The sequence below is a fragment of the Pelodiscus sinensis genome, chromosome 1, assembly GCF_052426305.1.
Source record: "Pelodiscus sinensis isolate ZL-2025 chromosome 1, ASM5242630v1, whole genome shotgun sequence".
Taxonomy (NCBI): domain Eukaryota; kingdom Metazoa; phylum Chordata; order Testudines; family Trionychidae; genus Pelodiscus; species Pelodiscus sinensis.
Window position 1 is genome coordinate 273,063,944 of NC_143052.1, and position 576,716 is coordinate 273,640,659.

Here is a 576,716-nt window from a genome sequence, read left to right on the forward strand (position 1 = left end):
TGCCATTCACTTTTTGAAAGTTGGTGGCACTACTATTTCTGATTTGTTAGCATTGCATACTCACTTTCCACAAGAGGAATTGTCTACATGTGTTATGAGGCAGTGGAGAAATAAGCCTCATCTCTCTCTCTGTTGTACATGTCTGTGTATAGGCATATTTGTATATGCTTAACTTTGCACATTTGTTATCTTCCTTTCCTTAACAATGAAGAAAATGGAGTTCAGAACCAGTGACAAATAGCTGGTGACAATAACTAATTCTTTTTTTGCCAAAGGAAGCCATATGGAAGTGGTTCATGTTATAACAGTTAATGACAAATTGCATGAAAAGACACATAGTTGTAGATTACAGAGCAGGATGTAGCTACAACACATCATAGTATAAGGAAGTGGAAGCTGTTTGTGGTTATTTTGGCCTCTTAGGTAAATACTGTCTAGGCAAACTTTACTTTGTATATGCTACAAGCAGTAATATTTTGTAAGTTTCTATAAACTTCCCCAAAACAAAAGGGAGCCAGTCTGGTTTCTTGTGTAAATACGCTTATAAACAGGATTGTTGAAATGTAGTTATATATTTTAGCTAACAAGTCAGGTAATAATCTATTGCATCTATTACAAGATGATTTGCCCTGTATGTTTTAATGTGTTATTCACCAAACGATTGTAACAATTGCTTTAAAGATTATAGGTTGGATTTTCTGGACCAGATGAGCTGCACTTGCTGCAGAACTGATGTGGAATGAGAAAGGGTGGAAGTGTCTTATGCCATCTGTACATCCCCTTGATTCTGGGGTTAACCAGGGGTCAGTTTAGCACTCAATTTAGAGCAGCCCTAAATTGAAGGGTAGATAGCATAGAACAGTTCTACTAGCTCTGTACCACGCAAGGATTTCCCTATACCAGGGGACCCCATTTAATTGATTAAAGTCTCTAGGTCGTACAAGGATCAGGATCTTGCCCAAAACACTCTATAGTTCAAGTACATATTTAGGTACATGTTTTATTTAAAAAAAATAAAACCTTACAATATCTTTTTAAAGTATTGCCTGTACATTTTCAGTCACAGCTTCTCAAAATTTAATAATTTGGACATAGTATTTTTATTTCACAACATATTAAAGATTATTCTTGCTTTTTAATATATTACAATATATACAACATTTGCCCAAGTTTCTAAGTGTTGGTTATTAATTTTTGCCCTGTCATTATTTTAAATAAACTTAAAAAATAACAAATGGTCTGGTAGCACTTTATAGACTAACAAAATGTTTAGAAATAATTTCTGTGTATTTTTGATACATGAAGAGCCTGACCCTGCAGTGCTTACAAATACAAATTTCACATTTTAGGATGTTTTGAGACAGAATTGTAGCAATGACACTCAGATTTTCCCACAGGATGTTTTACCACATCTTTCAAGAAAACTAATTTTTTAAATTTAATTACAACCCCTTCAAAGCAGCAGCATATCTATAGGAACTGTTTTGTGTTGCCATAAACCAAAAACAGGTCAATGGTTGATGCTGATCAACAGTGTTCTGTATGTCAAAGCTCAGTAAATAGTCTCCTGTCTTTTTAATTGAAGTACCTGGCCAGTGGGTCTCTATCAGCTTTCTTTTGTCACACCCAGTGGTCAAATTGTTAGCATGCTAGAAGGAACATTGGTCGATGCCTAGTTCATTGTGTTGTGTTTTAAACTTTGACCATCCTGGTGACTGAGAGAGAAAATCTGGCAATTTTTAGTTTAGTTCCCGTTTTGCTTGTGTCCTAGTCTCACTATTTCTTTGAATGAGACACTCTTAGCATAAGAAACATCGCTTCTGAACCTGCCATTGTTAGAAGCAACACACCTCACTCGGTACATCCAACCCACTCTCCTTGCCCCTCCCCTCAGCCAGCGCCTCCTGTCACACACATTCCTCAACTACCCCTCCGCGCCACCACCGACACCCCCTAGCCTGGGTAATCTGCTCTCATTCCTAAACGCCCTCCCATCTGGTTCTCACCCTCCCCCCTCCCCGCCGGTGTACCCCAAAGGCTGAGCTGTTCTTACACTTCCCCCTCCCCCGTCTGCTTCTCCAGCCCACCTCCCTCCCCGCCTCCGCCCGGCTCCTCCGCCGCTTGGCCTCGCGCCCGCTTAGCTCCTTATCCCCCGGCAGATCTCCTGCGCCGCCCTTCCCCCCGCGGAGGCCGGGGGAGAGCGAAGCCCAGGTAGGGCGCACCGGGGAGGGGAGCAGGCGGCTTCCCAGCGCAGACGGGCGCGTGCAGCCCGAGGCGGAGCTTGTGCACGAGCGGCAAGGGCACGCTCGGAGCCGGTCCCGGCGCAGCAGCAGCAGCAGCAGCGAGCTGCACTAGCGCGCCCGGCGGGGAGTGTTCCCAGCCCACCTCTCAGGCCGGGGAGGGGCTGGCTGCGCACCGGGGATTTCAGCGAGCGAGAGCCGCAGCTGGCCGGCCCCGCCCCCTCTTGCTCCTCCCCCGATTGATTGTATTGGGGGGCGGGCGAAGGGAAGGGGGGTGCGTTACATGCCAGCAAAGCAGTTTAGTTCCTGCTGATCCATCACACGCTCAGAAAAGGGACTTGCCCGCGCGCGGGGTTTGGTTTGTTGGGGGGGGGAGAGGAACGGGGGCCCCTTTTGTTTGCGTGGCCTTCTCCCCTCCGCTCCGCCCTCCCCTCCGGTCCCCCCGCTCCGAGGAGGGCAAAGAGAGTAGGAGAAAGGGCTGCCTCGCCACCCCTCCCCCCTCGAGCGGGCCCCCAGTGCAATTCGATGCGTCCCGGGTAAGGCTCCCCCGCGCTATATTGTGTCCTCTCTTGTGTCTGAAGCCTCCACCCACTGGCCCACCCTACATTTAGCACATCATGTGATCCGGGTAAGTCATTTGCAAGTACAACAGTTCTCTGTGTTGCCCCCATTCATTTCCTGAGAACTGCATAGAGCAGCTGAGGGAGACTGTGTGTGTGTGTGTGTGTGTGTGTGTGTGTGTGTGTGAGCGAGAGCGAGCGAGTGTGTGCGCGAGAGTGTGTGTGTGTGTGAGGGGGAGGGAGGGAGGGAGCGATCGAGAGGGAGAGGGGACTGTATAAGGGAAAGAAAACAGTTTCTCCTGCTCTGCAGCTTCTGTTCAGGTCTGTGCCTATTCCATTTCTTATCCGAATAAACACCTTTTCTTTTTTCTCTTGCTGTCCCGATCAATCAGCTTTCAGAGACCATTGCATTTTCCGGTCATTAAACCATTTTAAAACGTTAGAAGGCTGATCTCTTGACTGGGGCAAGCATTGGAGGGGTAGGAGGGGGAAGCTTTTGCAAAACAAGGCTATGGGCAAGGCTCTTGTTAAATTACCAGTCAGAAGGACGTTTTCAAACCAACCCAGTCCAAACCAAACCCAGCTTTGTCAAATAATGCATGCGAACGTGTAGTTCACACGGAGTGGGGCTGTTTGGTCACGTAAGTGACAGTGGCAAGGAAACAAGGTGTCATGTTGAATTTGGGGTTTGCTGCTCTAGTTTGTCATTCAAAAAAAAAAAAAAAATCGGTGTGCATGTTATTTGGAGGAGGAGGGTAATGGGTTAAGATGGGGATGACACTATTTGGCATTAATAGTGGTCATTGTGCTACAGTCATTATTGTCTCCAGTAGTAATGATGTGTAACTGTCACTTGCCACAGTGCATAGTTCATGGAAGTAGCTGGGAGATGGCCTATGGCTGTTCTTTTCAATTAAGGTGGATCTAGCTAGAGTTGACAAGGGAGAACTTTCCATTGAGACCAGTCATGAAATGAAGAGTGTTGAGCGTCATCTTGGGAGCCACCGCAGCTTGTCTGTTATAAGCTTGCTGTAACCTGACGAGTGAGTGCTGACCTCAGTGACATTAGTTTGCATTAAAGCAAGAGGCTTCTTTGCAAGAGGAATCAATTATGATTTTGTTCATTATAGAGTCTACGATCAGAACTTTCAGTGCATGTTTATATTGAGGGCAAAAAATAACTTGCCAGATCTGATTAACAGTGTATTTAAGCTGACTGTTTGGGGGGGGGGGGGGGGCAGGGGAGGGACAGGAGTACCAAATCCTTTGTGCTATATTCCTTCCATCTCTCCCCTTCTATGCTTCTCTCCTTGCACAAAAAGCTTATAGTTCTGTATTTCTTAATAGTAATAATAACTTTAATTCAACTGATAAAAGCTGACTGTGCTCAGTTAAAGTCTAAGTACAGTGGAATGTGTAATCTGGATAAATAGTCTATGTAGTTGATATTGTCAATCTTACTAATTTAACTATTCAGATGATTAAATAACTGTTCTATACAGATAATTTTAAGAAATTCTAGTGAGTAATGTTGATTTTTTATCAAACTGATTATTAAAAAAATAAGTGACTGCTCTACTAGTTACACTCCAATGCTGGGGAAACAAACACTCTAAAATTTACATTAAAAGCATGTGCATAGAGCTGCTACCGCAGACGAGTGCCAGTCAAGCAAACGTCACCCTGTAAATCCACCTAAACCATTCCATTCTCTTTTCTTACTGGAGGATAGAGTTGTTTAGCCAAGTAATGATCTGACATGAAATGTTACTGATGACAGGCAGGGTGGTGCAGGAGTTTGCAATGTGAAAAGGAGTGGTCACTTTTAAATACTGGGTGTATTCCTGTTAGAATTTTTTAAACTGTCATTTACAGAAACATAATTTTAATTCAGTCTCAAGAAGCAGTCACTTCAAATATGGGTTATGTGGTGTTATTGTCGCCAGCTATTGCCAGTTTTGTTGATATTATTTTATGCATTTAAAATGAGGAAAAAAGTGAGCTGTTTTTATGTAAGATATTGAAGATAAACAGTTTAGTTCCTTTCATTTCTTATATTAGCCTTGTAAAATTCTACATGCCTATGGCAATTTTTCTTCCTGCAGAGAAGGCAAACCATCTCTTTTTTCATGATCAGTCATGATGTTTATTTTATTTTATTTTATTTTATTTTATTTTATTTTATTTTATGCCGTGGCAGGCAGACATTCGTTGCAACTTTGCAAGGGTGCTTTATATAGTACTGGTGTATGCCCTCCATTTTCTGGTTGGTCTCCAAGTCTAAAATGTTACAGGAACAGCAAAGTAGTCTCTATTGTAGAATTAGTAATTATGCTGAATATATTGGAAATGAGGGTGACATGGGTATTTTATTGATTTTATATAGCTATAGTAAATCTAGGCTGAATGCTTGCTTTTATATACTTTGTGTATGTGTGTGTAAAGCTTTTTAACAGGACACGGTCAACTTAAACATTTCATTACTGTCTGAAAATGTTACACCCTCTAGAGCAGTAGTTCTCAATCTTTCCAGACTACTGTACAGCTTTCAGGAGTCTGATTTGTCTTGCATACCCCATTTTTACTTCACTTGAAAAGACATAAAAATACAAAAGCGTCACAGCACATTATTGCTGAAACATTACTTTTTCATTTCATATGAAATTTTTGTTTGTACTGACTTTGATAGTGCTTATTCATGTAGCCTGTTTATAAATTTAGGCAAATATCTAGATGAGTTGATGTACTTCCTGGAAGACCTCTGTGAACTCCCAGGGGTATATCTACCCTTGGTTGAGAATCTCGGATCTAGGGTCACAAATGAATCCTTGTGACCACCATTGCTGAAAGAAGTTAGCAAATACAATGTTCTCTATTTTTTATCTTTATAGCTTTGGCTACATATATGTACAGTTATTTTTGCTGTTTTGGTGATGGTCATTTTGCCTTGTCTGTATCATGCCCTAGCATGATGGCATCACTTGTTCATTGTTCTGAAGGGGCCCATATGCACACTCTTCCCCAGGTGGTGGAGTAAGTGGGATTTGCCAGAAGCAGCAGAACTGCTGAAGTTCCTGAGTTTGGAGCAAGGAGAGTATTTGCTTTTCTACGGATTTCTATTTGGAGACAAAAAAAAGACAGTAAAGAGTGGACAGTAAAGAGAACACCCATCTTTACATCGGACTTTCATGGAAACGGAAGCTTTAGAAAGTGAGTTGGGGAATGCAGTGATGAAACCTATCCTGGAGTGCTGTGAAAACCTCCAGTTTCTTTTTTATATTGCACCATGGAGACTGGGGAGAAGCTGAAGGTTGACATGGAGGTCGGGGAGCTCTCCTGCGCCAGGTCTCTCTCTGTGATCCAGGAGCTGTGGGTGCCTAGGAGGTGGGGTGGCAGCAGGAGGAAACATTTTTGATTCTCTTTTCTACTTTACTATTCCGGATGCTACTGCTGCTATTGTAGAAGCTGGCTGGCATGTGCAGGGGTGAGGGTTGTGGCCAATCACATTTGCTGGTGGTGTTCTCAGGCCTGCATAGCGTCTCTTGTTGAAAAATCTCTTGATTGACCCAAATAGAAAAATGCTTATAAATATTTTTAAAGGAATTGTGTTAAGATTTAGGTATAAGATTCAAAGGCTGCTCTGTTAGAATTTTTGTTGAAACTAGTCAGTTGAAAAAATACTCAAGTTGACTGTCACTTTAAAAGAGAGATCCTCTAATATTTTGGGCTTGATTCTGCCCTTTGCTATGGCGATTCACTGGAATGGGCATGGCAAGGGGCTTAGACTATAAACTCTTTGGAGTAAGGAACCACCTTTTTATTCTTTGTACAATGCCTAGCACATTGGGGTCTTGGTCTATGAGTGCAATGTCTGGGTAACGCCACAATACATGTAATAATATATATAGCTTTTTTCCTGTGCATATACCAAGCAGGAATGCTCCTGAACAGTCAAGGACCTTTTATTATACTAATGTCAATGGACAAAATGCTCAGTGAATTCAGTGGGATCAGGATTAAACTCTAAGAAAGCCCGGAGGGAGAATATTCAATACTGGAGGTGTGGTTAGGGTTTGGGTGTGCCAAGTAACAGCCAATAGTTATGAAAATGTGGGTACATCTCCTGAATAGGGAAGAAACAATGTGTGTCCTCTGTTTGTACTAACCTGTGCTGAGCCATAATTCTCTGAAGCTGCAGGATTGCATTTGTGAAGCTTGTGTGGCTGGCACTACTCCTCACATTGCTACCCAATCACCTGGTCTGCTCCTTAAAGAAAGGGGATAGCATTTTTGCCTATGGATTGCAGGAAAATACATCTTAAAAAATGTATCTGGGACTCTTGCATTCAGGTAAAACATTGTTTCCTAAGGGTATGATTTTGTTTGAGAAACTATTTATATTTGTCAGATCAGCTGTGTGCCCACCCCTGGATAAATTTATTTTTATTAGAGGAATGAAAAAATAATTAACATTATTTTTGTCAAATGTTTTGTCTGTGGCTCATCAATGTTGTTCCCTCACTCCTTTTGTATGGAAATGACTGTGGTTTACTTTTCTCTGATATTAAAAAAATAATAATTTCCCCTTCCAAGAAATTAGATTTCATTTTTGGAAAAACTGATACTGGTGCAGCACTGAGGCCTTGACCTTCTCAACTCTTGGCTAGTGGTTGTTTACTACAGCTGCAGCTTGTGTGTGCATGGCAGGGGAGGAGCTCAAACACAAGCATGCTCACTTTCTCCAACTAAAATAAAACATATTAAAAATCATATTTCACAGTGAGCAATAGCGAGACAGTGTTAAACAGTCATATTGAGGCTTTTTCTATATTCATACGCAGAATATGCTAGGTTATGTCTGTAAAACAGTCTGACCCTTGAAAGTGCAAATGTGAAAGCATGAAATGGCTAAACTTCTCATGCACCGAAGAAAGTATTTCCTTTTTAAAAAGATGAAATACAAGCTTGATGTTAGGAAAGAGAAACAAAACATTTTAATATAGGTCAGAGTTGTTCAGTCAATCAAGAGCACTTGTGTAACTTCACCCAGAGAGAAGTAAGGGTTCAACAAGTGAACTTTACACAATCCTCTTTTCTCAACTAAACAATATGGAAAGGGAAGATTTTTTTTTGTTTAAAGGCCACATTCAATGAGAAAATAAACAAGCAAAAGAATAATATTTGAAGAATCACAATGTCAAAATGACTGTTTTAGTTTTAATATCTTTAAAAACAACTCTTTTGAAAATCTTGGCAAGAGTGTGGACTCTGGTTCTAGTACTTGTCACCACTGGAAAAGTGGGCAAACTTGGACAACTTCTTTTTGTAATGAAGATTTTGCAGTGTTTTCCAGGAAATTAATTCTCTGTGTGTTTACTTTAGGGTTTGTTCCCAGCAAAGCCAGTATAACTGTGTCCCTCCCCCTTCCCCCCTCCCCCATGGTAGTCTATTCTGAAATCTTTTTATTATTATACAGAATAAATCATTTGGTTATAAAAATGGTTTTAAATAATTTTTTGAGCTAAGATGAGACAAGCATACAATTAGCTTTCCTTTAAAGTCAACGTTGACTACTCTGCATAATGGAAATATACTGGGCCTGGTATGTGTTACTATCTTGCGTTCCACTATATGCTCTGTTTGTATTTGCTAAGGTCTGTGGTAAGTGACACAGATTTGGATTATTTCAGCCAAAATCAAGCTATGAGAAACCCACAAGGTAAGTATTGCATTTTCATGGAACAGTTGTTTTCTGTATCTTGCCTGTGTCTGAAAGAGAATGTAGTCTAAACGCAAAATGGGGAATCTGTAACTCTTGAAGTTTAATACTGACTGGGCTACTTTGTGACCTTGCACAACGTAACTACCCCTTATCTCATTTTCTCTGTCTGTGACATGGGGCTAATAGACTGTGGAAATACATGTGGTAATACTTAGTTCATGTGGAAGAACTAATTTTTTAGTGATTGTAAAATTATTTTGGAGAAGATAAGATAAAGATAGACCAAATCTAAGGATCAAAGTAATAGACTTGCGTGCTGGGTATCTCTGCCAGGTGAAGGAATCCTCTCTTGTCTACTGCTATCTACCCAGGATACAGATGGTCACTCAATAAAATCTATTTCAGCCTACTGTTTGAAGCAACTTTTATGGCTGCATTGTATCCCTGTTACAAAGCAAAATACTAGACTCTCTGCTGCACTGGATCCTTTGGCACTGCCTTTCTTGCCCCATACACTGTTCTGTAGGGAATCTCAATGCAGCTTGTCCTCAGGCTTCATGCTGATTGCCCCTGAATCATGTTTTCAACACCCATACCCATAACTGTATTGGTTGACTTGTCAAGGGAGCTTCTGTAGCTGCAGACAAGGGCTGGTTTTTTCAATGAAATGCTGTTGCTGATTCTTATTATATACATTAAAACATTTAAAAGAACATTAAGGTTGCAAAGTCAAGTACTCAAAAGTTATGAAATGTCAGAATTAGGTGTACTTATATAGGATCCTGTAAGAAATAATATGGGCTCATATAATTAAATACTGAGTGTTCACATTATTTTACAATGAAGCCCAATTCAGGTGGCACAGACAACCCTAATTTGGTATTTTCTAACTTTTGAGCACATGAGTATACAGCCATTAACATTTTAAGGGTTTTTAAATGTAACCCCTTAGGTCTCGAAAAAGAGAACTGAAAAAAGAGAATTCTGTTATGGAGTACCATATTTATCCCCAGATGACTCATCAGTTGTGAGGGAACCAAAGAGCTTTAGATTCACCCCTCCAAGCACTACCACTTGAGTATAAGTGCAGGCTGTTTTCCTTTATGTGAACTAATTGTGAGAGAGGGCTGAGTCATATTCTTCACTAGGGGCTTAAACAGCCAGTTGTCAGATAGCAGAGTAGTTCAGGAAAATGGAAAGCCTGGGTGCTATTACTGGCTTGGAAGGTGAGCATTATTAGTCTTTAAATGCAGCACAAACACGCACGTAGATTTGGAAAAGCATAGTAGCCAAGGCCAGGTCTACAGTGGGGGAGAAATGTGATTCAAGATACATAATTCCAGCTACAAGAACAGCGTAGCTTGAGTTGACTTACCTTAAATCGAATTTCCCCAGCAGCTCCACTGCAGGAAGTTGATGGGAGAAACTCTTCCAGTGACTACCTTTACTCCTTGGCTGTGTCTACACTGGGCCACTTATTCCGGAAAATCAGCCACTTTTCTGGAATAAGATGAGAGCTGTCTCCACTGGCCCTTGAATTTCCGGAAAAGCAACGATGCTCTGCTGTACAAAATCAGCCGCTATTCCGGAAAAACTATTCTGCTCCCGCTCGGGCATAAGTCCTTATTCCAGAACACTGTTCTGGAAAAGGGCTAGTGTAGACAGCCCAGTAGTCTTTTCCGGAAAAAAGCCCCGATCGCGAAAATGACGATCGGGGCTCTTTTCCGAAAAAGCATGTCTACATTGGCCACAGACGCTTTTCCAGGAAAAGGGCTTTTCCGGAAAAGCAGCCTGCCAATGTAGATGCTCCTTTTCCGGAAAAACTGAAAACAGAATAGTATTCCGTTTTAAGCATTTCCGGAAATTCATGCCAGTGTAGACACAGCCCTTGTGACCTCATGGAGTACCAGGGTTGATGGGGATGAGCATCATCAAAGTTTGATTTAGTGGGTCCTTACTAGACCCACTAAATTGAACTCTGGAAAATCAATCTCTGTGTAAGTATAGAGAGCCTTAAGTAGGTGACACTTAGCTCTGTCATTTCAGAGACTAAGTTCTATTCCCAGTTCTGCCAGGGGTCATCTTAAAACAGCTGTCTCATATATAAAATAGATTAATGATATTTGTCTGCTTCTTAATTGCTCAGTAGCCAAGGCTATGTGAAGTACCCAGAATTATCAACACAAATAATGGATTCTAATTTATGATCTCTTCATACTTCCCACTACATCTTCCCTTATTTAGAAGCATGTGTGCAGTGCACTAGTATATTCAGAAAGTTTCAGCAGCAGGCCTCTAAGACGCTCTGCTGAACATGTGGAAGTGGTGATTCTAACATGCCTACATCTCATTCAGATCTGTTTAGGTTTTCACTGGAATTTCAAAAGGCACTTCACTGACCCCAGAATTATTTCCTCTGCCAAATATAAATTCCTAAATTTTCCCCACTAATCCCATGGTCAGAAGTAGCTGAACAGTTTTTCTTGAAACAAATAGACGGAATGAAAAATTTCAGACCAAATTGTTGAAATGTTTTAGATATATATGACGTTGGAAATAATAAAAATGAATGTGAAAGAAATCCCTGATCATCATGCACAATGTAGTGTCTTTCTTTTATGAGGTCCAAAAGCTTTCCAAGGAGTCAACTGCATAATGAGGCCACAGAATTCCTGATGAAGAGGACATACACACGAGTGTCGTGAAAATAATCTGTAAAAAATTGCAAAACATCTGACATGTTTCAGTTTAAAACCGTGGTTTTCAAACATTTATATTGATAACCCTTTCACATAGGAAGTCTCTGAGTGTGACCCTCCCTTATAAATTAAAAACACTTTAATATTTGTATTTAACACAATTATAAATGCTGGAGTTTGCCAACTTAATAGAATTACATTCCTCCTATTCTGGAAAAACAATTTGTGACTTTGACTTCATTGGGACAGACTCTGCATTAGTCATCTCAAGCAATAAAATTGAAGCATAATACAGTAGCATATAATAGTCACAATTTTTTTTTTACATTAGATTTAGTACATATGTTCCTGTAGACAAGCCAATGTCCAGATTTGGTTTATTTTGTTGTTCTTGTTTCACGTTCAAGGTCTTTCTTCCTTTATACTTTGTTAGTCATATGTGTTAAGGGTCTGCTCTCATTCCCATTACAATATTAAAAGGGAAGCATTTGAGATGCCTTGAATTATTGTCAATAACATATTTAATGCAGGGACAAACAATTTAATTTCCTTTTACAAGCTATGGGAAAAGTTATATGTGGAATAACTAAAATACCAGAGAGAGTGAGTTGGACTTTAAAATATAGTTTTTTGGACTGGAGTATTTACTAATGCCCCTCTGCCTTTTGTGATAGAGGTCAATCAGCATAGCTACTTTCATATGTCATCTTCAAAGACTGGTGCTTGCACAGGTCTCAATTGCTGGTTAGGTTCTCATCTGAGGACTAAACCTACTAGCATAGGGACAATCGCTTGTGCTTCTATCACTTCCAAATACTAATTTGCAGATTTGGAGGGCTGAAGAACAGGCAAAGGGCATTTCTCTGAAATGAAAAGTCTGTTTTCCTTCTAGTCAATTGTGTCCTATGCCCTATGTCCCATGTCCCAATGGTCTGATTTCTCTCTGCCCCCCTTTCCAGTGCTGCTCTGCTGCCCTTGTTATTTTGGCCAGGAAGGAATCTGTTGGCCTCTTGGATGTTGCTACTTTTTCCTATACCCGAGCTTTGTCCCCACTTCGAAAGCAGTGCCTAGTAACTCAAATGCTGGTTTGATCTTTAGTTCCTTACAACCCCTCTCCCATCCTGGCCATTATACACCCTATATTACCTCCTCTAATTCTGTAAAAAATGTTGCAGGCCTAGCTACTCTGCTTCATTTCTTGCTGTCCCTTCCCTCAAAGAAGCAGGTCCACAAAAAGGATTAGTGGTGGTTGAGCAACTTTGCTCCTTTCCTGCTCTCTCAAGAAGCCACCATCTCCTTAACTCACATGATGAATAAGACTCCTTGTCCTGAATGAGCAGGTAGGGAGATTTTTAAACCATATGTAGAAATTAATCTAAGGTTTCTATCTCAGTATCAAAGCCCTTCTGGAGAGGACTGTCTACATGATGATTCAATCACCAATAAATATTTTATATTTGTACAAATATTTTCTATAAGCAGGAATAGAAGTGATCACAATTTATTATCTGGCTAATATGCCCTAAAACATACAGCGGTGAGAGTGTTATAGTGAAACTCAAGCCAAATTCATCCTGGATGTAAGTTCATTAACTTGAAAGGCATTTTACGTCATTTCACAGGGCCAAATTTGATCCTGAGTCTTGAAGTCACTTTATTTCTCTACCCCCCAAATTGACATGAGTCCTGGTGAGAAAGTCAGCTGGTTTGTGTCCCAAAATATGTAGGTTTCTTTTTTGAACATGAAATTTTTATTTGGTGGGTATAGCAGTGGATTCTCACACACTTAGGACTTCTCACACCACATTCCCTGAGGTTTAACTGTTAATTTGAACTATGGAGTTTATCTTGGAATCGCGTTTCTCTGCCGCGTCTAGATGCAGGCAGTTAGTCCGGGCTAGTCAGTTTCCAAAATGGCGACCGCCCGGGAACATGCTAATGAAGCGCAGGATATTTAAATCCCGCGCTTCATTTGCAATTTCAGTCGCCCTTATTAGCCTCGTTCGAAGTAGGGGGCTAGTGTAGACTACCCTTAGTTATTATAAAAGCCTCATTTGTGCATGAGTAATATTGTTTGTCTAGGACTAGATTTTTAGCTTCTTTAATTGTAACTTTCTCACTTGTTCTGTGAAGCTTAATTGATTTTTAGATCTTTGAAAACTAGAGGAGGAGAGGGAGAAGTTATAAATAGGACTGTTAATAGACAATGAATCTGATTCTGCCAACTCTCACTATGGTAGTACCTTTGCACATGTGAATAATTCTCTTTAACTCAATGCGACTATGCACATATATGAGTGTTTACAGGACTGGGCATCCAAAATTAATGGATCTTAATATTTTAAGTGTTTTTGTTTGGGTTGAATTCTTTGGGGTATCACAATAGAAAAAACAAACTAAAAAGTACTTTCTTAAAAATGGAGAAGTGCAGTTAGAGTGAAGAGGCCTAACAACCCAGTGGAAGCATGGGAGAACAATAAAGAGCAGTGAAGTTACCTATACAAATATCTGCTCTTTGTACCTTATTTTGAGCCGTGTTCGTCACCCATCTTTATTATTTACTTTAGCAGGAGGAAGAATAGGCCCTTCGTGTAGTTTTTTGGTACCTATTTATATCTTCTAATTGTGTGTAGAGCTGAATTGCTTAATAGAATTAATATTCTTGAACAGAATTAATTAATTACAATTATTAAGTTGAAAATTAATGATAAGTCATTTATTAATCCATAATAACCAACAAACCCACAGATATTTACAAACTAGTAGAGCTGCAATAATTTGAAGTTCAAGGTAAGCTTGCTGCTGTTTTAAAGAATAGATGCTTCTTTGACCTGTTATTTAGATTATACCTAGTTGTATCTAAAATCTCCTTGGGTGATAGAGATATCACCACATAAGCAGACATCAGACGTTTGTTATTGTAGTAAATACAAATTGAACTACATAAAGTGAGGGTCAAGAGGGTAAACAGTTCTTAAGTTACATGACTGAAAATAACTTATTTTTAAACTGGCAATGGAATAACACTTCTCTTGAAAAATGTAAATTTCCCCCCCTTTCTCTGCTGAATTCCTGCATCCTTTTGCCATGGCTGAGTTATAGAATCATAGAACACTAGAACTGGAAGGGACATTGAGAGGTCATCAAGTCCAGTCCTCTGCCCTCACGGCAGGATCAAGCACCATCTAGATCATCCCTGATAGATGGCTGTCTAATCTCCCTAAGCAATTTATTCCAGTGTTTAACCACCTTGACAGTTAGGAAGCTTTTCCTAATGTCCAACCTAAACTGCCTTTGCTGCCATTGAAGCCCATTTCTTCTTGTCCTATCATCAGAGGCCAAGGAGAACAATTTTTCTCTCTCCTTCTTGTGACATCCTTTTAGATACTTGAATACCATTATCATGTCCCCTCTCAGTCTTTTCCTTTCCAAACTAAACAAGTCCAATGCTTTCAGTCTTTCCTTATAGCTCATGTTCTCTAGACCTTTAATCATTTTTGTTGTTTTTCTTTGGACCTTCCCCAATTTTTCCACATCTTTCCTGAAATACGGTGCTCAGAACTGGACACAGTCCAACAGAGGCCTGATCAGCGCAGTGTAGAATGGAAGAATTACTTCTCGTGTCTTGCTCACTACACTCTGGGATGGTGCGTCGGAGAGCCCCCAACCCTGCACCCTCATCCGCAGCCAGATGTGACTCTCTGCTAGCCTGCAGAATAGAAAGTTTTATTGCTTTTCAGAGATACAGCACAGCATAGGCTCGATGTTGACATAGGAGCCAGGGCAGATAGCCTTAGTCCTCTTGGGGGGAAGGGGCTTCACCCTCTTCTTTGTTCTAAAAATATTTTCTCTTCCCTAGTCCAGCCGAGACTGCCCCAGCTCCCAGGTCTTACTCCCCCTTCCGCCCCGCCCCAGCCAGGTGGCCATCTACGCCTCTCTTCCTTTGTCTCTCTCTGCCTTCTTATCTGCTCCGGCTGGGACTAGGTTTCTGGGGCAATACACATGTGAAGTGAATCAAACAACACACAGCCAGGAGAGAGCACTGATCAAACAACACAGCCAGTAGAGAGCCCTGAGTTACAAGACAGACAGCATCTCTACTACATCACACACTCCTGTTAGTACATCAAAGGATCATGTTTGCTTTTTTTGCAACAGTGTCACACTGTTGACTCATATTTAGCTTGTGGTCCACTATGACCCCTAGATTCCTTTTAGCAGTACTCCTTCTTAGACAGTCACTTCCCATTCTGTATGTGTGAAATTGATTGTTCCTTCCTAAGTGGAGTACTTTGCATTTGTCCTTATTAAACTTCAACTTATTTACTTTGGACCATTTCTCTAGTTTGTCCAGATCAGTTTGAATTATGACCCTACCCTCCAAAGCACTTGCAACCCCTCCTAGATTGGTATAATCTGCAAACTTAATAATTGTACTCTCTATGCCATCATCTATATCACCGATGAAGATATTTAACAGAACTAGTCCCAAAAGAGATCCTTGCAGAACCCCGCTTGTTATGCCCTTCCAGCATGATTGTTAACTGTTTATAACTACTCACTGAGGCTTAGTCTAGACAGTGGCACTATTTCAGGATACTGGACATATCCCAAAATAGCTATTCTGCGTCTTTAAATGCGCCCATTGTTTAGAAATAGATTTTGAAATAATGGGCACACTATTTCCACAAGGGTTAAGGAATGTTTCAGAATAACACTTTATTTTGCAATTTTGAAATTAGATTGAAATATGATATGCAATTTGTATAGCTCAAATTGAGAATCTTATTTCGATCTATGGGTGCAGTGTAGATTCACCCTGAGAACGATTATCCAGCCAGTTATGCACCCACCTTATTGTAGCCCCATTTAAGTTGCATTTCATGTTGGTTCTTACCTGTCACCTTATTATCTTCCAGGTGTTTGCAGATGAATTCCGTAATTACTTGCTCCATTGTCTTCCCTGGCACATAATTTTAAATTGACTGGTCTGAAGCTTCCTGGGTTGTTCTTATTTCCCTTTTTATAGATGGGCACTATATTTGCCCTTTTCCAGTCTTCTGGAATCTCTCCCATCTTCCATGATTTTTTCAAAGATGGTAGTTAAAGGCTCAGATTCCTCCTCTATCAGCTCCTTAAGTATTCTAGGATGCATTGCATCCGGCCCTGGTGACTTGATGACGTGTAACTTTTCTAAGTAATTTTTAACTGGTTCTTTTTTTATTTTAACTTCTAAAGCTACCCCATTTCCACTAGCATTCACTATGTTAGGCATCCCATCACCATCAATCTTCTTGACAGAAATGGAAACAAAGAAGTCGTTAAGCACCTTTGCCATTTCCAAATTTCCTATTACTGTTTCTCCTTCTTCACTGAGGAACGGGCCTACCCTATCCTTCGTCTTCCTATTGCTTCTAATATATTTGTAGAATGTCTTCTTGTTACCATTTATGTCTCCAGCTAGATTGAGCTTGTTTTATGCATTTGCCTTTTTAATCTTGCCCCTGCATACTTGTAGTTTGTTTATCCTATGTAATTTGACTTAGTTTTCACTTTTTATATGACTCTTTTTTGATTTTTAGATCATGCAAGATTGCCTGATTAATCTAAAGTGATCTCTTATCATACTTTCTGTCTTTCCTACACAGTGGAATAGTTTGCTTTTGGGCCCTTAATAATGTCCCTTTGAAAAACTGCCAACTCTCTTCAGTTGCTTTTTCTTTTAATCTTGCTTCTCATGGCTCCTTACCTACCAGCTCCCTGAGTTTACTAAAATCTGCTTTCCTGAAATCCATTGTCTCTATTTTGCTGTTCTCCCTTCTACCATTCCTTAGAATCATGAACTCTATGATTTCACGATCACTTTCACCCAAGCTTCCTTCCACTTTCAAATTTTTAACCAGTTCCTCCCTATTGTTAAAATTCCTGCTTACCAGTCCTTCTTGAAAAAACATTCCACTGTCAAGGAACCCAAAGCCCTCCTGATGACACCATCTTCGCAGTCAGGCTTTGACTTCCAGGATGCACCTGTCTGTGCCTGGGCCCCTACCTTTGACAGGAAGAACTGAAGAAAATATCACCATACTCCTGCATTCCATACTCCTTCACTTGTACTCCCAGAGCTCTGTAGTTACTCTTGATCTGCTCAGAATCACACCTTGCAGTATCATTAGTGCCCACATGGATGAGAAGCATGAGTTGCTGCTTTCTTACTTATTCTTTGAACATGCTCAAAGACAGCATAGTGCCCTTTGCTCAAGTCATTAATGTGGGTCCTATGGAGATGCTCTAGGCCTGAAGAAGAGGTGTACCCTACCTATGTTGCCACAGTGAGCCATATAGCTACAGAAAATAACCAATTGCCATTGAAGCCATTGGAAAGACTTGTCTTTGAATCAACCACTAAATAAACATTTTTAAGCCCATCATTAGTTTACTGTACATGCATATATGTTTTAAGAGTACATTCTAAGATCTCTCCTTTCTTTTATATAATCAGGATAATTTTTCTGTGATGATGTGATTATTCAGGCACTAGATTTTCATGCAGTTTCTACATCATTAATTAGACCTGTTTTAAGAGTAAATTAGACAGAGTAGCCTCTTACTCAAAACTCTGCTGAGGAAACACTTTGACTGCGTCTAGACTGGAATGATTTGCAGAAATACTTTTAACGGAAAAGATTTTCCATTAAGAGTATTTCTGCAAAAGAGTGTCTAGATTGGCACGGATGCTTTTGCACAAAAAGTGCTTTTGCGCAAAAGCATCCGTGCCCAATCTAGATGCGCTTTTGCGCAAGAAAGCTCCAATGGCCATTTTAGCCATCGGGCTTTCTTGCACAAAAAATTAAGGTTCCTGTCTACACTGGCCCGCTTGCGCAAGTATTCTTGTGCAAGAGGGCTTATCCCTGAGCTGGAGCATCAAAGTATTTGCGCAAGAAGCACTGAATTCTTATATTAGAACGTCAGTGCTCTTGCGCAGATTCAAGCGGCCAGTCTAGATGCACCCTTATATACTTCTTCCAGGAACCTATGTTTTTCTTTGTAATTCTACAGTTTCTATTCTAGTAAGTAGTAGGATAAGTTAAATCCTCTCCTAATAATTGTCCCTTCTTAGAGGCAAACCGTATGCTAAAAACATTATGTATTTCCTGATGTGTTTCCTTAATCTGTCCAGGACATAATAACTAATTTCAATGATTCCTTCATTTCTACTTTTTCTGTGTTTTTGTTTCTTTGCAAATTGTGGTTGCTGAAAAGGTAAGATTGTTTTGTAACAATAACAAACCAACCAACCAACCAACCCCGGCTCCCTATATTTCCCTCCCCGAAGTGTTCAAGTGGCAACTGAAGACTGAAACATGATTCACATAAACTTTTTTTACTATGTAACTTTTGTTAAATGTCCTGCACCCATTCTTCCTTGAATCATTTTGGAAGTGAACAAAAATTATGTAATGTAGACTCCAAAAGCGTCCTTTGTAGACTAACTTTCTGAGCTAGAAATGTAATCCCCTTTTACTGGGTAAAATAAAAAAATCTGTTTTATTAACTCTTGTTTCTCTTCCTCTTTTTTAAACGAGTGTGTTTAATATAAACCATACTAGGGTAGGCTCCTCTGAAACTAGGTCAGGATTAAGAAAAGGAACAAGGAGAATTAGTGCAACAGACTCCTTTGAATGTAGCAGTCTGAAATCTCATTTGGAGACATGACTGTAGTGATACTCCATTCTGTCCAGGAAGAATATGCATAAGTTGCTCAGTAAAGAGCATTAAAAATGTATTCAGGTTTAATGGCCGAAAAAAAGAAAAAAAACAACCAAAAATCCTCACCATGCCCTGGAGGGAGATTTAAATTAGTATACTTTTATCCATTAAAAAATACAGCATAAAACAAACATTATATAGTACTACTACAAAACTATTAGACCATAGGGAAATTGCTCATCACCTATCTGATATATTACCATACCAGCGTTTTCTCCAATTCCTCCTTCTAACAAACCCTCTTTTATTTCATAGTGCAGCATCTTTATTTAGGTTTCCACTGGGGTACTTTAAAGCAGCTGTTTCCAACTGCCGGTCTGCGGACCGGTACTGGGCCACAAACCCCTGCCTATCAGGCTGCGGCATACTGCCAGGCCATGCCCCTAGCTGGGTTCTGCTGGGAAGCACAGCAGTGTTCCCTCTAACATGTGCGCCTGAGTGGTGCACACCAAGAATTTGAGACCCACGCGGCTGCTCGGCTGCTCTGGGGTGGGGCCACATGGCAGGCAGCTGTCCCACCCCAAGAGCAGCACAGCAGCCACCACATGGCCCTTGCCCTAGCTTCAGCCCTTCCCCAGGGCTGGAGTTGTGAGGTGGGCAGCAGCTGCTTTGGTGGCCCCAGCTAGGGCCAGAACTGTGGGCCGCGTGGCCAGAGCTGGAGCTGTGGAGAAGTGAGGTGAGGGGGTCACATCAGTGGGCTGAGTAGAGTGCAAGGCGCGGGCAACTTGAGGTCCATGTGCAGGGAGAGCTGCTGCAGGACGAACTTCCAGGGCTGAGGAGGCTGGAGCTGCATTTCTGGCCCTGCATGTACCAAGCGCGGATCCTGCCCCACTCAGGCTGTACCATGAAGGAGTGACAGGGACCTCCTCATCTGCTGGCCGCTCTGCCTGAGCCCTGCCCTGTCCAGCAGGGGAGCCCTGGGAGCCGCCGGATCTGATTTGGACCTGGAGTCTGGTAGCAAGATTCTCCTGCGCAGCACCACTCCTGGGGGCTGCAGCTGGGCAAATGTCGAGCTGTTAATCCTTGTGCAACCGCCCTCCGACTTTGCAGCGGCTCTGGGGGCTGGGGCTTTTGACAGACTGATAACATTTTATTTGCATAATGAATACACAAATATACAAATAAAATGTTACCGGCCTGACAAAAGTTTGTGAATGAGTTTGTTGGTCCACGGTATAAAAAAGATTGGGAACCACTGCTTTAAAGGATCCATACTGTATTGGTGACTTGCTACTATTCATGATGCTTGTACTCTTTTCAGACTACCAATAAAAACAAGCATTTTACAGTCAAGTGAAGGTGTTTGAGATTTGTAAACAATGCTTTTGAGGTTTGAACTTTGTCCTCTGGGTGTAGGTCTTTACTTGAAAAAAATGAAGACAAAAAAAAATCAGTTTCAATCATTAACTTAAAAATAACTCATCTATCTTGGGTGAGTTTTCTATTAGGATTGTGTTGTTTACACTCCACTTGTTCTCCTCATATAACATCTCCTTCAGTGTTCATGTCTATATGAGTACTGATATCTGTAACAAAAATTCATTTTCATAGCACACGTTTCCATGTGTGGAAAATAGTTATTTTTATATAGATTTGCATGTTATGGATGTGCCAATATATAGGTCCACAGAGTCTTAGAACTGAAAAAATCTAGAGAGAATGTATTTCTCAAGCTCCCAGGAGCACTGCTGTAAAGTAGTAAACCAGAGTTATGTTCTGAGTTACTGCATGATATAGATTTCATGTGGCATCTCTGTTGACTGTATGGAATTACCTTTGGGAAAACTTGCGAGATCTCACAAAATGCTGCATGGAAAGAATTTCCACTTCTGCTGTTTAAGGTCAGGCTGTCATTTTCATTACACACCCTGCTGTTTATAATTAGGGCTTTTTAAAGTTCATGGTGCTAACCCTGATGAACAATTTCCCTTCCAGAATTATTTTCATTGGGCCGTTTCTGGCCACCTTGATCTTCAGGAAAAGGCTACCCTTTGTGCATTGCCATCTATTTCCTTGCAGCTCTCCACTTCTCCCCACATCTTTTCTCCTCCTTGCAGAGATCTGCTACGGACTGGGATGTAGGTGATCTGGCCTGCTAGTCAGAGCTGAAGAAATGCAAGTGGTCCCTCACTGCCTAGGAAATGTACTATAACATGGGCCTCAAAACTTGTATTTCTTCTTGAATTGACTTTTAACACAGTGGTTTCTCTTATTGCAACACTCACAGATGCCTGCTTATATATTTCTTCAGAAATTCTAGAAACTGCAGCATATGTATCAACTTCTATTCTCCTATTTACAATTGTGCCAGACCCTTAGCTGGTGTAAATTGATATAGATCCAGTGACTTGAATGCAGCTATACTGATATACACCAGTTGATGTTCTGGTTCAGCATTTATCTTAGCCCAATAGTGTTGGAGTGGGTTCATTCTTTCACAAGAAAATGACTATATTTTGATGGTTTCCTCCTCTGCTTTGGAATACTGTACTTCCTTTGCCCCCATATTAAGGGGATTTCTCTTGCCTTAGCCTGCTTATTGAAAATACATTTTATTTGGTAGTGTTAACAAAGAGAAATATGGATCCCATCTAGCCTCCAGATATCCTCGTTGGTGGAGTAATTCCTATTATCTTTCTTGTCATAAGAAGGAAGAAAATTTCAGTCCATAGGCATGTAGGTAGAGGGCTGTCACAGAGGGAGAACCACACTGATATAATGTACACTTTTCTACCTGGAATGAGTTCTTTTTTGTGTCAACAGTAGTCAGCAGCCTATGAAAAATTCTAAGCACTAAATCAAGAAGGCAATAAGCAGCCCTCGGGCCATATTAATTTTGCCTGAGTTAGATCCTGGCGAACCGCCAGATACTTTATTTACTTGCACATCCGCAGGTACAGCCACTTGCAGCTCCCATTGGCCGCAATTCACCATTCCTGTCCAAAGGGAGCTAAGGGAAGTAGTGCGGGTTTGGCCAATGGGCCACTTCTTTGCCCAGCCCTGATCCCTGAGGGCTTCTTGTAGAAAATTACCAAAACAGCCAGTTGTGGACATCTTGGTAAGTCTATCCCAAAAATTGTGAGGGTATGTGTGCATATGTATCTATATCAATATCATATTCTCTTCTACAAGTTCTGGGAGGGAGTTGTGATCTGTGACAGGGAGGGGAGTACAGAGGGTTTGGGAGGTGACCCAGGGCAAGGAGTTGGGGCGCAGGAAGGGATGCCAGAAGCAGGCTGTGTCTTTGAGGTACTTATGTAGGCAGCTCCTGGTCAGCAGCCCAGCAGGACCTTCAGGCAGACCCCCTGGCTGCCTCAGCCCCAGAGCTCAGAGATGCTGACTTCTCCATGTGCCTCTCTGTGCCACATGGGGATGGGAGTATGAGGCTTCGCAGTACCGTCTCGCAGCTCCTGCTGGCCAGTTTCCATTAGCTGCCATAATCAGCCAGTGGGAGCTGAGAGATTGTGCTGGGGGCAGGGGCAGTGCGTGAAGTTTCTCCCTCCTCCTTGCCATGCAGAGAGGCAGTTGGAGCAGTTGGTCCGAGCCCTTGGTCTGCTCCTTGCTGGAGAGTTCTGACAGGGTTGCCACAGGATGGATTGAAAGGCTGCATGTGGCCCATGGGCTGCATCTTGCCCACCTATGGACTAGCTCCATCCTTTCTGGAATCCCTTCCCCCTTCAGGTACTTAAAGGCTGCTATCAGATCCTCCCTTCCCCCATATTCCTCTCTTCTGCAGACTAAATGAGCCTAGTTCCCTCATCCTCTCCTCGTAAATCATGATCCCTAATCATTTTCATTGCCCTCCGCTGGGCTTTCTCCAGTTTGTCCACATCCTTTCTGCCCAAAACTGGAAGCAGTATTTCAGATGTGGCCTCAGTAGAACCACATAGAAGGGAATAATCGCATCTCTTGATTGGTCCACACTGCTTCTACTAATGCAACCTAATATGCTGTTAGCCTTCTTGGCATCAAGTGAACAATGTTGACTCTCATTCAGCTTCTCATCCACTGTAATCCCCACATCCCTTTCTAGAGAGCTGATCCACAGCCTGTAGCAGTGCATGGTATTCTTCCATCCTAAGTGCAGGACTCTGCACTTGTCCTTGTTGAACCTCGGCTGATTTCTTTTAGCCAAATCCTCCAATTTGCCTAGGTCTCTGACCTCCAGAGTATCTACCTCTCCCCTCATCTTAGATGTCATCCACAAACTTGCTGAGGATGCAATCCATCTCATCAGATAATTAATGAAGATGTAGAACAAAACTGGTTCCTGACAGACTTCAGCTGATACTGGCTGCCAACTGTTGATCCACTACCCATTGAGTCCGATGATTTAGTGAGTTTCTATTCATCTTCTAGTCCCCTATAAATACATGGAATGCCTGGAGGAGGGACAGCACAATTCCAGCCTAAGTCAGGACGACTACATATAGGGACTGGAGCTGCAGGGCAGAGTGGGAAGTTGAAGTAGAAGGGACGCACCTAGAACAGAGCATGGAAGGGGTCCCACCTCACTGTTTGGGGAGGCAGAGCTTCCCCCAGCCTATGTGTTCTGTTGCCTATATTCCTCTTGTGCTTTATCTTTTAGGACACTGATCCATAAACATTCAATGTCATTTTCTTTCAGATGAATGACTAGAAAATGGGTAGTGCCATTTCTGTTTGACTGCTAATGCCTTTCCTGTTTTGCTTTCTTAATCCTTCCTAAATTGGTTATAATAATTGATTTTAACGGTCTAATCATATGAATCATCTCACCAGGTTTTAAGTAATACATGTAACTCTCATAGGATTCATTAAATAACATACCATTGAATGAGAAAGGAATAAAACTTTAATAAAACAAACTGGAGAGCTTTCTTATAGTGAGCTGCTGTACATAGCCATGTGCTGTTCCCACCCCCTGCTTCCATTGCATATCTCCACATTCCTAAACTCACAACACTGTCCCTTATGAGGGAATGTCTCCAAATCACAGTCTTTCATAAACATGACTCTGTATCTTCCTTTCTAAAGAAAAGAAATGAATTAACTTGTATGGGCACATATACAAGTGAATTATTTAATAATACATACATTAAATGATCAACCCACCTAGAAAATTTCCATTAATTCAATGTGTCAGCTACCTGGAGAGGAGAGGTTACTAATGCATCACTCTTGAGTGAATTTTTACCACTCACTCTCCTCAGATACCCCTTCTCAGGGAAGGTTAGCAGGTCTTTGTGAGTCTTTCAGCATATTTACTCTTTCACTCTGATCTTCTGTGTATCTGCCTTTCATTAGAATCTGAGTTGTTCTCTTGACCCTTGACATTTTCTCCTTTGTGCATTGATGATAAAGGATCAGACAGATGGGAAATACCAAAGTCCACCTCAGCTGTCAATAACTGTGTTGGAACTGTCTGGGATTCTTTTAATTATGTTGAAATGCATCCCCCAGTCTGTCTGGACTGTATAAGAACTTGGATGCAGCAGTTCTTCAGTGGTATCTCTTTGGCTCCAAGTATTAGAGGTGTGACTCCCCCTCAGGCACACTCTATTTCACCTGGGTTTTCCTTCATCTTCCATATGGCTGAATTGTGATGATATTTCAGCAGCATATCAGTAATTGGTAAATAGACTTGATCCTTCTTCCCATTTAGAACTGGGCTATAGGAAACGCTTTATAAAAAGGTGTACTTTGGTAAACGAATAAAGCTTTATACACATGAAAAATCTTTTTCATAAGGTTCTTTATTGTCTGTATAGACCTTTCCAGAAGGTGATTTGATAGAGGGTAATTTGGATTGTTTTATTATGAAAATCACGATGTATGGTAAATTGCTTAAAATGTGCTGCCCATTATCACCACTGGAAAATTGTGGCCCATTATTGCTAAAAACTTCATCTGGAATTCCATGTCTGTAGAAGATTCCCTTCATGCTGATTATTACTGACTTACTATTAGTACTCTATAGTGTGCACATTTCTGGATAAAAAGAATAATAGTCTGTGACTATTAAATAATCCTTTGTTTGACAGATAAATAAATCTGAGCCTTCCTTCTCAGAAGGCCTTTGTGGAACTGGAGGAAGTGTCAGAAGCTCTGCTTGTTGGCAGGCTAGTATTTCCATCATGAAAAGCAGTTTTCTACCACTTTTAATAATGTTGCCATAGATGTACGGCTAACATAACACCTCACATTCAGCCAAAGTAACAAAATAAGATTTCATATGGTTGAAAACAGAGGATAGCAGATCTGTTGAGTCCACATATTGTGCAACATACAGGTACAATTGAAACTACTGAAAAACAGTGGCTCACAATGCTGAACTTGAATAAAAAAGCACTAAGAAAATTGTGCTAAATGGATTGTGGTGCCACATGTAACCTAATTAACTATTTGGATTCTTGTAAAACAAGACAAGATGAAAACAAAAATTTACAACATAGTAGAGTCACACTAAAGTTATGTGATGGATTTTACATGGACAGCCATTAAGCCAATACAAATTAAACTGCACACTAAAGGCTTGTTTGCCTAGTGAAAGGGGTACAGAAGCTCTATCTCTCAGCTCAGATATATGAGGAAACGGAACTATTTTCTGTTCACATGGAAGAAGTTTTGTCCGAGTCAAAAAGTGAAAATGTACAAGATACTCACTGAGGGTATGTCTACACTACCCTCCTAGTTCGAACTAGGAGGGTAATGTATGCATACCGCACTTGCTAATGAAGCCCGGCATTTGAATTTCCCGGGCTTCATTAGCATAAGCGGGGAGCCGCCATTTTTAAATCCCCGCTGCTTCGAACCCCGTGCAGCGCGGCTACACGGGGCTCGACCTAGGTAGTTCGGACTAGGGTGCCTATTCCGAACTACCGGTACACCTCGTTTCCCGGGAAATTCAAATCCCGGGCTTCATTAGCAAGTGCGGTATGCATACATTACCCCGCTAGTTCGAACTAGTGGGGTAGTGTAGACATACCCTGAGGTAATATCAATATTGTAGGGCAGGACCCAGGAGATTGGTCTATTCAGATTTATATAATCGATTTTGGGTGTCTAGTTGGAGAGTAACACATGGAGGGTCACTGAAAGTTAAACCAGTACAACATCAGCCAGATAAGGTACTAGTGCCCTTAAACACATAGGTTGGAAAATCTTTTTGGTTTTGTGGTTTAAGTATACCTTGCTCCTCAAGGGTATCAACAATACAATGGCAATTAAAAAGCAGATCACTACCAAGTTCACAGTTATCCCCTGTCCAGCTACTGAAGCATATTGCTAGATCTAGTAAAAATCTTTTCAGTTCTAGCAATTATAGCTAGACACAAGAAGCAATTATATGATAGTTTTCTGGCCTCTGCTTGAATGATAATTGTTGGTTCAAGAATTTGCAACTGCTTCAGAAGAATTTCTGCAGGAACAGCATGAAGCCCTAGAAGTATTTCCTAAGGCAAAGGTCACTGCCACTGACATTCTGGTAGTGAGATAATGAAAGAGGCAATAGCTGAACATGACCACAAACTCATTGCTTTGCTGGAAAGAGCCAAAGAGAGCAATCTCAATTTTGAATACAAAGAAAACATACACAACAGCGTTTTTTGTTCCCTACATTCATCACCTGCTCATATCTGAGGATGAATGTCCAGATCCTGAAAGTCTGAGCATTTCAGTTTCTACCAATTTGATATGTGCGAAAATCTCTGTTGATGATAAGATGCTGTCTGGGCATGGGTCATGTGACAAAACCACCAAATCGAGAAAAGCACTTTGCATCCAGCAGGCATTGTGATCTGAATAAATATTTACAATTTTGTGTGGTGCAAGCAAGGACAGACTAGGTGCAACTCTGCTACTGAAAGAGTAACTTGTAGCTTTCCCATCAAGGTCTTTGCCATCTACTGTGAAGAATGCATTGATGATTCAAAAGCACTTTTTCGTAATAGTATTAGTTCATGAGAAATTAGATGAGTGCATAGCTGAGATGCCATGTATATGGATTCAGACCATTTAGCATCTTCCTCTATATGTTTTACTCACAAATATACAGTCTGAAGATGCACTGATCACAGTGAAATGGGATCCAAAATTGAAATGGTAGACTTCCTCTACAGCTGAATTACTTCCCAGACAGGTGAGATCCAATATACCCGATTATAAAATGTTCCATATACAGGGACTCTGCATCACAAAATGTAAACAAACTAACAATGCTAAATGCCTGTGTGTGTCAGCTTAGTGTTTGGCCCTGATTAAAAAATCTATCTAGCAAGATGAGATACTTTCAGTCTTGCAGTAAGTAACATATCAAAATGGCCAGATGTAAAGGATGAAGTTACAAACAGAATTAGGGAATACTAGGCATAATGGGAGAAAATTAATATGGCAAAAGAAATCTTGTGGATAGGATCCAGAGGTAATTCACTCAAAGTTCTAAGACTTGAGATGTTTGCAAGAATTCTCTCTTGTTAACTGACTGCAGAAAGCTGTCACTGCAAAGCTAGGTTTGTTCCATACATACTACAAACCATGTAAGTGAATATTTATTCAATCAAGAGAAGGAGCTAGTTTGAGTACATGTGAAATTCCTAAGAGGCAAACTTGGGATAGACAAGGGAAAGACTAGTTACCAACAGCTGATTCTGACTTTAGGGAAGTCAGTATTTCTTATGAATGCAGCATCTGCTACAATTCAACTAATAGTCCACAACTCAACAAATTGTTGAGTTGGTGCAGCTTGGTAAAATAAGAGCCTAAATTTAGCTGTATCCTGTCCCATCATTTGATCTCAGGCTCATGCATGCTCATTGCCAAAGTAAATGTCTCCTGAACCAATCATTTGATCAAGGAAGAGAGAGAAAAGAAGGAAAGAGAGCAGAGGTGTATAACAACTGTGGGATCTATGAGAACTTGAGGGGAAATAGTTCACTGGCTAGAGCTGATGAAAGGATGGGATCAGGAGGGCATAGGATATAAGAAAGAGATGGATGCTTTCCTGGTAGACATGAGAAGTTATTAGGATTCAGAGGGGTCTTAGAAATGTGGGGGAAGGTCCTTTAAATTTCCATTTTAAGGGTATTTAAAACTTAAGAAAATACCTGCCCCCCACTCCACTCCCAAAAAAGAGCTTAGTTAAGGTTGCAGACGTGCATCACTTTTCAATAAAGTTATTTAAAAAGATAAATCCAAGGACAGAAACCAGAAAATAAATCATTAAAGTTGCACTTTTCACACAAGGCAAACTACAGTAACTGCTATTGTAGAAATGCCAGAGTTCCATCTTCCTGTCTTTACATCTAAAATATTGAAAATGTGTCTCATGTGATACACATATTTTAAGACCTCCAGATGAAGAATTGTGATTCAGAGGCAAATCAAATTCATAATGCCTTTTGGGACTACTCCTGGCCTGGTTTTGTCTAAGTGTATCCCACACACCTAGGGTACGTCTAGACTACCGGGTTTTGTCAACAGAAGTTTTGTCGACAATATCTGTCGACAAAACTTCTGTCGACAAAGAGCGTCCAGACACATTGAGTTCTGTCGACAAAGCAAGCTGCTTTGTCGACAGAACCCGGTAGTCTAGACGCAACCCTACGGGCAATTACACCTTCTGTCGACAGAACTCTGTCGACAGAAGGTGTTATGCCTCGTAAAATGAGGTATACCAGCGTCGACAAAACTGCTGAGTTCTGTCGATGTTACGTCGACAGAACTCAGCAGTAGTGTAGATGCTGGTATAGTTTTGTCAACAAAAGTCCACTTTTGTCGACAAAACTCAGTAGTCTAGACACACCCCTAGTGTGGTTACTGAGCAATGCAAGTGGTACCTAGACCACAGTAACAGTTAAGATCAAGAGACCTCTACAGCATGGGCTGGGAACCAACTGGCTTTTAGCTCAGAGGATAGAGGCCCCTATACTCCAGTTCAGATATTGCAGGCTCAAATCTGTCTGGTGGCAGTTACAAGTAGGGGCTCATCTGGGATCTCAACTGGGTCTGTGAAGCTCAGGATGTGCTTCCTCACCTAGGAGAAGTATGTAACCCACATACCTAGTGTGGTTCACTGTCCTATGCAGTAGCACCTAGACCACACCAAGAGCTAAGATCAAGAGACCTATACAACATAGGCTGGGAGCCAGCTGGCTTTTAGCTCAAGAGAGTAGAAGCTCCTATACTCCGCTTCAGATGTCCCAGGTTCAAATCCACCTGGTGGTGGTTACATAAGCACCACCCCTTGATTAGGGCTTTGTCTAAAAACAGAATCTAGCCTTTAGCTCTCTTTAGATTGTACATGCCTGTTTACAGAATGTGGATTATGTTTTCATAGCTTAGAGGTATGGAGAATAAATGCACTTATGAGAGTGTTAAGCTCTCAGTTACTTAATGGGGCCATGTAAGTAGACAGATAACTTTCTACATAGAAACAGTAAACACATTCGTCTTCTCGTATTTGCTAACCTCCACAAGTCCCAACTCACTGAAGATTATTTACTGAAGGAAGTAATATCCCAGTGGCAAAGTCCAAGTAGCATAAGCAGGAATTCTTTGAAATAGTTACCCTTTAAAAAAAAGTCAGGAAGATGAGTCTGTCATAGAAATTAACAAGCCCATTTATGTTTAGAGCAACTGGGATATTGCAAAAGTAAGGTTTCAGTGTTTTTTTTCTTCACTGCTCATGAAAGCTTATATTTGTAAGTAATGGCATCTTAAGGATTTTAGCCTTGTTAGATTTATTATTTGGACAGTTGTTATTGCAGGTAATGTAAGTGACATACAAGTACTATTGATTCAAAGTACTGTCTGATTCTTGAGATTTATAATAGTGAAAAATTAGTTAATCGTGTAATGCTGAAGACTCTGTAGACATGTTGAATTAACAACATGTTGAATTAACATATTAACAATGTTTTTGACTTTTTGTTCAGAAATCAAAGTCACTTATCCCATTTTCCAAAGGGAGAAATCTTTTTTGTTAAATAACAATTCTTTGAAGTGCAATCTTACTCCAGAAGGTGACTATAAACGTGACATTGTAGGGTTCTAAGTTTTTCTCTGTGACACAAGTAAAATATTCTCCTTATGAGTAAAAAGATCTTGGGGTTTTGGAGTTTTTTGGATGTAGTAAAAACTCAACTTAAACTCTGAATCACATGAACTAGTTCCTTTTCTCTCCTTAACACCCAGTAATAAATATTCAGCAGGCCAGATTAGGTCCTTATTTACATCTGTGAAGTACACTCCTAGAGTATAAACTTGCCTGAGTATAGAACTCTACCATACATTAGCTTGCTGAGCTAGTCTTTTATAGAGGCCATTAGTTAAATCTTAAATAACTAAAGCAAGAAACTAGCAACAAGACAGAATGGACTGAAACATGTACTGTCTGGAAAAAAATTATGTGTATAATTTCAATTTCTCTTTTTTGTGGCTCTGAAACACTCTCCTGTGTTAATCTAAGGGTACGTCTACATTTGACTGAGAGAGGTGATTGACAGCTGGCACAATCATACCTGTCTGAGCTAGCACACTAAAAATAAATACATAAATAAACAATAGCAGTATAGCAAAGGAAACATAAATGACAGCTTGGGCTGCTATCCACCCTATGTACATTTTGAGAAGCTGGAGGGGAAGGAGAGCAAGGCTTTGTACTCAGGTGACTAGCCTGAGTCATTGTCCATGCTGCTTGGCTATATTGCTATTTCTAGTATACTAGCTCAAGCAATCATGTCTATGCCAACTGGGAATCACACCTTCGAGTTATATTCAGATGTATGCTAAGAAACAGTTTTCTGTTTAAATGTATTTTGAAATTAACTTGAAACGTGTACAAAACACAGCACATTAAAATGTAGACGGGTATTCTTGTAGTTAAGGCAAGGGTGGGGAGTATGTACATACTGTCCTCCAGTGATCTCCCAGAGCCGTAGAGGAGCAGACAACAAACCAAAGGAGTGCTTGATGATCGGTGAGAGTGAATGGTGTTTCAGTGATCAGCACTTTGGTTTTTTGTGCCTTATCTTCTGTAAAGGAATTAGAGTCTGGCTCAATGCTATTTTGCCATCAGTTCTAGAGTGATGTCATGAGAGCCATCAAGTAGCTTGGCAAAAGTGTTTTTTTCATACTGACCGTGTCAATTGTAAACACAGTACATAAACCCTGAGGAAACAAAAGATCCCGTTTTCACATTAGTGTCCTCAGTTGTCTGGGAAGTTAATTTATTGCAGGTTGTAACATTGTATGATAGCAATAACAAGATTTTCAAAGTGATGGAAGAATTGTTTTAGGAGAACATGCTGCTTGTACAAGTGATCCCCCAACTATAAGACCCAAAGAAAATTTTGATCTTTGCTTAAGGAACTGCAAATATAATGAATTTTCACATTTTGGCCAAGTTAAATATATTAGTAGTAAGACTGGCAAAGAAAGAGTAGAAAAATAATTCTACACTTTACTTTTTATTCTCTGAGGGTATGTCTAGACTGCATCCCTCTGTCGGCAGAGGGATGCAGATTAGGAAGGTCGACATTGCAAATGAAGCAGCGATTTAAATATCCCGTACCTAATTTTCATAAAAATGGCCAACAGGAGGCATAAGGAATCTGTTGAAAAAGTCTTTCTTTCTCGACAGATCCCCTCTAGACTGCCACTTTTTGCCAACAAAGTGCTGAGTCAGTAAAATGCGGTGGCCATTTTAATGCAAATTAGGCACAGGATATTTAAATCGCTGCCTCATTTGCAATGTTGACCTACCTAATCTGCATCCCTCTTCCGGCAGAGATTGTATCAATAATGCTATGCTTCCAAATGGATTATTGTTACTGTACAGCACATCCAATAAAACAAATACTGTGGTCATGCTATTTGCCTAGAAAGGCCTTTCATCTGTATCTGTAAGTATGTAAGGATTTTTTTAAAAATACAGTAACAGCACATGTCCCTTCCCCTCCACAAAAAAAAGTTTCCATCCATTAAGAATTTACCAGTTAAATCAGACAGATTACAGTGAAGTATGATAGCAAACAAAAGATGCCAGAGATGGCATTGGAGAATCAGTAATAGAATGGTGAGATATATATGGTCTTTTTGCATGCTTCTTGCTGGAACTTGGCATGGAAGGAGTTCAAAGGTTCTTGCAGGAGGAGAAGTAACAGCATTGTGCTTGCAGGAAAGAAAGATGACTTCAGTACCAGCATGTTCAGTAGACATGAGCAATGCAAGTACAAATGGGAGAGGTCAGAGAGAAAGATGTTGCAGTAGCCAAGATGAGATTATCAAGGTATGGAGTGAGGCCTTGATGGTGAAGATGACTAGGAAGTGGCAGATTATGGTAGAGGAAGAACCAGCAGGATTTAATAATAGTATGGATGCTGGTGCATAAAAAGAAGATGGAAAAGACTGATATGTCCTCAGGTTGGGAAGATCCCCCCTTAAAGGAGACTTTAAGGGATGTGAAGAGTAAGACATTGATTTTCATCATAGTATGTATGAGTTGGAAGCTAGTCATGAAGGAAAAGATGTGGGGTATTCTGTTGCCAATGTATGACTGAATCGAGTTTCTTAGTTATCTTATTAAAGTACCCAGAATTTGTATTTACAATTTTTTATTTGTTTTTGAGATTGTAAACTCTTCAAGGCAGGGACTAAGTGTTCTTATGTATTTTCACACTCTCTGCTACAATGGAGTCTCAATCCCAAATATGTTTTCGTGCACAATTTAGATGATTAATTAGTAGAATCTTTTTTCACATTGTCCTTCCTTGACTTTTGTGGCCCTTCTCATCTGATTCTCCTTTTTCTGACCATTCTTTGCATTCAAAATGCAGCTGCTAACATTACCTTCATTGCATGTTGATAAGACCATATCATTCCAACTTTCCAGCTGTATCAAGTTAATATTTCCAACACTGTCTTTCAAGGCCCTACATGAACCTGCCCCAGTCTTCTTCTTGGATCTTGTTTCTTTCTGTTGCCCTCTCGCTCTCTTCATTCTTTTAGCAACATCAGCTCATTGCTTGCTCCAATGTTTTCTGACTGTTTTTTTTACCTTTCTCTGTGTTCTTTATGCATAGAAAAATCTCTGTCCCTGTGAATCAATTCCCCAAGCACTAATCTGTCACCCTCACTCAAATGCTATTTTATACAAGAAGTGATTTTCCCCCTCTTGTATAATAACTCCCTCTTGGTTTTTCAGTTGTAAAGTGTAAACCGTTTTGCGAAGTGACCCCTTTATAAGGGTGCTTATGAAATAACAAAAACAATTAAAAACATGAGCAGAAAAGGATTATTTGGGTGCGGGAGTCAGGTGGAGAGGGAAAAGGACAGATCTCCAAGGGAAAGTGAGGGAATTTTGGGAGAAGAAGAAAGGAGAATTCACTGAGGGAGATGGTAAAAGAACAATTCAAAAGGCAGGAGAGCCAATCAAGTACAAGGAGGAGGGAGTGGTTGACTCTGTCAAAGGCAGAAGATGGAATAAGGAGTATGAGGAGTGAAAAGAGTCCCTTGGACTTGGCTGGAAGCAGCTCAGTAGTGACCTTTAGTGAAAGTGGTCTCAGTAGATTAGAATGGAGTGGGCTGAAGCCAGATGTTAAAGGATCCAGGAGAGAGCAAGTTAGAGAAGAGAACACCAAAGAAGCAGGCACAGCCAGCACTCTCAGAGCTTCGATGTAAAAGGGAGGAGGAAGATGGGATGATAGCAAGAGAGGAAGAAGCTCTCAAGGTAAGGTTTTCATACTCTGGGTATCTTGAAACACTTCACAGCAATGAATTAGAAACAGATAGAGCAGGTGAGCTGTAAATGTGGTAGCTTCTAAGCACTCAGTAATAGTTGACACACAGGCTTAGCTGGTATAACTTGCTTTATTGAGACAGTATTTTGGCCGGGAAACAGGGATTAGTTTCTACTCTTTCTTTGTACTTCAGTGGTAAAGAAATGTTGTGTTATTATGTCATCCGAAGGACAGCATCCTTAGCAGTGCAGCACTGCACTGCAGCATCAGCAATGTGTTCAGGCAGGAACACAAAAAATGTGATGCCTTCTAATCGACAATTGACAAATCAAACAAGAAAAAAGGTAGCGTTAACAGTTTTTAGCAGCAGGGAGGATATTGCAGAAATCTCTACGTTTATGGCATTGTTGATAATAGCATGCAAATCTGAATATTTAAACAAGCCTTATTAGGCTATCAAGTAACATTAGCTGGTGACATGGTGCTTAACAATTATGTCATACTGTATGCTGCTGAATAAATAATGTAAAAAGTAGGCTACTTTTGATGTTTCATTTTTGGCTGGAAAACCACGATAGATGTTAAAATGTTTGGCTTTCTTTTGTCATTCTTACTGCTTGTGTAACAGTATCTTCAGGCAACACTGATGTGCCTCATACTTGTTTCATGGTTAATGCATTTTCTGTAATTTGCTGTAATAATTTTGTGTTTGCAGTGGTTTGTTGGTATTTTCCATGTTTATGAACTCTTGGAGTACATCAAATGATCTTCTGTGTGGCCACACTTGAAACAAAGCTTTCTACTTTCAGTGTAATTTACTCAGCAGCTGGTGCAACTGAAATCAGATCCTGAAATGTTCAAAGGACAAGTTCAGTTGTGGACTGTTTTTTCTAAAACATCCTGAACAAAGAATTTCCTTAAGGAACACTGAACAGGATTCAGTACTTCCGAAGCATTATTCCTTTCCTTCCCCTGCCCTCTCTCCCCAAAGATTTACGGAAGTGCAAAGGTCACATACTTTTCAGGGATCACTTGTTTCAGTCTATGACAATTGAAACCCATATTTTTTTAAGCATCTGATTTGAAATTATAGGCCAACACCTCCCTTCCCCCAAATACTCCATAGAAGTGTTAACATTATGCATAATATTAGCCATGGTTGGAGGATTTGAGATCAGCTCAGTGCCACTGTTTTTTTTTTTAAATAAAACTTTTTATGGGTCTTCAATGCTGTGTCTACCTTGTGGCTGGGAGGTGTGATTGCCAGGACTAGAACCCTGCACACATAAGAAGTTCGTGTGCTCAGCTGATCTACAGTTCACAAACATGCTCCATGGACATTCACTGATATAAAGTTGATATCCAAAAATTTGCAGAGTTCTAGATAAAAATTTGGATCCATATCTATTTGTAATCTGCAAACATAGTCTGTATAATCATGGCAACAATAGTTCCTTAGTCTAGCTGCCATTACTTGGACTTTAGGCTAGTCCTGGTGGCTAACCCAAGTTATTACCAGTGCTGCAGTGTCCACTCTGCTTTTTTAAGTGTGTGAGCTAGTGTGAGTTTATCTGGATTTATTGAATCCTGACAGTGTGAACTCACCACTGTGGCACCCCTGCTTAATATGCTGGATATAGAATAATAGAATCATAGGGTTGGAAGAGACCTCAGGAGGTCATTAAGTCCAACCCCTTGCTAAAAGCAGGACTAATCCCAACTAAATCATCCTAGCCAGGGCTTTGTCAAGCCGAGACTTAAAAACCTCTACGGATGAAGATTCCACCACCTCCCTAAGTAACCCATTCCAGTGCTTCACCACCTTCCCAGTGAAATAGTTTTTTCCAAACTAGACCTTCCCTACTGCAATTTGAGACCATTGCTCCTCATTCTGTTATCTGTCACCACTGAGAACATCCTTTCTCCATCCTCTTTGGAATTCCCCTTTAGGTAGTTGAAGGCTGCTATCAAATCCCCCCTCACTCTTCTCTTCTATAAACTAACTAAGTACAAATCTCTCAGCCTCTCCTGAGAAGTCATGTGCTCTAGCTCCCTAATCATTTTTGTTGCCCTTCACTGCACCCTCTCCAATGTGCCCTTTCTGTAATGGCGGCCCAGAATTTGATGCAGTACTCCAGATGTGGCCTCACCAGTGCTGAATAAACGGTAATAATTACTTCTCTAGATCTGCTGGCAATGCTCCTCCTCATCACTCCAATATGCCTTTAGCCTACATGATTACAAGGGCACACTGTTGACTTATATGCAGCTTCTCACCCACTGTAATCCCCAGGTTCATTTCTGCAGAACTGCTGCTTAGCCAGTCGGTCCCCAGCCTGTAGCTGTGCTTCGGATTCTTCTGTCCTAAGTGCAGGATTTTGCACTTGTCCTTGCTGAACCTCATCAGATTGCTTTTATCCCAATCCCCCAATTTATCCAGATCACTCTGGACTGTATCCCTACTGTCCAGTGTATCTACCTCTCTCCTTCTTTCCCTCGCTTAGTGTCATCCATGAACATGCTGAGGTTACAATCCATCCCCCCATCCGGTTCATTGATAAAGATGTTGACCCTTGGGGCACTTCTTGATACTGACCACCAACCAGACATCAAACCATTGATCACTGCTCATTGAGCACAACAATCTAGCCAGCTTTCTATCTACCTTACAGCCCATTTATCCAATCCATACTTCTTTAACTTGCTGGCAAAAATACTATGGGAGATTGTATCAGCTGTGGTAGCCTGTGTTCCCTTTTCTGGTGGTATCTTGTCCCTGACACTTGTGCTCCAAGGATCTACATTGCTCACAGGAGCATGGCATCTTCCTTGTGACAAAGCTCTCCAGCAATGCCACACTCTGTGCTCCCCCCTTTCCGGAGTCATTTCTGTAGTCCCTGTTCAGCGACTTCTCTCAGTGGTGACCATAGTCTACTCTTCAGTCACTTCTCCAGCGGCGAGTAGGGAAGGCCCAGGCCCACCCGGTACTCTGGGCCCAGGGACCCTGTAGAAAGCCGTTGTTTGTGGCATCCCTTCTGACTCCTCTATAGATCTCCTGGACCTAGCCCAGCCCTCATTCGCTGCTCCTCACATCCCCTCTCTAATTGGCTGCCTCTTGCACAGCCTCTCTATGGCTTTATTAACCCCTTATGGATCAGTGTGGTACACACACCCCATCACAAAGGGGTTCAAGCTATAGATAGATTCTTTTCCCTTCACCTTTGAACAAAGTGATCACAGGTACTGGGAAGGAGCCTGAGGCAATTAGCAAAGAACAAACAGGTAAAGGGATTGGGTATGACCTATTAGTCATCCCTCCTCAAATCACCTCACAAAGGAAAATATATTTGCAAAGTTTGACAAGAACCTGGAGTTCCTTTGAAAGGCAATAAAATGAAATTTTCCCATTGTGTGATCCTCCGCTCACCTTTTCTGCAGCATACAGCAGTCATGGGCTGTTGGTAATCCTGCTACATCTGTTCTGGGCTGCTGATAAACAAAGAGAACTGCACTGTGGCAATTCACACTCGCAGAACCTTCTGTTGAGGAAATGGACTCGGACCACAATACTCATACAGGGTGTCCCCATTATAAGTTGCCATGGTAAATATCCACTCCGCACTAAAGTTGTTAACATTTGTAGAAACTGATGCGTTGTAAGTCCTCCTGTTTTCTGCTCTTAAGTCACACAAAATAAATAAAAAAATAAAACATTGCACAAATGGAAGCTAGCCACAGAAAAACAATTCCCCACTTTAAGTTGTTTTGCTATAAGTCCAAGTTTTTTGGAACATACCTTGGACTTATAGCGAGGATGCCATGTACCAGAATGCTAGCAAAGGTCCATTTTGGAGGTAACAGATTGGTTTTCTAAGAGGGTAATAAGAAGTTTTCTATGATCTCTAATTTAAGAACCTGTGTACAAATGAGTATGTTCAATTATACAAGTAGCTTTAGAGAGGATCATTTTAAATAAATGGAGTCTCATTTAAAGATCTATATGGATTTCATTTGCATATAGCATATATACTCAGCATAAATCTCAAGTAAAAGTTTCAGAAACCTTCAAAATTATTTAGGAGTCTAAGTCACATTAACTCCCAATGGGATTGAATCTCCTAAATGACATAGAGGCTTTAAAAATGGGATATAAGCTCCTAAATCAGTTAGACACTTTTCAAAGTGTTACCCCTGAGCTCTACACAGTAAGAGTCAGTTAGGATACATCAACACAGCAACATTATTTCAAAATAACTTAGGGTATGTCTACACTAGGCTACACGCGGCACGGACTAGGTAGTTCGGACTAGGCTTCCTATTCCGAACTACCGTTACTTTCTAGTCCGAACTACCTAGTCCGTGCCGCGTGTAGCCACGCAGCACGGAGTCCGCACTAGCGGACATTTAAAAATGGCGGTGCCCGGCTATATGCAAATGAAGCCCGGGAAATTCAAATCCCGGGCTTCATTTGCAACTCCAGTTGCCTACATTACCACCCTAGTTTGAACTAGGGTGGTAGTGTAGACATACCCTTAGTCTGCATCTACACAGCAGGCAGTTATTTTGAAATAATGTCAAAATACTGTCAAGCTGGAAGACTTCTTACTCTGACTCCTGTAACCCTCATTGTACGAGGAGTAAGGGAAGTCAGAGAAAGTGTTCTCTATTTTGAAATAAGTGCTGTGTAGATGCTTCCAATTTCAAAATAAGCTAGTTCAAAATAAGCTATGCAATTGATGTAGCTCAATTTATGTAGCTTATTTTGAATTAAGCCTTGCTGTTTAGATGAACCCTTAATAAAAATAAGCCAAATTATATCTCTTTGTGTTGGCATCTACCATGGGAAGAAATTAATGCTGTAATTTTGTGCCATACTGTTTTGTGTCTGCATCATTGCCAAACCTCAGTCCCTGTTGAACCCCTATGGAAATCACCCATACCCCTAAAAATCTAAAGCATGAGCAAGTATATAATGCCTTGAGTTAATCAAAATGTCAACAAGAATATGTGTTGACCATGCTTGTTGGTCCTTAAACAGAGTTCAGGATTCTCTTCTCTGGTTCATGTATAGGGTACCCCTTGTGATTTTACAAAATACCAGTCTTGCAGTTTTGGGATAATTTGGATCCTGGTAAGGATGTTAAAGAGAGGTTATCTGGCTAATTTCATAGTCAATACAATTTGTATCAACTACACAATTAGTCCATAAGGAGCCGCTCTGCAGAGCCACAGTGGGGGTAGTTCCTGGAGCTGGGTGGAGTTGGGACTCAGCAGTCCTGGCTCATGCCAGCTCTGGAAGCCATCCTTGCTGTGGCTCTGCATTTTAAATGTAGTAAGAGCCACCCGGCCACCATGAACAGGTGGCAACAGCTCCAGTCCACAGAGGGGCCCAGCTCCCTGTTGAGACCCCTGTGGACAGAGGCTGCTACTGGAGCCTTCCCCCCCACTGCCTCTGGTTGAGGTAGTGGGGGACAGGCGGCACTGTGGAGACAGTGCTGGGGGGAACCAGCTTTTAAGCAATCTCCCCCCAGGACCAGCTCCTGTTTTCGCTCCCCCCCCCCCCACTTGCTGCCTCTCATACAGAGGCAGCAAGGGGGGAGGAGAAGCTGTTTGTACAGAGCCAAATTTCAAAATAAGGCACTATTCTGACAAATCCCTTAACCCACGAGGGTTACAGGGATGCTGAAATAGTGCACCCGCTATTTTGGGAAATAGCAGGCACTTTTAAAGACACAGCTTTGCTATTTTGGGATACTTCCGGTATCCTGAAAGAGCAATGTAGTGTAGACATACCCTTAGATGTATCAAAGCTCTAAGTCTTCTATCTTTCTCTCAGCTCTCCAGCTGCTCTTAGGGACATTTATATATCTCTGCCACTCTCTCCCTTTCTGAATCTGGTGAATATCTGCAGAGCCTTCCTCCTTTGTTGCTCACAGCCTAAGTAGTAGCAGAGTGAAATTTGATCTGATTTCTTGTCAGTTTCATTGCTGTCCACAAAGTTGTTGGACAGCCATACAGCTTGTGGTACTGTAGCCTGGAAAAGCTCAGAGCAGCAGTGTGCAGCACTGGAGATATATCTGCAGACTTAAGTAGATAGCATCACATTAGTTTAACTTATTGTGTGCTTGGATGGTTATCTTTGCAATCATAAGGGCTAGAATTCTTTAAAGGGAAAGTTAGATTCTGAAGAAGCAGTTGACTCTCGCTCAGGCTTCCTACTCACTGTGTGTGGGTAGGGAGTGAATTTTTCAAGTTGTGTTCAAAAGCAAGATTTTTTTTCCATAGTCAGAATGAAAGTGAATTTTCATATGGGGGAAAAATCCCCAGCTTTTTTTACCCAGGAGCAGACTGTTAGAGGTCTGCCGACTGGCCTATTTGAGAGAACTAGTGAAGTCATCAAGCCAATTCTATTTTAATATGCTGATACAGTGCACTGAGGCAGCTGGAGGTACAGACACACAGAAAGAACAAGCAAGAGAGAGATGTTTTTCCTCCAGCAGAAATGTTCTGTAATAACTGACAGCATTGTAATTTCAAATCTGTTGAGATTCTGATAGATCAGAAGGATTTGAGGAAGTTTGCACAGGGTCTTAGCGAAAAGGTCTTGAGGGGTATCTGTCTCTTTGTTGTCTGAAACTGTCTCAACATCACATTTACGGCGCTCTCTAGCAAGCTACTGTGACACTGGCTATTGAACAGGTTGCCATGGGTAAGCAAAATGGTGATTTTCAAAAGCTGCAGACAGAACCCTTTGTTTAAACAGGATGTAAATTTTTTTTACTAAATAAAGGTCAGAAATGCCAAGGCAGAACTGACACAGTCTTTCAAGGGAATGACGAGAAAAGTATTATTACAAGAAATAGCACACACATCATATATAATTTATCAGTATATTGGAATATGCATCTAAAGTCATGCTGGGCAATAAATGTATCCACTACAGGATCAGGAATTAGTGATAAGAGGCTGTTTCCAAAATTCAGCACCCCTAGAAGAACCCTCCTTTCATCAAGTAAAAAGATATTTTTAATTTCCTTGATTAAGAGCCCCATTTTGTGTGTCCATATTTGTATGTTTAGTATGGAAAAAATTAAGATTTTGATTCTGGGGCCCTGAAATGAGAAGCTGCTCTTTCTTCTGTAGCAACTATGTAAAAGTATATCACAGGTTTCATATCATAAATCACTTAATGCAAAACAGTATTATTTCTCAAGCTTTAAAATGCTAAGGATGCAAGTTAAGATATTCAGTCTAACTGAACATGCTGGCAGATTCTTTGCTGTTTTTGAGGAGGGTGCTTAGCCTGCTTTGAATCGGTGCATCTGAAATGCTATCTCACACTGTAATGCATAGTTAACAGAAGCCAACACCAGTCAACACTGTGCATGCATTCAGGGGTCATGACTGTGAAAGGTGCCATGATTCAACCTGATTTAGCAGTGGGAACCCTGAGACAGGAAGTTGCCTTGTTTACAAGAAGAAGAGAAACCGCAATTGCAAACAAACCTGAAAGATTCCACTGTGACTTTCATTATGAATAGCAAGCAAGATGCTGAGAATTAGTGCTTTTAAATCTAAATACAAGCGGAGAGACACAGGAAAGATTACATATATTGTCACAAAAGTCTCCAAATAAAAAGTACACAATGGTATTGTTACATCTGATAAAGCTGCTTTGTATGCTGAAGTAAATCTAATATGAAATTGCTGCTGTTAGGATAGGTAGGGAAAGGAAGGGGCAGCTTTCATCTCCCTGAAGCTATTTGAATCTGAAATTAGCAATATATAGTGTGAACCCTATTCGTGAGTTTCTCGCTTGACTGGGTTAAAAGACAACTCAAGTCAATATCTTTGCTCCATTATAGAAATAAAATAGTATTCCACTAACGAAAAGACATGCCAAAAAAGATAGGCCTCACTAATCTGACTTTTGTCAAAACTCTATGTTCTTATTATGATTTGAATGCCAAGTAAATCCATTTCTTTCTATCACAACATGACTTGGTGTTCAGATTGAGACAAGTGACCTGGAAGAAAAACCTAAGGATTACAGTTTATTTATAAGGAGCACATTCTCCCTCAATCTGCCTGCTGTTCTATGGGAGTTCCAGACATAGGTCATGGGGAGAAAAAGCCCCCAAGTGATGCATCTGCTCCTATATAAATGGGCTATATTTATGCATGAAGCACCATATGCAAGCAGTTATTAATCTTTGTCTATAACAACAAATTAAACAGACATACAAGCCATACTTTTTGGCTAGCATACTATGATGAAATAGTAAGTTTCAGTCAACTACTGATACTCATCCTTAGTTTAATTAATGTGAGAATTACTAAGATTACAGAGAGTGTGCTAAGAATTCTGACCTCTCCCTCCCCCGCAAATCTGTTATTTTCAAGAAAGCTGCAGGAAAGATGAATTTGGCCTTTGACTTGCTATTTTTCTTGTTGGAAATGCTTGCATTAACCAACTTCAGAAAAATCTGTTGTTTCACTGCTATTTTCCCGGCTTTTCATTTCTTAGATTTTGCACTTTTCATCTCGTTGCTCTTCAGATACAGGTGAATGGCTTTATTAGTTGCATTTCAGCAGATGTTTAAAGTGGACACTAAACATTTGTTGGCCCATCCTTTGACCTGCTTGTGGTTTGCACTACACTGTAGGTAGGAGAAAAGTGATATTAGATAGTAATTGAACAAAGGCAGGTCATCATAATATTAAATAGAATATTGTAAAGTAGGTCTGGGAAAAATATGGCCTGTGGACCGCATCCGGCCCACCAAGCCACCAGATCTGGCCTGCGGATGTTGCTGCGAGCCCCAGGTAATCTCCCTACGTGCCTCACACCACCCACATGCTGCTCAGAAATGCAGCTGTCGGGCGGTTTCACTTTAAAAACTGAGCCCAGAGGGGAGGGAAAAGCTTTAGGAGTTGTTTCCACCCCTAGCAAAATCCCATTGGCCGGCTTCTGGCCAGAAACTGGCCAGTGGGAGCTTCCTGTTTCAATAACAGGCAGCCACAAAGCACAAGGATCTTGTAGTTATTTACAGAGTACATGGCTGCAGCCTTTGCGGGGGCAGGGCAGGAAGGGAGGCTGATTGAGGAACCAGCTGCTGGCTGGTAAGTCTGGCAAGACCCTGCCTTTGGCACCCCAACCCCTCCCTTGTCCAACCCTCTGCCTCCCACTCCACATACCCAAATCTTCTGCCCTGCCTCCCAGATCCGGCACCCCAATCCCCTGCCTCAGATTACAGTCCCCTCCGATCCTAGCTCACAACCCAAACCCTTGCATCTACCCCCATATCCCAATTTCCTGCCCTAGGTCACAATCCAACCCCTTACACCCAAGTCCAGTGCCCCAGGTCACAACTGCCTCCTTCACCCGAATTCCCTCCCTTGCCCTAATCTCCCTTCTGCACCTACTCTTCATTCCAGACCCCGCACCTCCTCTATTAATATCATGGAAGGGTGCGACCCTCGATCACGTTCCAAATTTTTGGAGTGTGTCCCCCCCCCCATGAAAAATTATTTTCCACCCCTGTTTTACAGCCTTTTGGGTATGTCTACACTACAGCACTAATTCAAACTAACTTAATTCGAATTAGTTAATTCGAACTAAACTAATTCGAACTAGTGCATCTAGGCCTAAAAACTAGTTCGAATTAGCATTTTGCTAATTCGAACAAGCATGTCCACATTGAGTGGACCCTGAACCGAGGTTAAGGATGGCCGGAAGCAGTGCCGGCAGGGCATCAGATTAGGACTTAGAGCATGGAGCTGCTGTCTCAGGCTAGCCGAAGGCTGTGCTTAAAGGGACCCAACCCCCACCCTGGACAGACAGTTCTCAGGGGTTCCCCGCTTGCAAGCAGTCCTGGCTTGGAGTGCCCTGAATGCCCACACTCGGCACATCACAGCACTCGGCCATCAGCCCGGCTGCACTTGCCTCAGGCTGCCATCTGAGGGGGGGGATCAATCGGGAGGCTGCAGGAGAGCTTCCACCCTGAGGAGCTACCCCAGTCCTCCCCATCGGGGGCTCGTCCCCCATTGCTCCCTCACCTCCTTCCACTTATCCCTTCCTAGTCTCCCTTCCTGATGTACAAAATAAGGGACACGTGTGTTCAAAAATAGAAACTCTCTTTATTGAACAAAACTTGGGGAGACTGGGAAAAGGAGGTGGGAGAGGGGAGGGCAACTAAAATGATCAGAGGTTTGGAACAGGTCCCATATGAAGAGAGGCTAAAGAGACTGGGACTTTTCAGCTTAGAAAAGAGGAAACTGAGGGGGGATATGATAGAGGTCTATAAAAGTATGAGTGGTGTGGAGAGGGTGCATAAAGAAAAGTTCCTCATTAGTTCCCATAATATAAGGACTAGAGGACACCAAATGAAATGACTGGGTAGCAGGCTTCAAACTAATAACAGAAAGTTCTTCTTCACAAAGCAAATAGTCAACCTGAGGAACTCCTTGCTGCAGGAGGCTGCGAAGGCTAGAACTATATCAGAGTTTAAAGAGAAGTTAGATAAAGTCATGGAGGTTGGGTTCATGGAGTGCTATTAGCCAGGGGGTAGAAATGGTGTCCCTGGCCTCTGTTTGTGGAAGGCTGGAGATGGATGGCACAAGACGAATGGCTTGGTTATTGTCTTCGGTCCATCCCCTCCAGGGTACCTAGGGTTGGCCGCTGTCGGCAGACAGGCTACTGGGCTAGATGGACCTTTGGTCTGACTCAGTACGGCCATTCTAAGCTCAGGGCTCAGGGTCGGGGGTCTCAGTGGACCACCCTGATTTTCATGCAAACCTGCTCCTGGGTGGCCAGGCTGGCAGCTATCCTGCCCTAGACGGCCACTTTCCTGTGCCTAGTGTTGAGGTCGTGGACGAGGTCCACGATGTCTGCACTAGACCAGGCGGGCGCCCACCTCTTGCGGACCTGGGCAGGATCCCGGGAGTTGCCAGCCTGGTCCTGGGAAGAGGCGGAGGGCTGGGTGGCAGCGGGTGGTTGGCTCGTGCCGTGCCAAGTGCAGGGTCTGCTGGCTGGGTGCTGGCAGGCTTGCACCTGGCACGGGCACCGTAGCCAGCCTGTGCCGGGAGGGGGACAGAAGAGTTTTCCTGGTGGTGCCCAGAATGGCTACCAGGGAAAGCTGGGGAGGGCTAGCCTCCCACTAGTTCGAATTAAGTGGCTACACAGCCCTTAATTCAAACTACTTAATTCGAACTAGGCGTTAGTCCTCGTAGAATGAGGTTTACCTAGTTCGAATTAAGCGCTCCGCTAGTTCAAATTAAGTTCGAACTAGCGGTTTGCCTGTGTAGCGCCTATCAAAGTTAATTCGAACTAACGTCTGTTAGTTCGAATTAACTTTGTAGTGTAGACATACCCTTTGTTATAGAGGGACATGTTGCATAAAAAAGCTTCCGCCTGAACGCACTAGATTTATATACATGGATTTTCTATAGCTACACCAAACTATACGGTGTAAGGTTTTAAACTGCAACTTATTATGATCCTTTTCAATCTTTGCAATCTGTGTAACTCTCAAATTTACTGTAAACTGCAACTTTGTAATTTTTGTAACAGAATCACCAGGCTTTTCTGTGTTGCATGCTCTGTGTTCAGTGTTGTGTTTGGGAAAAGAGAAATACCTAGTGTACACTCATTTTCCTACTTTCCCCATCTCTAACCAAATTACCAGCCACTCTCCCACCTCTGTGAAAAAGCCTTAGTCCCCAATACATCAGGTTTACTTTTAGTTTCTCTGATTACCATTTTGTTTGTTTTGTTACTGAGATACATTTGTATTATCTGTTTTTTTCCCTGTTTGATTTTGTTGTTGATACCATTTTGTTTGTTTTGTTACTGATATACATTTGTATTCTGTTTCATTGTTAAACTCTCTCCCTTCTCCAACCAAACTGTCAGCTACACCTCCATCTCTGTAAAAAAGCCTTTGGCCAGGTTTTTTCTCTTATCATTTTTGTTGTTGATATACATTTGTATTGTTCTGATTATCATTTTGCCTTCCTTGATATACTGGTACATTTTCTCTATCTGTATGAAAACCTCTGAAAATTGTCCTAGTAATTGAAATATTGGTATGGATGGGCGGAGGCACCTTTGTGTGGTCACCATAATTTGGGGTGACCAAGGGGCAGATAATGTTGCATAAAAAAGCCTCCGCTTGAGCTCACTAGATTTATATACATGGATTTTCTAAAGTGGCACCAAACTGTAAGGTCTAAGGTTTTAAACTGCAACTTATTGTGATCCTTGTCAATCTTTGTAACTCTCAAACTTACTGTAAACTGCAACTTTGTAATCTTTGTAACATGCATCCACCCTGCTTGTAACTTTCCCTAAGATGCATCCTCCCCTGAGCAAATGTGTGTGTGTTTGAAGAAGTCTTGGAACAATGAACCACATGGCAATGAGTCATCACAATATGGGCATGCTCCCTGCTGGATAAAGGGAAGTCTGGGCATGCTCTCTGCTGGATTTGTCAGGCCAGCATGAGTGCTGTGAGAGATATACCTATCTCATAGAGCTGGAAGGGACCTTGAGAGGTCGTCAAGTCCAGTCCCCTGCCCTCATGGTAAGACCAAGTACCATTCCTGGCAGATCTGTCCTAGATCCCTAAGCAGGCTCCCTCAAGGATTGAGCTTACAACCCTCAGTTTAGTAGGCCAATGCTCAAACCACTGAGCTATCCTGTTGGGTAAATGAAAATCTGGGCATGCTCCCTGATGACAAGGTGAATGAGTCACAGGAGCCATTCAGACACTAAAGAGAAGGAGCACATGTGAAACTCTCTCTTTTTCCTTCCCCTGATCCTGAGAAGCTCCACTCCAGTGTGTCTCCTCCTGACCAACTTCCCCAGCCATGATGAGCAGACAGATCCTCCAGGATCCACATGCCTTGGCTCCTTCTGCAACCCATATGTCTGTGTGTAAGTGTGTGAGTGCTTGAGGGCAGGAATGAATGGGTGTGAATGAATGGAGGGGTGTGTGCTTGCTTGTGTGTGTGTGTGTGTGTGTGTGTGTGTGTGTGAGAGAGAGAGAGAGAGAGAGAGAGAGATCTTCTTTAGTTTAAACCTTTGGTGGCTGCTTTCTCCTCTTTAGTTTTACCTAGTGGCAATAAACCTGTACTAGTGTAACCCTGTATAAAATATTCCAGTGAGAATATTTTTGGGGTAACAGGACAGAGTTCAGGTTGGGAGTACAACCTTCACAATGGGCAGGCAAGAGTTTTAATAATGATTTGTGTGTGTGGAGGGGGTGCCTCAGCTTGAGACCTTAAAGAGGCCAGATTTTAAGAAAGTATTCAGCCTCCCTATCAAGATGTCTGAAGATGAGCACCTAAAAATTGGAAGAGGTAGGTTCTGAGCACTTCCTGGAAATCAGGCTCCTTTAAAGTGTCTCTGTCCATTTTTGGGTGCCCTAGTCCCCTTGAAAGGGGGGCTGAGTATATTCCAGAAATCAGGCTTCTTTAAGATAGCTATTAATGTCCTCTTTGAGATGCATGGAACCCTCAGGTTATGTCTACACCACCACCATAGTTTGAACTAGGGTGGTTAATGTTGGCAACCGAAGTTGCAAATGAAGTCCGGGATTTAAATATCCCGTGCTTCATTTGCATCTTGCCGGGCGCCGCCATTTTTAAATCCCCGGTAGTTCGGACTCCGTGCCTGCAGCTACACGTGGCATGGAGTAGGTAGTTCGAATTAGGCTTTCTAATTCGAACTACCGGTACACCTCGTTCCGAATTAGAAAGCCTAATTCGAACTACCTACTCCGTGCTGCGTGTAGCTGCGGGCACGGAGTCCGAACTACCGGGGATTTAAAAATGGCGGCACCCAGCAAGATGAAAATGAAGCCTGGGATATTTAAATCCCGGGCTTCATTTGCAACTTTGTTTGCCTATATTATCCACTCTAGTTCAAACTAGGGTGGCAGTGTAGACATACCCTAAGAAAGTTGTGAGAAAGTGTCCAGTGTCTATTTTGATGCAAAACTGAAGACTTACAAATATATGTACTAAGGCTGCTGCAGTATTTCTAACAAGAACATTAGAAATAATTGCAAGAACAGATTTATTTTTCTAACTCTGATTGGAATATAGAGGTTTACAGTTATTGAACACTTGTATTCCCTTTAAGGAGTAGGTGACATGGAATATAAGGACATAATGAAATGCTTTGAAAAGTACAAGGTGTCCCAAACAGCTTAACTGAGTTATGAATTTCACCTAAGAAACCACAGAGAAGAAAGAAGTAAAAAAAACCTGTCTGCTTTCCTGGATACTTTTAGCAAGCTCTCCATTCCTTGTCCTGTAGATAAGTCTTCAAAAAAGTCCTCATGGGTTATTTGTATTTAGGATCAGAAATCCAGAATTTAGGAAGCGGTGGCCAACCATCATTTTTATAAATGAACTTACTGTGGAAGAGCACATGGGCTATCTATTTGGTGTTAGTATGACAAATGAAACATATGGCAGTTTGATAAAACATCTCTGCCTGCATACTGTGTAAAGGAAGGAAAGCACAATCCACAGGCCATATCAAATAATAGATGGGAATTTTCATCCTTATTAGTGTAGAAAAATGGAAATGTCAGTAGAGAAGATTTGGGGCGTGAGGGTAGTAATACCACAAAGCTTTCAACCTACAGAGTCAGAAATATTGCCTCAGTATTACCAAGGTATATTATTTTTTTAGTCTTATAGTTTTTGTTGTGTGGCTTTTTAAAAATAAAGTAAATTCCATTATATGGATCATAAAATACTAGGAATGGAAGGGACCTTGAGAGGTCATCGAGTTCTGTCCCTTGCCCTCATGCCAGGACCAAATACTGTCTGTTGTTGTTCGTCCATCGTATTCGAAGAGGACCTTGACATCTAACAGGTTATGGACTGTTCATGGTGTGTCCGCAAATGGCTGATAAGGCCGATACGGGCACGGAATGTTCTACCACAGGTCGGGCAGACATGTGTGGGCACCACTGTTGCAGCTTTTGCAACTCTGGCTTTACGGAGTGCTCGCTTCTCTTGTGCTATGGTTGTCCTTCTGGCTTCAGATGTTTGACAGCCTTGGTAGATCAGCGTGTGCCATGTTGATCGGTCTTGTGCCAGGGTCTCCCAGCAGGTGGTGTCAATATCCAGGGACTTGAGAGAGGCTTTAAGCGTATCTTTGTATCGCTTCTTTTGTCCCCCGTGCGATCGCTTCCCTTGAAACAGCTCACCATAGAAGAGCTGTTTAGGGATGCGATGATCTGGCATCCTTGCAACATGGCCTGCCCAGCGTGTCTGAGCTTTCATCAGCAGGGTGTAAACTGACGGCAGACCTGCTCTAGAAAGGACTTCTGTGTCTGGCACCTTATCCTGCCACCGGATCCTCAGAAGTCTGCGGAGGCAAATCGTGTGGAAGTGGTTCAGTTGCCTAGCGTGCCTCCTGTATACAGTCCAAGTCTCACTGGCGTACATCAGGGTAGTTAACACTACTGCTCGATAGACTTTAAGCTTTGTAGCAAGACTTATTCCACGGCGGTCCCACACTTTGGTCAATAGTCTGCCGAACGCAGAGCTTGCCTTGGCGACTCTGCAGTTGACCTCGATGTCAATTGTCACTGAGCGGGAGAGGGTGCTGCCAAGATATGTAAATTGGTCCACTGCTTGCAGCTTTTGTCCCTTCACTGTGATGGTGGGCACTTGATGCTGAGCTTTTGGAGCTGGCTGGTGCATCACTTCGGTTTTCTTTGTGTTGATGAGAAGGCCGAAGTTGTCGCATGCTGCTGCAAATTTGTCCATGCTGGCTTGCATTTCCTGCTCTGATCCAGCATTCAGGGCGCAGTCATCAGCAAAAAGGAGATCTCGTAACACAGTCTCTTTTATCTTGGTGACAGCCTGGAGTCTTCGCAGGTTAAACAATTTCCCATCGGTCCTGTATCTCAGTCTGATTCCCAAGGAACTGTTCTGAAAGGCGTCTGACAGCATGGCTGAAAACATTATGCTGAACAGGGTCGGTGCCAGCACACACCCTTGCTTGACGCCGTTTGTGACGGGAAAGGCCTCTGAAGCTTCTCCATCATCCAAAACACGAGCCGTCATGCCGTCGTGGAACTGACGTACCATCAAGATGAATCTGTCAGGGCACCCAAACTTCGACATGATGCGCCACAGACCTTCGCGACTGACAGTGTCAAAAGCCTTGGTGAGATCCACGAAGGTGGTGTACAGTTCACGATTCTGCTCTTGACACTTCTCTTGAAGCTGTCGGGCTGCGAAGATCATATCCACCGTGCCACGCTCTTTGCGGAAGCCGCACTGTGTCTCGGGTAATAAACCCTGTTCCAGGTGGTTAATCAGACGATTCAGCATCACTCGTGCAAGGATCTTACCTGCGATGGAAAGCAGTGATATTCCTCTATGATTATCGCAAACTTGTCGATTTCCTTTCCTCTTGTAGAGGTGTACGATAGACGCGTCTTTCAGTTCCTGAGGAATAGATCCTTGATTCCAGAAGGACTGGAACAGCTGAGTGAGTTTGTTGACAAGCACTGCACCACCACCCTTATAGACTTCCGCTGGAATCGCATCAGATCCTGGGGCCTTGCCACTGGACAGCTGGCTGATGGCCTGTAAGGTTTCAGTCTCTGATGGTGAGACATCCAGGCTGTGGTTGATATCCGCCTGGGGCATTCTATCAATCGCCTCGTTATTGATGGAAGATGGGCGGTTCAGTACGGATTGGAAGTGCTCAGCCCAACGCTGTAAAATCAGAGCCTTCTCAGTAATGAGAGTTGCACCATCTGAGTCCAGTAGAGGGGAACTCCCTGAGGGCTGAGGTCCATACAAGGATCTAAGGGCTTCGTAGAACCGTTTGGCATCGTTTCTATCAGAAAACTTCTGGATTTCATCTGCTTTGGCACTCAACCAGGAGTCCTGCATCTTACGAAGCTTGTTCTGTACGATCCTGCGAATGTTGTTGAAGGCATTTTTCTTAGCTGTTGACGATGGGTCATTCTGGTGAGCACGGTGAAGGCGATGCTTTTCAGCAAGTATGGCCTTGATCTCTTCATCGTTTTCATCAAACCAGTCCTGCTGTTTCCTGTGTGAGGGTCCAAGAACCTTTAGTGCAGAAGAGTGCACAATATCCCGGAAGCGTTCCCAGTCCTTCTCAGCATTTTCCTCTAATTGCAGCTCTAAAAGTTGGTTGCCAAGATCTTCTGCTAGTAAAGTTGCTGTGTTGGGGTTCCTCAGTCTACTGACATTGATCTTTTTCATCACAGCTTTGTTTCCCTGCGGACGTCTCTTTGGCTTGATGCGAAAGCTTAATTTGGAGATGATAAGTCTGCGGTCAGTCCAACAGTCAGCACTCGGCATGGCCTTGGTCACCCTTACATCCTGTCTGTCTTTCCTCCGCACAATGACATAATCAATGAGATGCCAGTGCTTAGAGCGTGGGTGCATCCAGGACGTCTTTTTGCGAGTGGGCAGGCGGAAGATGGTATTGGTGATGATCAAATCATGAGCCGCACATGTCTTCAGTAATAGTAGGCCATTGCTGTTACATTTACCGATTCCATTTTTTCCAATGACGCCATCCCAGGCAGTGTGATCAGATCCTACTCTCGCGTTGAAATCCCCAAGTAGAATCAGCCTGTCAGTGCGCTTCACGGATGAGAGTAGGGCATCGAGATCTTCATAAAACTTGTCCTTTACTTCATCTGGATTCGTCATTGTGGGCGCGTAAGCGCTGATCAGTGTGGCTTGCTTTCCTCTCGGTAGTGGAAGATGCAGTGTCATGAGTCGGTCATTCACGCCCTTGGGAAGACTGGCAAGTTTGCGGACAAGATGATTCTTAACCGCAAAGCCAACTCCAGATTCACGACGTTCGTCACTGCTGCGTCCACGCCAGAAGAATGTGTAACCACCTCCTGTTTCCATGAGCTGACCTTCATTTGCTAGACGAGTTTCACACAGTGCCGCAATATCGATGTTAAATCTTGTGAGCTCTCTGGCGACCAGGGCTGTTCTTCTTTCTGGGCGGTCTGCTAAAGGGTTGTCCTGAAGCGTGCGTACGTTCCATGTGCCAATAGTGAGTGGTGTCACCTTGCATTTTGTTCGAAATTTTATTGTTCGACCGCATGAGATGGGATCCCCTCCAGCCGCGGTAAGCTGGCCAGGGTTCTGTGAAGCAAACAATGTTTAGGGCACCTTTTCTAGCCCCTTCCTCTTACTACGGAGGTGAGCAGTGCAATCCTAAAGAGGGCTGCTCAGTCACTCAGGTAGACGCCGAATCCAGCTGTTGCTTCCACCAGCAAGAAGACGACCATTAGACCTGAGCCGCCTGTGTGCAGGTCCGCGGCTACAGCTCCCAGTGTATCCACACCTGCTGCTTCGTCGCTCTCCCGTCGCCACAGGACTTAGGAGATGTCGAGATGTCAAGACTTGCGCGTGAATTGGATTAAAGTGAGGGAGAGGTGCGCATAGTCAGCCTCACTCTCTCTTCCCAGATTCCATCTTACTCCAATGGCAGGACTAAAGTCGAGACGGTTGGAGATGGGCTGGGCGCAGTGGTTGACCAGGGCATCTTTCATGTCTTGCCGTGCTCTTAGCGTACCACATCGCTTGCAGAAACCACCTTCATGACCGTTGGTCCTATTCTAGTAGGTCTCATCCGCTCGATCCGCCGGAGTCTGTCTTCACATGCTCGGGATAGACAAGTCCCTATCTCACCGAAGGTCGATGACCCGACGGCTACTCTCAACCTGGTTTAGCCAGCCTGTCGAAGCTGTTGCCCGGGGTGTGGCCGCTGCACATGCTACAGCTACTAGGAGCCACAGGTGAGAGTTGAGTGACAAGTGGGGACCAAAGGTGGACGAGCTGCCCTAAAAGGACACGACATGCCCGTACATCAGAGGTGCTACCCCTCCCTGAACACCCCATACACCCCATCTAACCTATTCTTAAATATCTCCAGAGATGGGGATTCCACAACCTCCCTGGGCAATTTATTCCAGTGTTTGACTACCCTGACAGTTAGGACCTTTTTCCTGATGTCCAACCTAAACCTCCCTTGCAGCAGTTTAAGCCCATTGCTCCTCGTTTTATCCTCAGAGGCCAAGATGAACAAGTTTTCTCCCTCCTCCTTATGACACCCTTTTAGATATCTGAAAATTGCTATCATGTCCCCCCTCAGTCTTCTCTTTTCTAAACTAAACAAACCCAATTCCTTCAGCCTTCCTTCATAGGTCATGTTCTCTAGACCTTTAATCATTCTTGTTGCTCTTCTCTGGGCCTTCTCCAATTTCTCCACATCTTTCTTGAAATGCGGTGCCCAGAACTGGACACAATACTCCAACTGAGGCCTAACCAGCACAGAGTAGAGTGGAAGAATGACTTCTCATGTCTTGCTCACAACGCACCTATTAATGCATCCCAGAATCATGTTTGCTTTTTTTGCAACAGCATCACACTGCTGACTCATATTCAGCTTGTGGTCCACTATAACCCCTAGGTCCCTTTCTACCCAACTCCTTCCTAGACAGTCGCTTCCCATTCTGTACGTGTGAAACTGATTGTTCCTTCCTAAGTGGAGCACTTTACATTTGTCTTTATTAAACTTCATCCTGTTTACCTCAGACCATTTCTCCAATCTGTCCAGATCATTTTGAATTATGACCTCATCCTCCAGAGTAGTAGTAACCCCTCCCAGCTTGGTATCATCTGCAAACTTCATAAGAGTACTTTCTATGCCAATATCTAAATCATTGATGAAGATATTGAACAGAGCCGGTCCCAAAACAGACCGCTGCGGAACCCCACTTGTTATCCCTTTCCAGCAGGATTGTGAACCATTAATAACTACTCCCTGAGTGCGGTTATCCAGCCAGTTATGCAGCCACCTTATAGTAGCCCCATCTAAATTGTATTTGCCTAGTTTATTGATAAGAATATCATGCAAGACCGTATCAAATGCCTTATTAAAGTCTAGGTATACCACATCCACAACTTCTCGCTTATCCACAAGACTCGTTATCCTATCAAAGAAAGCTATCAGATTGGTTTGACATGATTTATTCTTTGCAAATCCATGCTGGCTGTTCCCTGCCACCTTCCAAGTGTTTACAGATGATTTCCTTAATTACTTGCTCTATTATCTTCCCTGGCACAGAAGTTAAACTAACTGGTCTGTAGTTGCCTGGGTTATATATCTGTCCATCAGAGCACCCTATCCCAAGAACCTGACAAGGCCTCTCTTTTAAAACATTTCAGGAAGTCTGTATTAGAGACCCCTGCATGTCCAAGCCTTAAGAACTACACTGCTCTAATTTCATTAAATGCAGACAGAATGAGGCGGGCAAAGCTGCTTTTCTACCCACAGCTGTGTTTATATTTGGCAAAGTATATCTTTCCACTATCCTCATGCTTCAAAATGGCTGAAAAGTTTTATTCTCCAACTTTCCAAACAAACCCTCCTCTTGAGACAGAGACCAAGCCTGGAAAATTTCATACCAAATGATGACTTTCTGAAAATTTAGTGACTGCAAGCAGTTAGAATGGCAATAATGGAGAATATTTTTGAAATTACATTTTGAGTTACTTATTTTAGGAATGCCTACATTACAGGACAAAGTCGAATTAAGATACGCAACTTCAACTATATTAATTGCATGGCTGAAGTCCAAGTAGCTTAACTCGGCTTCTGGCATTGTCTACACTGGAGGGCTACATCTATACTACAAGCCTCTTCTGCAAGAGGAAATAGAAATTGAGTGCTGATTTGTATATGTTGCGCTCTTATTTGCATTTCCGCTTCGGATCCCTTTTGCGCAAGAGGTTTGTGAGCAAAAAGAGCCGTGTAGACAGCTCCTTTTTGCACAAAACCCTCCTTTTGCAGAAGAGCCATTCTTCCTCAAGGACCAAAAGGAATCCGAAGAAGAAATAAAATGAGAGCGCGACATACGCAAATGATCACTCCATTTGCACTTCCTCTTGTGGAAGAGGCTTATAGTATAGACATAGCCTAGGAAGTCAAAGGAAAAACACTCTTCCTTAGACTTGTAATGCTCTGAGTGAAAGCAGGGTTACTGGCATCGACCAGAGTGCCCCTCTCATTTCGAATTAGCTGTCTTAACTAGCTTCAGAGAGGTAGCTGAGTTAGTCTGTAACTGGAAAAACTTAAAACACAACAAATTGTCTTACAGCATCTTGAAGACTAACAAAATACAGGCAGTCCCTGACTTACGCGGATCCGACTTATGTCGGATCCGCAGTTACGAACGGGGCTGCCCCAGAGTACACGGACTGCGGGACCTCGCGGTCCTGCCGCCCGTGTACTCTGGGGCTTTCTCTGCGTCTCCCTGGTCTGCAGACCAGACAGACGCAGAGCAAAGCCGCGGAGGGGCTCGGGCAGCCCAGGGGCGCCTGGGCTGCCCGAGCTCCTGCCCCCCCCCCCCCCCGCGGCCTTGCAAAGATGCGGGGAAGCCGGCAGCGGAGCGGTCCAGGCGCGCCTGGGCTGCCTCGCTGCCGGCTTCCCTGCGGCTTTGCAAAGCTGCGCGGGGGGGGGGGGGGGGGGAGCTCGGGCAGCGAGGCAGCCCAGGCGCGCCTGGACTGCTCCGCTGCCGGCTTCCCCGTGGCTTTGCAAAGCTGCAGGGGGGCTCGGGCAGCGAGGCAGCCCAGGCGCGCCTGGACTGCTCCGCTGCTGGCTTCCCCGAGGCTTTCCAAAGCCGAGGGGGGGGGGGGCTCAGGCAGCGGGGCACCCCAGGCACGCCTGGGCTGCTCTGCTGCCGGCTTCCCCGAGGCTTTGCAAAGCTGCGGGGGAAGCCGGCAGCGGGACAGCCCAGACGCCCCGCGGCTGTCCCGCTGCCAGCATCCTCAGAGGCTTTGCTTCCTGTCTCCCTGGTCTGCTGGTCTCCAGCAGACCAGGGAGACGGGGAGCAAAGCCGCGGAGGACTCAGGCGGCGGGACCGCGGTGCGTCTCGGTCTGCCGCCTGTGTCTTCCTGGTCTGCTCGGGTGGGGGGGGCGCAGCTAGTACGCCCCCCCCCCCCCAGCAGACTAGGCTCTTCTCCGGACGCCTGTGGCAGAGCAGCTGGGGTGCTGCCGGTTGGTTCCGCAGCGCCGCTCTGGGCGCTACTGGTCCAACCCAGCAGCACCCCGGCTGCTCTGGTCCTGATTCAGCCGCTGCTGGTCAGTTTCAGCAGCGGCTGAATCAGGATGCCTGGGGCAGAGCAGATGGGGTGCTGCTGGGTTGGTCCAGTAGTGCCGAGGAGCGGCGTTACTGGAGCAACCCAGCAGCACCCCAGCTGCTCTGCCCCAGGCGTCCTGATTTAGCCGCTGCTGAAACTGACCAGCGCTGACTACAGGAAGCCCGAGGCAGAGTTGCTCTGCCTCGGGCTTCCTGGAATCAGCTGCTGATCAGTTTCAGCAGCAGCTGACTTGGGGACGCTTGGGGTTCTTAAGTCGATTCTGTATGTAAGTCAGAACTGGCGGTCAGTTTCAGCAGCGGCTGAATCTGGACGCCAGTTCCGACTTACATACAGATTCAACTTAAGAACAAACCTACAGTCCCTATCTTGTACGTAACCCGGGGACTGCCTGTATGTAGATGCTATCATGAGCTTTCGTGGGCACAACCCATTTCTTCAGATGAATGGAGTTATTAAAGGTCCAGTTTCGAAATAAAAGAGGGATGGGGGAGGAGAGAAGGAAAAAAAGGGAAAGAAATAGTCAATTAGAGTCTCCATGCTACATGAAGCTGAAAGTGAAGTTGCAAATTGTTTTTAAATACCCATTATTTGATTTTTTTATGTCCTTAGGATGTGGAATGTAGCAGCCAATGTCTTTATTCATACCTTTGTGATAGGAAGCAAACCTGTAAATGAAGTTAAGTTCCAAGGCTTCCCTGTGTATTTGGCTTGCGGAATTGGCCTGAAACAGTACGGTGGCTGAGATCCATTAGTAATTTCCCAGGCAAGTTAAAATGTTTCCCAACAGGTTTCTGTGTGTTACCTTTTCTGTGTGTCCATTAATTTCTTCCTGTAGAGAGTGTCCAGTTTGGCCAATATACATGGCAGAGGGGCATTGCTGGCATAGATCACATTAGTGGATGTGCAGTTAAATGATCCTCTGATGTGGTGACTGATGTGGTTAGGCCCTATGATGGGTAGATGTATAGCTTGTATAGATGTGCGGACAGAGTTGGCTTTTAGGGTTGATTGGAAGGGTGGGTTTCTAGATGAGTATGATGGAAGTATGCTGTGTGGTTACTGGAAAGAATTTGTTTGAGGTTAGGTGGTTGTCTGTAGGCAAAGATTGGTCTGCCCCTCAAGGCCTGTGAGAGTGAGGGGTAATTTTCCAGGATAGGTTGTAAATTGTTGATAATGCATTGGAGATGGGCTGTTGGTGATGACAAGTGGTGTCCTGTTGTTTTCTTTTCTTGGCCTATCTAGAAGTAGTTCATGTCTGGATACTCTTCTGTTGATCTGTGTTTTCACTTATCCAGGTGGGTATTTCTGTTTTAAGAATTCTCAATATAGATCCTTCAGGTGTTTAGCTTTGTCTGTGGGATTGGAGCAAACCAGGTTGTATCTTAGCACTTGGCTGTAAGCAATAGATTAAGAAATGTGTCTTGGATGGAAGCTTGAGGCATGAGGGTGAGGGTGAGGGTAAGCGTAACGGTCGATAGGCTTCCGGTATAAGGTGGGGAAATGTGTCCGTCATGTAAATGTATTTGACCCTGGAAGATCGACAGTGGCAGCTTTTATCTTCCTCTGTAGTGTAGACTTACCCTTTGAGATTATCTTACAATATAATTGTGACCAGAATCCAGAGGTGCCAAACTGAGGTTACTCAATTAGAACAAACTGCAAAGAATGGGTTAGACAGTCTCCAAATATGGTGGATATTCCAGTAATTTAGAAAGATGATAGTCTTGTGGAACTTTAGAGACTAACAAAAATACAGGTTGGACCTCTCTGGTCTGGCACCCTCAGGAATCTGACAGGTCCCAGATGAAGGGAATTGCCCGAACAGGGAAGGTCTTTCCCGTTGTGGCTGTGCTGCCAGCAGACTAGGGCTCCAGCCTTCCTCCACTGCTGCTTGGGGCTCTTTCTAGCCCCACTGCTGCTGGGGGCTCTCTCCAGCCCCTCTGCTGCTGGAGCCAGAGCACCACAGCCAGAGCTGCGTAGCTGGGACAGAGCTCTGCAGCCCCCTGGCTCTGTACCTGGGGCCAGAGCTCCGCAGCCTGGTCCAGAGCTCCCTCTTTGCCACTGTGCCTTGGGTTGAAGTTCCCCAGCTGTTGGAGCCAGGACATGGCCAGAACTCTGGGAATGGGGCCAGCGCTCCCTGGCTGCCGCTGGTGTTGGCGTTGGTGTTGGTGTTGGAGCTCCCTGGCTGGGGCTGGAAGTCCATGACTGCGGCCAGGCTAGAGCTCTCTGGCCACTGGGGCAAGGGAGCTCAGTTGGTGCCAGAACTCCCCATCATGCCACCCGTCCTTTTCCTCCCTCCCCCCACACACTGGGCTTCTGTCTGAGTTATCGGTGCCCCTTACGGTGCTTCTGCCCCACCACAAGATCTCCCTCTTCCTGGACTCTGTGGTCCAGGAACATCCATGGTCCATGCGTGACCACGGATGTTGCCGGACCAGGGAGTCCCAGTTAAGGGAGGTACAACCTAGATATAGTATCATGAGCTTTCATGGGCAAAACCCACAGACCACACATTGTTTTTAAAATTATAGACTAACATGGCTACCCCTCTAAGACTAATGATTTAGGTTTACCTAGCCAGCATAAAACAGCTTCTGTATAATACCTTAAAGTAACCCAGCCTTAGGCCTCTACTCAAACAAACCAAGTCAAATCTGATGAAGTGGGTTTTATCCACAAAATCTCATGATACAATGTTTCTGTTAGTCTCTAAGGTGCCACAGGACTACTTGTTGTTTTTCAAGTCAAATATGAAAAAGATAACTGAAAAGCTTAGTAATCATATAAGAAAGTTCTATCAGTCTCAAAGAATTGGAAACATTACCTCCCTGAAACACGTAGTCCTGTGGCACCTTAGGGCATGTCTACACTAGGAAATTATTCTGAAATAATTTATTTCAAAATAGTAACTCCTGAAATAACTATTTCAAAATAGTGTCCACACTAGAGGGAAGCCTCAAAATTATTCTAATGCAGGCTCCCTTAATGCGGATGTATTACCTCGACTTAGAGCCCCAGGAAGCACTGGGGAGTAATTACTTTGAATGACTCTAGAGTTATTTCAAAATAGCAGCAGTGGAATGGCCACACTACCGCTATTTCAAAATAACTATTTCAAAATAAGTGTTATTTCTTGTGGAAAGCAGTATTATTATTTTGAAATAACCAGCCCCTTATCCACACTACCAAACCCATTGTTTCGAAATAAATAATATATCTAGTTAAAAAGACTGAGAGAAAATCTGGGCTCTGTAGTGCTAAACTCGAATCTTGAAATTGTGTGTTCTCTGCCAACTGCTACTCTCTATCAGTATGCCATACAGACTCAGAGAGTTATTTTTATTTGAACTTGAGGTAACTTTAGCACTGGAGAAGAAACATGAATTTGTGTTTGTAACACTGGACTAGGCATTGGGAGACTTGTGATATATTCCTATCACTGCAACTCACTTATGCTACAACTTTGAAAAAGTTACTTAGCTTTTCAAAACCTGAGTATCCACATCTGCAATTGCGAATGATAATGTTTCTTTCAGAGGCAGCAGTGAGCTAAATTAAACTTCATAAAATGCTTGAAGATCCTTAGATAGAAGGAAACATTTGTTGCTGATAATAAAAGCACTATACAGTACTTCTTTTAAACACCTACTATTACTTTCAAGAATGAATGGTGCTGTAAAGAAGTGAAAAGCTTTTTTATGTATTCATCAGTAGTAAGATTTTTGATATATTTCTTATTTCTTGCATTCAGAATTTATAGTAAGATGCTGCTATTTCCATGTTAAGCTTTTATTAATTCATATTTTTTTGTAAGAGTTGGTGAGAATGTAACAAATCAGAAGTCTATTCTTAACACTTATCACAATGCATAAGTTTACTTGGAGCTCTCTTGTTATGCCTCTTGGACAAATGAAATGGGTTAAAGCAGTGTTTCCCAAATGGTGTTCCGCGGAACCCCGGGGTTCCACAAAGTGAAAATAAAGGTTCAGCAGGAAAATTCCATTACAATAATATTTTATGATTTAAAAAATAATTAATATTATGTGATTTTTGTTTTAAAATATGTTCAATTAAACTAAACGTTGATCTCATGACCTTGTTTAGCATTTGTTTATTATTATCCTTACTTATTCATGGTCTATATTTTCAGCTCCATATTTTAGACTGTTTTTAGGGATTCTGCAAAATCCTTTCAAGTTTAAAAGGTTTTTGTGGCCAAATAAAACTGGGAAACACTGGGTTAAAGGAACCAGCTTCTTCAAACACATTTTCAGTTTTCAATTTTCTCTAGTGAAAGCTACAAAATAAATATATATTTGAAACTGGAGAATAAACACTTTAAAAAGGGATACATTCTCTTGGTTTCAGTCTATATAAACCAGTGTATAATGGAAGATAAAACTCCATAATGAATTTAAAACTGAAAAAAAAATGTTAAAAGAAGATTTTGTGTGTCCGTGCCCCACTCTGGCACTCTGAGTGTAGAAGGTGGGGACCTGCAAGAGACCTTAAAAAAACCTTGCCTTTATAGGCTTCTGTATACAAAAACTCCCCAAAGTCACAGATTCACTGGCCCTGGGAGAAAGGCTGCCACCATCCTGTGAATTAAAACCCTGAGAACCAGGAAGAAACACTTGAACTATCTCTGATAGCTGACCTCTCAGTCTAGGCAGGCACACACAGACATCCTATTACTTTTCAAGACACAAGAATCAAATCGTCGCCTTAAAAAAAGTGATTTTATTAACAAAACAAAAAAGATATACTTGATAAAGCATACTTGGTTGCTAGGTGTTACTGAGCAACTGAGAAAAGAACAGATTAAAACACAAAGAAACGTAGTGTCTTTGAGCTGCAGCTTAGATAAGAAGCTTAACGAAACAACAACAACAAAAAACCTAATCACAACTAAATATACATTCCCCCCTATTTTCTCATGATTCCTTCATGGTCTGGTCCATTTCCATGCCCAGTATTACTTGGAGGCATGGTAGTTCTGTCTGGATTTAAATCATCTTGTTTCTCCCAACTCCTGGTTTAAACTCACAAAGAGAGAAATGGCAAGCAGATAATCTTTACAATTCCAGTTCCAGCACTGTATCCCATTGGTTCTTCTGACAACACATCCTAGCTACCTGAGTTTAACCCTTTAGGGTATGTCTACACTACACTACAGTTAATTCGAACTAAGCTAATTCGAATTAGTGCATCTAGACTTAAAAACTGCCCCAGCAGACCAGGTAGACGTGGAGCAAAGCCGCCGAGGACCTGGGCGGGACCGCGGCGCGTCTGGGCGCTCCCGCCGCCCGGGTCCTCCGCGGCTTTGCTCCGCGTCTCCCTGGTCTGCTGGGGCCCCCACCCCCCAGCAGACCAGGGAGACACGGAGCAGCTTTTCTCACCCCGGAGGACGAGGGCGGCAGGACCTCGGCGCGTCTGGGCGGTCCCACCGGCCGCATCCTCCGGGGCGAGAAAAGCCCCTTCGTAAGTGCGGATCCGACATAAGTCAAATCCACGTAACTCGGGGACTGCCTGTATTCTTTCTGACTTCAGTATCTTGTTGGCTGTTCAGAATGATTTTGCTGAGGTCATGTGACCTGAGCACAAGAATTGCCCTCCTCTTCTCCTGTTGAGAAGACATGTGGTGTAGCATTTCTGTAGGAAACAGACTACTGTAGGAGTGGCAAACTTCTATCCTTCTCAGGTGCAGATTTTCTGACAGCTTCCTACTTATGACACTCTTATCCTGGCTTTTTATCATGTGGGCGATGTTTATATCTAAAGCCTCCTGTAATCTGTGGCTGTGGGAATGCTGAATTCACCTCTTTGCAACAGAATTGTGCTTCAGCATCTGAGTTTTCATTTTGAAAAAAAAAGTAGCCTTATGTTAGCAAAGAAAGCCTTCCATGCTTGAACAAAGAATGTAAACTGATGTAAGTGGTGTGCGTCAACAATTTGAAATCTGGCTCCAAGAGGTATGCACAATTCCATTCATCCTCTTTGGATTTTAACTCTGAAACAAACTGTCAGAATTGTTTAACTACTTTACTGGCGATTGTTTGACCAGAACATACTACTAATTTCCTCCTCATACTCCCAAATCATCTCTTCTTTCCAGGTGCAAAGAGCACCATCTTTTTCCAAAACCAGATCCTTCCTACTAAACTTAATCATTACCCTTGCACATTTTCAGTAGTGCTTTGAAAATAGAAAAAAAATAAAGGCAGAGGAAATTGTGTTATTTAATATCAAATAAACAACAAGGAAGTGGTTGTACTCATCTCATATACATTTCATTCAGTCAAAACGTAACTTTATTTTAAAAATTTATTTGAAGTTGCCACAGAATCAGAAGAGTGTCAGTGCATCAGAAGTTAAGTCAAGCTTGCTGCAGTCTGTGACACCGTGTTTTTGACTCCTTGTTTTAAAGTACTGCCACACAAATAATCTGAAGGTAAAATACTGCACATTTTAAATTTGTCTTTTATAATTGTCCTGAATGTAAATTAGAGCTCTCATTGTACCTTCTCAACTCCTCCTGCCTTGCACAATAGGCTTCACTATTTATTTTTTGTAAAATGCTTAGGGTACATCTCCACAGCAGTGTTATTTCGGAATAACTGATGTTATTCCAAAATAACATAGTCCACATCTACACTACAGGCAGTTATTTTGACATACAGTCAAAATAATGTCAAGCTGGAGGACTTCTTACTCTGATTCCTGTAACCCTCATTTTATGAGAAGTAAGGGAAGTCGGAGGAAGAGTGCTCTGTCTCAGACTTCCAGCTGTGTAGACACCGCCAAAAACTGAAATAAGCTATTTTGACTTAAGCTACGCAATTGACGTAGCTTAAGTTGTGTAGCTTATTTTGGCTTTAGCCCTGCTGTATAGATGTACCCTTGGTTTGTTGGCTGGCGTGATTGACCCTTTATCTGGTATGCTCTTTTGACTCAAATAGCCCTTTGGGCATAGTGACAAGTCCTCCATCTGTGCACAGGGTAGGAAGGTTTTCATGAATAGTATTCTTGCAGTATGTATTCATTCTTTGGCTATTTCTACTGGGTTTTTATTCATATTACACAGAAAAACTGCAGAAATACAATGTAATTTAACAAATTGGCCTCCTCTGCACTCTACAGGATTGATGTACAGTAATTTCTGTGTATAAAAGTTAACACTAGAACAGGAGTCGGCAGACTTTTCAAACCAAACAGCCAAACTACATCAAAATTCAGAACAAGTGGTCAACAAAGAGCTGTATAAGAATGCCAATTTTCATGACTGAAAATATATAACTTAATGTTATTGATAATTGACATAATGATTAATAGTAGCATAAATGAAACATTATACTCATAGACTTTATTTAATGAGACTTCTACTGCTGCATCTTTTTGCACATTTCTTCAAAGTCTACATCATAAGTGGTCATATCTGGCTTCATGCACGCATTCAGGCTATCTTCCGTCAATCTTAGGGCAGAGGCTGGGGATGTGGGGATGCAGGAGTCTGGCTTGGGGTATATGAGGGACTCAGGGCAGGGGATTGAAGTGTGCGTGGGGGTATAGGAATGTTATGGCAGGGGACTGGAGATGTGGGGGTGCAGGGGACTGGGGATATGGAAGTATGAGGGGCTCACGGCAGGGGGCTCAGGTATATTATGGACTAAGGGTTGATGTGTGGGGGATGTGGGAGTGTTATGACGCTGTGGCCAGATGGGGGCTGGGCCCCAACTGGGGGCTTGTTGGCCAGGCTTCATTTTAAAATAAAGTAAAATATTATGTCCATCACATTGTCTTTATTCATGGCAGGAATGTGTTACCTTTCTTGGGTTGGGGGCCACTGAAAGTGTCAGCTCTGTGCACTGAGCCCCGAGCCTCTGACTGGATGGAGCTGATTAATCACCTGTGAAATTATTCTGCTGCCCAGTTTAGAGGGAACACTGGCTACTGACCCACAGAAAAATCTGTCGGGGACCACACAAGTGAGAAGCAAAATAAAAACACCGTCCAAAAACCTCCAGCCCTCACTGATGTAGCCCTCAACAGAAACACCTCACTCCCTTGATATACCAGCCCTGTGGTAGGGGGAGGAGCAGGGAGGACTAAAGTTTAAGGCCTTAGGCCACATTAACTCTTCTGGGGTTCCAGGGTTATGGGGTAGGCCCAAAAATGAGGGATTAAGTATGTGGGACAGGGCTTCCAGTGAACAGGATAGGGATGGGGGTGAAGGATCTGGGCAGGAGGTGGTGTCTAAGAAGGTGTGAGGATGCAAGGTCTGGGTGGGAGGTAGGGTGCAGAAACAGGCTCGGAGTAGGTTGTCTGGCTGGGGACAGGAGGCAGGAGTAGGTTCGGAGTAGGCTCTTTGGGCAGGAGTGGGCTGGGGGCAGGGTGCCTGGCCAGAGAAGAGGAGTGGCCAGGAGGCAGGGGGCAGTAGGCAGGAGAGGGCTGGAGGCAGGAATAGTCTTGGGGCAGGATATATAGCCTGGGGGAGCAGGAGTGGCAGGGGGTAGGGTTTCTGGCCAGGGGATCTGGGCGGGAGGTGGAGTGTAGGAGGGGGTGAGGGAGTGAGGTCTGGGTGGGAGGTGAGGGGCAGAAGCTGGCTGGGAGTAGGGTGTCTGGTCAGGAGGAGAGGGAACAGTGTTTGACCAGGGGGCAGGCTATTTGGCCAGGGGGCAGGAGCGGGCTAGGGGCAGTGTTTCTGACCAGGGAGGAGGGGGCAGGAGTAGGCTGGGGGCAGGAGCGTGCTGGGGGAAAGAAGATGAGTGAGGGGGAATGTGGGGTTGGGGCATGAGGGTTGGGGGGCACTTACTTGCTTTCATGCTGTGTGTAACACAGCCTCCTGGTGCTCCCATTTGCCAGGAAGGATTCCCAGGAGAAGCCTGAAGGAAGTATTTTCTGGGGGAAAGAAAAAGGCGGCGTACAGAACCATTTTTGGTTCTGCTTGTTTCCTGCGCTGCTGGATCCTGCAGGGAGGCTCGGGGTTTTCTCCCCCTGTACTCTGCCCTGCAGAAAGCTGGCGCTGGTGTTCCAGTCTTGTGGGAAGCCGTAAGGCTGTAGCACCAGCGCTGGCTCCATGCTGCGGGGGAAGTTGGAGGGGGGAGGGTCTGAATTGGGGCTCCAGAAGAGCCATATCTGGCTCCCTAGTGAGCCATTCTTGGCTTGCGTGCCATAGGTTGCCAATGCCTGCACTAAGTTGCCATGAGGTTAGAGTCCATTTAGAATGTTCTTTATTACACCTACTCCCCAATTGCTCAGAGACTCAGTCTTTGCTGTGGTAGAGTTTTTTTTTTGCTGCTGTGCAGTAGCAAATGTAAATGAAAGTCCTTTTACCACCTTTCTATGGAATAAATTACTTCTGAAATAGAGTGCTTTGTCTTAGTGGATATTAAACAAATATATACACTAGTCGCTCCCCTCTTCTCCCCACCCTGCATGCTGCAGGGCTAAACTTCATCCCTGCAGCGTAGAAGGGTGGGCGGGGAGCCGACTGCACTCAGAGCCTCAGTCGCTGGAGCCCCGAGTGCTGGTGGATCCTCTCCCTCTTCCCTCCTCCCCACCCACTGCAGGGCTGAAGCCCTGCGTGCCGGCGGCTCCCCTCCCCCACCCTGTGCAGCTGGAGCCCCAAGTGCCGGCGGCTGCCCTTCTCCCCCCTGGAAGTGGTGACATGTTCCTCTGACTCCTAGACATGGAGGTGACTCCTCACCGAGAGGAATACAGGACTGGTGAAAGAATATGTCTTATTTTTCAGAAACTGTTTCAAAAAAGCGGATGCATTCCTTGGACGCGGCAGAGCTCTGCAGTCTAGACATAGCCTAAGGGTACGTCTACACTGCAATACTATTTTGAAATAACAAGCACTATTCCAAAATAACTTAGTCCACGTCTACGCAGCAGGCAGTTATTTCAAAATAGTGTCAAAATACCATCAAACTGGAGGACATCTTACTCTTGACTCCTGTAACCCTCATAGTACAAGGAATAAGGGAAGTCGGAGGAAGAATGCTCTATTTTGAACTAAGTGCTGTGTAGATGCTCCCTATTTCGAAATAAGCTATTTCGAAATAAGATATGCAATTGATGTAGCTCAATTTGCGTAGCTTATTTCGAGTTAAGACCTGCAGTATAGACATACCCTAAAGGAATAAAATAATTTTATTTCAATAAATACCTCAAATGGGTACTGTTGACTCGTGTTTCAGTATCCTTGGACTAGTATACTCTATTTAAAAAATGTGTAGGTGTACAACATGCTCAATTACTTTTTTTAATTATACTTTACAACTTGTTTCCTTACTTCAGGTGAGCTAATTACTACATGCAGTTTAGAGATTCTTCACAAATATATTATATAATAAGAACTACATGTAATAAGAGAGAAGTTTCTATTCAGTGTATTTTTGCCTTTCAGTTTTCCAGGAATATTTAGTGGGGAAGAGATTGGCTGCAAAAGTGGACCTAGTGCCTTATACATCTGCAATTTAGATCAGAAACATAATAAGCCATTCTTGTTCAGAGTGCACATATGTGTGCATCATAAATACTTCCACACAATCTGGCTCAGTTTGAGAATTACCAGCTCCTATTTAGTAGAAGGTATTCAGTGTTAAAATATTAGTATTTCATAAGAACCACTATTTCCTCTCATTTTTTCTTTCAAATTAACTCCAAAGGATTTTTTTCCTGTTTAGTTTTACTGGACATTATCTTTCAGCTTCTGTGTGTGGTCCTTAGAATCTGGTGGGCAAAACCACTAGGTCTTCAAATTCTGCTGGTGTTATTCACTTGTGTGGTCCTAATGAAGCCAATGAGACTGCACAAATAAAGTGAGTAGAGCCCCTTTTGTTAAATCCATCAATCTGGTATAAAGAAATAGAAAAATAACCGATAGCCAGTCATTTTTATTGAGTTATTTTCCACTTTTTTCTTTTACCATTCCATAATTGGCTCCACTTTGAATGTGTTCCAGGATACGTCTACACTGCATGTCTGTTTTGGGATACGGGAAGTATTCCAAAATAGGTACCCCACACCTACACAAGCCACCTGTTATTTTGAACTATTTTTTGAAATAATGGGCATGGTATTTCACCATCCTGGTAAACCTCATTGCACGAGGGATAAGAGATAGCTCAAAATAGTGTGTTATTTTGAAATTTGGCGCTGTTCAGACACACCAAAGTTCAAAATAAGCTATTTTGAAGTAATTTTGAAATAAGATATGCAATTTGCGTAGCGCAAATTGCGTATCTTATTTCGAGTTTAGGATGCTGTATAGACATACCCACAGAGAGAGATATTTCCATTCAAAATTATTTACAGCTTTTGGCAATAAATAATGTCATTTATTCTTTGCTTTTTTTAGAGGCAGCCTTGAATCCATCAGAGGGAATGTTAAGTTAGCTCACTGTCTTTCTGAGAACTGTACTGATATATGGGATGCTGATTCATAAGTACATAAGCTTGGTTATATGCTCTAAGGGCCTCCAGCAAAAGCAGTGCTGAGTTTCTTTAGGGAACGCTAGGGAGTTTCCTCCATCTTCGGTCATGAGTGGGAAGGTTGGGATTTACCTTCCTTTGCAATGACAAGTTAGCACAAGACAGAGGGCTCTGAAGTAATCATTTACTCTGTTTATTTGAAGGGATGGCAGTACAGACAGAAAGAAAGAAGTAAGCAAAGAGATGTGGGCTTATAGAATCATAGAATCATAGAATACTAGGACTGGAAGGAACCTCGAGAGGTCATTGAATCCAGTCCTCTGCCCTCATGGCAGGACCAAATACTGTCTAGAATATCCCTGATAGACATTTATCTAATCTACTCTTAAATATCTCCAGAGATGGGGATTCCACAACCTCCCTGGGCAATTTAATCCAGTGTTTGACTGCCGTGACAGTTAGGAACTTTTTCCTAATGTCCAACCTAAACCTCCCTTGCTGCAGTTTAAGCCCATTGCTTCTCGTTTTATCCTCAGAGGCCAAGGTGAACGAGTTTTCTCCCTCCTCCTTATGACACCCTTTTAGATACCTGAAAATTGCTATCATGTCCCCCCTTAATCTCCTCCTTTCTAAACTAAACAAACCCAATTCTTTCAGCCTTCCCTCACAGGTCATGTTCTCTAGACCTTTAATCATTCATGCTGCTCTTCTCTGTACCCTCTCCAATTTCTCCACATCTTTCTTGAAATGCAGTGCCCAGAACTGGACACAATACTCCAACTGAGGCCTAACCGGCACAGAGTAGAGCTGAAGAATGACTTCTTGTGTCTTGCTCACAACACACCTGTTAATGCATCCCAGAATCATGTTTGCTTTTTTTGCAACAGCATCACACTGCTGACTCATATTCAGCTTGTGGTCCACTATAACCCCTAGTCCCTTTTCTGCCGTACTCCTTCCTAAAAAGTCACTTCCCATTCTGTATGTGTGAAACTGATTGTTCCTTCCTAAGTGGAGCACTTTACATTTGTCTTTATTAAACTTCATCCTATTTACCTCAGATCATTTCTCCAATTTGTCCAGATCATTTTGAATTATGACCCTAAAGTTTTTCCATTAAAAGTATTTCCGCAAAAGTATGTCTAGATTGGCACGGATGCTTTTGCGCAAAAAGTGCTTTTGTGCAAAAGCATCCGTGGCCAGTCTAGACGCGATTTTGCACAAGAAAGCCCCGATCGCCATTTTAGCCATCGGGGCTTTTTTGTGCAAAACAATTCTTCCCTGTCTACACTGGCCCTCTTGCGCAACTATTCTTGCGCAAGAGGGCTTTTTCCCGAGTTGGAGCATGAAAGTATTTGCGCAAGAAGCACTGATTTTGTACATTACAAAGCCAGTGCTCTTGCGCAAATTCAAGCGGCCAGTGTAGACAGCTGGCAAGTTTTTGCACAAAAGCGGCTGCTTTTGCGCAAAATCTTGCCAGTCTAGATGCATCCTAAGAGTTTGGATTGTGATCCCTCATCAATTCATGCTTCCTGTTTTCATTTGTGTGTTTCCAAATTCCTAGTGTGGAAGAAATATATTGCCTGCATACCACAAGTTCATTTCATATTCCATTGGCTCTTTAAATATAAAGGCTTTTCTCACTGGTTATTTTTTTTATCTGGTTGAGAACGCCTAATCATTCTAATTTGTCAGTTTAATTACATTGATGTTAATTCCTTTTCTGTGAAGTCCACCAGCCTTCTCCTAGAACATGTTTTGACAATATTGAAAACACACGAATCAAACTGTAGTTATTGATCTGTGTTTGTTCCTTTTCAACAGACTGTGGTTCCATCTGGCCACCTGATGGTAAGAATGTCCTTCTATAGCATTACCCGTGTTTAAAATGAAATTATGGCACTCTGCCCTGCAATGTGGTCTGTGCTCCCTAAAGGGTACCTGAGTGGGTGATGCAATCACAGGGCATTTAGCCACTCTTTCCTTGAATACACCACCCACTTAGGCACAGTGCCATGCTTTCACTTTAAAATGTATTACTTTGTCAAATCTGCTCACAAGAGTAGTTTTGCCAAAACTATTCTGCCATTCTTGTAACAGGGAGAACTCCAGTAGCATTGTGCTACCTTTTTAGTCTATTTCCGTCTAATGCACAGGGAGACTCTGCCTTTTCTGTAATGAATCAAACCACGTGTCCATGTGAAGCATCTCTGTCTCATTGGGTCTGCACATGAGTGCAGGGTCGCTTCTGCAACTGACTGCGTGCAGGAGCTTAGCATTGCTCACTATGCAATGGCAAACAGTGAAACTGACCTACAGCAAGGTCCTCTCATTTTCAGAAGCAAATGGCAAAACCAGAAATTCTGTCTCATCCGGGCCCTTTCAGTTATAATAATCTTGGGTGTTGCTTCCAAAAAGAATAGTAATAGGTTAAAGTAAATTGATAGGAGTGTAATTTTGAAATAAGATGAGCCAGAGTCTCTATTACAGTAAAGGACGCTGCATTGGCAATGTAAGAGGGCCTTGAACTTGAAGTAATTTATGGTTGCACGCTATATAAGGCCCCTTTTCAATGTCAGTAATGCAAAGGGCCTTAGTGTAAATGGGAATTTGTCTTGATTGTGTCTATTTAATTCCCTGATGAAAGCAATGTGTTGCACAAATAGAGGAACATTTATAGAAGCCCTGTTGAGGAATCCCAATAACTAGTACAGGTTGTATTTCCCTGAACCATGACTCTTTGTGCTGACCATGGATATTCCTGGACCAGAGAGCCCAGGAACAGGGAGGTCTAGTGGCAGGGCAGGCATGCAGGAGGGGAGACCCATGACTCAGCTGGGAAACCCCATCATGGCAGGATTGGGGGTGGGCAGCAAGGCAGAGAGTTCTGGCCCCAGTGGCCAGGAAATTCCTAATCGGCAGCAGCTCTAGAACTCTGGCCTGGACTAGGAAGCTCTGACCCCAGCCGCAGCCAGGGATCTCTGGCCCCACCTGCGGAGCTCCATCACCAGCCACAGAGCCAGATAGCTGTGGATCCCTGGCACCATCTGTGGAGCTCCAGCCCTGGCAGCAGCAGGGCCTGCAGCAGCTAGAGAGCCCTGGGAGGCAGAGGGGCTAGGGCAGGTTGGACTTCCCTGGTCCAGCAAATCCCCTCATTCAGGACTGGTCAGGGAGGTCAACCCTGTAGTGCAGCAAAGACAGGGACACAAAATAAGATACAAGGTAACATTTTCAAAAGTCCATAAGTGACAGAGGCACCTGAATCCCTTTCACTTTCCCTTGGACATAGGTCTGTAGCTTAAGTACCACTGAAATTTACCAACGGTGAATAAGCAGTGATTGTAAAAATAAAACCAATAAACATGCATAAATAGGAAATAGGTGATTGGATAATCTGTATTCTTACACATGCAGCTGCTTCATGGGGCTGTGCAAGTATGAGGGAGAGCAGAATTTGTCCCACTTAATAGTTTATATAGAACTGAAATGGATTCTGTGCCCAGTGTGCCATTGCTTAGAGAGAGATTTAGAAACAGTAATTCCATTTCTTCTTTTCATTCTTCTCTGTATTGTTTCTAAGGCTATGTGTCTTCCTTGTCACTGCAGCTTGTGAAATTAAATTGAGATATTATAAGAGGAGAGGTTTCTAGCAAAGGAATACTTTCTATATGGTTTCAGGAAAGGGTGAGTTATTTGAATTTTTTGGTGGAAATTGCAAGAAAGGATAAAAGACAAATAGAAAAATAAAATTCTTCATGGCTCCGTGGAGACTGGCATTGTGTGGAATTGTTTTATTATATTCATGTATGTTTCTGTTTGGGGAAAATAGCCAAAAGTGCTGCAAGAATCCAAGAAATTCACTTCTTGAAGATTTATAAGAAAATTGGTAGAGTTGTGTGGCAGGCATCTTCACGCTGAATGCTTCTCATATTACAGGTGAACCAGATGAGGTTTTCTTCTTTGTGCAATTTTTTTAGCTTGTATCTAAACAATGTTTGGAAACTAAAGTGTGTGGAAAGATGATAGGATAACAGAAATGTATCCTGTTCTTTGCATTACAGTTTTAGAAAAATTCACAGTACGTAAGTATTTCAGTGGCTCCACTGCGAGACAGAGTTGGCAGCTCCAACAGGATATTCTACTGTTAACTACTGTTACTAAACTTGTGTTAGGGTTGTGTAACTGCTTGGAATATACAGATATCGCATACACTGAGGTGGAGAGGCATTCATATGGGTCTTTAAACTTTCTGAGCAAGACCAAATTTTGGCCTAATTCCCTGCCTCACTGATGATTTAAAATAGTCCTGTAGGGACTGGAAAAATTAGATAATTTTAATACATGTCCCCTTTGCTGTAGGTGACATGGAGTCTGACTGCTTAGGCTCTGTGCATGGTAGCTGACATTATTTGAAAAAACCCTTTCAGAGCACAGTTCTTGAAATAATGTAGAAGTATGGGTCGTAGTAATCGCCTATCTGATGGTTGATTTTGTAAGCAGCCTGGCAAAATATAGGTTTTGTTTCTTGGTCTGTTTTTATCTACAGCTGTTTATCTGTAGAATTCAGACTAGACAGTGATGTTATTACTGTATAATGTAGTAATGCAAAATAGTCATGTCCTCTTTTTCCCCATCTGAACAGAGATATAGGGAACCTACCATATAAATACACTGTTAAAATAAAGAAACCACAAGAATTGCTGCTGACTGTCTTAATTTCCCCCCATGTTCTCTTGTTTTTCTATACATTTTCACCTTTCCTTCCATCTGTGACTTATTCTGTCCGTCTCCATTCCAATGTCTTTCATGCTTGTCTGCTGTTCTGTTTGTTGTGCTTTTTTTTGTCTTTCCTTTTCTAGCCTCCCTTGTTATCTCTCTCCCATATGCCCTCGGGGAAGGATGGGCCTGTGATTTAAATATTGGAAGTCAGGAACCCTGTTCCCCTGAGTCTAACAGACTTGTAGGTGTGACATTGAACAGCTCACTTCACCTCCTTGTATTGCTGTTACTACTGCCTTATCTGGCAAAGGTGCTGTGAAGGTTATTTCATTAATTAGAATGATTTAAAATACACATTTGGAAGGTTCTGTAGCAATGTGCATCATTATTATTCTCTCCTTTCTGCCACTCTGAACTCTCTCATGTTTATGTTTTTCTTTCCCTTTGCTCCCCTTTTCTGTTCTCCCTGAACATTTCCTCTCCATAGATTCCCCATATCTTCATCTCTTCACTCTTGCTCTCTTCCTTATCGGCCATCCCTTCCTTTCTATTGCCATCACTTTCCCGTTATGATGGCATATTCTTGTAATTCTCATGTTTTTTTCAAGGCAAAAACATGGGTCCCTCTTTCTCAAGCCTCAAGAGGACAGAGGCTACATTCTCCTCCCATGCAGCACAGTATCTTATCCTACAGCTGAGCTGTTTGACCTACTGAACTGTCCCCTCTTGACTAGGAAAATTATTTTTTCAGTGCATTGGTGGTTTTCTGAATCTACAGATTAATTGGAGAGCTCTTCCAAACATTGGAGCTGACCTGTAACCTTTCGTTCATGGCTTAAAATGCTGATGTTCAGAGGTAATGGGGAAAGAGTAGTCAGTGGGTCTAAGAAAAACTCATTGTGACAGTGTTTCAACCCTGGCAACTGGTTTATGGTTGGGAGGCTATCTTTACAACAGATGCTAGAAATGAAAGTGGTCATTAACGTTATCAATTTAAGGGTCCTGAAAAACCCAGTACTAACAGGATTGCAAATTGCATACATCCAAGTTAGTGTGCCTGCTAAGATTTCCCATCCGTGAGTGGAGCGAGTTTTGTCTTGTGCACCAACAATGACATCATGTGCACTTGTTCAGATGTGTGGCACTGTGACACCTACCAGTTACAAACAAAATTATATATATATCTCATAATTTAAATTATATATATATATATATATATAAAAGAAAAAAATACTAAACCAAGGATAATTAACAGGGTTCATGACCCTGCGGCACAGGAATCTGACCAGAGGATGGGAGGTATGGATTGGCTCAGCCCAGGGGGTGCAGTATTCAGGGCTGTGGTGATCTCAAGACGGGGGTCTGAGAGGTCATCTCCTTGCTAGGGAGAAGCTAGTGTTGGGCTGCCCATTCCTCCAGTGGTCCCTTGCAGGGGGTGGCTGCCCAGCCTCCCAGGAAGATGCTCGCTGAGGGGGAAGCGAAGCTGGGCTGCCTGACCCTTGGCCAGCCCACAGCTCTTTATGGGAGAAAGGGCTGGGGCTTGGCTGTCCGGCTCCCTCAACCGGTGGGCAAGGGGGGACCTGGGGCTGCACTGCTCAGTGCTCCCAACTGGCTGGCCAGCAGCTCTTCGGGTAAGGGGGCCAGAGCTGCTGGCTGGCGGCCGCCCACCTGGCTGGTGCTGCAGCTGAGAGCTGGGGGATAAGTTTGGGGATTATGCGGTGGCTCCAGCCTTGGTGAAACTGCTGCCACCAACGACGCTCATCATGTGGTGACTCCAGTCCCCGTCGCCAGAGCAGTCACCACCGCCTGTTACGTTGCAATTTCCAGCCTGGCTAGGACCATCTGAGTAGCCGCTGCCTGCCATGCAACCCCACCAGCCAGGCCATGGCGTTCCACCCGCCATAGCTGGAACCGGGGCCAGTGAGGCTGCCCCAACACAGACAGCCTCATCACATTCCAGCTCCAGCTGGAGCAAAGGGGGGCAGGGCAGTCACCTGCTGCCACTTGGCCCCGCCAGAACCCACCTGGCTGCCATTCACCTTCCAGTCCAGAAGGAAAGTCAGTGGTGGCAAGTGCTGCAGTGCAGCTCTGCAGGCGAGGTGGGTGGGCGTGAAATTTGTTGTGTGCGGCTGCGCAGGTGCACAGCTTAGACGGATCCCTGATCTCAGTAATTAGCTGATCGTGGAAATTACTTATTTGTAGAGAGATAGCATCGTGCTCTTGATTGGAGTTAAAACTATTGCCCATGCATGGCTGTTACTTTGAAACCTGCATAAGAGGCCAACCTTCTTAAATAACTTTCTTGTTTTTAGAGACCCCCAATATTCCTGAATGAATGCATGAATGTTTGCTGCTCCATGGTTAGTATACTACTTCCAAAAACAAGCTCTCTTTTAGTCCCTTCCGTGGTCTGTAAAGGGAAGTTTCACTGTAATTTTTGTTTTTATTTTTGCTTTCTTTACTACACAGTCACCCCATAGGCATATATATATATGACTGTGAGGCCGTGTCCAGACTCAGGGGTTTTTTCGGGAAAAGTAGCCTTTTCCCGAAAAAACTTCCCCTGCGTCCAGACTCAAGCCGCGTTCTTTCAAAATTATTTCGAAAGAACGCGGCTTTTCTTTCGATGGCGGTAAACCTCAATTTACGAGGAAGAACGCCTTCTTTCGAAAGTTCCTCTTTCGAACGAAGGCGTTCTTCAATGTAAAGAGGCCGTCTTCGAAAGAGAGCATCCAGACTCGCTGGGTGCTCTCTTTCGAAAAAGCGGATTTCTCTTTCGAAAGATCCACCTGCAGTCTAGACGCGATCTTTTGAAAGAGGCTCTTTTGAAAGATGCTTTCGAAAGAGCCTCTTTCGAAAGAAGCCTGCAGTCTAGACATAGCCTGACTGTGTAGTAAAGAAAGCAAAACAAAATTATCTATATATATACATGCACACACACACTACTAATATAGCCACTAAGTTGCTTATTGTGAAGCAGCCTGAAGAGGAAGAGACACAATGGAGCTAATCACCTTTCATATGATGAAGCCAGAATACAGACTACATCAGTCTCTTGATAGCTTACCCCATACATATTGTGTTTCTTGGCTTTTCCAGAGGCTGCATTGGCACAATAGCTAAATGTTAAATAGAGCATCCAGGTTGTGCACATTTAGAATGTAAAGAGCAAGTGTTGAAAAATTAAAAATACAACATGCTCTCCTCATCTTCATTTCACTTAGCAGACCCCTCCTCATGCATCATTTCCTGTTACAGCTGAGGTCCAGTGACCTACCCATTAAGGTTTGAGCCTGCTCTAATCGAAGTTTAATGGCAAAATTCACATTGATTTCACTGATAGCTTGATCAGACCCTAAGGGGATCCTGAAGACCTGGGGGGACGGGGACGGGGAAAGGTCTCTCCTAATCCTAGTATTCTAAGATTCCATGAAAAAACAAAGCCTCCTTAAGTGTGTAAAAGTCCATCCTCTCAATGTCTGATGTTTGTAGTGTCCTTGTAGCTATGTTGGTCCTTGGATTTTAGAGAGACAGGGAGGATGAGGTAATATCTTTTATTGGGCCGTCTTCTGTTGGTGAGAGGGACAAGATTTCAAGTTGAGAGAGCTTTTATTCCAGTCTTGAATTGTGTGGTATTTAAAAATATCTTACAAGCCTAAATCATATTTAGCACTTAATACACCTTCCTAGAGCTTTGCATACATTAACTAGTTCTTTTAATATTTCTGTGAGGTAGAAATAGTATACTGTTTAACAGGTGGGGAAACTGAATCAGGAGGGTGACAGATTTACCAGATCCCACAGAGGGGAACAAAACCAGTGTTATAATTTGGGATTTCCTAGTTTGGGCCTAGACTATACCTCAAAAATAAAGGGCATATTTTCCTAGCTCCCTTGCTATGGGTAAGTTTTACAAGGAGTTCTGAATGATGAATTCGGTTGGGTCCCACAACACAGTGTTTGTAATGGCTTTGATAACACATGTCTTGAACGGCCTAGCTAAAAGGTGGTAAATTAGGGATGCCATTTTGACACTCCCTGAATGCAGGGATTGGGGTGGTGTAAAATAGATCCTCCATGCTACGTAAACTTATTTTTCTGCATGTTCAGTCTAGTTTGAACATGTAGAAAAGATTAAAACTATTGATTGCCACAATCATAACCTCTTGTTGGTTAAAGTATTGGTTAAAGTTGGTTAAAGTTAATGATCTTATTATAGAGGCCAGTCTCACAAGATGCTGCGTCTCTTGCCAGGTTCTAAGTGAAGTAGACGCCCACTAACTTGAGGATGAGACAGGGGTTCTCGACATCTTGCAGAATTAGGATAGATATTTTTATACAAGAAAAGCAAACATTAACAATATTCTACCTTTAAGGATTAGTTAAAATATGTATTAAAAACTTGAGGGTTTCAATTTAAAACCACAGGGATTTTCCTCTCTCCAGTCATGTTTATACAATGCAATCCTAATTAAATGTGCTACAAAGCTGTATTTTTCTGTTATTTTCAGTGAAAACTAATATATAAAACTGTAAATGCCATACCTTTGGTAATACTCGTTCGTGTTACCATTATAATAATTTATTGTAATAATCCCCGATGGTGGCCACTTCAAAATCCACTGGGGTGAAACTTGATTCGTACTCAGCACAATTCTGTTCCTTTCTTTTTAAGAATAATGGTTTAAATCGTGAATCATTTATTACTAACATTCTAAAATGTTTATTGCCATTTTGTTCATTTTTTTAATATTCAAGAACAGACAAAATGTAAAAGAATGAAAACATACAGGTGCATTCTAAAAGATCAGATATTTTGCTTTGTTTTTTGAGACTAGAATTTGCATGTTGCTTTCTGAACACGAGTTAACAACTTAAAAATCTAGTGATTCCACTCTGCATTGAAGTGAATGAAATAGCAGTAGTGGCTGCAAGGGGTGTGTGCATGTGGTATTTTTGAGGGAAACCCACATTTCATTCTTATTATTTACCTATAGTTTTGTGGATCAGTTGGACTTTACCTTGGCCCTTTCTTAAACTGTTTAGGTTCTGACAGTGCTTGGTGCTGTATAAGACCTAGAGGAAGCCTAGATCCTGATTCTGCAATCCATGGGTGGCTTTGTCTATATGAAGCCACACTGAAATCAGTAAGGACTCTGCACAGGTGCCCACAAGTGCAGTGAAATGCAGGGGTTGGGAGCAGGTGAAATCCTCTTAAGTTTTCACAGGTATGTCCTAAGGGCAGATTGGCCACACAACCAAAAAAGATCTCCCTGTTTTATGGCAGAAAGGCAGTCATGATTCTCTAGGGTAGGATTTCAAGTAAGAGCCAGATCACATATTTATGAGGAATAATCAAAATGTTAGCGAACAAAATGTTAAAACTTTACCTTATTTTATTGCAGGGACACAGCTGTAGTTTTTAAAAAAACTATAGATTAAATAAAATAAGATACCAAAGATGAGCAGGAAAGTGAACCTGGTCTCCTAAACCCCAATCTCATTAGCCCAAGCTCCCTAACCACAGACCTGTTCTTCCTTCCATTTCAGCTCTAACTGTATAACATCTAATATGCTATAAATATTAAAGTTGTTATTATTCTACATATAATTCCACTGTAGATGTATGAGCAATTACCACTTACATTTCTTAGTGTTTCATTTATAACTGATTAGACTTTGCTTCTGTTTTATAATAAGAGTCATATTCTTAGTTTGTATAAAAAATCTGTAACTCATAACTTTCTTGCCCAAGAACCCTTTATTTCAGTTGTGTAAAATAGATGCTTACAAACTCAATGCTAATAATTTTTTTTTGGGGGGGGGGGGGGGAGAAGGAAGAGAGAGAAAGAGACTTGGATTTTTTCTTTGGAAATCTACATGTTTTTCTGAACACCAACGTGAACCATTGAGATGAACAAGTTCCCATAATGTAGCCAAACAGCACCTGCTGGTGGTCAGGGGAAACTGGTATGATACTGGCTCTTTACTTCCAGGTACAAACATGGCAAATACCTTTTTAGTATTACTTTCCCATAAAAACAATTGCTGTTATTGTTACAAGATTATGAATGGGAAAGATAGAGATTTATGACACAATCTCTGCAGTAACACAAGGTCCGCAATATGAATAAGTTTGAGAATCCTGGGTATAGGTCCTGAACAACAAAAATAGATTGCTGTTTTCTAATCTTAAACTGTACATATTTTGGTTGCTTTTCCTAGGGCTGTGTGGAAAAAACTCAAAGCTTTCACATATTTTTGCAAAAAATAAAAAAACATATTTTTGGTCACAGTTATGAATTTCAGTGAAAAATGTCATCTCATTTTTGAGCTCTCTCTTTAGCAGGTCTTCATATGGAAGTATTTTGGGATTTTTTTATCCTGGAAATTAAGGTCCAGTAGTTCTTGTCTCCAGATTTTTCTCCCCAAGCCCATTTCTTATCAATTACCCTTCTTTTTGAACAATTTGAAGCCCTCTGAGATTATCTTTGTCTTTCATCAGTGATACTGTCCTCTGATATGTAACAAAAGGCTTACAAGAATGCAGTGTTTTCTTCCCATTCCCACAAAGTCCACTGTAGACCTAATATTGAAGGGAGAATGAACACAGGAGAGCAGCTCTGTGCAAAGAGGCCAGGGGAGGGCAAGATATGACCTGGGGGCTGGATGCAGCCCTTTCAAGCCTATCAGTCTGGCTGGACCCACAGCCAGGGAGCAGCCTCAGGGCTCATAGTGGCTGGCTGCTCTAGCCGCCTCTCTGTGCCAGGTGGGGGCTGGGAGAAGGGCGAAGCTTCATACACTGCAAATCCCTCCTTCACCCAAACTCATTCTAAGACCACACACCCTCTCCTGCACCTCAGCCCTCTACCCCAAGCTCTCTTTGGCACCCATGCTCTGTCCCAAACCTTGAGCATCTTACTTGAATCTATCTGTTCCTGACAGCCTCCTTGATGCCATCTGCAAAACACCCATTCAGCTCATGTTCTAGTGCCCCTTCATAGACCTTGCTTTCCCTCTGTGTTGCAACTAGAGCAGTGGTCTCCAATCTTTTTAAGCACAAGATCACTTTTTGAATTTTTACGTGCAATCCAGGATCTACCTTAAACCCAAATACCTTTGCCCCACTTCCTTTCCCACCACTTCTCTGAGGCCCTGCCCTGCTCATTCCATCCTTCCTACTTTCAGTAGGCTGGGGCAAAGGAGTGTGTGTGGGGTCGGGGGGAGGTTACATGCTCTGGTCTTGAGCTAAAGAGTTCGGAGTGTGGGAGGCCATCCAGGCTGAGCAAGGGTTGGGTGCAGAAGGGTGCTCAGAGTGCAGGAGGGGCTCAGGGCTGTGGTAAGTGTTTAGGAGTGAGTTCTGGGCTGAGGAAGGGGTTCAGGATGCAAGCTCTGGCTGGGCACCGCTTACCTCAGGTGACTCCCAGGTATTGGCACGGTGGCTTACCCTGGTCCTACACCGTTCCCAAAAGCAGCCAGCATGTCCAGCAGCAGCTCCTGGGGGAGAGGGGCAAATGGCTCTGTGTGCTGCATCCTGTCTGCAGGTACCACAAACCTCCCATTGGCCGTGCTTCCCAATTCCCAACCAATGGGAGCTGTGGGGGTGATGCCTGCAGGTAAGGGCAGCATGTAGAGACCTCTTTCCCTCCCTCCCACCAGGGGCCACAAGGACCTGCCAATTGCTTCTCAAAATGATGTAGGGCCAAGGCAGGGGACAGTCTGCCTTAGTTCCACTGCGCTGCTGGACTGTTAGTGGCCAGTCTCCTGATTTGGCTCCAGGAACATCCAGGAGTTTGAGCCCGAATCTTGGAGGCTCCCAGCCAGTGTTCCGCATGTGGATGAAAAAAATGAGAGGGAATGAATTTTGTTATTTACACTAGGGATGTGAACAACTCCTCGCTCTATCAGAAAGAGGAGGTGGGGAGGGAGGAGGAGAAGGAGTACTTCAAAGTAGCAGCGCCGCTTGAAGCTCAGGGCCAGACCCCGGGCTCCATGCAGAGCTGCTGCTTTGAAACACAACGTGAAGCCCAGGGCTACCTGGGGTGTCCCCAGGCTCCTTGCAACATTTCAAAGCAGCAGCTCTGCGTGGAGCCCAATATCAGCGGGGGACTCCCCCCACTGATCCCGGGCTCCACACGACGCTTTGAAACACCCCCGGGCTCCATGTGGTGGTGCCACTTTGAAATGCCATGGAAAGCATGGGGCCAGTAGGGGACTGCTCCACTGGCCCTGTGCTCCCCACAGCACTTTCGCCTTTGAAGTGTAGCAACAGCCCTACAGCTGTTGCTACATTTCAAAGACAGAGGCACCCTATCGATTATTTGCTTCGACTATTCGATTAGTCAATTACTCGAAATTTAACATCCTTAATTTGCACCAATATCAATGTAATGTGCAGATGTTCACCACCAGTAGAAACCAAAAACCTAAATACCATATATATTTTTTAAAAAGTTACCCTCGGAATAATGACTCCAGCTGGGCATTTTAGAATTCACTACTGAAAGAATTAAATTAAAACGTAAGAGAAATAAAAATTATGAAATGCCGAGGCCAGTCAAAAATCAACACACTTTGAAAGAAGCAAAAGAAGTAACAACGATATAAGTATGTGTTGGGGTCAGAAGGTGAGTGTGAAAGTGTGTTTGTGTGAGTGACAGAGACTCATTGGCTACGTCTACACTGGCCCCTTTTCCGAAAGGGGCATGCTAATTTCACAGGTCGTAATAGGGAAATCCGCGGGGGATTTAAATATCCCCCGTGGCATTTAAATAAAAATGTCTGCCGCTTTTTTCCGGCTTTTAGAAAAGCCGGAAAAGAGTGTCTACACTGGCCCCGATCCTCCGGAAAAAAGCCCTTTTCCAGAGGATCTCTTATTCCTACTTCAAAGTATAAGAATATACTTATCTCTTATTCCTACTTCAAAGAATAAGAGTTATTCTTATTGGATATTTAAATATTGGATATTTAAATCCCCCGTGGATTTCCCTATTACGACCTGTGAAATTAGCATGCCCCTTTCAGAAAAGGGGCCAGTGTAGACGAGCCCATGCAGTGTGTGGGAGTGACAGAGATTCACATTACCCGTTTAAATATGCTGAGACATAGGAGCAGCTTCCCTCTTTTTCAGACCCTGTTATGTCCCTCTGGAGATACAGTACAGAGACACCCAGACATCAGCATCCCTCTGCTCTGCCTCCCCCACTTAGCACAGCAAGCAGGAGGCTCCCAGGTGAGGGAACCTGAAGGCAGAGAGCAGGAGAAGTAGGGCAGTGGGGGCAGGGGCATCTGAAGTGCCTGCATTTGATAGCCTCCCAGCCAAAACAATCGGGATCATGTGTTGGGGTCCAGGACCTACCAGTAGTGACCACTGATCTAGAAGAATCCTGCTGTTCCTAGACACAGGAAGTTAGCCTGTTGTAGAATCTAGTGCTTTCTCTTCTATCTGTTGCCCTGTCACTTACTAGGCTGAAATCTGTTCCTCTTTAATGTTATTTCTTGTCCCCCTTCTAGTTACTTTTGTTCAAATCCTTTCCCTTTCAGTCTCCATCTTTCTTTTTATTCTATATTTTCTAACACGTTTATTTTACAAAGGCTCCTCTCCTTGTGCGGCTGCTTTGCATGTCTCCCCATTGTGTAGATTGGCACTTCAATTAGAGCCAAAACTTCCTGTCTGTTACTGATAGGAGGCCTGATTCTCATACATGCTGAATCACACAGGAAAGAACTTACAAAACATTAGTATCAGGGTGTGAGACTTCTACAAACCTCAACTTGACCAAAAAAGCGAGTACCTTTTAAAGTTGGTGTAATGAAGAGAGAAAGACTGGGTCAATGTCAAGGTACTGTCACCTATTCCTTGACCTCCATTTAAGCTAATGAACCAGAATTTAAAATTATTTAGAAGACATATATATGCAAAAAACAAGATAAACTTCAGATTACACAAAGTATACCATAGAGTTCAGTGACTTTTTCCAGGAGAAATTTGAGCAATAGAAAGCTATGGAATTTTTGGCACAGTGGCACAGTAGTTGAGTTGCTTGGCTGCTATACTAGAATTTGTAAATTCAAATTTTGCTTGATCTCCCACAGAAAGGCTGTCTCTAGTCCACCCAAGGCAAAAGGGCACCAGATCCATTGAGTTAGAGAAATCAAAGGCCGTTGAACATGGTGCTAGTCAAATCACTATCTTGCCTACCATTGGTTATGGAAGATGGTCTCCCTTTTCCTGTGCCCCCCTACTTCCTCGCTGCCTCTGTCTCCTGCTCCCCTCTGGTCTTTAAAAAATATATGTCAGTATTTGAAGCAAAGATTTGATAGCTGTTTTTAAAAGTGCTTTTCCATTGTAGGCCAGGACATCTTATATCTACATGAGCGCAAACTTCTGGAAATGTGTTCACAAATATTTTGTTTTCAAACTTTAAATTGCTTTGTATAATTTAAAAACTCTGAAGTAGTTTAGAGAAGAGAAATATTCATATTGGCAGCTTCCAGGTAAGGTAGATTTTAATTCCTGTGATCTCCTGTGACCCTAAAAATGTCCATCTTATTCCTCTAGCTAAAAATTCTAACATTTTAATGATCAATTTCTTCTATTTAAAGTAGCTAATAGTGTTTAATTCTGTAGGTGTGGTTTTCCTGCAGAAATTAAATCCTCAGCGATTAAAGGTATTTTACAGCACCTGTGCCCTGTAATAACACATTCAGCCTTGTGATTGCCTTGAAGAACTCTTTGTTTTCTAATGTGTCCTATTAGTTTGGTTTATATTATATTGGTGAGAACATTGTGTTCACAAATATTCTTTGATAACACATGCCCTGTTCTGTGACACAGATTTGCTTTTTTTGGCTTGACCTGTTCTGACTCATGATATATTGTCTGCCTACAAAAAATGTAGACCATATACTGACTTCTGTGTTTCATGGGGAATCACAACCAATTAGACCACCAACTGCAAGGACCTTGGTAATGACCTAGATGTGCTAGTATTATAGAGTATCCGGACACTTTATCTGACTGGGATTAACAACAGTTTCCTCTTGTCAGAAAATAGATTTAACTGAGGGACATGGCATTTGCATAAGGGAACTTCCTTTTGACACTTTAAGGAGAATGGTTTAGCCTTGCTTGTATATCAGGAAGCTGGGTTTGAATCAGGCTTCTCTACAGGCTCTGCAACAGGAAAGAAAATAGAGAGGAGAAAATAGTCTCTGGTTTTTGTTTATTTTTTCTCTTGCTCCTGGCTATCAATATCTATTATTATGGAATAATAATACACCATTCCTCTGTACCACTTCTTCATCTTTAAAGTGCTTTACAAATATCTAGAGTAATAAAGCATGAAACCACTTTGTAAGGAGAGGCAGTTATGAATTCTGAAACTTTGATTACAGGCAGTCCCCGGGTTACGTACAAGATAGGGACTATAGGTTTGTTCTTAAGTTGAATTTGTATGTAAGTCGGAACTGGCTCCAGATTCAGCCGCTGCTGAAACTGATCAGCTGCTGACTACAGGAAGCCCTAGGCAGAGTTGCTCTGCCCCTGGCTTCCTGGAATCAGCCGCTGATCAGTTTCAACAGCGGCTGAATCTGGACTCCTGGGACAGAACAGCTGGGGCACTGCCGGGTAGGTCCCCGCAGGACCAACCCGGCAGCACCCCAGCTGCTCTACCCCAGGCGTCCCGCAACAAAAGCCTGGTCTGCTGGGGGGGGGGGCGCTAGCTGCGCCCCCTCCTCCCCCAGCAGACCAGGGAGACCCGAGCAAAGCCGCCTGTGCAGCTTTGCTCGGGTCTCCCTGCTGTGCTGGGGAGTTCCCCCCAGCACACCAGGGAGACCCGGAGCACCTTTTCTCGCCCCGGAGGACGCGGTGGCGGGACCGCTGCGCTCTGGGCAGTCCCGCCGCCCGCGAGCTCTGGGGCGAGAAAAGCCCTGTTCGTAAGTGCGGATCCGACATAAGTCGGATCCGTGTAAGTCGGGGACTGCCTGTATTGAAAAGGGAGGGGACTCCATCTCTCCCCTTTTAAAACTTTATCTAACTTAGCTTGCTCTTGAAACACCTCAGGTAAAAATATCAGCATTAGGCTTCCTAATCCGAACTAGCTAGTTTGTGCCGCGTGTAGCCGCGCGGCATGCAGTCCGAACTAGCCGGCATTTAAAAATGGCGCCGGCCGGGATCATGCAAATGAAGCCCGGGAAATTCAAATCCCGGGCTTCATTTGCAACTCCGTATGACTACATTAACCCCCCTAGTTCGAACTAGGGGGTAGTGTAGACATACCCTTATTGAGCAAAAAAAAAAAAAAGAGTCTCGTGTCCCAAGTGGACTACCATTGCAAGCCCAGCCACCCCAGGAAATGAGATGCCAGGATGCCCAAGGGGAATGCAATTCATTTAATTTATGCAGGGAAAATAGGTGCCGGTATGCCATCCTGGAGTGTACCGTACCAAAAAAAGAACTGGATGTGCCCTACATATATGGAGAACAGAACCTGTGAGGGAGAGGAGGTGTTGTCTATGGCAGTCAGTGGGGGGCAACCTACAGCCCGTGGGCCAGACAGCTCATCAGGCTAATCCACTGATAGGCTGTGAGACATTTGTTTACATGAAACATCACAGGAATGGCCTCCCGCAGTTCCTAGTGGCTGCAGTTCACCAATCCATTTTGAGGCACTTGGATGAAAGGAAAGTGATTAGGAATAGTCAGCATGGATTCACAAAAGGGAAAGTTGTGCCTGACCAATCTGATTAGCTTCTATGATAAGGTAACTGGCTCGGTGGACATGGGGAAGTCAGTGGATGTGATATACCTTGATTTTAGCAAGGCTTTTGATATGGTCTCCCACAATATTCTTGCCAGCAAGTTAAGGGAATGTGGATTGGATAAATGGACGGTAAGATGGATAGAAAGATGGCTAGAAGGCCGGACCCAGCGGGTAGTGATCAACGGCTCGATGTCAGGATGGCGGTCTGTTTCTAGTGGAGTGCCCCAAGGTTCGGTTCTAGGACTGGTTTTGTTCAATATCTTTATTAATGACCTGGATGAGGGGATGGGTTGCACCCTCAGCAAATTTGCGGATGACACTAAACTGGGGGGAGAGGTAGATACGCTTAAGGGCAGAGATAGGGTACAGAATGACTTAGACAAATTGGAGGATTGGGCTACAAGAAATCTGATGAGATTCAACAAGGACAAGTGTAGAGTCCTGCACTTGGGACGGAAGAATCCCAAGCATAGTTACAAGCTGGAGACCAACCAGTTAAGTAGTAGTTCTGCAGAAAGGGACCTGGGGGTTACAGTGGATGAGAAGCTGGATATGAGTCAACAGTGTGCCATTGTAGCCAAGAAGGCTAATGGCATGTTAGGTTGCATTAAGAGGAACATTGCCAGCAGATCCAGAGATGTCATTATTCCCCTTGATTTGTCTTTGGTGAGGCCACATCTGGAGTATTGTGTCCAGTTCTGGGCCCCCCACTACAAAAAGGATGTGGACGCATTAGAGAAGGTCCAGCGGAGGGCAACCAAAATGATTAGGGAGCTGGAGCATATGACTTATGAGGAGAGGCTGAGGGACTTGGGACTGTTTAGTCTGCAGAAGCGAAGAGTGAGGAGGGATTTGATAGCAGCCTTCAACTTCCTAAAGGGAGGTTCCAAAGAGGATGGAGAGAGGCTGTTCTCAGTAGTGAGATGGTAGAACAAGGAGCAATGGTCTCAAGTTGTGGTGGGAGAGGTCCAGGTTGGATATTAGGAAAACTATTTCACTAGGAGGGTGGTGAAGCACTGGAATGGGTTACCTAGGGAAGTAGTGGAGTCCCTATCCCTAGAGGTGTTTAAGTCTCGGCTTGACAAAGCCCTGGCCGGGTTGATTTAGTTAGAATTGGTCCTGCCTAGAGCAGGGGGCTGGACTTGATGACCTTCTGAGGTCTCTTCCAGTTCTATGATTCTATGATTCTGAGCCAGTGGATGCTGCAGGAAGTGGCAGCCAGCAAGTGGCCCTCTGCTTCCCACAGCTTCTATTGATGGGAAACAGCAAACTGAGACCATTGGGAGCTGTGGGAGGCTGTGCCTCCGGATGCTCAATGTCAGCAAAATGTCTTGTGGCCTGCCAGCTGATTACTCTGATGGACCGCGTGCAGCCCATTAGCCACAGGTTGTCCACGACTGGTTTGTGACATCCTCCTTTCTATGAATAGCAAAACAATGCTTATACTGTGTAAAGAAGCATTAACATAGGCTCCATGCCTACTACTACTATAGAGTTTTTCTGCAAAGGTGTGGAGTTATGGGAAGCAGAATCCAGATCAGGAACATGGAAGTGAAGGCTTGCCATGGAAATGAATGAGAGCTCTCCAGCACTGTACTATGCAAAGATGACTCTGCAGTTTACTAATCCTTCCACACTGAGATCTGCAGTGCATGTTCTTTACATGTCTTGGGGGAAGAGTAGGGTTTATTCCTTATTATCTTTTCAGTTTTGTGCGTGTGTTCAGAATTCATTGCAATCTCTGTTGTTTTTGCCTTTTAATATTAAGTTGAATGTGAAACAGTACACTGACCTGCCCATGCCGATACCTCTATCCCAGTACTGTTTGGCTTTTTTGCCAAGTCAAAAAATGTAGTTCTTTCAAGAACATTGAGTAGAAAGTATTTGAAAAAGCATAGAACTATTTCTGATACTTTAGTTGTCCTGATTTGCATTCACTAGTAGGTAGGATTGGTCATAAATAAATCTTTCTCACATTCTAGAGATTTTTATTTTATTTATTGGCATGCTAGTAATCTTAGGTGCCAAGCGTCAAAGTGTCTGTGAAAGTCACTTGTGAACTTCACTGGTGGTAAATGATTCTGACCATATAAGATAGTATTTTAAGCTCATTTACTGAAGCATTTATTTATTTGTTTGTTTGTTTCCAAACTATGATAACAGTAAAAAAAATGAAAATCTGAAATAGATTCTAAATACTGCACAGTTAAATTGTATTCAGTTAACTTACAGGACTCCTGGTAAGTTTGGTCCTTGCAAAGCTAGACCTGATCAGTAGCTACTTCTTCAGTGTTAAATTGTACTGTTTTTTTCTAATCTTCCCCAATATTTCAAAGCTTTGCTTCAAGAAATTTTCCATACAAGAAAATGCCTTCTCGTATTTGCTATCCTAAAAGTTAAGGAAAGTGTTAACATTTTCCTGACTCCTGGTATTAAAATATGCTGCTGTAATCATTGAGACATGAAAGAAGACACTGGATGGAACTTGCATTACTGTCACATGATCAGTTGACAACAGAAGTGAAACAAAAAACTTCCACTATACAGTAGATTATTGACTGGAAAATACATCTAAAAGTCATTATTTGGGCATAATATCTCAGTGAGCCAAAAATAGAAATAATTCTCCCAGTCAAAATTACCATCAAATGTAAAACCAAACCCTTGAAAGAAAAAGTATGATTGTGAATGTGGGGAAACCAAACCCTCAACCCCACAGCTAAAGCTTCAGTTCACTAACAACACACAACAGGCCACAGTAAGCTGATACTAAGGGGTTGCATAATATAGCCTTAGTGGTGGAGGGTTGAGCCATAACCTTTTGAGTATTTTAGTGGGTCCATTGTTAGCATTATTGATTCATTTATTTATATATGAACATTTCTCTAGGGCTAATAATTCAAAGATCTGCAAACATTTATGCTGGGAAAATCTAATCTGACTCCTGGTGTCAGATGAAACATTGTTTTTGTCAGGGTTTCTTTTAGTCTTTTAGGTTGTGATTATGCCTTTGCATTGCTTCTTAAATAAATAATAGAAATGATTAAACTGATCACCTGTTGAACTTAGTTTGAAAGCAAAACAAAAACAAACCCCCAAACCTCCACTAAAATCCCCCCATGATTTATTTAATTTTTAAAAAAATGATAAAACATTGCTCCTAATTCTTTTCCCCCAGACCTCTTAATATTAGTTAAACTGGTTTCTTTAAGTGTTTTCTGTGTTTTCTATCAAGTACATTTCCTTGTAAAATATAAACAAATTACAACCTACAGCAAATTTTTAGGCGGAGTTACAGTTTATTAAATATATGAATTTATAATGGAAATTCCAATAGAACCTTCATTGTGGTAACTCTTTGGGTACGTCTAGACTACATGCCTCTGGCGACAGAGGAATGTAGATTAGACTACCCGGCATAGGAAAATGAAGCGGCGATTTAAATAATCGCCGCTTCATTTAAATTTAAATGGCTGCCATGCTGAGCCAATCAGCTGTTTGTCAGCTCAGCGCGGTAGTCTGGATGCTCCGCGGTCGACATCAAAGGCATTTGTCGACCTCCCAGGTATGCCTCATCCCAGGCATTATTTAAATTGCTGCTTCATTTTCCTATGCCAGGTAGTCTAATCTACATGCCTCTGGCAACAGAGGCATGTAGTCTAGATGTACCCTTTTAGAGGTTAATAGGAGGAGATGCCCTCTGTTCGCTATGCTTACCAACCTCCTGTCTCTGGGAGTAAGCAGGCCTGGCTCTCCCATTGGGAGGGCCGGGGCTGCACTAGTTCCGGCCTTTCAGTCCCCTCCACGCATTGGGGAGCTAAGGGAGGGGGCCATGCTAGCCCACAGCCAGCCCCATCGGTCTCTCGGTTCCCCCCAGCCTCTCGGCCCCTTCCCCTCCCGTAGCCAGCCCCAGATTTTTGGCTCCTCCCTCCTGGCCTTATTGCTGTCCCCCCACCTCTTAGCCCCGCCTCCCCTTCCCAGTTGCAGCCCCACTCTCTCAGCTCCCCTCTGGCCTCCACAGGAGGGCTGGGAGCCAAGCCAGAGGGCAGCAGGGGTGGTGGCAGCAGCTCTTCACTACGCTCCGGAGCCCCAACACTCTGGGACCCAACAGGGAACCGCCGTCTGCCTGGCTCTCCAGCCTCAAACCTCCCCGCCCCCTGCAAGATTACAGCGCCAGCTTCTTGAGGGGGTGAGGGGAGAGGAGGAAACCCTGAGGATCCATGCCAGACTGGCTTGGGGGGAAGTGCATGCACTGCTGTGGGGAGGGGAGGAGCAGGGAGATCCAAGAGCCTGGCACTGCTTTGCAGTCACTCCTGCTCTTTGATGAGAGTGCTTTGGCATCTGCAAGGGTAACCAGAACACACGGCATGAGTTTTGTGTTCCTCAAGGAGATAGTCAGTGGAAAAGAGGAGTGTGGACAGGAGCCCCTTTAAGCATAAGACTCAGCTAGCCTCAGGAAGCACCTACAGGAAACGATTGCTCTCCTGATGCCCTCCCAGGAGTACTTCAGGGGGGAGGGGCGCTTTAAATGTGATTTACGCTCCAAGGTGTGTGGACGTGCCAATTCGATATTATTTTATGCTGTTTCGGTGGTGCCTTTAATGTGGATGCGCTAGTTCAAAATTGTTAGTTCAAGAGTTATTATTTTGAAATAACGTATTTCAAAATAATTTCTCAGTGTAGACATAGCCTAAGATACCATAGGACTAGCCATTGATTTTAGGTCATTCCACTTAGTACTGTAATGTAATTCATAGCAGACCAGATATAACTTTATATTTATTTAGGAATTACAGAGTATTTACCATACAATTCAATGGCCAATTGTTAATATATAATTAAATGGTACTGGTTCTTACATGAGATTTTCTCCCTGAGTCTTAAACTCTTAGCCAGATAACTTCTGAAAATATGAACCCTCTTGTGTTGAAAACAGGAATACAAGTAAACTCTCTTCAGTTCCACTTTAAAACTCACTGGGTTTAAATAGAATATATAATTTCATTAGCTTGATGAGGACAGTGTTAAGGAGCACTGACTAATGAGCAGGGGAGTGGGCACAACACTTGGCACTTTGTGGGGAAAAAGAGACAGCATGGCTACTAAGACAAAATCAGGAGGAGGCAGTCTGCACCACTTTGGAGCTGGCTGATACAGTGAAGGCAGGCATGATGGTTTTCACCTCATTGACCTCTTCTTTCCCACTTGGGTTACATCTATAATGTAGCCTTCTTCCGCAAAAGCTTATGCAAATGAAGTGCGGAGTAGAATATCCCCGTGCTTCATTTGCATAATTAATTAGCAGCCATTTTTGCGCAAGAGACTTTTGCGCAAAAAGGAGCCGTGTAGACGACTCCTTTTTGTGAAAAAACCCCTCTTGCGCAAGAGCCATTCTTCCTAATTTTTCAGCCTCTTGTGCAAAAATGGCTGGTAATTAATTATGCAAATGAAGCGCAGCACTATTCTACTCCACTCTTCATTTGCATAAGCTTTTGCGGAAGAAGGCTGCAGTATAGACGTAGCCTTAAAATAGACTAAGAGTTCTACAAAACCTCTAATGTCCATCCTGGTTCAACTATCTGCAGAGTGAAGGGTTCAGTTTTTGTCCAAAAACACCCAAGCAATGACTTTTCATTTAGCAATGGTTACAAAGATGACTGAAATGTGTCCCATCCTTGGTATGTCTCGATACAAAACATCTAGATTCATGCAATTCTGATTTATTAGAACAATGAGCAAAGCATTAATCTGAATATGATTATCCTGAACTCTTGCTTCCTTCTGGATTCAGTTTATAGAGAGGACATTATTTGAGGATGGAGGCAGTTTTATAGAGAGTCAGTTCTTTGAGGACATTATTTTAATTAATGTAAGATTTGTAAACAAATAGAAGTATTCCTGTCCTGAAGAGATTAATCTCAAGACATCTCCAAAAAGTATTACAGTGTAAAACAATGGCACAAAAATATGTAAGCTCTGCCTAGAGATGTGGTTTAAGCTTCTCTCTTTGCTGTCAGCTTAGAACTGCTTCTTCCTTTTGACCTCAGGATGCGGGGTCTGAGTTCTTTATCTTGTGGACATACATCCATGAAATAGTGCTCTTTCTAGTGCATAGGACTTCTTACAAGGTATTTGTCCTTGAAGGGGTAGGCTCATCCTGAGGCTCCCTGGTCTGGAGTACAATGGACAATTAGGCTGGCTCTGGGAAGCCTTATCTGGAATTATCCCTCAGTCTTCTGGAGTGCTGATACCCTTCAGTGACCCAGTAACTACCAACAAAGCTAAAAGTTTTCCTTTGGGTAGGAATGGGAAGTTTAATGGAGACCTCCCAAGCTCTGATGCGTCTCTCTCTGATCCTCATCTAAAAATAAAACCAAACCCTTTATCTCTGAGTTCTGAGTTCTGGTTCATTCTGGTAGCAGCTTCCAGCTTCTTCTGCCTCTATCTTGGAGTCCCAGTGTCTGGGAAATTGAGTCTTGAGCCTCTGAAGCCATTGCTGTTGTAGTCCAGGGAAAAATCTGCTAGAGGCATAGAGGAAATATCAGCAATAGCCAGCTCCAGAGAGGGGCATCAATGGGTAAGGCTAAGGAAGGGAGGAAGTCCACCCAGAACAATCTCATAATGTGTCATGTAGCTATATGGGGCTCCATGTTTTTTTAAGTGTGTGTGCGGGGAACTTTATCATTTCCTCCTATCTGCAGCCTTAATAAGATCCCTTTTCCAGTCCCAAATTGTTCTATTTGGAAAGTTACATTGTATTTAGGACTCCAATGACAAGGACTTTCTTCTCTCCCTTCACCTGTTGCTAACAAATACCTTGACCTCCTTCCCTTCCAACAAGATGGTTGTCCTCTCACAAATATACTTTACTGTTCATTGAAAACTTGTTATCTAATGATCTAGTGAGAGTGTTTGGGATTTATTATGCCTGTGACGGGACACACTGACTTCTTGTGAGTGCCTCTTGTGGGAGGGTGTAATCCTGCACTCTTTCAGTTGTCTGCTTTTGGCACCCCTATTGGATCTTGTCATCATTGGGTAGCTCTTCAATGGCTCATCCCTCTGGCCACATCACATAGAGTCAAATGCATGAAGAACCTCCTTCCAACTTACAAAGAGCCAGCAAAGCCTATTGTTGGCTAGCTTAGGGTATGTCTACACTACAGCACTAATTCGAATTAACTTAGTTCGAATTAGTTAATTCGAACTAAGATAATTCAAATTAGCGCATCTAGATTTAAAAACTAGTTCGAATTAGCGTTTTGCTAATTCGAACTAGCATGTCCACACTGAGTGGACCCTGAACCGAGGTTAAGGATGGCCGGAAGCAGTGCCAGCAGGGCATCAGATTAGGATTTAGAGCGTGGAGCTGCTGTCTCAGGCTAGCCGAGGGCTGTGCTTAAAGGGACCCAACCCCCAGCCCGGACAGACAGTTCTCAGGGGTTCCCCGCTTGCAAAGCAGTCCTGGCTTGGAGTGCCCTGAGTGCCCACACTGGGCACATCACAGCACTCGGCCAGCAGCCCGGCTCCACCTGCCGCAGGCTGCCATCCGGAGGGGGGGTCAATCAAGGGGCTTCAGGAGAGCTTCTACCCCGAGGAGCCCACAGAGCCAGCCCAGTCCTCCCCATCGGGGGCTCGTACCCCATTCCTCCCTCACCTCCTTCCACTTACCCCTCCCTAGCCCCCCTTCCTGATGTACAAAATAAGGGACACGTGAATTCAAAAATAGAAACTCTCTTTATTGAACAAAACTCGGGGAGACTGGGAAAAGGAGGTGGGAGAGGGGAAGAGAGAGGGTGGGAGAGGGGAGGGCAACTAAAATGATTAGGGGTTTGGAACAGGTCCCATATGAAGAGAGGCTAAAGAGACTGGGACTTTTCAGCTTAGAAAAGAGGAGACTGCTACACGCGGCACGGAGTCCGCACTAGCGTACATTTAAAAATGGCGGCGCCCGGCGAGATGCAAATGAAGCCCAGGAAATTCAAATCTCGGGCTTCATTTGCAACTCCGGTTGCCTACATTACCACCCTAGTTCGAACTAGGGTGGTAGTGTAGACATACCCTAACAGAGTTTAAAGAGAAGTGAGATCAAGTCATGGAGGTTGGGTCCATGGAGTGGTATTAGCCAGGGGGTAGAAATGGTGTCCCTGGCCTCTGTTTGTGGAAGGCTGGAGATGGATGGCACGAGACAAATGGCTTGGTCATTGTCTTCGGTCCATCCCCTCCAGGGTACCTAGTGTTGGCCGACAGGCTACTGGGCTAGATGGACCTTTGGTCTGACCCAGTACGGCCATTCTAAGCTCAGGGCTCAGGGTTGGGAGTCTCAGTGGACCACCTTGATTTTCATGCAAACCTGCTCCTGGGTGGCCAGGCTGGCAGCTATCCTGCCCTAGACGGCCACTTTCCTGTGCCTAGTGTGGAGGTCGTGGACGAGGTCCACGATGTCTGCACTAGACCAAGCGGGCGCCCGCCTCTTGCGGACCTGGGCAGGCTCCCAGGAGCCGCCATCCTGGTCCAGGGAGGAGCGGAGGGCTGGGTGGCAGCGGGTGGGTGGCTCAAGCCGTGCCAGGTGCAGGGTGTGCTGGCTGGGTGCTGGCAGGCTTGCACCTGGCATGGGCACCGTAGCCAGCCTGTGCCCCTTTAAGGGCTCCGGGGCCGGGAGGGGGGCAGAAGAGTTTCCCTGGTGGTGCCCAGAGTGGCCACCAGGGAAAGCTGGGGAGGGCTAGCCTCCCACTAGTTCGAATTAAGTGGCTACACAGCCCTTAATTCGAACTAGTTAATTCGAACTAGGTGTTAGTCCTCGTGGAATGAGGTTTACCTAGTTCGAATTAAGCGCTCCGCTAGTTCGAATTAAGTTCAAACTAGCGGTTCGCGTGTGTAGCGCCTATCAAAGTTAATTCGAACTAACGGCTGTTAGTTTGAATTAACTTTGTAGTGTAGACATATCCTTAAAGTCTCTCTCCTGCCCTGTTTTAGAGCACTGGCCCCAGGGCTTTCTCCCCAGAGACTGTTTGTTTGTCCTCAGTAGCTCTCTAGTGACCCTTTTAACCCTCCTGCCCTTCACTCAGGCTTCTCAACCAGCCTTTTCCTCTTCTCAGGACTTAGGCTACTTTCCCAGTGGCCAGTGGGAGCACCCAGGCCCACCCATCACCTCAGGTCCCAACCCTGGGACCTTATAAACACCATCCCTTTAATAGTTGCTGCTGCCTCCTCTCAGCTGCTTTCCACTTGGTTCCATCACTGACTTAGGTTTTCTGTCATGGGTTGTCAACCCACTGTCTTGGCTTGTCTGTCATGCCTCCTTGTCTAGGAAGTTTCTCTGTTTGAGTCCCCTTCTTCCTTCTGGTCCCAGCTAACACTAGCTTGCTTGGGCCCTGTAGCTCTTTTTAACTGAGTCTGCTGTATTCTGATTGGCTGCTTCACTGCAGCCTTTCTAGGCAGGCCTGGAGGACCCATCTTCACTTCTCCTTTCTTAGGGGTGTGGTGTGACTGTGGGGCCTCTACCATAGGGCCTCAGAGGGTCTGGCGCTATCCATGACAGAGCCTCACACACAGAGTGAAATGTGAGTGTATTGCAAACCTACTAAAGCAAGGCTGGTCAAAGATTTTTGACATATGAATTACATGGTGGTTACAGACTGAGGCTCTGGGTTCACAAAGTTTCCAATCTGGTCTTTTATCTTGCAAACAGATTACATAGCCTCAGACCCTGACTCTTTGCCCACTCAGCCATTTAACCTGCCCCTCCACTCTTTTTAAGGAGACAGTAGAAACACTCCCATTATTTCTGCGTTGTTCCCAGGAAGTCTCAAGTTTCTGCAAGAGTATGAGCAAATGGAAGCAGGAGACTGCACATTTAGTTGCTGCACTTGAGCTAGGGGTGTGAATGTTTAATCAGTTTACTAGGTACGATTAACACCTACCGCAGGCAGGGGCATTCCAGTCCGGCTGGAGCAGCCCCTATCTGTGGTGTTGGGCTCCTCGTCAGCTCGGATGTAGCAGGGTGGTGGTGAAGGGGTCCAGCCCAGCTGGGCTGGTGTGCCCTTTCCCCCACCCCTGCTCACCCCATTTAATTGGTTAATCAGTTAAATATAACATTTAATTGTTTAGCTAATTAAATGAGATTTCACATCTCTAACTTGAGCAGAGCAGTTGTCCAGCAGAAGGTTGCAAATCTGAATAATTCTTCTATCGTTTTGAGTACTGTGATGGATGCCACTCAAAAGGGCTGCTTTTAAATGATTGTTTACACAATCAAATATTACCTGCTGACTGATTGTGTCTAACGTACCCAGTCCTGCTTCCACTGAGGCCAGTGGGAACAGCAAGCATTCAGTACTTATGAAATTGGGACACTTTTATTGATATACCTAAACATGGACTAAGATACGTAATGTCAGTTACTCACGTTTGAAAACTTGACCTTAACTTCTCTGTGCTCCAATTGCTGTAATATGAGTATAATACTTATAAGCAGCATTTCCCAAAAGGTATGTGAGGCTTAATGCACAGAAAACCCTTTGATATCATTAGATAAAAATCACTAAAAAATACAGTAATTTAATATGCTCCAAAGAGTCACAAGGGACTGCATTGTGGTAACTGACAGTAGAGAAATTTCAGTTTATAAAATCCCATATTATTTTTGCACATCTTCAATTTGGGATTTGGGTCTCTATTGGAAATTTCAAGCATCATCTGCTAGATAAAAATATATCCCCAATTTCTTTGGACTATAAAAAACAACACTGACTTTCAGAACTCACTCTTATTTCTTAATATTACACTTGTAACTCTAAATAATGCAGGTTTAATCACCAATTTCCAGCTCCAGTTGTTGCTGTCAGAAAATTATCTGGAAATGCATTTAATTTTTTTTAAAACTTATTTATTTTACATTGATGGTACATATTTATGTGCTCAGAACCTGCATTCACCAACTATCAACTCTTTCTTATGGCTTCTCTTTATTTCCTTTGGAGGGTGTTATATTCTGGTGAGATAGTTTTACCAGCACATTTGGCACATCATGAAAGAGACATGAAAGCTGTGTGGCTTTGGGCATAGATATGGTAGAGAAATTTGGTTGACTTAAATGCTGATGACACAAAAATAATTCTGATTAGTAAAGAATAGTAAAAATTGTGAGACCAGATCAGCTCCAAACCAGAGAATTTGCCAAACCATGGGAAATCAAGATTGTCTAGCAACATTGCTGACACTTCCACTACTAAATGGGGTCTTAAAAGACATGTTGGGGTAAATTAGAGCTAAGTAACATCACAGAAAACTGAGACAAGACAGGTGGCTGTAAACAAATGTTATGGGAGTACAGGAAACTAGGCCATGCCCATGATAAGTGGACATCCAGTTAACTAAAATCATGCTGAACATTGGTATTGCCAGATCAGAGAATTCCAGACTGGAAAAGGTTCAACGTGTAGACGAAATTCAGTGCAGACAATACAAAGTACAGTAATGTACACTGGAAGGAGGAATTTCAGCTACTTATGCATATTATTGTGCATTATTAACTACACCCAAAAGAAAACACTCCCCACAATTAAAACAAAAAGAAGTTGTAGCCTTCCTGATAAAGGGCTTGTGCTGAAACCTGCATGCAGAGCCATCTATTTTCTCCCTTTTCAGAGCTCTTGTGTCTGTAATGTGCCTGATCATTAAGAGTAATACAGCTAATATGTACTACTTTCAAGTAAGTACATTTTATATAAAATATCATAAAAATGATGAATGATAACACTAGTGGTCAATTGATCAATTTTAGGGTATATACACTACTATTAAAATAGACACTTATCAGCCACTGTTATATCATGCTGGTTGAATAGACTAGTTAAACTGATTAATAACAACATTGCTGTCATGTAGTGACCCCAGGCTAGAGCCTATAGATATTTATAGAACCCATCAAACTAATTAAACTTTCAAATTCTCCTTTAATGTACATACCATCTATGTCCTCCTCCTGTAAAAAAACACCATTTCTAATACTACCAGTTTGAATATTATTTCTAAATGCAAACAGATTTTAACCTAACTCTCTTGAACTCACTGATGAAACTTTTATTGGGTTTGAGGAAACCAGGAATTGGATGCTAAAAGATAACTAATATTACAAGTAGCATTGCAGATTCAGTTTTTATTTTTTTTCTTTTGTGTTGCTTCCATGTTTCACTGAGGTACCACAAAAATATGGTTGTGTTCTTACTTTTGCCTTCCCAGCTGAGCTTTCACCTGCAGCCCATGATTCCCCTGTTCCCTTTCCTTTTCCTCCCTCCCTCCTTGAGCTTGAGTGCTACAAAGCACTGGGAAGCTCTGGGAGGGTAGGGGAGGAGTTACTGACCCTGGGTCCAGCTTTTCCTCATGAATTGTCCAGTTTGGGGGAACCCAGTGCTTTTTTTGTGATGGTACTGCCCGGTACGCAGTACCGGCACCTCCAGACGCAGTACCAGCACCTCCAGTCAGAGCTCAACAACTTTTCCCCTGGAGTACAGGCATCTTTTTTTTTTTAAACAAAAAAAGCACTGAGGGCACCCATTGGGTTTCCGGACCATAGATGTTGCCTGACTAAGTCCAGACTATCAGTCACACAGCCAGGAGAGAATGCCAGGGTTGTGGATCAGCTGCAGAGGAGGCTTCTGCACTGCTCCATTATTGCTGATTATTGCTTTTATTTTCCATTGTATCCAAGTTGTCTTGGTATATACTTTTAGAGAGAGGCGCACATTGGTAGCTTGGCTCTACCAGGCACCATGTGAAGGCCAGAACTTTGTCTGTGTTCAGAACATTTTGCTTTCTTCCAGTTGGTCAAGAGAGATGACAACTGCCTTAAGCCGCTAGCTGAGGATTTCCTTTCTGGGCTGCTAGGCGGCTGGCAATCATCAGAATTCAGTGTGTCTGGTCACAAACTTCCTAGCCTCTACCAGGTTGCACTGAGCACTGCTCCAGTATACCTGAGGACTTACCCATATAATCTTGCATTTGATATAGGATTTGATAGGAACCTGGTGTAATGACTGGAAATTTCGGGTGATGGGTTTTCATTATCCTGAGTTGTTGGGTTATCAAACCACCCAATGGGTTAACTAAACTGCTGCCATTTTACACTGTAGGAAGTTTGAGGTTCTAACCATAGGTAAGGCACTTATTGAGGACGTCTCTTTTTAAAATGGGACGTTTGCCTTTGCTTTTTGTGTTGTGACTGTAACATAATGAAAGATTTCACAAGCCTTTTTTAGTTATATTTAACTCTTTAATGACCTCTAGTTTGCATATTCACCTTTCTCATTTGTAGGAATAATCTACTTTTTTCCTAAATGTGTTTGTTTAAGGTAGCTTTTGTTTTGTTTATCCTCTGAATAGTTTTCTTTTCTTTATTTAGGCAAATCGGTCCTGAACTACTGCACAGGGGCAGCTGCATAACATATTGTGAACGCTATTTTAATCTTGTGTGTTGATCTTTAACTTCTTTACAACATCTTGCAAAGCATAAAAGGAAAAGACATGCCAGAGTTTACATAAGCTACTGGATATAAACAGACTGTTAAAGATTTTCTCCCTGTTCAGATTTTTCTGCTGTGCTGATGTTCCTTTATTCTTCCTGGGGGCAAATCTGAGAGTGACTCTCTACTAAGTTTTGGGACCAATTAGTGAATATTTTCAATGTCAGCCTGGGATTCTTACATCTTGCATCCTATTTCACAAGTAGCATTTTAAGTACATTTGTTCATTACCAAAAAAGGTGTTTTTGAAAGACGTTTATTTCTTTAACAGACCTTTATGTAAGAAGGCTTTGTCAAGCGGTGGAGGTAACTGGCTTAGTGCATGGAAAATTAATTCATTCATCAAGTCTGCTCATTGTATGGGCTATCTTTCAAGTCAGTTTTGCATTTCAGTGAGATGGATGTTCTTATAAATGAATTTTATTTTAGCAGTTATTTTTTCATTGTAAAAGATGTGCACTGTAGAGCATATTTTTGTGTGGAACACAGGAAAGCAGTCTGATTCCATACAGAGATTGTTTTGTGTGGTATTTCCATTGAATTGTTTGTCTACAGCAGGGCCATCATGCAGCCCATTTGTTTGCAGCCTGCAGTGCGGTTTGGGTTTACGTGGGGCTCAACACATGGCCCATCAGTGGGTGTCAGCATTTCTAGCTCCTAGGGAGGAGGTGCTGGGAGCGCTGGGGCATTGTGGGAAGTGCTGACTGCTTAGCCTTGTGGGCAAGGCCTAAGAGGTGCTGACTGGCTCACACTGCCCACGTTTGGGTCCAGTGCCACAGCTTAAAGCTTAATCTTTGTATTGATGCCCATCAGTGTGAAAGAAGCTATTTGTATATATTTGCGTATATATTTGTATGTATATGCAACCACACTTAAGTTGTGGCCCTTGGCATGAGCTATGAATATCATTGTGGCCCCTAGGGCTTGCAAAGTTGAATAGCCCTGGTCTATGGTAAGAGCATGGCAAGATATTTATTTACTTTTCATTTCTTTTAAATGAATATATTCAGTACTTCTGATCTTGTACGAAAAAAAGGATGAAAATAATGAGTAAAATCTCCCCTTAATGATCACAATTAAAATTAAAATTTAAACAAAATGATACCCTTTATCCCTTTAATACTTGCTGCTGTCTCCTCCTGGAAATGTAGGTATGCATAATTGCCCCTGAAAACCAACAGATTGGATGAAGATGGACCCATAAGTAATATGATCTTGCCCGCAGCCCCAAATTTATAAATCCAGAAGGGCAGTTGATTTGAATACCTCGGATGATCTTATCTGCCAAAATATCACTAGTGGAGAGATACAATCTCACTTTTTTTAGGTACCAGTAAGTTTAGGGCTGTAAAGGTCAATCCTAGCCCCTTGAATTTCTGATATATCAAAAGTAGCAATTAGCCTGGGGACTATCATGCATATATCCTACGTAGGTTTAGTTTTAAGCATGATAAAGAAAACTAGTGATGTCATCTTCTTGAATGCATTATGTCATATTTCATTCTATAAACGTGTACCAGGGCAAATATAGTGTTTGTTCCTCCAGTTGCTCTGACAATTGGCAACTTCTTAATAAGAAAAAATGTCTTCTTTTTGAAAATGGGCAGAAAGATAAATCAATGTTATTTTGTAACTTCAAGCACGACTATGAAGACAGATAATACTGCATTCCTACTTGCAAAAAGGATTGGTGTTGAAACCAGTTTGGAATATATCCAGTGCTGAACCTAATTTGAAATACACCTTAAAGATGCTAAATTTGTATGTGGGGATGACAGAAGGCAATTGATATGGGATAAGATGGGGAAAGGAGGAAGAGAAGTTGTGCATGAAACCTACATGTCTCAAGCTACTTTTACATAACTGCAACAAACACATAAATCACTATGTTCAAGATTACAAGTCAAAATTATTGTTAGTTCTATAATTATGGAGACAAGAATCTGATGTTCCTTCCCCTTGCTGCGGTGCAGAGATGGGAACAATTTCTGGAGAAAGGCACAATGAGAATACTGCCTTTGCAAAGCCACGGGGGGATGGGGGGGTGCAGACCAGGGAGACGCAGAGAAAGCCCCAGAGTACACGGGCGGCAGGACCGCGAGGTCCCGCAGTCCGTGTACTCTGGGGCAGCCCCGTTCGTAACTGCGGATCTGACGTAAGTCGGATCCGCGTAAGTCGGGGACTGCCTGTATACTTATGAAAAAAGTGGCTGTGTATGGAGACCACTGTTTTTGCAGCTGGTCATATATAAAAGGTTGAGGAGTGATGATTAGATAACAAGAACTGAGTGTCATTAAATGGTTTGTTTTGCCGATAGGGGAGCTTTTAGTCTGTAAAAACACTAGGATTGATTAATCCTGCTCTGTGATTTCCCTTTCCTTCTGGTTATAAGGCTGAGGGTGTTATTAATTTCACATGTGAGTGGCTTTCTTTTCTGCAAATTGGATTTCATATTTTGACCTTCATTTTGCATTTTTACACTAATTAACTAAGCATATTTGATGTGAAATTAAAGTATGATGTTGAACCACTACAAGAAATTAAGGCTACATGAATGTTTCCAGTCTAAAGGTTTATTTTCAGACACTTCTATATGACATCTCTCACCTTCTTTCTCATCCTGAGAGTAAAAGATTGACGTTGAAAGCCTCAGCAAAAATGGTTCCAACATTTTTGAAAATGAAAGATCTGAAAATAGTTCATTTTTGCCACTATTAAAAAAAGAAAATGCTGCATTTTTTTGAAGTAGCAGTTTGGGGCATGTGGTAAAAGTTTGGCCAGATCTGCTGATATATTATGTTGATGCAATCTGTTGAAAATAGTTGATAAAACAGAGAAGTGTGGCCTTAGAAACTCTGTGCACAGGTCTTCCTTTTTATTATATGAAAATGGAATGTTGGTCAATTATTAGTAAAATACATTGGTAATATGTATCCATATGTTGTACAGAAAATATCATTTAATATGTGAATTCTTCACATCCTGATAACTTTGCAAATGCTATAGATGGATGAGGAAATCTCATGGAATTTAATTTTAATTCAATGTTGTAAATGGAATATGAGCTATATGAAGGTATAAGGAATAAGGCAAAATTCACCAACAATTCTCCTTGTTCTGAGTGTATATATTATAGTATAGCTCAGCATTCTCTTGTGTCTAGGAAATAGTTTTCTGTTTATAAAATAATTTTCTTAAAGCCAAAACCTAGAAAATTAAAAGAATTAGATGGTTGCAAATTAGTCCCGTCAAGTGTCTAGAAATAACAAAGTTAACCATCAGCATTTGTTGGAGAGAGGAATTATTCTGTTTTTCTTTGCTGTATGCAATTAATTGCCCTCTTGTAATTTTAACACTACTTATTATTAAAATGAAACTTTTTGCGATGGTGAGACATAAGAGGTTCAAATTTAAATTTTTAAAACTTCACAAAATGGAAACAAGCTATGTTAGCTTTAAAAATGTAGTTATTCCATAATGCATTTTGACATTTTTTAATTTGGTGTACTGGAAGGCTTTTGTACATTCATAGCTGCATTTCAGTTTCCTAATTCTTATTGTGATATAAGATATTGTGGAAGAGCCAACACTTCCAGATTAAGGAAGTTTTAAAAATACATATAGGCTACGTCTAGACTGGCATGATTTTCCGCAAATGCTTTTAACGGAAAAGTTTTCCGTTAAATGCATTTGCAGAAAAGAGCATCTAGATTGGCACGGACGCTTTTCCACAAAAGCACTTTTTGCAGAAAAGCGTCCGTGCCAATCTAGATGCACTTTTCCGCAAAAAAGCGCCGATCACCATTTTTGCGATTGGGGCTTTTTTTGCGGAAAACAAATCTGAGCTGTCTACACTGGCCTTTTTGTGCAAAAGTTTTGCGCAAAAGGACTTTTGCCCGAATGGGAGCAGCATAGTATTTCCCCCAAAAGCACTGATTTCTTACAGTAGGAAGTCAGTGCTTTTGAGGAAATTCAAGCTGCTAGTGTAGCGGAAATTCAAGCGCTGATTTTCCGGAAAAACTGGCCAGTCTAGACACAGCCATAGACAATATTTCAGAAGGGCAGCACATTCCCTATTATGTTCTATAGTACATCTGCTTTTGACAAACCAGGTCTTAAAATATCAAAATAGTATTGGTACCTTTAAAAATAAAACACCAGAAAAGTGCTTTTCTCTATCTTCATTGAAAAGTAAGAGTTTGTGGAGTCCCTCTTTCAAATATCTTCCTAACTGAAAGCAAGAAAGCAGAGATGAGCAATAAATTATTTCTTTTAAAATAATTCATTAGTTTTAAATAGTAAGACTTCATAAAAAAAGAGATCAATTTTGCCACTTTTACTCAGGTGATATTGGGTATATTAACTAGAATAAGAACTACTAATTTGAATAAAGCTTTGAAAGGACTGAGATAAATATATATAATTCTTGCAAATTGTGTATGTTCTGTTAATGAAACTTCTACTCCTAGCCAATAGGTCACTCAGTGCACTCCTTTCTTTTAAAAAATATCATCATAATTAAATGGTAAAAACTAAACTCTACAACCAGGTGAGGAAAGTATGCAGCTGCCCTTCCTGTCAAGACTTTTGCAGTGTTGTGGTCACTTACTGGTAATGTTACCCTCTTTGAGCTACAAGTAAATACTGTTTTAAATATCATCTGCCCATGCGTTCCAGTTCCAGTTCCACTCCAATTAAAGTCAAGGGTAATCTTTCGGTGGGATTTGGATTAGACATCCATGTTCTCAGAGGGTATGTAGTAGGAACTAGACTGGTGGCACAGCTGCTGCTTCTTACCTTACTTATGACGCATTCCAGTAAGAATGTCTCTGATTTCTCAGTTTACTCGTTATCATTCTTTGTAGAAGCTTTTATAGATATTTCGTGCTGTAAGAATTTGAGAGCTAGGTATCACCTATTGCTTAGCAACAAGCATCCCACTTTCTGTGACTCTTCCTCCTCTTTCATTTTTACTCGAAATAATGAAAATCATATTATGAAGCACTAAGTTTATCTTCAGAAATATTTAGATTGAACTTCAGATAATTTTATGACAGACCATAATAATAATAATAATTATTATTAATAATAATTAATAAAAATCTGCTTATAGGCGCAAAGAAAATTAACCATAACCAAACATTTTAAGAGAAGCTACTATGAAAAGCAATTAAAACTTTTTTGTAAGAACAAACTTAAACTCCATTGTAACAGGCTAGTACTGCAGATATTTCAAGTTTCTCTTCAGTCCCATATAAGATTATAAATGTAAAACATGTAAAGCATATTGGCATTTTAACCTATTTGTTCCCTCTGGCAAAATGTTGTGATCATAGTGGACAAAACAGTGGTTCACAATCTGAATTATAATTGGAAACACTTTTCTGACAGAAGATTTAATGGCAGAGTGGGTTGAATCTTAAGTTTTGACGGGTTTGAATTAGAACAGTGGGAAGACCCTCCTCTGAAATTATTAAAAGATTGCAAATGTTGTGTAGCCCCTGTCTAATACATAACTGTGAACTCTGAAGAATCACTACTCTGCATTCCCCATGAAGCTTTTACATTTAATTGTGAAATAGGAAACCAGTGAAGAGGGCACACCTAGTGGTGTCTAGTACCAATGGTGCTGCTGGAAAGTTGAATTGGGAAGTCCCTTTCTGAAGACCTTTCACATCAGAAAGGAAGAGAGTACCTTGTCTTGGTCTCAAATAACCCGGCTCTCAATCTGATGCTTAGAGCAGCATTGATTGGCTTTGAAGAAGTTGTATTTAACCCACCTCCTCAGGGAGGACTGCTGGGACTCAAGGCATTTGAAGATTGTGAAGAAAGTATACGTGCAAACTTAAGGGACACCAAAGGAAGACAAAATGCTTCCTTTTTATAATAAAATAAATGATTTGACAGAAGAGTCTGGATATTTTTAAAGGTGATTTTTTCTGTCTAGAATGTGGAGTCATTTAAATCCTGATTTAGCAAAGACCTTAAGTGTGTGAGTAGCATATTGCATTTCTATAGCGCAGCTTGAAGGTATGGAGGCATGTGCAACTGAGACAAGGTCATCTTCTGCAAGGATGGGTGGGTGTTAGTTTTCCAGCCAGAAATGATGGAAAGAGTTCAATATGGTTGCTGCCATGGGAGAGCTTAGGGTACGTCTAGACTACATGCCTCTGTCGCCAGAGGCATGTAGATTAGGCTACCAGACATAGGAAAATGAAGCGGCGATTTAAATTATCGCCGCTTCATTTAAATTTACATGGCTGCCGCGCTGAGCCGACAAACAGCTAATCAGCTGTTTGTTGGCTCAGCGCGATAGTCTGGACGCGCGGGTGTCGACATCAAAGGTATTTGTCGACCACCCAGGTAAGCCTCCTGGCGACAGAGGCATGTAGTCTAGATGTACCCTTAGTGTCAACAAGGAATTGCAGGATGGCCCCTAAACTACTGTCTGTATTGTCAGTGACTGTCAGTTGTAGCTCTGTGCCTTCAGCTGAAAGAGACTGGTGTGCAGCTCCCAGATCTTCCAGATGCTTTCTCCTGCTCACCAGTTGTGTTCAGGTTCAGCTTCAGCCAGCTGTCCTACAGGCATGGGCTGATCTCAGCCTTGTTAGTTCTGTGGGAGTAGTAGTGTTTGCAGTGAAGAAAAGACAGATATTTGTCAGCTGCATAACACCCCCCACCCCCACCCCCAAAAAAACCCCAAAACCACCAGGAAAAAATTCTGTTGAAGAAAAATGGAATATGAGCTATATAAGGGAAAAAAAGGGGGGGGGGGAGAGACCAAAGTTGTTGAGGAAAAAAAAAGGCCTCCAAGACTTATTAAGAAAAAAAAATTAAAATAAAACAGCCTTAAAACAGCATATCCCCTTTAAGAGTGAGTGCAGGGATAGGAACAGGGGAGCGGTTGAGCACTAAGACCCAATGCTTCCCCTTGGTTGGCAGCCATTTTGTGCTGGCAGCCTTGCAGAACCAGGTAAACATGGGGGCTGGGATCAGGGGGCTGGGGATGTTGGGAGCTGGGCGGGGGCTCAGGGTGGGGAGGAGACCAGGCGCTAAGTGTTTGTAGGGTTGCCAGGTGTCTGTCATTTTCGCCTTCTGGCCAGGGAAAAATAAAAAAATACCGGACATTTTAGGTGTCCGTTATTCTCTGAATTTTTTTACCGGATAGGAGGCGAAAATACCGGACTGTCCGGGTGAATATCGGACACCTGGCAACACTAGGCTTATTTGCCCAAATCCTTGAAAGGAATTTAACACAGGAATAAACCAATAATTGTGCCAGTGAACATTTCTAAATTAATTTATAAAATACTGTATAAATATCATATTTCCAGTATATTAATTATTTGTGACTTGGTTTGCCTCTTCAATGTCCCCTCATGCCCATTAGGGCATGGCTTACTCAGGTGCTGTTGGTAGGTGGTTATTGCTTGTGAGGGCTGAAGTTTTGGTGCTTTAGCTCAGCGGCCAAATCATACTTCAAGTTTACCATACCCAGAGAGTATTAAGGTACAAAAAAAGTATAAACAATGCAGCCCAAAACAGGTCATTTGATGGATCTTCCTGTTCTAAATTAATAGAGATTGCCTATCTCTTAGAACTGGAAGGGACCTTGAAAGATCAACCAGTCCAGTCCCCTGCCCTCATAGTAGGGCCAAGTACCATCTCTGACAAATTTTTGCCCCGAATGGCCTCTGCAAAGATTGAACTCACCACCCTAGCTTTAGCAGGCCAATGCTCAAACCACTGAGTTATCCCTCCCCAACTGAAGTCAAGTTTTAGTCAGGGCTTGTCTTTAAGCAGTCTGTCCTTTAATTGGCTTGTCTTGACTGTCAGGCTCTCACCCTCTGGTTTGCCATCAGGCTTCTCTCACATTTTGAGACATGGAGCTGTGCCCTCCTTCCTGGTCAACCCAGAACTGGGGTTTCTTCCTTTTTAAGTCTTCTTTCTATACCTGACATCTGCTGCAGATGCAGGTGGTAGGCTCAGATGGGTCTGCAGATCTTGTGACTACTGTCTTTGCCATTGTGAGGCCTATAACTGCATTATCAACTTCTTTTTTATATTATTTATACTTTTTTAAAAAAGCATTATAAAAGTAGGAAGATAAACAAAGCATATATATTATGTTCATTCAAAGTCTGGATATTAAGATCCACCTGAGATCCCATTGCTGAATCTCACCCAGTACATATTTTCCATTTCCTCTCAGTAATGTTTTGTAAATCACTGAGGGTGTCAGACAGACTAGGAATTCTTTAGTATTGCTTTGTGACTCACAAGAACTCACATGAGTTTGACATTTCAATTCCTGATGATTTACTGCTGGTGGGAAAATGAGTCTATGGCAAATATGTGATAGCGTTGGTGAATGTTTACAAGTTTTTAAAATCCTGAAACCCTCATTTTTACGATGGCTAGGTTTTGGTTGGAAAGGGACACAACTCTGTGTTTGCTTTCTGCCAGTTCTTACCAGACTGAGGACTTGTCTTAAGTGCAAACTTAGGTTGACATAAACCACATTAAGTCAATCTATTTGTGTGTCTGTTAACACTTATATTTGTTGTCAGCCAATGCAAACTCTCCATTACATCGTAACAGTAGCACCCAGCTCCACAAACCACATTGAGCAATGGTTGATTTACTGAGGCCGCTATAGTGTGAGTATAGATGCTGCATTACCTGTGTTGACTCTCACAGTCTTCCAGCAGGTGGTCACCATTGTTAATTCCATTCATTATGGGTAATAGATACCGGAAGACACTCTTTTCCCCTTTAAAACCTGACACATTTTTAAAGGCCTTTTCCTGGTTGTTCATCTTGGCAAGTCCAACTGTAGCAGCTCCCCGTTGTCACGTTCAGCTGCTCAATTAACCATGCTGGCTATGCTCCTCAGACACATTGGTGTTGACAGCAGATTTTGAATTTCCTGGGAAAGTGGGAAGAAAGTTTTTTTTTTTTCAAGGACAGTTACAGACCAGCTGCAGAAATGTGGATATCAGACTAGACTGGAAATACAGGAGGAGGGGTATGACAGGAAGCAGCAGCAGTGCTGCCTGAAAGAAGAGGAATAGCAGCAGGTAGTTCAGAAGGCCAAAGAGGGCAACAATCAATCCGGTGCCAAGATGCAGACCTGCCTCTTTCAGAAAGTGCTGTATGCCATGTCATCTGCACATATTATAGATACCTCTGAGAAACTCAAATCAAAAGCCCTTGACATGAACAAGGATGGAGGTGGAGGATAGGGGACGTGTGACTGGGGTGATTCTTTATGCTTTCAGCTAGAACATGTTTGAGACCTCATGACAGTACAGTCAGTCCCAGTAGTTGAGCATGGGCAGTCCCGAACAGGGTAAGGGACATCTGGTAAGTATCTTAAGTTCATTTCCCATTATAGTGATGGCATCCCCAACTTATCAGGACGTAGCTATCAACATTTCATTAAAACACAACTAAGTGAGGTAGAGTTGTTATTTACTTTTCATTCCCCTTGTAGAGTTAGGCCAGGGTGTCCATGTGGAACAGTTTGTTCATATGCAGAGAGATGTCTCTCAAATCCTCTTGGAAGTTCTTGATGAAACTACCATGGAAGTACCTGCAATTTTCTCCCAAAGGTTTCTAGGTATGGCAGCCTTATGTCTTCCTCCACAGTAGAACACTTTTCTTCCAATGCCAGTCTGCTGTAACTTTGGAGGCACATTGCAGGAAACAGTGTAGCAGCATAGGGTCCTGGGTGACTTTGAGGCACCAGCAGCAACTGCGCTTTCTATGCCTCTGTTACCTTCAGGCATAGATACCAGCTAAAATTATCACCAGCTATTCAAAATGGTACTCTATTCAGTGCCACTGTCCTATGAGTATAAAGACAGTGGTATCTCTTTGTGTTTTATCTGCATTCATGGCCACTGCAGTCTTGAGGTGTTTCCCTTTATACCTGTGGAATATGTGACAAAGAAGAAGATGAGAAAAAAAGGGCCTTGGATGATTGAGATGCTAAAGGAGCACTCAAGGATGATAAAGTCATTGCAGAGAAGCTAAATGAATTTGTCACTCCAGCTTCATGGCTGAGAATATTGGGAGATCCCCAGACCAGAGCCATTCTTTTTAAGTGACAGATCTGAGGAATTATCCCTGACTGAGGTGACATTAGAAAAGGTTTGGAAATAAACTGATAAACTTAACAGTAACAAGTCACTGGGATCAGATGGCATTCACCCAAGAGTTCTGAAAGAGCTCAAATGTGAAATGACAAAACTATTAACTGTGGTTTGTAACCTATCCTTTAAATCTGCTTCTGTACCTAATCACTGGAAGATAGCTAATGTGACACCAATATTTAAAAAGGGCTCTAGAGGGGATGCAGGGAATTACAGACTGGTAAGTCTAACATCAGTACTGGGCAAATTAGTTGAAACTATAGTAAAGAATAAAATTGTCAGACACATAGATGAACATAATTTCTTGGGGGGAAGTCAACATGGTTTCTGTAAAGGGGAATCATCTCTTACTAAGCTACTAGAGTTCTTTGAGGGGGGTCAACAAACATGTGGACAAGGGGGATCCAGTGGATATAGTATATTTAGATTTCCAGAAAGCCTTTGACCAGGTCCCTCACCAAAGGCTCTTAAGTAAAGTAAGTTGTCAAGGGATAAGAGAGAAGGTCCTTTCATGGATTGATAACTGGTAAAAAGACAGGAAACAAAGGGTAGGAATAAATGGTAAGTTTTCAGAGTGGAAAGAGGTATCTAGTGGTGTCCCCAAGGGTCTGTCCTGGGACCAATCTTATACAATTTATTTATAAATGATCTGAAGAAAGGGGTAAGCAATGAGGTCGTAAAATTTGCAGATGATACCAAACTGCTCAAGATAGTTAAGACCAAAGCAGACTGTGAAGGGCTTCAAAAAGATCTCACCAAACTAAGTGATTGGGCAACAAAATGGCAAATGAAATTTAATGTTGATAAATGAAAAGTAATGCACATTGGAAAAATAATCCCAACTATACATACAATATGATAGTTACTAATTTAGCTACAGCTACTTGGGAGAAAGATCTTAGACTCATTGTGGATAGTTCTCTGAAAACATCCACTCAGTGTGCAGCAGCAGTCAAAAAAGCAAATGGAATGTTAGTAATCATGAAAAAAGTGATAGAGAATAAGACAGAGCCTCTATATAAAACCATGATATGCTCACATCTTGAATATTGCATATAGATGTGGTTGCCTCATCTCAAAAAAGATATATTGGCATTGGAAAAGGTTCAGAAAAGGGCAACAAAAATTATTAGGGGCTTGGGACGGGTCCTATTTGAAGGGAGATTAAAAAGATTTGGACTTTTCAGTTTAGAAAAGAGGAGACTAAGGAGGGATATGACAGAGGTCAATAAAATCGTGACTGGTGTGGAAAAAGTGAATAAGGAAAAGGTATTTACTTATTCCCACAATATAAGAACTAAGGATCACCAAATGAAATTAATAGGCAGCAGGTTTAAAACAAACAAAAGGAAGTTTTTCTTCTCTCAGCACATCGTGAACCTGTGGAACTCCTTGCTAGAGAATGTTGTGAAGACTGGGACTTTAACAGGGTTCAAAAAAGAGCTTCTAACCATTAGAGGAGTGAGGTTCTGGAACAGCCTTCCAAGGGAAGTAGTGGGGGCAAAAGATCTATCTGGTTTCAAGATTAAATTAGATGGATTTATGAAGGGGATGGTTTGATGAGATAACATGATCTTGGTAACTAATTGACCATTCATTATCAGTGGGAAATAGGTCAATGGAGGGATGATAGGAGTTACTATAGAGAACTTTCTGGGTGTCTGGCTGAGGAGTCTTGCCCACATGCTCAGGGTTTAGCTGATCGCCATATTTGGGGTCGGGAAGGAATTTTCCTCCAGGGTAGATTGGCAGAGGCCCTGGAGGTTTTTTGCCTTCCTCTGTAGCATGGGGTACAGATCACAGCTAGAGGATTCTCTGCATCTTGGGGTCTTCAAAGTATTTGAAGGCTTCAGTATCTGAGAGATAGGTGAGAGGATTATTCTAGGAGGGGTGGGTGAGATTTTGTGGCATGCACTGTGCAGGGGGTCAGACTAGATGATCATAATGGTCCCTTATGACCTTAAAGTCTATGAGTCTATGAGCTAGATAGATTCATGAAGGTTAGGTCGATTGATGGCTAGAAGCCAGGATGGGTATGAATGGTGTCCCTAACCGCTGTTTGTCTGGAAATGGATAACAGGAGAGTGCTCATGTGAGGATTAACTGTTGAGTTTCTTCCTTCTGAACCTTCTGAGGCATTGGCCTCTGTCAGCAGACAGGATACTTGGCTAAATGGATCTTTGGTCTGACCCCGTATGGCCATTTTTATGTTCTTATGACATGTTCAGTGAGATCCTGCAACCATTGTATCAAACCATGCAAAAAGAGGTCAGAAGAGGAATATTACAGATTTCATGGAGAGGAAAAGAGCCAAAAGGCCCAGGAGTCCCAGCAGGAAAAGGAGAGGGAGGTGCATCAGGACATAATGTTGCTTCTCTTGTGGACCTACAAGTTCAACAATCTGGTGCTTGCCTCTATTTGGAAGCCATAGAGTACTTGAGTACAATACCTTCCTACTACACCATTTACATTTCATGTAGTATTAGGCACTGCATCCCTATTCTTTCCACTCTACACTGAAGAACATTAAGGGCAACAACAGCTTCATGCACACTAACCTTTCAGAGCCACAGCTGATATATATGTAGCTAAAATAGACATTAATGTTCCTTCCTCTTCTTTAACCTCTATTCTGTAAGTTTTAATTATTTGCTTTTAAATTGCACAGAAATTCTTGAGGTGTTTTTGTCATTAATTGAAACTGTATTGTTTTGTAAATAGTTCATATTTATTGATTCCCAACCTATACTGCATAATGTCTGGTGATAGTGAAAGTACCCATTTACCCATTAACTTGTTGTATACTGTGACGGAATTGATTTTAGCAGTGACAAACACAAGTGTAATAACTATAAATGTATAGGGAGCAACAACTGATTGGTGCATTGTCAGCATTATATTCATAGATGTGCACCAAGCATCATGTAATTCCTAACAGGTCCTTAAATTGTAAGGTTAAGTGTAACACAGTAAAGCATACAGCATTATTTCTCACTGTTAAAGTGCTCTTTCAGTGCCTCCCTAAGCTGAATAGCTCCATGAGCTCTTCTGAAGCCTACATGCTGGCTATTTAATTCCTCCTCCACCTCAGTGGCAACTGTCCCCTTTTTCTTTGCATATGTTGTGTAGAATGCAGCAGGCAGCTATAACTGTAGTGATATTTTTGTTATTGAGATTGAGTCTGGTGGGTAAACATCAGCAAACTTTCACTCTACCAAAAGACCATCAGCTGTCATTCTGCTGAGATGTTAATCAAATCTTTCTTTGGTGCTGTCAAGATGGTCAGCATGCAGCTTCATGGACTATAGAGTAAGGGCTAATGCCAGGACCACTAGTGGCATTTCAACAATCAGCATCATCAGCATCATCGACAACCATGGGCTCAACACCCGTTGGTGTCTGATGCCTCCCTCACTATTTCCTTCCATCTTTCCCTGTCCAGTGCAGAGTGGCTTAGTTTCTGTAAACTAGCTCTGCATCAATCTACTATACCATCTACTCATTCTCTGTGGGGTATGCCTATCCTATTTGGATCATCCATTAAGCTGAATACCAAGGTCTTAACTTTTCCCTTGTTGTTCATTCTGCAAATATGCCCGAATAGCTGTAACTTCTGTTGTATAACCTTCTGCAGTAGGTTCTCTTTCGGCTGTATCTTCCTATATAATTCCTTGTTGGTGACCTTCTGCATCCATCCTATTCTCAGGATCTTTCTATAAAAACTCATCTCAAATGCCAATATCCTTCTCTTCGAAACTTTCATTATCACCCATGTCTCACATCCGTACAACATGCTGCTAAATGCACACGTTTTCAAGACACTCAGCTTCATTCCTAAGCTAATTGCTTTATTTTTCCAGATCTTATCCATCACCTTCAAACTCACTTTTGCTTTCACTATTCTAGTCACTATTTCCCAATCGTTAATACATTGGCTAGGGGGAAAAGTACCAGGTTGTAGCTTTCTGAACAGTCTTGTGTTCATAAGATGTGACTGGCAAATTCCTAATGATCTGCCAGTGCTTGCATAACTATAAAAAATAGCCCTTTCAGTTTGATGTATTCTCTGGCAAAGCTGTGTTGATGCTACAACCTGGTACTTTCCCCCCTAGCATTTTCTTGCACCAGCACAGTTCCATTGCTACAGATCCATCCATTGTGTCCTGCACATTGCTGAGGGTCATGGTCCTGCATAGCAGCAGACCACTTATGACACTGGACACCTACATGGCAGTTGCACCTACAGTGGATTTTCCAATTCCAATTTCTCACTGACCGGTACCAGTCTAGCATTGCAAGTTTCCAGAGAGCAATCACCACTCCTCTGTCAGTGCAGGTCTTATTCTGGTATGTCTGCAGTGCAGGGCTGGGTGCACTCTGCACATAAATATAGGAGTGTGGCCTTGTACATCCAAAAGTTCTGCAGCTGTTGCGCCTCACCCCAAGCCTGTGTTATGACATGTTCCCACCAGTCAGTACTTGTTTCTTTGGCACATAACCAGCCCATTTGCAGCTACTCCATGAATGCCACCAGTAATATGCCCTCCAGGAAATCATTGTGTTCCCCCATGATTCTTCTTGTGGCTCTGCAGATATCATAGCTGCGTGCATCTTATTCTTGAAGACTTACGACAGTAGCCTCTGAGCTTCCTTTAGAGATATTGGAAGCCGTTTGTAGGTGGAATTTTCAAAATAAGCACAAAAATTATGTGATAGAGGATGTCATTGGAGAAAGTTGCTTGATGGGAACTTGACCTCACAGTCCCTGCCACCCCTTTTGCTACTTGATTCTGTCTCACCTTGCTTTGCCAACACTTCCCTCAAAACAGTTGCACACTGTGTTAGCTGCATTGAAACAAGCACTCCTGGTGAATATATATAGTGTCGACTCTGGCACACAAGTGATACGCTAACTGCTGCAACTTTGTGCCAATGTAACTTGAATCAGCAAAAGATTGTAGTGTGGAGCTAGCCTAAGATTGACACCTCATGTTTATTAGAAACTTTGCTCTGTGATTACATAGAAAGCCTTCAGTCATTTAAGAGTCTTGGATCAAACAAATGTGCCATTCTCTTTTCCAGTCCTCTAATCTTGTGCCGTAGGATTTTTACTTGTACTAAAAAAGCATTTTTGCAAAATGATACTGGTTGTAAGTCTTCCTATTTGGACTTTTCACATCATGATCAATTTACTACTTAAAACAAGTAATTCATAACAGCTTTCTTTAAATGTGGAAGAATAAATTCTCTTAAAAAAAATCCACGGTGTGTCTCTTGGTGGCTATTTAATTGACTAAAGGAATGTAGTTGGGATTTGTAAGTGGTATGATTTTTTGGTTAGTATTTCAAAATGACTTTATCTACATTGCACACTAACCTGGCCTTGTAGATTTAGGGATTCCAAGCCCTTATTTGATCATCTACCTTACATTGTAAATAAGATTGCCAGATGGTTTCAACAAAAATACTGGACACACTTGACATTACATCACAATCTACATTACATCTTATTTAGAAAATACTGGACATTTATATTTTCTCATTTATATTTTTTCAATTTGTTTCCCGAACAGAAAGCTCAAATATTTGACTGTCCAGTTCAAAGCCAGACACTTGGCAACCCTAATTGTAAACCTGCGTTTGCAATTGTCAGACCTGGGTCTCACAGCCATGCTAATGTATCCATACTGCACTTGGCAGACATTCTGACTCATGTTTGTGATCAGCTTTGTCCACATGGCAATACAACAGTGCTTGGGCCTAAGTCATAATGGGACTGGGTCTCTGGCCCTTTCCCCTCCCACCAGGAAGGTCCTCAGGTCAGGTCCTAGTGGTTGCTAATCTGAGTTAAATTGATTTGTGTGTACATGGAAGAGGGGTTAGAACTCAAACCTGAGTCAGAGCCCAGGGTGAGTAAGCAGTGTAGACATACCACCAGTGACTTTGAAATTGCAATTTGATCCATAGCTTTCTACCTCCAATTCAAATCCAGCCCAAGTCAGAAGTGATTAACATTTTTATCTTTAGATAGCTTTGTCATGGCCTGTGTGAATTGTAGTGGTGGTGGTGTCTCTACATTGCAACTGATGCTATTTGCAACTGATGCCACCCATCTGGTTGGACAGTCCAAGGATTGAATATGTCCTGGAGAATTAATTCCCTTCTCATCCCTGAAAGTGAATTATGTGATGAGCAGCCATAGGTTAGTGTTGCAGGAAACCTGATTGCTGGTATTTGTGATGTACTTACTTTGTGTATTGAGAACTTGGGCCAACTAAGAAAATTTTCATGAGCCTTCAATCTCACATACAAAGAGGATGAAAAAAGGCTGGCATTCTAAAGGTGAAAGGGAACTAACAATTCAGTGCTCAGTAAATTGAGTAAACATGTAGAGGGGAAGATATAAGCAGTACCAATCATTCATCATTGTTAATGAAGTAGTCGTTTCACCGGGAGGGCCATTGTACACGATTTAATAATGTAAAACAAATGCAGCTATGATTAGTAAGATAGTGACACTTAAGCAGTTTTGAAACACACATCCCTATTCTCATTATTACTGTAGCCACAGTGAGCTAATAGGACTTCCAGCATTCACTGGTAACATGAAGCTGAGTTGCGCTGTAGGATGTTTGTGTAGAGAAATAACTGATGAGAAAATATAGAGAACTGGAAACAATTACAGGTCAAAGGAGCTTTCCTTTTCAGGGACACCCTATGGAGTTTTGAATCACTGTTACATTTAACTTAACAGTTTTGTGACTGAATTCTTTCATAGTCAGGTTAGATAAGCATACCATGTGTATACATTTAGGACACAGGAAACCTGGCTTGAGTGTCCAGTATTTGGATATTGGCACAGAAAGGGGGCTTCTAGGAAGTCAAAGACATCTCCCTACAGAGTGCAATTAAAAAAATGTGGATACTGTCCAATGCTCCCTGGCTCAGTCATAAGCCAAAGAAAATTTGCCTCGTGAAATGGAAATTCTGAAGCAATTCAAATAATGCCAAAGGAAATTAAACAAAAAAAGGCACTCTCCAAGATGGGGCAAGTACTATGCAAAAGTTAGAACACTCCAAGCCTATAGAATTTAATTACTTTTAGTGAGGTCAATGTTTCTAGGGAATTTTTAACCATTTGTGACTCATAATAGTGTTAATTTGGAATTTATTTTATTTCTAAGAAAATATTGGATTAAACGTTAATAATAAAGATATATGGATTTGGTGCTTACGTACTGGGATGTTAATGTATTTCATTAATATTTACTACCTCTGTATCTTTTCCATATTCTCCTATTGTTTTAAAGGTAAAAGGCTGCTCAGAATGTTTAAACCTAATAACTATGTTAATGAATGCATAGCAGAAATGAAAAAATGATTACGGCTTAAAAATGAACAGGTTATATGTTCACTATATGAGAGAGAGCCTCAATCTGAAAACAAATCAAATTGTAACAGATTGTTTAAAATAGATCCTTGACAAAAGACTTAATCTTAAATTCATACAGTTTACTTTATTAAAGGAGACATATATAAGTGGAAGTCCATTCCGGTTATATGCATGCAGTGTAGCATGAGGTTTAAGGTGTAGTGTTAAGTAATTAACAATTGCAGTTTTGGCCTCTTTTTAAAAAGTTTTTTAAGGCTTTACAGACATTGGAATATACTTTTTGTAAAAAATCTATTGGATTTTTGTATTCTTTCTAATCTCAAGAAGCTAAGAAAATAAAAGTATTTTGTTTGTTTTTTTCTGTCTTGTAGTTTCCCCCCACAGCTTAATGCTGAGCTATGAGAAAAATTTGCCATATGTATAACTACAATCATTTTAAAATATGTATTCAAATAATTATATCTGAAAGTCTTGCTTAGTTGTGTTCCCTTTCTAAGTTCTGTTTTCATTCCTTATTCTAGTGAATGAGTTTACTAGCAAGAACATTTGCCTAAAATATCAAATATTAATAAAACCTTATAGACTATTTATAGAAAATATTTTTGAAACAAAATGGTGAATATTTAAAATGGACATATGCTAAAGAGTTACTCCATTCACTCATGAAGTACAAATATATTGTGATTCATTGTCAGTACAAAAAACCTCAATTTTTGAATACTCAAGTAATTGCGTGGAATTGAATACGCAGAAAAATATTGACTAAAACATCAATTAACAGAAAAGTATGAGACACAACTTAGTATTTGATATATTCTGTTTAATTTAAATTACTGAAAAACTCAGTGCTCTTCCAGCACCTACAAGACCACAGAGTAAATCCCTGTACTTTTGCACAGTTATGCATTAAAAATTGTGAAACAAATTTTTTTGAGGAAGTTACTTCTCTTCAGTGCCCATTTCCTAATTAATTCAAAATTATTGATTTTTTTCAGGATTGAAGTGGATCTAGGAATGAATGGATGACTGAATTTTCATATGAAGAGGAAAGCCATAAAAGTTGGTTGACAATTTTACAACAATATGCATTATAAATATTGCAGGTAGCAATAAAATATATATTCTTTAAGGGTACGTCTACACTAGCCCCCTAGTTCGAACTAGAGAGGCTAATGAGGGTGACCAAAATTGCAAATGAAGAGCGGGATTTAAATATCCCATGCTTCATTAGCATGTTCTCAGGCGATCGCCATTTTGGAAATTGACTAGCCCGGAGTAACTGACTGCGTCTTCACGCAGCAGTGAAACGGGAGTTCAAAGTAACCCCTTAACTTGAATTAGCTGTTACTCTTCATGGAATGAGGTTTAACAGCTAATTCGAGTTAAGGGGTTACTTCGAACTCTCGTTTCACTGCCGCGTGTAGATGTGGGCAGTTACTCCGGGCTAGTCAATTTCCAAAATGGTGACCGTCCGGGAACATGCTAATGAAGCGTGGGATAATAATTTTTCTGAACTTCATGTTCACATTATATGTCAGACAAGGTTCAGTTGACAATTTATACAGGGTTTAATAATATACTTTCTGATGCTGTTTAAAAAGCTATCAAAAGAAAACAGAAAACTAACGGAAATTATTTAGGTCGGAATACTTATTTTTATTTGAAAAGTATGCTTTGAGACAAATTCTGTGCTGGCTTAAGTCCCGTGCAATTCCATTGATGTCAGAAAGGTTGAATGTCACAAAATTGTAGGGTGTTTCTTCTTGACATGCAGTAATTGTTAAATGGAGGATGCTAGTTATGCAGTTTAATGCATTATTGGTTGAATGCAATGATGTGTTGGATAAATGCCAAACTGATGAATGCAATACGAGAAACAACAGAATAGGATATCTTTATTAGATATTTGGTGCTTTCTGATCTTTCTCTGAATTATCAACTTTTAAGAGTGATTCGACAGCATCATTTCCTCATGGTTATAAGGGAACAGGCACTTTGGGTCCTCAGTATTACACTGTCTTTAATTTAATGCTTTATAAAATTATTAATACGAGTATATTTTGGAATCTGCCTTTGTCCTCTGAACTAATAGCTACTAATGCTTAGACTTTAGCTGTGATGCTACTTCAACCAATATCCCTTCCAGTCTGCACCACATATTTACTTTGTTTCCTTGTCTGCAACTAGTAAATTAATTATAATGGCAAATACAAGGAGCAGCATCAAGATATGGGTTACTGAAACTCACTTAAGCAGTGCCTTCTGAAAGACCTTATGATCACTGTCAACAAGTGTAAAAAGATTTAAGCAAAGATTTCCTCATCATTCTTAGACATTCCATTCACGGAAACAAAACTAAGCTTTTTCCTGGAAATGCAATACCTTTTGGAAGCAGTAGTTTTTATTCTATGCATTGTCCCAACTGTGTTTCACCATACCAATGAGATTAGTCATCTCCTGAGGTCCTTAGGCTAAGGAAGCTAATTTACCTAGACAGACAAGGTGAGTGAGGTAATATCTTTTATTGGTGTAACTTCAGTTGCTGACACAAGCATTTGAGCTACACAGAGCTCTTCTTCAGGTCTAGGAAAGGTACTTAAAGTATGAAGTGGCCACTTGACCTTAATAGTCCCTTAGAATATTCATTAACTACTTATGCTAAATTGCATGTTCAGTCTTGTATTTAGCTGTGACAATCTGATCCGAAGAAGAGTTCTGTGTAGCTTGAAAGCCTGTTTCTGTTACCAGCTGAAGTTGCTCCAATAAAAGATATTACCTCATCCCCCTTGTCACTCTAGTATCTTTGGTCTGACACAGCTATAGCACCGCATATTTACTTAAGAGAGTATTTTGATTGTAAGAACTACAGAATGGCTCAAAAGCTTCCTGTTTTGGCAATAATCCACTTGAAGTTTTTAGCAGGCACAGAAAAGACTGTTGTGATTTCTTTTCTGTTGAGACTTTCTAGTAATTACCACAGATGGTAAGGTTCTCATCTTAAACATACCATGATTCAAGAGATTACTATTGGTTCAATACCACTTGGTACCATCGTGCTTGGTGTTGTGCAAAACTGGGCCAGCAGGTGATGCGTGCAGCCTCTGTAATCTATAGTAGGGGTGAGCAATAATTTTTAATGGGGGGTGTAAAGGGGTGAACACTGCTGGAGCGCTAAAGAGTTGCCTACTTAGGGTCACGGTGTCACCAGCTCCTACTGCGGCTGTCCTCAGCCGCCTTCCCTAGCCCCCTGTGGGCTCCGCCCTCTTTTCCCTCCTCTGGTGCCCCTGCTGTCCTTTTAGCAAAGTCCACAGCCCTGTTGGGGAAAACGATCTGAGCCTTTAATACACTCCACTATTCTCCAGTCAATGCACCAAGGCCCCTCTCCCCTGCCCCCGCTTCTCCGCAACTGGGGGAGGGGGATGGTAGGGGGACCCGGGCCCACCCTCTTCACCAGGTCCCGGCCCAGGGCCCTAAGAGATAAGAGATTACATGCTCTCCACCTCTTTATGGTCAACAGGGACACTGCCCATAACACGCTGTCCCATGGGTTCCCTAGAACCCCACCTTGGGTCACTTCCTACCTTGCCGGGTCTCATCATACCCCTATTTACACAGTTGGTTCCCCGGGGCCACCGGCCCACTTTAAGTTCATGAACAATCACCCGAGTCTTTCCGAGCCTCCGCGTCCCCACCGAGAGTGCCCCCGCCTTCCTGGTCAGCCACCCCACTCTTGCTCACCTCCACCTCCCTCCTCACAGTCTGAGGAACGTCCTTTTCAAATGAGGTGCCTCAATGCCACTCTGGGCGTCCAGCATGCCTTGCGGCATGCCTCTCCTCCTCCCCCTTCCTTCCTCTGCGTGCTGGCGGCGTAGACCTGCTGCGGCTGCTCGGCATGCCGGCGCCTGTGCAGTCCAGTCGCTGCCGTGGTGCTACCCCTCCTTGGCACAGTGGCGGTGGAGCTGAGGAAGTGTGGGGCCTGGAGTCTCCGTCACAGAGGGCCACTCCAAGATTTTGGTAAGTGGTCAAGGACCACACTTCTATGGAGGGAGTGCAGTGGCTGGGATGGAGGTTGGGTGCAGAAGAGAGCTTGAGGTAGAGGACTGGGGTGCAGGAGAGGGTGTAGGGTCTGAGAGGGAGTGTAGGTGAAGGAGGGGGTGGTTCTCTGGGACAGGAGCTTGGGTGCAGGGTCTGTAAAGCAGAATGTGTATAGGATTGGATTCTGGTCTGGGGAAGGGGTGTAGGAGGGCATGTAGAGTCTGGAGGGGAGTTGTGACCTGGGAGAAGGGGAGAAAGGAGGTGCAGAGAGTTTTGGTGGTGGGCTGTACCCAGGAGGAGGTATGGGTACAGGAGAGGATTCTGGCCTGGGGAGGGGCATAAAAGCAGGTACAGGGTCTGGGAGGGAGTTGTGACCTGGAGGAGGTAGGGAGCGGGGGTACAAAGGGTTAAGGTGGAGACCTGGCGCAGAAGTGGTTAGTGGCCTGGGGTAGGAGTGAGGGTTAGGGTGCCAGAGGTAGGCTACGGCTGGGAGGTGCTTATCTAGGTGACTCCCAGCCAGCAACCCTGCAAGAACCTGATGGAGGCTCTCCGCCTGTCTGCTGTGGTCCCAGGCTGGTCAAAATACCTGGCTGCTCCATGTGGCTCTTCTCCAGCATGGGGATTGGGGAGTGAGGGAAGAAGGCTTTGCAGGTTGCCATTGCCCTCAGTAAAATGTCTCAGCTCCTATTGGCCAGAAACTGGCGAATGGGAGCTGAGAGATTTTGCTAAAGGGTAGGGACAGCAGGCAAAGCCTCCCCCTTCCTTCCCAGCATGCTGAGCATAGAGCAGCCAGCTATTTAAAGTGGCATGAGCTGCTTTGTGCCTAAGATGAGGCAGCTGAGGGATGGATTTGGCTCGTGGGCCACATATTGCCCATCCCAATCTACAGAAAACTAACAAGACTCCTGAGTAGAGCCTATCCATATCTGTGGATGTGGATATCCAGGGCTTTTTTTTCTGATATAGATGCGGATACAAATTTTATATCTAGAACCCTGCAAATTTGTGAATATCTGCTTTATATCTCCAGGCATCTGCATCTGTGGATGTGGATGCAGATATCTGTGGTTCATGTTTGAGGATACAGATGTGGATGTGGATACAAAATTTTATATCCACGCAGCGCTGTATTCACAAGATCTTTCTGAACTAAAATTTCTGACTTTTCTATGTGTCTTCTCTGATACCAGTGTATGTTGGATCGAAGGAAACTAACTTAGCTGGGGAATCAGTATTTGCATGTTGCAATATGTTGGCTAACTCAGATATAGAGAAGGGAAAAAAGTAATGTTATTCAACTGAACTTCTTGGACTTATACATTCCTGAAATGTAGCAAACAGATGTCTTAAAAATAGACTAGAGAACCTGTCTTGATTGCCAAGAGAGCTAGCAAAGATCCCTTTATTTATATGTAAACAAGCTGGAGTTCCTGTTGGTCTGGAAAGTTCTCAATGTGTTACAGATCAAAAAGGATACTTACACACCTATTTTGCTAGGTCTGCTCAGACAACACTGTTGCAGTGTCTCTTACCATATGTATTGAGGAAGATCCAGGCCAGACTAGATGATCATGACCATTTTGGTCAAATTCACAGTCATAGTATTTAAAATGTAATAAATTTCATGATTTCATCTATTTAAATATGAAATTTCATGGTGTTGCAATGGTAGGAGCCCTGACCCATAAAGGAGCTGGATGGGTTGCAAGATTATAGTAGGGGGAGTTGTGGTGCTGCTTCGGAGATGGATGGGCAGAGGGCAGGAACTATTGACTGGGAGCCCAGCTTTCAGGACAGAGCTGCTGCAAGCAGCAGTGCAGAAGTAAGGATAACATGCCAAGGCACTGCGCTGCTGCCTGCTTATCTGGGCCCTCAGTCGGTAGCCTATGATGCCTGACCACCTACCTCTGAAGCAGAGAAGGGTGACAATACTGCTACTCACCTAAATTAACTTTGCGACCCCCCCCCCACAACTTGCTTTTGGCCTCTCATTTTGAGAAATGTTGGTCTCCCCCATGAAATTTGTATAGTATAGATAAAAGCATGCAGATGACTAGATTTCACAGGGGAGATTTTACAGCTTTTGATGTGTTTTTTACGTCTGTAAGTGTGGTAGGGACCTCATGATAGGCATTAGAATTAGGAAATTTTGTCAGGGCAAAAAGCCTAAATGCTCATCACATCCCTGAGACAGAGAAAATTATGACCAAAATTCCAAAAGAGGGGAAAGCCTGTGGGGAAATCAAGAAACTACTTACCATCATTTACTGGCATAAAACTGAAATGTTCCTACATTTCCTGGATAAAAGTGCATTTTCATTTTTAATAAAAGGGGAGAGGTGCATTTTCATCCACCTGGTGGTGTCTCCAACTTCTTTCCTTATTTTCCTCTTTCTGATTTTCTACAAGCTAATGAAGAACTGCAGAGCATGGTGATGAGTAGGTATGTCCAAGTCATAGTTCTTCTGTCTCATTCTGTTCAGGTCGCACTTAACCAGACGTCTACACTATGGGTGAAGGTCGACCTAAACTACTACATTAGTAGCGTAACTCAAATCAACAACACTTAGATCTACTCTCCTGTTGATTTCCCCTTACACTTCTCGATCTGGTGGAGTACCAGACTTGATGGGAGAGTAATTGGTGGTCAATTTATTGTGTTTATATTAGACTAGGTACAATAAATCAATCCCTGCTGGATCGATTGTTGGTGCAGGTGCTAGTGAAGTCATGCCTTAAGTTCCCTCTAAGATGCCTGGCTAGGCAGCTGCCCAGCAAGTTATCAAGTGTCACAAACTTCAGGTGTCCCTCCACTCACTGCTGTGCTGCTCCAGCCCTCTGCCTTGGTACTGCTTCCTGGAGCCTCTTGTTTGCTGTTTAGAGTGGAGGAGGAGGAAGAGGGTGCTGATGTCAGGGTGTCCCCCTTTTCCCTAATCCCTGCACCACCTCTCCATAGAGCAGAGATAGGTGGCACTAGGGCTCAGGACAGAGGGAGTTTGCTGGCAGCAGCTGTTTTGTCTGAACTTACTGATCTACTTAAAAGAGCAGCATACTTAAAGTGGGGCCAGAATACTTAAAGGGGCAACACATGTTTTTCTCTGTCTCACACATACATTGTTTCTGTCTCTCACACATATACAATTTGTGTCTTGGCCGCACACACACTGTGTTATGCCCATACAAAGCACACGAGATTTTTTTTTAGAGAAGGCAGCATGCTGCATTTATTGAGAACACAACAGTTAGCATATGCTTTTCAGTCACCCACACATATACACAGCATGCACACAGTTCCGCCAGTCAATCTTATAGTTACCAGTCCAGAGTCTGGATCAATCTAGTGGCCAGCCAGATTGATCGCAGAGGAGAGCCAGGCTTTGTCAGTCACGATCCGATGCTTCTGGAGTTGGTGGCAAGACAAACCCAAAGTCCCATGGCAAAGCACCCTGTCCTTATAGTCCTTTTTCTCTGCTGAGGTCAATGGATTTTTCTGTGTCACTTTGTGACCGGTTACTCCTTTATTGGTGTTATCTTTTGATGTTAACATTCTATAACACCTCCGAGAGGGTCATCCTGTCCTAGATTGAGTTAATCAATTGTCTTTAGGGGTGCCAGCCTCCACCTTAGGGTCGTCAATCTGCCCTTCCTTACTCATGGATGCACATTGATGGTTCTCTGACGTCGATAAGTCTCATTAAATTTCTTCACCCCTCCTCTCTTGACTATCTGGTTTTAACAGTGGCCTTCACACCTTATCTTTTTCTGATGCATACATTCCTCATTCACACAAGCAGTCTTTTACAGAGACCTTCAAAGGTATACCAACAGCAGTGTTTTATATTGAGCAATAAAAAAGCATTGCAAATTAAACCTTACTAAATCTTGTAATCAAAACAGTTCACATTATGGCCTGGGCCTTCAACATTCCTCTAATCTTATTAAGATAGACACAATACAAGATCCTGTCTCTTACTTACTAAACCTTAAAACAAATAAATGTATATTTAACTAAAGGGCCTAATGGTCTGTCACTGCATTAACATCAGTACAGACACTGGCAGTCTGTCAGATGCGTTTCTACCAGTGCCCCAGAGGGTCACAAAAAAGGGTGGCTGGCAGGATGAAATTAAGTCAGATATTACTACATTATTAAACCTGAAATATAAATATAAAATCCCACTCCTACAACTGCATATGTCTCACACAGACACATACATGCACTATTTTTGAAAGTTACCTCTCAACACATACTTGTGTTGTTGTTGTTGTTACTTCTTGATACTTCTTCCAAAATGTGTTGTTATAAATTTTTGTCTGGTCTACGTATTTCATAGTTTTTATTTCTCATGCTTAAATTTAATTCTTTTGAGTAGTGAGCTCTAAAATGCCTAACCTATCCTGCCTGGAGTAATATTTAGTAACGTTTTAAAAAAATATATGTTATATCTATGTTTTTGGTTTCTACTGGTGGTACGTATCTGCACATTACCTCATTATGGTGCACATGTCAAAAATCATTCCCCTATGGATGGAAAAAATTAGAGGAAACATTAGTTATGCTCCCCAGTTGCTTTGGTGAAGTTGATAACTGATCTAGGTATACATGGATGAGGTAGGAAAAGAGTGAATGATGATTATTGCATGTTTTCTGTATGGCAATCTATGAAAAATGAAGGATTCTACAACCAGATTGCTGAACTTCTGCTTTCAGATTAGAAAAATGTGATGATTAAATCACACAATTGTTTTCACAGAGACTTGTTGTATGGATAATTTCAGCCCCTAGGAGTAAAGATTCTCTTTTGGAGATAAGATTGGTCCTGGACAATTTAAGCAACAATGAGACGAGTAGTACTTTTACTGCCACTATTAAAATCTAAGGTTGAAATTGTGGCTCCATTGAAATCAGTGGGGCTAGGATATCATCTTAAGTCTCTGGTTTGGCTTCTTTTTTCCCCTACAGGGAAAGCCACCAGGCAGTTTAACATCCACTTAAGATGAAATACGACTTTCCTTGGGAACATTCTGATTATGGTATATCATTAGCATCATCGACAACTGCTCTTTCATCATCAAGGATTTGTTTGTTACATTGATATGCTTTAGCCCTGTGTTGGTCTGTTTGGGAATCTGATTGGTTCTCCTAAAAGCCCAGTGTAACCTGGGCTACGTCTACACCACATGAATTATGGTGTCATAATTCATTATAAATATAAAAATCCAGGATAGAACAGCAAAATAAATGAGCATATAAGATGGTTGTCAGTCAAATTCAGGGCATACTGAGACCATTAATTCTATTAATTTCTGTTGTTCCTCAGCATTTATTAGGACCAGTCCATTCCAGAGGTATCCTGAAATAGCTATTCCATGTCTTTTGAGTGCACCTGCTACTTGGAAATATAACAGGCTCACTATTCTGACATCCCTGTAAACCTCATTCCATGAGAAGTAAGGGATGTTAAGGAATAATGATTTATTTAGAAATAAGTGCTGTGTAGACAGCACCTAATTTCTAAATAAGCTATTTAAAAATTAACTCAAAATAAGGTATATAATTTGCATAGTTTAAATTGTGTGGCTTATTTCGAGCTCTGGGTGCAATGTAGATACACTTTTGGTGAATAAAAATTCTAAGGAATATGTATTTCTGTGGTCTAGGATAATCAATGCTTTAGATGGCTTTAATCATACACAACTTTGTATAGTCACAAATTAGTAATCTGGAGGTGATAAACATTTAGGTACATAATCTTTTTCATTTACTTCATTTATATGGGGATTGTAGTTTGCATAGAATAAGGGAACATCCTTAATTTCTCTTTTAAGAGAATGGCTTCAGCAAGGCTAAGTTTACATCGGAAACATAGAGGGTCCTTCCTATTGCATAACGTTTTAACAGATGTCTACTCAAGGAATTGAACACGTATAGCAGAATTGAAAAAATTCTTTTTAACTTTTAGCTTCTGAGAAAAGACACACAACATAATGAATAGGCACACTATGACTCATGCCAGACAACTTTAAAGATGCAGATGTATCTATCAAAATTTGCATATGACCCTCATTACTGTGGTATCTCAGTTACTCCAAAAGTTGAAATAAAAGATGTTATATAAAGCCAACTCCATTTTTTTACCAGTTGACTACTTAAAGTCAGGTTGTTCACAAAACACACTCTAAAACTAAAAATACTGTCAGATAAAGATTTTTTTTTAGTGATCAGTTTTCATAAATGCATTTGAGTTTTACTGAGATGTTCCTGTAAGTTTCATATTTTCATACTTACATTTATTGAATTTAGAGACATCCCCTTACCAGGATTCCAGTACCAGTGTGATGGGATGTTGATTACCATCATACGCTGACCTTCCTGGATCCACAATCACTCTTTTCCTAGAAGAGAAATGACTGCGCCGAAAAGAATCTGTCATCTTTAACTTCATCCATGGGAGTATAACTAAGACTAGAAATAAAAAAGGAATGTGAATATATGAATCTCAGGAGTAGATTTTAGTGCTGGGCATCAATTAACTTTTTTTTTTTTATTCCGTGCAGTTTATATCATACTAAAGCAAAGACACTGTAGTTCGATATGGTGTCATAATTCATTATAAATATAAAAATCCAGGATAGAACAGCAAAATAAATGAGCATATAAGATGGTTGTCAGTCAAATTCAGGGCATACTGAGACCATTAATTCTATTAATTTCTGTTGTTCCTCAGCTTTTATTAGGACCAGTCCATTAAACATAAAAAATAGATATTTTAAAACTGCTGTTCTTTATTTCAAAAATATTTGTAATGTACAGTTAACATTCATTTTGTCAACTGTGATCTGATATTGAATAGTTGCTGGGGCACAATCAGAGGCATGTAGCCCGTTTGCTTTAACTTGTGATGTATACTCTATACAGGGAAACCCATGAAGATGAGGGGGAACTGAATTTTCCCAAACAGTAGAAAGTAGAGTAGTAGAGATTTTTTTTTCTTATTCTGTGCCAGGAGTAGGTTATCTGCTGTATCTTCTGCTTTTGCCTCTTTCTTTCGGACTGCTAGGATAGCATATGTATGCTCTGACAGATGCACATCCAGAACAGTGCAGCTTCTGTATGTTCAAATCATCATTTAATTCAGCTTTGAGTCAGTTCAGGTCGGATGTGGGCAGGATGAATTTGGAACTGATCCTGATTGCTGAAAAATAGCTGGGGGGAACTCCAAAACTGATGTACTCCAAATAGTAAAGACATTTTAATATGTCTGCAGTGAGCCCTTTCTGCTTCACACACTTTCATTGCATTTGAACTGATTCCTTTTCCCCTTGACATTGTAACAGTAATGAATTATTTCTGGGAAGATTTCAGCTTTCCTATTAGCCTTTCTGACTAATAGCAGTATAAAACCTATTCTATACCACTTTTTCAATGTCTGCTCTGCAGTTACTTTCATAGCCTAAATGGGTTCTTGTTTATGGGTCTTGGTTTTGGCTCTGCTCCATTCAGTATGCAACTATTTTGGTGTGTTTATTCAGCGCTCCTCAGCAGCTGGCTGAGGGCGGGATTCCAAAGCATACATACTTAGATACACACAAGAACAGTTCATCAAAGCCTAGCCCTGGAGTCGTATTTGGTGGCTGGTTTGTGAACTGATCTTTTTTAGATCAGGTGGGGTTACAGTTAAGTTATTTGATTCTTTCTCTTGGGGAGCTCCTAAACAGAGTTGTATTCAAAACAATCACATCTTAGGAACAAATATATCAAATATACTTATTGAAAGGCTATTTCGTAAAAATGTACCATGCAGTGCTAGATATCTGTGGTCATTCTGGACAAAACTTCAAGAGACAGTGGGTGGAGAATGGTACTAAGATAGGTTGATCTTTCCCTCGTGAAAGGTTGGCCTGCTGAGAAAAAGACAACCCGTGCTTAATAAAAGCTGCTCTTCAGAATCAGGAGCAGCCTCTTGGCTGAGAAGTCTGACAAGTTAATGTGGACCAGCCTCTATATAGAGTTTCTTTCCGTTGGGAAAGACCCTATGATATTTTTGTTGCATAGACGTTGTAGTAGTTCTTAAATTTAACTTGCATTTACCAAAAAACGCTTTCAAAACAAGAACTGAGAAACAAAACTGTACAGGAGCTGGAAAACTGTTTTGTATGAAAGCTGCAGAAGAAAAAAAAGGATATGATCACATTTTACAATAGAAGTTTTTAAAAATATATTAATTTAGCTTTAAAGTAAAATTGGCAGAATGACCAAATATTGATTACTGATTAATGTTTGATAACATAGTGTAACAAAGCTCCAATTCAAACTTGGTGGGTCCTGTGCTTCCAGGCAGATTTGCTTGCCTCAGAGGCACACAGCAGCCCCCCAATTCTAGGCACCACTCCTCGGGCATTAGTTTGCTGTTTACTGAGCTGTTACCCTGTGAACACAGATCTCAGTCTGAGGTTTATATATCCCTTCCACTACTTTCCAAATCAGCCTTCTGATTTGACCCTGTCACAATATATGCAGCAGAAACACAAAATGTTGCTATAAAATAAACAACTTTTTTTTGTTGGGGTCATTGCTCCCTGAAAAACAGTTGTTAGTGGTAATGAGTCCTGGATGAGCAAAACTTCATTATCTGTCTCTTCACACATGCATGCTTTCTAATAATACAATGGTGCTTAAACTGTTTTTGGAAGTTATTAGATTTGTTAGTATTATAGGCAGCATAGGTAGTGATGTCTATAGTTAAGGTTTCCTGCTACTTTCCATTACAGGACTCTGTTTTCAGTCTCCCAATTTTGCCAAACTGAAACCATTCAAGTTGAATTTTCCCTGGCTGGTGTTTACCCCAAACTGAGATGATGGGAGAAAGTTTTACTTAAAATGGCTCAATTACTTCTGAGAATAAGATTAGAAAAAATAGTATGTGATCATGTAATTAAAGGCCATATCATACCACATATGCACAAGGGAACTGATTTAGGGTTGCATTACACATCCTTAATCCTTGTATTTCTCAACTTTTGGATGCTTGATTTTGCAACCTTAACTTTCTGTTTCCTTATGTAATATTATTAAGCCTACGAACTATTTGTTTAGTGTCAACAACGTGCCTGTCCCTGGTAAACAAGATGGTAAAACACAATTCCAGCATTAGAGAATGGAGAGTTTCAGTACATAGCCATGAACACATACCTTTTGGTGCCATGCATGCTTGGATCTTGGACCACCAGAAACGATGACAGCCATGAAGGAAGTCATCCAATTACCAAAGAACCCACCAATAGAGTATCAAGACACAGCCTTAGAACATTCAGTTGTGAACACTCTGGTGACACATACCTGTTCTTGTCAAAGTAAGTTATGCTGCATGGAATGGTGCATCTTAGCCCTAGTGGCATGGATTGTGTACCTGGGGTAAACAGAAGAGAGATCAGATGAGGGAGAGACAGCCTCACTGAATTGTGGCATTGGCAGAGTTATCAGCCTTGTGGAAGTAGACAGGTCAGAAGTTAGTTTTTCTCTTCCCTAGTAGTGTTCCCCGTTCTGTGATAGTGCATCAGCTGTCCCGTTTTGCTTTCCTGGGATGTAGATATCATAAATTTGAACTGAGAAAAGAACACAGCCCACCTTAACTGCCTCTTGTTCATTCTTGGGTCTTGTGAAGGTACTTGAGGTTCTTGTGATTGGTGAAAACCTATAGTGGGTGTTGATTTTCCTCAGGGTGGCTATGTTATTTTTCAAAATGAAGTTTTTATGGTGAACACTCCCTGTTCAGTATTTCATAGCTCATCTTCGTGGGGGTAAGCTTTTGAGAATAGAATACACACGGGCACAGAACTGATTGGGGACTGAATTTCTGTAAGAGTACTGCACCTACAGTCATATTGGATGCTCTGCTTCCACTGTAAATGGATGAGTCAGGCTGGGCTTTGGGTAACTAAGGATATGTCTACTCAGCGTTATTTTGAAGTAACTTAGGCTGTGTCTAGACTACATGCCTCTTTGTTAGACACATAGGCAAAAGCAAATGAAGCCACGATTTAAATGATCGCGGCTTCATTTAAATTTACATGGCTGCCGCGCTGAGCCGACAAACAGCTGATCAGCTGTTTGTCCGCTCAGCGCGCTAGTCTGGATGCTCCCCTGCCGACATCAAAGGCCTTTGTCGGCAGCCCCGTTATTCCTCGTGGGATGAGGTTTACTGGGGCTTCCGACAAAGGGCTTTGATGTCGGCAGGGGAGCGTCCAGACTAGCGTGCTGAGTGGACAAATAGCTGACCAGCTGTTTGTCGGCTCAGTGCAGCAGCCATGTAAATTTAAATGAAGCCGCGATCATTTAAATCGCAGCTTCATTTGCCTTTGTCAAAACAACAAATCTACATGGCTCCGTCGACGGAGCATGTAGTTTAGACGTACCCTTAGTCTGTGTCTACACAGCAGGCAGTTATTTCAAAACAATGTCAAAATACTGTCAAGCTGGAGGACTTTTTATTCCAGCTCCTGTAACCCTCATTATATGAGGAGTAAGGATAAGTCAGAGGAAGAGTGGTCTGTTTTGAAATAAGTTCTATGTAGACGCTCCCAGTTTTGAAATACGCTATGCAATTGAGGTAGCTCTATTTGCGTAGCTTATTTCAAGTTAAGCCCTGCTGTGTAGATGCACCCTAAGACTTTGTCTACACTTCAGGGTTTTTGCACAAGAAGCTTTTTGTGGAAGAGATCTTATGCAAAAACTTCTTGCACAGAAGTGCATCCACACCTCAAAAGCGCATTACAAAAGCAATATGCTTTTGCTCAAGAGAGCGTCCACACTTCACGGACATTCTTGCGCAAGAAAGTTCTGATTGCCATTCACAGAATGGCCATCAGAGCACCTCTGCTTTTTATGATATGCTCTTTTTATGCAAGAAACCCCTGTTGAGTGTCCACGCACACCTTTTTGTGCAAAAAGTCTTGCGGAAAAAGTAGTTATTCCTGGTGGGGAGAGGAATAACTCTTCCGGCAAAAGCCCTCTGTCCTGTCGATTTACTGTATTTTTTTTTGCGCAAAAAACCGCTTGAGGTGTGGATGGTCTGCGGGTTTTTGCGCAAAAACAACTGTAGTGTAGACATAGCCTAGGGGAATAGCATGGTTTTGCAAAGAAGTGAAGTCAGGGGAGCTATTAATTAGAAGTTTGCAATGAATCTCCTATAAAAATTTTGCAAAGCCTAGGAAGTGTTCAAGTTCCTGGGAGGGTTTAAGGTGCTGTTCACTTCCAGATGTCATTCCCCTTTTGCGAATCTTCATTGACTCTCTCTGGGAAGATGTTGAATCCCCAAAATTCAAATGGTGGCCTAGTGGGAGGTTTACTTTTCCTATTTGACAAACAGTCCATGCTTATGTAGTCTTGAGAAAGATAAACATATACTGATCGAGGGTATCCCTGAAGACATCATTTATGAAATTTTGAAGTGTTACAGGGGCATTGGTTAAGTCAGATAGTATTACCAAGTATTTGATATATCAATATGAAGTAAAAAAAAAGGCGGTTTTCCATTTGTCTACAATATTTATGCACATTAAATTATATGTCTCCTAGAGTATGTCTACACTTGCCACCCTAGTTCGAACTAGGGTGGCTAATGTAGTCATTCGAACTTGCAAATTAAGCCCGGGATTAAAATATCCTGGGCTTTATTTGCATGTTCCCAGGCGCCACCATTTTTAAATGCCCAGTACTTCGAACTCCCTGCCCGGGGCTACACGTGGCACGGGCTAGGCAGTTTGAATTAAAACTCCTAATTCGAACTACCGTTACTCCTCCTGCAATTTTGGTCTCCCCCTTCCCCCTTTTTTTTCCTTCAACAGAATTTTTTCCTGGTGTTTTCTTTGGGGGGGGGGGGGAGAGGGGCGTGTTCGGTATTTTTGTTTCAACCATCTGGCAACCCTAATCTACACTGCAATTTGTAACCACATAGCACAAACCCTGTGTACCTGAGTTTACTGATCCAGGCTCTGAGACTTGGTGGCATCAGCCTTTACAGCTCTGTAGATGTACTGTATGTGTTTAAACATCATGCAAAATAATAATTAACTGAGATAAAATTGTTAATTACTAATGTTGCTTACAATGGTTATAGCCTCAAAGTATGAAGTTCCCTACATTATATATGAAAAACATGGTACTGCCCTAAAGTAAAGGCAAAGATAGGAGGGTTGCAGAATATTAAGAGCTTTTTTATGGGTGAAGATTCACACCATAATTCATTCAAATCAGTTCACTCCTCTCTAGTTTTTCTACATTAGTGGCTCGAGTATGTTTTCTCTCGAGGATGGAAACTGGAGGATCAGAACCATAGAAATAGTGCAACAAATTGTTTGTTCTTTCAGCTTAAAATAAGAGCTTGGGTCTTAGTTTGTGCAGAAACTTAATCTACCATTGCTCTCTGGTCCAAACCAGTTGTTTGGCATTGTGATGAGGTATACAATCCCACACTGGAGAACAAAGGGTTAAGGAACAGCTCTTGGCTCAGGCAGCCCCACCAAGCCTGAGCCAAGCATGCAAGAATTGGACACAGGGATTAAAAAGTGAAGCAGAGCATCTCCGAGGCACGCGGGCAGTGGGAGGAGTTGGCTTCTCTGATCAGAAGTGCTGCTCACAAGCTTATTTTATAGAACCTGACAACACAGACCTTCACATACCTACAAAGAGTAGGAAGGTGACTGAACGTTCAGGTCACAGACTTGGTTGAAGAGTACTCTTTGAAGATAAAGAAAACAAGGTAGGAAGTGGACCAGGGGGTGGTCAGTTTCAGCAGCGGCTGTATCGGGGACGCCTGCAGCAGAGCAGCTGGAGTGCTGCCGGGTTGGTCAGGTAGCGCCGACCCTTGGCGCGGCGAGACCAACCCGGCAGCACCCTAGCTGCTCTTGGGGACGCCTGGGGCAGAGCAGCTGGGGTGCTGCTGGGTTGGTCCCGCAGCACCACTCCTCGGCGCTACTGGACCAACCCAGCAGCACCCCAGTTGCTCCGCCCCAGGCGTCACCAAGTCAGCCACTGCTGATACTGATCAGCGGCTGACTCCAGGAAGCCCAGGGCAGAACTCCTCTGCCCCGGGCTTCCTGGAGTCAGCCGCTGGTCAGTTTCAGCAGCGGCTAAATCAGGACGTCTGGGGCAGAGCAGCTGGGGCGCTGCTGGTTTGGTCTGGTAGCGCCAACAACCTGGCAGTACCCCAGCTGCTCTGTCCCAGGTGTACCCAAGTCAGCCGCTGCTGAAACTGATCAGGGGCTGATTCCAGGAAGTCGGGCCTCCTGGAGTCAGCCGCTGGTCAGTTTCAGCAGCGGCTAAATCAGGACGTCTGGGGCAGAGCAGCTGGGGCGCTGCTGGGTTGGTCTGGTAGCGTCAACAACCTGGCAGTACCCCAGCTGCTCTGTCCCAGGTGTACCCAAGTCAGCCGCTGCTGAAACTGATCAGGGGCTGATTCCAGGAAGTCGGGCTTCCTGGAGTCAGCCGCTGGTCAGTTTCAGCAGCGGCTGAATCAGGGACAGCTGGGGTGCTGCCCAAGGGGCAGCGCTACAGGACCAACCTGGCAGCACTCCAGCTGCTCTGTCCTAGGCATCCCCGATTCAGCTGGTGGTCAGTTTTAGCAGCGGCTGAATCGGGGAAGCTGGGGGCAGAGCAGCTCCAATGGTCCGGCTGCCTGGAGCACTTCCGGGTTCCTGATGGTGCCGGACCATCAGGAGTGCCGGACCAACAGATGCCAGACCATCAGAATTTTACTGTACATACAAAAAGAAAGCTGTGACATCTACAATAAAGCTAAACATTCATAAAATTAAGCTCTCTGAAAGATAGAAGCCCTACTGAGAAGGCATTACATGAAAGTGCATAAATTGTTAGCTAGCTACAGAATCACTCAGAACTAGAGAGGAAAACATTGCTGCTGGACTAGGAGCTGCATCTCTAGATGTAGCACTGTGGTTGAGGGATATAGGTAGGGTAGTCATTGCTTCACTAGTCTTGAAGAATAAATGATTGGTGTTTGAAGGTGCACACTTGCTTTGCTGACTGACATCTCAGAAATATTGTGGGTTAAATTCCATTCTGTTGCACAGCTTCACACTGAAGTCATTACTCAGAGCCTCTCCCCACCCACCTGTGGAATTCAAAGACAGTCCAACATCGTTAATCCAGAACTATACTTTTCCCTTCACTTTGTGCCATCAGATTTTCTGCCTCCAGTGCTGGAACAAATTAGTTCTTTCGTTTCTCCTAACCATTTGGTTTTAAAACCTTTATTTTTACTCGGTTTCATGCAGATGTGATTTATAATCTTCCTCCTCCACCTCTTCCCTGAATTGAGTTAACAGTGGCACAGTGGCTTAAGCTAGTTAGGTTTAGTGTTTCCTGGTATCCGGTTTTCGCCCGAACAATCCATTATTTCTAGCCCCGTCCGGTAAAAAAAACCCCCAGAAAATACCAGACACGTAAAAAGTCCAGTATTTTCTGTTTCTCTCAGACAGAAGGCTGGGGGGACATTCTTCTCCTGACATGTCTGGTGAGGGCAGGGGGAGAGAGGAGTGTGGGGATATTTAAAGGCGCAGCAAACTTATATTTTTCTTGTCATGTTCAGGATTTTTTGTGAAAGTATCTGGCAGCCCTACCTGGGTCTGCCACTGTAGTGCCCCTGTGCTGGACTTCTCTGCCCTGAAACAGGCTTGGCAGAGAAGTCCTTAGAACTCCTGGTATAAATCTTGCTGTTCCCTGCATGAGGCAGCACTTACAGGCATTAGAGAGGGGGAATTACGTCTTGCCTGAGGCCAGACTGCTGACCCTCGCACTACTCGAGCATGAGGCTCAGAGTCAGATCAGCATGTTGGGTTCACAACCTGTCCCCAGGGAGAGAAAAGTCCAGTCAGGAGATTCTGATATCTTGGGAAGAAAGTCTGAGGATGAGGAGGAAGACTGGCCTGCATGGGAGAAAAAAGCATAAAATAATCCAGAGTGTCAGAGCCCCTTGTTCCGCTAGATACCAGGGGTATGTCTGCACTACAGCGCTAATTCGAACTAAGCTAATTCGAACTAACGCATCCAGACTAAAAAACTAGTTCGAATTAGCGTTTTGCTAATTCGAACTAGCATGTCCACATTAAGTGGACCCTAAAGCGGGGTTAAGGATGGCCGGAAGCAGTGCCAGCAGGGCATCAGATGAGGACTTAGAGCGTGGAGCTGCTGTCTCAGGCTAGCCGAGGGCTGTGCTTAAAGGGTCCCGACCTCCACCCCGGACAGACAGTTCTCAGGGGTGCCCCGCTTGCAAAGCAGTCCTGGCTTGGATTGCCCGGAGTACCCACACTGGGCACATCACAGCACTTGGCCATCAGCCCGGCTGCACTTGCCGCAGGCTGCTATCTGGGGAGAGGGGGCAATCGGGGGGCTGCAGGAGAGGTTCCACCCCCAGAAGCCCGCAGAGCCAGCCCAGTCCTCCCCATCAGGGGCTCGTACCCCATTCCTCCCTCGCCTCCTTCCACTTACCCCTTCCTAGCCCCCCTTCCTGATGTACAAAATAAAGGACAATTGTGTTCAAAAATAGAATCTCTCTTGATTGAACAAAACTGGGGGAGACTGGGAAAAGGAGGTGGGAGAGAGGAAGAGAGAGGGTGGGAGAGGGGAGGGCAACTAAAATGATCAGGGGTTTGGAAGAGGTCCCATATGAAGAGAGGCTAAAGAGACTGGGACTTTTCAGCTTAGAAAAGAGGAGATGGAGGGGGGATAGGATAGAGGTCTATAAAAGCATGAGTGGGGTGGAAAGGGTGCATACAGAAAAGTTCTTCATTAGTTCCCATAATAGAAGGACTAGAGGATACCAAAGGAAAGGAATGGGTAGCAGGCTTCAAACTAGTAACAGAAAGTTCTTCACAAAGCAAAGAGTCAACCTGTGGAACTCCTTGCTGCAGGAGGCTGTGAAGGCTAGAACTAGAACAGAGTTTAAAGAGAAGTTAGATCAAGTGATGGAGGTTGGGTCCATGGAGTGGTATTAGCCAGGGGGTAGGAGTGGTGTCCCTGCCCAAAGTTTGTGGAAGGCTGGAGAGGGATGGCACGAGACAAATGGCTGTGAGTTGTTTCTTTGTGTGCTGGGTTGTTGTTGGTTTTTTTTTTCCCCTCAACCAAAATTTGGTTTGAATTGGGCCCCGCACTTCCTAAAGCCAGCCCTGCGATAGACAGAATAAAATGTTGCAATGAATTGCCTGTGAAGGATGGATGAATGACTATTTAGAGATTTGTATCCAGCATCAATCACACATGAAGTACCATTGCTGTTCTGTGACTGACTGTTCAGTGACTGCTGTGATTTTTTCGAATGTAAACATGTTTTAGTACTGTTAACTAAGCTACCATATCCAAAACAGTGAAGGGATAAAATGGGGCAGTTTGGCATCCACACATATTAATAATCTAAGTGTTGTGCAGAGAGGTGTAGGGGGTATGTGAGTTCCCGTGTGGCCTGACAAACTTCGTGCAGAAAATACTGCTTCCAAATACTGGCAGTTCAGCAAACATGGAGCTTATGATGCAAAGTAGTACTAACAACAACATTGCATTCTAATAAATACATTATATTGTATCTGAGACAGAGTCAGAATGAACAGAAAACCATTTTCAGCATACTGTACAGTATAACTAAACTAGGTATGGCTTACATAATAGCAAATTGTGCCTATGTATTAATGAGGAATGTTAAATGTATTAATATGACTAAGGGTTTCACACAAGCAATAAGGAGTGCTGCCAAACAACCAGTTATCTCAATGCATTATTTCTAGAAAGCTTTCACTTGGGTAAGGTCACTATACATTTTTAATGGGAATGTGATGCTGTTTTAAAGATAATACAATGCTGTGTTAGATCTCCATGCTGTAAGATGTGTAACTAGATGCACTGAAGTAAAGTTCATTAAGAAGGGCTTAAAGACACAGTGGGACCTAATTAGCAGGAATATGCGTGATTATATCAAACTTGCACAGAACATCACACTGAACACTGTTATTGCTGACTTGGTCTAAATATCATGTATAAGATGTGAATTTTGTTGATAGGGCACTACCACATTCATGGTCCATTTTGGCAAATTTCACCGACACATAATTTTTAAAATCTTAAATGTCATGGTTTCAGATATTTACATCTGAGACTTGATGGTGTTGTAACTCTGGGGGTCCTAGCACAGAAGGGGTTGTGTGGGAGAGGGAGGTACAAGGCTATTGCAGAGGGGTCATAGTATTGCTATCCTTACTTCTGCACTGCTGCTGGATGGGGAATTGCCTTTAGAAATGGGCAGCTGGAGACCGTTGGCTGCTGGTAGGGAGCCCAGCTCTGAGCCAGGATGACCTGGTATGGTATTGCCACCAGAGGCAGCAGCATGGGGTGGGAGCAGGGGAGGTTGCCCCTGTCCACGAGGGGGTCTGAGCTCCCTTTGGACAGAGGCTACTCCTTCATCCCATGGAGCAGCTTCTGTCTGCTGGGCCCGCCGCAGGCAGAGGCTGCTCCGCAGCAGCAGCCCCTGTCTACAGAGGGTTTGCATAGCTGCCTCTGTCTGTGTGGCGCTTGAACCCCCACGGACAGGGGCTGCTGCCACCCTGCACTGCTGCCTTTGTATCAGAGGCAGCAACGTGGGGCAGTAGGGGGGAGCCATTCTGTGTGGGAAGCCGGTTTTTAAACTGGCTCCCCTCATGGACCAGCTCCACCTGCCACCCAATGCTTCTGCCTCTACTAGAGATAGGGAGCTTCCTGGGAGTGGGGCTGGGAGCACACTGACCCTACCTCTGGGGGCTATCGAATAGTCATGGATCCGCTAAAATTTCATGTAGTTACACAACTATTCAGTTATACATTATCTAACATTCCTATTTGTCATGAAGGTTTGTACCTAGTATGCATTAAATTACTATCATGCACATGAACAGACTGTAACACTGAGCTTTCAAAGTAATGGAAGAAGATAACAAGAGATCCATGGTCTGCAGCCTTGTGAAGAGTTCACTTAGAATCCAGCTCAAGTCCCAGTTGTGAATCCTAAGATCTTAGTCACTTATGGAATAATTCACAAGGAACTTATCCCTACAAAAACAGAGGATTTGCCACACCAGATCAGATGATTGGTCCATGTAGTCCGTGTCCTCTCTCTGGTAGTAACTACAGGTTGAACCGCTCTAGTCCAGCACCCTCAGGACTGGACCAGTTCTGAACAAGAGAATTTTTTGGACCAGGGGAGGTCAATATTGTCTAGCAGCATTACCATTCCACTGTTTACTGGGCTTAGGGGACATTTAGGGGTAAATTAGAGCTAAATAACAACACAGAACATTGAGACGCAGGACTGGTGGCTGTAAACAAACTTTTTGGGACCACGGGAACCTTGGCCACACCAATGAAAAGTGGACATCTGCCTAAATAAAATCATTCTGCCCAACTGAAGTTTCTGGACCAGAGAGTTCTGTATTAGAGAGGTTCAACCTGTAATACCAGGAATTGGGGTCACTATCAGGAGCAGGAAACCCTGAATTGGGCAGTTCTGTTTCACTTTTCAGCCTTGTAGGAATCTTGTGAAGAATTTCAGAACTTTGTGTATTAATTAATTAGCTGTTGAGTTTCCCATGTGTGATCCATTTGAAGATTTTCAACAGATAGGACAAAGGAGGATATTAGCTATCAACTGCATTCCCAGAAGGAATTCAGCAATTACAATGTGTTCCAGCAATTACAATGTGTACTTCAAATAAATATCTCATAAATGACTTAGCACATTTTTGTATTTTTTTCTTTGTGTTGATTTCTACATAGTCTTCAGATTACTTGTCAAGTTTCCCTGGCATGTGTGACTATCTGTTTAAATAAAGCTCTTTATATGAGCATGGCTTTTTAACATAGTAATTGTTGGGAGAAGGGTTTTTTATATTTTCTATTCAAATGAATGGACAAGACCTATGCTCAGTATATGCTGCTTTTGACAGTGCTTATCTAATGCAAAATTAGGCCACAAAGATTTATGCGCCTGAAAATATTGCACCAGTTGCTCTATTCACTATTCATCACTCATTATTCTCCTACAGTATTTAAAAATTTCAAATCATCCAGTTAGACATGAGAAAATAAACAACGTGAAGAATTGGACACTACAAATAGTGAGTATCTAATAATTGAGGTGAATAGTTTATAAACAACTCATTTGAGTTACATATTACATATCCAGACTGTTTGGCAAATGCTTAAATTCCAGTTCACACACTGAATCCTAAAGAGAATACAGTTCACTCACCAACTGAAAAAAACCTGGAGTTGTCACATTTATGATCTAAATAATACTATTTGGGTGGTCTTATAGTGAATGTTTGTCCAATAATGCTTCAGTTAAAATCAGTTACAAAATTACTATTGACCTTTGTGGGATCAGGATCAGATTCCCTACACTGAGCTAACATTTGAAGCTTGAATATCATCAGTTCACACATCCAGTCTCCCAATGTGTTCAAATAGGCTGTTTGCTTAATTCAGAGAAGTAATGTACACAAGCAATTACTATACTCTAGTGCATGATGAGTAGCAGTGTGCAAAAGATAAACTGCAAGGCAGTGAACTATTGTTTAGTTTCTATGGAACTATTTCTCTGTTCCACTTGCAGCCACTTAATTTTAGTTTATTTATTCCCTTATTCTTGTATTGTAACCATGAATTAAACTGTATTGACTCATAATTGCCAGTCAACAAAACAAATTTAAAATTTCTTAGCTCTTCTACACTAGTTTAAGGTATAAGTTAGAGCTATAGTTCTTCATTGGGAGGAGGGATAGCTCAGTGGTTTGAGCATTGGCCTGCTAAACCCAGGGTTGAAGAATTCAATCCTTGTGGAGGCCATTTAGGGATTTGGGGCAAAAATTCATCAGGCATGGTACTTGGTCCTGCTGTGAAGGCGGGGGACTGGACTTGATGACCTTTCAAGGTCCCTTCCAGTTCTAAGAGATAGGCAATCTCCATTGGCATAAGGTGAAGACAGAACATTTGAGACATTGTTTGGTGATATTGTCCACTAAAGAACCTGATGTGAGGTTGTGTACAGTACCAAGTCTTTACCATCTTTTCCCCTTTGGGCTACATCTAGAATGCAGTCTTCGACATCTAGAAGAGATCTTCCAAAAAAACTTCTTGCAAAAGAGCGCGTCCACAAGCGCATCGAAAAAGCTATGTGCTTTTGTGAAAGAGAACAATCAGACTGATTGGACGCTCTCTTGCATAAAAGGCCACTTGGAACACTTCAGCCAGGGCTTTAGATCACCAGTTGCTTCTAAGTGCTGCTGCTGGAGCCTTGCAGAGACATGCGTTTAAAGGGAGCCCCCTGGACAGCCATTTCTCTGCTTCTGCTGCCTGCTTGCTACCTCTTCGAGAGACAGCAAATCTTTAGCAGTGCCTGCTGTGGTGGCCCTGTTCTTTTTTGGATGCCACAGCTTTTTCCTTTTAACTATGGAGTGGGAGCCGCCCCATGGCATGCGATGGCCCCATACGGCCATCCTGCAGTTTTTGCAGCACTTTCTGCCAGCTGCCTTCCTGGTCCTGCACAACCTGGACCCCCAGCTTATTCTGGGGATCCGCTCTGTGGCTGTGACTGCTCCGCTCTGGCAACCGCACCTCACAGTGGAGAGGTGTTTTTTGAGGCTCGACACCAGTTCGGACTGGTGGGACTGGCTGGTCATGGAATGATGGGATGACCAGCAGTGTCTCCAAAACTTCCACATCTGGAATGCCACCTTTATGGAGCTATGTGCCTGGCTCGCCCCCGTCCTCTGGAGATGCGACATCCCTGCAGCCCACCATCCCCCTGGAGAAGCGGGTCGCAATAGCCCTTTGAAAGCCTGCTACCCCCGACAGTTGCCAGTTGGTGGGCAACCAGTTAGATGTGGTGAAGTTCACCTCATGGAGGTAAGGCACTCTCATGCTGCAGTCCCTGCAGGGGGGTGGGGACAGTGTTGCAAAAGGGGGATCCTCAGGAAAGGGGAGCTGGGAGTTTTAGGGGTTGAGGGGGGGTGGGGAGGAAGCCCTGTCCCCAGGGGCTTGTGCTGTCCTGCCCTCACACAGCCCTGATGCTGGGGGGAGGGGGGGAGTGGCCTCATTGGAGGTGGCTCCTGGGGAGTTGGGGGGGCCAGTGGAGGGGAGCAGGGGAGGTACCTCCGAAGGGCTCAGGCATCCCCTTCTCATTCTCTGTTTTGTGTGTTTCTTTGTCTTCTTCTGCTGGTGGTGAGGGCCATCACTCCATCCTGCTGTGGAAGGTCATCCACTTGGAAGACCTGGATGCAACTGTGGCCAGATTTGCCGCCCTGGGATTACTGAACTGCGGGGAAACTATTGATGGGACCCACATCCTGATCCATACACCTGAGCATCAAGCAGCCCAGTACATCAATTGAAAGGGCTACTTTTCAAAGGTGCTGCAGGCTCTGGTCAAGCACCAGGGACACTTTACAGACATTTTTGTCGGTGATCAGGCAGTGCACACGATGCCTGAGTCTTCAGGAACTCTAGCCTGTACCACAGACTGGAGGCGGGCACATTTCCCCTCACTGTGAACTTGCCATTGGGGATGTGCAGATGCCACTGTGCATTGTGGGGGATGCAGCTTACCCCCTGATGCTGTGGCTGATGAAGCTGTACACTGGCCACCTGGATCCCAGCAGGGACCAATTCAATGCCTACTTGAACTGGGCCCAGATCCAGGTGAAGTGCACCTTCTGCCGCCTCAAGGCACATTTCTGGTGCCTACTGACGTGCCTCAATGTGGGGGAGGTGGTGGCAGCATGTTGTGTCCTCCACAACATTGTGGAGATGAAGGGGGAAGCCTTCCTCCTGGGGTGGCCGGCCATGAGGGGCGAACCTTCCAGCAGCTATGGACAGCTGCCATCCTCCAGGCGCATCAGGCCAGGGTGTGTATTCAGGAGACCCTGAGGCAGAGGTTCTCTCAAGGACCCCAGTAACTCTCCCCAGGGCCTCTGGCATGCGGCCCTATCCCTTCTCCACCACAACCCCTCCTTTTGCCCTTTCCCTGACCTCTCAATAAATACACCTGTTTGGTTTTTCAAAAAATTTAAGTCTGTATTTATGAAACATTCTGAAAAGGTGAGCAGGGGGAGGAGGACTCATAATTGGGAGGTGGAGGGGGGCTTATAACTTGGAGCAGAAGGGCGACTCAGGGCTTTGAGAGGTGTGAGGGGTGGGTTGATGTGCCAGCCAGGACAGAGTGCGGGGAGCACAGGAGAGTGGACGGGTGGGGGGGAGGGGGGTTGGAGCGGGGTCAGGGTTCGCAGTGGGGCAGGAGGAATGGGCCTTAGGCATCACTTGAGAAGGGGGCATGGGTATTGCTAGGGGAGGTGGCATGGGCATCACTTGGGATGGGAGCAGAGGAATGGCATGGGGAGAGAGCAGAGGCATAGCAGGGGGGCTGGCAGATGGGGAATAGGCATAGCATGGGGGGCAGGAGGGTGGAAGCCAGGGGCAGTGGCATCAGGCAGGTGTGCCGTCATACAGGACATGATGGCACACATGTTGTCACACGGCTGCATCATCTGGTCCCAGGTGCAGTCCCGCCACTCCAAGTCCATATAGACCTTGTGCGCCAGGGTCTAGTGGATGTCACAAAGGACACTGATGTGCTGATGCATCATGTCTTAATGGACCCTAGTGCACCTTCGGGTTCCCCGGGCGGGTGGCTGCAGTGGTGTGGTTCGGCTCTGTGTCCCGGCTGGTCTGATTATGGAGAACACACAAGAGGGAGAGGCATCCAGTCATCCATGCAGACACTGTCCCTGAGGACGTGCCTCCTCTGTGAGTAGCGACCAACAGTCTGCAGCCCAGAGAAGGGGGATGTCCCAGGTTTAAGGCTGTGTGTGGACTGCACAACGGGCCATGTTTCACAGGGGCCGTGACATGCCCAGAGGGCCACGCTGCCCGCTTCCCATGGCTGGACATATCCCTGGCACAGCTCCTTCTCCTTACTCTGGACCTGTTCCAAGGTCTGGAGTGGGTATTTGCACTTTGCCAGGGACTTGGCCATCCGGCCATAAATGTCCTCATTGAGGTGCTTGGCTCAGGGATCCTGTAATGTCTCCTCCTCGCCCCACAGTTCGAGGAGGGATTGGATCTCTGGGCCAGATCAGGACGGGGTGCACCTGTTGGCCCCCCTGAGTGGGTCCTGGGACCCCTGGGGCTGCTCCTGGTGAGGGCCAGGGGTGGCATGGGGGGTTTACGGCTGTGCCATGGGTCTGAATGCCTGTGGCAGGGAGAGCCGTACAATCAAGGTGCTACTCTGAAGCCGGCTTCCCACCACAAGGCTTGTCTGGAGTGCCTGCAGCTTTAAGAGGGGCTCGGAGACAGGAACTATAGAGTGATTACTTTGTATGGAGTGGCCCCCAGGGTACCTGTGCTATTTCCTGGAGGCTTCTTCTTTTGAAAAAAAACTCCTCCTCCCTGTCCACACACACCTTTTCCTGAAAGAGCTCTTTCGGAAAAAGGCTTCTTCCTCATAGAAAGAGAAGTACCAACATCGGAAAAGGCCCTCTGTTCTATTGATTTACTATCGAAAGAACATGATTGTAGTGTGGATGTTCCTCAAGTTTTGTCGGAAAAATGTCCATTTTTCCAACAAAACTCTGTAGTGTAGACATACTCTTGGTACTGCCTGGGGATTTCTGTGGCAGCAAGTTATGCTGGACTGATGGAGTCTGGTGTACATGTGGAAAATCCACAACAAAAGAACAAATAACCAAGGTATTTCTAGGGGAATATATAAACACCTTAAAAGTGTTTCTATCCTTTTGAAGAAGGGAGTCCCTGCTTGAGTGGAAGGCCATCAGCTGCAGATTTATGACAGCCAGACTGAAATGGAAATGTAATCATATCACCTTGATGCTCTGACAAATGACAGTGATAAAGAAGCAAAAGACTTTACATTACAGGTGGAGTTAGAGTATTAAGCCATGATGTAACTACTGTCATGGGAGACCCGAATGCCAAGGTCAGTAAAGACAACACAAATAATGACAAATCAACGGAAAGACATGGGTGTGACACCAAGAATAAAAATGGAGAGAGGCTTGTGGATCTCTGCAATACGAACAATACACTCTTTAGGGATGTAAAATCCCTATATGATTCTTAACTAATTAAGGGTATGTCTACACTACCCCGCTAGTTCGAACTAGCGGGGTAATGTAGGCATACCGCACTTGCAAATGAAGCCCGGGATTTGAATTTCCCGGGCTTCATTTGCATAAGCGGGGAGCCGCCATTTTTAAAACCCCGCTGGTTCGTGCCCCGTGTAGCCGCGCTGCACGGGGTTCGAACCAGCGGGGTTTTAAAAATGGCGGCTCCCCGCTTATGCAAATGAAGCCCGGGAAATTCAAATCCCGGGCTTCATTTGCAAGTGCAGTATGCCTACATTACCCTCCTAGTTTGAACTAGGAGGGTAGTGTAGACATACCCTATCTGACTAAACGGGGTGGGGAGGGAGGGCAGATGTCACGCTAAGCCTGATAGTTAACCATTCACATCCCTACTACTCATTGGCAGAACCCTGTTTCAGCATCATGAAATTCACAAGCTGACATGGTGCTCTCCAAATGGCAGAGATAAGAACCAGAGTGACCACAGGATGGTCAAAGGCAAATGGCGATATTCATTGACTGATGTGAAAGTGAGAAGGAGAGCAGATGTTGGCAGTCATCACCACCTCGTGACAGCCTCCATCAGGCTAAAATTGAGAAGTGTGGCTCCACCAAACAAGGGACATAGACATTATGACACTAACAAGCTGAAGTCCACTGTTTGTGCCAGGAAAATGGGATGTGCCTGGAATGGGATTGCTTCTCATAAAACCAAACAGAAAAAAGACAGACTCACCAGGCAGATGAAAGGGGCTGGCTGGAGACGTACTGCCCCCGTCCGGGATTGCCTCAACCCCAAGCCTCCCACCCCTCAGGCGCACTTTAGTGAAGTGGGGGTGAAGCTCGCCCTTGCAGGTTTGTACTGGGATGTTGCTTGCAGTCCCTCACCCCAACAATCCCCAATCCTCTACCTTGAGCTCCCCACACTCCACCCCGCACTTAAATTTCTTACAGTACTGGTATATCACAACCCGCCTCTGCCCCCAACCTCCTGCCCTCAAGCCTCCCTAGAGGGGATTGTGAACCAGGATGAACCAGAAGAATAGGATGAACCTGCAATAGGATTGCTTCTCAATAAACCTTATAGAAAAGGGATAAAATGGAGAAATTTGGAGTACTGCTTTGTTGTTGCAGAGCTAAAGCAATGCATACAGTTTGAAAAATCCTCCTAAATGGTAAGAGCTAGGATCACCAAATTCAGTATACAGCTTCTTGTAATCATAACTTAAAGCAACGTAAAGGGTTGGTTGCGCCAGGAAAATGGGATGGGCCTGGAATGGAATTGCTTCTCAAAAACCAAACAGAAAAGACACAGAATCCCTAAATCAAGTACAGTCTTCAAAACTGACATATCAGAGTGAATTTTGAAAGGAACTGATGCAAAATGAGCCAGAAAAATAGGATGAACCTGCAGTAGGATTATTTATCAGCAATCCTTGTGGAAAAGAGATAAAATGGAGAAATTTGGTGTAGTGCTCTGTTTTAACATAGCTAAAAGAATGCTTGGGTTTGAAAACTAGAAGAAAATGTTATTGGAAACCACATTACCTATAGCTTTTTTTGTTAAAAGGTAGCAAATTATAAGTGTTCATAGGGATGATGAAAACTGGTACCCAGGAGCAGCGCTGTGAGGGTTGGGAGCCCAACCTCTATCCCTCACTCACAGGGAAGCTGGGAGCAGAAGCTGGCCCACCTGAGCATGCAGCTGCTGGTAATAGGTTAACGAATTAACTGGGATTTTACATCCCTAACAGTGATAGATATAACCACACATGATTAAGATCTTATGGCAAAATTTGGGCTGTTAATCTTATTTCCTGGAAAAATATACAACTAGAAATTTACCTTATATGTAAAACATTTTCCTCCCCCATCCCCCAGCATATTTGTTTTCCTGAATTGTTTTTATAATGTTGTAGTTTACTATTAAATATCTGCTGTGTTTCATACTAGAAACAGCTGCATTTAAGAAATGATTGTGGGGAATCCACTGTATAGTTTTTACATGCTCCTTTGGGATTAAAGACTTTCCATGAGTATTAGATGATGCTGATGATGAACAGTAAGTACATAGATAGTTTCTGTGGGAACTTGGAATGAGAGAAATCCTCCTTGATGTCTGTTCCCTACTATGCAGCATCAGTGAAGGTGCTTTTGAGGTCACAACTACAGAATCTAAGAGATACACTCTCCTTTTTCTTAATTCTGAAAGCCCCTCCTTTGGAGGCTGTTTGGACATCACATATGTGAATTTGGTCATCAGGTTTATGGATCTGGAGGGGTGGTGAAGCACCCAGTGATTAATTGTGGGGGCAAGTCAAGATTTTGAATTTACGTAGAGCTCTTTACCAACCCTGGGAAATTCATAGAGTTTGCACTCTTCTCAAAGGTGTTCTTTGCATTTTAAGTAAATGCATCAAAACAAACTTTTATATGGTGAATTAATATTATATTAGTCAAATATGTTTGAAAGTGTCTTCCTGTTGGATTGTTCTCTTTTGCCGCGGCAATGGTTTCATGATTGTTATTCTATAATTAAGCATGTACATATTCACAGACAACTAATATGAGTAACGATATATTGATTACAAGAAATTGAGATTAATTACAGCATATAAAGGGCCTCAAGATAATTCTTGCCAGTGAAAATGGGAATGAATCCAACATCTGTTTTTCTTCCTGTAACTCACCTTGCATATTTTTCCACAATAAACAGAGATTATAAATGTAGTTTCTTTTCAAGGCTAGGTACCCATTGCCATACCTGTTGCGGAGATGGTCCCATTACAAAAGTGGCATTTAAAACTAAACTGGACTGGACAAATTACTTTTGAATAGACTATAAGGAATAATACGGCATTAGCAGGGAAATGGTAAACAGAGTTGTAAGTAGAATCATAAAATGATGAGGTCATTTAGTCTACCCACTTTTCTGATGTAGAGCTATCTTTTTTTTCCCTTGTGAGCTTGCTATTGATTTGTTCAGTGTAATTTTAGTTAGCTTCAGCGAGGAAGCTTCTCCCTTTTTCTCAGGTAAATTGTTCCACAGAATTATAGAGCTGAGTTTGAGAACGCTTTTCTCATAATTAGTTTATTTTTTCTTAGCTTCCTTATGCCTGATTCTGCCATCTTTTTTCATGCTAAATAACTCTCTTTTATCTTGAGCCCTCCTGTAACCAGGCTACACATTTCACATTTTAAAATCTTTCAGAATTAGTCACAATTAGTAGATCCTTGATCTACTTGTTTTTGGACTCTCTTAGTTTGGCTTCAGTTTTCTAGAAATGAGTTGGCTGCTGATGAATCTTCTATTTCAAGTGCAGACTCACTAAAGTGCAATATTTGCACATTGACCTTGGGTGCTTCTAATTATATTTATCAATATACCTTAACTTGTCCTTTTTGTTGGATCTTATTATATCTGCCCATGTTTTTGTTCAGTTTAGGTCCCTAAATATTATTTCATTCTGGAAAATACAAATGCTTTTTTCTAATTTTTGGCATGTGTTTATATATCCCCAAATGTCATTAAGCTGAATAAGAATGTTATACATCTGTGAAATCATTGCCTTATTATCTGTTTAATTTGTAAAGGTACTTTCAAAATGTTGAAAGGTAAAATGTTTTTAAAAAGATTCTCTGTGTAAACAGGCATTTCTGTAGGACAGTCTAATTCAGAGTTATTTTGTGTATGGATCTAAAAAAAATAGAAGAATCATACACAGTATAGTTGTAGGTTTGGAAAGTATACTGAAACAAAGTGAGATTTTATTCTGCCAGTGCCATAGAGAGTAAATTATATTTTGCAACAATTACAGTTCAAAAAGTCTGTTGTAAATGCTTGTTATTTATTTTTTGTTTTCACCAAACACACACTTCTAAATTTTATCTCAACCTAGATTCTAAAATAGATTTTTTTTTCAGAGACACTTATTTGACTTCCTTGTATCAGATTCATTTTTCTAGCAAGAATTGTGGGTCATGCTGTTGTAACTTGAACGTGAACAAACTGACAATTATTCCTAGATCTAGGATTTGAAAACATTACAAAATAAACAGAGGACTTCATTCTGCTCTCCTGCATATAAACATCAAGAGTAACTTGATGTAAGAGCCAGTTTCATCCAGAAGCTATTTTTAAAATTGCTTTGTGTTGTAACAGTGGTGAAATGTATCTAGAGGGTTCTGGTGGTCCAGTTGAGATACACTGGAGCAAAAATAGAGTGAAACTGGAATTGAGCCCAGATTATTTGCATTAAAACTTTTATACAACACTGGCAAAACTCTCATGAGTATCTCATTTTTTCTAAAGTAATTGATGTGTTGCACTGTCAATACATCAATTTGATATATATCATATTGGCTTTTCCCTACAAGGCTCTGTGCATCTTCAGCTTTCATTAATATTGTTGAGAGCCACTGATACCCAGTGACTCACTTGGGTTCTATTTGGATGTGGTAGGAATGAACTAAACATCAACTGGGTTAGCGTTAATCTAGGTGCAGTTGCCAGGGTACAATTTGGACTTGTGAACAACAGTGCATCCTTAATTTTCTACCTGAGATGCCCTTTGTACTGTTTTTCTGGTGAATAAACACCTCTTCAAGTTCTGATCACAAGTAGCCTTTATTGAACAGTGTAAACTTATAGCAAGGCCGTCATTCCAACACTGAGTAATGATTATGTACCAGTCTTGTTTGTCACATAGACATTCCCCACACATTTTAATCCGAACACGCACTGGTTAAGATAAAACAATAAGGTATGTTTATTAACTACAAAAAGATAAATGTTAAGTTATTACAAATACAGATGCATATAAATTTAGATTGGTTGCAAAAGAAATAAAAAGATAAAAAGATAAGTCAATTCCTAATTTTACCAAGCAAATAGGCTTAAATGCAAAAGGTTGTCTAAATGTCAGCTGCAATACATTTGACACACTGTGTCCCTTTCCAGTCTGGGACCACTTCCCTGGGTTTTTTTCCAGTTCTTTGAGCATGAGCTGAGAGCTGGAAGGAGGTCTGTTGAAGAATAGTCGCTTATGTAAGTGATAGCCCATTTGACATTATTGATACCTGTCGAGAACTGCCCACACGTCTTTTTCTCTGAAAACTGATTTGTGGGAGTTACCCAGACTTACAGCATACGTCAGAAGAATTTCATAGCTTCACAGATAATGTTGACAGTTGTTTTTCACCAGGAAAATACTATGCAGCAGATTGTGAATTTTCGAATGATATTTCACAAGACATACCTTTTTTACAAAATATATCATACCATATAAAAGTGGTGAACGTGGAGGACAGAGGCTCACACCATGTTGTATAGTGCTTTGTCACCACAGCAGTAGCTATCTTAGATATACCCAACATAAATAAGGAATTTATATCTGCTGGAAATAACTCCTTTTAGCTACAAAGTAGCAAAAGATGAGTAAAAATTGTATTCACTTGATGGTGCACAAGTGTAACACTTCTTTGCCATGTCAAGGTGAAGCACTACGATTTATTTATAGTGGGAGGGAGCCCTGACTGTGTCCAGTAGGCGTAACTCTCCTCATCTACCTCTTCTTAGCAATATAGGAACTCTGCTCCAGGCTCCATGTTTCCCTCTGCAGGCTAGCAATTTACCCATCCCATTTTATTATACTGAACTGCCCAGTACCCTATCCTCTGGACATACACAGTGTACCCCAGTTCACGAGACAGCCTTTGTTGGCTGAATGACTGCAGTGTGGGATACCCACTTGGGCTGCCACCATCCCTTTTACAGTCATAAGCTATTGTCTCTTAGCCCCTGTTGCGAGAACTCTCCTGGGGTTCATTTGTCTTTGTTAATATCCAAGTAATAAACATAGGCTGTCTCTATGGATGTTCATTGTCCTTATGTTGACTGTGTCAGTTCTCAGGCTTTGCCTCCTCAGGTGATACATTTCATTCTTAACAGGATTGGAACCTAATATCCCATAATGTACAGAGCTCTAAAATAGTTTCCTGTGCACACATTTTTCAATAACCATGAAAATCGACTACTTTTTAGCTTTTAGCATAGACCACACATGACCCCCTTGATGAAATATTGAGAAGATGGTCTGACCCAGGTATAGTATTGTATGCTTGGGCATGTCTGTATCACATCAAGATTCTGACAAAAATATGGAATGTATGACTAATAGAGTATTTCTGCCACTAATCCCAAAGGCTGTGTCTAGACTGGCAAGTTTTTCCGCAAAAGCAGCTGCTTTTGTGGAAAAACTTGCCAGGTGTCTACACTGGCCGCTTGAATTACCGCAAGAACACTGACGATCTCATGTAAGAAATCAGTGCTTCTTGCAGAAATACTATGCTGCTCCCATTCGGGTAAAAGTCCTTTTGCGCAAATCATCTGTGCCAATCTAGACACTCTTTTCCGCAAATGCTTTTAATGGAAAAGCATTTCCGTTAAAAGCATTTGCGGAAAATCATGCCAGTCTTGACGTAGCCAAAGAGTTTCCAAAGACACAAAATGAGGAGGGAATGGCAACATTTCCTATAATAGTGGAAAACCTATAAAAGTTTCATTTATATTGATGTTCCATTGATCTCTTCACTATAATTGTAAATATACATATCTGGAGAAAATAATTAAAATTGTAATGCAGCAGGAAAACTAATGATGTCTGCAACATGAAGATCAAAGAAGGGCAGAAAAATGTAAAGGATTTTTTTGTTGAAATTTTCATCTGGAAATAATTTTGAGTATTTCAGAAGAAGATCAAGATTTGCAAGATGACTGAAGACTTTGAAAGAAGAAAGAAATGAATAATCCAAGAATGAATAAAAATGTTCTAATATTGCACTGAAAGCTTGCTTAAAAGTGTCTGGGATAAAGAAGTGAGCTAATAGGTGCGTATCAGTGATTAAGCCTCCAAATTTACTTGTCTAAAGAGTTATTCCTTCTTTTGGGCTTAAATACAAATAATCTGGCAGAATTAATGGCATTCTTCCCCCTCCGAATAACAGATGCTTAATTTTTGAAAAATGGAAATAAGAGTGGTTTTTCATCCCACATCTGCATTATAATGTGAAAATTGAAGAATTTTCTATCATTTGTAATCCTTTAAGAAATCCCATTTCTGAGATGGAAATGAAGTTATCCCATCACTGTGGGCTATTCAAGTAATTATGGAAATGTGTGAATGTCCTACCAAAATCAAGACAACGGAAAATGCTTCAGGAGCAGGTGGAGGTAGCCTGTATTCTTCTTGATTTAGAAGATCTGTCAAAGGAATTCTTTGGTAAATAGCCGATAGGGCACTTGGTCCTACAGGAGTTCAAATGAAGAATATGAGAAAACAGCACAGACTTCAGGGTAGGACTGCTGAGAATGGTGAATGCTCACCAGCAAGACAAAGTGAGAGGAGGTATGTGGGTGCTGTGGGCTTGCATACATTTGGCAACTCTGGGTGCAGAATATATCAGGAGGCATTAAGCATCTGCCTGACAAAATGTTCCATATAATGGGAAGCTTTGGATGAATTTCAATCAATGGCTGGCCCTATGACTGCCTGTATTCTTACTTCCCTCTATGTGCAGTTTGTAAGCACAACCAAGTGAGCTGCTTCTCCTGTTTGGCGATAGCAGCAATTGACAAGTCCAAAAATGGCTTTTGTGTGTCTCATTTGCATTCGCTGGATGTCATTTACAAATCTGTCCCCTAACTATGCGCTGCCTGGCTGTATACAAACTCTCCTTCTGTGCAGGCACAGAGTTTTTCTCCCAGTGAGAGAAATTTGGGGGCTTTTGGTTTCATTGAGATTTTTTGCATGGGAGGATATGAGAGTCAAGGAATTATATGGAAGCTCCTCTGGTCAGAGGCTAAACAATAGTGGTTTATTTCTTCTCTGTGTACTGATTTTTTTTTTCAGTGCAAAGCTGTAAAACACTATTCGCGGTCATTCCTGGTTTACAGCCACTGTGTCCATGTAAAAGGGCCTGATTCAGTAAAGTACTTAATCACGTGGCAAATTTAAAGCACATGAGTTGTATATGCATTGATTGCAATGAGAGTATTTGCATAGCTTGCTGAATCAGTACTGAATCAGTACTAAGCAAGTTGCAAGGTAGCTGAAGTTAAGTCCTGAGCACTCAGCACAAATTACTAGGCTTCCTGCCCTTACTGTAGTAGTACTGGTTAATTTGTGGGATTAAGCCCAAAACATTTAAAGAATGAGAATGTGCAGTTAAACTAGAAAAAATACAACAATGGTATATTTTAAATTAAAATAACTGACTCTGCAAAGGTTAATTAAAACATTGTCCTTTTGGGATTAGATAGCTGTAAGTTTAAAGCTAACTGTAGTTTCTTTGGATTTGAATCAGTCATGAGCATACAGGACTCCGAATAATATAAAACATAATATAATAATATTTTTAAAATATTTCACAATGAATTAATCACTGATGAGCCAAGACAGAAAGGAGAACATTCAAAGAAGACATTGTAGATGATAACAAGATCTGCATTACTAGTATAGTGATATTTAAGTTTGAAAGGGACAAATTGAAGCATATGTTTAGACAATGACTTGCTGTCTGATTAAAAATTCTTCACCTTTTACTGGAGTTGGCAAGAGCACTTCAGGAAAATTGAATGGATGGGAAGAGAAAAGAGTATTGAAATCAATTAAAAGGAACTGAGGTATCTCAATTTGCCTTTAATTTTGATACATGAAAATATATATAGTTGGCTCTTCATTCTGAAGTACACTGTTTTATAACTTTTAAATTTAAAATTGTATATGTTAAAAAAGTGAGCATTTTTTTTACAAAAATGAGTTATTGTAAATGACAGACACACTGTACAGGCAGTCCCCGGGTTACGTACAAGATAGGGACTGTAGGTTTGTTCTTAAGTTGAATCTGTATGTAAAACGGAACTGGCATCCAGATTCAGCCGCTGGACGCCAGTTCTGACTTACATACAGATTCAACTTAAGAACCCCAGGCGTCCCCAAGTCAGCTGCTGCTGAAACTGATCAGCAGCTGATTCCAGGAAGCCCGGGGCAGAGCAACTCTGCCTCGGGCTTCCTGTAGTCAGCTGCTGGTCAGTTTCAGCAGCGGCTAACTTGGGGACGCCTGGGGCAGAGCAGCTCGGGTGCTGCTGGGTTGGTCCAGTAGCGCGGCCGCTCCTCGGCGCTACTGGACCAACCCAGCAGCACCCCAGCTGCTCTGCCCCAGGCGTCCTGATTCAGCCACTGCTGAAACTGATCAGCAGCGGCTGAATCAGGACTCCTGGGGCAGAGCAGCTGGGGTGCTGCCGGGTTGGTCCAGTAGCGCCAAGGAGTGGTGCTGCGGGACCAACCGGCAGCGCCCCACCTGCTCTACCACAGACCCCGGGCTTTGCTCCACATCTCCCTGGTCTGCTGGGGGGGGGCACTAGCTGCGTCCCCCCCCAGCAGACCAGGGAGACGCGGAGCAAAGCGGCGGAGGACCCGGGCCGGACCACGGCGCTTCCAGATCAGCACCGCGGTCCAGCCCGGGTCCTCCGCCGCTTTGCTCCGCGTCTCCCTGGTCTGCAGACCAGGGAGACGCGGAGCAAAGTGGCGGAGGACCCAGGGCCGGACCCACGGCCGCTTCCAGATCAGCTGGAAGTGCCGCGGGTCCGGCCGGGTCCTCCGCCGCTTTGCTCAGCGTCTCCCTGGTCTGCTGGCTCCCCCAGCAGACCAGGGAGACGGGGAGCAGCTTTTCTCGCCCCGGAGGAGGCAGGCGGCGGGACCAGGCGTCCCGCCGCTCCAGTCCTCCGGGGCGAGAAAATCCCCGTTCGTAACTGCGGATCCGACATAAGTCGGATCCGCGTAACTCGGGGACTGCCTGTACTCTTTAGGACTTTGTTGTAGCTATCTCAGCCAGAGGTTTCTTAATGTTTCTGGGATAGAATCCTTGTTGCTGCAGCTTGAAGGAAAATCTTTAGAGGAAAAAAATCTCCTTTTATCTTTTAGAGATATATAGTGCCATTGTGCTGTTTTTATAAAAATATTTCAAAACCCCATTGTTACTTATCCATGAAACAGTGCCTTTGGTATTCTCAGATATAGTACAAAGGGAGGCTTGAACACACATGCTGTGTACACATTTGTGCTGAAAGATCTTTGCTCTCACAAGAAGCCGTATTATTACAACATATATTGAAAATTCTTGGACAAGGATCCAACTTCTGTCTCCCCTGAAGTCAATGGGAATTTAGTTTAGCTATTGGCTTCTCTATGGGGTTAAGGCTGGGGTCTGAATGTGTTTTAATGGTAAAACACTTAGTTTAGCTTGGACTGTGGACTTAATGAAGACAGTAAAGTCAGAAATTACAGATGGAAAATCTGTATTAGGTCATGTATTTTTCCCTCCTAGAGCAAAATTTCTCCTTGTGTCACATTGCCAAGGATCTTGGTCAGCTGACTTCTGAGTAAGAAGTTTTTCCAGAATAGCTCTGGTAGCTAGGTGAGTGTGTGGGTGTGGGGGGTGGGGAAGGTCATACTGCTGGCTAACATTGCTATGCCAGGAAAAGGTTTGGTGTAGGTGCAACTATACAGATAGAAGAGTGCTTCTGTTTGCTTATATCAGCGGTGTCTTAGCCCTGGGGCATGCCACCCTAAGGAGGCTTGGTGGAATGTTTGGGGCAGGTGTGCCCACTGGGCCATAGGCCAGTTCCCACAGGGGCGGGGAGGGACCACTGCTCTGCTCTACCTCCATCCCTGCCCCATCTCCATTCTGCCTCCTACTCCTCACCACAGCCCAGCTCTGCCCTCATTTGCTCTCCAACCCCAGGCCAACTCCACCTCTAGTCCCAGATCCTCCCTCAAACCCACCTCTGTCCCCAGCTCTGCAGACCAAGCTCCTCTGCTGAGCCTACTGTGCAGTAATTGAGTGGGGACGTGGACAGATTTTAATACGGGTAAGACTAGGAATAGTTTGGGCACCACTGGCTTAAATAATAGTGTTTGTGGAGGTGGTTTAGCTGTGCAGGCAGAACTCTTTCTGTGGACTTCTGTTGCATCTCCACTAAAGTGCTCTTTCAGTTGGTATGGCTGTACCTATATAGCCATTCTTTCAAAGATGCTGTAGTGTAGACAAGCACTAACCCTTTCAACAAGGGTTCTACCTTAGGTCACCATTATGTGTTTGAATCAAATGTATTATTAAAAACGTTGCTAATCTTCAGCATATGTTTTCTTTTGCTCATGCTCATCACCTTTTCTTCATATATTTCTTGTGGGACTACTATAAACACTTCCCTTTCATTTAACTCTAAAAACCAGTTAGATATCTGAAGTTTGTCAGGTCACCTCATTTTTTTTCAAACAAGCTTGCATATTTAGGAATGTTGTGTTTTTTGTTTTTAAACTGTTCTTCCCTGGTCATGCCTCTCAAATATTTTCATTCTTTTTTTTATTGTTCTCTCCTGAATTCTATATCGGGTCATTCAAAACTGTATATAGTACAGCCGGTCCCTGAGTTACGAACGCATCAATTTACGATCGTTCGTAGTTATAACCAACTCCCATTAAGCATGTTACAAACCGGTCCCTGAGTTACAAACACGATCCGCGCTTATGAACAGCGCAGCTGCATTTAAATGAATGGGGTCCGACTTAAAAACAAATCGAGTTACGATCAAGTGTTTGGTACATAACTCATTCGTAAGTTGGGGACCAGCTGTATTCCAAATACAGGCAGTCCCCGACTTACGCGGATACGACTTATGTCGGATCCACACTTACGAACGGGGCTTTCTCGCCCCGGAACTCGCACGCAGTGGTCCGCCACCTCGACCTCTGGGGCGAGAAAAGCTGCTCCCGGTGCCCCTGGTCTGCTGGGGACCGTCTCTAGCAGACCAGGGGCACCGGGAGCAAAGCCGCAGCGGCGGCGGGTCCCGCGCCAGAGCAAAGCCTCAGAGGCGAGGCACCCCGCCACTGCGGCTTTGCTTCCCGTGTCCCTGGTCTGCTGGGGGGGGGTGCAGCTAGTGTGCCTCCCCCCCCCCAGCAGACCAGGCTTTTGTTGTGGACCCTGGGGCAGAGCAGCTGGGGTGCTGCCGGTTGGTCCCGCAGCGCCGCTCTGGGCACTACTGGACCAACCCGGCAGCACCCCAGCTGCTCTGCCCCAGGCGTCCTGATTCAGCCACTGCTGGTCAGTTTCAGCAGCGGCTGAATCAGGACACCTGGGGCAGAGCAGCTGGGGTGCTGCTGGGTTGGTCCAGTAGCGCCGAGGAGCGGCGCTACTGGAGCAACCCAGCAGCACCCCAGCTGCTCTGCCCCAGGCGTCCCCAAGTCAGCCGCTGCTGAAACTGACCAGCACTGACTACAGGAAGCCCCGGGCTTCCTGGAATCAGCGGCTGATCAGTTTCAGCAGCAGCTGACTTGGGGTTCTTAAGTTGAATCTGTATGTAAGTCAGAACTGGTGGTCAGTTTCAGCAGCGGCTGAATCTGGACGCCAGTTCCGACTTACATACAGATTCAACTTAAGAACAAACCTACAGTTCCTATCTTGTACGTAACCCGGGGACTGCCTGTATGGTGAAAAAAACCTCTACAATGGCATATGCAATATGCAAGTAAGGAGATTGCAGATGAGAGACATTTAATGCAATGAGAACTAGGCGATTGAGCAGTGAACCAGGATTTAGAAGACCTTAGTTCTATTCTTTGGCTGGTGTTCTTTGGCTGGTGTTTGGCACGTCACTTCACCTGACTGTGTTTTAGCTCTGGAAAATGATAGCAACCTGCTTGTAATATGTTTTGAAATCTATCAACAAAATATGATATATAAGAGCTAGGTATTATTGTAAAAGGCTCTGTTCCATTAACAACGATAAAATATGTTTATATTATAAGTTTTCTATTTGTTCTTGAATATGCAAGAAAATTACTACTCAGACATGAAAATACATTCACCTTGTCTAGTTTTTAAAAATCTCACTCAATATTTAATAACTAGAGCAGTACATACCTTAGCTTGATCAAATTTAAAACCAGTTTACAATGAAAGGCTCTTCTCTGCGACAGAGAAATTTCCTTTTAGAGCTGTTCCAAAAATAGTCATGGGTGGTTTTTTTAGTACATGGCAAAGCATTCCGCTCTCTCTCTCTCTCTCTCTCGCTCAAGCTTAAAAATGGCTAAGCAAATTTTGATTAAACTTCCAACAAAAAAGTCACCTTCATTTAGGAACAAAGCATGAAAAAGTCACCACAAGGGTAAAACTTCAGCAGATGATGAGCGATTACACACGCACAAGAAGAGGTGCATGTAAAATTACAACATTTTTGCAACCTTAATAATGGTGTTCCTTCCCACTGTAGGATGCTAGATTAGAAGATCAGGGTTCAATTCCTACCTTTGTCCCTGACCTGCTGGGTGACCTTTAGGTAAATCACAACCTTTCTCGTGCTTCAGTTTCCTCATCTGTAAAATAGAAATAATGACACTCACCTCCTTTGTAAAACACTGTGAGATCTACTGATGAAAATCACTAGACAAATGATAGGTGGTTGCTAATCACATTTATTATTACACATGAAAGAAGCTACACAGACTACAACTCTGGGCCTGATTTTTATTTGCCAAACTTTCCATAGAGTGAACATCAAAACAGGAAAGCTGTGTCTACACTGCACCCCTTTTCTGGAAAAGGGATGCAGATTAGACACATCGGAATAGCAAAATCCGATTCAAGCAAAATTCAAGTAGGAATAAAAGATCCTCCGGAAAAGGGCTTATTTTCCGGAGAATCACGTCTAGACTGGCGCTTTTCTCCGGCTTATCCCCAAGCCGGAAAAAAGCGGCAGCCATGTTAATGCAAATACCGCGGGGGATATTTAAATCCCCCGTGGATTTTGCCATTCCGATGTGTCTAATCTGCATCCCTTTTCCGGAAAAGGGGTGCAGTGTAGACACAGCCGAATAGTGAGGGGCCTGAACTGATGATATTGATAAATAAAAATTTCTCTTTTTGTGTTAAATTGATGTATCAATTCCAGGGAACAGATATTTTGGTTAGGAACATATTTTGGTTAGATCTCACCAAACTAAGTGATTGAGCAACAAAATGGCAAATGAAATGTAATGTTGATAAAAGACTAATTTAACTACAACTTCTCAAGAAAGAGATCTTGGAGTCATTGTGGATAGTTTTCTGAAAACATCTACTCAGTGTGCAGCAGCAATCAAAAAAGCAAACAGAATGTTAGGAATCATTTAAAAAGGGATAGAGAATAAGAAAGAGAACATCTTATTGCCTCTATATAAAATCATGGTTAACATTTTGAATACTGCATACAGATGTGATCGCCTCATCTCAAAACAGATATATTAGCACTGGAAAAGGTTCAGAAAAGGGCAACAAAAATGATTAGGGGGTTGGAATGGGTCCCATGTGAAGAGAGATTAAAAAGACTGGGACTTTTCAAATTAGAAAAGAAGAGACTAGGGGATATGATAGAGGTCTATAAAATCATGACTTGCATAGAAAAAGTGAATAAGGAAAAGTTATTTACTTATTCCCACGCTATAAGAACTAAGGGTCATTAAATGAAATTAATAGGCAGCAGGTTTAAAAATAACAAAAGGAAGGTTTTCTTTATTCAGCTCACAGTCAACCTGTGAACCTCCTTGTCAGAAGATGTTGAGAAGACTAGGACTTTAGCAGGATTCAAAACGAGCTAGATATATTCATGGAGGTTAGGTCCATAAATGGCTATTAACCAGGATGGTAGGACTGGTGTCCCTAGCCTCTGTTTGTCTGGAAATGAGTGACAGGGGAGGAATCATGTGAGGATTACCTGTTGTGTTCCCTCCCTCTGGGGCATTAGGCATTGGCCATTGTTGGCAGACAGGATACTGGGCTAGATGGACCTTTGATCTGACCCAGTATGGCCACGTTTGACAGTGTCCCTGTTTTGGAATACCCATCTGCTGCCTTTTGAAATTAGGTGATCAGATGTCCCTATTTTATAGGAACAGTCCAGATATTTGGGACTTTGTCTTATATAGGCACCTATTACACCTGCCTCCCCCCCCCCCCACACGCACACATACACTCCAAATAGTGATTCTTCACATTTGCTAGTCACCCTAGCTGAAATTATCATTTTAGTTAGATAGATGATCCCAATCCTATCCCAGTCCCCAGGGAGTGGGGAAGAAAAAAGGGGTATTAGGTTAGCTCGGATCACTTACAATCTGTTCTATCTGGGGGAAACTGAAGCCCGATGGCACAGCCCACAAACTGGGTAAATCCAGCCAGGTGTGGCCTGAAAGATGTGCTGTTTCAGAACATCTCTTTGGTGGCCTTTTGAAGGGTTCTTATGGAACCTGACCATAATAAATTAAAGCTAGTCCTCTCGTGTGGCAGCAGTTGAGAAGCCTGGCTTCACTCAGGCATGAATGCTCCATCTGGCGTGGTTGTCTGTGGAGAAATGAAAGGGAATATGATTTGTACCTCTTCTGTAGGGATGAATCGAGGCCATTCTCCTTAGACGATTACACATTGTATGCAAACGTTGGCAATTACATTCTATTTCCTAAATGGTTTTGAGCATACTGCAGAGTTAATGCTTGTTAGAGCAGGAAGGCATAGCTTTGAAAGATCAGCTGAATATGTGAATATTGGGCTAACCATTTCATTTTTACTGATGTTATACAGAAGAATCTGCTTGGGAGGTAGCAGGCCATGTCCAATGTTAACCAGTAAGTTATAAGACCAAAAGGATTAAATGATTTTGGAGAGGGCTGTTTCTGTGATTATTCCCAGTTCAAATTATACATGATCCAAAAGCCAGAACGGTTCACTATGCTTATTTTTCAAACCACAGCTCAAAATGCAGAATTTAATCTCTAAAGAAAAATGATTTTAGGCAACAAACAGAGGAGGTAGCCATGAAAATTTAGATAAATGTAAATGTGTTAAATGATACACGCTCGAGTCAGGTTTCCATGATTTATCAGTTTTAAACTTCAAAGACTCTGGTTAGCTTGTATTTTTAACACTAATGCGTTTATCACAGCTAGTGGGGAAAATGGTTAAAGTATATCAGCTATAAATTGGTACAAAGCACTAAAAGGGACATTAGCCACTAATCAGATTGGAACAGTTCATTAAACTGGCCTTTTCCAAATTGCTCTTTTGTCTCTTTTTTTCCATCCCCTTCTGTGTGTGCCTCCTGCACAAGAAAGTCTCTTCCCTTCTTCATTTGGGTAAGACCCTAGAAATATGAGGCAATATCATCTCATTGTTCTTTTCTACAAACTAAACAGCCCAAGGGATGCTTTGTTATGATATGTTCCTGATTTTGCTTTAAAACTCACAACAGTGCTTCTTATAAATCATGAAAGGGAAGGGACTTCCTAGCTAGTGGAACAGAACTTTAGAGAGCTTGGAATGCCAAGCTGGCTGCCTTTGCTGCTCCACCCGAAACCACATCCAAACCACTTAAGCTAAGTGACGCCCTACGACATGAGATTCATTCCTGATAAGTAAACAATACACCACCCTTGCTGGGAAGTGGAATTTTAAGACTGGAACAATTTCTCTTGAGTTACTTTGTGGTGGCATAATCCCTTCCCCTATAACTCCTGATAAAAATCAAGGTATCCAAACTGATTTAAAAAAAAATACATGGAAACACTGTATTTTTAGTTTTCTTGATCTTCATTCTATCTCACATTTTAAAGTCTGCCACACTGTGGAGGAAGATCTTAGTAGGGAACAGCTGAACAACTCAGTTTGCCTTTTATATGTTAGTTATTTGTCTGAAACTGTGTAATTTTTGTAGTGTCTAAGATCATTATTAAAAGATTAGAGGAAGTTTTGCTCAGCTTGTTGACCTTGGATCACATGGCACCATTTTATATGGAGTCAGTTTCAGCATTCACCCCTACCCCTGTTCCTGCAAGCTGCTACACACAGAGCCCCTTTTAAGACAGACCCAAAATGGACTCATAGGTCTGCCATTGGGGAGTACCTTGAGAACTGAGGTGCATGTTAGTTTTCCTTTTTTTGAGTTTGTTTTAAAGTGTTGTAAGTACTACACTTACCACTTTTGTTGGTATAACTTATGTCCCTGAGAGATATGAATAAACCAGCCCTCTGAGGGTATGTTTACACTAGCCCCCTAGTTCAAACTAGGGAGGCTAATGTAGGAATTCGAAGTTGCAAATCAAGCCCGGGATTTAAATATCCCGTGCTTGATTTGCATCTTCCCGGTCGGTTGCCATTTTTGAAATTTACAAGTCCAGACTAACTGCCCACGTCTACACGTAGCAGGGACCCAGTAGTTCGAATTAAAGCTCTAGTTCAAACTACCTGTTAAACCTCATCCCAGGAGGAATAACAGGTAGTTCAAACTAGGGATTTAATTCAAACTTCCGAGTCCATGCTGCATATATACACGGGCAGTTAGTCCGGACTTGTAAATTTCAAAAAATGGCGACCGGCCAGGTAGATGTAAATCAAGCACGGGATATTTACATCCTGGCCTTGATTTGCAACTTCGAATGCCTACATTAACCTCCCTAGTTTTAACTAGGGGGCTAGTGTAGACATACCCTGAGAGACAGACAGCGTAAGTTATACCAACCTTAGGGTACATCTAGATTACATCCCTCTTTCAAAAGAGGGATGTAAATTAGACACTTCGAAATTGCAAATGAAACCAGGATTTGAATTTCCTGTGCTTTACTTGCATATTCACATCATGGCACTCTTTTGAAAAAGCGCGATTTCTAGAAGCCTTTTTCAAAAGATCCTGTAAACCTTCTGTTTTTGAAAGAACCACGTCTAGACTGTGGTTTTACTTTCTAAATAGCGCTTTTTCGAAAGAGTGCCATGACACGAATATGCAAATGAAGTGCGGGAAATTCAAATCCCAGCTTCATTTGCAATTTCGAAGTGTCTAATTTACATTCCTCTGTCAATAGAGGGATGTAATCTAGACACAGCCTTAGTGTCAAGGCACCATATTGGAGGGAGAGCTTCTCCCAATGATATGTCTTCTACCTCTCATGGAGGTGTACCACCGGTTGTACCACTTCCAACCGGAAGAGCTCTGTCCCATCAGCATAGGGGGCGCTGTCATGCGGCAGTGCTGTTAATGTAAACTAGCCCATAATCTGAGTTTTCCTGTTATATTGTCTTTATTCCTCTGTTATTGTTGTGAAAACTGAGACTGTTGGGTAAGTATAGTACTTAAAATACTTTAAAATATGTTTTTGCTGTTTTTTGCTTTCTTCTTTTTTAAGTTGGCTAAATTTCATGTTAATAGTCTCTCTCTATGTACATATAAACGTTTTTCCTGATGGATGATAGAATATTCCTGCCAGGCGACAGAAAGACGTCATTATGTCGTCCGTGTTAACAGGCTCTCTCAGCGAAGTGAAAGCAGCCAGAGAGAAGGGAGGGGTGTAGACAAGTGTAGCGAGCAGAGGGTGCAGCCCCTTAGTATTCCTTTAAGATCAGTTTTCCAGTCAGGTACATTTCTCCAAAAACTTTACAAAGGTAACCATGCCATTTAAATTAGCGCCGCTTTTCTGGAGTTGTTCCTCCTCTGCTGCCCTGTCACTTCCTTCCCCCTCCCCCCTATCCAAGGGACACTATACTCAGGTTAGCACCAACTTTCACAAATTTCAATTTATAAAATAAAAATAAATTGTATGAAAAAATGTAAGAACAACAAGAAGTCCTGTGGCACCTTAGGGTATGTCTACACTAGCCACCCTAGTTCGAACTAGGGTGGCTAGTGTAGACATACACTTATAGAGTAAGATATATTGGCGCATAAGCTTTCGTGGGCAAAGACCCACTTCGTCAGATGCATGTAGTGGAAATTCCAGAGGCAGGTATAAATATACAGGCATAAGAAAGAGTTCCAATCAAGAGTAAGATTAGAGATAACAAGGTCAATTCAGTCAGGGTGGATGAGGCCCACTTCTAGCAGCTGATGTGAAAGTGTGAACACCACAACTGAATTGACCTCGTTATCTCTAACCTTACTCTTGATTGGAACTCTTTTCTTATGCCTCTATATTTTTACCTGCCTCTGGAATTTCCACTACATGCATCTGATGAAGTGGGTCTTTGCCCAATATATCTGTTAGTCTATAAGGTGCCACAGGACTTTCTCAATGTTCTTGCAGATTCAGACTAACGCGGCTACCCCTCTGATACATGAAAAAATTTGTTAGTGAACATATGCTTTCAAATAAATACATGCACTGGAGAGTATTATACTGCTGTACTGGCAGCAAAATATGTCTGAGGAAGATTTCCCATTAGATTACATTATGGAGGAATGAAGACTAGTGGTTACAGTAGGGGGGTTAGATTCATGACTCAAGGATTCTGTTCCAGAGTCTGCCCCTGATATGGTGTGTGACTTACAGATAATCACTTTTAACCAATATAACATAGTTGTAGCAATATAATGGTTTTGCAGTGATGATGGGTTGTACATAAATCTCAGTGAAAGAGAAGAGGATGAAGGAATTACCTTCACCCACTCTGTTGTATTCATTGGTGCATCTTTTTACCTGTTACTGTGAAGCTATGTTTTATAGGCACAGTATAGTGCCTATTTGTAAAAAGTAGTTGAGGTAGCCATATAAAAGGTGCTAGAGAAATGCAGTGTGTTACTTGTGAAGCTTTGTCCCTAAATATGATCTGTGAACTTTCAGTTAATGTTGCTGTCTTGTCACTCCAAAAGACACCATTCTTTTCTTTAGTTACATTAAAAATTGCTGAGCATGAAAACAAGGCATTTGGGAATACAACTACTCCATTATTTGTGCACTCCCCCCCCCCCCATCAGATCTAGGTCTACACATGACGTTATTCTGAAATCACTATTCAGAAATTGTTCTTCCTGAATAACTCCATATGTAGTTGTAAGGGTGACAATTTTAACCTTAAAGTTTTCAGTATTTGCAAAGAGGAAGTGTGTGTGTACATATAATAAATATTAACACCCAAGACCCATTATGCTCAGTACTGTGTTAACACAGAATAAAAAGAGGGTCCTTGCAATCTAAATATAAGGCAAGAAACAACAGACGAGTACAGATAAGTGAGATGTACAAAGAAATGACAAGATAGGCATAATAGACAGTTGTTTCAGCACACCAACTCCCTTATTATTATTGGGTTTTTTTTTGTAGGTTTAATTTCAAAAGAAAATTCTGAGGATGGTTTCAGAGGTGGGTGATGAATGTTTATGAGGAGCTCCTATCGAGCATGTGGGGTACCATGGAAAAATGTAACAAGTGGGTGATGGAGGCTGTCATCTGGGGTGGATTGGAAGTGAGCATTGATAGCTCAACAGTGAATCAGAGATGTATACAGATCTTTCTGCTTCAAATAAAGAAATAATTCAGAATATTGTTACCTGCTACGCCACTGGAATTTAGTTTCCGTACATACAGGTAATTGATAGAATCATTGACAGTATTTTAATGTAATTAACTAGTGGTGGTAACTGTGTACTCAACAACATTAATTCCTAAACTTTTGTGAATGTTCATGTTAGGGATTTATCAAATTCATGTGCCAACATTCTCATTGTAGTGAACTTACAGAAACCAGTGGACTGGTTCTGATCTGCAGCACTGTCTTTGAACTGATCCAATTTTTTTTTTTCCTTTTAAGTTGACCCTTGCTTCTCTTTTTTTCTTCTTCCTTAGGACATTAACACCTTTGAGAACAGAATGTTAATGCTTGATGGGATGCCGGCAGTCAGAGTCAAAACAGAACTGTTGGAATCTGAACAAGGTGTAAGTAGGGGTTTCCAGACAAATCCCCCGTTTCCTTTTCACTGTTTTGGTAATCATTTCAGACTTCCCAGTTGACCGCTTCTCCCCAACATGGTGTGCTCTTCTCTCTGTTGTCTTCCTGAGACTAGCTCTCTGGGAAACTCAATTTCATCCATTGGGAGTGGAGAGCAATTTGTACTCTAAGAAGATACATTGAAACTTTTGGGAATTATGTAGATTGTTATTTTTGTATAGCTTGGCAAACGTTTTGAAAGTGCTGTCGAAAATGCTAAATAAAAAAGTGTGTGGTGGGTACAGTAGACTACATTCTACTCTCTGTTATTCTTAATGTTTTGTTGCACATGATAGTGAATTTTGGGGAACTTGCCAAGTAGCAGCTGTCCTATCTCTCCTTCCTGTGTCCACCTGGCAAACTCCATGCTTTTCATGCAAAACCACTTCATTTTTTGAATGGAATACAGCTGATTTGAGTGATTATGAAAATATAGGAGGAGGTGATCTCTGTTTAATCTGATCTCATGGAAGACTTCTAATATTGGGACAGAGACATTGAACTGGATTTTGTATTCAGTGGTGGGCAAATGCTGAATGCTAGGATGTTAAAATCACAGCAGCCAATGTTTCTAAGCTATCGCATTTTCCACTAGCTGAAGCTTTTCCAGGAGGTGTTAGCTCATTCTTAGATATGAGTTGCAAGAATTAAGCCTGGAAATCATGAATGTATGGATGATCATGGAGATGGCTGACAATGGTGACAGGGTATTTGTTTTATGGCAGTCCCTCTTTACGTGTCCGGTAGTATTGAGAAGTCCAAAGGGATTTGAATATTGCACAGCAATGTATCCTTCTGAAGATGAATGCCCTCATTAGGCATCAGACATAAAAGCAGGGGTAATTTTGTTGAGATTTAGAGATGACTGTTAGCTGCTAGCCAGTCAGACTGTGTTTTTCCAGATCCTCTCCTGGTGGTTTCATTAGATTTTGAACAATACAGGGGAGAGGACTGAGCCCTGTGGGGCTCACTTTGTCAGTGGAAGAACAGTTGCCTAAGATATCTTAGCTTCATTCTGACAGGAAAGATGCTATTTAAGCGAATTCTGGTTTATCCGTGTAGCTTGTTAAAGGTAATACTGGAGCACACTCAGCACCCAGAGGAAGATGGACTAATGCAATACAACCTGGAAGGTGAGAAGTCAACAAAATTAGGCACTTTTTATAAACCATAATGCTGAACAGACAGACTGATTAGTGGTAATTTTTAAAATATCTACTGGAGGGTTTGCATGATGCCCATGTACATTGATACTCTTTCTTAATACTGACTGGAAGGCAAATATATACTTAAGGTATGTGTTTTAATAGAGAAAAGCAAATAGTTATCCTAAGTACTGCATGTTCCCTTAATAAAAAAGCTTCCATACTTCAGTCATGTGTGAGCTGATACCAAAAGGCCTACTTGGGGCGCGGAGTGTCTTAGAAACTGGAAGGAAATTACAGTTTATTCAGTTTCCTAATTTCCTTGGTTCTTATCTAAATACACTTGTATGGATTTTTGCATGTTCAGAAAATGATGTTACTGCTCTTTTTCCAGTAATTAAGGACTGGACAAAGACTGAAATTTAGTTTGGAAGTTTTTGTGCTTTGCTGCAAATTGAGGCAGGATAGTAGTGTCTAGTCAGAAGGAAAACATACCTTTATGACTGTTTAAGGGGAAACCAACCAATAGGCCATGAAAGTGATGATTTAGGCTGAATAGTAGGAAAACCTTACTGAATAGAATCTGTTACACTGTAAAATAGTTTTAATTAATTAATTAATTAATTTCTATTGCAGTAGTGTCCAGAACTCCCAGACAAGGTCAGAACTCCATTGTGCTAGATGTGGTAGTAACACATAGGAAGCCATGGTCTCTATGCTAGGAATTTACTATCTAAGTTACGTAAAAGAATGGTGGAAACTCCTTTTCTGTTTGTTTAAAATTACTATAGACTAGGCCACTGAAAACTGTACCAATAAAAACCAATCCTTCATTGTTGGTGAGATGAAATAATGCAAGGAAGTGTATTAATATAACATACTGAAATTAAAACTGGTGGAAAAAGAGGTAGTACAAGTATGAATAAAAGTTGAATAGAAGTTGAAAAATGAAAGAATTTGAGGATGCAGAAGCTGCAAAGGGAGGTGGACTTTTAATGTAAACTGCAACAGAGTTACTAGAGATTTCTTGTCTGCTTTGGGTTTTGAAGCTTAGGTTATAAATTTTAGGATTCAGACATAGCCAGAAGATTTTTTTACACAAGAAACAGATTTGTGAATTACTACAGGAATCAGATAATGGTGTCTGACTGCTGCTTGTCATAAAAGGCTATAATCCTGTTTGTTGATGATATTGCTTTCCATGAAAATACACAACACAAATATGAACATTTGTCTTCCGGTATACCAGCTGCTTTGATAATAGAGATAATCCGAGTATGTAACATTCTCAAAAACAGCATTGTTAATAAACGGGTTGAGCCTCTAAAATCTGGGACTCTCTGGTCTGGCAACATCCATGGCACAGCAGGACCATGGATATTGCTGGACCAGAGAGCCCCTGCTTGCCAGTCTCTGATGTGCAGCTCATGCAGCGTTACACAGTGGGAAGTGCAGTCTCAGTGGGCCAGTATGGTGAGGAGCACAGTCCTGGCCAGAGCTGAGAGCAAGGAGTGCAGCCCCAGTCTGACCTAGAGGCAGTGGGGCCAGAGGCCAGGAGCACAGCCCTGGCTGGGGCTGGCGTGATGGGAAAACCAGCCTCAATCAGGGCTGTTGTGGCGGGTGGGGTGGAAGGCAGGGGCACAGCCCTGGTCAGGGTTGGCAGCAAGGAGTGCAGTCCCAGCCAGGACTGGAGGCAGAGTGGCCAGCAGCTGGGTGCGCAAGCTGAGACTGGAAGCAGCAGGGCCAGCTTCTGTCTGGGGCTGGTGCAGTGGGGGGACACAGCCTTGGCCAGGGCTGGCACGAAGGGGGGCTGGAGACATCAGGGCAGGGGCAGGGAGCACGGCCCCCACTGGGAGAAGTGCTAACAGCCAAGTAGGGAGCCTTGACCTCCCCTTGTCCTGCAAACTCCATGGTTTGGGCTCTCTGGCCCTTGTCGGGAACCACTCAGATGCCGAGGGTGCCGGACAAGGGTGGTTCGACCCATACAGTTACTCTGGTGATGTATTAATGTAATGTATTAATTCAAGAGCTGTGTGTTGGAAAACTTAGAGTATTTGACTCAATCAAGATGTGCCCAATTTTGGTTGCCATCCGTATCTTGACTTCAATTCCACTTTTGGAAGTAGGTTTTGGTAGGGGCTTGTCTTCACCACAGTGTTAGCTTGATTTTTTTGCATGCAAATTAATTCCTCTTGTGTTAGCCTAGGTTGCATGAGAGTGGGCCTGCTCTAAAACAGTGTTTGAGTTGCACAGAGAGATTGTATTAGCTACACAGAGTTGCCTATCCCCACTGCATTACTAGTGCTAGCAGCACTTCAAATCAGCCTACCCCAGTACTCCCCAACAGCTGAGCTACAGTGGAGTTGAAAGCATTATTAAACTTGAGTTAAATGAGTGGAGAAGAGTTAGGTTAAGGACAACACTTGAGTTGTATCTCAGGCAAACATGGCAATGAAGACAAGATCTGGCAGAGATAGTGATCACTAGGCAAATATGAAGGAGTTGCAAGGAGAAAGGATTTTCTATTTGCTTTGAAAAATGTTAAGCAGTTGAACGCTGAATAGCTTTACTGATTTAGCATAAATTTATAATTTTTAGAAAGCATCAACATTAGTGAGAGTAGATGCTTATTTTTCTAGTGAATACTATTCTTAATTTTACATGGGAAATTTAGTGCGAACTATTGTATGGTGCCTCAAAAAGACACAGTGCTGCTTTAATGACTATCATAAGTGAAGAAAAGGCCTTACAATAAAAGCTACTGCATTGCCCTTTAACAAAGCTTCATTATTACCTCTCCTACTGTGGAACAAGAACTAGCATTGCTCATAAATTGGTAGAATTACCTTAGAAATCTGAATTTGCTTATCATTTAATATTCTCTGGTGTCCTACAGATTGAGCTCTTTTGATCTTCAGTAAAATCTTTGTCTGGCATTACCCAGATTCAGAGAGAAACATATGAGAAGCAACCTAGCTTTTTACATGATATGATGCCTTTCAGAATGTAAAAAGTGTATGTCCATGCTGTACCAAGAAATATTTTGAAACCCCCCCCCCCACCCCTGCAGCAAAGTTAGTGACAGAGAATTCATTAACAGAATTAATGTTAAGCAATGGGTTAAAATGTAAGGTGCTAAGGTTTGAATATGAAGCCCTAATACATATTGCAGTTTATAAGGTTCAGATCCTGAAAAAATTTAAGAATGTGCATAACTCTTCTCATATAAGTTACACATTTGCTTAAGTTTACAGGCCCTAATTTTCCTAAAACTATTTTTTTTTGCAATTGTAAATGCTAAATTGAAACATATGCATCATGAATAGGTGATGTAACATGATCTCTAATTGATCTGAATCACTTTGGTAAAATGTATCATATGTACCCATATGGCAGTTGTTTTATATGGATATATGTGTAGGACCTCCCAAGTCCGGGACACATCCGTGGTCCAAAGAGTCCTGGAGGTGAGGAACACATGCCAGCAGGGAGTCCCACGGGTGCTAGGGAGCCCTAGCTGGGCCTGCAGAGTTTGGTCCTGCAGTGGATGGGGAGTCCAGCCCCTGGAAGCCCTAGCCCATGGAGCTCCGGTGGTGGCTGAGTAGGAATCCTCAGCCTTGGCCAGGAACCCTGGTGGCAACAGAGCTGTCAACAGCCAGGGGGAAACAGCAGCAACAACAGTCAGTGCTGGCTGTGGGGGAATCCCAGGTAGTGGTTAGAACCCATGGTGGTGGGGGGGCTAATATTGAAAGAGAGGAAAAATAGACTGAAATACTAATTATTGATGCAATGGCAACCTGGTAGGCTCAAAGTATATACTGTGATATCCTTTTTGACTTTATTTGATTATATGGTATCACTTTTTTAATACGATGTAACTGATTTTAGTATAGTGTTTGTGAGTTCTCTATGTTGTAAGTAGAACAAAATTACTGCTACTTTTTATTCATAATTTGACATTCTCTCCTCCACCCAGATGGCGAATAGTGTTCCTCGTGGAATGAGGTTTACCACCTAATTCGATTTAGGGGCTTTATTCCAGAATCCCGTTTCACTGCCATGTGTAAACGTGGGCAGTTATTTCGGGCTAGTCAATTTCTAAAAATGGTGACCGGCTGGAAACATGCAAATCAAGCGCGGGATATTTAAATCCCGGGCTTGATTTGCAATTCCAGTTGCCCTCATTAGCCTCCCTAGATCGATCTAGGGGGCTAGTGTAGATGTACCCAAACAGAGCAAATCATACTCTCAAAGGCCATTTGAGGTTATAATCCTGAACACCCCTACTGATGAGCATTTTTCTGACTGAAGAGAGAGACTGTCAGACTGGACCTGATTCAGGAGAGCAGTTTTATTAAGGGTTTGAAGATTCAGGCCCTAATATTCTCTGCAAGACAGAGACCAGTCATTATAGTAACAAGATGTATCCCCACCTATGTCCAGATCCAGATCCTGCTCATCTTTAAGTTGATGGAACTTTACATTAATTTCACTGAGATCAGATGGAAGCTCTTAATGTTAATGGCTAGCCTTCTCACAACTTTTAATTATAAGAATTTTGCTTTCCTAATTGTAGAATGGATCTGTTTAAGCTGCCTATGCGGAAATAATACCAGTGATTATACAATCTCTTTGCCAAGTTAGTCAAATTTACAAGTTTAAAAAATATGGGTAATATCTGTTCAGAATTTCCACTAACAGTAGGACCTGCGATCCTCTGAGATGAAATTTACTGACTGTCATGTGTCATTGCTCACCCTTCCAAGATAGCTGAATCAGATAGCTGTTATGAAGCTTTGCAGAGAACATGATCCCCATTCCTGTGATTGAGTTTGGTTCTCTTTTTATCTGGCTCAAAAGTATGTTTAGCTGCTTTTTCCAAATACTTGCAATCAGTGTTATTGTTATGTATTGTGTGAACTAGGCATATTTGTCCCAGTATAAAATACATAAAAAGATCCTGTCTCCAAGCACCTCACAGTCTAACTTAGACTAATATGACAAGTAAAAGTGACCAGTACAAATGTAAGAGAGCAAAATGGCTCCAGAGAGGGGTTCACTGAGGGAAGATTTAGCATAAGAAATGCGCTTTATTGATAAATTTGAAGAAGAGGGATGGTGTTTGATGCTTAGCTGCTCGGAGAATGTTCTACACATTCTGGGTGCTATTACATAACTGTTCAATTGATTTCCAGTTATTGTCATAAAATGATGGTGGCATTCTCATCTATTAGAACTAATCTTGACTTTCTGGGCAGAAAAAAAACCCAAACCCAAAATATTTTCTCATAAAATAAAAACATTGATTCAGTTTAAGTGATTCTCACCACAGTTCTTCTCTGTGGGCCTGGCTACATGTCTGATGATCTACCACAGTCTTCTCTCTTGTTGAAGTGACAAATTGCATCATGGGAGTTGCAGTATAGCTGAGGAGAAAAGGCAATAGAGGTTAACAGGGCTATAAGGTTGATGAGCTACAACTCTTAATAGGGCACTGCATTTATGAATCATACTCTTTAGCTGAAAATGTCTGGGTTTTTGAGTGTCTTGTTTTATATAATAGGTAAACAGTTTCTCTCAAAAGCAGACACCTCCAAAATATAGTTTAATTGGAAGGCATACTTTACAGTCAAAACAGTTCAAGTGGAAAATTTTCGATCGGCCGTAACATCTGTCTGTTTCTGAACTTTGATATCTGCCTGCTGTGAGGCTGTACAATACATAACTGAATATAATACATTCACTAAGCCACTTGAATATAGTATTTAGCAATATTATCTGTTACAGTCCCACCTTCAGTGTAAATATAGGGTCGAAATAATATAAAGCAGTTCCCAATTCTTGATGCAAATAATTTCTTTACGTGCGTACCCATCCTATGTGTATATATTATGCAACAGTTGATATCCCAACTTTAGATTAGTTTACAGCAGGTGAAATAAAATAAAATTGATTCAAACTGGGAGTATCTCCTTTAGAAGAATTACTAATATGACCAAAAGAGAATTAACTACTCCAAAATAAAGGTAGGTAATAAAGCACACATGGTTCAGATGGAACTGATCTGCCACACTTTTTTGAGGTCTCTCCTTCAATTGGAGCAAGTTGATAGGCGGCCGTGTGAGGAAGCTTAAGGTACGCACAGCTACTGCCCATGTTGTCCATAGATAAACTGAGAGCTTCATTTTCCATGGCTGCTGTTCTGGCCCATTTCTTGATCATTAACCTGATGTTAAATAAAAATAGATTGTGTGTGAGTGGGGAGGGTTTGAGGAAAAGTTGAGAAAAAAACAAGGAAATTGGGGATACAAGCAGAGCCAGGAAAAGGGGAAACTGGGGGTACGTCTAGACTACAGGGTTTTGTCGACAGATACTGTCGACAAAGCTTCTGTCGACAAAGAGCGTCTAGACTACATTCAGTTCTGTCGACAAAGCAAGCTGCTTTGTCGACAAAACCCTGTAGTCTAGACACAACCCTACATGCAATAACACCTTCTGTCGACAGAACTCTGTCGACAGAAGGCGTTATGCCTCGTAAAATGAGGTATACCAGCGTCGACAAAACTGCTGAGTTCTGTCGACGTTATGTCGACAGAACTCAGCGGTAGTGTAGATGCAGGTATAGTTTTGTTGACAAAAGTCCACTTTTGTCGACAAAACTCTGTAGTCTAGACACACCCTGGGAGAAGCACATTGGATGTCACAGTTAAGTGAAATCATCAGTTTTACCTGCTTCAGAGTAGTCACTGTACCACAAATGAGACAGAAGTTCTGTATTTTGAACAGGAAAACATGGTATTGCAGTTAGAACATTGAATAGTGAATCAAAACACTGGGTTTTTCCCCTGTGTTTACCACTCATTGTGTGAGTGTGTGACTCAAACAAACAAACTCTGTGTCTGTTTCCCCTTTTGTAAACTGTTGATATTTTACCTGCTTTTATAAAGCATTTTGAGTGCTTGAGATGAATAGCACTGTAGAAGTATAAATTGTTGTATTATATGCAATGCAACTTAGCAGAAATAAAACAAATATAAAGCTATACAATATAGTAATTTATAGCACTATAGTGTGTGTCTGTAGTATGATATAAATTCCACCCTCTTGCAGTATTGCTAAAATTATTTTAATCTTGTTTGTTTATTATGAGAAAGGGATCGTTTTTATTATTCTCTTGTTTATTGCTGTTCTTTAACTGTATTTTCCCTATCCGAGGCGGTTTTACAAATGGCATTTTTAATGAATATTTGACTTTCTGTCCTAGCGGGAAGTATTATACTGAAAGAACACTCCGTGTGTGCGTGCGTGCGTGTGTGTATGTGCACGCATGCGCCTGTTTTAGCATTATTGTTTTTTCTCATTCTCTCTATGGAGATGGGTGCTTATGTAAATTATTTTAATGATTCTGCTTTATTGGTTTTTTTTTCATTTATTTCATGCTGTGAGAATGAGTATTTAATGAACTATTATTTAAAGATGTCTGCTTTCACATTTATTCTTCTGTACATCTTGTTGTTTGGCTGAGATTTTATAGAAACTAGAGAAGTAAAAGACCTTTGACTATTCCTGCCCCCATTAGCAGGTCATTCTCTAAGTAGATTCAAATCCATCTGTAACAAACCTTACCTTTCTTTTAAACATGTGTTTGTTAGTTTCCCCCTTCTTGTAGTGGTTATCAGCTTCATCGTTACAGAAATAATTTTACTCTCAGATTAATCCAAACCTCTCATTCTATACCAGTCATTTTCACTGTGTGGTCTCCAGCATTAGTCTCCATATTTCTTTATTCACAATAAATATCAGAACTAAGACTGACTTCATTGACTTTAGCTTCAGTTTCCATATTTGATTTTATCTGCTGAGTATAAATGGAACACTTCTCATTAAGGAAGCAAAATCCATTTAATTAGTTAACTGGTTAAACATTAACTATGTTATGTTTAACCTGTTAACTGATTAAACGGGAGTGGGAGAGGGGTCACTTGCACTGGAGAGGGGCTGCTCCAGCCCTGCTGCTTCTGGATTCGCATGTGGGGCCGGAAGTGGAATCCCTTAGGGGTTGGCAGCTCCTAGTCCGTATGGGCTGGGAACTGGCATCCCTACACAGAGGCCTGGTGGGACTGGCGCAGACCTCCACCTGTTGTACACGGAGGCCTGGTGGGACTGGTGCAGATCTCCACCTGTTGTGTGCTGCTCCCCGGGTACCAGTTAACCATTATCAGTTACCCGTAACATCCCTACTTTGCATTGTTATTAACTGCAATGACTAGGTATTTCCTATCATTCTTTCAAATTTGTCCTCTCCCCCAAAACGCATCATACAATTTAGTGCTTTTTGGATTGTGGATCGAGTGATGGAAGAGGAAAGAATGGTGCTTCTAATGATGACCAGGGAACCCAGATACTGCAGGGATGGGGGTGGGTCTGGGAGTACGAATGGTGTAAATACACTGTACAAACAATCTACAGTATCTGCAGTTTGCCTCGTTATTGTTTTATGTTTAATTTTATGTAAATAATGATAAAAGGCATTTGGATCATTTAAAAAATTGCCAGTATAGTACTTAAGAAAAAATGCTTTAGTATTTGAAATATTTAGGGCCTTTTATTTTTAGTTTTTGCTTTAATTTTTCCCAGAAATTTATCAGAGTTTATTACAACCACCACAAAAACAGATGGAAATAAGTACAAAAACTATTAATATTTTGGGAGTAAACATTGGGATTTATTTTGATGGACAGAAAGCCGGGGGGAGAGCGAGAGGGGAAGAAGTATTCAGTTGACTAATGCTTTGAATTGTGTTCATCAGTGTGGTTTGTTGCAGAACTAAAATAAACTCTGAGGTGTTTTGCGTTCTAAGGAAACAATATAGCTCTAATCCCCAAAAGAATTTTTTTTATTTGAATACACAGTTTACTGTTATAGACTTAGAACTATTAGTCTATAAATATATACAGTTAATAATTAGGCCATACCATTTGCAGGCCTGTTGTTCAACTTTATCCTTTTCTCCAATTTTAATTTTTTTTAAACCTTTCAAATGCTTCTTTTTGTTCTGAAAAGTAGTCTGAAACAGATTTTTTTCCATTTTAGTGTCAGATCTTTAAATCGTTATCTAGCAATATCTTGAAATGTGTATGTGGTGGATATGAGAGCCATTAGAATGTTCAGGTACAAATGCACTTCAGAGCTTGTGTGTGGGTCTGTTTATTGTGCATATCCTCTAGACTGGTGTTTCTGAAAGTGTTCCACGAAATCACTTTGAGAAACACATTAACTGGCCGCCCCAGTTTGTTTATTTACTGGTGCTGCAGCCACGAAGCCTCGTGGCTCCCATTGCTTATGATTCGTCCTTTGCAGCCAAGGGGAGCCGTGGGTGGCCCGGCTCATGCTGCTTTCCACGGCTTCCCTTGGCTGAAAAGTATATAACGGAGCTAATGGGAGTGGCGAGGCTTTGTGGCTGCAGCTCCAGTAAATAAACAAACCGGGGCAGCCAGTTAATGTGTTTCTCAAAGTGATTTCGCGGAACACTGTCAGAAACACTGGTCTAGACAAATACATAGCCTTATGTCAGCAGGCATATTTGCATATACACACAGACTAATGTGTTATCATAACACATATATCTCAAGCAATGTATTTTCATAATAAAACAAGCTATTTTATATATTTGAATTATATAAAAGGGTGAATATCAGAACAAAATGAATAATACTTTTTTATAAAATTGGATATAAAATTTTCAGTGAAATTACTTAAATGAAATTACTTTTGGACCTTTCCAAAACTACCAAACATTTTTATATTTTTACTTTGGTCTGACAGAAAAAAAAGGGATGCTTAATTTGCAATTTTGCTTCCTGCTACTACAGTTTTAGATTCTTCTTCTATTCTAGTTTCTGATTCCTATTATTTCAGTGTCGCTCCAGAAGAATTTCACTAAAGCCTGTGCAGTTTCTTGTGGTTGACACTTGTGTAATTGTGATCAGACTTTGACCCATTCTACAAAGTTGGTTATTCAGGCTCATACCTTGCGGGAGGTTTGGGATATCCAATTATTGTTGAATGCAGGTATTACAACAATGCTATAGTACCTGTTACATATACTGGGTAACATGACACCAAAGGCTTTATTCGATTTGTATCTGAAATCACGACTTTTATCTGGCTTTGGAATTTCAGACTTAATCTACATCAGATTGCCTTTTAAATTAATTCATGGATTTTTGCAGAGTACCACATTCAGCTTGGTAAACAGCATAGCTCCCTAGAAACACATGGTACCGATCCTCTGGGTTCTGCACTGATTTACTGTACTGGTCTTCTGGTAGAGTTAGCTAGTTCATTTTGATGTATAGAATCTTAAATTATCGAGAATCTCTCTACTTAGAGATACCTGTTCCACACTGAGATCAGAGGAGGCAATGTCCCTCATTTTAAAAAAAGCAGCAGGAAGAGGGCCCTTGATTTTGAAATTTATTCCTGTTCACCTTAGTCCAAAATAGCCTGGATTTATGGACCTTTGGGAGCATTGTAAGAGCCAACTGACAAGGCTTCTGGGGAGGGCTGAAGGTGAGGAATTTTAGTTAGAGTGAAATGGGAATGTTTTATTGATGTTTTTATTGGCTAGTATGATTATCTTTATTATGTAATGGTGTTGGGTGATATGATTATGGGGCAATCCAGTGACTGTTAGGACACCTAGAACAAACAGTATAAGTGTTGCTATTTATCTAGTATATATCTATCATAGTGTTTTCATATGCAATGTCTCTCCATCATAATTTATTCATGAGAGTGTTAGATTAGATATGCCAAGGGATATCCACAGTTCTGTTTCTGCTATGGAACACCAGGAACAAAGCTTTTCTAAAAAACGTATTTAGGAAAAATCCCACACAGGCAGATAACGAGATAGAACACGAGTGACTATGAATCTGTGATGCAGGTGCCATGTTACTGAATGCTGCATATTCAAAAATTTTAATCACCATGTTAATAATATAGTATGGAACATGACACTCAGATTTCTACTGATACTTGTGGCAGGCAATCCCAAAAGTAGTATTGAAATATGCCAGAACCACTAAGGGTGTGTCTACACTGCAGGGCTTAACTCAAAATAAGCTATGCAAATTGAGCTACATCAGTTGCGTTTCTTATTTTGAAATAGCTTATTTTGAAATAGGGAGCATCTACACAGCTGTAGAATTTTACTTTAAGTGAAACTGTAAACTAAAACTAGATAACTTAAGTGTATGATATTTATCTTTGCTTTAAAGAAGCAATTGTTAGTTTGGCTCATTGAAACTGGAGTTAATATTTCTCCCCTGCTGGATTTAATCTGGCTTGTTTGAAGCATGAAATGTACTTGAATGTATTTCTGAGTAATCATTTAGACTACCGGTGTAATAAGTGACAGTAATTGAAGACAGTAATAAAATAAACATTCATGCTGTTAGTTCTGAGTCTTTTAAGTGTTCAGTTACTTCTGGTTTAAACTTCCTAAATTTTTTTAATGAGCTCAAGAGAGTTTTTAGGGTTTGATCCTTCTTCAAGGACAGTTGGATTAGGACCTTAATCTTGAGAGTAAACAATCACACATTTCCCAGAGGATTTAAGATTAGAACATCTGGTTTCTCTGGAAATTTGACAATCTAAGTAGCTTATAAAAAGTAACTTGTTTCTTTCCAAATAATGGCACTGTAATAGCCTAGCTGCAGTCTTCACAGGGGCAAAACTCCCACAGAATTAAGTTTCATTTGCATAAGGAATGAAAGATATCCACAGAAGTTTGGGGCAAGAGCAGCTTCCAAAATTGAATCCTAAATGAGTGAAATTTTAGCTGAACTAAGCCTAAATCAATTACAAAGGCGTACTAAATCTAGAACGAGGTGAAAGTTCCCTGAAGGTGTGTAAAATTGATGCATTTATAACAAAATGATTGCCCATAATTAGGATGACCAGAGAGCAAGTATGAAAAATCAGGATGCTTTTTACTTTCATTTTGGGGAATATAGTTGCCCTATACAAGTTAAAGCCACTAATATTAGCATGATCCCATTATTATTAGGACATCTGGTCACTCTTCTGTTAAATAGCTTCAAACCTATTAGTAAAAGTAATGCCTTTCCTTACAAATCTTTAGGAAGAGAACAATTGGGGGTGGAGATTTGGTCAGTAGAAGGCTAGGATATTTATTAATGTGTTTCTTGGTTCTATTCAAATTCTTCAGTGAATCGAATACAGGTGGGGCCTTCCCGGCCCAGCCCCCTCTGGACCTGAGCAGTCTCGAACAATGGAGTTTGCCAGACCAAGAGAGGTCAAGGCTCCCCTCCCAGCTGTTGGCCTGGCTCCCAGCTTGGCTCTACTGCCTCCAGCCCTTCCGGGGCTATCCTCCCACCTGCTGATGAGGCTGTGCTCTCCACTGCAATGGGGGTGTCAGGTTCAGCCGGTGTTCTCTGATCCAGCAATATCCTGCCAGACAACGGATATTGGCAGACCAAAGAATCCTGGATTTTAGAGTTTTAACCTGTAATCTATCTCTTATAAGAGGCTTTTTTTCCCCCAGAAAGTACAGGTAGTAAATGGGGGATGCTAATTGTAATTAGGGTATACCATGAAGATGTACTGTATTTGAACATGTTAGGCCAAAATAATTTTCTGTAAAAAACAACAGGCCTGGCCATTACTTATGCAGTGTCAGCAGATAGATTTATCTTACTTTCATAATATGTAAAAAATATATTTTTTCAAACATAGATGCTCAGGATATTTTTTTTTATTTTAATAATATTTATTAACAGACCACCAACTATAAATTCTTATGTTTGGTGGAACAGGTTTTTGTGTGAACATGTGCTCAGTGAACTATATCTACCCCAAACTGTATCACTGGGTGCTTTCACCAAAGAACAAGATGACTGAAGTTTGAAGCCAGTGCAAAATAATTAAAAACCTATGTGGAGTACTAGGGTACAGACAGTAACACTTTGAAGAGGTGGGAGGGAATAGGGATAGTTGCAGTCTTTGGAAACTGAAAGAAAAAGCACCATGATGGAACTTCAGGGTGGGAATATGTTGCCATGGAAACAAAGTATTTTCTCTAACAAGACAAAATCTGCAAGGGAGAACTGCAGAGTGGAAATTTAAAGGGAAATATGCATTAAAAATGAAAGGACACATTATTTTTAATACTCTACTTTCACAATACCCCTTTGAATATATTAACTAGGAATATCTCTGTAAGAACTGAATACTCTATGCCAGGGTTGGGCAATAATTTTTGATGGGAGTACTACTCCCAAGATTTTGGAAAGTGGTCAAGGGCTGTACTCTTCCACGATATTAATGAAGGAGGTACGGAGTCTGGGATGAAGGTTGGGTGCAGAAAGCAGCTTAGGGTAACGGATTGGGGTGCATGAGAGATAATGGGGTCTGGGAGTGAGTTTGGGCAAAGGAGGAAGTTGTGATCTAGGGCAGAGAACTGGGGTGCAGATTTTGGGATGTGACCTAGGGTAGGAGGGGATTGTGATCTTGGGCAGAAGATTGGGGTGCTAGATCTGGGAGGGGGTATGGCTGCATGTGGAGTAGCAGGGCAGGAGAGTGGGGCAGAGGGTTGGGGAAGGGAAGGGCTGGAGTGCCAGAGGCAGGTTCTCACCAGGAGACTTATCAGCATGCCTGCCTGAAAAGCTAAAGGCTTGCAGATTTTAAAATGTTTCTGCCTGCTCTTCCATGTGGTTGAGTGAGTGAGCAGGAGGGCTGTGCTTTGTGGCTGCCTGTTATTCAAACAGGCAGCTCCCATTGGCTAGTGTCTGTCCAGAAACTGGCCAATGGGATTGTGCTGGGGGTGGGAGCATCATCTGAATCTTCCCCCTTGCCCTCCGGACTCAAAGAAAAAGCACCCTGCAGACGTGTTTCTGAATGGCTTGTGGGGCAAGCAGGGGAGCCTGCCTAGCACTCCCCACTGCCTCTGTGGGCTGAATCCAGTGGCTTGGCAGGCCGGATTCAGCCCGTGGGCCATATTTTGCCCAGGCCTGCTCTATGCAATTCATTGCAAACAGGGGCAGATGAGAGTTTTGCGGGGCCCAGGGCAGCACAATTTCATGGGGCCCCCCTTTGGAGAAAAAATAGAAAAAAGGCGCCAAATGAGCAAATTGAAGGCTATTTTCATATTAAATGTGAATTGGGTAAGTTTGATAGAAACTTAATATAGTTGGATAATTTTTATTTTAATTATATTGTAATTAATTCTTAAACAAAATTCTGCATTAAAAATTTTCATTTGTCTATTATAGCTGTCTAGCTCTTTTGGCAGCACATTCTTCAATTATGTCATTAAAGTCCATTTCTTTACACAGGTCGTTTTCAATCGATATAATCGAAAGACCTACAAAAGTTCCTGGCTCATAGTAGATCTTAAGTAATTCTTTATTACTTTCAGTTTAGAGAAACTTCTCTCTGCAGAAGCTACTGTCACTGGACTAGTTAGAAGTATCCTAAGAGCGATATAAATATTAGGATATATGTCTTCCATATTGTTCGAACAAATTATTTTCTAACAATCATGCACTGTAATACAACTCTCTCCCCTTTCTTCTCCTGACCTGCTCCCCTCCCTTCAGCACAAGCCCCGTCCTCTGGCATCCCTTCCCCCTTTTTTTCCCTCTTCCCCTACCCACCTTCTGCCTTCCAGTCTGTGGAGCTGCTCCAGGTGCTGGCCCAGGGCCAGGCGGAAGGTCTCCAAGAGACACATGAGACTGTAGTAACCACAGAGCTCAAAGCCCCAACGCTCTGGGCGGGACCCGCACACAGAGGCACCGGAAGCCACATTTATCCTCCAGGCTCAACATCCCACCTGCCTGGGAAATTTAGCTCCCCAGCGCAAGCCACGCGGGGCCAAATTGGTGATTCCTGTGTGTCGGGGCCATTGAGCCCTAAGAAACACACAGATATGGGTTGCCCTTAGGTGAGAAAGCCATGTTAATCCCAAGTCTCTGCTATGGCTGGAAGATGTAGGTGACCTATAGAAAACAGCAGCATTCTTTTTGGAAAATCCACAACAAAACTTGGGGGGATCTATTACCTCAGTAATGCCAACTCCTTTAGAATTGAGGCTCTGATTATCCAGCACCAGCTGAGGTAGAGCAGGCACTGTGTGCATATGTCTGATATATTTTTACCAAAACTCTTGCCTGCCCAAAGGTTTCTCAACCTTTTCTTATAAACTTCAGAGGGGGTAGCCGAGTTAATCTGGAACATGAAAAACTTAAAAAACAACAAATAGTCTAGTAGCACTTCCAAGACCAACAGAACATGTAGATGGCATCATGAGCCTTCATGGGCAGAAGTGGGTTTTGTCCACAAAAGCTCGCGATACCATCTACATGTTCTGCTAGTCTTCAAAGTGCCACTAGACTATTCGTTGTTTTTTAGGTTTTTCCTTTTTTATAAAGTATCTTTTTTTTAAAAAAAGTTATAAGTACCCCCAATGCCCTCCCCCTCCTGCAGAGCCAGGCACCCCAGCCCACAGCTCTATCCCAATGCCCCACCACTCCCCCAGAGCCAGGCACCCTCATTCCTGTTCCCCCCCCATCCCAAAGCACCCACCCCTCCCACAGAGTCAGGCATCCCCAGCCCTCCCCTATCCCACTGCATCCACTCCTCCCCCAAAGCCAGGCAGTCTCAGCCCTCCCCCCCTCCCCCGCCACCAAATCCCCCTCCCGCAGAGCCAGGCACCAGAAGTACGGGACAGATAACCCTACCTTTAAAATGGCCAATCCTGCCACCCAGCCCAACTGCCTCGGCTTGAGTGCAGTTTGCATAGCCCGCCAGTCGCTCCTGGCTTGCTGCAATGCATGGGGCTGTGCGCTCCATTCCCACCCCAGCCCAGTGCCCCCAAAGATTGGGGTTCCAGTGCGCGCTGTGGCGTGCGCACATGACCTCTCCTCCAAGCTCTCTCTCTGGACCGCTCCCTTTCTTCAGCAGTGCGGCCCCGGCTTTTGAAGTGCCCATGTGGCCGCCAGAGCATGCGCAGCAGCTCCGAGGCACGCCAGGCAGCGCAGCTTCTGACCCATGCCCGCCAGCGTCTTCTTGCGGGGGTGGGGGGACAGGCTTTCCCCATCACACCCCTCCTCCTCCAGCAGCCACCAGCTGGCCTTTTTGAAACACTAGGGTGTGCCTGGGCACACCCGGCACATCCCATGCGCACGCATATGGGTGCGGGGCCTATTGAAGTGCGAGGCCTGGGGCAGCCGCCCCTCTCGCCCTGCCCTATATCCACCGCTGATTGCAAAAACCTGCCATGTTAGTCTGTTAGCTCCTATGCCATGGTAATGGCTACCAGTATAAAATCCTCAGACTGGCATGAAAGCTGCAGAAAATTAAATGAGGACACCACAAATTAAGGAGCAATTGTGAAAATAAGGAAAAAATAAGAAAGTAAAAATTCTTTATTCCATAATATTTTGAACCATTCCTATACATAAAGTACTACAGTGTTTTCTTTCTTCTCATACTTGATCTGGTATAACATGAAAAGTTGCTGAGTAGACTTGATTTTAAAATGCAAACCCATTACATCACTTTTCAAATTCAACAATACCAAAGAACAGTGATAGTAGGGGGAGGGGTTTCTTTTTTGCTTGGTATTCAGCTCTATGAAAACCTCTAGGTTTAAAAAATGTTAACCTACTGTTAACCTGAAGTACTGGGGTTTTGTCTAATCTGATGAATAGATGAGAAACTTCAGGTAATGGTATAAAGATTTCAGAGGTTGTAGAGAATGTGGTGTGTGGAGGATTGTTAAGGGCCTGAGTAAGCTCTCAGTTTGGTCAAGGCTGGTTTTGCCATTAATTTTAGTGGCAGCTAAATCAGGTGCTAGATCAGTGTCAGTAACTCTCTGGGCATGATTGTGTTAGGCTGCATATAAATGTGTACCACAGAAAAACTAGTGAGAAGGGTGGGGAATTGATCTTGTATTGTGAGTGCAAGAGTTGACAAGATATTCTTGTTGAAGAGCAAAGCCTGACCAAAGGGTGGTCTGCATACATAAGGATCTCGCTAGAAATAAAGATGGTTCTAAAACCATGTCCTCTCAGAGACCCTGATTCTCAACCAGAGCAGTTTGCCTCTTTTTGATTTATTTTTTATTTAATTTTTGAGGCTCACAAAGGGCTTTAACCCTACTGGGGTTAACTAGGTATATCCTCCACTCTCTCTTGTGATGGAATACGTTATCCTTTATGCTATACAAGGACTTACATGACCAAAGTCTTTTGTGTATGGGGATAATGTATTTGTAAGTTATAAACCTCAGAGCATGCCAAAAAAGAAGAGTGGTGGTACAGATCTGTTAAGATTTATTGCATCATTATTTCACATGAAACAGGAAGATCATCCTGGCATGACTGAGCAAAAACAATGTATTAGCACATTATTTTTTCTGATGCCCTACTGATTGATTATCTCTGGAAATTTCAGAAAACTGAAACATTGAGTGTTTTTATTTTTTTAATTTTTTGTTTCAAATGGTTTCAAATATAGTGTTGATGGGGACAAAGGATGGAGCTTAATTTCAAACACCTCGTTTTAATTTGATAGGATTGTGGTTTGGAAGTACATGCTCAGATGTGAATGTGATTCTGTAGGCTGCCATGATATAAATCTTCACCTGACTTTTGTTGTTAAACTCTGTTTTCTAAGATGAAGCATAACTGAACTTAAGTAAGGGAATTCACTTTAAGTGGCTGAAGAAAATAATCTGATCCCTTTTGTTACAAATGTGGAGCAAATCCCATTTTATTCTATTTCTCATGATCTTAGAAATCCTAATGTCACTACTCCTATTTGCAAGATATTTAATAAACTGGTAGGGTCCCAGTTAGGTGCCAATTACTAGATATGGCTAAAAATGAACAATGAGCAAAATAGTTACACATACTATATTTGATCATTTATTTTTGCAACATGTTAGTACAGGCTGAACCGCTCTAGTCTGGCACACTCTGTCCAACAACATCCACGGTTTGGCATGATTTTAGTTAGCCAGATGTCCACTTATGCCATCACCCAACAGGCTCAGAATGATGCGGCATTTGGTAGGGCACTTCTCCAGATTGCTACATGGTAACCTCTGACCTCTCCTCCAGGTAAACTGCTTTCATGTCACCTGTTGGAATGCATATGAGCATTCATTCGAAGAAGAAAAAAACATTACGTACCTTTTGTAAACAGTTGTTCTTCAAGATGTGGTGCTCATGTCCATGCCAAATCTCACCCACCTTCCCTCTGTCAGAAAGCCAGCAGGAAGGAACTGAGTAAGTGGAGGGTCAGCTGAGTATGATAAACTGTTCCATGGAGGCACAACACTAGGGGGCTCCACAGCTAGCCTGACTAGGAGAAAAAAGCTTTCTGGTGATCGTGCAGACGTCATGCAGACACCTGTTGGAATGGACATGAGCAATACAGCTCGAACAGTATGTTTTGGTATAACATAACTATTATCCTATTTACTTTTTGAAGGTTTCGCTGAAACCTTTTCACAGTCGACTGTTGGGATATATACAGAATAGCAAATAATCATAAAAAAGTTAACAACAACATAACTTTTGGCAGCTAAATTGGTGCCCCCTCTAGCATGGCACCCGGGGGCAACTCCCCCCACCCGCTTGCATCGCCCTCGCTACGCCACTGGAGCCTGGGTAAGCTGGAGACTCCCCAGCTGGGGACTCCCCAGCTGACTCTGGGTTCCATGGAAATGCTGCACAGAGCCTGGGTCAGCTAGGGAATCCCCAACAGACTCCGGGCTCCACACGGCTCTACCTTTCAAAAGGGCAGTGCTACATGGAGCCCGGGATCAGCTGTGTGCTCCGGGCTCCATGCGGCGCTGTCACTTTGAAGTACTCCCTCTCCCCCACTAGCGGACATTTAAAAATGGCAGCGTCCAGCTTTATGCAAATGAAGCCCGGGAAATTCAAATCCCGGGCTTCATTTGCAACTCCGGTTGCCTACATTACCACCCTAGCTCGAACTAGGGTGGTAGTGTAGACATACCCTGATAGAGGCAGCAAGGCGGGGAAGCAACTAGTCGACTAGTCCTTAACATCCTTAAATGCAACCAGAGGCACATACAAATGCTTCTGGAGTGTTTCTTTCTAATTAATTAGATTAATTTGTTATTTTTTTAATTACAAATAATATTTTAGCATACAACACTCCTCCCTCTTTTCTTTCTGCTGTTTATCAGGTCTGACTTTTAGATAGTTATGCTGAGCAAAGTTTATACTTAAAATGAAACTTTGTAACTGATTTTCTTCTATATTCAGTCTGCTGGTGCAAATTTCGGGGAAGGGGACAGGGTTAGAGTGGGAATGGGTGTGCTGTGCCCATCTCCTTTCTCAGTTTATTGCATAATTTGATAAATTGGTAATACAGACTTTGACTTTATAAAGATTTTTTTTCTGTGGAGCTCTGGGCTCAGAAGGATACACCATACAAGGGCAATTCCATTAAGTTCTCATGGAAGGAAAGGGAAATGGAGTTCAAGCTGCCCCAAACTCATGTGCCCCTGATATTTTTAGCCTGTATGACTGCTACTTCCTCATCACCAATGGCATCCATATTGCTATGCTGATTATGGACTGCAGTGGAGCACTGCCAGTTTGCACCAACTGAGCATGTGCAGGTTGTGAATATATCAGAGATTTCAGTCACCCAGGCCTCATTGCAAGAAGTAGCTGAATGATGTGTAATGAATGAAACAAGATCACACACTGAACAGTGTAGTTAATATATCTAAAACATTGAGCTGTTGTCTCATACATTGATTGCCATTTATCCTGTTCATTTAGTGAATGGAGCTTTGGGTTTTTTTTCTGTATTTGTTTTGGGGGGTTTTGTTTGTTTTTTGTTTTGTTTTGTTTTGTTTTAGTAAATGGCTCACAAGCTTTGATGGAAATGCAGATAGAGTTCTGAAATAATGTTTCTGGGATTCAGTCCTGTGAGGCTCTGAGAGTCCTCATTTCACGAGAGATAAGGTATCTTTTGAAAAAGGCTTTATTTTTTGAAAGATCAACCTCTAGACTGCCACTTTTCTCCAACAAAGCTCCGTGCTGAAAAAAAGCAACGGCCGTTTTTATGCTAATGAAGCGTGGGATATTTAAATCTCCACTTCATTAGCAATTTCGATGTGCCTAATGTACAGCTCTCTGTCGACAGAGAGGTGTAGTCTAGACACACACCCACTGATGCCAGTGAAATTGAGAGAACTCCGCAGTTTGTAGAATCAAGCTCACATACTACACTGAGGGAAGACCTCATCTGAGCTGGGATTGTGGAAAATGTAGCTAGCGCTGTAAAATTTGTGTTCCTTGTTTTTTGAAATGTTTTATAACCTGAGATCCAATATCATTTATAATAATTTGATTAAGGTGAATTAGCCCATCATTTGTACTAATATACATAGAAAAGTGTAACAATAGTTTAATGTGAAGGTTATGTTTAGAGAAGAGGACAATGTGGCCTGAAGATATTTCTATGGCAACAGGGTCCCTACAGATGTCTTCCTTCTAAACTTGATGGTGTTTATTAAAGGCTGTCTGTAACACAATCTGTAATTATCATTAGGTAGAGAAAGGTTGTGAATGTAGGTGTACTGCGTGGCTGATGCTCTCTGACTGATTTGTTTAGCACAGCTTTGAAATACAATTTCATAGGAATATTAAGAACACAGGATCATGGTTCTGTTCCTCTCCATAGGTGAATCTACTTCTAATTCTAGACTGGTAGCCTAATAAGAGTTGAAGTGTCTCATTGACAATGTGAGGGAAAATATTTGTTTTCAAATAATTTAAGCATAGCACACTAAGGCCTTTCAGAAATCTCCTCTTTTCCATGGTAGGAGAAAGGGAAGTCCTGTGAATTTTTCAGATTATATGATCTGCTATCTATAGACAATAATGTATCAGTTTATCCGAGGTTTTATTAGGCTTTCAACAGCAAATGCAGAACAGATGTGGAAACTAGAATCAGCCGGCTGAGCTGGAGTGTTCCTTCTGTTCTTTGTAGTGCATTTGTCTGATTAGTATACGCTTTTGGGGACCAACTAAGTCATTCCTAGAAGAAATTCGGCAATAACGAATTTGTTAGTGATAATAAATTATGCCTTTATGAGTTTTACTCACTTATCTGTCTGGAACTGAACTTTTAAATTGTAATTCAGCCAGAAGATGTTAGTTTTCATATTTAAGTCCACTTATTCATTTGAAATGTAATGATTTTTGTCAGCTAAATAAACAACATGCACGAGTAAAAGAGAAATGTGGCAAATGGATTTGGAAAACAGTGTCTTTATGAAATCTTGTATGAATGACATGGTACAGTGCTCCTCTTCTGTTAAGCTAATAGTAGAAGTTAAGCATTTTGCATATTCCAACATGGTACATGAACGCAAGTTGAAAGAAAAGTCAGACTACATTAGGCTAATAATGTTTGTGTCTGACCTTCCCTGCTCTTCTTCTTTTCTCTTCCCCTCTTCAGGGACTCTTCTCATGAGCAACTACCCATTCATGAGGTTAAGAATATCTTGTGCTTAGGAGCATTTGAGGAGGTCTCTCCGGAAATGAAAGGGAACACATTCTACTACTGTTATCAGGAGCAGCCCTAGACGAGCTGCCGGCAACTGACGCCATAGGCGAAACGCGCGATCGGCGCGCAATCGACGCCCCCACCTCCAAAGCCCTCAGCGGCTGTTTATTTTGGTGCTCTAGGTGATTGCCTAGTTCGCCTGTATCAACAGGCCATCACTGACTGTTATTTCCTAATCCCAAAACCAAAAGGGGGCCTCATCTCATTTTGGATCTGCACTTCCTCAAAAACTTTCTCAAGAAGTTTCTCAGGGTCTCTTTGGCCTCCATTATTCCCTCCCTGGATCCAGGAGGCTGATATGCTGCCCTTGACTTGATGCGTATTTGCATATTACCATTTTTCTGGAGCACAGGAGTTTTCTCTGTTTTGTGTTGAGCCATTGCCATTTTCAGTTCACAGCTCTGCCACTTGGTCTTTCATCAGCCCAAGAGGGTTTACAAAGTACATTGCACCAGTAGCTGCTTACCTAAGGCTCCAGAGTGTGCAAATTTATCCATAACTTGATGGCTAATTAATAAAGGGTTGATCCTGGGATCAGTTGCGGCGTCATCTCGACCTGGTTTGCTTCACCTGTTAATAAACAACAAAAAGGCAAGCTCAATTCCAGCACAGTGCAGTGTTCATCAATGTAATCATTAACTCAATTCTGGCCAGTCCTCCCTGAGACCGGGTCTGGGCCTTGGCAGACCTGATCTTGTGTGCACAAACACATCATCTTTCTATCACTCATATGACCTGCAGTTGCTGGGCCACATAGCTGTCTGTACTTAAATGGGCCGGCATGTGAGGCTCCACCTCAGGCTGCTACAGGGATGGCTGGCATTAGTCTAAGTTCCCAATAGACACAGCATGTGTCTAAGGTCCCAGAGCATGTCCTGTCATCACTTGCATGATGGCAAAATCCTGTATCAGTGTTGGAGGGAGTTGCATTTGTGACTCCCACCCTCCCTCTGTCAGCTACCCTTGTCTCCAATGCTTTGGACTTGGATGGAGAGCCCATCTAGGCAGTCTCAACATTCAAGGTTGTTGGTCCTGCCTCAGTTATTCCCTACACCTCAATGTCAGGGAACTCAGAGTGTTCCTCTTGGCCTATCACACCTTCCTATCTCACATAAAAAGCAAAGTGTTCCATGTTCTTACAGGCTATGTTCTGTATCAACAAGCAAGGCAGATCCAGGCTGTTTGCCATTTACCAAAAAGTCCTCAAGCTGTGAGATTTATGTGTGCAACACATTTTTTTGAAAGATCGTCCAGAGTCTACTCAAAGAACTACTATGATCAGGCAAAGGTGCCATCTCCAGCAATCATAACTGCACATTCAAGCAGAGTGCAAGCCTGTTTGACAATTTTCCTAGCCCAAGAGCCTATGCAGGACACCTGTAAGGCAACAACCTGGTCGTCCATCTACCTATTCATGTCCTATTAATCACTTATCCAGCAGGCCTAGGACAGTGCGGTAGAACAGTGTTGCAAGCCACAAGACCATGAACTCCAAGGCCACTTCCAGGGATACTGCTTGTGAGTCGACATGAGCAAGCACTTGAAAAAGAGGAAACAGTTACCTACCTTTTTGTAACTGTTGTTCTTTGAGATGTATTGTTCATGTCCATTCTATTACCTGCTCCTCTATCAGAGTTGCCATCAAGAAGGAATGGAGAGGGCGTAGGGTCAGTGGCTCCTAATATACTAATGCATTAGTGCAGCATTCAAGGGAGTGCCACAGCTCACTCTACAGATACCACCAAGGCAAAAGTCTCTGATGAGTGTGCACATGGATGAGCACACACCTACAATGGAATGGATGTGAGCAACACATCTCAAAGAACAACAGTTACAAAACAGGATTTTCTTCTACTTCTACTTCCTCTATACTTTGCTTGGACTTGTTTTCACCATATACGGTGCTGTGAGTCAAGAAGAGTGGTGATCCGAGGTAAAACTGGTGAGCTCGAGCATACTACTTCTTTGAAAGCAGTGAATCTGTAAATACTGTGAGTGCCTAGTAGAGCAAGGGTGAGACCAGCAATGGGCAACCAAGGCTAGTGAGTGGGTCACATGAGTGGGTGCAAGATTGAAATTGGGCATGTGCACAAATCATGATGGTAAGAATAAGATTAAATACATTCCATTTGATCACCTTTTCCAATACAAGATTATTAGGGGTAAATTAAATTGCTAGCAAAAGTAACATAAAAAAACAGAAGGCGTGCATGGTTCTCATAATGTTGTGTCCAGTCAGCATGCACTTCACACGTCTACTTCTTTGCTTTAAATGTGTGTCTCTTCTCATTTTGTCAGGGGCTGCTCGACCCTCCCCTCCGCTGCAGGTCCCATCCCTGCTCCACCCCTTCCCTCACACCCCCACCTGGCCTCTTTCTTGCCTCCTCTCTCAAGCACGCCACATCTCTTCCTTCTTCCTCCCCACACCCAGCATTTTCAGAGCTGTATGAATTGTCTGATTTGCAATGCTCCGGAAGTTCTCGGAGCAGGGGGAGAAGTAGGTAAGTGCAGGGCCCTGGAGCGTGAGGGACACAGGAGACTTATGTGGGTGCATGTAGAACCTCAGTGAACCAAATGCGGGCCACAGATTGCCCACACTGGGTTACACACTCCAGGTTGATTCTCAGAAGGCTCAGGGATCAGAGTATGCCTTTTGCTAACCTGAAGAGAGAGAGCAAGCCATGTGTAGGCTTACAAGGGGGTGTTTGTGTTGCCTGAAGATGGTGGCATTAGGGCGTTAATTCATGGCAAGTATGGACGAGGCTTCCTCACACTAAGACCATGTGGTAGTGAGGGGCTTCACAATCCTGAATCCCTCTAGGAAATTTAAGATTAGTCTACTCTACACTGAGAGGAAACAGAATTTCACTTACAATCCAGTTTTTTAATCTTTTTTCTTAGAACTGTGATCAAAAATAACCAACCTGCCTTAAATGTCACACATAATTTTAAGCCAGGATAGAATTTTTCTAGAATGTGTACTGCTGGTAATAAAATGTGTTTGGGGAGGAGGGGGATGGAACAGAAAGGTTTCATAAACTGAGCTAAGCTGTATTCTTGAGTGTTTTCCTGATTTTTTTAAGCATCCCAATTTGAAATGGCTTCTTCTAGAAGCATCACACATGGTTTATTCTGTTGTTCCTGCCGTAGACTGGTGCATTTTCTATATTTGAGTTATTATACTATCTGATGGAATTACTAAGAGTCAGATACATTCTCACATTAAGTAACACCTTATTCAGGCAGTTTTACTGTCTATTTAAGAAAACTTTGCCACCATAGCAAGAATGACATTCACAACATTCCTCATCTAACCAAACAGCCTGGAAATGTTTTTTTTTAAACCCATACAATTAATAAACCAACAACAACAACAAGAAAGGATCCGGGTTTTTACATGAGAAAGAGAAGAGACCCAAAGACTCTCCTAGGGACTTAATTTTTGCTATCAGTTTCATGTGAAAGGTGCTCATATACTTCAGAGATAGGCAGCAGTATAACATCCTAAAATAGATTGAAGAGTATGATATTTTTAATGTGTTTAAGAGTAGCAGAATGCGGCCCTTAATTATGAAGAATGTATCACACTGTCTGGAATGGTTAATGACTATGAATGGCAATCTCAGGGCAGGTTGTAAAAAAGCTGGGTAGACACCGCAAGCTATGTGTGTATTCTATGATTAGACTTCACCAACCCAGTAACAAATGTGAATTCCTGAAGCACTAGAACAGTCCTACCAGGGAGTCACAAACAGTCCCCTGGGCCACTCCAGTTTATCTACCCAGGCAAGCTGCATGTAGTGATTCTTTGTTGCCATGCATCAAAGATCACAAAATATCCAGGTTAGTCTGTTATTCCAGGTCAGCATGCGCCTCAGATTTCATACCAAAGATAATGCTGTAGCCCATCCTGTAGTAAAATAACTACGAATTTATTAACTAGGACAAAGAAATCAGAGAAGGCATGTCTACACTACAGCTCTAAGTCGACCTGTATTATGCCAACTTACAACCACCACAGAGTTGTAAATTATTGAGTGGCTCATGTCCACATTAGGGATGTTAGATAGCGTGTAATTAAACAGTCGTGTAACTGCATGAAATCTTATCAGTTACATGACTATTCAGTAGTCCCTGGAGGTGAGACTGGCAGCCAGTGCACTCCTGTCCCCACTCCTGGGGAGCCCTCTGACACTCCACACTGCTGCTTCTCTATCAGAGACAGCAGAGTGGGGATGGCAGCAGCTCCTGTCTGTGGGGGGTCCTAGCTCCCCAAAGACAGGGGCTATCCCACAGCAGCAGGCCCTGTCCGTGGGGTGGGGGGGTGCTCTGATAATGGCAGAAATGTGGGTAGGGGGAACATACAACACCGAGGAGCTGGTGCTGGGGTGAACCGGCTGTTAAATTGGCTCCTCCCAAGTACCAGCTCCTGTTCCTTCTATATCAGAGGCAGCAAGGGGGAGGGATGCATGTAGTCAACAGGATTAACCAATAAACCCAGGCTTAATCATGTAGTCTACATGTTGACATCCTTAGTCCACACATGTGTGACCTGACCAGGAGCACTTCCGCCCACTGGGCTGGAGCTGAGATCCCAGTCTTTTCTCTGAAGCCCAGCTGCTTCCTGGGGCTCTCAGCTCTCCACTCCCAGCAGGGAGGGCAGTTACATAGGTTTCTCACATCCCAGCTGGAAGCAGGGGGAAGCAGCCACACAGGCTTCTTGGCTCCATGAGTGGGGAACTTCTAAGCAGCAGCCTCGCTGGGAGTGGAGAGCCAGGGACAGCTGGGCTCTCGCCGCCCAGTTTTCTTGTCAATTTCACGCCTCCATTCAGTTGTGAAATTGACAAGACAGCCAACATCCAATGTAAATCGTTCTTACCCCTAACTACTCCAACGTAAGCACTACGCTTCTCATGGAGGTGAAGTTATTATGACAATGTAACAGGGCACTTACATCAGCAGGACAAGGCTGAGGTATGTACACTGACATAATTAGGTTGATGTTAGCTATCTTGTATTGACCTAACTGTGTAGTGTAGAGCTGGCCTGAGTTATGTACGGGTTAAAGCAGGCAACATAAATACGTAAATTAATTGTAACCATGATTCCAAAAGGCAGCAGTTGTAAACTGTTGGCACTGAATGTCTTTTAGGGCAAGTACAGGTTTAGCCTGGGGAACTCACCCTGTGTTTCCTCACTCCAGCCCTGAAGAGTCCAGACAGTAAAAGAGAGATGAAGAAAAATTCCTATCAGCTATTTTTATTTCCTTCTTCCAGAATTCAGGCTGACGGAATGAGCTTTCTTCCACATAGCACCTTCATAGATATGAGAGGGCCATTAACCCTGTTCTTGTATTGTGATGTTCCACAATGGCTTGTTTAGTTTTGCTACGCCTTCTGGATGGGAGGGAGACCATTCCTCCTGTCTGGGTTCACAGATTCAGAGCAAGCAATTTCAGTTATAAAGCAAACACCCTAACCATATAGCATGAGACACAGACATTGTAAGTGGTATTAATACATATTGCAACTTACAAGCATTTCATAATGTTTAAACCCTGTTATAAGTCTACTACCTATCTTGAGCAATACTAATGTACAAGTGAGCTGGTCTGGTTTCCAGCTACAAATGTCAATGCTGAGCTGACACCTACATCTTTGGCAAGAGCAGGCAGCACCTGGTCTGGCAGTGTCACAGCATGTGTGTATACATTCTGAGTGCACAAATGTCCAAAGAGCACATGTCAATTTGTGCAGACTTTTGGAATAATTTATCTGTGTAGTTAGAGCATAAGGACTGTGTGGCATTATGAAAGGCAAGCGGGAGTTATGCATGATTCAGAAATTGCAGGTGATGTAGGGTTTCTAAAAACCAGACACAGGAGAAGAAATGTAGTGGCATTGACACCAATTTTGCTCCTGCTCTCACTCCTTTGAACTTTGGAGTCTGATTTCACATTTGCGAGTCTCTAAGCCTTAATCATACTTTACATTTATATGGTAATTTACAAAGGCTGTTTAAATAGGCATTTCTAAAACCTTTGATATAAATTTGGCAAATATTGTTTCCCTGTTACACAAATGGAAGAAACTGAGGTTCAAAGTTACTGGTTCATGGCGCACAGCAAATCAGTGTCAGAACTGGGTGAAGAATTTAGGCACTTATTTATTTAAAAGTATTCCACCTAAAGTATACTTTACCTTTCCCTTAGCTTTTGAACGGCCTTGGAATTTTTCACAGGCATTTTTTTCTTTTAAACTATACAGGGCATGTGTCAAGAGAGCCTCAGTCAGTGTTCTGTTTACAAGATAAAGTAACTGAAAGATTCCAGTTAAATGTCCAGTCTATCACTGTGTGGTTTAGAATAGCCAGGCATAACTGCAGTCTGGATTTTCTTAGCTGTGTGCACACTCAGCTTTCTTTATATATGTGTGTTTAGATCTGAGATTTCTACTGTGCTAGAATAGAGGGGGGCCTCGTCATAGACTAGAACCCATTATTCTAGGCACCGTACAAACACATAAAAAGATCTGAACATAACCATGTCAACTCTGGAGTTGCTGTTTGAAAGAAGTAATTGGGAAAACTTGGGGATTTGTTTGTATTCTATTTCTTACCATTCTCAAAACTGTCAACCTATGTTTTTTCAAGCTGTCCAGAGACATACTAGGCAGAGAAAAATCTAGGCAAATTTTGTTCTTAATGTTGCAAATTTCAGAAAGGAGTGCTAGAATGCAACATCTTCTAAGTACAATGATTGTAACTACTGTCTGATACTTAGTAGTCCTCCATAGAGAATCCTGAGGATGAGTGAATTTTCTATATCCCAGTTGTTAAAGAGAGAACTGTTCTAGCAATGGCAGTTGTGGAGTCTAGGAAAAAAATAGTGATACCCTTAGCATGTTTCTTTATGTGAATGACTTGAAACTGCTTTTTCAATACTCAGCTACTTCATAGTATTGCTGGTATCTGAGCAGTTTCGGAATCATCTAGAAAAGTTGGGGAATGTTTATATGCCCTGAGTGCCTTTCTGTAGTGTACTTAAAAGAGAGAATGGTAGAAGCTTATCCCACTTGACCTCCATGTGATGCCCGCCAATATATACTTTGCTTGCTTAAAAGAAAAAATGTTTTGAGTAGTATTGCTAGCACAAACTCATCTGGTCCCATATCCTGCCCCACCTCATTTTCCCAAGCCCTTGTGGTAAAAAATAGATACCAATCTCTGTGGGCATAGCTCAGAGTTGGTACTCAGCATTTTCCCTTTGGCCGTGTCCAGACTCAGGGTTTTTTTTGGGAAAAGTAGCCTTTTCCCGAAAAAACTTCCCCTGCGTCCAGACTCAAGCTGCGTTCTTTCGAAATTATTTCGAAAGAACGTGGCTTTTCTTTCGATGGCGGTAAACCTCGTTTCACGAGGAAGAACGCCTTCTTTTGAAAGTTCCTCTTTCGAAAGAATGCGTTCTTCAATGTGAAGAGGCCGTCTTCGAAAGAGAGCATCCAGACTCGCTGGGTGCTCTCTTTCGAAAAAGCGGATTTCTCTTTTGAAAGATCCGCCTGCAGTCTAGACGCGATCTTTTGAAAGAGGCTCTTTCGAAAGATGCTTTCGAAAGAGCCTCTTTCGAAAGAAGCCTGCAGTCTAGACATAGCCTTTGTTTGGGTCAGTTGAGGTAACTACTTTTCTCCAAGTGGTAACAGAAGCAAAAGAGCTTCCTACACTGACATATAAAAGCTTGTAATTTCCAAGCTCGTTGAAGCTCGGAAATTGACTTCAAGATATTTTTGTGTAGCTGTAGTTATAATAACTTTCTGAACACAACGTTGGGCTGTAAGACAGCTGTTGTCTTAAGGAAATAAGTTTGCTGCTTCTGGGAAATACTGCTGCAGAGAGGCTCATTTTGAAATGTTAGAGACAGACTTATTTTACAAGAGAGAACAGAACTGCCAATAGCTGAATGACTGGAAAGATGCAGCCGACTGGGTCACATGGTGACATGCAGGTAAGTGGTTCACACGCAAGCCCTGCAACAGTGGCTAGTGTCATCTTATTCCCAGTCCAGGGATCATGTGGAAAAGATCATCACCATTCCCCCAGTGGAACTTACCTCACTTCGATGGTGGACAGATCACAGGAAGCTACTGGAGGGAGATCTGTTTGTCAGCCCCCCACTTCCATAGAGCTGATGTTGGATACCTTGGATCTTGGCTGCACTGTGCACATTAGAGATCTGGAGACTCATGTGATGTGATCTGCAGAGGAAATGATGTTACGCATAAACATTAAGGAACTCAGAGCAGTCTACCTGGTATGCAGTGTCTTCCTGCCTCACCTGTTAGGCAAAATAATGTAAGTTCTCAAGGATAACACAACCTCAATGTTCTGTATCAATGGGAAAGAGGGAGCATGTTTGTTGGCCCTCTGCTGAGAGGCACTCCATCTTTGGGACTTCTGTGTTGGCCACAATAGCCACATGGAATCTTTCTATCTCCCTCGCATCAGGAATATGCCAGTAGATCATTTTAGCAGGGCCTTCTCCTCTTACCATGAATGGTTGCACTACTCAGAGGTGACCTGCATGGACTTTTGGAGGTGGGAAACTTCCCAAGTAGATCTGTTTGCCACCAGGCAAAACAGAAAATATCACTGGTTTTGCCCCCAGCCGAGCCTGGGCAAGGGATCCATCTCTAATGCCTTCCTCCTGTTGTTGGCCGAGGGTCTGATGTATGCATTCCTGCTGATCCTTCTCATCAGCCTGGGTCCTAGTAAAGCTCAAGAGAGACTATGCATGGATCATTGTGATCACCCTCTCTGACCCTTCCCAACCACTCTGACCTGCTGTTGCTGGACCACATACCTTCTTCCCCAACCTAAAGTCTCTGCACCTCTCAACATGGATGCTTCATGGTTGAACCCAAAGAAGTGAACCTGCTCTTAGGAGATCCTGCAAATTCACATGGACAGCAGGAAGCCATTCACAAGACTTACTTACCTGGACAACTGAACTGGATTTTCTTGATGGGTGTCAGATACTGATGAGGGAAAACCTTTTGACGCTGGAGCATGTGGTGAATGGACATGAGCAACACATCTCAAAACATACCAGTTGTGGAACAAGTAACTGTCTTTTTCTTTTTCCTATCCAGGAATGTAGCTAAGCTCAGAATAAAGCCACTTTGCTTACAGTACATTGGTAATGATTCAAAAAGCAACTCTTAATTTCAAGCTGAAACAAAAGACAGGACTATTAGTCTTTAAAGTACTGCATAGTCCTGTATTTTGTTTCAACTAAACTAACACGGCTGCATCTCTATCACTTAATTTTGAGGAAGGACTTCTTCACTGAGAAGAAATTCTGATATCAGATTTAGCCTCCTCCCACAGTTCCAGTTGATGGACTTTGTGTGTTAGTTGGCAAAAAGCCAAGGTAAGATATTAGATCATAACTATACCACATAGTGGGCTTTGGGTTGAGTGCTATTATGTCTGTTTGGAGGATGCTTTTTTGTGCTGATCTCTGTTATGCTGCCTAAAGTAGAGCTTGGGAGTGCCATACTCTGTGATCTCTGTGGGAGGCAGAGGATAATGTTTAATCCATGGAAATGACTTTTTTGGGACATAATCCTTATCTATAAAGCCTTTCCATATTAAGAGCCATAAAAAACATGTCACAGACCGCAAAATTTGGTCTCCTTCTATGAAATCTGGCCTTTTATGAGCTTTTACCCATTGCTAAATACAGATTTCATGGTGGGGACCAGTGTTTCTCAAATTGGGGGGCCTGACCCAAAAGGGAGTTGCAGGGAGATTGCAAGATTATTTTAGAGGGTTGTGGTATTGTCACCCTTACTTCTGTGCTGTCTTCAGATCTGGGCAAGCAGAGAGGGCAGCTGTTGGCCAAGTGCACAATTCTGAAGGCAGAGCTCCTCTCACAGCAGTGCAGAAGTATGGATGCCAATACCATACCATGTGATTCTTTAGCAAAGCTGTTGGTATGGCCCGCCGTATTCTTGCTAGCAAATTAAAATAATATGAATTGGATGAATGAAGCTGGCTAGATTGTCAGGCTCAATGAGTAGTTATCAATGGCTTAATGTCTAGGTGCAGGTGAGGGTAGATGATGGGTCTGAAACCCTTGGTGAGTTAGGGATTTGCTCATTCCAGCATGTGAAGACTGCTTCGATGGATCAGGTGGAGGAAACCTTTATGATTCAATGGCTGAGAAGACATTGCAGCAGCGCAGTATGGAGTTCGTGGGGCATGTCAGAGCATTTAAGGTGACATGGCCATCCAATACAGCCAAGGTAGTCTCCAGAAGTAACGATTTTTCCTGCCACTGGATTCTGACTTCTGAGGTCAAGAGAGTAGGATTGTCTCTGTGCAAAGGCTTTCCCACTATAATATTCTTCATGCACAGGTTATGTTGTGCAAAAAAAAGAAGTTGGTAATGGGATCATAGAATGTCTGTATGCTCATGGACAGTGAGAACACAGTAAGACCTCATCAGAGAACAGCCCTAGTCGCTAAAGAACTTTCACGCTATGGTATTGATATTGCTGCCTTGAGTGAAACCAGGCTTGCTGAAGAAGGATTTCTCACTGAACTAGCTAGTGGTTACACCTTCTTCTGGAAAGGGAAAGCGCAGAATGAGGATAGGATCCATGGAGTTGGCCTGGCCGTCAAGACTAGTCTGATGAAACAACTTTTGGACCTGCCTGTCAGTATTAACAAGAGGCTCATGAAGCTACACCAACCCCTCAGTCACAAACAATATGCAATAGTCATCAGTGCATATGCTCCCACCATGAACAGCACAGAGGAGACAACTGATCAGTTCTACATCGACCTCAGTTCAATTCTGTGCTCAGTGCCGGCCAATGACAAGTTGATCTTGTTGGGAGACTTCAACACCCGAGTTGGCTGTGACCACAGTTGATGGGAGGGAGTGTTAGGCAAACATGGCGTTGGCAAGATGAACAGCAACAGTCTATTGCTGCTGAGAAATTCGCAGAACATGATGTCCTCATCACAAACACAGTGTTCAAGATGGCAAACAAATATAAGACTATCTGGATGCACCCTTGATCGAAACAATGGCACATGAAAGATTATGTCATTGTTCGTCAGCGTGATATTTGGGATGTCCTTATCACCAGAGCCATGTGAGGAGCAGAGTGCTGGACTGACCATAGGCTTGTCCGCACCATTTTCAAAATACACATCGCTCAGAATCACCCAAAGCTCACCCGAACAGCCTTTAACATTGCCAGACTCCAGCAGCCTTCTCATCTGCGCAAGTTCCAGTCAAGCCTTGATGAAAAGCTGACTACCAACGGACCATTGATTGGAGGTCCAACTCAGAAGTGGAGCCAGTTTAGAGAAATGGTGATGGAGACAGAGAAGTCAGTGCTTGGTCCCAAGAAATGCAATCATCAAGACTGGTTTGATGAGAACAACAGTGCTATTGAGGACCTGCTTGCCAAGAAGAACAAGGCATTTATGGAGTGGCAGAATGATCCAGGCACCATCTCTAAGAAAGACAGGTTTAAGTTCCTCCAGGCCCAGGCTCAGCGAGAAATCTGCAAAATGCACAGCCAGTGGTGGGAGAAGAAAGCTTAAGAGATGCAACACTATGCTAACTTAAACAATACAAGGGAGATCTTCAGCTCCATCAAGTCAGTCTTTGGTCCTTCCAAGTCTGGCTCTGCACCCTTGCTGTCTACAGATGGAGCCACGTTGATCAGGGATAAGGCTGGCATCAGTAACCGATGGAAAGAGTATTTCAGTCAGCCCCTGAATTGGCCATCATCAGTCGATCAGTCAGCACTGGAACAGATCCCTCAGAAGCCAACCCTTGAAGATCTGGGAGATCTTCCATTTATTGAGGAAGTTAGAAAGGCCATCAGGCAGATGAGTTGTGTCAAGGCATCTGGCAAGGATGGAATTCCCACAGAACTGTACAAGGCATTTAATGAGGAGTCACTTAAGGTTTTCATAATGTCTTGACCAGTATTTGGGAAGAGGAAGAAATGCCATCTGACCTCCGTGATGCCATGATAGTTGCTCTGTATAAGAATAAGGGTGCAAGAGCCGACTGCAGGAACTACAGAGGTATCTTGCTGCTTTCCGTTGCCAGGCAAATCTTCGCCCACATCATCCTGAACAGGCTGATTTCAACAATTTCAGAAGTGAGTCTCCCCAAGTCACAATGTGGCTTCCGCCCTAAATGCAGTACTGTCGATATGATCTTCATAATGAGACAGGTGCAAGAGAAATGCCTTGAGCAGAATATGAACCTCTACTCTGTCTTCATTGATCTGACAAAGGCATTCAACATGGTCAACAGAGATGCATGGTGGATCATCCTCAGGAAGCTGGGTTGCCCGCTGAAGTTCATCTCACTCATCAAGCTGTTTCACGATGATATGACAAAAGAGGTACTCTCAGATGGTGTGCCATCTGAGAAATTTAACATCTCCAATGGCGTGAAGCAGGGCTGCGTACTTGTCCCGGTGCTTTTTTAACCTGTTCCTCACTCAAGTCCTCATGCATGCTGTCAGAGACTTAGATCTTGATATTTACATCAGATACCGTTTGGATGGTTCACGGTTTGATTTGAGACGTCTTACTGCAAAGACCAAGACACCGGAGAGGCTTATCACTGAAGCGCTGTTTGCCAATGACTGCACCCTTATGGCACACCAAGAGAACCACCTGCAGACCATCATTGACCAGTTCTCTGAAGCATCCAAACAGTTCGGTCTCACAATTAGCTTCGGAAAGACAGACGTCCTCTTCCAGCCTGCATGAAACAGTGCTCCTCTACAGCCATGCATCACTATTGATGGCACACAACTGAAGGTAGTGGACAGCTTTAAGTACCTGGGCAGCACAATATAAAGTGATGGATCCCTTGACAAAGAGATTACAGCGAGGATCCAGAAAGCCAGTTAGGCCCTTGGGAGATTGTGTATTAAAGTTCTCCAGCACAGAGGGTATGTCTACACTACCACCCTAGTTCGAACTAGGATGGTTAATGTAGTCATACGAACTTGCAAATGAAGCCCGGGATTTGAATTTCCCGGGCTTCATTTGCATGTTGCCGGGCACCGCTGTTTTTAAATGTCCGCTAGTGTGGACTCTGTGCCTGTGGCTACACGCGGCACGAACTAGATAGTTCGGACTAGGCTTCCTATTCCGAACTATCTGTACGCCTCGTTCCACTATCTAGTTCAACGAGGCGTACAGATAGTTTGGACTACGCTTCCTATTCCGAACTATCTAGTTCGTGCCGCGTGTAGCCGTGGGTACGGAGACCGCACTAGCGGACATTTAAAAACGGCGGCGCTCGGCAACATGCAAATGAAGCCCGGGAAATTCAAATCCCGGGCTTCATTTGCAAGTTCGTATGACTACATTAACCACCCTAGTTCGAACTAGGGTGGTAGTGTAGACATACCCAAAGATATTCGCCTTTCAACTAAACTCAATGTATATAATGCCATGGTCCTCACCTCTCTCCTGTATGGCTGTGAAACATGGATCCTGTATGGTAGGCACATCAAGCAGATGGAGCAGTTCCACATGCGCTCCCTATGATCAATCATGCGAGTATGCTGGCAGGACCGAATTACTAACCAAGAAGTGCTTGATAGAGCTAATTCCACAAGCATCGAAGCCAAGATCCTCCAGACCCAGCTTTGATGGTCTGGCCATGTTCTCCGCATGGGCGAAAGCAGGATCCCGAGGCAGCTGTTCTACGGGGAGCTGGTATGTGGTAGTCGCAAACAGGGACGCCCGAGGAAGAGGTATAAGGACAACCTGAAGACCAACTTGCAGTGAGCAGGCCTTCAGCCTCGACAGCTTGAACTAGCTGCTGCAGACAGGACTAATTGGCGTTCCCTTACAAGGAAAGCGGTGACAAAGTTTGAGGACGACTGCTGCCAACGCCTCGCAGCTGCACGTGAAAGACAACATAGATCTGCATTCCCTCCTGTCCTGACAACCGGCGTCCCATGCCCTATCTGTATATAAGTCAGTGTACCCTGGCTAGCAAGAAGTCTAATGGCATATTGGGCTGCATTAGTAGGAGTAGTGCTTTTTCTGTGACAATATGTCCCTTTTTTGGGAGCACTTGCCACTTTCCTCTGGCACAGCCCCTAGCCGGCCCTGGGAGCACTCGCGCCGCGCTGGACGAAAACCCGCTCGGGACACACATTTCGGCCCCGACCTCCCAGGTGTTTTTTTGGTTTTTTTGCTTGACAAAACCATCTAGTACCGCCACTTTTTTATTTATTTTTTTTTACAAAAAAAAAAAAGCACTGAGTAGGAGTATTGCCAGCAGAACACAGGAAGTGATTATTCCCCTCTACTTGGCACTGATTAAGTCATATTTGCAGCATTGTGTTGAGTTTTGGGCCTCTTCCCCACTACAGTAAGGATGTGGATAAATGTGAGAGTGTCCAATGGAGATCAACAAATATTATTAAGGAGTTGGGGCACATGACTTATAAGGAGAGACTAAGGGAACTCCACTTACATAGTCTCCGGAAGAAAAGAATGAAGGGGATTTGATAGCAGCCTTCAACCACCTGAAGGGAGGGTTCCAAAGAGGATGAAGTTAGGCTATTCTTAGTGTAGGCTGATGACAAAACAAGGAGCAATGGTCTCAAGTAGCTGTGAGGGAGGTCAAGACTGGATTTTAGAAAAAATTATTTCACTAGGAGGGTGTTGAAGCACTGGAATGAGTTACCTAGGAAGATGGTGAAATTTCCATAGAGGTTTTTTAAGCCAGTCTTGACAAAGCTCTGGCTGTCATAATTTAGTGGGGGTTGATCCTGTTTTGAGGAGGGGATTGAACTAGATGACCTCCTGAGGTCTCTTCTAACCCCTTGATTCTATGATTCTGTAACTCTTACTTCAGTGCTTTTTGTCTTCAGAGCTGGGTGGCCAGTGTGTGGTGGCTGCTGACTGAGGGCCCTGCTCTGCAGGGACCAGTGCAGAAGTCAGGGTGGAAATGCCATATCATGCCATCTTTTTGCACTGCTGCTGGCAGCAGTTCTACCTTCAGAGCTGGACTGTCCAATGGGCAGCATTTGCCACCAGCAGCAATGCAGAAGTAAGGATAGCAATACTGCATCTCCTTCTACAATAACTTTGACTCCCCACAGTTCCTTTTCAGGTTAGGACCCCTACAATTACAAAACCATGAAATTTCATATTTAAATAGCTAAAAATAATGAAATTTACCATTTTTAAAATCTTATGACTGTGAAATAGACTAAAATGGACTGTGAACTTGAACTTATCCGGCTATCTGACTCCCACCTATAAATAAGATTAGACATGGCTTATCTGTGAACTGGGTACATTCAATGTACATTCTCTCTAGAGTATGTTTCAGAAATGTGTGGTAAAAGCAAAAACATCCCAATATGACAATCTCCATTTACCATTGTTTTAAATAACATATATGACATTTGTGGTTACTTCCAGGTCTCTTTGCTCTCTAAACATACATTTTCTCCTTACATCTTCTGTGGCAACTCCTATGAGCAGAAACTGCAGTATCTCTCTTAACTTGCAACCAGCAATCAAGCTGTCACTCACACATATTTGACTTGCCTCTGATAAGAAGGCAGGGCAATGTTCTCTCCAGAACCCTCGTGTACCTTTCTTCAAAATAAATTAAATATGGCAGCCACTTCTATATGTCAGCTTTTAAAAAGCTGAACCATGGAAAAACATGTACAGATAATAAAAGTAAGCTACATCTTTAAATCATCTCTTCAGATTAGAGAAGTGCTGTACCGTACTCCCTACTGCACTCATGAACAATAATAATAAAGACAACACTTTTTCTTACTTTAAACCCAATCTTCAGACAAGGTGTGTTGCCTCTAGGACCATTGCTGACAACTGCAGCCTCTCCAACAACATGCAGGAGGATTCACTCTTGTGGAAGGATTGTATCCTGTTACTCAAAGCCTGCGTTGATTACAAACACATTCTCTCTGAAGACTGTTAGACTATACAAGGGGCAAACAGATGTAATTTTCATATTTACATTTCCTTACAAATTGACCCCTTCCTGATAAATGCCTTCCTTTAGTAAATGCCTTCCTTTAGTAATGTGTGGGATATTGTCTCCATTGACACAAGGAAAGATTTGCAGGGGAATGGTGGTGATGGCAGGGCTTCTGTATCTGTTTATGCCCTGATCAGTGTGATATAGAAATGAATGCTGAGAGCAGGATTGAAGAGAGGCCAGTAGCCTTGTGGAGGAGGTACAGTTGACGAGTTGTCTGTTAGGGTGTGTCTAGACTGCAGGGTTTTGTCGAGAAAAGTGGACTTTTGTCAACAAAACTGTACCTGCATCTACACTACCGCTGAGTTCTGTCAACATAACGTCGACAGAACTCAGCAGTTTTGTCGACGGCTGTAAACCTCATTCTACGAGGAATAACCCCTTTTGTCGACAGAGTTCTGTCGACGGAAGGCGTTATTTCATCTACATTGTGCTTTGCGTCCACACTGTCAGAACTGGATATAGTCTAGATGCTCTTTGTTGACAGACGCTTTGTCGACAGTGTCTGTCGACAAAACTTCTGTCAACAAAAGCCTGTAGTCTAGACGTACCCTCACAGAGCAATTGGATAGAGTTGGCGTGGTTTGAAGAAGAGGTGTGAATTATCTCTGCCTCTCTCATGCCTCTTTCAGTGGCAGAAGAAATATGTAGGTGAAAACTCAAGTGCTCCTTTTGCAAGCCAGTCTAGGCTGTTTTTAGAGCTCTTTCTCCATAGCTGTTCACCTGCAGCAAAGTTAACTGTCTTCAGTTCTAATTGTTTTGCTTTCTATGTATGATCAGTTATCAACAGTGCAATGGAAGAAGGATCAGAAACCTTTAAATCAGATGTTTCAGAAATCAAGCCTCTAGACCTCCTATTGCTTTATAAGATTAAACTTGTTTCTCCTTTTGAAGACTTTTCCCTTTCCCCCGGAGTTGTTTTCTTGGATGTGAAACCAGTTCTTTCCTATATGTCTGAAGAAGCCCCTCTAGAATATGGGCAATTTGAAGAAATATCCAAATTGTGCTTCATTTCAATGCAGGGGTTTTGCAAATGAACTGTTCTTTGTATTCTATTCTGTTATTCACAGATAAAGCTGAGCAAATTACATAGTCCTATTGTCTGGCAATTCTTTGGAACAATTAAAAAAGATGTTGGTCATACCAGAAACATTTTCAGCTGATCATTCCAATTTAAAATCCCTAAAGATACCCCCTACCAAATTAAACAGTTTACTTAGAAGAATGTCTACAGGAAACATTTTAAGTTGTCAATTCAAAATGTCTTTTTATTTAAAAAGTTTCCTTTAAGTTAATTAAAAACAATCCGTCAGAGTCACAATTCTTGAAAATGTTTCAGTGTTGCTAAACTTTGTTTTCCTGAGAAAAATGTTGTGTATAAAATTGGGTTCAGGTCTGTTCTCAGGAAGATGTACAGGCACTGGATGGCCTGCAATGGATCTTAAAATACTGGAACAGCACCAATAGCATCATATTGGGGTGATCGGGTGAGAGCAGAGGGGTATAAATCAAGTGTAGAAGAGGATTAAAGGAGATACGAGCATTCATTAGAATATAAGAATTGCCATATTAGATTAGACCAGTGGTTGGTCTGCTCACGTAGGTGCTTTAGAATAAACTGCTGGGATCCCTATTGTGGAGAGTTATGGAATAACCTGCTCAAGGGGGAAGTTTCTTCATAACCCTCATCTTTTAGTAGTAGGGTTGCCAACTTTCTACTTGCATAAAACCAAACACTCTTGGCCTGCTCCGCCCTTTCTCCAACACCCCTTTCCTGCTCACTCCATTCCCCCCTTTTTCACTTGCTCTCCCTTGCTCACTTGTTCATTTTGAATAGGCTGGGGCAAGAAGTTGGAGTGCAGGGGGAAGAGGGCTCCAGCTGGGGGTTCAAGCTCTGGGGTGGGGCTTTTGAAGTGCAGGAGGTAGCTTCAGGCTGGGAGAGGCTTGCAGTGCAGGAGGGGCTGCAGGACTGCAGCAGGAAATGAGAGTATAAGATGGGATATGGGATCAAGGTGGTGTTGACCTTAGACAGCTCCCAGAAGTAGCATATCCCTCTATCTCCTAAGAGACTCCTTGCACTACCCCAATCTGCACTGTCCCTGCTGCTCCCATGACTGCGGTTCCTGGCCAGTGGTAGCTGCGGAGCCAGCTCTTGGGGACGTCTCTTGTTTCAGGGGCAGAGTCAGTGTATGGAGTCCCCCTGGCCACTAGGGATGTAAGAGTATAGCTGTTTAAACAGGTAACTGAGTTACCCAAACGGCTACACACCACTTCTGGGGAGCCGTCTGCTGCCTCGTGCTGCTGCCTCTGTCTCAGAAGCAGCAGCACAGGGTGGCAGGTGGGAGATGGGAGAGGCAGACACATGACGCTCTTTTAGTCCCAGGTTCAGTTCTGACTTTTGGCATTACAGGTGGGGGCTCATTCAGGATTTCAGCTGGGTCTCTGAAGCTTGGGATAGACTTCCTCAGCTAGGGGAAGTATGTAACCCACACACCTACTGAGTATGGTGTACTGTGCCATGTAATTTCACTTAGAGAGAATGACAGCCTTAACTGAAAGCCAGCTGGCTTTATAGCTCAAAATGTAGGGGCTCATGCACTAAGCTCTAGAGGTCCCAGAATGGTTCTGCCTGTTGGCATTACTCAAACAGGAATATAGGGGTCAGGTAGGCAGGAGAGGTCAATATTAGCAGACAGCCATGAATTGCTCTAGTTTTTCAGACAGTTTCCTGTAGTTACTTAATGGTTTATATAGAGCCCCTCAGTTAATTAGGGTATAGATGCTTCTCTAAACTTGGACATTCAGGGGCTCTGAGTTAGCAGATGTCTGGGCCCTTTCTCTAGTTGCTTCACTGAGCTATTGGGTGTCAGCTCTGGTCTGAGCACTGCCTGGAGACACCTAGGCATGAGCTCAGTGCCTGTGATCCCTCAAATCCCCTCACTTTTAGGCACCAAGAAAATCTGTGTGCCAACAGTGATCCATGAAGCCTGAGGCAGGCACCTAGGCACCTTATATAATGTGTGGGGAAAGAAATGCACCGCAGAATGGAATACACAAAAGCCAGCATGCTAGGCAGAGAACTGCCTAAGCTATACAATGGGAGATGCTCATAAGAGGAATGTTGTCCTAAGCCCAACCCCTCTCATGCAGTAACAGACCTAATTCCAGGCTGCACAGAGGTGCCTATCTTTGCTTGAAATTCTCAACTTAGAACTCTTCTTCGGGAATCAAATGGCTCAGGTGCTTCTGCCATTTCTTCTGAGGTGGAGTTAGACACTAGCTACACAGATAGCAGGGGCAAAGAGGAGGAGGTTGTACCCTCCATAACCTGTAGTTCAGTGCAGAGAGTGCTTGATCTGGAATGCGGGAGGCCCCAATTTTAGGTCTCCTCTCTGCTTGATGAGGAGAAAGGAAGAGAACAGTCATCTTCTCTGCACTTCTTAGGTGAGTACCCTGACCACAGGCCCATAGAGTGATTGTCACTCTTTCTCTGGAACAAATAATATTTAATTCTTCAATTCAATTGTTTAATTAAAATGCAGCAACTTCAATAGGAGAAACAATGAGAAGTCCTGTGGCACCCTATAGACAAACAGATTTATTGGAGCATAAGCTTTCATGGGCAAAGACTCACTTTATCAGATGCATACTTAAATCTGGGGTTTTGGCATCTTTGCACCTTTGTGGCTCTGGGCTTATGCCCTCAATCAAATCCTTTCCAAACATTACATAAAAATCAGGTTGAGTCTGAGATCTAACCAACTGTCATTTTGCCAGACCTATTAAGCAATCTCTAAAACAAGTCATGGCCAGGATGTTTTTCTTAATTTGTGTTTCCTTGAAAGTGTTCTAAGGTTTCTGCCTTTTTTTCTGTAATTTATGCTGCAATATTGAGAAGAATTAAGCTGAATAACTTTACTTAGTTAACTGGTACAGAAGAAAGAAGTGGAAGAAACCATTATTTTGCTGTCAAGATTTCCCTGCAACAAAGAGGTACAGAATTATGCATGCTGAGGGATGTTGGTGATGCTTTTATTAACATCACAAACTCAATTTCACAATCAAAAGCATTTTTAATTATAAGCCCTGCTGAAAATACTATCTAGAACATTGTAGAAATTGATATTACAGGAAAATGTTGTTTTTGGTTAAGGTGATCGGCAGATATTTTGGAGATCATTTAAACAAGCCACTTAAAATCGTAGATAAATATAGAGCATCCATTTAAGTACTCCGGTTCAAGTAAAAAGAAGCAATGAATCAGTAAAGAATTTGGATAGTTTGATCATTATTTTAATATAGGAAAGTTTCCTACCTTGGTACCTTTTGGAAGCTGAGCAAATCCTGTACAAATCTCTGTACAGCTGAGATATAAAGTGTAACACAAGTTCTTCTTGAAATAAAAGACATCAGTCTGTGTTATTTTATGACTTTGCTGATTAACGCATTTTTATGGTAATTACTGTAGTAAGGAAGGTACAATAGAATATAAAATGTTAATTTACAATCTGTCTGCTGACCAAGTGTCATGTGATAATGAATGCATCTTAAAGACTAACAAAAAATGTAGATGATATCATGAGTTTTCGTGGGCACAACCCACTTCTACAGATGAATGGAGTTTAAGGGATCCAGATTCCAAATAAATAGCAGAGAAAGAGGAGGGATGGGAAGGGAAAGGAAGGGGGAAAAATGGGAAAAGAATAGTCAACTAGGCTATGTCTAATCTCTATCCCTCCTTTAAAAGAGGGATGTAAATAACACAGATCGAAATTTCAAATGAAGCCGGGATTTGAATTTCCTGCGCTTCATTTGCAATTTCGATCTGTCTAATTTACATCCCTCTTTCGAAAGAGGGATATAGTTTAGACCAGTGGTCCCCAACTCGGTGCCCGTGGGTGCCATGGCACCCCCTGGGGCATTTATCTACGCCTGCCTAGTGACCAGGGCCGGCCTGAGCCATTCTTGTGACCGAGGCACCCGGCGCATGCGCGGCCCCTGCTCTGGGTGCGCAGCACATGCGCAGTACTGGCCCTGGGTGCATGGCGCATGCGCAGCCCCCGCCCTGGGTGCACGGTGCATGCGCAGCTCCGCCCCCGCCCAGTCCAGCAGCCCCAAAAGATTGGAGACCACTGGTTTAGACATGCCCTTAGAATTTCTATGCTAAATGAAGCTGATAGAGAGGGTTCTAAGTACTCTTACGTACCTGGTGTTTGGTTTTTTATGTCATTGAGATGTGGAATGTAGTTAAGGTCTTGTTTAAATCTCTGTTGTAGGTATCATACTTGCAAATTAAATTAAGCTCTGCAGTGTACCTTTCAAGCTGGTTTTTGAAATTGGCTTGTAATAATATAGAAACTTTGAGATCTATTAATGAGTGCCCAGGCAAGTTAAAATGTTTCCCAGCAGGTTTCTCTGTGTTACCTTTTCAAATATTTGATTTGTGTCCATTAATACTTTGTCGTAGAGACCGTCCAGTTTGGCCAATATACATGGGAGAGGGGCAATGCTGGCAATGGCATAAATCACATTGGCAGATGAGCAGTTATATGAGTTTTGGTCCTATGATGATGTGGTGTGTTGCAAAGTTGCAGGAAAGAATTCATTTGAGGTTAGGAGGTTGTCTTTCCAGCAACTACGCAACAGGCTGCACACCTTCATCATACTCATCCAGGAAACCACCTCTGCAATCAACTCCGGTGTCAGCTCTATCCATGTATATTGTCCACACATCTATAAAAGCAACAGGCAGCAGCACTTTGTCCCAGTGCGGGGGCATGACTACCTTTATACCCACCTGCTGCCCTACTCTTTCATGGTGGAGTCCGTGAACCATAGGGAGCACTAGGGCCAGCCGGCGCCCACCCCCAAGAATAAAGATTCCAAATGGCTGGACTTGTCTGTTCGAAAGGTTTACTCCTTGCCCAGCTTCCAGCCAAGGGTGGTGAACCAATAGGCCCTATTCACACAATATGGCATGAACACCTCAAGGGCACTGGTAAAATTTGAAGGTTCCTTGCCCAAAGGGTCACAAGGCGTTTAAGGCCCTTGTGGAGGAAGTTTCCTTGGTGGCTCTGGCATCTCTACAAGCAGCATCTGATGCTGTGGATTCAGCGGCTTGATCCATAGCCTCAGCCATTTGTATGAGGTGGGTGGGTTGGCTCCTGCTATCAGATCTGTCCCCGGAGGCGCAGGACTCCATTCAAGACTTCCTGTTTGACATGGGGGCCCTGTTCGCAGAACTGATGGACACAAGGTTTCACGGACTTAAGGACTCCTGTGCTGCCTTGAAAACCTTGGGCCGCTACGTCCCTGGGTTTGAGAGGAAGCGGTTCAAGCCGCAAGCCCCCCAACAAAAGGGCCAACATTAACCTTATGTTCTGTTCTTCTTTTAGAAGTTCTTGGGGCTCAGTGGACAAGTTTCTGAGCAGCTTCAGTGTTGGTATCATTCCTACCCACAGGACTTGGGGGTTCCCAGAACCTCTCAGGTTTCTGTACAAGTTTTATTTAATTTAAAACGTAACTTAATTATGATGTACTCTGTGATAAACGTTTGTTAATGTTATATCAATTACAATAAGCAAAATTACTTTTACAGAAAAGTACAGGGTTTAATATAGGGCCAGTTTCACCTCTATTAAATACTGTAGAAATTTTATACAGGGATATGCTTCCATGCAAGAACTGCTTAATCCTGTTCAGGGCTCTTGATACATCACCATTGTGCAACTGTAATTGTGACTGTCTTGATGTAATAATAAAATGTGACAAAATAATATTGATTGTTTAAGTTCTTTTGTCAGAAAATTATATTATATTGTTTAAACAATTGTTTGCGGTATGGAATACCTAACATTTTTTATTCATACTGTCTGAAGTAAAGATATTCTGTATTAGTTTACTCTAGAAAATATTAATGTGTCTCATGACTTCATGGAAAACCCATTATTCATTTCTTTGGAAAACAAAAATTTACTACTGTTATACGTGATAAATTGAAAAATAAGAATACAGCTTTAACGCAGGCTCATTATAACTGAAAAACAGATTTCTAGGTAGACATGATTGCTTTACAGAGGAGTGATATATGGAACAATGCTGCACCATCCTTTAAATAATGCATGAATTACAAATGATCGATTACAATCGTGCTTTAGAGGTGGCAATAAAAAAGAAGTGTGGAAATTGTTTCATGGCTTTACATATGCTTTGAGTACTGAAGACCTGCAAGTTAAAATCAGCAACTGAATAAACATCATTGGATTAGACATCTTTTCAAATTACAAATCCTGTCTCATTCGAGATTTTAGATTATTATATATAAACTAATAGCAGATTTAGCTGACATTGCTTAGGTTTTTACCTATTTTTAAAAAAAGAGAAATGTATATGCTTTATTGAAAAGATTGTATTTTTAAAAAATATTGTATTACATTCATTTCAGTAGTTTTTAAAATAGGAATTCCAGATATTGTATTATTTCTTCATCACTATGAACTCTTATTGCTATGTTTTAATTAAAAAGGGCTATACTGTAGTCAATTTTAGGGATGTAAGCGACTAGTCGACTACCCGATAAACTTAGGCTTATTGGGTAATCGAATCACTACTCAATTAGTTGCTTTCCCTCCCCCCCCACTCCCATTTCTGCCTCTGTATCAGAGGCAGCAAGGAGGCGAGGGGGGCATCTTAAAAGCTGGTTCCCCCCATCACCATCTCCATGGGTGACAAGGGAGGCAGATGTGCAGCACGGGAAACAGTGCAAGCATCCCCACTCGCGCCGGGTCCAACTGCTATGCCTCAGCCTTTTAAATGTAGCAAGAGCCCTCCAGAGGCATTTAAAAGTCAGAGGTGCAGAGGGGAACCCAGGATGAGTGGGGACTCAAGCAGTCCCCACTCGCACCAGTCTGAATGCTGCTCCTCAGCCTAAAGGCATGAGGCCCCTGCTCGTCCTGGGTTCCCCACTGAACATCTGCTTTTTAAATGTAGCTCTTGCTATATTTAAAAGGCAGAGTCATAGCTGGAATAGCAAGCTCCCCTCCCCAATTGAGTTGTCAATGGAAAATCCATTGACTACTCAAGTAGTTGATTAGTCAAAATTTAATATCCATAGTCAATTTAGTTTTCAATAACATTGTCTTCTAGTTTTCTAACCTTAAGCACTGATTTAGCTGTGCCAAAACAAAGCACCACTCCTAATTTCTCCATTTTATCTCTCTTTTGTAGTGTGTTTTGAGTAGCAATGTTATTCTAGGTTCATCCAATTTTTCTGGCTCAGCTTGGTTCAGTCTCTTTCAACATTCACTCAGTTATGTCAATGTTGAGGACTGTCTGCTTTGGTGATTCTGTCTCATTTCTGTTTGGTTTTATGAAAAGCAGTTTAATTCTGGGCATGTTGCATTTTGCTGGTACAACCAAACCCTTACGTTGCTTTAAGTTAAAAGAGGAAATTCCAGTTGATTTCATTAGATTGTCCATTAATGTCTTTCGATAGTTCCAAAATCCAATAAACCAACAGAGTAGTTACTTTGTGAAACCAGAGTGGCCACTTCAGGTGCCAGACTGTGGGGGGTGCCACTAGGACCCAGAGTGTAGAAAACTGGGTATGCTACTGGTGCATATGTAGGTAGCAGAGCAGTACCATGAGTGGAGTAGAACAGGAAGAAGGCACAATTGAGACCTTTCAAAGTTTTGGCCCAAGTGAGGGACATGGGGGCATCATTTGAGCTCCCCACCTCAGGTGCCAAAATGTTGTGGGACAGCCCTGTGTGAAACCAAGCTGCCAGCTAGAACGAGAAAAACAAAACCAGTTGAATTTCTTCAATTAGAGATTTTGAAAGGGGTGATATGATTTTAGTAGGATTTCCATGTCGAAATCTTTTTGTACCACTTTGAAAATGTAAAAGGAAGAGTTAGTTTTAAATGGAAAAAAAGCCCAGGAAACTGTGAGGCATCATTATGTTTTAATCTTTATATTACAGTTGCCCTAAGTAAGTTTGCACTAGAGTTAGGAGGTGTGATTCCCAGTACAGGCCAACAGATTTACCCTCCCTTAACTTGAGCTGTAGTGGATGGTTCATTTAAGTTTTTGATGGGGGTTGGAATCTATTTGTGATTGATCTATCCTTGATCAGAATAACACAAAAAGGAAACCTGGCATCAGCAGCCACCATACTGTACTATTGTGTACTTAAAGAATAACACCAAAAGTAGGAAGGAAAGATGCAGTCAAGAGGAGTCTTAAGGGAGGCTAATGGGAAAGGGTGTGGACTAGCAATTGATAGACCTGGGTTCCACTTATAAATCTATCATTGACACATTGGACTCCTGACTCAGTTTCACTGTCTATCAAACAGATGTAAAGATAATTCTAGCCTATTATCAAACACTTGGCAATTTACATGGGGGGAAGGGATAGCTCAGTGGCTTGAGCATTGGCCTGCTAAACCCAGGGTTGTGAGTTCAATCCTTGCAGAGGCCATTTAGGGATTTGGGGCAAAAATCAGGAATGGTACTTGGTCTTGCTGTGAAGGCAGGGGACGGGACTGGACTCAATAACCTTTCAAGGTCCCTTCCAGTTCTAGGAGCTAGGCAATCTCCATTAATTTTTTTAATTTTACATATTAAAGGCACTATCTAGATGTTAAGTATTCTTACTATTGAATGCACTGGATGACCACGAGCCACCCACCTCTATGCTCTATCATAATATTTTCAAGTTTAATGGCAATAATCTCTTAACTTGAGTCTAGCTAAAAGGATGTTTGTTGTCTTGCCCCCAGTACCATCTGGAAAAGAGATTTTCTGCAAAGTGAATGTACCAGCACTATGTGGCAGGGATGAAAAGTGGTGACTCATTATTCAAAATAAGCACGGTGCTTATTATAACTGCCAAATACTGAGTCATTAGTTTTCTCCCATATTAAGCATTTACTGCTTCCCTCACTCTTCAAAAAGCAGCTGGTGTCTAGAGAAAGAGGAGAGGAAGTTAATCATTGCCGTAGTTAAGTTGATACCCCTCTGACCAGGGATGATGAGATGGCTCGAGACAGAGGGCCATATTTAATTCTTTTATTGCAGCATCATGATGTAGGGTAAGGTGGAAGAGAACAAAATACCCCTCAGTTGTTCTGATGGAAGAGGGGTAGGGAAGAAACTAAAAATCGGGGACACAAAGGCCTACTTGAACTCTCCACTAGAAATCAGAATCAACACTTATGTGTATAGTTCACTGCTAATGGTTTCAATGGAATTGCTATACCACTGCAAGGACCTCTGAAGTTAATATTTCAAGTGGCAATGGTCTGTCAAAATGAATGAATAAAAATTATACTCTGGAACAACAAAGGCTTTGGGGCAAGTAATCTTACTGAATGTACAGTAAGTAACAATTACTGAACGATGGGGTTATAAAATTCAATGGCAAAACTCAGCATAAGATCATTCTGTGGCAGTACATTCACAAAACATAGAAAAAACACTAACTGATTTGGTCTTATCATACACAATTATATCCTTTGTGGCAGAGCTCTCATTGTGCCCCTGGGTGCTGCGCTTCCTGGTGGATTTATAGTATGCCTGAGAGGCTCACAGTGACTCTGCCACTGCCTCTTGTTTCCCTCTGAAGTGAGGGTTCCCCACTTAATGAGCCATTGTCATCATAGGCCTGTCACTAGCTTGGAAGGGAAAACCCATTCACAGTCCAAAGGTCCCCTTTTCCCTGGTGGTGGCCCATCAGGCATGGGGAGGGTTGGGGGTACCTGGTCCCATCTATTTACTCCAGATTTGGGCCCAGGGCCCTAGATAGCAGCCACTAGTGGGGCTGTTGCACTTATCCCCATAAAACAACAGCCTTTCCCTGAGCCCCTTTCCCAACCACCTACCCTGCCTGCCATCTGCAGTTTGCTTCCACTCTGTGCTTCCTTCTCTCTAGTCCCTCACTCTTCTCCTTCCCCTTCGTTGCCTGAGGGGAAACCTTTTATAGTGGACCAGCAGGCCCTGACTGGCTGTAGGTGTCCCATTAGCCTGCTGCTGCAGGTCATCTCATAGGCTATGTCTACACTACAGAGTTTTATCGGAAAAGCAGTCATTTTTTCAAAAAAAAACTTCACTTATGTACAAACTGCAATCATGTTCTTTCGAAAGAAAATCGAAAGAAGAGAGGTGTTTTTCTGACATTGGTAAACCTCTTTCTATGAGGAAGAAGCCTTTTTGAGAAAGAGCTCTTTCGGAAAAAGGTGTGCATGAACGGGGAAGAGGGAGTTCTTTTGCAAGAAGAAGAAAGAGGAATCACAGAAAGAGGAAAAATCATAGTAATCACAGCTTAAATGCGAGATAGCGTCCATTCAGTGTGGCTGCTCTCTTTTGAAAAAGCAGATTGCTTTATTGATGCGCTTGGGTAGTGTTGGACACTCTCTTTCAGGAGAAGTTTTTTCGGAAGATCTCTTTTGGAAAAGCTTCTTCCAAAAGAAGCCTGCAGTCTAGACAAAGCCATAATGAGTCCCGGGTTCCTGCCTGTCTTGATTTCTGGGTAGCAGCTTCTGGCAGCCTGTGCTGGGAACAGGAACCTGCTCACCCAACTACCCAGATACCTCCATCAAAGTATTGCAGCCTGCTGCCTTTGGTCTGCCATGTACATTCTGGCTACTTCGCATAGATTCAAGACAGACCAGAAAACTTTTCTTATGTTGCAGTTCAAAACTAATAGCAGTTATTGAGCAAAACCAGTTATTATACCAGTTATTGAATGCTTTATGGAAGTGGGATATTTTGTTAAATTTCATATTTACACATTTTAAAGGTTTTTTTCTGTATAGAACTTCACTTTTTCATCATGTCATGGGCAGATCTGCAAGCAATACAAAAGTACATTAGTAACATTCTCATAAATAAGAAAACACACACACATCCAGCATGTTCATAAAGTTGTGATGATACTTCTTAGGGACATATTCTGCTCTCAATTTTTGTTTTTGCTTGGCACAAGTAACTGAAAACAGAATTTGTCCCTTAAAAAGGTATGTGATATAATGTTAAATAAAAAATTAGTTCAGGAATTAGTCTTTGATGCAATACATTTCTCCTTTGGATTGCTCCCAGTCCCACTTTTGTGAATTATTTTATTACCTACTCTTCTCACTTCATAACCATGCCAGTGTTGTTTTTTCTTCTCAGTTTTTTGTTGTTTGTATCATGCTAGCACTGAAACATTCATATCTGGTTTGTGATTGCATTATGAATTACTTAGTTTTCCTTTTTTATGACTTAGTTCCTTCATGGACAAATAGCATAGCACTCCTGAAAAAAAATCACAATTTTCCTTCCAGAAAGAGGGAAGGGGGAAAGAGACACATATGTCAGATGTTAGTCGCATCATTAAACACACTTTCGGAAGGCTCTTAGATTTCATAATGATGGGTGAGGCATAAAAGCAGCGGAGAATACAATACTTGTCAAATTATTATATAGGTTTAGTACTGAGAGTGAACTAGTTCTGCTTGAATTCCCTACATACTATTAATATCATTCTTATTAAAGTGTCTCTGTTATTAATACAAATAGAATAGTTTATCTTATTCCACAATATCAAAGTCTTTCATAACTTTAAATATTATATTGGCCAAAGCTTATATTGAGAATAAACAAACTACAGGCAGTCCCCGGGTTACGTACAAGATAGGGACTGTAGGTTTGTTCTTAAGTTGAATTTGTTTGTAAGTCAGAACTGGTACATATTGTAGGGGAAAACTCTAGCCAAACATTTCTCCAGAGCTCAGTTTTATTCTCCCACACTTCACTTCCCTCAGTCCTTTATTCTCAAGCTGAGGTGTCTGCTGAGAAAAGCCACTCCGCATCTCCCTGGTCTGCTGGGGGGGGGGGGGGGGCGCTAGCTTCGCGTCTCCCTGGTCTGCTGGGGGGAAGCAGCTAATGTGGGGTTGCCTCACCCCGTTTGTAAGTAGGGATCCGATGTAAGTCGGATCCATGTAACCCGGGGACTGCCTGTACTTCATTAGATTTTAGGTGTAAAATTCTGTTAATCTCCTGGTTGTCCTAAGGACATTATTCTTTGAGTACTAGTCCTTATGTGTCTTCCATATATGAGTAGACATGCACACCATGTGCCTGAGTCTAAAGATTTCTAGCATATAGCATCCTTTTATCTACACATGCACAGTTCTCCTTGTTCTCCAAACCAAGAGTATATGGGGCAATAAGGAAAAATTCTTCACAGATCCTTTTTACTGCAATGGCTTTCATTGGAATTGTCTATGTCCATAGTGACCTCCATGTTTCCTCTGCTTAACCCCTAATATATTGTAAATAGTTCTTACTATTAGTTTTTGTATTCAGCATAGTGAGTATGGCTTAGCTAGTTTTTTCACACCTTGAGTTTTTACCCTGCAGACAATGATTATGCCCAGAGTTTAAGAATTGCATTTCCTGCCACCGCTCCTTTGCAGTGAATGATGAACATCAGTGCAGCCTTTTAATGTCCTGGAGAGGCTCATATCTCAGCAGCATCTGCCACCTCTTCCCTTCCTGAACTCCTGAGGATCCAGTGCTCCTATTGAGAAAACATCCCGGGGAAAATGCCATGAGACCTTGATGGAATCTGGGCTAGGGAGAGCCCTCCATGCAGTTTGCTCAGTTAACAGGTAGAGCCCTTCTCTGCACAAGCTCAGGAGCCAAAGCTAAAACATTTGTGCCTGAAAATTCCTTTCCAAGAGCTTCTTGTTCCAGCCAGGATCCAACCCTCCCAGAAACAAGTACTGGTTTCTTTGTTCCCTCAAGAGAGGGATACTTCAAAGTTTTTCAACAATTTTTCATATTCCCAAAGATTGTCTTTGACTTCAAAGTCAGGAAGGCCTTTTGGGGGCTCAACTTCCTATGTCCACTAGAGATCTGATGCTGTGTTATTATTACAATCTCCTATGATTCTGCACTGCAAATGGTCTTCCTGCAATCTCTCATGCAAATGAATTGCCCATTGACCTTGTCTGTGGTTATACCTGGGTTGGTTTACCATTGAGCCAAGGAGGTGTTTGTCTTTTTCTTTGTAAAAAAAAAACAACAACAAAAAACACGCAAACAAACATAGTTTTGCCTGCTTAGTCTGTTTACTGTCTTCAAAATATATCAGAGAATAACCCTACATTTCACATACAGGGTTATTACATACATTTCACAGTGATATTAATAACCATGCTATTACTAGGTTGATGATTTCTATTATGTGAATTATTTTCACATGATATATTATGTGAATTATTTTCCTTTTAAATAAATAGGACAAAAGTGACTCTCACCAACTGAGTTTTAATGTTGCATTCTAAGAAGCCCTTTGCTATCTGAGATTAGGGTGCTTTTAGGTCACATAGTAACCTCCATATATCTTTCCTGCAAAAAGCAAGCTAAAACTAAAATTCAGCATTCCTGGCATGTTCTAATGCTGGTGCCTTATAAAATCTCCTAAGTGGTGCCTTGTTAAATAACTATTCCTTCTTTTGGTGTTTTTCTTATTCTATTTTAAATTATTAGATGACGCAATTTCCCTCTCCTTGTCCCCTTTATCTTTTTACTATCTTTTTCTTTATCTTTATCTTTTTTTCATATTCTAAGCTACTTTTCTGAACAGTTGCTGAAACTTAATCCAGTTGAATTTGGTGACCTCAGGAAAATATTTTTGTCATATATGGCAAGGACTGCGCCTGTCCTCCTGACACAGGGTATTTGTCCCACCTCTCATTTGTTTTGTGTATTGTAGTTTATGAGTTGAGTGAATTCAAACCCAGTTATTGCTGATCAAGTTTCAGCAATAGTAAGGATGGCCACCTTTAAGATTGTGGCCATTTCTTTCATGATTCAGACTTTGCTTCCATCACGTTGCCTCAGGATTAGTCCACATCAGTATGTTTAGATGTGAGCCTTTGCTTTGAATCCTTTCAGAGGCTGATACAGAATATGACAGCCATCTTGTTCAGTGCAGTATCTCCTTGCAAGTACGTGATACAAGAATTGTATGGTTTGTGTTGGCTGTTTGTTCGTTTTCAGATAGAACTTAAGTTATTGTTATTTTGATCTATCAAACCTACATGACTGTGTATCTGCCCACCTGAATGTCTTCTTTTCTCTCTGGTCAGTAAACCCAAGTTGTGAGGAGAGCCACCAGAGCTCTCTGGCCATGTCTTCACTATGGAGAAGATTGATGCTGCCACAGTGGATCTTCCGGGCTTTGATTTATAGAACTCAGAGGACACACTCAGAGGTACTCCTGCTCCTCATGAGGAGTAAGGGAAGCTGACAGGAGCAAATCCTCCTGTCGACCTCCCACTGCATGGAGGGCAATTTAAGATATGTTGTCTCCAACCACATAATTAACATAACTGGAGTTGCATATCCTAAATTGACCTTCCACTTTAGTGTAGTCCAGGCCTCTGTGTGTGAGAGGGAAAGCTGCTGGTGAGGGCTCATCAGCTTTGGAGCTCACCTCTATTTGTGTTGGGAACAGCTTTGCCCCCTTTGGGGAACGCTGCAAAGCCCATCTTTTGTACCAGGGCTATTGTTGGTTGAGGGTAGGGTATGTGGATTTTTTCCTTACTAGTTGGCTAGTTACAGCCAGTTCATGACAAAACTTGCAGATGATTTGTTGTAATATCTGTGCATTATGTGTTAAATCATTGCCAAAGCTACTTAGAGTCTGGGATAGAAATCTTGAATCCTGTTTAATTTATTTTGATTTATGAAAATGCATTTATTGACAGCTACATCCCTTTCTTGATCACTGTATTTACTGACTGATTTGTATTATATGCATGGTATCATCTATTATGGTTCACTGGCTTCAGCTGTACTATTTTATCCTGTTTATTTGCAAGTATCCCACATGAGATTAGATTAAATTGAAGGCTTCTCTCAAGAGTCACAGTGGTAATCCAGAAGCCTATTGACCCAGATTGTAGAGAGACATGAGTCATGTGGTTTCAAACTAGCCAGGTTTTTTTCCTCCATGTTGATTTCCAGTTAATAATAAATAATAGCAACATACTATAATTTCTTGGAACTTTGAGCAGATGAGCAACACAGATGTATAAAGACTTTTAGGTCTTTGTGATCTTCCTTGTTAACGTGTGCTAATTTAGACAAATAATTTTGTTTTGAGCAGTATATAGATTGATAATGTTTAAGGCCAAAAGGTTATCTACTTTGACCTCTTGTATATCACAGCCCATTAAATTCTACCCAGGTACCCATGTACTGAGTTCAGTAATTTGTGTTTAATTATTACATAACTAGTGCTCGGCTAAACCAAATCTTTTGGAAAGGCATCAAGTCACAATTTGAAGTCTTCAAGAGGTGGGAAATCCAGTGCTTCCCTTGGTAGTTTGATCCAATGATCAATCCATCTCACTGCTAAAAAATTATCTGATTTCTAATTAGAATTTGTCTGGTTTCCACATCTATGCATTGGTTCTTGTTAAGCCTTTCTCCATTAGATTAAAGAACCCTTCAATACCTGTGAAGGTGCTTTTACACTGTAATCAAGTCACCTCTCAATATTCCTGTTCATAAACAAGACAGATTGATCTCTTTATCTCTCACCATAGGCCTTTTCTTCATCACTTAAGTAATATTTGTGGCTTTTTTCTGCATTCGCTCCAATTTTTCAACATCCTCTCTTAAAATGCAAACACCAGAGCTACATGCAGTATTCCGATATTGGTCTCATTAATGCAATATACAAAAGTAAAATCACTTCCTACTCCCATTCACTAAGGGTCATATTAGCCCTTTTTGCCACATATGAACATTTGATTTGCAGGTCTCAGAACAATTGTCACAGATACTTATCCCCAAAGAGTTATGACTCACTGAGAATAGCTGAACTAGTTTTTTCACTAAAGGACTAATATGGAAAGGGCTATCACATCATTCGTAACCTTTCAAGCAACAGGCTTATTGAACTTAACAGTACCATTTCAAGAAGAACCTGTCACCATATTTGTTGTCATTTTGAAATATGATTGCTATGGAAAGCTCTGCATTTATATCTTGAGACATACTTTATGTTTTTCAGGAGCCGTAGAGTGAACACATACACAGTGGATAACTAGCTTAGTCTCACAACGATAAACATGTCCCTCTTTGACAATCATTCTGTCCCTTTAGAATGCATGTAATGTGATTGTAGATGTCATGCTTTGAATAACCAATATATCAATGATCAACTATTTTATAAGTATTAATATGGTTAGATACACTGTGTACCCTTTGAAGACAGGTAAACTGAAAGCAAAGCAGAAGTTATGTTTTACATACCAAATGTGGGGTTTCTCCTGAATGCATGTCCTATGTTATGTAAGTTGCTTATTATTTCAATTTAAAGTTTATATGTCTTACAGAATGCCTCCATACACTGTTTTCAGTTGTGGGTTATTAGTGTAAGGTGCAAACTTTGGTTTAAACAAATAATCTTCCTTTGTTTACACTCCCTATCAGACAAAAATCTAACCAGTCATAACCAGATGTTATATGTCCAGTAATCTATTACTATTGACAACTTCAAACTGTCTCTCTTAGAACAGTTTTTTATTAAAGAATGTGAAGCAGTCTTTAACTTATCTTACCCAACTATTTGACTATCCATTCCCAGGATAGGGAATCACTGGGGGCACTGACCCACAATGATGTGGCAATGCCTCTCTCAGCACACCTCCACTTGCTGATCCACAACTGCTAACGGAGCCAAGGACAGTAGCTTTTGGGGCCTTTTCCACCCTTTCCCCACCCCTTCGATCTGTTATTGAGATCAGGCAGCCTGGAGAATATGGCCTGTGTTCATAAAAGAATATAAGCAAATGATAGAAAACATTATGCTCTCACTTTATGTAATTAGACCCCAGTGTGCAGAACTGACTACTAACCAAGGAAGGAGCATTTACATGTACTGTAATAGAGTTGCATCCTCTTAGACCTGCACTGAATTTACTAGATTTCTTGTAGAGATGTAAATTCCCATTTAATTCGTTAACTCTGATTATTTTCTTTTTTTAAAAAAAGTATAGAGATGGATGATGAAAATTACTGGAGATACAGAAAGGCTTCCTTTGGAAGACACAGGAAGAAGATTGATATTGTTTAGCTAGGCAGGCCATCAGAAGGAAGAGATGTGATGGAGATGTATAAAATAATGAAAGCCAGACAAGAGTATTCATATTTTCTTTTTCTCATACTTTAATAATAAGGGGATATTTAAGGAAAGTGAAAAGCAAAACTCAAATTAATTAAAGAAAATTCTTTTTGTTCAACCATACTCAATTAGCCTGTGGAGTTCATTGCCACATGTTATTGAAGCCAAGAGCTTGGCAGGATTCAAGAGACTATGACATTAACATATCCACAGTTACAGTCTTTTTTAAATTCCAAAGTTAGGAAGAGACAAACCCTCATGCCTCAGGGTAAAATCAACCTCTAACTAATAGGATTAATGTGTATCTTCCCCTACAGTTTGATTATACCATAATTGTCCATTTTGTGGTTACCTCAGCCTTTCTCTGAAATATCTTGTACTGGTCACTGCAGGAGACAGAATACTAAATACTGTTGGAGACAGAATACTAAATAATGTGCGACTGCTTTTTGCTGGTATGGCAGTTCCTGTATTCAGAAGTTGATTGCTACAAATGAGTTTCTCACTGTGCCCACTACTGTTTATACAGAGAAGTGGCACCTATTGAAAGAAGATCAGATGAGCCATTTAAGCAACAAACATTGCTGGGGAATGATATTAGATGGAAGTTTATAGGGAGGGAGATGGTGATTGGTCTTGTTTGAAAATAAGTGTACTTCAAACAGTCATAACACCTGTGCACCACTGGGAGCACATTTGCCTGTGGTTGTGAGGTGTATTACAGGAAAGATAAAGGGAACAAAAGGTGATTATCACATCAGAATTCTCCAATACCAGCAAGACCTTATAGACACAATCTGCATGTGGCACTGCCCCAGGTGGCCACACAGGAGAGTGATAGTCATGCTTGCTTTCCCACATTACTTTTGTGTCAGCTGCAGTCTTAGTCTGTTTCATTTGAATATAAAGAGTTTATCTTATTGAATCAAATCCATGAGACAGCAAATTATTTGTAAATCAGCTGCAATTCACAGCTTTAAATTTTATCACATTCAGACTTTAGGGTTATAACATGCAATTAAATGTATGCTAAAGCTAAAGGTTTTATTTTTTGCTTTTGGTGGGGAGGAAAAACAAACATTAATTCTTCCATTTAATATGTATTATAGTCAGACTCGCCTGTACTAACTAGTGCTGTAAAGTACCTTAGAAATAGAAACCACATGTCAATAAGAAGAATAACAGTAGCTGTACTTCAACAGAATCAGCCTTAAATCAATCCTCAGATGTATTTGATGTGCTTGTCTTGATTTTTTTTTGTCCTCAGTAATAATAAATAAATAAAAGAATAATAAAACATACTGGCCTTTTTTGCTTCTTTTGAAGCCACTTTATAGTAAAGAGGGCTAAACAAACATAAATGCTTTTAGCATAACATGGCACTCCTCTCAAGACAGGTAAATTAATCAGCAGAGCTTCAAGTTTGAACCATCTCTCACATCTGACAATTGACTGTTCCTTAAACATTTAAGGGCCAAACTTTTGAAAGCGTGCAGCTGTTCACGTTTAGGACCCTTATTAGGAGCTGCAGCTGATGCATAAGTGGGAACTTTGGCTCTTGTGAACATCTCGCCCTAGATTCCTAGAAATGGCATAAACACTGAATAAAAAGTCCCGTTTTCTCTGACCTATTACATAATACTGCAAAGTATTTTGGTTAGGGTGTGGTGAACGAATGCAGTGAAGCTGCAGGACTTCTCTTCTATGTGAATTAATTAGTACATAGTTGAAAATACTAATCATGTGAGCAAAAGTATTTATTTTTAATTGTGCCCCAGCAGTGTGTGGATATAGATACATGTATCTTATATAGATGCACACTTCTTATAATGTAGGATCTATCTGTGAACTATTGTATTAAATAACTAAATAACTATTTTATAGATTATTTATTAAAGATAAAAAGGAATGCTTAAGCTGCCTTTTTTCTTTCAATATCTCCATGTTTGTAAAAGATGTCTGTTGGGCTGGTCCAAAACCTTTCTCTTCTTCAGTGCACTTTGGTTCAGGCACTTTGTTCCTGATTGGCATCTACATTAAAGTTAAGAATGTTCTTATTCCTACTGGTATACTCATGCATAAGGTTAGGTATGTGATTAATTACCTTGTTGTATCAAGGCCTATATGTATGCACAACTTTGAGACTATGGGTATGTCTATACTGCATTCCTCTTTTGAGAGAGGAGTGCAAATGCAGCTGAGTGAAATTGCAAATGAAACGCGGATTTGAATTTCCCATGCTTCATTTGCATGATCGCGTCCGGGAACTATTTTGAAATACCCTATTTCAAAAAAAGAAACGCTATCTAGACGCGGTTATTTTGAAAGAAAACCCTTCTTTCAAAATTACCCTTCCTCCATATACAATGAGGCTTAAGGGTAATTTCGAAAGAAGGGTTTTCTTTAGAAATAACCGCATCTAGACAGTGTTTCTTTTTTCAAAATAGGGCATTTCGAAATAGGACCAGACGCGATTATGGAAATGAAGCATGGGAAATTCAAATCCGTGCTTCATTTCCAATTTCACTCGGTTGCATTTGCATTCCTCTCTCAAAACCCTATGTGATTAAGTGAATTCATGTTACCAAGGGGAAGTATAACAGAGCCAGTACAGGCAGTCCCCGGGTTACATGGATCCGACTTACATCGGATCCCTACTTACAAACGGGGTGAGGCAACCCTGCACTAGCTGCTTTTCCCCCTAGCAGACCAGGGAGACACGAAGCCAGCGCCCCACCCAGCAGACCAGGGAGACGTGGAGCGGCTTTTCTCAGCAGACACCTCAGCTTGAGAATAAAGGACTGAGGGAAGTGAGGTATGGGAGAATAAAACTGAGCTCTGGAGAAATGTTTGGCTAGAGTTTCCCCTACAATATGTACCAGTTCCGACTTACATACAAATTCAACTTAAGAACAAATCTACAGTCCCTATCTTGTACGTAACCCGGGGACTGCCTGTACTAAAATGCATGCCCCAGAACACAACCAGACAATCATTTTATATCCCTTATAATTTTGGACAACTAAATTGTTATATATGTGTAATGCTCAGTTATTGAAAAGTTTTTTTGACAAAGTTTAAATTAATTGGAGGAAATGTGATGTACTTTGAGGTTGGTCAATGGCTGAAGTAGGATTATAATATGGGAAGTTATTGAACCGTTGCTGATATTAACACGAGCTTCTTTCAAAGTGATGTTTCCTGTCTTAAAAACAATTACTCTGACGCAAAACTCACCCATAACATCATTCTGATTATTTGAGTTCCCTGCTATTCTGTTCTAAGGAAAACAATAAATGACCCAAACCAGTCATCTATGTTGGAACACTCCTAGTAATATAAATGGATATTTCAAACACATATTTTTAAAATATGTATATTTAGGATCATTTTAGTTGAGTTGCTTAGGTGGATATTAGAGTTTGCAATGAAAATGGAAAGAAACAAGAACTCACTGCTGGCTACCAAAGATTATAAATGTGACATTTGTGTATAGTTAAAATTGGATTATAATTATGTAAAATCATATTTGAATATGAAATATGTATTAATGAATGTTGGTTGATTTTGTTCTAGATTGCTTTTATTGAATAGACTATTCAAAAAAAAGTGAAAAAATAAAGAGCACAGAACAAAGAGCTAAGGAGCTCTGATTCTGATTCTGATCCTTATTCTCTTTGTGATCTTGGAAAACTCCATAAAATTCTTTGCTTCAAGTTTCCCATCTGTAAAATGGGGCTGATATACCTTTACATATTATCCCCATATATAAAAGGAAACTCATGTGGATGAATCATGAAACATTAAATATACATTAATATTATTTTGACACTATGTTACTGACTGAAAACTGAGGCAAAGAGAGTTTCTTCAGGTCACACAGAGCCACAATACTACATATTTTTAGAAATATTAATACATGCAGGACTAGGTATTAATTCTTTCCCATTCCATAATTATAAGTACTATGGCATTCTGACTCTGATGTGATAGAAAAATTATTCAAAAATACATTTTGCCAAATAAACGATAACTTTTGGTAGTTTTTGTACAAAATTACAAAGTAAATGGCACGCTAAAAGAACATTATTAAAGTGGCAGAGTCAAGTGTTCAAAAGTTAGGAATTGTCATAATTAAGATTTCTTGTAGCCTAATTTGACACCCTTGTGCGAGTGTTTTATGATTCAGGCTCTTGAGGAGAGTGTGCTTTTGTGGGCAATGTCATCTCTGCATTTGAATTGGACAGCTTCCTCCTCTACGCTGCATGGATTTAGCAGGGGGCATTGAAAGCAAAGGAGATTTTGGTACAAATCCTTGGAAGAGCTCACAAAAGCACATAGCTGCCACTGCAGGCAAATTACTGATCATTGCCAGGCTGGAGAATGCTCAGAGTGTATAGCTGCAGCACTATCACCTCTCTTTTGAGCAGGTGCAAACTATGATTTTCAAAGACTTATAACTTGAACAGAATTGGCCAGATTCTCACAAGGATGTCAAAAGGCCCATGTTTGACACAAAGGTTACCATTCTGCCAATTTTCAAGTCTCTTTCAAACCATAGATGTGCCAGAGCTTCTCAAGGTAAAGGTTTGTAGAATTTTTTAACAGAAAGAACAAGACAGTTTTCATTAGTCTCATTCTCAAAAATGACTCACCAATTTTGAATGAAATTGTCCCATAAAATTCAGTCAGATCGTCCAGCGTGGAAACTTTCAGCTTGATCTAATGGGGTTCTCATCCATAACTGGAATTTCTTGGTGCCAGAGTAACACAAATAATAAATAATCATATAATGGAAAATGTTGAACAACCTTAAGAGTGGGTGCTGCCACCAGCCGTGCTTGTACATAATGGATGATAAAATGTAGCAGATGCAAACTATTTGGAGTTTAGTATGCCATTTGATAGAGGGCATCATGAAATCTTGCCATCAGAATTAATTTGAATGGGTTGGTCTAGGACTGAAAAATATATAGAAATTTCAAATAAAGATAACGATAAATATTGTGGGAGGTTCTGGTGAGGTGCCCCAAGGATCAATATTAGATCCACTATTGCCTAACATATTTATTGCAGTTCTTTCAGAGAAAATAATCTACATGTTAAGATTTAGAATTGTTCTAAATAGGGAGGTTTTGCAAATATCACTAAGGCCAGAAAAATAAAAGGGAACTTGGAGAGTTTAGAATTAAGGGCAATAAATAAAAGGCTCAGAATAAGCCTGAAAAATGAATATACCCGTTGGAAAATAAAATGCATGCATGTAATTGGAAAGATAGTCTTGGAAAGCAGTAATGCTGAATGAGATGCTCTAATGGAAATGGGTTGGCCAACATCTCGTCCCACCACAGAAAAGCCCCTCACAGTTTTGGACTACCTATGGAGTCATGACGAAATAGATCAAGAGGTAATTGCTCTCCCTCTATATAGCTCAACTACAACTTCATCCTTGAATATTACTGTTATTTCTGTGCACTGCAGGTCCAGACAATTATAGTCAGGTTGGACGAAGTTTAGAAAGAACAACAAAAGTGATCAGAAGCTGGAGGCATTGAGTAATGAGGAAATATTAAAAGAACTAAGTGTCCAGTTTTCATTCATGTCAGTAGGTACTTACACAAAGAGTACTACTGAAGTAATTGTCTTAATTCTATGATAATTTTCTGCCATTTTTTTATAGGTTTTTATCTTTTTTCCCTGAAATTAAAATACAGGTATTGGGCTAACATATACATTATAAATATGTGTTGTGTACCATAGTTAAGCAATATTCTAGACTGCTTTATGCCTTTTTTAGATTTTTGTTTCTCTTGAAATATTGCCGTCTAGCCTACGTATCAATTCCTAAGTCATTCATTGAATTTCTCCTAGTTACTGGAGATAATAGTCATACAAAAAATATAAAGTATATATCTGTGCTGGACACTAGCTTTTTTATTTACATTTGTGGGACAGGATCAGTGACACCAGGTAGAGGTAAGCTATGTCTACACTAGCACTTTTGTCAGTATAACTTATGTTGCTTAGAGGTGTAAAAAATATACATCTGAGCTATGTTAGTTGCATGAATAGAAACACCAGTATGGACAGTGCTGTGTCAGTGGAAGAGCTTTTCCCATTGACATAAAAAACAACAAAAAAGGAGGAGTCCTGTGGCATCTCAAAGTCTTTGAGGTGCCACAGAAGTCCTTGTTATTTTTACTGGAACATACTAACACAGCTATTCCCAGCCTATGTCTAGACTACAGTGATCTATCGAAAAAAGGGATGCAAATTGCGCTCCGCGTACCATTTTCCGATAGTTTTTTGGAAGAGGCTTTTCCAAAATTTGGCCTGTCTACACTGGGCCAAATTTTGGAAAAGCCTCCTCTTTTGGACGAGCCCTTCTTCCTCTTGGAAGGAGGAAGACACGGCTTCCAAAAGAGCTCGTCTACTCTTCCACAAAAAAAAGTGGCAGAGTTTGTTCACGTAGCCCGACTGACATAGCTACTGTTGCTCATAGGGGGTTGTTTATTTATGTCAAGGGAAGAGCTCTCTCCAGTCGACATAGGGTAGCTACACAAGAGATCTTATAGCAGCACAGCTGCACCACTGTAAGCTTTCTAGTGTAAACATAGCCTTAGCAATGCCAAAGACAGTTAAGCTTCATGAAATGTATCACTCTTGTATTTCTTTTGCCAGACAACACACGGTTTAAGTAATATTGGCTCTGGAAGGAAGCAATCACAACCCTTCCTTCAGTGCCAGTGGGAAAATTCCTTTGGTGCCTCTTCTGGGAGTCTTGGGAATGGAGGTGGAATAGCAACTAGCTTTAATGCTAATTCAGTCTTTGGAAATACATTATTTAAACATTAAGTAATTTGAAAATGAAATGTATTTGTTTTCATTGTTAAACTTGTGTTTAAAAATTAATGCTATTTGGAAAGGGATCTTTTTCCCTTCCAAACCACTTCTCCCATGTCCTGGTCTCAGCTGCTGACAAAAGTATGTTGTAATTGTGGCATATTTTCTTTTTTGCTGCTGTGACAATATGATGTCACAGTTCAATTAGTGTATAATACCTTAATAATAATTCCTTAGCGTGAATAAGCAAGATAAGGACAAGTTAAAGAAATATTATCAAGTAGTTTTGATGATGAATTATTCACATCAGGAAACTTTGATGTCATCCTCCTGTTTATGCATGGTTATTTAGAAACTCAATCTTCTCATCTCTGACAAGGTTCTTTTTTTTAATTACATCTTTTTCTGTATGTCCCACAAATATATGAACAAAGTTATATTGCAAAGAAGTGTACTGAATTAGCAGTGTAATGGAAATGTTCTAATAGTATTAACATACATATACTATATATGTGTGTGTATGTATGTATGTTATATATATGTAAGTATACTTCTATACTTAGAATACCTCCATTATATACTTTAGATAAATTATCTTTATAAAAACCAAGCTGTATGTAAGAGTTGTTTGCAATACAAAGCATGTGTGCTCAGTTTGGTTTTGACTCAAGTATCATACAATAATGGTATTTTTAGTTCTAAATGCTCAGAGCTCGAGGTATCGATTTTGAAATCAAACATGCAAGTATTACACTGAGGCGATGGCTTATTATTCTAATTTCACTCGTTACATTGACCTTCTACCATATGTTTTCTCCACCTGTTGGCTCTTATCACATAATAGACTGTAAACTCTTTGGGACAGTGAATTTTATTGTATTACATTATTTAGTTATATGTGTATATGTAATGACTTATGCAGTGCAGCACTCTGGCCCTCTCTAGCAGCTGGATTGATCAATTTGCAGTACCCTTGGCCAAGAGTCTCTTAGGTTGTGGGTTCAATCCCTGCAGCAGATAACCTGATAAGCCATATGTTAGTACAGTGCCTAGCACAGGGAACTCCAGCTTCTGCCACTGAGGGGTATGTGCATGCAGCACAGTAGGGTCCAGTATCTATTTGCAGTCTTTAGGTGCCAACATTGTACAGATAATACTTGGATTCTGTCGCAGCTCTCTGACTGATGTGATCTAAGGTAAATCATTTAGGCTACAATTTTCAAGCTTTAGTACCTAGTTTGACAAAATTAATGGAGATTGCCTATCTCCTAGAACTGGAAGGACCTTGAATCCAGTCCCCTGCATTCACAGCAGGACCAAGTACCATCCCTGATGAATTTTTGCCCCAAGTGGCCTCCACAATGATTGACCTCACAATCCTGGGTTTAGCAGGCAAATGCTCAAACTACTGAGCTATCCCTCCCCCCACAACTAAGCACTAAATCTAATGTTGGCACTGGTGTCAGCAATAGAATTAGACCTTTGTGGCCAATCTGTGTCAATTGACTCAGGCTTGCAGGTCTCGGACTAAGGGGCTGTTGATTTGTTTTAGAGTGTTGTTTTGCTGTGTTTTGGGCTGCAGTGGATTGGCTGGTTGGAGTTTTTGAGTAACGTGGGTCGTCAGTATTGTGTTATTTCCATCAGGGAAAGGCCTTTTATCTACTTTATTACTTTAAAAAAGTAAATTAGTTCATAAGGTTGTTAAATTTAAACAAAAAATGGTCATAAGAGAATGCTAAGGAGTGGGGTGTATCCCTATTCTGAACTCTACTTATGTATCTTTTTGAAAAACATAAATTCCAGAAGAGCATGTAAATTTAGTCTGTGCAAACTTTCCTATTCCATGAGTTCCTTGTCCAGACCAGAGAGACTGAGGAGGAGAAGCATGCCTTCTTTGTGGAATGGGTCGCACTGAGCATAGGGAACTCATAGAAATAAGCTCTCTACCCGCAACTGCATGAAGTAATAGGAAACATTTCCATTTTTATGAGGGGAAACTGAGCTATAAGATTAAACCTCCTTAAATCCAATCTTTTTACATGCATTTTTCTTGTATAAGAAAGAGTTCAAAATATGTTACTTAAAGCAGAATAGTTTGTACTATGATAAGTCATTTTCTTTATTTGGAATCTAGTATGGTTTTTTTTGAAAGTGAAGCATTAGGAAAACTATAATAATAAATTCTTGGTCACTTAATTCTTGTTCTCCAGGCATGATAATCAAAAGTGAAAGCTTTGGCACTTAAAGCTCTCTGACAGCACAGAGAGCTGAGCCCAATTGTGATAGAAGCAGTAACAGCTCAGTGGTGAAGATTGTGGCTCTTTTTTCAAGACAAGTTTAGTTTTTTCTCCTTTTTAACTTTGCCAAAACAAAATAATTACATCTGAAACTGCTCATGTAGTTTCCACTGAGAGTGCAAAATAAGATGGGACAGTTTGATGAAAATCAGACAAAGTTCATGATAAATAAACAATTTTAGGTTTTCTGACTTGTTTTTTTTAACTTCCTGTCTCAAAGCCAGTTTATTCTATGAATTCTAAATTTAGTTTATTCCATTGTCCTCATCAAGGACTTTTGATGTAGCTTATAACAACGTGTTTGTCCTGGTGAGAACACTGCCAGGGAGCAAAAAGAGAGGAATTTAAATTCTGACTGCTCTTTGCTAGAGCTTATAAATTCCATCAGGCTGGGCAGTAAAATTGCACAAGAGTAGATAGTCTTATTGCGGCTGAGTAACCTATGAGGTTTATAAATTGTACAGCACTAAGAAGGGTTTGCTGACCCCCAAAATCTCTCTGGGCCTGCTGTGTTTATTGTCTTTGCTGTTTCCCCAGATCTGTTGGGTATCTTTGGTGTGCAGATTATAAACTCTACATCATTTAGATATAGACAAGAATCAAGGAAGCGATTCAAAGGATTAGTGACATGACTGGAGTAGATGTAGGAGAGGACTTTAGAATATAGACTAAAGTATGGCAAGGAAAGGTGAGATTCAAGGAAACAATTGGTGGGTGACAAAGTAGAACTTTGTTTCTGTGCAGGAAGTTTTGAAAAGTATGCTATGAGGTGTAATCCAGCATATTTGAATATGAATCTTGCAATGCACAATACTGGTTTTGTTTTTTGGTGGAGGGGTGTTTTTGTTTGTTTTGTCTTTATGCTGTATCAGATTAACTTTCTTTTCCAATTTAGTAGCAGTGGAGTGATACATATAGAGGTGCTTGTAGTATTTGTTTCTGTGGCAAATTTATAAGCAGAATACCATAGAAAGAGTTGATTTCAAGTTTTAGAAAGGCGATGATACATATGCTATAGTATTGTTAAATGCAGAGGCAGTAACTTTAGTAAAAACCCTTAACTACTGGGGACCCACTTCTGAAGCTACCTAATTAGACTGTTCCAGTTCCAATGTCAACTCAGTGCCAATAGTCCCAGGCTCTACAAACCTGACAGTGAGTATGAGAGAAATGCCCCCTCTAAACCATCAGGCATACCCAAGAACCCCCACATAAGAGTTGTGACAGACATGGAGCCAAATGCTGTGTGAGACAGGCACCCACATCACCATGTTATGTTGTACTCTGGGTCAGACCTAAGCAGTCCATTTGGTTACCATGAGCTTTCCTCAGACCTTTTTGAACCTACCAGCTACAGTGGAACCTGCCAAAGTTGTGACAGTTAAGTTAACCCCCTGCAACCAGACTCCCTGGGTGTCTAGTGGGAGGTAAAACAATCCACACAACAGTTTGGCAGTGTTGCCATGTACGAAAGTGCTTTCCAGATACCTGGAAGTACTAAGCCACCTCCTCGTCAGCTCATGTGATAAAGGTGACTAAAGGGCAGGGCCGAAGTGGAACCCCATTGGCTTTTCATTCAACATGCTTCATAAGCTGAATGAACTGCTGAAGAATGCTTGCCTCTTATCCTTTAGTGATGGAAACTCCGCTTTGCATTATTGAACAAAAAGTGGTTAGATTCTGGACTGGCCTTACCATGAGGCGAACTGAGGCGGCCACCTCAGATGCCAGACTGTGGGGGAGGTGCCACTAGGACCCAGAGTGTAGAAAATTGTGTCTGCTGCTGGTGCGAATGTATTCTTTCTGCTCTAGATGCAAAGTACCATGAGAGGAGTAGAACAGGAAGAAGGCAGAATTGAGACCTTTTAAAGTTTTTGCCCAAGCGAGGGGGCAAAGGGGCATCATTTGAGCTCCCCGCCTCAGGTGCCAAAATGTTGGCCATCCCTGGGTAGATTAATTAAACAGCAAAATTCGTTGTTCAGTAACAGGAAGGCAACAATTAATTACATTTTAGGGAGATGCTAAAAAATCGCATGCTGAGAATTCATTTATCTTTATATAAAATGGTGGGTTAATACATTTTCTCATTCAAAGAGTTCATGCTTTTTAATGCTTCTTGGTGGAAAATGTTTGTTTATACCATACATTTCCAGGAAAAAAATATTATCAAATATTTAGAATTTGAATTGAAAGGCAGCTGATATATGAACATTGGCAACCTCAATTAACATCCTAGATGGCAGACAGATCCATACAGAATGACAGATTATTTCTGGAGTAATTCAGTGTCAAGCAGGCAGCAGTAGTGCAGAGCTATATGCTCCCATCCACCCAAACAAAACAGGGGCTTCTGTTTGAGACTGTACCATTTTTAGTTTAAGTACAAGATTTCCAAACTATTTGTGGCTTCAAATGCATCCTGCTGTTTCTTGCAGTACAAAGCTAAAATGAGTTATTGGGATCCTGAATATACTGAACTACAGACCTGGTAAAACACACTTGATTTTTGAGGGTTTTCACTTCTGTTTTACAAAATTCTTATGTGGTTTAAGTTTTCCAATGTAGTTGTACAGTTTAAAGCCTCTGTTCTGAGATTAACTGTGCCAAATTCTGTTACATGATTGTGGTAGCAACCTATCTACCTTACAGCCTGTCCATAATTTTCACTTTTGTTAAGAAGGAAAAGAGCTATAAAGTGTTCAGTGTCAACCTATTCAAATTGCTAACATTTCATTAAAACAGGTGATAATAAGCTGTCTGCTATTTAGAAATTCAGTGATATACAGTAATACTGAGCTATCAGCTTTACAAAGGCATTTTTTTCAGGTTGAATGTTATTAATTAGTTTAGCAGGTATCTCTAGAAAACACAGTTGTACAACACTAGGGGTAAAATCCTGGCCCTATTGAAGTCCAGAGCAAATCCTCCGTGTTTTCAATCGAGTTGGGATTTTGCACATGGGAGGCATAGGGCTATCTTTTATTAATATATAGAAATAACAGTCAGACACATGGAAAAGGGACTATCTTGTGTTTCTTCATGTGCTTGTATTTTTATGTGGAAGAGGCTCAAAGAACTTGGCTTATTTAGCTAAAAGAAGGCTGAGGAGAGCTATGATTGTTCTCTCTCTCTATTCATCAGATGGATAAATATAAGAAAGTGAGAAACATTATTTGAGTTAAGTGACAATGTGGAAACAAGAACAAATGTCTATAAACTGGCCATCTATAAGTTTTAGGTTTAAAATTAGGTGAAGGTTTCTACCCATCAGAGGAGTGAAGTTCTGCAGCTGCCTTCCAAGGGGGCAAAAATACTAACCGGGCTTCAAGACTGAGCTAGGTAAGTTTATGGAGAGAATGGTATGATGATATTGCCTACAATGGCATTTGGCCCACTAGTGACTGCCGGTAGCCAAAATCCCCAATTCCTGGGGACAGGACACTAGATGGCGAGGGCTCTGAGTTATTAAGGAGAATTCTTTCCCAAGTATCTGCCTGACTGGTCTTGATCACATGTTCAAGATCTAATTAATTGCCATACATGGGTCAAGAATGAATTCCCCCTTCCCCATCCCCAGGTCAGATTGGCAGAGACCCTGGGAGCTTTTCATCTTCTGCAGCATGGGGCACGATAAGGGTATTAAAACACGGATAATCAGCTGATGGAGTAGTTGATGGGGGCGGTTCGCTTTCCCTGCTGTGACTCTGCAGTTTAAATGTAGTAGGAGTCAGGCTTCTGCCCGACTTCTAGTACATTTAAACGGCAGAGCTGCAGCTGGGTTAGCTCCCCTGTGCGGCGCAAGCCGGGACTAAGCAGTACCTGCTTATGCCACCCTGGGAGCTAACCTCACTGCAGCTCTGCCTTTTAAATGTAGTAAGAGCTGCTAGGCTCTTACCACATTTAAAAGGCAGAAGCGCAGTGGGGAACTGGTCCCCAGTCTCTCGCTGCGCCTCTGCCTCCCCTACCCTCCCCCCCCCCCATGGAGACAGTGCTGAGGGAACCAGCTTTTAAGCCTTTGATAGAGGCAGCAAAGGGGGAGAGGGGAAGCGACTAGACTAGTCAAGTATTGACTCAACTACCTGATAAGCCTAGGCTTATCGGGTAGTTAGCTATTCGACTAATTGCTTACATCCCTAGGGTGCAAGTCACTTGCAGAATTAAACTAAAGTAAACGGTGGATTTTCTCTAGCATGAAGTGTTTAAATTATTCTTTGAGGACTTCAATAACTGAGTCAGAATTTAAAGGTCTATTTCAGGAGTCTGTAAGGTTCTGTGGCCTGCAACTGGCAGGAGGCCAGACTAGATCTAGTTCACGAGGATCCTTTCTGACTTTAAAGTCTCTGAGTCTGTGATTCAAGGTGGTTAATTGTTTGGTCAAAAAGATACATTTTCCTCCGTCCTATTCTCATAACTACTTACAACTTTACCACAAAATCAGTATAGAAATTCCCAGAACAGTGGTCCGCATAGTTCAGATGATACTGGCTAGTGGAGGATGCTTCAAAGGAAGAAGCAAAAATACATAGTGGACAATGATAGAATAATTTTCACATTAAGAATATTTATTTCTAACCATTTTAGTCAGTGATTGGTGTATGCCATGAAGATAGGTGTATTTCCTATCTTATATGTGTTTATGGAATTATCTATCATCTGAGCCTGTTCTCATTATCCATGTAATACAATTATTGTTCTGATTATTTGCACTGCAATAGCATGCAGAGGTCCCAGTTGAGATGATGGTACATTTTATACATAGGTACATATGTTCATATATGTAGAATCTCATTCCCAGTGATCTTACCATTGTAAGTAGGCTAAGGGAGATAGGAAGGATTAAAAAATATATATTCTTTTCCACATTATATGGATAGGGAATTGAGGCATCGAGAGCATAAGTGAAAATCAAAGAAGATGTATATACCACAGCCAAAAATAGAATCCTGGTCTGCTTAGTCCTGATGAACCACTTCAGCCACAAAACCAACCCTGCTCTCTCCATTGTGCAATACAATATAAATGGCTACTCCTTCTTTAGGCTTCTGCTGAACTCTTAAAGTCAAGATCATCTTTTACCGATGAGGTCCACAGGTTCATTATGCATTGTATGAAGAAGTATTTTTTTAATCAATTTACAATTTGTTACCATTGAATTTAATTAGATGCCACCTTGCAGAGAGAGGACAGATGATAAAAAGTGTTTAATTGGCCTTCTTTATAACATTTGGTTTAATTTATTGTATATATCTATCTCATATTTATTTATTAATTTCCACTCTAAACTAAACAGTATCAATTTTTTCACTCTTTCCACATACAAAATTAATGTCTCTAAACATTTTTGTCACTCATCCATTGAACTTTGGGGGAAGGGAAGGTGAGAGAGATGGTGAATGAAGTTTAGATCATGATCAGTCAAACCCCCAAAATATTCCTTTCCTGAAATGGACAGGAGCTTTTAAGCTATTTTATAGTTTCATATTTAGGAATTTCAAGTGTAAAGTTTCCCAGTCAGATCAGATTGTTATGATTATAACTCATTATTATTATTTTACTTGATATGAAATGTTGCTACTTTTCTTTATATTATATCTTCTCAGTATGCTGGATTTTTTTTTCTTGCTCAAAATGGCAATAGAAAGGGCTTCTACAAAAGCATTTAACATAATTTAATTTAAAAATCTCCGAAGAGGCTTTTATCATTTATCAATATAGGAATTACAATCAACCACATGGAAAAGGAAGTGGAAGAATTGATTGCATTTTAATAGTTAGTGTGTCTGAAGCAATGGACTTTGGGCTTTTCTTATTAGCTTATCAGCAACAATATTCTGACATATCTGGCATTCTAGAGCTTGTGAGGCTATATTCTGAACAGCTTAGGGGTAGAAGAAGCAAGTAGAAAGATTATTAATTGTACCTTTGTATGAAAGAGTTTTATTAGATTAAGCGAGGTCTGGAAAAACGCCCAGCAATTGCTTTGTACAGGTCATTTTGCAGTGCTGTAATTTGGAATCAAATCATGTCTACTATTAATGGTAAACCAGTGGAGAAAAGCTGTTATGATTCAATGCCATGGAAATATTAGTTGGATTGTATATTGCTGATCAAGGACACAAACATTTTTCATCTCATGCTTGATGTTTTGCTCCTTCAGCCACAAGCTGCCACATTGAACAGAAAAAAAACCTCCAGTGGCCTTCAGAACCAAGTGTGAACTGCATGCTAAGTGTGCATTATCAATTAACTATTTAAATTATCTTGGCCAATTATTTAATATCAGCTTCTAAAAATATAAACATGTCCCCTTTTTTTCTCCCACAGTCTCCAAACGTCCACAACTATCCAGACATGGAAGCTGTACCCTTGTTGCTAAATAATATGAAGGCAGATCCCCCAGAGGATTCGTTATCTACGGACCATTTCCAAACACAAACTGAACCAGTGGACTTGTCAATAAACAAAGCCAGGTCATCCCCTACAGCAGCCTCATCTTCACCGGTTTCCATGACAGCCTCAGCCTCCTCTCCTTCTTCTACTTCAACTTCTTCTAGTCGGCCAGCTTCCTCCCCTACAGTAATAACATCAGTATCTTCAGCGGCATCTGTGCCATCAGTATTAACTCCAGGCCCTCTTGTGGCCTCTGCATCTGGTGTTGGAGGCCAGCAGTTTTTGCACATAATCCATCCAGTACCACCCTCAAGCCCCATGAACTTACAGTCCAACAAAATGAGTCATGTGCACCGCATTCCAGTTGTGGTGCAGTCGGTACCTGTAGTCTACACAGCTGTGAGATCACCTGGAAATATGAACAACACTATAGTAGTACCGCTGTTGGAGGATGGGAGAAGCCATGTTAAAGGTAAGAAAATATTGGCTTTGCATATCCTACGCTTAGTTGAAACCGATGCATATCAGGAGCCATAAGCTTGGCTGATCAACATTGTAAAAGCATAAATTAACTTGTGGTAGCTGAATGATAGTTCTTTTGAAAATGCTATTAACTTTAAAAACCTATTTTTTCATCGAGTTATTTTACCCCTAAGCTTAAAACCTAAAGAACACTTGGGGCAGATTTATTCCTTCATTAAGGTCAATAGAGTGGCATGGGAAATAAATGTAATATTTGAGTGAATGGCATGGAAATTAGGAAATAGAAAGATGGAAGAGTAATAATAGCAAGCCACTCAGAAGGACAGGGAGAAAGCAACTAGTTGGAATGGACATAAGAAAGAAAAAGAAGTGAAGCAAAGGAGAGAGAGAGGTTCAATTTGACAACAGTCCTGTTGCAGGAATATGAGCAGGAAAGATCTCCAAAGTCCAGGTCAGTCAGGGGTGCTGGTCCCTGTATAGTGGACATGCTGTGAGTCATTGAACGAAACTGCATAGGATAGAAACTATTTAAAGACAGGGAATGTGGTAGCCATCTGAGCACCTGCATTCCAGAACAGTGACAGGTGCAGAGTGAAAGGTATAGAGCCAGGTTTCATTCAGCCTACAGAGGGCGAAAGGGACCCTGCGTCAGATTGTTTCTGTTAGAATGAATAGAAGAATGACAGGAGAAAACGGGGAATATGAATAGTGCAAATCAGTTTTATGGAAATAGAACCCACGAGGCAATATGAAAATGTGAGAGAATGCAGGAGAAAGGTCTCCAAAGAGGAAGTAAATGAGAATGGAGAAGAATTAAAGATTTGTAAGGACAAAGGAAGAGAACAAAAAGATGGCACTGAAGTTACAGGAAAGGAGGAAATATCAGAGATTTCGAGAGTGGAAGAAGAGTAATTGTGATGAGCTGTGGGGAGGAAGGGAAACAGGAGAAGGGTGCAAGGGGAAGAATCCATAAAATAGATATGCCTGGATACAATGACAAGAAGTTAGTGGCAATGGTGGGAACATGAGGGAGGCTGGCACCAAGTATTGTTGCATGTTGATAAGAAGAACATAGACACATCTCTCCCCTCCCCACAAAATGAGCTGTTTCTCCAAACAGAAGGGGGGAGGAGGTATTAATAGCTAATCACACTTTTAGGGCGTATGAGGCAGAAAAGCATTTAGCATTTTGCTTTATAACATTACTATTACTTAATAAAAAAAATCATGTCTTCAATCCCAAGGGTTTGTCTCTTTTATCTCTTCTGTCTGTTTTTGGTGTAATGGTGAGGTTTTATGTTTTTAGTAGCATCATGTTGTTCATAAATCTGCTTTTACCCTCCCCTTGCCTCAGTCTCCTAGTGTTAGTGTGGAAGTTAACCAATCAGTCCGCTTGCAGAAATGGAATTTATCCTCTTTATAGATGCAGAACATGCAAAACTAGCATAGAATGTATCAGAGTTTTTTTCTGAGACTGGAAATGATGAAGTTTGAAGACTTTTTATTATATTTTATACAATGACATCATTTTAGGGTCCTATGCCTTTATGTACAAAAAATATAAATGAAAGCAGCATGGTGCAACGTACTGTAAAACATTATAAAACTGTAAAATGAATAATATTTATCTGCTGTTTAGTTTTGGACTTATGCATTGGGATAGAGCTAAAATCTGTTCTTGATTTTGATGGGAATTGTCCTAAGATACAGAAACTGTATCACTTCAGAGGTGATAACTGGCAGTGATTCCAGTCTCATCTGTTTGTGGGAGTGGAAACTCACTACTCCAGTTCACCAGCAAAATTCTAGAATTTAGTGTACTGTAGGGATTTCAGCCCGCAAGCTTCAGATGAAGACATATTGAGCTCCCTTGACAACCTCCCCTTTGTGCTATTATTGGCAGAGATCATTACCCAGCAACACTGTACCTCTTAATGCACAGCTACAGAAGAAGAAAGGATTAAGCTGTCCTTTAATTTTTTTCTCGGCAGCTGCCCCCCTTCTGCTGTCATTGGTACCTCTGGCAGAAATGTACAAGTTAATTTGAATAATTATATTAAAAGGATAATAGTGACTATCCACAATAGGCACCCGTCCTTTGTTAGCTCTGTCTGGTGTGCTTTCTGTCTTTGTTATGTAAGCCAATACAAATAACATAAAGGTAATAAACTATATATAATTACCCATTGGGGTGAAGAACCTTTTTTTTTCTATCAGGGGCCACTGACCCACAAAAAAATACAGTCACAGGCCACACACCGCCTCACAGGGTGGGGGCACGAAGGCTCATGGTTTCCCCTCACAGTGGGGTGAGCCAGTACTAGTGACTCTAGCCCTGTCGGGGCACAAACACTCGACTGGAGTGATAAATGAGGCGTTCGGTGTGTGAGGGGGCTCTGGGCTGCCGCAGGGGTTTGGGTGCAGGTGCAGAGCACAGGCTGAGGCAAAGTGGTTTGGAGTGCAGGCGTGGATTCAGGGCTGAGGCAGAGGGATGGGTTGTGGATCTGGGAAGATATTATGGCATGCGGGGGAGGGGGTTCTGATGTGGGGCAGGAGGGTTAGGGTAGGGGTACAGGATCTGGGGCAGAGTTGGGGTGTGGGAAGAGGTTCTAAAGTGGAGCAGGGGATTGGGGTGGGGATGGAGGGACTAAGAGGGAGTTTCGGTGCTGGAGAAGTTCTTATCCAGTGCAGGGTTTTCAGGCTGTGGGCTCTGGCTGGTCTGCACTAGGGATGTAAGTGACTACTTGACTAGTCAAATGCTTATCGGATAGTCGACTAATGATTCAACTAGTTGCTCCCACACACACCTTGCTGCCTCTATCAGAGAGCGGCACCAAGGGTGGAGAGCAGGATCCAGTGCTGGGGAGAGCCAGCTTAAAAGCCGGTTCCCCCAGCACCGTCTCTGTGAGGAGAAGTGGCAAGAGCACAGCATGGAACTGGAGGTGCTTCCGCCTTTGAAATGTAGCAAGAGCAGGACTCTTGCTACATTTCAAAAGCAGAAGTGCTGCAGGGAGCCTGGGATGAACTGGGGACTCAAACAGCTCCCCACTGGCCCTGTGCTCCCTGCTTCTGAAATGTACAAGAGCCCCGGGAGGGCTCTTGCACATTTCAAAAGCAAAGCGCTGCTGGGAGTGGGTGGCCAGCGGGGAACTCAAACAGTAAGAGTTCTCAGGGCTCTTATACATTGCAAAAAAAGGGAGGACGGGGCCAGCGGGGGTCCCCGTTGATTGAGTCCCCGTTGGCCATGCTCCCAGTGGCACTTCTGCCTTTGAAATGTAGCAGGAGCCGGCAAGAGGCGGAGGAGCCCTTATCGACAAATTGAATAGTTGATGCAAATTACATTGACTATTCAATTAGTTGATTAATCTAAATTTAACATCCTTGGTCAGCACTTACCTAAGTTGGCTCCCAGTCAGTGGTGCAGTGGGGCTAAGGCAGGCCTACCTCCCTGCCTGCCCTGGCCATTCCTGGAAATGACTGCCATGACCGGCAGCCCCCTGAGGAGCATGGAGGAGGAACGTTCAGAAGATAATGTGGGGAGCTCAGGACAGCCCCCACAGAGGAGGGTGCCCCTCAGCCCTGCTGTGACCCCAGCTCCAGCTCAAATGTCATTCCTCCTTTATTCCTTCTCTACTCCAAGCCCTGCTTCACCTCTAGACCCAGCTCCTACTCCAGTCCCAGTTTAGCCCCCAGATCCAACTTCAACACAAGCTCCTCTGCTAAGCCAATTGTGCAGTAATAGAAGGGAGTTGTAGACAAATTCCATTGCTCATAAGGGGTCATATGACAGGAAGTTTGGGCACCCCTGCCATAAAGTTTAAGCAAATAAGAAGGTAGCACTTGTAATTGACCTATCAATGATACTCTTGCTGGAAACTAGGCAATATGGAAGGGAAAGGAGGAAACTTCCTGGCTGGAATCCAGATGGAAGAGGAGGGAGAGAGAAGGGGAAGAGATGCAAGGTGGGAAGTGGGGAGGAGAATAAGAGTGTTAGGAATGATGGAAGGAGGATAGAAGCAAGAGCTTTGGAGAAGAGCAGGAGGTGCAGGCACAGAACTGGAGAGGATAGGAGCTGGGGACTGGGAAAGAGGAAGGAGTCGAGGGGGTGGAGCGAAAGAGAGGAGATGATGATAGCAGCAGAAGGTGACAGGGAAAGGCTCCAGGAGAGATAATTAGGAGATCTTGTGGCCAGTAGAGCACCATTCCCTCACAGAACCTAAAACCGACCCCATTATTTGTTAGTATCACCGTTCACTTGTCAGAAAATACCTGTGAAACCTACTAGCAAATTATGACTCTCCATCCACCACTAATGGCAGAGCCACACAAAATATAACAGCCTTCTAATGTTACTACGCACTCTGTTACTCAAGTTATGATGACTAGGGGATCTTTCACATGATGGTATATTTGTTTTATCGGTGTTTAAAGTTTTTATAAAATTAGGAAATTACATCAAAAAATGATATTTAGAGAGCATTAAGGTAACAAAGTCAAGCACTCAAAAGATAGCGCATACTTGAGTGCATACTTGTTTTTATGTGATTGTGTGTGTGTGTGTGCACGCGCGTGCATTTTAGATCAATCTCGGGTGTACCTATGTTGCATCCAGTTATGTCAGATAAGGAATCTGCTCCACATGTACAGGGTGTTCACTATAAGTCATCCCAGTATACATCCATTCCACACTATTGATGCTTGTAGGAACTGATGCATTATAAGTCCTCCTATTCAGCACTCTTACATCGTGCAAAAGAAAAAAACCCAATTTGCGCAAATGGAAGCTAGCCGTGAGGAAGAAAATTCCCTGCTTTAAGTTGTTTCACTAGGTCCAAGTTTTGTGGAATGTATCTTGGACTTAGAGCGAGGACCGACTGTATTTTACATGTCCTCCAGTAACTGGGGTATGTCTACACTACAAACTTAGTTCGAACTAACGGACGTTAGTTCGAACTAACTTTCCTAGGCGCTACACTAGCGCTCCGCTAGTTCGAATTTGAATCGAACTAGCGGAGCGCTTAGTTCGAACTAGGTAAACCTCATTTTACGAGGACTAACGCCTAGTTCGAACTAGCTAGTTCGAACTAAGGGCTGTGTAGCCCTTTAGTTCGAACTAGTGGGAGGCTAGCCCTCCCCAGGTTTCCGTGGTGGCCACTCTGGCCAACACCAGGGAAACTCTATGCCCCCCTCCCAGCCCCGGACCCCTTAAAGGGGCACGGGCTGGCTACGGTGCCTGTGCCAGGTGCAAGCCTGCCAGCACCCAGCCAGCAGCCCCTGCACCTGGCACGGCACAGAGCCACCCACCCGATGCCCACCAGCCCACCCCCTCTTGCCGGGACCAGGCTGGTGGCTCCCGGGAGCTTGCCCTAGACCACAAGAGGCGGGCACCTTCCTGGGCTAGTGCGGACATCGTGGACCTCGTCCACGATCTCCGCACTAGGCACAGGAAAGTGGCCGGCTAGGGCAGGAGAGCTGCCAGCCTGGCCACCCAGGAGCAGGTGTGCATGAAAATCAAGGGGGTCCACTGAGACCCCCGACCCTGAGCCCTGAGCTTACAATGGCCGTCCTGGGTCAGACCAAAGGTCCATCTAGCCCAGTAGCCTGTCTGCCGATAGCGGCCAACCCTAGGGACCCTGGAGGGGATGGACCGAAGACAGTGACCAAGCCATTTGTCTCGTGCCATCCCTCTCCAGCCTTCCACAAACTTTGGGCAGGGACACCACTCCTACCCCCTGGCTAAGACCACTCCATGGACCCAACCTCCATGACTTGATCTCACTTCCCTTTAAACTCTGTTCTAGTTGTAGCCTTCACAGCCTCCTGCAGCAAGGAGTTCCGCAGGTTAACTATTTGCTTTGTCAAGAAGAACAACTTTCTCTTACTAGTTTCAAGCCTGCTACCCATTCCTTTCCTTTGGTGTCCTCTAGTCCTTCTTGATGGGAACTCAGGAAGAACTTTTCTGAATGCACCCTCTCCACCCAACCCCTGCTTTTAGAGACCTCTATCCTGTCCCCCCTCCGTCTCCTCTTTTCTAAGCTGAACAGTCCCAGTCTCTGTAGCCTCTCTTCATCTGGGACCTGTTCCCAACCCCTGATCATGTTAGTTGCGCTCCCCTCTCCCAGCCTTTCTCTTCCCCTCTCCCACCTCCTTTTCCCAGTCTCCCCCAGTTTTTTTCAATAAAGACAGAGTCAATGTTGGAAGAAACGTTATCTTTATTTTGTACATCATTAAGAAGGGGGGCTAGGGAAGGGTAAGTGGAAGTAGGTGAGGGAGGAATGGGGTACGAGCCCCTGATGGGGAGGACTGGGCTGGCTCTGCGGGCTTCTGGGGGTGGAAGCTCTCCTGCAGCCCCCCGATTGCCCCCTCTCCCCAGATGGCAGCCTGCGGCAAGTGCAGCCGGGCTGATGGTCGAGTGGTGTGATGTGCCCAGTGTGAGTACTCCGGGCACTCCAAGCCAGAACTTCTTTGCAAGCGGGGCACCCCTTAGAACTGTGTGTCCGGGGTGGGGGTCGGGACCCTTTAAGCGCAGACCTCGGCTAGCCTGAGACAGCAGCTCCATGCTCTAAGTCCTCCTTTTATGCCCTGCCGGCACTGCTTCCGGCCATCCTTAAGCCCTGTTCAGAGTCCACTCAATGTGGACTTGCTAGTTCGAATTAGCAAAACGCTAATTCGAACTAGTTTTTAGTTCTAGACGCGTTAGTTCGAATTAGCTTAGTTCGAATTAACTAGTGTAGACGTACCCTAAGATATTAATCAGTAAGAAAAACATTACCAGTTTGGAAAGGCATTCTGTATATTTACAATAGGAAATACCATATTACTACTGGTAAATTGGTAAGGGTGCGCTCCACTGGAGACTTTGTCTTAAGTAGCAGTATATATTATAAACTTAGAAACTCAATAGTACAGCTATTCAGTTTCTATCATGACACAAAGGTCAGGTAATATGGGTCTATATAAACTGTGTTTGCTGTTTTATGTGGAAAGATTGATTTTTCTGTGTCTCTGCATCTCCATTTACCGTTATTTTTTATCTGATTTCCAACAGGGTGGAGTTTCTCTTTTTTTTTTTTCTTTTGGGTATCCACAAACATCCATAGAGGCTGAACACAGTCCATCCAAACTTTCTCTTACGCATTTATTGGATATATCTAAAATATTTGCAAACTTAATAAACCCCCTGCTTTATTTGGCAGAACCCTCAGTGGTTATGGGAAAGGAGCAAATGAATGGCAGCAATTAGCCACGGAGTGAAACAGAAAGAGTTCCAACTTACATCATAGGGTGGAACTCACATTACTCTAGTAGACGCTTCATTTATTTAAGAACCCGGGAAAATAGCACGTCCTCTGGAATGAAGGATCTAAAATATTGGTTGGGTACAATATGGTTTATCCTGCATTTGAGACAGAGCTTGTTTTTAAGGGAAGCAGAATAAAATAACTGTGGTTAAATATGATGACTCATATACAAGCAGTCCCCGGGTTACGCGGATCCGACTTATGTCGGATCCGTACTTACGAATAGGGCTTTTCTCACCCCGGAGGACACTGGCGGCGGGACCGCCCAGACGCGCCACAGTCCCGCAGCCTGCATCCTCCGGGGTGAGAAAAGCTGCTCTGCATCTCCCTGGTCTGCTGCGAGGGTGTGGGTGTGGGCTCTGCCCCAGGCGTCCTGATTCAGCTGAATTTGTACGTAAGTCGGAACTGGCGTCCAGATTCAGCCGCTGCTGAAACTGACCAGCAGCTGACTACAGGAAGCCCGAGGCAGAGTTGCTCTGCCCTGGGCTTCCTGGAATCAGCCGCTGATCAGTTTCAGCAGCAGCTGACTTGGGGACACCTGGGGTAGAGCAGCTGGGGTGCTGCCGAGGTGCGGCGCTGCGGGGACCTACCCAGCAGCACCCCAGCTGCTCTGTCCCAGGCGTCCAGATTCAGCTGCTGTTGAAACTGATCAGCGGCTGATTCCAGGAAGCCCAGGGCAGAGCAACTCTGCCTCGGGCTTCCTGTAGTCAGCCGCTGGTCAGTTTCAGCAGCGGCTGAATCTGGACGACAGTTCCGACTTACGTACAAATTCAACTTAAGAACAAACCTACAGTCCCTATCTTGTACGTAACCTGGGGACTGCCTGTACTGCAAGAATTTTATATTAGTTTTAGAATAAATACTAAAGACTTGCCAATGTCTACTTCAGTTTTGTCCTGCCTGGAACTACTGATTCATTTGCTCAAAACTTTTTGACTTCTTAAAAGTATATATTTCATTCTTACATTTATTTCCCCGCACCCCCTTTGATACCAGTAAAAAGTCTGTGGTGCTCTACAATGCCTACAGAGGGGCTGGCATCAAAATGTTCTCACCACATTCAGATCTCAGAGGGTATGTCTACACTACCCCGCTAGTTCGAACTAGCGGGGTAATGTATGCATACTGCACTTGCTAATGAAGCCCGGGATTTGAATTTCCCGGGCTTCATTAGCATAAGCGGGGAGCCGCCATTTTTAAATCCCCGCTGCTTCGAACCCCGTGTAGCGCGGCTACACGGGGCTCGAACTAGCTAGTTCGGACTAGGGTCCTATTCCGAACTACCGTTACTCCTCGTGAAATGAGGTGTACCGGTAGTTCGGAATAGGCACCCTAGTCCGAACTACCTAGTTCGAGCCCCGTGTAGCCGCGCTGCACGGGGTTCGAAGCAGCGGGGATTTAAAAATGGCGGCTCCCCGCTTATGCTAATGAAGCCCGGGAAATTCAAATCCCGGGCTTCATTAGCAAGTGCGGTATGCATACATTACCCTCCTAGTTCGAACTAGGAGGGTAGTGTAGACATACCCAGAAGGATTGGAAATGGCATGCGGGGTGTTTCTCCCTTCTTGAACCTGCTTGGCTTCCTGGCTCCCACTGTCAGGCCTGAAAGGGAGGAAATATGTTACATCTCATTCCTTCCTATACCACAGCTGGAGATAGTTTGTTGTTGTTGCTGTTGTTTTGGGGGAATGGCAGGAAGAGCCCAGACACCTAGGCCCTTTAAACCTTCTTGTAGAAACTATAAGGAGCGTTGCTGACTATGCCCTGAAGCATTTGGCCACTATCTGCTTTTGTGAACGAAGGTTTCCTCTAGTGTTAATTTGCATCCCAGTCAGCACACATTACAGTAAAAAAAAAAGCTAGAACTGTGCCCCGAAGCTGTTTCTTTGTGATAATTGATACAGTTTAGGATTCAAACAAAACATACAGGCAGTCCCCGGGTTACATGGATCTGACTTACATCGGATCCCTACTTACAAACGGGGTGAGGCAACCCCGCACTAGCTGCTTCCCCCCAGCAGACCAGGGAGACGTGAAGCTAGCGCCTCCCCTCAGCAGACCAGGGAGACGCGAAGCTAGCGCCCGCCCCAGCAGACCAGGGAGACGCGCAACGGCTTTTCTCAGCAGACACCTCAGCTTGGGAATAAAGGACTGAGGGAAGTGAGGTGTGGGAGAATAAAACTGAGCTCTGGAGAAATGTTTGGCTAGAGTTTCCCCTACAATATGTACCAGTTCCGACTTACATACAAATTCAACTTAAGAACAAACCTACAGTCCCTATCTTGTACGTAACCCGGGGACTGCCTGTATATGAAACTAAGCCCATCAAGAGAAATGTGGAGGCCTGCTATATCTAGGGCTGCCAGGTGTCCGGTATTGATCTGTACAGCCTGGTATTTTCACCTCCTGTCCAGTAAAAAAAATTCAGAAAATACCGGACACCTAAAATGTCCGGTATTTTCTGATTTTTTTCCTAGCCAGGAGGTGAAAATACCGGGTGCTTACCTGTTTCTGCAGAGGACCTGTCTGGCCTGGAGCAGGAAGACAAGATGGTGGACGGCCATGCTGGGTTTTTTTAATTATTTTTTTAATTTATTTTTGCTCGACAACTTTGGTCTCCCTTTTTTTTCCTCAACAGAATTTTTTCCCCAGTAGGTTTCTTTTTTGCGGGGGTTGGGGGGTTGTTCGGTATTTTTGGTTAAACCATCTGGCAACCCTAGGTATATCATTTTTGCTGGAGTTCCACCTTTTTCCATTTCTCTTTATTTTTACAGATGTTACAGGTTCAGAGCCTTGATACAGTTGTTTCACCTTCCTCCCTCTTATCAGCCTTTTGTCTAAGCTCCTATTTGTTTAATATACCTCTATATTTTAGTGTCATTTGGGCCAAACTATTGCAAATTTTCTAGGGAAAACTAACTTTTCTACTGGTGGATTCTTTAAGTGTGTTAGTTGTAACTTTGAATCTCTTACTGTTTTATAGTTTCTGTGCCATATGTTGTTCAAATTATTCCTGGATATATTTCTCTTGTTGTCTTCCTTGGTTTGTTTTATGTTGGCGATTGAGTATTTGTATATTAGATGATTGGTGTGAGTTAGATCCTAATAGCTTCAGTGGTAGGGAAGTTAAATAGTGATTAATTTGCTAGTCAAGTAGTCAATGGAATTTCCATCATGCGGATGGATGGATATACATAAATATGTGCATATATTACATATATCTGTAGGTGTATACACACAGCTATTATTAAGTTATAGTGAATTATTTTACTTGTGAAATTATTTGTTTAAATAATGCCTTTGATTGGAAAATGGTAATAAATAGCATTTGGAAGATTAGTTACATAATATGTATGAGAATGCCAATTCCCATTCACCATGAACCATCGCTACATTGCTAGCCTAGTGCAGATAACTGCTGCAACCACATAGACTCATAAAAATCTCAATAAAATCTGAAAACTGTATAATATGGCTAATCTTGCTATAAATTTTAATAAAAATTACCCTTGTAGACTCTATATTCTGACCATTAAGTTCATGGATACTGCTGCTTTGTACATAAAATTTTATTAAATACATCGACTAGTTCTGTTGGCCCTACAAGACAGGAAGATGTTTTGATTTACAATCTGATTAGTGTTCTCAGAGTAGTTTCAGAAGCACAAACTGTTGATAATGTACATTAAATAGGAGGAAAAATATGTTATACGTGTTCCATATAGTAGTTTGCCCGGGGGGGGGGGGAGGGGAAGGGAGGGAGAGTAAATGACATCTTTCCCAAATTAGTACAATTGTTATGCCTGTAAAGCAAGGTTTTGGTTTCCAAACACGGCTCTCTTAAAGTATATTACATAAACTAGAGCACAACATCCACTCTCAAAGGGTTTTATTTGAAATGCTTCTTGTGCATCTGTATCTGGAAGAGCTGCTTCCATTGTTGGAAATAAGCAGCGGGATATATGACATTCACTATTTCCCTCCCTAGTGACTAGCTGCTGGATTCCAACACATGTCATGAATGGTAATATTTAGAAATGGTCAGTATCAAATGGTGGGGTGTGCATTATAGGTTGAACATCTTTTTACCTATGTGACTAGGGATCTAATAGAAAACTCTCATCACAATAAAGATTTATTGATATTGGCTTACTTTTCCTTTCCTGTCATTATTCATAGTGGTGAGCATCCTGCTCGCTAGCATTCTGCAGTATCCACAAGGGACAGCACCCATTTCTATGACAGTGGTGCACCAGGCGTCATGAAAAATGTCAAAGTGATGTTCACTGAGCTTTACAGACCATCATCCAGCGTGTTACGTGGGTGTCTCTAATCCTCAGCCTCTAGGCCAATACGGGATGTCACTTCAAAGTAAATGCCTGATATTAATACAGCAGTCATATCCACTCTCATTCTGGGAATAGATTCCAAGTTATGGCCTGTGACCAAACTTTTGTAATTCTAATATATTTTCTGGGATTAAGTGAGGAGGGATGAATTTCCTGGATTTTTGATTATTTAGGAGTTTGTGAAACATTGGCAGCCATTAGGGTTGCCAGGTGTCCGGTTTTCACCCAGGCAGTCCGTTATTTCTGGCTTCTGTCCCTTATTTCTGTCTCTCTCGGATGGAAGGCCGGTGGAGACATTCTTCCCCTGGTGAGGGCAAGGGGAGCAAGGAGCGCGGGGATATTTAAAGACGCAGCAACTTTTTTTTTTTTGCTCAACGACTTTTTTTCCTGCCACGTTCAGGATTTTTTGTGAAAGTATCTGGCAACCTTAGCAGCCATTAAAAAGTCACCATTTACCAACATTTATCACACTGACATATCCTACTTCGTTCCTGTTCTAAGTACAGGGAAGTACTGCTGCAGTTTAGATACAATGAGATTATTGCAGATATACGATGACTTTTTAATCATGACTTTGTCATCAGAACAACCTGTTAATTGTTCTTCCTCTTACATTACTCCCAGTCAAGAGCTCAAAGGCTGTGGTGTCCAACCAGTTCTGAAGCAGTAGCCACTATAGTGGCTATTGCTATAGTGAACTAGCCACACTCAACTGGCCAAATAGCCACATTGCTCAAGCCAACTAGCCACACTCAACAGACCAAACAGCCACATGTGGCTAGTGGCTAACATCTTGGACACCACGGCTCTAAGGATTTGTTCTCCGTCACAAAGCTACAGCATCAGTGCAGTTGCAACTGTGTACCACTGCCAGTGGGAGAGCTTCTCCTGTCAGCATAGTTAATCCACCTCCTCAAGAGATGGTGGCTATTTCAGTGGGAGTAGCTCTCCTTTCTACCTAACACTGTCTAGCTGGGGAAAGAGGTAGGCGGTGAGTCACTATAATGAGATGAGGGGTGTAGATTTTTCACAAACAAATACCCACCAGAAATCTCCCCTTTCATAGCACAGAAGGTAAGAAAATACTGGCTGAGTCATAGGCTAGGGAGAACCAGTCCTTCCCCCCTCCCAGTATAGATAGACCCTCATCTTCTGCTCCAGCTCATGGCAGGAAGACATCTATACTCTTTCTCCTCCCAAGTCAGACATATGTAAACATTAGTCAGTGCTTCTAGTCCCCATGCAAACTGGTGATACAATGAAGTATTGTGGCTATTGGATGAAGCATGCAGGTTGGTGGTGCCCTGTGTAAGTGCACGTAAATAGGGTTGTTGGGACTTATATTTGTGCAGTATGGTTGCATATTCTTGTGACTCATATTCTTACCTATCCGTGCATATTCTTTTTAATATGGTCCAGGATCTGTTCTTTCCTGTTAATGTTTGAACTAGTTCTGACAATATTTCTGTGCCCTGGCAAGTCATAAGCACTGATGCGAAGGCCTAGAAACTGTATAATTTATTAAATTATATTTTCCAGTACTTTATTATTGTTAGTGCAACCAGAATAATAACAGTTTTGTTGAAATTCTTATGAATGTGAAAATCATTGGTATTCAGAGGGGGTTGTTTTCGGATTCCTGGAGAGATTCCTGGTAGCAGAAATAATGTTACTTCTAGAAATAATTTTGTTAGCTGATATTTAACTTTTGCATATTAAATTTGCAAAGATAGGAATGAAAGAAAAGCTTCTCACTTATGATAGCTAGAGTGAGTTGAAATTTCAAATTAATCAATCCACAGTCCAGAGACTAATGTGAAAGATGGATCCCCAGCAGGTAGAGATGTACCTAGTTAATCAGTAAGCATCACCTTTACTGGGTAATGCTTAACAGTTAACTGGTGGCCCAGTTGGGCTGGAGCAGACCCCCTATCTGGCATGAGTGGGAGGGCTGCCTCAGCCCAGCCAGGCCCATCACACCACAAGATCCTGGTTAATCAGTTAACTGGTTAAATATAGCATTTGACACCTGTTAATGTTTAACTGGATAACTGATTAAACTGGATTTTACATCCCTGCAAGCAGGGTCTCCTCTTGACTACACTCTAACAGAAATTCCAGTACCCTTCTATTTCCAGCTTTAAAAAGAGGCCTAAACTATAACACCAGACAGAACCTAAATCATCTAGTCCAGGGCTTTTCAAACTTTGGGTAACAGCTTGTAAGGGTAAGTCACTAGCTGGCCATGAGATGCTTTGTTAACTTGAACATTTACAGGTATGGCGACTGGTAGTTCCCAGTGGCTGTGGTTTGCTATTCCTAGCCAATGGAAGTGGTGGTCCTCATCGCTTCCCCCAGCTCCTGTTGCCTGGGAATGGTGTACAGCGGCCACTGGGAGCTTCAAATGGCCATGTCTGTGGATGTTCAGATAAAAAACGTGTCTTGTGTTCAGCTAGCAACTTACCGTTACAAGCCATAATCCAGAGTTTGAAAACCTCCTGATCTATTTGACCTCCTGCATAAAACAGGTCATAGGATTTCACTCATTGATACTAGGGATGTTAAATTTCAATTAATCAGCTAATCGAGTAGTCGATGGAATTTCCATTGACTGATACAGAGGCGGGGGGGGGGGAGTGATTAGTCAAGTTGACTCGACTATTTCACTACTTGCTTACATCCCTAATTGATACCCACATCAAACTTCTCATTTAGGGCATTTTCCTGGATCTCAATGATGGTGGAAGGTCAGAGAGCTTCATTTGTCTGGCTGGCAGACTTGATGCTCCAGATAGTAGGTGTCAAGGTCTGTTATAAGCAATCACTCTATATTGAAACAACTGTGATGCTATTTGTTAGATTATCATGAAGAATACTGTGCATTTCGTCATAGAAAGCACAGTGTGAAGTTTCACATGTGAAACAAAAACACACTGTTATTATCATATGCTCATTCAGAAGGCAGAAATTGATTTTTAATCATTTTAAGAGTGCAACTAAAAGCATGATTTAGTTAGTAATATATTATGATATGGCAGCATGTCTCTGTGTATTTACAAGGCTATTAGCAAAGAGATTATTTAATTCAGAAGACAGGTATTGGAGTTAAACATAGCACAGTCTTCAGCATTTTACAATGCTGATATTCTATTTTCTCTCCTTTTTATTTTCATGCCACTAAACACTGGTCTCCTAGTAAGACATTTAAGCATCATCTAACTCTGTATGTTTAACTAATAATGGAAGCAAAACTCCTGATGATTACCTAGCTTTCTCCGGCTCTTAAATATTGTGTTCATCTTAAACTTCCAAGGCCAGGATTTGATTTAAATCTAAGATAGTGTATTTATGTGAAATTACTTCTTTAGGTCTTAGCCTATTGCTGGGATAACTTTCTATCACATCAAGCTTCCAGAAAACTTGATCAGAAAAAAATCAGATTATAACTGGAAACTGTCAGGAACAAAAGCAGTGTACAACTTTATACCTTTAAACATTTTCTGTATATCTTATTAGATCATAGTTGCATTTGGTGGGCTCTTCTCTGGGCTGCCAACAGGGGGAGTTTAAAAGGGGGTTAAAAGGCAGCCATACTCCTGTTCCCTTTAAATCACTGCCAGAACTCTGCACATTATGGTCCAAATGGTGGTAGATTGAGGTGCAGGATGATCTGGTTGGCACTGAGGACTGGCTGCCTCTAGTCTACTCCTTCTGCCTGCAGTCCCAGCCGTTCCGGGACCTGGAGCTGAACCCTCCACACACTGTTGCCCAGGGCCCAGTGAAGTCTGTTGCCATCCCTGGTCATCCTTTGTGCAAATCACTAAACCACTACACAGCTCAGCACCAATAAGAATCACTGCTCTGCGCAGGGCTGAGACTTGAAAAGCAATACCCAGTCAAGGTTGAGGTGCATTGGCAGAACTGCACTGAGCAATCTTGCGTAATGTCTACCAGTTCCTTCACTGTGTGATTCCAAGACAATGCTGTTAATCCTTTGGTTTCTAGAAATCAAACTCACCTAGTCTCTTTTTCACATAATTGGAAGCTGTGATGCAGTACATAGTGCAGAGAGGAGAATGTCAGTGGCACAGCAATAAAATATTTGTAAGATTGTGGTTCAAATTGTCTAATATATATTAGTCAACATATATTATTTCAAATTTCTTAATTAATTATTTATATAGTTATTAAAGGAACTTTTGTAAAACTTGAGAGTGAACATGAGATGATTGAATCCTTCTAGGTAGTTTTTTCCACAAGTTGGAAAAATGATAGTATGTGTGTGTCTTGGTGTAAATGAAATTCTGGTAGCTGTTATAATATCAACAAACATATAACAATTAATTCTCTGTCGAGAGATTTCCCTGTGGATGCCCCTCTCCAACTCAAGGTGTGACCCTGCTCCTTTGATGGGAGATTTTCACAGCAGTTCCCCTACTGGATGTGTGTGCATGGTGCCTGTCTCACAAGTTGTCAGAGCTTGAATAGTGCTTGCATGATCTGGAATCCTCAGCTCCTTCTCTACTGTCCCTTGCTAGAGACGGAGTTCAACAGCCCCACTTCCCTTCACTTCCATACCTTCACTGCTTGCATCTATTCAGAGTTAGTTATAATTACCTCTGTTTTCCTGTTTATAGACTAGGCTAATTAATACTTACTTTAAAATATTGTTTACATCAGCTTGCCAACATATCTGACTCTCCAGGCTTCAAGAGATGCATCTGTTACAGAAATGCCATCCCCATTTCAGATGACTATACACTGTGTATATGTTGTTTGGGGAGATTCTTGGGTACCCCAAAAATGTATCCACTGTAACAGACTCAAAGCTTGGACCCACAAGGATAGGGAACTTAGACTAAAATTTCTCTTGGAAAACTTGCTCAGACTAGTGTCTTACCCCAGCCTGCAGAGCTCTTCTCATAAATCCTCAAAGGACAAAAAGCCAGCAAAAAAAAAAGCCTGCTTCCCCTCCCCTCAGGGGATGTTTGTCTGACAAACGATCCTCTCAGACAACTTCTGCTGCTCCAATGCTGGCCACTCCGCAGCTCAGCACATATGACTCTACAGGCCCCTGAGGCATCAACCGCCAGTCGGCTGCTCATTGATCCGATGCATAGGCTCAGGGCTGTCAGTTACCTGCCTCAAATCCTTCTTCTCTGTCCACCATTTACAACATGATGCCGACAGCTTCTACACAAGTGGCTGCCTCAGTCCCAGCATTTCAAGTCCCTGCACCGCTTCAATGCTCACCCCCTCCGCTGGTCCCCACACCATCCATGTCCTTCCTCAGACACTTGCCATACTGGAGTCCATGGAACTGTTACAATAGACACTCGTATCTCTGTCGTGCTTCCCAAAAAGAAGATGTTAGTTCTCCTCCCCCAAGTTGTCTCACAGATACGGAGCTCTGAGCTGACCTGGCCACTCAATCTCCACAGAATGCCATTCTTGACACCTCTCCTACTGCTGGACTCTCCTCTGTTCCACCTCACAAGGCTAAGATACCTCCACCAGCTAAAGCTAAAGATTATTCTTGAGGAAGTATTTGAAACCCCTCAGGAGCTCACTGATATATTACAAGCCACAACTCTTCCAAAATAGTGCTGCCTACCAATAATGCCATCATGGAACCAACTAAAGTCATTTGGCAGATCCCAACCATGATACCTCTCACAAGCTTCCCCAGGGCTGGAGCTGGCATCAGCTGAAGGTAGGGAAGAAGACAGGAAATATTTTGTACATCCAAAGGTTTCAAGTTCCTATTTACACACCCAGCTCCCAATTCATTAGTGGTTGAGATGGCCAACCATAAAAATAAACAACAGCATTTCCAGTCTGCCCCATTGGACAAGATAATAAGAGAATGGACTTATGACAGGTATATTCATCTTCCCCTTACAATTTAGGGTGGCAAATTATGCAGTGCTCCTAGCAAAATATGAACACAGGAACTATTCCAAGCTAATGGACTTTATTGCTGACGTTTCAGAAGACAAATGACAACAATTTAAAGCAGTGGTCTCTGAGGGATAATTGATCTCCCATACAACTCTTCAGGCCACCCTCCATATTATAGTCATGGCCACCAGATGCACCGCCATAGCCATTGTTATGCCGCATGCCTTGTGGTTTGCTTCTTCTGCCTTCCCAGGGAGATACCAAACACCATTGATGATATCCTCTTCCATGTGAACAAACTACTTGCAGCTACCACCAGTTAAGTCCTCCATACCATGAGGGACTCACGTGCCATGCTCAGATAACTCAGCATTCCAACACTTGCCACAAGAAAGAAACAGTATAGATATCAGCCACACCAGGGCCCACAGTAGCCCACCTATGCACAATAACATCAAATGACAATATGACATGCATTAATGACAAGACCCGGAACCCAATGACTTCGCCCTCCACAATCAGCAGGTACCCAACCTTCTATTTCAAACAATCAAATCCAAAGCCTTGGTTGAGGGTATAGAAGACCTTATACCCTACTGAGAGCCTAATGTAACCATCCATTCATTTGCACATTTGATAGCTTCCCACTCTTCACCAAATGGGAAGCGATCAGCATGGACAGGTGGATCCTAAAAATCATTCAGTCAGGCTAAACCTGACTCCTTAACCTTAATCTGCTCCTTAACCTTCTCTGCCCCTCCCCCCCGTCTTTTCCAGGACATCTCCCACAAGCAGTTGTTTCATAAGAGGAACAACACCTCATACAACTAGGAGCACTAGAGTTGGTAGTCATTCAACGCAGAGGGAAGAGGTTTTATTTACACTATTTCTTGACAGAAAATAAAATTGGAGGATGGTGCCTGTCTTCGATCTTCAACAACTGAATATGTTTGTCAAGAAACAAAAATTCCAGATGGTTACCCTGTCAACAGTAAATCTGGTGCTGGAGCAGGGAGATTGGTTTTCTATCTTTGACTTCCAGGACACTTATTTACATGTTATTATACACCCTGTCCACCAATGTTTTTTCAGGTTTGTCTTGTGGGTGAATCATACAGGGCCTTGCCTTTTGGCCCTTCTGCTGCACCTCGGATCTTTTCAAAAGTGCTAGCGAGATTCCACACAATGTGCACCCTCATTGCTATGATATGGAGCAGCCCCCAGGTCACAGCTCAAGATTGCCTGCAGTTGTTAGGCCACATGGCCGCTTGCACATTCATTGTCTCCAATGCCTGTCTATACTTTCGATGCCTTCAGCCTTGGCTAACCACCATATGCAAACTGAATGTACACAAATTAAATAGGCTGCTCCCTGTGCCCTTGAGGGTCAAAGACTCACACTTGTGGTGGACTTCCCATATACTAAATTCTTCAGTGACAAGGTCACACTCCACACACATCCTACGTTTCTGCTTAAGGACCACTCCTCCTTTCACCTAAGTGAATTGATCCATTTGCCAACATGCTTCTCAAAACCACATGATAATGCATTTGAAACTTCAATGCATATGCTTGATATGCATAGAGCATCACTGTAGTGGGGTACCCCTCCCCCTTTGTTACGGGGTACTCCCCCTTCCCATCACCCACGGGGTCGTTAGTCCAAACCCCTCCTCGTGGTCGCCTATGTGCGTCCCAACTAATTAGGTCATTAATTCGCCGGGTCTCCCCGAGACGTCGGCTGAGCGGTTTCCTCCTGGTGGGGAGAGGGGAGTCCGGGCCCGCCCCCTCTCACAGACCCCAGCCCAGGGCCCTAAGGACTCAGACGGAACTTTCGTCCGGTCCGGCTGATGGGGCCGTATCCGCAACTCGTCAGCCCACAGGCTCCCTTCGCCCGCCCTAGGCTGCTTCCTCTCCCCACTCTGGTTCACCCTGCTGAGCAAGGCTTACCCCTTCGGCTTCGAGCCCCTCCACCTAACGGCCCCGGGGAGGGAGGCCATTTGCGGCCTGCTTCCTCCTCCTCCCTCCCTGCCGGCGGCGTTTAAATCCCCCCGGTTCTGCTCCGCCGCCGCGGCCCCACCCAGCGTGGTGTGGTGACGTCTCCCGCTGGCGGCCGGAGTAGTGCGATGGCATCATCCGCCTGGCCGCCTCCCTGAGATCCTCCGGCATTTCTAGCCGGAAGGCGGCCACCGCCGCCGCCGAACAGCTGACGCAGCGGTTGGCGGGGTGTGCAGGGGCCGCACGGGCAGCTGTTCGCGGCGCGCCCCGCTCGGGGCTCCCGGCCTGACCCTCGAGAACCGCCGCGTACGCGGTTGGGGGGGTCGTCTCAGTGCAGGGCGTCCCTGCCCTGTCACAATCACCCTTCAAGCTATATAGGACTGAACACTTTACACAGAGTACAAAACTGTTTGTATCTGTTTTTCAACAATCACATCTCCACACAGAGACTCCGAATCAGACTGGGTACGTCTCTCTTTCCAACTAAAATGAGTCCAGCCTCCTATCGCAACCAGAGCACGTGCTACTTGATCTGTGTCCACATCTGCAGCCTTCCTTCAAAATGTCCAACTTTCTGACATATGCAAGGCAGCCACCTAGGCATCAGACCTCACTTTGCTAAGCATTTCAGTCTCATGTGGGGCCCATTATTGAACACTAGACTGGATAGAGCTGTCTTGTCAATGGTCCTGTTACCTGATCCAACCATGCTAAGAGGTACTGCTTGTGAGTCACCTGCAGTGGAGCACCCATGGGAACATCTCTCAAAGGAGAAGAGGAGGCAACTCACCCTATGCTGTAACTGATGTTCTTCAAGATGAGTGACCCTGTGAGTGCGCCAGTATTCATCCTCCTCTCCTCTACTTCAGAATCTAGAGCACACTCCATTGTAGAGAAAAGAACTGAGGCATCTGGGATGTGTTTTTGTAACACACGTACCTAGTGTGGTTCACTGTCCCATATAGTGGTGCTTAGACCACTTACAGCAAGAGATAAGTACAGCCTAAGCTGAAAGGCAGCTGGCTTTTTAGTTCAAACTGTAGAGCAGTGGTCCCCAACGCGGTGCCCGCGGGCACCATGGCGCCCTCCGTGGCATTCGTGGGTGCCTGCCAACAACCTGGACCAGCCCTGCCCCCGGCGCACGGGAGGCGCCGGCCCCAGGCGTGCGACACGCACCGGCGCTGGGTGCGCGGCGCTCGGGCAGCCTCATCCCTGGGGCACATGCGGGCGCTCGGGCGCACGGTGCTCGAGTGGCACCAGTGCCGGCCCCAGGCGCGTGGCTCGGGCGGCAGCGCCGGCCCCGGGCCCACGGCACAAGGCGCTCGGGTGGCTCCAGCCTCGGCCCTAGGGCACACGCCGGCACCGGGTGCAAGGGCATCCCAGTCCCCTGGCGTGCCCCCGGACGCGCGGCCCCGCCCCCAGGCGCTCGGCGCGTGAGTGGCCCCCACCTCCCGGGCGCCCAGTGCGTGAGTGGCCCCACCTCCCGGGCACCCGGGAGCCTCTAAGGGTTGGGGACCACTGCTGTAGAGGCTCCTGCACAAAGCTCCAGAGATCCTAGATTCAAATCCAGCTGGTGAAGGTTACGTTTGCACTATTTAGGCTTCGACAGATTGAAAGGCAGGCACTGTGCATGCATGGCCCCCAGGACAACTGCTATGAAAATCTCCAATCAAAGGCACAAGTACATACCTTGACCCAGAGTGAGCACCCACAGGGGGCACTCATCTTGAAGAGCATCAGTTACTGCACAGGGTGAGTAACCTCCCTTTTTGTCTCTGAGATTAGCTGAATTTTATTACAGTGCCATTGTTGTAATTGTGTATTTTTAATAAAAGGTCAATTGAGGTTTTGAAGTAATAGTCCTAGTGCTGGAGTGGTTGGAACAGGCTTTTGCAGGGCTGTTCTGTGGAAAGATTGACTTCTAAAGGGAAATACTCTTCTCATTAATTTTGGTAATGGGGACAATGAGAAGGGATAGGACCTTACTGAATATGTGTTACACCAGCAATTCTCAAACTGGGGGTCAGGACCTCCAAGTGGGTTTCGGCCCCCATTTAAATGGGGTGACCAGGACTGGCTTAAAGCCAAAGTCAGCTGCCTGGGGCTGAAGCACTTTGGGCATCAGCATTGTCTTTCCCCTCCCTCCCCCCAACCCGGAGTGGTGGGACACAGGCTTTTGGCCCTGTACCCGAGGCAGTGGGTTTGAGCAGGCTTAAGCTTTGGCTTTGGTCTCTCTTCCTGGAGTTGGGCAGCAATTTTTGTTGTCAAAGGAAAGTCATGTTTGATGCGATGAACTTTGAGAATCCAGTTCTCCACTATTTCGACTAAAAGGAACATTTGTCCTTCTGGTTCATATAGATATAAGAGTCTTATGGCCTCCTCAGCTCTCAAAGTTCACATACATCCTCACATAATCCCACTTCCTCCCCCATCTTTTCTGCTTCCAGCACAGAATACTTATTTGTATTACTTTCCATGGACCTTTTCCAGCATATACATCTTCCCCTCACAACACTCTCCCACTCTTTTCCTCATTCTCTCTGCTTGCGTAGCCCCAGCCTCCTTCGCACTTCACAAAAGCCACCAGACTGCTCAGCCCAGTTGGGATAGTCTGCTCAAAGGAGGAGTAAGACTGGAAAGCAAGTTGCAACACAAGATAAGGTTAAGATGCACTGCGTGGGTACATTGTCTGCCAGTTTCATCGCATAACTGGCTTTTCATTCTTTTGCATATTCCATTTGCTGCATAGCATTTATCCCTTTTCTAAATCTTTTAGTTGTCTCTCACAAGCTGTCCTTTGTTAGTCCAATAATAACTCTAAATTATTATTTAATACCTGAAGTCAGCATACACAACCCTGGCAGCAAAAATCTCTTAAAGTGATATTTAGACATTTAAATAAAAGTGGCTTTCTTTTCAGAGCTACCGACTTCAGTGGGAGATGTGAGTGGTCCTCAACTGAAAAGAAGGCTGCTTTTTCCAAAATACAGATTTCAGAATCTAACTCTAGGCCCTCTGAATTTGAACCTTTTGGGCTGTATTCTTAACTCTGTAAAATAATTTTGGATGCTGTTTATAAGGAAAAAACTATAAAGAAAAAGGTCAGAATCTTCAGTTGACTCTACCCCAGCAGTGAATTGAGCCAAAAGTTGCATTATTTTATCAGGTTCCAAATGCACAGGCTGTGGAGCTGCTTTTCAGGTGTTCTTGCATATCTACTTCCTGCCCACAGCCCCAAGCTCCACAGCCTGTAAGCAGGAGATCTCGCTACGTGGACGTCAGTGATGAGTTACCTGGAAGGTTGTTATAGGCAGGAGAATAGCTTAGATGCTGCATTTCCCCACACAGCAGTTGCAGCTGCCAAGAGAAACAATGAGACTTTTTTGGGATGGAGAAGGAGGAGCTCAGTCTGCTGCAGAGGGCCTTACTATACTCTCAACCAATTGTCAGCAATGTGTATAAGAGAACCTGAAGGAGAAGGATAGTATCCATCCTGCTGAGAGCCTCACTGAGTTCTTCGACACATTAGGCTATTGTGTGCCAGGTTTTCAAGGCAGGGAGCCAACCTCTTCTCCTGAGACTTACAAAAGCCACCCTAGTGGCTGCACGTCTGTTTGGAAATAGGGGAGAGCAAAAAAAGAGTGAGAGCTCTAAGAAGACATATAGGAGAACAGCATATATGTGGTTACGGGAAGGAGCAGAGGCCACATACGGAGAGAGGGAACTAAGGAGAATGCTCAGATGATGGATATTTGGGGTGACAGAAAATGAGGGGGAATAAAAGTGTATTCCTTAATGCTAAAATGTGTATTTGATTAAAATTTGGCATCAATCCCATTAACTATCACCATAAATTACATTGAAAAACCTCTCCTCTGTGCTTACAGTTCTGAATTTCCCCGACACAACATTTTTAATTTCACTGTTTTGAAAATGTTGAAGATCCTACACTTTGCAGAGAACATGCAACACAAGACACGGGGGCTGTGTCTACACTGGCCACTTATTCCAGAAAATCAGCCGCTTTTACGGAATAACTTGCCAGCTGTCTACACTGGCCCCTTCAATTTCCGGAAAAGCACTGACGATCTACTGTAAAATTGTCAGTGTTTTTCCGGAAAAACTATGCTGCTCCCATTCGGGCAAAAGTCCTTTTCCAGAAAACTGTTCCGGAAAAGGGCCAGTGTAGACAGCACAGTAGTGTTTTCCGCAAAAAAGCCCCGATCACGAAAATGACAGTCGGGGCTTTTTTGCGGAAAAGCGCGTCTACATTGGCACGGACACTTTTCCGGACAAAGTGCTTTTCCGGAAAAGCATCCTGCCAATGTAGACGTGCTTTTTCCGGAAATACTTATAATGGAAAACTGTTCCGTTTTAAACATTTCCGGAAAAGGGTGCCAGTGTAGACGTAGCCAAGGTGTTGTCATGATTATAGCCTTGCAAATTGTCCAGTGGGCCACAATGCAATTTCTTTAACTTCAGCAGGGCTGCATCAGCATAACATGGAGCAGCATTTGTCCTATTGCGTATTCATGATAATCAGTATTGTCAATCCCAGAATTAAAATAATCATAATTCATTGTCTCAAAATCATGAAATTGGCTTTATAATAATGAGATTTTGAAAGATAATATACATTTTGTTTGCCATCTAGTGTTTGAGCTTTTAGGGATACTTGGGTCACAGTTTCAAGTGTTTTTCTGTAGCCATTAGGGCTACATATTTACTGTTTTAAATTAAATGAGATTTTCACCTCATCACAGGCCTCAAGAACCTGGTGCTTTAAGAACAAAAAACAAATATTGAAACACACAACAAATACAATAGCGATGAGGAGTCCTGTGGCACCTTATAGACTAACTGAAGTGTAGGAGCATAAGCTTTCGTGGGCAAAGACCCACTTCGTCAGATGCATCTGACGAAGTGGGTCTTTGCCCACGAAAGCTTATGCTCCTACACTTCAGTTAGTCTATAAGGTGCCACAGGACTCCTCGTCGCTTTTGCAGATTCAGACTAACACGGCTACCCCTCTGATACTTAACAAATACAATGTAATAAAAAGCTAGATGGCATGTTGTCAGGGCTGGATTAACTATTAGGCTAATAATGTGACAAAATGTTTCCCAAATGTTGAAACTGCATTACAGCTATATCGGTCACTAATAATCACTAACTCTAGTGGAGAACATTCCTTTTTTCTTCTAACAAGCATCAAAAATGTCCTCTGATCCACCACAACTTATGACCATCTCAGTGCTTTGTCCCTCTTGAGCATTGAGAATGAAATTGTCAGGTCTTTGAACTATGACGACATCACGTATGACTTTGCCACAGCTAAAGTGGGAAAAAAATGGTATGAGTGTGGTGAGAGTAGAATAAATGTGGTAATTTTACTTGAATATGTATATATATGAATAAGTGTATAGATAAATGTGTGTATAGATAAATGTTTGATGACTTCATAATTTTTAGCAATATGCCATTCCTTCTTAGGTCCTTCCCTCCCATTAGCCTTAGGCCCCTCATAACCTTAATTCGGCCCTACATGTTGTGTAATGAATAAACACACCTCAGGCAATTTTCAGCTTTATTTTATTTAAGAATAAGCAAAGTTAAATGCACAAATTAATAGATAACAGCAGCCGCATTATAAACTAATTGTTAAACATATTCACAAATCTACATTTTAGTGTAAACACCCAGGAGGCTTCTAAATTGGCCTGCATGTTAAAGGAGAGCAAAACTAAGCTTCTGTTAGCAGAAAGTATCAAGTACACTATGTTTTGTTCTTTTTCACTTAAACGTCATTAACGTCACATATTTGCATTCACACATTTAGGAACATGTGCCTGCCGGTTTCATATAATTATACAACTAGCGTGACAAGCAACAAGTTTCTCTTTTTAAAATCAGCAAAAATAGTTAACATTGATGGTAATTATTTCACATATTACAACTGCTTCTAATAGCCCATAGCCATTTGGCAATTAGGATTTCTCAAACATAACATTTCTGATTTGTTTTCTCTCTGGTAAAATAAGATGTGATGAGCAATCAACCACTTTTAAATCAAGTTGCCATCTAATCTCTGATGTTTAAATACAAGTCACATATTGCAGTATGCAATGTATGACTTGACTGTAGCGCTTGTAGTTGTCAAAGAATGAACCATGTTACCAATGTCTTTTCAAAAATTAAAATATAGTAAATATATAGCTCAATGCAGTTATATGGTATAGACTTTATCCCTGTCAGTGTCAACAGTCCCTCTTGGGACAAGTGACATATATTTTCTCTACTGTATGCAACAACCAATACACACAATGACAAGCCAATCAAGGAAAATTAGGGGTGCTAAATTGTGCTATATGTCTCAGAAAAAGTAATATTGTAAAATAATTAGTTGATTTCTGAGGGTATGTATACACTACCCCGCTAGTTCGAACTAGCGGGGTAATGTAGGCATACCGCACTTGCAAATGAAGCCCGGGATTTGAATTTCCCGGGCTTCCTTTGCATAAGCCGGGCGCCGCCATTTTTAAATCCCGGCTAGTTCGAACCCCGTGCCGCGCGGCTACACGCGGCACGGAATAGCTAGTTCGGATTAGGCTTCCTAATCCGAACTAGCTACTCCTCATTCCACGAGGAGTACAGCTAGTTCGGATTAGGAAGCCTAATCCGAACTAGCTACTCCGTGCCGCGTGTAGCCGCGTGGCACGGGGTTCGAACTAGCCGGGATTTAAAAATGGCGGCGCCCGGCTTATGCAAAGGAAGCCCGGGAAATTCAAATCCCGGGCTTCATTTGCAAGTGCGGTATGCCTACATTACCCCGCTAGTTCGAATTAGGAGGGTAGTGTAGACATACCCTGATAGTGGACCCACTACTGTATTTCTTGATATGTAAATATCTGACTTACTATGTTAGCCTACTGATTTTTTTAAAATATCATTTTTTTTATGATTTTTAATAAAAAATGACAATTGATAAATAGCTACAGACCATTATGCCTACATCCAACAACCATGCACAGTGTATTGATAAAATATACTTTAAAACCAACATTTTTAAGTGGCAGCTGACTCGGCTGTCTTATTTTAGATGTCCCTTTCACATAAGTATCTGTGTGCCTAACAAACTTTAATGTATCACAGTACCACTGGGAAGTAGGAAAGTACTTTGTCTCTATTTTAAAGTTGAGAAACTGAAACACAGGGCCACATGTGATATCTGCGCTGGACCAGGGAGTTGGACTTGGGCCTCTGTACATACCCACGATAATACCTAACCCACTGGTCTGTCCTTCCTCTCCAAGGAGCACTTGGAAGAGCACAGTGGGATATTGAGGGAGAGCTGCAATTGCTCTGCTTGTCTGAAAAAATCTCATGTTTTAGATGTCTCAAGATAGGCAAAAGCGACCACTAAATGTTTGCCCTAAATCTCCATCCAGAAATGTGTAAAATCATACAAAGAAAATCAGAAAACATTCCCAAAAGACAACAACAAAAATAGGTGACTTAAAGGTAAAATGCATGTTTTAAGATTAGTATGTGTGCGGTTTTATTTCATGTCAATGGTTGTGGGCAGGTAGTATCCATATATATATATATATATATATATATATATATATACACATTTTGTGCATGTACAATAATGTTTGTGTCTATCTGTAGCTAACAGAAGCTGTACATATGTAACCCACACACCTAGTGTGGTTTACTGTCCAATGCAGTAGCACCTAGAGCACAGTAAGAGTTAAGATCAAGAGACCTCTACAGCATGGGCTGGGAGCCAGCTAGCTTTTAGCTCAGCGGTAGAGGCTCCTCTACTCAGCTTCAGAGGTCCCAGGTTTGGGTAGAGGCTCCTCTACTCAGCTTCAGAGGTCCCAGGTTCAAATCTGCCAGATGGTGGTTACACATACACTACATGATTTCTTACATTCATCATCTTACCTGTGAAGCTATTGGAGAAATGTTGTATATGGTATAACAATATGGAAGAGCTGTATACCCTGATGTTGTTTGTTTCATCACCCTAACTTTACTCCATTATATTTATCTTTTCCAGCACAAATGGATCCCCGAGGCATCTCTCCCAGACAAATTAAAAGTGACAGTGATGATGATGACCTGCCAAATGTGACCTTAGATAGTGTTAATGAAACTGGATCCACGGCTCTTTCCATAGCCAGAGCTGTACAAGAGTAAGTATCACATTCTCAGGATAAGTATTGCCAAGGTGTTCAATGGCTAGTAGAAACACCAGTCTTCATCTGTTCTGCAGATATGTCATCTGAGCTCTGAGCCAGCACACACGACAGCATCTTTGTGTTCAACATCAGTCTCTTAAGGAGGAGACTGCTCTCGCTCTCTCTCTCTCTCTGGTTTTCTGTCCTGACTCACTGTTAGAATACACTTTAGAGTGAAATTCTTTCTTCTCCATTATTCATTTTGTCTAAAAATTTCCTTGACTCGTGGCAGAATTGAGAGATTTCTAACAGCTGCTTTCTCAAGAAAACTATCCAGGTTTCCTAAGGAGGTGCATAGGTGAAAGGAAATTAGTAAAAGACTCCAGTTTTGCCATTAATTTTATTTTTCTGTTTAGTTTTAGGCACATTACAAGTCTTTCCTCCAACAAAATGGCAAATGAAATTTAATGTTGATAGATGTAAAGTAATGCACATTGGAAAAAATAATCCTAACTATACATACGATGTGATGGGGATTAATTTAGATATAACTACTCAAGAGAGAAATCTAGGCGTCATTGTGGATAGTTCTCTGAAAACATCCACTCAGTGTGCAGCAGCAGTTAAAAAAGCAACTAGACTGTTGAGAATAATTTTTAAAAAGTAGTAGAGAATAAGACAGAGAATATCTGATTGCCTCTATATAAACCCATGACGTGCCCACATCTTGAATACTGTGTACAGATGGGGTTGCCTCATCTCAAAAAAGATATATTGGCATTATAAAAGGTTGTTGCCCTTTTCTGAACCTTTTCCAATGCCAACTGAAACGTTGGTACAGGTTGGACCTCTCTAGTCCAGCACTCTCTTGTCTGGCAATACTATAGTCCGGCATGATTTTAGTTAGCTGGCTTTAGTATGGCCAGTTGTCATGGCTGTGGCCAAGTTTCCTGTGGTCCCATAAAGTTTGTTTAGAGGCATCTGTCTTGGCTCTCAGTGTTGCTATTTAGCTCTAATTTACCACAAATGTCATCTAAGAGCCCAGTAAGCAGTGGAAATGTTGTAATGTTGTGAGACAATATTGACCTCCTGTGGTCCAGCACTGGTCAGGTCCTGAGGATTCCAGACTAAAGAGGTTCAACCTGTAGTTTCAAAGTCATCCATTATTTGCTCAAACAAGTCTGTGGAGATAGATATTGGTGAATCCATTTTTGTATGATTTTAGCAGGTGGAGTGCATCTAATCCTCCCCCAGAATTTTTTAAAGTTTATATCCCAAATACCACTCAAAAAGAGAGAGACTGTGCAGTGGCAGTATAGATTATCTAAGTAAAAATTGCATGCGGATTTGGCAGCCGAGAGTATGTGAGGATATGGTTAACCAAATAGCTAATAGTCATAGTATCTCAGGGAGGGGCTGCATCTCAGAACTCAAAAACCCAGCATGAGATTCACTCAATGAGACTTCTGCTATGTCTGTACTGTGAGTTAGCATTATGATTCACCAGCTAGTGTGCACATATTGTTTAGCTCCCTTCAAGTACAAATAACAGCATAGGTCCAGTAGCACTGGCAGCGGAAGCATGGGTAAGCCAGGGTGAATACGAACCCACCTGAAATCTGTCTGAGCCATGATTTTGTGGTAGCTGTGCTGCTATTGATATTCGATGAGAGCTGGCGCAGTTACACATTCACAATCAGGGAAAACACACCTCTAGCTCACTGTATAGAGATAGCATTCGATTCACTCAGGTCCCAGTTAACCACATTAACAACCAGGCACCAATCTATATCCCATTCAGCGAAAGAGGGCTTAAGTTATGGAGAGGACATTGTGTTGTCTCTATTGCTTTAATTGGCCTCATTCAATGTGATCAGGAAGTTTTCAGGATGGCAAGATGGGAAAAGATGTTTCACTGTTGAGGACTCTGTTTGATTGATGATTTAGCACAACATTCTGGATTTACTGGTTACAAATGTCAGCACATGAAATGCCTAATGTTTCTCTTCCAGTTTATAGAACATGTAATAAGGCAGAAAAATAGAAACAACTCATAATTGATCTATTTTGTGCTAAATAGTGCTGATTATTTAATGGAGTAGTGAGGTCGAATTGCAAATATATTAATATATGATTGGCAGGCAAATGTTAGTTATTTTAATTTATTAATATTATTTCAACATTGGCAAAACTGGTCAAATAATGAAAAACTTTTTTGTTAATAATTTATTTCATGATTGATGAAGTGACAAAGAGGGGAAATGTATTGAATATTATTTTACCAGTTCTAGAGATTAAGAATTAAATTAAGACGTTCAGCCACCTAAAACCAATACATTCTTGCTACAGTTTTTTATTTAAATAGTACTCTCTTAGTTTTCTTCAAAAGCCACACTAAGGAAATGTAATTTGACTCTGAAGAATAAATGTATCATATATATATATATATATATATATATATATATATATATATATATATAATCTGTTTTACATAACACATATGCAGCTGTGTCACTAGAAAGAAGTGTCAGTTTATTCTACCTATCTCAATCAATCTGTTCCCATCCTGGGAAGTTTCTTCTTATAATTAAATACAGAATAAATTTAGTATTTCAGATAGCCATAGAATCTAAGGCCAGAAAGAAACATTAGGTCATTTAGTCTCATCTGCAGTCTGTCATGGACTCTTGTATTTCAACCAATTACCGCTGTTTCAAGGCCAATAACTTGCTTTGACTAAAGGACATGCCATGCCTGTAAGTGCCGGAAAGGGAGGTAAGAATTGAGAGGACAGACCATACCCCAAAAGGGCATGGTGGGATATGCCTGCTAATGACATTTTTCTTGACTTTATGGGTCTGATATTGTGGAGTCTTGAATTTTATTAGAAATAAAAAATTGGCCAGTAGTTGCTGTGAACAGGTGTTGCTAGGCAGAAGTGGGGCTTTTCCTACTTCACTTTTGGAAATTAATTTTTATATGGAATGAACAATGAACTATATATATATATGTAGTTGCTGGTGAATTTGTGTTCAGAATATCATTGCTTAGTTTAACATACTTGCTGAAAACCTTTGTTTAAACTGAACTAATGTAACAGTGAATTTTAGAAAACACCCATCCTTCTACATTAACTCTGAGGGAAGTGAAATGAATGGGTGCCAACTCACTTGCAATAGCTAAATCCGCCAAGTGGAGTTAAATATGGTGAAAATCAATGAAAGTTTTATAGGAAATCCTCTAGTTAAAGGATCAGTAACTGTAGTAACAGGCTCTGATTTATATTATTCTTTCATTTTCATGATCTAAGAACTAAGGTCACGTCCATACTAAACCAAAAGTTTGTCTTAAGATATCCAACTCCAGCTACGTAAATAACTTAGCTGAAGTTGACTTATCTTAAGCTGAATTCCTCAGGCATCCCCACAGCGGGAAATCAACAGGAAAAACTCCCCCATCAACTTCTCTTATTCTTCACGACTGCAAGAAGTACCAGAGTTGATGGAGGTGCCCTTAGCATTCGATTTAGAGGATCCTCACCAGACCCACTATATCAAAGGCTGGAAGATTAACCTCTGCAGTGTTGATCCTCCATTTAGTATAGACATGGCCTAAGGTGGGTTTTTCTGTTATTGTTTTTTTTTTTTGTGGGGGGTGGGAGGGTTATATATAGCTGAGGTTTTAGATTTGTTATCTTTGGAAATTGCTCACTATTGGGAAGATCTATATGAAAAGCCTTGTTCTTTACCTGTCCACTAATTAAATACTGCACTTCATTTTCCTGTGTGGATGCCCATTACCTCTACAGTAAAACATTACCATCTAAAACCAGATATTAATCTAAATACTAAAAACTACTTGTGTGTTATTATGCCTTAATTAAATAGCATCCTGGGGGCTTTTATGTTTTTAAACAGTCGAGTAGTTATTTTTTAGCCAAAAATCTTGTTTTCCTGCCTACCTGTTTTGTTTCATGCATCTTGAAACTTTTTGGCATTCTTCTTTTGACCACTTTTCATAACCATTGTGTAATTGAGCAAAGCTAATAAAAAAACATAGTTGTAAAGTTACACTGTATTATTTGACAGAAAACAGTGCAATATTTTATGTCATATCTGTTTACAGGGTTCTAATGTCAGTCTAATGTTAGCCCTATGGTGGTAGTTATATATTATAAAATTGAGGGAGTTGAATTTGAAGATATGTTCTACCAAGTGTGTTGTGTCCACAAAACCTCATGATACCATCTACAGTTTTTATTAGTCTTTAAGGTGCTGCTGGACTATTTGTTGTTTTTTAGGTTTTACCTGCTAATGGTCATTTGTTTGAGTTGCCTTAAGTCTGTAGATATTAGATGTCTGTAGGTTGTGAGCAACATGTTGCATCTATGTTGGTAGATCTATGCTGAAGATTTTTATTGATTAGGTCCTATCAAATTTACAGCCATGAAAAATGCATCGCAGACTGTGAAATCTTGTCTTCCCCCAATGAAAGCTGGTCTTTTGTGAGCTTTTACCTTATACAGATTTTCTGGGGAAGACCAGTATTTCTCAAATTGGGGGGTCCTGCCCAAAAGGGAGTTGGGAGGAGGCATGATATTACCACCCTTACTTCTGTGCTGCCTTCGGAACTGGGCAGCTAGAGAGTTTACTAAGGGCCCAACTTTGTAGGCAGCAGAACAGACATAAGAGTTGCAACACCATCCCATCCTATCTGTATTTCTGAGAAAACACCTAATCAGCAGCCTATACAACAATCAGAAGAAAATCAATGAGGAGCTCTCAACACTAGAGAGTCTCATAAAAAAAACAAGCTTCTACATGAAAAACCATCTGTACTTCTGTTCTGCTGCTGGCAGTAGCTCTACCTTCAGAGCTGGACTCCCAGGAAGCAGCCACTGCTCTCCAGCTGCCCAGTTCTGAAAGCAATGCCACCTCCGTTAGCAGTGCAGAAGGTAGCAGTACTGCAGCCCTCTCCCCTATATAATAACCTTATGACCCCACATATACACAACTCCTTTTTGGGTCAGGACCCCTACAATTGTCGTATAAATATTTCTAAATAAAAAGAGGAAGTTTGACACTGAATCGTATCACCATTGATAGCTTAGCACTCAGCTTCATGGGTCACAACCTCTATTAAGAACTGGCACCATGCCACAGAACAAAATAGAGCACCCAAAGATAAACACATTGACCACTGCCTTTCCCTGTCCCCCTCCCCCCAACACACACATTTCATGTAACATGTTGTCCCCCTCCCTTAGCCTGGTCTCTTTCCCTTGTCCAACCAGCTTATGCTCATGTGGCTCCCAAGAACTGGTTACCGTGGTGCATGGGGTGCAGATTATTATATGAGGCGATGGAACCCTGTTTCCTCATTACAATGAAAATACAATCATTTTGCTGTACAAGTTGGAGGCCAGATTTGAACTGATTTAAAATTGATCTCTTGTGCTTAAAGAGTTTAAGATGAGCGATCCTATTGAGGGAAGAATTTAAAAAAAAATTAAAGGTGGGGAAGTAATCCAACACTACATAAGGAAGCTTTTCACTTGTGCCTTCTAGAGCACAGGGTCACAGAAAATGCTGGTGTTGGTGTCAAGTGTTTGGAGTGGGGAAGACTCTGGATACCAGTGTATGTACTCGTGATGAATTTAATAAATGACTCATTTGGGATGTTGTATCATCTCATATGGGGTATTGCTGATTATCCAGACAGTGGGACCTCAATGCCTTGGGCTGGATTCTGTTCACTGCTCAAATGAATGAAGCTGAATACAAGGGTGCTGTCTCTTTTCTAAGTGGATCACAAATTCTTTTCTAGGTGGATCACATCATTATGATGATCCTCCTTTGTTGGATGGTTATGATTGTAATGTGCACTGTACTTCTAGTAAACTATCAATGGGAAAGGAATACCATTGTAGACCTAACAGTCAACATAGGTAAGGGACCAGTAATATTTTGTGTGCAGCACTGTTATAGAGACAGTATGTAATGGTCAGATCAGAGTCTGCTTGTACCCCTCTAACTTGAATAAACATATGGATGATTTTCTCTCCTGAGACTTACATTTCTGTTGCCTTCACCCATTCATTGTTCACACTTGTTTTGTCTCTCTCCCTGTTCAGCCAATGCCATTACTACCTCTGTACTGTGCATACTAGAGATCTTTCACTTCAATGTGCTGCTCACACAGCTTTGTCCTGAGTCTCTAAGGGTGTGTCTAGACTACATGCCTCCGTCGACGGAGGCATGTAGATTAGCCAGATCGGCAGAGGGAAATGAAGCCGCGATTAAAATAATTGCGGCTTCATTTAAATTTAAATGGCTGCCCTGCTCTGCCGATTAGCTGTTTGTCGGCAGATCGGGGCAGTCTGGACGCGCCGCATCGACAAAGAAGCCTTTCTTGATCGGCACAGGTAAACCTGGTTTCACGAGGCATACCTGTGCCGATCAAGAAAGGCTTCTTTGTCGACGCGACGCATCCAGACTGCCCCGATCTGCCGTCAAACAGCTGATCGGCAGAGCGGGGCAGCCATTTAAATTTAAATGAAGCCGCGATTATTTTAATCGCGGCTTCATTTCCCTCTGCCGATCTGGCTAATCTACATGCCTCCGTCGATGGAGGCATGTAGTCTAGACACACCCTAGGAGCTGTAAATGAAAGTGCTTTCAGCATTTCCATGAGCATTGCTTCCTCAGGTAGTGCATTTTTACTCTGTGAAACCATAACCTCTTGTTGCTATTCACTTTGAGAAATGTCAAGGATTTGGTGGGATGGTTTTACAGTTGGGGGAATGTACATTGAGAGGCTAAGTGACTTACCGAGATTCACACAAGAAGTCTGTGGCAGAGTAGGGAACTGACCTAGGGGCTCTCAAATCTTAAACTGGTGCCCTAACTGTGAACTATTTTTCCTCTGAACAATGTTGTTCATCATTTAATATGCATTTAATGTGTCTGTCATTTAATATGATTCAGCATATTTACTGTGGCCATTTATAACACATAACAGATGATACAGTTATAATTTTCAGAATCATAGGTGTTTCAAAAGCTATATAAAAGGAACCTAGCTCAACAACATCAGGGCCTGTACACCTTTATAGATTAGCTCCTTGTGTGTACTTGGCATGCTTCAATGCCTATAGCAACAGAAATGACCATTTACTGTTTAAGGATCGATTTCTTGGTGATTTTAACCCCATCTGTTCTCTTCATCAAGGTGATAAAGTACATCTTACATGTAGCAATGGTTTTTGGACAATTTGCGCTAAACAAAAAAATTATTTTCATTTATGAGGTTGGTCAGTAAAATCAGACAGCATTTTTTGGAGTATGCACATTGGCTCAGGTTTCTGGTATGGCATTTTGCTAATGTATTTGAAAATGCCTCTTGCCAGGATAACAGATTTCACATCAGCCAGCGATTTTCTTGACCAAGTGCCAGGTTGACTAAAGCTATAAATCCAAAGCAAACTCATGCAAAATTGACATAACTGTCTGTTTTCAAAGGATATAGTATTGTTTAAATAATGATATATTAGGAAACTGAGATACTGTCAAATTGTTCCTGAACAAAAGCTAATTTGAAAAAGCAAACAAACAAAAAATGCTTTTATCTTGTACTGCAAGAATGACAATTGAAGAAATTAGGATGTAACAGAGAACAGTGCCATTAGGATATGTGTTTCTCTTCGTCTGTATTACTTTGAGACATTAAGCTTATGCAAATATTTATACCATGCCATTACAAGTAGTAATATTTTTAAAAGAAAAATATTAAAATATGTGCTAAGTAAATTGGGAGATATAATTGAGTTTAATACAACCATGACAGGTTAAATCCTAGGAGCTCCTGAAGCCCATTCAGCTTTGCCATTGAATTTATTGTGGCCAGGATTCAACCATAAAACTTTAACAAAAGTTTTGATGTTTACAAAAGCAAAGCCTTTGTTTACGCTTTTACAGAATCTGCAGAAAGACTGTGTAGTTAATGAGGATTCTGGGTATGAGTGGGTGTGAGTCTCTCTCTCTCTCCCTTTCATACCTTCCACCCACCAAAAACAACATGAATTTTTAAAGATCCTGTTTCCTAGACTCTGTATAGTTCTACATTCCTAAATGTGTGTGTTTTAAACTACAGGCAGTCCCCGGGTTACGTACAAGATAGGGACTGTAGGTTTGTTCTTAAGTTGAATCTGTATGTAAGTCGGAACTAGCATCCAGATTCAGCCGCTGCTGAAACTGATCAGTTTCAACAGCGGCTGAATCTGGACACCAGTTCCACTTACATACAGATTCAACTTAAGAACCCCAGGCGTCCCCAAGTCAGCTGCTGCTGAAACTGATCAGCAGCTGATTCCAGGAAACCCAGGGCAGAGCAACTCTGCCTCGGGCTTCCTGTAGTCAGCGCTGGTCAGTTTCAGCAGCGGCTGACTTGGGGACGCCTGGGGCAGAGCAGCTCAGGTGCTGCTGGGTTGGTCCAGTAGCGCGGCCGCTCCTCAGTGCTACTGGACCAACCCAGCAGCACCCCAGCTGCTCTGCCCCAGGCGTCCTGATTCAGCCACTGCTGAAACTGATCAGCAGCGGCTGAATCAGGACACCTGGGGCAGAGCAGCTGGGGTGCTGCCGGGTTGGTCCAGTGGCGCCAAGGAGCGGTGCTGCGGGACCAACCGGCAGTGCCCCACCTGCTCTACCACAGGCCCCTGGCATTGCTCCACGTCTCCCTGGTCTGCTGGGGGGGGCACTAGCTGCATCCCCCCCAGCAGACCAGGGAGACGCGGAGCAAAGCGGCGGAGGACCCGAGCCAGACCACGGCGCTTCCAGATCAGCCGCGGTCCGGCCCGGGTCCTCCGCGGCTTTGCTCAGCGTCTCCCTGGTCTGCAGACCAGGGAGACGCTGAGCAAAGCCGCGGAGGACCCGGGCCGGACCCACGGCGCTTCCAGATCAGCTGGAAGCACCGCGGGTCCGGCACGGGTCCTCCGCCGCTTTGCTCAGCGTCTCCCCGGTCTGCAGACCAGGGAGACGCTGAGCAAAGCACCGCGGGTCCGGCACGGGTCCTCCACCGCTTTGCTCAGCATCTCCCCGGTCTGCAGACCAGGGAGACGCTGAGCAAAGCGGCGGAGGACCCGGGGCCTGACCCGCGGCCGCTTCCAGCTGATCTGGAAGCGGCCGCGGGTCCGGCCCGGGTCCTCCGCCGCTTTGCTCCCCGTCTCCCTGGTCTGCTGGCTCCCCCAGCAGACCAGGGAGACGGGGAGCAACTTTTCTCGCCCTGGAGGAGGCGGGCGGCGGGACCAGGCGTCCCGCCGCTCCAGTCCTCCGGGGCGAGAAATCCCCGTTCGTAACTGCGGATCCGACATAAGTCGGATCCGCGTAACTCGGGGACTGCCTGTAGTACACACAACTGATTTTGTAGTTTATTTATATAATAGGAATTATATAATATTTTCCTCTGCAAAGTGCTTTTCAAACATTAATTAATTAAATTGTACAGGTCCCCAGTGTGGTAGGAAAATAAAAATGATTATCTTCAGGTTAGTAACTTGTCCAATGCTACATAGCAAATAAGTGAAGTGCTGGGATCAAGAATGTCTTGTAACCTCCATATCAGTCCACTGGACTGTGCTACCTCAGAATGAATGTATATTTTTTTGCTTTTAGATATGTGACACATTTTGGTGACAGGCTGGTATAACTTTGCTTCAAGAGCATGACGCCAGTGCAGATTTTATGACAAATTATGCCAGTGACATTTTTAATGCTTTGTTGTTGTTCAATTGTTGAAGTCGGTATATATTTGGAAAGAGTGTCCTCAGACTGTTCATTATTCAGATTTGTGATATCAGGCTTTAGTGTTTTTTAAGGGAGAGAGGTTGTTGGATTATATTTGTAATCGACCCAGAAATCAGAGCCAAATATTTGTGCATTAGAAAACTCAAAATGTAGCAAATATTCATCCATGTGGATTAGATAATAAAACGCTAAGGCTATGCCTACATTGGCATGATTTTCCGGAAATGCTTTTAACGGAAAAGTTTTCCGTTAAAAGTATTTTTGGAAAAGAGTGTGTAGATTGGCAGGACGCTTTTCCGCAAAAGTACTTTTTGCGGAAAAGCGTCCGTGGCCAATCTAGACTTGGTTTTTCGCAAAAAAGCCCCGATCGCCATTTTCACGATTGGGGCTTTTTTGCGGAAAACACTACTGTGCTGTTTATACTGGCCCTTTTGCACAAGAGTCTTTCGGAAAAAGACTTTTGCCCAAACGGGAGCAGCATAGTATTCCGGAAAAGCACTGACGATCTTACATGAGATTGTCAGTGCTTTTCTGGAAATTCAAGCAGCCAGTGTAGACAGCTGGCAAGTTTTTCCGCAAAATCAGATGATTTTGCGGAAAAACTTGCCAGTCTAGACACAGCCTAACAGAAACAGCCATAACAAAACTACTTCATCATGCTGCTACCTTGATGTATTGATTAGAAAAAGAGGGAGTTTTGTCATGTGCTGTCACTGGAGCCAAAACTACTTTTTGCAGTATCTAGATTAGATACATTTTTATCCTGCCTTCCCATGATTCTGTGAGATTGTGATTTGATATGACTAATTCTTAACAACAGCATTCATATAAAATATCATAAAATGCTTCATAGCTGGTTTCAGCTATATATGCAAACAGCTGGGTAGCTTTAATAGCTGTATAAATGGCTAAGTCTTTCAGATTCTTTATTGACTGAATGAAAGGATACTGGAAACTCCAAAACCAGACTTTTTTTTTTTAACCCCTGCTCTCTCTGCACATATTATGATAAAGATTTTTTTTATGCTGTCCCCACTATTCAAATCTCCTGGTCACTGTTCCCCAACCTTTTCTCTCCCTAACCAGTCAAATCCTGTTTAGATTTGTATAAATTGAAAGAATGTTGGCAGGCAAGCCAACTGACTCATCAGACGCTTGGGTAAGGGTGGGGTGGGGGAAGGCAGGCACAGCCGTCCCAGAAGGGGCGAGGCTTAGGTGAGAAAGGGCGGGGCCAGCATAGCCGGCCCTCGATGCCATCTGGAGCGTGCTGGCCAAGGCTCCAGTGGCAATTTAAAGGGCCCCGGGCTCTCAGCACCACTGCTGCTGCAGTAGCAGTGGTGGACACCAGAACTCTGGGACCTTTGAATCACTAGGCCCCAGAGCAATTGCCTCTTTCGTCTCCCTGATTATTGGGCCTGAATCTTGGAGACACGGGACTGATGATGGACACAGAAGACAATGTGTTAATTTCTTTAGTTTATTATTATTAATCATATTTATTGCAGTAGTGCCTAAAGACCACCAAGAGTAGGCCCCTTTGTTGCTAAGCAGTACACAAACAAAGCAGTAGAAAGTCCCTGCCCCCAAAGAACTTAGATAAGTGGAGATAAGACAGACACAGAATCCAGAAAGAAGTCTACCTCACAAGCAGAATGAAGACATGTTAGCTCTAATGTTTTTGGCAGAGGGCTAGCTGGCTAGGGGTAAGCTGAAGAAAAGGGGGTGATTGGAACAGCACAGGAGAGGATGGCGTGGAGTGAAAATGAGGGGGGAAATTGTTAGAAATAACTATTGGAATGTGTAGAGTTGGTCCATTCAGTCAACCGGCAGAAGGCAGAGAAAATCCAGTCAAAACCATGGAAACTTCTCTGGATGTTCAAAGGATGAAAGGCCCCTTCTATCAACTAGAGAGTCTGGCTTGATCCTCTGTGCAGTTTTCTCCCAAGCTCATGTAGTGGGAGGAGGGGAGACATCACCTGGATCTTAATGCCTCTAAAGTGTAGGTGGACTCTCCTGCATAGTATTTGGTCTGTGTGAATTCTAGGGGATGGCCCCATTTCACCTGTTCAGCCTCAGTGCCACAGTTCCTGCATTTGCTGTTCATGTTCCTATCAACAGGCATCTCAGGCTGATGATTAGTGTTTTGAATACTTTAAAATGTGGGTGATTTGTGTTTAAAGAAACCACAGAGAAGGAAATTACAACAGTCATGATAATAGGAGCCCAAGACTGAAATAAGAATTTTAGTAGAGCAGTGTTTAAGGAAGTGACTAATAGTGAGGATGTATCAGGTAATAGTAGTCAAAGGTTTTGTAGTCAAACTGAAAATCTGAATCTCCGTAGTAAGGACAAATGAGTGAGTCAAAATTGAAGTTTTGCCTGAGGTTTTCATTTACTTACCTAATTTGGACACATAGAGCTGTATGAAGTTTGGTGTTGTAAGGAACTGCTGAAGTCGAGATGTTCAGAAGGTGAAGAAAAGTTTAAAGTAAACAAGAGGTTATATGTAGAGCCATGTCCAGATACAAAATTAGTATCTGCTTCCTCATCTGCAAAAATGATCAGCAGATACCCACATCTGCAAATGTGGATGCCCATAGATATAAAGTGCACATTTGCAAATTTGCGGGGTTCTAGATACAAAATTTGAATCTGCATCTGCATCTGCATCCACATCAGCAAAAATGAACCACGGATATCCAGATCAACATCTACAGAGGTGGATACCCATGGATATAAAGTGGATATCTGTAGATTTGCAGGCCTCTGTTTATATGAAAGAGAGAGCAGTTGAGCCATTATTAAACATATGTATGTTTGCTAAGCACGGGCAACATGCAAATCTTTTTCTGTTCCATAAAACTTGCAATAAGGTGTGTGTATACTAGCTCCAATTTCAGCCATTGAGAGATGAAATCCCCCTGGTCATTACAAAGACCAGACAAATAGACAGCAATCAAATTTCACCTGCCCGAAAGCTCACAGGGAGGTTTAGGCTTGTGTACTCTAGGTGGAATTTTTAAAAGCTTGTCAAAATGTACAAAATACCCTAATACTGTTTTTCTTCATCTGCTCCATAAACTGACAGAGTCAAAGCTCAAGAGGCCTCTGTCATCAAAAAATAGAAACACTATCATATAATTTACGTGACCAATCACAAGCTAACACAGCTTGAATTGCAGATATCCAGTACTGGCTTTTCTACTGAACTGGACCTGATCAAAGTGTAGCGTTAAACCTTGTGTCAAAGTCTATAGAGAAAATTAGAATAATAAATAAATTTAGGGAAATCACAATCCCCTCATGAACATTCCATAATCAGAAAAATAAAGAGGCTGTTGTAAAAAAAAACCAACCTGTTCTCACTCATTAAGTTCATTGAGAGATTGCCCTCTTTACCAAATAGTTTTCATATTCTCCTTCAGAATAAAATGTGGTATGTATTTTCATCTTAGTAATATTACATTTCTAGTGATATTTAATTTCCATACAGGATAAGCACAGCAATGTATTGTATGGCGAAGAGATACCAATAGGGATGTAAGCAAGTAGTTGAGTCGACTATTCGACTACTCACATTCCACCCTCACTCCGCTGCCTCTATATCAGAGGCAGCAAGGATGTGAGGGGAACAAGAGCTGGTGCTGGGGGAGAGGGGAAGGTGGTTTAAAAGCCAATTCCCCCCAACACCATTTCCATGGTTCTACCTCCCCTACCCCAGCACAGCTGCCTCTATTAGAGCAGCGCAGGGGAGGGGCAGGGGAGGCTGCCATAAAGCAGCCTCTACCCACGGCAGGCCCAGGCTTGCCCTGAGCAGAAGCTGCTCCACATCCCTCTGAGCAGCCCCTGACCAGCCTCTGTTCACAGCCAACCGTTGCCGCCACATACAGGGCAGCTTCGCGGCAGCAGCTCCTGTCTGCAGGGGGTCTCTGTGATTCTGTGAAACTGCAGAGCCACAGAAGGGGTAGCTCCAGGACCCAGCACAAGCTGGGACTGAGCACGTTCCCTTATCAACTAATCATGTAGCTGATGGAAATTGTATCGACCATACGATTAGCCAGTTGCCCACCTCTTAACATCCTTATGTAACCCACACACCTAGTGAGTTTACTGAGCAATGCAAGTGGTACCGGGACCACAGCAACAGCTAAGATCAAGAGATCTCTACAGCACGGGCTGGGATCCAGCTGGCTTTTAGCTCAGGGTATGTCTACACTACCCCGCTAGTTCGAACTAGCGGGGTAATGTATGCATACCGCACTTGCTAATGAAGCCCGGGATTTGAATTTCCCGGGCTTCATTAGCATAAGCGGGGAGCCGCCATTTTTAAATCCCCGCTGCTTCGAACCCCGTGTAGCGCGGCTACACGGGGCTCGAACTAGGTAGTTCGGACTAGGGTCCTATTCCGAACTACCGGTACTCCTCGTGAAACGAGGTGTACCGGTAGTTCGGAATAGGCACCCTAGTCCGAACTACCTAGTTCGAGCCCCGTGTAGCCGCGCTACACGGGGTTCGAAGCAGCGGGGATTTAAAAATGGCGGCTCCCCGCTTATGCTAATGAAGCCCGGGAAATTCACACATTACCCCGCTAGTTCGAAGTAGCGGGGTAGTGTAGACATACCCTCAGAGGGTAGAGGCTCCTATACTCCGCTTCAGAGGTCCCAGATTCAAGTCCACCTGATGATGGTTACACTTAGATATCTCTAATGTCATGCTTGGTATACTACAGTTTAAGACCCTAATTTGGACCTCAGATCATGGATAGAAACAAAAGAGTTAAACTGTGTTCTCTTAGAAACATGATTTCGGCTCTCTAATAATTTGTGAAACATTTTGTAAAATGAATACTCCTGGTGAGTAAATCCACTACTGTATTATGCATGCAGCAGATAAATTCTATGAACTTAAGTCTATCACATGTTTAACTTTAGCAACACCAAAAAAAATAGATAAAGTCAAGGATAGTTCAGTTTGTATTTGAAATTTTGTTTTAATTAATAAAAGTGGCCACGATGTTGAACTATTTTTATATCCCCTTACCATTGTGATAATGGAGCATTCTGTAAGTGTTACACCGCAGGTATGTATCCTGTTCCTCCATTTTGATTAAAGATGGTGGTAGAATTTTCAGCAGATCAATTAAGCTAAGTGGCTAGAACATTCTTAGCTGGCTCTTGATAAAGTTTCCATTACCTGCAACTTGAGAAGCTATCTTAGTACCCGCTGACTTGATTTAAATTGCTGGTGCAGTGGAAAAGTACCATTTAGTGAATATTCATATTTCTAAGATGTTAACTCATGGCAAAACGTCATTTTTGTCAGAGAACGATAGCATTTTCCAAGAAAAATGTCTAATTTCATCACGTTGTGCAACATTGTGGGGTTGTTTTAAATGAATTAGTCACAAGTGGAAATTTTGCCATTTTCACAGCAAAAGCACCAGTTTTTGAGAGAAAATGATAGTTTTCAGCTGCATATAAAAATGCCTCTTGTGCTTGTGTAAAATTAAATATGACAAATATTTTATTTTCTCATAAAGCTGGTTTTAGCCTGCCTTGTCGTATTATCTCTAATGAGTACTTATATTTCTGCTATCTGAGCAGAAGGGGTGGTACAGGGTAAAGCGTAAAATGGGAAGGCTAGTGCTGCTTGAGTGTCATTCAGCATTATAACCCAGGTTTCATTTTTCTAGTGCAAACTAGAGTCCAGTTTCTGCTGTAGGAGGCACATGTGCATCTTGCATGGATTTCACATGAAAGCTGCTTGAGAACCTCTGAGAGGAGAATTTGTCCCAGTGCCTTTTGATTACAAGCTGGTTCAACTTTGAGAAAAATTGTGCATCACTTTGTACCTGATAAGCAACTAATAAGTTCAGGAAATGTTTAATATCAAAGAGGAGGATTGTAGTCTACAGTAGAAAATAGTTAGATATGATTAAGATAAAGCCAACATACCAGGCACGTTGGACATAATGATTTCTACTTGTGCTTAACATTCATTAGGTTCTTTTCTGTCTTATCACTCTAGCAGGTTTTTATCCTGTTATTACATTTTTATTACTTGATTGAGGCAAAACCATAGAAATAGTCCACAGAAAAGATAAAAAATGGTTGTTACATGCTTGTGAAAAACAAATTAAGAATAATTTAAAGGTGTACTGCGGTATCTCAGAAAAAGTATTTGGGGTTATTATATTTTAGTATTTCCCCAATTTTGGAAATATTTAAGTGTAAAATAAGAGATTTTCAAAGACCTATGTGGACATCAGTGAGGTAAAAATGGCGACGATCAGTGGAAGTTGTCTGTGTGTTTTGAAAACGTCTTACTGGACATATTAATATTACCGATGGTATCTGTATCTGGTATCTGTATCTGTATACAGGAGTCCTCCATTTACTTCATTCTAAGTCATCTTTCACTAAAAAATAACTTCAAGGCTTCCAGTGCAATGTTGTCCAATTATTAGTTTGCTAGAGAAATGAGGTTGTTTTTATTTCTTTATTTTTGCTAGTTTCTTGGGTGTTGGTCTCAGACAAGTTTCATGGAACATTTGAGGTCTGAACCACAGGGAGCAAGACTGAAGAGAGTTATTCATGAACTTGGTTTTCCACGATTCTTTTTTTTTTTTTTTTAATGTGGTGAAACTTTTTCGGAGAGCCAGCTGTGCTCCTTTTTCAGGCACATGTAATAGATCAGAATTCATTAATATAGAGAAATATTCCATGTATTCCAAATTACAGCATAAATATTTATATAGTTATTATATAGCATATAAGTAGTGTTACATATTCCAAATAATATTGTAGAAAAGTAGTTAGCATTCCTGGAGTTATAGTTTTGATAAGAAGCGTTAACAGCTAGATTTTTTTTGGCACATCAGGGATTATATTACTTTAGCAGCAAGAATTCTGGGAGTAGAAATTCATTTGTGCTTTTCTCCCTCTGTACAATGGCTACCTTATGTTAATTTCTATTAACATTGTATTCTTTGTGGGATGATAGCTTGTTTAATGAGAAAATACTCAAACCAATCAAGAATTATCAATTATTGAGGATTAGCATTTTAAGACTGGCCTCTGCTCCCATTTAAGGCAATAACAAAACTCCCATCTGACTTCTTCAGAGGCGTTTTAAATGAGTTTTGGGGAAAATTATAATTCCCTTCCATTTCTGGAGCACATGCTTTTGCAGTAGGTATTCCTCCAGATTTTCTAGGCCCCATGAAATGTTTGGGGTATCTTAAAATTCCTAATTGTCTGTGTTCAATTTCCAGAGAGAGCATGTGGGGCTGTGCCAGGTCAGCTGTTAACACTTTTCGTTTTTTCAACTCCAGGTATGAAGTATTTTATTGTGTATTATATAATGTTTTGTGTGTTTGACAAAGTTTAGTGGCAGTTCATTTTAAGCTTTCTTTCCCTCTTTCTTTGGCTGGCTTCAATAGGAGACAGCATTTGGGGCTGTGCCAAGACAAGTAGTTACAGGGTTTTGGGGTTGGGAAAGGCTTACATTTGAGTACAACAAAAAATTATAACTCTTCCGATGTTTGATAAGAAACAGAGTGCAGCCCAAGTGGACTGCTAAAATTAAATAACTTTTTTCACAAGATTCGAAAACTGAAATTACTTCAAAATAGGTTTTAATCACTACTGGCAATCCCAAGGTTCACAAGATTATAGAGTGATAGACCAACTGTCACAAAGGAACAAGTTATCCACCAACATACATTGTTTGGAAAAAAATGAGGATAAAATTATCAGAAATGTGTGTTTCAAGTTAGGTTCCTAATTCCATATATTGGTATCTACATAAATACTCTGCTTTTTGAAGCGATGAGCTCCCAGAAAATCTGACTGACGTAAAATGTTGAATATTCCAGCAAATATTGTGAAATCATTGGCAGTTCCAGGAATCTCTAGTTTGCACAAACAGCACTTATGTATAGTTCAGTATGCATATGACATTGATTTTGGGATTAACTGTTTGTGTTGCTATAACTGTTTTTGTTTTTTTCAAATTTTAAAACATTCACAATGAAAATGTCCTAAATTATTTGAGATCATAGCAATATGTGTTTAGTATAAACAGATTTGTTATAGAAAGATCTCATTCCTTAAATTTATAGACTTCAGATTCATAAGTAAATTCAGAGAGGGAGAATATTTGGAAGAAATTCTATTTTGTCATTCATAATTTAACAGTCAAATAAATAAATGATTCCCCTAATCCATTAATAGCATTAATATACTGTTAAAGAAACTTATATTACTGAAAATTCAAACTTCCATTTCTCAGAAATTTACAAAATGGCAGCGGTAACTCACCATCTTGGGCCAGCTCCAGGCACTAAGGCTTTGGGAACAAAAACAAAAAATTATATAGATTCATAGCTGTTAAGTTTTAAATCTTGTCCATGATCACTGACACATCTCCTCTCATGTGAGAATATCCAACCCTAAAACCTTTGTTTGAGCTAGTCAAAAGAGCAACCCAGTTTTAGAAATTGTTCCTTGTTGGAGAGAGAGCCCATTACTGTCCTAAAATGTTGAGTTTCTAAAGGAATGTATGTTTAAACATTCCTGATACCATTTCCAATACAGGCTTCTTTTGATCCTCAAACTGCAGTCTCTCAATTTGTCCCTAAAAGGAGGACTTTGGTTTTTAAATTATGACACTCCTTAATAGTATTCTCATTTTTCTATGATTTTTCATAAGATTAAAGTGTCCCACTTAAATTCCACTTAGCATCCGCATATAATATGTTTGAGCAGCTGACCACAAAAAGAGGTGTCCATAGCACTTTAAACACAGCTCTCTCACTTATTTTTTCTAAGAAGCACATCTTCTTTATTCTGTTTTTCATTTTCTTTTTTTAGGGGTAATCTCTGCATATTTTATGTTATTATATAATCCTTAAATCAGGAAAGTTAGGGAGATTTCAAATATCTGCACTATGAATTTACTGTTTACATCTTAAAATGCTAGCTTTATGACTTAAACAATGCATACAAGTTAACTTTAATAAGATTCCTTAGAGCTCGTGGATAAACCATCTGTAAGCTTAATGGGCCTCATTCCATTATGGCACTAGTTATTTTCTACATATTCAGTAGAGTTACTCTGGATTTATATTAGTTTAAGATGAAAATAAAGTGCATTATTTTAGTGAGTCAAATAAATCCAAATATAACTAGAAAACTTAGGATATGATTTATAGGTTCTTCTGAATACTTTAAACATAATTAGCTGAATTGTGCCCTTCTGTTGCAACTGTGCATCCTTACTTAAGCAATGGGGAACAATCAGTGTGCTTGCACAGATGTAACTGAGGATACAGTTTTAGGCCAATGGGATAATCTCAGTGTATCAGCCAAAATTGTATCATCCACTTAGGTCTTCATCACACTGCAAGGAAAATTCATTACAATTTTTCTTACTGGAGTTATGGATTATTGCAGTTAGGGAAAATAACAGAATACTGAAAGTCTTCAGAAATGGTGTATTTAATTATAAATTAAATGCAACTATGTGCATAAATAATTTATTTTCAAGAAATTTCATTCAAGTAAGTTTCTTTATTTTGTTTTGGACAATGTCATGTCCTTGAAATTATGCTTTTTCATGAAGTTTCAGAGAAAGTGTTAAATTTTCATCAAATCATGTTTGTAATTGTAATATTTTCATTATTTTTATTGTAAAAGTACACTCTCACTTTAAAATTTTGTTTAGATGTAAAGCAAGATAACAAACATCTCTAAGTTCATTTAATTATTTGTTTATTTATTTATTTGTGCAATGGATGTGTAAATTGAGACAGAAAATATGACCTATCATTGCAGGGTTTCCCAGAACTAACTATTAAATTAGAATAAACTTTAAAAACAACAAATAGTCTGGTAGTACTTTAAAGACTAACAAAACATGTAGTCTGCGTCTAGACTGGCCGCTTGAATTTGCGCAAGAACACTGACGATCTAATGTAAGATTATCAGTGTTCTTGCACAAATACTATGCTGCTCCGGTTCGGGAAAAAGCCCTCTTGTGCAAAAGTATTTTCTTTTCTTTGATGTTCCAGTTATTCTGATATCTGAGGCATTATCTCTTAAACATTGAAAGTCACTTTATTTAGTTTAAATTTCTTTGCATCCCTTAAGAATTAGTGGTACCATCAGTTGTCATTGAGGTAGCCCAGAACCCTGAACTAAACATCACAAATAAGTGAAAGGAAATCTTATTTTTAAATATTTCCAATAAAATTCTGGTGCCATACAAGCCACTGATTTAAATGGGGTCAGAATGTTTTCCTTCTGTGTCCTGTGTGTCTTTGTAATTTTGAAACATGGGGATAAATTGTATGTTCATCCTTACAAGTACAGATGACATGATTACAGTGTAGTAGTGGCTCTGCGGAAGAGCCCTGTGTAGGAGAGGCATGCAGAATGGCTCAGGGACCACTGGGTAAGCATTTCTGTGTGCTCCTTTTTTCAGCTTTATTATGCTCAGGAAAACTACTGAAGGCTGTATGTTCTGCTCAAATCAATTCCCTGGCTCTGCAGTCAGACACAGGCAAATTTATTAATCCTTTCAATGCAAAAGAGGAATTTATTCTGATTTAGTAACATAAAGATTCTTTGCACCGAGGGAAGCCAGCAATAAAACTCCCATTGATATGAATAGCCACAGTTCCCTAAATGGTACTCATGCTCCTTTTCCAGCAAAATATTTCTCAGAACCCATTGCATCCTTGCAAATATCTCTCCCAGTCCAGATTATTATATTGGCTGCATGTAGCAGCATTTGTATACTACTAGGTTGGCAGGTACAGGATGCTCCTTCATCCTGTTTGTCCTACAGACAGTACTTCTTTTGCTCCTGTATAGTTTGCTCCAGCTCTTCTATTAGCAGCACACTGCACAGCTTTGGCCAGATGGGAAGTGTTTGGCAGCTGCAGGACTCAGATGCCAAATTCTGGAATATAGCTTTCCTGTACTGGCATGTGGGTTTGTTGCTGGCTTTTTGGCTTGCACCTCTGCTTGCTTCTTGGCAGGATCTCTAGCTGGCAGCTGTAAAACTGCCTCTGGGGCCGAGCTAGGGTCAAACTAGCTGTGCAACTAGATGATTTCTTGGTCAGAATTATCCGGCTGGACACTATTTTCACCATGGATTGCTTTGATTTTTAGATTATTCAGAGACTAAAACTGGCACTTTTCTCTTGTGTTTCAGCTGTTTACAGGGCTAATTGAAAGCAGCAGTTGTGCCCAGTTAGCAGATTTTAATTATACTGTTGCACCCCTAACTAATGCTGTTAGGCAGATAAAAGTGCAAAGACTCAGATTTTTCCTCTAGTTCTGCTTCAGGAAAGAGCACTTTTTTCTTTTTTCCTTTTTTCTTAAAGAACTTGGCCCTATGCCTGGATCGGAAATGTCATCTGGACTCAAGAGTGAGTCCAGCTTTTGTCAATTCCACATTTTTTCAGATTGCCTGGAACATGATTTTTTGAAAGTTTAATTTTTTCTTCTAATGATAATAAACAACAGTGCACTGTGAGCAACACAAACGTAAGAATGGCCACACTGGATCACACCAAAGGTCCATATAGTTTAATAGCCTGTTTTCTGACAGTGCCCTGTGCCAAGCCCCCCAGAAGGAATGAACAGAACAGATAATCATCAACTGATCCATCCCCTGTCACCCATTCCCAGCTTCTTACAAACAGAGGCTAGGGACACCATCCCTGTCCATCCTGGCCAATAGTCATCAGTGGGTCTAGCCTTCATGAATTTATCTAGTTGGTTTTTGAATTCTGTTATAATCTTGGTCTTTACATCTGCCAGCAAGGAGTTTCACAGGTTGACTATGGTGTTTGCAGAAATATTTCCTTTTGTTTTAAACTTGCTGACTATTATTTTCATTTGGGACCCCTCGTTCTTGTGTTATGAGGAGAAAATAGTACTTCCTTACCTACTTTCTCTACACCAGTCACAATTTGATAGACCTCAATCATATTACTCTTTAGTCAACTCTTTTCCAATCTGAAAAATCCCAATCTGGACTCATATGGAAGCCATTCCATTCCCTAATAATTTCTGGTCCCCTTTTTTGAATCTTTTTCAATTCTAATATATATTTTGAGATGATACAACTACATCAGCACACTATTCAAAATGTGGGAATACCATATTTATAAAGTGGTTACATTATAGTTTCTGCCTTATTATCTGTCTATCCCTTTCTTAATTATACCTAGCATTCCACAACTCCAAGATTTCTTACTTGAGTTGTAATAGCTAATTTAGATCTCATCAGTGTATATTTGTGTGGGTTTTATTGTGCATTCCTTTGTCTTTTTCAGCATTACATTTCATTTGCCATTTGGTTGCCCACTCAGTGTTGAGAGACTCTTTTGTAACTCTACATAGTCTAGAACTTAATTATCTTCGGGTATGTCTACACTAGCCCCCTAGTTTGAACTAGGGTGGCTAATGTAGGCATTCGAACTGGCAAATGAAGCCCGGGATTTAAACATCCCGGGCTTCATTTGCATGTTCCCGGGCAGGCACCATTTTTAAATCCCCTTAGTTTGAACTGACTGCCCGCGGCTACATGCGGCAGTCAGAAGTTAATCCGAACTAAGTCCTTAGTTCAGATTAACTGTTACTCCTCCTGCAATGAGGTGTAACAGTTAATCTGAACTAAGGACTTAGTTCGGATTAATTTCTGACTGCCGCGTGTAGCCGCGGGTAGTCAGTTCAAACTAAGGGGATTTAAAAATGGCGCCCACCCGGGAACATGCAAATGAAACCTGGGATATTTAAGTCCCGGGCTTCATTTGCAAGTTCGAATGCCTACATTAGCCACCCTAGTTCGAACTAGGGGGCTAGTGTAGACAAACCCTTGGTTAGTTTTGTATGGTTTGTAAATTTTCCTCCTCACTGTTTACTCGAATGATGGGCAAACTGCAGCCCGTTGGCCACTTGCAGTCCAGTAGGGGTCCACCTGTGGCTTGTCCGCCTCCTCTTTGTCCCCCTCCTCCACAAGCCTCTCGCACACTGGGGCACCAGAACCCTGCACTTCCTACTCTTCCTCCTCTTGCCCAGCACTTTCAGAGCCCCACGAATTTGCTGATTCGCACTCTATCACACTCCTCTTCCTCCCTGTGACTCAGCAGTTAAGGCTCTGGGAGGAGCAGGGATAGAGTGCAAATCAGCAGGTTCATGGAGCTCTGAAAGTGCTGAGAAGGAGCAGGGAGGAGTAGGAAGTGTGGGACTCCACTGCCCCAAAGGAGCTTAGGGAAGGGAGAAGAGAGAAGTGAATGGGCTGCAGTTTGCCTACCACTGGATGCAGCCCACTGAGATGAAGGAGGGAACACTCATGCAGCCCAATCACTATTCTTGATTGCCCATTGTGGGTTTTCTCCTTTTTCCAAATCATTTAATAGATCTAGTCCCAGAACTGACCCCTAGGAGATACCACTATTTATCTCTCTCCCTGAAAACTAACCATTCCTATCCTTTGTTTCCTATCCTTTAACCAGTTTCCAATCTGAGAAGACATTCTCTTTTCCCATGACAGCTTACTTTACTTAAGAGCCTTTGGTGAGGGACCTTGTCAGAGACTTTCTGAAATTCTAAGTACACTGGATCTCCCTGGTACATATGCTGGTTGATACCCTCAAACCATTCTAATAGATTGGTCAGAGATAATTTCCCTTTATAAAAACTATGTTGAATCTTTTCCAACAAATTATGTTCATCTATATGTCTGAAAATATTGTTCTTTACTATAGTTTCAATCAGTTTTCCTGGAACTAAAGTCAGGCTTGCCAGCCTGTAATTGCCAGGATCATCTCTGGAACCCTTTTTACAAATTTGCATCCCATTAGCTATCTTCCAATCATTTGGTAGAGAGGCTGATTTAAAGGTTAGGTTATAAACCAGTCTGTAGTTCTGCAGTTTCACATTACAGTTCCTTAAGATGTCTTGGGTGAATATTATCTGATGCTGGCAACTTATTACTATTTAATTATCAATTTGTGGCAAAACCTTCTCTAATGACACTTCAATCTATAGACTAACTGAAGTGTAGGAGCATAAGCTTTCGTGGGCAAAGACCCACTTCGTCAGATGCATGTCTGGGCATGCCCACGAAAGTGGGTCTTTGCCCACGAAAGCTTATGCTCCTACACTTCAGTTAGTCTATAAGGTGCCACAGGACTCCTCGTCGCTTTTGCAAACTCAGACTAACACGGCTACCCCTCTGATACTTCAATCTATGACAGTTGCTTAGATTTGTCACCTAAAAAGAATGACTCAGGTTAGGGAATCTCCCTCACATCCTCATCCTGATGCAAAGAATTCATTTTTTTTTCCTCAATGGCCTTACCCTTCCTTAGTGCTACTTTCACATCTTGATTGTCCTGTGACCTCACTGGTTGATTAGCAAGCTTCCTGCTCCTTGTGTCCTTAAAAACATTAGTAATACTTTATGAATCTTTTGCCGAGCTATCTTCCTAATTGTATTTTTACACTTAATTTGCTAGAGTTTATGATCCTTTTTATTTTCCTCACTAGAATTTAATTTCCACTTTTTAAAAGATGCCTTTCTGCCTCTTACTGATTCTTTTATTTTGTTGTTTACCCATGGTGGCACTTTTTTGGTTCTCTTTTTATATTTTTTTTAATTTGGGATATACATTTAAATTAAAATGTTTCCATGCAGCTTTCAGAGATATCATTTTGGCACTGTATTTTTTAACTTCTGTTTATACGGCCTATTCAGTTTTGTATAGTTCCCCTTTCTGAAATTAAATGCTACAGTGTTGGGCTGCTGTGTTGTTTTTCCTGTCACCGAGATGTTAAATTTAATTATATTATGGTCACTATTACCAAACGGTCCAGCTATATTCACATCTTGGACCAGATGCTGTGAACCACTTAGCACTAAATCAGGAATTGCCTCTCCTCTTGCGGATTCCAGAACCAGCTGCTCCAAGAAGCAGTCATTTAAGAAGTGAGGAAACTTTATCTCTGCATCCCGTCCTGATGTGACATGTACCCAGCCAATATGGGGATATTTGAAATCCCTTTTTGTTACTGAATTGGTTTTGTTTAATATCCTCTCTAATCTCCTTGAGCTTTTCACAGTCAATATTACTACCCTGGTTAGGTGGTTACTAATATATGCATGTGTAAGCGGGGGAATGGTCCCGCTCTTGTGGGGAACTTTCCTGGCTTCTATACACCCCGGTGAAATGAACCAGCGAAAGGATCTGAGTCCCCGCTCCCACTTCCTTTACCCCACGGCTCCCTGATCCTGAGGGCTCCCCCTCCACTCTCCTGAGTAGCAGAGCCCTTGAAACCCCAACAAGGCTGGGCCCAGGTTTCCTGGGGCTTAATCCCTGACCTTGTAGTCACTAGGGGCAGGAGTTAGGGTGTCCCCACTCCGAGGTGCTCTCTTTACACTGCAGGCCTTCTTGGCCCAGTGATCACTTCATAAGGTTCAAAGCAAATACAATTTATTAAACAACAACTGATTAAAGAGAATAGAATAAGAAACAATGAGAATGGTTAAATGAGAACACACAGCCCTGCTCTGTAGCACAGGGACATCAACACAGCAGTCTGCAGAGTGTAAGGACAGTTCACAGTCTCTTCCTTAGAAGCCCTGGATGTGCTGCAAGGGGCTGCAGGCTGGACATGCTTGCACTGGCAGTGACCACACAGCCTCAGTCTCTAAGTGGCCAGACCCCTCTCCCAGTCCAGAGCCTTTCCCCACACTTTGCAGGTCCCAGTAGCTCACCACATCCAGCTGCAGGCTGTGCTGCTTGGCCAGTTCCAGCTTCTTGTGTTGCTTCTCTGTTCCTTTTGGCTTTCTGAGCACTGCCAGTCTGCTGCTCAACACAGGGTCTGCACTGCTTGGCCTGTCTGTGTCTGGTTCTGTCACTGCAGGACTTCTTCTTGTACTCCTCTCTCAGCTCTCTGTCTTTGCAGGACCTCTCCTGCACACAGCTCGCTCTGCTCTTTCAGCTCCCTGTTTGCTCAGAGAGAGAGCCAGAACAATCCCCACTTACAACCTGCCAGTCAGGCTGAGCTGGAGTGTTGACTGCTTTCCATTGTCTCTGGGGTCTGTCAGTCTCATGAACCCTTCCCCTTCTGAAGCTGGTAAACCAAAAAACTCCCACAGAGTTTTAGTAAGGGGTAACAGTCCCCTTACACATGCTACTGATAATAATTAGATGCGCCTCCGCAAGAAAATGCTTGATCTTCTTTTTGCCCAATTTTGAATGCTCTCATTACATAGTTTAAACTTGCCTCATTTTTTTTTCTCCTAAATGAGGCGATGAAAAATTAATGCAGCTAGGGACAGCCAAGGCATTTGAAGTAATTCCCTAAACTATGCCTTTCCCTCCATGCCGCTCAGCACATAAACCTTATTGTCAGTGGAAATAACTGCAAAAGAACCAATCAAGAATACTCACTAAGGCTCAAAATACCTACATTAAAGTACAGATTAGTCATACTTGTTATAAAGTTTTCATTCCTTTGGTCATTTACAGTAGGAGAATGGGTTTTAGAAAGATTGGAGACACAAAATATTCATATAACTGCCTGTCTTATACCATACTTTTAAAAAAAAACTTTTTTGCATGTTAATCTTGTAACTGTGATTAGTAAGAACAAATTCAACTACTCTTTCTTTTGTCCTTCGTTCCTGTTTATTTCTTCCAGTCCTGTTAAGCCCCACATATCAGAACCAATGGCTCTTCATGTTTATCTTCCTACCACAGGTTTCTGCCTTATTAATGAGAGTTTAGTAGCTCTCTATATCCGGATGGGTTTTCATCCTACACATAGGAAAACCTCTAAAGGGTTCTTTGTGTTTCAGTACATGTTGAAATATTGGCAGACTTTTCACAATAAAACTCACCTTTGCGCCTTTCATGTTAGAAGGAATGACCCAGGACAAATTCTCTTTTAATAAAACAAAACAAAAATAGTGGATTTTGTTATCCATGTACACTGTTTTTATGTGTACAGTATAATTAATGAGATGCCAACGGTTAAATCACAGTAGGGAGGAAAATATTTTCCCTTATTGCACTTGCAGTAGTCTCTGTGATCTTTACAAAAATCTCTACATTAGTATAAGTATGGGACCTTCTCATTAGACCAATGAGACCCTAGGGCAGGGGAAATTATGACTGAGCAAACAATTACATTTTCCTCTCATTAATGACTCTTTTTTCTTGTTGACAGATATCTAGTGAGAGAGAATATATTTCTATGGCTTATCGCAAGGCAGCAAGAGAAGGCACAGTCTCTAACTTACAGGGTATTTGTCAGTGCACATGGCGAACGAAAGTCATTGGTGGATTTGTAGCTTGCATTTTTACATGATTAAATGTTTTAAGTCTATTGATTTCATGCTGGGGATTAATGATGCTGAATGAAAGAGCATCAAAGAATACGGCATGTTTACATGCTTGATTAAAATAACTTTTAAAAGATTCAGATAACTTATTATTGGCTAGGAATGAGATAGTGGCAATGTAGGACCAATCATGCATTCTGCATTGAAAGAAGTCTGAATTAACTTATTTAGGCACTGAAAGAAGAAGAGCGAAGGTTTGAATAGGATTGACTGTACCTTCCTGAATACTTAACTCTAGTGTTAGACTTGTTTCCATTGAAACAGAGGATTAAAAGGTTGTATTATCAGTTGCTGCAGATCGCTTTTACTGAACCAATCAAATCAGGATGCTTAGCTGCCAGTGATTAATGAGCAGATCTTTTAACTCAGGGACCTGTTGGTTAAAGAACAAACCCACAGACATGCAATGGGCATATGAACAAGAGATGACATTTGTAGTTTTTGCTTGGAATTGACTTAAGGCTTTTCTATCTGTGTGTTTCATACCTTTATTTGAAAAATACTTCACATTTATCTTCAAATGTTCAGAATACTAATTTGATTGTGGCAACTCTCTGCAAATGATTTTACTATCTAGAGGAGAGTGATTCAGCGTATTAGACATCACTGTCATTCTGCTAGGAGTGCTAGTTTCTGATCTCAGGGCAGACTGTCACAAAACAGGGCAAACACCCCAAACGGGTTGTAGGGTTTAAAATTAGAATCCACTAACCCAATAACAAATGTGAACCCCTAAAGAACTATAGCAGACTAACTATGGAGCCACAGACTGTTTCTGTTAGGCAGTCCAGTCTATCTTGCCTGAATGGTGATAAATGGTCTCTTACACCAAAGATCAAAAAAAATTCAGGTTGCTCCCAGTCCAAAGAGAGCAGTCATTTACCCCACAGGTCAATTTGTACCTCAGATCTCACACCAAAGAGAAGGGGTTCTTGGCCTTCAGACCACATGCAGCCCAATTAGCACACAGCTTTTGCCCAGCTTAGCTGTGTGCTAAAGGCTGGCCAGTGTGCCAGGAGATGCTGGTTTTCTGGTATGGAGGGATCTGGGCTGTCATGCTGCCCAGCATAGTAGGGTCAGGGATGCCCCACTGCCTAGTTCTGCAGGGTTGGAGTTGGGGTTTGAGGCAGCCCAACTCCTACATTTAAACTTCAGATCCACAGCTGGGCTAGGTCCCGGATCCAGTGTGAGCCAGGACTGAGCAAGCTAAGTTATTTTGAAATAATTTCCTAGTGTAGACATGCCCCAATGGAGTTGGCTGATTATTTAAGTATAATGTATAGCTCTTTGTTTACAAGCTTTTTATTTAGGGTCAGAAGCATCCAACATCCCTTGCCGGGGCAGAAGGCAGGGAGTTAGTTCTCCTCATAGGCAGCTATTAATGTAAAGAAATGTTTCTCTGTTGCAGATATAGAAAGAAAATAGCAGCAATCAGAGACTCAGTTTAAGCAGAGCTTTCTTTTAAATTATTGTGTTCTACATTTCCTTCCCCACTCCCTTTGGCTCCTATATGAAGCAGCGAGGTCACGTTGCAATCATCTGTTTTTGTATTTCCTTCATTTGAGGAGCTGGAATATAAGCTGGCTCTCATTTCTAGCTGATTCTGTCAGTTCCGCTAGGCCCCAGCTTGGGTGAATGCCAACACCAACAGGTGATCTTTGTAGCTGCAAAACAGCAGGAAGTAGGCTGCGCATGTATGAGACAGTTCACCAGAGGGGCTGTCTGGCCTGTCTCCATCTTTCTTTGTAATTAACACACCCTCCCCCCATACCGAGCAGAAAATCTGTACAGAACAGCTCAGCTGTGGCAGCCATTGCACAGCATGTAAGGGAAAGAATGTTAATAAAGGGTCTTGGAAGAATACAGGCTGCACAAGTGCAAAGGTTCACTCTGGTCTTAAAGGGAGACTGTGGTTGGTCCTTTGAAGGAGTCAGAACAAAATGATATTTGCTGTAAAATCATATCCAGTCTAAAAATTATGGAAAAATGAGGATATAAGTGAATTGTTGGCCTAACCAACAATATCTTTATAGATAAAGAGTAGCTTACAGCAGTATAGCAATTCATTTTTACTTTTTTTCTTTAAAATAAGGAGTTTCTGTGTGACATAAAGAGTGATTTACACTACCAGAGAGAAAGTGACATGGCTGCCTTGAACTAGCATCATTTTGAGTTCTGGAACAAGGAGTGGATGCCGCAGGAGCAAGGCAAAATACTGTAATAACTAGCTGTTTCAGTAAGATATGCAGTCTGAGCAGACTACTGCAGAAGCACTTTTAAAAGACACATAAGCCTTCTAGGACTTCTCAAAATAGTTTCAATGAATGAGGCAAAATTAAGATATTTTCATGTACACAAAGCTGTATATAAAAGACCTTGATGGCTTAAGGAAGACAGTTTCAAATCATTTACCTCCATGACTTACAGTAACCCCTTAATATCTGTCAGTATATCCCATACTGTGATATGTTGTGTTATCAGAAATCCTAACTGCATGGTTTACATTTACAGTGCAGCCTAATATCCCTAGTTTAGGGACTTGATAGCCTTAATCCTTTACAAAATTGATGATATACCAAGTTCCACTTTATAAATATGGAAGCTAAATTACCTATCATGGCCAAAAGATTCTGTGTTCCTCTTCTTTTCTACAGCTGACTGTTCATCTAAGCATTGAAGTAATGAGTGTTTGCCATTTTATCTGTTCCTGTGCAACTGCAAAGGTCAAGAGTCCAGTTTTGGAACAGACTTGATACACACATGTAATATGGGGGCTGCCTCGACCCCTAAGCTGGTGGAATTTTATCCCAGATGTTACAAACCACCCAGAGAACACCATTGCTGGAACCTCTTCTGGCTGCCTCCTGACATGTCTGAAAAGTATGACATGCCATTTGCAGACAATGGCCTCAGTAGTCTGTAGATTGGAGTAACCCTAAACATCCATTCCATTTTATGCCCAACTTACAATGATGGCATTTTGTGTGGAAAGACTCCAGGTTTGCCCAGTCTGAGCAGCATAGTATGTATGTTTCACAGCTATATAGCAGTGTGGACAGGATACAGCTCAAATAGATCCTGAACTTGATTGCAATGACAAGATTATATTGATTCCATAACCACTGCAGATGGCCTATGTTATGTCAATCGAGTGGAGGACCTCAGTGTGAGAGTTGGAGGAACTGGTGGTATAGAACCCAAATAGCAAAAGGTAGAGATGATGTGGTCCACCTCCTTCTGAGTACTGTAATGCCACCATGAGAGATCCAGGAAAGCCAGTGTATGCATTACCATTTAAACCATGACCCAAGAAAGGAAAGATTCTAGGAGGCACAGAACGTGAGCAAGTGGCAGGAGTTACCGTTGGATATACCTGAACTTTAATGGCCGATGACCTCTTCACACATGGTTCAGAGGGTGCCAGTAACTACTTTTAGGCTTTAGAGGGGAAGCCGAGTTAGTCTGTAACAGCAAAAACTTAAAAAATAACAAATAGTCTGGTAGCACTTTAAAGACTAACAAAACATGTAGATGGTAGCATGAGCTTTTGTGGGCACAGCCCACTTCTTCAGGTTCACGAGATTATCATGTGAAAGGACAGTGCATACTGGAGAGTCTAACTGATTGTACGTATAGTTGGGGTTATTTTTCCCAATGTGCATTACTGTCAGCCGACGGTCAGGGCAGTGTGTGTGTGTATGTTTCCGAGAAAAGGTTTAACGTCCGTGCCTTTACTGCTAGGACCGGGGTCCCATCGCAGAGGGTGGCCAGCAGGCCAACAGACGCCCCGTTATATAGGAAGAGCTTATTACATCTTAGATTTCAGCTGCTAGAATTTCATAATTCCTTCGCAGCGGGCAGCCTTGAGGAAAGACTGAAAGATGCCCCAGTGGATCCTGTCACCTGAGAGTGACACAGATCCAAACGCCCAAGCTCTTCCTATAACTGTCCCTTTATGACCGGCTGAAGTTCTTTTAAATTGTGCTTGGTTCTGTTACAGCAACTAAAGGAGTCAGGTTAAAACTTAAACAGTTACAGGTTTATTGAGGAAGCTTATAAATCATATGGTTGCAATGGCTATTGTTCTATTTCTTAACTATTAGCAAAATATAGGTCTTAAAAATGGTTACAAAGAAGATAAAGATAGAAAAATAGAAACAATGGTACCAAGTAACAGCTTACTCTTTCTATGTGTACACTTAAGACAGAGGACCACATCCAGGTACCATTTTTACCCCCTTCTGTGCCTCTCGACTCCAGCATGTCAGGCCAGGGCCGGTCCCTCAATTCCTAGGAAAGACGAAAATACGAGGTGGGCATCCCCATAGAACCTCGGGAGGTCAAACACCTAACCCGACCAGCAGGTGGAGGGTAGAATGACACTCAAAGTGAGTGTGTGCTGGGCCCATCTTTTATACCCATGGGGTCACGTATTTCTCTTTCTTATCTGTAATGCCAATTGATGCTGGTCTGTCTGCTGTGAGACCAGTTCTTACAAGGAAGTTGTGAACTTAATTTACACTTGTAAGAGAGATTTGAGGTGATTAAATTTTGAAGTACTGGACATTGTTTTCTCAGTGGGAAATTCCTCTCAGGGACTGTGTGTGTGTTCGAATCAACATAGGTGCCAGCCGGTGGCAGTCTCACATATCCTGATCTCTCCTCATATCTATGTTTCAGCTTCTCAGGATCAGATGAGCCAGCATAGACTATGCTGATTTTATTGCTCCTTCTCTGTCCTGTATGCTTCAGAGAGGCAAATAAGATGGATGATATAGGGGTTAGTCTGTCTGGCCACAATTACTTTACATTTATCCACATTAAATTTCATTTGCCATTTTGTTGCCCAATCACTCAGTTTGGTGAGTATCCAGTCAATATGGGGGTAATTAAAATCCCCCATTATTATAGAGTTCTTTATTTTGGTAGCCTCTCTAATATCCCTCATCATTTCATTGTCAGTATCGCTGTCCTGGTCAGGTGGTCGGTAATATATCCCTACTGCTAATTTCTTATTATTGGAGCATGGAATTACTATCCATAGCGATTCTATTGAACATGTTGATTCACTTAATATTTTTATTTCATTAGATTCTACATTATCTTTCACATACAGTGCCACTCCGCCACCCACCCGGCCTGCTCTATCCTTTCTATATATTTTATATCCCGGTATGATTGTGTCCCACAGATTTTCCTCATTCCACCAGGTTTCAGTGATGCCTATTATGTCAATCTCCTTATTTAATATGAGGTACTCTAGTTCACCCATCTTATTGCTCAGACTCCTAGCATTTGTGTACAAGCACTTTAGAAATTTGCCACTGGTTATTTGTCTGCCCTTCCCTGATGCATTGGATTCCTTTGTATTCGGTTGTTTGTCTGCTCTGGCCCATGGTTTGCCCTCTCCCCTCCTCTCTTTCTGACTACAGCTTAGAGAATCTCTATCAATGGAGTCTCCTCTAAGAGAAGTCTCCTTCCGATTTACGTGCATCTCCGCACCAATCGGCTTTCCCCCATCTCTTAGTTTAAAAACTGCTCTACGGCCTTTTTAATGTTTAGTGCCAGCAGTCTGGTTCCACCCTGGTTTAGGTGGAGCCCACCCTTCCTGTATAGGCTCCCCCTCTCCCAAAAGTGTCCCCAGTTCCTAATAAATCCAAACCCCTCTTCCCTACACCATCATCTCATCCACTCATTGAGACTCTGAAGCTCTGCCTGCCTACCTGGCCCTGCGCGTGAAACTGGAAGCATTTCCGAGAATGCCACCATAGAGGTCCTGGATTTCAGTCTCTTTCCTAGCAGCCTAAATTTGGCCTCCAGGACATCTCTCCTACCCTTCCCTACGTCACTGGTACCTACATGGACCACCGGCTCCTCCCCAGCCCGACACATAAGTCTATCTAGATGCCTCGAGAGATCCGCAACCTTTGCACCAGGCAGGCAAGTGACCATACGGTTCTCCCGGTCATCACAAACCCAACTATCTATGTTTCTAACGATCGAATCACCCACTACTAACACCTGCCTCTTCCTAACTGGCATTCCCTCTCCCTCAGAGGTATCCTCAGTGCGAGAGGATACCGCAACATCCTCTGGGAGGAGGGTCCCAACTACGGGATGGTTTCCCTCTGCTCCCATTAAATGCTCTGTTCCCTTGAGACTTTCATCCTCCTTAAGAGCACTGAGGCTCTCAGACTGGAGGTAGGACAGTACTACAGTGTCCCAGAAAGTCTCATCAACATAGCTCTCTACCTCCATTAGCTCCTCCAGTTCAGCCACCCAGGCCTCCAAAGCCCGAACTCGGTCTCTGAGGGTCAGGAGCTCCTTGCAATGGGCGCACACATATGCCACCCGCCCACAGGGCAGGTAATCATACATGTTACACCCGACGCAATAAACAGGATAGCCCCCACTCTGCTGCTGGGCTTCTGTCTCCATTTTTCTAATGAATAAGTTTAAGTATAAACTGGGATTCTTTTTAAACCTCTGGAGTATAGATTATTCTAAGAGTTATGTTTTAAAGAAGGTCACAAGTGTCCTCTAAACTCCCCCCTCTAAACTCCCTCTCCAAACTCTCCTGTTAGCTGTTCCTGGTCGCTGAGTCACAGACTTATATAGCTCTGGTAGCCCCTCCCCCTGACTGAGGCTCAGCCAATTAACAGAGGCTTCTAGATTTCATACCTTTTAGAAGCTCCTTCAAACAGACAAACCAACCAACCAACCAAACAATCCAGACAAACACAAGCTTAGCACACTGCAAATAACTCCCCCACACACAAACACACACTCCAGACAGCCACTTACCACAAGGGTCCCGTTTTTACTTCTCTTTTACCTGGAGAACTCCCTCTCCAAACTCTCCTGTTAGCTGTTCCTGGTCGCGCTCTGCAGACACGTCTGCTGACATTGCAGGACACACATTTCCAAGGGGACATTGACACAAGTGCCTCACAATTCACTAAGGGTGTGTCTAGACTACATGCCTCCTTCGACGGAGGCATGTAGATTAGCCAGATCGGAAGAGGGAAATGAAGCCGCGATTAAAATAATCGCGGCTTCATTTAAATTTAAATGGCTGCCCCGATCTGCCGATCAGCTGTTTGTCGGCAGATCGGGGGAGTCTGGACGCGATGCCCCGACAAAGAAGCCTTTCTTCATCGACACAGGTAAACCTGGTTTCACGAGGCTTACCTGTGTCGATGAAGAAAGGCTTCTTTGTCGGGGCATCGCGTCCAGACTCCCCCGATCTGCCGACAAACAGCTGATCGGCAGATCGGGGCAGCCATTTAAATTTAAATGAAGCCGCGATTATTTTAATCGCGGCTTCATTTCCCTCTTCCGATCTGGCTAATCTACATGCCTCCGTCGAAGGAGGCATGTAGTCTAGACACACCCTCAGAGAACATAACACTGACAAGGCATCTGCAGCTGAAAGCAGAGAAATGGCTTTAACGCTGGTGCTGAGTGCTAAGTTGTTAGTGCTGATCAAAAGCAAGAGTGAACAATTGTCCTAAAGAATGACCTATTCTCAGTCATTGAGACAGAGGCACAGTAATGCAAACTTTTTCCTAGGCTAATAGTACTGGCTTCATGCTATGTAACCCGCGCTGTTGAGTCTTTCTTGATGATTTCCATCACCTCAGGTCGCTAGGCTCAGCTTGTGCCATGCATCTTCTCGTCCTGTATCAGCCATCATTTTAAGGGTTCTCATTGGAAGTGAAGAGACACCTGTCACATGTGATGATATGTGCCAAATCCTTAGATCTGGGGGTATGCCTCACCACATGAACCATGACCCAAGAATAGAAAAATTCTGGGACGCACAGAATATAAGCAAATGGAAGGACTTACCATTGGGTATACCTGAACCTTAATGGCCAATGACCTGTGCAAGTCCAATTCAGCGAGTGCCATTTAGGTTGCCCACTGATGGCATAGTTCCTACAGTCAATCTTCTTTTATATTCCTCTACTACAGTAAGGTGCAGGTAAGACTGGGGAGAGGGGCGCTAGGCTGCAAGGTTGAAAACTAAACATAGACTGGAAAGTAGATTTTTCCATTTAACTGTACTCAGTTACAATAACATAGCCCCACAATACACCTCAAAGAAAGATCATAGAATCATAGAATAATAGGACTGGAAGGGACCTCGAGAGGTCATCGAGTCCAGCCCCCCGCCCTCAAGGCAGGATCAAGCTCCGTCTACACCATCCCTGACAGATGTCTATCTAACCTGTTCTTAAATATCTCCAGAGAGGGAGATTCCACCACCTCCCTTGGCAATTTATTCCAATATTTGACCACCCTGACAGTTAGGAATTTTTTCCTAATGTCCAATCTAAACCTCCCCTGCTGCACTTTAAGCCCATTACTCCTTGTCCTGTCCTCAGAAACCAAGAGGAACAAATTTTCTCCTTCCTCCTTGTGACACCCTTTTAGATATTTGAAAACCGCTATCATGTCCCCCCTTAATCTTCTTTTTTCCAAACTAAACAAGCCCAGTTCATGAAGCCTGGCTTCATAGGTCATGTTCTCTAAACCTTTAATCATTCTTGTCGCTCTTCTCTGTACCCTTTCCAATTTCTCCACATCTTTCTTGAAATGTGGCGCCCAGAACTGGACACAGTACTCCAGCTGAGGCCTAACTAGTGCAGAGTAGAGTGGCAGAATGACTTCACGAGTTTTGCTTACAACACACCTGTTGATACAACCTAGAATCATATTTGCTTTTTTTGCAACAGCATCACACTGTTGGCTCATATTCAACTTGTGGTCCACTATGACCCCTAGATCCCTTTCCGCCATGCTCCTTCCTAGACAGTCGCTTCCCATCTTGTATGTATGGAACTGATTGTTCCTTCCTAAGTGGAGCACTTTGCATTTCTCTTTATTAAACCTCATCCTGTTTACCTCTGACCATTTCTCTAACTTGCTAAGGTCATTTTGAATTATGTCCCTATCCTCCAAAGAAGTCGCAACCCCACCCAGTTTGGTATCATCTGCAAACTTAATAAGCGTACTCTCTATCCCAATATCTACATCATTGATGAAGATATTGAACAGTACGGGTCCCAAAACAGACCCTTGAGGAACTCCACTTGTTATCCCTTTCCAGCAGGATTTAGAACCATTAACAACAACTCTCTGACTACGGTTATCCAGCCAATTATGCAGCCACCTTAACGTGGCCCTATCTAAGTTATATTTGCCTAGTTTATCAATAAGAATATCATGTGAGACCGTATCAAATGCCTTACTAAAGTCTAGGTATATGACATCCACCGCTTCTCCCTTATCCACAAGGCTCGTTATCTTATCAAAGAAAGCTATCAGATTAGTTTGGCATGACTTGTTCTTCACAAACCCATGCTGGCTATTCCCTATCACTTTATTACCTTCCAAGTGTTTGCATATGATTTCCTTAATTACCTGCTCCATTATCTTCCCTGGGACAGACGTTAAACTGACCGGTCTGTAGTTTCCTGGGTTGTTCTTATTCCCCTTTTTATAGATGGGCACAATATTTGCCCTTTTCCAGTCTTCTGGAATCTCCCCTGTCTGCCATGATTTTTCAAAGATCATAACTAAAGGCTCAGATACCTCCTCTATCAGCTCCTTGAGTATCCTGGGATGCATTTCATCAGGACCTGGTGACTTGCTGACATCTAACTTTCCTACGTGATTTTTAACTTGTTCTTTGTGTATCCTATCTTCTAAACTTACCCTCTCTCTGCTTGTATTCACTACGTTAGGCACACCTCCAGACTTCTCGGTGAAGACCGAAACAAAGAAGTCATTGAGCATCTCCGCCATTTCCAAGTTCCCTGTTACTGCTTCTCCCTCCTCACTAAGCAGTGGGCCTACCCTGTCCTTGGTCTTCCTCTTGCTTTTAATGTATTTATAAAAGGTCTTCTTGTTTCCCTTTATGCCTGTAGCTAGTTTGATCTCATTTTGTGCCTTTGCCTTTCTAATCTTGCCCCTGCATTCCCGTGTTGCTTGCCTATATTCCTCCTTTGTTAGTTGTCCTAGTTTCCATTTTTTATATGACTCCTTTTTTATTTTGAGATTGTGCAAGATCTCCTTGTTAAGCCAAGCTGGTCTTTTGCCATATTTTTTATCTTTCCTACACAGCGGAATTGTTTGCTTTTGGGCCCTTAACAAGATAGCTGTCTGAAGTTCACTGGGAAGCCTGTAGCAAATCAAGTTGCGGAAATGAATGATCTCAGTAGAGCTGCAAAAACCAAGCATTGTAATGGCCAGGGCCGACTTATCCATTAGGCACAGTAGACACAGTGCCTACGGCCCACGATACTTTTAGGGGCCCACAAAAATGTTTTAATTTTTTTCTCACATCAGGAAAAAAATGAAACTTTTAGGGTCCATGAAAATCTATTAAATTTTGCCTAAAACAGACAAAAAAAGTTGAAGTATTTAAAGTTATATAAAAAATAATTTTTAATATTGATATTATTATGGTGGGAGGGGCCTATGAAAGTCATAATGCAGCCCTGGTAATGGCTGGACATTCTCTTGCTGTATGCAAACCAAGAATGCCCATAGTAATGAGAGTAAAGCGGAACGTGATACATTAACATATTTAGTAAAGACTGCAGCTTAGCTGGCTGTATTTACTAAGCCAAGAGTTTGAAACTCCATCTCGCTGTGAAGGGTATGTAGTTCTGCAGTTTGTCAGGCAGCTGGTGAAGCCTAAAGTTAACAGATGATTAGTAACTACAGCAGTGAGGCACAAGAGGTAGTGCATTAATAGGCAATTAGCATACAATTTAGTAGTGAATTAGTAACCCACCGAGCCTAGAAAGGGCTTCATAATTAGGGCCCTACCAAATTCACAGTTCACTTTGGTCAATTTCATGGCTGCCAAGGTCTTAAAATTGGACAGTTTCACAATTCCAGCTGTTGTAATTGTGAGGGTCCTAATCCAGAAGGGAATTGTGGGGGTCCCAAAGCTATGGGGGGGGGGGTTTAGGATTGCCATGCTCATCTCTGTTCCACCTGCAGAACTCAGCTCTGAAAGCAGCAGCTGTGAGAGTTCTGTCACTGAAGGAGGGTCCCAGAGGTGAAGGTAGATTCTCTCTCCCCAGTACAGCTGGGAGCGCCCCAACTAGGGACTCCTAGATGCTAGTCAAGGCCAGTGGTGGATTAATGTATAGGCTTATGGAGCCCATGTACAGGGCCCTGGACTATTTGAAAAATAGATGTCCCAGCTCTGACAAGAGCTGTGGGGGGGAGGGGGATGAAGCCCTGAGCCTGGTTACCCTGAGCCCCAGTTGGAGACACAGGGATGCAGGGCAGAGCTTGGGCAGGAGCTGTAGGGGTGGGGCAGTGGCAGCCTTGGAGATCAGGTTTCCCAGGAGCCATGAGCTAGAGGCAGCCCCAAGCCAGACAGGAGCTATGGGGCTGGAGCTCTAGAGGGCGGTAGCCCCCAAACCAGATCCCCAAGCCAGGCAGGAGCTGTAGGGTGTGGAAGTCCCAAGTCCGTCTTGAAGCCTGGTGCCCCCATCTCCAGCAGGAGCATGAAGGGGGGCAGTATCCCCAAGCTCAGGCTCGCAGAGCCTTGGCAGAAGCCATGTGGGGGGGTGCACCAAGTCTGGCAGGACCTGCCAGGGCTGGAACTGCAGGGGGAGGCAACCCCTAGTCCCTATGAGTGGGGAGGAGCTGGAGCCATGACACTCTCAGCCCTAGCAGGAAGTGGGAGGACGCAGCATCCCAGAGCAGCGTGGGGTGCAGACAACAGCTTTGACATATTCATGGGCAGAAGCCCTGGCCCTAGGGTTGAATCAAGCCTGGGCAGGAACTGCAGGCAGAGGGCGGAAGTCCTGGAACTAGGGCACCTGGAGCCACTGCGGGAGCCACTGGAGCAGCAGTCCCAAGTTTGGGTACCCTGAACCCTGTCAAGAGCTGGAGGGAGCTGGGCAGCAGCCCAGAGCCCAGCTCTAGGGTTGCTGCAGCACAGAAGTGAGGGTATATCACCCTGCTTACTGCTCTGCTTCTGGAGGTGGGTGTGGTCTCCTCTCATAACAGCCATGCAAGGGAAAGAAAAGTCTTGTCTCTCCCCAGCCCGCGTGATTTCAGGAAGATCATATTTCAGGGAGAGGGGCATATTTCATGGTCAATAGCATGTTTTGCATGGATGTGAAATTGTTAGGGCCCTATTCCCTTCAGAACAGAAAAAGGAAGTAATGTCAGAGGCTGGGTGAGCGCTACTCCTAGACCTCACTCTCAGTTGTAGTGCCCTACCCAGCAGACCATGGTGCCTGCACTAACAAGGGAAGGCTACTCAGTTTCTGAATAATGAGCCCATAACACTAAAAAATGGTCAATAAGGGAAATAATTATATCACACCTTTGCCCCAACTCAGCTGAAGGCGAGTTCGCTTTATAATGGTATGAAAGGTGATCTTACCTGGGAGCCACTGTATTACTTGTCCATGCTACTTTACATTCAGTATGGTGAGGTAGGTTATTTAGTGTGGTATATCTTGGCTCATAGTCACAGATTTTATCACTCCATCATTGTGAAATCAATGAAAACTTCAAAATCTGTGGCTGTTATTTGCTGACCTGTAAATCTTTCATAGCCATATTTACTTTGGAATCTGCAAATCCTTCAAATATATCTTCTGTAGGCTGCAAAAAGTAAGTGAAATAAGATATGCTTCAGAGTACAAGTACATTATACTCCTGGAAGCATAGGTATTGAATGTCCACACGCACTAAGCCTCATTTTAAAAAGTGAGTTAATAATGATAATAATAGATAACTTTAATTAAAGCCTCAACAAGTATAGATGCCTAAACTGAGTAATTGCCTAATTTTATTGCTACAACCCATATCCTTCCTCACTCTGTCACCTTGCTGTTTTTTTATTAATCCCTACTAGTTGTCTTGTTTCACACTATACAAGCTTATTGGAGCACAGAATTTGTCTAATTGTTCTGTAAAGCACCAGTTCTCTTTTTAGACTACTATTAAAAATGATACTATTAATAATTTGGCATGTGCACTTTGTCCAGCCTTGTGTGTGCTTGTTTTTTGGTACACAGACACAAAATAAAGATGACTGCTATATGCTGGTAACTGAGCCATAGAGTAGACCGTCTGGCGCAGGGAAAGGAGAAATGTAAATTGATTGTTTGTGAATATGTACAGAAATAGCATCTTTCAATACACATATGCTTTTTTCTGGAATCATCAGAGGTCAGTAACAATCAAGCCTACATTGCTTACATCACACAGAAGTAATACGATCTCATTACAAAACTGATCATCATTCTCATAGTTAATTGAATGCAGTTTAACTTTTCACTTGTCTCTCCACAATAAATGTGGCAATAGACAACCAGACTGAGCCATCTGGCTCTAGTGTTTGAAAGATACAAAAGGCAATGCAAAGAAAATTGATTGGCTGCTATGACCATATTAGGAAGAGACCTTACTTGAACCTGAAGTAACTTGAGGGAAGTGAGAACTGGTTTGAATTCTCTCACAGACTACTGAATATTGAGGATATATACAGCAGTTCAGAAATACATTGACAGTCTGGTCATGTTCAGATCATGCTCTTTGGTTTTGTTTTATTTCTGTTCATGACAGCACTGGGTATTTCCCTTGTTTTTACAGATAGCCCTAGATGTAGGATTGTGTGAAGAGCTAAATACAAATGTAATTATAATATTTTAGTTTAGTCTCTACTGCCTTCCATAAATTATGACATTACTGATCATCTAAGTATTAGCTTATATTTTCTATATTATGTTTTGGTGCAAATACAGTACAACGTGAGCTATCCGGAATTTAAGCATCTGGAAAACTGTAGAAACTGGCAAATTTCTGACACCGGGAAAAGCAAAAGCAAAAGCAAAAGCAAAAAAAATAAAAATAGGGAAACTGGCCCTTTAAGTACCGGGCTGCTCCTCAGACAAGCATGCAGCATGTACCTGGAGGTAGGGTGAACAGCAGCTGGAAGCAAGCAGCAAGTATCTCGGCTTCCCCCGCAGCTCCTGGCACCCCGGCAGGCCAGCCCCCCCTTCACCCGCCCCAGCAGGCTGCCACCACCATCTCCGCCTCCCACCCCCTGTCTTCTACCCCCCCTCACCAGGCCGCATCCCCCCCCTCACACACGGCTCATGCTCCCCCTAGTAAGCCAAATCCTAGCCCCCGCACAGCTCCTGTGCCCCCCCCGTAGGTCCCACATGGCTTCCCCCCCCCCTCAGATAACCAGAATTTTTAGGTTACTGGAACGCCCTAATCCCCAAGCATGCCGGATAACACAGGTTTTACTGCAACCTGAGTTCTGATTTTTTTTGTAAAGCTACTGCATGCATTCTTCTTCATGTCACCTAAAGGATTGGCTGCAGGGGAGAGGGAAGACAGTTAGGGGAGGTGGTTATCTGATAGTGGTGTCCCATCCTTAGTCTAAGAGGATCACGGTGAAACGATATGGGTGGAGTAGGAATGAGAGGGGTGTATTGGAGATGCGCACTATGCCTGATCCTCCATTGGCATAAGCAGTTATAACTTAGGCCAGTGATGGAAGTTAGCATGAAATAGGCTCCCTGAAACTTCCACCACCTGGGCCTCAGCTTCCCATGGCTCCCCTTAGCTGTAAACAGCAAACAGGAGTTAATGGGAGCTGCAAGGCTCCGTGGCTATGGAGTCTTTAGATAAACTGGAATGGCCCGTTAGCAGCATTCTCAAAGTAGGCACTCAGTCCACTTTGAAAAACACTGGTATAACTGTATTGCTTAGAGGTGTGGATTTTTTCATTCCCCTGAGACATAATTACATTGATGTAAGTTTATAGTCTAGATCTTGTGAAAGATACAGGAAAATTTTCCATCTCCCTCTTACTGTTTTTACTCTGCTAGGGCCAAAGACTCTAAACTGAGGTAGAGAACCCAAGGGTTTACCCCTGGATCTCCCCTGAAAGACACTTTGAATTGACAGATCGCTACAATTCTGTCACTCTTAGGATTTAAATGATATGAGCTAAACTTCTGAAATCCAGGACTCTCTGGTCTGGCAACATCTGTGGTCCAGCAGGACCACAGATATTACTGGATCAGAGAGTTTCAGCTGGCCAGGTTCATGGGCTGGGTTGGCAGTGGGGAGCACAGTCCCGGTGGCAGCAGGGCTGGCACCTGGGAGCACAGATCCAACTGAGCCAGCAGAGTAAAGAGTGCAGCCCAGGCTGGGCTGGAGACAGCAGGGCCTGGTGCTCCCTGCACAGCCCTGTCCCCAGGTGGGGGCTGGGGACAACGGAGCTAAGAGGGGGAACAGGGGCAACAGCAGGAAGGAGAGCCTTGACCTTCCCTGATCCAGCAAACTGGTTTGAGACCGCTCAGGTCCCAAGGGTGCTGGACCAGGGAGGTCCTACCAGTCATTCATTTGTGTGCATATATGTTTGCTTGCTGTAACCTGTAAATAACTGTTTTATGTCTTTTTCTTAGTTAATAAATCTTTGGGTAGCTTTTTACAAGATTGGATATAAGCATTGTCTTTGGTGCAAAATCGAAGGCAGCAGTTGATCTGTGCTAAGTGATTGGGACCGTAAGCTACCCAACTGTCTTACCATGAAGTCACAGACCAGCTCCTTAGACTCCCCAGTCTGAGTTGCCACCCAGACAAACAGGACTTAGTGAAAAAGTCAGACTGGAGCGTCCAAGGAGCTGGTCTGTGACTCCATGGTAAGACTGTTACGGTGGTCCAGGATTTCACACTTTTACTGTGTTGGTGAAATCTAATTACAGAATATGCCACTAGTTTGGGGTGTCTGCCCTGTGTTTAACACGTTGCCCTGAGGTAGGCAATGACGGCCGTGAGTTACTCCAGACAGCATGACACCCATCATTAAGGCTAGGGTTAAAGACACTCACTGCTTTCCATTCATACATGTAATCCGCTTATCACATTTTAAATTCAGCACATCACTTTTCATCTTGTTTCACAGTGCAAAACATTTGGAAGCATAGACCTACTGGAATACCATGGACTGCCATACATCCAATGGTTGCTTCTCATTAGATAGAAGCCTAATTTTTTGAAAGTTCTACCCAGAAATCTTACACAATTATTGGAATTGGTCCTCCTGCTTGCGATGAAGTTACTTCTTCCATGTCAAAAAGAAGAGGGATTATACTATCAAATACTATAAACATAAATTATTTTCACCTCTAGATTTCTCTGTATAGTGCTGCCTGCAGTGGCTCAGGAGCATGAATACCAGACTCAGGACAGTTAGGAACCAGAGCACTAAGCTAGAATTGGTTGTGAGTTCTATACTTAGATTTCACCAACCAATTATCAAGTATAAGCTCTTTAAACAATGTAACAGCCTAAACATGGAACCATAGAGTGTCCCCTCAGCTACTCCAGTCTTTCTGGACACCCAAGTGTACATATCTTTGTGATAGATTGTCCCTTACACTAAGAATCACAGCAATATTTAAGTTACTTCTAGTCCCAAAGAGGCAGTCAGCCCAGATCAGTTGCATCTTAGATCTCACACAAAAAACAGTGCTTATTGTCAATCCTATAATAAATGCTATAAAGATTTATTACATATAAAAAGGAGGCAAGAGAGTTATTGCAGGATCAAAGCAGGTAAACATATATGCAGAATGAGTTACAATTTTCAGTTTCCAAAAATAATAGAGGTTTCTGTAAGCAAGTTCCATGTGTCCTTTAAGGCTAACTGGCTAATCAGCTGGAAATCTTTTGATTAAGCCTAGAAAATCCTTGATCCCAAAATCAAAGCATCATAGATTTAGTAAGTTCCCTTGGTTTGGGATTTTTATCCCCTTCCTGCCATATACTCTGGTCTGCAGACTCAGCTGCGTTGAAAGGAGGAGTCCACTTCTAAGACTTATCTTCAAAAGTTGGGGAGCAGGACACCAAAAGTCTTTTCTCCTCTTGTTGCCAGTAGATAGAGAAATTCCGATTGGAACATCTCACAATAGTCTATCTGATGTCGACAGACCTTTCATTTTTGGAAAGAGTGTGACACCTTCTGTTTAAGATCAGCCCTTACACTAAGACTACGACTACACTGTCCCCTCTTGCGCAAGTGAATATGCAAATGAGGTGAAGCGGAGAATATCGCTGCATCCCATGTGCATACTTAATGAGCCACCATTTTGGGCAAGGGGCTTTTGCGCAAAAAGGAGCCATCTACCCAGCTCCTTTTTGTTCAACAACCCCCACATGCGCAAGAGCCATTCTGCGCAAAAAGGAGCAGTGTAGACGGGGCAAAAGCCCCTTGCAAAAATGGCAACTCATTTAGTATGCAAATGAGGTGTGACAATATTCACCGCTTCACCTCATTTGCATATTCTCTTGCACAAGAGGGGGCAGTGTAGTCGTAGCCTTAGTGTAAATAAGGGCTGATCTTAAACAGAAGGTGTCACACTTTTTCCAAAAATGAAAGGTCCATCGACATCAGATAGACTATTGTGAGATGTTGCAATCGGAATTTCCGTATCTATTGGCAACAAGAGGAGAAAAGACTTTTGTTGTCCTCCTCTCCAACTTTTGAAGATAAGTCTTGGAGGTGGACTCCTCTTTTCAACACAGCTGAGTCTGCAGACCAGAGTATATGGCAGGAAGGGGATAAAAATCCCAAACCAAGGGAACTTACTAAATCTATGATCAATGTCTCTCTTTTATCTGGTTATTTACACACAGTAACATATTAATAGAACCATGCAAATATTACCTTACAATTTGGACTACAGAAGTTATATGTGAGGTCAATTCATGCAGCAACTCATAAAAAATCAATACAACTTAAACACATTTTTATAATTCTAATACCTATTTTAACAATACTAACACAGAGATGAGCCACACTAATTCCAGGTATGTATTTGTCAGTGTTCTGTTGAGACATGGAGAACTTGATATGTGTTGCCATCAGATCTGCCAGCATCCCACTCTCTGTCCTGTCCTCTCTAGGCCAAATTCTGATCTCATTTACACTGGTGCAAATCTTTGCTTCAGATGTACACTTCTGTAAATGAGAGTAGAATTTTGTCCATTGTAGCCATGATTTAGAGTGCAGTGATTGCATATTTTGGTATAAAATACAGCAATAAGCATATTGTCTGTGATAAATTATTAATAATAATTACAAGAACAATTGATCTTGCCTGGTATGAGAAAATGTAAATACATAAGTGAAGACTTTCAATTTTGATTGCTTGAGTTATAGGTTCTAATCACTTGTTTTTACAGAAGACCTTAAATAGATATATCGCAAGTTGGCTCTTCTAGTCTCTGTGACCCTAACAGTCAACATTATTGTTAACATATGGCTTGGCAAATGAAAGCTGAAATAACAAGGAACTATCGTCTTGGGTCTGTTTTTAAACTTGTTTTCTATCACGCATTTGCAAATGCTGTATTTGAAATGCCTAATTAGAGTCAATGAAACTATAAACCCATTTGGACACATCATGAATTTTGATGTGGAGGAGCTAACCACCTAGGCTATGTCTAGACTGCAGGCTTCTTTCGAAAGAGGCTCTTTCGAAAGATGCTTTCGAAAGAGCCTCTTTTGAAAGATCGCGTCTAGACTGCAGGCGGATCTTTCGAAAGAGAAATCCGCTTTTTCGAAAGAGAGCACCCAGCGAGTCTGGATGCTCTCTTTCGAAGACGGCCTCTTTACATTGAAGAACGCCTTCTTTCGAAAGAGGAACTTCCTCGTGAAATGAGGTTTACCGCCATCGAAAGAAAAGCCGCGTTCTTTCGAAATAATTTTGAAAGAACGCGGCTTGAGTCTGGACGCAGGGGAAGTTTTTTCGGGAAAAGGCTACTTTTCCCGAAAAAACCTCTGAGTCTGGACACGGCCCTAGAGACACCTGTATTTGTTGTTGCTTCTGCTGCTCCATGTCTTCTCATTTGTTTTGCGTGTCTGTCTGTTATTAATTACTTCATACCCATCATATCACATTTAATTGTTTCATTTTATAACATCTAGAATGCTAACTTTCCCCAAATCTACCTGAGGCCTCCAGCTAAAATCAGCAGTTGTCAAGATTGACTGCAGATTTGTGGTGGGGTCAAGGAACATGGTGGTTTATTTGGCCATAAAGGCTGCCTTTTTCCCTGTCTTGTTTCAATGGTAGCCCTCTGTGCTACGTAAGTATTTGTGATATACCATAGCACTACAGTGGGCATTCAAGCCTTATAATTGTGATTTAAAAAAAAAGATACAAATTAGATGTCTTACTGCAATGATTTGCTTAAATGTAACACAGATGGGGCTATAAGCCCATGCCGAGCATAAAGGTCACAGCTTCTGTGAAAAGTTTCTCTATTAATAGTCTATAAGTATGTTGTTTCTGACAAGCTACTGCTTTGAACCAAATTAGTCCCTCATTACACGTTTGATATTCAAGGTGTATCAACATGCCCTTTGCTATCTCTAGACCCCCTGCTTGGTCACTTGATCAGACTGAGGTTTTATAAACAGGAGTAAGTGTTCTATAACAAAAATGGCAGAGGAAAGCTGGATAATCAAACAATCTATAAATGTGAAAACCTGTGGGGGTTTTTTTTCTCTCTCTCAGTATAGAGGTACTAAATTGAAGCTCATCTCTGTGGTACTCTTAAGAGCTTGTTTCTCTCACCTGTAGTACATATAACTTCACCTGCCATGTTTCTCTAATACTGTGAGATCCACACTGCTACAATTACACTATCTATAACAATGGAAGATATCAAATAATTGTTTTCTGGCATTTAACTTACCTCCTGACCCTGCTCCTTTGTATCTCTTATGTAGAGAAGGTCCCATTGCTTTTTTTCTATATTAAGCTTTGCAGGATCCCATTTGGGTATAAGGGTAGGGATGCATGCACACATGCGCATGCACACGCATACACACACACACACACACACACACACACACACTGGCTACGTCTACACTGGCCCCTTTTTCGGAAGGGGCATGCTAATTTTGAAAGTGGGAATAGGAAAATCCGCGGGGGATTTAAATATCCCCCGTGGATTTAAATAAACATGTCCGCCGCTTTTTTTCCGGCTTGGGGAAAAGCCGGAAAAAAAGCATCTAGACTGGCGCGATCCTCCGGAATAAAGCCCTATTCCGGAGGATCTCTTATTCCTACTTCAAAGTGCTTAATGTGAAGCACAAGTAGGAATAAGAGATCCTCCGGAATAGGGCTTTATTCCGGAGGATCGCGCCAGTCTAGACGCTTTTTTTCCGGCTTTTCCCCAAGCCGGAAAAAAAGCAGCGAACATCTTTATTTAAATCCGCAGGGGATATTTAAATCCCCCGCGGATTTCCCTATTCCCACTTTCAAAATTAGCATGCCCCTTCCGAAAAAGGGGCCAGTGTAGACGTAGCCACTGTGCGTAGAGCTTAAAAACATGGTACCGGATCTGAGGAGTTTACAGCCTGAGGTTCTGATCCTGCAAATGCTTAAGAATATCCTTAATACTAAGCAGGTATGTAGCTCCTTTCAATTCCGTGGGGCTACTTGTGCTTCACATTAAGCATTTGCATAAGCCTTCGCAGGATTTGTGCCTATAGTAGATATGATTTACCAGATAAGATTGTGGGATTGCTTATATTACACAATATGAATTCTGTGCCTTTATTTTTTTTTATTTAGATATTCCTGTAGGTCAGCGGTTCTTAACTTTTTTACCTTCACACCTCTCCTGAAAGTGAACGTCATGTTCACACCCCCCTGAGAGCCATTTTGTGCACAGCCTAGCCCCGCCCCCTCACCCAACAAGAAGCTAAGGGGCATGGCTAGGACTATAAGAACTCTGCCAGGAAGCTCAGTTGGGGCTCAGCCTCTGAGGGAGACAGAGGCCTGCCCAGAGCTCCTGGCTGACGAGGCTGAGACCTGGCCCGGGCCTCCCTGAGGCCAGCGAAGGCTTCCCTGACTGGGCCGCCGAGGCCTGGCGAAGCAGGCCAGTAGGGCTACCCTCTGACTTAGAGGAACCCAAGAATCTACTGGTGCCTGGCGATTTGAAGGACCGGCCTGAGCTGAAGGCCCGGCTCGAACCCCGAGGCCTGCCTGAACCCTGGGACTTGGTGAACCAGCTGGACGCTGGACACAGCCGTCCGAGCTAATTCTTCTTCAAGTGCTTGCTCATGTCCATTCTGATTAGGTGTATGCGCGCCGCATGCACGGATTCCGGAGCTTTTTTCCATTAGCAGTATCCATAGGGCCAGCAGGGAGCCCCCTGGAGTGGCGCCGGTATACCCCTGCTGGGTCCTCCACCCCCTCAGTTCCTTCTTACCGCTCATGACGGTAGCTGGAGCATGCTTTCAGGGTGTTAGCCTATCTCTTAGCAGCTGTATTCCTTATCTGTTGTATTATAGTTCTAGTTGAAGTTTTATCTAGTTAAGTAGTTAAGTGCTGTAAATATTTAGTTAGATAGGGGAGCACAGCGGAACCCTCCCCGTGAGGGGAGGGCATGCCAGGGCCCCAGGGCTTTAAACCCTGTGCTTCCTGCTCCAAACCTATGCCCTGATGAGATCCCCACTCCGACTGCCTTAAGTGTCTGGGTGAGGCCTATCGAGCTGAAAGCTGCTCTATCTGTAAGAGCTTTAAGCCCCGGGCCAAAAAGGAGAGGGACTCCCGGCTAAAACTCCTACTAATGGAGTCAGCACTGCAGCCTCAGAGCGAGGAGCGGCCTCACTCTGTCCGCAGCGCACCGTCGGCGGCACCTGTGTTGGCCAAGCATCATCCTGAGACTGACAAGGCACCGAGGCACAGATCGCAGTCCCCGGTGCCGAGGGCCTCCAAGAGCTCGAGGGAACGTTCGGCAGAGAGGAGTGCCCAGAAGGTGTGCCCTAAGGAGGGGCACCTTTCTTCTAAGGCCTCCAAAAAGAGGCGCAGCCCAGACAAGGGCAAGAGCCCGGGGCAGCCCGCGGGGATAGGAGAGGTCCGTCGTCCCTCCACCCCAGAAACCTTCGAGGTGGCCCGGGACCTAATCCAGATGGCCGCGTACGAAGGAGAGGGCCCGGTGCCACAGGAGCGGACCGCGCTGGCATCGGCCTCAAGTGCCCCCCAGCAGGCTATGGCAGCCGGGTCGTGGGACCCTCTGGGCGAAGGGCAGGCCTCGGCCCAGCAGCAGCTTTTCCCGGTGCCGGCAAGAGCACTGGAGCCAGGACGAACGCCGGCACCGACCCCGGGCCCTTCCTGGCAGCACCAGCAGCGGCACCGGGAGCGAGCGCACTTGCGGCACCGGCGGCACCGGCACCGGTGCAGGGACCGGTGCTGCAGACGGGCCCTTGGGCGGTGCGGGGCCCCGCACCGTACTACACGCCGACCGCGGTGCCACCTAATCAGAATGGACATGAGCAACACATCTCGAAGAACTACAGTTACGAGGTAAGTAACCTCTTCTTCCCAAGTCTGACGGCTGGTGGTGCTGTGGGGTGAGTGAACCCCGTTACAATGCTTAAATGTATAATATGAGCTTTTCACTTTGAACCTTTTCCTAACAAACGTATGTAATATTTGAAGATGAAAGTCGGCAATGCTCACGTACTGTTATTGTAGTGTGTCGTCACATAGGCCTGATTGAGTCGCACTGCTATTGTAGTGTGCCGATCTCTAGACGTTAATAAGAAATTAATGTTTATAATTTTAATTCATAATATTAATTATGAAGAAATCTAAAATTTAGAATTTTATCCAGTGAGAAGGCAATTGCGATACATTTTCTGGGAGGCCACCTCACACCTCTGTATCCCCTTCACACCTCCCCTGGGGAGGCGCACCTCACTGGTTAAGAACCCCTGGTGTAGGTTAATATTGTAAAGGGCCTGAAGAACCATAGGCTTTGAGAAGGAAACGAAGGTTGAATGTTATACTTGAAGGCAGGCCATTCCAAGTGCAGAGAAAAGGGTGAGACAAGGATCACTCGGTGGAGAAAGGTTCCATCCGGCTTGAAATTTGATATGCAAGGTATAATGTGAAAAAGCCAACAAAAAGCCTTGAAGCCATCCATCACTGGTATGTTAACAATGTATAATTAGCGACTATGCCTGAAGAGAGAATTTTAAAGCTGTAAAGTGCATTACACCGATGTTCCTTTAAAAGATGTTTTTAGCACCAGTTCAAAACCATTTTGAAATGGTTCCTTTCTGTTCCTTTCCCTCTACCATGATTTCTTCCTCTTTGCTCCCTTTCTTTTTATTTGGAAGGGGGAGTCTTTAGAGTAAAAGAACCATTTTTCTAACAAAATTGTAATTGACGATATGGAACAGGAAGAAAATTACTGTTCCACCTTAGTGTTTATTTCAGACGTCAGTTATTTTGTACTCTTTGGAGAATCCTGTATCTTAACTGCAGGAATGATCCGATTTCTTCTAGTGAAAATACTTTGCGGTAATCTTCTTCAAATTGCACAGGGCACATGAAGTTTTTATTTTGGGGAAAGAGAAGGAAGCATGGAATTATCTGGAGGGTTAAAGAACAAAGACCAGGAAACTCAGGTTACATTTCAGAAAAGAACTAAAAGAGAATGCTGCCATCTAGAGTCAAGAATTGATAGTAGCCATATTTAAAAGTGGGATATTTGGCTCCAGATTCATGTATTGTGAAAACAATATTAGACAAAACCTTAGTCTCACAGAAATACTTGAATGATTTTTTTAATTCCAGTGAGAACAGTTGGTTAAGGTCTTGTGGTTATTTTAAATACAATTTTGTCATGGATAAGTAGCAAACAAAAAACTAGTATTCCAGTTATATGAAAGTTAATATGAAATAGAAATGCAAAAAGCTAGAATACAAAAGAAATGGTGTACAAATAAGTAGGTATTAAATGAAAAGTAGACATTCTCTGCAGTGTTGCAGTTGAATCACTTCCATGTCTATTCATTTGTCAAAACTGTGTTTACTGGAATTAAAGAAACAACATACTGAATTGGTTTTATAAAGCTTTATGTTTAACGTAATATTACCAGAGACCAAATAGGTCTTTTGTAAATGTTAATGTATTAAAACACAAACACTGCAGCACAAAAAGCCACCTGAAAATGTAGTTGTTTAGAAGCTCAGTATAATCAAAAGTGAAAATAATTGGTTATATTGCTTGAATAATTGATTATATTGGTTATAAGTGCAGAAAAGGAAACAAATTGAGTAAAAATAAATTATATTTTAAAATTCTCAATTCCAGTCATGAAATGAGAAGATGTTTTAAATATGATCTGTAAACCTGAGAAAGTCCTTTGACATAGCTACCAAGTGTACTTATTTTGTACTTTGCAAAAATCAATTCATTAGGCCATTAAATATTTTGTGGTTAGATATGACTCTTTCACCAAATTTCTGTCATATTTAACAAACTTGGACTCCAATTTTGAAAACACTTGAACCTGTGAATAGCTATAGCTGTGAAGGCTATAGCCTTCAAGTAGCCACACTGATTTCAATGAAAATACTAATTCTCATAATTGCTTGTTGGATCAGGGCCTAGAGAAACACCCTTTTTTCTTTTCTCAAAGTTGGGAAAAGTTAGCATATCTATCAGTGTGGATTGATTTAAAACTCAATTTAAATCACCAAAAACACCATTGATTTAATTCAAGTTACTAAAAAAGCTAAGAGAGTCTTTGCTTAGAGTGCACTTATAATTTTGGAGTAAGCCCCATTGAACTCATTGGAACTTCTGTTTTTTGAGAAAACGAGTGTAGAATGGGGTTCCCTTGGAAAAGCTGAGTTATGCTGAAGTAAAATGGGGAATAGCATTTATGGCATCACCATTATGACCTGTACCCTGATGTTCCAAAATAAGGGGCATGATGTATTCTGCAATATAAAACAAGAAAATGACACTTAGTGGCCCCTGGCAACTGTAGATGTCTCTTACTGCAGTTTTCTGTATTTTATTCTTGAGTGATAGATTCTAAACCTAGTTAACTAATTAAAAAAGCCATAAGGATTAACTAAACTAAACATTTTTTCTAGCTACATCCAATATAGCAAACAGATTGGGAATTTACTTGTCAAATCACACTTACAACTAAGAGCACAGCGAGAGTCTTCAAGAATGATACATTACAAAGTTACAGAGGGGTAGCCAAGTTAGTCTGTAACTGGGAAGACTAATAAAAAATATGGATGGTATCATGAGCTTTTGTGGGCACAACCCATGTATTTTATTGCAAAGTTAGTTATTTATGTTATTAACCAGTTGATCCACTCAGCCATATGCTATCTTCATCTACATCAGGGCTACTCAACTTTGGAAGCCCGGGGAGCCACAGTGATACTCACAGCGCATGCTGAGGGCCACAGCTTAAGTGTGGTTGCATAGATATGCAAATATTTATGCAAATATATGCAAATAGCTTATTTCACATTGACAGGCATGAATACAAAGTTTAAGGCAGGACTACTCAACCCAATGCCCCATGCTCCAACCGAATGGCCTTCCCCTCCCCTAGAACGAGGCACCCCCCCCCAACTCTCTGCTCCAACCTTATCCCCCTCCCCTCCTCCAAAACTAGGCATCCCCAGCCTCCGTGCTCTAACCCAGTGCCCCACCCCTCCCTCAGAGCCAGGCAAGCTCAGCTCCCCTGCTCTAACCCAATGCCCTTTCCCTCCCACAGAGCCAGGGACATAAATCTAGTGGGGTAGAGAGTAACGCCCTGGGTCTCACTGGAGCCACGTGTTTTTCCCTCCAGGTGCTGGGGCACATGTGCAGAGCGGCTGTGAATGGTTCAGGCACGCAGCTCCGAACGTTCCATTGAAAAGCATATGTCACTGCCCCCTCCCCGATCCCCTTTGCAGAGCAAAAAACCCTGGACATTTTTTGCCTTTTAAAAAAACCTGTCCAGATCCAATTTAACATGTGAAAACAAGGACATCTCTGGGGGAAAACTGGACATATTGTAATCCTACCCAAGCCCCAGCGCAGACCTTTCTCTGCCACTGCCTTGCCACGTGCCTCACTACCCAGCTCCCCCGCTGCCTCTTCCTGCCCCTGGCAGCTTCTGTGCGGGTGCCGATGCGACCTGGCTCAGTGTGGTGCCATGCAGCTCCACTCGTGGGGAGGCGCTGCTGCTGTGGCCAGTGTGACATAAGCCCAGAACAAAAACAATCCCAACAAGTTTGTGTCTTATTTTGAACGTGTTACTTTTTAGTCTGCTGAGAAACAGAAATGGAAAGCCAGAACTTTCAAGAAGTAAGAGCCAGGAGTTAGGAACTAGACAGACTAGAACCATTAGTTCATTTTTATGAGACTGTAAGTGTATGTGTAGCATGTTAGTGATGAGATTTTAATTCTAGTTTTTTTATTTTTAAATAAGAAATTAGTATTTTACTGATGATTTTGTAAAAAATTAAAAAGTCCAGCTTTAGTGAAAAAAATCCTTTTTTCTTTTTAAAAGAAAGCATTGATTTGTATATACCGTGGTATCTATCATGTTGAATTCATGCAACTATATGATATTTTTATGTTGTTCTCACATTCCCTGTGTGTGTGTTGCTCCTGTTAATGCTGACTGTGAATATTTACCTCCAAAATCTGGAAATAATAATTCATTTACTTGCAAAACATGTTATATAGCTGCTATTTTTGGGCTCTTCCCTGCAGCAATGTTAGTAATTTGGCAATATTATCATTTTGAATGTGAAAATTATTAATAGAGGCTGGTTTCACATCTTTTCATTTACATATCTGGCAGTATTTCCAATATATGCTTTTTAAAAACAAAACAACCAAAATGAAGTTTAATTTTGAGCTACCAAAATATCTTTGTCAAATGCTGAAACAAATGGATTCAAATTATTCAAGTGTGTGAATTGCATCATATGCATATATATACATACATTTGTGCATGTACATATAAGCCTCTCTATTTAATGGCACATCATATTTTCACCCCTCTCTCTTTCTCTGTTCCATTTCTTTCTTCTGAACGAAATGAAGAACATTGTTCTATTTTCATGGACGTCTTAGCCCAGGATCAAAACGTTTTCTACAGTTTGACAAAATCTCCTCAGCCATATTTTTAAAAGAATGCCCTCATATACGTACTTTTTCTTTTTGTACTTTGTTGTTTGAAATATTGTGGTGGAATCTTAAAAAGAACTTTACACTTGTTAGCAATGTTGTTCTTTTCCATATTTTTTACTTGGGTTCCTTTTTTTGTCTTTGCAGTCCAGATTGAGCTATTAAGCACCTAAATTCACACCTTTGCCTGGCTTCTTTTTTCTTTCATTCCCTTTGATCTACTTGATCTCTGTGTTTAATTCTGAAATTTGAATTAAAACCCTGACACCAAATCTTTTTTCAACCTTGCTCAGTTTTCCATGATTCCAAAGATAAACAGTGTCTCTTGAAAGTTCACCCATATTATTTTTCTTTGTACTTATTCCAATTAAATGCAGTCACTCAACTTTTTGAGATTTTGGGATTAATATTCTCTGTCTGCTCTGCTAATATGATTAGTACTTCCATATCCTTATTTTTTCCTTTGATTTAACAGATCAGAAACACAGTGCTTCAATTTACTTTTTTGCTTAACTTCAGATATATCAGCAAAGCTCTGTGAATAAGGTAGTCTCGTTCATTTGTACTCTAAGAAGTTTTCAATAGTAAAGTATAAAATGTCAGTTTTTCAAAAAATTCAATGGCACTTTCAAGATTTAACCACCAGTAATGCGTGTAAATATTTGTTGGATGAAGCTCTTGAGCATTAATAATTTCATAGCATCCTTTAAAGAGGGCCTTTCACAATGAAGCACAGGTAGAAAAACATTTATATAATAGAAATTTATTATGCTAGTAACTTTCTGAATTCCTAGTTCATTTCTTTGAGAGAGATGCAATCTGTACTACATAGCTTTGGTTTTCATCACCATTATAACTTATTCTTTTACAATTTTAAAAATGCTGCTGCATATGCCTCTCATGGGACCAAACCTTGGAATATTAGATTTAGTTTAGGGCACTTCAGTGCCAATAAGATATGTACAATTTTGAGGAAATATGAAGAATAGCAAACAGTATAGGTGGCTGCAAAAATTGACTACGAGGAAGGATTTGGAGTAAAATATGTATAACCTGGCAAAGCAACAATTAAGGGGCATATAATAGCATATAAAAAATTGAAAGGTATGAGCACCAAAGATGACAAAGGAGGAATAATTTATGGTAATGCATGAAAGGAATGGATAGAAATTAGAAGCATAAAAAGAAAATTATTTTTATCACAGTTGCTTCTCAGATCTTACATTTACAGACTCTGCCAGCCTGCTCTCTTCCCCATATTATAGGTGAAGGATGGGGAACCTCTGGCGTGTTTCTTTATCTGAGCCTCCACTGCACAGTGCACTGCAGCTACCAGTGGCTGCAATTTGCCATTCCCAACCAATGGAAACTACGAGAAGTCGTGGCCTGGCCCACACCACTTCCCATAGTTCCCATTGGCCGGGAACAGTGACCTGCAGCCATTGGGAGCTGCAGGGCTCTGTGCCTGCAGATGCTCAGGTAAGCAAATTATCTGGCAGCTCGCCAGCAGCTAACTCTGATGAACTGTGTGCAGCATGTTAGCCAGAGGTTCATGCACAGAAGAAAAATCTGTTAACATATTTAATATGCACATACAATAAGAAGCATCAGATCCTTTCTCTTATTGGAGGGGTCATGAGAACACAGCTGTGTGGAACAAATGGCAAGACCACTGGCATGTTCACTGCCACTCAGATTCTGTCTTCAAAGCTCTATTAGTGTGTCTGACTGCCAGTAATATTTCTAAGACATCTCAGTGTTGCTCTCCTGTGCTATACATAACCTCATGCAGTTCTGCAGAGGCGGTCCAAGGAGAGAGACTGAAACATAATTTCCCCCCACTTTTCCTTCAGAGCAGGAGCTCTGTACTAAGGGTGCATCTAGACTACCGCTGCGTTCTTTCAAAATTAAATCAAAAGAACGCGGCAGTTTTTTCGATGGCGGTAAACCTAGTTTTACAAGGAAGATCGCCTCTTTCGACAGAGATCTGTCGAAAAAAAAAAGGCCTCCAGGAGAAGCCCTGGTCCATCTGCATGCCTTGCACCTCTATTGTTCCTGTCTACAGCCATGTTTTAAAGGGGCAGGCACCCGGCTAGCCATTTGTGGCAGGAAGGCAGCCAGACCACACTGCTCTTTCTGTGCCATGGTATCCCAGCCATGTCTCAGCCCCAAGACCCCCCTGGCCCTTCCAGGGAGACATCTGAGGACCCACCCAGGGGCTCCAAATGGCGGGCACCAGCATGGTCAGGGCCAGAGATCAAGACTCTCCTTGAGCTCTGGTCTGAAGAGGAATCCTTGCAATCCCTCCACTCATGCCACAGGAATGCGGAAATCTATGGCCGCATGGCCCAGAGACTGGCCAGGGGAAGGCACCACCCCTGCACACAGGACCAAGTGTGGGCCAAAGTTAAAGAATTGCGCCAGGGGCATGCCAAGGCCCAAGATGAGAGCTCCCACTCTGGGGCAGCTCCACACTACTGTCCGTACTATGCAGACCTGGTGCACATTCTCGGCAGTGGGGAAGCCCGGACTCCATTGCGCCTGGTGCAGTCTGGATTATCATACCCTACTGTGGAGCAACCCGAGCAGGAGCACGAGCAGTCCAGGGAATATGGAGAATGAGACCTGTTGCTGGAGGAGGAGAACGACGACAACACTGTGACCATCATCCTGGAGCTGGTCACCCAGACCCCAGAGGCCTCCCAGGTGTCTTCAGACATCGGGGAAGAACCAGCAGGTGAGTGCTGTGAGGTTGTTCCACACACAGGGTGGAGGAGGTGGGTGCACCATGGCTGATGCACAAGGGAAACATGTAATGCTCATCCTGGACATCGTGCAGCTGGCCGTACATGTGCAAACACATGCAGCGGTAGCGTGCGACACATGGATGTGCACCACATGGTGCCAGGAGCCATTTCCAGAACACACACAGGCGGATTGGCAGTTCGGGGGGGAGGGGAGAATGGTCCCATTTGCACTTTGGGGCCCCTGTGATGCTCAGGCTGCTGCCCAGCTCACACATGGTGTTACTTTCAGAACCTCTGAGTTCCCTGTCTGAAGGAGAGTCCATTACAGCGACTTCCTCTTTTTCTCCACAGCTGGACCACCCATGCAAGAGGGTACAGCACCCCATCCCCACCTCCATCTCAGGGACACGGGAGCCACAGGCGTGAGTACACAGACATTTTGAAGCAGCATGTGGCGGCCCTGCAGGATCTGAACAAGACTCTGCAAGAGAAGACGCAGGCAGAGGTGCTGTGGCACGACCGCCTGCTAGATGAACTCGTCTAGCAGTGGACTTCCATTTGTGCCAATATGCAGGAGGTCTTTGCCTTGCCGGCTCCTATCCCTGGTACTGCTCCTCCTGCACGCTATGACCCTGCTTCACCGAACCTCCCTTCCCCACCACCAACCCCTTCCCCCCTTGCACCTCCCTCTCCCCCAGCCCTCCTCTCCTCCAGCCCCCCCTTCTTGCCCAGCCCTCCTCTCCCTTTGTCCCTACTCTCCCCCAGCCCTCCCAGACACAATTGCGCCCCCCCCCCCCGACCCCGAGGCCATGGTGGTCCCTGGACGCGAGGCAGCAGGAGTCTGCAATCAGAGAAACACCGTCTGACCTGAACCCCCTCCCCCATCCACGTTTTCAGCCCTCTCCCCCATCCAGGTTTTCAGCACCCCACAATCCCAGTTACAGATAATTTTGATTATTCAAGAAAATGTTTATTTTTGACTCAGGAACTGTGCTTTAAGAGAAAACTATTTACAATGAACATAAGAAAATATATTTTATCAACATTTCTAGATGCTTTCAGTTATTGATATTGATTACAATAAAACAGAAACTTATGTTTTCAAACAAAACCTGGTGTTTCTCTATTATTTCTAGAAAGAGGGTCAGGGTGAGGGTTGTGGAGGGAAGGTTGTATTAGGCCAGGGCCAAGCCCCCATAGAGGAGGCCCTGGGGTGAGTCAGTGGGCTCCTTCAGAGAATCACTCCCTCGGGGCGTCCCGAATGCGAAGACCAGACTGTGAGCCTGGCTGATAGCAGCTGGCCAGGACTGCTCAAATTGCCCCTCCGCACCATCAGCACCTGTACCCCACCCTGGGAGGAAAGCCTCCATTTTTTCGCGATGAGGTTATGGAGAATGCAACACGTGGACACCACCTCAGGGATGTTGCGTTCCGCCATTTCTAGTTGTGTGAGCAAGCAACGGAACCTCCCTTTTAAACATCCAAACGCTCATTCCACCTGCATGGAAGCCCGGCTAAGATGTGCATTAAACTGCTCCTTGCTCACAACCAGGTGTCCGGTGTAGGGCTTCATAAGCCACGGCATCGGGGTAGGTCGCATCAGCCACAATGCACTTCGGCATATGCACCTCCCCGAGCGCAAGGTCCCAGTGCGGGTAAAATGTTCCTGCCTGCAGCCTGTGGTAGAGGTAGGAGTACCTGAAGATGCGGGCATCATGTGCCCACCCCAACCACCCAACACAAATCTCAGTAAACTGTCCCCGGTGGTCGACCAGGGCCTGGCACACCATTGAAAAGTAGCCCTTCCTATTAATGAATTGGGCTGCTCGATAGGGCAGTGCACGGATTGGGATGTGTGTCCCATAGAGAGCTCCTCCACATTTCGGGAAGCCAAGGCCAGCAAGGCCGGCCACGATGCTGTCTGGGTCTCCCAGACAGACAAGCTTGTTCAGCAATTCCAAATTGATGGCCCTCACCACCTGCAGAAAGAGACAAATAGACAAAAAAAATGTTAGATGGGGTGCCTGAGCCCTTGGAAGGGGAACCCCCCCACACACCTGCCCCCTCAAATACCCCAGGAATCCCCTCCTCAGAAGGACTCCCCCCAGAGCAGCACAGGGTGAGTCAAGGAGATCCTTCACACTCCATCTCATTCCCCTTGCCCTTTCCTGACAGTACCCCTTTTTCACACACACCCCAGCAGTGACTATCCCTCTAGAGTGACTTACCTCCATCAAGACGGACCTGACAGTAGACCTCCCCACACCAAACTGGTGTGCAACCGAATGATAGCTGTCGGGTGTTGCAAGCTTCCACAGGGCAATAGCGACCCTCTTTTCCAGGGGGATGGCGGGCCACAGGTGGGTGTCCTGTCGTTGGAGTGCAGGGGTGAGCCAGACACACAGCTTGTGGAAAGTGGCCTTCCTCATCCAGAAGTTGTGGAGCCACTGCTGGTCATCCCACAGCTCCATAACGAGCCGGTCCCACCAGTCAGAACTGGAGTCAAGCTTCCAAAAACGCCTCTCCAGGAAGAAGTTTGGAGGCAAGGTCATTGGTCCGGCATCCCGGATGAAACTTTCATATCTCTGGTCTGGGTCCAGATAGGGAAGCAGCATCATGACTTTGTCATGCAGATGCAGCAGAATTTGCAGCATGATTGTGTGGGGCCATCGCCTGCCCAGGGGCAGGGGCAGCTCCAGCTCCATGGCAAAAAAAGGGTTCAAAATCAGAAAAACCTCAAAAAAAAAACCAAACTGCTGTGATGTCCCAGAAAGCAGGCAACAAGAGCAAGCACTGCAGCAGCTTTGCTGTCCCTCTGAGAGATAGGCAAGCCAGCAGCAGCAGCAGAGAAACAGCTGTTCAGAGGAGTCCTTTTAAGCACGCGTCTCTGCAAAGGCCATGCAGCAGCACCAGGAAGTAAATGCTGCCCCAATGCTCTGCCAGAAATGGTTCCGGCTGCCTTTTTTTGGAGATAGTATCCAGGCAGTCTGGATGTGCTTTTTCGAAAAAGCGGATCACGTTTTCCATCCACTTAGTGCAGTCTAGATGCGTTTTTTCGAAAGACGCTTTTTCAAAAAAAAAGTGTTTAATCTAGGCATAGCCTAAGAGAGTCCTCACCAAGGCAAAGTTATCATCATTTTTTTCCTGAAAAGTGACAATACTCACAATAAGACTTCTCAGAGGGTATGTCTACACTACCCCGCTAGTTCGAACTAGCGGGGTAATGTATGCATACCGCACTTGCTAATGAAGCCCGGGATTTGAATTTCCCGGGCTTCATTAGCATAAGCGGGGAGCCGCCATTTTTAAATCCCTTTTTCTTCGAACCCCGTGCAGCGCGGCTACACGGGGCTCGAACGAGGTAGCTCGGACTAGGTTCCTATTCCGAACTACCGTTACTCCTCGTGGAACGAGGTGTACCGGTAGTTCGGAATAGGCACCCTAGTCCGAACTACCTAGTTCGAGCCCCGTGTAGCCGCGCTGCACGGGGTTCGAAGCAGCGGGGATTTAAAAATGGCGGCTCCCCGTTTATGCTAATGAAGCCCGGGAAATTCAAATCCCGGGCTTCATTAGCAAGTGCGGTATGCATACATTACCCCGCTAGTTCGAACTAGCGGGGTAGTGTAGACATACCCAGAGTGAATTTTGTTGGACTATTCTCCTCTTAATACTTCTCTTTCTTTTGGAAATATCCAGTTATGATCATGCTTTATGTTTAGGAACTACAGGCAGTCCCCGAGTTACGTGGATCCGACTTATGTCGGATCCGCACTTACGAACAGGGCTTTTCTCGCCCTGGAACTCGCGGGCGGCGGGACCACCCAGACGCGCAGTGGTCCCGCCACCGCGTCCTCCGGGGCGAGAAAAGCTGCTCCGGGTGTCCCTGGTCTGCTGGGGAGTCCCCAGCAGACCAGGGACACCCCGAGCAAAGCCTTGGAGGCGGCAGGGTCCCGTGCCTCCAAGGCTTTGCTCCGGGTGTCCCTGGTCTGCTCGGGGGTGTCCCTGGTCTGCTGGGAGGGGCCCCCAGCAGACCAGGGACACCCCGAGCAAAGACACAGAGGTGGTGGGTCTCGCGCCTCTGCGGCTTTGCTCCGGAGCAAAGCCTTGGAGGCGCGGGACCCCGCCGCCTCTGCGGCTTTGCTCTAGGTGACCCTGGTCTGCTGGGGACCCCTCCCAGCAGACCAGGGACACCCCAAGCAGACCAGGGACACCCGGAGCAAAGCCTTGGAGGCGACGGGGTCCCGCGCCTCTGCGGCTTTGCTCCGGAGCAAAGCCTTGGAGGCGCGGGACCCCGCCGCCTCTGCGGCTTTGCTCCGGGTCTCCCTGGTCTGCTGGGGTCCTCCCCCCCAGCAGACCAGGGTCACCCGGAGCAAAGCCGCAGAGGCGCGGGACCCCGCCGCCTCCGCGGCTTTGCTCCGGGTCTTCCTGGTCTGCTGGGGGGGGGGGGGGGCGCAGCTAGTGCGCCCTCCCCAGCAGACCAGGGAGACCCGGAGTGCGCCCCCCCAGCAGCTAGTGCGCCCTCCCCCAGCAGACCAGGCTTTTGTTGTGGATGCCTGGGGTAGAGCAGCTGGGGTGCTGCCGGGTTGGTCCTGGGGGGACCTACCCGGCAGCGCCCCAGCTGTTCTGTCCCAGGCTCCAGATTCAGCTGCTATTGAAACTGATCAGTGGCTGATTCCAGGAAGCTGGGGGCAGAGCAACTCTGCCTTGGGCTTCCTGTAGTCAGCCCCTGGTCAGTTTCAGCAGCAGCGGCTGAATCTGGAGCCAGTTCCGAGTTACTTACAAATTCAACTTAAGAACAAACCTATAGTCCCTATCTTGTACATAACCCGGGGACTGCCTGTATACTGTAATTTGCTACATAAATATCCTGACCCTTCTGACATCCAGTTTGGTTATTGACTTCAGTGGGGTCAGGATTTCACACCATGCTTCAAGTTAGCTGATCTATCCCTTGTTGAGTTGGCTCTTTTGTTGCTTTAAAATTTTTGTGCAGAAAAGGTTCTATTCGTGTATAAAATCTTATTCCTTTCCAATTGTCATTGGAAAGCTCCTTAATTTCTGCTAGGCTTTGCTTAGCTCAGGAGAAACTATTTATTTAACATGTCTCCATTTAAATGGGCACTATTGTCCTTGAAATGTCAAATATAATATGACATATCAATTACTGTATGTCTAGTAAATGATGTATTTGCAGTCCCAATTGATTTAGATGGGATTTGACATGTGTTTGATGTATTGTAATGGTGCTTCTTCAGTTCAGTGGATATCTTGAAAACAACAATGAATGTCATATAAATCACAGTACCACCTTTTGCAGAGATATTTACCAGAATATAAAATAGAGGCTTGGATTTCCTATTACTTATTAATCAATAGTTGTTTCCTTGTTCCAGGTTTGGGGGCCTCTAGTACCTGGTAGGTCTGCCAGTAATACTCAAGCATATCCTGACTGTGCACTATAATTAAGGAGGAGGAGGTGGAGTAGTAGTAGTAATAGTGCTGTTCTCAGTAGTGACAGATGGCAGAACAAGGAGCAATGGTCTGAAGTTGTGGTGGGATAGGTCCAGGTTGGATATTAAGAAAAGCTATTTCACTAGGAGAGTAGTGAAGCACTTGAATGGGTTACCTAGGGAAGTAGTGGAGTCTCCATCCCTAGAGGTGTTTAAGTCTCGGCTTGACAAAGCCCTGGCTGGGTTGATTTAGTTGGGATTCGTCCTTCCTAGAGCAGGGGGCTGGACTTGATGACCTTCTGAGGTCTTTTCCAGCTCTATGGTTCTATGATTCTAATCAGGGCAGGTCTACACTGCTGCTTCAGTCTATCTAACTTAAGTCACTCTACAGTGTGAAAAAGACATGCCCTGAGTAGTGCATGTTACGGTGACTATGCAATATCCACTCCTACATAGTACATCTTCCGCCAACATAGCTTCTGCTTCCCACAGGGATGGAGTAATTATACTAGTGGGGGAGCACTCTCTTGTCAACATGCAACATATTCACCAGAATCTAGATAGACAACGGGTAGGAGACAGGAAGTGGCAGTATCCTTCCTTTAGAGATAAAGAACTGAGGCACAAAGAGATTAAGTGTCTTATCCAAATCATATAGGAAATCCATAGCAGATGCATGGACTGAACCGAGTCTTTTGAATTCCAAGACAGTGTTGTAAGACCATCCTTTCCTGACTTTTTGTGGTGGCTGAATATGCAAATTTAACGTCACTATATTGCGTGTTTTGTTTAAATAACATTCTTAACACCCCTTTTTGTTTTATTGTAAACTAGATTTACCTAGTATTGCTCCAGTCCTTAAGGGCAGGGGGCTGCAGGGCAGAGAGATGGGGCCGGCCTGTCCGGCAGTGCCTTGGGTGAAGGCAGCTCCTTGCAGGGAGGGGTGGGGCCAGGTGGCTGCCCCGGCTGGTGGTCAGGTGGCAGGCTCCTTGTGGAAAGGAGGGTGCTGGTGCTGGTGCTGGTGCTGGGTTGCCTGGCCCCCCGGTAGGTCCTTGTAGGGAGAGTTTGTCATGGGCTGCATGGCTCCCATGGCCAGTGGGGTGGGGGAGGAATTTCTCCTTGAGTGAGCGGGCTTGGCTGCCTGGCTTCTTATGGAGCGGAGGTGGGGGGCTGTGCTGTCTAGTGGCTCCTCACGTTGGGGAGGGAATATGCTGCCCAGGCTTCTGAAGAGGGGGTCAGGATTGCTGGCCTGCAGGGCTCTACCCTCTCCCCACCAATCCAGTGTTGCAACCAAAGGCCGGGGATGGGTTTGGGACAGTGGCCAGCAGTTTGGGGAGAGCTGGCCATTCTCTTCCCTGATGTGGCCGCCTCCCTTGATCACTTTGCAGTATAACTGTCACCTGCTCTTGCAAGTGGTCATTACGGAGCATAACTGTCTCTCTTAATAGATCCCTCCCTTTCCATGTTATGGAAAACAGTTCCATTCCTGGCACTTTCCATTTTCCTGGCACAGCCAACATCTGAGTTTGCTTTAAGTTAGGGTAAGAGGAAGTTGCCTACCAATTTTGGTGGTCCTAGCTCTTACTGTTTAGGAGGAGTTCTTGAACAAATGGACTCACAAACAAATGGATGGAGGGACAGACAGATGCACAAACTCTGTAAAATATATGTATAGATGATGAAACTGGGATAATATGAATCTCTGTAATTAAATGTTTGCTGTCCCTGATTTGTATCTGCTAAATGGTATTCTACTTAGCAGTTGTTGGTAGGGAAAAGTTAGAATGTGGAATATCAGAAAACAGCCCAACCAAAAGTGCATAAAGTATATTGGGGCCTACGGAAACAGCATCTTCCCCTTTGAACAGCAGAGGCTGAAGTTAAAACATTTTGTTAACGAAGTAGAGTAATGTTCAGCCATTTTCTGTGCTGACTTGAATCTGTATCACAAAAATGAAATAGTTGAATTAAATCCTCCTGAATTGGCTAATGAGCAGAATATTATATTGGGCTTCTTTGTCCTTACTGGTATTCTATGATCCATGATACCAACAGTCTTCCCTCTGCACCTTTTCCCAAACAGGTTAGTCAGGCTCCTGTTGAGCCTGGAATGTGAATGGTCTGCCACTCAAGCTACAGAACACTGAAAAGGTCAAAGATGTACTGAAAACAACTATAATTTACTGAACATAAGAGACTCTGAGATTCTGACATCTCATTTTTGAAGGAAAGATTGTAATAGGAGCAAAAAATAGCTGTGAACTCAGCCTTTTGACACTGATTGTAACGAATACCGTGTCAAAAGCAGTCTATGCTTATTCTGTTCTTATTGCAGCCTGACACCTATATTATTGGATATCCTTCTTCATATGTTGTACCTCCATTATCTCAGAAGTGGGACTTCACTGGGCCACATGACAGTTCTACATGACATTTAATTAATCCTTTTACAAATAAAATCCATGACATCAATATTCAAGATTTCTTTCAATTTCTTTGTGTAACAAGTACAACCTTATGTTTGGACAGCCAAGGTCGGAGGCTCAAATAAGCGAGAGGTTTTTGGGTTTTTTAGGAGAAGATATTAGCCATGGCACTTAGAGCTGTGATACTTAATTTATTTTTAAAGGGATAACAAAGTCCTGAAAGACAGGATGCACAGGTGACGGCAGCAGTGGTAAAATCAGTGACATGTACAATACTTAACCTGCTGTTCTTGTGCGTGAGGGAAGAGGAGAGATGTTAGAACAGGAAATTAGAACTTCTAAGTCCGTGGTCACCGACCGGTAGATCTCGGAGGCTCTAAGAGTAGCTCTTGAGCCCTCTTTGAACTGCGCACCTGCGCAGTACATTTACATTAGATTTCCTCATTTGAGGAGCAGCTACTCACCGAACAACAGCACAGGTGAGTAGCTGCGAGGAATGGTGGGAATTTTTTTTTAAAGTAGCAGTATAAGGATTGGGGATAGCAAGTGATGGAAAGGAGGAGAAGAGAGAGGACAGGGCTTCAAGGAAGGGGCGGAGCGCTAGATCTTGGCTTGGTGTGTCATTTAAAAAGTGATCTTGGGTGTAAAAAGGTTGGAGACCACTGTTCTAAGTGGTAGTATGAGAAATGTTAGGAGCGTGCAAACACTCCTAAAAGAACTGAACTATTGGGAAGCCAGACATTACAATACGACGTTCTCCTTAGATCCAGTTTGTGATGGCATCAACATTAATGGGACTTTTGTAACTGATTTAACTGAAACTGAGATTAGATGCTCCAAGCATAAGATAAGACAACTACTTTAATAAACACAATAACAGCACAGTGCCCTTAACATTAAGGATACATTAGCCCATTCTCAGTGCACTGCAAACAGTTGGAGGTATGCATGTGGCTTTTCTTTGCTGTTATAAGACTGATCTACAGAGAACAAAAGAAGCAAACAGTCAAACGAGTGAAAGTCTCTTCTTTCCAAACAAAGCCAGAGTAATTGAGCTTTGTCTGAACTTCTAATGGAGCCCTCATGTTCTGCAATATTAAACAAATTGGGCCTTGTCTAGACTGGCACATTTTGTTACCAAAAACTGCCTTTGATGATAAAATAGTGAGAGCATTTACACTACAATGCAACTTTTTCAGGAGAAAACACCAAGTTTTGGCCATAAAAAAACTTCCAGCCCTGAAAGAGACCTATGTCTTTTCCCCTATCTTGTTGACAAAGAGCCAGTGTGGTCTCTACTGTTTGTTTTGTCAAGAGAACTGACTTCTGCCAATATCCCACAGGTCCTGCTCCGATGGCTATGCTTAGTGTTTTGTGGTCTCTGCTGCCCTACAGGCATGCACCCTCCCCTTTCAAAGCTCTGGGAAGTATCTGACAGCTGAGTAATTTCTCAATGGCTTAAATGACTGCTTCTTGGAGCAGCTGGTACAGGAACCCACAAGGGGAGATTCAATTCTCGATTTAATCCTGAGTAGAGTGCAGGATCAGGTCCAGGATATAACCGTTACAGGACCGCTTAGGAATAGTGACTATAATATAATAACATTCAACATTCCTGTGGTGGAAAGAACACCTCAGCAGTCCAGCACCCTGGCATTTAATTTCAAAAAGGGGAATTACACAAAAATGAAGAGGTTTGTTAAACAGAAATTAAAAGGCACAGTGACTAGAGCCAAATCCCTGAAAGCTGCATGGAAACTTTTTAAAGACACCATAATAGAGGCCCAACTTAAATGTATACCCCACATTAAAAAGCATAGCAAGAGACCTAAAAAAGAGTCACCGTGGCTTAACCACCATGTAAAAGAAGCAGTGAGGGACAAAAAGGTATCTTTTAAGAAGTGGAAGTCCAGTCCTAGTGAGATAAATAGAAAAGAACATAAACACTGTCAAATCAAGTGTAAAAATGTAGTAAGAAAAGCAAAAAAAGATTTTGAGGAACAGCTAGCCAAAAACTCAAAAAGAAATAACAAAATGTTTTTTAAGTACATTAGAAGCAGGAAGCCTGCTAAAAAACCTGTGGGTCCCCTAGATGATCGAGCTATAAAAGGAGCAATCAAGGGCGATAAAGCCATTGCAGAGAAACTAAATGATTTCTTTGCTTCAGTCTTCACGGCTGAGGACGTTGGAGAGATTCCTGAATCTGCACCGTCCTTTATGGGTGATGAATCTGAGGAACTGTCCCGGATTGAAGTGTCATTAGAGGAGATTTTGGGACAAATAGAAAAACTTAATGTTAACAAATCTCTGGGACCGAATGGCATTCATCCAAGGGTTCTAAAAGAACTAAAATGGGAAATTGCTGAGCTATTATCTGTGGTTTGTAACCTATCCTTTAAATCGGCTTCCGTACCTAATGACTGGAAGGTAGCCAACGTAACACCAATATTTAAAAAGGGCTGTAGAGGCGATCCTGGCAATTACAGACCGGTAAGTCTAACTTCAGTTCCAGGCAAATTAGTCGAAACAATAGTAAAGAATAAAATTGTGAAGCATGTAGAAGAACATAATTTGTTGGACAAAAGTCAACATGGTTTCTGTAAAGGGAAATCCTGTTTTACTAATCTGTTAGAGTTCTTTGAAGGGGTTAACAAACATGCAGACAAGGGGGATCCAGTAGATATAGTATACTTAGATTTTCAGAAAGCCTTTGACAAGGTCCCTCACCAAAGGCTCTTGTGTAAATTACATGGCCATGGGATAAGAGGGAAGGTCCTTTCTTGGATTGAGAACTGGTTACAAGACAGGAAACAAAGGGTAGGAATAAATGGTAAATTTTCAGAGTGGAGAGGGGTAACTAGTGGTGTACACCAAGAGTCAGTCCTGGGACCAATCCTTTTCAACTTATTCATAAATGATCTGGAGAAAGGGGTAAGCAGTGAGGTAGTAAGGTTTGCAGATGATACAAAACTGTAGTCAAGACAGAAGCAGACTGTGAGGGACTCCAAAAAGATCTCACCAAACTGAGTGATTGGGCAACAAAATGGCAAATGAAATTTAATGTGGATAAGTGTAAAGTAATGCACATCGGGAAAAATAACCCCAACTATACGTACACTATGAGGGGGGCTAATTTGGCTACGACAAATCAGGAAAGGGATCTTGGAGTTATCATGGAGAGTTCTCTGAAAACTTCCACGCAGTGTGCAGCGGCGGTCAAAAAGGCAAATAGGATACTAGGAATTATTAGGAAAGGGATAGAAAATAAGACACAGAATATCTTACTGCCCCTGTATAAAACTATGGTACGCCCATATCTTGAATACTGTGTACACATGTGGTCTCCTCACCTCAAAAAAGATATTTTGGTCTTGGAAAGGGTTCAGAAAAGGGCAACTAAAATGATTAGGGGTTTGGAACGGGTCCCATATGAGGAGAGGTTAAAGCGACTGGGACTTTTCAGTTTAGAAAAGAGGAGACTGAGGGGGGATATGATAGAGGTTTATAAAATCATGAGTGGTGTGAAGAGGGCCGATAAAGAAAAGTTATTTATTAGTTCCCTAAATAGAAGAACTAGAGGATATCAAATGAAATTAATGGGGAGCAGGTTTAAAACGAATAAAAGAGAGTTCTTCTTCACACAGCGTGTAGTCAACCTGTGAAACTCCTTGCCAGAGGAGGCTGTGAAGACTAGGACTATAATAGAGTTTAAAGAGAAGCTAGATAATTTCATGGAGGTTAGGTCCATAAAAGGCTATTAGCCAGGGGATAAAATGGTGTCCTTGGCCTCTGTCTGTCAGAGGCTGGAGAGGGATGTCAGGAGACAAATCGCTTGATCATTGTCTTCTGTCCACCCTCTCTGGGGCACCTGGTGCTGGCCAATGTCGGTAGACAGGATACTGGGCTAGATGGACTTTTGGTCTGACCCAGTACGGCCGTTCTTATGTTCTTATGTTCTTATGTTCTAAGCTGCTCCATTTGGGGAACAAAGTTCAAATGATTGGAATGCTCCTGATCTGCTCTGCTAGAAACACAGCAGCAGGTAGACTGCTGCTACCGGTGAAAGACTAGAGAGACTGTTGTGCTCCTTTGACATTCCTTAGCACAGAGAGCTCACAGAGCTACAAGGGAATCCTGAGAAACACAGGGATCGGCTTTTCCTTTCCACAACACTACTCTGTGGGATGCTCACCCACATTGCTTTGCGCTGACTGTCAAAAGTGGAGTTAGCAATGTGGCCATGAAATGTTGACAATGTTGACCAATCCTTCCCAGGGTTAGACATAGCCTTACAGTCTCTCTCCAACCGCTCCTTCAATTTGAGGGATTGGAATAGCTACTCCCTTTTGTGCCTGCTCCTTGTGGATTCTATGGCCATATAGTTTCAATCCAGTCTGCACCCAACAGTCCCTTTCACTGTATCCTATTAGGAGTTTGCATGGAGGCTAATTGTGTAGTCTGATGAAAGTGTAGAAGCCCCCAGACACAGTTCTTCTCCAAGGCTTAAGAGATTCAAAGTAGCCAAGAATAGACCTTCCACACCTGGGGGAATTTCACCCATTCTTAATAGCAATCTATGCCAAATCTGCCTGAACCTGTATAATGTACTCAAATAAAACCCTCTTGGCAAATAACAGGGTTAGATCACGCTGCTGCGAAAGAAGGTTTAAGGTTAGTATGACAGGATCCATTAAAAAAATTTAGTGGGGAGTTTGATCCTCACTCCAGGGAAGCTGTTTAACAAGAGTCTTTAAATCAAGATTGGATGGCTTTTTAAATGGTGGGCATTATTTCATACATGGGTTCTTGGGCTGGATGCAGTTGTCATCACATGAAATTTGTAGCCTGTGTTATGCACGAGGTCACACTAGATGATCATAATGGTCCCTCCTGACCTTGAAATGTGTGACTGATTTCTTCACATGACTCCCCTGACTTTGAACATTTTCCTTCATTTTTACTCTAGTTACTGTGGCATCACACAGCTGCAGGTTTTGTTTCCATGCATCTTTGTAATGATCTACCCAGATACCTGTGTGCTTCAGTAACTGTAACTATGTGCTTTTGCGCTTATCTGTGTATTAAGGCCCCAAAATGTTACACAGTGATATATTGTCTCATCTTTTAAGGTCTAGGTGAGTTCTCTTTCCCCTCAATTCCCCCATCTTATTTTTTTGGAAAATAAAATGAAAATGTACCTGCTTCATTTAAATCCTTGATCTGAGGTGGGGCTAGGGTGGAGTGGTTCAGTATGCAGGCTACTCCAGGGAGAGAGGACTCCCCACTTCACTCTCACTGCAGCAATTTGAGAAGTGCCTCTCCATGGCTGCTCTAGCTGTAGCGGGCACAGACAGGGGGAGGGGTGCATGTCCCCTAGCTGAGGTAGGGCCAGTCTTGTCTGCCCCCTGTACTCCTCAGCCAGAGTAAGGAATGCAGCAAACTGTGCACTTTCCCCTCACTCCCTGATGAAGGGGAACAGCCCACAATATCCCCATACAAACTGGGGGGAGAGGGAGCTTCAGACATCCCCACCTACCCTCCCTAAAGGGTGTCTGGAAGATCCAGGGCTGGTGCAGTCGTGGATGGGGGAGAGGGAGCATGCCCCGAGCCAGCTTCTCAGATGTGTAGAGCTAAATACAAAGTACCAAAAACAAAGGCTATATTCTGACCAGACATAAATGTATTAGGAGTTTTCAGCATTACTTGATCATAAATACAATTGTGCAAGATTTATATTGACTTCTTAGGTTTATTAATATATCAGCTTTGTGAGGTATTCTCTAACGCTCTTTGATAAGGACCCTCCTTTCAATGGGAAAGAGGAAGGCAGAGAGAAAAACTGAAATTGTATTGATTTAGAAAAGCATGTTGGAAAGAAAAATCCAAAAAATCAGTGACGTAAGGCCTTGTTCCACGAGGTCTTCACTTTAAAATGAATAAGGGATGAATTTACTCAAAGTAAAACAAAGATAAACATTTAAATCCTTGTTCATATATAGGCCAAGTGGTGTTTGTAACCGTAGTAGCTGTACTTTCTGCAGTATTTACACTCACAGACAATGATATTGTAGGATTCTTGTGGTGATTATGAGGTATATTCTGAGGCAACATAGATTATAGTGGGGGAGAAGTGAAGATTCATATTCAGATTGGTGTAACTGACCATTTAGACCACAGGGGGCAATAATTTTTGAAGGCGGGCCACTTCATCAATTTTAGAAGCGGTTATGGGTCGCCCCAGAAGGGGCAGGGCCTCAAGCAGAAGGGGCTGGGTCAGGAGATTTCACATGCTGCCCCACCCACTCACCTTGATTGGCAGGGGAGTACCTAAAGTCTTTGCTCCCCATCCTGCCAGGGGCGTGTGGTACCTAGAGTGAACTGCCAGCTGTTTTGAACAGCTGGCGGATCCCTCTAGGTGCCATGCACCTCTGGCGGCAGGAGGTGATTTTGCACACTCTTTCCGCCCCCACGACGATCAGGGCCTGGGGGTGGGGGCAGTGCATGAAGTCTTTGCCCTCCCCCCCATCCCTACCCTGCCAGGGGCATGTGGCACCTAGAAAGAACTGCCAGCTGTTTTGAACAGCTAGCGGTTCCTGGTGGTACCGCATGCCCCTGGTAGGGAGGAGGAGACTTTGTGCACTCCCCCATCCCCAGGCCTCGATTGGCCTGGGAGCAGAGGAATGGCAGACTGGCCATGGGTCAGCTCAAAGAGCTTGGTGGGCTGGATCCAGCCCACGGAGGCTGTCTTAGCCATCCCTGGAGTACAGGATCTGAGAGAAGGTCATAACCTGGGGTAGGAGTGCAGGAGGGGGACCATAGCCTGGGAGAGGGTTGTCACCTGGGGCAGGAGTTCAGGAGGGGGTGCAAAGTCTAGGAAGATGAATGGGGGCTGGAGCGGGGATGCTGAAGTTTTGGGTTACATGGAGTAGGGGTACAAGAGGGGGCAGAGGGTTTGTAGAGAGAGGAGCTGGGGTGCCAGAGGCAGGCTCTGGCTGGGAGACCTTACCTGGGTGGTTCCCAGCCAGCAGCCCAGCAGGTTCCTTAACCAGGATCCCTGCCTTCTATGCCCCTGTATTGCTCACGGCAGCTTCAGGGGCCATGGGAGCCCAGAGGATGGGGGCATTTTACATGCTTCCTATCCTGCAAACAGGTAGCTGCTATTGGCAGGAAACTGGCCAATGATCGCTACTGGGGGCAGGAGTGGTGTAAGAAGCCTCTGCCCCCTCCTCCAGGCTCTCAACATTCACAGAAGGACATGGCCCTGCAGCAGCTGGCTTGACTGTGTGCCAAGCAAGGGTGGGGAAGGAAGGGAGCCGGCTGAGGCTCTCGTGGGCAGGATCTGGCAGTGTGCCGGGCCAGATCCAGCCCACAGCTCATATTTTGCTCAGCCCTGATCTAGCCTGTTATTAAAGTCTGCTTGACAACACAAAGTATGATGGATGGCCACCAACAATTGCATTATGCATTGGTATCAGCAAAGGATATGAGTCAATCAAATATTTAGCATACTGAGCAGGAAGCAAGGCAGAAAAGGTAATTCTTGTGAACTTCAATGTCTATGAACACAATGGCCAAAAGTGATTTTCCTGACATGGCAAGACATTTTGAGAAACTGCTGTCACCTTAGCGTATATAGCCTCAGATAAAAAGTTATGCAGTCTTAAAATAACTAGTGTTAGGAGGAGTTTTGGAATGTCCAGTAAGGATCCAAGAGGTCAATCCTAGCATTTTTCTGGATAGGATTAGAATTTGAAGCAACCTTGACCAAATGGAGAATTGGTCTGAAATCCACAAGGTGAAATTCAATAAAGTACTACAGTTGAGAAGCAAAAATCAAAAGCACAGCTACAAAATGGGCTACTACTGCTGAAAAGGATCTGAGGGTTTTTCCTGTGGCAGCACAGCACGGGGTAGCAACAGTGGAGGCTTGAGATGTAATAGTGTATTCGACTGAACAATTAATAAATAAGCAGGTGCTTATTGGTTAACGTTATCAATCACACGCAACACTTCCCCTCCCCCTCCCCCAAGTAAATTTTCTAGGCAGCACGCAGGCAGGCTGGCTCAGTCCCAGCTTGTGCCAGGAACCGGCATCAACCCTCGATGCGGCTCTGCACTACAAGTGCTTGCAATGCAGAGCCACAGCGGGGATAGTTGCCAGACTTGGCAGGAGCTGGGATTGAGTGGTAGCAGTGCTACTCCTTATCAACTAATTGTGTAGTTGACCAAATTCTTTCTTAACATCTCTAGTGGAGGCACAACTTAGTGGTGCTGAGTCCATGCCCACTGGTTTCATGCAGGTTTGTACTTGGTAGCACTAAGCCATTCCTCCATGTTAGCATGAGCATGAGTATACAAACAGGGGAATCATACCCCTAACTCACCGTTTAGATATAGCTTTTAAGGAAGATGTGGACAAATTGTCCAGAGAGCAGAAACAAAAATGATAAAAAGTTTAGAAGACTTGGTTTGTGAGGAAAGGTTTACAAAGTGGTCACATTTAGTCTGAGAAAAGAAGGCTGAGAGGGAATCAGATAGCCTTCACATAGGTTAAGAGCTGTTATACATCCGATGAAGACAGGACAAGAAATAATTGGCTTTATCGGCAGCAAGGGAGATTTAGGTTAGGTATTAAGAGAAGCTTTCTAACTACAGGTTAAACTTCTAAAATCTGGGACTTTGCTCTAGTAACATCGATGGTCCAGCAGGACCACAGATATTGCTGGATCAGGGAGAGCCCCGGCTAGCCTGGTTCAGGGGCTGGGCTGGGCTGGCTGCGGAGAATGCAGCCCTGGCAGCAGTGGGCCAGCGCAGGGGAGAGCACAGCCCCAGCTGTGGCTGCTGGTTGGTAGTGCAGTCCCGCCCAAGCCGAGCCAGCACAGCGGGGAGCACAATCCCACCTGGGCCAGGGACAGCAGGGCCAGGAGCACCCAGAAGTGCGCTCTAATCAGGGCCATTACAGCTGGCCAGAGACACAACTTAGTTATGTTGGGCACATAAGTAGTGGCCCCTATCTGGGGCCCCCAGGTTGGTGGGGAGAACAGCTCCATCCCCAAGCAGGAGCACAGCCCAAGCAGAGAGCCAGAGGGGAGCAGGGCCGACAGACAGTAGGGGAGCCTTGACCTTTCTTTATCCAGCAAACTCCATGTTTGGGGACCATTTAGGTCCCAAGGGTGCTGGACCAGGAAGGTCCTACCCGTATAAGGATAGTTAAGCACTGGAATAGGCTTCCAAGGGAAGAACAGATTACACCATCTGTCAGAGATGGTCTAAGTGTGTTTGGTCCTGCCTCAGCACAGGGGACTGCACGAGATTCCAGCCCTATGTTTCTACTCTTATATGATAACAGAGACTGTGAAAAGCAGGTTTTCAACCTCTCAAAGCAGTGTTTGAGGCACAATGGTGAACCTTTCCAGTTTTTCTGTTCCATTGGTAAAAGAAAAAAATGAACTCTGCATTGATTTGATTTGCCCTTGAAGGGTATCTTGGTGCTTTTAGTAAACCTAAGTACCCTGTGTCTGACCCTCACTCTGCTTCCATCAGCCCAGTGAAGAGATGATGTAGCTGTACTTCCTCATCTGGGTCAAATGCTGCGTTCATTCATTATAGCTGAGCCAGAAAAGTTCAGATGAGGATGAGATGTAGCATTTCAGCAGCTATTTCTTGCCTTTGGGGAAATACTTAATTGCTTATCTTCAGTACAGATCTAAAGAAATGTCTTCATGTACTTTTCTGTGAGTGTGAGTTCATTGTGATTAAGTTAATTAACAGAGGTTTCCTCTTCTCCATGGATTTTACTCTAACACACATTAGGCAAGAACATCATTGCCTAAAGTGAACTAAGTTAATTCAGGAAAGAAGAGAAAAGATCATATTGGTTTCTGATCATTGCCGTGTTTTGCATTGTGAAGTATATATCACAAAAGTTTTATCAACACCATTTAGATTTCATGTGAGTGTGATGTAAGAGTTTTATACTGCATGAGTTTGGACTGACTTACAATACTTAGGATGGTAGAGCAATGAAGGAGTTATACAGATTATTCTAAATGATTGCCAGTCAAAATGCTCATGCATTTTAAATAGGACACACATATTGGGGTATGTCTACACTTGCACCCTATTTTGAAATACGGATGCAAATGTAGGCATTCGAAATAGTAAATGAAGCCAGGATTTAAATATCCCATGCTTCATTAGCATAATCGTGTCCAGGTGCTTTTTCAAAATCACGCTATTTTGAAATAAAATGCCCTGTGTAACCGTGTTATTTCGAGAGAAAACCCTCCTCTCGAAATAACTGAGAGTACGTCTACTCTGCAATACTATTTTGAAATAACTAGTGCTATTCCAAAATAACTTAGTTGCCATCTACAGAGCAGGCAGCTTTTTCAAAATACGGTCAAGCTGGAGGATGAGGAAGTCAGAGGAAGAGTGCTCTATTTCGAAAAAAGTGCTGTATAGACGATCCCTATTTCGAAATAAGATACACAATTGACATAGATCAATTTGCGTAGCTTATTTCGAGTTAAACCCTGCGGTGTAGATGCACTGTAAGGTTGGCTTTGCCTACGCCATTTCCTTCCCTCCCCTTGGGGTGTACTTGGGTAAGCAGGGTGTCATCTGCTTCCTCTGTGTACCTGACAGACAACTGTGGCAGCAGTCAGTCAACTAGCGGGAAGGATATCACTGGGCTCAGTAGCAGGGTCAGCAGCTGGGAGAAAGTCGGATCCATCTGCTTCCCTCAGCATCTCAGCTCCAACTGGGTGATAGACACTACCCTTTATACTTGCTGTTCCAGCAACTGACTTCTGGTTTAATAATGTAGATGATGGTAGCTCTGATAAGACATATTTTATAATTCTTGGATATTGTCACATTATACTCTTTCCTTCTGAACCCAGTTTCCTTCCAGCTGGCAGGGGTTTGTTTTGCATTCCTTATATGTTCAGTTACATCCCAACGTGAGCTGTGATATAATTCACTATATTCCAATAGGGCAAATCAACAGTTCAAGTTCAGTGCATTTTGTCTCTTCAGGTAGAAAGTGCAGTGTCCCCACAAATGCTCATGTTCCTTTGTTTGCTGGCTATACTGATTGTAATCAAATCATCCAGCTCTGTATGCTGTATACCATGGATATAATTTTTGCTTCATTTGTGTATAGCTAGATGCTTTCTTTCTCTGTTGAAAACTTTCTTGCCTTAAATTCCCAGTGTAAAATCACTTTAAAATATATTAATTGCAGCAAACATAACTAATAAAACGAGTAATGCACATCTTCCATTTTTTATTATCTTTAAGCACATTCAACATGTTTTACGTTCTGATATCCTAAAATTTATGTTAACCATGCACAAAACAGTACTTAATAGATAAGACACAGAAGAGGGAAATATAATAAAATGTATATACAGGCAGTCCCCGGGTTACATGGATCCGACTTACATCGGATCCCTACTTACAAACGGGGTGAGGCAACCCCACACTAGCTGCTTCTCCCCAGCAGACCAGGGATACGTGAAGCTAGCGCCCCCCCTCCCCCCCCCAGCAGACCAGGGAGACGCGGAGCGGCTTTTCTCAGCAGACACCTCAGCTTGAAAATAAAGGACTGAGGGAAGTGAGGTGTGGGAGAATAAAACTGAGCTCTGGAGAAATGTTTGGCTAGAGTTTCCCCTACAATATGTACCAGTTCCGACTTACACACAAATTCAACTTAAGAACAAACCTACAGTCCCTATCTTGTACGTAACCCGGGGACTGCCTGTACACACATACCATGAATAGGATATTGTTAAGAAGATTGTAGAAAACAGAAATAAAAGTTATCGGTGTTACTTTAAATTAAAGGGGATTGAATTTCTTCTGTAATACCAATTGAAGGTATGAAAGTCATCACATTTCTGTGTAATGAGTAACCTGGTGATAATGCTTGGAATTTTGTAAATAGCATAAGTTATAATGAAATAAATATAATCCATAGTTTATATAATTGTTCCAATAGAATGTATCATGTGTACTACAGTACTTTCAAACATTACTCTTAATGAGAGCATACTAAGAACAACGTTATCAGAGGAGCAGAAAAAAAATATTTTCAGAGGCCCAAATTTTGACTGTGAAGTTTTGTGGGACTGGAGCGTATTTTCAGACCCAGAAGCACACTTTCATTCACCCTGCAGCAAAACCAGTGGATACTATATCAGTATGCAAATGGAGCACAGAAAAATAAAGGTTCTTTCAACCTTGGAGAAGTATGGCTAGCATGCCCACCGGCCAACTCTGTCAATGCAAGTTCACAAACTATCAAAATTGCTACAGGTTGAACCTCTCTAGTCCAGTACCCTCAGAACGTGACTGGTGCCAAAACAGAACATTTACCAAACCACAGAAGGTTAATATTTTCTAGCAGAATTACCAACCTTTCCACTGCTTTCTGGGCTCTTAGAAGGTATGTAGGGAACTAAATAACAGCACAGAACATGGAGACCCAGAACTGTCGGCTGTAAACAAACTCCATGGGACCATGATAAGTGGATATCCGGCTAACTAAAATCTTGCCAGACCAGAGATGTTCAAATTGTACATCGTCATATGCGTGCAGAACGTTTTCAGAAACAAACTAGAACTAATCAGCATTTATGCTGGGGCCACTTTTTCTCTACTCTGGGCTGACTCTTCTCTTGGCTGACCCTTTGGGAAGTCATGAGAGTAGAGAATAGCTGCGCGAGTTCCAGTCCTGGCTCAGCATCATCAAGGAGACAGAGAACCACAGTGATGGGAAGACAGGGCCTCCAGTCTGGTTACGCTGAATAAGTCTGCCATGGAGGTGTCACTTGCCACTGGACCTGAAGACCAAGATTAAATTGAAAGTTAGACTATAAAATCTAGATTTAGACAGTTAAGTAAGTGTCCTGATTTTCATCTGTGTAAGCACTCATAAGCAGCTATGTCTCGGAGGCCTGTGTATTGCTTTGAACTAGGAAGGTGTTGTACAAACCTAAAGATTTTCTTCAACTGCACAATCTCCATTTCTGTAATTTATAATGCTGAATGCAGGCATATTATGTTCTGCTTTTATTTCATTTGTGTGCACTTTTGCGCACACACAAGGGAAAATTTGGCTGAGAAGGTGTAAATTTTTCATAAATTACTGATTCTTATTGCTAAACAGTTATTCCTTCTATGTAGCAGCCAGGAATTTACTATAATTACAGTAATAAATGTCTCATTTTATAATTGTTTTCCTTTGTTAATACTGAGAAGATTTAAAACCATTTCCTTTCCTCTAAAAAGCAGAACAATATTTAATAGCTGAATTTCTATATGCTCACTCACCAGCATGGGATCTATAATAATATATCTGTATTTGTATCTATATCAATATTTAGATAGATAAAGATATAATAAATATAGGTATCCTATATCATGAACGTATCTGAGCACCTCCCAACTAGTACTTTAACAATAAAATTAACAGGGACAAACTTTCACACACTTTTCCATTTCATCCTATATGAGAAATACTTTGATTAGGAAGAGGAAGGAATTGCATGTTATGTTCTGCTTTGTTTTGTTTTGTAGTATGAGAGAGAAGGAAGAGACATAGGCAAAAAAGAACCTGTTTAGCAAAAGCTATGTTAAAGAGTCGAGTTTATATTTTGCTCTGAATATGATGAGGCCTTTGACTATACATTGAATTCCACAGTGTAGGTCCATCTCCTGTGAATCGTATTTCCAGCCAGCTAAGTTATGCTTATTTAAAAAGAAAATTGAAGACCAAATACAGAAAGTAGCTACTGTAAGATTATGCTTGATTTAATAGTTTGGAATTGTCTGTTGCTACATGGATCAAAAGCAGAAAGGGTTTTTTTTTTTTCGTCTATGCAAATAGTGGGAAGCAAAACACATGGGAATTAAACTAAGTATTTTGGCAGGAATGACAGCAAAGAAAAGATAATGTTACACTAGTTCAGTTCTAATGCCCGTTGTAATGAGAGCTGAAGAGAATGGGCTATTCTAGAGGACTAAGGTGCCATCTGCTGGTTGTGTCTACATTTTCATTATATTGAAAAGGTCTTTTTTTGCATGTAGTGTACAAGATAAATGTTCAGCTTACTTGACATGGATTTTAGCCATGCAAGTCATTTTGTGGGTAAAGGTTTATAGACTATTCAAAACCTTTAAGTTTAAATATTGTTTGATTGTGTTTGTTTTACCTCAGGTTTTGTTAAATAATAATGAATATAGTTATTGTTGCTGCTTACCTGAGAATAGCAGCTCTTCCCGGTGATAACTTTTACATAATTACACAACTGTTGATATAATTAATTAAAATTAAGCAATTGTCCAATTGACATTAAGAGCCTAATTCTTCTCTTAAACAAGGCTGGATGTGGAGTAAGTCTGTTGGGTTCACACTGTGAAGTCTGACTATCCAGTTGGTTCCACTGGGATCCTCCAGAATCCATCTGTACTGCATTGTATGTGCCCATCCTAGTGTGAAAAAGGAAGGAGTTAAATCCCTTCCCTGGGTAAAAAGAAAAAAAGATAACACTTGAAGACTAACTGAGCTGTTAGACTTAGAGCTACACACTCTCATTTGTGCCTTCAAGCAGCCTAAGAAGCCTCAGCTACCAGTTTAATCTCCAGGTCTGGTAGCTCAGGTAATGATCAGTTTCCTACTTGTTGCTTTAGACCCCTTCCTGATTCACACAAGAATAGCCCATGCTCCCTATTCTATGCCATTTCAGCTACCAAGTGAAGACTACGTTTAGACTTCAGGCTTCTTTGAGAAGAAGCTTTTTTCAGAAGAGATCTTCCAAAAAAACTTTTTCCAAAAGAGAGCATCCATACTGCAAAAGTGCATTGAAAAAGCGATCTGTTTTTTCGAAAGAGATCCAGACCGAATGGACGCTCTCTCGCACGTAAGCTGAGGATGGAATGGCCACCAGGGCACCTGTGCTTTTTCTTCTTTCCTCTTCTTCCGAAAGAACTCCTTCTTCCCCATCCAAACATGCCTTTTTCTGAAAGAGCTCTTTCTCAAAAAGGCTTCTTCCTCATAGAAAGAGGATTACCAATGTCGGAAAAACCACCTCTGTTCTTTCAATTTTCTTGTGGAAGAATGCAATTGTAGTGTGGACATTTCTCAAGTTTTGTCGGAAAAACAGCTGCTTTTCTGACAAAACTCTGTAGTGTAGCCATACTATCAGGTGCTACGGGACTATTCATTATTTTTCTCACTGTTAGACATCACAGCAATATAATGGGCCTTCGCCTTTTCTATTCACCAGACATTTAAGAACTGTACTACCTGGAATTTCATTCAAGATCAAGGTTTTCTGGTGCTGTGGCTTTTGCTCAGGGTATATTCTGCACATAGTGTTTGGGACATAGGTCGTTGTATTGTGTTGGTTTCGTTTTTTACACATTCAGCTTTTATCTTAGTTGGATTTTTTAAAAATATTTTCTGGAGTAATGTGATTTATCTCCATGAATCCTGTAGCCCAACTCTAATTCCTGCTGTATTTACCAAACTACAATTCCTACACCATTTGCTTATCAGCTAGATCTGTTTCAGTTCATATCATATAGTCCAGTAGCCTATGTATTCTCCTGGGACAGTTTTCTAGTTATTTGGTATTGATTTCAAGAACTGTGCATTTTTGCAGACTCCTTGGAATATGGATACAGGTCACACACTCTCACATTCAAGTTAAGGGTTAAATATACATCAGTTAAGGGGAATAAATTCTCTAGCTTTCTCAAATGGCATTATGTTAGGTAAACACTAAAGTAAGATATTTAAACAAAAGGAACCCTGTAGTTCAAGCCACTGTGGCTGGTAACATCCTAGTTTGGAGAAGCCCTAAAAATATGATCATGGATTGAAAAGTTTTATGCATGGTTTTTATTTACAGACAAATTTCTAAAAAACCCTAAAAGTACTTTGCTTTGGAAGCACTAGAACCACCATAATTGTTGCGATAAAAATAATACTTTTTCAGTATATTGTAACAAGATTTTCAAAAGTAGTGTTAAGCATGACTATGGATCATAACAATTCCTTTTTTAGTACTTTAGTTTCCTAACAACCCAAAATATTCTTACTGGTTTCTTTTTATAAATGAATTTTGTTTCCTTTTCTGTGTCCTGTAATTACGTGTCACTAACAAACCAAATTGCATGCCAGGTTATTGTATTCTGCGATTTGAAACACTTATGGCCAAGTTGCATTATATCCTCTGTCTTACCTTTTTACTTCTGTTATATATTACAGTTCAATTTCACCATTCAGTATTGAGAGCACAAGGCGCCCAAGAAGGTCCGAGTCTCCAGATTCCAGGAAGCGGCGCATCCATAGGTGTGATTTTGAAGGATGCAACAAAGTATACACAAAAAGTTCTCATCTGAAGGCTCACCGGCGGACACACACAGGTATGGCTTTGCTGAGACTATAGTAATACTGCTTAGTACTTATATGGCATATTATAGTCTCAAAATATTGTACAGATAGCAACTTTTCCTCATGACATTCCCCTTTGAAGGAAGTTACAATATCAATAAGTGAATGCTATAGTTTGTACAAAGTGAATGTTATAATTTTGTAGACAGGTATGCTCAGAAACAGGCTGTTGAAGTGGCTAGAGATAGAAATGGAGGGGATGTGTCAGCTCTTGAATAGGGCATTGAGCTAACACTCAAGAGACCTGATTTCTGTTCTCAGCTCTTCCAGTGGGCAAGCAATTCTACCTTTGTTTCCCTTCAGCCATTTGGGGTTTTTTGTCTCTTCTGATTGTATACTTGGGAATAGGAAGGGTCTCTTATTCTGTGTTTGTATAGTGCCTAGCACAGTGAAGCTTTGATGTCAGTCGAGGCTTGTAGACACCTCTTTAAATGAGTAGAAGGCCACATAGTAGGGATGTTAAATATCGATTAATTAATTGAATTTCCATCGACTATTCAATTAGTCAATAAGGCATTCCACCTTTGAAATGTATGGGAGCCTCAGCAGGGGCTCTTGTGCATTTCAAAGATTCAAACGCTGACAAATGCTTTACGTATTTCATGGTGATGTTTTGTGTTTGTTCTTTCTGAAAATATTTGTAAGTACCACAAAAAAAGCTCACAGCATATACATGATTGTGTTGATTGCTTTATACCATCGTGCTTCCATCTCTGCTTCCATTTACATAATAAAATTAAACCAAAAGAGAATGCCAAATTTAGGCAACTAACTGATCAGATAAGAAATTCTATAATGTGATGTTGAAACTCAATGTATTTGTAAAATACTTTTCCGGTCTCTGAAAGAAGCTCACATAGTCTTCCTCAAATGCAGCATTGATTGTGAATGTACAGTAGGTATTAATCTCATCTTGCGTATATATCTTAGTTTTCCCTTTTGCTTCAGGTGAGTTGAGTCAGTTAGTGTGTAGTATTGGACATTTATAAATGAATTACGACATCTGTGCTCCCAAGGGTGAGCAAGTTCTTTCTGAAAAAAGATCACAGAAACTTGGCATTGCATAATTATAATTGTTCATGCAGTATGCTATTGCGCCATTTGATCTTGCTACAAATAATTTAGCTAAGCAGAATGGTTGTGAAAAATCCTAAATATTTATTTGAACAGTTGATATTTATTTACAGAAAATGAAATAGATACACAATCATTTTGAGAGAGTAAACTTTTAAAAATATTTCATTAAGGATTTTGACAGAAAACTGTAGTTCTTTTAAAATTAATTTTCAAAAAAGAACAGTAGATAGTAACATCAAATGATTGTTTCCCTGTGTGGCCTGGATACTTGACAATACCCTCAGTAGTAAATACTGTTCACCAATGTTACTTCAAATGCTAGTATAGACAATGACTCTTGAATCCACTAGGTGGTGAGCTTGAATAACGAATTGTTTCTGCAATTAGAAAACTTTGAACAGATATTGCTAGTAAGTTAGAATATTTCATAAGTCACAAGTATCAGCTATTACATTTATTATAAGGTTTTTATTTTATTTTGCCAACTAATCAAAAAAGATTGGGAAATATCAGGTGTGATGGAAGCCTGAGGGTCTTATAGTCAACATGTATCAGCTCAAATTTATCATCTCCCTTAAGAAGAAACTATGAGAAATCAGATGACCTGGGTTTTCTCAGGCTAGTTTCTGCCTCACTGAACTCACAGAAAACTGCTAATATATGACTCGTCAAATGAGTAATCTTTATAGATCGGAAGGGTGAAAGCACTGCATTCATACCCAAAGTATGTATTCATTGCATTCTACCCATATACTTATATGGTTCTAATCAGTGTAATAACTGAGTTTTTGTCATTATTCATACCTATTGTGGAATCTAATTGCATAACATTTTGGGGGAAAGGTTGATTGGGTGATGGTGTTATTAGGCAAACACCTGGAATTATAAAGGAACTTTATATGTGGAAGGCAAAATCATTAATTTTAAAAACGTTTTAATAGGCCCTACTGTATTAAGCTTCTTTTAACTCTTTAGAGTCTTCCACAGAATTGGTTAGACATTTCAAAATTAGAAATGTTGATGGAACATTTCAATAAATAAATAAATACTTTTTCGTGGAAAATTTTGCTTCATTTTTCAGTCAGCTCTAGTTTCTAGATTTTTCTCTGTTATTGGAACTGGATGCAAATGTCAAACGTTACAAAACTTGGACCAAAAAAAGTGTGTTTGGGGTGAGGAGGAATTGTGCAAAAATGTTTCACTTTTGTGTGAGTATGTTTTCAGCTCCTCTGTAATGTAATAGAATGGAATTTTTTGAAATTTATATGACAATCTGGCAAATATTGCAAAAATGTTCAGAATTTATCTATTTTTTTCAAACAGCTCTAAATAGAATCTATCTGCATTCCAAGGAACATGAAACAAACATTTTTAAAGTGTTAAGACAAAAAGCCATATCCTTGGGCAGAATGTTCTTTTTCAGGACCAATCCAAGTGTGTTTATTATTCTGAATTTACTAGTGAAGTAAATATCTTCAGGATTGTTTAGGCTAGCTGCCATACCATTGCAGAGATGTTACATGTAGTGGGGGCTTTGGGAAGGAGGGAGTTGTGAAATGAAGAAACATTGAGATTCTTTTTCACCCATAACAGCTTCACTTAACTTTGTTTTAATTTTTATAACATCAATAATTATAATATAGGATTATCAAAAAGGTACGGCTGGAGCTTTTCCTGTCTGGTGGTTGTGTTGGTTTAGGGAAGCCAGCCTGTATATTGGCATCTTTGGAAATCTAATTCTCTTTAGCAGCTTTCCTGCACTGATAGAATCTTTCCCTCAAATGTGGCCAACGTTTGTGTCCTGGTCTTTTACAATGTGGCTGGCATTTCTCTCATCTGTAACTGCGTGATCTGCAAGAACTGTGGTTGCCATCTTGATTAAAACAGCTGGACCATCTAGACCAAAGCTGGTCTTTTTATTCAGGGCCTATAAACTCAACAAACAACATTAATAAAACACACACAGAAGGAGAGAGAGAATTTTTAATCTCAAACATTTTAGGCAAATTTAAGACCCAATAATCCTCAGATGCAAAATGGACCAAACGTGGGTGTAAATGTAAAAATCAGGAAATGGAACAATGCACTGCAGGAGCCCATGGCAGCAAGACTGATAAAGGTGCTAATGGCTCAGGAAGTGGAGCTGATTTTTGTACAGAAAATAGAGGCCTGGAAACTGGCCTTTTCCATTGATCTTTGGTGCATCTGTTCCATGAAAGGACAGCTTATAGCCACAGCTTCCCTCCCCACACATCAAGGACAATGTGCTGTGAGCCATGCAGAACAGATGGATTTTTCCCACAAAAAATATAAGTTCCTAGGTATGGCCTGCAGACCTCTGACAAAATATGTGCCCCTTTGATGCTACCTGAGAATACCAGGGTTCTGAGGCACCTTGTTACCACTGGCTCTTAGCACAAGGAAGTGTTGTCGGTGCCTGCTGTGGGTCCCTGCTCCAGTGGTCTTGGGCAACATGAGTTCACCCTTGTAGCTCTGAGCAGGCCCCATTCTCCCTATACGAGTTAGCAATAGGCACACTCCAGCCCCTAAGCCCTCTGACAGTTGGCCTGGAGTGTCATGCCTCAGGTCTACTGGATGCAGCTTTTCTGCTTCCACAAAAGCAGTACCCCCTGGCTTACCAGTTTCCCAGCAAATCACCATTCTGCTTGATGCACAGCACTAAGGTATGTTCATAAGTGAAAGCAAGTTACATGTTATTTACTCACGTGTAGAGAGACAAGTGATAGCAGGTAAAGGTATTGGAAACAAATGGTTACGTATAAATGTAATCATGACACACATCTTAGAGCAACTAGATGCTTTCACGTTTTAGAGAATACTTTTCACCCAAAGTTCTTCCAACAGTTTACAGCTAGCCTAGGCTGTGAACCATTCATGAGACCTTCATATCAACCTGCCTCGTTGGTGAAAGATCCTGGGTGTCTGTTTGCATCCCCAGATATATCAGAACAATCCATTATTGTTTCTCACAAGCAGTACATTTCCCCCTCTCCCCTGTTGCTGGTAGCTTTTTCCTGAGTACTCCTTTCATGTAGATTTCACAGTCTCTTAATCAGCATATGACTCAGTATGCAAATAAGCCTACTTTGTGGGACACATCATAGACAATGTCTACAAAAGTGTCTATTACACTATGTTTGAAAGGAACCTGTCCAAGGTATAGCATCTTGACACCTGGTTGGTTACCTATCTTAACTATGTAATTTTCAGTACAAATAATCCCTTAAATGTTATCAGTACACTTCACAATGATTGTGATGCCCTGTGGGATACTGGGCCCACAGAGAGCTCACATGCCACCCATTTTTGAAATATATATTTATATGACATAGGGAAACCCATAAAATCCTATGCATCCCATATGCTTTCTGCCAGTTCAGCTGGCATCAAGAACTCACTAGGTCAGAAATGTTCTGCTCATCTCTCTTTTATCTGGTAAATCTTATAGTACATTATGGAGGAAATTTCAGTTTATACCGGTTAATATTTAACTTTACTGATTTTTTTTTAATTTTCATGAATATAACAGCAATGACCAAGGAAGCCAGATAAGTTAACTTGGGAAGGGGGATTGTCTTTGATCAGTTGCATCCCTTAAATTTGAGAGGAAATACCTGGAGACTTAGACATATTGAAGGCCTTTTGTCAGTGTTGGGCTTTTCAACGGTGTTATGTAGAGACACTACATTTTTCAGTTATGCATTTGTGTACCTGAGAAAGTACCAGTGTTTCCTGTGACAGATGTTGTTTCTTTTCAGCTGGTTTGTAATGCCAGCCAAGTGGAGAGAGGGCTAGTGAATACATGGGTGTTTTGTTTAGTCTCTGCTTTTTCAAACTTTACATTCCTCTCACTCACTCTTGCTCCATATATTATTTTAATATGAAAGGACACCTGTCATTAGTCTTTGTTCAGATTTTCCTTTCAGCATTTCAGAGAAGATTTAAGTAAGAGTAGGTACCAAAAAAGTTATTTTTGTTCTGTTGGTTTTAAGACTCCATTCACTACCTGTTGTTTTTTTAAGAATTGTTTTATGCCTTTTGCCAGCTGTACCGAAATATATTTATTGGCTTGTAATCCAATCTTTATACAAATATTAAGAGGAAGCATCATCCTCCAGATAATCCATTTGGAATTGCTTTTAGTTTTCCTACTCACTCCCCCCATGCATGTCCTGCATGCTCCCTTAGCCCCACTCCTGCACTCCTTCATGTGAATGTACTGAGGAGTTAAAGGGCTGCAAGACTAGGCCCATATCCTGGGCCAGAAAAGTGGAATTTTAAATAAACAAAACCAATTTATAAATCACTGTGTTTTAAGTAAAATAGGAAGGTCTGTTTGTCTTGGGTATCACTTTTATTTTTAAGCAAGACTTTCTAAAATGTAGTGCCAGATTCAATAAACAACAGAGCCTTCCACTGTGAGCACCGGCACATATCATGGAAGTCCTCACTTCTAGGCTTCCTATCATTTCAGCAGGCTGCTGCACCATGGAAGATAGCCATGTTCATTGGATTCATAGAGCCTGATTCTGTTCCCAGTGCAATCAGTGGCTTCAGCGTCATAGGATGGGGCCCATAACACTTAAATTAGGCACCATTTCATGAAATTGACAATAGACTATCGGTCTGGCTTGCCAGTTGTACCACATCCTAGGTAAATTGTATAGCACCTGCTAGCCACACTGGGTAAATCTTTAGTGCAACAAAAGACCCATGTGATCATCATAGCCATGGTTTGCATGGGTCAGCTGACCTGGAATCATAGGGCTCAGGCTGTTAGGCTATTAAATTGTAATGTAGATGTTCAGGATCAAACTGGAATCCAGGCTCTGGGACCCTCCTCCCCACACAAAGTCTCAGAACCAGGACTTGACCCAAGACTGAACATCTGTACTACAGCTTTATAGTCCTGCCTCCTGAGCTCCATGAGCCTGAGTCAGCTGACCTAGGCCAGCTGTAGGTCTAGACATACTCATAATACACGTTGAACCTCCCTGGAACCTGACTGATCCTGGATAAGGAATTTTGCTGGACCAAGGGACATCATTTCTGCCTACCCCCCACTTCCCAGCTGCTGCCAGCCCCATTGAGCTCAATGCCAGGCTTCCCTGGGGAGCCCAGCGGAGTTGCATGTGCCAGGCTTCCCTTCACAAACCAGCTGGGCTGCAGCCTAGATGGGCCACACACCAGGCTCCCTTCCCCCACATCATACCGGGTTCCAAGTTTCCCCACCCTCCGCAGTGTGCTAGGACTCTGTGATCTGGTAGCATCTCGTTGGACCATAGATGTTGCCAGACCAAAGAGCCCCAGTTTATAGAGGTGCAACCTGTAGCTTGAGTGTAATGAGATAGATCTTTTAGTTCGGTCCCTGTGAGGAAGCAGACACTAGGATGTTTCTGAATGCTGTATGAGCTAGGCTAGCTTCTGAGTTTCCTGGTGTTAGAGCAACCATGGCAGTTAGGTCCTGGCTCTTCATTACTTTCCAAAAGTGGAACACATAGATAATGTGGCTTGAAACAGGCACCATTACTAGCATAACTAAGGTCACTTGATGCAGGTGATTGCAATTTGTGATGTACTCGCTCATGAGGACTGCCTCACACTTCCTGCTGGACATATATTAACTGGATGCAACTCTGTGTCATCCCTGTTTGATATCAGGTACAGGAAAGGGAAAGGTGGGAAATGTGTGTGCCAAGACAAAGGATCTTGCCAAAGACAAAGGGAGAGGGTGATGAATTAAACTGCAGTTTCTGCAGCAAGAAATTTGGTAGCAGTGCTGAATGACAGGAGCGAGAAAGAAAAGGAGATCCACAGAGGCCAGGATTGCTTGTGTCTCAATCTAGCCATCTAAAAGGACAAGTCACTGGCCAAACTCTCCCCTCCCTCCCTCCCCCCACACCCTCCTAACACGAGGACACTTGAAGAATATGTCAGAAGAGAATCATGGCAAGCAAAGATGTGGAGATGTCTTTGCACAAGGGTAAATGAGGTCACCATTGCAATATGGATGGCAAAATATGGATGATGAACTACTTTCTGTATTCCTTAAAAGGCCTAATGGCATCTGAACTTCTACAAGACCGTATTTGTGCGTGTACCAGTAGGTGTCACTACTCAGTCAACTGTTCTAGAGCTGGAACAATCTTCCCTGCACAATGTACATCCAAGGCAATGAAAATTCTTGACAGATCATACTGATAAACAAGATTATGATAATGATCATTGGTGTTGACTTGAAATATCACTGGTGCTGTTACATTTCAATGATACAAATGTATTATTAGAGTTTGTGGTTGTGAGGCATGGAGGTCACATAAAAATCCATAGTTACATCCTGAAATAATTCATAGAATCATTAAAATAACAAACTAATGCAAATATTTCAAATATTTCAATATTTTAATGTGTTGATGGTGTTATAGTTTATCCCTGTTTCTAAGGTAATGATGCTACTTGACAGTGCCACATCATTCCTCATCTTAAAGTAGACATAATGAGCTTTCAAATTATGTCTGATATGCATCTGTGAGACTGTGGAGCATCTCCCATCGCATTGTTGTGCATTTGTACAGCACCCAGCTGGCCGTTGTATGCATAGAGGCAGTATGCAACCTTTCACAAAGGAGAGTGTGGTGATGTCTACACTGGGAAGGTTTGAAAACAAAAGTGGCAACATGCTAAAGTTGCCAAAAGTGAAAACCGGTCAAACGATTGTCAACATTTCGTGGCCGCATTGCTAGCACACCGCTGACAGACAGAGCAACGTAATGTGGGTGAGCATCCCACAGTGCAGTGTTGTGGGAAGGCAGAGTTGATCATCAAGCCTGTAAAAAATGTGAATCTCTGGATCAATCCTACCATGAACTCATAGACTCCTTAGACTCTCCAGTTTATCTTGTCACCAGGAGAAACTAGACTTACTGATAAATGGTTACTCTAATATCATACAATGGTGAGGTTGCTCCCAGTCACAGGATACCAGTGATTTAGCTGCAGGCATTGTCATAAGATTTAAGTTACCAATTAATCTGGGGTAAATCTGTAATAAAGTCTCTAAAAGTTTATTGACTAGGAAAAAGAAACGAGTCATTTACAGATTAAAGCAAGCAAACATATATGCACAAATTAGTTATAGTTTCTACCCTAAAAGTAACAGAGTTGTGATTATCCATCATTTCAAAGTGTCTTTCAGGCTTTGGTTTGGTGTCTCGAGCCTTGTCAGAGTTGAGTTAACACAGTCAAAAAGAGAGGGATGGAAAATTTTCCCATGTCTTTGGTTTTTTTCTTCATTCTGCTTCCAAGTCCACAGGATGAGCTTCCTAGCACGTAGCATTTCCAAGGTATGATAGGGCTATTAACCATTCCTTTGTATTGCAATGTTCCCTGATGGCCTATCTGATTTTGATCGTCCTGCTGGATAGGTGAGAGAAGGGGACAATTCCTATTCCTGGGTTCAGAAGTTCAGAGCAAACATTTTCAAAGTTATAAAGCAAAACTTGCATGTTTTCTTATAGCATGGAATACAAACATTACAATGAAATTAACACAGACAACAACTTGCAAGCATTTCATAGTCTAAAATATTAAATACATTCTTTCTTATAAGACTAATATCTGTTTACAGAAAAACTAAGGTTAAGTAAAAACTTAAAAAACAACAAATAGTCTAGTAGCACCTTAAAGACTAACAAAGGTAGTAAAGTGAACTGGCTTCATCTCCTGCTATGAATTTGTTAGTTCTTACTAATGCGTGCAGTCTTGGCAAAAGCTGGCACCTGACCTTCCAGTGTCATGGCTGTATTTGCATATCTTTCTGCTTCTGAGGCATAAAAGTAAATTCAGTAACTCCACCAAAGACACATAGTGAGTCAGTGGCTTAGACTAGGTGTGTACACAGATTCTAAAGTTGTCTTCTAAAACATTAAAAAAATTCACAGAATCATAGGGTTGGAAGAGACCTCAGGAGGTCCTCTTGTCCAACCCCCAAGCTCTGAAGGCAGCGCAAAAATAATGGTGGCAATACTCTGACCCTCCTAAAATAACTTTGTGATCCCTCTGCAACTCTCTTTTAGGTCAAAACCCTCAGTCTGAGAAATGCTGGTCTCTCTTGTGAAATCTGTACAGTATAAGGCAAAAGCAGATACAAGGCCAGATTTCACGGGAGGACACCACATTTCATGGGCTGTGTCATGTGTCGCATGGCTGTGAATTTGGTAGGGCCCCACTTATATGTCACCCGCTATTGGCCTCTTTCCAATTTGTCCACATCCTTTCTGTAATGGGGACCCCCCATCAGTGCCAAATAGAGAAGAATAATCAGTTCCATCAATCCGCTGTCAGTGCTCCGAGGAAAGCAGTCCAATATGCCATTAGTCTTGGCTACAAGGGCACAATATTGACTCATATCCAGCTTCTCATCTACTGTAATCCCTGGGTCCTTTTCTGTACAACTGTTGCTTACCCAGTCGGTCCCCAGCCTGTATCAGTGCTTGGGACTTTTCCATCTTAAGTGCATTCTAAGAGTTCTTTCAGAAAAAGGCTTCTTTCTCTTTCGAAAGAAGAAGAAAGAAGAAAAAGCACATATGGCCTAGTGGCCATTCCATCCATAGTAATCATAGCTTAAATGCAAGATAGCATCCATTCAGTGGGGATGCTTTTTCAGTATGGACGCTCTCTTTCGGAAGAATTTTTTTCAGAAGATCTCTTCCGGAAAAGCTTCTTCCAAAAGAAGCCTGCAGTCTAGACATAGCCTGAGGTAAGGCTAACCAGTCTATAGTTTCTCAGATCCTCCTCCTTCCCTTTTGTTAAAGATGAGCAATATATTTGCCTTTTTCCCCCATCATCTGAGACCTCTCCCAATTGCCACAATTTTTTGAAGATAATGGCCAATGGCTCTGCAGCCACATCAGCCAGCTCAGTATGTTCAAATGCATTAGATCCAGCCCCATGGACTTATGCATCTCCACATTTTTAACGAATCCGTAATCTGTTCTTGCCCTACTAAGGGCTCTTGTCAACCATTTGGGAGCTGACCTTGTCTGTGAAGAGTGAGGCAAAAAAAGCATTGAGTACTTCAGCTTTTTCCCCATCATCTGGTGCTAGCTTGCCTTCCCCCATTCAGTTACTAAAACACCTGTAGAAACTCTTCCTGTTATACTTCACATCCCTTACTAATTGCAATTCCAACTGCAGCTTGGCCTTCCTGATCACATCTCTGTATATTCAAGCAGTGTTTTTATATTCCTCCCTAGTCATCTGTCCGGCTACGTCTACATTGGCCCCTTTTCCGGAAGGGGCATGGTAATTTTTGAAATCGCAATAGGGAAATGCGCGGGGGATTTAAATATCCCCCGCGGCATTTAAATAAAAATGTCCGCCGCTTTTTTCCGGCTTTTAGAAAAGCCGGAAAAGAGCATCTACACTGGCCCCGATCCTCCGGAAAAAGCGCCCTTTTCCGGAGGATCTTATTCCTACTTCAAAGTAGGATCCTCCAGAAAAGGGCGCTTTTTCCGGAGGATCGGGGCCAGTGTAGACGCTCTTTTCCAGCTTTTCTAAAAGCCGGAAAAAAGCGGCGGACATTTTTATTTAAATGCCGCGGGGGATATTTAAATCCCCCGCGCATTTCCCTATTGCGATTTCAAAAATTACCATGCCCCTTCCGGAAAAGGGGCCAATGTAGACGAGCCCTCCATGTTTCCACTTCTTGTACGCTTCCTTTTTGTGTTTGAGCTCATTGAAGATTTCTATTAAGCCAAGTAGCTTGCTTATCATATTTTCTATTCTTTCTGCACATTGGGATGTCTTATTCCTGCACCCAAAATAAGCCTTCTTTAAAATATAGCAATCTCTGCTGGACCCCTTTCCTCTTCATATTAGCTTCCCAGGTGATCCTGTCCCTAAAATGTTTTAAATCTTATGCTGTAACAATATTCTGGGTTTTATAGGATAATTGATTTAAGGTCTGAGCACAGAGTCAGGATCTAAGATGTGCAAGTCTTATTCTACCATTCACTCTCTGCCCGTTTCCTTATCTGTACAATATTTACGTCCCAGCAAAGCAATAATCATTTTTAAAACAGGCTTATAAAGCACTTTGAAGACAGAAAATGCTTTAAAGTATTGTTTATCATTAAAAAGTAAGAACTATTTGACATTGTTGTTTAAAAATAAATTGAATAAAACTTATGAGATGTCTTATTTGGTGGGCCTTTTTTACTGCTTCTGCACTATGTTGTCTTCCTGCACTATGGGAGTGCCTAAGGCTACTAATTATACAATGGCCCTTTTGTTGTAAAAAGATTCCTGAACTGCCCAAACACTTTGCATTTGTTGAGTTCGCTCCCAAACCTAATTAGTCATCTGTTGTCACTGTCAGTTTGTGACTCCAACCCAACCATTGTTCCAGGATGGGTGTGGTAGGACTTTTCCTTTAGGAATTAAGTTGATGGCAATGGAGGCAGTGCTACCAGGTAACACTGGGCACTGGGCATTTTGTTATCCATGTGCTATAGCAATTAGGGATGTAAATTCCTGTTTAGTTGGCTAACCGGTTAAACGTATTTTTAGCCGGTTAACCAATTAAAGGGAACCAAGATGGAGCACCCATCCCTAGCCCAGCTGAAGCAGCCTCTGCCTACTGCGGGCCAGTGTGCCCCACAGGCAGGTGCTGCTCCAGTGTCCCAATCAGAGCAATCCCTACCTGCAGGGTGCCTGAAACCCTCCACAGACAGAGGCTGCTCCAACCGGGAAGGGAACTGCTCTAGCCTGCCACGGATTAATCTTAACTGGTAAGCCTGATGCATCCAGGGTAAGGCTTATTTGTTAAGCACTTAACCATTTAAACCTTCATATCCCTAGTAGTAATAATTTCCTCAACAGTGAGAAGTAACTCTAAAGCTTTCCATGGATTTTCAATATGGCCCCGATCCTACAAGCATGTATTCATACATGTAATTTTACTCACATGAATAAGTAAGGGATAACACTCCTGCCCGCCATTCCCAGAAGAAATCTTCCTGCTGTCGTGTGTTTGATGCTGCTCTCAGCTGAGGCCTGCGGACTTGCAGACAGTATGGGCTGATCAACTGACAGAAGAGCAGATTGAGAATTCAAAGAAGCCTTTTCACTATATAAGAACATAAAAAAGGCCATACTGGGTCAGAACAAAGGTCCATCTATCCCAGTATCTTGTCTTCCAACAGTGGCCAATGCCAGGTAACCCAGGGAGAGTGAACAGAACGGGTAATCATCATGTGATTTCCAGCCTCTGACAAACAGAAGCTAGGGACACAGTTCCTACTCATCCTGGCTAATAGCCATTGATGAACCTAACCTCCATTAATTTATCTAGTTCTTTTCTGAACCCTGTTAAATTCTTGATCTTCACAACATCCTTTAGCAAGAGCAAGGAATTCCACAGGTTGACTGTGCGCTGAGTGAAGAAAAACTTCCTTTTGTTTGTTTTAAACCTGCTACCTATTAATTTCATTTGGTGATCACTACTTCTTAAGTTATGGGAACCACGGTATGTCTACACTGCAGAGTTTTTTCGGAAAAATGGCCGTTTTCCTGAAAAAACGTCACTTATGTCCACACTGCAATCATGTTCTTTCGAGAGAAAAAATCGAAAGAACAGAGGGGTTTTTCCGACATTGGTAAAACTCTTTCTATGAGGAAGAAGCCTTTTTGAGAAAGAGCTCTTTCAGAAAAAGGCGTGTGTGGACGGGGAAGAGAGTGTTTTTTCAAAAGTAGAGGATAGAGGAAAAAGCACAGGTGCCCTAGTGGCCACTCCGTCCATAGTAATCACAGCTTAAATGAGAGATAGCATCCATTCAGTGTGGATGCTATCTTTCGAAAAAGCAGATACAACCGGTAAAGAAGATATTAGAGAAGCAGTCCACATGTGAGATGAGGATTTTAATGCTGCTGCAGAACTTCACCTTGTGATGACAAATTTTGGAGAGAAGCTAGCGGATGACATTGACGAGATAATGAGGGAAGCAGACATAAATGGTGATGGTCAAGTAAACGATGAAGAGTTTGTGCACATGATGACAGCGAAGTGAATACGTCATACTGAATATGTTACGTTTTTTGTAAAAAAAAAAGCTTAATGGGCTTTACTGTATTTGTAAATTATCTGTAAAAGAGGTTTTCCTTTAGTGTCAAATGAATATGCATGTACAGTAGTTAGAATTGCATTCAGGAGCAGGAAAAGGACCCTACAATTAGGGGAAGGACAATGGTGCCTAACCCATGGCCCCACCTCCCCACCCCAACCTTTTTCCCTGAGGTCTGCCCCCTCGCTGCCCCTTCTCTCTCAGATGCCCATTCTTCCAAGCCCCCTCCCTGGCCCCACCCTATCCCCCATGGTCTTGCCCTCGTATTGTCCCTTCTCCCTGAGCCCTTGCACCAGCCCTTTCCCAAAGCCCCACTCCAGCACCTTCTCTTCCCCCACAAGAGCTTGCCTCCCACTCACTCCTCTCTGCCCTTCCTCCCATCTCTCTCCCATATGGATGGTAAACAATGGGGGAGGCATGGTCTAACACCCCTAACTCCATTCCTCCATGTCTGTTTCTCACTTTAAGTGACTTTAAGTGACTCTCATTGGTCTGATACATTTTTGGAAAATTGATCAAATATTGAATGTTGCACATGGCTTACTCTAGATCAGACGTGGGGAAACTGATGCAGCCCCTGGCTTGCCTGGATCGAGCTCCTGAGGCTCAGAGCTCCCCACCAGCATTGAAGAACCCAAACTGGCAATCCAGTCCCTCCCCACTGCTGCCCCACTGTGGGGCTGGAGAACAAAAAAATCTCCTAGCTTGGCTCCCTCTAGGCATGTGGTGGGAATGTGGGGAGTATCCTTTTCCTTCTCATTTGGGGCCAAGTCAGTGATGAGGATTTGGTGAGGGAGGTTGGCTTTTTTTGGGTTGTAGGGTTTTTCTTCTCACTTGTGAGACCTGACAGATTTTTCTGTGGGTGTGTAGCTCCCCAACCCAGAAAAGATTCCCCACCTCTGCTCTAGATATTTAAACCCCTTTGCACCTCTGAAGTTAGATGGAGTTAATCAAAGGAAGGAACATTTGGGCTACACCAGTTAAAGTGACTTTCTTTAGGAAAGTTTGCCTAGTGTTGAAATATGGTATCAAAACTGTGGGGCTATGTCTACACTCGCGGCTTCTTGCCTGAGTAATATTCAAATGAGGCTAAGCGTGGAATATTGCCGAGCCTCATTTGCTTACCTAATGAGCCACCATTTTTTTCAGAAGAGGCTCTTGCGCAAGAAGGAGCGTCTACACTGCCACTTCTTGCGCAAGAAAAACCCTCTTGCGCAATGCCATTACACCTATTACTTTTCAGGAAGACGCTCCTTTTTGTACAAGAGCCTCTTCTGAAAAAAATGGTGGCTCATTAGGTATGCAAATGAGGCTCGGCGATATTCCACGCTTAGCCTCATTTGCACATTACTCGCGCATGAAGCCGCGAGTGTAGACATAGCCAGAGTGTGTGGACAGTTGACAGTCAACAGCAGGAAACTCTAAAGTAGCACTATTACAAATTAATGTGTTATCCAGGTACTTGTGCTCTGTTGTTGGGGAGTGGGCAGCTTGTTTGGCAGTGTTGGTTCTGTACTAGAAAACATTCTCTCCTATTATAATTATACTTTTGAAACATTGTTAGCCTCTTATTTTCAAAAGAATCTGCTTATGGCACAATTTGCCTCCAATCCTTTTGAAGTTATATATTTCTCTTTTTTTAATAAAATAATTACAGTTACTCACCTTTAATCCGGCAGTACTGCTCACATCAGCAAAGTTATGCACATGCATCTTTGTAAGCCTGAGGTCCATGTTTGTCAGGGGTTTTTAACTCTCTAAGGGCCAGATCTGTAGGTCTTTATTCTGGTTTTACTCAGGGAATACTTCCAGTGATAACCGTGAAAGCATTGCCTGAGTAAGAACTACATAAACATTTCAAGAGAGAACTTTAGATTTATAGGCCCAGACTTCCCATTTAGCCAAGGGCTGCTTGACACCCTCCTCTGGCTCCGCCATTACTCCACCCTTCCCCCAAATCCCTGCCCCTTTTTCATTATTTTTCTCCGTGAGTGCTCGAGCCCTGGAGTACCCACAGAATTAATGCCTATGTCTGGATTAGTGGGACTGGGGCTATGTGTAGACTATCGAGTTCTTTCGGGATATATCCGAGAAAAACTCCGCCGCATCCAGGGAACACGTCTGCGCTTCCAACATTTTTTGCAGAAGAGCAGACGCGCTCTTTTGGAAGCCCTGTATTCCTCATTTTATGAGAAATAAGGGGCTCTTCCGAAAGAGGAAGTTTTTCCAAAATTTGGCCCAGTGTAGACAGTTTGGAAAAAACAATCAGAAAAAGGTATGCAAATTGCAGAGCACGATTTGCATACCTTTTTCTGAAAAAAAAAGCAACAGTCTAGACGTAGCCTGGACAAGTGTAGATTCTGCCACTAGTTCTATGATAAATTGGTAGTAGACTTACTTCCGTTTCATCATTCTAGACATCATCGTTCTGGGATAAATGTAGACCTCAGTTAAATCTATTTAGCTCAACACAATCCAGTTAGGTTACGTGGTACAAAAGAAAAGAATTTAGCCCCCAGTTTTAAAACATGAGCATAAACTATATTTTCTTGTAAAACTCAATACAGGCAGTCCCCGGGTTACATGGATCTGACTTACATCGGATCCCTACTTACAAACGGGGTGAGGCAACCCTACACTAGCTGCTTCCCCCCAGCAGACCAGGGAGACGCGAAGCTAGCGCCCCCCTTCCATCCCCCCAGCAGACCAGGGAGACGCGGAGCGGCTTTTCTCAGCAGACACCTCAGCTTGAGAATAAAGGACTGAGGGAAGTGAGGTGTGGGAGAATAAAACTGAGCTCTGGAGAAATGTTTGGCTAGAGTTTCCCCTACAATATGTACGTTCCGACTTACATACAAATTCAACTTAAGAACAAAACTACAGTCCCTATCTTGTACATAACCTGGAGACTGCCTGTACTAGAATTTGGTTGTTTGCCTATTTCACAGATTCATGAAAGTTAGAGGTGGAAAAGACTTTCTAGATGATTCAGTCCATCTTCCTGCCAGTGCATATTTTCTACTGCATATAGTCTAATTTTTAAAAAGGACAGTGTTATCATGAGGCTCTCAAAATATGAATACTGTTGTAAGAAGGATCCACAGAAGAATGGTGAAAAGGATGAGACACATGGAAAGATTTCCATGAAACAAGAGATTGAAAGGATTGGGACAGTTTAGTGTAGTGAGAAGGCAAATAAGACAGGATGTGACACCAGTGTATAAAACAATAAATACACTAGAGAAATTCATCCAGGTACCTTGGCTTATCCTTTCTTATAAGAACAAAGCAAATCCAATGACACTTAAAGGCAATGGCTACGTCTAGACCGGCATGATTTTCCGCAAATGTTTTTAACGGAAAAGTTTTTCCATTAAAAGCATTTGCGGAAAAGAGCGTCTAGATTGGCACAGACGCTTTACCACAAAAGCACTTTTTGCGGAAAACCGTCCGTGCCAATCTCGATGCAGTTTTGCACAAGAAAGCCCCGATCGCCATTTTCACCATCGGAGCTTTTTTGCGCAAAACATTTTTCAGCTGTCTGCACTGGCCCTTTTGCGCAAAAGCATTTCCGGAAAAGGGCTTTTGCCCGAATGGGAACGTCAAAGCATTTGCGCAAGAAGCACTGATTTCGGACAGTAGAACGTCAGTGCTTTTGCGCAAAATCAAGCAGCCAGTGTAGACAGTTAGCAAGTTTTTCTGCAAAAGCGCCTGCTTTTGCGGAAAAACTTGCCAGTCTAGATGCAGCCAACATGTTTAAAATTGAAAATTGGGACTTTATAGAAAAAGGGATTATTCTGTGGAACTCATTGCTGCAGGTTATCATTGATTTCAAACACACAGAAGTTGATATATTAGGGCTGTCAAGCAGGTAAGAAAATGTCAATCGCAATTTTAATAGGTCTCTTAAACAATACTAGAATCCCAGTTATGTAAGTATTTGGATGTTTTCTACATTGTCAATATAGGGTGAGGACTCTGGGCATCAGACATGCTTGGGACTTCAGCCTCCCTTGAGACGCCAATTTTCAAACTCCCTTCCTCCTCCACTGCCTGTATAGCTGCTGGGTGGGGCTTCAAATCCCATCACCATTGTACAGCTCTGAGCTGGGACTTCAGACCCCCCATGGAGCTCCAGCAGCAGCTTCAATCCCCCCTACCACCTCTGGAGCTCCAGGTTGGAAGCTTCAGCCTCCTCCTTGCCCTCCCCCACTGCCTTTGGAGCTCTGTTCTGGAGCTTCAGCCCCCTCAGCGCTGATACATTCCGCCCCGCCCATGGGTATACAATGAATTCATAAAAAAATAGTATGTTCTTTGTATTTTCAGTTAATCACAGTCAGTAACTGACCAATTGACAGCCCCATATATACGTACAAATTCATATGGATAATTAGAACAATCACTATTAAAATACATAAAATTGCTTGTTACAGGACAAAAGTCAACCACAAACAGCCTGGGAGTAGAAAGAAATTTCCCCATAATTGTTTACAGGGAAAGTAAAGCATTTGATAGTCAATATGCAGTCCCTGTTCCTGGGAAAAGCTTCAGCAGAAGATCAAATCACATCTGTATTGCAGGGGAGAGACCATATGCCATGAGATCCCTTTTGACACCTGAGGCTCTCCCCTGGTCACAGAATTGTATACCATCACAGTTTTAAGGTCTCTGGAGTGTCAGTGGATGGTGAGACACAGGGCACACTTTCCTGAGATGACTGATCTTATTAGCGAGGCCGGCAGCCACCACAGAGCCTTTTTCTGTGCTCCCTGGGAGGGGCGGGGCCGAGAGGCAATGGGCAGGGCCTAGGGCAAGCAGGGCCTAGAACAGTCAGTCCTTAACACTGCCCAGACTGCGGTACTCCTCTTCCCCCCGCAACCCTCAAAGTCACGCAGAGCCCTACTCCTATGGCAGTTCAAAGGAGTCCAGCCCTCCAGCCGTCTCCACTGCCAAAGTAGTAGCGGCAGCAGCCAGGTTCTGGGCCCCTTCAAAACACCAGGCCCCACTTTGTTCCCCACCTTTGTTGGCAGAACTGCCCGTTATGAAAGTGCTCAGGTCATAGATGGGATGTGAGTGATTGTTTAGGCATTGCAGGGCCTGAGAAACAGCTGGGAATAGGATATACGTTGGGAAGGGCAGAAGTTAGATTTTGACTAATTTACTGGGCACAATAACATACTTAACTTGAAGGTAGTGGAACTTCAAGTTATATATGTTCTGAAGTGCTTTGCTCTGAGAGTAAAATGGGTGGAGAGAGATAAGATCATTTAATAACAATAATTAGGGTACTTGGGAGGGTAGCATCTGGATGAGGACAAGGTATGTTTTGGAGAGATGTTAAAATATTTGCATTATTAATAGAAAGTAGAAATGACTAATTCCATTTTGGACTTGAATCATACCTGCAACTTATCAAACATATTTAACCTTTCCTTACAACAGTAGAGTTATTTCAGACAAGAAAATTGACATTACTGACTAGAGCCTTCTCCTCCCACAATGGTCGTTTTTCAGTCCTGCCTAATCCATTGAAACTGTACATTGCACAATGGTAGTCAAGCGGCAGAGCTCGGCAAGCCACTTCTCTGGGTCTAAAAGCACACTCTTATTGAGGTGCCTTACTTTTTCTCAGATTTTCTTACCCATCGGATTTCAATACAAAACTCAGGAAGCCGTAAGATAGAGCAGGAGATTAGGAGCCAGCCCAAAATGGGGGGAAAATTGCAGATTCATTAAACTCTATTGATTCACAAGATTGCAGTAACCTACCTTCTGTGTTTCTTCTTCCTTTTTCTATCCTCCTTTTTTCCTTCTCTTTCTTCCCAAAGATTCCAGGCTCATTCCCAGTGCCTGTTTTTCCAGGCTGAGCAGACAGAAGTTCAGGTATGTCTACATTACAGAGTTTTTTTGGAAAAATGGCCGTTTTTCCAACAAAACTTGAGGAACGTCCACACTGCAATTTCATTCTTCCACAAGAAAATCGAAAGACCAGAGGGGGTTTTCCATCATTGGTAATCCTCATTCTACGAGGAAGAAGCCTTTTTGCAAAAGAGCTCTTTCACAAAAAGGTGTGTATGGACGGGGAAGAGGGAGTTCTTTAAGAAGAGGAAAGAGGAAAAAGCGCAGGTGCCCTGGTGGCCATTCTGTCCATAGCAATCGCAGCTTACATGTGAGAGAGTGTCCATTCAATCTGGACGCTCTCTTTCGAAAAAGCAGATTGCTTTTTCTGTTCACTTTTGCAGTGTGGACACTCTCTTTGGGTGTGTCTAGACTACATGCCTCCTTCGACGGAGGCATGTAGATTAGCCAGATCGGAAGAGGGAAATGAAGCCGCGATTAAAATAATCGCGGCTTCATTTAAATTTAAATGGCTGCCCCGATCTGCCGATCAGCTGTTTGTCGGCAGATCGGGAGAGTCTGGACGCGATGCCCCGACAAAGAAGCCTTTCTTCATCGACACAGGTAAACCTGGTTTCACGAGGCTTACCTGTGTCGATGAAGAAAGGCTTCTTTGTCGGGGCATCGCGTCCAGACTCTCCCGATCTGCCGACAAACAGCTGATCGGCAGATCGGGGCAGCCATTTAAATTTAAATGAAGCCGCGATTATTTTAATCGCGGCTTCATTTCCCTCTTCCTATCTGGCTAATCTACATGCCTCCGTCGAAGGAGGCATGTAGTCTAGACACACCCTTTCGGAAGAAGTTTTTCCAGAAGACCTCTTCAGAAAAAAGCTTCTTCCAAAAGAAGCCTGTAGTCTAGATGTAGCCTCGATGGGAAGGAAGACTGGCCACTGCACCTGGAGTACTCCATTTGGGCCCTTGTTTGAGTGGAAGGCTAAGATGGGAAAAGGCCATGATGGGAAACAGGTCCTGAGTCTTATAGAGCTCTCAGAGCTTCAGGTTATCTGTATATGATCCAAATAAGCACCCACACTGACTTAATGTACTGCACTTAGACTAACTGGATCCTTACTGTGCCTTGGAAGCATCTACCACAAGAGGAACCAAAGAGGTCTGTTTAACTTAGCTGGAATGAAAAGAGATTTGTGAAGTGTTGAGGATGGGGGTACAGCAGTGGCGTGGCACATGCTATAGTTAGAAATCAGTTATATGACATGAGGAGACTATTAGTATAGATCTGTCAAGCCAAGTGGAATATTGTACATTTGTACAGCATTCCATACCAACTGTTTGTGGCAAGGGTAGGTAAGAGAATTGGATTGCAAATCTGAGTGCATTCTGTAGCACTTTGTCATTGGCAAGAACACATAGTTAGCCATCTGCCATTTAGCTCATGCTTATGTGGATTATGTCAGCTGCAGAATTTCCAGAACCAGATGAGATGGACATCCAGAGGACAATAAATACTATTCAGCATTTTGCATGCAATGCAAGATCACAGAGTTAGACTGACAGAATTCCTGTCCTTGCTGTTGCTTTTAGCTGTGTACTGTAATGATGTCAAAACCCAGAATACTGGATTGTCTTGGAAGTAATTGCTTCAGACAGCAGCAGCAGTGCAAATTATAGTATATTAGCTGGCATATAAGTACAGTATATGGGTATGTCTACACTACCCCGCTAGTTCGAACTAGCAGGGTAATGTAGGCATACCGCACTTACAAATGAAGCCCGGGATTTGAATTTCCCGGGCTTCATTTGCATAAGCGGGGAGCCGCCATTTTTAAAACCCCACTGGTTCGAACCCCGTGCAGCGCAGCTACACGGGGCTCGAACTACCTAGTTCGAACTACCTAGTTCGAGCCCCGTGTAGCCGCGCTGCACGGGGTTCGAACCAGCGGGGTTTTAAAAATGGCGGCTCCCCGCTTATGCAAATGAAGCCCGGGAAATTCAAATCCCGGGCTTCATTTGCAAGTGCGGTATGCCTACATTACCCTGCTAGTTCGAACTAGGAGGGTAGTGTAGACATACCCACTCCTAGATGATGTGCAATGGATATAGCTCAAATGTTACTATATGTATGCAGCCCATTAATTCTTATAAAGTCACACACTGTCATTTCATCTGGATGTTTCAGGTCTTATCCCACTAAAACGTGGCAACAATTTTCTAAACTGGGAAATGAGTGAGATTTTTCCTTTGAAATTATAATGAGTTCAACAAGTGTTTGTTGACTTTTGGAGAGACACCTGCAAGGAGGTGCTGTAGGGGGCTAAAGCAAGTGTTCTCTTGCTATTTATGTAATTGAAGTAGTATTTTGCTACTCATTTTGCTCAGGATTCCAGGGAGCCTAAGTATGAACCAGAACAAGAGCATAAATAAACTAGTGTGGATGATTTCTAATAAAGAAATTATTGAGAAACAAAGAGATTATTTTTTTCCCTCATAATGCTGCTAGTGGCTGGCTGATTTAGGAACTGCAACCACAGTATACATGACAAGTTTCAAAATGCTAACTCGGTTTGCCAGTGGAGTTTCTTAAAGCACACATTTATGTGACCAAAGCTGATTTCTTATCAGTTTTTGAAGCACAGTAGACTGCTGGATATCCTAGAGCAGTTCATGTCACCAAAGAATGCTGGGGTGATGATTAAATTATATCATTGCATGGCCTGTAAGAGGAACAGAAATTAGTTTGCGTAACAAAATTATTATTTGGTAAATGAATAAAATGCAGATGTTTTGAATTGTTCTGCTAACGTTGTGTGGACTTGTATAAAACCTACATTGTGCCGCACGGTTTACTTTTCCAAAGCATTCCAAATTGGCCTAATGCTAGTTCCATTGAAATAATTGGAGTTTTACCATTGGCTTCGATGGGAGAAGTGTCAAACTGCTTTTTTGCAGATCCCACACTGTTAACATGAATTTCACCTACATGAAGAAGCACAAGGAGAGAGCCTCACTTACTGTTCTTTTTCTATTTATTTTGAGAGAGGTATTTTATTTGTATAGACTTTATAACAGGGATGGGAAACCTCCAGCGTGCTGGTCACATGTGGTTCATCAGATTTAGCCGCTGATGGGCTTCCAGACCATTTGTTTACCGGAGTGTCTGTAGCTGCAAAATCCGGCAGTTCCCAGTGGCCATGTTTGCCATTCCCAGCCAGTGGGAGCTGTGGGCCAAAACTGACACCCCTTCTTGCAGCTCTCATTGTCCAGGAATGGCAAATCACGGCCACTGGAAGTTGTGTGAGGCCATGTCTGTGAACACTCAGATAAACAAGCAGTTTGGCAGTCTGCCAGCAGTTAATCCTGACGAGTCGTGTGCCAGAGGTTCCCCACCCCTGCTTTGTAATGTGCTAGTAAATGTCCTGTTGTATGGTTTGTAAAATCAATGAAGCTTTTATAAAAAGAGACTTTCCTTTAGCACTCTTTGAATGAAAACTGAGGGGAGTCTGCCATTTTGAGAGCAGGTGTGGACCGGGGAAGTTCAAGCAGACAGGATTGCACTGTCATGATACTCAGGTTGGCACAGTGCTCTGTCCTCAGATAGTTGTTACCCTAAACTAGTTGACTCTCTTAGTCATGTGACTTCTGCAGGACTAAAGAACTCTGGATCAGAGTAATGTCTAATATTCCGCAGATCCAGAGTAAACGTTTTCCTTAAACTGCCCAAGAGGCAATGGGAGTGAGACACATGCAGAGGGGTTTGGAATGACTGATCAACTGCATAGAATGTCACTACCTATTTCTTTCTCTCTTTTTCTGTCCTAGGAGAGAAACCATACAAATGTACCTGGGAAGGGTGCACTTGGAAGTTTGCTCGCTCAGATGAACTGACAAGGCACTATCGCAAGCACACAGGAGTGAAGCCATTCAAGTGTGCAGACTGTGACCGCAGCTTTTCCCGTTCAGATCACTTGGCACTGCACCGCCGCAGGCACATGCTGGTGTGAGAAATGCTACTTGTCATCAGAGTGTAAGAGCTGGGCCTCTTAACTACGTGCATTCAGCAGGGCTGAATCCCCTTCTACAGTGTTAACACAAAAGGACATTCCATGATGTCCATATCTAAAAAGCAGGAAAAGAAGTGCCACTCTTCTCCTTTCCATCTGAGGTTAAAGCCCCCCAGCATGGTAACCTCCTCCACACCCCAAAAAATGTCATCATGTTCACCTGGGAGAGAGCAACTTAAATGCTACAAAAATGGGCATTATTTTCCATACTGTGTCCTTTAACAACATTTATGACCTGTGCATTTTCTCAGTTATTGGACATTTTGTTCTTGAGAATAATTGCTATTTTGATGATCGGATAACACAAACCAATGACAAGAACAAGACCTCTAGATCTTCAATTTTCCATCATCTTCCCTTTTTTTGAGTGCCGTCTAATCAGTATAGAAAAAATACCTGATCTGTGCTACAAACAAGCTGCAGGAAAGTCAGCAAGATGATTTTGCTGGAGAGGTTCCACTATCTGAAGCATAGAGCACATAAGCAGACTTTTGCAATAATGATGGTGGCATTTTACTATTTCATCACAGTTTGTCATTACACCCTAAAAGACACCAAACATGTAACCTTTTCTTTTTTTTTCATATTGGGGGGGTTTTTTGTGTGTTGATGTCTGTAAAACAAAATGGGGTTTCAGCAGCATTTCAGCTGAAATACAGTGTGAGAACCTATGCTCTGCCGTGAATTTGTTTACAACAGTTTGTATAGAACGACATCACCTACAAGTTATTGCCCTGTTTTCAAAGTGCAGTTTTTTGTCACCTATGCATTCTCTCCTTCTACATCCACGTATTTGATTACAAGTTAACAGTGAAACAAATCTTATATCCATTTGCAGCATGATTAATGGTATGGCCATCTATAAAATGGAATTGAATGTACAACTGCTAGTGGGGAAAAGCAGAAAAGAAACAGCTGCATCTCTAACAGGTGAAAGCAATAATGAATGAAATGGCTTTTAAGATAAAAATACAGTGAGGACTTGCAAAACTCAATCTTTGTGCCAACGAAGGTGGCTGTAAAGAAATAGCACATTGGATTTCTTGTGTTATGTTTACTGCTTAAGCTATTCTTTCTGATGTTTGTCGGCCTGCTAGGAAACACAGTTAGGTATTTTTATTCCCATCAAATGGAATAGTTACTTTGTGTCTGGAAAGGTGAGAGAGAAGTGATGGGATAGGCAAACGCCCACTGCTAATGAGTTAATAGCCTAAAAGAGTTGTTCTCTGAAAGAGATTCAGAGGGGTAGCTGTGTTAGTCTGTAACTGAAAAAAACTTAAAAAACAGCAAATTGTCCTGCAGCACATTAAAAACTAACAAAAAATGTAGAGGGTATCATGAGCTTTCGTGGGCACACCCCACTTCTTCAGATTTTACAATACCATCTACATTTTTTTGTTAGTCTCTAAGGTGCTGCAGGACTATTCACTGTTTTTTAAGTTTTCTCTGAAAGAGATGATCCCTGAGGTGATTGCAAGTACAGGGTAAGGAGGCATTAGTCAAACCTTCAGTATGCCATACATAGCCCTTCACATGTGGTCTAGTGGTTGCTGCTGCAGGCATCTTCAACCTCCAAACCTCCTTAGTTTACATGAAAGCAAATTGTTTTATCATTCCCATGCAGCCCTCTAATTGTGAGCCAATTATTATTCATTAAATTGTGTGTTAAAGAGAGGAGCGCTTAGCCAGCAATTGTACTTTAAAACAGAATAGGATTTTTTTCTTCTTCAAAAGGATCTGTAATTCAACTCAAAGTGACAAAGAGTCTTGGTAAGATTATGTGTTTGTTGGGATGCTAAAATTGGAGATTAAAAAATAAACACATAACATCTTCTACAGTACATTTAATTATGAACACTTGGTTCCATGAACACACTTGATGCCATGATGTTTGAGCAATCTGAATTAACTTCAGATTCCTGAAATAATAATACTTATGTTACTGGGCTTCTTAAATCAAAACAATCTTTAAGAAACATTCAGACAACAGCTAAGGAAGGCATAACTAAACACGAATACAATTGCAAATAAATTGAAGAATAACATAAAAGGGGCACTATTGTATAAGATTGGCAGGCTCACAATTTGATCATCTCTAAATAGGTTTATAAATGTTCTCCTGATACTGAACAAATGATCAGCTCTCTCACATAAGGGGACAAGGCTATTCAACTCCAGCTGCCCAGCTCAAAGAGCAGCACCAAAAAAGGCTTTGTTGTCACTGCATGAGCTTGCTTCTTCCACTGCTTATTTCCTGCCGTATTCTTATGATCAAGGAGGTCATCCAGATCCACAAGAAACAACATTTCAATATCTAGCACTGGAGACCCCAGGATTGAGAGTCAAAGGAACAGGGTAACAGGCTGGGACTGAAACAAATCTAGAGCACACTATTGCTGGATGGGTTGCCATGGGATCTCCTGATTATACAGTAAAACTTTTTACTAACAGTGTTTCATTCCTCATATAAAGGGCTGACTGTTTAGAGTATGTGAGATGCCATTAGCATTGTCTATAAGTTAAATCTACAATCCTCTGTACAACTTCAGTGTCCTTTTAAACATACCAGTTCTTCTAAAAATGGTTCAAGCACAAGTATGAGACTTCCTTTAATGAACAATTAGCAATTACTCAAGTATCAGTCATTAAACATAAGGAACCAGAAATTATTTTGGGCTGATCTTTACTGGTGAACAAAGAAATTCCTTTCAGCACATAATGTGGTGTCTCTTTTTGCTTTGTGTTTTTTTTGGAGCTAGTTCATCTTTAGAAAATAAAGTTTATTGGCCAGCCGGAGATTGATAAGTCAATCTGGCTAGTTTTCAGGAATGGCAGTTAAGGGATGTCATCATTTCTCTCATCTGGCTAGATATTAAAATCACTAAAGCAGATAACAGAAAGGGTCTGATTGTACTCTGGATTAAACCAGTGTGAAATGGGTAAAATCATTAAAATCAATTAACACCAGTGTAAAACTAGTGTAAGAGAAATCAGAAACAGGTGCCCAAGAAGAAGTATCAAATACTGGAGTTTTCAGACAGTCCCCATTTATGAAATGTGTCAACGAGGACTGTCCAAAAACTCTTATCTTCCCAGTCAGGAAAATTAAGATAAAATATCTCTGTGTGGAAGAGCTTTCATAATGCAATTCTGTACAGACTGGCTCTCCAATAAGCTATAATCTGCCTTTGGATTTGTAGGCACCCATTAAAATTAATGGGAAGCTTCACATGTATATTTGAGTGCACAGAATTTGCCCCTGTATGTTCAGTGAGACCATTTTTAAGGCTTGTGTTCTTGGTCTAAAATGATTTAAGAGAAGTTATCTTGGAAGAGAGATGATCGGCAACCCATAATGTTCTGCTCCAGATCTGATTGTGCTCTGACTCCCAGGCTACGTCTACACTGGCGCATTCTCACGCAAAAACTCTTTTACGGAAGAGTTCTTCTGCAAAAACTCTTCCAGAAGAGAGTGTCTACACTGGCATGTGTTTTTGCGCAAGAGATGTACTTTTGCGCAAGAGCATCCATGCCAGTGTAGATACTTTCTTGCGCAAGAAAGCTCTGATGGCCATTTTAACCATAGGGCTTTCTTGTGCAAAAAATTTATGTTGCCTGTCTACACTGGCCTCTTGCGCAAGAACAGTTACGCAAAAGGGTTTATTCCTGAGCGGGAGCATCAGAGTTCTGGCACCGGAAGCTCTGATTTCATACATTAGAATGTCAGTTTACTTGAACAAGAACATGCGGCCAGTGTAGACAGGCAGCAAGTTTTTGCGCAAAAGTGGCTGCTTTTTTGCGCAAGATCACGCCAGTGTAGACACAGCCCCAGAGCGTTCTTAGACCAAGGGTTTTGGTTCAGAGCTACCTCCAATCTTTTGCATTCATGCAAAGTCTGATATTCCCTATTATAATTTTCTTTAAAACGCCAAATTCTGTTGCAGATTTGCAATATGAATGGCTTATAAGGCTTACAACTTAAACAGCATGCAGGATTATCTGGAGTCATCTTTACACGACACACTAGTTCTGTACATATGCAGGTGTAAAGCACATATGTGAACCATCCCATTCTTTCAATAAGAGCAAATTTTTATCCTTTTCAGTGTGAATAAATGGTAAACGGTATGCTGTATGAATTACATTTTGCATGTGTACTGAGGCTACAAAATGCTACACTCCACATGATTTTAAATGGCTGTGTTTGGTCGGGACACTAAAGCCTGGTAACCAGTAGTATCAGAAAATACATTGAACAGGAGTTCTTTTTTATACCACATTTTTAAACTTTAAATTTTCATTACTTTTTTGAGACACCCGTGTGATCCAGCATTTTGGAATCAGATCACTGCAAAGGCAATTTATACAGGAGATGAAGATGCAGTATTCCTTATTTTCCATTGTCTTATACTTAACACCATTAAAAATAAAATAGATTTAAACTAATGTGTGTGTGAAACTGTTAGCTGAAGTCATGTATAATGAAATTAACAGTGTTAAAAATGCCATCAGTAATATTGATATTGGGGGTAGATTCACTATGCAGAGAATGGACAAATAGTTGGTCCCTACACTATAACTAATAGTAGAATAATACCAATCACAGGTCTCAGTTCCCATTAATTAAGTAGAAAACATATTCTAGGTTGCCATTGATAAATGTATCTTTTGATAACAAATGTTCTTTAATGGAAAAATTCTCTTTCTGATTTATAGAGAGAAGGTGGATGCTTCAAAATGGAGATGAGCTTGTAACCATTAATATCTTTTTTTGAGAGGTCAGTGAGGTAAACTGTGTCTTCTACAGCATACAAAAATGAGGCCATTCACCATGTCCATGCTGTCCCAATACACACACACATCCATACCTGCATACAAACACCCACGTGTTCACATACCTTATCATGTATGTAATTAGAAATATTTAACCATGATTTCAAAACCGGATGAAGAATTGGACACATTTAGTACTGTAAAAAGTAAATACCTTCATCTTATTAAGAAACCAGTTTGTATTCCTCTATTATGTCTTTGTGTGTGTTTTGTAACTGAAGATGTACATAAAGAAATTTTAAAACTGCTCTATTTTCACAGTTTCATTACAGAGTAACAGTAACTGTGCAATGTATGCTTAGCAAGTCATGCCCATTGGTACTTTTAAATATGTTAAATCTTAATCAATTTCAGTAGCAATTGAGTTTCTAGTTATAAAACCTAACTATAAGGATACTGCATCTTTAAAAATAATAGAATGAAGGTATTTTACTGTACTTGTAACAGTTTAAATATTCTGTAATATATATGATAGTCAAAAAGTATTTTCAAACTTATCGTTTTACACAGGATGTAAATAGTTTAAATGAAGTATGTTTAAAAAGAATTGTAGTTTTCATTGCAAAAAAAAAAAAATTAAAACCTGCTCAGATATGCCCTGTAAAACTTATACACAGTTAAAATATAGGAACTAATTTTTTCCACTTTGTCAGAGCATGTTCAGTCTGTGCAAAAATAGAGTGCCATTGGTCTTGGGTTATTGCCAGTAGTATTAGATTCAATGAAGTAATTAAGGGCACATCTACACAGCAGGGCTGAAGTCGGAATAAGCTACGCAAGTTGAGCTATGTCAATTGCGTAGCTGAAGTCGAAATAGCTAAACTTGGCTTTTGGTACTGTCTACACAGCAGGAAGTAGAGGGAAGAACTCTCTTCATTTGACTTCCTTACTCTCATAAAATGAGGATTATGATGAGTCGGAGTAAGAAATTCTCCAGATCATCATTATTTCAAAATAATGGTTTGCTGTGTAGACGCACTCTTTTTTAATTTCAGAATAACGTCAGTTATTCTGAAATAACATTGCTGTGTAGATGTACCCTTTGAGTCCTTGAAAGCTGAATAAGACAAAACTCAAGATGCCTTAGTCTGACCAAGGTAAAAAACAAACAAAAAACGAGCAACTGCATTGGTGCTTTTTCATTTAGGGTACACTACACTTGCTCCTTAGTTCAAACTAGGGATGCAAATGTAGGCAACCGAAATTGCTAATGAAGCGGGGATTTAAATATCCTCATTTTTTGAGGAGTAATGTTAGTTCGAACCAAGGCTTTGGTTCGAACTAACACGTCCCGGTACACACTTTCACTTTCGGAACAGCTGTTGAGCAGGGTAACACGCCAGCAAGGATCATGCTAATGAAGCGCGGGATATTTAAATCCCTGCTTCATTAGCAATTTCAGTCGCCTACATTTGCATCCTTAGTTCGAACTAGAGAGCAAGTGTAGATGTACCCATAGTCATAAAATACACGAAAGATATAGTAGCAACTCACTCTCATTTAATGTGTATGTGGTGATTATCTTCCCCTGGTAAACTGCATTTTGAATGAAAGATTGCACAGCTAAAACAGATGGTCAACTCTTTGCTGATTCCAGGGAATTTGATCTTTTAGGTACAGTTGTGTTTCAAGATGAAGTGCTATAAGAAAATTGTGACATTTTTAGTGCACATATGCTTGTAACAAGGACAACCCAAAGTCCATTTACAGACATGAAACAGAAAGTGAAAGTGCCTGTTCATGAATATTAGAACTGATGGGGTGTTCTTTTACTTTTACACAGCAATAACTAAGATCTTGTTGTCAATAAAACAAAAATAAAATTACACTTGGACTGCCATGATGCAACTCACAGACAAACACAAAGTGTTGTTTGTTGGGTTTTTTTTTTCTTCATTTATTAACATGGTGTAGTAGAGTTTTTATCTTCTTTCTCTGGTATGGTCTTTTCCAAAATCTGCAGGGAGAAAACAGAAGTCATTACCCAGTTCTCTGTTGGGGCTTCTTCCCAATTTGTGTCCAGTTTGCTTGAAAATCATCCAGGTATACAGGGTATTCTCAAGTTAAATGATCCAGAAAAACAGCAATAAAACCAGTGAAACCCTAGCTACAGTTTGTAGAGGAATAATGTGGTGCATTGCTTTTCAATGGAAATTCCTTGAAAAAGCTCTCAAATTGACTTTGAATTCTTGAAACTTAAATTTCACGTTACTTCCCTCTCTATTTTTTTTGACTTGTATAATAAAACTTTTTATGAAAAATTTTGAATTGCCAGGGAACTCACTGAAATACTTTTATCAGATGGTGAAGAATGGATCACTCTCTTTTTTTCTTTTTTGCAATACGCGAATGGGAGCTTAGAGCATATTTGCAGTTATTTGTAAAATGATCCAGAGAGCGCTTTTTATGTCAAATGATCTTACTGTCCTGTACAATTACATTAAAAAAATCATTGATTCTATTCTAAAAAATAGCCAGCCATGACAACCAGGGCTTTTTCATGCTGCCTCTCTTTTTTACATATATCTGATATGTTTCTGACAGACAGTTAATTAATTGATGTGCTAATGAACTTTTAAAATACCTCAGTGGTGTCATTTCTAAAGCCTTTTCTGCATCTTAAAATGAATTTACTGAAGAACATTGCCTTCTGTGCTTAAATAATATAATGCAGAACATATTTTTTAAAAAGCCTCAAAATGAGTAACTGCAGTTTTGCAAACACTACATTTTGTGTATGCAAAAATCCTCATTTGTGTGTGAAATTTGAATGGCATAACATCTGCTTGGTTTGCACAAACCAACACAGGATTCTGTGTAAACAAAAATAGTTGTGCAAAGAAATATGGCCGTTGCAAATTTAGATACTGTGTTTGAAGATGCGGAGCTTGGTGTGCAAACACTACTGCAGATATTAGTGTGTGTCAGTTAAAAACTTTTTATTACCACTAGATCAGTGACAAATCATTTTTAATCCTCAGTGAACACAATCGCATCAGGACATGCAAATATTTACTGTGTCATCCTAAATGTAATGTCCAGACATCAAGCATGTAAAAGAACTCAGTGCACACTGGGGATAGATAGTAGTAGTAAATATGTCAACAACAGGCTGAAGGGCAAAAATGGTTGTTTTGGTTTGGGTTGTTTTTTTTCTGTGTGTTTTCTCTGATGGAGCACTGCTAGAAAAAGGCCCCCATAGAATCTCATTTAGGTTGATTGGTTTACTGCAGCTGCATGTGTCTGTTGGCCATTCATAAGAAATGAAGTATAATCCTCATTATGCAAAAATATGCAATTCTTCTTGCTTCATTCTGCAATACGGACATAAACACACACACACACAAACACACACGCTTTTTGTTGCATTGATTGCCAGTATATCTCTGTAGTAGTTGTGGTTTTCACTGATGCTGAAATAAACTGAAATAGTTTTGTAGTATCATTGTATAATATTATGGACACACTCCTTAGCACAGGCAAAAATTCAGTACAAATTTTGGCTATTATAGGAATATAAGATCAGGCTCTTGGTGGTAGAGATTATCTGGGGCATTGTTGTATGAATTCATGATCTTCAATATTTTCCAGAATTTAGTCTTTCAGAAAATGTTAGCAAGCTGAAATATTAGTGACTGTAAAAATGCTTTTCCTTTCTGTATGGTTAGACACGTTGATTTGCTTGATGAGATATATTTTTGTATTTTGCAAATCCCCCACCTTTAAAAATTAACTTACAAATATATACAGTGTTCAGCATGGTGACACTGGAATGTGATATGGTTTTTATGGACTGTATTGAGATAAAAACCTGAGCCATGAAGTTTGGAACCAGATATAAGCACCAGCTATCTCTAAATCCAGGCCCATCAGACTTGGGATTGGGTTTATCAAAAGTGACAGGTTTGAGACATGCTCTTTGGATTGGATCTGAATGTGTCCAAAATTCAGATTAGGTCGTATATTTGGTCCTGATTTAAGCCCATTTCTAATAGACATATATATATATATACTTCTAAAAACAACTTCTTTCTCTCCCAGTAGTTCTGTAAATATACATTACATCACTTCTTGTGTAGTGTGAGTTTTCCACTGAATACTTATACAATACATTCTCTTTACCTCTTGTCTATTCCTGAAAAATTGTATTTTCCATTTGCAACCACAAGAGAACATACACAGATATAAAATGATTACGCTTCAGACATTAACCATGAGGTCCTTAATCCACCTCACCACTACTCCCCACACACATACAACCACACACACACTCATTCAAAGTGTCTGAAGAGCTGAGACTCTACCTTCTACATGTGAGGTCAAAAATAATATCAACTTGAAGTGTTCTGTCAGCTGTGTTTGTGAAGAAACAAAAGCATAATAAAAAATATCATTCTTGGCCAAGCCAAATATGGATGGAGAAAATGCCGTCATGATCTTAGGTGTAACACTGAGGCCAGGGTTAAATTTGGCCCCGTATTTTTCTCTTCAGTTAAGTAATTATTTTTGAAAGTGCCAGTAATTGTTCGCATGATCCTCTTGTGTAAAAATACAAAAACATCCCTTAATTTCCAAAACTACTGATTCAGGACTGAAGCTTCACAGCAGTGGAATTGTATGTGCAGCATCTGATTCTCTTTCTTAGACTGTGATCTGAAAGGGTCCCTAGTCCATAACTCAATAGAGATAGGTGTGTCAATAGAAAGTCCTGTAGTGAAAAGAATTGCTAGCAGGCAAATGTATTAATTCCTTAAATCTTTCTTTTGCATTCTTTTCAAAGGGTTTTAACTGCAAAACATTTCTTTAAAAAAATCATCTGACCATCTGATTTCCCAATAGTTTCCTCTGCATTTATATACTATGTAGTGTTTAGGCAACACCTATGTTATAAGTTTATTAATATTATGTAAGTGTTGTTCTTGTATTTATGTATAGTGTATGTACTGTAAATATACTCAGAGCTTTTTTCCCCTTACTGTAAAATGGTGATTTTTGCCCTATGATAATGTAAAGGGAGTCCCCTCATGAAATTCTGTCAGAGGATGACTATTCCAGTCTATTCTCAAAGATTTAAATGAAGAAGTGTTACTGTTTTTAATGGTGTCTCAGACATATTTTGTTGGTGCATTGCTTTTCTGTATTCAACTTTCCTATGAATTGAGCTGTGAACTGAAATAGAATTTAAACCTTTAAATGTATGCATTTGTATAATTATCTGAATGGAGGCATGAAGGTTAAATAAAGCATTTTGTATAGAACAACCACCCTAATTATTACTGTGGATGACTCAGATCTTCTGGAATACAGTTATTAACTTTTTAAATTAAACCTTTGTTACAAAAATCTTTTCTGTAAACATATAGTGATTTTTAATGGATGTGTTTAAAATGGATTTTATTTGCTTCTCTAAAACCTACCATACAAAAGTACAGATTTTTTTTTTTACATCAATGTAACATGTTGGGACAAATGAGAGTAGCAGTTAGTGATATAAGTCAGAAAGTCCTAGGATGAAAAAAATAATTTGCTTATATAGAAATATTTAAGGCCAAATTTTCCACCCACATATAGTATTGCTCTGAAAATTAGATGAATAATTTTCTTTCAAAAGGTTAGAGTTTTTGTTTATGTACTGTGTTATCACTACTGTATGTTCAAAAGTTTCAGAGGTATCTGAGTATCTAGTAAGTATTTTAAAATGTAAATATGTCAGTCTCTCCTTTCCCTACCCCCACCAACCCAGCCAACAGGGAATATAGCTTCACTGGTTTATAGTTTCTTTGAATAAGGGTAAGTAGATTTGGCAGTGTCTATGTAAATGGATGCATTATGTGTGGGTGGGGGATTGTGTTCACATGACTGAAAGAAGGAGAAATCAATTATCAAAGGAAACCATGATAAGTCAAAAAAATAGTTTTTGTGTTTAGAAAGCTAATGGATTTGTGGGTTTTATCTTCATTCCATAATCTAGGGCTAAGGCCTATGAAAGTTCTGTATCCTGGACTCACAAGCCTCTCCCTAGTGTTTGATTTTTCCATGGTTTCAGTGGATCATTGGGAGATCATGATTGCAAGCAACAGACAAGCTCTAAGACAATTTGGGTCAGTCACAAGGATGGTTTGGACTACAGGACAGAGGCTTGAACTGGACTCTGTATTCTTTGATGAAATATATTCCTACATTTTGTACATTTTCCATTCCTTTCCATTTCTATTTGTTCACTTTTAACTGGAATAATTATTTTTCTAATTGAAACCAGAGCTCTAAATGATTAAGGCACAGAAACAAACAATGTGCTTTAGATTTGGAGACCTCTGGGCTTTATCAAACAATGTGCCTAACCAAAGCCATAGCCAATAAAACATAATTATAGTCTCTTAAGCCACTGATGGATTTAAAACCATATAGCCCTGTGGTTCCCCTGCTCCAAGTTATTGCTGTTGTCTCCCACACAATATATTGTTTGTTCTCTTTCAGTGCACTGTCTGGATTTAATATCTTTCTCTCCCAGCAGTGCTGTAAGTATAAAATACATCACTTCCTGTTTAGACTGTTCTCCAATGAACGCCTACATAACATACTCTCTTGACCCATTGTCTGATTTTGAAGTTATTTCTTCCATTTACATGAACAATAGAACAATTGTCATCTATTTTTCCCTCTTGTGCTTTTGGCTCAACATGTTATGAAGTGATTAGTCTCTTTATACTAATTAGCATATTAGTGCAAAGTGATTTTCCATTAATTTGAGAATCAATAGGCATTAAAAGCCACCTTCATCTTTGATCATGTAGACCCTGAATCAGACAAACATAAGACATTTGTTATTTGATGTAGCTTTGCTAGACCAGCTAGATGGTAGACAGTATCCTTGATCTTTGTGATTCATTACAAATCACAAATAGAGGTATGGTCACTCAAATCCGTATTTGTGGATGTGTAGTGAGGGTAGATTTGAGAAAACTGAGCCAGCGTGCATGGGTCTTCCAATGCACTGTTGATGAGGAGCAAGTAGTAGTGGTCTGAGAATTAATAGAGCAGGGTTACTGCATCTACCTTTATGTATACAGCCGGTCCCCGAGTGGTGAATGGTTGAGTTATGACCATTCGCATTTACAACCAAAGCTCCCATGGAGCGGTCATAAAGGCGGTCCCAGAGTTATGAACGTGACCCGCGTTTACGAACAACAGTCACTATGTAACTTAATGGGGTCCGAGTTACGAACAGATCAAGTTACAGGCAAGTGTTTGGTCCATAACTTGTTTGTAACTCGGGGAGAGGCTGTCCTCCACAAAACTAGGAAGTTGGAGCCATAGAGCATACTGCTACTTGATAGGTAGGATTCCTTCTTCAGTTCCTGTGAAATTCCCAGGCTCTGTCTACATTGGCATCCCTTTCTGGAAAAGGGATGCTAATGAGACACTTCGGAATTGCAAATCCGCGGGGGATTTAAATATCCTTTCAAGTAGGAATAAGGGATCTTCCGGAAAAGGGCTTATTTTCTGGAGAATCACGTCTAGACTGGCGCTTTTCTCCGGCAAAAACCCCGAGCTGGAAAAAAGAGGCAGCTATGTAAATGCAAATGCCGCACGGGATATTTAAATCCCCCGCGGATTTGCAATTCCAAAGTGTCTCATTAGCATCCCTTTTCCGGAAAGGGATGCCAATGTAGACACAGCCCCAGTGTATTGAGATACTGGGCAGTACACTGGAAAATAATTTTTCTCTTGTTAACCAGCCCTCAGAAATCCTTTGTCAGGTCTTGTACCCATTTTATATATGAAGAAATAAAGACAACAGAAGTTTGAGTGGTTATAAATTCATACAGAAAGACAACAGTAATATTGGAAATGAAACCTAAAATTTCTCCATTCTACTGCTTAAACCATTAGTCATCATCGCTTCCATCACTTAAAGCTTTTGCCACTCAACTGCTGACCATGTATTCTGTTGAATACCTTCCCTGGGAGGCCTTCAGGGTCCTGAATTGCAGGAGTAGCCTCTATCCTTGTTCTTGAGGCAGACTAATAAAGCCATTTATTGTCTCACATATTTGCCTTAGCCTGACTATACAGCCCACAAAAATCAGGACTGCCGCTTACAAAGAAAGAATTAACTTTAGATTTAGCTAATAAGCTCAAATACAGCAGGAGTTTTGATTCTTTGTGCTTTTGTTTCTAAATTTTGCAGAACCCTATTTTGTACAGCCAATTTTGCAGCTGTGCTGTGCCCTTCTTAGTTACCTTTCTGGGTCACTGGGGAGACTGATCTATAAAATTCCCTTGTAAAACATTTCAAATAACCACCTTTTTCTGGGGCGATGTTTTATTGTGTCTGTTTTCTGTGTCTGTACAAAATGTTAACAGACAGAAACTAACAATAAAGTGCAGAAATGGATACAAATGCAAATAGTGAAACCAAGGTATTTGCAAAGCTCTATAAATCTCTGCTAAACATAGGTTTCATGTTTAATCTTTATATCCAGGTATGTCTCAAGGTTATCTACCTCTGTGAAGCTCAGTGGAGGCTTTTGTGATTTGTCATCTGCTGTTTCTTATCAGTTAAAGGCATTTCCTCTTGTAACATTTATTGTCATCCTCACTGTGTTTCTCATGAATATAATGTATGAGATACTGCTATACCTAAATTTAAGGAATCATTATGTTTCCATCTAGCCCTTGATGAACCCGTTCATAAACTTGCCATGTTCAATTGAATGTATATGTGCAGCAGCTGACAAGAGGCCTCTCTCTGCCATTGGTCGAAAGACTGTGCATATGTTGTATTTTTTTAAATACTATTTCTTAAGTTGCAAACAAGAGAGTTGCATCTCTGGAGAAGTGTGGGTTTTTTCACCATGGCAACCAATGTCACTAGAAGACAGGGTTTTGATGAAATATGTCAACACCAAAAGTTACTGTAGAAATTGCACAGTGTCCCTAAAAGGGACATCGAAGAACTTAAGTTTATATGTGCTCCTATAGGAAATCAATCCAGTAGGTGTGCTGTGTTTTGAACCACAACAATGTTTAACCTTCCATCCAGCATTAATAGCCTTTTCTACCAGACAACATTAAATACCCTACTGTGGTTCTTACACAGGTTTCTTCTAACTGAGGTAAATCCAAACCTTGTTCCTACCACCACAGAGTGTCTCCTGGTTGAACCTCTGCAACAAATGCTCAGGACTTACCTCATAGCTACAAAGGTCAGAGCCTGCGAGGGGCCAGAGGATCCATCAGTGGTGCATACTTCTCTTTTCTCTCCTCTTTTCTCTCTGTCTCATAGACAGAACATGGTGGAATAACAGGAGACATTTGCCATGGTGCTCAACTAGCCTATGGAACTGCTCCATAGCTATTCCTTGGCCTGGTAAGAAATGTTCCTTTAACACCCATCCCTGTGGAAAGATAGAAACCAGTCCTGTACTTGCCTGCTAAGAACCTGAAGTTTTCCCCACAATGTGGGGCAGCCACATTTTAGACCCAGGCTGACAATAATAAGAGGAGTGGGAGAAGACGAAAAAGAAGTTCTCTCTCTCTCTCTCGCTCTCTGGGTATGTCTACACTTGCAGCCTATTTTGGAATAGGGCTGCAAATGTAGGCATTTGGAATTGCAAATCAAGCCCGGGATTTAAATATCCCACGCTTGATTTGCATCTTCCCAGCTGGGCGCCATTTTTTTTTTTTTTAAATTTACAAGCCTGCAATAACTACCTGCATCTACATGTGGCAGTGAAACGGGCGTTTGAAATAAAGCCCTATTGAACTACCTATTATTCCTCCTGCAATGAAGTTTAACAGGTAGTTCAAAATAGGGCTTTATTTCAAACGCCTATTTCACTGCCATGTGTAGACGTGGGCAGTTATTCCGGGCTTGTAAATTTAAAAAAAAAATGGTGCCCGGATGGGAAGATGCAAATCAAGCGCGGGATATTTAAATCCCGGGCTTGATTTGCAATTCCAAATGCCTACATTTGCAACACTATTCTGAAATAGCCTGCAAGTGTAGACTTATCCTCTCTCTCTTTCTCTTATTATCAATTATATACATTACAAATACTGAGTCAGAAAACAGGCAATGGGCCTGATGCTAAGAAGTGCTCAGAACTGCAAAAATTATCAAGGTCAATGGACCTCATTTGTTAGGGAGTCTGACTCAGTGTTATCCTTGCTTAAAAAACTTATTTTCAAATTATTTGATACTTCCTCTTCTGTTAGTATATTGTAATTCTGGATTCTAGTGTCATGCATTCAATGGTTGAAGGTGGTTGTGAGTAATCATATGACATTTTCACGTCACTTTATAAAATGGTTGAAAACTTAGTGGCCGCCCAACCCCCCCTTTCCCTCATCTCCGGATTAAAGGGACATTTTAGCCCAGTTCTAATGTTCACTTACCTTACACTGCTGCTGTTTTTCATGCAGGGCCCCACACAATGACGGGTCCCTGCTCAGTGTGCCCGTCTCCCATACACTGTACTGCAAACAGGACTGTGACTGGAGCTGGAACTGGAGGAGGGTAAGTAGGTAACTCCATTTTCCCCATCTTTGTCCATTATAATGGTGTATCAATGGAGGATAAAACTCCTTTTACTTTGCAATGTACTCTCGTACTTCATAGTTGGAGAATGCTGTTGCCTTTGTGACCCGTTGATCTCAAAGGAAAATGAGGAAAATGAGGAAATGAGGAAAATGAACAGTGTATGTATGGAGCCCTGCAAGTCTGTGGCTATCTGCTTTATAGCCATGACCATGTTTACAGATCACAGATCAGATGCAGATACAAATTTTGTATCCACACAGAGTTCTTGTTATGAGAGTCAGGGCATTCAGATGTCATTTTCCAGACACTGATCGCATAACTATAGGGCAATCAAAGGGTGAATATGGTTTCTTGACTTACATTTTTTTCCTTTTCTGAGCAAAGCTTTCAATAAAATACACCATTATACTGTAAGGTGAGAGCTATGTCCTGCCACAACGGGAACCGCAGCGGTGAAAGGAGCAGAATGTAGTGCTGAAGAAGATGCTAGTGTGTGTGAGTCCTTGCTGAATGTGGTCCTCCTCAGGCATCTGGGGAAGGGCATGTGACCTTTTTTGCCCCTCCCATGTGTCACCTTTGCAGAGGGAATTGGACCTCTCAAGATCTCTTCCAGCCCCACAATGTTATACGATTCTCTGTCATAGGCACATAGATCACTATGCAGCTCAGAAATAGCAAGGTCCACTCCTGGCACTAAATCATTCCATGTCTGGAGCTGAGAAATGGCTTAAGTTTCCAACTCTGGACTTGCTGCTTGACCTTTGAGAGGGATGGTTGTCCAGTGGCAAAGTCACACTGGGTTCAATTCCCTTCTCCACTGTAATAACCTTGATCGAGTGGGGCTCACAAGGTGGTTTAGTGCCTAATTCCCCATTGAAACGAATAGGAGTTAGGTGTTTAACTGACTTTGTGATCCAATCCCTCTTCTCCAATGACTCTTTAACTATTTATCAGCAGTGGAGCAGCTTCAACAGAAAAGACCGAAGGAATCATCCATGGGACTATCCCACAGGTCGGTGGTTGGGGCCCTCACCTGGAGAGCAGCAGATTTCTGTTCAAATCCCTTTCTTCCACCCCCCAGGCAAAGAGGGTCTCCCACATCCCTACTGTGTGCCCTAACCACTTGACTGAAAGATATGAAGGAGGTGATCCTGCCTTTCCCCCCATACACTTATTTTGTTTCAGCTCACCCATGGAGATCCTGATCCAGTAGTTGAGCTCTGAGCATGATCATTGGCTGAGACCCCCACAAGCAAGTCAGGCAGAGGAAAGCCAAAATATTTGTGTGTCTAGCCCTTAGTCCCTGGGTGCCTCAGTTCTCCATCTATAAAATGAAAATGATAGCATTTGCCTACAGCCCAGAGGCACTGTGAGCATAAATACGTTAAGAATTGTGAGTCATTCAGATACTGCAGTGATGGGAACAATTAAAAATAAATCGATATTTAAGAAGCCCCTTACATAGAAATGAATTTAAGAGATATTTTAAGTACAAGGGGAAAAGCTTGTAAATGAAATTAACCAACTTGATTACTGCAAACTGAAATAAAGCTGGACTTTTCTTATTTCAGAACTGAGGGCAAAAATGCTTCTTGTTCCCAGATATTTTTGCCATATATGGACTCTCTTAACTGCAAGTAAACTCAGAGCTTTTCAGGATTACACAAATAAGATTAGAAGTGAAGGCTGCCATAAATATAATAAAACTAGAAAATTTGTCATTTTTTATACATCCACTGTTACAAGGTTATTGTGAGGCCTGATCAACACTTGAAAATTGTCAGTTTAACTATGTGGCTCAGGGATATGACAGATCCACAGGTGGGTTACCTACTGCGACAGGAGACCTGCTCCCATAGGGCGCAATTACACGGTAGGGCTTAACTCAAAATAAATTATGTAAATTGAGCTATGTCAATTGCGTACCTAATTTCAAAAGATCTTATTTTGAAATAGGGAGCATCTACACAGCGTCTACACAGCGCTAGTTATTTCAAAATAGTTTTGCAGTGTAGACGTACCCATAGTGTCTACGCTGAAGCAACAGTGATGCAGCAGTGATGCATTTCAAGTGTAACAAGCCCTAATAGTTAGCAATATAGGGAGCCAACTGGCTTTTCTCAAAAACTACTCTAGTCTTAGTTTTATTGGATGCCTGCAATCAAAGCCTTAACACCTTTGTTTTAGTTAAACAAAATACATTGCGTGTATATATAAGATACATGTTTCTGGTCTCCAGCTTTGGCCACTCCCCAAACAAAATGCTCAATCTTGTATTACAGTGGGTACATCCACTCTGTAACACTATTTCAAAATAATTAGCGCTATTCCAAAATAACTTAGTCTGCATCTACACAACAGGCAGTTAATTCGAAATACTGTCAAAATACTGTCAAGCTGGAGGACTTCTTACTCTGACTCCTGTAACCCTCATTGTATGAGTAATAAGAGAAGTCAGAGGAAGAGTGCTCTATTTTGAAATAAGTGCTGTGTAGATGCTCCCTATTTTGAAATAAGCTATTTTGAAATAAGTTAGGCAATTAACATAGCTCAATTTGCATATCTTATTTGGAGTTAAGCCCTGCTGCGTAGACACACCCAGTACGCGTACATCTGAAAGTTTAATTTATCAAAAGGCAGTTCTATAACTACAAGAAAGGTACATAGAGAGGAGCCAGGGGCTGAAAATTTGGTTTGCCATTTAGTTCATCAACAACTCCGAAATTCTGATTTCTTGAGTATCCACAATTCACTAAACATTTTGAAGGATGTGTGCAACTCGGACACTGTTACTTCAGATTAAAATCAATTGATAAACAGCAAATTGAGGGAGAGGGCACAGTTGCCACATTGATATTTTAGGGGGAAAATAATTGTACATACATTTACAATGTGGGGATTGTTATAACAATTAGGGCAGCAAATATACCCTAATTGCAAGGTAACTTGTAAAAGTCAGTGAAAGTTCATGAAATGTCACAATAGCCTACAGCAACAAATGATGATGGTAAAAGGTACAAAAAGAAGACAGAATTAATCCAAACAAAAATGCCTATTGATGTAATTCAAGTATTGCGTTGAAATCATGCCTAGTAAGCAAGAAGGGCGCAGAAATCAATGAACCAAACTTGGTGTCAATAACTAAGCCTAATTGGGGGACAAAACATAGAGAGGATCCCAACTATCACTCCCTTCTTGGATACTTAAAAGAAAGGTCTTCAGAGACTCAACGGATTTTGGTAGACCAGAAGACAAGGTAGGAGCAAGCTTCACTGTCATGGTTTCAACAACCACTGGCTTTTAGGACCTTGTAACATCCTAGGGCTTTTGTTGTCCTGATTCTGACAGATGTCTCACCAGATCAAGACAAGAGAGGGAGACAGATGACATCATCACCTCCACTGGATGCCACTGAAGACCAATCACCATTTCAAATGGGAGACTTATATTTAAAAGGGTGTCACAAGGAGGAAGGAGAAAATTTGTTCCTCTTGGTTTCTGAGGACAGGACAAGGAGTAATGGGCTTAAAGTGCAGCAAGGGAGGTTTAGATTGGACATTAGGAAAAAATTCCTAACTGTCAGGGTGGTCAAATATTGGAATAAATTGCCAAGGGAGGTGGTGGAATCTCCCTCTCTGGAGATATTTAAGAACAGGTTAGATAGACATCTGTCAGGGATGGTGTAGACGGAGCTTGGTCCTGCCTTGAGGGTGGGGGGCTGGACTCGATGACCTCTCGAGGTCCCTTCCAGTCCTATGATTCTACGATTCTATGACTTTGTCACTTACCCCCTTCTTTGAGTCTTCTGTCCCTTCTGTCCCTATTTCTTTTCTTTCCTAGCCTTTTGCATTCTATTTAATAAGTGTCTAACTTATATATTTTGCAGCACTGCTGTGAGCCTGTGATGAAAAAACAGCATCTTAAAGTAATATACTTATCATCTGGATTCTCAAGGTTCCAGTGGATGAGGGGAGATTGTAGTGGCAGGCCTCAGGTAGAAGGAGTAGAGCCATGTGGCCTCCCAAAACAGGCCTGATGACAGGCGGGCAAAGGAGACAACTGCCCCAGGTCTCAGCAATCCAAAAGGGCCCTGAGCTCCCAGCCACCACTACTGTGGCAGCGGTGGCAGCCCAGAGTCATGGGCTGGTTGTACTCCAGGTAGCACTAAGGGCTGGCTAGGGGTTCAGCTCTGAGGGCTGGCTGATCCACAGCCATACCCCTTCCACCCAAAGCCCTAATTCTTTTGGGACCACAGAGCCCCACCTCCACCCTCCTCCCCTCCCCCCCCCCCCCCCCCCGCCCCACACCTTACCTTAGGGCTCGGCAATTCTGTCATCCTCGGCACATCTCTTCTGAAATCTGCTCCTGCTCCCACTGCAGTTTATACTGAGGCTCCTATTGATTTTAGTGTGTAAGATCCAGCCTTTAAGCCACAAAACTGGGGGAGACTGGGAAAAGGAGGTGGGAGAGGGGAAGACAGAGGGTGGGAGAGGGGAGGGCAACTACAATGATGGGTTTGGACGAGGTCCCATATGAAGAGAGGCTAAAGAGACTGGGACTTTTCAGCTTAGAAAAGAGGAGATGGAGGGGGGATATGATAGAGGTCTATAAAAGCATGAGTGGGGTGAAGAGGGTGCATCAAGAAAAGTTCTTCATTAGTTCCCATAATAGAAGGACTAGAGGACACCAAAGGAATGGGTAGCAGGCTTCAAACTAATAACAGAAAGTTCTTCTTCACAAAGCAAATAGTCAACCCGTGGAACTCCTTGCTGCAGGAGGCTGTGAAGGCTAGAACTAGAACAGAGTTTAAAGAGAAGTGAGATCAATTCATGGAGGTTGGGTCCATGGAGTGGTATTAGCTAGGGGGTAGGAGTGGTGTCCCTGCCCAAAGTTTGTGGAAGGCTGGAGAGGGATAGCATGAGATAAATAGCTTGGTCACTGTCTTTGGTCCATCTCCTCCAGGGTCCCTAGGGTTGGCCGCTGTCGGCAGACAGGCTACTGGGCTAGAGGGACCTTTGGTCTGACCCAGTATGGCCATTCTAAGCTCAGGGCTCAGGTTCGGGGGTCTCAGTGGACCACCTTGATTTTCATGCACACCTGCTCCTGGCTGGCCAGGCTGGCAGCTCTCCTTCCCTAGACGGCCGCTTTCCTGTGCCTAGTGCGGAGGTCGTGGATGAGGTCCACGATGTCTGCACTGGACCAGGTGGGTGCCCGCCTCTTGCGGTCCTGGGCAAGCTCCCGGAAGCCGCCAGCCTGGTCCCGGGAAGAGGGGGAGGGCTGGGGGGCATCGGGTGGCTGGCTCGAGCCATGCCAGGTGCAGGATCTGCTGGCTGGGTGCTGGCAGGCTTACACCTGGCATGGGCACCGTAGCCAGCCCGTGCCCCTTTAAGGGGTCCGGGGTCGGGAGGGGGGCAATAGAGTTTCCCTGGTGTTGGCCAGAGTGGCCACCAGGGAAAGCTGGGGAGGGCTAGCCTCCCACTAGTTCGTCAAAGCCTTTTGCTTCTCAAATCTACAAAGTTCCTGCATGACCTTCAATAAATCACTAAAGCTAGGTCTAGACTACGGGGCTTTATCGGAAACAGCTACCCAAACTGCGCTCTACAATTTGCATAGCTTTTTCAGATCGCTTTTGCAAAAGAGGCTTTTCCACAATTTGCCACAGTCTAGACAGGGTCAAATGGTGAAAAAGCCTCCTCTTTCGGCAGAGCCTTTATGCCTCATGAAACTAAGTGTACAGGTTTCCCCAAAAGAGTGCATTTGCTCTTCTGTGAAAAAAAGCAGAAGAGTTAACGCATTCCTTGGATACAGTCTAGTGCAGTGGTCTACAACCTTTTTAACCACAAGATCACTTTTTCAATTTAAGTACAATGTAAGATCTACCTCAAACCCAAATACCCTTGCCCCCACTTCCTTCCCACTCCTTTTCAAGGCCCTGACCTTGTTCCACTCCTTCTCTGAGGCCTCAGCCCGCTCACTCCATTCCCTCTCCTCCCTGAATCTCATTTGCTTTCACCAGGCTGGGGTAGGGGGCTGCAGTTCAGGTTCTGGTCCAAGGAGTTTGGAGTGTGGGTGGGGAAGACATTTGGGTGCAGGGGGACTCACATCTGGGGCAGGAGGTTGGGTGCAGGAAGAAGTTCAGGACTGGGACAAGGATTCAGGAAGCAGGCTCTGGCGGGGCATTGTTTAACTGAGATGGTTTCCTGGTGGTGGAGCTGTGGGGTTAAGGCAGGTTTACACCTGTCCTGGCCCTGCATCACTCCTGAAAGCAGCTGGCAGGTACAGCAGTGGCTCCATGTGCTGCCCCTCATCTACAGGCACTGAGCCCATAGCTTCTACAGGCCAGTTCCCCATTACTGATCAATGGGAGCTGCAGGAGTGGTGTCTGCAGGCAAAGACAGCACGTGGAGACCCCCTGCTCTGCCTTTTCAGGGGCTGCAGGGACATGCCAGCCATGTCCAGGAGCAGCAATTGCCACAGAGATAATTACTCTAGCCACAACAGGTTAGGTATTTAGAACTCACTGCTCAAAGAATTATATGTAAGTATAAGAGCCAAATGAAAATTATGAAATGCACAGACCAGTCAAAAACCTAAAATAACCCACTTTGCAAGCAGTAAACGTAACAACAACCCCTCATATATGTGTTGGGTCGAGAGATGAGAGGGAAGGACAGTGTGTGTTTGTGAGAATGACAGAGACACACAGTGTGTGAAAGTGACAGAGATTTGCATTGCCAAGCTCCCTCCATCCCCTTCTCTCTGTGTGGAGACGGGGTACAGAAGTGGGAAGAGGAGGGACACCCTGACATCAGCATCTCCCCTCTTCTTCCTCCCACAACCTGCACAGAAAGCAGGAGGTTCCCAAGGCAAAACCTGAGTTATGTCCACAGTACAATCACATTCTTCCAAAAGTAAATCGAAAGAAAAGAGGGTTTTTTCCAGCATTGGTAATCCTCGTTCTATGAGGAAGAAGCTTGTTTGTGAAAGAGCTCTTCGGAAAAAGGCATGTATGGACGGGGAAGAGGGAGTTCTTTCGAAAGAAGAGGAAAGAGGAAAAAGTACAGGTACCCTGGTGGCCACTCCGTTCATAGTAAGTACAGCTTAAATGCGAGAGAGAATCCATTCACTGTTGATGCTCTCTTTAAAAAAAGCAGATTGCTTTTTCGATGCACTTTTGTGTGTGGACGCTCTCTTCCGGAAGAAATTTTTTCAGAAGATCTCTTCCAAAAAAAGGTTCTTCTAAAAGAAGCCTGCAGTCTAGACATGGCCTCAGGCTTTTTTAGTATCACAAATCCAACTTTACAGGCCTGGGAAGGAACCGAAAAATATAATTAACATTTTAGAAACATTTACAACTTACCTAAAATACTTTTATCCAGAATATCATCCTTTTCAGGTTCTGTTTTTCAGAATTTAATAGACCTATAAAGCAACTCTTTTTGTGTCCCGCTGAAAAACTAGATTTTCCCATTTTTAGTGGCATGAAACAGCTAAGTCTAACTCTACTAGGCAATATTATGAAATACTGGATTTTAAGGGCCTGTTCTAACACTTGGTGAAATAAAGGTAAACACTGGCAAGCTAAACTATTTTAAATGGCAGCTATTCAAAGCTGCTTAGGGAAATGGAATCTCAGACAAAGTCCTGGGGGGAAATAATTAGAAATTGTAGTCCAGTAGCAACAGCCAACTGTGCAAGATTAAATTAAATTTATTACATGACTACTAGTTTATCTCTTGGCTATCACCTCAGCATAAAGAGGGCATATATTCTATGCCATAGGTGATGCTATAAGTGGAGCTATAGGCAGTGAGGTATGTGCACTCTGTTGTCAATTGCTCAGACAGTGCTTTCATGGAAGTAGATACTTTCATACTGAAAATATAATGAAAATAAAGTTTACAATGAAAACAAAATTGTTGGCCCCATAAGTTTAAATGTAGGGTGGGTCTGAACTTGCTAGTACACATGGGGCATGCCAACAGTTTGTGGAATTGAGAACAATATACTGGGCTTCTTTTGGTATCAAATTCTTCACAACAGAAGAAAGTATGAAAAGGGGAGTTACATAAATGTTTTTACACTGGAGGCTCATTAGTTGTATTGGTTGGAGAAATTACAGCCTCCACCTGCAGAATCGTGCGTGGAGGGGATTTACTTTATGTTCTGTTCATCACAACAAACAGACCTCCCGAGAAGCAATGGGCGCTGTTATATAACGTCCAATGTTGGGGTTCTGAAGGCTTAACATTCAAATTTGGTCGTAACTATTAGGAGGTCACCTAGGAATTCTAAAATCGTTTGTTTATCCTGATTTCAGCCTGCTATGTCCAAGAAAATGTATTTAATTCAATCCAGGTGACTCTCCATTAAGTATAATCTTGTCTCAATTAGTGCCTCCGTGACCTCTACTTGTGAAGTCTGTTTTGCGGTCTAGAAGTCTAGCTTTAAATGCTCTCACACATCTTTTTCCATTCAATTCACCATGATTTTATTATGACCACAAATGCACTCCATACCAGGCGTTCCATGAGTGCAAGATGCAAAGAAAGTTTTGTAATAAGGCTGAATCTAAGCAGGTTAAATGATTCCCCAAACAGACAGTTTTTTTCTTAACCAATACACGGTGGACCACATTTATCACTACAGTTCTTATGTTGACTTGATGGATTTATTCCAGGGCTGAATTTGGCCTACTATGTTTCTTCCAAAAGGTTCAAGCCGTTATCAGTTTGTTTTGTCCTTAGCTGCTGGAATCAGCAATAATAGAAAGGATGATTTACTTTTAATAAATAAAAGAGCAACAAAGTTAGTTCATTAATTAATCTAAATATAAAGCAGTAAGACAGCAGTGCAAACCAGTGCATCAAATTCCTGGCCTTTTGCTGCCATGAATTTGAATCCTATCAGGTATTGCAAGCAGATGAAAAGATTGCTCAGAATATTTAGCTCTGTCCATGTTAGAGAAACAGAAGGTTTATTATTTCATTGGGAAAAAAACTGTGGAAGGGAATATTTGTGTTGTGTAATTCATTTCAGAGGCAATAGCCAAAAGGAAACTTGTCTTGTTTGATCAATTCCAGCAAGGGCATTTGTAAATCACTAATGGTATAAATATATTTCCAGTGACAGGATGTATAAAATAGACTCAACTACTGACATAAATTAATGCATGAATTATGTTAATTCTGGGCTACAAATCTTGCTACTACTTCAAAGGTTTTTAATGTTCTAAGGTTTGAATTATGCATCAAATCCAGACACACATACACATATACACCCCGAGTGATCTGGCAACATTCACAAATATCAGATTTATGCTTTCGAAGCTAAGAAAAATGGAATTTGCTTTAAGATCTCAGCAAGCTTGAAAGAAATACAAATTTACATTGAGCACTTAGTACAAGTAAGATTAGGCATTAAATTTCTTGGGTTATAAGTCAGAATGTCATATACATACCTCATATTTTTCATATAAATTATATGGAAGCCATATTAACTGGCATAATTATAGCATATTACAGAATAAGGAAGCAAAAAAGGTACCTGGTTTCAGGGCAAAGACATATTACTTCCAGGTACAGAATAATACAGGTTGTACCTCCCTAAACCTGAACTCTCTAGTCTGCTGACAACATCAGTGGTCTGGAAGAACCATGGATGTTCCTGGAGTATAGAGCCAAGGGAGAGGGAGATCTGGCAGCAGGGCCTGAAGTGCAACAGGGGAGGCTGGCAACTCAACCAGGACCCCGTGTTAGTTGGGGCAAGTGGCACAGCAGGGAAATCTGGCCCTGGCAGAAGGGGAGCCTCAGCCTGGTGGTAGCAGGGATAGTGCCAGCCAGGGAGCTCGGCCGTAGCCAGGGAGCTCCGAGCCTGGGGATACCTGACCAAGCCAACAGCAGACGGATTGGGGGCCAGAGCCCGGCAGCAGTGGGGGCCAGCCAGAGCCTGAGCCCAGGAGCAGCAGGGGCCAAGCATGGGCCACAAGGAACAACAGGCCAGGAGGCCAGTCACAAGGACCTCCCCTTGTCTGGGAAATCCCCTCATTTGGGACTGAAGGTGCCCCACCAGGGAGGTCCAAGCTGTACTAACTGTGCATGAAGAGATTTGAATAGTGACTGTCTTTTGTAAATGGAATGTTTGTGAATTTCATGATAGTTGGGCGTTATTTTAAAGCCCCAGTGCCTGGAGTTATGTGATTATTGAATAGTGATAGAAATGTAGCCGTGTTAGTCTGGGGTAGTTGAAGCAAAATGCAGGACAATGTAGCACTTTAAAGACTAACAAGATGGTTTATTAGATGATGCGCTTTCGTGGGCCAGACCCACTTCCTCAGATCAAATAGTGGAAGAAAGTAGTCACAACCATATATACCAAAGGATACAATTAAAAAAATGAACAAATATGAAAAGGACAAATCACATTGCAGAACAGAAGGGGGATGCGGGGGGGGGAGGGGGAGGAAGGAAGGTAAGTGTCTGTGAATTGATGATATTAAAGGTAGGGAGAGTGGGATGTTTGTGAGTTAATGGTATTACAGGTGATAATTGGGGAAACTGTCTTGGTAATGGGTGAGAAAGTTCAAATTCTTGTTAAGTCCTTGTTGGCAAGTGTCGAATTTTAACATGAATGACAGTTCAGAGAATTCCCTTTCAAGTGCAGATGTAAAAGGTCTTTGTAGCAGAATGCAGGTGGCTAAGTCATTTAGAGAGTGTCCTTTCTGGTTAAAGTGGCAAGAAACTGTTTTCTCTTTGTGATCTTGTCTGATATCTGTTTTGTGGGCATTAATCCTTTGGCGAAGTGTCTGAGATGTTTGTCCAATGTACATAGCAGACGGACACTTTCGGCACATGATAGCATAGATTATATTTCTGGATGCGCAGGAATATGTGTTCTTGATCTTATAACTCACTTGGTTAGGTCCAATAATGGTATCAGCAGAGTGAATATGTGGACAAAGCTGGCAACGGGGTTTGTTGCAAGGGAAGGTACCAGGGTTGGTATTAGTGTGGTATGTCCTGTGGTGGTTGGTAAGAATCATCTTGAGGTTAGGTGGTTGTCTATAGGAGACTATGGGACTACTTTCTTCCACTATTTGATCTGAGGAAGTGGGTCTGGCCCACGAAAGCTCATCATCTAATAAACCATCTTGTTAGTCTTTAAAGTGCTACATTGTCCTGCATTTTGCTAATACCAACCCTGGTACCTTCCCTTGCAACAAACCCCGTTGCCAGCTTTGTCCACATATTCATTCTGCTGATACCATTATTGGACCTAACCAAGTGAGTTATAAGATCAAGAACACATATTCCTGCGCATCCAGAAATATAATCTATGCTATCATGTGCCGAAAGTGTCCGTCTGCTATGTACATTGGACAAACATCTCAGACACTTCGCCAAAGGATTAATGCCCACAAAACAGATATCAGACAAGATCACAAAGAGAAAACAGTTTCTTGCCACTTTAACCAGAAAGGACACTCTCTAAATGACTTAGCCACCTGCATTCTGCTACAAAGACCTTTTACATCTGCACTTGAAAGGGAATCCTCTGAACTGTCATTCATGTTAAAATTCGACACTTGCCAACAAGGACTTAACAAGAATTTGAACTATCTCACCCATTACCAAGACAGTTTCCCCAATTATCACCTGTAATACCATTAACTCACAAACATCCCACTCTCCCTACCTTTAATATCATCAATTCACAGACACTTACCTTCCTTCCTCTCCCTCCCCCCCCCCCCCCCCCCGCATCCCCCTTCTGTTCTGCAATGTGATTTGTGATTATTGAAGAATCTCAATTTTCATTTGGAAGAAAAAAGTCAGTTTCTAGACCTCATGGTTGAAGAGAAATGTGAACATTTGAACCCTAAAAGCTCAGACCCAAGAATGAAAATGAAAAGAACACACAGTTAAAAAAAATTGGCAGACTTTTAAGCCAGTTTCATGGTGCAGTATCTGAGAATTAGAGTGACTGAGGGAGTTCATTGTCCTCAGTGACTCAAGTTCAGAATGAATGACCTCAGTGCTAAGGTTTCTGATGGATGCTCACGAGACCACTGTGACTCTCAAAAGTTTGTTCAATCTATGCCTGACAAGGTAAGTGTACATTTTATTTTGGATCCAGATCTTGCTGTGCTTATCAGTGTCTTTGCCACATCCACACTAGACTTGTGTAATGTGCTGCAGGTGAGGTTCCATTCTAAAAGGAAATTCAAGTTAGGATGGAATGAACCAGATCTTTTGCTATGTAAAGCATCCCGCACTTTGAATTGCATCTGGACAGTCAGAGGCAGACAATGTACCTCGTGGAGCACCAGTTTATGTGCTCTCAACCAGATACTGCATGTCTCCCATACATCCCATAATGTCCTATGCTGGGCTTGGGAGGAGCAGCTAATGTAAAGACCTTTATCCCACTGTGAAAAGTTCTCTAGACAGAGAGTCTGGACCAATGCTCTTTTATAATCTTTTTATCCAAGATGAAATAATTAAAAAGACAATGCCAAGCCCTTAGAATATGTTTTATCTTTTAGCTTACATTCAACTGATTATGGTTTGCAATGCGCTTTATGTGAATGAACAAATCTCTTCTCTTACTTAGGAATACTTTCCCCCATTTAACAAGCAGATTTTATTTCTGTATTTTAAACTGAGTTGAAATTCACATAGCTGATGTTTTATTTCACAGTGACTTCAGTTTATCTGGCATTATCCAGGAGAGACATGTTTGTTTGTGCCATTGTACAATCAATGGCACCAGCAGAGTACTGGCAATAGTACATAGCAGTTTTTGCATCCGCGCCAATAGAATCGTCTTAGGATTTATAGTGTCATCTCTAAAACTCATTGGGGCAATTCACCTTTGTAAATCATTACTGAGTGTCATGTAGTCCGTATTTAAAAGATAGGACCTACTGCCAGCCAAAGAAAAATAATTGTATGATGTAGCTCTCAGATGATAATATGTGTATTTTTAAATACACTGGCGCAACAGAACGAAAAGAAACTATTAATAAACACAGAGAGGTAAGAACAAAATAGAACAGTGCACGTATTAGAATACTGCCTAGCACCATTTTCATTCCCCTTTGATATTTTAAGCTGATAGAAGCTTTGGCAGTGGCACAGAAATTAAGGGACCATTATCTAAATATGACTTAGGGTTATGGTACTGTTTGACAAAACCAAGTTAATTCTGTAGTTAATTTTGGTTGAGCAATTAGTTGCAGGTATTCAATATTTCAAATTTAAGATATGCTTCTATAGCAAAGGGGAAAAAAACCCATAAGCCACATGGTATTTGTCTGTTCTTTTATTTGATTAGCAGAATTCTTAGAAGCAAATTTCTAGTAAGAATGCTTAGGTTCTTCCACATTCACTTACAATGCATCTTTTCTGTGAACTTTCCTACCAATAAGCTTGTACATTATAACATGAACCCTGAAGCTGGTCAGAAAGTGGAGATTTTTTTTCCCATGGACATTTCTAAGAGAAAGAAAAACTTGTTTACATTGAAAATTTCCACACACAAAAAATTGAATTTCAGCAACATTTAATAAAGCAAAATCTTTTGGCTGGAAATTGAAAATGGCTATTTGAAATGCCACTGCAGTATCTCATGGGAGCTGTAGGTTGGGAAAGTTATATCTTTATTCTCATCTATGAGCTTGGCTCCTGGCTGCACTATATCTCCTAAGATTGACCACAGTCTCTCCTGTTGATAAATGGCTGAAATGCATCATGGGAGTTCCTGACCATGACACATGAGGAGAGAGGTACTCAGGCTATGAAACCCAGCCCACAAATGAAATCTGGGGAATGAGTACCTGAACTATAGCTTCTATAAGGTGCCACAGCAGCATTTTTTGACTGAAAACGGGAAAAGAAAAAAAAACCTTGGGGTGTTTTTTTTCTCTTTGGACGTTATTTAGTCAAAAACAAACAAACAAAAACAAATTTGCCCCTGAAAATCAGTTTCAAGAGAAAATATTCAACCAGTCTTGGGCTACATCTAGACTGCATGCCATTTTCGACAGCGGCTTTGTTGATAGTATCTTTCGAAAAAGCCTCTGTCTAAAAAGAGAGTCTAGATTACATTATGCGGATCAAAAAACCAATCTGCTTTTTCGAAAAAGAGCGTCCAGATTTCTGGACACTCTGTCGAAAAAAGAAGGCACCCAGAAGTGCTTCTGGCAGGGCATGGGGGCAGCCTTTATTTTCAGGTACTGCTGCATGCCCTTTGCAGAGACATGTGCTTAAAGGGATCCCCCTGGACAGCCATTTCTCTGCTCCTGCTTCTGGCTTGCCTACCTCCTAGAGGAAAAGCAAAGCTGCTGCAGTGCTTGCTCTGGTTGCCCTGCTTCCTCAGATATTACAGCCGTTTATTTTCTGGGGGGTTTGTTCTGCTTTTCACTCTTTTTGGCCATGGAGCCTGAGCTGTCCCATGATAGGCGATGGCCCCACGCTGCCATGCTGCAGCTTCTGCTGCATCTTCATGACTCTATCATGAAGCTCCTGCCCCATATGGACCCAGACTGCACCATGGAGACCCTCCTCCAGGATGCAGGAGCTCTGTCCTTGCCCCCAAACTTTTTTGGGGACAAGCAGATTTGGAGGCACAAGACGAGTTCGGACTGCTGGCACTGGCTTGTCATGCAGCTCTGGGACGATGACCACTGGCTCTGCAACTTCCGGATGTGGAAGGCCACATTCCTGTAGCTGTGTGCCTGGCTCGCCCCTGCTCTGGAACACCAGGACACCCACCTGCAGTCCGACATCCCCCTGCAGAAGCAGGTCGCAATCGCCCTGTGGAAGCTGGTCACCCCTGACAACTACCGTTCTATGGGACACCAGTTTGGTGTGGCGAGGTCTACCGTCGGGGTAGTCTTGATGGAGGTAACTCACTTTTGAGGGATAGGCCCTGCTGAGTGGTGGAGTTGAGAAAGGGGGCCTGCCAGGCAAGGGCAAGAGGGAGTGGGGGATGGAATGGCACTTGGAGGCGGGATGGAATGGCACTGATGTGGGGGAGTGGGGCGTCCCAACAAGGGTAGGTTGGAAGGGGGAGGGTTCTCCTCCCGAGCACTTAGGTAACCTGTCTAACTGCCTGGTTTCTGTCTGTCTATTTGTCTCGTGCTGCAGGTGGTGAGGGCCATCAATGCAGAGCTGCTGAAGAGTCTCGTCCATCTCGGGGACCTGGACAACATCATTGCTGGATTTGCCGCCCTTGGCTTCCCAATCTGCAGAGGAGCCCGTGATGGGTCACACATCTCAATCCACGCACCGCCCCATCGAGCAGCCCAGTTTATAAACGGAAAGGGTTACTATTCCATGGTGCTGCAGGCCCTCGTCGACCACTGGGGACACTTCATGGACGTTTGTGTTAGGTGGTCAGGGCGGGCACATGATGCCTGCATATTCCGTAACTCCTACCTGTACCGCAGGTTGCAGGCAGAAACATTTTTTCCCCAGCAACACCTTGCGCTCAGGGACATGCAGATGCCGGTGTGCATAGTAGCCGATGCGGCCTATCCCCTGATGCCATGGCTCATGAAGCCCTACACCAGCCACCTGGATGCGAGCAAGGAGGTTTTCAACACGCATCTTAGCTAGGCTCTCATCCAGGTGGAATGCGCCTTCGGCCATCTTGAAAGGGAGGTTCTGGTGCCTCCTCACATGCCTGGAGATGTGCGAACGCAACATCCCAGAGGCGGTGGCCACATATTGCACCCTCCATAACCTGGTGGAGAGGAAAGGGGAGGCCTTCCTGCTGGGGTAGGAGACAGGTGCTAATGGCAAGGACAGGCCATTTGAGCAGCCCCAGATGGCTGCCATCTGCCAGGCACACCAGGCTAGTGTCCAAATCTGAGAGGCCCTGAGGGAGAGATTTCAGAAGGAGCCCACTGACTCTCCCCAGGGCCTCCCTCATGCGGGGTTTGGCCTTTCCCTCCACAACCCTCACTCTCTTCCCATTAAGAAGATATAAACCCGGTTTTCTTTGTAAACAGCAATTTTTTTATTAGAAACACTAGCAGTACAGAGCAGGTGTGAACTGTGTATAAAACACCTTTCTCTTCTTACTGTTCAACTGTTTATAAACCAAGTAAATCTGCCAGTCAAAAATAAAGACTTTGTTACATAACTGAAATGTTCTTTAACTGGAGTGGTAGGGGACTGAAAACCTGGAGGGGGGAAGGGGGCTCAAGTAGGCCACTGCTTCCCTGATCACAGGGTCCTGCCACCTTCCTGTGTCCTAGCATCACCACGGCCTTGGGATCGGGTGGAGCGAGAGCCAATCCTGGCATGGGCGGGGGGGCGGGACAGCTGTTGGGCCTGTGAGGGCTCAGGAGCAGGAGGGGCTGGAGAGGAAGGGGGGAAAGGGAGGTTGGAAGGGCTGGGAGGAAGGAGGGACTGGAGGAACAGGGAGGGCTGGAGGAGCAGGGGGAGCAGGGGCCTGGTGTGCAAGAGGAGCAGTGCCGATGACAGGGGCAGGCAAGGCTAGGACCTCCCGCATTGTGGCACAGAGGAAGTGTGCTTCTGGACCAGCTCATCCAGCAGCCTGGTGCACCACTCGGCCTCTGCCTCCGTCCTCTGCTGGAGGGTCCTGCTCAGGTCCTGCAGGGCCACTACGTGCTCCCTCAGCAGGTCAGTGTAGACCTGCCAGTGCCTGCGGGTGCCACAGGTCCGGGATGGTGGTGGGGCGGGTGTGGTGCTCCCCTGTTGGGTAGAGGGTCCGGCTGTGGAGGAAAAGAAGAGGAAACAATCAACGTCTATGTGCATCCCCGCTGTCCCCGAGTGCAGGCCGTGGCTGGCAGGGGCTCTCCTTTGGACAGGAGACTCAGGGGAGTTACATGGAACATCGCGTGTGAGTTGGGCAGTGCCCTGAAAGCCTCACAGGGACTCCACAGTGGCAATGGGACTAGATGCCCCCCCACACTGCCAACCCGCCCGTGTGTGGTGACCCCTCAAAGCACTCACCTGATGATCCCTCCCCGATGTCCACAGAAGCCTGAGAGGCCTTTGGGGTCTGGAGGACCGGCTCCTGGGAGAGGGTCCCTGCTGCCTCCTCTTCCTCCTCCTCCAGGTGCAGCTCTCCTGCCTCTCCTGCCTCATCTTCCTCCCTCAGGGGTTGGTCCACGATGTGCTGGGGTAACCCGGACTCCACCACATACAGTGGAATCCAGACTTCCCCACTGCCCAGAATGTGCTCCAACCCCTGGTAGTAAGGGCAGCTCTCTGGGGCTGCCCCGGAGCGGGAGCTCTGGTCCCGGGCCTTGGCACATTTCTGCTGCAGCTCTTTGACCTGGGTCCTCACTTGTGCCATGGTGTGGGGGTGATGCCCTTTGGTGGCCAGTCCCTGGGCCAGGCGCTCATAGATGTCCGCATTCCTGTGGCATGTCTGAAGGGCTTCTTCCTGGGACCAGAACTCCAGCAGGCTTTTTATTTCTGGGCCTTACCAGGCCAGTGCCTGCCTTTTGGTGCTCCTGGATGGACAGGGGTTCCTTGAGGCTGGGACATGGCTAGCACAGCTGGCTTGGGTGCTCTGGCTAGCTATCGGACAGCAATGCCTGTCAGGGTGCCTGTGCCTTTAACAGGCTGCAGCCTGGAACCCCAGAGGTGTTTTACATGTAAAGGCTAGACTGTCCATCTTCTTCCTGGAGGCCTTTTTTTTTTTTTTTTTTTTTTGACAGACCTGGCTCCCTGCGTCCACATGCACCTTTTTTTGACAGATCTCTGTTGACAAAGGCGTTCTTCCTTGTAAAATGAGGTTTACTGCTGTCGACAAAACCGCCGCGTTCTGTCGATTTACTGTCAACAGAACGTGGTGAAAGTCTAGATGCAGGTATAGGTTTTTTTTCGAAAAAAGGCACTTTTTTCGAAAAAATCCTGTAGTCTAGACATACCCTTAGTGAACATAAAAAGGGTGAAAAAAGAATTGAAGCATGTTTGCTTTAGAATTATTTAACCAGCTCTAATTTATAAAAGATTAGAAGTGTGCCTATTGTAGAAGGATTTGTAATTGTGCCTTTTCAAAATTTTCCACATTGCAGTAGGAGAGAGAGTAGGAATGGGGCTAGCTATACAAATTTATCTATATAAGCTACACAACCTGCTAGGAATAATATTAGTCTCCCTGATTCTGTTAAATTATATGGTATGACATAGAAACACTTGCATTTTTCTTCTTGTTCCTGAAATGTAGTGAAAAAGAAAACAGTGAAAGGATCTAAACCCTTAGGGCCAAATCGAAAGGTTGGTATGTTCTCCTCACTAGAGATGCTTACACCATGGTTAAACTTTATCCCTACTGCCAAGAGGCAGTAAGCGCCAGTAGCTTTACAGCCACTGTCCTACAGTTTATGAATCAGTGACATTGTGTTATCGCCAGGAAAAAGGAACGCGTTGAAAGAGATGTGCTCTATAACAGTGGCAGTCATAAAGAAGGCTACATATTTAACCACATTAGTGAGCAAAGCCAAGCAAACTGTCTGCAGAAGCATGTAAAGCGGAAAAATCCAGCGAGAGGCAATATTTCCATGACTATATGAGACCAAAGAACAGTGAATGCCTTGTTAAATGACTTACTAAAATAGCTATAATTTGTGTCCTTTACATTAGGGAAGCTATTTATTTCCACAGATCATCTTCCATTAATGCTAACAGGAGTTCAATGTACATATTGAACAGAGATTGATGCCTAGCTGGGCCAAATGTTCAGAGTTTCTTCTTCAAACTGTCTGAAATGCATTTTCTCCTGCAGCTTCTCATAGACTCAAAGACCAGAAGGGACCATTCCAGACATCTAGTCTGACCTCCTGCAGAACCTCACCCACCCGCTCCTGTAATAGACCCATAACTTCTGGCTGAGTTACTGGTACTCAAATCATGATTTAAAGACTTTTTAAGGTACAGAGAATCTACCCTTTAACTATTGTTTGAATTGGCAAATTACCCATGCAACAGAGGAAAATGAAAATCTCCCTTTTACCAGTCTCACTGTGGGTGGGAAGGGATTCCTACCTGACCTGAGAGCCCGAAACATTAGTACTGTAATATGTCAGTGGCTAGATGGGATAGGTGAGTTATTTTGCATTTCTCCATTATTCTAATTTGTTTAGATTTCAATCTGTATGTTAACAAGCTTCAGAGAACTATTTCTGTAAATATTTCTCCTATGACTATTCACATAGCTGTTTGCGACAGTAGTAAAAACTACACTTGCATAAGTTAGTTCTATGGTAATGTATATAGTCCATGTTACTTTTTCTTGATACTTACTGTCAGTGTACTGTAATAAGAAATAGCATTTGGCTTTCCAGTGCTTGGATTTTATTTTAAAAAAATTCCAAGGAATAACTATAACTATTTCCCTACCAACATATGCTTGACTGACACATATTGGCTATTTACAGTTCACAGGCTGATGAAACATTCTTCTTCATAATACTGTACTACAGAATAGTACTGACAAAATACCCCATAGCCAAGGGCTTCTCAGTTTTATACATATAAAAACAAATGTTGCAAAAATCAGTAGCAATCTCTTAGTATGGAACTAAATACTAAAAGTGAGGCAGATATGAAACAAAATCTTTCCCTCTAAGCACGTGCACAGCCAGCCCACCCTAAACACCACTAAATAAAACACCACTAAATAAAGGGACATTGAGTTTGTTTCCCATTTAATGCAAAGGCTACTACATTGTAGCACCAGAGGTATGCTATAAAGGTTTGGCATGGTGTTTGTTTGACGTACTCTATATAGTTTGTATACTTCTTCCTGGATTAAATGCAGCCATATATTCCACTTAACTGTATGCATGCCCAACACACCAGAGCCAGAGAAATTTTCCTAGTAGGCAATGTTCAATCCCCATTGGCATAGTCCCTCCACCAGCCACCAAGGCTGTGCCACTTTGAGCCTCCCTCATTTCCTTCTGAATTGGTGGACGGAATCAGAACTCTGTGTGGTGTTAACCTAACAACCCCCTATTAGTTAGCTCTTCTCTTGTTATATCTAGTTAGCAGCACCCTTAGTGTTAGTTAGTGTTTGTTAGTGGTATTCATTTATTTTCCTCTGTGAGTCCCTTAAACATTGTCCTTCATGTGGAGAAGGGACTCTCAACAATGATCCCCACATTAAAGAGTGTTGTGTAATCTGCAGATCATTGAAAAATGGACTCAGTTGAAATTGATCAGGACCTTCACGTGAAATAGCAGCGAGCAGAACAGGCCAAGTGGCCTGCTTTGCCACAGAGGCCCTCTTTAGGTTGGAGATTGCCTCCAAAACCAGTCATCCTCCAGGTCATCCTCAAGCTCAAGGTGGATTGAGCCAGGTTCACTCTCATTGCCCCAGAATGCCTGTGGCAGTGCTGGTTCTCTGACTTTCTATCACTATCTATTCAACCTCCCATACAGCTGCTTCCCCATCCTGACTTACTCACTCAGAACCAAGGCTGCACTTTGCATCCTGTGCTCAGCTCCATGTATCTCACGGTGTGGCTGCAGCAGGGCTGAATGCGGAGGAAGAGCAGTGTTCAATGGCTGTCCAACAGGTCCTCTTCAACAGTGGAAAACTCTCCACCAGTCAGTAGAATGGAAGCGATTTTTGTTGCGATCATTAGCCCATGGACTATAGCTGATGTTGGCCCTATCCAGGACATTCTGAAGTACCTGCCGCACCTTCAGTAGTTGGAGCTTGTATTTAATTAATGGAAAGTGCATTTGGCAGCAATACTGATATTTTGTCCCCCTGTAATGGGGCTTCCACCCTTCACTGACCTGTGAGGGATTAAGATAGCCCTAGGAAGGCATGGAGCAAGGTAATAACAAAATATTATTCACTCCTCATAACACAAGAACTAGGGGTCACCCGATGAAATTAATAGGCAGTGGGTTTAAAACAAACAAATGGAAGTACCTTTTCACACAATGCACAGTCAACCTATATGACTGTTTCCTAGGGGATGTTGTGAAGACTAAAATTATTACAGTGTTCAAAAAAGAACTACTGGTAGGTAAGTTCCTGGAGGATTGGTCCATCAATGACTATTAGCCAGGATGGGCAGGGATGCAAAACAATGCTCGGAAAGTCCCTATCCTCTATTATCCAGAAGCTGAGCGTGGATAATAGGGGGTAGATCCCTTAATAATTACCTGTTCTGTTCATTCCCTCTGAATCAGCTGGCATTGACCATTGTTGGAAGACAGAATATTGGGCTAAATGGACCATTGGTCTGACCCAGTAAGGCCGTTCTTATGTCTACAGCCTTTGGTCTGAGAACTGGTTCCTATGTGGAATCTTAATGCATTCCTATCACCTAAATGGATCCCCATTTTAGACCTTGACATCTTGTCCCTTTGTAATTTTATGTCAAAAAACTGCATTCCTCATGGTGATGTTTGCTGAGAGTGTGTGAGAGGCAGGCTGTGTTTGCAGATACTCCTTATACCTAAGTCTATAAAGGCAAAGTGACCCTATGACTGCATCCAGAATTCCCCTCTGCATTGGAGGCTCATTTCTGAATATTCAGTGTGAAGGAACTGAGAGGGGGTGGGGTGACACTTTCTCATGTATCCAAGGGAGGAGTTATGAACACAAAGAATAAACACTTCCCCTTTACTAGTTACATTTTTCAAGCCTCTGAGCCCTGGGGGCTCACACCCCTAAGTGGAATACATGACTGCCCCTAGATAAGGCTGATGGCTATCTACCCACATTTAAGATTTGGGTTCGGTGATGGATCCAAAACTGAACAGGGTCCATTTTCTGGTCCTAGTTCACATTCCAATGTAGACTGAACTACAACAGCTGATCTGTTGAGATTGCTAGCATTTGGGGCCAAAACTTACTGAGAAAACAGTATTTTAAGAGTGCCACATCATTAGATCCAAAAGTATCTCTAGCTCTGGTTTGCTATTGTGTATGAACATTGGCCATATCAGTTCTGAACACCACTGATAAATCATATATACACAACATGCATGCCAGGAAACAGCACATGGTTTGTGAGAATTGAAAGGAAAGCTCACCATTTATCTAAAGCACAAAATGCATTTATTGTCTTTAAAATGCTACTTTAAAGAGCAAATAAAAATACAGAAACTTCCTTATAATCCATTGTGAACAAAAGAGGTGGAGTTTGTTTAGAAAGTGAGGAAGTTTTGACAGCCTTTCATCAGACTGCTGATGAATAAATCCAGACAGGACCAAACCTGTTGATTCTCAGGCTGCACAGTTCATAGATATGACACATGCTGCAAACAGAAGAAAATCTTGTTGCTGTGAATCTGGTCACATGATCATCGAGAGGTTGTGTCCTTTCTTCTCATGTGCAGATCTAGCCACTGTCATCCAAGTCTTTTCGCTTGTGGTGGAATTACTCCATGTGGGACTAAACATCAAGGTCACTGGAAGCTCTGGCCAATGACTATGTGTCTTTTGAGCACAAAGGAGCATATTTAATAGTGTTCCACACTCGGCACTGGCTGCCAGTCAACTATCAAATGGAATTTATGATGTTATTACATGGCCGATGGCCCAGCTATCCCGGGGATTGCCCCTCCCTCTCTGATCTGCAATGCCATCAGTGTTCATCCAAGGTGCTGAACTGGGTGAGGCATAAGGGTGCCTGTGGTGAGGTGGTTTTGGTGGCAGGCTTTCATCTCTGGAATTCTCCTGCTAGAAATAGATCTAAACCTGAGCCTTGGTACGTTCAGAAAGCTCTGTAGTCCTACCCCATTGTCAGTGGTATTTGCCAGCTTCCAGCTCTGATAATTATAACAACTAACAGTGAATGCGACACTTAACGCTTTATGTAGTAACTGTATACAGCATATTGGCAACATTTTCTTCATGCTGTTTCTTTCAAGGTTCAGTGCTGCCAAAGTTCATGGGGTATTTTTTTCCTGAATTTGGGAATTATGTTGGTTTTAATTTAAGCTATGGGAAGTATTCCCAGATACTACAGTGACTAGCACCAATTAGGAGGAAATAGAAATGTCATTCAGTGTATTGAGGAAAGTTACTTTTACCTAAAACTTTTCTCCCAGACACAACACCCTGCCTGTTTAATGCTCATCCATGTTATGTGGCATAAAGCTCTAAGGCCCTGGTCCTTCATCAAGGCCTTGGTTCAGGCCTAACATCATTCCTAGAGGGTCCTGTTGGAGAATCCAGGTGTAAGTTCACACTAATCTGGTACTGACTCTCCAGCTTTTCTTGGAATTATGTAAACATTTCATTCTGCTCTTGGGCTGTGGTTCAAAAGCTGTCACCTCTCCATACAATGTGGTCAGTAAAGCCCGCTCAGGACAGACTGGTGATCTCATCAGTAATATGCCACTGAAAGATGCAGTTAGGAGAATGTTAGGATCTGGGTTTTCTTTATCTTAATGAACCAACAAACTGCAGGGTGCCAGTCTACAGAGCCAAAAGAATCCATACCCCTGTCCTCTCCCCACCCAGGTGGAACTAGGAGCAAAGCCCTTGGGGGCTTGCAGCTAGGACTCAGGGCGTGGACATAGTAGTAGAACCTCTGAGCGCGTGGGGATGGCAATTGGGACCTCAGGCATGAAGCCAGCAAAAGAGTGCCCTGGCATGCAGGGCCAGCAATAGAGGCCCGGGCGTGTGGGACAGTAGCTTGGTCTCCAAATGCTGGGCAGACAGCAGAGCTCATGGCAGCTGGGATTTGGGGCACTAGGTTAGGAACCTGGGGGTGCTATCGCACCCCCTCCCAGGCACCTAGTTCTCCCATCTGTGAAAAAATCACAGTCGATATGGAATGCCCCATTCTACTCAGCATTCCCTTTCCCCTCTTTTCTTTCTAGCAAAATGACAGAAGGAGAGTCTATGCTTCTGCCTGGCACTGCTTTATTTACAAATGGATCACTAAGTAACTTCACTGATGTGCAATGCAACCTGCTTGCCACAAAGCTTGGCTTTGAACCCATTGTTGAACTTCCAGGATAATAGCCAATGCTATAATACTCTGGATTCTGCTTTTGGATGCAGGTGTGCAACTCCCAGTGACTTCCTCTGGAGTTGTGCCTATGAATTAAAGGGCCCTATATCTCATATTGTGTGTTTGTATGAGCTTTTGAAGGATAATTCACTTTGGGAAATAAAACAGCTGAAATAGAAGACATTTTCCTTTGTGAGGCTACAAGTTGTGTGAACAGAATCCTCTCAAGTTCTGGGAGAAGAATCTTTTCCTAGAGCCCTTAAGTAATGGCAGTCTTTCTAAACAAACTAGAAGGTCCACCAGAAATGGGACTTATTGCATGACAAGAGGTTTTTGGCCATTTGTGTAATTATTCCATGTCCACTCTTAGAAGTCTTCATTATTCTGAATTCCATTTGTGTTGTTGTAAGACATAAAAAGGGAACTGAACTGTGTCCATTAGCAAAGGTGAACTGGAACTCATACTAAATGTCAAGCCTCTTTTAATTGTGCTTTATGTAATGGCTGCCTAGCTAAGTAAGTATCAATCTGAAGCCATTAATTATGAAGAGGTAAACATGTTAAGGGTTTGTTTTGTTTTTGTTGGTGTAGGGATTTTTTTTTTGCCATCTCATGTCTATGTGATGAATCTTTCTGCACAACTCAGTGTAAAGTTCAGAAATAATAGAGGTTGTTTATGACAAAGACAAAGTGAGGCCTTGTTATATATGAGCATATAGAACTAAAAAAATGAAAGTTTCAAAGCTGTTTCCAACTTGCACAGTTTTTCATCATTTGTCCAACAGGCTGAAAGAACTATAAGACTTACCCTTGCTTATTGACCTAACTTCCTTCCCAGCTTATTATTTTAAGTAAAACATCTTCCTCTAGCAAGAGTAACAGATGTTGGGACCTTGTGTGTCAGCTTTCCTTTGGAAGAGAAATCAGTGATGCAGAGTCTGTGTATATTTTGAGGGTAACTTGTTTTATCCCAGAATAGAGGTGTTCACAAACAACATGCAGCTTGTATTCTTCTTTCAGGGATCTCAGCCCAATACTTTTATCAAATTCCAATGTAATTCTCTGCCCCAAGAACTGACAAGTCAGTGATTAGGTAAAGTGAAAACTCCTTTGCTACTTGCAACAGCTCTCCAAAAACAACCACATCATAAAACCCACTGACACAGAACTTGTAAGACCATATATAATAGCATCATGTCGTGCCCCTGCCCTCACAAACTACAATGATCAATGGCACAATCACACATTAAAGCAGATAACAGGCACTAATCACCATCTGAACACCTACTGTCGGAAATCCATTTTTCTACAGAATAGCTAAATGTAATGAATATTTATCTTTAGGGTATCATAAAAATACAACTGGAATCATAAGATTGTCATGAAACCTTTGGGAGAAGGCTGAGGTACCTAGCTTAATCTCCACAGATGCAAGAACTAATTATTATTAACATTTTACTGATAATTTACACCACATGTTGCTGCTTTCTCTGTCCTGGAGATCTTATGGTTTCAATAGAACAAGGCAAAGACAGGCATGGGGTTATTGACCTGGGAAAATTTGGAGGTATATTTTGATAAGGTAGATTCTAAGGAGAGATATGAAATGGAAATACTCGGAGGAACTGGGTAGCAAGATACTGCAATTGGGACAAGATGAGAGAAAGCATTAAAGGTTTAAAAATATCTGATATTCAGTGTGAGCATCATGAGATGAACCTTATGATGATCCTCTTCTCTTACCAAAGACAGAAGGTTTTGAATGAGAGGAGGCAACTTATTACCTACCAGCTCTTTCTCCCTCTCCTGCCATACACACATTCAAAACAGAATTTTCCAGATCTCTCTCCTGGTAGGTCTTTCTTCTTCCCACATCACAGGACAGTCTCTCTCACTGTCAGGCTCGTTCTAATTTGGAATCAATTAAAAAACAAATATGAAGCAAACAATAAGAAAACTTTGGCTCAGTTTTCATCTCAGTGTCTAGGAATTAACATGTTATAAAATGTTATGGGGGAGGGGTGTTAGAGGTTGGCAGGTTTTTTGTGGGCGAGAGGGTTGTCTTTTATGTGGGACTGTTTTACAGGAAGGAGTCCTTAGGCAGGTTACAATACTGACAGTAAATTGCACCGATCATAGTGCATTACCAAAGCAGTAATATGCTATCATGCTGTAGAGGCAGTAAAACTATATGGAGCCCCTCAGGTATGATATAAAATAGTTATTAGAATTCATATACTTATGAATGTTAAAAAGTCTCAGGGTATGTCTACACTACCCTCCTAATTCGAACTAGGAGGGTAATGTAGGCATACTGCACTTGCAAATGAAGCCCGGGATTTGAATTTCCCAGGCTTCATTTGCATGAAGCCGGCCGGCGCCATTTTTAAATGCCGGCAGTTCGAACCCCGTGCCGCGCGGCTACACGCGGCACAGAGTAGCTAGTTCGGATTAAGCTTCCTAATCTGAACTAGCTGTACTCCTCGTGGAATGAGGAATCCTGCTTCCTGGCACGGCACAGCACAGCAGTGTGATTTTTTTGGGAAGGTTTTCCCAAACCTTTATTTGCCATGGAGTGAGAGCTGCCCCTGGGCAGGCGCTGGCCCCACTCCACGGTGCTTCAAATGCTGCTGTAACTGCATGAGACTTTCATGCTGTTAATGCCTGGCCCGGATCCTGAACCCAGACTGGAGCCCCTCCTTCAGGATGCAGCAGCACTGTTCCTGCCTCCAAACTTTTTCCCGGAGAGACGCTTTTGGAGGATGGAAACAAGTACGGACTGGTGGGACCGGTTCGTAATGGAGCAGTGGGATGATCAGGCTTGGCTCCAAAACTTCAGGATGCGGAAGTCCACCTTCCTGGAGCTTTGCAACTGGCTTGCCCCCACCCTGCAATGACAGAACACCCACCTGTGCCCTGCCATCCCGCTGGAGAAGAGGGTAGCTATTGCCCTCTGGAAGCTGGCCTCTCCTGACAGCTACCGGTCAGTGGGATACCAGTTTGGTGTGGGGAGATCTACTGTTGGCGTTGTGTTGATGGAGGTAAGTTGCTCGGGGGTAGAGGGGGAGAGCAGTCCATGAGAGGTAAGGGGACTGTAACAGAAAAAGGGTGGGTGGGAGGCAATGGAGGGGAGGTGGTGGAGGGCTCCTGTGCCTTACACCACCATACTGCTGGAAGCAATAGCTGGGGCGAGGAATACTGGGGTTTTGGGGGGGGAGGGTCTCCCAAGGACTTGAGCAACCCCTCCTACTTCATATTCTGTGTGTGTTTGTATGTGTCTATTTCTGCAGGTGGTGAGGGCCATCAACTCACAGCTGCTGAACTGGATTGTCCACTTGGAGACTTAGACACCATCATGGCTGGTTTTGCAGGGTTGGGATTCCCAAACTGCGGAGAAGCGCTCGATGGCACGCACATTCCCATCCATGCACCACCCATCGAGCCGCCCGGTATATCAACAGGAAAGGGTACTTTTCCATTGTGCTGCAGTCCCTGGTTGACCACCGTGAACTATTTACGGACCTTTGTGTGGGGTGGTCGGGCCGGGCACATGATGCTTGGATCTTCCACAATTCGCACCTGTACGAAAGGCTGCGGACAGGAACCTTCTTCCCCCAGTGAACCTTTGCTATTGGGGATGTAGAGATGCCGGTCTGCATTGTGGCCGATGCGGCATACCCCCTCATGCCCTGGCTTATGAAGCCATACACAGGGCATCTGACCCCGAGCAGGGAAGTGTTTAACGCGCACCTGACACGCGCACGTTTACATGTGGAATGCGCATTTGGCCAGCTGAAGGGAAGGTTTAGGTGCCTGCTAACTCGCCTTGACATGGGGGAACACAATATCCCAGAAGTGGTGGCAGCATGTTGCATCCTCCACAACTTGGTGGACAGCAAAGAGGAGGCCTTCCTCCCAGGTTGGGGGCCAGTGGCTGAAGTGGATGGGAGGCGGTTTGTGCAACCTCGGACAGCTGCCGTTCGCCAAGCCCATCAGGTGGGGGTTCGCATCCGGGAGGCTCTGCGTGAGCGCTTCTCAGCTAGAGCCCAATGATTCCCCAAGGTATTCCCAATGGGGCCTGTGGGCCTGGGCACCCCATCCCAAAACCTTCCCCCCCATAATCCATCCCTGCATCAGCCTCTGAACAGTTAAGACACACACATCATGTTAAATATGAAAAATATAATGTTTATTAACAAGTAACGTTAGAATTAGGAACTGTTATAAAACATAGAATTGTTCAACAACTGTTAAAAAATAAACTTTTTGGGGAACTATTAACCTGTGTTTATAACTGTGGTAGGAAGGGGGATTTCAACCTGGAGGGAGGGAGGGAGGGCAGACAACTTAAGGGTAATAGAGGTATCGCCTGGGCCGCAAGACTTTTCCACCTCTTGTCCGTGGACCCTGTCATCCTCGGGCTCAAGTCAGGGCTGCAGATGACTCTGCTCTAGTGGAGGGGGGGGTCAGGGCTGGAGGGATGGCAGGGGCTGAGGGAGAGGAAGGGGGGTCAGAGGGGGCTGGAGCTGGATGGGCAGAAGGAGTCGCCAGGGCCTCCCGGACGGTGGCACACATTGCACTCCACTGCGGTAGGAAGTCCTCAAACAGGCAATTATGCCAGCGAGCCTCCTCCCTGGTTCTTTCAGCCATGGTTTCCTGCATTTGGCCACGGTCCCCTCAATGTTCTCCATCACCTCCACATGCCTCCGCAAGAGGTCATTATAGGCCCTCCAATGCCTGTGGCTGCTGTGGGACCGGGTGGGTGGTGGCACAGGTGTCACTCGGCGGTCAGCAGCAACAGGTCCGGCTGTGGAGGAGAAGAGGGAGAACCGCTCAGTGTTAGGAATTCACACACAAGTCCTTACAGGAAGGAATGGGAAAGTTGTTACTGTAAGGCCACATCTTGCCCTGCCAGATGCCTGGGCTGCACAGGGGTCCCGTTGTGGCTAGGACAATGTCCACCTCCACCCCCTAAATCCTCCCTCCCTCCACCATGGCCGTCCAGGCCAGATCAGTGTGCAGCCACAATAGGACAGGGGCCTGCAGCACCTTGAGTCTCTCATGGCCCCCACCCACATATCCACCACCTGCCCGCCTGCTTGCACATGCACAGAGAGATGCAAGCTGTCCAGGAGGACCAAGATGTGAACACTGCTCTGCATCCTCTCTGCTCCCACCTCCCCTGTTCTGTGTCTGTGACCTTGACTGCACTCACCTGATGTTCCTTCACCACCATTGGAGGATGCCTGTGAGGCTTCCTGGGTCTCTGGGACAGGCTGCAGAGTCAGGGTCAAGGTGTCCTCTGTCTGCTCCTCCTCCTCCTCCTCCTCCTCCACATCTTCCCCGGGGACCTCCTGTTGGCTCTGCTGCACTGGTGTGTGCAACCCTGTCTGCACGAGCACCAATGCAGACATAGATTCCTGGCCTCCCAGAATGTGGTCCAGTTCATTAAAATAGGTGCAGTGCACCGGTGCTGCACCTGATGCTGAGCTCTGCCGAAGCTCTTTGACTTTTGCCTGGACCTGCTGCAGTGTCCCGGGATGGTGCCCTTTATTGGACAGCCCCTGAGCCATGCGGCCATAGATGCTGGCGTTCCTGCGCTGGGTGTGCAGGTCCTGGACTGCTTCCTCCTCCCCCCACAGTTCAAGTAATGTCAGGACCTCTGGCCCTGACCAGGCTGGGGCTCTCTTTTTCTCACCTGAAAGAACTTGGGCTGGCTCCCTCGAAGGTCCTTGGGGGCAGGGGCAGATGAGGATTTTGTGGGACCCAGGGCAGCACAATTTCATGGCCCCCCACTTGTCATGGTGCATGCGCGGTGTTTCTTGAAGCGCGGGGCCCAGGGAGGCTGCCCTGCTCGCCCTGCCCTATATCCACCCCTGCTTAGGGGCCATGTGGCTCTGGAGATGCACACATGGCCACGTGCAAGTGAAGCTGGGAGAGCTCTGTGCTGACAGGCTTCCTCTGTGGCCAGCTTACTGTCAGAATGCCTGCCAGGGATATCTGTGCCTTTAAAACATGGCTACAGACAGGAACAAGGAGAGGTTTCTCCTGAAGAAGGACTGTTCAGCTGGGGGTTTCCTTGGAGGTCTTTTTCTGTCGACAAAAGAAATCCCCGCGTCCAGACTGCCCTTTTTGTCAACAGAACTCTGTCGACAAAGATGTTATGCCTTGTAAAACGAGGTTTAGCCCCGTCGACAAAACTCCTGAGTTCTGTCGACCTTATGTCGACAGAACTCAGCGGTAGTGTAGACGCAGGTATAGTTTTGTTGACAAAAGTCCACATTTTGTTGACAAAACCCTGTAGTCTAGACACACCCATAGGGTATGTCTATACTACAGCGCTAATTCGAACTAACAGGTCTAGAACTAAAAACTAGTTCGAATTAGCGTTTTGCTAATTCATACTAGCATGTCCACATTAAGTGGACCCTAAACCGGGGTTAAGGATGGCCGGAAGCAGTGCCGGCAGGGCATCAGAGGAGGACTTAGAGCGTGGAGATGCTGTCTCAGGCTATCCTAAGGCTTCACTTAAAGGGACCCGACCCCCACCCCGGACAGACAGTTCTCAGGGGAGCCCTGCTTGCAAACCAGTCCTGGCTTGGAGTGCCCGGAGTACCCACACTGGGCACATCACAGCACTCGGCCATCAGACCGGCTGCACTTGCCGCAGGCTGCCATCTGGGGAGATGAGGCAATTGGGGGGCTGCAGCAGAGCTTCCACCCCCAGAAGCCCGCAGAGCCAGCCCAATCCTCCCCTTCGGGGGCTCGTACCCCATTCCTCCCTCACCTCTTTCCACTTACCCTTCCCTAGCCCCTTTTCCTGATGTACAAAATAAAGGACAATTGTGTTCAAAAATGGAATCTGTCTTTATTGAACAAAACTGGGGGAGACTGGGAAAAGGAGGTGGGAGAGGGGAAGAGAGAGGCTGGGAGAGGGGAGGGCAACTAAAATGATCAGGGGTTGGGAACAGGTCCCATATGAAGAGAGGCTAAAGAGACTGGGACTTTTCAGCTTAGAAAAGAGGAGACGGAGGGGGGACAGGATAGAGGTCTCTAAAAGCAGGAGTTGGGTGCAGACGGTGCATACAGAAAAGTTCTTCATTAGTTCCCATAACGAAGGACTAGAGGACACCAAAGGAAAGGAATGGGTAGCAGGCTTCAAACTAGCAACAGAAAGTTGTTCTTCACAAAGCAAAGAGTCAACCTGTGGAACTCCTTTCTGCAGGAGGCTGTGAAGGCTAGAACTAGAACAGAGTTTAAAGGGAAGTGAGATGAAGTCATGGAGGTTGGGTCCATAGAGTGCTATTAGCCAGGCGGTAGGAGTGGTGTCCCTGCCCAAGGTTTGTGGAAGGCTGGAGAGGGATGGCACGAGACAAATGGCTTGGTCACTGTCTTCGGTCCATCCCCTCCAAGGTCCCTTGGGTTGGCCGCTGTCGGCAGACAGGCTACTGGGCTAGAGGGACCTTTGGTCTGACCCAGGACGGCCATTTTAAGCTCAGGGCTCAGGGTCGGGGGTCTCAGTGGACCCCCTTGATTTTCATGCACACCTGTTCCTGGGTGGCCAGGCTGGCAGCTCTTCTGCCCTAGCCGGCCACTTTCCTGTGCCTAGTGCGGAGATTGTAGACGAGGTCCACGATGTCCGCACTAGCCCAGGTGGGTGCCCGCCTCTTGCGGTCCCGGGCAAGCTCCCGGAAGCCGCCAGCCTGATCCCGGGAAGAGGGGGAGGGCTGGTGGGCATCGGGTGGCTGGCTCGAGCCGTGCCAGGTGCAGGGTCTGCTGGCTGGGTGCTGGCAGGCTTGCACCTGGCACAGGCACCGTAGCCAGCCCGTGCCCCTTTAAGGAGTCCGGGGCCGGGAGGGGGGCAATAGAGATTCCCTGATGTTGGCCAGAGTGGCCACCAGGGAAAGCTGGGGAGGGCTAGCCTCCCACTAGTTTGAATTAAGGGGCTACACGGCCCTTAATTCGAACTAGTGAGTTTGAACTAGGCTTAATCCTCGTAGAATGAGGTTTACCTAGTTCAAACTAAGCGCTCCGCTAGTTCGAATTAAGTTCAAACTAACGGAGCGCTAGTGTAGCGCCTATCAAAGTTAATTCGAACTAACGTCCATTAATTCAAATTAACTTTTTAGTGTAGACATACCCTATGGGTACATCTACTCTGTGGAGCAATTTCAGGATACTGGAAGTATCCTAAAATAGCTATTCCATGTCTATTGAAGCAGCCTGTTATTTTGAAATAGATTTCAAAATAACTGGCAGCTATTCTGACATCCTGGTTCCACAAGAGTTAAGGTGCATTTCGGAATAGCAAGTTATTTTGAAATTTGGTGCTGTGTAGACACAGGACTACTCATAGTTTTTATACTTATGTAGTAGTTTTTTTTATAGCTTATTTGTATTTTAAAATCTTTGCAGATTTTTAAAAGTTCAATAGTACTGTTATGCAAATGGAGTGAAAATAAAGCAGATTTGCACATAACTTTAACTCTGTTGTTAAAACACTGATAAAATATTTAGTTCCTGGTGTTAAAACCCTGCATAAAATCTTCACTTTTTACAATAACAGTAACTTACATTTATAGCATGTATTTCAAAATAGGACCCTGATTCAGCAAAGCGCTTGGAATTTATGTAACTTTAAGACCATATTCTATATGTAATCATAGGCATGTTGATAATCCATTGAACGGGACTACATGGCTATGTCTAGACTGGCCAGTTTTTCCGGAAAATCAGCCGCTTTTCCAGAAAAACTTGCCAGCTGTCTACACTGGCCACTTGAATTTCCGCAAAAGCACTGACTTCCTACTGTAAGAAATCAGTGCTTTTTGCGGAAATACTATGCTGCTCCTGTTCGGGCAAAAGTCCCTTTTGCGCAAAACTTTTGCGCAAAAGGGCCAGTGTAGACAGCTCAGATTTGTTTTGAGCAAAAAAGCCCCGATCGTGAAAATGGCGATCGGGGCTTTTTTGTGCAAAAGCGCGTCTAGATTGGCCACAGATGCTTTTCCACAAAAAGTGCTTTTGCGGAAAAGCATCCATGCCAATCTAGACACTCTTTTCCGCAAATGCTTTTAATTGAAAACTTTTCTGTTAAAAGCATTTCTAGAAAATCATGTCAGTCTAGACGTAGCCCACATGCGTTTAAATACCTTCATATGTACAGATGCTTAGATGTGGGATTAGGTTGCATGATTCCAGCACTGCCAAAATGCAGCAGAGAAGGAAAATAACTGGGTTACGGCCCGCTGCTTCCCAGTGTGTGGAGAGGAACTGTTGTGAGGTTATTGTCGTGTAGAGAGTAAATCTTTACTTATGCAAGAAGTGCCAGAGGATATTTAGAGTGGGATTTTCAGAGGTGGATATCCTTGACCTACGCGGGACTATTAAATTCATCTGTAGCTTTACCATTGACTACTGGGAAAGCAGAGTTAGGACAACTGTCTGTAAATGGAATTAAAATAATCACACTGCATTATGGTAAAATCAGATGAGCTTTAAATACATCCTTTTTAAAGTACTGACTTTTTCCTTTTCAGAATCTTAAAAGAGAATGACTGAAAAGTTTTTTGTGCAATTTATCTTGTGGTGCTAAATTCACCTCTTTACCTGGGTGAGTTGATGAATAAGGGCAAAAATTGCAAAAGCATAAACCCTACCAACTGGTTCTAAACACACACATGAGATAATTCATAAGCTTAATGCTGCATGAAACTCAGAACTAAACAACTCCAGAAGCTCTGAAGTTCATTTATTTGAATGTAGAAGTATAATCAGGGTGGAGAATGTATTGTGCTGGTGATTAATAATTGCATGAGTGGAGCAATAAATAGGCTTTTAATCACTTTCCTTTGTAGTCATCTTAGATCAATATCATCACTTCTGATTGTTGTACTTGAATCCTATTCTCTCTCTTTTTGAAAAAGGATATTGCATGACTGTACAAGTACAGGTATGGAGAAAGGATATTAAGGGTTTGGCACCTGAAAGCTGAATGCCTGATGGAAGTGGCATGCACGCAAATGGAGTCTCTGAAGGAGTCTCTAGTGGCACAGTGAGGTTTTTTTTAACAAGATAACAACAAGAGCCAAAAGCAGTGACTTGTAATCTTATGCTGATCAGCAAATTGGGCCTCTATGGTACCTCTCAAATAAAGCAAACTGGAAATGATTCAGAACTGTGCTCTGGAGATAGAAAGGTTTTATGAGAATTATCGGTGCAACAGAGGAGAGCTGTGTCAGCTTTGAGGGTGAGGGGGGTGAACAGAGAAAAAGAAACCTCTTTTGATATACATTTGGGGCAGACCTCTATTTCTTCACCTTCTTCCACATTAATTGGCTCCAGTCTGAACTCTGCTATTAGCATTCGACTTACCAGAGAATTCCACAGCATGCTTCCCTTTCCTGACTACTGAGAACTGACTGATTAAAATGGCTTATATTCTCTTCCTTGTTAGACTGTCACTAGCCTGCTCACTTTAGTGACTTTACACCACTGTAATTGAAAGGAGAATTTGGCCAAAAGATCAGCATTTACAAAATGTGTATGAAATAAGATGTCAAATTTAGACAAAAGGCCCAGACTGATGGTGCATTCAGACAACCTGGCAGTAGCTGAAGTGAGAAAATCTGAAGGTTTGCTTAGTTACATGTTCAAATAAGTTTGCTGGATAATATAAAGATTTAACATTCAGTAGGCAAAATTATATCCATTGTACAGGACTATTAGCTAGAGAGCAAGTGCATCAGGAAACCCAGTGACCTAAGCCATTTTATTTAACTGGTTATTAGGTCAAACTCACAGAGAGGAATCTATAAAAGTTTTGCCTCTTGGACCAGTTCTCAGACAGTGGCCCAGTCAACCAACTGATTATTAGCAGTTATGATGAAAAAGAGTAAACCTTTTTTCCAAATATTTCAAGGTGAATTTTTAATGGATATGACATCCCTGAGGTGGTAGAAGTGTGATGGCTAGAAGAGCTACCCACCAACTTAGGTTTCACTGAGACTGCATATTTTGATCTGTTTCTCCTATGTAATTATTGTGCTTTATTTTAATTACCTGATGAATGCCCCGAGCACTTGCCAGAAAAAGGCCTTTTGTCAATAGCCCTATTATTAATTATGATAATTACAGATTTTAATAGGTGCCCTTTGCTGCAGTACATTAACTTGCTTTTCCATAGCATTTCCAGCACTTAAGTCAGGTCAAAAATCACACAAGATTGCTCCATTTCCAATGAATGTGCTCAGTTTGTCCCCAATTCTACAGTCTCCTTTATGGAAAAGTTCCCATAGAATTTAATAGAAAATTATCATTTTTCTACAAGTACATTTTGAACCATTTAATAGAAAATTGTGTCCTTTTAATTAAATTTTATTGTAGGATTCAGAAAACTCATAGAAAGGGTTATCAGTTTCAGTTAAACTCCCTAAACTGAGAGATTAATTTCTATATATTTTTTTGATTTATCTCCATAACATTTTATAGGACGTTTCCATAAAGGTTTACTTGTTTGAGGAAGGACGTAGAAAACAAGAGCAACCTGACATAACTGCTGGAATACAAACTACTTCTCAAGTATAAGAGCCTATTGAAATATATATATATATAAAGTTAGCCATTTCATTTATCATTTATGTCGGGACAAATCATCTGAATTCAAGCCACTAATGTTGGAACACTCTAAATGTCGCTTTTAGAAATACGTTGTGTCATCCTGAGTATTTTGGCTCACTAAGGGATTGTGATGTAAGTCTCTGTGTAATGGTTCAACATTACAAATCATGAATGAAGGACAATACTCCATCTGTCACGCTCTGCTGCATGCAAATCCGCATTCATCTCACACACTTCATGCTGCTGGGTAAGTCTGAATCATTCTCACAATCAGAATGTTATCATCAGCCACTTGATTAGCCATTCCACAAATCTAGAAAATCTATTCTCCGACTTCCTCAGAATTTAATTTCTTTCCTCTCTTCCTGGCACAGCTAAGTGCTGTATTGTTTAAACTACATGCACTTTGTTTTTAAGTATCAGAGGGGTAGCCGTGTTAGTCTGAATCTGCAAGAACAACGAGAAGTCCTGTGGCACCTTATAGACTAACAGATTTATTGGAGCATGAACTTTCATGGGCAAAAACCCACTTCATCAGATGCATCTGACGAAGTAGGTCTTTGCCCACGAAAGCTTATTCTCCAATAAATCTGTTAGTCTATAAGGTGCCATCGGACTTCTTGTTGTTCTTATTTTGTTTTTAGTTATTGTTAGAGAGGAGCAGGTTCTGTGAAATTCGGAAGTATAGGTTAAACATCCCAAAATGTACAGGTATTCAGATCAGAGATTTTGGTCCATACCCTTTCAGTATGTAATATTTATCTAATTATCTTTGTGGCTCTATGTAAGAAGCTGTTTGGGTGAAACCCTGAAGTACTGGAAATCTCTTTTTACAAAATCTATACTGCTGATTTTAGGCAAATTTCCAGAGCAGTCAGAGAATCATCTATGGGCAGATCTTTAGCCATTGTAAACAGAGAAATGCTACTGAAGCCCATGAAGCTGTACCAATGTATTACCCCTGGGGTTCTGGTCAAAGGATTTTTAAGATGTTTATCTAAATAGATTATTTTCATCCACAGTACTCATTTAACTAATTCCTTGGTGCTCTATGGTCTGAGTACATATGGAGAAAAGTCTCTCTCTAGTGCAGACAGAAGTGTGGCACATCAGAATTTTGAAACATGGAGATCCACAGGGACCTTATTTGTTTTGCACAGGGACAACCTTAGGAATTTTGTCATCAACAGTGGAAAACATCCTTCTCCTTCCCCTCCCCCAAAAATACAGGCAAAACAAAGTGTGTGGGGATTTAGCACCCATGAATGCAATGGGTTTGTGTCCACAAATGTTAGCATGAGGGCACCTGCCATGATCATCAGCCTCTAAGACTGGCTCGGATTGCGAATATTCCACTTCAGAAACTCAGGTAGTTTTCTACCTTGTTGGAAATAGCACCAAAAAAAGCTTACCTTGTGGTATGTTGATGTTTTCACTTTACCCTCAGCTACAGCATCCCACTTGGAGCTCGTGTTCAGTTGGTTATCTATCATGACCCCAAGTCCTTTTTTAGAGTCACTGCTTTGCTGTATATAGTCCTCTCACTTACAAGCTTATGTTCTTTGTTCCTAGATATATGATCTTGCATTTGGCTTCAATAAAATGCATGTTATTTAAATAAGCACACTTTATCAAGTGATCTAGGTCGGTCTGTATAATTGACCAGTCTCCATCATTATTTATTGCACCTCCAATATTTGCATAATTACTAGTAAAATTTACAGATGATTTTTTAGTTTTCTTCTAGATCATTCATAAAAATATTGAATACCATCAGATAAGCAGAGGGTCCTGTGGGACCCCATCAGAGACATACTTTCTGAATGACAATTACATATTTTTTATTATTTTTCAGACTGTTACCCAATTTTTACTCCATTTAATACAGGCTATAATAATTTTGTAAAGTGTTCATTTTTTATCAGAATAGCACACAATACAAAGTCAAATGCCTATAAATGTTATGTCAACAGAGTTACTTGTATCATCCAAACTTGTGATCTCATAAAAAAATGATTTATTTGACAAAACCTGTTTTCCATAACCCATGTTGATGAGTATTAATTTTGCTATCAGCATTTAATTATTAACTGACTGCATCCCATATCAGGCATTCCATGATTTTCCCTAAGATCAATGTCAAGCTAATTGGCTTATAGTTATCCTAGTCAGACTGTTTCCCCCTTTTAAATATTGACACATTAGTGGGAAATTCATGAGAGTTCTGAGATTTATTAAAACCAAAAGTTAACTGTGCAAAATGCTCCTCAGCTAGTTCTCTTTAGAATCATAAAATAATAGAACTGTAAGGAATCTTATGACTTGCTCAGGTCCAGTTCTCTGCCCTCATAGCTGGACTAAGCACCATTCTAGACCATCCCTGTTAGGTGTTTCTCTAACTTGCTCTTAAAAATCTCCAATGATGGAGATTCTACAACCTCCCTTGGCAATTTATTCCAGTGCTTAACCATCCTATCAATCAGGAAGTTTTCCAAATGTTCATTCTAAACTTCCCTTGCTTCAATTTAAGCCCATTGCTTCTTGTCCTATCATCAGAAGTTAAGGAAAATGATTTTTCTCCCTGTACCTTTTAGATACCGGAAATCTATGATCATGTCCCCTCTCATTTTTCTCTTTTCCAGATAAACAAAGCCCAGTTCTTTCAGTCTTCCCTCATGGGCCATGTTTTCTAGACCTTCAATCATATGTGTTGCTCTTCTCTTGATCGTGAGCATAAGTTAGCCACATCTGTAGATTAAAAATGTGTAACTTTAATAGTTGTTACAAAAAAATCCTGTCTCCTGACTGATGGAGTCAAAAGTATTTCATCATCACTGTAAGATGTGATAAATCATCCTGCTTCTTCCCAAATACAGAAAATGAATGTTTGTTGAATAATTCTGTCTTTTTTGCCTCTCGTATTTCTGTAAGTAGATGCAAAAGCTTCAGGGGGTAGCTGAGTTACTCTCTACAGGATAAACTTAAAAAACAACAAATAGTCTGGTAGCACTTTATAGACTAACAAAACATGTAGATGGTATCATGAGCTTTCGTGGGCACAGCCCACTTCTGGTCATCTCAAGAAGTGGGCTGTGCCCATGAAAGCTCATGATACCATCTACATGTTTTGTTAGTCTTTAAAGTGCTACCAGACTATTTGTTGTTTTTTAAGTTTATCTAAGTAGGTGGTTCATCCATTTCTAGTAACTTACACTGGTTCCACAAGCAGAGCTTCTAGAAACATGAATGACCTAAAATGAAAATGGACCAAAAAATATTTAGCTTGTGTATATATTCTTTATTTAATTCAGGGGTTACCTGAGGTGTGAGAATACTGGCATTTCAAAAGGTAATATTTGCTCCATAAATATTAGTCAGTAGAACACAGAGGTAGGTGATGTTCTGGTGTAGTATAAAATTACTTCAGGATATCAACCCAGCATATTCTGACTTTAAATTTAGGTTTTTTAAATGCATCTTAAGTAATTTTACACTTTGACTTTAGAGTGCCTCAAAGTGTATAGAGAATATCTAAATAATTAATTGTCTCGTATTGAACTTTATTGGCATATCTTCTGTGTCAACCCTTATGTGGTATATCATTGCATCTCTGTATCTGTGGACCCTTGTTGTCCTACCCTGGCCAGTTGAGCTAGAAAATCCAAAATGTCAGTTACCTTGTACTATATTTGGCAATCTCTTATTAAAGCTGGTGATTTGAGGATACCTCCCCCCGTCCTCTGCTCATTAGTTTTCTGTCATAGGCCTTTACCAGATATCTGTACACCTTTTTACACTGCTCAGACTATAACTCCCAGCCAAAGCGATGAACCACAAAATTTATCAAAGGGCTGCAACTTCCACAAAAAAAGCAGGGGGTAGAAATTTTCTATGGTTCCTAGATAATCACACAAGGATGTTAATGGCATATTCAAGTGCTTGAGATTTTCAAATCTTTCTAAACTACCTACATAAAGTGCATTTATTTTTGTCAAAGTACTATGTGAGCCCCTTCAAATCAAATGTTCACTATATTGTAAAATCAATTCATCGCTCTTAAAAATTTTCACCTCAGGGTGAACTGACACAAAATGGCAGCACAAATATGCCACATAAATAATATAAAAAAGAGATCTATGATAGTTTGTTGGTTTTGCACATAATTTAAAAAGTAAAGCTCTGACCGTTTTTGGTCAATAAGGAGTAATCTTAAAAAGGGTCATCAAACTAGCTTCCATTTTTTTACCTTTAGCTTTTCAGTCTCAAATAACTCTAGGTGTGAATGATGGCATTTAAATATCTCACTCCCTGATTGGCTAGTTGACTAAAAGTTAATATTTGCACTGGCAATTATTTGAAAGTACAAAACTGTGTGTATTGCTAATTGCAGGTGAAAAATCTGTGTGTGGGGGAAAGTGGGCTTAAAGTTGTAAAATCAATGAGAGATAGGTGCTTAAATGCCTTTCAGGGTCCAGGCCAAAGTGAAATCTGTTCCCATAACAGTATAATGTCCCAGTCTTGCATCAGGTTCTGATGCAAACCCCTTCCACCTTTCTCCTAGAAGTTCTTGATCATGCCAATATTTACACATGTAAACAATTTTCCCTGTATGAATAGTCCTGTTAAATTAAATGGGAACAATGACATGAGGAAAATTACACCCATGTGCAAGTGTTTGTAGGATTGAGTCCTAACTTTGTAAAATGTTTTGGGATAGATTAAATACCATTTTTATACTGGTGAAAATTGTACTTGTGTATATAAATATTTCATGAAAAGGGATACCAAATTCCCCAGATGGTTTCTAGCATTGATTGGGTGAGCAAAATTCTTCTGAACTTACATATGTTTTACTATATAGTCCACTTTTCAGCATCAGTAGAGTGAAAAATGTGCGTATTCAGCAATGTTTACAAGTCAAAATGATCTTTCAGGAATTAGTGTATTTTGATTTTTCCATTAAAAATAAATTCTGAAGACCAGAGCTAAATATATATTTAATTTCACATAAAAGTTCCCAAACACCATAAAACTGTATAAAGTCACTAAGAAAATGTTTATGTTCACATATTGGCTGTATTAACACAAATATTTTGTCACCATTAGCATTCCATGGCAGCTTAAAAATGGAAATGCGTGCAATATATTTATTTCTAAAGTACTGAATAGATTTATTTTCAAAATATTTTCCAAGACACTATAATTATTAGGATGGATCACAAATTTTCTCTGTGTTTGGATTAGCAGGAACTGCCATATTTACTCTCCTGTTTACATTGTTAATTGAGCTTCTGGCTAATCTCCAGAAACATGCTCTAACCTGAACAGGGAACTGTAAAGGGGTTAATAGATAAACAGCATCTCAGAATCCACATAGAGAAAATGGAGCTTGCCCTTACTCCTTCAAAACCTCTTCACTATGATAGGACTGTATCTGTCTGCTCAAGTACTATGGTGGTGGCTGAGCTTAAAAAACATGGATAGATGAATAGGTAACAAAACTATTCTTCTTGAAACCCAGGCCTGTAACTTTCATCTCTTCTGTCTACTTTTCTCCTCTTTCTCCAGGCTCTGACCAGTTCCTATTGCTTTTCACTACACAGCATTCCAAACATTGTTCTTTCATACCCATATCATCTCCCAGTTAGAGTACTGTGACCACCTAACCCGTTTTCCCCTTTCTCCTCTCAGCCCATCTAACTCTGTTACTGCCAGAGTGTCTGTCTAGCTTGCCATTACAGCCACATCGTTCCTATTGATTCCCCAGTATACCATACATTAATTTTCTACCTCAGTGGTGAGGAACCCCCAGCCCACATACAGTTCATCAAGGATAACCACTGGTAGGCTGTGAGTTTCTTTACCCGAGTGAGCAAGGAGATAGGGAGGTGGGGTCAGCCCTGTAGCTTTCAGTAGCTGCAGTTTGCTATTCCCGGCCAATGGCAACTATGTGAAGTAGTGGCCCAGCCCACACCACTTCCCTTAGCTCCCATTGGCCAGGAATGGTGAACTGTGGCCACTGGGACTTGTCAGAGGCCATGGCTGTGGATGCTCAGGCTACGTCTAATCCCTGGTTCATTAGCAATTTCAAAGTGCTTGATCAGTGGCACAGCCATGGGTACATGCATGGCCCCACAGTACGCTAACATCTTTATGGCTGACTTAGAACAACGTTTCCTCAGATCCCGTCCCCTCTTACCCCTTCTCTATTTACGCTACATCGATGACATCTTTATGATCTGGACCCATGGCCAAGAAACACTGGAGACATTTTAACAACCTAAACCCCACCATCAATATCAGCCTGAAACATTCTACATGAGAGATCCATTTCCTGGATACCACAGTACAAATCACCAATGGTAAATTAGACACCACTCTCTACAGAAAACCCACTGACTCATACAGTTACCTTCATGCCTCCAGCTCCCATCCAGAACACACCATACGATCCATCATCTATAGCCAAGCCTTTCGATACAACCGCATCTGCTCTAATCCCACTGACAGAGACCAGAAACTTCAGGATCTCTACCAAGCATTTATAAAACTCAACTACCCAACCGGAGAAATAAAAAAAAATTGAAAGAGCCAGACGAATACCTAGAAACCATCTACTTCAAGAAAGACCCAAGAAAACCAACAATAGAACAACACTTGTCATCACCTACAGCCCCCAACTTAAACCTGTCCAACACATTATCAATAAACTACAATCTATACTAGAACAGGATACTAAACTCTGAGAGGCTCTGGGAGACAGACCCAGTCTATAGTCTCTTATAGACAACCACCTAACCTCAAGATGATTCTTACCAACAACCACAGGACATACCACACTAATACCAGCCCTGGAACTTTCCCTTGCAACAAACCCCGTTGCCAGCTTTGTCCACATATTCACTTTGCTGATGCCATTATTGGACCTAACCAATTGAGTTATAAGATCATGAACACATATTCCTGCTCATCCAGAAATATAATTTATGCTATCATGTGCCGTCAGTGTCCGTCTGCTATGTACATTGGACAAAGGTCTCAGACACTTCTCCAAAGAATCAATGCACACAAAACAGATATTAGACAGGATCACAAAGAAAAAACAGTTTCTTGCCATTTCAACCAGAAAGGACATTGTCTCAACGACTTGATTACCTGCATCCTGCTTCAAAGGCCTTTTAAGACTACACTTGAAAGGGAATCCTCTGAACTATCATTCATTCTTAAATTCGACACTTTACACTTAAGTTTGAAGAAAGACTCTAATTATCTTACCCATTACAAAGATAGCTTCCCCAATTATCACCTCTAATATCATTAGCTCACAGACATTTACCTCCCCATCCCCCATCCCCCTTCTGTTCTGAAATTTGATTTGTCCTTTACATATGTGTTCATTTTTTTAAATTGTATCCTTTGGTATATATGGTTGTGACAATTTTCTTCCACTATTTGATCTGAGGAAGTGGGTCTGGCTCACGAAAGCTCATCACCTAATAAACCATCTTGTTAGTCTTTAAAGTGCTACATAGTCCTGTTTTTTGTTTCAGCTAGACCAAAATAACATGGCTACATTTCTATTACTTTTCTTTCATTCAGGATTTATATGGATAACTAGATCATAGTATCTGTTTAATGTGCTACTTTATTCAAATCCCTCCTAAAATCTCAGGTAGTAGTCTTACGGAAGAGTTATTAGTCAATTGCTTTTTATATTCCAGACCATAAATTAGAATCATATTGAAGCCTATGTGATATATGACTAGATTCATATGGGAATTTAGGTTCTTAAGGCCAACAGTTGGGCTACGGCTACACTTCAGGCTTCTTGCACAAGAACTGTTTTGCACAAGAGTTCTTTTGTTTTGCGCAAGACAGTTGGTCTTGCCAAATGTTTTGCCAACATCTGGGCTACATCTACACTTCAGGCTTCTTGCACAAGAACTGTTTTGCACATGAGATGTGCTTTTGCACAAGAGCACCCTGTCGCAACTTGGTTCAGTGATGTGGTGGGAGCCCCAAGGGTTAAAGCCGACTACCCAGTGAAAACGACTGGATGATGGTGAAACAAATGATTTTTTTTGTATTAAACAGAATGGTTCTTTTATCAAAATCAAATGACTTTAAAAATGAGTTTTAAACAAGCAAATGCCTAATGCTTTTACAGGAGGGAAAAACTGAACCAAACTGCACTTAACTGATTACAAACTTTGTGATTATAATTCAATTATATCAAATCACTATCTCTAATTCGCTTAAGGCAGTGCAGCATGCAAGCAAAATATACAAAAAAACAAAGCCAATATAATAATAATAAAAACTCCGAAGACAGCCAGTCCCTCGATGGTTATTTTAGGGCAGCTGGTGGAGTTAGTCATTGATCTACCTCTACAACTTAACAACTCATGGGTTTTAATTTCTAACACTTATACTTGGCCTAAATACAACACTATTACACAGCATAAGATTATACAATTTACACAGTGTGGTTAATAGGACTTAGGGTGTGTCTAGACTACCTAGTTTTGTCGACAAAAGTGGACTTTTGTCGACAAAACTATACCAACGTCTACACTACCGCTGAGTTCTGTCGACATAACGTTGACAGAACTCAGCAGTTTTGTCGATGCTGGTATACCTCATTTTACGAGGCATAACACCTTCTGTCGACAGAACTCTGTTGACAGAAGGTGTTATTGCCTGTAACACTGCGTCCAGACTATGGAGTTCTGTTGACAAAGCAGCTTGCTTTGTCGACAGAACTCAATGTGTCTGGACGCTCTTTGTCGACGCAAGTTTTGTCGACAGTATCTGTCGACAAAACTTCCGTCGACAAAATGCGGTAGTCTAGACGTACCCTTAGTTACACTTTACGGAATTACACAGTTAAATTAACACAATTCAACTATTAACCAAACCAATAACTAATATATTTAAGCGATACTTACAAATCCAGCAACGGTAACAGCATAAAAACACACAAGAACTTGGAGCATGCTCAGGACTCGCGCACCCCTATTTTTGACTTGGAGGGGTGTGAAGGCAGCCTCAGGGTGATCAATCCTTCAGCTGGGCAAAAAAAGACACATGCCCGCAACACTCGGAACCTCTCCGAACACAGGGGTCGAGGGTCTTTTATAACATAACCTGATGTCTGGTACCATATTAGGGTTTGTACTTTGGCAGGGCCTGATAGGCTGGTAATGAGGTAATGTGCAATATTGCCCTATAGGATTTTTCATGATGCCCACCTGATGGCCCTGTGGACAGTGCCTGACGCGCGCATGGTCAGTGTGCATGACAGTTGAATCTTATCTCCTTATGCCTACCTTCCTACTTCAAGGACCAGTCAAGTCTTATCTAGCTCTTGCAGCTGTGCTCTATCTTCTCATGCTCACCTCCCTGTTCTTTGATGCCTACAAGGTTAAATTCTGTTCACTGAAAGCTGCATTGTGCACTTACAAGTTATGCTTTCTCAGAGTGTGTCAGCAGCCTACATTTTCTGTGAGGGGCCTTTGTGTGGCAGAAAGGGCAATACACACGCGAGGCCATGGTCAAAAGGACCTGCTCTGCGACACGCCCATGGCAGCGTGGACGTTCCCTTGTGCAAGAAAGCTCTGATGGCCATTTTAGCCATAGGGGTTTCTTGCACAAGAAACCCCTGTTGCCTGTCCACACTGCCTTCTTGCACAAGAGCTCTTGTGCAAGAGGGCTTATTCCTCATGGGGAGAGGAATAACTCTTGCACAAGAAGCCCTGTTTTCAGACACTTTCCTGTAAATTTACTTGTGCAAGAACATGCGTGCAGTGTAGACACTCTGCGAGTTTTTGTGCAAGAACGGCTGTTCTTTCACACAAAGCCTGAAGTATAAATGTAGCCTTCTTGCGCAAGAAGCCTGCAGTGTAGACATAGCCTTAGGGACTGAGACTCACTCAAAAACACTCCACAGTTAGGGTGCATCTACACAGCAGAGCTTAACTCAAAATAAGCTACGCAAATTGAGCTACATCGAAATAGCTTATTTTGAAATTGGGAGCATCTACACAGCACTTATTTTGAAATAGAGCACTCTTCCTCCAACTTTCCTTACTCCTTGTACAATGAGGGTTACAGGAGTTGGAATAAGAAGTCTTCCAACTTGACAGTATTTCAACATTATTTCGAAATAACTGCCTGCTGTGTAGATTCGGACAAAGTTATTTCAAAACTAGATGGAGTTACCCGTCATTGCTCGGTCCCACTCCCTGCCAGACGATTTGCTTCCCCCTCCCCTGCCAGCCCTGCTTCCTGCTGGCTGGTTCTCCTTCTCCCGATCTCCCCTGGCCAACCCTGCTCCCGTCGGCCGCCCCCCCACCCCGATCTCCTGCGACCAGTCATGCTGCTCCTGACCTCCCCCCTGCCAGCTCTGCTTCCTGCCAGCTGCTGCTCCCCCAATTTCCCCCGGCCAGCCCTGCTGCCCCTGATCCCCTCCCCCCCAGCTCTGCTTCCTGCCGGCTGCCCCTCTCCAGATCTCCCCTAGCCAGCCCCGCTGCCCCCAACCTCCCCCCGCCCCTGACCAGCTCTGCTTCTGGCTGGCAGCCCCTCTCCCTATCTCCCCCAGCTGGTAATACAACACCAAAATATCTTTGAGGGTTTCGTTCCCAGTGCATACCCCTCTGGACTGTGATTTGGGAAAACTGGATTTTATTCTCACCTTTACCACAAGAATGCTGATCCCCTTTTTAAGTCACTTCCCTTCTCTGGAGAATAATACTTACATCACTTTGTAAAGTTCTTTAAGCTCTACAAATGAAAAGTATAATAAAATAGCTTGGTTTATTCAGGGGAGCAATGGGTGTGCCAACTTATACAAGGTTCTGCCTAGGTCAAAACACTTAATTAGGACCTTTTATTTAAAATGTACAATTATGTTCTGTATATCTAATCATTCCTGTTGCTGTGCCATGGTGTTTCCACACAATAGATGCACTTAAGCCTGTAAATATTTGGACACCCGCAAACTCTGGGGCAACTGCTTAGCTGTTGACTGGCAGCTACGGGTCATTTGATATGCCTGCCCCTGTTCTGTTGTGGGTGTTGACAGTTCTTAGATGTCATTCTTGAAAAATACCATCTCCAGAAGAGAATGCCTCTGGAAATGCCATGACAGAAATAGAACTGCAATGCCATTCCTAGAAATGCGGCTTGCCCAGGAGGACACAAAATTGTTAACATTAGCGATGAAAGATCGATTCGGCCATTTTGTCCATCCACATGTCAAAAAGGGATTTTCCCTCATGTGATACATTAAAATTCCTTGTGCAATGGGGGTCTTTCAGGAGCATGATTTATCTCTCCATATTTTCTTGATAATCACCCTAATTTTTCCTTGTGTCTAAGGAGGTGCTATGCCTCCTGATCTTACTAGTCATAAAAGAGACACTCAGAATAAGTAAGAGCTTGAACATGCAAAGCACATAAGCCTGTGGCTTCAGTGGACTTGGCTAAAGTTTGGCAGATGCTTAAATACCTTGCTAAATCAGAGCCTTGTGACCAAGCATTGTGATTTTTTAAAACATTGTTCTAATAGTAATTTAGACCTTAAATACCAAGACATGAGACTTTTGAAAAACCATGATTGACTAATTAGGTAGATTCATGTATTTGTAAACCCCAAGTAATTTGCCTTTACATTTGCAGTAAGAAAGGCAACGTCACTATTTCATTCACTTCCTATGTCTTTGGAACTGTGTGAGGCCAGTGGTTGGATATTCAGTAGATCTTGACTACAATTGGATGAAGAACTAATGAAGCATCAGCAAGGAGAAAAGCATGTATGCTCTGGAGGGACACTTAAAAGACGCAAAGGCTCAAATTCAGAATATTTTTTTTTTGCACTGGACTACATGAAGTTCACTGTTGTCCAGTGCAAAAATAACCAACACTGTCCAGTGTTGTATTTATTTAACTCTATAAATGAATAATAAATATCACAAAAGTTAGACAGGAGAGATCTAGTAGGTCATTTATCCTATGTCTGCTGGCAATGCAGGAATGTGCATATGATCGTTAACCCATATCTTAGGTGCAAAAAGGTTCATACAGCTTCAGTATGCTGTAGGTTACAGTATCTGGGTGTGATGTAGCCTTGTTAGTCTCATCTGTGACACGAGATGGCTGAGGAAATATCTTTCACTGAAGCAACTTCTGTTGATGGGAGGGACAAGCTATTGAAGAAGAAGACCAGATCAGAAGAAGGATAGCTGAAGAAGAGCTTTGTGTGGCTAAAAAACTTGTCTCTCTCACCAGCAGAAGTTGGTCCAATAAAAGATAACACCTCTCTCACTTAATATCCTGAAGCCAACAAACAGGGCTGGATTTGCAGTTAGGAACAGTGGGTGCATGTCTAGGGGTGCTGGCATTCTAAGGGTGCCTAAAAGTTAAAAGCGGGTTTAAAGTTTCATTTCTTATAGAAAATGAAAGTCAGCTGTAGGCAGGGTTGGAGAGTTATGATGATGCTGTGCCTAGGGGCACGTAAACTGTAATAATGGCCTTGCCAACACAGCTACAGCTACACCGCACACTGGGACTATCTGTATCTGGTAAAGATGGGCTAGCCTGCATTCTTGTCCACACACTGTGATTAAAAATATAACACTGTTTGCTTATGGCAGGGGTGGGGAACCTCTGGTGTGGGCCACCAGGATGTGGTTGGTCAGGTTTAGCCACTGGTGGGCCACCAGAATCTTTGTTTACCTGATTATCCCCAGGTACCACCACCCCAGCTCCCAGTGGCTGTGGTTTGCTGTTCCTGGCCAATGGAAGCGGCACAGTTCCGTGCTTGCAAACTCTCAGTTAAACAAACCATCTGGCAGCCAGCAAGCAGCTGGCGAACTGTAGGTTCCTCACTCCTGACTTATTGCTTCTGTTCCAGCACAGACTAAACTCTTCAGTCGTGTCAATAGCTAAGAGGATTTCCCATAACACTGGATTGGCACTTCACATCTATCTTTGCTACCAGTCAAGGGAACTACTGTCATTTTTTTTCTTTTCTAACTTTCATAATTCTATAAGGCATCTTAATTTTGTTATAGATACAGCCGTTCGTGTCCTCATTTGGGTTACAACGGTCATTAATCTTATCACTTTATTCTCATAAATCCCACAATAATTTCCGGTGGAATCCTTGCATCTGCTTTGATTTATAGAGCCATCCTTGAATTGCTAAAGCTACTTCAGCTTGGATCTAATTTCTTCCACTCTTCTGGGCATGGTTTTGGTTTGGTAATTAGACATTACCTAAAGAGCATATATTTATCAAAAGAGCAGATATTAAAAGTAGTGAATGCTAGTTTTCAGCCTCCAATGGTTTTAATAACTACTCTTTGCTAGATTTTCTACCCAAATAAAATGTATATCAGGGTTTTGTACCACTGTACATCACCCTTGCAATATTGTCCTACCTCCACAAATGCAGACAGTTCATTCTGAATCTGGCCATTTTTGTCAATTTCTTAACCATGAATAAGGTTTTTAGTTTCCCCAACACTAATCTGAATATTATTATCGTTACTGCTATTTTAGATTGCCCTAGTGCTCAAAATGAGCACACAAAACATGGAGCCTGAACACACAAAAGATGGATCTTGATTCAAACATACCTTACAATCTAGATCCCTGATCTGAATTGAGGTCTATCAGGTAATATATACACAAATGGTAGGAGAAAGGAATAAAGCATACAAGGCTGATGATAGGGACAAGCCCTCTTCTTTTTTTTATGCTTGCCTGTTTTCTAATTATGTATTTTTGTAGCACTTATTTCCTCAATCATTATAAAATCATTCAACAGATTTACTCCCATAACTATTTCTTCCCTCTTGGTTATTATACTAAAATTTAAAATACAATCTCCCCTTGTTATGCTAAACTATCATTGGCATACACAGCCCCTCTCCCCAATGTTAATTGAGATAGCTGTGAGAATGCATACTGTTTCTTTACGTTTATACAAGGAAGGCAAGCAGGAGTGGGACTAAGAAATGTTCCAGACAGAAACTCCAAAATGAAGAACAGAATGTATAGAATTAGGGAGAGTACAGTTTTTCTTCTAATGAAGCTCCTTTCCCCATATTGGAAGATTACAATACTTTCCGTGACATTTTTCCATGTCTCATAACCTAGTGTCAAAAGCTGGTTCACTCTGAAGTAGCAAAATAGGAGGGACAGGAAAATGTCAACATGCTAATCTCCACAAAAATGTTCAACTAGATAAACCCACACAATGGCTTGCATGGAAAGACCTTCATTGGATGCTGGATCAAAATGAAGCTTAATATAGAGACAACTAAAGTACAAGTGAATTTAAATGTCTTTATGCAACTGCGGTTGAAGCAATGGAGATAGAAGTAATTCACTTTCTCTGAGAAAGGAGGTGAGACTATGATTTAGTTAAGCCCTTTTGTCCAAAAAGAAATGTAATGTACAACTGAGTGTGCTTTCACACAGAGGCATGAAGAAAGTAAGGTAGCCTTTATAGGATTCTGTATAACAACCAGAGCCTTATGGCTTGGATAGCCATCAGAAAAAACCCCAGGGTGTGTCTAGACTACATGCCTCCTTCGACGGAGGCATGTAGATTAGCCAGATCGGAAGAGGGAAATGAAGCCGCGATTAAAATAATCGCGGCTTCATTTAAATTTAAATGGCTGCCCCGATCTGCCGATCAGCTGTTTGTCGGCAGATCGGGGCAGTCTGGACGCGACGCGCCGACAAAGAAGCCTTTCTTCATCGGCACAGGTAAACCTGGTTTCACGAGGCTTACCTGTGCCGATGAAGAAAGGCTTCTTTGTCGGCGCGTCGCGTCCAGACTGCCCCGATCTGCCAACAAACAGCTGATCGGCAGATCGGGGCAGCCATTTAAATTTAAATGAAGCCGCGATTATTTTAATCGCGGCTTCATTTCCCTCTTCCGATCTGGCTAATCTACATGCCTCCGTCGAAGGAGGCATGTAGTCTAGACACACCCCTAGGGACTGCAGTTAAGGTTTTCACAAAAAACTTCACCAGTATCTCTGGTTTTCCATAGAAAATGGCTCGGGTTGGAGTGCCACAGCTCCATTCTTAATGCTATTGATATAATCAGATTTTTATGAGTGACACACATTATTATTCCTTGTGGTTATTATACTAGTTCCCAAGGACCAAGCAAGTAGGGGACCCCATTGTGTGAGGTACAGTACCAGCCGAGTCCTTCTCTCAGAGAGTTAACAATCTAAATAGACAAGGCAGCTACCAGGTGAGGAAGGGCAAGAACACAGAAATAGAATCAAAACTCTGCTAACAGAAAACATCATGGTTGGGTATTTTTTGTTTTTTTTAAGGTGGGTTTACTTAGGAGGGAATGAGCTGCATGTTAAAACAAAATTAAAGGGACCAAGGACATTGAAGAGAAAGGGGAAGGGGGAGAGGGCAGAAGAAAAAGAGAGTAAAGGAAGCAGGTATGGAGTGAAGCTGAATTGAAGAGACTGTAAGAGAGGGAGAAGATTGGGCATAGTCACCAGAAGCCAATCTGCATATGGGAGTGAAAGTCCAGCTACAAAATGTAACAAGTTCTCTGCATGTCCAAAGGTTCATCTTTGGCTAGCCTTTGTTGTCAGACTTTTATGTACACGGTGACAAATGAGTTTCTTTTTCAGTCATGGATAGTGTCTTGGACACACTAACATGAGCAGTGGCATGCTGTCTATGTATGCAAGGCATGCTTTGCTTCCCTCAGGACCAGCTGCATCCTTGGAACAATTCTGTTTGGCCTACTGACAGGCATGGAGGACACACAAGGTGACCTGACACATACTGTGCATGTGATCATACCATGGAGAGGATTCTAGTTCGCAAGATAGTAGACAGTTGCATACCTGACTAAAAAGTCATGGCATGCCACTGAACATGATAAACCACTAGTAAATGTACTGACTAAATGGCAAGTACTATAGAATTCAACAGCTGAAAAGTCTTTGGGAAAATACTTGCCTTCTTCCAGCTACAAAGGAATTTAATTGGTGAAACTCAAAGCAATTTGGTGTATGCAACTGGAAAAAAGAAAGGCATAACTGGTAGAACATTTAATTATAACAGCAGTACAATCCTGCTTACCAGCTGGTGAGTATCTACTGTACCTTAGCTATAGACTGCCAAGTAACTCACTCAGAATGATTTAACCAGTAGATGCTGCTTTTTTCCCCCTTTTATTCAGATTGACTGTGAGCAATTTATGATTTTTTCAAATGTAATCATTAGTCAAAAACTACTTGCCAAGAGATTATTCAGGTATAATAGCCTGATAGCAAAAGGTACTGATCTACTCCAGCCCCAGCCAAGGTCAGTGGGAACTTCATATGCTTTGTACAGGGGGCCCAACAGACTTACTGGGCCCCTTAGCAAGGTTGGGGGGGGACCCTGGCTCTGCACTCCTGAAAGGGGTGGGGCCTCAGATGGAAGGGGCGGGGCTCGGGCAGCTAGCCCTCAGAGCTGCCTAGACCATGCCATAATGTGTTCCCCCTAAGCAGCCCTCAAAGTTGCCAGAGTGTGTGCCATGTGGGGTTCCAGCAGTCATTTAAAGGGCCTGAGGCTCTGGCCATTGCTACTGTTGATGCAGAAGCAGTGGGGGCCAGGAGCTCGAGGCCTTTTTGAATTGACGGACCCCAGGGCACTTGTCCCCTAACCCACCCCCATTAGTGGGCCTGGCTCTGCATCTTCAAAAATCTGTCAATTCATACTAAGCCTACGATTAAATAGTCAACATGTGGACAATGCTCATTAGTTTTCAGTAAATATATAGGTCAGTGGTGCTCAACCTTTTTTCATTCGCAACCCCCAGAGCTGGGAAAATTTTCGTTGAGCCCCTTTAATTTCAAGCGCCGGTCTGCTCACCTTCAATACCCCTCGTCCCTGTCGGGCACCAACCCTGGAAAAGAAAATCCCGGCCGGCCACTGCAACCCCTCAGGAAGACAGCTGCGACTCCCCTGCCCCATCCACAGGTTGTGCACCATTGATATAGGTCACATGGTGAATTTCTTCATACTGTTTGGAGATTCATAACAGATTTCCAGTGTTTATTCACATTTATGAATTCAAACTTCACTTTCCATTGATATTCTTCCAGCTCACTGAACATTTATGGTTTTGTTGATTACTTGTTTCAGCAAATTCATTCACTAGAATAAATGCAGAAAGAGGCATGAATGCAGATTAAAATTTACATTTTGTTTTACCTATTTGCAGAATATATTTTGGTAATATTTACCCAGCTCTGATTATCTAGATAACTTCTAATAGCATGATAAAGGACAGTACAGATAACATCAATACCATCTTATAAATGGTCTTTAAGCCATATCCTTCACTTGGTGTCATATTGCATATCTGAATCTTAATATAATTTTTCATCAGAGTCAAAAGAAGAAAAGCATAAGCCAACAGGAAAGAATGTAGCTCTATGAAAACAGACGTCCATCTTTCAGATACATTGCAGAAACTGAAATGAGGGATGTCTGTTAAGTAACCAATAGGATAACATTGAATGTCCTAGAGAAAAAACTTTCATGGCTAGAATTGAAGTCATTGTAGTAACTATGGGCTGGCTGGTCTTTAAGCAGATTGATTAAAGTTCCATCTCTCAACATATTTTTCAGGATGGTCATGAGGGTGTGTGGTATCATTTTCTTTTTAAGTAGTATTTATTTTCTTACATCTAGGTCAAAAGTAAATTGAGAAGTAACTGTCATATCAGTTAAAAGGATGCAGTGAATGCAAAAATAGTTTTTTTCTGTATAAATAATGAATCCTTGAAAGATGGAGATGGATTTTTTTTCAATCTCCACATATATTTGTCAGCTGGCTCATGAGCAGTAGGCTACTGGAATGTATGTAATTTTTTTCAATAAACACAGATGGAACCATACCATACTCATATATCTAACTACTCCCAAATTAATCAACATTGACTAATATTTTCACATTCGTATGATTAAAGTTAGGAACTGGAATCGATGTTTAACTCAACACAAGACATAAACAGATACATTTTGATCAGCTATAACAACTACATAGTCTAGGTGTTGACCTAGAACCCTTAAAACTTGTGACCCAGTCCTGGCTAGATCACTAATTTACTGTTAATTTTGGGGAAGTCTCTGTTTTTTCCCTGCCTTTATTATGGGTGGAATTCTTTGTCCTGCCTTATATAAGAGGTCAAAAAAATGGTCCTGAATGTCCTTAAAATCTATGAATCCTTCCCCATTGGTGCCAAGATCCAAAGCAGTGGTGGGCAACCTGCAGGACACATGCAGCCATCAAGGTTCTATGTGTGGCCCATGAGACATTTTGTTTACCATTGCTCATGTGCAGGGTTGCGAGTTTCTGCTGGTTTCCATTCAGCATACTAAAGTGACATGCACATAAAGCAAGGGTACAAGCAAAGGCACATGAACTGAAGCGTGTGCTAATTGACTGTGAGAACCATCCAATCAAAGTACTGCTGTGGTCCAACTGGTATACCTCGCAAATACTAGATATGCAAGCATAGTTAGCAAAACTACCCTGCTTCAGGAAACCACCTAATTATGACATTCTTGTGGCCCACTGAGATGAAGGAGGGCCACTCATATGGCCCACTCACTAGACCAGTTTGCCTATCGCTGATCCAAAGGCAGCCTTCCATGGCACCCATCAACCATCCCAAGCACCTTCCATTGCCCCAAGTCTTCTCAGAGTGTTACTAAGTTACACAGAGTGAGCTTCTGATAGCCCAACTTCCTTCCCAATATTAACAGCAGAGAGTTGATGAATCCACAATCATAGGCTACAATCGTAACTCCCTTTGCGCAAAGTTGAACCTTTCACTGTTGCCACCATTAAGTACCTAATCCCTAGTGGTTTGCCCACAATAATGAATCTGGTGGCCCATATTAGACTCCAACCATGGAAAATGAAGAAACCGTGAGCAGCCTCTATTATCTCAATCTGAGATAAGGAGAAGCGGTTCTAGTGAGAGTCTTAATGACCTCTCAGCATAACTCCTATTTTAATTTGGGATAGGGCAGTGTATTGCATACTCAAGAACAGGAAGTGTGTGCAGCTGGGGCCATGGAATGAAGAACACTTCAATTCAATGTGGAATTTTAAAACAACACAAACATAGTCTGTCATAGCCCCGGCTTCTCTCACGTGGAAAAATAAATAAAGCTAAAAACAAGTGTGAAGAAAGATGACAGCTGGGAATGTTCTAGAAATGCAAAGGCTACAATCATAACTCCCTTTGTGCAAAGTTGAACCTTTCACTGTTGCTACCATTAAGTACCTTATCCCTAGTGGTTCGCCCACTAAACTGCAGTATATTGTGACTAACTGAGGGAGCTACCAAGACCTTGGACATAACAATGCTGGCAGAGACCAAGGGGAATACAAAAGAACTCTGAGCTGGCTGCTGGGACTCCACTAGGACAAGAGTGAAGAGTGTGCTGGAGTCATAGAGAAGTGGCCTAGGGAACTATCGCAAGTACAGTTTGTTTAAAGAAACATGGCAGATGGCTTGAGAGAGACATGACAGAAGGCACTGAAGCCCCATTTGGACTTGTACCCCAGCAGGAGTTTGCTTTGCTTTTACCTCACAGTGTAGGACTTGTCCGGAGGAGTAAGTCAGTGAAGACCCACCACAAAAAGAGTGAAAGTGTGCATGCACACACACTGAAATGGGACACTTGTGAGAGGTGGGTGCCCACCATTACAGATCCCGAAAGAGGGAAACTAGTAAAACAATACTCAGAGAAGATTAAAACAATTTATTTTTCTGGTACTAATCTTCAAATTTAACAATGCACATATCAAAAACCTTATGGATCAAAGTATAACTTTATCCCAGAGACCCTGACATAATTTTCCTTTTAGAATGGTGAGACACAAAGCAGAGCTGCAACCTAAAAACCTCCCCTCATGTAAACAGTCCTCTAGTGACCTCCAGACTTCTGACTTATTTTAAGATAGAGCCGTGGTAAAAGTTGCTGTCCTTCTGCCCTGGGATCTCTTTGATTCTTGTCTTGTAATTGTAAAGATTCAGGTCCTGCTCCATTGATGCAAATAGGAGCAAAAATGAGATCCTTTAAGAGTCATAATCTAGGAGGCATTAATTTCAAAAACAGCTCTTTGGACACTGATTACTTAACACGTCTCAAGAGTTTCAAGTGCATTCCCTGAAATGCTAGCTTGGGTTTTCTTGTGAGATTAAGACCTGTGCATTAAATGAGTCAAGGTACTGAAACATACATATGCGATACCTGTACATGAAATGTCCATGAGTGCAACATGTTCCCACAACATCAACAATTAAATTCACATACTACGGTTGGAATTGTTTCCCTTTTCTTAATAGCTATGAACATTCTCAACCAACAAAAGCACTTTCTTATCCTGTCACACACTGAAATGCAGAATGAGAGTGTAATGGACACACACACACACATATGCCTTGGATATTGTTTTAACTGTATAATGAATTGCAGCAGAGATTATTTTGCTTATTTTTATTAATTACAGTGTTACTCCTTTGTACTTTCCCCACCTTCGTTAGGATTCTGTAAAAAGCTTTTTGGTTTATTGTTAGTTTTAGTCCTTATTATAGAGCTCTGAAAATGTACTTGAGGTTTATGTGGAGACTTGTAGCACAAAAGTTATATTTAAGAGTCTACTATTGGGTTGCTACAGTTTAAGTGATTTTATTTTCTTCTTTCGCTTGTTATATTTTTGCCTGGACTTGATAAGCTTTTTGGGTTTTCTGCTATATTGGCTTGCATATCTGGCAGAGATTATTATTTGCCTCTCTGATGATATCCTATCAGAGCCCCAAACAGCAATATTTTCTTTCCTTGTGTGTAATGCTGGGAGATTTCTTTTAATGAACTGGAAACATTTATTAGTTTAACAGAAATGAAAGCTTGTAATGAATCCCTGTGGAATTCTTTAATCATATCTTTGCTATTTTATAATTGTACCTTGAAGTGGAATGTGTTTATATTTGTTGAGAGAAGTTCTCTTGTTTAGCATTTCAACATTGTGCAAGAATTTTCAGTGCAAAGGGTTGCTCATCTTTTTTTTTTCCAAGAGTACAAAAAGTACTAGGGACTGGGGAAGAGCAGAGAAGTATGCTTATAGCCTGAAAGAGATGGAAAAACAACAACTCCTCTTTGCCATGAGAACATGATCTTCTGGCAGGCTAATCTGTACATTTTGAATGAATGAATCAGATGCATTTTCATTGTGTCAGGATTTGTTCAACATGTGTCACTGCTATTGAAGCTGTCACAATAAAATATTCTCTTTTTGGTTGCTTTCAGCTGAACTAATTAGCCTTTTTCTCTCTTCAAAATTGAGTAGAAGTGATATCAAAATATTAAGACTGTTTTGACTTACTCAGCATCCTAAATATAGATATATAAGCTATGATGTGCTGTTGTTGTTTATTCTATCTATATGCCATTTTGTAGTGGAGGACAATAAATAAACTAACACTAGCATCATAAATTTGGGTTTGGTTCCAGTCCTGCATGGGGTATAATACAACAAAATTTTTCCTCGCCAAACCCACAACCAGGGTTGTTTATACTGGGGGAAGTTGAGCTGCTCCTAGCCCATTATACCCTCACCTATGATGGTAATCAATATAAAAATCCAAAGATGGATAAGGAACTGGTTAAAGGTGAAACAACAATACGGCCATACTAAAAGATGAACAGTCATGCTGGAGGGAGGTTACTTGTGGAGTTCCACAATGATCTGTTGTGGGAACCATTATTATTTAACATGTACATTAATGACCTTGACACAAAAAGTGGAAGTGTGCTAATAGTATTTGTAGGTGCCTCAAAGTTGAGAGATGTTGCCAATGCAGTAGAGGACCAGAATGTGATACAAGAAGTTTTGGATGACACTGAATAATGGAATAGGAGAATAGTGGAAAGGAGATTAAATTTAATAATGCAAAGTATAAGGTCATGCTCTTAGGACTAACAACAAGATTTTTTGCTATAAAGAAAATTCTTTTGCTGGGGATGTACTAGTTGGAAGTGGCAGAGGAGGAGAAAGACCTGGGTATACTGGCCAGTTGCAGGATGACTATGAGCCGTCAAGTGATATGGCTGTGAAAAAGGTTAATGCAGTCCTAGAATGCATCAGGCAAGGTATTAGCAATATCACTTCTCTGTGTCTACTCGTATTATACGAGATTTCACTTGTGTGTAGTTCTGTTATTCCATGATTAAAAAAGATGAATTCAGGGGCAGAGAAGAGATACTAGATCAGAGGACTAAAGAATTTACCTTATGGGAGGAGCTTGGCTTGTTTAGCCTAACAAAATAAAGGCTATGTAGAAGTATGGTTGCTCTATATACTTAACCAGAATCTGAATGATCTATCTCCAAGTATCTAGTGATAAACTGTGCAAGAGGACTTCAGAAGCTGATCTCATTTGCGTGGGCACATCCATTCTGCCTAGGTGCTTGGTGTGATGGGATTGTTTTCCCAAATGGTCACTTTTGGCTGATGCTGGATCCCCAATTGCCTTGTTCTTGGGGCAGGAATAATAAAGGGTTTTTATTCTTCTGTGTGAAGAAAGGACAGCAGAACTGTGATTGGAATGTGACTATGATGGAGGGATTCACCCTCAACTAAATTGCACTCAAGAGGGAAGGGACATGGGTTCCAATGCCCACTGAGGGAACGTCTAGATTACATTTTACTTTCGAAAGAAGATATGCAAATTTGGTGGGAATTTGCATATCTTCTTCTGATTGCTTTTTTGAAAGATTTTTTTTCGAAAAAGCAAGCAGTCTAGATGTGGTTCTTTTGAAAAAAAGACACTTTTTTTCAAAAGAACTTTCTTCCTCAAAAATTGAGGTTTACAGGCTCTTTTTGTCTAGACTGCTTGCTTTAAAAAAAAAAAAACTTGTTCCACAAGGTGTACAGCTAGTTCAGATTAGGAACTAGCTAGTTCGTGCCGTGTGTAGCCGCGCGGCATGCAGTCCGAATTAGCCAGCATTTAAAAATGGTGCCAGCCGGCTTTATGCAAATGAAGCCCGGGAAATTCAAATCCCGGGCTTCATTTGCAACTCCGTATGACTACATTACCCCCCCTAGTTCGAACTAGGGGAGTAGTGTAGACATACCCACAGAGTGGAGACAAGTAACTGTACTTGGTGGGTGGATCTTAGATGTCATTTGACGCTTCTTTTCCCACTGTGTAATGAAAGAGATAATTTCGGCGCGATGGGAAATCTTGTTACATACTGAAATCACTGGTATTTAGTTATCATTAGACCTGCTTTAGAACAGTGTCTCTGACACAAGAGATTGTCCAGTGTGTACAGGCAGTCCCCGAGTTACGCGGATCCGACTTATGTCGGATCCGCAGTTACGAACAGGGCCCTCCCTCTCCCTGGTCTCCAGCAGGGTCTCCCTGGTCTCCAACGGGGCCCTCCCTCTCTGGGCTGTCCGCTGCCCGCGTGTTCCGCCGCTTTGCTCCCCGTCCCCCTGGTCTACAGACCAGGGGGACGGGGAGCAAAGCAGAGCAAAGCCGCGGAGCCTGGGGTTCTTAAGTTGAATCTGTATGTAAGTCAGAACTGGCGTCCAGATTCAGCCGCTGTTGAAACTGATCAGTTTCAGCAGCGGCTGAATCTGGACGCCAGTTCCGACTTACATACAGATTCAACTTAAGAACAAACCTACAGTCCCTATCTTGTACGTAACCCGGGGCCTGCCTGTACTAGCATTGAAGCTCTTCCGCTAAGAGCTGAAGTCATTGAGAGCTGGGTTAAATGGTGGGACCTGAAGTCATCCTGGTAGATTGGCCAGCAGGATAGATGGGAGAGAGGTGTAACAAGCAGAGTGAATAAGGTGCCTTCTTAGCCCTCCTCCACTCAGCATAGGTGATGAACTCTGCCAGTACACTTCTGAACTCAAGATCTGCACTGACCAAAAACAACTGTCAGTGGGGTACAAAGAAGGGGTGGGCCTATTAAAGGGATTTTTGGTTGGTGGACTTGAGAACCTGAGGAAAAGGACACTGCCCAACTTCCTTGGGGGAGGGGGAGTCTTTTGCTAATTGTTTATGTTTGTGAACCAAGTTTGTGGCATTTTCCCAAATTAATGCTGGGTTACTTCCTTCCTTTTAATAAAAGTTCTTTGCTACACTCAGACTCTGTGCTTGTTAGAGAGGAAATATTGTCTCTTTGGATACGGCTAGACTACAAGTTTTGTGTACCATTTTCTGATTCTTTTGTTGGAAGAGGCTTTTCCAACATTTGGCCCATCTTGACTGGGCCAAATGTTGGAAAAAAACTCCCTTAGAACAAGGAATACAGGGGCTTCCAAAAGAGCATGTTTGCTCTTCTGCAAAAAAAGTGGAAGAGAAAACAAGTTCCCTGGATGCGGTGGAGTTTTTTCAGGATACCTCTGGTATCCCGAACCCTCCCCCCCCCCCTGTAGTCTAGCCATACCCTACTAGGTATGTAATAGTGGAGTTTGAGCCGGTTTTGTTTTGTGTTGTATTGTTAAAAAAGATGCTCCTAAAATACTGAACCTGTCCCCTGTTGCTGCCAACTCTGACTGGTAGGAGGGTTACACATCATGGAAAAAGGGCTGAATATCATGGAGCAAAAGGAGTTATTTATGGTAAGGGTCAATGTTGGAACAAGTGCAAAAGGATGGCTTGAATATTTAATGAAGGCTTGAAATGTTATGAAGGTTTCTAAACATCAGAAGAATAAAAGGAATCAACCCTGAAAGTCGTATGATTAAGATGTCAAACATAACTTTCAATGAAGCCTCACCTCTGTATCAATGCTTACAAAAAAGCTTAAATAAAATCTCTGCCCTTGAGGACTAGACAAAGAGAATGTTCATTGATTTTTGTACAGCACCTGGTCACATAGACATCTAGCCTTGGTCTACAGTAGGGAATTATTTCAAAATAATTCTCCTTATTTCAAAATAACAAGTGGAGTGCCCACACTACTAAGCCCTTTCTTTAGAAATAAGGGGCTGGTTATTTTGAAATTAGTAACTCCTGCTTTCCATGAGGAATAACACTTATTTCAAATTAGCAATAGTGTGGATGGGCCACTGCTGCTATTTCCCCAGAGTCATTCAAAGTAATTACTCCCCAGTGCTTCCTGGGGCTCTAAGTCAAGGTAGCGAGTCTACATTAAGGAAGTCTGCCTCAGACTAATTTCATGGCTTTCCTGTAGCGTGGACACACTATTTCAAAATAGTTATTTCAAGAGTTATTATTTCAAAATAAGTTATTTTGAAATAATTTCCTAGTATAGACATGTCACTGGAGGCCTACATCAGAGATGTTGTACCTTCCGTCCTCCCTCACCTATTATGTTTCAATGACTGAATAGATTTTTTAAGATCAGAAAGGGTCATGATGATCCTCTAAGCTATATCTACACAATCAGGTTATTTCAAAATAAGTTATTTTCAAAACTAAGCTTATTCCTCTTCACAAGCAGAAGTTATTATTTCAAAATAACAAGCCCATTATAAGCTTGGTACTGTGGATGCTCACCTTGTTATTTCAAACTAACTTCCAAGTGTAGGCATGCCCCTAGTCTGAGCTTCATAACATAGTCCATAGGATTTCACCCATATATTCCTGCTTCTAGCTAAACATTTGTGTTTATAATTTTATTTATTTATTTGTATGATTGTAGTGCCTAGGAGCCCCAGTCATAGATAAGGGTCCTTTTGCATTAGGCTCCATACAAAGAAAGGAAAATTAGAGTCCATTCACCAATGTGAACTGAGCTAGAAAACCTTATCTAATATATAAAGCAGAATGTTTGTAAGTTTGTGCGCTAATAACTTGGACACTATGGGTATGTCTAGACTACATGCCTCTGTCGCCAGAGGCATGTAGATTAGGCTACCAGACATAGGAAAATGAAGTGGCGATTTAAATAATCGCCGCTTCATTTAAATTTACATGGCTGCCGCGCTGAGCCGACAAACAGCTGATCAGCCGACAAACAGCCATGTAAATTTAAATGAAGCGGCGATTATTTAAATCGCCACTTCATTTTCCTATGTCTGGTAGCCTAATCTACATGCCTCTGGCGACAGAGGCATGTAGTCTAGACGTACCCTATAAGAGCTACCACAACCAAACTTTGCATGGGGTAACTTTAATCCAGAAGAAAGTTTTAAGGTACTTTTGGACCCGATCAGGCTGGAGCTCAAGCTGTAAAAATCAAAACGTAACCCACCGCACTGCACTGCAGGGGCCGCCCCACCTTCCCTAGGTCTCATGCCCGCCGCCTGCGGCCCCCAGTGCCATCTGGGACTCACCACCTCCCACCTGCGAGGTTACATAAGCAACCCTCTTTCCCACCCACCCCCTCCCACGCCAACACACAGAGCCCTGACCCCCATGCGCACAACGGGTTGGGCACCCGCAGCCCTGGGCGCGAGCTGGGGCGCCCCTCCTGCATGTAACCTCCCCTCCACATGGGGTCGCACCCCCCCTGCCTCCGGGAATGACACAGACCTATATTTTAATCCCTATAGAAATCAGTGCAACTTTTCTACCATTAAAAAAAAGATAATGTACTACTATTTTTCTAAATTTTGTTCCTCCAGTTTCCCGAGCAATGCCGGGTAACTCCATCTAGTCTTTTTTATATAGTTAATGGTTTTTGTAAGTAGTTCAGATGCTTGATGGGATGGGAGGAAGACATGGCTTTTAGCACATGACTGAAGATGGCAGAATACCGTGGTGATGGAGGACTGTGTGGGCACATCTACACAGCAGAGCTAAAGCCGAAATAAGCTATGCAACTCGAGCTATATCAATTGCATAGCTTATATCAAATAGTTTATTTTGGCTTTTGGCACTGTGTACACAGCAGGAAGTCTGAGAAAGAGCATCTTCCTCTGAACTCCCTTACTCCTCGTAAAATGAGGGTGAGAGGTATCGCCCTGGGGGTCCACCCCCTCCAGGATGACCCAGTGTGAGCCACTTTCCACTTTTCTCTAGCCCTGAGGCAGGGAGAGGACCGGGACTGTGGGGCCAATGCCCTTTTACCCGCGATCCCCGTCCCTGGGTGACCTCCCATCTTAATAGGGTTTGCTCTGAGGTTATAGGCGGCCCCCTGGACCCATTTCTTGGTCCTTTCTTCTGTATATGCTGTAGTCCTAATCCCCTGGCCACCTTTGGCCACCCCTGGTCCTCAGTTCGGCCTGATACGGCCAGCGTGCACCATACCTGGCGTTGTGGCTAACTAACCTGCCTGTCTGCACAGGCGATGTCTCTCATCTCTGTGGGGTGGGAGGTAGGTGAACCCAGGCCCTCCCACTCCTCTGGGTCCCAGCCCAAGGCCCTTATGGTAGGGACAACTGCCACTACCTGGCTAACGGGGGAAGATCCTGAAACCTGCCAACTGCTCGGGGTCTTTGATCTGCCCTGGACCTCATCCTACCTGCACCTGGACTCACCATTCATGGCACTTTCCCAGAGCTGTCTCTCCTTTGATCCGGTGCCCCAGAATTGCTCTGGAGTCCTTCCAGTGCCTAGGTGGTTCTGCTGACCCCGGAGGCTGGTGCTTGCTCCTCATTGCCCTCCTCGGCTTGGCCCCTTCCAAGCCCCTCCCAACCTGCTCGCCTGCGGTCGGTGGGGGGGGAACGTTCCCCCCTTCTATCGGGTAAGTTGAAATTTCTCCCACCGGTGGCCCGACTCCTCCTTCCTCCCCCTTTCTCTCCCTGTTGCTGGCGTTTAAAATGCCCGACACCCAGCTTGAGCATGTGTTGCAGAGGCGCAGGGCCAGGGCTGGCCGGCTGTGCTGCTCGCCCTCCACTCCGACCCATTGACGGGGGTTCTTTGCCCCATCACAGAGGGTTACAGGAGTTGGAGTAAGAAGTCCTCCAGCTTGACATTATTTCAACATTATGTCGAAATAACTGCTTGTAGTGTACACGTGGACTATGTTATTTCAGAATAACATCAGTTATTCCGAAATAACACTTCTGTGTAGACATACACTATGGCTACGTCTACACTGGCCCCATAAAACGGAATAGTCATGCAAAGCGGGTAAGTCAGAATAGGGAAATCCGCGGGGGATTTAAATATCCCCCGCGGATTTAAATAAACATGTCCGCCGCTTTTTTTCCGGCTTGGGGAAAAGTCGGAAAAAAGCGTCAGACTGGCGCAATCCTCCGGAATAAAGCCCTTTCAATAAGAGATCCTCCGGAATAGGGCTTTATTCCGGAGGATCGCACCAGTCTGGATGCTCTTTTCTGGCTTTTCCCCAAGCTGGAAAAAAAGCGGCGGCCATGTTTATTTAAATCCCGCGGGGGATATTTAAATCCCCCGCGCATTTCCCTATTCCAAAGTTCTAAATTAGCATGACTATTCCGAAGAAGGGGTCAGTGTAGACACAGCCTATAAGTACTGAAAGAAGGAGAGAGACAGAGAGGTTTGGGCTGCCCCTATATCCTAATGCAGCAAGATGAGAAAAATGCCTGAATATTTCCACTTCTTAGCATAGTCTAAAAGTATCAGTGAAAGGTCTAAGGGCTATTTGGCTTGTGTAATTTCAAAAATGAAATGAAGGATAAACAACCAGAATTCTGGCACCTTCTGACATTCTTGCCAGCTGTGCAAAAATGTACCTTTTCTTCCACACTCCTTCCAACAAGCATTAGGACTACTTAAAATAATAGTATCATTAGAACATGATAATGTAATGATTTTCTTTGATAGAAACATGTTTAGAAGAATACATTTATTATTAAAAAGAATTTTAAAGCATCCTAGTGACTTCCAGATGGTCTGGCTTCTCTGCTTAGATTATGAACTAAAAAGTAAGGAATCCCTCAGGATTCTTGATGAACATGACTTCTTCTCTTTATAACAAGTACCCCCCTCCCTCAATGTACATCAGTAGATTCCTTGATTACTTATGAATTTGTTTCCTTTCCTTCCATCCTACCACATTCCCACATATGTTCATTGTACTATTATAGCTGTTAGTTTTATTTTTATTTCTGAGAATAATTAAATAAAATAAGAAAGAAAATCATGACAATCCTTATGCTGAACATTAGAAAAAGAGACAAAATTCCTAATAATATTATTTGTGTCTTACATTATTTAAATGTGAGTTCAGTCAGACACAACTTACTGAAGAAAAAGGGCATTACAATATAATAATAAGGGCTATTACAATATAATAACAACAGCTCTCTCACAGAAGGTAGCACTCATGCAGTAAATACAACATCACTCAGTATATGCCACTTCCTGCTCATTCTCTTGTGTCCCTCACTATCCCCAAGGTGTGTGTGAAGGAGGAGATTGGATGAGGCATGTTGTTTCCCTGTTGTCCCAGCTGAAAGTTGGGGAAGAATGGCTCCCATATGTCCCCTATCTCTTCCTAAAATGATACCCATGATGAGCATTCTCAAATTCAATGTTTTTTATCTGGTCCATTAGATAAAGAAGGCTTAACTATAAAATTTATATCAAGAACTAGATATAAGTTCTCATGCTGCCCAAAAGCTGGAAAGCACCTAGGTATTTGCTTCATGCCCAAGAAATCATATATAAAAATAAGTGTGGCTATAATAATTTTAGAAAAGCAAATACTCATCTTGGGGAGATAGCTGTTACTGTCAATTAACATGTGTTAAACTCCTGGCAATCCTGCCAATCCTCTCCCAAGAATGTCCCATCATGTCCCATCCAATTTCCTCCTTCACAATTCTACTTGCATACTTGATGAAAAGTAATTACTCGTTTATTAGGATTCAGTCCTTCCTGTCCACTGTTGATGGGTGATTGGTACCCTGAATTGTGTCTGGTGGACCCTTTCCTGTTGGTTACCTCAGATATGCAGCAGAGATCTCATATGCATAAAACAGGTAATTTCACAGTTTGAGCCTAATTTTCATATAGGATTCTGCGAGATAAGTCTAGGAAAAAATACAGAGCCTTCCCTGTTCTCTTTTAAAAACAATACTGTTATATTATCTTCAGTTTCCAGACTTACTACTGGCCCATTGATTTAGATAGAGCTTGTTGAGTTTCAAGCAGTACACATTTTACCTAAAGTGTATTTTCAAAATGTGAAAAATATATAGATAGTGAACCAGAATTAGCTCTGGGTATTACCTGCAGAGTCAGCACACACATTAATAACACACACATTTGCTGTCCAACAGCTTAAAACAGGAATTGAAAAATACTGTCTTATTTAGCTGAAACAGGGTGGAGAGTTTTCATAGATAATTACGTCTGTTGGAAATCAGAGGGCACACTGGATTAACGATTGCATTATTAAAATTTACTACTGATTGTTAATGCTGGCAAGTCATGGAGCTCTCATTTTTATGGCTCATCCAAAAGACGGCGTTCATTAGAGGCATAGCTATTCTACCAGAATTCTGAGGTATTGGTTTGGAAAATAATAAGAGGGGAAAATAATAAGTGCCTTATGAACATATTCAAAGCAGTGAAAACTAAGTCCTGTTGTGAAGACCCTTAGGATGTGTGTTATGACTGTTATTTTAGGTCAAAGGGAGGTTGATATGGGTAGAAGTGAGATAGAGGTTTGAAACCGTAGGGCTCTGTGGGGGCCCACTGGGTTGCTAAGAGCCACTCTCAAATGTTTATTTGAAAATCAGCGGTGGGAGGAAGAGCACTAGGAGAGGGAGGCCAGAGACTTTGCCAGCTGGAAGTGGTTTGCTCAGGGTTGGCTGAAGTTCCTAAGCAGGGTCTCTCCAGAGACTGATCCATCATGGATGGTAGAAGTCTGGGCTATAGAAAGGGTGACATGAGACTAGATAGGAGAACATAGGACTCTGGGGTTTATGAAAAAAAAAAAAAAAAAAGCCTGAACTGAGGTAGGAAATAAGATTGTCTGAGGCTTGAAAAAGACAGTGTTCAGATGACTGGTAACAGGGTTCCTTTTTAGCTTTTAATTTTCAAAAATAATTTTCAAGTTCATTAATTGAATCTAGAATGGAGCTGTGATAAATAGGGACTTCTGGCATATTGTTCAAAAAGCACTTACCAAATCTATCCGAGGCCCCTCATTCCTGAGGTAGCAGACAGAGGGGTGCCCTGCAATAAAATTTCCAAGTGTGGAGCATAGTGATAGCAGCAAGTAACCAAAACTGGGTTGCAGGAAACCTGTGTTTGAGACAATCAGTAATAAACCTTTATTTTACACACAAGAAGAAAGAAAGAAAGAAAGAAAGAAAGAAAGAAAGAAAGAAAGAAAGAAAGAAAGAAAGAAAGAAAGAAAGAAAGAAAGAAAGAAAGAAAGAAAGAAAGAAAGAAAGAAAGAAAGAAAGAAAACTCAGCACCCTAAAGGCAGTTATTTGCCCCATTTCTCAAATCAGTACATTCATATGCCAAAAATAAAACCACTATCAGTAATTGTGCAGTTAATAGTATATTTTAATTTCTGGAAGTCTTGCACACTCAGTGATGCACTGGATCACATCAGTTGACATAATGTACCTTAACAGGACAGTTGTATTTAATTTTACCACTTATCCTGTGGGTGGCTTTGGAGCAAGTATATTTCTAGCCCATTACAACTCCTCTTGTCCTGCAGAAACCATGTGTATATTTTTATACAGAAACTTTTTTACGGTTCTCCTACAGAATTCACCCTTGCAGGGCAAGTAATTTTCTACCAAACTGGAGAAATTTGAAGTGGGCACATATGTAAATTAGCACAAGGCTAAGAAGATGTGAAAATATATTAATGCTGCATATCATTTGGGAGTAAGATCATCTCCTGAGCTATGAGAATAATTGCCTGGGAGTACAACACACCACCCGATGCTTTTTAGAACACAATTGTTGTTAAAAAGTAAATGGGCACATAATATAGCCTTGGTGGTAGAGTACCATATCATTCCATAATTAGACATTCTGCATTGTTCTCTTCTACCTGTGTTAGCAACAGAACCTGTGTTGGTTAAACAGGGCCAGGACTATAAGTTACACAGATGAGCGCTGGAATGTGATTTTCAGCAACATCTGGATATTGAAGACTCCACCGACAGCTGCTTTGGTGGCTCTGGAACTACTTCTACAGCTATTTGGGGGTCAAACTGCTGTAGGGCTGGCTGGAACCATCCTTTTTATTCCCACCAATGCTATTTGCTTTTCCCATCAGTATTCTTGAGTCTGGATGTTATCAAGTTTTCAGCTTTTCATCAAACTCATGAGAAACATACTCACCATGTTATGCTACTAACTAGTATAAGGATTTTCTCTGATTCTTTAAAATGCAAACATAAAAGCTCCCCTCTCTCAATTGTAACTTCTCAGTCTGTCCTGAGAGTATGTCTACACTACATAGTTTTTTCGGAAAAACTGCGGCTTTTCCAAAAAAACTTCACTTAGGTCCACACTGTAATTGCGTTCTTTCGAAAAAAAAATCGAAAGAACTGCGGGGTTTTTCCGACTTTGGTAAACCTCTTTCTATGAGGAAGAACCCTTTTTCCAAAAGAGCTCTTTTGGAAAAAGGAGTGTGTGAATGGGGAAGAGGGAGTTCTTTTGCAAGAAGAGGAAAGAGGAAAAAGGAAAAAGCATAGGTGACCTAGTGGCCTTTCCACACATAGTAATCACAGCTTAGATGTGAGATAGCGTCCACACTTTATGGATGCTATCTGTCAAAAAAACAGATCACTTTTTTGATGTGCTTTCGCAGTGTGGATGCTTTCTTTCGGAAGAAGTTTTTTTGGAAGATCTCTTCCAGAAAAGGTTCTTCCGAAAGAAGCCTGTAGTTTAGACATAGTCTGAGACAGGTACAGCTGATTGCCACTGCTTCACCCTAAGAACAGACCAAAAGGATGAATGCTGACCCATGTGAGAAGCACAGTTCTTCTGCTGCTTCCTGCTTGCTCTGGAAAGCAATATTATTTCATTACATTTAGAGGAGTGACTTATCCTTCTTGTTCATCTAGGCAATTGCTCCACATAGCAGGATGGGAGCCGAGGTGGGCAGAATCAGATCACCTCGCACTCTTGCCCCTCCCCATTCACCTGCAGTTGTTTCTAATAAGGGTGTGTCTAGACTACATGCCTCCGTCGACGGAGGCATGTAGATTAGCCAGATCGGCAGAGGGAAATGAAGCCGCGATTAAAATAATCGCGGCTTCATTTCAATTTAAATGGCTGCCCCGCTCTGCCGATCAGCTGTTTGTCGGCAGATCGGGGCAGTCTGGACGCGACGTGCCGACAAAGAAGCCTTTCTTGATCGGCACAGGTATGCCTCGTGAAACCAGGTTTACCTGTGCCGATCAAGAAAGGCTTCTTTGTCGGTGCGTCGCGTCCAGACTGCCCCGACCTGCCGACAAACAGCTGATCGGCAGAGCGGGGCAGCCATTTAAATTTAAATGAAGCTGCGATTATTTTAATCGCGGCTTCATTTCCCTCTGCCGATCTGGCTAATCTACATGCCTCCGTCGACGGATTTCCGGAAAATCATGCCAGTCTAGACGTAGCCTAAGAGTATAGCTACAGTGTAATTAAAAAAAAAAAAAAAAAACTTTGACACTAAATCTGAGAGCCCAGCTCTGCCACTCTGCATCATAGGCTAAATGGAGTGATACATTCAGGGTACATTTACAGTGTGACAAAAGACCTGCAGCATAACCTTGGCCCACTCAGGTCAGCTGACTCTGGCTCATGGGAACTGAGACTCTGGGGCTAAAAATTGCCTTGTAGACATCCAGGCATGGGATGGCACATGGGCTTTGAAATCGTGCACCATGGTAAGTCTTGGAACTCGGGTGCCAGTCAGAGCCAGAATGTTTGCACTCCAATATTACAGCCGTACAGCCTAAGCTCCAAGACCCTGAGTCAGGTGACCCGAACTAGCCACAACCTGGCTATTGCAGTGTGGATGCACCCAGAATGTGTCAGTTCATATGCACCTGGCCAGCACAGTGGCAGACAAAAAAACACTGGGTTTTACACAGTTCTGTCCACAAGCAATACAGTGAACATAGGATAGGGACAACCTATGTTAGTGAGTGTCCTTCCTCCATCTCAGTGGGCCACAAGATTGTCATTACCAAGACAGTCCCTGGGAAAGGGTAATTTTGCTAATTGTGCTTACATACCTAGTTTGTGGGTGTGCCGACTGAACTATAGCAGCACTTTGGATACAGAGGGAGCAAATGGCTCTCACAACATTGTGTGCAATTAGCAATGACCTCAACCTTCATCTGCCTTTGTTTAAGGGCATGTCACTTTTGTAATATTGGTAGGAAAAAGCCTCTGCTGCTGTCAACAGCGAGCTAAACCTTATCCCTGTCACTTCTTTCACTTGTATTTAAAGTAAAAATCCTGGTCAGTAGGAAACTCGAGAGCTTGCCCTTTAAAAATGGCTACCCTCTCCTGACAATTTGCATTTTTTGGGGGGGGGGGAGAGGAGTCAAAGTCAGCCACGCAAGCGATCTCACTTCTTTGCCATTGTTGTGCTCATGGCTGCATTACACAAGTTAGTTCCTATGAGATCATCATCTACCGTCAAATGTGAACATTCCCCTTTCATCCTGCTTCTGGATAAATGCAAATTGAACTGATAGCTACTCCGTAAGGCTCATTACTGGAAGAGGAAAGACTGTGTTGTAGGGGGATTTCTTTTTAAAGGATGTTCAGAAACTTAGGCTGTTTTTTTCCGGTTGGCTGAAATATGTGATCTGTGATTAGGTTGTTTTGCAAAAGTCAGATTACTTGCTTTACTAGGAAATTGTCTTTCATTAGTATAGCGGTTTTGCAACCTTGTAGTTTGTCTACCGCTCATCCCTCAGGGAACTGCAGTGTACACAAAGGACTTAATCTAACTCCCAATCAAGCTGAAAACTCTAGGCATAGAATAGTCTCACCCCATCCCCAACATGATAAAGTGTGTCCTCCTTGAATGTGCACTGTACTGTCTTAGGTACTCAGCGGGCTATTTGTAATATTCTCAAGATGAAGAACAAACTAAAGGCACTTTGTCATTGACATTAATAAGATGAGGATTTCAACTAATGGACACGAATAAAGAACGCAATATATCTTTACCTGGTCCCAATTACTTTTTTTCTTACTAACTTACATGAACATGTAATTTTGAAGTAATAGTGATGCTGTAAAAGCAGAACTTGAATGTAGTCACACCTGATTTACACCTATTCTTGATTTCTGTGGAATTATATTTGATGCAGACAGTGGGAATATTTTCATTGACTTCAATGGGCATTGGGTCAAATTCTTACTGAATACCAAAAAGAAACCTATATATACACATATTTCCTTTCTCAAATTCAAATTGAATACTTTTAAATATCTGGATGAGTGTTTGCTTGTTTTTCATTCTTTACTTTAAATGGGGTCCTTTCCAAATCAGGGTAAAGTTAAAGGTTCCAAATGAAGATCTCTTTTTAGAAACAACTGTAGTTATATTGTATAATTGAGCATTAGTTACTAGGGAAAAGGTGTGTGAGACATTTTTTTCCAACTGCAGTACTGAATCTGGGATTTGGCTTTCAGTTGTTCCTTGGCAAAAACACTTTGCATGTTACTATACTTGCTTTGAACTTATTTCCCATGGGAGTAGATGTTGCTCAAGAAAACAGGTGTTTCAGTACAATACCTCCAGGGCATTATTTAAGTAAGTTTAATGTTTAAAGAATCCACTAAAAGTTTCTGGTACTTTGTTTTGACATAGTTCATCAGAAGATATTTATTAAGATTTAAATAAACCAGGATTTCTAATTTAAAATGTCCATGACTAGTACATAAATCTGTTTAGACCTGTTAAGTATGTGAAACCACAGAAGTTCTCCAATTTTCCAAGCCTCATTTTGTGCGTCTCAAATAAAATCTGGATGTGCATTAGCCCTTCATTAATAATATTATTTCCCTTTATGGTCAGAATCTTGTACATTTACTCACTGTGAGTAGCATGTTACTCCCTGTGAAATAAGGTCCTAACTCACTGTAAGGCGTTGACAGCAGAACTTGAGTCCCACTGAAGCTGACACTGTAATATGATATAATCCATACAAGAATGTGTCTTAGAGTTTCAGAATGTCAGTGAGAGTAGTCCCCCTTCTCCAGAATCTAGGAGGGGAAAGGGGTAGGGATCAGAAATTGCAAAGACAGAAAAGAAAAATGTCCCATAAGATCCAAGTAATAAATATGAGATGCCTTTTCTTTCAAAAGACCATTAGGCTCCAATTATACTAAAAGAATCAGAGTTACATGAATTCATAAGCCAGACTTTGAACAGTAGCAAATGTTCCCCATCCAAGCCCACCTCAATGTCCAGATCTCTCTGAATATAAAGCAGATTCAGATTTGTCTGGGATAAAGCTGCTTTTAGTGCTTTTTTCTGTGAAGTTTTGGAGATCTGTTTTTGTGGTAGAAGCACAGTAGTTTTATGAGAGCTTCTTTGCAAACAACCTGCTTCATGAACTTTTCAAGAGGTGACAAATTGCGAGATTCAACAGAAGTTTTTTTTTTTAATTTGCAAAGAAAACTATGAGCATTACTTTTGTTTGCTTTTAGTTTAACTCTGGTATTACAGAGTTTAAGGCCAGAAGGGACAATGAAAAACCTTTCATTTTCAATGTAAAACTCCATACTGACTTAATTTAGTAGTGTGTCCATTGGTTTTGGAGATAATTCATGAAAGACTTTGGATCCTCTTTTGAAGAGTGGCTTCAAATTTAACCATAAAAAGTAAAAATAAAATAATAAAAAAAATAAAAAATGTTTGAGCAGTGTAATAAAAGGGAATCTGATTACCCAGTACACTGCATTAACAGGTGTGTTGTGAGCAAGACACGAGAAGTCATTCTTCCGCTCTACTCTGCGCTGGTTAGGCCTCAGTTGGAATATTGTGTCCAGTTCTGGGCACCACATTTCAAGAAAGATGTGGAGAAATTGGAGAGGGTCCAGAGAAGAGCAACAAGAATGACTAAAGATCTAGAGAACATGAAGGAAGGCTGAAAGAATTGGGTTTGTTTAGTTTAGAAAAGAGAAGACTGAGGGGAGGATATGATAGCCGTTTTCAGGTATCTAAAAGGGTGTCATAAGGAGGAGGGAGAAAACTTGTTCATCTTGGCCTCTGAGGATAGAACAAGAAGCAATGGGCTTAAACTGCAGCAAGGGAGGTTTAGGTTGGACATTAGGAAAAAGTTCCTAACTGTCAGGGTAGTCAAACACTGGAATAAATTGCCCAGGGAGGTTGTGGAATCTGGAGATATTTATGAGTAGGTTAGATAAATGTCTATCAGGGATGGTCTAGACAGTATTTGGTCCTGCCATGGGGGCAGAGGACTGGACTCGGTGACCTCTCGAGGACCCTTCCAGTCCTAGTATTCTATGATTCTATGATTTGACTACTAGGCTAATTAAAAATGGAATGTCTATGTTGAAACCCAGTACCGGGATAAGAACCTTTCAGATCCAAGGAGTTAAACTGTTGCTAAAATCCTCATGTCTTTCTTTAGAGTATGCAACAAAGCTTAAATAAGTCTGAATTAACACATTTTGAAGATATACTTCCTAACCCTAATCTCCACATCAACAAGGTGCTGGGATTACTCAAAATAAAAAAAAACTACTTGATTAAATATAGCTGATAGTCCAGGTCCTCTTTATGAATTTCCTGGATATGTTGTACAATAATGTCAACTTTTTGGATAGACACAGGTTCTTGAATCATAAACAACTTTGGATCAGTGTGATTTCAGATGTACCCTGCGTGACGGCATATCTTGTACAATCAGCTATTGCACAACTATTGATGGGCTGACTTTTTACAAGCTATTTGACAAATACAACAGATTCTGTGTTCTGTCTTCAATATGTATTACAGAAATATTGCATTGTTTGCTCAAGGTGCCTGCAATCAAGGACAGTGCAAGATGGCATCATTGTGCTGGAAGCTGCAGCAAAGTATGAACTTCCTTTAGAAGAAATGGCATTTGCAGTGTTCTTCTTGCTATTTACTGTCTGCAGCACCAGCTAAGCATGAGTCTCCATTGTGGTAAGGCCTAAACAAACATATAGTAGGAGACACTCCCCACAATCTAAATAAACAAAAAACAAAAAAAACAAAGGGTGGATGAGGAAGCAGAGGCGCAAAGAATTAAATTGACTTGCTCAATGTCAGACACATGTCCTGACTTCTATTCCCCTACCCAACCCACTGAATCACAGGTGCCTCTCTGAGTAGGCAGCTCATCTAAACTCATGATCATTGGCACCTATGCTCTTATGAGATGGAACAAGCAAGTTGTGATTGGGCATAGTGCCATCCTATTACATCCTATGTAGTTAAAAGTGCTAATATTTATTTATTGCATACAGAAGACTCTGCTGTTGATCCTGTTTCATGCACATATAGTAAAAGAGATAATCCTTTGATACTCTAATTGTTGGAGGGCAGAAGCTTCCATATCTGAAGAAAAAGAAAAACCTACCATTTTGGAGCTTGCTATTATATCTATTTGCCTACCTTATGTGATTACTATTATAACTATGTAGAAATTTCTAGGGCAGTCATCGGTGTGATATGGAAGGACCTATCCAAAAATTAAGAGTTGCATTAATTTTTTTTCTGTAAAATACCCTTATTTCAATCAACTGTTGTTCTTTGATGTCCATTTAACTGTGTCATCATTAATGAGAGTAGTCCCAGGACATTCTTTAGCTGCTGTCATTAAAGGAAAGCCTTCATGAAAAGATGGGCTTAATTGTGTCTCTTGGGCTCATCCTGAGCTGCACTGGTAGCAAATGTCACAACAAGGGCCCTCTACTGAGAGTCCTTCCACCTCCTAAAAGTTTCATTCTAGCTTTTGTCAGCATTCTTCTTCTTCACATATGTGTACTTCAAGACAACACATGACCAAGATTCATCACTAAATGTGGTCCCCTGGTTGGATCATTAGCTTCTCTGGCCCAGGAACCGACAGGGACTTCACTCTGCATGCTGATCCATGCCCTCTTTGTTAGTATTAACACTCATCCCCCCAGAATGGTTATCTCACTGGGTCTTGGATTTCTTTATATTTTGGCCACTGTCATTTTTTAATATAACATTATAGCCACTTAGCACTTGGTCTTGTAAGGTGATGAAAACCTTTGAAATGTGCTGAGCAATTTCAAACTTTTTGACTGTGGAGGTAAGGACGCTCAGCAGCCTCCCAGACTTAGGAAGACTGATCCTAGACAAGCCAGGCACTTTTTGCATATTGTTATAAATGTAAATAAAAATGAGATACCCAAGCCCAGCCTGGGGGGTCTCACCACTTTTTGTCGCTTCCTGAAGTCTCTTCAAATTCTGCCTTATTGACTAGCATTATTGGTTAATTTTTTCCAGTGAAAATACAGGAGGAGACAGCACTCTGTGATAAAGAAATACAGCATATTGTGGCATACCAATAACAAACCAGGAATATGGAAGAACTTTGTTATAGTGGAGTGGTGGTCCTAACTATATATTAATATTGATAAGGTAAGTAAAATGTTTACATCTGATAACAGAGTTCATGATAGAGTTCAACTCTGACATAGAGCTCGTGATTATAAGCAATGGTAGAAGTGACAACAGCAAAATAGAGACAATGGATTTCAGAAAGGCAGATTTTAGAAAACTCAGAGAGCTGGTAGGTAAGGTTCCATGGGAAGGAAGACTAAGAGGAAAAACAACTGAAGAGAGTTGGCAGTTTTTTAAAGGGATATTATTGAGGGCCCAAAAGAAAAGTATTCCACAACATATGAAAGATAGAAAGTATGGCAGGAAACCACTTTGGATCAACTAGGAGATCTTACAAGATCTAAAAATCAAAAAGGAATCATATAAAAAGTAGAAACTAAGTCAAATTACAAAGGATGAAAATAAGCAAACAATACAGGTATGCAGGGGTAAGATTAGAAAGGCAAAGGCACAAAATGAGCATATAGTTAGCGAGAGATATAGGGTACGACTACACTGTGGGGGGCATTTCAAGGAAGGTATGCAAATTGCGCTCGCATTTGCATATCTTCTTCCTTTTTTTTTTTTTTTGGATGAGGATTTTCCAATATTTGGCCCATCTATACGGGGCCAAATGTCAGAAAAAAACCCTCTTTTGGAAGCCACCTGTATACCTCCTTTTACAAGGAATATGGGAGCTTGTGAAAGAGGGTTTTTCTCTGACATTTGGCCCCAGGAAAGATGGGCCAAATATCAGAAAATCCTCTTCTGGAAAAAAATGGGAAGAAGATATGCAAATATGAGCACATTTTCCATACGTTCTTTGAAAAAAAAACACAATGTACCTATACCCATAAAGGGTAACAAGAAGTCCTTCTACAAATATATTAGAAACAAGAGGAAGATCAAAGACGGGGTACTCCTATTGCTCAGTGAAGAGGGAGAAACAATAACAGGAAACATGGAAATGGAAGAGGTGACTTCTTTGTTTCAGTTTTCACCAAGAAGTTTCATGATGAAGGGATGCCTAACATAGTGAATGATAGTGGAAATGGGGTCAGTTTAAAAGTTAAAATAAAAAAAAGAACACATTAAAAATTACTTAGAAAAGTTAGATGCCTTGAAGTCAGCAGGGCCTGATGAAATTCATCCTAGAATACTCAAGTAGCAGAGAGAGGAGGTATTTGATCCTTTACCCATCATCTCTGAAAAATTATGGAAGTTGGGAAAGATTCCAGAAGACTGAAAAGGGCAAATATAGTGCCTATCCATAAAAAGGGAAATAAAAACAATCCAGGAAACTACAGACCATTCAGTTTAACTTCTGTGACAGGAAAGATGATGGAGCAGGTAATTAAGGTATTCATCTGCAAACATCTGGAAGAAAATAAGGTGACAGGTAACAGCCAGCATTGATTTGTGGAGAACAAATTATGTCAAACCAATGTGATAGCTTTCTTTGATAGGATATCAAGCCTCATGGATAAGGAAGAAGCAGTGGATGTGCTATAGCTAGACTTTAGTAAGGCATTTGACATGATCTCACATGACCTCCTTATCACTAAGCTAGGGAAATACAGCCTAGATGGGGCTTACTATAAGGTGGGTGTATAATTGGATAACCATTCTCAGAGAGCAGTTATTAACAGTTCACAATCATGCTGGAAGGGCATAACAAGTGGGATTCCGCAGGGGGCTGTTTTGGGACCAGTTCTGTTCAATATCTTCATCAGTTATTTAGCTATTGGCATAGAGAGTATGATTATTAAGTTTGCAGATGATACCAAGCTGGGAGACATTGCAACTGTTTTGGAGGAGAGGGTCATAATTCAAAATGATCTGAAGAAATGGTCTGAGGATGAAGTTTAATAAGGACAAATGCAAAGTACTCCACTGAAGAAGGAACAATTGGTTTCACACATACAGAATGGGAAGTGATTGTCTAGGAAGGAATACTGCTGAAAAGGATCTAGGGTTCAAGTGGACTAAAAGTTAAATCTGAATCAACCGTATGATACTGTTGGGGGAAAAAAAAGCAAACATGATCCTGGGATGCACTGGCAGGAGTGTTGTGAGCAAGACACAAGAAGTCATTCTTCCACTCCACTCTGCACTGTGGAGTATTGTGTCCAGTACTGGGCACCACATTTCAAGAAAAATTTGGAGAAATTGAGAAAGTCCAGAGAAGAGCAACAAAAATTATTAAAGGTCTAGAAAACATGACATGTCAGGGAAGACTGAAAGAACTGGGCTAGTTTAGTTAGGAAATGAGAAGACTGAGAGGGGACATGATAGCAGTTTTCAAGTATCTAAAAGGGTGTTACAAGGAGAAGGGAGAAAAATTATTCTGCTTGGCCTCTGATGATAGAAGAAGTGGGCTTAAATTGCAGCAAGCAAGAAGTTTAGGTTGGACATTAGGAAAAACTTCCTAACAGTCAGGGTGGTTAAACACTGGAATAAATTGCCTAGGGAGGTTGTGGAATCTCCATCTGTGGAGATATTTAAGAGCAGGTTGGATAAATATCTGTTAGGGATGATCTAGACAGTGCTTGTCCTGTCATGAGGGCAGGGGACTGGACTTGATGACCTCTCGAGGTCCCTTCCAGTTCTAGTATTCTATGATTGCATGATAGCCACAGCACATTTCTTTTCATTATCCGGTGAATAATTGATGCTAAATTTTTAAATTCACTGTTTTCTCTTTAAACTAACTTTAGGTCGCAGTTCAGGCAAGCATTCCTATTCAGGACCTAATTTAGGCACATGCTGAAGTATATTCCTAACTCAGGGCCATAGTTTAAGCACTCAGGGCCTGCTCTAAAGATGATTGAAAATGTCATTAGACTTTGCTTCAGACCCCTACAGCATATTAGTCTCATACTGGTACAAAAAGGATCGGAAAACTAAATTGATGTGTTATATTAATGCACAATCCTTTTGCCTCTAAAAATTTGGCTTAGAATGCAACAAGAAGACATTTTGGCTAATTGGAATTGTGTGCTCATTAGAAGTTCAGAAGCGGAAAAATAGTCATGTTTCCAGTCAGTATTGATGTGAACTGGCAGAGCTGTCTTCGAAATTGTTCACAAAATGACTTAAAAACCAACACCAACTTTAATAAGACTTGGAAAAAAAAAGTGGTTTCACCATACCATGATGACAGCAGCATTGCATGATTACAAACTAATCATGGGCAGTTATTTTCAGTTACTAACTTTTTTAATAAAAATAAATAGACTTGTCAAATGTGCACCTTTTGCATTACAAAAGTATTAAACAGCAAGTATGATAGTCAAGTATAAGAAAACAGACATGAGAAAATAGAATATATAATAAGTAATTACATTATTATATCAGCTTTATAGCAATTTTTATCCATCTGTACCAATTGGTTCATTGTTCCTCAAATATTTGTTTCTCTTAATTTACTTATTCTGGCCAGACATTTGTATGCATGTCTCTAAGAGGCTATAACTAGCCCTTTTGCACAAAATTGAAATGTTGCCATAATTGATTCTGAAATGACAAAAATAAGAGCTATTGAGTTGGTCAGTTCCTCCGTTTTCAAACTTAAATAACAAGTCCAAATGTAAGTTTGGTATTAATGACGCAGCTAGGTAAAGCCTCCTGGAACCATTTTCCACCAATGATATACAGAATGCATCACGTTTTTCACATTCCTCGTCAGATTTATTTGATTCCCTGTCCAGTTACTGACGCAATAGCCCTAAAGGTAGGTATTACATTTATGGCACGGAAGGCCCTCTCTGAAGACTTCTTTCATTCATTCTTTTGTTAAAGACTTTTCTTGGAGTCCTATTACATAGCAACATTCCACTCAAACACCCTCATGGGCAAAAATGTCACTAGTTACCAGAAATATGTCATTCAGTAATTCATGGTGAAATTGATGTCAGAAGATTTAGTGATAATTCAACCTTTCTAGTTATTCATTAAAAATATTGGTTTAAATAAAAAATCAATGTGTCAAATATTCTCTGAAGTATTTTGACTTTTAATACCCTAAAATCTAAATTCTGTACCAAGTGACATTGGTGTAAATCTGAAGTGACTTGATTGTTTTAAAAGAAATTATATATGTTTACACCAGTGTAACTGAGACTGGAATATGCCTCCATTTAAGTAAATAAAGTTCTCTTTACCTTTCTTTGAGGCGTTTATGTAGTTAAGGACATATGGTCCCTTTGTATTAAAAGTTAATGATAAGAATTATACAATTCTATTATAGAAAATTCACTATTTCCGTTAATTCACTATTCTGAGCAAAATTAGAGTAGTAAGCGATATTAGGTGTGGCTATAAATACTCATTGACTAGAGTAATTGACAATAGATAGCCTGTTGGAGAAGATGTCATGTATTATATGGCTACATAGGCGATATGGGTTCCATGATAAACAGCAGGATCCTCATGATTACCTAGCAAATTTATCCAGCTTTCTTGCTGAGGACCATATGCACCTATTGTGATAAACATTGCAAACCCATGCAGTATCTTAGGGGACCACTATATTACATTTATGAGTGATTTATGTATGTGTGTCCTACTCAAGGGGGGAGTGTTTCCCCTGCTCCTCCAGGAACTAAAAACAGTTGATTAAAGCTAGTTGCTAAGACTATAAACATCTCCAGAGAGTTACCACTACTGTGTTGATTTGTATACAGTACACTGGTTCAAACCGAGCTGGCCAAGAAACAAAGACATGACTTAGTTTATATAAAAGCTCAGTTTAAATATATGGAAGGCCATCCTTTTGATTCAGCAAATGAACAGGGCCTTCGGTTCTAAGAAAAGTCCAATCCTTGCTGAAGGGTTGGAAAGGATTCTGACCTACCAGACTCCATGTGGAAGATGGGTAATTTCTGGTCTGTTTAGGAAACATGTAGGAAATTGTTATTGTTATGTTTTCTCTTGGATGTTTTCATCCTAAAATAAATTATCTCAGCTGAGAAGGTGCTGGGGAGCCACTTATAATTGGTGGGGCACAGTTGTCATTCACCTCAGAGAGAACCCAAAGCTTAGATGCCCACCTGATGCAGGGTTCTGCAGCCTTCGAATCTCTGGATAGAAGGGAATGGGACACAAGTCCCTACCCTCCAGCAGGTGATGACTGGAGGCCTGAGACCTGACGGGGTGGTCCTGACATAGTAACAGACTTCATGGGTGCTCCAGAAACAGAGCACCCATGGAGAAAAATTAGCAGGTGTTTAGCATTCTCTGACAGCCAAACCCCTCTCCTCCCTCTCACTCCCACCAACTGGCAATCCCTGCCATCAATTCCTCCCTCTCACTCCTAGCACTTCCTGAATGCTGTGGATCAGTGGAGCTTTAAGGGAGAAGGCAGGAAGAGGTGAGAGGGCTTCAGAAAAGGAGTGAAGAGGGAGCGAGGCCAGGGGCTAAGCAAAGATTGAGCATCCCTGGGGAAAGTTAGAAGCTCGTGACTGTGACTCCTGAAATGGACCATAAAGGGGATACAGGTGAAATTACACTGAAATGGAGACACGGAGCAATCACCTAAATGTTTATATAATTCCATAGTCGGGCAGATATCAGCAAATAGTCAGTCATAGCTGCTGTGAAGTTTTGCAGTGGTTCTCCACAGTATTGTAACTTGCCAATTGCTTGTTCTTTCCTACATTTCCATTGTTCAAATCATCACTTGTTCTCTAAGGATAAGCTGGGGTCAGGATTTCAGAATCCAAATCTGTTATCTGCAAAACTTGCATTACCAAAGAGACTCAAATCCACTAGCTAACTAGCTACACGGGTACATGCACACATTAAAGAATGCTAAATGCTTCCATGAATGTTCACCATGATTCACCCTCACTCTATTCTTTATATTCTCTCTATTCTTTGTTTATTCAATTATTTAGCCCACGCAAAATCTATTTCCTTCTTTTATGTGTAGAAAGCCTGATTCTATAATCTTTAGAAACAATATGTTACTGATGGAATAATGATGCCCATTCTGTAATATGGTTACACCCTCTTCAATAGAGAGCTGGTAACTATATTCCTGAAGAATGTCTCTTGAAATAAAAGATCACTGTTGTAAAGATTATTGTTTTGTTTCTGATATTTACATTGCAAGGATTTGTAAATCTGATCATACTTACTAAATAAATGAATAGCTATATGTGGATAATTGAAACTTGCATACAGCATAAAACAGAGTCTCTTAAATAAATGAATGGCTATATATGGATAATTGCAACTTGCATACAACATATAACTGAGTCTCTTTACAATATTTTAAAGCAGGGTCTCTCCATGCCTTACACAGAAGCCCAATCTTTAACAACCAGCCTACCCTCTCCAAATGTTAAAAAGCAGAAAGAAATTTGAAAGTTTTTAGACATGTTAATCACTTCAGATTGGTATATGGGACTTTAAGATATAGGGGGTTTTTAACCTATAACTTATTTGTTACTGAGAAATTAAAGATATGCCCTGCATAAAAATTAATATCCATTGGTATGCAGCAGATTGACACCAATTCTGCCAGCCCCCTATGTATGCTATTCCCTCTGAACATACTGAGACAAAAGTAGACATGGATAAAAGGGGTAAAACTATATTGCAACAACAGTTTATGAGGGTTTGAATTTAGCCCATAAATACATAAATCCTAGTGGGAATGAAAAATATTTTAATAATTAAATGCCATTTTCTCTTCTCCAATGCCAATAGGATCTCAAGGTAAGGCTAGTTACATTCATCCATTGGGAAAGCCTAACATAAAGGAGGGAGTGAATTATGAGAGTACAAATTCAGTGTCCCTGTCAGCTTCCTTTTGAGCTATAAAGATGTCTCAAATACAAGAGATCTCAGAGTAGACTGACATTTGTTTGTTTCCTTCTAGGCATATTTAATAAATGTACTTTCGTAGAAGAAAATTCCTACTTGCTTTACTAGTCTACTGGATTTGTGATAATATAATTTATTTAGAAACCATTTTATTTTCTAGTTTCCTATCTTTGGCCTAGGCATTGTATTTATTTCATACTATTTCCAGGGAATTCAATTAACATAGTCTCATATTTGATATTATGGGAAGCATTCATATAAAGGCCATACATGTATTTATATAGGCAGATCTGTTAGCTATGACAAACCAGAGAGAGTTTAAATTAATAGATTCTGCTCCTTGTTTTAAATTCAAGATAAGCCAGTAAGTTTTTTGCCCCACTATGGTGTAATTTTGAACATCTAATTTCAATTTCTGTATCTGTTGTAGTGCAAATATGGGTAAAAGTTTAATAGAACTGCAATTCATTTTCTTTGTTTTTTTAACCAGAGAATGAGTAAGTCGTCATTTGCAAAGGATGTGAAATCTTAGCACAGAGTGTACTTCAGATGTATGCTTTGTAATGAACAAGGAAGAGACCAGGAATTAATGCTTTGGGAGCTTCCGTGGGAATGTTATGAACAGTAAAAGAGACACACGGTGAGTGAAATATTTTTTTATTGGATCAACTGTTGTTCGTCAAAGAGATAAAACAGGTTGGTCTTCTTCAAATTGCTCTAATAAAAGATACTACCTCACCCTCCTTGTCTAATATCTTAGGAGAAATACATCTAGAACAACACTGAAAATGAACAGTACCAAACATAGTTTCTATTTGTTTGCGTGTGGATCTGTAATTTAAGGAAAATGCAGGACAATGTAGCACTTTAAAGACTAACAAGATGGTTTATTAGATGATGAGCTTTCGTGGGCCAGACCCACTTCCTCAGATCAAATAGTGGAAGAAAGTAGTCACAACCATTTATACCAAAGGATACAATTAAAAAAAATGAACACATATGAAAAGGGTAAATCACATTGCAGAACAGGAGGGGGATGCGGGGGGGGGGGGGGGGAGGAAGGAAGGTAAGTGTCTGTGAATTGATGATATTAGAGGTAGGGAGAGTGGGATGTTTGTGAGTTAATGGTATTAGAGGTGATAATTGGGGAAACTATCTTGGTAATGAGTGAGATAGTTCAAATGTTTGTTGAGTCCTTTTTGGAAAGTGTCGAATTTTAACATGAATGACAGTTCAGAGGATTCCCTTTCAAGTGCAGATGTAAAAGGTCTTTGTAGCAGAATGCAGGTGGTTAAGTCATTGAGAGAGTGTCCTTTCTGGTTAAAATGGCAAGAAACTGTTTTCTCTTTGTGATCTTGTCTGATATCTGTTTTGTGGGCATTAATCCTTTGGCGAAGTGTCTGAGATGTTTGTCCAATGTACATAGCAGACGGACACTTTCGGCACATGATAGCATAGATTATATTTCTGGATGCGCAGGAATATGTGTTCTTGATCTTATAACTCACTTGGTTAGGTCCAATAATGGTATCAGCAGAATGAATATGTGGACAAAGCTGGCAACGGGGTTTGTTGCAAGGGAAGGTACTAGGGTTGGTATTAGTGTGGTATGTCCTGTGGTGGTTGGTAAGAATCATCTTGAGGTTAGGTGGTTGTCTATAGGAGACTATGGGTCTGTCTCCCAGAGCCTCTGGAAGAAGAGGAGCTGTTCTTTAATGGTCAAAAAACAGCTTATAATTTGACAACCAGCATTTAGCAATATGTGTCCAGAGTTCCATCAAAATAAGGCCTTTTTTTGCCTGGCTACTTAATGGCCAGTTTTGCTGAATTGCACACTGCTGGCCAGTGTGTATGCAGATACAAAACGTTAATTTAAGATTAAGCTTTTTGTTCTTTCTTCTTAGATGGATTAAAATTCTTAATGCATTATCTTTATTACTGATTAAATCAATCTAAAATTAATTACATGGTTCAATCTTTGTTCTTATCTTTATCAAGGAGAAAGTTATAATACCACTCCCTCTTCCTTTGGCTCTGCAATGATACCTGGAGGTGTTTATTAACATAATTCGTATATCTAGGACCTACCTTTCTTGTATATACATTGCCTCCTAATACTCTCCTGACCCTTACACGCTTCTCAGCCTGCCCTCAAACATTATCGCTTGTTTCTACCTACAAACCATAACTCCCTTACTTTTCTTTTGGGCTTGACTCAAAGCCCACTCAAATGACTGGAAATACGGCCATAGATTTCCATGTTCTTTTAATCGGGACCTGTGTACACAAAACAGCTACTTTGTCTTCATCCAGACACACTTGTTCCAAAAATACTGTTTATCTACCAAAAAGAACAGGGTTCACATTATTCTGTTTGGGTTACATTTTCAGGTTATGGTTGGTGCATCAAATAGCTGTCCCATTCCCAGTCCTGAGGGCACATGAGGACCCATTCAACATTTTGTGCACCTTAGAGTAACCTCATGACTGCTAAAACTTAAAAAACAATGAATAGCCAAGCAACACTGTAAAGACTCTCATGTTCACACATGCTCACAAGCATTCACACAAACTTCAAGACATGCCTAATATTTGGTCTTCGAGTTTCTTTGTAATTTATTCTGAATTCTCAATCCAGTTGAGAATCTATTCTTTAAAAAATTTACACCAGTGAATAATATTTCACAGATGTGCAATACCTCAATATATTGTACCCTTCATTCTAAAGTACCTGACATACGATGTAGGCAAGTGCAACCACTTCTGGGTGGAGAATGACAACTAACCAGCAAACAGCATACTATAGCAAAGCAGTGGATGGGGCATTTTGGTGAAGCTGACAGGTTAATCTATAAAAAGAATAGATATTAAAGACCTATATCCAATATAAAAAACAGGACTATGTAGCACTTTAAAGACTAACAAGATGGTTTATTAGGTGAGTAACTTTCGTGGGCCAGACCCACTTCCTCAGATCAAATAGTGGAAGAAAATTGTCACAACCATATATACCAAAGGATACAATAAAAAAAATGAACACATATGAAAAGGACAAATCAAATTTCAGAACAGAAAGGGGATGGGGGAGGGGGTAAATGTCTGTGAGCTAATGATATTAGAGGTGATAATTGGGGAAGATATCTTTGTAATGGGTAAGATAATTAGAGTCTTTATTCAAACTTAAGTATAAAGTGTCGAATTTAAGAATGAATGATAGTTCAGAGAATTCCCTTTCCAGTGTAGTTTTAAAAGGCCTTTAAAGCAGGATGCAGGTAATCAAGTTGTTGAGACAATGTCCTTGCTGGTTGAAATGGCAAGAAACTGTTTTTTCTTTGTGATCCTGTCTAATATCTGTTTTGTGGGCATTGATCCTTTGGCGAAGTGTCTGAGACGTTTGTCCAATGTACATAGCAGACGGACACTTTCGGCACATGATAGCATAAATTATATTTCTGGATGCGCAGGAATATGTGTTCTTGATCTTATAACTCACTTGGTTAGTTCCAATAATGGTATCTGCTTAACATATATCTTTAGACAGGATCACAAAGAAAAAACAGTTTCTTGCCATTTCAACCAGCAAGGACATTGTCTCAACGACGTGATTACCTGCATCCTGCTGCAAAGGTCTGCAATGGCTTCCTAGAAGCAGCATTAGTAGGGCTCACCAAAGCACAGAATGCTCTATCTACTCTCTGTGCTGGCGTGGGGAACCAGGAAAAGGTGGCATAGGCCTAGCTGGTGAAGTCAAGCATTCCTTCACAATCTTTTAGGACAGATTTAAGTCCCACTTGCACCACGGATTGGTGCAAAATATCCTTAGTGGGACCAAAAACCTGGTCCATTAGACTTAAGGGGAGTCACATGGTTGAAGGCCATGTGAACAGCCACTGAAAATGTAGAAATGGACTGTTTCCTTAAGTTATGCTAACTGCTGTTAATAGTATATGCATATCTGGACAGGCATCACTGTAAAAGCATATCTGGACAGGCTTTTTAATTAATAGCTATTTAATTTAGAAAGAATGTTGCTATTATTAAAGACATGTTAATACCAATGGATAAGCTAGCTGATCTCATTTTATAAACTGCCAACATGTAGTGGCGCTTTTTGCTATTTTATGATGGGTTTCACAGTGAAATGCTGCTTCTGATATATAATTCAATCCACTTAATGACTCATAAGGGGTGGAGTGAAATGACAAGTTCCTTAGGTCCTTCAGTTAAAATCTTTTTATATTATTGAGCGATTATGCATTTATCTACTTACTCACATAATGTACAGTACTGTGTGAACACAAGATTAGTAATTACCATTCTAGAACAACCTTAATGTACAATAGAACCATCCTTTCATGTAAAAGAAGTATATGAATAGTTTGGATTAAGAGTGCAAATAAAACTAAAAGACTATCATTTAAGAAAAAACCTGGAATCCTGCCCATAAGTTTGCAGACTCCATTCACTAACTACTACCAAAAAGTCAGGATTTATTATGACTTACATACACTTTTGCTTGTCTTGTGTAAAATTGATACAGAAAACCAGAAATCCCTATAGCATGAAAAGAGTATGAGAGAGAAAAATGATCTATAAAGGAGGATATGAAGAGAAGACTAAAATCACAACAATATTATTGTGTAGTTCCTTTGGTTAGCAATGCAGTGATCTTGACATTTTATTGGTGTATTTAAAATTAGGGCTGTCAAGCAACTTTTAAAAACTATGATCAGTCGTGCAATTAACCACTTTGTGAAACAATAGAATATCATTTATGTACGTATTTCAGTGTGTTTTCTACATTTTCAAATATTAATGTCAATTACAACACAGAATATAAAGTGTACAGAGCTCACTTTATTTTGTTATTACAAATATTTGCACTCTAAAAAAGAAATAGGTGAATTTGAAAATGCTACTAAAAGTACAGTAAGACAATCTCTTTATCATGGAAGTTGAACTTACATATATATAGAATTATGTACAAAGAATAACTGCATTCAAATAAAAAACTTAAACAACAAATAGTCTTGTAGCACCTTCAAAACTAACAAAACATGTAGATAGTATCATGAGCATTCGTGGGCACGGCCCACTTCTTCAGATACATGGAATTATTAAAGGTCCAGTTTCTAATGTAACATTTTAGAACCTATAAATCCACTCAGTCCTACTTCTTGTACAGCCAATCGTATTTGCAGGAGACAATGTTACTCATTTTTGTTTACTATGTCACCGGAAAGTTAGAACAGAAGTTGTAGCTGGTGTCAGAAGATATTTACATACCAGATGCGCTAAAGCTCCATATGCCCCTTCATATTTCAACCACAATTCATGGACATGCGTCCATGCTGATGATGGGCTTTGCTTAATAACAATCCAAAGCAATGCTGACTGATGGATGTGCATTATCATCTGAGACAGATGCCACCAGCAAAATGCTGATTTTGTTTTTTGGTGGGTCAGATTCTGTACTTTCTACATTAGCGTGTTGCTCTTTTAAGACTTCTGAAAGCATGCTCCACACCTCGTATCCCTCAGATTTTGGAAGGCACTTCCGATTCTTAAACCTTCAACTGAGTGCTGTAGCTGTGAAAACTTGTCAAATCTGCTGGGAAAGTATTCTTATAATGAACAACATACACTGAGTAATCATCTAAGCAGGGCCAGCCCGAGCCGTTTTGGCCGTGTACACCCAAAGCATGGGATTGAATCCCTAACTATTTTGGCTAATAGCCATTGATGAAGCTCTCCTTCATGAACTTAACTACTTTTTTTAACCCAATTATACTTTACAACATCCCCCGGCAAAGAGTTCCACAAGTTGACTGTGGCATGATGAAATACTTCCTTTTTCATTGGTTTTGGTTTGTTTTGTTTTGTTTTTTTTTGTTTTGGGTTTTTTGTTGTTGTTTGGAGGTTGTTTGTATTTTATTTTGATTTTGTTTTTATGTTTTAAACCCGCTGCCTATTAATTTCATTAATTTGTTTTGTTTTGTTTTTGTTTTGGGTTTTTGTTGTTGTTTGGGGGTTGTTTGTTTTTTATTTTGATTTTGTTTTTATATTTTAAACCCACTACCTATTAATTTCATTGGGTCACCTCGAGTTCTTGTGATATGAAAGGGTATGTCTACACTACAGTGTTATTTCAAAATATCTAATTTCAAAATAGTTAATTCAAAATAAGATATTTCGAAATAACGTGTCTACACACAAAATGCATTTCGAAATAGCATTTTGCTATTTCAAAATAGCGCGTCCACACTGAGTGGATGCTGAATCGCATTTAAGGATGGCCGGAACTAGTTCCGGCAGGGCATCAGGTCAGGAATTACTTTGTGTGGCTGCTGCCTGAGGCTATCTGAGGCCTGTGCTTAAAGGGACTCCACCTGGACAGCCGGTTCTTAGGTTTCCCTGCTTGCTTGCCTACCTCGATGAGGGACAGCAAAGCATTTTTTTCTCTGCGTACTCTGGTTGCCCTCACTCAGGACACCACAGCATTCTGCAACATGGAGCCAGAGCTGCCCCTGGGCACTCTGATGCTTCTCTTGGATGCATTGCTGCGAGCCTGGCTGCACTTTCTGCAGGCTACCATCTGGGAGGTCCATCGGAGAGGCGGGGGGGCGGGGACTGTCAGTATCCAGGAGACCCTGCGGGAGAGCTTCCACCCTGAGAAGCACTAACAGTCTCCCTGGTCTGCCCCAGTGGGGCTTGTGCCTCATTCCCCCCTCACGTCCTTCCACTTACCCCTCCCTAACCCCCCTTGCTAATGTCAAATAAAATACATGTATTTTCATAAACACAAACTCTCTTTATTTAAAAAAACTGGGGCAGGGGGGGAATGAAACTTTGGTGAGACTGGGGAAAGGAGGCGGGAGAAGGGAGGAGAGAAAGTGGGAGAGGGGAGGGGGAAATCTGGGAGGAGGGAGCTGGAAGGGGAAAGCAAGAGGGAGAAGGAGGAGGGGAAGTTCAGGTTGGGGGTCTCGCCAGGCCAACTGTTTCCCAGTACCGTGGGTGCGGGGGCCTCAACATCCCTGGGGGGATGGGAAGGGGATGGAGGATGTGGAGGGTGTGGAGGGAGAAGCGGGAGGGGGAGAAGGAGTGGGAGGAGGAGCGGTAGCTGGTGAGGCAGCAGGCGCTAGAGCGGCAGGAAGCAGCAATCTGTGCACCAGGGTCTGCAGGTTGTCGCAGATGGCACAGCCCTGGGCAAGCTGCTACAAGTCTTCTTGCACTCAGTGCTGGAGGGTGCGGTGCAGGGCTTGCAGTGCCCCTAGGTGCTCCTGTTGGTACCCCTCCACTGCACAGGTGGGCCTGCAGAGCCCTTGGGTGTGGGAGGATGTCCCAGATGGAGTGCTGTGCCCTGTCTGTGCAGCTGGTGTGGCTGTGGAGAAACAAGAGAAGTGGTCAGTTATCCCTGGGGACACAGTGGGTGAAGCCCAGCCCCCCTCTGCAAGGTGACGATGATGGTTCCCTGCACCATCAGAGCTGATGTGCTTTGCACACAGGCCATGTTTGGAATTTACTGCTATCCCCAGGAGTGGGAGCTGCCCCGAGACCACACCCATGCCCCTGTACTCTATATAGTGTGGGGGAAGAGGGAGATGTCCCTTGCCTCTGAGTAGAGTGGCCTTGTGGAGGGAGGGCGTCCTGCTGTGTCCCACCCTGGAGTCAGGAGAATGTCACGTCTCCTCACACATGCATGGGGCTAACAGGGTAAGGCCTCTGTGTGGCAGCCAGCTGGGGCCACATGCCCGGGGTGGCATGGCACATGCTCGCACATGCACAGGTTGCTGCGTGATCCGTGGACAGCAATGCCCACATGTGGAGTCCCTGGTTTCTGTCCCCCCCCCCCACACACACACACATAAGGGGACAGTGATGGCACTCACTTATTGTTGCCTCCCCGGCCTTGGCTGACACCTGCGACAGGTCCGCTGGGGAAGCTCGGGGGTCCTGGCTGCTCAGCACACTCTGTCTGGTCTGCTGCGGCTCCTGGTTCTCCTCCTCCTCGATGCCCTGGTCAGGGCCCTCTGCTCCAGGGTTGATGACCACCTGGAGGGCACAGACTGTCCCGCCCCCCAGGATGCAGTCCAGGGTGTTGAAATAGGGGCAGCTTGGTGAGTCTGCTCCTGGTTGGGAGCTGCCCCCTGCGGTCCTGGCATATGCCTGCTGAAGCTCTTTTATTTTCATCCACACCTGCTCCTGGGTGCAGATGTGGCCTTTGCTGGCCATGCTGGCAGCTATCCTGCCATAGACAGATGCATTCTTCCATCTAGTGCGGCTATCATGGACGTTGGGGGCATCCCCCCAAACCTGAATGAGGTCCATGATCTCCACCCTGGATCATGGACCTCATTCAGGTTTGGGGGGATACCTTTTCCAGCCCCTAGCAGGCTCCTGGGAGCTGTGGAACTGGTCCTGGGGAGCAGTGGAGGGCTGGCTGTCAGTGGCTTGCTTCTCATGTTGGAACCCCTGGGTCAGGGGCAGTGACTGCTGGCTCTGGGCTGGCAGGCCTGGAGCTGGCACAGATTCTGTGGCCAGAGTCTACCCCTTTAAGGGATTCGGGGAGGGGGGAGGGAGAGGAGTTTGCTTGGTTGAGGCCAGAGTGGCGAGCAGGGCACCCTCAGAAGGGCTGGAGGCCCCCTATTTCGAAATAAGCATCTACACAGCGCTTATTTCAAAATAGCAATTTTGAAATAAGCCCTCCACTATTTCAAATTAATTTAGAAACAGCGGTTGGCTTGTGTAGACGCTAGTAATGTTATTTCAAAATAATGGCGGTTATTTCTAAATAACTTTGCAGTGTAGACATACCCTAAAACAATACTTCCTGATTATCTTTCTACACAGCAGTCAATATTTTATAGATCTCTGTCATATCCCTCTGAGGTCCAAGACTGTTCTCTCTCCACATCTTCAATATTTACAAGTTGTTTCTGCAAGTGAACTATATTATTGTCCCTCTTCTGCAACTGTCAGGGTGTGTCTAGACTACAGGGTTTTTTCAAAAAAAAGTGGCCTTTTTTTGAAAAAACTTCCCCTGCATTTAGACTGCCGCCATGATCTTTCAAAATTAAATTGAAAGAACGTGGCGGGTTTTTTGACTACGGTAAACCTCATTTTATGAGGAAGATTGCCTTATTTAAATGTGCTCTTTCCAGAAAAGATGTTCTTGAATGTGAACTGTGCTTTTTCGAAAGAGAGCATCTAGACTCTCCTTCAAAAAAGCGGCTTGCTTTTTCGAAAATTCTGCTTGTAGTCTAGACACTCTCTTTCGAAAGAGGCTTTTTAAATTATCCCCATATTGACTGGGAAATTGCAGAACTATTATCTGTGGTTTGTAACCTATCCTTTAAATCGGCTTCCGTACATAATGACTGGAAGGTAGCTAACGTGACACCAATATTTAAAAAGGGCTCTAGAGGAGATCCTGGCAATTACAGACCGGTAAGTCTAACTTCAATATGGGGCAAATTAGTCGAAACAATAGTAAAGAATAAAATTGTCAGGCACATAGAAGAACATAATTTGTTGGACAAAAGTCAACATGGTTTCTGTAAAGGGAAATCATGTCTTACTAATCTGTTAGAATTCTTTGAAGGGGTTAACAAACATGTGGACAAGGGGGATCCAGTAGATATAGTATACTTGGATTTTCAGAAAGCCTTTGACAAGGTCCCTCACCAAAGGCTCTTGTGCAAATTACATTGTCATGGAATAAGAGGGAAGGTTAAAAGACAGGAAACAAAGGGTAGTTATAAATGGTAAATTTTGAGAATGGAGAGGGGTAACTAGTGGTGTCCCCCAAGGGTCAGTCCTGGGACCAATCCTGTTCAATTTATTCATAAATGATCTGGAGAAAGGGGTAAGCAGTGAGGTGGTAAAGTTTGTGGATAATACTAAACTGTTCAAGATAGTAAAGACAGAAGCAGACTGTGAAGAACTTCAAAAAGATCTCACCATCTGAGTGATTGGGCAACGAAATGGAAAATTAAATTTAATGTGGATAAGTGTAAAGTAATGCACGTTGGAAAAAATAACCCCAACTATACTGGCTAATTTGGCTATGACAAATCAGGAAAGAGATCTTGGAGTTATCGTGGACAGTTCTCTGAAAACGTCCACACAGTGTACAGTGGTGGTCAGAAGGCAAATAGGATGTTAGGAATTATTAAGAAAGGGATAGAAAATAAGACACAAAATATCTTACTGCCCCTGTATGAAACTATGGTATGCCCACATCTTGAATACTGTGTACAGATGTGTTCTCCTCACCTCAAAAAAGATATTTTGGCCTTAGAAAGGATTCAGAAAAGGGCAACTAAAATGATTAGGGGTTTGGAATGGGTCCTATATGAAGAAAGGTTAAAACGACTGGGACTTTTCAGTTTAGAAAAGAGGAGATTGAGGGGCGATATGGTAGCAGCCTTTAACTACCTGAAGGGAGGTTCCAAAGAGGATGGAGAGAGGCTGTTCTCAGTAGTGATGGATGGCAGAACAAGGAGCAATGGTCTCAAGTTTCAGTGGGAGAGGTCTAGGTTGGATATTAGGAAAAACTATTTCACTAGTAAGGTGTTGAAGCACTGGAATGTGTTACCTGGGGAGGTGGTGGAATCTCCATCCCTAAAGGTTTTTAAATCCTCGTTTGACAAAGCCCTGGCTGGGCTGATTTATTTGGTATTGGTCCTGCTTTTAGCAAGGGGCTGCACTCTCTGATCTCCTGAGGTCCCTTTCACACCTATGATTCTATGATTTTATTAGTATTCCTCATGTGGAATCTGTTCTATACACTTAATTATTGCTGTCCTTCTCTGTAGCTTTTTCAATATACCTTTTTTTTAGATTGGGTAACCAGAACTACACACTGTAGTCAAGGTGTGGGTGAACCATGGCTTTATATAGCAGCATTATGGTATTTATTGTCTTATTTCCTAATTGTTCCTAACATTCTGTTAGCTTTTTTTGACAGCTGCTGCACATTGAGTGGATGTTTTCAGAACACTATGCACAATGACCCCAAGACCTTTCTTGAATGGCAATAGCTAATCTAGAGCCCATCATTTTGCATGTACAGTTGGGATTATCACTTTGCACTTATCAGCATTGAATTTCATCTGCCATTCTGTTGTCCAGTAGCCCAGTTTTGTGAGGTCCCTTCATAACTCTTCACAGCTTTCTTTGGACTTAAGTATTGTGAGTACTTTTGTATCATCAGCAAATTTTGCACATCACTGTTTACTGTTTTTTCAAAATCATATATGAATATGCTGAACTGCACTGGTACCAGTGCTGATCCCTGGGGGACATCTCTATGTATCTCTCCGTTCTGAAAATCAACTATTTCTACCTGTGACAGGGTGCACTCACCTCTCACAAGCACCCACTGGCCAAGTGCATGTGCCTGCGTTCTCTCTCTGTCTGTGATGGCTCTTCGGTGACTCAGCCCACACAGTCTGGCTGTGAAATTAAGCAAATCTCTCTGGGATACGAGGTCAACAGGGTCATCTCTCAGTGGCCTCTGTAATGTTTTTGGTTGTTCCTACTCTGGAATAGAGCGGTTCCATAGGTGCTCCTTCCCTGAAGGCAACGTCTTTGTCCTTTCAGGGCCTTTCGGGCCCTAGTGTTTCAGCTGGATGACTATAGTTAATTCCCCCACTAAAGGATGCCTGCCTCACTGTCCAGGATGCTTCCCACCAGTGGCTAATAGAGATTGTGGGGGAGGACCCAAGCCCACCTTCTACTCCCGGTCTCAAGCCAGGGACCCTGTAGATAGCAGCTGTTTGCAAAGTCCCTTTAAATAACTGTGTTGATGTTATAATTCCCTAGGCCACTTCCCAATGGCTCCCGCACATTCTTCATCCTTACTTCAGGGCCTTTTCCTGGTGGAATGTCAGAAGCCAGCCCAACGGCTGCTCTCCTCCAGCTCTGGTAAGGAACTGCTCTTACTCGGGCCCTACAGCTGTTCTTATACTGACCTGCTGGCTCCTGATTGGCTGCTTCCTGCACAGTTGTTCTAGGCAGCTCAGAGGACCTCTCTACTGCCCTTTTCTGGTGGATTGGGGACATGTAGCAGGACCTCAAGGTCTTCAGCAGGGGGCCTCAGGACCTAGTCCACCTTGTCATAGTATCCTTTGTTTCCTATCGCTTAAATAATTTCTGATCCAGGAGAGAACCTTCCCTCTACGACAGCTCATTTGCTTATGAGCCTTTGGTATGGGACCTTGTTACAGGCTTTCTGAAAGTCCAAATATATTATCTCTAGTGGATCACCCTTCTCCTCAGAAAATGCTAATATATGGGTTAGGCATGATTCCATTTTACTCTTCCCCAACTCTTCCCTTTTATCTAAGTTTATGATAATTCTCTTTACTATAGTTTCAACTAATTTGCTGGAAGTTAGGCTTTCTGGGCTGTACTGCTAGGATTGCCTCTGAAGACTTTTTTAAAAAATTAAAAATTCTTTATTTTTTGCTACTCTGAGGAGGAAAGTCAAAGGCCCGGAGGAAGAACTGCAGGTGAGATTCTGTGCTGTGGCACTAAGATCAGAAGAAGCAGAGCCTAAGGAATCTTTAAACCATGTGTCTTCCCAGTTCTAGGTTGCTCTGAAAGTGTGATTGGTGATATAATTTAAACAGTTCTCAGGGCTTACATTACAGTAACCTCACTAAGGTACTCTGTGAGCAAAAGTCAAAAGCACTTAATGATCAAATTAGCCATGAATTAAAAGATACATTAAACTGGACAACATGAATGAAACTTTTAATCTTCAAAGAAAAGAAATAAAGGAGAAAATGGTGACAGCCTGGTAGAAACCTCCATCAGCAGCAACTAAAAAAGGACACCAAGTGCTACAGAAAAAGAAATCAGCAGCTACATATGGCAAGAACATTTAATATTAAAATCACTGTTGCTAATTCACATGATTTTATCTCAAGTCTTATGCAATGTGACGCTTTATTTAAAGCTCCAGTTGCCAGAGGCAAGCGATAGCATGAGACTATCAGCTTTCTTTTTCTTTTCTTTTTTTTTCTAAAAGGCAAATTTTGAGTTTTCACAGTTAGGGTGAAAAGCTTGAAAATGTGATCTGAGTATGATCTATAGCAGGGGTGGACAATAAGCAGCACATGATGCGGACACAGTTTGCCAGGGTTAGTCCCTGGCAGGCCACCAGATGTTTCATCTACCAGAGTGTCCACAGGTACAGCTGCTCACAACTCCCAGTGGCCATGGTTCACTGTTCAGGCAATGGGAGCTGCAAGAAGTGGTGATCCAGCCTCCCCCGCTTCCTGCAGTTCGCCTGCTGTGAGCGCTCTACCTACAGATGCTCAGGTAAATACAAATCTGGTGACCCACCATGGTCACCATGTCCAGTCTGCAGGTTGCTTATTGCCTACCCAGCCATGATATAAAGGCTCAAAACCCCGCAGTAAATAAAAATAATCAAAATGTTTTAAATCTTATAATTTTTAAGACCAACTGATGGATTATTGTGGCTTCTCCCATGACTGTTGAGTGTTTGCTGCTGGCATGGTGGGATCCCGGTCCTTCCAGTGGATGAGGGTGCTGTGACAGTACACAAAAGAAATATCCTTGGTGAGTCAGCTTTCCCCCTACCCCTCTTCCCCACCCCAACTTACTGTGAACAGAAGAAGCTCACTGCTCATGTGCTGGAGCAGTAGCAACAGGCCATGAGAAATAATGTCACAAATGCTGAAAATTCATATTGGAGAGAATGTGCTGGGAACGTATGGAAAACCAGAAAGACTGCACTCAGGGAATGGAATTTCTTTATCTCTTCTGACCTCAGAGAAGAAACTGGCTGCAGGCAATGGGAATTCCTCCATGCGGCTACCTCCTTGAAAAATGCGAAACCAGTGGTGATGAAATACCTGAAATTCCCAGCCACATTAAGCCTAAGGCTACCCTATGCACAGTCACAACAACAGATCATCACCTCAACTGCTAGGACGTGCTGAAAAGAACTTGTGCTTTCTTTCACTCCTCCACTTTGGTTCTAGGACTGCTCAGACTTCACAAAGGATAGAATTCCAGAATTACATCAGCAGAATTCATAATGTACAGAGCTGTATGTTAATCTTAGATTTCAGAAACAGCATTCTGTGTAACTAAGCTATTACAACCCAGATCGGGTGGCCTTTAGGAATGACTGGAAGATGCACCTGTTTTCCCATGCTTTGCTAGGAGAGCTCGGGAGGGGTTGAGTAATGATGGGTTGATGACAGGCTTATCTGGCAAGTATAATTGACTTTTTAGTGCCGGCTGTGCTAAGTTGTTTTGTGTTGTGGATGTTCTGCTATGTCATAGCGCTAAAGTTCAGATTGATCTTCTTGGGGTCCCCGTTTCTAGATTCCAACTTTTTTTTTCAGTAAATGTGCTTTTGAAATTTTGCAGTATGCTCAGTGTCTGAGACAAAGCACAGGCTCCGATGAAATAAACAAAATCAATAACTGGCAACCTGGAGGAATCAGATTGACTCGGCATCGAGCAATCAAAGGTAATTCCATCTTGTTCAGTTGTTTAGTTCTTATTTTGCTGCAGATAAGTGATGGCCAGCAGGAAGCTGCTCTTTCATGGTGGGAAACATTGGGAGGCAAGAAATGCCTTCCAGAGCTCCACCGTATGCAAGGACAGCATGCCTGCTATTATCCATCTATGTCAGGTGCAGCATAACATCCCTGTGCCCTCGTCCTGCTCCATGAGTCAGTGGGAGAGGGAGATGCATGATGCAATATTCTCCCCTCCCCTTTTGGGACCCTGTGCTCTCCCAGGCAAGTAAAAATGGAGCAGGCCATTCTCTCCGGAGGTGAGACTGCAATTATATCTTGCCCTTCAATGGTCCTTGCTCCGTCTCCAATGTGTTCAAATTCCTAGCAGAATCTGGCCCTATACCACTATAGTTATGTTAATAATTGTATTAATTACATTAATAACTAAATAATAAGAATAACAAACACAACAACTAACATACTGCTTTACGTTCTGAACGCACTGACAAACAAATCAAACTGACAAGGCAGGTGAAGTCATAGAATCATAGAATAATAGGACTGGAAGGGACCTCAAGAGGTCATCGAGTCCAGCCCCCCGCCCTCAAGGCAGGACCAAGCTCCACCTACACCATCCCTGACAGATGTCTATCTAACCTGTTCTTAAATATCTCCAAAGAGGGAGATTCCACCACCTCCCTTGGCAATTTATTCCAATATTTGACCACCCTGACAGTTAGGAATTTTTTCTTAATGTCCAATCTAAACCTCCCCTGCTGCACTTTAAGCCCATTACTCCTTGTCCTGTCCTCAGAAACCAAGAGGAACAAATTTTCTCCTTCCTCCTTGTGACACCCTTTTAGATATTTGAAAACCGCTATCATGTCCCCCCTTAATCTTCTTTTTTCCAAACTAAACAAGCCCAGTTCATGTAGCCTGGCTTCATAGGTCATGTTCTCTAGACCTTTAATCATTCTTGTTGCTCTTCTCTGTACCCTTTCCAATTTCTCCACATCTTTCTTGAAATGTGGCGCCCAGAACTGGACACAGTACTCCAGCTGAGGCCTAACTAGTGCAGAGTAGAGCGGCAGAATGACTTCACGAGTTTTGCTTACAACACACCTGTTGATACAACCTAGAATCATATTTGCTTTTTTTGCAACAGCATCACACTGTTGACTCATATTCAACTTGTGGTCCACTATGACCCCTAGATCCCTTTCTGCCATGCTCCTTCCTAGACAGTCGCTTCCCATCTTGTATGTATGGAACTGATTGTTCCTTCCTAAGTGGAGCACTTTGCATTTCTCTTTATTAAACCTCATCCTGAAGTAGGTAATGCCATTTATTGGACCAACTTCTATTGGTGAAAGAGACAAGTTTTCAAGCTACACACAACTGAAGAAGGGTTCTGTGGGACTCCAGCCTGTCTCTCCCCGAAGTGGGTCTAATTAAAGGTATTACCTCACCCTTTGTTTCTCTCATATCTGGAGATCAACCTTCTCTTTCTCTGGTATCCCTCAAATTGAGTAAGATTTGCTCTTGGACACCTATGACTGATGAGTGTATAGATCTGAAATTAGGTTGATTCTGACAAGGAACACTCTCTGGCAGTGGCTGCCTGTGAGGTCCCTATCTCCAGCAGTGCTGACACCAGCAGTACCAATGCGGGCCCGAGCACACTCCTCCCGTCAGGCTCTCCGATCTTCTTCATGGAGACTACACTTGATTTCAAAGTGCTGGGCACCATTCTTGATGGGGGCCCTCCAGGTTACCCGATCCTCAACCTGGCTATAACTACACTACATAAACTAACCTAATGTGTGAGCAGTACTTGTGTAAAGCCTTATAGGAATTACTATTTTCAGTGGTTCGTCTCCCATTCACTTGGGCATTTACTAATATGCCAACCAGTGTTCCACAGCTACAAAGGGACATGGAGGCTTTTTGCTCTGTATGCGAACATCATCTGATTTGACAGCAGGCGCTGGGCAGAAATGGGCAGTTTCCACACAGGTTCAGAATTTTGACCAGTTTAATGCTTTATCTTTTGGTGCTGTTTGTTTCAGGTGAATTACATTAAATATCAACACATTAAATAAACATCACAATAAATTTAGAATAAATTGGTTCATTTTAGAAAAGAGTGTTATTTAAAAAATGACTGCCTTTTTCAGACAGTTTTATAATACATAGTGATGTTTTTAAATGCGTGGACATGTCATATAAATAACCCGAGGGTTTTCAATACATTCTTGGCAGTGGATTATGCTTAAAAAAAAGTGTTTGTGATGATTGTACATTTGTCCACCTTTACATTGACTTAGCTTAATTATCTTGAAGTTTGAGAACAATTTTTTCAATAGTTGTTTATTACTACAATTACTAATACTCATCTGATTCACAGGAGTAGATTAGTCTGTATTCATGTAATGCCTGATAGATCCTGGCCATCATCAGGCAGAACTGAACCTATGTCCTTTGGAGCTTAGAGTATGAGCTTCTACCACGAGCTAAAAGTCTGTTGAATAGGAGGTAAGACTGGTGAGTGCATTCATTATTCTCTAGGGTAGGTCTACACTGCAGAACTATTTCAGGATATCGGCAGTATTCTGAAATAGCTATTCTGTGTCTATTGAAGCAGCCTGTTATTTCTAAATAAATTTCAAATTAATGGGTGGTGTATTCCAAAATCCTGGTAACCCTGGTTCCATAAGGGTTCAGGGGAATTTTGGAATATCAAGGTATTTCAAAATTTGGTGCTATCTACACAGCGCCAAATTATGAAATAAGCCTTTTTGAAATAGCATTGAAATAAGCTATGCAATTTCGATGTAGTGCAAATTGCGTTGCTTATTTTGAGATGAGAATGCTGTGTAGATGCACCCTAAGTGTTCTCGGTAACACTAGATGGGACAGTACACCACACCCAGGAAGTATGTGAGTTATAGCTGCAAAAACAATGAGGAGTCCTGTGATACCTTAAATATTAACAGAGTTATTTGGGCATAATCTTTCATCGGCACCACTTCCCATAGCTCGCATTAGCGGGGAATGGTGAACCACAGTCAACAGGAGGTTATGTAATTGATAACCAAGTTCCATAGTTGTGGAGCCTGATGATTCTGCTGAACTGTTGTGGGATCAGGATTAATTCTGATGTGTAGAATAAGATAAATCAGTGATAAGTCTGAATTGTCTTGGTTTTGTGAGAAATAACTCAAACGACATCTCATATAATTGCACTCTCTTCCAAAGATATTTCTGTTGTTTCAACAACAGGATAAGTTACTGTTTTTCTTCTTGACCTAAACTGTTTAGTGTTCCTGTGTAATCTTCAAAAATTTTCTGTTTTCAACCTAGCGGCAATTTCTGGCATTTAAATGGTAGATAAAGAAATCCCTGTGTCTCACTGTAAATTTGTGTAGTGTTATAGGATCATACCAGTTTGAGGTTTAGTATTCAGGGGTATATTATAATTTAGTAATATTGAAAGGTTAAATCCTTTTCTGTACATTAACATAGATATTAAAAAGCACAAAAATACTGAGTATAGGGTAAGAACTTTACTGTGGGTCAGTATGGTGCTTAGGACAATAAGATTCTGATTAGGCTTGAGGTCTTTCTTTGCTTAAAGTTAGGCACCTATATCTATTTTAGGTACCCAAGTAAATGCAATCTGATTTTCAAAGGCACTGCACATCCCCCTCTACCATTAGGTAGCAATCACATTTTGCAAATGTTGTAATTAGAGTTTAGACAGGCAATGATATCAAAGGGTCCTATTCAATATGCCTTACTAACTCTTCAGTCAAGCAAATGTCCATGTGTGCTTAAGTCAATGAGAGCTTTGCCCAAGTAAAGAGAAAGAGATTCTGATCAGGCCCCTCAATCATCAGTGAAATATTTTATTCTGTGCCTCTGGTGTTTATTTGCTAAGGTAGCAACAAAAATCCTAACAACTTATTTTTTTATTCCTGGGCCAATTCTTTTCATTGCTCACCTATGCACTAGTTGGAAGGAATTAGTGAAGGAGAAGTTTGAACTTGCACTATCAAACTGATTTTGTGTTGAGCAGTCAAAAAATGAGCTGTTTTTCTGAAAGTCAGAGACATGTTGAATAGTCACTTGTCAAATGTGCAACTCAGAAATGACTTAGTGTTTCATTCCCAAAACTATTCTAAAACTAAGCATCAGATTTGTTGGGTGCTTTCTTTTTGACAAAATCAAAGATGGGGAGGCAGAGCTCTGGAGATTATTGAAGAAAAAATAAATCACATCATGGAAGTCTGGATGTAATTTTAATGTGTGGGTTGTTTTGTGGATTTCTGTGTTTATTGTGCATCATTATTTCCTGCTCAGATGTGCTCACTTTATAAATAAAAACATGTTTTTCTTAACTTCCATTCCTGTAAATTCATGCAGGGCTCTTTCCTTTGCACATCATCACTGATATTAAAGATTTTGTGGACTAAATTACAAAATAAATTTACACATAGGGGAATTTTTCCTCACGCAAATGGCTTCTTCTCTGATTGCAGTCCAATAGAGAACATCCATAGTACTCTACAGAATTTCCAGTTTCAGTATCCTTGCCAAATAACAATTTATGTAATTTGCATTTCAAAATGAGATAACCCTAATCTCAGTATTAGAGAGAGAGAACAAAAATGCTAAACACCCTCTTCTCCCCCCGGCTTGGGTAAATGAGTTGTTCTTTTGATAAACAGAGTTTTCATGCACAACCTCAGGTGTTTTGATTGAGGTTCTTCCTTAGGTTGATTGATAGTACTTGAACATAAGCAAGACTGTGGTGTATCTATACCTTAAAATCATTAATCAGCTCTCAGAATTCATTAGGACATAGTAGCCTGCCTTTGTGATCACTATTAGGCATACATAATGCAAAACTGCAAGATTGTCCTTTAAATAGGCAAGATTTTTTTGCATTTTCCGTGCATTAAACCTTAAGTAACAAATGACTATCTGCATAGTTCTTGCCGTTTTGATGGGACATGCTGCTCGTTTATTTTAATTAAACTTTTTAAACATGAACTTTCCAATTCCTATCGGCTTTCTTTACTTTTAGTACAAACACAACAAAGTAGAATTCAGTGGCCCTTAAATCACAAGCTTGTGCTTGTGTTTCTGGAAAGTGCATTTAAAATTCAATTACTCACTACGGCAGAATAAAGGAGTAAGAAGAACATTTATTATCTTACCGGAAGTGAAAGGGTTAGTGACCAGAGGTAAGTGACAGGAGCTGAAGCAATGAAGAACAAAGAAGACAAAACTAAGATACTGACAATAGAAGTATGTTTTCAACTATCTAGTTCCTAATGCCACATGAAACTAGTGGGCCTTAATCTGATCTCAAGTTACCTGTGCTATTCCAGTGACCTCACCCTCTCATACCCACATTCCATTGACATCTGGAGTTACTTCAGATTTACAGTGGTATAGCTACCGGTATAGTAGCGTCTGGACTAATAACTGAAGAGAGGTTGGAGCAGTTACTTTAGCAACCCATTGTAATCCTGTCAACAGATCAGAAACTTAACATTAGAGAAAAGTGACAAGAATTTATAGTTCATAGCAGAGAGAAAATGGTGAATCATCCTTGTTGTCAACCCTGAGTTACAATTCTACAAGCTGTATTTTAAGTGTGCATTGGGACCTATCAGGCAATTTAGCATTTTAAACCTACACCCTCTCCAGAAATAACTGAACAAGCAGCAAGGCAGTGAAAACTGAAGTACAGAATCCTACCCATGCACTTCAGTGAGAACAGGGATTTGGCTTCATCCTTAGCATCTGAAGTCTTGGAAGTCTTTCTGTTGATTTCACCAAGCTCTGGACCAGGCCCAATGACACTAAGCTATGGTCAGAAGGAAGTTCATTTTACCATATTGGTTTATACAGTGATTATTGACAGTGGCATTATATTTTTAAAGTCTTTCCCCAATTCCTCATTATTTTTTCTTCCTCCTATCCTAAGAATCTGGAACACTGAACTTCTAACTCATATTACTGTGGATTAGTTTATCTCACCTGTACAAATCATTTTGCAGGCATAAGTGGACAGCGGGCATTTAAAATCTTCTCTAGAAAGAGAAGAAACATACTTGTTTCAAGAGAAAAAAAAACCATAGGTAGCTCAGATTTCAGGTGCTCTAGTTAAAGAAAGAATCTAGTCTGATTTTCCTACCTAGTCTTAGAAGACATAGGGTATGTCTACACTACCCCGCTAGTTCGAACTAGCGGGGTAATGTAGGCATACCGCACTTGCAAATGAAACCCGGGATTTGAATTTCCCGGGCTTCATTTGCATAAGCCGGGCGCCGCCATTTTTAAATCCCGGCTGGTTCGAACCCCGTGCCGCGCGGCTACACGCGGCACGAACTAGGTAGTTCAAACTAGGCTTCCTAGTTCAAACTACCGTTACTCCTCATTCCACGAGGAGTAACGGTAGTTCGAACTAGAAAGCCTAGTTCGAACTACCTAGTTCGTGCCGCGTGTAGCCGCGCGGCACGGGGTTCGAACCAGCCGGGATTTAAAAATGGCGGCGCCCGGCTTATGCAAATGAAGCCCGGGAAATTCAAATCCCGGGCTTCATTTGCAAGTGCGGTATGCCTACATTACCCTCCTAGTTCAAACTAGGAGGGTAGTGTAGACATACCCATACTACTTTTTTACAAGTACTGTATCTTAGGAGTGGAGTTAAACTCCCATTTGATAGTGGGAAAAAGGTGACCAATCAAAACCTAGATTTCCCAATCTCACACACCTTAACCACAAGCAATCTCCTTTGGTTCTCTTCTTTAATTCTGGACTTCAAGTCATCAAATCCCTTAAGAGACCAGTTCAAAGCTAATGCGCTGCAGTCCCCTTTCTAAGGTTCTAAAGCATTCCACAGACTGCTTCTCACTTTCTTTGCACTTCATGCATTCAGTTACACAAATGCAAAGCACTTGAAAAATGCATGCTACCAAATCAGAATAGTAGCATTATACAAATTGCTCAGTGTAAGGGGTATACAGAGATCTCAGCTACTAATGTAGCCAGGAGTGAAATGATTCCATCCTGCAAAAGCATAATTGTTCAGACTCTGCACCTCAGAGTTTGTCACTCATGGCATGTCTATACAGCGGAGCTAAAGCTGAAATAAGCTACTCAACTTGAGCTATGTCAATTGCATAGCTTAAGTCGAAATAGCTTAATTTGACTTTTGGCACTGGCTACACAGCAGGAAGTCCAAGAAAGAGCACTCTTCTTCCAGCTTCCCTTACTCACAAAACGAGGGTTACAGGAGTTGGAGTAAGGAGACTCCAGCTCGACATTATTTTGACATTATGTCTTGTAGTGTGGACATCGACTATGTTATTTTGGAATAACGTTAGTTATTCTGAAATAACAGTGCTGTGAGATGTATCTTCAGAGAATAACCTTCACTAATCTGATGCCATCTCACCCTAAATTTCCTTCTGTGTTAACAACTGCATGCCTAAGGAATACCGGCTTTATCAAATGATTGAAAGAATGCATTAAAAGCCATCAGTCAGGGGGATGAAAGGAGAGGAAAGGAAGCAAAATCACTTCAGCACAGGAACACAAACTAGATTTTAGATGTTTTATAAATATTTACAAAGTAATAAAATAACAGGGAAGAAACTGACAATCAACAAGCAAGGTACACCAAGACATTGTCACTGAAGCCTGTATTTTTAAAAGGTTATGAGGAGCAAAATGGGAGCTACAATATCTAGAAAATGTCATTAATATTTTCAGATGACTCATAGGATTTTGGTGCTGAGAGACCTGCTAAATTGGGATTTATGCATAATCAGATCATTCAAAAACATATACATGGCTGCCAGAGTAAAGTACAATGTGCACTTTTGACATCACAAAAAATCCTTTGTTTCAGGAGAGTGAATTGACTAAAGTTTAGTTTCAGTGAAGCATGTTTTTGCTTTGGGTGTCATTATTTAGTTTGGCCTCCCTTCAGGGAAACCTTTTACTGAGTGCAGTTCCTTCAACTGTTGTTTTTATTCTCCTGCAACTGCAAAAACCAAGGCTGTGTCAGATGCTACATATTTAAATGAGAGCTGCTTAATGTTTATCTTTAATTTGCACATGGTTGTGGGGTGGGGTTGCAAGGTCTTGATCACTTGCCAGGTTCCAGGATTTGTACCGCAGATGGATTTGAGCCTTGTTGCTTAAATAATCTGGAAAATCGAGTTCCACTGCTTGGATCAAAGAGCTGGCGAGTCAGTGAGAAAGCTTGTGTTTATCTGTATGCCTATCTAGACATGTATATGGCCTCCATCATCATACTATCTGAGCTCCAGTGGTAGATATATTAGGCAATAGCCACAGATACTGTATACATCGAACATGCCAAAGGGCAATAAGCAAACCGCTTTGCCAGAGATAAAGGATTATGTCTGTTTTGCTTGTGCATTCTAAAGAAGAGAATTTTGCATTTTAATAGCAGTCTGAATAGTTTCTACTGGTCAAGCACACAAATATCCTAAACCTTAGGATTTAAGTGATGATGAATAACTCTATAGGTGCTGTTGCTGGGATCACACTGAAACCCTGTGTTTAGAGAGAGAATGAAACACACATTTCCTTTTGTAGTTTTATAAGGGTAGCATGTGGTACATCTAACTAATTGCCAGCTAGGCTGGTTTGTCATTATTTCATTTTCCCTTTTTCATTGGAGAACTTCTTGTCTCAACACCTGTAGAGACAAGATTATTTAGACAGGAATTTTCTTCAGGGGGTGGAGGAGGAACAGTGTATTTTGGACATCCTCCCTTTGTGAAGTTTTGTCACATGGGTAAAATGCAGAGGTATGTTTCTCTGCAGGGAAGAATGAGGTTCCTGCAGATAAAGAACATTATGTATCTTGTACAATGAAAACAAATTTTGACCTTAGTATGTTGTACTGTGTGTGATGAAGAAACATTCTAGGACATGTACAAAGGCTAATTGATGGCATGAGAAGCATGGAAAGGGTTCTAACAAGGAGGCAGTGGTATTTTTTTTTAAACTTGGCACGTTGAACTGGCATTCAGCTAAATTACGGGTGCAGAAACAAGGAGCTGAATTGTATGGGGCTATATACTGTCTGGGTAGTGTGTTGTACATCTTCTGTAATGATTTAAGAATTGTTATGTTGCCAAGAATCAGAGTATGGAAAACTTAATATTGCATCTAGCATTTTTGTATTATTTTATACTATTTATATGTGGTCTTACAGTGTGGTACTCTGCCCATGCACAGTGAAGTATGAGCAATTGCTGCTGCTCCTAGTATAGCCACCTTCCTTCCCTTAGCTTTCCATCAGGGGCAAGAGAATCCCTGCCTGTCTGTTGGATAGCTGGCTAAATCACGGGATTTCCAATCCTCAAGAAACATGGCCTTTCTAAAATCTGGTTTTGTTCAGTTTCAGAACCCAGACATGTGATACGGGGAAAATTCATCAAGTCCAACTTGGTTTTGCAAGATTTGGTACACCAGCCTTTTCTAGCAAAACTGAGAATTTCCAAGCAGGTCTAGTCTCTCACCACTTGGAGAAGATGCTACTATTGTTAATTATTACAGGAAGGGAAGGCCGTGGCCATTAAACAGGAAGGGCAAGAGTTTCTATCCATCCATCTAAAGTATTCTAAGAACATCTAGTGGTTTTAATTAAATGTCAATGTATTTAAATTTGGAAACATTTCCCCATAGCTCACAACTATTTTGAACCATCTACTCACTGTCTCTCTTTTTTTCCTCCCTTCCTTTTTTTCCTCCTCCCCCTCTCCCTCCTTCTCTTATTTATTCTTGGATCTGGATTTCTAATACTCCAGTCATCTGAAGAAGTGGGCTATGCCCACGAAAGCTCATGATGCCAGCTACATGTTTTCTTAGTCTTTAAGGTGCTACTAGATGATGTGTTATTTTTTAACTTTCTAATAGTCAGTATTACAGCATTGATCGCAAGTATTATGTCTTCATAGCCGTCTCTTTGGGAACGCTTTTTTCACAACTGAACAATGTGCAGGTTCACAGCACTATGATACTAGCAAATGAAAGTGACCACACTGTGAAAACGAAGACCCCAGTCCTGCAAATCTGTGTTACACGTGGGGGGAAAATGCCTATGATATTTCATGAGGTTTTTTTCTTCAAAATTTCCTCTTTCTTTCTTTCTTTCTTTCTTTCTTTCTTTCTTTCTTTCTTTCTTTAAGTTAAAAATGATTTTTTCAAAATATTTTCAGCAAAAATAAATTTTGGTTAATTTTAATTGAAACCTAAAAAAAAAAATTTTAAATGTGAAGTTTTGATTCCTAGTTTTCCAACAAAAAGTTGGGAATTTTCTATCAAAGAGAAAATTTTAATTTTGGTCAAAAAAGCTTCAGTGAAAAAATTTCAACCAGCTCTGAACCTCAGGTCTCATGTGCCTACTCATATAAAGCAGTCTCGCTGACTTCAGTAAGGCTACTCTTATGAGTAAGGAGTATTGACATTAGCTAAGGTTTGCTGGATATTGCTTCTTAATTCCTGTTAATTATGGGATTGACAATTCTTCATCTCACAAAATTGAGGCCCCTTGTTACGCCATACCTTTAAATTAAGTTGGAGTGATTAATCCAGAGGTGTAGCCAATTTGGAGCATACAGCCTTGTGCTTCCTTATTTGTTTTTGGCTTGATCCTATCACCTTTACTCTTGCTAACTAGTTATTTACTCCATGTGTAAGTCATTGGACATATGTGCAAAATAAGGGTATGTCTACACTACCCCGCTAGTTCGAACTAGCGGGGTAATGTAGGCATACCGCACTTGCAAATGAAGCCCGGGATTTGAATTTCCCGGGCTTCATTTGCATAAGCCGGGTGCCGCCATTTTTAAATCCCAGCTGGTTCGAACCCCGTGCCGCGTGTAGCCGGGCAGCACGGGGTTCGAACCAGCCGGGATTTAAAAATGGCGGTGCCCGGCTTATGCAAATGAAGCCCGGGATATTCAAATCCCGGGCTTCATTTGCAAGTGCGGTATGCCTACATTACCCCGCTAGTTCGAACTAGCGGGGTAGTGTAGACATACCCTAAGGGATTAATAGAGCCTGATGAAGGATAGCAAAATCAGGTCATTTATTTATTAAATGCACTCCCCGTCAGCAAACTCTGGGAACATATAAAGTGTAAAATAACCTTTTAAGGTGGCAAGGCGCAGCAAAAAACAACAGGCTTTCCCTAGAACTGGTTGAAAATGATCAACATTTTGATAAAAATTACTTTAGAAAATCATGATCATTTGTTGACATTTTTCTACCAGCTCTAGCCTTTCCAAAGTCAAATACCTGATTCAATCATCCACGTTCTTCTGGAGCTCATTAACGCAAGGACGTAAGGTCTTTGGAAAGGCTGTCTGGAAAAAGGGTGAGGATACAGAGTCATCCATCTTTCAGGCTACAGTGGACCATTATGATCAACTAGTCTGACCTCCTGAATAACATACAGAATTTCAACAAGAAACTTTTCTTCAGGCCCATAACTTCTGGCAGGTTAAGGTGTCACCTTGGGAAGAGGAATATGCTCTTCAATTGCAAAATAATTTTTTAGAGATATAATTACACAGTTATGGGTAAACAAGTATTGATACAGCTCAAACCAAGAAAATAAGGCAAGTCAATAATTAAATTCAAAAATAAAAATAGAGTCTCGGGAAGTGTTCCCAAGAATTTGAGCCCAATCTCCTCAGCAGAGCCACACAATGGCTACTTAGTTTCTCCAGGGTGGGGCCAAATGGTAGGTGGCTGCCCAGCCCCAGGAGCAGCAGGGCAGCCACCATGCAGCCCTGGCTCTAGCTTTAGCCCTTCCCCAGGGCTGGAGCTGCAGGCCATATGGGGGTGGCAGCTGCTCCAGTAGCCCCAGACAGGGCCAAAGCAGGAGCTGTGTTGTGGATGGATAGAACCAGAATTGCAGCCGCATGCTTGGGGGACTAGGGCTGCTTTGGCAACTGGGGCTGCTCCAGGGGCTAGCTCCAGCCCTTCCTCCGGGGGGCTGCAGAGTGGCTTCCCAATTGCTCCCTTGGTGGGTCATGTGGCAGCTGCTCAAAGCTGGAGCTGGGCCGTGGTGCGGTTGCTCCTGGGGCTGGGCCCCCTTCCATCTTTTTACTCCTCCTACCTCTCTTTTGCCTCTCAGAGTCCGCTGCTCCCCCAACATGCTCTGTCTGCCCCCTGCCACGACATGTCACTGCCCCATACCCAGCACCTCACTCCCTGCAAACCCAGGTTGCTGGCAGAAGCTTCCCTCTGCCCCAGGTGGGAACTCACAGCCAGCCCCACAAGGAGCAGCCTGGGGCAGTCCTGCCCTGCACACAGGCTGCCCAGGGAGCAGTGCTTCTGGGGATGGGGGACACATCTCACCTTCTCCTCATAAGGTAGGGAGCACTACCTCGGAGAGTCTCTTGGGGAACAGGACCACTGCTGGGTGCCACAGTAGCACACATACAAACAAGCGCATGTGACCTCATTGTTGGCACACAAGACAAAACTCACTCTGCTCATGGATGGAAGATCTGACCCTATGTCTACACTGCAGAGAAAAGTCAGAAAGAGATACGCAAATTGCAAACCGCAATTTGCATATCTTTTTCTGCTCTTTCGGAACATCCCTTATTCCTCTTAAACAACAGGTCCACTTTTTCTGAAACTGTTCCGAAAAAGTAGATGCGTTCCTTGGACATGGAAAAGGAAAAGCTCTGCAGTCCAGACATAGCTTCAGAAGGAACACTGGTCTCAGGCATTAATTTAAAATTGAAGAAAAAGGAGATTGTACATATTAAGAAACAGATAAACAGCAAGGAAAAATAGAAACTGACTTAAAGAGCCAGACTTTAAAAAATAAAATATACAACGTTAAATTAATATAAATATATATTTAAATTGGGACAAAACAAAACAAAACCCGTCTAGACAAGATTTTAAAACAATTAAGTTCAGCAGCAGAAATGCCTTCTTCTTGATAATGTATTTTCATGTGAAAAAATGAAAGTGTAAACTTCTAAGAATATGTTCTGCTGTAATATTTAATTTTTAGGGAAGGTCAAATATGTTTTCACATTTGTATCAATGGTGTTATCAGATCTGCAGTGCCATATCCACCTAATTATCTCTGATAACATCAGTCACCTATGAACTTTGAGGGGCAGGCCTGTGTGTATGTGTTATTCCTTGGGAGTCTCCTACTTATCTGTCAAGAAAGTGGGATTACTCCATGGTTACAATTTTATTTCCCAGCTTCCCTGGAAGATCAAGGGGGATGGAGGCACTGCCAAGCACATTAGCTATGACAAAAATCAGGAAGTTACACCCTGCTGAGCTAGAGGCAGGATCCCACAATGTATTCAACAGAGTAATTGTTTTAAACAGGAAATGAATGTAACATAACAGAGTAAACCAATATACTCTGGGTTACTGGTGCCCTTTCCCTCCTCATAATGGATTACCCCAAAACTCCCCAGCTACTTGATCTGCTATATCAAGAACACAATTAAACTGCCCTGCTGAGATGCATATTCTGTGGTGGGCCTAGATGACTTGTGAAAATCACAACTTCTATGGCAATAATAATTATGGTTCACTAGGTCTCAAAAACTCTCATGTGGGATAAGATGGTAAGTCCCACCAGAGCCAGTAAGTAATGAAGCCCCAGATCCCTGCCCCATGGTCTGAGAATACAGTTCAGAGAATGAGGGATGGGGATCTCCTAAACAATTTCCCTGACTGTATAACTAAAAGATAGTGGATACAAATCCACAAAGAAACACTGAATTCAGAGTTTTGGCTCTAATATACATCTTCTTCCATTTATGTGGGTTATCCAAATGTGACCAGTTCTGTCAAAACTAACCTGAATGAAGTTATGATAATGGATGCAACTGCCTCTTTCAGAGCAGACTCCTGCTTTTATATCAAGTTCCTGAGGCTAATGGGATTTGTATGTTTGTTAGTGCCTGCCTATACAGAAGCAGAGTTGGGACCTACCTTTCTAACAGTTTTGGAGGGATAAACACAAGAAATAAACATACTTTTGGTAACTGCCTGAATTCAGCTTTGCAAAACTGCAATTATTAGTATCAGTGTTTTACTGAGTACCCAGTGGGGTTTCTCTAAAGCTAACTAATCTAATTTATAGATCTAAAGCTCTCATGTATTGCTTACTACTGTGAATTAACAAACCTAAGACAGAGAGAGAGAGAGAGAGAGAGAGAGAGAGATGTACAGGTATAGAAGTTGCACAACATAATTTTTATGAGTGACACATCATTATTCTGGAGGAGCCCCAATAAAGAAAATGTTGCTAGGTGGTTAATAAATAAAAACAAAGTGGAGCAGATCTGCAAGGACCTGTGTCTGAACATGACTGTTAAGACTGGCAAATAAATACAATGTCAACAAAGGAGCCAGTGAGGTTTCAAGAAGGAGTTTAAGGATAATGCTAAAGTTACCTGCATTGTTTCCCAGCAGTAATTAAACACAGACAGGTGCAACAAGAGTGACTTTTATGTGACTGTTGAAAAGAAGAGACAAGGAAGATGGGAGGAAGTTAATTTTAAGGTGGAACTGAAATGATGAACTGTGCTCTGTGACACATCTGGCCACGACTTCAATTCATTGCAAAAGACTCTACTTCTGAATGTCCAGAAAAGCAACGTAGGCAAGGAATCTGAGAAGATATAACCAAGAGAGGCTGTGGGGGATAAAGGCTGAAGATTTTTGGAAATTCAATATAGATCTATTTTTAAATGATTGTGCTTAAGTGAGTGATATTAGCACATGCAAAATTTCCATCAACTTCAGGGGACCTTTGCCAAAACAATGAGCAAATAGGTGGTTTGCGATTCCCCAAAACTTATCGTTCAGGTTAGGTTTTTGCGAAGCCCAGACCAGGGACAAAGTGCATTCAGCTTCCTTTTTAGCCTAAGCACCAAAAATGGGGCAGGGTCAAAGCTCTAGCACTTCAAGATCATGTCTAAAATTAGGTTTTATTAGAAAAAAAAGTGAAACTCTCTCAGTAGTCTTTGTTTTACAGGTAAAAAGTACTATTCTACAATCCCCTTTTTCTTTGGCGCAGAGACAGGGAACCTCCAGAACACAGGCTGCACATGGTTTGTCACGGTCAGCCATTGGTTGTTTACTTGAGCGTCCACGGGCATGGAGCCCTGCAGCTCCCAGTGGCCGTGGCTTGCCATTCCAATGGCAGCTATGGGAAGCAACACAGGCTAGGCCATTGCTCCCTGCGGATCCCGTTGGCCGAGAACATTGACCTACAGCCACTAGGAGATGCAGGGCTCTGTGCCTGTGGACACTAAGGTAAACAAACTGTCTTGTAGCCTGCCAATCTATTTGAATAATAGATTTCATAGATTTAGGAAAAAGAAGGAATTAGAACAGTAAAATTAGGACAATGGAAATCAAGAAAGCAGACTTTAATAAACTCAAAGAACTGGTAAGGAAGGTCCATCAAAGAAAATGTAAGAGATAAAAAAACTTCAGAGAAGAATGCAATTTTTTTCAAAGAAATAAGATTAAATGCACAACAACAAACTATCTTGATATGAAGGAATAATAGGAAGAATATTATGCTGGGGGGGGGGGAATAGATATGCTAGAACGTAGTGATAGGACCCAGGCTGACCTAGACAAATTGGAGGATTGGCCCAAAAGGAATCTGTTGAGGATCAACAAGGACAAGTACAGAGTCCTTCACTTAGAACAGAAGAATCCCATGTACTGCACCAGCATGGGGACTAACTGGCTAAGCAGCAATTCTGCAGAAAAGGGCCTGGGGATTACAGTAGGTGAGAAACTGGATATGAGTCAGTAATGTGCCCTTGTTGCCAAGAAGGCTAATGGCATATTGGGCTGCAGATCAAGGGCAGTGATTATTCTCTATTTGGCACTGGCAAGGCCACATCTGAAATATGCCTCCAGTTTTGGACTCTCCTCTACAGAAAGGATGTGGATGAATTGAAGAGAGTCCAACGGAGGGCAACAAAAATGATTAGGAGGCTAGGGCACATGATTTATGAGGAGAGGCTAAGGGAACTGGGCTTGTTTAGTCTACAGAAGAGCAGCGCGAGGGGGGATTTGATAGCAGCCTTCAACCACTTAAAGGTAGGTTCCAAAGGGGAAGAGATTAAGCTGTTCTCAGTGGCAGCAGATGACAGAACAAGGAGCAATGGACTGCAGTGTGGGAGGTCTATATTGGATATTAGGAACAACTATTTCATTAAGAGGGTAGAGAAGCCCTAGAATGGGTTAGCTAGGGAGGGGGTAGAATTTCTGTCCTTAGAAATTGTTAATGCTAAGTTTGACAAAGCCCTAGCTGGTTGATTTAGTTGGAGCTGGCCCCGTTTTGATTGCACTAGATGACCTCCTGAGGTCTCTTGCAACCCTCATCTTCTGTGATTCTATGGTTAATGGCAAGAGGCCTCAGGACCACTTTAGTGACATAATCAACAAAAGGCATCCTGCAGAAAGTGGAAACATGGATGAACTGCTGAGGATAATTTCAAAAGAATACCACAACCATGTAGAGACCAAAATCAGAAAGGCTAAGGAACAAAATGAATTACACCTAGTAAGGGACACAAAGGACAGTAAAAAGAGATTTTATAAATGCATGAGGAGCAAGAGAAAAGTGAAGGAAAACATTGGATCACTACTATCCAGTGAAAGAGACCTTATAATGGATGGCATCGAGAAAAGTGAGGTGTTTAATGGTTGATTTACTTCCTAAAGTAAATGATTAGGGCTTTGGAATGGGTCCCATATGAAGAGAGGTTAAAGCGACTGGGACTTTTCAGTTTAGAAAAGAGGAGACTGAGGGGGGATATGATCGGGGTATATAAAATCATGAGTGGTGTGGAGAGGGCGAATAAAGAAAAGTTATTTATTAGTTCCCATAATAGAAGAACTAGAGGACACCACATGAAGTTAATGGGTAGTAGATTTAAAACTAATAAAAGAAAGTTCTTCTTCACACAGCGCATAGTCAACCTGTGGAACTCCTTGCCAGAGGAGGCGGTGAAGGCTAGGACTATAACAGAGTTTAAAGAGAAGCTAGATAATTTCATGGAGGTTAGGGCAATAGAAGGCTGTTAGCCAGAGGGTAGGAATGGTGTCCCTGGCCTCTGTTTGTCAGAGACTGGAGAAGGATGGCAGGAGACAAATCGCTTGATCATTGTCTTCGGTCCACCCCCTCTGGAGCACCTGGTGCTGGCCACTGTTGGCAGACAGACTACTGGGCTAGATGGACCTTTGGTCTGACCCAGTACAGCAGTTCTTATGTTCTAGTATTCACCAAATAAGTTAATAGTTACCAGGACTTTAACAAAAATTAATATTAATAAAAAAGAGAAGGAAAGGCTACAAGCCAGAATAGAGAATGGACAGTTTAAAAATATTTAGATAAGTTAGATGTATTCAAGTCAGCAAGGCCTGATGAAATTCATAAGTTACTATACGGAACTAGCTGAAGCAATCTCAGAACAATTAGTGATTGTCTTCAAGAACTCATGGAGGATAGGTGAGTCCCCAGAGTACTGGAGAAAGGTAAACATATTACCTTTAAAAGAAGAACAAAGAAGACCCAGGGAAGCATAGACCAATCAGCCTAACTTTGAAACCTGGAAAGATACTGGAAGAAATTATTAAACAATAGATTTATCAGCACTGAGGGTATGTCTACACTACCCCGCTAGTTCGAACTAGCGGGGTAATGTATGCATACCGCACTTGCTAATGAAGCCCGGGATTTGAATTTCCCGGGCTTCATTAGCATAAGCGGGGAGCCGCCATTTTTAAATCCCCGCTGCTTCGAACCCCGTGTAGCGCGGCTACACGGGGCTCGAACTAGGTAGTTCGGACTAGGGTCCTATTCCGAACTACCGAGGTGTACCGGTAGTTCGGAATAGGACCCTAGTCCGAACTACCTAGTTCGAGCCCCGTGTAGCCGCGCTACACGGGGTTCGAAGCAGCGGGGATTTAAAAATGGCGGCTCCCCGCTTATGCTAATGAAGCCCGGGAAATTCAAATCCCGGGCTTCATTAGCAAGTGCGGTATGCATACATTACCCCGCTAGTTCGAACTAGCGGGGTAGTGTAGACATACCCCTAGAGAATAATAGAAGGAAAACCTACATGGATGGGTCTAGAACAAATCATGCCAAACCAACCTAATTTCCCTCTTTGGCAGCAATACTGGCCTACTGGAGGAGGGAGAGGAAGCTATAGACATGAAATAATTTGATTTTAGTACCACTTTTGACACACTCCCACATGACGTTGTAATAAACACACTAGGGGATTGTAGTTTAGATGAAACTATTGTAAGGTAAGTGCTTAACTGGTTGAGAAACTAACCAAAGAGTAGTTATCAGTGGTTTGCTGTCAACTGGAAGGAAGCATGTAGCGAGGTTCCACAGGAGTCTGATCCTATTCAATATTTGCATTAATGACTTAGGGTATGTCTACACAGCAAAGTTATTTTGAAATGACAGCGTGTCCACAGCCAAATCGCTATTTCGAAATTAAATCAAAATAGTGGAGTGCTTATTTCGAATTTGGTAAACCTCATTTCATGAGGAATAACGCCAAATTTGAAATAGCTAAATCAAAATAAGCACTCTGTAGATGCCTATTTCGAAATAGGGGGCCTCCAGCCCTTCCCAGGATGCCCTGGTGGCCATTCTGGGCACAATCAGGAAAACTCTTTTGCTCCCCCCTCAGCCCCAGAGTCCTTAAAGGGGTAGACTCTGGCCACAGTGCCTGTGCCAGCTGCAAGCCTGCCAGCACAGAGCCAGCAGTCCGTGCACCTGGCCCATCATAAGCCAGCAACCCACTGGCACCCAGCCCTCTACCGCTTTCCAGGAGCAGGCTGGCATCTCCCAGGAGCCTGCCAGGGGCCGCAAAAGGCAGGCACCTTCCTGGTCTAGTGCGGAGATAGTGGACATGATTGAGGTTTGAGGTGAGGCCTCTAATGTCCACGATCTCTGCACTAGATGCAGGAACGCAGCCGTCTACAGGCAGATGGCTGACAGCCTGGCCACCAAAGGCCATATACGCACCCAGGAGCAGGGATGCATGAAAATAAAAGAGCTGTGGCAGGCCTATGCCAGGACCTCAGGGGACAGCTCCCAACCAGGGGCTGACCCGGACCCCTGCCCCTATTATGATGCCCTGGACCGCATCCTGGGGGGGGGTCATCAACCCTGGGGCAGAGAGCCCTGCCCATGACATGGAGAAGGAGAAGGAGGAGGACAATGATGGCTAGGAACCACAGGAGACTGGAGGGAGCACGCCCTGCACCCAGGACCCCCAAGCCATCCCAGCAAGCCTGTCACCGGTGTCATCTGAGGCCGGAAAGGCCTCAACATGTGAGTGCCATCACTGTCCCCTTATGCGGGGTGGGAGTGGGGAGGAGAGGGAAACCAGAGACCACGCATGTGGGCCTTGCTGACCATGGAGCATGCTGCAGCCTGTACATGTGCCATGCCACCCTGGGCAAGTGGCCCTGGCTGGCTGCCACACAGGGTCCCTGGCTTGTTACCCACATGCATGTATGTATGAAGGCACATGATGTGCTCCTGACCCTGGGGAGGGACACTGCACATTGCCCTCCCTCCACGAGCCCCCTCTATGCAGAGGCAGGGCATATCTCCCCTCCCCCCTGTCCCCACACTAGATACAGCACAAGGGCATGGGTGCAGTCCCAGGCCAGCTCACACTCCTGGGGATAGCAGGACATGCCAAACATGGTCTGTACGCAAGCACATCGGCTCTGATGGTGCGGAGACCTGCCATCCTCGCCGTGCAGAGTTGGGCTGGGCTTCACCCACTGTGTCCCCAGGGAGAACTGACCACTTCTCTTTTTTCTCCACAGCTGCAGCAGCTGAGAGGGCAGGGTGCACCAGCCCACCCAGGACAGCCTCCTGCACCCAGGCCAGCAGGCTGACCTATAACCAGGAGGAGTACCAGTGGCAGCACCTGGGGATCCTGAGAGGCCAGGACTGCACACTCAACCACTGGGTGCATGAAGACCTGCAGCTGCGTTGGAAGAGTTAAATGGACCATGGCCTTGCCAGCTCCGACCACCTGCAGACCATGGGGCAGAGATTGCTGCCTCCTGCCGTTTCAGCCCCAGATGCCACCCCAGCTATCGCTCCTCCTCCCACTCCTGCTCCGTCTCCCGCTTCTTCCTCCCCCCCCGCTACCTGCCCCACCCTCCAATCCCACTCCCCCCCCCAGAGACACCGAGGCCCCCGTACCTGCAGTGCTGGGAGACAGGTGGACCAGCAAGACCCCCAACACTGAGCTTCTCCTACTCTTTCCTCCCCTCGCCTCCCCCTTCCAGATCCCTCCTTCCAGATTTACCCCTCCCCTCTCCCACCTTCTCACCTCCCCTCTCCCGCCTTCATTCCCCCTCCTTCCTAGTTTTGTTCAATAAACAGAGTTTGTTTTTGTCAACACATGTGTCTTTATTTAATCAGAAGGGGTCAGTGAAAGGATGTGTGGGTGAAATGAGGCACAAGCCCCCAGTGGGGCACATCAGGGGGTATGTCTACACTACAAAGTTAATTCGAACTAACAGCCGTTAGTTCGAATTAACTTTGATAGGCGCTACACACGCGAACCGCTAGTTCGAACTTAATTCGAACTAGTAGAGCGCTTAATTTGAACTAGATAAATCTCATTCTATGAGGACTAACGCCCAGTTCGAATTAACTAGTTCGAATTAAGGGCTGTGTAGCCACTTAATTCGAACTAGTGGAAGGCTAGCCCTTCCCAGCTTGCCCTGGTGGCCACTCTGGCCAACACCAGGCAAACTCTTCTGCTCCCCTCCCGGCCCCGGAGCCCTTAAAGGGCCACGGTCTGGCTACAGTGTTTGTGCCAGTTGCAAGTCTGCCAGCACCCAGCCAGCAGACCCTGCACCTGGCACAAGATGAGCCAGCCACCCGCTGCCCCCCAGCCCTCCCCCTCTTCCCGGGACCAGGCTGGCAGCTCACAGGAGCCTGCCCGGGGCCACAAGGGGCGGGCACCCGCTTGGTCAAGTGCGGAGATTGTGGACCTCATTGAGGTTTGGGGGGAAGCCTCCAATGTCCACGATCTCCGCACTAGCCACAGGAACGCGGCTGTGTACAGCCTCATGGCTGACAGCCTGGCCGCCAGAGGCCACCAGAGGAGCCGGGATCAGGTCCGCTGTAAAATTAAGGACCTGCGGCAGTCCTACTCCCGGGCCTGCCAGCCAGGGGCCGACCCAGAGGCCTGCCTCCACTTTGAGGCCCTGGACCGTATCCTGGGGGCTCACGCCGTCCATGCCCTCCGGGTGGTGATCATCCCCGGGGCGGAGGGACACGTCCCGGACATGGAGGAGGAGGAGCAGGAGGATGCCGAGAGCCAGGAGCCTGCCCAGGACCCAGGACCCCTGAGGCACCCCACAGAGCATAACGCCTGTGTCGTCCGAGGCCGGGGAGGCCTCCACATGTGAGTACCATCATGCTCCCCTTATGTGTACGGGGAGCTGTGGGGGGAGAGGGAGCCCAGGGACCGTGCACCTGGGCCTTGCCCGCCATGGAGCAGCAGCTGGGTGTCATGAAGGGGCCCTGGCCTTGCAGAGGGGGGCTGGGTTTCACCCAACTTGTCCCCAGGGAGAATTGACCGCTGCTCTTGTTTCACCACAGCCGCAGCACCTGGAACTGCAAGGCACACCACCACGCCTGCAACAGCCACCCGCACCTAGGCCAGCAGGCATGCCAGGAATGAGGAGGAGTACCAGCGGTGGCACCTGCGGTTCCTGGATCACCAGCTCTGCACCCAGGACCACTGGGTCCAGGAGGACCTTCAGCTGCGCCAGCGGAGCTTGGAGGCGCTGGAGGAGCAGGGCCGTGCCCTCAGAGGCCACCTTCAGATCCTGGTGGACAGGTTCCTGCCTCCTCCTGCTCCGACTCCTGCGGCTGCCCCAGCTCTCGCTCCTCCTCCCACCCCTGCTCCCCCTGCTCCTGCTGCCCCTGCTCCTCCTGCCCCTGCTGCCCCTGCTCCCCCTCCCACTTCCTCCGCACCCCCCATCACTCCTGCCCCACCCTCCACACCCATTCCCCCCCCGACGCCCCCACACCCGCAGTGCTGCGAGACAGGAGAGCCAGCCCAAAGCCTGAGCTTTCCCTTCCCTTCCTCTCTTTCCTCCCCTTCCAGCTCCCTCCTCCCAGGTTTCCCCCTCGCCTCTCCCACCCTCATTCCCCTCTTCCCCCACCCCAGTTATGTAAAATAAAAAGAGAATTTTGTTGGCAAAAAAGGTGTCTTTATTTGACATTAGGAAGAGGGGATAGGGAGGGAAAGGGGGGAAGGGTGGAAGAAGGCCCCAGTGGGAGAGTTCAGTACTCCTCCTCCACATGGAAGCTCTCCCGCAGGGCTTCCCGGATCCGGACGGCCCCCCGCTGGGCTTCCCGGACGGCGGCGGTGCGGCGGCGGTGCGGGGCTGAGCATAGTGTCCAGCCATGCAGTCAGCCTCAGCCATCCAGGCTGGCAGGAAAGCCTCTCCCTTCCTTTCGCACAAATTGTGCAGCACACAACATACTGCCACCACGGGAGCGATATTGTGCTCTGCGAGGTCGAGACGGGTGAGGAGGCATCTAAATCGGGCTTTCAGTCGCCCGAAGGCCCCCTCAATGATGATGTGGGCCCTGGTCAGCCTGGCATTGAAGGCCTGGCGGGATGGGTGAAGTTCATGATCCAGGGCTGTAGGGGGTAGGCCGCATCCCCCACCAGGCACACGGGCATGTCCACGTCCCCGACTCTGATTTGGCGGTCAGGGAAGAAGGTCCCGGCCTGCAGCCTCTGGCACACGGAGGAGTTCCGGTACACACATGGCCTGCAGGAGCACGGAGAAGTATCCCTTGCGGTTCACGTACTGGGAGGGCTGGTGTTCCGGGGCATGGATGGGGATGTGCGTCCCGTCAATGGCTCCCCCTCAGTTGGGGAAGCCGAGGGCGCCGAACCCCTGGATGACGGCATCCGGGTCGGCGAGGCGGACCACCCTGCAGAGCAGCACCCGGTTGATGGCCTTGACCACCTGCAGAGAGACACAGCAAAGCGCAAATCACTGGGGCGCCCGGGTGGCTGGGAGTGTTCGTGCCCTGGCAGTGCCCCACGCCCCACTCCCGGAAGCAACCCTCCCCCTGGGTGGTGTGTAGTACGGCCGGGACAGACCGACCCCTCCGGTGCGGGGCACTTTCGCCTCCTCCTTCCCACTCCCCTCGTTTTCCCTGGGGCGGCCCATCCCCTCCTTGCAACACCCCTTCCCTTCGGCCCAGTGGCTGGCGAGTGCCATACCTGAATGAGCACTGCTCCGACGGTGGATCTCCCCACACCGAACTAGTTCCCGACGGATCGGTAACTGTCCGGCGTGGAGAGCTTCCAGATGGCGATGGCCACACGCTTCTGTAGGGGGATGGCGGACCTCATTTGAGTGTCCCTTCTCCGCAGAGCAGGGGCAAGCCACTCACAGAGCTCCAGGAAGGTGTCCCTCTTCATCCTGAAGTTCTCGGTCCACTGCCTGTCTCCACAGCTCTCCAGGACGATGCGGTCCCACCAGTTGGTGCTGGTGTCCAGACGCCAGATGCGGCGGCGCACGCCGGTGTCCGGGTGCCGCTGCGGCTCCTGCACGGCCCCCAAGGGGGCCAGGCAGAAAGGCAGGGGGCTGACATGCACCAGGTGGTGCCAGGCAGCCTCCAGCCATTGCTGGCAGGCTTGCAGCAGCAAGTCCACAAACTGCACCAGAAACTGCAGGGCGAGCTCTGGCTCCATGTTGTCACCTGCGGCGGCATCCCTGAAGGGAACCACTGACACAGACGGGCGCAGAGAAAAATGCTTTGCTGTCCCTCAGCGAGGTAGCCAAGCAAGCGGAAAAGCTGAGAACAGGCTGTCCAGGGGGGTCCCTTTAAGCACGAGCCTCAGATAGCCTCAGACAGCAGCCACACAAAGCAACTACTGACCTGATGCCCTGCCAGAACTGGTTTCAGCCGCCCTTAAATGTGCTCCTGCGTCCAATCAGTGTGGACGCGCTAGTTCGAATTAGCAAAATGCTAATTCAAACTAGTTTTTAAGTCTGGATGCGCTAATTCGAATTAAGTTAGTTCGAATTAGCGCTGTAGTGTAGACATACCCAGGGAGACTTTAGTCCTCCTCCGGGTGGAAGCTCTACCACAGGGCCTCCCAGATACGGACAGCCCCCTGATGGGCCTCCCAGCTGGCAGCCATGCGGGGCTGTGAGTACAGGCCAGCCAAGAGGTTAGCCTCTGCCATCCAGCCCGGCAGGAAAGCCTCCCCCTTCCTCTCACACAAATTATGCAGCACACAACGTACTGCCACCACATGCAGAATATTCCACTTGGATAGGTCCAGGCTGGTGAGGAGACATCTAAAACAGGCCTTCAACCAGCTGAATGTCCCCTCCACCATGATGCGGGCCCTGCCAAGCTTGACATTAAAGGCCTGTCGGGAGGCATTGAGGTGTCCCATGTGGGGCTTCATCAGCCAGGGTTATAGGCGATAAGCCTCATCCCCCACCAGGCACGTCCACGTCCTCGACCCTGATGTGGCGGTTGGGGAAAAAAGTCCCGGCGTGCAGCCTCTGGCAAACGGAGGAGTTGCGGTAAACCCGCGCATCATGTGCTTTGCCAGACTAGCCCATGTTGATGTCCATGAACTGGCCCCGGTGGTCAGACACATCCTGCAGGATGACCGAGAAGTATCCCTTCCGGTTAATGTAGAGGGAGGCCTGGCGGTCCAGGGTATGGATGGGGATGTGTGTCCCGTCAATTACCCCCCTGCACAGTTGAGGAAGCCCAGGGCACCAAACCCCTCGATCACTGCATCCACATTGGTGAGGCGGATGACTGAGGAGTAGCACGTTGTTGATGGCCTTGACCAAAACCACTGAGGGACACGCAAAACCATTGAGAGTCACTGGGGTGCCAGGGTGGCTGAGAGTGCTCCTTCCCTGTCACTGCCCCGAGGCCCCCACTCCCAGAAGCAATACCCCCTGCAATCCTGGCCACTGCAGGCAGCCCATAGTGCGGGTGGGTCATATCAAACCCTCCCGTGGAGGGGACTTGCACCACCGCTCCCCCCCCCCACAGGCCCAGTGGCTGGAGATTGCCATACCTGCATGAGCACTGCTCCGATGGTGGATCTCCCCAGGCCGAACTGGTTTGCCATGGATCCATAGCTATCCGGCATGGAGAGCTTCCATAGGGCGATGGCCACACACTTGTGGAGGGGAATGGCGGGCCTCATGTGCGTGTTCCATCCCTGCAGAGCAGGGGCAAGCCACTCACAGAGCTCAAGGAAGGTGTCCTTCATCCTGAAGTTCTGGGTCCATTGTTGGTCTCCCCAGCGCTCCAGGACAATGTGGTCTTACCAGTCACTGCTGGTGACCAGACGCCAGATGCGGTGGGGCACGCTGGCATCCGGAAGCTGCAGCTGCTCCTCTCCGTCCCCCAGGAGGGTCCAGAGGACAGCATGGGGGTCGGGCTGCAGCAGATGCTGCGAGGCAGCCTGCAGAAAGCACAGCCAGGCTTGCAGCAACATGTCCAAAATGCACCAGAGTGCCCAGGGGCAGCTCCAGCTCCATGGTGCCGAGTGCTGTGGTGTCCCGAGTCAGGGCAACCAAACCAGTCAGAGACAAAACTGCTTTGCTGTCCCTCAACGAGGTAGGCAATTAAGCAGGGAAAGCTGAGAACTGGCTGTCCAGGAGGGTCCCTTTAAGCAAAAGCCTCAGCTAGCCTCAGGCAGCAACCACACAAAGTAACTCCTGACCTGATGCCCTGCTGGAACCGGTTTTAGCTGCCTTTAAATGCGATCCAGAGTCCAATCAGTGTGGACGCACTATTTCGAAATAGGAAAATGCTATTTTGAAATGCATTTTGTATGTAGACGCGTTATTTCGAAATAACTATTTCGAAATAAGATACTTTGAAATAACACTGTAGTGCAGACATACCCTTGGATAATAGAATGAAGAGCATACTGACAAAATTTGCTGGTGACACCAACTTAAGGCTATGTCTACACTGCCTCTTTTTGCAGAAGAGGTTTTGGAGCAAAAATAAGCAGGGTAGACGGGTCCGTTTTGTGCAAAAAAACCCCTTTTGCGCAAGATCCTTATACCTCTTTTTTTGAGGCATAAGGATCTTTCGCAAAAAGCATCGGAAGAGAATATGCAAACAAAGCGAAAGAAGCTGCTAATGAGCACTTCATTTTCATTGCCTCTTCCGCAAAAAAGAGACAGTGTAGACATAGCCTAAGAGTCGTTTCAGGAACTTTGGACCTCAAGATGAGAATTCAAAATTACTTTGACAGACTGGACAACTGGTCTGAAATCAACCAGATTAAATTCAATCAAGGTAAGTGCAAAATACTACACTTAGGAAGGAAAAAAACAAATACAGAACTACAAAATGAGAAATAACTAGCTACAATACTGACCTATATCTGGGTGTTATAATTAATCACAAATTAAATATGAGCCAAGAATATGATTCAGTTGTGAAAAAGACTAAAATAATTCAGTGTGTCTTAACAGGCATATCATATGTAAGACATGGTAGTTAACTGTCCCACTATACCAGGCACTGGTGAGGTTTTAGTTGGAGGCTGGTGTACAATTTTGGGCACCACACTTGAAAGATCTGGAGAAACTGGGGAGAATCTAGAGAAGAGCAAGAAACAAGTTAAAAGTGTAGAACATCTGACCCCTTAGGAAAGGTTAAAAAACAGGGCATGTCAGTCTTGATAAAATAAGTGTATGGACCTTGCACACTACGGCAGTCTCACAGACTTCATGGCCCTTGTACGTGTAAAGTTTTGGAAAGCAGAACACTAACAAAAACGCATCAACATGCTGACCAGGGTGAAAATGCCATCTCTGATTGCTTTATCTGCCCTTTGCCCATTAATCCACCTGACATTTATTCTAGCATTCCAGACCTCAAAGCAGCTTGAAGCGGCCTCTGTGTTTAAACAACCATCCTGCCAGATAAATATTTCCTTCTTTCCCCTAAAAGTGAAATATTCCATTCAAAGTTACAGCGGGCCAAGGCTTCAAATTGGTAATATTCAGTGCTATGCTAGTGTGGGGTTTAAAGCATGGGTGGAGAACCTACAACCTGCGGGATACCCGCAGTTCGTCAGACTTTTCATTTACCTGAGCATCTACTGACATGGAGCCATGCAGCTCCCAGTGGCCACAGTTCACCCTTTGGGGGGGTTAGCTCAGTGGCTTGAGCATTGGCCTGCTAAACCCAGGCATGTAAGTTCAATCCTTGTGGAGGCCATTTAGGGATTTGGGCCAAAAATTGATCAGGGTGGCACTTGGTCCTGCTGTGTAGGCAGGGGACTGGACTCAATGACCTTTCAAGGTCCCTTCCAGTTCTAGGAGATAGGCAATCCATTATAAAAATAAGCAGTGGCCCAGCCTGTGCCACTTCCCACTGCTCCCATTGGCTGGGAATGGTAAACTGAGGCCACTGGGAGCTGCAGGGTTCCATGCCTGTGAACACTCAGGTAAACACAGCATGTAGCAGCCCATCAGCAGCTAACTGAGGTTCCCCACCTGTCAATTAAAGTCTGATGTCTAAGGATCCACAGTTCATTTCTAGCTCTGGACCTTAAATCTATGGCATTTTTTGGTACACAGAGCTAGACTTATTAGAGGGATTTGAGCATTGCAACACTCAGCATTGTGCAGCCATCTTGAAATCTTTTTGATTCCTCTCTGTTACTAAAAATGTCAGTCATCCAGTTAGGAAGCGAAGACAAGGTCATGTCAATCATGCATTATGAAAAAGTAATAGAAAATAGCCAAAGACATGGTCAATGAAAATGGTCCAGGGACTACCCTTAGGGTGCGTCCACATGGCAGGGCTTAACTTGAAATCAGCTTAACAAATTGAGCTACGTCAATTGTGTAGCTTATTTTGAAATAGCTTATTTCGTAAAGAAGCGTCTACACAGCACTTATTTCTAAATCGGGCACTCTTCCTCTAACTTCCCTTAGGGTATGTCTACACTACAAAGTTAGTTCGAACTAACGGACGTTAGTTCGAACTAACTTTAATAGGCGCTACACTAGCGCTCCGCTAGTTCGAATTTGAATCGAACTAGCGGAGCACTTAGTTCGAACTAGGTAAACCTCATTTTACGAGGATTAAGCCTAGTTCGAACTAGCTAGTTCGAATTAAGGGGTGTGTAGCCCCTTAATTCGAACTAGTGGGAGGCTAGCCCTCCCCAGGTTTCCCTGGTGGCCACTCTGGCCAACACCAGGGAAACTCTATGCCCCCCTCCCGGCCCCGGACTCCTTAAAGGGGCACGGGATGGCTACGGTGTCCGTGCCAGGTGCAAGCCTGCCAGCACCCAGCCAGCAGACCCTGCACCTGGCACGGCACAGAACCACCCACCCGATAACCCTCAGCCCTCCCCCTCTTCCCGGCACCAGGCTGGCGGCTCCCGGGAGCTTGCCCTGGACCTCAAGAGGCGGGCACCTTCCTGGGCTAGTGCGGACATCATGGACCTCGTCCACGATCTCCGCACTAGGCACAGGAAAGTGGCCATCTAGGGCAGGAGAGCTGCCAGCCTGGCCACCCAGGAGCAGGTGTGCATGAAAATCAAGGGGGTCCACTGAGACCCCCGACCCTGAGCCCTGAGCTTACAATGGCCGTCCTGGGTCAGACCAAAGGTCCATCTAGCCCAGTAGCCTGTCTGCCGACAGCGGCCAACCCTAGGGACCCTGGAGGGGATGGACCGAAGACAGTGACCAAGCCATTTGTCTCGTGCCATCCCTCTCCAGCCTTCCACAAACTTTGGGCAGGGACACCACTCCTACCCCCTGGCTAAGACTACTCCATGGACCCAACCTCCATGACTTGATCTCACTTCCCTTTAAACTCTGTTCTAGTTGTAGCCTTCACAGCCTCCTGCAGCAAGGAGTTCCGCAGGTTAACTATTTGCTTTGTCAAGAAGAACAACTTTCTCTTACTAGTTTCAAGCCTGCTACCCATTCCTTTCCTTTGGTGTCCTCTAGTCCTTCTTTATGGGAACTCAGGAAGAACTTTTCTGAATGCACCCTCTCCACCCAACCCCTGCTTTTAGAGACTTCTATCCTGTCCCCGCTCCGTCTCCTCTTTTCTAAGCTGAGCAGTCCCAGTCTCTGTAGCCTTTCTTCATCTGGGACCTGTTCCCAACCTCTAATCATGTTAGTTGCCCTCCCCTCTCCCAGCCTTTCTCTTCCCCTCTCCCACCTCCTTTTCCCAGTCTCCCCCAGTTTTGTTCAATAAAGACAGAGTCAATGTTGGAAGAAACGTTATCTTTATTTTGTACATCAATAAGAAGGGGGGCTAGGGAAGGGTAAGTGGAAGGAGGTGAGGGAGGAATGGGGTACGAGCCCCCGATGGGGAGGACTGGGCTGGCTCTGCGGGCTTCTGGGGGTGGAAGCTCTCCTGCAGCCCCCCGATTGCCCCCTCTCCCCAGATGGCAGCCTGCGGCAAGTGCAGCCGGGCTGATGGCCAAGTGGTGTGATGTGCCCAGTGTGGGTACTCCGGGCGCTCCAAGCCAGAACTTCTTTGCAAGCGGGGCACCCCTTAGAACTGTGTGTCCGGGGTGGGGGTCGGGACCCTTTAAGCGCAGCCCTCAGCTAGCCTGAGACAGCATCTCCATGCTCTAAGTCCTCCTCTGATGCCCTGCCGGCACTGCTTCCGGCCATCCTTAAGCCCTGTTCAGAGTCCACTCAATGTGGACTTGCTAGTTCGAATTAGCAAAACGCTAATTCGAACTAGTTTTTAGTTCTAGACTCGTTAGTTCGAATTAGCTTAGTTCGAATTAACTAATTCGAACTAAGTTAATTCGAACTAGCGCTGTAGTGTAGACGTACCCTTACTCATACAATGAGGTTTACAGGAGTCAGAGTAAGAAGTCCTCCAGTTTGACAGTATTTCAACATTATTTCGAAATAACTGCCTGCTGTATAGATGTGGATTAAGTTATTTCAAAATAAAACTAGTTATTCTGAAATAAAGTTGCTGTGTTGACGTACCCTTAGGCTGAACTATACCTGCTTAGTAGCACTCTCAGCACAATTCCATAAACACATTCATAAAAATCAAAGTATTTTTGCTGGTAACTCACAGAGAGAGAAAAAGGCTGAATTGACTGTTTAGATTATTGGTACTGAATAGTTCTCCCAGTTTGGCATGAGATCAGTAGTGTTTTCTTTTTTACATAAACTATGATTCTTTCCCTAGCCCCCGCGAGGTTCCTGCCTGTACTTTGCAAACATAAAGCACGAAAATGTCTGCTTTGGAACCTGGAACAGTGAATTAAACTGATACCATTCAAAAGGAGGTGAATTCATCTAAAACTGAAGTACATTGTCAACCACCTCCACTTGCTTCAGGCATTGATGCCATGATTAGCTATGCAAGAAACTACCTGCTAGTTTAGAATTATATGAAGTCACCTCAGGGTATCTACATGCTTCTCACGCACAAGATACTGACTAGTTTTTTTTTCTTGGCTTAAAATACAGTTCTTGCTACATCCAAGTACTATATCATAGATTGTTATTGCACAAGCTGTCATTAAGGTAGATTGCCTTATTCTCACAAAAGAATTAGTCTGCAAACAATAATGGGTTGTTTCAAATATCCTTTAAGACTATAAGACCTCTAGCATTTTCCAGGTAGCAACTACTTAACTGAAACATTAAAAAGCACTTTTTAATTGAGAGCTTTTAAATAATATATTTAATACATTACATCTATAAGGAGTGACTTACTTTGTAGAGATAAGGTTGTTATGATACATAGCTAACAAAGGTACCTGGCAATTTGAGTAGTGTTATGGTCACAATGGTTTGCAGTTCAGTGTCTTCTTCTTGGAACTATGTAGGTTTTATTTTATTTATAATTAGTTTAATTATATTGTGATCAGTTTTTGTACACATGCAAAAGCAGTCTTGAAAGGGCTTAGGAAGTTAGGTCTTAGGTGTTCCTTTGGGTATGGTAGAGGTTGCTTGCTTTTATTTCGAGTCAGGTAGAGTGTTAATATTTATAAGCAGTTGTAAATGGGCCTTGCTCAAACTTTTGGGTGTGAGATTTGCCTACCCATTTTCATTCTGAAAGCAAGATACTGATTGCACAGATTAGATGTTTTGTAAGTTTCCTCCTGAAACTGCGTCGGTACATCTTTTACAGTTGTACAACACTTCTACCATTCAATCTTCAGGCTTCTTCTAGGCTGGAACTAACAATTCTGGTTAACTGTGTAGCTCTTTCGTAACATGAACAAACATTTCCTAAAACAGGCAGTTCATTAATTAAGCATTTTATTAATCAGGAATAAACTCAGATCATACCACTCATTTTTACCTTTAGCTCTACCAGGTCTTCAGTGCTGTGAAAAAATCTGAGCCAATAATCGAATTTTTCTCTTCTATTGTTGAAGCTTCCCTGTGCTCACTCACTCATCCCCCTGAATTGTGGCCATATACCCTTCCCCATCTCTTCTCTTTACATTCACATGGTATTAATGTTAGGTATATGTATTTGCATGTTAAGAATAATATTTTAGCTTGGCATTGTCCTTAGAAGTGGTTAGAAATTCTTCAGCCATTAGATAAGGCAGGAGTAACAACTGTCAGAAGGCACTGCACATGCTTAACACCTCTGAAAATGAAATCATTTACATTTAGGCACCAAAATCTGATTTTAGGAACCTAATTTTAGGCACCCAAGGTTGAAACTTTAGCCTCTCTCTTAGGCAGTACTAAGAAAACAAGAGGCTCTGCGCATATACCTGCCATTACTCAGTGGTCCATATTCAACACTTTCTGCAGATTATTTATGATCCAGGAAGTATATGTAACACATTGAGCTAAAACATGGAACATAGACCATAATGGATTGTTGGGACAACAAAGGGTAAGAAACATAAGAATGAACAGGTTAAAGATATTTAGACAAATTAGATTTATTTAGGATGGCAAGACCTGATAAATTCACCCTAGCAAATCAAAGGAACTAGGTGAAGCAAACTCAGAACTAAGACTGTGAAGTGATTAAAAAAATTAATCACGATTAATTGCTCGATTAATCGCGTACGCTGCCCCTTTGAAATGCTGCAGCAGTGTTTCAAAGGGGGCAGCGCTGCAGAAGCCTGGGATCAGCTGGAGTCCTCATCTGACCCCAGGCTCAGTGCAGATGCCCCTTTGAAATGCATCTATGGTGTTTCAAAGGGGCAGCACCACAGGAGCCTGGGATCAGCTGGAGTCTCCAGCTGACCCTGGCTCCATGCAGCACTGTCCCGTGGAAAGGTCACCGCAGTGGCATTTCAAAGGGGCAGCACAAACTAGAGCCTAGGATCAGCTGGAGTTCCCAGCTGACCCCGGGCTCTGTGCAGTGCTGCCCCTTTGAAGCGCTGGGGCAGCGTTTCCAAGGGGCAGTGCTGCATGGAGCCAGGGATCAGCTGGGCACTCCAGATGATCCCAGGCTCCACTCCACATTGTGCTGCCCCTTGGAAACGCCACCGCGGCACCTCAAAGGGACAGCACATTAAGAGCCTGGGATGAGCTGAAGTGTCCAGCTGATCGCACTGTTCCTGTCAAGTGCTTCTCTGGTGCTAAAAAGGGGCAGTGCTGCATGGATTCTGGGGTCAGTTGGGAACTTCAACTGATCCCAGGCTCCTAACGCACTGCCCCTTTGAGGTGCCAAAGTGGCACTTCAAGGTACAGCGCAGCATTAACGCTTGCGATTAATGCGTTAAAAAATGAATGCATTAATCCTGCCCTGCGTTAATCACAGGCGTTAACACACATCAGTTGACAGCCCTACTCAGAACCCTTAATAATTCTCCCCAAGGACTCACAGAGAGTGCCCAGACCCCTAGCAGACAGGAGAAGAGCAAAAGACGTACCTGTCTTTTGAAAGGGGAGCAAAGAGAAAAGTGGGAATTATAACTCTATCAGACTAACTTTGATACTGGGACAAATCCTGAAACAAATTACTAAACAATCAATCTGTAAACACCTAGAGCATAATAGGATCATAATAGTAGCCAATAGTCAGGAATAGTTTATGCTAAACCAACCTAATTTGCTTCTTTGACAGAGTTACTGCTCTACTGGATGTGGGGGAGAGAAGGAAGCTGTGGCCATGATATATCTTATTTTAATATGGCTTTTCATACATGACATTCTCATAATCAAACTATGGAAAGGTGGTCTAGATGGCTGCTATAAATTCGATGTCTAGCCATATTCAAAGAGCAGTTGTAAGTAATTTATTGTCAAATTAGGACACTACTTAGTGGTGTCTCACAAAGCCTATCTCCTAGGACCAGAACAATTCAACATGTTTATAAATTATTTGAATAATGGAATGGAGAGTATGCTTATAAAATCTGCAGACGACACTATGCTGTGAGACCATCGCTAACACCATGGATGACAGGATTAGCATTCAAAATGATCCTGACAAATTGGAGAATTGGTCTGAAATCAACATAGTAACATTCAATAAAGATGATTTATCTACATTTGGAAGGAAAAGTCAAATGCACAGCTATAAACGTTGAATAATTTCCTGGACGATAGGACTTCTGAAAGATGCCTGAGGGTTTTAGAAGATCACATTCTGAGAAGGAGCTAACAGTTGATGAGGGTGTGAAAAAGACTAATATTCTGGGGTGTGTTAACATATGTAAGGGCTTATCTACACTACAGAGAGGATCAAAGCTGCTGCAATCAATCTTCTGGGGTTATGTTGAGTTTCCATTTTAGGGTAGACCAGACCTAAGACATGGGAGGTAGTTGCCTTGCTCTACTCAGCATTAGTGAAGCTTCAGGCATCATACTGTAAGAAAGATGTGGACATACTGGTGAGAGTTCAGAGAAGAGCAACAAAAATGATAAAGAATTTAGAAAACCTAAACTATTAGAAAGGTTTAAAAACCATGACATATTTCAGCCTTCTTATCTCAAGACTAAAGAGAGACCAGATGACAGTCTTGAAATATGTTAAGGGCTATTAGAAAGAGGATGAGAATTAAATTTCAGAAAAAAACTCCTTTTTCAGAACATCCCTTCTTTCTCTCACCGAGAGGAATACAGGGATGCCAAAAGAACACGTCCGCTTTTTTGAAAACTTTTCCAAAAAAGCGGATGCGTTCCTTGGACACGGCAGAGCTTTTCCGGGATACTTCCAGTATCCCGGAAAAGCTCTGCAGTCTAGATATAGTCATAGTTAGACATGGTCCCTGTCCCAGAAATAAAAGATGAGACATTACAATTGAGAATAACAAAATATGGAAAGATAAGGGAAAGTGGCGAGTTGGAGGATACCAAATTCATTATTAATATAAACCACTTCAACTGAGATTTGATGCTACCAAATGTTTCTTAATGATGTCAAAGTACACTTGCACTCAACAAATTTCAATAGACTTTGGAGCAGGCTACTAAAAATACATGACCTGCTTATTTTGTATCAGTCTGTGTTAAGCAATACAAGATATCACTCACCTATAACAAATGGTGTGCATGAAGAATTTTTCTGACTCTCCTATTTTGCTGTCATTTTGTCATACAGAAATTATTTCTTTCACAATAATAAACAGAATATGGCAGGTTTGATTGATAGTGCTTGTGGTTACAGTAGTTGCAACTATTAAGCATCAAGATGACTAATAATGACATGTAGCGTGGTTCATTTTTAATAGTTAAGGGCACAAAGTTCATTAGAGTTCATCAAATATGTAGCTGAAAATTTGACATAACTGCTTTTCTAAAAATCTCCTGGTTTCTCAAAAGCACATTCTCTTCACATTTGCAAATTCCCAGGAATTTCTTTCCCTATATAGGCAGCACACAAAAATTAGGCATGTAGAAAAATGTGAGTAAGAAGACATGGACAAGTTGCTTTCATCCTGAAATTGCTCTGTTTACAGAAAGATACTGGCTTCTATACATTCATTTTCTGTTAATATTTAATGTAATATCATATACATCTCATGCAGAGTTACTCCAAATATACACAATGAAACTGTGACTGCATTAAGTTAATAGCAAACAGCTAATGAGTTCAACATGCCAGAATTCCACCCACAGCATGGTTCAAAACAAGGGATTAAGAAATGATCTAACTTTTTAGTCTGTTATTGTACAAACCTCTCAAAAGTCCATCTTAAAGTTTTCATCACAACCCCCCTCTCTTACCTCCCATTTAAAATGTCTCTTGCCTGGACTCTAGAACATGACCAGATTTTTTCCAAGTAGGCTCAAAATGTCCATCTGTATGCGTGTATAGGTACACACAAGCAAGTCGACTAACCACCTAATATGTGACAATTGCCGACCCTAGTATGTGTACACAAATGTCACAAGGGGACCAAATTCTTGTTTTTGTGCGTCCAAAAAATTTTATTTATCCAATTGGCACATATAGTTAACAACTTGGTTGAGGCAAATCTGAAAAATCAAGTTTTAAAAATCAAGAGGTAATGATACACCTTTGAGAAAAGAATTTATGTAACACAAGATAAAAGTTCTTATAAGTCTGTGTCAAGGCATCCAGATGATATATGTAGTTCTTACATTTATTTCAGTGGCCAAAGGTCCTTTTAGCTCCTGGCCTATCAAAAGAAAGCTCAGTGTTACTGAGTGAAAACAAACTAAGTAAATGTAGCAATAAATTTAAGAATGTACTTAAAATATTCAGAAAATAATAGTCATTATAATTAATAGAAAAAAATCTGTTGTGAGGCACCTAGTGTTGCTGCACATAAACACAACATGCCTGACATGAATACACAAAATGAAATGAAAAGTTAAGCCACATAAAATTATATGCATCTTATAAAACAAGATTAGAAAGGCAAAGGCACAAAACGAGCTCAAACTAACTACAGATATAAAGGGTGACAAGAAGACTTTCTATAAATATATTAGAAACAAGAGAAAGACCAAGGTCAGGTTAGGCTCATTCTCAGTGAGGAGAGAGAAACAATAACAGCAAACTTGGAAATGGCAGAGGTGCTAAATGACTTCTTTGTTTCAGTCTTCATCAAGAATTCTGATGAAGGAATGCCTAACACAGTAAATGCTAGTGGGAAGGGGGTGGGTTTAGAAGATAAAATAAAAAAAAGAACAAGTTAAAAATCACTTTGAAAAGTTAGATGTCTGCAAGTCACCAGAGTCTGATAAATGCATCCTAGAATATTCAAGGAGCTGATATAGGAGGTATCTGAGCCTTTAGCTATCATATTTGAAAAATCATGAAAGTTGGGAGAGATTCCAAAAGACTGGAAAAGAGAAAATATATTGCCCATCTATAAAAACAGAAATAAGAACAACCCAGGAAACTACAGACCAGTCAGTTTAACATCTGTGCCAGGAAAGATAATGGAACAGGTAATTAAAACATATGGAAGAAAATAAGGTGATAGGTAACAGCCAGCTTGGATTTGTAAAGAACAAATCATGGCAAAACAATCTGATAGCTTTCTTTGATAGGATAACAAGTCTTGTAGATAAAGGAGAAGCAGTGGACTTTGGTAAGACATTTGATACGGTCCCGTATGACCTTATCAATAAAGTAGGCAAATACAACTTAGATGGGGCTTACTATAAGTGGGTACATAACTGTCTGGATAACCATTCTCAGAGAGTAGTTATTAATGGTTCACAATCCTGCTGGAAGAGATATCAAGTGGGGTTCTGCAGGGTTCTGTTTTGGAACCGGTTCTGTTCAATATCTTCATCAACTCTTTAGATGATGGCATAGAGTGTACGCTTATTAAGTTTGCAGCTGATACCAAGCTGGGAGGGGTTGCAACTGCTTTGGAGGATAGGGTCATAATTCAAAATGGTCTGGACAAACTAGAGAAATGATCTGAGGTAAATAGGATGAAGTTTTATAAGGACAAATGCAAAGTGCACCACTTAGGAAAGAACAATCAGTCTCTCACATACAGAATGGGAAGCAACTGTCTAGGAGGGAGCACTGTGGAAAGGGATCTATGAATCATAGAACACTAACTGGAAGGGACCTTGAGAAGCCATCGAGTCCAGTCCCCTGCCCTCACAACAGGACCAAGCATCGTCTAGACTATCCCTGATAGATGTCTATCTAACCTGCTCCTAAATAACTCCAGAGATGGAGATTCCACAACCTCACTGGGCAATTTATTCCAGTGTTTAACCAACCTGACAGGAAGTTATTCCTAATGTCCAACCTAAACCTCCCTTGCTGCAGTTTAAGCCCATTGCTTCTTGTCCTATCATCAGAGGCCAAGGAGAACAATTTGTCTCCCTCCTCCTTGTGCCATCCTTTTAGATACCTGAAGACCACTATCATGTCCCCTCTCAGTCTTCTCCTTTCCAAACTAAACAAGCCCAATTCTTTCAGTCTTCCATCATAGCTCGTTTTCTAAAACAACCTTTAATCATTTTTATTGCTCTTCTCTAGACCTTCTCCAATTTCTCCACATCTTTCATGAAATGTGGTGCCCACAACTGGACACAATACTCCAACTAAGGCCTAATCAGCGCAGAGTAGAATGGAAGAATGACTTCTCATGTCTTGCTCACAACACTCCTGTTAATGCATCCCAGAATCATGTTTGCTTTTTTTTGCAACAGTGTCACGCTTTTGGGTCATATTTAGCTTGTGGTCCACTATGATCCCTAGATCTCTTTCCACAGTGCTCTCTCCTAGACAGTCGCTTCCCATTCTGTATGTGTGAAATGGATTGTTCCTTCCTAAGTGGAGTACTTTGCATTTATCCTTATTAAACTTCATTACATTCTTCTACATACACACACCTTATTATATTACAATTACTATAGTCCACAGACCTCAACTTCAGCCTTGATTCTCTCCAATAACAACAGTCTTCCTTCAACCACCTGTCTTTACATACCTCTTTTCCAGATTTCTCTCTCACATACACACACACACACACACACACACACACACACACATACATACACAAACACACACACAGAAGCAGAAGACACAGTACTTGAAGCCCATTTTGTAAAGGCATACCAGGGCCAGGATTTAGGTACAGATTGTGCAAGAGTAAAATCTTATAAATAATTCTAATGCCACCACAGTTGCATCAAAGCTGACAATAGGCCCTTCTGACTTTGAGTATGAGCTAAACATAACAATCCATGACAATTTTTGAATGATTCTAAGTCCCTCAAGGAGTTCAAATTCAAGATTCTGAGGTCATCTTAGTTAGTAAAAAGTAAATAAATGATGGTGTAGAACTATTCTGCAAATATTGATTAAACTGAAAGCAACTAATTAATTAGACATTTTCATTACGTTTTTAGATTTTTCTATTCTCTTGCCAGATGAAAAGTGATGTTTAAGTAGGAACCTAACTATGTCTTGCTTCAAGATGATAGACTGCTTTTTCTCACAAAGGGAGGTGTTAATATTACTCATTAGCAACAAACTGAGGCTCTTGACACTGGCATTTAATGATTTGGAAAGCCAAAAATCTATTTTGCTCATATCTGGGCGAAGCTAATTCAGAACATTCAGAATATTCATCAGTGAAACTGAGTTACATTTATTCAGAAAAGGGGATGCTTTCCCCTTTACTCCTCTGACACACTGTCTTCAGTACCTGGGAGACCATCACAGATCGGAGCGATCTGCGTAACAGGTGGAAAACCATTCACATTGAAATGACTCAACTGTCCCCAAAAGGAGGCAGCCTGCTGACCACGTGGAATACTCCAGCTGATCTAGAATTTGCAGTTACTTTGGTGGATGTGTGGTTACCCTGGAGACTGCCATACCCGCTAATGCCCTGTTGTTGTTTTTCTGGTCAGTTGCAATGAGTAACTCAAGTTGTCTGGCCCCAGGGTAGAACTCATTAGGATGGGGGCTGCACACATCTTTGTGGAAGCTCCTTTAGACTGAAATTAACTTGCTCTTTTGACTGTCTGGAGTCCAAGACTGGTGTTTAGAACGTGGAGCAGACACATTTGTTAACTCTGACATTCTCAGGCCTGGAATCACAGCTTCCTTGTTTTAGCTTTAAAATGATAGTTCTGATCTATAAAGCAGTGGTGGGCAAATTTTTTGGCCTGAGGACTCCATCTGAGTATGGCCATTGTATGGCAGGCCATGAATGCTCATGAACTTAACAATTTGTGTTCAGCAACAACTCAAATTTGTTTCCAAATCAACCATGTTAAAATAATTCTGTTGAACAATGCACTGCTAGAAAATTACATTGCTGGGCTCTTTGTTGATTTTACCATATAATTTTATCACTCTCTGAAGACAAATGTATGCCAGGCAAAACTTTTCAGTGGACTGCACAGCATAAAAGTTAACTATTTTTCATGTTTATTGCTGACTTCTTTACAATCTGTCATTAGCTTTGTTGAATCATCAGTGTTTCTCCATTTGACCATGGCAATAACCTACGTATATTCCAACTATTTTAACTTCAAACTAAACCATAATTAAACAATGGTGTTGTTAATCAATTTAACTCTCAAGAAGAGCTAGGTAATAAAGATACACAAGAATCAGGTGGGGCAAGCCCCCAAGCCCACTTCATGCTGGAGCGCCAGAGCAGAGCAAGCCCCCGACTCCACGCTCCAGTGGGAGTGACCATTCAGGGCAAGCTACCAACCCACTCCCCAGCTATAGTACTGGAGCAAGGCAATGGAAATCAAGGGATGGATTAAAAAGCCTGAGGGGCTGGATGCAGTCCACTATGGCCCATAGTTTGTCCACCCGACTATAAAGACTTGAATGGCTTGGGAGCTTTCTACATGCTTCTGTCCCTGTGCCATGCTTCCACAACTAAGCAAAGGCAATTGAAATGGCCCTCCCTTGTTATATAACAGTGGGGGCTGATAGAAGGGCATACCTTGGTGGCTTGATGACTAAAGCAGGAAAGTTGCTCGTTTGCTGTTTGTTTTAACTGGTTTGCACTTTTAGTGATTTGTCAAGAGTTCTCAGAGCCCATTACTATGAAACAATACATTTCTCATCTGTCATTTTCTGGCTTGGTTAACACAGCAGCAAAATGAATGCAACGGGGTCTTTGCTCTGGGAAGGATCTCTCAGCAATAATACCATGTTGCCATTGGCAGATGAGCTGCAGATTACCAATATGATGTTTTCAGTGTAAGCTCATACAGAACATACAGCTAGGTATTCTTTCTCCCAAGCAGCATCAAATAATCCATAGATTACACGCTACATAGAAAGAAGAAGAAGCCATTTAAGTAGCTGTTCACCAGCCCTTTCCCTGTTCTCTGGCCAACTCCCTCTTTCTGTGTGAGTGACATTACCAAGAGTATGTGGGGAACTGCACATCTGTTGACAATCCTACATACACTACACTGTATGGTATGATCTCTTGAGTGCTGTCAAATGAGCCAGAACCTTTCCGCATTTCACCTTTTGATCCTATGAGCAAAACTGTTAAATTAGCCCTTTCTAATTCTTTTATAATAGATAAAAATGCATTTCACTGGCAGATTCAAGGTCAGCCCATTTCAACAGAAGTAAAGACATTACCACAAGATTTCATGCATACTCAAGAGTTGTTTTAATCAAAAATACCGTGCCGGGTAGCAATGCTAGTGCACAAGTGAGATAGAAAGAACTTCTCATTTTGTGCCTTTGCGGCTACACATAGTGGCAGTGCTCGAGCTCAAGAAAGAGCAGGAGCTTCACAAGTGCCCACAACAGCTCTAACTTCCCCAAAGAGGAAAAGAGGTTGTCCCCCTTAACAGCAGCCAGCTAAGCTGCCCCAAACCAGAGGAGACTGCACATGACATTCTTTGACAGGGTGCTATAGGAATCACATGCTGCTATGCATCCAGAAACTCTGATACTACTTCCTCTTCCTGAGCTTCTTGGCACTCTCGCTAGATTGGTCACCTCTGCCTTCACACCAACCCCAGGGCTGTGTCATAAAAGCACAATCAAAGAAAGAAAGAAAGAAAGAAAGAAAGAAAGAAAGAAAGAAAGAAAGAAAGAAAGAAAGAAAGAAAGAAAGAAAGAAAGAAAGAAAGAAAGAAAGAAAGAAAGAAAGAAAGAAAGAAAGACCCGGCTTCGCCTGGGGAAAATATAGTAAAAGGTGTGGTGAATGAACTACGTAAATTACTGTAACATAACATATTTTATTGGAAATACATTTTCTTTGATCATATTACTTTAAGAAATTAACATAGCTACTGCTGTGTTTACAAAACGCATTGCCTAGTGGAGAACAGATGAACTACTTAGTTCGTAGCTAGAGGGAAAGGATCTCATAGTTGCAGTTTATGTGACATGCTTAAGAGAAGAATCCAGTAAATGCCTATGCTCAGGCACTACTAAAAGCTAATTATCAGTGGGCCCAATTGGGGCTTTGGGGGAACTGGGGGAACTGATTTCAAGATATAACCAATCCAGTTATTTAAGTTAGGAAATCAGTAGTATCCTTGAAAAATTTGGTGTTTCTAGCTCTTACTGTTTCGGAGATCTTTCGGGACAAACAAACAAACAAACTTTCTGAAATATTTATAAGATATATATATATGTAAACGTTTTTCTGGCCAGGCAAGAGAATGACATAATCACATCATCAATGTCATCAGCGTCAACAAGCTCTCTCAGTGAAGTGAAAGCAGCCACAGAGAGGAGGGTAGGCAAGTGTGGCATGCAGAGGGTGCCGCCCCTTTGTACCTTATAAACTGTATTTACAGTATTTATCTTGTTATTTAAAAAAATGTCCTAGAGATGCCACGCTATTATCATCTGGATTTTAAACCTGTGTTGAGTTGGTGTATTAGTAAAGCATTTGCTGAACATTGCTTCACAGAAGAATTTTTGTCTTAATTTTTGGCTGGAGGTCAGCGAAGGTGAGATGAGGCAGAAATCCCTTGCATCATCTTCAACCTTGTGACATCAGAGGAATGCTATTGTAGCTAAAAAAAGGCTCAGCTGTGTAGACCACTATTGGACGGATTGTATTTCACAACAGAGAATTCTAGTTGGAAGGAAAACAAAGCAAAGATCAACTCTCCCAGCCCGCCCGCTCCCTCTCCCACCACATACTACAAGTGGGGATATAAAAGAAACAAGAGTAAAAACATTCAAATTTTCCATCTTTAGTATGTACAATTAGGCCCCAAATCTATCTTTAGGTACCTTTAATAATTATATAAGGTACCTGATTTTCAGAAGTGGTGAACAATCATGTCCCCTCATTAAAATCTGTAGTTGCTATGGGGAGCCAGCATATCCGTATATTAGGACAGTATACTTTTTCTATTTCTGACTGAAAAACACCTAAACTGGAGAACAGCAAAGAGTAGATAGGGCCAAAATTAGATTGTCTCACTACCGATAGATCTAATTTCACTATAGTCTTTGGCACTACCTATGTGATTACAGAATCGATCTTCATCTAGAAAGGCCTCGGCTATATTTAAAGTAAACAAAACAAGCTAATTTAAATTAAAATAGCATTTGTCCAATGATTGTCAATAAATAGACTTTAAAACATACTTTAGAAAGAGCATTTCAATCTAGCTGCTTTACCCGAGAATTTCTAAGGTGAATGAAATTTTACTGTCCTAGCTGTTCTCACTACATTGAATTGATACTCTCCACGAAGTAAACTTATAGCCATATATAGGCATAGAAATGTTAAAATTTTAAAATATCTGTGTATGGATGGACTTGGGGGCATATGTATTTAGAAAGATAGAGAGAAAGTGCAAAAAACCCCATGGAGATATTCTTTTAAAAGGAGAAAATACCGTTAGAGTCATAAAAGATAACCCTGAGAACTTAATACAACTTGCTGTAGTGATCTCACCAGGTTACATACACTGATTGTGTTAATGTATATAATATTATGGGATGTGACTTCCTTGGCCATCTAATGCTATTTTTGAAAATGAGAAATATTCTAGAAAACCAAACCTGGGGAGGACGAAAATTTCAGTTCCAACCCTCCCCCCCAAAAAACAACAAAACCACTGTTAAACAGCAAGTTTAAATAGCTGAAATATTATGTCAAAGTGAAGAAAGGTTGCTAAATAAAAAAGCCCTCAGATCTGAACAAGACTTAGCTGTTTTGCGGATAGATCACCTAAATTTTTTTTGACAGTTCAAAGATCTATAACGGCTGCTCTGTGAATATTTCTATCCTTAAGAGATTTAAAATTAATTCTGTAGGGCTTCATTTCATCATGATTTTTAACACCTAGTGCCAGTCTCCATACATTTTGAATGACACAGCCACCTAGCCCTCTTAATTGCAAGTCTAGCCTGCAAAGTGCTGTGAGTGTGCAGGAATGAGCATTCCAAGTGTGTCTACAGTGTCTCAGTTACCAGACTTCAAATCCCCTAGTAAACAGCTCCATGCAAATCTAAAAATAACTTTCTACATGCAGAACCTGATGCAGCAAGTTTGAGAAGGAGATAGTCAAACAGAAGACAGGTTGAAGGCATTAGGAATAGGATCAGATTTCCGCTGATTTTCACTTAAGTTTGTGTTCTCTATTGTCTACATCTACCTCCCCCTATGAATGCCGTGCTCATACAAGGCCATGGATTAGTGCCTCAGAGTGGATTTCACGAAGTATATTTAGGTACCTAAAGCCTACATTTTTTAGCTGGTTGCCAGAAGTTTTGCAAGAGTGTTGTCTAACTTGTCAGTTTTGTCAAAGTTGTAACCAAAATCTTAGTTGCGATGAATAAGATTAAACATTAATATAGCCAGGTTTAGTTTCTGAATTATTATCATATCAATCCTCATGTTTCCAAAGTATTCATTATTCATCAGCGAATGCTAAATACTTTGGAGAAATAATTTTCAGATGAGGATTTTTTATGTGCTAATTGCAACCTGTTCTAATTGATCACATGCTGCTGCTAATTCATGATGAGTGGGTGGTAATCTCAGTCACATGCCCTGTTTCTGCTCAGTGATTAGGTGTCGGCAAGAAAAGAAATAAAAAACAACAAATGTATAATGGAATAATTTGCTTTATCATTTATGAACACAAATAATGAACAGTATGTCCCTGCAAATAGTCATGATTCAGACATAAAACTCATATTTATAAATACAAATCAAGTTTATCTCAATTTAACAAGCTCTACTAAAAAGTACTAACACCCGAAGCCTTCTTTAACCATGTATCCACAATACCGCCATGCTGCAATTCTTTTTCAATAAATGTTCTTTTTCCAATATAATACTTCTGCAAAATTTCAATGCCAAAAAATTCTCTGTACATATGAGATTGCAGAATAGTCAGATGCATGGTCCAGATTAACAGAAAGTGGAATACCAGAATGCCCACTCAAGCAAACTAGTAGGCATATGCAAAAATGATTACATTCTGGGGTTCACACTTAGTTATGACATATCAAATAACTGCATTCCAAACAATCACGATGAACACATTATCATGATGATCACAATACTTTTTTTATGATCATTATTTTATGGTTGAATAACATTATAAATACACTACAAAAATGTTTTAAATCCTAACAATACAAACAAACAAACTGGGCTGGCCATTTATATGCACACTAGTGGATTTGTACTACACAATGTACACGTATACTGCAACAGTCAGACTTTAGAATCACACAATATCTATTGAACGTTGTTCATCCTTTCCAAAGAATTTCAACGCATGGTTGTTTTGAGTGCTGCTCTATTCATATTAATCCTACGCTAAAGTGTTTTCAGAAATTGCTTTCGTTACTTCATTTTCTATTTTGAAACAACTCTGTTACAGTTTATTTACATACACCATAAATATACAAATCCAGCATAATCATAAGTGTGTAGAGTGAACATATGGTCTGTATAAAAGAGACATCTGTGGCACAGTGTTGTTGGAAGCTGTTGTTCAATTTACTGAGCACAGAGCTAGAGAAGATTAAGTATACTTATATATAATGTAAAAGGGTCCTCTGTCAGGGGATCTCTTATACATCTTATTGTTTTAAGGGAGCTTTATAAAGGTAGCTATGTTAGCCTGTTTCAGCACAAACCACAAGGAGTCCGGTGGCACTTTAAAGACCAACAAATGTATTAGGGAATTAGAGCAGTATTACTCTAATACAGTAATAAATCTGTTAGTCTTTAAAGTGCCACTAGACTCCTTGTTGTTTTAGCTTTAAAAAGTATTCTTATTCCTGACTTGCAAGATCTCCAACCAGGACAAAAGCTATATCTCTCTATACACACGAGCGTGAATAAATGGGAAAGGATAAAAACCAAATCATCTGATAATCTGGATTATAGAAAACTAAGGTATATAGATTTCAGCTCTCCTGCCATACAAATTGTTCCAGCATCCCTGCTAATGTCCGTATTAGAAGTGGGCCAAACCAAGAAACTAGAATCTGAACTCCTTTGAATTTTTGAACTGATTCCAAACCCCATAAGTGGCCTTTTTTTCAGCTTAAATTCAGGTGCAGCTCACATCTCAGAAATGAGATCCTGAAATTTCTTTCATTTATGGTTAGAATTCACAAAATATTTATATTTGAACTCCGATTGTCACTTGTTGGTTTTGAATTCAATCCCTAGTCTAACCCAATTCTAGATGTGAACAGCATCTCCTTAACAAGGGACAAATGATCATTTTGCGGGGGACCAGAGCAGCACAATTTCACGGGGCCCCCCTTTGCCACGGCACATGCGCGGGGCTACATGAATTGCGGGACCCGGGGCAGCTGCCCCGCTCGCCCTGCCCTATATCCGCCCCTGTTCTTAACCCAACTCCGTTTGGAATAGGAAATAAAATGAGAGGGGATTAATGTTAAATTAATGTTTAAGAAAGTGTCAATTTGAGTATAATCAATGGAAAACAGTTTTTCTCCATTAACAAGTAATACAAGCCTGTAGCTGGGAAATCATATTTGTTGAGCTCATTGACAATCAAATAGCATAAAATAAGTGCTAATAAATATGACTTTTTTCAACATGGAAATGTCTCTGCTCTTTTTTCTCCTAATGTGTCTTTGTCTTCTAATAGACTGCACAAGCTGACATTCAACCTTGTTCTGTGAATACGTGTACACGTTCAATCATATATTATGTACATTCACAGGTATGAGTGACACACTCACAATGCAGAGAGTGGTACAGAGCACCCAAAAGGAGGAAGAGAGGCAGAGATAATGAGACTGAGAGCCAGCCCTTCTAAAGAGATTTAGCCATTTAGGCACTTCTAAAATCACTCTGGTCACCTATCTACACCTTTATACCCTAAACATAAGTTTCTCAATTCCTAAACATCCCACCTAAACTTCCCAAGTCAAGTAATTCTAGCTCTCTAACCAAAATTACTTAGCGTATGTCTACACTGCATTCCTCTTTCGAGAGAGGAATGCAAATGTAGCCGAGCAAAATTGCAAATGAAACACGGATTTGAATTTTCCCTGCTTCATGTGCATAATGACATCTGGGCACTTTTTCAAAATACCTTATTTCAAAAGAAAAAACACAGTCTAGACGGGGTTATTTTAAAAAAACTCCCTTCTTTTGAAATAACCATTACTCCTTAAAAAATGAGGTTTAAGGGTTATTTTGAAAGAATGTTTTTTTCCTTGAAATAACCCCATCTAGACTGCATTTTTCTTTCGAAATAGGGTATTTTGAAAAAGTGCCCAGATGCCATTATGCAAATGAAGTGCGGGAAATTCAAATCCGCTCTTCATTTGCAATTTCACTTGGCTGCATTTGCATTCCTCTCTCAAAAGAGGAATGCAGTGTAGACATACCCTTCTACGATACTACAACTGGAAGCAGCGGCGGATTTAGGGCAGGGCGAGCGGGGCGGCTGCCCCTGGCCCCGCGCTTCCCGAGGCCCCGCGCATGCGCCTTGGCACCACAGTGCATGCACTGTTTCGGGGGGGGGCACGAAATTTTGCTGCCCGGGGCCCCGCGGCGCTGACCTGGGCCCCGCGGCACTCTCATCCGCCCCTGACTGGAAGGGACCTCGAAAGATCAAGTCCAGTACCCTTCCTTCACAGCAGGACCAAGCACCCTATAGATCATCCCTGATAGATGTCTGTCTAACCTGTTCTTAAATATCTCCAGTGCTGGAGATTCCACAACCTCCCTAGGTAATTTATTCCAGTGTTTAACTACCCTGACAATGAGGATGTTTTTCCTAATGTCCAGCCTAAACATCCCTTGCTGCAATTTAAGCCCATTGCTTCTTTGCCTATCATCAGAGGACAAAGGGAACAATTTCGGACTTCTTGCTTAATCAGTGGAGAGTAGAGAGGAAGAATGACTTCCTGTTTTGCTCACAACACTCCTGTAAATGCATCAAAGAATCATGTTGGCTTTTTTTCCCCCAATAGCGTCACACTGTTGGCTCATATTTAGCTTGTGGTCCATTATGACCCCTAGATTCCTTTCTGCAGTACTCTTTCCTAGACAGTCGCTTCCCTTTCCTAAACAGTCGCTTCACAATCCATGTGTGAACGGATTGTTCCTTCCTTCCTAGAGTGGAGTACTTTGCATTTGTCCTTATTAAACTTCATCCTATTTACCTCAGACCATTTCTCCAGTTTGTCCAGATCATTTTGAATTATGACCCTATCCTCCAAAGCAGTTCCAACTCCTCCAGCTTTGCATCATCTGCAAATTGAATAAGCATACTTTCCATGCCATCATCTAAATCTTTGATGAAGATATTGAACAGAACCCGTCCCAAAACAGACCCCTGAGAAACCCCACTTGTTCTGACCTTCCAGCATGACTGGAACCATTAATAACTACTTTCTGATAATGGTTATCCAGACAGTTATGAAGCTACCCTATAGCAGCCCCATCTTAGTTGTATTTGCCTAGTTCATTGATAAGAAGGTCATGCAAGGCTGTTTAAAATGCCTTACAAAAGTCTAGGTATACCATATCCACCGCTTCTCCCTTATCCACAAGACTGGTTATCCTATCAATGAAAGCTATTAGATTGGTTTGACATGATTTGTTCTTTACAAATCCATGCTGGCTGTTACCTATCACCTTATTTTCTTCCACATGTTTTCAGATCAATTCCACCTGCTCCATCATCTTTCCTGGCACAGAAGTTAAACTGACTGGTCTGTAGTTTCCTGGGTTATTCTTATTTCTGTTTTTATAGATGGGCACTGTATTGACTCTTTTCCAGTCTTCTGGAATCTCTCCCAACTTCCATGATATTTCAAAGATGATAGCTAAAGGCTCAGATATCTCCTCTATCAGCTCTTTGAGTATTCTAGAAAGCATTTCATCAAGCCCTGGTGAGTTGCAGACATCTAACTTTTCTAAGTAATTTTTAACTTGTTCTTTGTTCTTTTTTATTTTAACTTCTAAACCTACCCCATTTCCACTAGCATTTACTATGTTAGGCATTCCTTCATCATCACACTTCTTGGTGAACACTGAAACAAAGAAGTCATTAAGCACGGCTGCCATTTCCAAGTTTCCTGATATTGTTTCTCCCGCTTCATTGAACAATGGGCCTGACCTGTCCTTGGTCTTCCTCTTGCTTCTAATATATTTACAGAATGTCTTCTTGTTACCCTTTATGTCTCTAGCTAGATTTAAATCATTTTGTGCCTTTGCCTTTCTCATTCTGCCCCTGCGTACCTCAATGGTTTGCTTATATTCATCCTTTGTAATTTGATCTAGCTTCCACTTCTTATATGATTCCTTTTTTATTTTTAGATCATGCAAGGTCTCCTAGTTCATTCAAGGTGGTCTCCTGAAAAACTTTCCATCTTTCATATGTAGTAAAATAGTTTGCTTTTGGGCCCTTAATAATGTCCCTTCGAAAAACTGTCTTCGGTTGCTTTTCCTCTTAGTCTTGCTTCCCATCGGACCTTACCTACCAGCTCTCTGAGTTTAGTAAAATCTGCCTTCCTGAAATCCATTGTCTCCATTTTGCCGTTCTCCTTTCTACCATTCCTTAGAATCATGAACTCTGTGATTTCATGATCACTTTCACCCAAGCTGCCTTCCACTTTCAAATTCTCAACCAATTCCACCCCATTTTTTAAAATCAAATCTAGAACAGCTTCCTCCCTAGTAGCTTTCTCAATCTTCTGAAATAAAAAAGGGTCCTGATACACCCAGGTATAGAGGAGAAAACCTGTGTTCTCTATGTCTTGATGTCCACTGAACAAATCCTAGAACCAGAGCTCAGGTGTGATGCCTGTGGAACTGAACAAAAACGATGAAGACTATGACAAAGTTTGATACAAGATGTGGTTATAGACATCTAAGATTGTTATATGGCTCCCATTCCCTCAGTATCTGTATGCCTCACACACTTTAATACATATAAGCCTGGTCTACACTACGGGATAAGTTTGAATTAAGATACACAACTTCAGCTACCTTAATTAAGTAGAAGAATTTAAAATCAAATTTTGGCACCATCCACACTGCGGAAAGTCAAAGGGAGCACACTCTTCCTTCGACTTCCCTTACTCTTCATAGAAGCAGGATTACCGGCATTGACAGGAGCACCCTTTCAGTTCAAATTAGTGTATCTTCGCTAGATGCACTAATTCAAAGATTGAGTGCGGCTGCTTTGATCTTATCTGTAGTGTAGACATGACCATAGGGAAATATTGTCATACCGATGCTACTGATGGGATATTGAGGCACAGAGAGAGGGTATGTCTACACTACCACCCTAGTTCAAACTAGGGTGGTTAATGTAGGCAACCGGAGTTGCAAATGAAGCCTGGGATTTGAATTTCCCGGGCTTCATTTGCATATTGCCGGGCGCCGCCATTTTTAAATGTCCGCTAGTTTGGACTCCATGCCCACGGCTACATGCGGCACGAACTAGGTAGTTCGGATTAGGCTTCCTATTCCAAACTACCGTTACTCCTCAGATCAAATAGTGGAAGAAAATGGTCACAACCATATATACCAAAGGATACAATTTAAAAAATGAATACATATGAAAAGGACAAATCAAATTTCAGAACAGAAGGGGGATGGAGGGGAGGTAAATGTCTGTGAGCTAATGATATTAGAGGTGATAATTGGGGAAGATTATCTTTGTAATGGGTAAGATAATTAGTGTCTTTATTCAAATTTGAGTGTAAAGTGTCGAATTTAAGCATGAATGACAATTCAGAGGATTCTCTTTCAAGTGCAGTCTTAAAAGGTCTTTGAAGCAGGATGCAGGTAATTAAGTCATTGAGACAATGTCCTTTCTGGTTGAAATGGCAAGAAACTGTTTTTTCTTTGTGATCCTGTCTGATATCTGTTTTGTGGGCATTGATCCTTTGGCGAAGTGTCTGAGACGTTTGTCCAATGTACATAGCAGACGGACACTTTCGGCACATGATTGCACAAATTATATTTCTGGATGCGCAGGAATATGTGTTCTTGATCTTATAACTCATTTGGTTAGGTCCAATAATGGTATCAGCAGAGTGAATATGTGGACAAAGCTGGCAACGGGGTTTGTTGCAAGGGAAGGTACCAGGGTTGGTATTAGTGTGGTATGTCCTGTGGTTGTTGGTAAGAATCATCTTGAGGTTAGGTGGTTGTCTATAGGAGACTATGGGTCTATCTCCCAGAGCCTCTCGGAGTTTAGTATCCTGTTCCAATATAGGCTGTAGTTTATTGTCCAACACATTATCAATATTATGTATTTTAAGCCAACCTTCCAAGTCTGGTGAAGATCTGGTCTTGGAGTACTTCATTTTGAAGCCTAAATAATTTCTTGTATCAGAATTATTTTTAATGCAAGCTACTTGCATTTTTATGCAACTCTACCAACCCCTCCCCCTCCATCACTAGTTTCTGATCACTTTGTACCAGTTTGAGCTACAGTGCAAGCAATAATAAGCAGTCAGAGAAGGCTGTTATCCTGGGGCTGTAGATAGGCAGCTAAAACCAGGCAATGGTGGTATTAGAGACGTTCAGCCACCATTCTCTCTTTTCTTCCCTCCCAGGCAATGGCATGTAGTAAAGGGCAGGGAAAAGAGAGGGAATGAGCAACCAGTACGATGTATTCAGTCCAATAAATAGTTGATGGGAGCCTGGCCTGGCTTTTGCCACATAACCCTTCCGCACTCCCTTCCTGAAAGCTCCCAGGTTTTTTTCAGTTGCTGCTTTTTGCAAGTGGCATCAGCCTGTCCTTAGACTATCCATATGTTTAATTATCATTTTGGCATTCTGCCAATATTTCCCTGAAGCATGTACAGATGGGAAAAGGATATTTTTGACAATTTATAACTCAATCAAACCTAAGCAGAATTACTTTGGCCAAACTCTTTTTCCCTTTGCCAAATTTCAGAGGTGTGTTGTAAACAATGAGATGTTATAGAGTCTCAAATATAGGTCACAATACTTTTTTCAGATGAAAAGAAGTAGGAAATGTAAGTATAGGTTTGCTCCCAGCCCATCCAATAACTTTTAAATTAGGCTTATTAATAATATATATGTTTAATTGCTACTTTGAGGTTGTGTTTTATAGAAATCAGCTGTTGAAAGAAGATAATGGGACCCACAAAAGAGCAAATGAAACTGTATAACTGAAAGGAGATGTTGTTATGTTTTCTGTGTATCTTACAGTAGAAGCATCTCCAAAGGAACTATTGTGAGGTAGGAGCCATTTTGTGTTTAAGTTCTCATATAAGTGAAGTGCTCCTTTTCAGTTTCTTATGGACCATTCATATTTGTTTTGTTTGTTTGTCTGTCTTCCTTCATTTGAAATGCAAGTAATGGAGATGCAAACACCAAGTGGCATAACCAATTCTCAATGTGAAAATATTGTAATATTAGTTGTATGTATTTTCCTGAAAAGGGAAATGTAGTAGGGGTAGATGATGTGATTTGTAAAATAAAATAAAATAAATACTGATCAATGTCACAAGGATTAAATGCCTGCAAACAGTATGGGGATGGTTAAAAAACACCAAAATAGAGGTGCAGACTAAATATATACCTCAAATCAGTAGGAGGACCAAAGGAATAGCACCATGGTTCTCATAGGAAAGGACAGAGAAAAAACAGAGAGGTGTGTCTACACAGCAAAGTTATTTCGGAATAACTGCTGTTATTCCAAAATAACTATGCAAGCATCTACACAGCAATTGTGTTATTTCAAAATAATTTTGAAATTATGGATGGCTTATTCTGACTTCTGTAAACCTCATTCTACAAAGCTATTCTATGAATAGCTATGAATAGCTATTTTGAAATAAGGAGTGTGTAGACTCTCCACTTCTGCTATTTCAAAATAGCCCCTCACCAGGGTCATTCTAAGGTATTTCTCCTGGGGCTCTAAATCAAGATAGCACATCTACATTAGGGAAGCCTGCCATGGACTAATTTTGAGGCTTCCCTGCAGTGTAGACATGCTATTTCTAAATAAGCTATTTCAGAATAACTATTTCGGAATAGCTTATTCCAAAATAACTGTGCAGTGTAGACATAGCTAGAATGAGCAATTGGTATGATGTATTCAGTCCAAGAAGTAGCTGATGGGAGACTGGCCTGGCTTTCTCCACATAACAGAAGCAATTTTAGGGGGAAAAAAAGAGCGTCCTTTAAAATTTGGAAGTCAAAAACTAGAGAGGAAAATAAGAAGAAGCCTAAACTCAGGCAGCATAAATGTTAAAGTGTAATAAGGCAGGCTAACAAAGAATTTGGGAACCAATTTGCTAATTATGCAAATACTAACAGTAAGAATTAAACAGAAGGATCCATCAAGGTTCTCTATTGAGACCCGTGCTGTTCTACATAGTCATCTAGAAAAGGGAGTGGTTTTAATAGTGCTCTTATATGATAAGTGATGCTGATTTTCGGATAACTCATGGCATTTACACTAATGAAATAGAGGGAAATGTATGAAACTCTTAAGAATATTCATCAAGAATCCACTTATAGTGAGGAGCTCCTGAACAATATCTACTATCTTCTAAAAGTTCCTGAGTAGAGAATTACCTCATAAGCAATTGCCATGTCAAAACAATGTAAACATGAGCTCCTAATAGTCCATGAGCTCAACAATATGCATTTGAAATTTCCCTGCAGCCCTGTCCCTACTGCTGCCTTCCCAATCTCACTGGCTCCATTACCCTGTTAGCCCCCGGCCCCTCCACCTCTGTGCACCTAGCCCCTGCTGTTGTGCCCAGCTCCTGCTGCTGCTCTGTGCAGCCCCACTGCCTCTGCACTGCTGCAGAACCTGGCTCCTGCTATCACGCGTGGGGCTTCCTCAGCCCTTCCGGGAAATCCCATAGTTCTGCTAGGAAGCCCACTGCCTTGCCAACTTGCAGGGCTCCCATGTGTTTGCCCTCCACTGGAACTCTCTGGCTCTGGAACATCCATGGTCTGGTTGCCAGACCAGAGATTCCTGGTTAAGAGTGTTTCAACCTGTAACTATTTAATAATACATCATATACTGCATAGCAATACTAGGTTGGTGTTTTCTCTGCTCCATGTTTTAATGTTACTGAAATTTTATTAAATCCTTTATGGTAACTGCAAGAGAAGCCCATGTAAGCAAAGCATTCTCAAACCAAGTTATAGAGTGTGTAATGTGTATACTCCAATGGTAGAAAAAAGCCTTGAAGAACATGATGGGATACCGAGAACATAACTTGCTTCTGATTTATTTCATATACCCGACTGGCCTTTTGAGCGATGATGAAAACCTAGTAAGCGTCATGGAAAGCAAGGAAGTACATACTAGTTACAATGTTAGACATTTGTTTGTAGGACACACATATTCACCAGACAGTACAGACTGTGAAATGGAGAAATACTGGCAATTTCTAAGTCACTAAACTGATCTAGTGTTTTCCATGGAACAACTTTTTCCTTTCCCAGCTCCACTGCTAAATATCTAGCAAAAGAACCATTCTCTATTTACCAATACATCCGCTATTCTAAGAGCAGCTGTAGCACATGCTGCCACTCAACACAAAAAGTATGTGGGCTTTCATGAACAAAATCATTAGTAAGGCCACCAGAAAAAACAAGCCTTTAACTTTCCTACACTTTCTGTGCCAATAGAACAATCCTTGTCCTTTATGATATCAGCTTGTAATGTTATTTAAACAAGACAGGCTAGTGAGCAACTCTGCCAGGAGCACTGCAGAGTATTTGCAGAAGGCATTCACACATCATTTACTCTGAGTAAATGCACATATGCATGTGAACTATAGCAGATTTGTGAAGGAAACGAAGAAGAGAAAAAAAAAGGAAAAATACCCTAAAAGAGTCATAGTTTGAAGTTATCATGTTGCATTGCACCACAGTGTATAGAAGAGTCATGTGAATTTTACTCATGAAAGACATTACAGTATAAATTAGGAGTAACTCCACTGAATACAATGGGTCGCATTCATTAGTACTTTTACAAGTAATGCAAAGCAGCCATAAACTCAACTGTTTGGCAGCTTTGCATCACCAGAGTGGCACAAAATAGCCAAAGTGCCCCAGTTGTTTGACACGAGTGTGAGAAAAGTGTCAGGCTTCTACCATTTGGGGAATCTGTCTAGGTACAACTATTGTATCATTATAGCCCAGACATCTTTTACTGTGTACTGTCTCATACTCTCTGTACTAAAGAAATAGGAGGTGGCACCAATATTTCAATGAATAGACCAATAGATAAAGATGATTAGATAGATTTTACCTGAATGGGTTGTATATTAGCAGAGGGTTGCTATATCTGAGTTACAAAAAGAAAAAAAAATTAATCAAGACATCCGAGATGATCCTGAGCCTGTAATAGTGGACAGGACAGCTGGCAATGTGTAATGATATCCTTACAGATTTCCCAGGACAGCTCTCTCAAAAAAGAAATCTTGGGAAAAGCTGCACAAATGGAAATCCCACCTATGGTGAACAAATGAGAAATTGCATCTTAGGACAAACCTCTCAAATCTCTGCAATGGGCTGGATTTAGAGGGTGGAAAATTGACAGCAACAAACCGAGGTGTTGATGCTAGCCTGTAAAAACCACAGAGACTGGGTGGGCCAGGGGACTCTCAGAGACACAGAAATCTTGAACAGCAGAGAGGAAAATTGGAGCAGAAGCTGACTTGGAGCAGAGAGAGAGAGAGAAAGAGAGAGCAACTTAGAGACCACGATTCAGAGCAGCCATATGCAGAAGAGAGGATGCAGGACTCTTTGGAGGACTATTGCTTAACCCCAAAGAATGCTCAAGAACAGTGAAGTAACTAGGATAGGGTAATGTATATAGGAGTATTTATTATTATGCCTAGAACTTCGTCTTTCTCATGCTATCTAAGTAAAGAGTAATTGTCTTTAGAAACCCTCACAAAGGCTACATGTCTGTTTGCTTTCATTATCAAGTGTACCTTGGGAGTTAAACTGCAAACCCAGAGAGTAACAAGGGTGGAGTTCTGAAAAAAGCTTCTGAGGACTCTGTCCTGGAGGCTTGGGCAACTGGGCCCATTTCCTAAACAGAGCCTGTATCTAGGAAATGTGATAGATGCCAAGGGAAACATCAGTGCTGCAGTCCTCTGAGACCCAGGGAAGCCTAAGGCAAGTGGGAGCCTGTAAGGATGCCCCAAACATAATAAACTGATGAGTGTCCAGAGAGGGAGAACACTCTGAGAGCTGAGTGCTTCACAGGTCAAATGTATGTAAGTAGGTACAGGTTGGGCCTCTCTGGTCTGGCATCATTGGGACCTGACCAGGGCAGGTCTCCTGCTCCTGGCCCCCAAACCCATCGCCTGCTGCTGGCAGGCTGCCCCAGAAGGCAGCACTGTCTCATCCTCCCCACCCCAACCTGGCTGGGCTGCTTGCTCAGCTACTGCTGGTTCCCTGGGCAGCACAGGCTCCGCCTCCTGCCGTGGGGTTCTGGTCCCTCACAACTAGGAGCAGCCAAGGGGTTGGCTCTCCAACCCTATCCCTGTGCAGCCCCAGTCCAGCCCTGCATTGTTGGGGGAAGCTGCGGGGCTCTGACCCCAGCCCCTCTCCATGGGGCTGCTGCCCCCAGCCAGGATGTCAACTCTGATGTCTCATCCAGCTGTCCCTCCTGCCTTTAGGCTCCTGGGCTCTTTGCTCCAGAAGCATCTGGGGTTCCAGAGAGTCTAGATTTTGGAGGTACAACAGCTGAGAGAATCCAGTCAGAAAAATTAATAGTGTGATGTCATAGAGGCCTGGAGAGAGATTGTTAGAAAATGTATGGAATCCAGAGCATCAGTCTGTTCTAACTAGGAAGAAAGTCTCATTGTTTAGATGATGTACTTAGGTGGTCCCCACTATCAGTGCCTTTTTACCTCCATTGCTGCCATTTTAGTAAGAAGGTCTTCCTCCAAAGGAGAGAAGAGAAGAACACATTCAAGCTGAGAATTCCAACAAAACTCCTCCTATTTCATGTTGATCAAGGTGTCAACAGTGGAAATGTCCTTTTCATATGTGTTCATTTTTTTTAATTGTATCCTTTGGTATATATGGTTGTGACAATTTTCTTCCACTATTTGATCTGAGAAAGTGGGTCTGGTCCACGAAAGCTCATCCATCACCTAATAAACCATCTTGTTAGTCTTTAAAGTGCTATATAGTCCTGTATTTTGTTTCAGCTACACCAGACTAACATGGCTACATTTCTATCACTATTCAACAGTGGATAGGTTTGAATGAAGGGACTATTACCCTCATGCGTCTCTTCTGACATCTCTTCTGATTTCTAATAAGTGCAGTAGAGTAGGAGATGTAGATGTGATTTTCCCTTCCAAGTTCTAACTCTAGGCACTATCAACTGTTAGGGTCTATCATGTTGCCTGAGGGACAGTATAGAGAAACATCACTCAATGGTAGTCCTAGAACCTTTGTGAAATGTAACTCCAGAGCTCTTGGGTCTACATCCTTGGCTACATTCTTAAAGGGATAGAGCTTAGGCTCCCCTTGGGAGCTGCCTTGTTCTTATACTTCTCCACTCCATTTCAGCTGACTATTGATGCTAGTCAGGAACAGTCCTTGAGTGAATGTGAATGTATGACTCTGTATGTGGCTCACTCCTGCATGGACACACAGAGGAATGGGAGGTCCCATGTTTTCTCTCTCTATGCCCCAACACAGGATGGGCACAGCCTGTCCATATGGACAAGTACATCTAAAATTCAAGCTGCTTTCTAAACAAATTTCAAAGAACTAAAAATCTATCCGGAGCTGCTCCTGAGAGCCTTGCTTTTCTAAGCCCACGTCAGAACATTATTTGAAAATGGTGTGATATAGTGGATTGAGCACACTGCTTTTTATACAGAGAACAATAACATGATTCATTACCAATAAAGCCATTGCGTTTCATAGACTACAATGCTGAACAAATCCAACTGGCTCAGATGTTTTATTGTTTCATTTACTTTTGGATGAATTCACATTAATAAAAGGGGTGTTAAGTGGAAATAATGAATGCGAGAGAAAGAGAAAAATCCAGTAATGATCAGTGTGAAGTTCTAAGAAGAGTTAATACCCAGACTAGGAAAAAATGGTGACATTTTCTTTGGCAAAGCTATTACAAACACAATTCAAAGTATATATTATAATTTTAACTTCCTGAGTGCTTTTTATGGGCCCATTCACAATTCTGGACATCTATTATTAATAATATAGTATGGTATCTACCACTGTTATGTGCATTTTGCATTAGTATACAGCAAAACCGCAAAGCTAAGAGATAGAGGAATGCAGAAAGTGGAGAGTGAAAGGGAATCAGAAAAGAGCAATGGTCTTTTTGTTAGCATGTACATTGGTCTCAAAATAATGTGACGCTCAAGCATACTTTCTTGCAAAATAGAATTGCATTGGTTCAAACTCCTTTTTTTCCTGAATCATCCCTTTGGGTATGTCTACACTACCCCGCTAGTTCGAACTAGCGGGGTAATGTAGGCATACCGCACTTGCAAATGAAGCCCGGGATTTGAATTTCCCGGGCTTCATTTGCATAAGCGGGGAGCCGCCATTTTTTAAAACCCCGCTGGTTCGAACCCCGTGCAGCGCGGCTACACGGGGCTCGAACTAGGTAGTTCGGACTAGGATTCCTAGGATTCCATGAGGTGTACCGGTAGTTCGGAATAGGAATCCTAGTCCGAACTACCTAGTTCGAGCCCCGTGTAGCCACGCTGCACGGGGTTCAAACCAGCGGGGTTTTAAAAATGGCGGCTCCCCGCTTATGCAAATGAAGCCCGGGAAATTCAAAATCCCGGGCTTCATTTGCAAGTGCGGTATGCCTACATTACCCTCCTAGTTCGAACTAGGAGGGTAGTGTAGACATACCCTTTGTTCCTACTGTTTATTGCTGCAGAAATCACTGTAGAAGTTTCACCACAGCTTATTAAAAGAAGACTTACCAACTTTGGTAAAGAGAATTTTAAGAAATTCTGTTTCATAATGTATTGTTACCCATTGTTCACTCAAGCAGTTAGATAGTTTTCAGAATCCCACAAGTTTTTTGTTAGATAAATGTCAAACAAATGAAGGTGCTAAGTGTATCTTTAATGCAGTCATATTTATTTAAAAAGAATGTACAATGTCCTGTTTTCCTGAACACAATCGAAAGCAAAGAAGAGTTTCTTTGCTAATGGTTTCAAATGTCCTTTAGCCAGAACTCAGCCCTTAACACTCTCTGAGGGTATGTCTACACTTGCTCCCTATTTCGAGCTAGGGATGCAAATGTAGGTGACCAAAATTGCTAATGAAGCGGAGATTTAAATATCCTGCACTTCATTTGCATGATCTCGCCGGCGCATTACTCTGCTCAACAGCTGATTCAAACCAGGAAGTGCACGCCGGGACGCGTTAGTTCGAACCAAACCCCTGGTTTGAACTAATGTTACTCCTCGTTTTTTGGTTTGGTTCGAACTAACGTGTCCCGGCGTGCACTTCCTGGTTCAAATCAGCTGTTGAGTGGAGTAACGCGCTAGCAAGATCATGCAATTGAAGCTCAGGACTGCTACATTAGCTATTACGGTCACCTACATTTGCATCCCTAGCTTGAACTAGGGAGCAAGTATAGAAGTACCCTATGTCTCTCACCCCCACCTCCCTCTCAGGGCCATAGTCCCAGTGCTAGTTCTTGCTGTCCACTAGCTTTCTGCTCCTTTTTTGTATCTGATTATGTGGTAGTCATTTTTTCCTCACACAGATATACTGTTTCAATCTAATCAATGTGCCTGCCATAAGTTTACAGTGAAATCCCTCATGAGTTGCTTGGCTTGCTCCTACTCCAGACTTGAATGTAGTTTTGTTTTCAGTGGAGACCTTGTGACCCAGGGACTTCTCGGTGCCAACTAGCAGAAGACACAGATGATTTAAAGGGGCCAACTGGATCAAACATTTGCACAATAGTTCAGTAAAGATTGGCATGTGAGGTCTCTAATGAGAGCCAGCAGCCCATTGGTCCTCATATGCACTATGAAATATATGTATGGGGAATATTTAAGAAGTTAAGTATCTCTATGAAATATTATATTCTTAACATTTTGGAGTTAAGGCAGATCACAAGGAGATGATATACCTTAGACAAGTTCATTTTGGGAAGGAAGAAACAGACACCTCTCTCCCTGTCTGGTCATGTATATATCATGTGCTTCACACTGTGTCTATTTGCTTGCAGAGTTTGGGGCAGAATAAAAATTGCAAAATCTACTACAAGGAAAATTTACATGGAAATATATACAGTAGATGGTATCCTATATATCAATAAAGATTAAAAATTGTTTCTTGGAGTGCAAGAAAACAAACAAAATTCTTCATGTAGGAGGCAACTGACAGCATGCTTGTCTCGTAAAGGAGGATCACAGCCAAGCCTTTCAGGATTTGGAGTGCATGAAAACAGACCAGACAGGAGAGTAACTTGTTAATTAAGTCTATGCTCTAGAATGTATGCTATGATCATATTCTAAATGTAACCTTTGCTTTCATAACTTCTGCTTGCTAGGGGTTAAATCTTTGTGATTTGTTAAATAAAATTATGTTTGATTTCACTATAAATATACCTTAGTGATGTAAGTTAAGCGGGGCAATGAATAAGGTGGATCTGTAAATGTAGTGAGTGTCCAATAGGCCAGGGGCTAGACAGTCTAGAAAGATGTTCGGAAGGATTGAGGGCTGGGGTATGCCAACCGCTAACCTGTAAATTAACTCCAAGGCAGTGAGGGAAGTGTTTGCTTGTGACTGGGGAAGGGACATATTGATCCATGGCAGACACAGATAATGGCAGATGGTTTCAGGATACTTCATAACTAAATATATCTCTACGAAGTCACTGGCTTCTATTGTTACAGCTATTTATTCCACAAAAAAGTTCTACTGTTGAATAAAATGGCAACTATTACACCCTCCAGCACAAGTAAGGTTCTAACCTATAGCAATATTGTACTCTATTTTGCACCAGCCTCAATAGAAATGTCACCTGTCAATCATTAGCCATTGATGATTTGAAAAATATATAATGTAAAACCCTGCTGCAATCTGACTGCAATTTGTATTAAATTCCAGGCTGCATTTGTATATATAAAACAATACAAAGAATTGTTTTTGTGATCTTAATCTCTGTTTTATATCAAGTTTCTGTTCCTGGAATGAAAAGCAAAAGATATTTAGTAACCTGTAATTCTTTACCTATACTGCAGGGAAAGAATGCATGAAAAGCAAATACCGTAAGTAACACAAAAGAATATTTTTTCTCTAGTGAAGATTCTAGTCACAGCAAATTAGCTTTATGCCCATCCCAATCACAGACACATTAGCCCATTAAAAATTAATCTGATCCTATACCAAATGAGTTTAGTTTTATGAAAAGGCTTGTCCCAGAAATGGCAGCATCTGTGGCATGCAAACCCGCAGGCAGCCATTTTAAACATACTCTTTGCAATTAGACAATTATGAAAAGAGCTTGAGAAAAGCAATCACTCTAAAAATATTTGATAATATGGATGTATAAAAAAGTTTAAACTGAAATACATTTTTGAATAGCTGAGGGCAAAAAGTTTGTGAGGAAACTGTAGCTCTCAGACACTGGGTTGTGATTCAGACCCATTTACTTCAGTGGGAGTTGTTTCATGCTTTTGGAGAGATTATGCATTTAAAGCTGAAGACTGTAGCAAATTGTTCATTCTGTTTAGAATTTATTTCCCTGCTAGTCTACAAGCTGTACTAGTACAAGTCAGGCCCTTAGCTCAAGCTAGTGAAAAATTACATTGCCTTGTGGTTTCAGCGAGACTAGAGATAATTCTGCAGATGTAGGGAACTAAACTTGTTAAATAACATTGTCATCAAATAATTTTTTCTAATTTAGAATTAAAGGATATTTAGAAATCTGGGATTGACTGAGGGCAAAAAGAATAATGAAGCATAGAGGAAAAGCGCCATGATATTTTATAATGAATAATATAGTACATTGGAACCAATAACTAGATAGGGGTGGGCAATAAGTGGCCCATGGGCCAGATGTAGTTGACCAGAGTTAGCCCTGGTGAGCCATCAGATGGTTTGTTTACCTGCCTGTCTGCAGACACAGCCATTCTTAGGTCCCAGTAGCCGCAGTTTGATGTTCCTGGCCAATGGGAGCTGCAGAAAGCAGCGTGGGATGAGCCACCACTTCCCACAGTTCCCATTGGCCAGGAAGAGCAAACCACAGCCAATGGGAGCTGTGAGTGGCCATGCCTGTGGATGCTCAGCTAAATAAAGTGTCTGTGCAGCTCACCAGGAGCCAACCCTAGCAAACCATGTCTGGTCCACGGGCCACTTATTGCCCACCCTTGGACTAACCAGTAAATTCCAGAACACCATTCTCCAGTTGTACATAGTGGGATTCTTTCTCTACTAATCTCAGGAAGGTAGAGATGAGTGTTTCTAGGACGTATGGAGGTAGTGAACAAGGTAAATATGGAATACTTATCTGACACTGATTTTAAGATTGATTCTGTTTTGAGTCACTTGGAGGTATGGATAGTTTTTAAAAATGGTATTGCATTAGATAGCTAGTCATAGCTTTGACTTAAGTGAAGTTATGATGTTTCTATATCTTTGTCAATTAAAACCAGGATGGATTGGTTTAAATCAGTGTTTCTCAGTGGTCCGCCAAACCACACTGAGAAACCTGCTAACTGGCTGCTCCAGATTGTTTATTTTCCGGCTCCATGCTCATGGAGCCTCGGGGGCTCCCACTGGCTCTGGTTCACCATTTGCAGCCAACAGGAGCCACAGGAAGCAGCGAGAGCCGAGCCACCACCTCCCACAGCTCCCCTTGACTGCAAACAGCAAACGGGAGCCAGTGGGAGCCATGAGGCTCCATGGCTGTGGAGACAGAAAATAAAGAATCCAGAGCAGCCAATTAGCAGGTTTCTCGAAGTGGTTTCATGGACCACTTTGAGAAACACTCATTTAAATCAAAATGGCTTACATCACCTCTTTTATTAATTGATTGTAATTCTGTTGGCATTTGTACTTTTTAGTTACAGTTTACTCTAATTGGTTGGTAAAAATTAAAATGTTAATTTTCAACTAAATTTGGTTCTTCTTTTTGTTAACCAAGAGGACATGCTCTATCCACAAACATTTATTTTAAAATGATATAGTTTAACACATTTATTCAGCTTCTAATTAATTTTTACATTTTTATTATGTTAAAATGGTAAATGATACATTTCATATTTACCTGATGCTAATTATTTTTTATTTTCTGTTTGTCTCAATCTGTACTTGGATGAAAATTTAAAATTAAATTAAATTGATAAAACCAATATTTTATACTTTATTAAACCGAACTAAAAGGTGCTGGCTACTTAGTAAGAAAAGTTTACTGAAAAGTTTCTCAAAAACTGCATTTATAACTAGCTGCTTTATTAACTCAAGAAAATATTATCTGCAGTTAGTGAAATGAATGGATTATTTCTGGTCAGCATGTCCTTTAAGATTTTTAAACTAATAGATCTAATCCTCTCATGTCTATTTTTACTCAAATTGGAATAGGAAACTATCTTTTCAGCTTTTTTCAGCAGCTTTTTTCAGCTTCCAATCTTTTTTAACTCTGAACAAACTCGTCATTGAATTGAACTACTTGAATAAACTGAAAAGAAAATATTCTCTGTGCATCTGTAGAAGAGGCTACTGCTGTAAAAAAGCTGCTTTAGCACTTCCACAAACTTTGGGTTTAAGTGCTTAGTTAGGAACTTCCATCATTTCAGTGGTCCAACTTTCTCTAAAATATGAAAGCAAACATACTGATTAATATTCAAATTTCATAATGGATCTGAAATTGTTAATAGAGTATAATACATATAGGGCTTAAAATATGTCAATTTAAATTTTAAATAGTTTTTTAAATAATTTAATTTAAATAAACAATCATCAATTCTTACCCACCCTGCTTAAAATAAGAAAATAAAAACACAAGGTAGCCATAATGTAACTCAAGATGGATAAGTTAAGTCTCCTGTATCTGTACAATGGAAACATGTTGGACTATATAAAATACCAAACAATATAGTGCATTTTAAGTGATTGTTTTCAGTCAAGCAATGATAATAGGACAATAGGGAATAAAAAGAAATGAAATGCAAACTAATTCAGAACAGATGGATTTTTCTTTGTGCAACAAACAGTAAATGTATAGAATTGTTTGGGGGGCAAAACTGTGAAGATAAATTGATTTAATATACAGAGACACATAGCTCCATTCCAAAAACATCTACATTTTTAAAGTGGATTTAAAAAAAAAATGTAAGAGGAGGAGGAAGAATGATTTCTGGCTATAGTCTCAGGGTATGACTACACTACCCCGCTAGTTCGAACTAGCGGGGGTAATGTAGTCATCCGCAATTGCAAATGAAGCCCGGGATTTGAATTTCCCGGGCTTCATTTGCATGAAGCCGGCCGGCGCCATTTTTAAATGCCAGCTAGTTCGAACCCCGTGCCGCGCGGCTACACGCGGCACGGAGTACCTAGTTCGGATTAGGCTTCTAATCTGAACTAGCTGTACTCCTCGTTGAATGAGGAGTACAGCTAGTTCGGATTAGGAAGCCTAATCTGAACTAGCTACTCCATGCCGCGTGTAGCCGTGCGGCACGGGGTTCGAACTAGCCGGCATTTAAAAATGGCGCCGGCCGGCTTCATGCAAATGAAGCCCGGGAAATTCAAATCCCGAGCTTCATTTGCAAGTGCGGATGACTACATTACCCCCGCTAGTTCGAACTAGTGGGGTAGTGTAGACATACCCTCATTGTAGGGAAGTTGGGGATCTTTAAGTGTGAAGTAGACCCAGTGTACTAAAGTGTTATTCTTGAGGGTTAAAAACCTAACGATGCTCACAGAGCCAGCCTTAGACCAAATGGTGCCCCAGGCCAGGAGTATTTTCAATATCCCCATCAATTTCTTAAACTTTTTAATACCTATTCAAGCCTAATAACCCAGTGACAGAAGATGTGGGAAAAGCTGAAGTAGTCAATGCTTTTTTTGTCTCTGTCTTCACAGACAAGGTCAGCTCCCAGCCTACTGAACTGAGCAGCATAGTATGGGGAGGAAGTGGGAAGTCCTCAGTGGAGAAAGTTCTTAACCTGTTCTATTTAGAAAAGCTGGACATATACAAATCTATGGGGCCAGATCTAATGCATCTGGGGGTGCCAAGAGTGTTGGCTGATGGGACTGCAGAACCATTGGCCATTATCTTTGAAAACTCGTGATTGGGGGAGATGCCAGACGATTGGAAAAAGGCAAATGTAGTGCCCATCTTTAAAAAAGAGACGGACAATCCCGGGAACTACATTCCAGCCAGCTTCATCTCAGTCCCTAGAAAAATCATGGAGGGGATCCTCAAGGAATACATTTTGAAGCACTTGGAAGGGAGGAAAGTGATTATGAGTAGTCAACATGGATTCACCAAGAACAAGTCATGTCTGAGCAATCTGATTGCCTTTTATGACAAGGTAACTGTCTCTGTGGGCATGGGAAGGTAGTGGGCGTGATATACCTTAACTTTAGCAAAGCTTTTGATATGGTCTCCCACAGTATTCTTGCCAGCAAGTTAAAGAAGTATGGATTGGATAAATGGACTGTAAGATGGATAGAAAGCTGCCTAGATCATTGGGTTCAACATGTAGTAATCAACAGCTTGATGTCTGGTTGGTATCAAGTGGAGTGTCCTAAGGGTTGGTTCTGGGGCTATTTTTGCTCAACGTCTTTATTAATGACCTGGATGAAGGGATTTTGCGGATGACACTAAGCTAGGGGGAAAAGTAGATACTCTAGAGGATAGGGTCCAGAGTCACCTGAACAAATTGGAGTATTGGGCTAAAAGAAATTTGATGAGGTTTAACAAGGACAAGTGCCAAGTCCTGCACTTGGGATGGAAGAATCCCAAGCACTGCTACAGGCTGGGGACCAACTGGTGATATTGGATATGATTCAACAGTGTGCCCTTATAGCCAAAAAGGTTAATGGCGTTAGTAGGAGCTGGGATCTGTAAATCTGTATTCATTCATATGTAAATTAGAAGATTTACCCAGCATTACTTGGGTGGTTACCTTAATTAATTTTGGCTTTTTTTTTAATAAAATGAAAATGTACGTGTTTCATTTAAATCAATCTGTGGCTGGGAATGGGGGGTCAGTATACAGGCTTCCCCAGAGAAGGAAGACTACCCCAGCCCTCTCTCACAGCAGCAGTTCGGGGCCAGGTGAGAAGCCATGACCACTATTGCTCCAGAGGGCACAGCCAGAGGAGAGATACATTTCCCCAGCTGGGTCAGGTCTAGGTTTGTCTGACCCCTGCTCCACCCAATCCCAAAGTGAGGAATGCAGCAAACTGTGCGCCTTCCCCTCGTTCCCTGACAAAAGAGAACAGCCAGCAATGTCTTTGTATGAACCATAGGTGGGGGAAGCTTCAGTCTGGGCAGATGCTTCAAATGTCAGGAATTGTCTGGGAGAATTTCAGAGCAGACAAGCTGGAGCTTAGAAAGAGCCCCATTGGTCCTTCTACTGCATCCACACCTGATTTTGGTCTATTCCCCTGCAAGCCACAGATGCCAGATCCAGCTCAGAAAAATGAGCCAGGATGTTCCATCAAATAGGCCTTATTTATTTTGCACACACTTGATGAAAAACTACAGGCTCAGCCTGACTTCATTACACTGTTTTGAGTAAAGGGGAAAATTAAGGCAGAGATAATGAGGGCTAAAACCACAGAGGAAATTAATGTCAGATTAAAATTGTAGGATTCCTTTTTAGTCAGACTATAAGACCTTATCTTGCTGAATTGTAACATTAAGCAAGATTGCATTTCCAAAAGAAAAATGGGAAATAGGCATTTTCCTATGGTCTAATTCACAGGTTTATAATGGATGGATACTCCTTAGAAATAATGGTTTGTGATTTAAAAATGAATGTTTTAAAGAAGCACGTACAAAGTACAATAGTTCTTGATGGCAGCTCTAAGCACTATATTATGTCTCCAGAAGAGCTAAGAAAATTAGACAAATCTGATGGGATTCATCTTGTTAAATATGTTTTTACATAAACAAAACAGAAGATCCTGGCTGTGGCTGCTCTGTTCCAAGATACACAATTGGGAGAAAAGAGTTGTTTTTTCCAGGATATTTTCCTTTCTTTAGTCCTCATATAAGCTCTTTTTCTTATCAACACAATGGGCTTTTATTGCAGAAGGAAAGTGTATGTGGAATCATACAAATATTAAGACATTCGCCATAGGACAAAAGCATTTGTAAATGAAGCCAGGCCCACAAAGGAACTATACAAAAGTGAAAATTTAAGAATCTGTAATAATGTATTTTCAGCCATTGTACAATATCTAGTCCCTTTTCTGATGCCAACTAAATATCAAGTAATTTGCACCCACCAACTGTAATTTATTAAAGCAATTTATTAAAGGGGTATGTTTGATTACATAAAATCCTAGTGCTTTGAATAGCAGGATGTTTCCCCCTGCATTTTTCACATCAAAATCCAGGCAGTTGGCATCGGTTGTCCATTTTATTTGCACAGATGATATTTTAAAAGAATTAACAGTTTCAGATTTTCAGATGTTAACTTTTGTCCATCTGTATCTGAATGTGGAAACAATTGTCTTTCTGAAATTAGCAACATTAAATTTTGATTGTAAGTCATATGCCAATGGAAAAAAAGCCTTTTAGCTTTATTCGTCCAACCTTATTTTTCTCTTTAAATTTCTATAAACTCCCTAAGGTGGGTACGGTTCATAGCTATATTACTGCTATAACATAAACAACCCACAAATCTCAAACCTTTTGTATAGGTGGCAGTGGTTGTTTTTCTTTTCCACTGTGTGAGGAAGGAATGGGAAGAGGAGGAGTTATCCTGATTAGTGTTTGCCTAGTTCGTCATTGTTCAGGACACACAAAACAAGGGAGAGACACTGTCAACTGGTAAGGCTCCATCTTTCTACTGGAGGAAGGCTTTGGCCAAAATTCAAATAAACTTTTTAACCTTGCAAGTACAAATAGTAGTTCCACTGGAGTTTTCTATCACAGGGTGGCCAGAAAGTGGCAAATTAACTTAGACTGAAAAGGAACTGTAGAATGACACTGCTTCAGGAACACTCTACTGTCAAGGAAGAACCCTTAATGCTGGGCATATTTCTGATATATCATATTTCATACTCACAGCTAAGGGGAGAGCACCAATGATCATTAAATCATGTTTCGTTAGTCAAAGTGGGAGATGATTAAGAGCCTTACTAGTGTGAATAAAGAGGGAAGGAACATCTTTTAGAGATATGGAACAGCAGGAACCACCAGGGTTTAGTGGAAGCCAGAATACATTGGGGCATAAAAGAGAGACAAAAAATGAAATATGACACTGGGAGTTGCAGTCTAGGATGATAGGGTGAATAATGGACTTAGTAAATGTACAGGGAAAGGGAGGAGGCTGGGGAAGTTTCAGGGGAGGCAAATAAATTGGCTTAGCTAAAACACCTTGGCTGTGTCTACATTGGCGCGATCTTGCGCAAAACCAGCCGCTTTTGCACAAAAACTTGCTGCTTGTCTACACTGGCCGCGAGTTCTTGCACAAGTACACTGACGTATGAATGTATGAAATCAGGGCTTCTTGTGCAAGACCTCTGATGCTCCCGCTCAGGAATAAGCCCTCTTGTGCAACTGTTCTTGTACAAGAGACCAGTTTAGACAGGTAACATGAATTTCTTGCGCAAAAAAGCCCTATGGTTAAAATGGCCATCAGAGATTTCTTGCGCAAGAGAGCGTCTACATTGGCATGGATGCTCTTGCGCAAAAGCACATCTCTTACGCAAATGCACACGCCAGTGTAGATGCTCTATTCTGGAAGAGTTTTTGCACAAGCACTCTTCCACAAAAGAGTTCTTGCACAAGATCATGCCAGTGTAGATGTAGCCCTTTTGAGAAAGCTTCTCTTGTAGAATATGGAGGGGAATACAGTAGCCCAACAAAAGAAATTTGGGCATAAAGCTACTGGATTCTCTTTTACATCATTCCTTTAGTAAGCAAGTTTTGGGTCATGGAAGACTCCTACTTCCACTTGTAGAGATAGAGTGGGACAAAGGGAACAATATACGTAATTTATTGGCCTTTAAACTGACCACACTGGTGGAAGGCTATTCTCATATAACTGGCTGCCATTTGGAGAAGTGTCAGAAGCAAGACACAAATTGACCACCTCATCAATCCCCAAGGGGAGGTCCATCAGAGCCTACCCTTTAAGGATTACAATGATTGCTAATATCGTGAAGCTACTAAGGTCTACTCCAGGTCCTTCCACTGACCTTTTTAGGAGGCAGAGAGCAGGAATGTCCACATCCTTGGATGCTGCTCCTTAGAAAACATCACTGTTGATGACAGTGATTAGGCTGTAAGGGAGCCAACAGCTTTGCTGGGCTCCCGGGCAAGGTGGGAGTGGGGCGTCACACTCCAGAAAGGGGCAAGGTCATAGGTGGAGTTAGGGCGGCCATGCCATGGTGTGTTTCGGTGGCAATTTAAAGAGCCCAGAGCTCTGGGCAGTACCGCTGCTGAAGTAGAAGTGTCCAGAAGCCCCAGGCCCTTTTGAATCACTGGACCCTGGGGCAATTGCTCCTTTGCCCCCCGCCTGTTTCCGCCACCGCACCAATACGGGGCTTTCATTTAAAGGCACCAGTAAGATATTTGTTGTTGGGGGGAGGAATGAGCAAATATTTATTTGATAACACTCATCCCCCTCCTTGGAATATTGGATATTGAATTTAACTGGAGACTGATATCAAAGTGTTAACATTTTCTTAAAAGCAGATTTTAAACAAATGCCTTTCACCTCTCATTGCCCTTCCAAATTCCTTAACGGAGAATTTAAATGAAAATAAAAAGTTCAAAATGAGTTCAGAAACTCTTCAAAAGCTCTTTAATACGTGACCATTCTGCAATGAGATTTGTTGTATATTAACCTGAATCTTTAAGAAGCAGAATTTTAGAACAGTGCTGTTTATACAAGTGAAAACTTCTCACTGCCAATATCCCCAGCTTTTACAAATTTGCAGGTTTATGTTATGCTACATTCATAGCTCTGTTCTTTAGAACTTGTGGACACTATTAGCTAGCTATTATCATTCAGTAAAGATTGTGTGTGAAGTTCTGGCCCCAGAGAAGTCAACGGGAGTGTTGCCATTGACTTTAATGGTGCCAGGATATGACCCTCTGTTCTAACAAGGGTTGCCAGCGTTCCAGGATTGGGCCTAGAGTCTCCAGAAATTAAAGATTAATCTTTAATTGAAGATTATGTCATGCGAAGAAATCTGCAGGAATATGTCCTACCAAAATTGGCAGTCCTGCTGTTCTTATGCTGTCAAATCCTGCTGCTTCTGCTAACACAAAGTCATAACTAATGGTGGCTTTGCTTGAATAAAATCTGTAAGTTCCATATATGTAAGGTTTTTGGCCCATATATGCAAAATCAGAGGCAGGTTTTGAAGTGGGATGAGTATGTCTGCCATTTGTTTTTCAGACTCACAATGTGTGAGAGACCTGTTGGAATCTCCGTTACTTCTAGATATATAGCTAGCAAAACAGCTGTGCTTCTGTTTATCATTTGCACTTTGCCAGCCTTTAATTTTGGATACACTCCTTGCGCCTTTCTCATTTCAAGACTGGATTGCTTAGATGTGCTCTATATAGAGATATCACCCTTCACATCAGAGGTGGCAGCAATTTGGTGGTTGATTTTAGTTTGTGTATTGATTTAGGTTCATGCAATTTTTTTTTTAAATCTATTCATTTGTTCTAGGTGCCCATGACACATCTAAAAATAACTGCTATATATTTCAAAAACTATTATTTAGTGGATTTAGTGGTGATAAAAGGCTCCTCTTACATTAACAAGCCTTTGATCCATCTAGTCTTCAAAAGTAGATTTTTTTGAGTAGCTATAGTGTTACAGTGTTGGTTCGTCAGCACTGTAAACCAGACTGGTCTGGATTAGGTCAAATTAGATATGCGATAAAAAAATACACATTTCTTAAAAAAACTACATGGAGGCTAAAATTCTCACAGACATCATTTGTGGTAAGATTTAAAATCATTCCCATTAGTGCCAATCTAAAGAATGCAAAGGCAATTTCAAAATAACCAAACACTTAAATGTACTCTGCATTGAGAATTTGTGTTGAAGTTCCAGCCAATCTTAGAGTGCATTTCTTTCTTTGACATTTGTTTTGCTAATTCTTCCATGTCTCCAGGGATTATATTTACTGTTCTCTTGCTAATGCATTTTTAGGTCTTTAAAGCTTTTAACCTTTCATCTCCACTTATTCAAGGGAGGTTAAGTGATCTTTTTCCTTAACTTATGCCCAAAAACAGGTCTTCAATCAAACATTCCTCTAAAAAGACCACACTCGCACTTACCTGCATCCTAATAAGCTTCTTTTAAAAAGCGGGTTATATTCTTAAGGGTAATTTATACAGCATGTTATAAAACAGCTAGTTCAGTTCTCAAGAACAAAATAAATAATGGATTTTATCCCCCTATTCTTTACGTTTAACAAAAGAAATATGAAGCATGCCAGGATGTGCACATCATAGAAATAGTTTCATAGCAAAAAATGTTGCATGAGTTTAAAGCGGGGCAATTTAAGTACTGCAACATGCCCCTTACAAAGAGAAATTAGCATAGCCTCTGAGGAGTAAATAAAAATTAGGTATTAACATTGTGTACAAACACACTTTTTAAAGTCATCAGCTTCAGAATCAGTTTTATCTTTGTGAGGACTGAATTATAACTAACTCCAGGATTTGGTGCTATAGCTTTGAAAGTTCAAAATAGTCTTTCTGATGCAATTTTTATTGATTTTAAAATATATTCATTACCTACATAAAACTTCTAATTGTATCTAATTCTGCCTTCATGTGCACAGGATCCTTGGTTTTCAGGTAGATCCATGTACATTAGCAGGGCCCTACCAAATTTACAGTCCAATTTCATGGTCATAGGATTTTTTAAAATAGTAAATTTCATTATTCCATTTATTTACTTTTGAAATTTCAGAGTGTTGTAATTATAGGGTTCCTGAAACAAAACAGAGTTGTGGGAGCATCACAAGGTTTTTGTAGGGGGGCTATGGTATGGCTACCTTTACTTCCATGTTTCTGCTGGCTGGCTGGCTGGCTGCCCAGCCAACAGTTGCCACTCTCCAGCTGCCAGATTTGAAAGCAGTGACGAAATAAGGGCAGCAATACCACAACCCCTCTAAGATAACCTTGTGAGCCCCCTGCAACTCCCTTTTGGGCAGGACCCACAATCTGAAAAATGCTTGTCTTCCCCACAAAATCTGTGTTGTCTAAGGTAAAAGCACACAAACGACCAGATTTTACAATGGGAGGAGAGGGACAGGAGTCAGGTTATATGGTGTGTGACACATTTTTCATGGTCATGAATTTGGTAGTGTTCTAAACAGGTGAAATTTGAGTAACATCTGCCATATCCATGAGTGTAACAGACAACTGCCTCTTCTTTGTGAAGTTAGTGCTTGTGAATGATGTCATATTGAGATTCTTAGAAAATAAAGTTATTTATGGGTACGTTTCTGCTGAAGTTAGATACTTGTGTGGTTGGCACGTGCCATCTGACGTGGGCTCACAGGGCTCACAGTTAGGGGCTGTTTAACTTTGGTGTAGCCATTCAGACTTGAGCTGCAGTCTGACTGACATCAGTGAGAGGGTTTTTTCATTTATCCCAGTGAGCTTTGGTTGTTAATCTTACTGGTCAATTTTCTTTTGTTTCTAAATATATTAAGTTGTTTCTTGATTATTTCTTTCACATCAATAAAAACTTAGGAGAAGGATTTAGTTTGAACCTAAATTACTTGAATAACTTCTTTTATATCTTATAGAATGTGGAAATGTGGTTGATTCTCTGATGATGTAACAACATAAACATCATTCCCAGTGACATTGTATTCTAGCAGGGGTGCTGACAGCTTCCATGGGATCCTGGAGAAAGGGGAGGAGAAAGTTGTCTCTGTGCTCCTGAAAGGAGCAGGAATGAGGATAGAATGGGCAGAGCCAAGAGCAGCCACTCTTTGCAAGTGCATGGTGTGTCTCCTGCAACCCTTAGCACTGCCTGGAGAAGGCAGCACTGTGTTCTGGCAGCAAAGGGCCCTGGGCTCCAGCCACTACTGCTGCAAATTGCTGGCTTCCAGGGTAACTGTTCCCTTTGGCCTCCCCTCTTCCCCCATTGGTGGGCCTGTATACCAGCAAATACCTTTTTTCAGTGTCCAAGAGTATTAATGAATGCATCTGATGAAGTGGGTCTTTGCCCACGAAAGCTTATGCTCCTACACTTCAGTTAGTCTATAAGGTGCCACAAGACTCCTCGCCGCTTTTGCAGATTCAGACTAACACGGCTACCCCTCTGATACAAGAGTATTAAAAAAAAACAGCCTTTAAAGGAATCTTGCGGTGAGTTTATTCAATAACATTCTGGAGTGTTTCTATTTCATTTTGGTTATAATTATAGCAATTGCTTTAGTAACAGATTCTGAGGTAAGGACTTGTGCATTCCATTTACTTACTGCAGCATTTAATTCCTATCGCTGTTCAATCACTTGTTACTTTATTTTTAGGGGCAAATTTATAGCAAGCTGCTGGATCACATGTACCGAGGTATTTGAAGTATCTGCAGCTGCTTACATTGCAAGAGATCCAAGCTGAATTCCTATCATGAATCATAGATTTGTGAGGGCACGGACACAAACATTAAAAAAAAAAAAAGAGCTTACACTTGTTACAACCTTCCCAAGGTTCCCTAGTGCCAGAAGAGTTGGGGCATTGGTTGCTGGCATGTATGTCACTTTAACATAACCATTAGAAAGCTCCAGCGGGGGTGATCCATTGACAGGAGCAATAAGAACTGTGGCCCAGAATTTTAAAGTGATTCAGGCATTGCAGTGCTCAATGTCACAACATCTAACTGATTTAACCGCCTCATTCTGTTGTGCGATTTAGGCACTTGAGTCAAAATCCAATTCACTGCTGATGGAATTTAGACTCCTAAGTCTCTCAATCCCTTTAGAAATCAGATTTAGGCTCCTAAATAAGTTAGGCATTGTGGCCAGAGAGCCACAATGTCTAAATAGCTTTAAAAATCCAGGCATGTATAAAAGTAGGTAGAGGAGATTGATTTTCTGTGAATTATCTTTTCCACCTGGTTTCCAAATACATGTACACATTGATTTTGCACCCCTGTCACTTGTGCAAATGCATTTCTGCTTAATTTTCTTGTGCAGATGGGACTCACATCTGTAATTTAAATCACTTAAGTACACAAGGGAGTGTCCCAAAATTGTACTGAGAAGTGATTGCATGTGAATCAGAGCACGTATTCAAACAGAGGCCACGTTTTGGAAAGGTAAAGCTTGTTATTTTTAAGGACCTTTCAAAATTACTCTGGTTAGTTTGAAAAGCTTAGAATGGGTTTGTTCTTATTCAGGGAGTCACATACACTTTTCAGAATTATTCAGACAACTGGCAAATATGTTCATGAAACTAAAAGGCTTCACAAATGCTAACATGAATGACTCTTTGTCCAAGAATGCATAGTATAAAGTTAGCTATTTGTTAGTCACTATTCATTGTTCCCTAGTTTAAAAAGTGTCAGGCATCCAGTCATGAAGAAGAAACATTACAGAATGACATAGATGGCAAATCATACGATACAAATAACGAAGAGTTGAAACAAACAGTGCAGGAGCAACCTGAGGAATGAACATTATTCATCCAAAGTATTTAGAAAGTACTTATAAATAACAAATATATTTTGAAAAAACCAGGATAAGTTCATGAAAGGAGGGCTAAATTCATTGAATAGTTTGAACGGTATTACCTATAACAGCATTAAAATATGACTATACTTGCTAACAGATTTTGTAGTTTAGGTGGGATAATGAGGCGGCTGCCCCATACTGCCAGGTGGGGTTAGTGTAGGATAGGGGAAACCTGAGCAGAGCCCTGGCCAAACAGGGAGAGGCTTTTAAGAAGCCAATCAAAGGAAAGCTTCCTGGGGAAGCCCTATATATAAGGAGATGGTCAGCAAAGCGGAGGGCAGTTGGGTCCTCACCAAGTAGGGTGCAGGACTGGTTCCCAAGTAGAAGCAACTTAGAGGGAGCAATGCTGGGCAAGCTCAGTTGAGTTAGAGACACAGGCTCCAGTAGATACCTTCCAGGCTGCATTGATATAAGGTCCAAGAGGATGCAGGGGTCACAGGGGAAGTGGCCCTGGGAACAGGAGGCAAAAGAGGGGAAGGGAAGGAGGGCAGGATAAGGCTGTGTCCCCGGCCCAAGACCCAGAGTAGTGGGCAGACTTGGTTCTTCCCCCCCCTTCCATCTTACCTTGCCACAGTGGCTTACTCCTGAGGTGAGGAACTAGACTTGTGCTGGAGTTGGCCTCAGTGGCAGATGCAAGACTGAAGACTGCTGATACCCCCAGAAGGGGGCGAGAAATTAGTGTGGTGGGCACCACTGGAGGGCGTGTCCTAAAGCGGATGCTGTGGTCCTGGGAGTGGGTCCAAAGCAAGAGTGTGGCAAGAGCGTGGAGTAACGATGGGTGAGATATCAGCCAGCAGGGGCATCCTGATGAGCTAATTTCCAGTGTGACCAGCAGGTGGCACCACAGCCGTGAATCTCAGACCCCATTACAGGTGGTATAAAAGTAATAACATGAACATAATAACTGATTTATAATCTGCTCCATTATACACAGCATTGTATAAAATTATTATATCAGACAAAAGGCCCATGTGATGAAGAGCAGAAACTACCAGCCAACACAGCAGGGGTCATAGAAAGCCTTTGGGACTAGCAAACCCCATCTGGCATACTTGCAGCCAATGTCAGACCTGGGGGCAGAGGGAAAGGAGAGAGTCTGGTTTTAGTTCGGGGCCGACTAGGGAAGAGGCTGGAGCTTGTTACCCCCATACCTGAGGGGAAGGAGTACTGGCCTGCCATCCAAGGCAGCCTACATTGAGTAAGTGCTTTCTCCCCAGACTAGGGAATTTTCAAAAAGGGACCTAGAAGCTTCCAGCACCTGAGATAATGGAGGCCTTTATACTGATCCCCACCATCTAATTTATGTCACTTCACATACACAAATAGTGTATCTGAAGTTGACATACTCACTGCGACATTTTGTGTGCAGTAACATCAGTGGGGGCTACTCTCCCATTGATCCTGGCTATTCTTCTTTTCCTGGAGGAGTACTGGTGTTGACAAGAGAGTGCTCTGAGTTTAATTTATCGTGTCTAAAGAGACAATAAATTGACAGCTGGTGGATCAATCACTGCAATGTTGATCCCCGGTGTACTGGAGACAAGTCCTGAATGAGCAAAGCCCAGAAACATTATGGGGCTTGCCATCATCCTGTCCCTAACGACTGAGCATGCCTCTTCTATTACTGTGGCTTCTAACACAGGGGCAGATAGGAGTAGAGCCTATGACTCCTCATAGGCTGAGGGTAGGAAATACTCCCAGAAGTATAGAAAGAAATTCCCTTCCAAAGCTTCTTCAGAGAACACAGCCTTCTTCCTGATTCTACCTGAGTCTGGTGAGACCTCACCCTCCTGCTCTGGAAAGCTCAGGAGCTCCTAAGAGCAATACTATCCGTTTGTAGATCCCTCCATCAGTACCAACCAAGAACAAACACCAGGAGCTAAGGGTGGGACAGTCATTGGTACTGGCCAAAGAGAAACACAGAGACCACCATGATCTGGCTCTGCCATTATATTCTAATATCAACATTTAGGGGCCTTTTACATAGCTGTATCCTAACATCCTGATAAAAGATCTTGCTTCCCCTCCCCCCATCAACCAGAGACAGACCTACTATTTCAGAAAATATTATTATCCTTTCAGATCCAGAGTCTCCCAAGTTATCAGACCTGGTTCTTACATGGGAGGTCCTGATAGCATCAGTTCAAGGTTAGTACAAAAGGAGAAGTTAGTCCCTTCTTTCTACCACTTGGGGCATCTCATTCATGGTATCCAATGTGCCAGCCTTACTGTTGGAATCCTCCTCTTCCTAACTGAAGGAATTGTATGCTGGCAAAAGCCAACATCACCTACACCAAGATGTGACATTAACCCGGATAGACAGTACTGAATCTATTGGGCCCCTTTACAAACTCACAAGACTTACTCCTCAGACCAATGGTACCTTTATTGGGGCCTGCTCAGCCAATGTTTGATTCTTCTCAGTGACCTGATTGGGGACACTGGGATCCATACTCGTAGTACCCTGAGTCTGTACATCCCTCACCTCCTAAAGAGTAATCTGAACTTCCTCAGAAGCAAATGAAAGAAAAAAATAATTCGATCCAACCATACCAACAGCATCATACCTAGATGTTGGGATAGCACAAGCTTATCTTTTCTGCCTCAATTACAGACAGTCCTAGGACTTAAGGAGCATTATTGATATTCTTTAGATCTCTCAGAAGACATATAAGGGGATCCTAACAATCTCTTGGACAGTCTGCAGAACTTAGCAGGATATCACTTCCCAGTTATTAGACCATCATAGAGCCTGGGTAAGGTCATCCGTTGTATACCAGCCATTTGTGCTCCTACGTCTAATGGAGTGAAAAGAAATGCTATGTGTCAGCCAAGAAATAAACATGTTTATTTATGCACCCTGCCCTTGAAAAGCCCAAGATGTAACTGAAAGAAGAAGGCAACATCAAGCAAGATCCTCTCCATCAGACAAGGACACCATACATTTAGATCTATTGAGCATGAAGAATGCTCTTCTACCAGCCTGCAATTTTGTATAGCCAATTACTAAGCATTGCCACTAATCTTAAAATATGATTTCATCAGTTACTCTAAGTTAGCAAAATTCAAGGAGGGACTCCCTCAGGATTACAGACCCAAGATCTGATTGAGGAGGGTAAATTGATCATCAGATTGTTCCTTCCAGCCTCTGTTGATGAACAATCTCCTGTTCAACAACACTGGCTATTATCATGCATTGAGTGTCATGGCTCCATTCCTTGGGTTCTTCATGGAAGTACAGTTCACAGTGGAGAACTTGACCTCCGAAGGGAACAACTTTTTCAGTGAGAAAAAGCGACTAAGCCTTATACTCCCTAAAAAATTGCAAGGACACTCTCTGCTTTCTTGGAGACTACACTACATCAGCAAGGAGGAAGAACCCCAGGCCTCAGTCCTACTAGCCTGACCAGCACTTCCACCCTTCTACCTCAAAAGTACATACAAACTCCCACAGAAGCAATAAAAGCTGCATTGGGGCAAACATCATGCTCCCTCTTCTTCTGAGATGTCCCAGAGAATTGTGCTTCCCTAGACTTCAAGATTTCAGCACACACATACCTCAGTTCTCAGACTTTCCAAGATCTACTGACCCAGAAGAGGGGCAGATGTGGGGGCTGCCGTGAGCCAAGAGAATAACCAGGGGGGCAGTTATAGTAGGGGCTGAGCTGGAGAGAAACCAGTAAGGACACGTGCAGGGCATGTGGCTGGATATGCCTAAGCACGGCCCTGGCCAAGTGAAAATGACATTCACCAACATTAGGAAAACCAGATTTTGATAGACGTTGTTCTGAAATATCTTCTCTTCTTAAAAACATCAGGTCTCTCACTTAGCTCTCTATCACTTCACTTGACACATATCACTATCTATTACCCTCCACTTTATAATCACACTCTGTTTACCCAACTGGTGACTTTTTAAAGGCCCTGTTAGGACCGTCCCACCTGTGAGTAGGTCTACTCTGGACCTCAATCTGGTCCTCTTGGCACTAACCAGACCTCCATTTGAATCCTGTGCTTTGTGTTTCTTTTCCCACTTAACCAATTTACTAGTTGCCATCATCTCATGGTAGATGAACTGAGAGCTTTGTAGACAATCTCCCACAGTCTTCAACATGGGTAAAATTTATCTGCGTTCATTCCAAAAGTGATCTCAGATTTCCATCTGAATGGGATATTACACCTGTCATGCTGTCTGGAGAGGCTCCTGACCAAGAGCGCCAATGTCAGGGAAGATTGTCAAAAGTGGGGCAGATACCTCAAACTGGTATGTTTTATAATTAGTTTTCACTTAAAATATAAGAAGTTATTTATCATGTGCAGCTGCAAGAGTTGGAGATGTGTGTCCCTGTCAGTATTCTACTATCCACAACTCCTTCCCCTCTACTTCAGATACTAGAAATTATTTCTGGTAAACAATTGTAAGGCAGTCTGGCTACACAACCCCTTCCTTATGCAACCCCTTATACTCTCTGTTTGGAGCATGAGGAGAAAGGCACAGGGGCAAACCAATTGACATGGCCAGCAAAAAATCTTCCTGTCCCAGACACAGGGAAAGCATGCACACCCATGGTAAAAATACACACAAAGATACACTTCTCAAACAACTCTAGTTACTGTACTGATCTCTTTTTCAGCCACTCTGCCATTTTTTCCTTTTTACGTTTCTAATATTTTTAATATTTTTAATAATAATTTATTACATCTGCTCCGAGTTTTGATTTATTTGACTGACTTAATTGGCCACTACTTACTTTTCTAGGTTATTTACAAATGTTTAAATTTTCATAATAGAAAATGCTATCAAATGTGAATGAAAAGAGTTTATTCTCATTGAAAGTGTCACATTATATAGAAGGAAGGACTGCCTTAAGAGAGAGGTAACGCTATATTACCAACCAATTTATATGCTTATTCACAGGAGTTTCATACAGTTCACATGTATATTACAGCATAATGTATGTTTCAGTGGCTTTTGCTAAGATCATTATTTTGAATAGGCACCCATGTCCAAGGAAGATGATGATACCATTTTGTTTAAATTTCTTCAATCATGCTAAAAATGTTGGTGCAAACATTTTTATATAATTCTGATTTGACTTCTCTTTTAAAATGCTTCCTTTATCTGATCAAAGAGCAGAAACAATATTGTGACTACTTTCACAACAAAAATAGTGAATAGTTGAAGATCTAGCTAATACCATTGCCTTAACTTAGTTTTTATTACCTATATCTTCAAAGGCATTTAGATGTGTAACTCAGGATCTGGGCCTAAACTCCTAAGGACAACTGCTGTCTTTTACTACAATATGTACAGTGGACAACTCAACCAGGGCCCAGTCTCATATAGACCTCTACGTATTATTGTAATATAAATTATAAATTATAAATAGAATTTTGCAACATTTTGTTGGCAGAAAATACTGGATTAAAATTTAACAAATTCACACAAATCAGTCTGTTCCTGGACAATTCATACACAAAACCAGGACTTCACTTACTAAAGGAATTGCTTGCTACAAATACTTTACCCAGCATTTGCTGAAATACTTGAATACAGTGATAATAAAAGAATAAATTTTAGTCTCTAGTGATGCATGTGGTTATAGAAGAGCTATAAATGACATTTTCTTGTAGGTTAAAAAGCTGTATGTTGGTATTCACATTTCAGACTAAGTAATTAATCAATCAATCAGATATTGTAAAAAATGACTAAAAACTGATAAAGGAAATAAATCTTGCTACTAATGTGTTCAAAGGTTCTTGTTTAGTTACTTTGGGAGCCTATATTATCATATTATTGATCCAATTATGGTTTGCAGTAGGTCTATGTTTATTGAGGTATGTAATTCAGAAGGCCTAGGGTAAAGGTCTAAAACTGCCAGAGTCCAAAAATACATTTCTGTTGTCAATTGGCCAAACTGATACCTCTAAGCATTGGGTAGTGATCTAAAGCCCATTGAAGTAAGAGGGAGCCCTTCCACTGCCTTCAATGTATCAGCTCAAGCTCTTGGGAATCTATGTAACACAAACAAACAAACAAATAGTAACATGACAAATGTGCATATTCCAAATGCATTCCTCGTGCTTCTATTGATTTATTTGCTTGACTTAATTGGTCATGCTTCTATTCACAGTAGTGGAAGTTACATACATGGAATGAGTGCTGAGAACTGTATGAGTCACAAATGACTCAGTGTAAAAGGCACTCTCCAAATTGTCCTCAAAGAACATGCAAGATGAATTCACTGTTTTAGTTTTCTACAGAGCTGTAATTTCAAAAAGGTCTTATTCAAGAGAGGAATCTAACTAACTGGAAGACCTTGAAAACAGAACCCATTGAGACGCTCTGCATTGTGATGGATTAAAAGATGATGCAAAGTGTGAGGACCTTCCTCTGAAATAAATTGTGACTCGCTGGGAGGGGCAGGCCGGCTAAAGACAGAGAGAAGGAGAGAGATTTTGTTACCATGAGCATAAAAAAATTTCTGGCACCAATCCTTGCAACCACAGAACAGCTCAGCCCAGAATAATGATAGTTGCATTTTAAAAATTTCTGAGATGACACATTTAACATCTTATGGGCTAATGACTGATAATATATTGTCATCCTCTCCACACATAAAATTATTTCCTATTAATAGCTTCTGCTTTGACCTTCAAAAGTAGACACTGTAATAATTAGTTATTTGAAATGCATTCTTTAAATCTAGCCTTCATTAGCAAAAAATTATTAGGGATATGCAAAGGGAACTGAAAGCCTAACACCTATTGAATTTCAATGGGAGCTGGCACTAACGCCCACAGGTTCCTTTGAAAATACCAAACTACCCCACTTATGTGGAACATATACACTCACCACAGACTCAGGGTATGTCTACACAACCGAGTTTTTTTCAGAAAAACTGTTGTTTTTCCAAAAAAGCTTCAATTACGTCCACCCCATAATCGCATTCTTTCAACAACAACAAAAAATCAAAAGAAAAGAGGGTTTTTTCTAACATTGGAACCCTCTTTCTACCTCTTTCCCGGAAAAGCTTCTTCCAAAAGAAGTCTGCAGTCTAGACATAGCCTCAGATGCTACAGACTTTCCCCATGTGAATAGTTGCCTCTCAAAATGCTTGAGAGTGTAAAGAAATACATAGAAGTATGTACACCTCATTATTAAGGAAGTTATACATACTTCATCAGTCTAACTCTACTGTGTCATTCCTGAATAGGTTTTACAAGATGGCTACGTCTACACTGGCCCCTTTTCCGGAAGGGGCATGTAAATTTCAGCAGTCGTCGTAGGGAAATCCGCGGGGGATTTAAATATCCCCCGCGGCATTTAAATAAAAATGTCCGCCGCTTTTTTCCGGCTTTTAAAAAAGCCGGAAAAGAGCGTCTAGACTGGCCCCGATCCTCCGGAAAAAGTGCCCTTTTCCGGAGGCTCTTATTCTTACTTCAAAGGAAGAATAAGAGCCTCTGGAAAAGGGCACTTTTTCCGGAGGATCGGGGCCAGTCTAGACGCTCTTTTCCGGCTTTTTTAAAAGCCGGAAAAAAGCGGCGGACATTTTTATTTAAATGCCGCGGGGGATATTTAAATCCCCCGCGGATTTCCCTACGACGACTGCTGAAATTTACATGCCCCTTCCGGAAGAGGGGCCAGTGTAGACGTAGCCGATCAGTTCAGAATTCAAAAGAATGAAAAGACTTTGAATTTGACTTCATTTTGGAACTTTGAATATAGACAAGGTACTGCTAACATGGAAGTCAGTATGTGTGTTATCACCATTGACTGCAATAAGAGCTTGAATAAGTCGCATAGGAATTCCTATACTTTATTTTTTACATTTTTCTTGGAACAGAGGAGCTCAAGAAAATGACTAATGTAACATTAAAGTCATAGAAAGTTGATGTCCTTCTTTCATTTTAGGGTCAATTCAACAAACTCCATCACTCAGCTCTCAGGCTATGTCTCAACTACATCCCTCTTTCGAAAGAGTGATGTAAATTAGGCAGATCGAAAGTGCAAATGAAGCGGGGATTTAAATATCCCACACTTCATTTGCATAATCGCATCACAGCATTCTTTCGAAAAGGGTATTTCGAAAGTGAAACCACCAGCTAGATGTTGTTCTTGCCTCGTTTTTTGAGGAATACAAGATCTTTCGAAAAAGGGTTTTTTTCCCCAAAAGAACCACATCTAACCAGCAGTTTCACTTTTGAAATACCCTATTTCGAAAGAACACTAACGCGATTATGCAAATGAAATGCAGGATATTTAAATCAATCTGCCTAATTTATATCCCTCTTTTGAAAGAGGGATGTAGTTTAGACATGCCCTCAGACTGGCTGATGCTGTGGGAATCTACACTTGAGGAGAACACTCATAAGTTCCCCTGTCATGCTTCAGAACATTTTATTTGACGATAGTCTAATTAATTTTTTATATTCTCTTGGCCCTCTGGAATTCATTTTCCACCTTTTGAAGGGAGGGAGCCATTCTAGGTTCACATAATTGTCTCCCAAAACTGTATAATCCTTCCGTATTGATGTTATAGTGATACCCCACTGATTGTTGCTCAGGAACTGGGACATGTCACTCACTGTAAAAGATCTTTGGTTTATCTATATGTTTCTAGTTGATGATAACATCCAATCAGAGCTGTATTGGAGATGATGATATAATGGAATTTCTTATTTATTCATGGTAAAAATGTAGTGTCATTTTTTAAAGTCTTTCCTCCAGTAAACATTTTGTAGAAATTTCTAATGGTTCATTGCAAATCTTTATTTTTATACACCTCATTTTTTCTTATTTAGCCAGTAATATTTATCCAGGGAAACCTGGAAACTAGTATGAGCTGAGGAATAAAAAATGGTGGCACATGGAGGGATGGAGGATGAACAGAATAAGTTGCATAGCTAAATATGAAACTTCATGTGCAGCCACAGTAAACTGTCATGTGGATCTTTACTGAAAAGAAAAGCACACAGAAGGCTTTGAATGGCACATTCCCAATGAAATCACAGATTTTATTTTCACCCTCTGCTCTATGCCTTGGTATTTCTTTCACAAAAAGCTTTTATTTTTCATTATAGTTTTGTTCCTCTTAGTTCTCTGAATTCTCTAAGTATTTTTCTCCTTGGGTATATTTACTACAATTTTCCTACTAAAATACAAATATCCAATCCTTTTTTTTTTTTTTTTTTTTGCTCTTCCACACTCAGAGATGCTTTATTGAAATGAGAGATTATGGTATTTCTTAAAACATTTTAATATGGGCCAACCAAGTGTCAAAATAGAAGGGCCATGATTGGTTTATCTTTCATTCAAAATCTTAACACTTCCCTAAGTTCTCAAATCTGGAGCCTGGGCTATTTGATAGACATATCTTTTTTTATTCACATCTATTATTCTGTTTCTATAATAAAAACTTCCATGCAACCTTAACACCAGTTGCTTGTTGTGGTTTGGTAGTGCAGTATTGAATTTGAACAGGCTGTGTGGGAGATTTACAAATTCCATACACCTCAGATATCCTGCAATTTATAGATTTGGCATTCCTTGGAGATTATCTGCCAAATCAACTAAGGACACTGTGGGTATGGAGGTCAAGCCTTTGATAGCATTTCAAGCCCATAAGAATGACACGTCTGGTGACACTTGCTGTAAATCATCTGCCCACTCCGCCCTGAAGAGAGCAAGAGGGGGGTAATACTGGAATAGGTATGTCATGTATACTTATACTGTGGAAACGTATACTGTGGAAACAACACTTCTAATTAAGTGTTTACTTTAATTATTTGTACTTAAAGTAAAAAAAAACAAATTATGACGCCTTACTAGGGTGTAAAAATGGAGGAAATAAAATCTGATAATATGAACTTAGTGTACAGAGGAGAAAAGTAATGACAATCATTTACAGAAACCTAACAATTCACAAGATTAAATAACCTGGAACTATGGTCTGTTCCATACATTTAAAGATTTTTATTTAGGTAAGATGACTTTGATCACATGACATCCTACGAGAACAGTGAGCAGGAGTTCACACACTTCCAAATTCCAAAATTTAGTGATTAATTTAGTGATTACTCTTTTTTTACTACCAGGAACACCTTAGAATCACTCCCAAACACAAACATCAAACCAAATTCTGTTCTCAATCATACCAATGCAATACAGGTTGCACCTCTAAAATCTGGGATTCTCTGGTCCAACAATATCTGTGGTTCGGCATGACCACGGATGTTCCAGGATCAAAGAATCCTGGTACGCTGCAGAGGAGTGGGGAGCTTGGAGTTGGCCCACGGCTCAGCTGGACAGTGAGGGGGGAGCCAGGACCAGCACATGGCTCAGCTGGGCTGTGAGAGCCAGCACACAGCTCAGCCCGTGGCTCAGCTGGGTTTAAGAGAATTGGAGGGCATGTAATTTAACATACATTCTGAACTATCAGAAACTCGATGTTCTAAAAACAAAAATGGTTTAAATTATTTATGTTGACAGTCTTTTCAAATGCAAACAAGAGGTCTTTAAAATACAATTCAGTGTACTACTCAGTAATAGTTTGGACATGTATAATCACACTGTGGAACTTGATTATTCAACTCATCATTAAATCTTGAAAATAATTATGGATGCCAAAATTATCAAAATAATTAGACAATTAAAAGAGGATTAATAACATTTAAAGCCCCGAAACAGACCCCTGTTATGAAAACATGCACCTCTCTCCTCCCATCTGCTGCTTAACGCTTCCACTGTGGCTTTGCAAATGCCCTGCTTGTGAATCCTGTTAAAATTCTTTGTCATCTCTGTCTTTCAGGAGCTGGGCTGTGGGGGGAGCCAGGAAGCACGGGGGAGAGGGGCCTTCAGAGGGGGACTGGCAACAGGGGGGCCTAAAATGACTTCCCTTGGTCTGGAAAAATCCCTTATCTGCAACCAGTCGGGTCTCAAGGGTGCCAGACTAAGTCAGTCCAACCTGTACTAGTCTTCAGTAGGACTGCGCTATAAAGAATTAACAAGTGATACAATGGATACAGAAAAGTCAAGATAAAAATCACTTCGAGGAAGAATGATAACAGATGTTCCACTGGGATAGTGCTTGGGGCCTACATCATACCACAGGATCTGATTTGCATATGACTAAGACTTCTAATATAGAATGAAATACATTACTGGGAATTGTGATATTTTGGGAGACTTTAATTTCCCAGAAATAGATTTGAGGATAAATGCTGCTTATAAAGTAGGGTCCAAATATTCCTGGATTTAATAGCTGACCGATTTCTTTTCCGGGTAGTCACTGCACCAATAAAAGGTAATGTGATTTTTGATTTAGTACTAGTAAGTAGTGAGGACCTCATAGAAGACCTGATTGTGGAGGACAATCTTGGTTTGAAGGATCATTTGTTAATTCAGTTTAAACTATAAGGAGAGAGAAACAAAAACAGGTCCACAACTAGGGTCCTTGATGTCCAAACAGCAAATCATAAAAATTAAAGGAATTAGATAAGGAAGTGGACTGAAATGAAGAACTCAGAGATCAGAATGTGGAGAAAGTTGGCATTACTTCAAGTCAAAGTTACAGAAACTATCTGAAGCCTTCATCCCCAGCAAAGGGGGAAATATTGAAGGAAAGGGTTGCAATTCAAGCTGAATGTACAAGTATCTCAAAGTAGTTATTAAGAGAAAAGTATAAACACATAAAAATGATAAACTCTGGCAACAGAGAGGAGTTAAAATTAAGGGCCAATGTTGGTATGAGAACAAATGGCTAAAACGCAGACTCAAAAATTAGGCTAAGGTACCAGAATGAAGTTCCAGAACAGCCTTCCAAGAGAAATGGTGCAGGTAATAACCCTAACTTGTTTTAAGACTGATCTTGATGCATTTAGGGAGGGGATGGTATGATGAGGTTGCCTATAAGGGCATATGGTGTATCCACAAATATATCCAAGGGCAGAGAAGAGATTCTAGAAAGGGAGGGTTCTGAGAGACTACAGAGAATTATTTCCTAAATGTCTGGCTGCTGGATCTCACTCACATGCTTAGGGCCTAATTTATTGCCAGATATAGGGTCAGGAAGGAATTCCCTCCTTCCCCTCCCCCCGCCAACAGGTCTCAAACTGGCAGAGATCCTGGAGGGAAATGTGGATGGGTGAGATTCTGTGACCTACAGTGTGTAGCAGACAGGCCCGCCACTCAAGGCCCTGCCCCTTCCAAGAGTACAGAGCTGGCTCTCTCCTCCACCGTGCCTAGATGCCCACAGAGGCTGTTGGCATGTCTAGCAGTAGGTCAGACTATATGATCATGATGGTCTCTCTGTCCTTAAAATCTGAGTTTAGGAGAGAATACAGTAGGTGGTTATAAATATTCCCCTTTTGTCTCCTGCTGAAAGACCTTCATAACACTAAGATAAGAAGATTTATAACTTTTGTTTAAAAACTTAAGAAAATTTGAGGACTCGCCATTTAACATACATTCTGCTCTATCAGAAACTTGATGGTTTAAAATATGCATGCTGACAGTCTCTTCAAAGGTAGGCAACAGGTCTTTAAAATACAACTCAATGTACAACTCAATAATAGTTTGGCCGTGAATAATCACAGAATTAGACTAGATTACTGAACTCACTGTTAAATTTTGAAAATAATTAATTATGGATGTCAAAATTATCCAAATAATTAGACAACTATTAGGGAATCATCAAGATTTAAAACCCCAAAACAGATCTGGGTTACGAAAATGTGCACCTCCCTTCTCATCTCCTGCCTAAAACTTCCTCTATGGCTTTGCAAATGTCCCTCTGGTGAATCCAGTTAAAATTCTTCCTATGTCATCTCTGTCTTTCCCCTATTTAGGAAAATTCCTCTCTCTCTCTTCATCAGTTTCTGCCATCTCACTGTCATTCAGGTAGTTCCACCTGATCAGGTGGTCATTTAAGTTCTAACAACCATTGTCCCCAGTCTGGCAGAGACATTCTTAAAGCCCTGTCAGCAGTGGTGGATTCCACATTGACAAAGAAGCATTCAATGAAATAGCAATTTTCATAGGCTAAGGCTTTATTGCAGAGCTTACAGCTGCACAGATGCTATACCGCTGTTAATGCAGACATGCTAAGCTGATGGAAGAGAGCTCTCCTCTCCACAATTATTCCAGCCCCTGTGAGTGGCAGTAGCTTTGTCAGCAGGAGACGGTACCATTGACATAGAGCTGTCCACACCAGCGCTTATGTAGGTGTAATTTATGTCACTTGGCATGTGTGTGACTTATTCACTCCCTTGAGCAAAAGAACTTAGATTGACTCCAGCTATAATGTGTACATAGCCATAGTAACAGCAATTTTTAGAGTAATAAATTCATAATGTCAACAGAATTAATAAATAGTGAAGACAAAGATAAGTATGCACAACTCCCCTTGTCTTCAGTGAGAGTTGTATTAAATTAAATGAGTTCTATTTGGATGCCAAGGAATACCACTATAGTTCCTTCGTTTCACCCTGTTACTTTACGCTACTTTGCCACTGACACACATTTTTTTGGTCAACTGACAAGAGTACCACTTAAATCATAATTCTGTCATTTATGAACTGGACCAAATGTCTGGTTCTTGAGATTGCTTGTCAATGGAGTGGTGTCGGCCTCAAAGTCCTTTTGGTTAACTTTAGGCCTGACTCTGCTCACAAGGAAGTCAGTGGGAGTTGTGTCATTTACTTCAATGGGAGCATACTCAGAAGTTACTCATATTTACCTCGATGAGCCTTGGACTTTGCTGTACCTCCCCCCCACTTCCTATTCAATCTCATCAACCTATCATGGTTCTTGAACAACTGGAAGAGACTGATTTTTAACATGTTCCCAATGAATGGTTTGTTGGCACACCTGAAAATATTACCATTTATTTCTTTCCTAATAGATTATGGTGTTTTAATTGTGGAAATGTAATAAACAAATCTGGATTTTAGAAAAAGAAATGTCAGCAAAATGTGTGGGATAGAAGAGGGCTAACAATTATAATCCAGGTCCTTCAAATGCAATTGTTTCCTTTCAAAGTAGCACAGCTGTTCAGCAATCAAGAACTATCTGTATTCCATATGCTAATGCCAGATGTCTATGCTACTTATGTGTAAGTCAGCAATGTGAAAGTTTTCAGAATAGTCAGACCATATCTGGGGGAGGACAGTGTCCAGGGAACTGAAGTGGGAAGTGGTTCCAGCACTGCTCTGGACCAAACTGGTAATAAATCCTTTCTTTAGAGATTAGGAAAAGACTTGCATTTTGTGAAGAACTAACTCCTCTCATAACCAAGAAAGCCACAAAGACCAAAACCCTGTTCTAAAACAACCTTTTTAGTTTAAGCTGCCATTGTCCTCTGCTTAACCCTTCTGCTCTAGCACTTGGTGAAGATTCAAGTTGTAAGTGTTGAATCAAACCTGGTTGCTAAAGTAGGAGCATAGAAATATATAGATGGCCTCCCAAACAGAAGTTTGAAAAAGGCTCTTCTCCTCTCATAACCAAGAAAGCCACAAAGACCAAAACCCTGTTCTAAAACAACCTTTTTAGTTTAAGCTGCCATTGTCCTCTGCTTAACCCTTCTGCTCTAGCACTTGGTGAAGATTCAAGTTATAAGTGTTGAATCAAACCTGGTTACTAAAGGAGGAGCATAGAAATATATAGATGGCCTCCCAAACAGAAGTTTGAAAAAGGCTCTTCTATCCCCCCCAGCACACAATTTGCTTCCTTTCATCCCCACATTTCATACTGTTTCTTCTCACTCGGGGTAGATCTACACTACAGAGTTTTGTCGGAAAAACAGCCATTTTTCTAACAAATCCTGAGTTACAGCCACACTACAATCACGTTCTTCCAAAAGTAAATCGAAAAAACGGAGGGGTTTTTCCAGCATTGGTAATCCTCTTTCTACGAGAAAGAAGCCTTTTTCCGAAAGAGCTCTTTCGCAAAAAGGCGTGTGGACAGGAAAGAGGGAGTTTTTTCAAAAGAAGAGAAAAGAGGAAAAAGCACAGGTGCCCTGGTGGCCACTCTGCCAATAGTAATCACAGCTTAAATGTGAGATAGCATCCATTCAGTGTGGATGCTATCTTTCGAAAAAGCAGATCACTTTTTCGATGAGCTTTTGTGTGTGGACGCTCTCTTTCTGAAGAAGTTTTTTCAGAAGATCTCTTCCAAAAAACGGTTCTTCCGAAAGAAGCCTGCAGGCTAGACATAGCCTCACTCCTCCCCATTATCAATCCCATCCACACGAAATGCTCACCAAATGCATCTCCCTCTTGAGAACCTTCTTCTGCCCTGTAGGCCCACATCTGCCTTGTACCACTGCCAACTTAGCATTGGCACTATTAATTTCCACCCATGAGCATCCACAGGAAGTTAAGGTGTCTGGAAGGTGTTTCTCTCTTGACTGCCTTTGAGAAGCAGAAAAGTTCTCCCTTTCCAGTCTCCTAGTAGGGACTCTCTGCCCCTTCTCCACAGACTGCATGAGAAAGGAAGACAGTTGATTGGGTCTGCTTCTGTAGAAGGTCACCAGCAGAGTCTCTGTCTCCTGGAGCATGGAAGCCACACCAAGGTTAGGAGGAGCAGAGGAGCTAGCTGGAGGTTTTTAACTCCACATCTCTCCATGGGGAAGGAGTTGCTCTCGGAGCTGCAGTGAGAGTGTTATGTTCTAAGTTCCTTTCCTTTGATCTGTGCTACTTTCAGCAGTGGTTAAAACTGTCGACAAAGGGCAACACAATCAGAAGCATTAGATCAAAGATACTCTCATTGTCCTGCGCACTCAGCTGGGGAGTGGAATGGCTTACTAGCATGCTGGAATAACACACCAGGCATGGGCAGGATTTCTATCCCCGTATAAAAGGTAATCAGTTTTTTCATGTCCCCAAGAGTTGATTTTCTGGAAAGCTCAAACAGCTGAAGTCACAATTCATCGTAAGAAATGGGAAGATTTCCAGTATGGCACTGCTGCCAGTGAAAGAGCTCAGAGACATGGCAGTTGGCCTTGTGAAAGGAAATTTTGTGCAAGAGGCAAAAGGACTTTTGGAAACAAGAGGAGAGAGTGGAAAATAGGTTGTGGGACTCCTGGAAAAAACTCAGAAACTTTTTATTGAATGGAATTCTGAGGGATCCATCACCCATCATATCTCCTCACAACAGACACACAGATGTGCAGTAGGAAAGCAACTGCTCTGTGAAGTCATCTTGCTCGCTGAATCTTTTTCACTTTTACACATCTGGTTCAGATAGTACTACCAATGTGAAAAATCACAAGGTTCTTCTAATAAGGCAATGGAATATGAATGAAGTAAAAGTGAGGGAAAGAAAGTTGAGCACTGAATCATGGGTTACCTATAGCTAGACCTAGCCTTATACTTCTACAAGCAAAACCATAGATACTCCTGCCTTCACCAGACTGGAAAAATCATAAACCAAGAGCATTGTGTGATCATATTTTCTGGGTTATACATCATTGCTGGTTAAGGAATACAAATCTTTCTCTAGTGCTAATATGAGTCTATTGGGATATAATGATATCCCTTTTATTCCTTGTAAAGCTAAAGATGATTGTTGGAGGACACACTTAGGGTGTGTCTAGACTACCTAGTTTTGTCGACAAAAGTGGACTTTTGTCGACAAAACTATACCAGCGTCTACACTACCGCTGAGTTCTGTCGACATAACGTCGACAGAACTCAGCAGTTTTGTCGATGCTGGTATACCTCATTTTACGAGGCATAACACCTTCTGTCGACAGAACTCTGTCGACAGAAGGTGTTATTGCCTGTAACATTGCGTCCAGACTACGGAGTTCTGTCGACAAAGCAGCTTGCTTTGTCGACAGAACTCAATGTGTCTGGACGCTCTTTGTCGATGGAAGTTTTGTCAACAGTATCTGTCGACAAAACTTCCGTCGACAAAACGCGGTAGTCTAGATGTACCCTTAGTTTGTAGAGTACTGTGGTAGATGAATCTCAGAAGAGAAAGATGGATTCTATTTCTGAGAACCATGGGCAGTTCTAAACTTGGGTTTGAAAATGTTTTATAATATTGCTAGGCTCAACTTCTAGAGATATGCCGGTGCCTAATTCCCTACTAAGGTATTTGGAATAAGGTGGTGAGGCACTTTGGAAAATCCCACAAGCACTTTAAGCAACTAAACATCTTTAAAAATCTGGCCTTAAGAATGAAAATCACTATTGAAAATGTGATCTAGGAACATAAGTTATTTAGGCACTTTCAAAGGTTTTATCCTAAGTAAATTTTATTTTTACATATTGGTTTTCTTTCTGCCATGATCCTATATTTAACATTTAGGAAGCAATAATGAAATCATTTCTTAATTCAGTGTACTTTTTCAAATACAACATGCTTTAATTATGGGCCAACCTGATAATTACAATAACTCATTGTCATTACCTGCACACACCAATGCTTCTTGCTATAACAGAAATGTACATCTAATTTAAGATATTCCCTATAAAGTGTCTGGTATGAGTGGGCACTTGATCTGAACTCCTGAAGTTTATTTTGAAGATTTGTGTCTGGATTAGAATGAATCACACATGACAGATTTAATCATTTAATATACCATTGGAAAGCACTCAGATATTATGGTGATAAACGTACTAGAGGAATCTTTATAAAATAATTCAGCTTTCAGCCCAAACCTACCAGTGATATTAAATAAATACTTTTGTTCCCTGTACTTATTAAAATTCTGTTTTAAAGTATTTAAAAATCAAATGAACAAGAAAGTTGAGGAGGGCAGTTAGGGAAAACTTATCAGTGATCCAAAAGAGTTGTAAGATATGTTGAGACAGCAAAACTCATCTCTCCCAGCTCTTCTCAGGAAGAGCATAAAAACCACCTCCCATTCTGCAGTTCATCAAATAGCAGCTAATCATTTCTAGTGCACCATTTCTTTGTTCCAAGGCTTTTTGGCAGTTTTATAAGAGAGCTAAATAAATTCCTGGTGTAACCCACTATAGTCAGGGAACTTGTACTAGGAATAAATCTGCCTATATATTTTCTAAAGTATTATTAATTAAGAACAACAAATTACTGTATTTTAAAATTATTTGCATTCAAACAAATAAGTGTTTCATCATGTTTTGGTTTTCTAAACCCTTAAATATCTACTTCACAATACCTATTATACAGATCCTAGGAATATAAATCACAGTCCTCAGACCACATATGAAGAAAATTTACTGTCAATTAGAGAATAAAAAGGTTCAAGGGTTAGGGACTTGGGCAATGTTCTCTTTTCAACAGTGAGATTTTCATAATGAGAAATATATCTCACCGTATTCAAAAGAAACTTCTGTCTCACCGTAGACAGGATAGCCATGCTTGCTTTTGCTTCCTCCTGAACCTACTTGTATGTAAGGCAAGTAGTTTACCTGCTGCACTAATCTCTAGTAGCTACGTCCAGACTTTACCAGGCAATTCTAACTTATCTTTGTCAAATAATAAGCACTTTGGTTATGGCATTACTTTCCCTGCAGGTGTCAAAAGATGCAAAATTCTAATTTATAAAGCAGGATGACAGAATCCCATTTGTACCATACTTCTTGATGCCAAAAGGCAATCTTATTACAAATATCATAAGCTTCTCACAGCGTTTGCTGTATTATTTTCTGGGTGGTCTGAAAAGTTGATTCAGAGAATAATGCCATAACAGCAACTTGCAGTTCCTAAGGCCAAATATCCAGATGTGTCAATAATCAGTGCAAATTGGAAACAGATGTAGGTCCTTGCTGAACAATAAAATGTAATGAAAATACTTCCTTTGCTCTTTTGTGCTTTCACACACACACATGCACAAGAATTTATGTCTTCCATATTTTTAATTGATCAATTTTTGTGGCACCCCGATCTTCCACAATCTTGGAAGGCAAGGGGGGGAGGGGATGGCCATTCTACAGTGAACCAGGAAAGACTAATACATCTATAGAAATTGTTTAACATCTGGTGAGGTTGGTTCTACCTGATTATTGTCCTTTATCAAATAATTTCCATGAATAGGACAAGGTGAACATTGTGAAAGTCTATTTTCACCTTGTCCTGTTAATGGAAGACTACTCGTTACCAGTCTCAAAGGGAAGAACCGCAGGTAGCAAACTCAGATGATAAGCACCATTGATATTCTGAGGGTTATAGCCCTAAGTCCAGTTTAGGAACAGGAGAACTGCGGAAGTTCACCCCCCCAGAAAACATAAAGATACTACACTCAGGGAACCAGAGGTTCAGCTAGCTGGAACTGCAACATTAAGTTCTTCACCCACCCATAAAGACGAGCTGTTATTCTACAATCTCACCTTGCTCCCTGACCAGGAGTGCCGACAGCCTCTGTGGGCCTTTGGGCAAAGTGGGGGAATGGCTCTGCAGGGGTGGAAGAAGACAGCACTCTGCACCACTCAGAGCATCCACCAACTCTCCCCACCAGCCCTCAGTGCCACACGAAGCACGGCAATCCCTCACCACTAGCCCTCAGAGCCACACAGAGTACACGGTGTGGTGCTCCAAAAGCGATGTAAGGGGCCTAGGACTCCGGTTGCCACCACTGGCACAGATGCAGTAGTGGCAGCCAGAAGACCCAGTCCCCTTTTAATTGGTGGACCCAGGGGCAAATGAACTCTCTGCCCTCCCCCACCCATCAGTGGGCCTGTCCCTGACCCTGTTCTCTACCCCACCAATTCACCCACTACCTCATTCTCCACTGATTAAATTGCGCCCTGCGCCCTGCGCTCAGACCTTCCTATGCTGTCCTCTCTGATGTCACCTCAGAATTTCCCTATGCCCCTCTCAGTCCCAATGCCACTCCCCTTCCCCCATACCCTCCCGCTCAGAAACACCCACATGTGCATACAAGCCAAGCACTCAACCCCGCTCCCCCCCGGTCAGAAAATCCATCTGACAGCTGCCACTTGCTGCTAAGCCTAAAGAGGCAGGGTCAACAGTAGCAGTGAAGAGCTGTGATTATTTCAAATTGGCCACACAAAAGCCTGCATTTTCTCATTTTTCTGCTTTCTGCTGCTGTAACCGACAGTTCATGTACTTCAGGAAGCATGTGAAAAAGCCCCTATATTTTGCCTCACAGGGGCCAGCCTCTATTAGCTTTTCAAAAGCCTATATTCTTTCTCTGTGTCTCCTCTCTCGCTCTCTCGGATGTCTGAAGTCCCTCATTTGCAGCCAGGTATTTTACATCTTCCAGGACCTGAAACAAC

General features: G+C 42.3%; 1 protein-coding gene across 6 annotated transcripts; it reads left to right on the top strand.

Moving 5' to 3' along the window:
* The first annotated feature begins 2,434 nt into the window (after positions 1-2,434).
* On the top strand, positions 2,435-380,417 carry KLF12 (KLF transcription factor 12). Of its 6 annotated transcripts, none has more exons than XM_075918893.2 (8): positions 2,435-2,868; positions 116,893-116,956; positions 164,809-164,898; positions 237,473-238,010; positions 265,636-265,771; positions 282,830-282,889; positions 346,916-347,073; positions 370,000-380,417. In XM_075918893.2, exons 2-8 carry the CDS (start codon positions 116,936-116,938, stop codon positions 370,179-370,181), a joined length of 1,185 nt encoding a protein of 394 aa, XP_075775008.1. In that variant the 5' UTR covers positions 2,435-2,868; positions 116,893-116,935; the 3' UTR covers positions 370,182-380,417. The 6 variants fall into 6 exon arrangements, with proteins under 6 accessions (XP_075775008.1, XP_006129120.1, XP_006129123.1 ...); XM_006129058.5 differs by lacking the exon at positions 2,435-2,868 and adding an exon at positions 2,975-3,121; XM_014576516.4 differs by lacking the exon at positions 2,435-2,868 and adding an exon at positions 3,134-3,843.
* Positions 380,418-576,716: the final 196,299 nt, after the last annotated feature.

Excerpts from the sequence above, each read along its gene's own strand:
- KLF12 (XM_075918893.2), top strand. The coding sequence starts at position 116,936 with ATGAAGAGGAAAGCCATAAAA. Across the intron at positions 164,899-237,472 it reads TGTTGGAATCTGAACAAGGT|TCTCCAAACGTCCACAACTA; the intron begins GTAAGTAGGGGT and ends TTTCTCCCACAG. Across the intron at positions 282,890-346,915 it reads TTTCGTTTTTTCAACTCCAG|TTCAATTTCACCATTCAGTA; the intron begins GTATGAAGTATT and ends TATATATTACAG.